Source organism: Homo sapiens, chromosome 17 (genome assembly GCF_000001405.40).
Source record: "Homo sapiens chromosome 17, GRCh38.p14 Primary Assembly".
Lineage (NCBI taxonomy): Eukaryota > Metazoa > Chordata > Mammalia > Primates > Hominidae > Homo > Homo sapiens.
In genome coordinates, this window is record NC_000017.11 from 49,951,104 (window position 1) to 50,478,121 (window position 527,018).

Below are 527,018 nucleotides of genomic sequence, written 5' to 3' on the forward strand. Positions count from 1 at the left end.
GGGGAATGGCGTGAACCTAGGAGGAGGAGGTTGCAGTGAGCCAAGATTGCGCCACTGCACTCCAGCCTGGGAGACAGAGTGAGACTCCGTCTCAAAAAGAAAAAAAAAGAAAAGAAAAGATGGCATTTGCATTCCCTCTCTGCAAAGGCAAGGATGTCAGAGAGGCTGAGAGTGATGTCACCTGGTGACCTCAGGTTTCTCAGCACCCTTCTTCCAAAAAGCAGCTTTTTTGGAACCACTTGTCCGAGTGACTTGCCTCAAGCCTTCATGTCATAGACCCTGCTGCTGTCGCCTCCAGATGCGGCCCCTGCAAGGCCTTATGTACACCCAGCTCTCAGCGGGGTGCCAGCCTCAAATTCTCCTGTTTCCAGCACTTGGCACAGAGACCCTCACAGTTCCCCTTGACCCCCCCTGACCAAGCCCTCCACGCAGGCAGCCAGGCCCAGCTGGAATAACACGGCTCCGCTCCCTCCTCCCTCCCACGAGTACTGGACTATTTACAACTCACCAGGGCCTTCACACCCATGAGCTCACTGGAGCCTTCCCCACCCACCCTGGAAACCCAACAGGGCAAACACCATTAGCTCCATTTTGCAGATGGGGAAACTGAGGCTAGGTGCCCCGCCCAGTGAGTTCCCCAAGGCCCAGCCTCCTAACTTCTTAGTTTGAAGCTCTTCTCAATTCCTCCAGGAGGGTGGCCCAAACACCCCAAATTCAAGTCGGGGAGTTTCAGGCAGACGGAAGGGTAGGATCTGATGAGTAGGATCTGTCACAGGAGCTGGAAGGAGCCTCTCGGGCAGTGAGCCAGGACGGCGGGGGTGGAGGGAAGTTTTTATGGCTCCAGCCACTGGCTGGGTGACAGCCTGGCAGGGGCTTCTTCAGGGTGGACATGGGAGCGGGGGGCAGGAGTGCTGGCCAGCCAGGCAAGCTGGCTGGGAGCACAGTTGGGGTGTCTGGCTCCCCAGAGTAGAGTAGGGGGAAGGGGGCAAAGCCCCAGCCTCAGAGCTGCCTCCTGGGCAACCAGACATGGGAAACTATAGGCTGGCTGCAGCTGCAGAGACACTAGGTAGATACCAAAGGGGACTTCCATCCACAGACTCTTTGCTCAGGCAGAGTTCCTGTGCACTGTGAACCAGGTCCAGCCCAAGCCCTCGCTTGCCATCTCACACAAGGATTATGCCACTGTGGACTTCCCACCTCTCCTCACCTCCTATATATCTCCCAAGAATTTGTTCCATCCTGGGTCCTCCTAGTCACCCACCCACCAGGAAGTACTCTCCCTCCTAGTCTGCACCAAAGTCCCCGAAGCCCTGCCAGAAGCCCTCTCTAATTCTTCCTCAGGTTCTGGACATGACTCTTTTCCAAGCCTAGGAAAATATAGTTTGAATCCTCTTGATTCTTTGTGTCAGAGTCTGTGTATGGGGTAGGGGGTTAAAGCTAAGAGTCTCTCATAAGGCTAAGAGTGCCTGGGGAAGAGGACTGCGTCTCCCCTGTCAAACTGTGCAAGCCTCCTTCCTCTAGCTGTACCTCCTTCTGCTGGGGCAGGCTCTGCCCATAGGGGGCGCGCAAACAGTGTTGTTAAGCCCAGGCATCCTTGCTACTTACTGAACCACCTGCAGGGATATGGATCTGGGTGACCTGTCAAATGCACCTCCAGAGCTCCAGCCTATGTTTCAATTGGCCTTGGCTCAGCCTTACTTTTCAACTGGACTGATGGGAGGGGAGAGGTTTTAGATAAGGACAGAGGCCCGTCTTTTGGCGTAGGAAGCTGGAGGCTAGACAGTGACCTCTAAAGAAGTCTCCTTGACCTTCCAAGCTCAGGGTGGGTGAGTGACTTGAGGTGCTCACACAACCCACAGTGGACCCAGATATCTTCCTTGGCTCTGTTCTGAATGTTCTGGGCTCCTGGGCAGAGGTCCCAACCAAGCAACCCCTATTTCCTTCCCCAAGTCTTTCGGAAAGACTGGTGAGTCAGCTGCGGCCATGAACTCATCCTAGGCAGTAAAAATAGGAAAACAAACAGGCTTCTCCTCCAGGCAGGGGGAGTGGGAAGAGGGAGGGGGAGATGGGTTTTTTCCCCTGCTGGGGGAAAAGAGTTGCCATCTTTTGAAGTCCTCCAGAGTGAGGCCGGCGTCCTTATGGCCCCTAGAAACTCAACCACATCAAAGTCACCCAAGGAAGGTGGTTTAAGAGGGATGCTGGGTCACACACACAGTCACAGTCACACACAGTGACACAGCCGAGTCCCTCAGAGGAGCATACAGTGACACACACAGGAGGGTGCGACACCCAGCTACGTACACAACATGCAAAGCCAGTAACCCACCAGGCAGTTGCGTGGATACAGTCACACAGAAGAGAGCCTAGCCAGAGTCTCCCAGGCCCACCTGGAGACAATATCAGAGTCCCATACAGTCACATCCATCCACGACAGCTGTCTCCACGCAGAGCTGCACCTACATCATGCAGACAACACACAGCTACACAGACTGCCGCATCCACACCCCCAACTCCCAGCCACTCTCAGAACCAGTTTCTGAGAGTCGCACTCATGGCAGAGGCAACGCCGATTTCTGTGCACATAATCACACACACAACCACACACACAACCACACAGTCACATGCAGCCACAAGCACATAGCTCCTATACAATGCACAGGGCCACACCCAAGCCACAAGGAGTCACACACATGCAGTCTCGGTTACAACCCACCACATACACATTTACACATGTGTCACATGGTCATGGTCACAAACACGACATCCACACGATTACTCAATCACCCAAACCAGTTCTGTTCATGGAACTTCTGGGGCTGAGACTCAATGGCAATTGACCCTGGGGTGGGGACGGGGGCATAATGTGATTCCCAGCTGCCTGCCCAACTCCCTCTCTCCTCTTGGCTGCACCTCCCTGGCCATCCTGCATTCTAGGCATCCACTATTTGGTGTTCTCCAGGCTCTGCTGAGATCCTACACCCTTTGCCTTGAAGACGGCTGCGTCCAACCCCCATTTTGCATCATCCATTTACTCAGTACACCATCTTGCTCTGTGTGCCAGGTACTGTGCTAGGTGCTAGTGAACAAGAGATTATTCTAAATCAGACAAAAAATTTCCCACCAGTGTAATGGCTATTTCCAAACACACGCCTGGGTGACCCTCCACAGATCTAGCCCCAGATGCCTACTTGTTCCCACTCCCCAGCCTTGGGGTGGCCCCACACAGGACCAATACTTCAATCTCATTTTGTTCAGAGGCCAGTTCCAAGAGGCTGAATTGTTCTCATGCAATCGATACAACCTCTAATGGGGGGCATGGGGCATAGACTCAGGAAAAACATCCCTGTGAACTTGGCCTCCCCTTCTCTGGGTGGGTGAATCTCAAGAGGCTGCTGGTTTGAAAAAACTCTATGCTAGGGTCCAGAGAGTGGGGCTTTTGTCCTGTTCCGGCGTGTCCTTATGGGCCAGTCTTATCCCCTTTTCTTCCCTAGTGTTAACACTAGGGGTGCTGGGCCAAATCAGTTTCTCACCATTAGTACTTATTATTATGCAGGTTTCCAGGCCCACCCAGGGCTTCTTTCTTTCTTTTTTTTTGGAGGGGGGGGGTGGTGGAGTCTCACTGTGTCACCCAGGCTGCAGTGCAATGGCATGATCTCGGCTCCCTGCAACCTCCACCTCCCAGGTTCAAGCGATTCTCCTTCCTCGGCCCCCTAAGTAGCTGGGACTACAGGCATGCGCCACCACGCGCGGCTAAGTTTTGTATTTTTAGTAGAGACAGGGTTTCACCATGTTGGTTAGGCTGGTCTCGAACTCCTGACCTAGTGATCTGTCCACTTCAGCCTCCCAAAGTGCTGGGATTATAGGCATGAGCCACTGCTCCCTGCTGAGCTTCTTTATTTTAAAAGTAAATTTAATAAATATTTTATATATTTGTAAAATAATTTTATTTATTTTTTTTTTGGTAGAGATGAGGTCTCACAATGTTGCCCACACTGGTCTGGAACTCCTGGCTTTGAGCGATCCTCCTGTCTCAGCCTCCCAAAGTGCTGGGATTACAAGCATAAACTACCACACCTGGCCCACCCAGACCTTCTTGATCCCAGAATTTGAGAACCTCTGGTTCTGGGCCTCTGAGGTGCTTTCCATCTCTAAGAAGGGCCATGAAACTTTGAGGAGCAGCCCTGCTGGAGGCCCCTCCCAGCCCCAGGCACTTGGCACTCAGGAGCCACTGCCACCCTCCAGGAGGTGCCACGTCATCTTTCTGGTTTAGAGGCTTGGGCTGGTTAAGGGCTTGTAGTCAGAGCAGGTGATGACCAAATCTGAACTTTTGGGTCCTGTTCTTGGCTGAGGCTAGGCTTCCAGGGCAGGGTGGGGTACTTGGGACTCCTGGTACCTTTGCCAGGGCAAATGATGCCCAGGAACCAGGAGAGTCCCTGAACCCAAGCCCAGGCCTAGAGGGCTTATCTAAGCGGGGGCAGGGCCAAAAAAAGGAAAAGTCCATGTGAGAGTCTCAAGTACCGAGGGACTTGAATGAGGCCTGTTTATTTCTCACTCAGTTTCCTATGTTGAGTCAATTGGCTTCCTGGGTTCTGCTTAGCTCCTTTCCTGGTGCTTATGGAATAGGCTCATATGTCAGAACTGGAGGGACATTAGTGGGTCCCTAGCCCATTTCTTTTCTTTTTTTTTAGACGGAGTTTCACTCTTGTTGCCCAGGCTGGAGTGCAATGGTGCGATCTCAGCTCACCGCAACCTCCGCCTCCCAGGTTCAAGCGATTCTCCTGCCTCAGCCTCTCGAGTAGCTGGGATTACAGGCATGTGCCACCACGCCCGTCTAATTTTGTATTTTTAGTAGAGACAGGGTTTCTCCATGTTGGTCAGGCTGGTCTCGAACTCCCAACCTCAGGTGATCTGCCCACCTCGGCCTCTCAAAGTGCTGGGATTACAGGCGTGAGCCACAGCGCCCAGCCCCCTAGCCCATTTCTTTAGTCTATGTCACAGCCCCTCAACTACGTATATCATCCAAAAAGCTGCCTTCTTGGCTGTCCTTGTGCTGGGCACCCTGCTAGTCACATAGAGTGCCTCACAGTCCTCACAGCAATTTTATGGAGTAGGTGGTATTAACTCCACCTTACAGATGAGAAAAATGAGACCCAGAAATTCTGAGCCACCTATGCCAGGTCCTCTAGCTAGTAAGCAGCAGAACTAGATTCAAACCTACTGCTCCAGGGTCCAGGCCCTCAGCCCCATCTCACAGCATTCCCTGAGATCCCACAGCAAGCCTCTGCTTGAACACCTTCAGCGAGAGGGGCTCACAAACACTTACTGAGGACAGATGATAAACACACACATATTGGAGGAAGCAAAGCTCAATGGGAGATGAACTTGCCCCCAGAATGTCTTATTCTAACAGAGGAAACAAGATGTGAAATCACCACTCCGTTTAAGATAGAAGGAATTGGTACCTAAGATAGAGGTGGAGAATATGCTACTTTTGAAAGCTCTAGTTATTAAAAATGTCTTCCTTATATTGAGCATAAATCAACATTGCAGACAAGTCACACGTCCCCACTGCTGGCTTTCCATAGGGCCAATTGCCTTACTGCTCTTTCAGTCTTGACTCTTGTCATTGTACTACTCTGCTGCAGAGATTGGGGCTTCGCTCTGACCACTGCCAGACCCCACAACCCACATAGCAGAGAGACTCCCTCACGTCCATGCAACATCCAGTTTCTGAAAGCTCTGTCCTCCTCTCCTCCTTCACCCACCCATTCAGAGAGAGTTGAGCTGCTCTGGAAAAACCCAGAGAATTCCAGAGTCGGGAGGCTGGGGTTCCAATCCCAGCTCTGTCACTTACTGGTTGTGCAATGTTGGGCAAGGCCCTGAGCTGCTCTGAGCATTGGTTTCTTCATCTGTGAAATGGGGCCAGCAATACTTGCCCCACCTGACTGGGTGGTAAGGATTAGCTGAGATCCTGAGTGTGAAAGTATTCCATATGCCACCGGGAGGACTGACCTTCACAAGCGTCCCTGTGCTTAGAAGCTGAGGGTGGCTTCAGGATTAGCTGGAGAATAAAGGCTGCCCTGAGTGCCTCAGCATGCAAGGCACAGTGCCAGGTGCTGTGAGGATGAGGAGCTAAGGAACTCCGCCCTGCAGGAGTTCTGTATCCTGGGGGTGACATCTCCCACCATCACCAAATCCTTGGGGACAAAGCTTTTTAATCAAATTGGGTGTGGCACCTCACCCCACCCCCGCAAGTGGATTGTGTGATGGAGATTCACACATCCCTTGTGGGTGAGCCAAAGGAACCAACAAGAGGAAAGGGAGTTAATGTGTGTGAAATGTCTGCTACGCATGGTCACTTAGAGTTATTTACTGAATCTTCACAACCCTGTGAGGTTGGGCTTATTATGATGTCCATTTCACAGATGGGGAAACTGAGACACAGGGAAGTTTTATTTGCCCAAGTCAGTAGGTGATGTAGGTGGGATTAGAATTCAGATCTGGGCCAGATGTGTTGGCTCATGCCTGTAGTCCCAGCACTTTGGGAAGCCAAGGCAGGAGGATCACTTGAGCTTAGGAGTTTGAGACGACTGGGCAACATTCTGAGACCCCCATCTTTACAAAAAATTTTTTAAAAATTGCTGGGCCAGGTGCGGTGGCTCACGTCTGTAATCCCAGCACTTTGGGAGGCCGAGGCGGGTGGATTACGAGATCAGGAGTTCAAGACCAGCCTGGCCAAGATGGTGAAACCCCGTCTCTACTAAAAACATAAAAATTAGCCGGGCATGGTGGCGGGAGCCTGTAATCCCAGCTACTTGGGAGGCTGAGGCAGAGAATTGCTTGAACCCGGGAGGCAGAGGCTGCAGGGAGCCAAGATCGCACCACTGCACTCCAGCCTGGGTGACAAGAGCGAGACTCCATCTCAAAAAAAAAAAAAAAAAATTGCTGGGCATGGTGGCATGCGCCTGTAGTCCCAGCTACTTGGGAGGCTGAGGTGGGAGGATTGCTTTAGCTTGGGAGGTTGAGGCAGCAGTGAGCTATGACCACACCACTGCACTCCAGCCTGGGCGCAGAGCAATACACTCATATCTATTCTTTTTTTTTTTTTTTTTTTGAGACGGAGTCTCACTCTGTCACCCAGGCTGGAGTGCAGTGGTGCGATCTCAGCTCACTGCAACCTCTGCCTCCCGGGTTCAAGCCATTCTCCTGCCTCAGCCTCCTAAGTAGCTGAGATTACAGGCGTGCACCAGCATGCCCAGCTAATTTTTGTATTTTTAGTAGAGACGAGGTTTCACCATGTTGGCCAGGCTGGTCTCGAACTCCTGACCTTAGGTGATCCACCTGCCTTGGCCTCCCAAAGTGCTGGGATTACAGGTATGAGCCACCGTGCCTGGCCTGTTTATTTTATTTTTTTTCATAATTTTAATATACACAAATTGCTAAATTTGCTATTGGGTGGGACCAGTCTCCCATGGCACCCTACACAGACTCTGTATCTAGTTAATGTTTTAAAAAGAGAGCATTGAAGAAGCCAGAAGTGGGGTGCATGGTCTATCACCCCACTTGAGAGGTATGGCCTTAGGTCTAGAGACAAGAGTTCACTTATTTGCTGAAGTCCTTAAGGACTGAGAAGACTAGAGATTTCTTTCTTGTAACTGGATACCTGAGGGTCAACAGTTTCTCCAAACTGAGCCCCAGATTCCAGAGTTAGCTGCCCATTCCCTCAGCCCAGCACCAAACCATAAAGTAGCGCAAAATGCACTGAGTCAGAGGCCTGGATTGAAAATCCTGCTCTGTACACATGAGTGAGGTTTTCCCTAGCAAGGCACTTTAAGACATGGGCCTCGGTGTCTTCATCTGTAAAATGGGGCAAATAACCACCTACTTCACAAGTTATTATGAGGGCCCACTGTAGTTATAGATGTCCACGTGCTTTGGGGAAGGCCATATATATTGTAGGGAAAATGTCATATTCCCTAGGCATTTGCGCAGACTCCTCCTGTCCCCTGCCCCTTGCTGACTTGCCAGGAGGACTCAAAATACATCATTATTTTGATTTAGAAAGTCCTCAGCCCCAGCCCCAAGTCTTTCCTGCTTGTGATCTTCTGGGCTTGAGCTTCATGGTGATTCCAGGAGCGAGTTCCCCAAGTTGGAGGAAGGCAGCTGGGGAGGTGGCATTCCAGGCGGCATGTCAGCGAGTGAGTCAGGGCTGGGGCGGTCCTCCTCCTCCTCCCTGGAGGTGGGAGAGGGCCTGCCTAACTAGCTTCTGGCTCAGGGCCCAGATGAGGTTACTCTCATTTGCATACATCTGCATATATGTAAATTTCACCTGTGCACACTGGCAGGACTGGGAAAGACACTTGTGCAGGGGCAAACTAGTCAGTGTGGCTGGCTGCTTGCTGGAACATCTAACCCAGGATCTTGGTCCATGGTTCATTCCCACCATAAAATGCCTGAATGTGTGAACCAGGCACCTGTCTCCTCTGGTTGCCCAGGCCGGCAACTTCACAGTCATTTTTGCTTCTACCCTCTCTGGTACAGTTACCTAGCCCAGTAGGGTTTGTCTTTGAGCCACTCTTCTCATGCTTCTCTTCCTTTCCGTTGCCTTTGCCACCACCCCCTTGAACCTTCCCTTCTCACTTCATGCTTGACCTATTGCAACAGCCTCCTAACTGGGCTCTCTCTGCCACCTGACTCATCCCTCCCAACCCACCCTCGTACCCAAGATGCCCCTGGGAAGCTTCTCCACTCCCATCCTGGTCTTCTCCACTGCCCATGGGCCCCATTTGAAGCTCTTGGTTGGCGTTTGAGACCCTCCACAGGGTGGAGCCTCCTGACTCTCAGTCTCAGCTCTTTCCTCACTTTCTTGCCTTTCAGCCAAGTGGATGTGGGCCCTGCACACACCTTTTATGTGCCCCAGTCTCCTCATTTGTTTTTTTTTTTTTTTTTTTTTTTTTTTTGAGACAGAGTCTCGCTCTGTCGCCCAGGCTGGAGTGCAGTGGCGCGACCTCGGCTCACTGCAAGCTCTGCCTCCCGGGTTCACGCCATTCTCCTGCCTCAGCCTCCCGAGTAGCCGGGACCACAGGCGCCCGCCACCACGCCCGGCTAATTTTTTGTATTTTTAGTAGAGGCGGGGTTTCACCGCGTTAGCCAGGATGGTCTCGATCTCCTGACCTCATGATCCGCCCGCCTCTGCCTCCCAAAGTGCTGGGATTACAGGCGTGAGCCACCGCGCCCGGCCCAGTCTCCTCATTTGTAAAGTGGGGATAAGAATAGGATTCTCGGCCAGGCGCAGTGGCTTATGCCTGTAATCCCAGCACTTTGGGAGGCCAAGGCGGGCAGATCACAAGGTCAGGAGATCGAGACCATCCTGGTTAACACGGTGAAACCCCGTCTCTACTAAGAATACAAAAAAAAAATTAGCCGGGCATGGTGGCGGGTGCCTGTAGTCCCAGCTACTCGGGAGGCTGAGGCAGGAGAATGACGTGAACCCAGGAGGCGGAGCTTGCAGTGAGCTGAGATCACACCACTGCACTCCAGCCTGGGTGACAGAGTAAGACTCCATCTCAAAAAAAAAAAAAAAAAGAAAAAGAACAGGATTCTCGTGGCCAAGGTATGGTGGCTCACGCCTGTAATCCTAGCACTTTGGGAGGCCGAGGCAGGTGGATCACTTGAGATCAGGAGTTCGAGACCAGCCTGGTCAACATGGTGAAGCCCCATCTGTACTAAAAATACAAAATTAGCCAGAAATCACTTGAACCTGGGGCAGAGGTTTCAGTGAGCTGAGATCGTGCCACTGCACTCCAGCCTGGGCAACAGAGTGAGACTCCGTCTCAAAAAACAAACAAACAAACAAACAAAAAACCCAACAACAACAACAACAACAAAAACAAGAGTAGGATTCTTGATTGAGCATAGGAGTTAGAGACCAGTCTGGGCAACATAGTGAGACTTTGTCTGTACAAAAATTTAAAAATTAGCCAGGCATGGTGGCACATGCCTGTAGTCCCAGCTACTTGGGAGGATGAGGCAGGATGATCACTTGAGCCCACGAGGTTGAAGCTACAGTGAGTCGTGTTCTTGCCACTGCACTCCAGCCTTGGCAACAGAGTGAGACCCTATCTACAAAAAAAAAAAAAAAAAAAAAAAAAAAAAAAAAAAAAAAAAAAAAAAAAGGACTCTCTTTGCAGGATTGTATGAAGATTTCTAAGAAAATGCATGTGGCTGGGCACAATGGCTCACACCTGTAATCCCAGCACTTTGGGAGGCCAAGGCGGGTGAATCACGAGGTCAAGAGATTGAGACCATCCTGGGCGACATGGTGAAACCCAATCTCTACTAAAAATACAAAAATTAGCTGGGCGTGGTGGCAGGTGCCTGTAGTCCCAGCTACTTGTGAGGCTGAGGCAGGAGAATTGCTTGAACCCGGGAGGCAGAGGTTGCAGTGAGCCGAGACTGCGCCACGGCACTCCAGCCTGGCAACAGAGCAAGACCTCATCTAAAAAGAAAAAAAAAGAAAGAGAGAAAGAAAGAAGGAAGGAAAGAAAGAAAGAGAAAGAAAGAAAGAAAGAGCGAGTATGTAAAGTATGTCTACTACACAAGCCCACAATATTAGCCAGTATTAATGTTATCACTTCTCTTACTGACATTCTATAGAAGACATTCCTCTCCTGGGGTCCCCTCCTCTTCTCAGCCATCTTCAGCCCTTCCTCTGCACTTGCTGAATGGTGCTTCTCCAGGTAAGACAACCCCATGGTAGTTAAGAGGGCTAAGCTGGCCTGGGTTCCAGTTCCAGCTTTTAGGCAAGTTATTTGACATTTCTGTGCCTCGGTTTCCAGTTTCCTCATCTATAAAATGAGGATACTATTGATAGAGTATGTCTTATATTCTTTTTTTTTTTTTTGAGACGGAGTCTCGCTCTGTTTCCCAGGCTGGAGTGCAGTGGCGTGATCTCGGCTCACTGCAAGCTCTGCCTCCTGGGTTTACGCCATTCTCCTGCCTCAGTCTCCTGAGTAGCTGGGACTACAGGCACATGCCACCATGCCTGGCTAATTTTTGTATTTTTTTTTTTTTAGTAGAGATGGGGTTTCACTATGTTGGCCAGGCTGGTCTGGAACTCCTGACCTCTTGATCCACCCGCCTCGGCCTCCCAAAGTGCTGGGATTACAGGCGTGAGCTACTGCTCCCAGCCAGAGTGTCTTATATTCTTATATAGAGAGAATGTACCACATACAATTCTTGTGATGATTCAATAAAATAATCCATGTAAGGGCTTAGCAAAGTGCCTGGAGCACAGACAACACTTAAGTGTTTGCTGATATTATCAATATTATTGTGTTACCCAAGGCACAAGGCCTCAGGTCACCACTGCTCCCCTTCTCCCCTAAAGGCCCTGGGACAGGCTCTGCAAGGTTTCTCAGAGGGGTCTCCAAGAATAGAGCCTTCATCTGGATCCTCTTGTCTACACACCCAGAGATCTACTACCCTGCCCTCCCTCTCTTTCCTGTGGAAAGCACCAGAGGCAGCAGTGCCCCATTGGTTGGGAGTGTGGGGCTGAGCTCCCCTTCCTCACTAGTTTTGGGGCTCATGCCAGAATTTGGGCTACAAAGAGCTGTTTTCCCCCAAGGTCCAGCCTGGACAGGTGAGAGTCAGCTCAGAGTCTGGGAGGGGTGTGCAGGGGAGGGGAGAGGCAAACTGACTTGAGAAGGTGGAAAGTCTTCAGGGCTCAGTTCCCCAACCAGCTTGCACCGCCCTCACCCCATGAAACTAGTGCAAACCCTCCCCACTTCTCTGCCCATTTTCCTTCCCCCTCACCACGTCCTCCAGCCTTTTCCAGGCAGCAGCTAGTGAACTTCCAGTGTGGGATCATTTTCTAAGGAGAATTAATGAGGGTGATTGACAGCCGAGGGTGGAAGCCAGGCTGGAGGAGGTGCGCCATGCACCACCCCCTCCGTAAACCGCTGAGAGTGGGTCCACGACCCTCCTCTCGGCCAACCACTCCCGCCCCGCCCCCATAGCTGAGCAAGGTGAGGGGGAGGTTTGGGGGAGAGACAGCGGAGGGAGGGTGGGACTGAGTTACCTTTCACCTTTACCTCTGCCTACCCTCCCCCCACACCAGGCCTGGGGACCCAAGAGCCCAACACAGGGGTACACAGGGAAAGCCTGAGTTTGAGATTTTTTGTAGTTGTGATTATTTTTCTCACATTGAAGGGAAGGGGTATGGGTATGTCTGTGCGCCCATGCGGCCACTCCACTCTCCTCCTCAAGGCAATATTTCCCTCGTTCTCCCAAGCCCAAACCAGCAGAGGTAAGGCTGTCTCCTCCCAGGCTGAGCTGCCCTGATCAGGATTCAGAGACCAGACCTTTTGTTATGAAAGAAAAGCAGTCTGGACTTCCAAAGGGTCTGGTTCGGGTGGGGTCACTGGTCAAAAAGTTAAACCAATAACCCCACCCTTGTAGACCCTCCATCAACTCCAGGGGGTCCAGAGGGCAGGTGTGAGTGAGTGTGTGTGTGTGTGTGTGTGTTGTGGGGGGGGTGGTTGTGTGTGTACGTGTGGTGGCCGTGTGCTGTGTTTGTTGTGTATGTGTGATGTGGCTGTGTGGTTGCCTATGGAGTGTATGCTGAGGCTATTGGGTGGCAGAAGTATACGTCTGTGCATCTATGTGTTTGTGGTGTTTTTGGTGTGTGTGTCTGTGTGTGCGCGCGCGCGCTCTGTGTTGTATTGTGTGCGCTAGTGCACGCATTGTCTTCGATGTTGCCGCTAGAGGAACCTTCCAACTCCCACTACTCCCACCTCCGGCTTTCACCCTGCACCCGGCGATGAAGACGTCGGCGAAACGCCTACTTTCCATGCCTAGGTCTGGGAAGGTCTGAAGATCCCGGCGGAGCTGCCTTCGTTCGGGGCCGGGCAAATTCGTTGCAGCCGGGTTGGCCTCAGGGCCTCTCGCCGGCTCGCTATGTTTCCCCGGGGCGCCCTGGCAGGCCAGCCGGCGGTCTGTCAGTCCAGCTCCTGGTGCGGGCGCCTCGTTTTGGTCCACCGGGTCCGGGGCTGGGACACCGAGGGAAAACTTCAGAGCTCCGGGCCACCGAGCCTGGAAGTTACGCGTCCCCCAGCCCACGCGTCCCCAATCCCGGGGTATTTCCTGCTCCCTCATCCAGCGAAGTTCAGCGTCGCGTGTCTCCCCAGCGGCGCAGCCTGCCTCCAAGACACCCTCAAAACCGCCTCATTTTTTGTTAACCGTTTTCTCTCTCTCTCTCTCTCTGTCTCTCTCTCTCTTCCTCCGTCCCCCCACCCCGTGTCCCAAGAATTTTTCCTAGTTTTGTTTTTAACATGTTTAGTGTGTGCATAAAACATCCCAGCTAATCTCAAATAGACTTTTCCTGAGCAGAGGCTGAAATTTGCAAGTAATGCAAAGAAGACTCCGGGAGAGCGTCGCCGATGGTGGAGCGGGAGACGGGCGTGGGGAGCCCCACTGCAGTGCTGGGATCGAAGTGGTGCTGACCCCAAGACCTCTCCCCTCCTCCTCCCCCGGGAGCTTCTCCAGGGTTATTTGGGAAATGAGGGGGAACTCCAATCCCTGAGAAAGCGCTCAGGGGCTTGCTGAGGTGAGCGCAAATGGAAGCACAAGGCCGGGCTGGCCGTGGGCTCAGTAACCAGTCGGCTGCCCGGCTTGCGCCAGCACTAAATGCTCGATCAGAAAGAGAAAAAGAGGCGCAATAATTCCAAATTTCAGGAAAAGTCAAATCGGAGAGGGGGGACGCAGGTCTCTTCAGACTGCCCATTCTCCGGGCCTCGCTGAATGCGGGGGCTCTATCCACAGCGCGCGGGGCCGAGCTCAGGCAGGCTGGGGCGAAGATCTGATTCTTTCCTTCCCGCCGCCAAACCGAATTAATCAGTTTCTTCAACCTGAGTTACTAAGAAAGAAAGGTCCTTCCAAATAAAACTGAAAATCACTGCGAATGACAATACTATACTACAAGTTCGTTTTGGGGCCGGTGGGTGGGATGGAGGAGAAAGGGCACGGATAATCCCGGAGGGCCGCGGAGTGAGGAGGACTATGGTCGCGGTGGAATCTCTGTTCCGCTGGCACATCCGCGCAGGTGCGGCTCTGAGTGCTGGCTCGGGGTTACAGACCTCGGCATCCGGCTGCAGGGGCAGACAGAGACCTCCTCTGCTAGGGCGTGCGGTAGGCATCGTATGGAGCCCAGAGACTGCCGAGAGCACTGCGCACTCACCAAGTGTTAGGGGTGCCCGTGATAGACCGCCAGGGAAGGGGCTGGTTCGGAGGGAATTCCCGCTACCGGGAAGGTCGGAACTCGGGGTGATCAAACAAGGAATGCATCTCACCTCCGTGGGTGCTTGTGCTGCGCAAGGAATTATTACCGGAGCGGTTGCGATGGCCTTTGCCCGGCGACCCAAGAAGAGTAAGCAAACTACCGTCCACCCAGCGGATCAGGTCCAATCCCTGCGCCTCGGCCCAATCCCTAGAGCCCCGCGGCGCCGTATCCCCTCCCCCCCAACTCTGGACCCCGCCGTCTGTCCCCGCGGCATCACCAGGGTGCTGGAGTTTTCCGAGCAGGCCCCTTGCGCTAAGCGAGAGGATCTGTGAGGGAAAGTTGGGAGAGCCACTTCTGGCTTTTGTGAAGATCCCGGGCCTGAGGTATTGGTAGTGACAGGAGAGAGTTCTCTTTTTTTCTTCCTTCTTTCCATCCCTCCTCCTCCCCCCACTTCTTCTTTTTGGTTTTCTCATGGTTTTGGATTTTAGTTTTTGCAATTTGTCATAAAGCAAATGACAAAGGCTTGGAGTTCTTAGTCCAGCTCAGTTCTTTTATCCCTTCTGGGTAAACCAGTCTCAGAGAAGGCAAATGACTGATGCAAAATATCCCAACCAGCAACTTCGTGGCTGAACTGGACCAGAACCCAAGCCTCAAGAGTCTCAAGCCAGCTCTCCCTCTTTAAAAATTTTTTTGTAAAATATGGAATGCTTCATAAATTTGCATGTCATCCTGGTGCAAGGGCCATGCTAATCGTCTCTGTATTGGTTCAACTTTTTTTCCTAAGCAAGCATCCTCTCTCCCCTCTGATCCAATACGAGATTACTGTGCTTCCCAGCCCACATCCTCACCACGTCCACCTTTCCTGAGGTTGGTGAGATGAGACTCCTATTGGAGAGGATCCCTCCCTGGGGAGCCTGCTTCTGAGGAGACCCCAGGTTATCCCAAGCTGGTGCCCCAGCCCCACACCCTCTGGAATATGGGAGAAGGGAGCCTTGAAGAAACAGGTGATGATGGAAGGAGATGTTTCCTCATTTGTAAAATGGGGATAATAGTGCCTGGAGTTTGAGCGTGTGTGTGTGTGTGTGTGTGTGTGTGTGTGTGTGTGTGTATGCACGCACAGGACTTGGATGTTGTGAGTGCTTGATAAATTCCAAAGGGCTGCAGAGTATGTCCTGCTGCTGCATAGGGGTGAAGATCCTCTGAGTCCAGAGAAGCCCTGAGAGCTTAGAACTTAAGACAAGTATGCACTGGGGATCTCTTGGCTTTGGAGGATGCCCAAAGCCAACTGTGGCAGAACCCTGCCAGAAAACCCATGCCTGCCCTTCTTTCCTGGGTCTGACAAGAAAGGATTCTGTGCACATGGTTCTAAGAGGGAATGTCTTTCCACTTATCCTGTCAACTCCAGCTCAAAAGCACTTCCTTTGGGAAACCCTCCCTCACAGCCAACCCCACCCAAAAAACATTCTCTTCCTTTGATGCACAACTTTGATGCCATCCCTGGAAACTCTCCTCAGCACTGCTGTAAGGCTGCCTCCATCCCTGTAGAGGAAAATGGTGATGGTAGAATGAAAGGTTTAGAAGGATATATATCCTCACAGGTTCACAGCTCCAGCTCTAAGGAGATGGTGGCATGGCGAGAATTAAGGAAGAAAGGGAGAAAGGTAGTCCCACATAGAATAAGCATTTCTCTACTGAGCAAACCCTCCACAGCCTGTTGGACGAGAGGGGAGTGGGTTCTCCAGCTGCCCTGCAAAAGCCCCTTCTTCCCGGCTCCAAGGCTTCAAGATGAAGAGCTCCAAGCCAGGTGCTAGAGTCTCTCCTTGGAAAAACTCACCTCTATCTATTCCACTGGGGAGTCTAGTTTGAAATAGACTTGCTCTTCCTCCTTGCAGGACACCTGACTGAACTTCAACCACCCCTGCACACCCATTTGATTGATTTTGTCTAAGGAGGCTTGGGCTCCATTCCCCAGCCAGTGTTTTCTCCTATTCTTCCAGGCTGCTGCCTCCTCCTCCTCCTCCTCCTCATCCTCCTCCTTCTTTTTTCGACATAGAGTCTCACTCGGTCAGTCAGGCTGGAGTGAAGTGGCATGATCTCAACTCACTGCTGCCTTAACATCCAGGGCTCAAGTGATCCTCCTGCCTCAGTCTCCTGAGTAGCTGGGACTACGGGCATACACCACCATGACCAGCTAATTTTTGTACTTTTTGTAGAGATGAGTCTCCCTATGTTGCCCAGGCTGATCTCAAACTCCTGAGCTCAACCGATCTGCCTGCCTGGGCCAAATGCTGGGATTACCGGCCTGAGCCACCTTGCCTGATCTCTCTTTCTTATCACCATCCTCTTCCATCTCCCAGTTCTACGAGGGCTACCTTCACTCTGAACGCTAACAATGAGAGCATGTGTGTGTGTACAAACATGAATATGCCTGCCCAGTTGCATAAAGTGGGAACAGGTGTTTGGGTATGCTGGGGAATTTGTGAAGACTGGCAGTTTAGGGACACATCTAACATAAGGCATCTTAGATGTGTGTGGACAGGTATTTCTCATAGAGCAGGAACACAAGTATACATTTTATATGCTTGGATCTTCTGTATTTTCTAGTAGGTACACCAGTGATTTGACTTGTATACTCATGAATCCATGTAAGAGACAAGTACTAGATAGTGTTTTTATTTAGGGATAGTGCTAATTCATCTTTAGGTATGTAGATGTATACACATCACAGCCTAAAGTGTTTGCAGATTTACAAATGAACCTCTCTTTTTATAGAGGAATGCTAGTGTGAACATCAGTGTAGGTACCTCCATGTTGGTATATGTGAGTATACATGTTGTATTTGAATGGAGTCCCTGTGTAGTTGTGTACACGTGTCAATAAATGCTTGTATACGTGGACACGTGTCCATCGAGGCCATGGATACTAATGTTTAGAAGCAAGTCCTGAACACAGCCTGGAAAATGCGCCAGGGAGACTGGCCTGCAGTATTTCCTGTGCCCGCCCAGGAGCCATCCAACTGGACTCATCTCCCACTCCCAGATTTCGTCCGGGTTCAAGCAACACTTCAGCCCCCTGCGGCGCCAGGTAAGGCGGGGCACCGCACAGGCTAAAGCCCAGAGGGCGGATCCCTTCTTCAGCCTCGGGGGCCTGCAAGGAGCTGCGGTGTCGCAACCAAACCAGGGCCCCTGCCGGAAGCGGAAGCCAGCACGCAGGGCGGTGGGGTGCAGCGGCGGCGGTCTCGGCGTGCCAGGCCCAGGGCGCCCCGCGGGGGCGTGCGCGCCACACGCGTGCGGGGCAGGCTGGGCGCCGGGCGGCACCCTCCCAGCCCCGGCGTCTATTTACCAACAAACTGCCGGCGCTCAGCAGCGGCGCATTCCGACGCGCTGACTAAGCGGTTGGCGCTGGCGGTCTGCACTTGACTCCCCTTCAGGTCCACCGCGGCTGGACCAGAATCGACGTGCAGATCCCCGAAATCGGGAGACTGCAAATGCAGATTCCCTGCGTCTCCGCAGCCCCCGGGCCTCTGCCCACCACCCAGCTCCCTGTCTCTTGGGCATCCAGTCTCGCCACCTCTCTAGCATTTCTGCCATTATAACCGAGGTTCCTGGACTGCACCAATCGCTCTGCAACCCCAGCACCTCTCGGAGGAGACCCCGAGGTAGACCGGCCTGGAGCATGCGCACCGCCCCTCTCCCATTTACCACTTCTCTACAGCGGGCTGTCCCGGGGGGCGGGGCCCGGCTGCAAGTCTCCGTGAGGTCACCGCGGGCGGTAGCCAATCCGGGACGTCTAAGAGGGCGGGGCCCCCGTCGGGTCCCGGGAACCGAACCCGATGGAGAGGAGGGGGCCCCCATGGATTTAGGGGGGGAGGGGAAAGTCATGGGGGGCACCCCCCCGGAACCCCTTTCCCAGGCGCGCGTTCTCCGCTGAAAGAGGCTCAGAGAGACACTTTCTCCGGGATCTTAAGTGTGGGGGCTGCTGGCTGGGGGGCCCGTCCGGCCCAACGCCGGAGGCTTGGAAAAGAGAGTTGGCAGCGGGAGCGGACTACGTGCCGGGCCATGGCCCTTCTGCCCGGGCCCTGGCCACAATGACCTCTTTGCCCTGCCCCCTCCCCGGCCGGGACGCCTCCAAAGCTGTCTTCCCAGACCTCGCCCCTGTCCCGTCGGTAGCGGCTGCCTACCCGCTTGGCTTGTCCCCTACAACCGCAGCCTCCCCCAATTTGTCCTACTCCAGGCCGTATGGCCACCTCCTGTCTTACCCCTACACCGAGCCAGCGAACCCCGGAGACTCCTACCTGTCCTGCCAGCAACCCGCGGCGCTCTCTCAGCCCCTCTGCGGACCTGCAGAGCACCCTCAGGAACTCGAGGCAGGTAAGTTCGGCCGTGGAGGCTCTTCCCACCTCTGGGGTTCGGCTCCTGTGCGCCCCTAAACTTCTCCCTCGCCTGGTTGGACGCAGCTAGCGGGATTCAAACCTTCCTTGGATTCCCTGGGATGTGGGGGTGGGGGGAGGGCGAAGGGATGGGGCGGGAGACACGGGGGGAGGGGCGGGGGAGAGTTGATCTAGGTCTCCTTTCAAAACCGACCTGGTTTCGATTTGCAGTTGTGTAAAGACAGGCGAGAGGGCCCCCCCAACCCCCCACCTGGAGCAGCGGGGCTGTCTGTACCTACTAGTAACGGAAAACTGAAGCAATCCAGATGTGGGGATGGGGGCCTAGCCCCTTTGTCAGAATCCCCCAGCCCCCGTCCTGTACTCCCTTCCTGCCCCATTGTCGCCCCTCTCTGCGTTAGTCTTGTCTCAGAAAGCAGTGATCAAGCCAAACACTGAAAAACAGATCAAGTCCTGGTAGGAGGGCTGTAGACATCGAGGCTTATTCTGGGCTCTGTCCTCTCCCTTCCCTGGCCTTACCCGCTCTCCTCAGACCAGGCCTGACCTTGACTGGAAGCTGGCCTGGCAGAATCTGGGAGTAGGACCCTTCTATCCATTGTTCTGAGAAGGTAGCCAAAGGCTGGTAGGAAAGTCGCTCATCTCTCCCTGACTACCTCAGCCTTCCAGCCAAAGGAGCCGGCCATCGCTGTCATCTCCACTCTTTGGCTTTGGGGTAGGTTAGGCCACAGTTCCCGTTGCCTGGAGCAACTCTGAGCTCCTGAGAAAGTGCTCACTGGAAGGCCTCAATGAAGCGGAGAACCTGGCCCGTCTTTGGGATCCTGGGCCTTGCAGCTGAGCTGACATACAATGTGGGTATGGCATTGCCCACAATCCCATCTGCACTGGCTCCAGCTTAGCCTCCAGGTCTCTGGACTCTCTGCCTCCATCTAATTGCTCACCCCCTCCTCCTGCAATTGTCTTTGGCAGTCTCTTCCAAGGAGGCACACCCATTAGGTGACTTCACTGGAGTCAGCTCAGGACCAAGACATCTTCCTCCCTTCTCCTGTGGCTCTGACATGCTCACAAACCATCAGAGCCAGAAGTGACCCTAGGATTTAGAAGCTCAACTTCTTTGATGTATAGATGGGTAAAGCATGTGGCCAGGAGCATCGATTTTAGGGAGCTTCCTCCAACCCCCCCAAAATTAACTGCCTTCTGTGACAGAACTGTGGCTGTCTCCTGGGCTGCGGAGTGTGGCTGGAGTGGGCGCAGTTGCAGGGAGGAGTAGTTCTAGTTTTTCAAATGAATCCCTTTGACTGTCCTTTAGTGTATGCTAATAGGATATGTTTGTGTGTGTTATGTGTTTGGGGACTGGGGTGGGAATATCATGACCTTGTCCTCAGGGGAATTGCTGGCAGTAGGGTTGGTGTTGTCAGTCTTGTCTGAGATCTAAGGACAACAGAGTGGAGAGTTCATTTTCTTTAAGGACTTTCCCCCATCCAGCGAAAAACCACACACACCCAGATTTCCTTAGAATACATTTCTAGCATTTCTCTGCTGGAACTGGTGGGTTTGGGCGCTCTAGAGTGGAGGGCATGTGATCGAGAGCTTGGGGTCCTCCTTTTACTTCCACTCTATGTCCACTCCTGCCTTGGGAAAAGGTTTGGCTCCAAGTGAGCGGTGCCACCACCCCGTTGAGCCGTAGGGAGCAGCGGGCCTGGAGGGAGGCCTTGGGGCTCCATGATCGCGACCCGGGCAGATCTCGTAACTTGCTGGAACTGGGGTAGGGAAAGGCAGCTGTCCGGGAAGGAACTTGGAGGGGGTCTGCTGGGAGAGTTGGGGCGCGGAGGGCTATGCGAATTCAGCAACCGGGTCGGCCTCAGAGACTCTGCGTCCCCGCTCGAATTGCGCAGTCCACGCAGCCAGAGAGGCGCGGGTGGGCTCTGGGCTGCCAGCCCAGAGCTGCCAGCAGTGGGGTCGAGGCAGGGGAGGCAGGACAGGCGCGGGCGGGAGCGGAAACCCAACGGTTTTTCTGGGAATTGGTTGAGGCAGGGTCGAGGAGGGAGGATCTCAGAAGCCCGCAGCGCCCGAGGCCACGGGTGAGGGATGCGGGGGAGGTGACGGCAGCTGGTGACCGCGGCTGGCCGAGGGCGGGTACACTGACGTGTGGAGGGTGAGCCCGACTAGGGGAAGAAGGTGGGGGGACGCGGGCGGACAGAAGCCGCTCTCTCTCGGCTCAGGTCGGCTGGACAGACCCGCAGGGAATGCGGCGAACGCTGCCCTAAGCGCCCGGGCATTGCGGCTGCTCCATCCGCCCTACTCCTCCCATTGCCTGGGACCTCTGCAGCGTCCCCGTAGAGCCGCGCAGGTTAGGGTGGCTGGCTTGGAAGAACAGAAACCCCTCGGCCCAACCCTCCCCTGTCCCTCAGCATTCTAGGGCTGGGCTGTCCCGCGGCCGAGATTCCTGGAGAGCTAGGCGGGCCAGAGCTGACCAGATCCCCCGCGGCGGCACCGCAGCGCGATCCAGGAGTGGCCCCGCCGGGCTACGCTGCGCGCTCTTGGAACCCGGGTCACCTTCCCTGCCGCCGGAACCGCTCTGTGCGCGCTGCCCAACGAAGGAAGGGGCTGCCCCACGCAGACCCGGCTTCTGGGGGTCCCTGGAAACCCAGGCGGCCACGGTGTGGCGGGGGAGACATGGTCACTTTTCCTGCAGGGTGCGCCTGAGCAGAGGGGCAGCCCGTTACAGTAGGCGAGGCCAGGGCAAACCCGGGGTCACTATCAGCGCTGCGAGACTGGTATTCAAGGTCCTCTCAGCCGGGCCTCTCACCCACCCCGCTGGCCGCAGCCGGAGGCTGCCACGCGGACACCGTCTCAAGCCTCTGAGCATTGCTCTGAGCCTCTGCCTGCAATGTCCTTCCTCTGTCATCTCTAGGCCTCGGCTCAGCCCTGGACCTAGCCTTTCTGCCCCGCCCTACCCCAAGCTGGCGCCACCGCCCGTGGCTGAACTCCGACCTCCCACCGCAGGCGCCGCGGTACCCTGGCTGTGGCCCTCGGCGCTTTCTTCCTAGGGTCACAGGACCCATACGAGTGGGAGCTCCCTGGGAGCAGAACTGCGTCTTGTATCACCTGGCGCGGTGAACGTGGGGGTTGAAACGCTCCACGCGGAAGGTAGAGGGCAGGGGCCAAGGGGGCGATCCTGGTGGCTGCGCTTTTTGCTATTTGCTGCCGACGGCATGCAGACGAGATGCAAATAAGCTTATGAAACTGTCCGTCCTACCCCCTCGCTCCCTCCTCGCCCCCTACACCGTGTTGTGCTGCCCACCAGACTCGGAGAAGCCGCGGCTGTCCCCGGAACCCTCCGAGCGGCGCCCTCAGGCCCCCGCCAAAAAGCTCCGCAAGCCGAGGACCATCTACTCCAGCCTGCAGCTGCAGCACCTAAACCAGCGTTTCCAGCACACGCAGTACCTGGCGCTGCCCGAGAGGGCCCAGCTGGCAGCGCAGCTCGGCCTCACCCAGACCCAGGTGGGGCCAGTGTCGTCCTTCCCCATCTCTCACCTTCCCTGGTTCTCTGGGAACTCATCCCCCAGCCCCAGCTGTGAATGACTGATGGATTGGTGCTGTGGCCCTGTTGTCACAGTTCTCCAGGGAATGTTCATAGCTGGCTCTTAGTAAGCCTTGGGGGGAATGTGTTGAAAGGTGTGCATGTATGTGCGGGTGGGGTGGAGTGGGTCAGGAAGAGGAGGGTAGGTCAGACAGGGAGACATGGATACTAGCTCAGAGGCAGGAACTCAGAAGGCTCCTGGGGCTGTGGGGGACTGAAGCAAATGTTCCCAGCCTAGGGAACTGCTGGTCTCCCAGGACTGTGCCTGCACCTGGATCCCTTTCCCTTCCTCGAAACTTTTCACACATATCTTCCTCCTGATCTTTCATTCTTTCCCCTTTTCTTCCCGAAGGTAAAGATCTGGTTTCAGAACAAACGCTCCAAGTATAAGAAGCTCCTGAAGCAGAATTCTGGGGGGCAGGAAGGGGACTTCCCTGGGAGGACCTTCTCTGTGTCTCCCTGCTCCCCACCCCTCCCCTCCCTCTGGGATCTACCCAAGGCAGGGACCCTGCCCACCAGTGGCTATGGCAACAGCTTTGGAGCCTGGTATCAGCATCACTCCTCAGATGTCCTGGCTTCGCCTCAGATGATGTGAATCTGGGGAAGGGCGGGTCAGGCCCACAGCCTTCCTGCAAAGCCCAGGACCCAGGCAGTCCACCTGCACCCCTTCTGGGCTGGGAGGAAACCAGCTCCAGATGGGTTTTCTCTGGAGGACAAGCAGTTAGAGGAGAAAAAGGAATGGAGCAGAGCCTGTACCCCTAACCCTAACAGCTAAATCAAGGACCTCAGCCTTATATAATCATTGTCCCCACCACTACCATGGACTGGACACCTTCACTCCAGCTGGACAAAGACTCTGGAGAGAGAGCCATTGGCTGGAGTTGAGACTGTCCCCAGAACCCTTGGTCTTGCCACTCCCCCACTCCTTCTTCCCTCTCTCCCTTTCTCCTCTCCCTGCTTTCTTGAAAAGGACTGAATCGCCACTACAGCCTGGGTGCAAAATCAGCAAGAAACATTGAGTATTTTTTTTTCTTTGTATGCCTTTGGCCTTGCACAACCCATTTGTGAGCAAAAGCAGAAGTGGACCACCATCAGCTCCCACCCACCCAGCGATTTTTCCTTGGAGGTCAGCCCGTTACCCCCATAACTGATTTACCTACTTACCATACTGGGAGGTAGAAGAGATGCAGAGAAATGTGGAATTTGTGGACCTATGGGTAATTTATGCTTTCCTCCTAAAAAAAAAAAAAAAGCCCTCTTTCCCACCCCCTCCCCATCTCCCCTTTTTGAATAGATAATGGATCCAATTATCCATATAATTCAATAGGTATTTATTGAGAGGCTCCCTTCTATTCCCCATCCCTAATCCCTAACGAACCCACGGGCACACACTTTTGGAAACCTGGTAAAGTAACACTTAGGGGGAAATGGGGACAAACTGGCTCTCTGGATTAGTGCGGGTATAGACACCCCCAAATAGGTGGGTAGGCCCATTGATTCAGCTCCTTGCAGCTGTCTCTGTTCAAAGGAACTGTGCAGATTTAGAACGAATTGGAGCTTGAGCTTCACACCACCAGCTTCCAGAGATTAAAGTTTGTACAAAACATTGCATTCTGGCTGTGAGATGTGTTTGTTTCCTGACTTCTTATGGGTAGCGGCTGGTCATGCATCTCTTCTGGCCCATCTGACTTTTCTACCATGGAATTACAGGTATCAGAGGCACTGGATTCTAGATTTGTCTTGGCCACTAACTAGCTCTGTGATTCTGGCTCTGGAATGTTCTAACAACGTCCACAGTTTCATATGCTCCCATGTGAACCCAGGAGATGCTCATGCAGGGTCTGAGTGCTCCTTCCCAGGAGATGCTCTCCTGGCCCAGTTCAGGAGGGAGCCAGGCACCTTACCAGCCCCCAGGCCCCACCTTTAGCCCAGGGAGAGGCCCTGTTCACCTTGAGAGAGGGCACACCCACGGATCCGGTCCAGTCCTACCTGGAGAAGTGTGCTGCTTGGGGGCAGGATGGCCTCAGCTCACCTTGGGGAAGGAGGAGGGGCAGGTCTGAGAAGGAAAACACCAAAAAGAACTGGAATTCTCTTCCATCCAACAAACATTTGGAGACCCTGTGCTCTGCTAGATCCTAGGGATACCATGGTGACTGAAGCAAACAAATGACCAGACGCTGGTGTGGTGAGTTCCAGGCAAAGGAAAACACAGATGGTGGCGTGGGTATTGTCAAGGGCCTCCAATCCAGCCTGGGCCAGAGGGGTCAGTGCTGGGCGAGAAGGGCGGGCGGCCTGGGGAGCAGCAGGACCTGACAGACTCCTGGCCACCACACCTCACTGGACTACATAGCACCACCCCTGCTCCCACCAGGATCAGCAGGATAAGGAACGCCTTGGGAGAGGAGCTGAGGACAAGGGTGGCAGAATAATTCAGCGAATCCAGCCCAGCATGGCCTGAGGGGCTGGGGGAGGGGCCTCCAAATCCAGGCAAAAAGCTTCCAAGTTGAGCTTCCCTCTGACTGCCTAGACCTGTTCCCAGACACTGCAAACTCGGTGCCTGTCCCAGTCTGAAAAGCCCACTCAGACACTTCCAGCCAACCGCTGCAGGCCAGAGAGAAGCCCAAATTGGAGTCATGTGTAGGGCAGAGGGGTATGAAATCCCCCAGCTCCTGACGCCTACAGTCAGTTCCTCCTCAGCCCCTGTTCCTCACCCTGTGTTGGGTCAGTGACCACCCCTATTCCACAAAACACTCCCAGAGAATTCTCTTGGGGATGGCACATGGCATGGGTAGACCAAAGCCAAGATCCAGGAGTGGTGAGGAATGGGAGTGCCAGGAGGATAAATATCTTCCTCTTCCTACAATGCCTTCCCCTGCTCCAAGCCCCAGGCTCCACTGGCTCTCTGTCACCCCAGGCCCAGTTCTCTCCTCTTGGTCTCCTCTGAGGCCACAGGCCCTCCAGGCAGCTGTTCCCGCCCACTGCAGGTTGCACACTCCTCTTTCTACAGACCCAAGATAAGATCTACCGCCCCATCTAGGAAAGCCTCCAAAGGCGAGATTAATTGGACAGCCCAACACAAGTCACATTGTTAAAACAACAGCCCAGGTTGTAAAGTTAAGTAGCACAAGGAGTGTAATTACTCTCTCAGCTAGAGGCCCTGAGCTGACAGCATCCACCCCCCTCTGGCCCCCTCTCCTTCTATCCATCCTTTTCAGGGGAAATGGGAACCTCTTTTCCATTTGGGAGCTGGCCCAGTTTCCCTGAGCTCCTGGGCAGTGATGGGCCTGGAGCTCCCGGGCAGTGATGGGCCTGGAGCTCCCAGTGGAGGAGGTGCCCGGTTCCCTTCCCTCAGGCCATCAGGGCTGTAGAAGGAGAACCCCATGGTTCCTTTCCCTGAGGAAGCCCCACTGGGAAAATTGGGTCAGTAAGGGAGGGGGACCAAGACTGGGTGGTGAAGAACAGGGGCTTTAAGCTATAAAGAGTCCCGGCTCTGTCATCTTCTAGCAGTGTGACTTTTGGTGAGTTACTTAACCTCTCTCTGAGCCTTGCTTTTTCCCATCCCCCACCCCCACCCAAGATGAGAATACTAATAGGACTTGCTTTGCAGAGTGATTGTGATGACAAAATGAGATAGTGCTTGTAACACGCTTGACATGGTGCCTGGAACATAGTAAGCACTTAATAAATGGCATTTACGACTGCTGTTATTATCAGGGGAAGAAGAGGAGGGGTTACAGTGAGGGGGAATTCTTACTGCCATCCATTCACCTTCTGCCCCTGGGAGAACTGCCTCCTAAGGAGGCAGACGAGGAATGAGGCTGGAGAACTCAAAACATCCCTGGTCACCACCATCCGAGAGCTGGATACAGGCAAGGTCCCAAATGCAGAAGACGCAGCACAGTGCATCTGAAGTCAGCTGAAACTGGAAGACGGGAAAGTGTGTTCAGAGAACGTCCAGGGCACTACAAGGGTCTCAGCTACAGGGAAGCTGACTTGGGCTTCCCCACCTTTCTGGGTCACTCAACCTTCCCTCTCCCCGTATACTATTTTAGGTCATGCCTCCATGTTTTCCCCCAACAAAATGAGATTTAATTAATTCAATTAAAGCAATTTTGGGAGCAGCTCCTGAAGGCTTTCAATGTGAGATAATTACAAGTAATTTGCTGCCGTGAAGAGGAAAAGGGCACATGGGGTCTGAGGGGAAGGGAGGTAGCCCCCTCCTCACCAAATACACACAGATCTTGAGGGATTCCACACTGCAATCTTAACTGCCCTCCCACTGGCCAAATTACTTGCAGGTGGGAAGAGGGAGAATGTGGTGGTGATGGTTGAGGGGGAAGACACCCAGTGACAGGCTGCCCCTCCTCCACCCCCAAATCTGAGGTGGGGGTGGGGAGCTGGTTGTTCCCCGACAAAATGTCTGCAATGCCATAGCAGCTGATTACTCAGCTCCAAACCTCATTTGAGTTTGGATGCCTGGACTTGCCTCTGGGATTGTATCCAGAGAGTCAATGGAATGTTATCCCAGTAGCTGAGGCCTGTGTAGACGGGGGCTTTGGAGATCAAGGACCTCCCCAGAATTTATAAGGGATATGGGTAGAGAAAGGAAAAGTCTTTAGAAGGTGGACAGTGATTTCCTGCTTCCACCAAGGAGCTGACGGGACACTCATTTCTCTCCTCCCTGCTCGAAGTCTGTCTAGTTTCTGCCTGGTGTCTAATCTCAATTCCTCCCATTATAGTGATGGCAAAGCTCCTCTCAGTTGAATGCACAGAGGCTTCTTCCTTCCAAAAGGCATCCTACAGGTGTTTCCCCTCCCCTCTGCCCCTGGGATAACCCTTTCCTTCCCAGGCCTCATTTGGCCAGGAGGAGGCAGGAGGGGGACATGATGGAGCTGAGAGGTAGATGCTGGGAGGCAGGGGTTTAAAACAAGGTGTGGGGATGGACTTCAGGGCTCTGCAAAGACCCTCTCAAGCCCGCCCATGAAGGAGCTGGCTTTCAAGAGCCTAGGGTTCCCCTTGACCTGGGAGCCCCGTTCCAGGAGGTGAGTAATGTTTTAACAATGATGGTTGAAAAGAAAAAGTCACCGACCCCATAGTGTTTCTCTTTCATATCTCCCCCTCTCATTTCAAGGTGGGGTAAAGAGGAAGAGTTCCGTCAGCTCTTGTTTCTCCTCACCTCACCCCACCCCACCTCGTGCCCCTGCCCCTACTCTGAGCAGCATGGCTGTTGGACCTGGGGAGCCAGGAGAAATTCTATCAGTGAGTCCTTGGGTGACTGCTCTCTCTCCTTCCAAGATGAAAACACTTCGAGAGAGACAAGCGGCCTCCTCACCACGCCTCCACTTCCCCATTTCCTGGCCTGTGCAGATTGCTTAAAAAGGGGGAATAGGGCTGGGCGCGGTGGCTCATGCCTGTAATCCCAGCGCTCTGGGAGGCCGAGGTGGGCGGATCATGAGGTCAAGAGCTGGAGACCGTCCTGGCCAACATGGTGAAACCCTGTCTCTGCAAAAATACAAAAATTAGCCAGGCATGGTCGCGGGCACCTGTAGTCCCAGCTACTAGGGAGACTAAGGCAGGAGAATCACTTGAACCCAGGAGGCAGAGGTTACAGTGAGCCGAGATTGCGCCACTGCACTCCAGCCTGGTGACAGAGCCAGACTCCGTCTCAAAAAAAAAAAAAAAAAATTGGTGGTGGGGGTGGAAATAAAAGGCCCTTCTACTCCTAACCTCACAATACAAAGGCCCCAAAGAAATGCTTGGAGACAAGCAGGCCCAGGGAGCTAGGCACACAGACACCGCATGTGCACACATGAACCCACAGAAGACACGCACACAGGCAGGCGGACACACACAATGGGGTGCAGGGAGTGGGCAGAGCCACATGTAGACACATGTGTACATGAAGCATTCCCATGGTTGTACATGGACATAACACAGAGAGATGCCCTCGCAGCTTATATACTCACAGAGAGAAGCACAACACAGCGAAGCACCAAAAGGGAGATGCCCGGCGACTTGACCGTAGGCAGAAACAGACATGCATGTCCAGAAATATACAGACTAGCTTCCTTGTGTGCAAGCAGCACATGTGTGTAGGCGGGGGGGGGCAGTCTCTTTTTCTCTACCTCTTTCTTCTCCTGCCACCTTCCCTTTCTCTCTCCCTTTCCCAGCTCTCCATCTATTTTCTGGGAACATTTCTCTGGTGAGTGGTTGAGGAGAGAGGCTGAACAGCCACAGAAACTCGATAATTTTATTCTGACTTGATTGTTTGTGTTCCCTGAAGCTTTGCCTACTTCTTTTCCTAAGCTCTAGCAAGAAAAGCTTCTGTCCCCAGCCCTTCCTGGTACAACTCATGGCTCCCAGACATGTCCTTGGAGTCCAGCTCTGCCACGGGAACCCAGAGGCTATTTAAGGGGGCTTAAGTGGCCTTTCCTTCAGAAGTCTCCACTGATCCCTCTTCCCCACTTCCCGACATTGACTCCAATCCAGGGAAGCAGGAGGGGGCTTGGGATCACAAAGTGGTGAGGAAGGCACAGCTCTGCGAACCAAAGATCTGTATCTGATACTACTTGCTGTGTGACCTTGGGCAAGTTACATACCCTCTCTGAAACTCAGATAATTTCTCTTGCTAAGTTCTGGGTGCAGGGACCAGAGTGGGCTAATGTGTGTCTACCACCACTCTCCACTCTAGTCTGGGGCTTTGTAAAGGCAGACCCTGCCTCTACCATCAGACTGAGCTCCCCTGTGCCTCAGATGGGATGCATCCTACAGCTGGCTCTTCCCAGCCCCCCAGTTTGATGATGCTGAGGTACTCAGCCCCACTGGCACCCTAGGGGGCATGTCTGGCCAGCTCAGGAAGGGGAAAGGAGTCGGCCCCAAGCTTCCTCCAAACATCAAGCTTTCTGATTCAGTGTCTCACAGTGCCAGGCCTTCAGCCTCTCTGACCCAAAACTGGAGAGATGACTTCATTTCCAGGGGAGGGTGCCACTCTCTGTGGAGGGCATGTGGAAGAGATTCCTCTCAGCTCTGTATGAACCATTCCTTTCAGAGTTTAGTTGCTTGGGGTTAAGCCTGAAGAAGATCATTTTGCCGCTGCATGAGACTTCACTCAGGTCTGTGGCCCCCATTCTCTCACCCTCCCCATCTCCAGCTGATGTAACGTAGAGCCCACATCATGAGGTTGGAGCACCCACCTGGATCATCCCACTTTGATCACGAGGTTCCCTGGGCATCTCCTCCACCTACAAGCCCACCCCATGATTATCTTCTCTGTCCTGGTTTGCACCTTAACCTGATCCATTAAGACTTGCACTCTTTCTTCAGACTGGGGGTTGCCAGAGAGCGCTTCATGGGCCTCCCCTCTTGGACTGGGGACTCCTGGGCACCCTGGCTTCTTCCTCTGCCTGCTCACCCCTCCCTCAACCCTGATGCTCCCACTCTCTTTGGGGTGGAGAGGCTCAGCACATGGGGTTGGGTAGAGGCCTAAGAGGGGATGGGGCCACGTGGTACTTGCCAGGCCACGCCCTTTCCACTGCCTGCCTTGCCTGCCAGAGAGCCACAAGACCACTCCTCTCGGGCTGGACCCAGGAGCTGCTTTCTCTGTCTCTGCAAGCTCGGGCCTGCTGCAAACTCCTCCTCCCAGCCCTGGAGCCGCCGGGAATTCTTTGCTCCAACAGATCCTGGGGGAAGCCAGACTGCAGGAGGCTCCTGACATGCCTCTACCCAGCTCCTGTCACATTCCCCAAGCCCAGGGGGATCAGCTGGATCCACCAATGCAGGCTTCTTCCACCCCTTGTGACCCAGGTCTTTGCCTTACCGCCTCAAATCCTCCTACCCACCTTTCTAAACCGTGAATTCTGTCTTGGGACTCACCTCTGACTTTGGATCCCTCCCACTCCCAGCCCCTTGGCAGCCCTACCCGAGCAATAATTGTTATCCCCCCAGCTCCCTTGGAATAACATTTACCTCCTTCTCCATACAGCCTTTATAAAGTCTTCATGGATTTGCACTCTGAGATGCAGGCACTCAGTCGAGAGGCCTTGGGCAAGTCACTTCACATCTCTGGGTCTTTATTTCTTCACCTATGCAGTAGGGCCAATGATCAAATGATGCCTCCAAAGGTCATGGAGACAAGGAGAGTGCACCCCTAGTAAGTTGTGAAAAATACCAGGTATGCTAGGAGATATGGTGGCTTATTCCTTCACCCTGGCTAGACCAACTTGGTGCTGGAAGTGTCTCTCTTTCCATCCCCTAACTTCTTCTCTGACCCACCAGTTCACCATATAATGGAGAATAGTATAGTTCTACCCCCAGGAACACAAAATAACAAAGAGCCAGATTCCTGATTCAAGTCCAACTCGATGACCTTGGGCAAGTTTCTTAACCTCTGTGTACCGCACCTTTCTTACCTGGAAAATGAAGATGAGAGCATGTGCTTCACAGAGTTTTTTGTGGGAACTATATGAGTTGAAACCCAAAAGTCAGCCAGGCGCGGTGGCTCACGTCTGTAATCCCAGCACTTTGGGAGGCCGAGGCAGGCAGATCACTTGAGGTCAGGAATTCAAGACCAGCCTGGCCAACATGGTGAAACCCCATCTCTACTAAAAATACAAAAAAAATTAGCCGGGTGTGGTGGTGCATGCCTGTAATCCCAGCTACTCGGGTTGCTCAGGCAGGAGAATCGCTTGAACCCAGGAGGCAGAGGTTGCAGTGAGCCGAGATCACGCCACTGCACTCCAGCCTGGGTGACAGAGCAAGACTACATCTCAAAAAAAAAAAAAAAAGAAAAAGTCACAATAATACAGTAAGCATTCAGCAAGGATTCATAATTATTAGTATCTCTGACTGACAAGCAAGGAAAACACTCTCTGTCCACGAGGAATCTTGCCCAAGTACCAGTTCCTCTATTGCTCTTCTCTGCTTGGAAGTCTCTATTCCCAGGTGTCAGGATGGCCAAGTGGTCTAAGGAAGTCTCTATTCCCACCAAGCATCTTTTTGGGTTGGAGCCACCTGTCAGTAAAGCCCTGGTGTGGGCTATCTTCTTCAGCCACCCTGTAGTGTGGGTAATGGGCTGGACAGAAGCTGCTTTGTGACTAGTGGAGGAGGTTGTGCAGGAGACTGGCTAAAGTGTGAGGATGTCTGACTGCGCTCCCTGGGCAGCCCTCTGAACACCTCAGGTGGGAAGACAACTGAAGAGGGAAGGCCATACAGTGCCTGCCTCAGTCAGAGCTAATGCAGAGGCAGACAATGCCCCTGACTTCTTCATTCGTGAAAGATTGCCCCCTCCTGTAACCCCAGATTCCCTCCAACTACGCAAAAAAGCAGAGATAAAACTGTCTCCGGCTGGGCACGGTGGCTCACGCCTGTAATCCCAGCACTTTGGGAGGCCAAGGCGGGTGGGTCACTTGAGGTCAGGAGTTCAAGACCAGCCTGGCCAACATGGTGAAACCCCATCTCTACTAAAAATACAAAAATTAGCCGGGTGTGGTGGCAGGTGCCTGTAATCCCAGCTACTTGGGAGGCTGAGGCAGGAGAATCGCTTGAACCTGGGAGGCAGAGGTTGTGGTGAGCCGAGATTGCGCCACTGCACTCCAGCCTGGGCGACAGAATGAGACTCCGTCTCAAAAAAAGAAAAAACAACAATAACAACAAAAATATCTCTTTTTACTGATATTTGATTGCATGCTTAGAAAACTCAAGAAACTCCAGAGGAAAAAATCTTCCAGAATTAAGAGAATTTTGGCATGGTGGCTAGATATGAGATAAATATAAGACATCAGTAACTGTTCTTTAGTATAGCAATAAATAAGGAAAAATATTCCTTTTAAAATGGAAATGCAAAACAAAATCTGTAAGCATATAGACGTGGAGACCAGATATTTAGCTGATCAGTAACTGAGATATATAAACCCCTGTCATCATCCCTTCTGCTGGTTCTAGGCACATGATGGTTTCCTGGGTGATCATCCTTCTATTATCTGAGTCATGAGATCAAGAAAGCACTTTTCCAGTAGAGGGAGGAATTTTGTAGGTGATCTCCCCTGACAGAGAAGAAAGGGTCAACTTTGGACTCATGGAGGGTACATAGAACTCCCTGGGCCAACTGAGGAGGACGCTGAGGAGTGTCCTACCTGCCTATGGCTGATTTAATCTAAAACGGACAGTACAGGCCGGCGCGGTGGCTCACACCTGTAATCCCAGCACTTTGGGAGGCTGAGGTGGGCAGATCACATGAGGTCAGGAGTTCAAGACCAGTCTAGCCAACATGGTGAAACCCCACCTCTACTAAAAATACAAAAATTAGCCAGGCATGGTGGTGGGTGCCTGTAATCCCAGCTACTCGGGAAGCTGAGGCATGAGAATCCCTTGAACCCCGGAGGCGGAGGTTGCAGTGAACCAAGATTGCACGACTGCACTCTAGCCCAGGTGACAAGAGTGAAACTCCATCTCCAAAAAACAAAACAAAACAAACAGAAACCTGACAGTACAGTTTGTTGAGCTCCCATCATTGTGTTAAGCCCTTTATATGTGTTATCTCATTTAATTTCCTCAGCTGCCCTGCAAAAGAGATTTGGTTAGCTCCATTATATTGATGAGGGAAAGTCCGGCTCAGAGACCACAAGCGACTGACCTGAGGTTACACAGTCTCATTGATCTCACCAACAAAATGGGATAATAATGACACTGATCTTGGCAGGTAGCTGTGAGGATGAAATGAGACAGTGCCTGTGGAAGCTCCTGGCATAGGGCTTAGCACACAGTAGGTCTTCCGTTAGCACCATCCCTGCCCAGATCTTGGGAGGAACTCTCTGCTCTTCTGCTTGCCTTCCTTTCCAGCCCCAATTCTGCTCCCTCTGGCCTTCTGACTTCTTTAGTTGCCCACCCTCCCCTGGCTGAAGGCACATCATCCTCCCCCACTCACCATCAGTGGTTCCTGAGCTCAGGGCAGGCCTAACTGACCTAGGGAGTGGGTGTGGGACAGTGCCACACACATTGCATGACGTGGCCAGGCACCCTCAGTGTGCAGGGAAGCACACGCTGCTGCCAGGTGCGAGGTGAACTGCCTGGGGTGGGGGATACCCCTCCCCTGCTCCAGCTAATCCTCCAGGGTGTGGAGTCTCTGTTCCCTGCTGACTCAGCAGACACTTCCAATCCTGCTCTGATTTGCCCCAGGAGACAACCCAGGAATTTGGGCCTTGAGGCCCCACCCACTGTTCCCATCCCCAGGTTTGTCTCCTTCCAAGGTGCCTATCCTGGCTGCCTGACCCCTAAGCCCCTCCTCTGACTCCTCATCTTGGGCAGAGGCAGCCAGGAGACTCCTGGCCCTTCCTCAATGCTTCCTGGGCCTCTGAGCTTCCCAGGACGCTCCTGGAGCTTAACAGGCCTGGTCCATACTCTCTCCCACCCCCAAAAAGTCTGCTAGATTCCCCAACAAAACAGGCCAATTGAAGAAAAGCATTCAGGGGTGTCAGATCACTGGGACCACCTGCTTGTGATCCAGAGGCCTCTCTTGGTTCTGCAAGGGTTTGAGAGCCCACTCAGCAGTGCCTGTCCAGGTGTAGCCTCGTGTAGGGAGAGGAGCCCCAGCACTAAGAACAATCACCTGCTGTGTGACCTTGGGCAAGTCACACAACCTCTCTGGGCCTGCTTCCTGATGATTAGATTAGAATGCCTAGAGAGAGTGCGATCACTGTCAACTCCTGCAGTTGCTCAGGAGAAGCAATTGGATGCTGGGCTTTCCTGTTGTCATCTCATTTAACCCCCATCAGCCTGGGGAGGGACAGTTATCATGTCCCCCTCAGCTTCACAGCCCCTCCCCTGATGCTGAGAGAGGGACTAGGAGAGGGGTCCCAAGATCAATCATTTCATGTCATTATTCATTCATTATGTGTTCACTGAGCATCCTGCTATTCCAGCCTGTGCTAGGCATGAGGTGGGGGTGGGGGGTGTCCAGGAGAACATGTCCCAGTCCCTGACTTCATTCCTGATGCCCCCAGTTCAGATTCTTCCCTAGTTTTGCCCCTAGGGACCTTGGTATAAAAAGGCATTTCCAGGTCCCTTGCCTTCCAGCCCAGCAACCCTCCCCAGGGGGAACAAAAATACTCCACGTGGTTCATGCCCATGCTATGAGCTGGGGACAAAGCAATAAGGAAGGCGCCATGCAGGCTCTGCCTCCACAGAGCTAGGATGGAGCCTGCAGAGAGTCACTGAGTTAGTGGTGACAAGCATAGCCCAGTGACAAAAGAGAAAGGCAAGGGCTGGAGACCCATGTTGGAGATGGGGGAAGGCTTCCCTGAGGAAGTGGCCTTAAGGGCTTCTGGTGGGGAGGTTGCTGGGCCCCTTTGAAGAGACTGAGGCTGCCCTTCCCTGACTTCCTGGCCCCAGCCTTCTCCTGCAATCCCCCAACCTGCTCCCTCTGCCCCCAGCCCCACTAGTGCCCCATCAACATCATCCTCCTGCCCACCTGGGGCCTCGGAAACTCATCTCCAAGCACTTTTTGGCTTGGAAGTCTCCAAGTCTCAGGCTGTTGGGTAGTTGGTAAACAGCTTATTAAGGTGATTAACACTGCAATTAAAGCTGGAAAAACAGAGGCCAGGGTGCTGGCTGCTTCCCCTTCTCCTTCCCCCTCCATTCTCCCCTTCCCTTCCAATCCCCTCCAGGCTTAGTTGATGGAATTCAGCCAACGTAGCCACCTAGAGCCCTCATCTAGGGTCTTGGAAGTCAGGGGCTGGGAGGCTGAGGGTCAAGGGTCTTTGCCAGCTGTCTAGAATCTTTACCACTTTGCTCACATTACCCCAGTGGCTCTGCTGGACTAGATAATAAGCGGTAGGGGTAGTGTGGTCCTGAAGGGTGTGGCATATGGAGGCTGAAGTGGGTGGGGTCTCTGAGATCCCCTAGTATCTGGGACCCCCTCCAGGGAGGGGTCCTTAGGGAAAGAGAGATCATCCTTCTCATCCACTTCCCCAAGTGAGAAAAGCAGAAGCTATCTCCTCCCAAAAGAGGCGCAGGAGCTTCCGTACCCCAAGCTCAAGGTGCTGGAGCATCTTCCAGCAAACCTGAGGGTCTGGGAATGGCAAGACCCTTACCCTTCTCTTAGCCTGACACCCAGGGAAGGATGTGGGGACCCTCTGAGTCTGCGGTTTCCCTCCCTGCACTGGCCCCAGCATGATTCATAAGACAGCTGCGATCAGGCTCCACAAGCCTCACTCCTCTTGACCCCATGAAGTCCCAGAGGGGGGATATGTTCCCAGAGCCGCCCCCCACCCATCTTTGCCTATCATGCTTCCATCTTCTTACAAGGCTTCCTTCAAATGCCTCCTCCTCTATGCAATCTTTCCAGGCTTCCCTCCCACTCACCACCAACTGCCTTGCCCTTTCCTCTGACAGTCCATCCTGTCCTCCCTGGACTATGTCAGGTGTGCCCAGCTTCAGGCCCCTCCCGAGTGGGTCTGCTTCTGGCCCTGGAGCTCTTAGCACAGGGTCTGTGCCTTCCTTTTCCAGGCTTTGGTCATCAGTCAGACCACCTCCTGGAACAGTGCCTGAGATATAGCAGGTGCTCAATAAATAATTGGTTGATTTATTCCTTTTATGAGTGCACCTAGAGATGCATGGGTCAGCCAATGTAGCAAGTGCAGCCAGTGGGCTGGGTCTGAACTGGGGGTGTGGAGTGATGGATGGGGCAGGAGGCAGGCTGGGGAGCAAGCCCCATCCCCCTGGTCACCATTAGCAGCCGCCGCTTCCATTAACTGAGTAGTACTCACCATCTGCTGGGGACCTTGTTAAATATTTTACTCACATTATCTCATTTAATCCTCTCAACAACCCTGCTAGGTAGGTAGCATTATCCCTACACTACAGATGAGGAAACTGAGGCTTAGAAAGGTTAAGTGACTTGCCCAAGGTCACACAACCAATAAAGTACTGGAGGCAGGATTCAAATCCAGGTCAGCTGACTCCAGCATGCACATTCCTGACTGCAACATTAAGCTTTCCCAGGACCAGCCCTCCCCTCTCCATTTCGCCTCCCAGGGAAGAACCCAGGGAGGAGGGCTGGCCAGCTGGGGTGGGTGGGGCTGTGGTGGCTCCAGCTTTCAGACACTCTGCACTGGGATGCCCAGAGATTCTGAAAAGCCCACTAAGAGCACCCATTCTCCAGACCTAGGGTTCAAATTCTAGCATTGGCAAGTATGAGTTATGTGACCTCAGCAGAGACTAAATTTCTTTTGCCTCCGTTTTCCCACCTGATAAATGGGCACTATACCACCTACCTCCCAAGCTGTTGTGAAGGTCACATGCAAAGTGCTTGGCACGGAGTAGGAGTTTAGCGAATGCCAGCTGTGTCTAAGTTTTGGAGAACAGTGACCCTCAGGGCAGGCTGGGGTTCCCTAGCCCGCCCTGCTTCTTCCCCGCCTCACAAAGGTTGTCACGAGGCCATGGGTGTAGTCAAGAAGCACCTGGTAGAAGATGGGCTCAGCAGGCTTACCCTGGTACCCTGCCAGGGCCTCCACCCCCAGCCCCTGTGCTTGTGGGGGGCCCCCATCAGGGCTGATGAAGAGGGTGACCTGCCTGGCCTAGAGGAGAGGAGAGGAGGAAGGGGAGGTCAGGGGTGGGGCTGACCCCCACAGGAGGTCACCTGGGCAGTTAATCCAGCCTGACAGAGCCGGGATGAGCAGGGAGGAATTAGGGAGCTTACAACATCCTTTCATCCCAGAGCCGCGGACTGCCCGCCCTGCCTCCCTCCTTCCTTCCTCTCTCTCTGCCCTTTCCTTCTCTCTCCCTCCCTTTGCTGGCAGCCCAGCCCTAATAAAATGCAGTGTCTCCAGCAAGTCTGCCCGGCTGCCGCCTCGCTGCTCCCGCCTGCACGCAGCCCTCAAACCAAACTACTCAGCTCAGCCCTGCCTGGCAGCTGCCACCTTAACCCTTGCCAGCCCGGCTGGCATCCGTGGGCTGGAGGCCCTCCTCCCTTCCGCCTCCCGTGGGCATGGGGGAGGGAAGAGCCTACCTTCTGAGAGGGAGGGGACTGGATGAGGGCTGGGTCTCCCCAGCTCTGGAGCCCTGCTGGAGGACCCCCCATCTGTGTGGCTGTGAGCGTCCAACAAATCCCTTCTGTGAGCTTGAGACCCGCTCCTTCTGCCTCATCCTTAGTCGGCTGTGTGCCTCAAAACAGCCCCAGAGGTCAACAGGGTGGGGATCGTTATCCCTATTTGACAGATGGGGAAACTGAGGGCCTTGACACAGAGGTTCCTATCTAAGCTGGGTCACCTCAGCTGTTGGGTAGTGTTTTCTTCTTTCTCTTTCTCTCGTTCTTTCCTTTTTTTTTTTTTTCAGGGTCTTGCTCTGTCGCCCAGGCTGGAGTGCAGTGGTGTGATCACTTCTCACTGTAGCCTCAACCTCTCATGCTTAAGCAATCCTCCCACCTCCGCCTCCTGAGTAGCTGGAACTACAGGTGCATGCCACCATACCCGGCTAATTTTTGTGTTTTTTGTAGAGACGGGGTTTCACCTTGTTGCCCAGGCTAGTCTCGAGCTCCTAGGCCGAAATGACCTGCCCACCTTGGCCTATCAAAGGGCTAGGATTATAGGCGTGAGCCACCATGCGTGGCCATGCTACTGATTTTCTATCTGACTTTTTCCATTACAGGGAGCTGCTCTGCTTCTGTGTGTGTGTGTGTGTGTGTGTGTGTGTGTGTGTGTGTGTGTGTGTGTGTCTGATGCTAGGGTGACTTGAGTGATGTGTGGCTGTGCACCTGTGTTGGCAGCCCGCATCTCTTGGAGTATTATGGCTTTGGCTTTGTACCTCGTGTGATGCCAACATGTCTCAGGTGTGTGTTTGCGTCTGTGGATGTGTCTGCAGATGACAGGTTTGCCTCAAGTGGGAGTCCATGTGTGTGTGACGATGGGGAGATGTCATTGTGTGTCTTGATGCATGCATGTGAGAGAGAGGTAGCTTCACAAGCGTGTGCATGCATTCACGCTGTCTCCCATCTGTGCCAAGATGTGTCACTCTCACACACCTCCGTTCATTCTGCCACCTCCAGCTCTCCGTCTCCAAAGCCTTGGAGTTGGGCACCTAGAAGAGGAGGGTGGCGGCAGGGAAAAGGCTCTGAGTCAGGGCCTGAGCCCTCCTTGAGAATTAAACACAGACCCCTCCCCCATCACCAGGCCTGGATCACAGTGCTAGGTCCCTCCCCACTGAGGGAGCAGTCGTGTCCCCCTGACTGAGGCCCCACCCTCACCCCAAGCTGAAAGGGACAGACAGGAGGGTGAGGGGCCAGGAGTGCCTGGGCATGGAGGCAGGGGGTTACACACATGTGCAAGCATGTCTGCATGTGAGCTCCAGATCAAAGACCAGCCCTGAGGTGACCCGGCGGCGGTGCAGAGGGAGCTGTCTGATTCTGAGCACCAAGCTGCCAAGCAGTGGAGTCAGGGAAGCTGCTGCTGGGAGCCTCCCCCAAAGACCTGCCCAGATTGGGGACAGCCATGGTTTCAGGAGCACCTGCCACCAGGGGCCAGGCCCAGCCCAGCACCTTAGTAGTGGTTTCCTAGGGGCCCCGTCTCCCTCAGAGCGCAGAAGTGCCTCCTCACTGGACACCTTCCCCAACTCTCAGACCCTCCCCACAAGAGCTGCCACCAGCCTCCAGTTCAAAGAGCTCAGTGGTTATTTTCGTCTTTTTTATTAACATTATATATAAAGATGAGTCCAGTAAGAAAGCAGAAATGAGAAGGCTGGGAGGGGGTGGGAGATGGCTTTGCTTCTTCCCCCCCGGGTGGGACTCTTGGAGACCTACCACGTCTCTCTTGGCCCCTGCACCTCCCACAAAACCCAAATCCAGCCGGAGCCCACATCTCTCAGCTTGAAACACACAGGGAGATCCGTCCAGGAGGAACATGGCCACATAAATAGGAAACCGCAGCAGGGAGGAGGCTGCTTCTCTCTGTTGCTCTTAAAAAAAAAAAACTTACTATATATTTATATATATAGCTACAGTCTTCTACCTCTCCTTTTTTTTTTTTTTCAATGTTTTACTGCATCAGGGGTGGGGGAAAGTTAGCTTTGGTGGGATGTCTGGGTCAGGGAGGGGCAGTGCCACCAGCCCTCCAGGCAGTTACCCCTTACTCCCAAAGGCACAAGTTCTAACTCTCCCCTCCTCTCCCATACACCTCACCCGACATTCTCCAGCTCGGAGCAATCTGTTTCCAAGGCCACCGGAAAGGAGGTGTTTGGGGGTTTGTCTTGCCTGGTATGTCTCTTTGGAGATTTGGGGTTTGGCACCAAAACTGCCAACTTACTGGAGGAGTAGAGAAGGTGAGGTGGGGGCAGGGACAGAACAGAGGCACCCTTGCAAGGGGAGACTTGGCCCTATCTGTGAACAATGCCCTTTGTTTTCCTATTTTTCAACAGCTTTTAAAACCAAAGTTGTGCAAAGTCCTGGACATGGAAGAAATAAGTCCATAGGAAAAACGTCTGAGACCCACCCCTCCTCTCGGAACGGAGGAGAGGGGAGAGAGATGGCTCCTTTAGTTCTTTCCTCTAAAGCCACAAATATTAAAAGATTCCCTCACTTAGGGGGTTTTCTTTGGTTTCACCCTCAAATCTTAAATGAGGGCTAGAAGTGCAGGGCGGTGACCAGTTCAGGTCCCCACCCGGAGTCCTCGTCATGATGTCCACTGTCTTATTGGCCGAGGGGCCGCTCGAGCAGGGGGAGACCACCAGAGGCTCAGGAGGAACTAGGCCTGGCAAGTTTTAAGATCCACGGTGCCAGGTGCCCCAGCACAGGCAGGACCCGCAAACCCTCCACACTCTCCCCCATCCCAAGGTCTCCAGTCTGGGAACAGGCACTAAGTTTAAGAAGCTGGAAGATGATGAGCCATTTAAAGCCAATCCAGGCTCCTGGAGCAGGTAGGGGAATGGCTGTCCCCACTGGGGTGGAATGTCCCCACATCTGGAGGGGTACCCCAGTGTCTAGGCAGAGGGAGGGAGGTTCAGGGGGCATCCTTGGTCCATGCAATTGTCATCTGGAAGCGCTTGGGTCCCTGGAGGAAGGGGCAAGGGAGGGGGAAAGGGAGTTCCTTTTCCCTGTGCTCCTCGATGATTCCTGAGTGGCTAGGACGGAGGCGCCTTCTGCCTGGTCCTGGGGTCCTTTGTCAAGGGTGCAGGCCAGATGGGTGCTCAGTACACAGCCCCAGGGTTGGGCGGGGGCCCGGGAGAGGCATGGTGCAGGGTGGCTGGCTGAGGCGGCTGCTGCTGTAAGTGGGGTCCACTCAGGTTCTGTGCGTGATACCAGGAGTTGGTGGGGTCGTCCAGGTAGCTGGGGGAGGCACTGTATGGGAGCGGCGGGGGCAGCTGACTGCGGGCAGGGGCCGGAGTGGAGTGGGAAGAGGTGTCCCAGAGGGCGGGTGATGGTGGTGAGTTGCAGGCCATGGAATCACTGTTATTGGGACTGTGCTCCAGCGGCACCTCCCCGTTCTTGTAGAGTTTCTTGAACTTGGAACGGCGGTTCTGGAACCAGATTTTCACCTGGGCCAGAGAAGAAAGGGGTAGCTAGTTAGCCTCTCAGAATGCTAAAACAACCCTGGGAAGAACCTAGCCAAGAAAAAGAAAGGCCAGAACCCAATTTCACATAAGAATCAGGCAAAAAACAGGCCTCCTGACTCCCAGTTTCTTGGATCTGGGATAGAATTGTGGCTAGGAACGTTCAGCTGCCTGGGTCCAAATTCTGCTCTGTCACTTACTAAGCGTGACCTTGGGCAAGTTGTTTAACCTCTCTTGTTCTTGACTTCCTCTTGTCTGCAAAATGGGGATGAGAACAGCACTATTACCTGCCTCATAGGGTCATTCTGAGGCTCAAATAAGGTACGACATATAAAAAACTTAAAGCAGCCTGGTATGTAGTAAGCACTCAATAAAAGGCCGTTGAGGTGGGAGATGGACGGTTTGTAGCATTTCATTCACATTAGACACCCATAAGCAGAGGTGCACAGATACACAGAGACAAACACACCCACATACACATCTCCATACCCAGCCACGTTCCCACTCACAGCCTCACACACAGACACCAGACAATAAAAATACACGCAGACACAGATACACCCAGATAAGCACCCCACAACATGAGCACCCACATTCACACACTCAGGTGTGGAGAAGTTCTCCTGGGCTCGGGCTGGATAATGGGGGTGACCTGGGGACTCAGGAGCAGGTGAGCCATGATTCCCCAAATTTCCCCTGGGGTATCTCCCCCTCCCCCTGCCACTCCCCACCCCATGACTGGTACAAACAATGAATCAGCTCCTCACCAGGTGACCCAGATTCCCGGCGGATGGGGCCCCACGCAGCCACAGCCACAACCTAGGCCCGCCTGTCAACACCTGGAGGGAGCCAGGCATCCACTGCTCCTCCCCTGAGCAGTGACAGGCTGCTGGGGGCTTTAGGGACTGGATGAGGGTGGGGGTGCGGCACTCACTTTTGAGTCCCCATCTCCTTCAGGTAGGGAATTTGGCCTCTCTTGAGCGTTCAAGTGCTGAGCAGGAATGTGGTATTTTGATGCAAGCACACATTTCTGAACATGCATTCAGAACGCATATACATTCAGGGCGCACAGTCACACACACATGCCCCCATCGTTATGCACAATGACCCCGGCAGGATCACACTCCTTACATGAGCATCCTCCGGTGCATGCAGACCCACACAGCATGTGTGCAAACACACTCGCCTATACATGCACACAGACAGTCTGCACACATGCCTAGCCTGGAGGGAAAACACGATGTGGACTCCTACTAAGTGACTAGCACTGCTGGGGGACTTGGGAGCTGGGAATTCTGGAGTAGGGGAACATACACAGTTGCACGGGTTCACAACTATGCTCACTTGTACACGTGCTAACGCAGAACCTTCCCACCGAAGTTGAACCTCGCAGGCCCCCATCCCAAAGGCAAGAGTTCCAGGAGCCCGCAGGGCCCTTCAGTGGCCAGCCAGGCTCGGCAGCGCGCGGGGAACTACGGGGTCCCGCGCGCCCCCGCGGCCCTGGACAGCCAAACACCAACCTGTGTCTGCGTGAGGCCCAGCTGCGCGGCCAGCTCGGCGCGCTCGGGCAGCGCCAGGTACTGGGCCTTCTGGAAGCGGCGCTGCAGGGCGGCCAGCTGGTAGCTGGAGTAGATCGTACGCGGCTTTCGGACCTTCTTGGGCTTCCCATTCACCATGCGCACCTCTGCTTCCGGCTCCTCCTTCACCGACACTGCGGGGAACGCACCGGGCGGAAGAGGGGGCGGTTCAGCCTCGGCCTGCGACTCCTGCGACCCTCCAGGGCCCCGCCGGACGCCCCTCGCTTCCGCCCACCGACTCGCCGCGGGATTCCCGGCCGCGCGCTCCGCTGCCCGCGGCCCAGGGGGGAGCCGCGGCCCCAGAGCCAGAACTGGCCGCGGCCCACAACGCGGCGCTCCCAGCTCCGCGCCCGGCCGCCGCAGCACTGTCCCCGGCGCCAGCCGCCGCCTGCGCCAGGACCGCCTCGGCTTCGCTCACGACGCCTTCCCGGCTCGCCTCCCAGCCTCGGGGCTCCTCGCCGCCCGGCTGCTAGCCGCCCCCTTCCCAGTCCCATCTCGCCGTCGGTTGTTTCTCTCGCTCCTTCCCGTCCGCCCCCCGCCCTTTAAAAAAGTTTCATTTTAGAATCTCTTTAGATTTTCAGAAAAGTTGCAAGGATAGTGCAGACTTTCTTTCTTTCCCTGTCCCCCTTCTTCCCCCCTTCCTTCTCTCCTTCCTTTCTTGTTTCTTCTGCCCTTTCTCTCACTGTCTTTCCATACTTCCCTCTTGCTGCCTTCACTTTTCCCTTTTTCAGCTTCTCTGCCTCTCGGTGGCTGCTTCCCTCCGCTTTCCCGCAACTTCCGTGGGTCCTTCTCATTGCCCCCTCACGACTCCTAGTCTCCCCATCCCTTATCCAAAGGAGGGCCCCTAGAGTTTCCAGCCCCTGCCGCCTACCCCCAAGCCCTCTGCGACTTGATCGAGGATCGCCTGCTGAAATGCCCACGAAATCACCTCGATTCGGAGGTTTCCTAACAACCCACAGCCTTCCCCTTCCTCTCTCAGCTCATCCCGATCCTCATCCGGGACCGCGGCGCACTGCGCACATCGCGCCCCAAATGCTTGCACACCCGGGGCTGGAAGGTCGCCTGGTCCCTCTGAGGGTCATCTAGGCCAACTTCTCTAACTCCAGACAGTACTTTTCTTAGAAGTTTTCCTAGATTTTGGCTTCCAGTCCATGCCTTTTCCTCCCTCGGGAACCTTCCAGTGTCTCCCACTGTCCTCGCGACCCCGTGGCCCTCACCTGGGTCCTGGGCTGGCAGCGGCTGCTCCCGATACGCCCCGTATTGCCGGTAGGAGGCTCCGTAGGTATATTCCGACTTGGGCGAGTAAGCGCCCGTGCCTGCAAGCCCATTGAGATTGAATTGGTGGTGGTAGGTGTAGGGGTTCACCGTCTGGCCATAGGGCTGGCCCGAGTAGTAATCGTGCTGGGGAGCGCTGTAGTAGCCCAGGTCAGTGACAGAAGACTCGGGCAGGGTAGGCGAGTCCTTGGAGCCCGCATGGCAGCTAAGGGAGCTGGAGATGTCGGTGAGGATGCTGCTGAGCTTGCGATCGAAGGAGCCACTCATCCTGGCGGGCGCTGCACCTCCCCAGGGCTGGCCTCCGCAGAGGACAGGAACGGACCGGAGTGCGAGAGAGGCGGAAGAGACGAGGCAGGGGTGTGTGTCCAGAAGGCGAAGGGAGGACCCGGCCGCGTCTGGGGGGAGGGGGAGGCCGAGAGGCGCTTACACCATTGCCTGCCGTCAGGCGGTCGCTGCGCGCCTCTCCTCGCGTCCCAAGCCACAATCAAATGCTGCCAGCTCCGCCCGGCCAGCCGGTTATAGACTCAATAGTGGAGTCGCCGAGGGAGGCTCCTACGCGCTGATTGGCTGCAAGTCTTGCCTTCCAGGCAAAACACGCTTTTGCTCTCTCGCTCCTATGCTCTCCTCTCTCTCTCTCTCTCCCTTTTCCTTCTCTCCTCCCTCCTCTCTCTTCTTTTTCCCCAGTCTTTGTTGTTACTCAAAACACACACACACACACACACACACACACACACCCTCGCTACTCTTGTAGCTCCAGCCCAGATAAGTTCTCTGAAGGAGGGGCGTGGAGGTGGAGGGGAAGGGTTGCTCTGTGGAGCCCCCAGGATCTGTCAGTCTGTTTCTCTGGCTGGGGGATGAGAGATGGGCTTAGGTGAGGTGGGCAAGGAGGGGAGTTTGCCCATTGTGTGTTTGTGGAAAGAGATGGTCTAAGGTGGGGTATGGTTGTGTGTGTGTGCACACGTGTGCACGCACTGTGCAAATGACAGGCACACAAATGTACCCAAAGTGGTGAGGACTCACAGCCCCTGAAAATGGTTTCTCTTAAAATCAGAAGAAAAGGAAAACACCTTTTAGGTGAAAGAGAATGTTTGAATATATGATATTAATATATTATCTTAATAGCAATGCAGTCATTGCTATTATATCCTTGTATTACATAATTACAAAAACGTAATTTAAAAAATTTTCTTTTTATTTAGGAAGGTGCCCACCGGGCAAGAATGTCTTGAGCCTATGAAAGACATAATTTAGCACTAGGAGGATCCTATTGGAGAAGGGGAAGCAGACCTGTGTGGATTTAGAGGTTGTTGGGGATGTACAGCCTGTCCGGTGATACCAGAACTATCTCCAAAGCTATGTATGTGCAGTTTCACAGATGGCCCAGTCTTGCTGAAGGTAGCAAGGGACCTGGGGTCCCCACGAGGTTGGGTGGACACAGGCTGGCTCTGTGACTGTGTGCTTCAGTAAGTCTGAGGGCAGATTTTGTGTATCATGGGACAGCACTGGGGAATTGGGACACTTTTGGGGACTGGGTGCATGGGACGAGTGTATTTGGGGTGTGTGATGTGAGGATTTCATGTGTTCCACAGTATCCACAGAGGTACATGCATGCAGGAGTGTGTCGGGGGCGGGGTGCAGGCAGCATGAGTGGAGGGCCATCCGCGTGTGAACATGTGGTTGTAGGCAGATGTGTCTAGACCGCTTAGTACCTTCCTCATCTCCAGTAGCTGGGAGCTGTACTGCTCCACTGAATTCCTCCTGCACCAGAAAAGCCCTGAAGAATGGCTCCCCTCTGTGGGGACCCCCAGCTTTTAGTCCTGTCTAGCCCACCAAGCTGGGCCCCCTAGGTCATGCTAGCTGTTCCCAACGTCTAGCTCATCCCTGCCTCCCACACCCCATTTTGCCCTTCGCCTTTCTCTGGGGGAGAGAATCCAAATCTCAGTTCCCAGCCTGCCCGGCTCGCTCCGTCGACCCCACGTCCACTCGCCCTGCCTCGCCGGGCGAACGCAGTGCTAGCGCGCCACCTCGTGGTTCCTTCGAGCTCTGCAGCTCCCCGAGCCCGGCGCCCGGCCAAGCCTCGGGGAGGGGTTTCCTCCGAAGACCCTGCCTGGCAGAGCAGTGTACAGGGGGCTGTATGCCCCTTTCCAAAGTCAGACTCGCGCAGCAGGCTTCCGGCAGTCCAAAGGGCTTTGAGAGCTGCAGTTGGCAGAAACAGAGGGCACGGTCCGCGGACTGAGGGGCAGGGGTGAGTGCCCGCTTGGTCTGGGCCACTCCCGGAGGCCGCCGCGTGGGAAAGGTGGGGGCGGGGGCGGGCGAGGGGAGCGCTATCTGTCTGTCTATCTCCGCGTCCCCCCAGCGCCCAGCGCCCGCCGCTCCGAGCCCGTGGCGGGGCGAGTTGCCACCCGCTCCGGGTGCCCTCTGTTCTGCTGCCAAGAGGGCGCCAAGAGAGCCTGCGGCGTTGGGGGCAGGAAGGGCACTGGGCGGGCCGGCTCCCTCCCAGGATGGGAGCGGGGGAGGCGTTCAGGGCCTGCTTTGGAGCTCCCCCTGCCCCGCCCCGCAGACTGTGCCCTCTGTTTTCGCTAACTGCAGCTGCCTCAGAGAACAGACAGCGTGGGGCGAGCCCTTCTCAGGGGTTCATCCATTCATTCATTCATTCATCAACCGAGATCAAGAAGTGGCAGGCGACTCAGAGCTGGGAGTCTACCTCCCTCCCTCCTCAGGCCCTCACAGAAGCCTCACTCTTCTTTCCTCACTCCTACCCCAAGCCTTGGCTCCTGAGTAAAGAGAATGAGCCCTAGGCTGAATTCTGGAATCCTGGAATCTTGAAAGGGCAGTGGTGGTGGATTATACTAGGATAATTTCTAAGCTCCACTATGCTCTGGAATTCTAAGAGCTCTCGAAATGGTTCATAGTTCATAGAAACTGCAACAGTAGGAACTTAAATAAGCAATTAAACCATTGTTTGCTATTGTGAGGTTGACACATGTTCCCCTACCCCCATTGCATGACATGCTCCAAGATGCCAGAGTGGGTCCATCCACTTCACCACTGCCTTCCAGATACCCAGGACCCATTGTTGAATGAATAAATGAAGCTTCCTAATGCTGAAGAAGGGCTGAATCATCTTGGCACTGCTCCCGTGGACCCCTGGCTGAGGCTCAGACATGCTGGGCAGAGTCAGGACAGCGGGAAGCATGGGGCAGGCACTGGGCTGCAGGGTAGGGGAAGGCCCCAAGGGTCTCGTCAGGCCGGCAGGACCGGAGCCACCAACTGCTGGGCGGGCACCTGTTAGCTTAGGATGGCGAGGTAGCCGGAGGATGCAGTGGGACCACAGCCACCCACCCCACCTTGCCCGGGCCAACAAGACGAGCAGGTGTCAGCCTGGCCGAGTCCTGCCTCTGGTGGAGGGGTGACGTGGGGCGGCCTGTGTCAGGGGCCTCTGGGAGTCTGGTAGGAGGGAGAAAGGGCAGTGCCAGCCAATGCCAAGGTCACAGTCCATTGCCCACCCTGTCTCTAGCACTGAGAAAAGGTACCCTGTTGAAGCAAGCTATTCCCTGGAACCCAGGCATCATGCCACCTGGGCACTGGCACAGCAGTGGGGCTCAGAGAGAGGCCTCAGGGAGGACCGAGCACTGGTGGGCTGACCCTGCTTTCTCCATTGCCTTGGGGAGTGGCGCCATCTAGTGGTGATTGTAAGAAAGAGCCTGCTTAGCTCCACTGGGAAGACCCGGAAGTGGGTCACCTGCAGGGGCAGGGCCATCGTGCCCAGAAGGAATTTACTTACTTGAGGAGCCCTATTGGCACTAAATATTCACTTTTCATCATCACCTTGTGTTACTCTTTGGCTGCCACCTCTCCCTCCTCTCACCCCCTTTGAACAGCCAGTGGCTCTTTCCCTTGGTTTTCTCATTTGTAAATAAAAAACTGGATTCTTAGATGACCTCTGAGGTCCGTCCAAGCTCGGATGCTCCGTGATTGTAAATTCTAGGACTCTCGTCTCTCACGGGCGAACTCCTCGACCTTCTCACTAACTCCCTTGGAGATACACCCCAAGCTTCCAGCATTTTGCAGCCTGGACTTACTTCCAGAGTCCTTCGTTCATTCAACAGATCTTTGCTGAGTCTCTGCTATGTATCTGATCCCATGCTAGGTGCTGGGGATGTAGTGATGAACAAGACAGACCAGGCCCCTCTCGATGGAGCCCACGTTCCAGCAGGGGGTGCGGACACTTAACGACAGCTTCGCCATCATGTGATGTGTGCTGTGATGGGGCAGCACTTGCCGCCGTGCCAGCCTAAGGGGGCCTGAACCCTTCAGGGGGCAGGAGGATATCTGAAATAAGAAGTGAAGGATGTGTGGGACTTGGCTTGGAAAAACAGGGATGAGGGAAAGGAGAGGCTTCCCGGCCCTTGGAAAGTGCCACCTCCCCCTCCTCCACCCACCTTTGTCCAGCCAGGGGCGCTTTCCCTTGGGTTTTCTCATATGTAAATCAAAAAGTGGGTTCTTAGATGGCCTCTGTGGGCCATCCAAACTCTGATGCTCCGTGATTGTAGACTCTAGGACTCTTGTCTCTCAAGGGTGAAGCACAGTATTTGTGGGGGTGGTTGGGGGGTACTAAAGGTGAAGCAGGGACCCAGGACTCAGAGCAGTTGGAAGCCTGAAGCAGGAGAATGGGCTTTACTTAGAAGCTACAGGGAACCACTGAAAGATTTTAACCAGGGGAGGATCATGATTGGGTTTTCATTCTAGAAGGATCCCTCTGGCAGCTGTGTGGAGACGAATCAGAAGTGATAAGACTGAGGGCGAGGGGCCCAGATATGAGACTACTGCAGAAGCTCAAGCAAAGGGAATCAAGTCTGGGTTAAGGCAGAGGCAGTGTGGCCAATGCCAGAGAGAAGAGAAGTGGGTAGAAGTGGAGAGCAGTGGGTGGATTTGAGAGCCATTGAGGAGGTCAGAGGGACAGGGCTGGGGAATGGACTGGGTATGAATGGCAGGGAGAAGGGAAGGGGGGGAATGACCCCTGAGCTTCTGATTTGGGCAACTGGGTGGAAAGTTGGGGCCGTTCTCGAAATAAAGAGAACACCAGCAAGAGGAGACGCTTGATGAGGAAAAGAATGTGTCCGTTTTTTCCCCCCACTGGAATCTAACATACCTGCAGAAAAGTGCACAAGTCCTAATTAAAGGCTTTGCATCAATCAAACATAGCTGTGCAACCAGCACCCAGGCTGAGCAGCAGGTATTGAGGAAGCAATATCCAACCCTCAGAAGCCCCCTCACTCTCCCTTCCAGTTCCTACTCCCTGAGAGTAAACACTGTCTCTGCTCCTAGCACCGCAGATCAGGTTTGCATGTTTTTTACTTTTATATAAACGGAAGTGTATAGTATATACAGTCAGCCCTCTTCCATATCCATGGGCTGTGCATCCATGGATTCATCCAACCTTGGATCGAAATTATTCAGCAAAATAATTGCATCTGTGCTTGGACACATATAGACTTTTTTTCTTGTCATTATTCCCTAAATAATATAGCATAATAATTACTTAAATAACAATTACATTTTATTTGGTATTACAAGTAATCTAGAGATAATTTAAAATATATGGGAAGATGTGCATAGGTTATCTGCAAATACTACTCCATTTTATATCAGGGACTTGAGCATCCACAGATTTTGGTATCCGAGGAAGGTCTTAGAACCAATCTCCCACGAACAAGGGAGGGCTGTATTCTTTTATGTTTGGCTTCTTTTGCTCAACATTATGTTGTGAGATTTATCCATATTGTTGGCTATATTTATAGATTGTTCATTTTCATTGCTGTAATGTGGATATTTTCTCATATGAATATATCGTTATCTATTTTTCTCTTCTACTGTTGATGGGCATTTGGGTAGTTTCCAGTTTGGGACTATCATGAGCAGTGCTGCTATGAGCATTCTTGTACATGTCTTTTGGTGCCTGCATCTATGCTGTTGTTGGGTACCTATGGGTGGAATTGTGTGCCACCAGGTGGGCACATGTTTGGCTTTAGAAGAGGCTGCCAAGCAGTTCTCCAAAGTGGTTGTGCCATCAGCTTAAGTGTGATCATGCTGAGTTTGAGTGTCTTTGAGACATCTAGGAAGAGCAGTCCTAGCCATAGTTAGCAACATGGATCTGAAAAATCAGTAAAGAAGCTGGGATTGGAGATGTAAATTGTGAGTATCTGGCTTCTTGCGGTAAGTGGAGCCATTGGCATGGGTGAGATGGTCCAGGAAAGGAGGGAGAGAACACGGGGCAAAGGTCCAGGCAGCACCTGTGAGAGAGGGGTCAGAGGGAGGTGGGAAGCAGTGCAGAGAGAGTGTACCCTGAATTGGGTGTGGGGAGAGCTGGGGGGAGGGTTCAAGGAGGAGAGAGTAGTCGGCAAGGTCAAATCTTGCTGTGGATTTGTAGTCAGGGTGGGGTGAGGACTGAGATGCGCCTACTGGGCAATGTCTCAAGGAGGAGGTTGATGATATCAGGAAGAGCGGGTAAGGGGAGTGGGGAGCTGGAAGCGGTTCACAGCTGGCTGAGGGGCCAGTGGGATGCGAGGCAGTGAAGAGAACACGTGCCAGCCACTCTGTCCTGATGGCTGTGAAAGGAGGAGGGAGGCAGAGGGCGGTAGCTGGAGGGTATTTGGCATATTGGGAGGGTGTGTGTTTGAAATGGGAGCAGCATGTTTAGATGCCAATTATCACCTCCAGTAGAGAAGGGTTAATCACGAGTGCCATCCCTGAGTAGGTGGGAGGGGAAGGATCTGGAACTTCTCCAAAGGGGTTGGCCTTATAGCAGATTATTATCTATTCCGTTGAGTCAAGAGAGAAGATGAACTGATAAAAGCTGGCTTTCATTGAGTGCTCACTGTGTGCCAGGCACTGCTCGAAGCCATCTACATATATGAGTTCATTCACTGCTCCCAACCCTATGAGATGGGCACTCTCATGTCTGTCTTTTGACAGAGGAGGGAACTGAGGCACAGGAAGCTAAGTAAGTGGATTTAGGATTTGAGCCCAGGCAGTCTGTTAACCTCTATGGGGCAGGCATTCAGCTTGCAGGTTTAGCAGTCAGAAGGTAATTTGACGGAGCTAGGCACTGGCCATGTGGGTGTTTTTTATACTACCCTCTGTACTTTTCTATATGTTTGAAACATCTCAGAGTAAAAAGAATTGTACTTGGGAGGCCAAGAACATGGCAGAACTGCATCTCTACAAAACAAAACAAAACAAAACAAAAAACAAAAATTAGCTGGCTGTGGTGGCTCACACCTGTGATCCCAGCACTTTGGGAGGCTGAGGTAGGAGGACTGCTTGAGCCCAGGAGTTAGAGACCAGCCTGAGCAACACAGTAAGATCCCATCTCTACAAAAAAGGAAATGAAAAAAATTAGACAGGGGCAGTCCCCAGCTACTCAGGAGGCTGAGGTGGAAGGATGGCTAGAGCCCAGGAGTTTGAGGCTACAGTGAGCCATGATCACACCACTGCATGCCTGCCTTGGTGACAGAGTGAGATCCTGTCTCAAAAGAAAAAAAAATGTGTGTATGCGCACGCACGCACACACACAGAGGGAGAGAGAGAGAGAGAGATTGAGAGGGAAGAAATGTATTGCCTTTGTTCACAGATAACATGATATCTATGTAGAAAATTCTGGCAAGGTGCAGTGGCTCATGCCTGTAATCTCAGCACTTTGGGAGGCAGAGGCAAGAGAATTGCTTGAGCCCAGAAGTTCGAGACCAGCCTGGTCAACATAGTGAAACCCTATCTCTACGAAAAGTAAAAAAAATTAGCTAGGTGTGATGGCATACACCTGTAGTTTTAGCTACTCAGGAGGGTAAGGTAGGAGGATTAACAAAATATGTACAAGATCTATATGAGTACATAAAACTCTGATGAGACAAATAAAAATCTAAATAAATGGAGAGAGACTCATGGATTCATGGAGAGGAAGATTGTTAAAATGTCAGTTCCTTCCAAGTTGATCTATCCATTCAATGCAGTCCCAATCAAAATCTCAGAAAGTTCTTTTGTGGATATTTACAAATGGATTCTAAAATGTATAGGTAAAGGCAAAAGACTCGAAGTAGCCAACACAATACTGAAGAAGAAGAAAAACAGTCTGAGGACTGACACTGACCGACATAATGTTGGGCCAGGCGCGATGGCTCATGCTTGTAATCCTAGCACTTTGGGAGGCCAAAATGGGAGGATCACTCGAGCTCAGGAGTTCAAGACCAGTCTGGGCAACATGGTGAAACCCCATCTCTAACAAAATAAAATAAAATAAAATAAAATAAAATAAAATAAAATAAAATAAAATAAAATAAAATAAAATAAAAAGACAATGTGGTATTGGTGAAAGAATAGTGAAATAGATCGATGGAATAGAATCAAGAGCCCAGAAGTAGACCTACACAAATACAGTGAATTGATCTTTGACAAAGGAAAAAAGCCTTTTTTTTTTTTTTTTTTTTCCTGAGATGGAGTCTCACTCTGTTGCCCAGGCTGGAGTGCAGTAGTGGGATCTTGGCTCACTGCAACCTCCATCTCCCGAGCTCAAGCGATTCTCCTGCCTCAGCCTCCCAAGTAGCTGGGATTGCAGTTGTGCACCACCATGCCTGGCTAATTTTTGTATTTTTAGTAGAGATGGGGTTTCACTATATTGGCCAGGCTGGTCTCAAACTCCTATCCTCAAGCGATGCACCTGCCTTAGCCTCCCAAAGTGCTGGAATTACCAGCCTGAGCCACCATGTCCAGCCTTAATTAATAATAATTATGTATCAATATTGAGTCATCAGTTGTAACAAATGTATCACACTAATGTAGGATGTTAATAATAAGAGATACTGTGTCCGGTGAGGCAAGAGGGTAGATGGAAACTCTGTACTATCTGTTCAATTTTTCTGTGAACCTTAAAGTGTTCTAAAAAATAGTCTCTTGGCTGGGCGCAGTGGCTCACACCTGTAATCCCAGCACTTTGGGAGGCCGAGGCAGGCGGATCACGAGGTCAGGAGATCAAGACCATCCTGGCTAACACGGTGAAACCCTGTCTCTACTAAAAAAATACAAAAAATTAGCCAGGTGTGGTGGCAGGCGTCTGTAGTCCCAGCTACTCAGGAGGCTGAGGCAGGAGAATGGCGTGAACCCGGGAGGCGGAGCTTGCAGGGAGCTGAGATCGCACCACTACACTCCAGCCTGGGCGACAGAGCCAGACTCTGTCTCAAAATAAATAAATTAATAAATAATAAAAAATAGTCTCTTAACTTGAAAAAAAAATGAGGCAAAGAGATTTTAGAAAGATGGAAGCTACCCATTCAGTGGTGGTGTCTTGATGGGACTTTCCATGAGCCATGACATCATGCACCCCAGGCTGTCCTGCCTCCTGCTTATTCCCAAGCCTGTTTCACCAGCCACACACTGAATGCATGCACCATGGAAATCCTTTCAGGAAATTTCTTTTAGCTGTTTGTTTATGGAACAGGGTGTCACTGTGTCACCGAGGCTGGAGTACAGTAGTGTAGTCATAGCTCACTGCAGCCTCGAACCTTCCAGGCTCAAGCAATCCTCCCACCTCAGCCTCCTGGGTAGCTGGGACTACAGGCACGCACCACCATACCTGGCTAATTTGTGTGTGTGTGTGTGTGTGTGTGTGTGTGTGTGTGTGTAGAGACAGGGTCCTGCTCTGTTGCCCAGGCTGGTCTTGTACTCCTGTCCTCAAACAATCTTTCTGCCTCAGCCTCCCAAAGTGCCAGTATTATAGAGGTGTACCACTGTGTCCAGCCCCTTTTGGCTTTTTAAAAGGCACTTGGTAAAGTTAAATATCTATACATTGAGACTTAATTAACTAAATTTTGAGACTAGCAAAGTAGGAATGGAGGGAATTTGATGAAATGGTAGAAGCACTTACCAAACACCCACAAAAACCCTACGCTTAATGGGGAAATTGAATGTCTATGAGGCCAGGCCCTGGGGTTGTATAAAGAACACAAGAAGAGGCCGGGTGTGGTGGCTAACGCCTGTAATCCCAGCACTTTGGGAGGCCGAGGCGGGCAGATCACAAGGTCAGGAGTTCGAAACCAGCCTGACCAACATAATGAAACACCGTCTCTACTAAAAAAATACAAAAAAATTAGCAGTGCACGCCTGTAATCCCAGCTACTCAGGAGGCTGAGGCAGGAGAATTGCTTGAACCTGGGAGGCAGAGGTTGCAATGAGCCGAGATCGTGCCATTGCACTCCAGCCTGGGCAGTAAGAGTGAAACTCCATCTCAAAAAAAAAAAAAAAAAAAAGAACACAAGAAATAGAAAACCTGGATAACTCTATGTCTATCACATTAAATTTGTAATTTAAAACTTTCCCATAAAGGAAAATCTAGGTGTAAATGGCTCCATTGGTGACTTCTGTCAAACATTCAAAGAAGAAATGGTTCCAAATTTATCTTCTGTTTTGGAAAATAGAAGAGGCTGGCAACTTTTCAGCTAATTTAATGCAAGCATGACCTTGATACCAAAACCAGACAAATACATTACAAGAAATGAAAGCTCCAAACCAATGTCTTCATGAACACAGATGCAGAGTCCTTAGCAACAGCCAGGTATGGTGGCGTGCCTATTGTCCCAGCTACTCAGGAGGCTGAGGTGGGAAGGTCCCTTGAGCCTAAGAGTTCATATCCAGCTTAGGCAACATAGCAAGACCCTGTCTCTAAAAATTAAAAAAAAAATAAAAATAATGAAAATAAAATAAATAAATAAATTCTTAACAAAACATTAGCAAATTGAATCCAGAAATATACAAAAAGTAATGCAGCAATATAGAAAAGAGATGGCACACCATTACCATTACATTCCCAGGAATGTAAGATTGATTTTGGCTGGGCATGGTGGCTCATGCCTATAATCCCAGCACTTTGGGAGGCCAAGGCAGGCGGATCCCCTGAGGCCAGAAGTTCAAGACCAGCCTGACCAACATGGCAAAACCCCATCTCTACTAAAATACAAAAAAATTAGCCAGGCGTGGTGGTGGGCACCTATAATCCCAGCTACTCGGGAGGCTGAGGCAGGAGGATTTCTTGAACCCAGGAGGTGGAGGCTGCAGTGAGCCAAGATGGTGCCATTGCACTGGGCAACAAGAGCAGAAGTCCGTCTCAAAAAAAAAAAAAAGATTGATTTAACATTTGAACATCAATCAATATAATTCATCATATTAACAGAATAAAGGAGAAAGTTATATGATAATCTCAATAGATGCAGAAAAAGGGTGTGATGAAACTCAACACCCATTCATGATAAAAACTCTAACAACTGGGAATAAAAGGAAACTTTCTCAATCTGATAAGGGATATGTTTTTAAAAAGTATAGCTAACAGTGTTACATAATCTGCTATAATATATAAAATATTATATAATATATAATAATGTTATATAATAATATAAAACTATAGCTAGCATAATAATGGTAATTGAAAACTTTACCCTTAACATCAGGTCTGAAGCAAGAATGTTCACTCTGACCATTTCTATTATGCTGTGGTTCTAGTCAGTACAATAAGGCAAGAAAAAGAAGTAAAAGGCTTACAGATTGCAAAGGAAGAAGGAAAATTGTCTTTATTTACAAACAACATGATTGGATGTGTAATCTATAAAAAATCTACTGAACTAATAAGTGAGTTTATCAAGGTCACAGGACACTTGGTCAGATATTATATATTTCAATAGACTAGCAAAAAAAAAAAAAAAGGAAATTGAAGATAAAAGAAAATACTACTTAGAATAAAAACAGGGCCGGGTGCGGTGGCTCATGTCTGTAATCCCAGCATTTTGGGAGGCCGAGGCGAGTGGATCACGAGGTCAAGAGATCAAGACCATCCTGGCCAACAAGGTGAAACCCCGTCTCTACTGAATATACAAAAAATTAGCCGGGTGTGGTAGCGGGCGCCTGTAGTCCCAGGTACTCTGGAGGCTGAGGCAGGAGAATGGCATGAACCCGGGAGGCGGAGGTTGCAGTGAACCGAGATCATGCCACTGCACTCCAGCCTGGGCGACAGAGCGAGACTCCATCTCAAACAAACAAACAAAAAACAGAATACACAAGGGGATAAGCTTAAAACATGTATAAACCTTGTCCTCTGAACACTACAAAAAAAATTCTGAGAGATTAACACCTGAATAAGTGTAGAAAGTAGGACAAATGACTCAATATTGTTCAGATGTCAATTGCCCCAAAACTGATCTATAGAGGGACTTTGTAAAAATTATTTTGGTTTTGCAGTCAACTTTAAAAAATGATTCTAAAATCTATTTGAAAAAGTAAATATTAATAAATATCGAAGACAATCTTAACAAGGAGTAAAGAGGGAGGACTTAGCAGATATTAAGACATACCATAAGGCATGGTAATAATGATTGGTTTAAGAACGAATAGAGTAATAGCATATAATCAAGGGTTCAGCCACAGACCCAGGGTGTACTGCAAATCAATGGGAGAGAGGATAGATTGTTTAATAGATACTCAGAGAAAACAAAATTCAGGCTGGGAGTGGTGGCTCATGCCTATAATCCCAGCCTTTTGGGAGGCTGAGGTGGGCAGATCACTTGAGGCCAGGAGTCCAAGATCAGCCTGGCCAACATGGTGAAACCCCATCTCTACTAAAAATACAAAAATTAGCCATGCGTGGTGGCTCACATCTGCCACCCAGTTACTTGGGTGGCTGAGGGAAGAGAATTGCTTGAAGCTGGAAGGCAGAGGTTGCAGTGAGCCGAGATCACACCACTGCACGCCAGCCTGGGCAACAGAGCGAGACTCTGTCTCAAAAACGAAAACAAAAAAGAAGAAGAAAGAAAGAAAACAAAGTTTAGATCCTTACCTAATACGATATACAAAGGTGGACTCCAGATGAATGAAAGTTCTAAATCTGAAAGGTAAAAAGGCCAGGCATGGTGATTCATGCCTGTAATCCCAGCCCTTTGGGAGGCTGAGGTGGGCAGATCACTTGAGGTCAGGAGTTTAAGACTAGCCTGGCCAACATGGTGAAACCCCATTTCTACTAAAAATACAAAAATAAGCTGGGTGTGGTGGTACGTGCCTATAATCCCAGCTACTTGGGAAGCTGAGGTGGGAGAATCACTTGAACCCAGGAGGCAGAGTTTGCAGTGAGCTGAGATCGCACCATTGCACTCCAGCCTGGGCAACAAGAGCTAAAATCCATCTCAGAAAAAAAAAAAAAGGGTGAAAGTATAAAATAGAAGAAAATGCAGTGTCCTGTCTTTGTAATCTAGGGTAGGGAGTGTCTTCAATCTCTAAAGATAAAAAATTGAAAAATTTTATGTTAACATTAAGAGTTTCAATTCAAATAAGGACACCATAGACAAAATGAATAGATGTATACAGAATGAGAAAAGAGGTTCACAATATCTAAAATAAACAGAAGAATATGTAGAAAAATTCAGACTATGTATAAACTCTTGCAATTTAATAAGGAAAAAGATAGCAACCTAATTAAAGGACAAAAGATTCAAACATGCAATTTTCAGGATGTTACCTATATACCCCTGTGTATATAGGAAAAGATGCTCAGATTCACTAGTAATCAGAGAAATGTACATTAAAACACCCATGAGGTAGCCCTTTACAACTGTAAGATTGGTAAAAATTCAAAAACTTATTAGTGTCATGTTGGCTGAAATGTGCATCTGTTTCTGAACTCTCTGATACATACATACCTCATGATCCAGCAGTCTTGCTCCTGGTAGAACCCTCACACAGATCACCAAGGAACATGTATGAAAATGTTCATTGTATGTTACTCATGGTAGCAGGGAGAACGTCCATTCTTGGAGTATGGAGAGGTAAAATGTGGTAGACATACTCCATGGAGTACTTCACCACAGTAACAAAATACAAAACATAGAAACATGGATAGATTTTAGAAATATAGTTCTGAAGGAGAAATGTAAGAATGATATTGCATTCGAATGAATAAATGAAAAATGTATTATGTTTACATAAAATACATGTACATATTTTGCAAGAACACATAAAAACCAAGAAAATACACACTAATTAAATTATTCAGCAAGTATTCATTGAGTGTTTGTCATATGCCAGCCAATGTTCTAAGCTCTTGGCATTCAGCAATGAACAAAAAAAGATCCCTGACCTCATGGAGCTTGTAGGTAGTACAGACAAAAAACAATATTCGTGATAAAGAAGTCAATTATATATTGCATTAGAAAGTAATAAGAACTCTGGAACAAAAGAAAAAAGTAGGACAGAATGAGGAGGATTGGGTATTGGAAGGGCAGTTATGAGAGTCTTCATTGAGAAGATGGACTGTGAGCAAAGACCTGAAAGAAGTGAAAGAGTGAGCCATGAAGATGTGTGAGGGACAGTGTTCCAGACAGAGGGGAGAACTGGTGCAAAGGGTCTGAGGTGGGAGCATACCTGGTGAGTTTGAAGAACAGCAAGGAGGCCAGCATAGAAAGAGAGAGAGCAGAAAGAATGAGGGAGTGTGCCAGGAGAGGGGGGTCAGAAAGGCAATGTGGCAGGGGTTGGGGGATCATAAAGGGCCTCAAAGCATATTGTAAGACTTTGAGTTTTTCTTAAAGTGAGATGAGTAATTATTGCAGAATTTTGAGCAGAGAAGTGGACATGGTCTGACTTGTATTTTATTTGAATGTGTCACATTGTGGATCTCTGAGTTTATCCTATGTACAGTTCATTGAACTTCTTGGATGTGTAGATTCATATCTTTCATCAAATTTGGAAAGGTTTTGGCCATTATTTCTTCAAATATTCATTCTTCCCATGCCTCTTCTCTATCTGGGACTACCAAAACGTATATGTTGACATGCGTGATTGTGTTCCACAGGTCTCTTAGGCTCCCTCTGTTTTTTTTTTTTTTTTCCCCAAGATGGAGTCTCACTCTGTCACCAGGCTGGAGTGCAGTGGCACAATCTTGGCTCACTGCAACCTCCGCCTCCTGGGTTCAAGCGATTCTCCTGCCTCAGCCTCCCAAATAGCTGGGACTACAGGCACATGCCACCACGCCCAGCTAATTTTTGTATTTTCAGTAGAGACAGGGTTTCACTATGTTGGCCAGGATGGTCTTAATCTCTTGACCTTGTGATCCACCTGCCTCAGCCTCCCAAAGTGCTGGGATTATAGGTGTGAGCCACTGTGCCTGTCTGGCTCCCTCTTTTTTGAGTTCTGGTTTCTTTCTGTCCTTCAGGCTGAATAATTCCAATGGACTATTTTCAGGTTTGCTAATTCTTTTCCTTTGTTTCTTTGTTTCTTTCTTTTTTTTTTTTTTTTGAGATGGTGTCTCGCTCTGTTGCCCAGGCTGGAGTGCAGTGGCATGATCTCAGCTCACTGCAACCTCCGCCTCCTGGGTTCAAGTGATTCTCCTGCCTCAGCCTCCTGAGTAGCTGGGATTGCAGGTGCATGCCACCACGCCTGGCTAATTTTTGTATTTTCTGTAGAGATGGGGGTCTCACCATATTGGTCAGGCTGGTCTCAAACTGCTGACCTCATGATCCACCTGCCTCGGCTGGGATTACAGGCATGAGCCACCGCACCTGGCAGTTTTGCTAATTCTTTATTCTGCCTGTTTAAATCTGCTGAGGAACACCTCTTGTAAGTTTTTCATTTCAGCGATTGTACTTTTCAGCTCTAGAACTTCTATTTGGTTTCTTTTTTTAAATATAAATTCTGTCTCTTTATTGATATTCTCTGTTTGTTTAGACATTATTCTCTTGGTTTCCTTTAGCTCTTTGAGTATATTTAAAACAGTTAACTTAAAGTTTTTGTCTAATAAGTCCAATGTCTGCACTTCTATGGGATGGTTTCTATTGATTTCTTTTTCTCTTTTCTATAAATTGCCTTTCTTGTTTTTTCGTATGCCTTGTAATTATTTTCTTGAAAACTAGACATACTGAATATTATAAGATTGTAACTCTGAAATCAGATTCTGCACCCCATTTGCTGTTGTTGCTTACTGCAGGCTGCAGTCATCAATTTGTTTATTGGCTTTTCCAAACTAGCTTTGTAAATACTGCATTTCTTGTCATGTGTGGTCACTGAAGTGTTTTCTATTATCTCAGTCATCAGTTAATGGCCTGACCTTAAATGCCACTTTATTTAGCAGTCTCTTTCTTCATTCCACACTCCTTTGGTTACTATAGTTTTTTTTTTTTATTAGATTCTAGAGATCCAAAAACTTGATTCTGTCAGTTGCTTCAGTAAATAGACCAATTCTTGGAGCTTCCTACTCTGCTATTTTCCATAATGTCATCCCTGATATGTTTTTAAAGTTCACTCTGTTCAAGATATATTGTTTTAGTTTGTTTGTTTGTTTTGCTTTGCTTTGTTTTGTTGAGACAGGGTCTCGCTCTGTCACCCAGGCTGGAGTGCAGTGGCACAATCACAGCTCACTATAGCCTTGACTCCCCAGGCTCAAGAGATCCTCCCACCTCAGCCTCTCAAGTAAGTGGACTACAAGCATGAGCCACCATGCCCAGCTATTAAAAAAATATTTTTTTGGCCGGGTGCATGCCTGTAATCCCAGCAATTTGGGAGGCCAACGTGGCCAGATCACGAGGTCAGGAAATCAAGACCATCCTGGCCAACATGGAGAAACCCCATCTCTACTAAAAATACAAAAATTAGCTGGGCATGGTGGTGTGTGTCTGTAGTCTCAGCTACTTACTTGGGAGGCTGAGGCAGGAGAATAGCTTGAACCCAGGAGGTGGAGGTTGCAGTGAGCCGAGATTGTGCCACTGCACTCCAGCCTGGCGACAGAGCGAGACTCCATCTCATAAATAAATAATAATAATAATAATTATTATTATTATTGTTATTTTTGTAGGGACAGAGTTTCCCTATGTTTCCCAGGCTGGTCTCAAACTCCTGGGCTCAAGCAATTTTCCGTGCCTTGTCCTCCCAAAGTGCTGGGATTACAGATGTGAGCCACCACACCTGGCTCATGATATATTGTTAAGTGAAAAAAATCAAGGTGTAGAAACGTGTGTATGGCATGCTACTATTTATCTAAAGGTGAGGGGGGTGGATATTGGCTTATGAATAGTGAATGTAAAACCACAAAACTTAAAAAGAGCGATTATACACCTATCCCTGATGAGTATAGATGTGAAAAAAATCTTAACAAATTATTAGCAAATAGAATTCAGTATTATACCATGACCAGGTGGGATTTATTCCAGGAATGTAAAGATGGTTCAATATTTGGAAATTAATCAGTGTAGTCCACTGTATTAGCAGGTTAACGAAGAAAAAAAATCACATGGTCATATAAATTGAAGCAGAAAAAGTATTTGACAAACACTTAACACCCATTCATTTTGAAAATTCCCACAAAACCAGGAGTAGAGGGGAATTTCCTCAACTTGATAAGTGTATCTACAGAATACTTATAGGTAACATCATACTTAATGGTAAAAGACTGAATACCTCATCCCTAAGATCAGAAACAAGGCAAAGATGTGCACTTCACCACTGCTATTTCTATTTGCAGATGACACGGTTTTCTACAAAGAAAATCCCACGGAATATACAAAAAAATACCTTCTATGACTAATACGTGAATTTAGCAAGGTCAAAGGATATAAGATCAACATATAAAAATTAATCGTACTTCTATATATGGGCAATGAACATAGAAAAACTCAAGTTAGAAACACAATACTATTTACATTGCTTTAAAAAAGAGAGAAATATTTAGGTGTTAAGCTAACAAAAGATACAGGACTGCAGATGTCAACTGGGATATTTCATTTACAATAATGGATTGTCATTATTGCAATTTTCTGAGGGATGCGACTTAAGTGTACAACTTAAGTGGGTTGTAATCGGGGGCTTTAGCAGTCTGCCTTTGGATTGAGATTTTGCCTATGGATTGAGATAATGCTAATTTAACTTTTAACACTGTGAATGTTGTGACCATGTTTTCTAGAGTTCAGATAATGAAAACAAGAATTATTATAATACCAATGCCAATGATTACCGCACAATATAATACCAATAACATCACTGGGGAAAAATGCTAAATGACTGTATTATCTTCACGAAAGATGGAAGGACACATACATTGAATTGGGGACGTAAAGAACCAAAACAGAATTCCACAATATGCAGAGAAGAATCTGGGCTTGGGCACAGTGAAGTTGGGCATATGAAAGCACACATGAAAACTAAATCTCACAAGTCCAGGATAAGACGGGCAAGTACTTCTACATCAATAAAAAGATTTTTTATTTTCCAAAAAGACACCAATCCTTGGTCAGAAATGGCATCTGCTGAATTGGCTTATTCAGGACAGTTCTCCAGGTGGCCTTGGACAGAATTGATTTTCCCTTCTTTCTTACTTGTAGTACTCAAGAATAACTGTGTAGAATGTACTGGGAGAGTAATATCCTGAGATAAGGAAGAATTGGCTGGGACAGTTCAGGTTCTGTTCCAGTTCCCCCTCAAAACAAGGTGACCTTCAATGCTTTGGCTCAGCAAGTACCATATCTCCAGAGTATAAAACCCAGGGTGGGCTGGTTTCCAGGTCCCTCTACTATGGTGCAAGTGAGGCATGCAGAGATGAGATTCTAGCCACCATATGGAGATTTCCTGAGTTTTGGAAGACTGTGTTAGGCAGCTTTCTGTTTTTTTGAGATGGAGTCTCGCTCAGTCACCCAGGCTAGAGTGCAGTGGCACAATCTCGGCTCACTGCAAGCTCCACCTCCTGGGTTCATGCTATTCTCCTGCCTCAGCCTCCCAAGTAACTGGGACTACAGGTGCCCGCCACCATGCCTGGCTAATTTTTTTTTTTTTTTGTATTTTTAGTAGAGATGGGGTTTCACCATGTTAGCCAGGATGGTCTCAATCTCCTGACCTCGTGATCTGCCCATCTTGGCCTCCCAAAGTGCTGAGATTATAGGGGTGAGCCACTGCACCCAGCCATTAGGCAGCTTTTGTGCTACTATAAAGTAATACCTGAGATTGGGTAATTTATAAAGAAAAGAGGTTTAATTGGTTCATTGTTCTGCAGGCTGTGCAGGAAGCATGGTGCCAGCATTTGCTTCTGGTGAGGGACTCAGGAAGCTTGCAATCATGGTGGAAGGCAAAGGGGGAGCAGATGAATTACATGGTGAGAGTGGGAGCAAGTCTGTGGGTGGGTGGGGGGTGCCAGGCCCTTTAAACAACTAGATCTTGCATAAACTAACTTGAGTGAGAACTCACTCATTACCGTGGGGATGACACAATTCATGAGGGATCCACCCCCATGAGTGTATGAAAATACAATCATCTCTTCCCAACAGTCCCCCAAAGTCTTAACTTGTTCCAACATCAAGTCCAAAATCCAAAGTCCAAAGTCTCATCTGAGACTCATGCCCAAGTTCCTTTCACCTATGAGCCTGTAAAATCAAAAGCAAGTTATTTACTTCCAAGACACAATGGCAGGCATTGGGTAAACAGTCCCATACCAAAAGGGAGAAATTGGCCAAAAGAAAGGGGTAATAGGCCCCATGCAAGTCTGAAACCCAGAGGGCAGACATTAAATTTTAAAGCTCCAACATAATCCTTGACTTCATGTCCTACATCCTGGTGTGAGGGGTGGACTCCTAAAGCCTTGGACAGACCTGCCCATGTGGCTTTGCAGGGTGCAGCCCACATGACTGCTGTCATGGGTTGGAGTTGAGTGCTTGCAGCTTTTCCAGGCAGAGGGTGCAAGCTGCTGGTGAATCTACCATTCTGGGGTCTGGAAGGTGATGGTCCCCTTCCCACAGCTCCACTAGGCAATGCCCTGGTGGGGACTCTGTGGGGCTGCAACCCCAGATTTCTCCTCAGCATTGCCCTAGTGGAGTTTCTCTGAGGGGGCTCTGCCCCTGCAGCAAGCTTCTGTCTGGGCACCCAAGCTTTTCCATACATCCTTGAAATGTAGGTGGAAACCACCAAGCCTCCCTCATGCTTACATTCTGAGTATCTACAGGCTTACCATCATATGGAAACCACCAAGGTTTACAGCTTGTGCCTTACAGAGTAGTGGCCCAAGCTGCACCTGGGGCCCTCTTAGCCACAGCTGGAGCTGGAGCAGTCAGAATGTGGGGAGAAGTGGGACCCTGGGCCTGGCCCCTGAAACCATTTTTTCCTCCTAGGCCTCTGGCTCTGTAATAAATGTGCTATCTCCAAGGTCTCTGAAATGCTTTCAAGGTCTTTTCCCTGTTGTCTTGGATATTAGCACTTGACTCCTTTTAGTCATGCTAATCTCTCCAGCAAGTGGTTGCTCCACAGTCTACTTGTATTCCTCTCCTGAACTTTCCCTTTCTCTGCCACGTGGCCAAGGTGCAATTTTTCCAGACTTACACTCTGTTTCCCTTTTAAATATAAGCTCCAACTTTAAGTCATTTCATTGCTCCCATATATGATCATAGGCTATTATAAGAAGTCATGCCACTTCCTGAATGCTTTGCTGCTTAGAAGTTTCTTCCACCAGATACCCTAGGTCATTGCTCTTAGGTTCAATCTTCCACAGATCCCTAGGGCCTGGACAAAATACAGCCAAGTTCTTTGCTAAGGCATAACATGGGTGATCTTTACGCTAGTTCCCAACGACTTCCTCATTTCCAAGACTTTGTCAGCCTGGCTTTTGCTGTTCATATGTTTATCAGCATTTGGGTCACAACCACTTAACAAGTCTCTAAGAAGTTTTAAACTTGCCTTCATCTTGCTGTCATCTTCTGAGCCCTCCAAACTCTTCCAACCTCTGCCCATTACCCAGTTCCAAAGCCACTTCCACATTTTCAGGTACCTTTATAGTAACACCCTACTCCTTAGTGCCAATTTTCTGTTAGCCCATTTTTGCATTGCTGTAAAGAAATACCTGCTGGGCGCGGTGGCTCACACCTGTAATCCCAGCACTTTGGGAGGCCGAGGTGGGCGGATCACAAGGTCAGGAGATCGCGACCATCCTGGCTAACACGGTGAAACCCTGTCTCTACTAAAAAATAGAAAAAATTAGCCGGGCATGGTGATGGGCACATGTAGTCCCAGCTACTTGGGAGGCTGAGGCAGGAGAATGGCGTGAACCTGGGAGGTGGAGCTTGCAGTGAGCAAAGATTGTGCCACTGCACTCCAGCCTGGGTGACAGAGCAAGACTCTGTCTAAAAAAAAAAAAAAAAGAAATACCTGAGGCTGGATAATTTATAAAGAAAAGAGGCTTAATTGGCTCATGATTCTGCAGGCTGTACAGGAAGTGTGGTGTCAGCACCTGCTTCTGGTGAGGGCCTCAGGAAACTTACAGTCATGGTGGAAGGTGAAGAAGGAGCAGGCATGTCCCATGGTGACAGCAAGAGAGAGAGGAGGGAGGTGCTAAGCTCTTTAAATAATCAGATCTCATGTGAATGACCAGAGTGAGAACTCATTGAACTCATGAAGCCCTTCAAGAGGGATCCACCTCCATGATCCAATTACCTCCCACCAGGCCCCACCTCCAACACTGGGAATCACATTTCAACATGAGATTTAGAGGGGATAAATATCCAAACATATCAAAGACCAGCTCCAAATGAATTTTATGCTTCTGCTGTCCCTTGCTGCCTATCTGTAAATAATAAACCTGCTTCAGTAACTTGTGTATGTGAATGTTCTGTTTCACAGGACTTGGGTCATTGGTAAAAGTCTAGTCCCAGGATACAATGAGCTGAAGTGGTAACCAGTGCACAGTGGACCTGCTTTGCAGCTTGGGCATGCCACGCAAATGAACAGGACTTATCATTTGTTCCCTTGATTGCTCTGAGACTGAGTAAAGTTACTCAGTTTCCTGATGCCAAGGTTGCAACTGAAATATCCTGTAGGAGCGAAAGAGGTCCGTCATGCTTTCCACAGCACATCAGGCAATCCATCCAATCACAGCAACAACACCAAAAATGATCCCCTCTGCTCTCAGGTACTTTAATTTGAAAAATGGAGTTTTGGCTGGGTGTGGTGCCTCATGCCTGTAATCCCAGCGCTTTGGGAGGCTGACGTGGGAAGATCATTACTTGAGCCCAGAAGTTTGAGACCAGCCTGAGCAACATATCAAGACCTTGTCTCCACACACAAAAATTAGCCTGGCATGATGGCGGGCGCCTGTAATCCCAGCTACTCGGGAGGCTGACGCAGGAGAACTGCTTGAACCCAGGAGGCGGAGGTTTCAGTGAGCCGAGATTGAGTCATTGCACTCTAGCCTGGGCGACAGAGCAAGACTCCATCTCAAAAACAAACAAACAAAAATTTAACTGTTCATCTTACTGTCTATGAAGATTTTCTAAGAAATTCACAGAAAAACATAAGACAAAAGATTGTCAATATCTTATCCAAATACAAACCAAACCTGGTGCATCTCATCTTTCATAGTCAGCAGACAGGGCAAACATAAAGTCTAGCAAATATCATTCAGTCTATAAGCTTCTTACCAAAAAATAAAAAAGATCTCATCTGCTAAATCCTGCACACCTGTACACAATACCATGAAAAGAGGGATGATTTACTGACCTATGATATTGAGGCTTTCATAATGGAAGTTTTTTTTTTTTTTTTTGTCTGTTTGTTTTTTGAGACAGTCTCCCTCCATTGCCCAGGCTGGAGTGCGGTGGTACGGTCTCGGCTCACTGCAACCTCCGCCTCCCAGGTTCAAGTGATTCTCCTGCCTCAGCCTCCCGAGTAGCTGAGATTACAGGCGCATGCCACCATGCCCGGGTAATTTTTGTACTTTTAGTAGAGAAGGGGTTTCATCATGTTGGCCAGGCTGGCCTCAAACTCCTGACCTCAGGTGATCTGTCCACCTCAGCCTCCCAAAGTGCTGGGATTATAGGCGTGACCCACCATGCCCGGCCTCATGATGGAAGTTTGAGGTCACTTTTCAGTTTCTCCAAAATGTGCAGAAGCAATTTATAAAAAGTTTTTACTTTATTATTATTATTATTGAGATGGAGTCTCGCTCTGTGGCCCAGGCTGGAGTGCAGTGGTGAGATCTCGGCTCACTGCAACCTCTGCCTCCTGGGTTCAAGCAATTCTCCTGCCTTGGCCTCCGGAGTAACTGGGATTACAGGTGCCTGCCACCATGCCGGGCTAATTTTTGTATTTTTAGTAGAGATGGGGTTTCACCATGTTGACCAGGCTGGTCTTGAACTCCTGACCTCAGGTGATCCGCCTGCCTTGGCCTCCCAGAGTGCTGGGATTACAGGTGTGAGCCACCGTGCCTGGCTACATTTTTTACTTTATATAAATGGAAGGAGATAGCTTAGACATGTGCCTCCAAAATGCTTCTCATTGTTGCTATTCATAGCAAAGAAGTTAAAATCTTGACCTGATGTTAAATCACATTCTGAAAGGGCGAGATAAAAAGAGTGTTCTTTTCTAATTTGGAAATACATTAAGGATTAAGGATGAGAATGGAGAAAGGGATTACAGTAACACAGAAATAAGTTCTTTCTCCAAAACCATCTGATGATCTGTGAAGAGGCCCTAAGGATGAACTGACTGCATCAGACATGTTCCATGCCATGTGTAGGTTGTGACAGAATATTCATACAGTAAAATAAAGTGACTTATATTTTGGAAATAAGACTGCTTCAGAGTTAAAAAAAAAAAAAGAGCCACCCGAAAAACAGCCAAATTAAATAGAATTTCCTTAATTTCTTTACTAAAACTATAAGTTATTTTGAATCCAACTTTGATTTCACAAGTTTGAATTATTTCTGGGCTTTAAAAGCATTTTCCCTTAGAAAGAAGAGTTAAACTTCTGATGATATCCAAGGTACTTCCAAGCATTTAAAAATGACAGACATTTTAGACATTGATAGTCTATAAGATAGATTTATATCTTATGGATATAAGATGCAAAGGGCCTGATTGATAAACACATTGCTGCTCCACCAAAACAAGCCTGTAGACACAAAGTAGATGGACATTTTTAGTCCAGGCACGGTGCCTCACTCCTGTAATCCCAGAACTTTGGGAGGCTGAGGCAGGTGGATCACCTGAGGTCAGGAGTTCGAGACCAGACTGGCCAACATGGTGAAACCCCATCTCTACTAAAAATACAAAAATTAGCTGGGCATGGTGGTGCACGCCTATAGTCCTAGCTACTTGGGAGGCTGAGGCAGGAGAATTGCTTGAACCTGGGAGGTAGAGGTTGCAGCGGGCTGAGATCATGCCACTGCACTCCAGCCTGGGTAATAGAGCAAGACTCCATTAAAAAAAAAACAAAACTAGATGGACATTTTTGAAGAGCTATAAACTGATTTCTACAAGCCTAAACACCTGCTGTGGCTAGTTAGTATAAAATTCTAAGTATTCCAGGCTCAAATGTTTTTGTTGAGAGGATATTGAGTTTGATATCATCACATTGGAATGACAAGAGGAATCAGTGTAATACAGGCTTGACAATGGCAGAACTGCAGGTCTAAGTGGATCTTACATTTGATTGTCTACAGTTTCCCACTATCTAAAAGAAATAAAACATGTCCCAAAGGCTGCAGGCAGTTAGGAGGAGTGTTACCAGAATAGAAAACAGGAAGAGTCATATGATCTTACTATGACATGGGACACAAAGAAACATGTCACTGACCAGGCGCAGTGGCTCACTGTAATCCCAGCACTTTGGGAGGCCAAGGCAGGAGGATTGCTTGAGCCCAGCAGTTCAAGATCAGCCTAGGCAATATAATGAGACCTCATCTCTACTAAACATCCAAAAAATTAGCTGGGGGTTGTGGCCCATGCCTGTAGTCCCAGGTACTCAGATGGCTGAAGTGGAAGGATTACTTGAGTCTGGGAGGTAGGGGCTGCAGTGAGCCGTGATCATGCCACAGCACTTCTGCCTGGGCAACGGAGCAAGACCCTGTCTCAAAACAAAACAAAACATGTCATTGCTGTTTTAAAAAAGTTAAATATAGGTAATATCTGTTTAATTAGTCCTATTATATTTGTGTTCTCCTTTTACAAAATATTTCATGTATGTATCTTAAGAATACACAGTAATGGCCGGGCACAGTGGCTCATGCCTGTAATCCCAGCACTTTGGGAGGCCAAGGCAGGGGGATGACAAGGTCAAGAGATCGAGACCAACCTGGCCAACATGGTGAAACCCCGTCTATACTAAAAATACAAATATTAGCTGGGCGTGGTGGCGCGCACCTGTAGTCCCAGCTACTCGAGAGGCTCAGGCAGGAGAATTGCTTGAACTGGGGAGGCGGAGGTTGCAGTGAGCTGAGATCGCACCACTAGTGGCACTCCAGCCTGGCGACAGAGTAAGACTTGGTCTCAAAATAAAAAAGAATACACAGTAGTATAGACTATAGAATTTAAATACCTAGTAAAGAGTTTTAAAAAACAGTTAAAATAAGGCCGGTGCAGTGGCTCATGCCTGTAATCCCAGCACTTCAGGAGGCCAAGGAGGGCAGATCACCTGAGGTCAGGAGTTCAAGACCAGCCTGGCCAACATGGTGAAACCCCATCTCTACAAAAATACAAAAATTAGCCAGACATGATGGCAGGCACCTGTAGTCCTAGCTACTCGGGAGGCTGGGGCAGGAGAATCTCTTGAACCCTGGAGGCGGAGGTTGCAGTGAGTTGAGATCATGCCACTGCACTCCAGCCTGGGTGACAGAGCAAGACTCCATCTCAAAAAAAAAAAAGTTAAAATAAATGGACAGAAAGAGACTTTATAAAAGTAGTGTTTATTCACACATATCATTTGTTTAATTGCCCCACTGTTAATTAGTACTAATTGCCACTTTTAACTTGTCCTATTGTTGTTTGGCTTAAATAACAGCATTTATGGATTAGAAAAGTAAATAATAGAGAACAACATAGAATTTCAAATAAACACCTATTTTCATATTTTTACATTAAAGTTATAAAATGTGTATATATGACATATAATATTATGCTTTTTATGTTTTTTCTGGTATAGCTGTGTCCCACCTGGCTCTCCAAAAAGTTGGTCACCAGAGGGTGAGGGGACTCACCACCTCTGCCAGCCAGCACCAGGGTAGAACTCACTTTGAAGAGCTCAAACAGTGTCACCAGGTCCACATTGTCTCTCTGGGCCCTTTGTTCCCCTCCCAGCCTGTGCTTGTATTATCCTCACCCAGCAAGCCTAGCAATGAAAGCACTTCTGTCCCAGGCACAGGCTTGAGATAGAGTCTCATTGGGTGCCTTTGAGTCACACACCTGTCCCCAAACTACTTGCCGTCTCCAAAGGGAGTGGCAGAGCCTGGATCATGTGGGATCATTGCTTCCAGCGCGAGATGGTGGCTGGGGGGAGGAGCCCCCTCACACCCTTTCAGATACTGGAGAAGCGGTTCTCTACTGGGAAACTGAGGCCCCCTTCTCAGAAGAGGGAAGACAGGCTGTCCATTTCCCCTTCGGCAGGGAGCCAAAGTGCTTTCTGCTAAACCATTTTTGGCCAAATTCCTGGAGCCACACAAACACGCATCCATTGTCTCACTTACTGTATTCTATGGAAATGATCTATTGATGTGCCTCGCTTGCTGACTGCACAGTAAGCTCTCAAGGACAGGGACAGCATCTGGCTCCCGCTGTGTCCTCAGCACCCTGTCCTCAGCCAGACGCTTGACAAGTGCCCCAAGATATCCTTGGGTTCCTCTTTTTGTTTCTTGTTCTCAGCTCCCGGTTCACATGTTCCTTGCACAATCTGCAGATGTGCACAGCCTTCACATCTGTAGCTCAGCACAGACCTTTCCTTTGAGTCCAGAGCTGTGAGTCCTGCCATCTTCAGGACTCTAAATTGAATGTCCCACAGGTGGCTCGAACTCCACGCGTGGGAAATTGAACTTGCTGTCTTCACCCTATTCTCCTCCTGCACTGTTCCCTTTCTCAGTGACAGCTCTATTGTTCATTCAACCAACTACACTCTCATCCTCCACAATTGGTCAATGCCCAGGTATCATTGGTCCTGCCTTCCATATACCTTTCAAATCTTCCCTCCACCCCCATCCTCTTCATTCCACTGCCCTGCACTGTCCTGCACCGCCCTGCCCCAGGCCTCAGCCCTCTCTCCCCCAATGGCACGCAGGCATCCTGTGCCAGAATCCGCTCCCCTAGAGCAGCGATACAAGGGTCCAGCCTGAAGCCCCTTGGTGCCTCCCATTAACTACACACTCAAGCCCAAACCAGCAGCACGTCAGCTCTGCAGCCTCCAGTCCCATAGTTCTGCCCAGCTTTGGGGCTCCAGCCCTTCCACAAGCCTTGCATTTCCCTGGGAGCACATGCCTCCCTGTCTGATCCCTTTCTTCAGGTGGCTAATTCCCTTTTGTCCTGGGAGACCAGCCTTACTACCAAGAGGCCCCCCATAATACACAACCCAGCCCCTCACACTGAGAGCCCTGCCTCTGGGCTCCTGCGGCCCTCTGTGCTTTTCTCTTCTCTGCCTTTTCCCACATTTCATTCATTCATTCATTCATTCATTCATTCATTCATCTTTTCAGTGGTGCATTGGATTGTGTGCCCACTGTTATACTCAACAATAATTTGACTTATGTGGTAAAGTTCCTGTGGTTAGACAGGTGACCCCTACCTACCAGTCTCTCCCTCTGGAGTGTAAGGGCCAAGAGGGCAGGGATGACATCCCTTATCTCCATGACTGCAGCCAAGGTTACTCCGGGCCTGGCACCTAGTATGTGCTATCAATTGTTCAATGAATGGATCAACAGACCAGCTACAGCAGAGATTAACAAACTTTGTAAAAGGCCAGATAGAAATTATTTTAGACTTTGCAGGCCATGTGATCTCTGTCTCAACAAGAAAGCAGCCATAGACAGTACATAAATACAATTTTGTTTACAAAAGCTGGATTTAGCTTGTGGATTGTAGTTTGCTGACCTTTGAGCTACAGGAATGAACTTCCTGCAGCACTTGGGAATAACTTCCGGCCCCCACCTTCCTCCCCAACGAGACCTGCTCCTGTCTTCTGTCCCCTTCTCAGCCTAGCCCCCTGGCCCTTTCTCCCACCCTCCAATCTTACTTCCTGCCCACCCTCAACCCCCCATTCCCAGAGCATTGTCCTTGTCATGTCTCCCTTTTCAGACTCAGAGCTCCTTGCGGACAATAAGTTAGCCACTTTTCCCTGACCTCCTCCAGCCCAGCCGCCTGGATTCTCCATCACTCTCACACTCACATGATGACCAGCACTATGGGCAAGCCAGTGACAGGCAGATATTTACTATGAATAGCACTTCCTCAGCTGAACAGTTGGAAAGCACATTTTTCTGCATGCTTTCATTCCTTTGTCAGCCCCTGTCTCTTCTGCCTTTCCCTGGGTTCCCTGAGGCCTTTCCCCTCGAGACTCGGCCCTCCTGGTTCCTTCCCTGGCTAATGCCTGGGGCATCTATCTACAGCCTTGGTTCCCAGGAAGATGGTGGGTACTTGTCAGAATTAGTTGCTGTGAACTCTCTCTCTCTCTGTCTCTATCTCTCTCTCTATATATGTGTGTGTGTATCTATATATGTATGTGTTATATATGTATATATACACAATTGTTACATATGTATATATACATATATAACACATATGTACATTCGTATATATAGAGTTCATCACAGCAACTAACTCTGACAAGTATATGTATATATACACGTATATATACATATATGTATACATATATACACATATAGGTATGTCTACATATACACATATATGTATACATATACACGTATATATGTATACACACACATATATGTGTATGCACACATGCATGCATACATGCATAGTGCATGTATGTACACACACGCACATATGCATGCATACATGCATACATGTATATACATATATGCATACACGCATACATACCTGTATATGTATATGTGCATATATGCATACATACACACATATGTATGTATGCATACATGTATGCATATGTGCATGCACATGTATGTATACATACATGCATGCGTGCATGTGTGTACATACATGTACGCACGCATGAGTGCATGTGTGTATACACACGTGTATGTGTGCATGTATGAATACACACGTATGTATGCATGTATGCATGTGTGTATAAACACATATGTGTACATGTATACACATATACGTGTACATGTATACACATATATGTGTATATGTATATATGTGTATATATGTATACATATAAGTATATATAAGTGTATGTATACATATACTTGTCTTGCTGTGATGAACTCTATACATATGTATGTATATATGTGTATATATGTATACATATATGTGTATATACATATATAACATATACATATATACACACCTATGTGTATACACACATGCACACATACATGTATGTATACACACATGCACACATACATGTATGTATACACACATGCACACATGCATATGTACATGTATGTATACACATGCAAACACGCATGCATGCATATATGTATGTAGGGCATATGTACATGTATGTACCCACACATGCATACATGTACCCATACATGTTTGCATACACACATGTGTATGCGCATATACACACATGTATGCATACATACACATGTGTGCATATACATGTATGTATGCATGCACATATACATATGCATGTGTGCATACATACATGCATTTACATGCATGCATGCATGCATACATGTACGCATATGTGTATGCATGCATGTATGTACACATATGTATGCATATACATGTATGTATATGTGTATACATACATCTATGTATACACACATGTATGCATGTGTAAACACGCATGCATTATACATACATGTATGCATACACACATGCATGTATGCACGCATGCATGTGAATGCATGCACACATGTATACATGCGTACATGCATACATACATGTATGTGTATGTGGATACATGCGTGCATGCATGTATACACACATATGTATATATACACATATGTATGTGTGTGCACATGCATACATGTATGCATGCATGTATGCACGTATGTATATGAATGCATGTATGCATGTGTGCACGTATGCATGCATGTGTGCACACATATGTACAATGTATGGATGTGTGTATGCATGTATGTATGCATTATCCATGTACACATATATGTATGCATACATGTATGCATGCATGGATGCATGTCTGCATGTCTTCATGTATGTGTGCACGCATGTATGCATGTATGTGTATGCATTTATGCGTGTATACATACATGCATTTACATATATGCGTGCATACATACATACATACATGTGCCCATGCATCCATGCATGCATCCACACATGTATGCATGCATCCATGCATGCATCCACACATGTATACATGCATACACGCAACATGTATACATACATGTATGTGCGCATCCATGCATGTATACATACATGCATACATACATCCACACATGCATCCATACATGTATACATACATGTACACGTGCATGCATACATGCATCCATACATGTACACGTGCATCCATACATGCATCCATGCATCCATGCATGCAACATGCATGCATGCATACATGCATACATGCTGCATGCATACATGCTGCATGCATGCATGCACGCACGCATACATGCAGCATGCACGCACGCATGCATGCAGCATGCACGCACGCATGCATACATGCATGCATATATGTATGTGTGTGTACCTGTATACATGTATGTATACACACACACACACATATATAGAGAGAGAGTTCATCACAGCAGCTAACTCTAACAAGTACCCACTGTCTTCCTGGTAACCAAGGCTGTAGCTAGATGCCCCGTGTGTGTATATATGTATATATATATATATATACGTGTGTGTGTGTGTGTGTGTGTATATATATATATATATATATATATATATATATATATGGAGAGAGAGAGAATATATAGAGAGAAAGAAATATATATAGAGAGAGAAAATTTAGATATATATATATGTATCTTTTTTCGGGACAGGATCTTGCTATGTTGCCAAAGCTGGTCATGAACTCCTGGGCTCAAGCAATCCTCCTGCCTCGACCTCCCAAAGTGCTGGGATTACAGGTGCGCACCACCACTCCCAGCTAATTTTTTGTAATTTTAGTAGAAACGGGATTTCACTGTGTTGGCCAAGCTGGTCTCAAACTCGTGACCTCAAGTGATCCACCTGCCTCAGCCACCCAAAGTGCTTGGGATTACAGGTATGAGCCACCACACCCAGCTGTGATGCTTAAATTTTATGTGTCAACCAGACTGGGCCACAGGGTCCTCAAATAGAGCAGGGGAGAAAGAGTCACATGGAGATGGGTCTGTGATCAATCATGGGCTTCCCCTTTGAGGACCCCGAGGCTCCCGCTGCCCCACATGAAAGTGGGGTTCTATAACTAACAAGGAAGGGGGAATGGATGTCAGGGATAGGCAACCAGTGATCTCACCACACCTGGGATCCCCCCTTACAGGGACACAAAGTAAAGGGATGCCTGAAAGCCACCATGTGTTTTACAGCTGGCCCTGGGGCTAGAGAGCAGGACAAGGGGGAGTGAGGGCAGCTATGAAGCCCGGACCTGTGAAAAGGAGGGAAGAAACACTGTGGACATCAGCCAGGCATGGAGAGGCAGAGCCACGGAATGCCAGAACCAGAGTTACCCCCGGTTACACAGATGGGGGAACTGAGGCCTAGAGGGGGCCTGTGACCTGTCCAAAGCCACATAATGCTGTCTCCTGTCTCCAGGCCAGGGTATTTCCCTGTATTAGAGCTGTTGTGTTCACTGCTGGCCGTGGTGGATCCTCACTGCTGTCCTGCTCTAAATGGCAGAGTGTGGCTCTGGGCCCTGGGTGCCCATGGGGACTGCCTGGAGCCAGCAGGCCAAGTGTCTTCACACGAATTCAGAAGCAGGAGTGAAGGACCCACCCTGAGACAAACCAACCGACTTAACATATTTAGAAGTCGGGGAAGAGACAGGGAAGGACAGACAGAATTCCTGCCTGTCCGGTCCAGGGCCTGACTCTTGCCAGGCTGACCTTCCTGTCCGGGTGAGGGGAAGGAGGCGCTCATGCTCTTTCTGCCTGGAGGACAAAAGAGAACCAGACGAAAACAAAGGTCAGGGCATACGTAGGAGTTTCCAAAGGGCACAGGCGAGGAAGGAATCTCTTACCTAAGAGGGTTTTCAAACATAACAGAAAATTGCTTAAGTGTGCTGGAAAATAAGGCAGCATGGCTGAGAGGCAGGAGGAGGAACAGGGTGACCCCGGGATCTGCCTTGGTGGTGGCAGCCCAGGCTTCTGCTGTGTGGTGACCGGTGATGCTGGCCCTGACCATGGCTGCAGTTAGCGCAGTCGCCACCAGGTGGCAAGCATGCCCATTTCTGAAGGATTGGCTGCTGGAACTCCGATAACTGGTTGGTTGATGGATTTGTTTATCCATCCATCATTTATTTATTCAATCGTCATTCATTCATAGCTTTGATTCCCCCCAAGCATTTTTGACTCATTTGTGCCAGCAGGCATTGTGCTAAGTGTGAGGAGGAACCAAAACTGGCCCAGAAGAGGTGGCTGTTGTGGGCACCTCACACGGCCCTCCCTGCTCAGCAGCCCCGCGGGGGTGCCGGGACCAGAGTGGGCCATGGCGGCCAGGTACCTGTGGGTCAGTCCTGCAGCTGGCGGGGCCTGCCTGGATCGGATCCCACGGCAGCCACTCGGGCTAGCGCCCCCTGCCCTCCGTTCTGCCGCGGAGCCAGCGGGCAGTGGGCCCTGAGAGAGGTTTGGCTGGCCTCCCATGCTGGGCTCAGGCCGCCCGCAGTGGGGCTCAGGTGTAGCCGCACAGTGGTCCCTGGGGCTGAGGTTTTCTCCGTCTCTGTTCTTCCTCCAACCAGGCTCAACCTCAAACCGCGAGTCCACCCCTCTGCCCCCCTTCTCCCTTCCCTCTGCTGTGTTCTGCAGCGTTTCTCAGACGTGTACCTCTCCAGGGCAGAAAGTGGATCCCTGGAACAGGACTGGGTCCCGGGGCCTCAGGGTCACCGGATCCCTTCTGCTTTCCTCAAGCCTTGCTCCTGCCCCTCCCCTGCTTCCGGCTGTGAGGCCAGCGTTCAGCCAGAAGCATCCATGTCTTGGCTGTTGGCTCAGGCCCCACATGACGCATAGCCCCAGGAGGGCAGGGACCTCAGCTGATTCACTGTTGAAGCCCCAGGACCTTGCACAGTGCCTGCCACAGAGCAAGCCTCAACAAAGGTGGGCTGCATCACTCAAGGAAGGGGAGTGAATGCAGCTGTGCAAAGAGGAGGGCCACGAGCATCTATGGGAGGGCGGGGCAGGCGTGGATGCTGCAGGACACAGAGCGTGCCCACGCGCCTCGAGACTGCCCTGCGTTGAATTGGTGGAGCCCCTGGACCCGCTGCAGTGAGGACCATAGGAGCCCCAGTTTGCTCCATGGGACTCTAAATCCAGCAGGGGTGGAGTCATTTTTTGGGGCCCCCAGAGGACTTCCTTGGCCAGCAGCTGCAGTGCCCAGTCCTCCAGGAGAGTGTCAGCTGCCACTCTGTATTGCTTCCCTCCTCCCCTCTCCTGCTGCCCCAGCTTCCCTGGCAACTGGGGACACTGCCCCCCACCCCAACTACCAACCCAGGCCCCGTGCCTTCTGACTCACAGCAGCTCAACAGGAAAGCATCTGATCATGCCCACAGCCCTGGCATCTGGCCCACAGGAGTGGCACCCCTCCCCAAGACCTTCCACACAGTTTCTATATTAGGGTAATGTCCATTGAAATCTCTCCACCCCACCCCCAAGAAACCCCCCTGTGATACGTGGGGATGGCATAGCGCCCCGCCGCGCACTGTGCCAGGTGGAGTGGGAGTCCTGATCCTACCGGCTCATCACATTCCGCACATTCCCAGTGGGCAGGGTGGAGGAGGGGCTAGCCAGGGAGGAAGAATGCCGCTTGCCTCTGACATCCTGTGTCTGGGTTTGCTTCATCCCTACCCTCCCCGCCTGGGCTCAGCTCCCCTCCATGTGCCTCCTGGCCCCTCACACCTTGGACCCCCTGTCTAGCTCCCGCCTCTCAGGGCTGTCTTCCCTTTTCTGACCCGTCCTTCCTCTCCATTTTCTCCTCTCTCGCTCAGCCCTCTCCTCTCTGTCATCCTGGAGTCTGTGGTGAGAATTGGGGAGACCAGGCTGGGTTCTACACAGGGCCACTGTTCCTGTCCTAGACAGCCAAGCACGCTGGGTTTGGTATGGCCACAGCTCTGCGCCATCTCCTTGTGCATCCAGGACTTGCCCTCTCTGGCCATGGGCTCCTCCTGGGAGCGCTGGGCTCCCAGGGTCCCAGTCCTGATATCTAAGCTCCTCCCAAGGGCCTTAGTGGGGATGGAGCAAACCCCAATGGTCCAGGTCTCCATGCTGCCCTGGGGAGATTTCTCCCCAAATCCTCCTTCCAAATGGCGCAGGACTAGATTTGAGGGTCAGCTGCTCACCTGCCTCCCACCCCACCTGGACCCCGCTCCTCTCTTGTTGGAGGAGGGGCTGCCCACCTATCTTCTTTACGCACATCTGTGGGCATAGAGTCCAGTACCTGCACAAAGTTGTCCCGTTCCTGAAATACCTACATGCCCCTCCCTCTGCCCTCTGGTCACCTCCCAGCTCCTGACCACAGTGTGGTGGCCGAAGTGGAGCTGGGCTCCAGGAACCTCGAGTTCCAGTCCTGGCTCTGCCACTCACTTGCTGTGGGACCTAAGCTAGTCACCACCCTGCTCTGAGCCTCAGCGCCCGGGGGAATGACAGGAATGGACCGGTAGCCTCATGCTCCAGAGCCAAAGGGGATACCCAGCAGCCCCAGACCAGACAGATGTTCTGACCAGGTTCTGATGGAGGACATAGAGGGAGTCACCAGAGAGGTGTTCCCCTTTGGAGACAACTCTGTTTTGTTTATTTCTTTTCTTTTATTTTTATTTATTTATTTATTTATTTATTTTTGAGACAGAGTCTTACTTACTCTGTCGCCCAGGCTGGAGTGTAGTGGCACAATCTTGGCTCACTGCAACCTCTGCCCCCCAGGTTCAAACGATTCTCCTGCCTCAGCCTCCCGAGTAGCTGGGATTACAGGCACCTGCCACCACGCCCAGCTAATTTTTTGCATTTTTAGTAGAGACGGGGTTTCACTATGTTGGCCAGGCTGGTCTAGAACTCCTGACCTTGTGATCCGCCCGCCTTGGCCTCCCAAAGTGCTGGGATTACAGGCATGAGCCACCGCCCCTGGCCTGTTTATTTCTATTTTTATTTTTAAGAGATGGAGTCTTGCTCTGTTACCCAGGCTGGAATGCAGTGGTGCCATCATAGCTGACTGCAGCCCTGAGCTACTGGGCTCAAGTGATCCTCCCACCTTGGCCTCCCAAAGTGCTTGGATTATAGGCAGGGTCCAGCTTCTGCTTTGCTTTTTTTTTTTTTTTTTTTTGAGATGGAGTCTCGCTCTGTTGCCCAGTTGGAGTGCAGTGATGCGATCTCAGCTCACTGCAACCTCCGCCTCCTGGGCTCAAGCGATTCTAGTGCCTCTCAGCCTCTGGAGTAGCTGGGACTACAAGTACACGATGCCCAGCTAATTTTTGTATTTTTAGTAGAGACGGGGATTCGCCATGTTGGCCAGGCTGGTCTCTAACTCTTGGCCTCAAGTGATTTGCCGTTCTCAGCCTCACAAAGTGCTGGGATTACAGGCGTGAGCCACCACGCCCGGCACTGTTTTGCTTTTTAATTGAGCAAGGGGCAGGCCACTCCCAGGGGTTCCCCAACCTCAAACCACTGCTCCCTATCCCAGCCCCTCAGACCCTTCCCTTATCAGCAAGGTATGTCTGAAAAAGTAGTACTATGAAGATTATCTGAAATACACACACACACACTCCATTAGGTTGAGTGGTGAAATATTCAAAGCTTTCTACTACGATCAGGAGGCAGCTGAGGAGCCCACTGTTACCACTCCATCCAGCACTACCCTACAAGGGAGGCCTCAGGCAAGGGAATAAGGCACAAGAAACATTGTGAGAATTGTAAAGGGAGAAAGAAAACTGCCAGTATTTAGATGACATAGTGGCCCATAGACAAAATCCCCCAAAATATACAGACAAGCTGTTAGAATAAATAAGTAAATTGAGTAAGCTCACTGGATACAAAATCAGTATAAAAAATCAAATGTTGCTGGGGTAGGCAAAGATTTCTTTTTTTTTTTTTCCTTTAAATAGAGATGCGGTCTCACTATGTTGCCTAGTCTGGCCTTGGACTCCTGGGCTCAAGCAATCCTCCTGCCTCAGCCTCCTGAATAACAAGATTTCCTAAATAGGACACAGAAAGTACTAACCATAAAGGAAAAAACTTGATAAATTTTTCTCCATTGAAATTAGAATTACTAAGCCGGATGTGGTAACCCATGTCTGTGGTCCCAGCTAGTAGAGAGGCTGAGGCAGGAGGATTCCTTGAGCCTAAGAGTTTGAGTCCAGCCTGGGCAACATAGTGAGACCCTGTCTCTAAAAGTGAAAAAAAAAAAAAAAAAGGAACGAATCAAATGTTTTTCTACCAATGTACAATTAGGGAAAGGAATTAAAAGGACAACATCATTTATACATCATAAAAATATCAAATACCTAAAAATAAATCTAACCCAAACAGTGAAAGCTCCCTCACTACACAGAAAACTTCAAAACATCTTTGATAAATACTTAAAAATATCTAGGCCAGGCATGGTGGCTCATGCCTATAATCCTAACCCTTTGGGAGGTGGAGGCGGGCAGATCACTTGAGCCCAGGAGTTTGTGACCAGCCTGTGCAACATAGTGAAACCCCATCTCCACAAAAAATAGAAAAATTAGTCTGGTGTGGTGGCGTGTGCCTGTAAGAGGCTGAGGTGGGAGAATCACTTCAGCGCAGGAGGTCGACACTGCAGTGAGCCATGACTGTGCCACTACAGTCCAGCCTGGGTGACAGAGTAAGATCTTGCCTCAAAAAATAAAAAAATTTAAAGATAATCTAAATTAGTGTTCATGGATTGGAAAGCTCCACCTTGTAAATCCTCCCCAAATCAATCTATAGATTCAATGCAATTCCAATCAAAATCCTGGCAGGAATGTGTGTGTGTGTGTGTGTGTGTGCAGAAATCGATAAGTTGATTCTAAAATTTGTATGGAAATGGAAAGGATCAAGAATAGCCAAGACTTTCTTCAAGTAGAGCACAGCTGTAAGACTTCCAGTACTAGATATTAAGACAACATGGTATTAGTGCAAGGACAGAATAGAGAGCCTGTGGGACAGAATAGAGAGCCTTGAAGTGAATCCACCCAGATGTGATTATTTGATTTCTAACAAAGATGATACTGCTCAGCTATACTGGGGAAAGGATAGTCTTTCCAATAAATGGTGCTGGGCAATTGGATATTCATGTGGAAAAAAGGTATCTTGATCCCTATGTCACATCATACACAAACATAAAATTCTACATGGAATATATATCTAAATATAAAAGGTAAAACCACTAGAAAAAAACAGAATATATTCATGACCTTGGGTAGGCAAAATTTTGTTGTTGTTTGTTTGTTTGTTTGTTTGTTGAGATAGGGTCTTGCTCTGTCACCCAGGCTGGAGTGCATTAGTGCAATCCTAGCTCGCTGCAGCATCAACCTCCCAGGCTCAAGCAATCTTTCCACCTCTACCTCAGCCTCCTGAGTAGCTGGGACTATAGGCAGATGCCACCATGCCAGGCTAATTTTTGTATTTTTTTTTTGTAGAGACTGGATTTCACCACATTGCTCAGGCTGGTCTCGAACTCCTGGGCTCAAGCGATCCTCCTGCCTCAGCCTTCTGGGTAGCTAAATTTCCTAAACAGGACACAAAAAGTTCTAGCCATAAAGAAAAAAAACTTGATAAATTATTCTCCATGAAATTTAGAACTTCTAAGCCGGGCACTGTGGTGTGTGCCTATAGTCCCAGCTACTTGGGAGATTGAGTCAGAAGGATTACCCGAGGCCACGAGTTCAAGGCTGCAGTGAGCTATGATTGTGCCGCAGCACTCCAGCCTGGGTGAGAGAGCAAGACCCTATCTTTATAATCAAAATAAAATAAAATTAGAACTTCTGTTGATCAAAAGTCACCATTAAGAAAGTGAAAAGGGGCCGGGCATGGTGGCTCACGCCTGTAATCCCAGCACTTTGGGAGCAAGGCAGGTGGATCACCTGAGGTCAGGAGTTCGAGACCAGCCTGACCAACATGGTGAAACCCCATCTCTACTAAAAATACAAAATTAGCTGGGCGTGGTGGTGCATGCCTGTAATCCCAGCTAGTTGGGAGACTGAGGCAGGACCTCCTTGAACCTGGGAGGCAGAGGTTGCAGTTAGCCGAGATCGCGCCATTGCACTTCAGCCTGCGCAACAAAAGCGAAACTGTCTCAATAAATAAATAAATAAATAAATAAATAAAAAGAAAGTGAAAAGGAAAGCTGCAGAGTTGCAGGAGAAATTTGCACCACAAAAGGCTTGTATCCAGAGCATATAAAGAACACTAATAGATCAACAGGAAAGAGACAGATAACTCAGTAGAAATGGGCAGGCAACGTGAACAACCCCGCCACAATAAGGCTTTCCAAATGCCCTGTAGTCATATGGAAAGACGCTCGATATCATAAGTCACTAGGGAAATGCAAAAGCTACAATGAGCTAAAATGAAAAAGACTGACTTCTGAAGATTGGCAGGGGTGTGCAGCAAATGGGGCTCTTGTACCAGCTGGCAGGAGCGTGGGTTGGCACAACCGCTTTGGAAAACTTTATGACAGCACCAACTAAAGCTAAGCATACGCAGCCCCTATGACTAGCAAGTCCATATCTGGGCCTGTATCCAACAGAAAAGTATTCATTGTGCCCCAAAAAACATGCAAAAGAATGTTCACCACAGCACTATTGTCAACAGTCCTAAACTGAAAAAATCCAGATGTCCATCAGCAGTAGAATGAATAAATAAATGGTGGCGTATTCATACGAGGGTGTCCAGCAATGCAAAGAAACAAACTGTAAGTACAAGAAACAAGATGGGCGAATGTCATAGGCTTAATGTTGAGCAAAAACTGCCAGACACAAAAGAACACATATTCTACGATTCTGCTGATGAAAAGTTAAAAAACCAGCAAAACGAACCTATGGTGGTAGAAGTCAAGATGATTGCTACCTTCTAAGAAGGAAGAAATTGGGAGGAGATATAAAAGGGCTTGGGGGATGCTGGAAATATATTTCCCAACCTGGGTTCTGGTTACACAGGTGTGTCCATTTGGTGAAAATCCATCCACTTTTCTGTCTATGCGTTACACTTCAATTAAATATTTCCATTAAAATAAAATAAAATGGTGGCCCAGAGAGACTCATTAACTTGCCCAGAGTCACGCAGTTCTTACGCAGGAAGTTAAAAGTCTTAGGTTCTTATTCCTTCTTCGTTCCTCACTCTGTAAGGTTCTGGGCAAGCGATCTCTTTCTGGGGTTTACTTTCCCCAACTGTGTGGAATAGAAAACACACACACATGCGCACACACACGCACACACACACGTTATTGCAAAAGCTGGCAGCAGAACTAGGAAATACCTTGCTGGGCTCTCTTGGGATGTGAAACAGAGAGAGAGAGAGAGAGAGAGAGAGAGAGAGAGAGAGAGAGAGAGAGAGAAAGGATCTATCTAACTAATAGCTTGGGAGAACTCTCGGTTTCAGGAGACCACTCAGGAGAGAATTCCTGAGGACAGATGTGGAGAGAGAGAGACAGACAGATAGAGATAGAGACGAAGAGAGATTGAAAACCAAGACAATAAGTGGTAGGCAACCAGAGGGAGGTGGAAACATGGGCTTGGGAGCTGGGTGGAAAAGTAGCCCCTTCTTCTCCATCACCCCCATCCCTCAGGAATGATCCCCCACCCTCACTGCCTTGGGTGAAGAGTATTTAGGGAGGAATTAAAGGGAAGGGGGGCTGCATTCCACACCTGGGCTGACACAGTTCGGAGCAAACAGCCCACAGGTGAGAGGCAGAGGGCAGTGGGAATGCAGCAAGGACAGGTCAGGGAGGCCGGGGTGAGGGCAACACTCAACGCCACTCGAGTATGTGTTGTTTTCTTTGAGCCAGACTCTCACTCCGTCACCAAGGTTGGAGTGCAGTGGCGCAATCTCAGCTCACTGCAACCTCCACCTCCCTTGTTCAAGTGATTCTTCTGCCTCAGCCTCCCGAGTAGCTGGGACTACAGCCACCCGCCACCATGCCTGGCTAATTTTTGTATTGTTAGTAGAGACGAGGTTTTGCCATGTTGGCCAGGCTGATCTCAAACTCCTGACTTCAAACTCCAGACCTCAAGTGATCCGCCCGCCTTGGCCTCCCAAAATGCTGGGATTCCCACTGCGCCTGGCCTGGGTGTGTCTTCTAAATGTGAGGGTGGAAGGAGAGCCTGCAGGTTTGGAGGACTCAGGTACCCAGGTGACGGAGCCTTGGTTTTCCCACAAAAGCAGCAGGGGAAATTAGATGTGGTTTAGGGCCAACCCAGCCCAGCGAACTTTCTCCAAGCCCCTGCCCACACTAGCTCAGGGCTGCAGAAGGTCAGCCCCGCTGGCCAGACATGAACACAAACTCATGGAGAATGTTGGAGGCCAAAGGCCGAAGTGGCTAGAAAAAGCCATGGTGATTTTCCTTACTGACATCTGGAGGCTTGAAGGAGAGCTCTCCCCACCCCACCCATTCCCCACCCAGACTTGTCCTTGGATGGAAGGATTCTGACCCCCAAAAGAGGCAAGGGATTCCACGCAGGTCCCAGTCCCCAAGGATAGAATCATCTGGCCCTGAGCAGCCAGGAACTAGTGGCCTGCTGATTGCAACACATCAAGGAGCAGCTGATACTGAAGGCCAGGGAGGTGAGGGGGGGGAAGGAGGTTTACCCATAATATCATCTGCCTCTCACCATTTGGAGGCGGCAAAGATTCTGAAGGCTTTGATCGGGCTGGGCCTCACCTCTGACTGAGCTGTCGCCAGCATGACCGCAGTCCACCAGCAGGAAAACTGCAGGAGGTGGCACTTTAGTGACTGTAGTGCACAGCTGAGGCCTGGAGAGGCTCCACCACATACCCAAAGCTGCACAGCTGGGAGGTCATGGGCTGGGGGGAGAAGAGGCCAGCACTCTGGGGGAGCTGGCAGGAGTGCTAGGAGCTGCTTTGCTCCTGGTGGTGAAGGAGGCTCCAGGCTGGGGGAGGAGCAGTGGTGAACATAGCCCCTAAGAGAAATGGGAGACTGCTTTGATGGAACCCTCCTCATCAAGGCTTATCTCCAGATGCCACCTCCTCCAGCCAGCCTTCCCAGATGTCCTTATCAAAGAGGCTGTCTCCTTCCTCATCTCCATCCCCAACCCCCCAGCACACAGACCATACTGAGTCCTGTCTCCCAGCCTGAGTGGGGCCCTGCCCTGCCTGTCTCCCCCGAGCACTGACTGGTATCTGAGTAGCAGGGTGGATGGGCTCTGCAGGCTGTCCTCCTCAGGGAGCCTCACATGGACTTTGAGCAGGGTAGCTGCTCACCAGCACTTAGGCCAACCAGAGAAGAGCTCCATGCACCTCTGCCCAGCCCCAAGCTCTCCTTGGGAAAGCTCCATGACAGGTGAGGTCAGCCCAATCCAAGGCTTCAGAATCTCTGCAGTCTCCAAATGGTGAGAGGCAAATGAGATCGTGTGGGTAAACTTTTCTCCCTGCTCATCTCCCTGGCCCGCAGTATCAGCTCCCCGCAGCCTGCTGCCTCCTAGAAGACTTCCTGAGGGAGGGAAAGACGGTGGCAGAGAGTAGGAGCCAGGGACAGACAGAGGATCTTCCAGAAGCTGGGAGAGGAAAAGGAGAGCTTGGGGCTGGGCAGGGGTGTTTAGCTCTCCCATGATGGCCGCACTGCCCTCCAAAGCCCTGATGCCAGGGTGGACCTGCCCTCCCTGCCCTGGCTCAGGACTTGCAAAAGGTGTGGAAGGACCAGCCGGTTGCCCCATCCTGGATGGGCAAGAATTTGGGACCCCTCTCTGCCTCTCAGCTCCCACTCTCCCCTGTGATCCAGTCCCAGCCTGGAAAGCCCTGTTCAGGGGAGGAGAGGTGGTGAGTGAGTAGGGGTCCCGTCCTTTACAAGAGCCCTTTGTCCCAAGGGGCCTAGAGTCTCTCAGGCTGACGGCCCCTCCCGGGCTGGCCTGGAGGCAGAATGAGGACTCCCCAGGGGGCAGATGAGACAGTGTCCCTCATTGTCCTCAGGTGCCTTATGGGGCAAGGGAGCAGGTGTTTACCGACTCAGGAGAGGCTTGGTTGAAGTCCAGGTTTATCTGCTTAAACCACGTCGAGGGGGAGAGGGAGGCTGTTTGTTCCTACGTTTCCACCCCAAACCTCCCAGGGCAGGGGTGGGGGCCTGCAAAGGGCAGGGAAGGCTGAGGGCCTGGGCTCTTGACACTCCAAGGACGTCAGCCACTGCTTCACCTGGCCTGGTTCTCTTCCTCCCACCAAACCTCTTTTCAGTGAGTGGCACCTGGATTCCTGTCCCACCCTGTCTGTGCAGACATGAGAGATGAAGAAAGAGGGGGACAGAGAGACAGAGGGAGACAGGAATAGGAGAAGGAGGTGGGTCATGGAGGCAGAGTCGGTGGAGCAGGGGAGAAGACTCCAAGAGGGACTTGGGCAGGGTCCTGGGAGTGGGGCCCGGCTGCCCAGCTTGGGAGGGGCAGCACAGGGCTGATTGTCCAGGGGCCGCTGCAGCCTCCCCAAACCCTCCAGTAGTTTGGGTATGGGATGTGGCTGTGTGCCCTGGGAGGTGGCTGGCGGGCCCAGGGCAGTGTCCCCACTCCTGTCAAGCTCCTTGAGTATTTTTTCCTGTCGGCTCTGCCTCTAGGGACCGCTTCCCGCCCAGGATGTAAGGCAGGCAGCAGCTTGTCTGACCCAGCCTGGCCCTGGGGGAGACCCCATTCTTGGTGGCTGGATAATCTGAGCCAGGGAGACAAGAGAGACTGCTCCCACCCCCATCTCAGCAGCCTGGAAGAGCAAGGCAAGAGAGACTGCTCCCCGCCCTTTGCTTCTCTACCTCTCGTTGGAGAGCAGGCCATAAGCATCTGGGGTGCAGCCAGATTCCTGCCAGGCGGGTGGGCTGGGGGAGGGATCGGGGCAGGCAGCGGGCTACTGTTCTCCTGCACCGCCTCCCAGGCTCCTGCCTCCTCTGGCCACCCCTCCCTGTGTCCAAGGCCTGCTCGCCTGAGTGAGACATGAGTAATGGACACAGCACAGGGCCTGACCCAAGGGCCTTGGCTGCAGGCCCAGCACTAGGAACACTGTAAATATTTGGGGGAATTAATGATGCTCCTTCTCCCCAGCCAACTCTCTCCTGCAACCCAGAAGGCTTATGGGAGGAGGCCACAGTGTCCATCCCTCTGCCTCCGAGCTGAGACAACATTAAGGATATAGGGGTCCAGACTGCTGGGTCCTTGACTGGGTTTGGCCACAGACAGGAGAACCATACTTGTAATGTGGCTGCACCATCTCAGCCATCCCCCCGGCCTCCAGGCCAGCCAGCATCTCCTCCAGCCTGGAGATCCCAAGCCTTCTCTCTCAGGCACAGAATCCTTTGTTAATGGATGTTCTTTCTGAAATCTAGCTTCTGCCCTTCCAGGAACCCCTTCCATGGTTCTGGGATGGCAATGAATGGGTCTGCCCTTTAGGTAGTTAATGGTGCTCCTCACCCTGCTCTGCTGCATCCCCTCCTGGAGAGCTTCTGCCTGCTGTCACCCTGTCCAAGGGCCCAACCCTGGTGGATATCCCTAAACTTCTTGGGGTCCCCTTCCCTGCCTTAGCAGAAGCCTGGAGCAGGCATGGCCTCTCTACCTTTCCTGACATTTCCCCCTCTCCTGTGGCCTTAGATTGAGACAAGGATGTCGTTTGAAAGAAGTCTCTGAACACTTACCATACCAGGCAGCTGGGAATTTTGAGGTCATCTCAAGGTGCTCCCTGTCCCCACTCCTAGGGCCCTGAGAGAGGCTGTGGATGCAGGGCTGCGCTGGGTTGGGCTCTGGAGCAGGAAAGCTGGAAGAAGGCAGTTGTATGTGCTTCTCCAATCTTACTCCCTTGTCCAGAACTTGATTTCAAATCTAGTTTCATGAGACTCCTTTGACCCACTTCCTTGGATAATATTGAGCAAGGTATTGAAATCCTCTAAGGCTCAGTTTCCTCATCTGTCAAATGGGGAAATGAGGATTTTTTTGAGCATCAGATGAGATATGCATGCAAAGCACTTAGCATAAGGTAGAATATGTAGTAAGTACTCAACAAATGGTAACCAGTATGACTAAGACTTTTAAGACTTAAAGGCCAGTTTTCCTTCTCCAAGTTCCCTCAGCTCCAAGCTCCAGGTGTGTTTCTCATGGCCTGGGAGAAACAGAGCTGTTCTGGAAGAAGGCACCTTGGGACGGGACAAGACACTCTGCTCCAGCCTGACTGGCCCTGATCAGGCCAACCTGCTTCACCCACTCTTGCCCCCACTGCCAGGATTATCATAGGCCCCCAGATCCGGTGCCTTCCTCCCACACCCACCAGCCTGGCCAGGCTGGTGCCTATCCCACTTCCAGGAAGAGGGACATAAACACAGCTGGGGTGGACGAGGGCCCCCAGCATCCTCTCTGGAAGCAGTGAAGCAGTCAGGGGCTCCAGGATGGATCAGGGAGAATCTGGGAATTCCTAGGACTCAGGTCAGGGAGTCCAGGGAGAGGAGAAGCTCCCGTTCCTAGAGCTGAGGAAAGAAGTGGCAGGGTAGTCCCCTCTGAACACTGTGTTTGGATCCCTACCACCTCTGCCTCCATATCCGGTGGGTGTGAAGTGGTATCTCATTATGGTTTGAATTGCATTTCCTTGACGACTAACGATATTGAACATCTTTTTGTATGTCTATTGGCCATTTGTATATCTTCTTTAGAGAAATGTCTATTCAGAATCCTTTTTAACCATTTCACTGGCACGAAGCCACTAGGCTGTCCTCCCGCTTTCATGTCCCCACCACAGCCTGGCTTCCCTCTAGGTGCAGCTCTACCAGGCCCTTTCCCTGCTTGAACCTTCAATGGCTCCCCACTGCTTGCAGCCAAACTTGCTAAAAAGTGTGAAAAGTGTTTTGTGAGAGGTTGGAAGAGGTTCTTCTGAAGATGATTCCATGGTTGAACCATGGTCAAAGGTTTGGAAAATGATACATACACTAACCCACTCCAGGACTTTGCCAATGCATATTAGCATATAAAAGGCTCAGAGAAGTCCCAAAGCAAACAATCCCCTCTTTTTTTCTTGTTTAGAGACAGGATCTTGCTATGTTGCTAAGATGACGCTGGATTCAAACTCCTAGGCTCAAGGGATCCTCCTGCCTCAGCCTCCTGAGCAGCTGGGACTACAGGCCCGGGCCACCATGCCTAGCAACAATCCTCTGCTTAACCCAGCATTTCCCAAGCTGTTTTGATGATAGATTCACACCCCCTACTTGTATTTATTTTTTACAGCTTTATGGAAATATAATTCACATGTCATAGAACTCATTCATTTAAAGTGTACAGTTTCGCCAGGCATGGTGGCTCACACCTGTAAGCCTAGAATTTTGAGAAGCCAAGGCAGGAGGATCACTTGAGACCAGGAGTTGGAGACCAGCCTGGGCAAAATAATGAGATGCTGTCTCTACCAAAAAAAAGTATTTAATTTTATTTTAAGTTCTGAGGTACATGTGCAGGTTTGTTACACACATAGACATGAGACATGGTGGTTTACTGCACCTATCACCTAAGTATTAAGCCCTGCATTAGCTATTTTTCCTGATGCTGTCCCTCCCCTCGCCCTCTCCCCTGCCAAGCCCCAGTATGTGTTGTCTCCCTCCCTGTGTCCATGTGTTCTCATTGTTCGTCTCCCACTTATGAGTGAGAACACATTAGGTTTCCTGTTCCTGTGTTAGTTTGCTGAGGATAATGACTTCCAGCTCCATTCATGTCCCCGCAAAGGACGTGATCTCATTCCTTTTCATGGCTGAATAGTATTCCATGGTGTATATGTACCACATTTTCTTTATCCAGTCTATCACCGATGGGTATTTGGGTTGATTCCATGTTTTTGCTATTGTGAATAGTGCTGCAGTGAGCATATGTTTGCATGTATCTTTATAATATAATGGTTTATATTCCTTTGGGTATGTACCCAGTAATGGGATTACTGGGTCAAATGGTATTTGTGGTTCTAGGTCTTTGAGGAATCGCCACACTGTCTTCCACAATGGTTGAACTAATTTACATTCCCACTAACAGTGTAAAAGCATTCCTATCTCTCTGGGACCTCACCAGCATCTGTTGTTTCTTAACTTTTTAATAATTGCCATTCTGACTGACATGAGATAGTACCTTGTTGTGGTTTTGTTTTGCATTTCTCTAATGTCAGTGGTGTTAAGTTGTTTTTTGTTTTTTGAGATGTAATCTCACTCTATCACCCAGGCTGGAGTGCAGTGGTGCAATCCCAGCTCACAGTAACTTTCGCCTCCTGGGTTCCGGGTTCAAGTAATTCTCCTGCCTCAGCCTCCTGAATAGCTGGAATTACAGGTGTGTGCCACCACACCCAGCTAATTTTTGTATTTTTAGTAGAGATGGGATGGGGCCAGGATGGTCTTGAACTCCTGATCTCAGGTGATCTGCCTGCCTTGGCCTCCCAAAGTGCTGGGATTATAGGCATGAGCCACCACACCTGGCCCTCATGCACAGGTTTTTGTGTGAATACATGTTTTCATTTTTCATGTGTACATACGTATGAATGAAATTGCTGGGTCACATGGCAACTCTATGTTTAACCATTTCAGGAAATGCCAGACTATGTTTTGAATCGATTGCACCATTCTACCTTTCCCCCAGCACCGTTGAGGGCTCCAATTTCCCCACATCTTTGCTAACACTTTTTTTTCTTTTTCTGTTTCTTTTTTTTATTCTGAGATGGAGTCTTGCTCTGTCACCCAGGCTGGAGTGCAGTGGCACGATATTGGCTCACTGCAACCTCCGCCTCCTGGTTCAAGCAATTCTCCTGCCTCAGCCTTCCGAGTAGCTGGGAGTACATGCATGAGCCACCACATCTGGCTAATTTTTGTATTTTTAGTGGAGACGAGGTTTTGCCATGTTGGCCAGGCTGGTCTCGAACTCCTGGCCCTAGGTGATCCGCCCACCTCAGCCTCCCTAATTGCTGGGATTACAGGCATGAGCCACTGCACCTGGCCATTGCTAACAACTTTTATCTAACTTTTTGGTTCTAGCCATCCTTGTGAGTATGAGGTTGTATTTTATCATAGTTTTGTCTTGCATTTCCCTGATGGCTAATGGTATTGAGCATTTTTTAATGTGCTTATTGGCCATTTCTATATCTTCTCTAAAGAAAGGTCGGTCTATTCAGATCCTTTGCCCATTTTTAAATTGGGTCATCTTTTTACTACTGAGTTATAGGAGTTCTTTATATATGCTAGATACAAATCCCTGATCAGATATTTATCTTACAAATATTTTACTCCATTCTGTGGGTTGTCTATTTTGATAGAGTTCAGTTTATCTATTTTTTCCTTTGTTGCTTGTACTTTTGGTTTTATATCTAAGAAGCCATTGCCAAATCCAAGATCACAAAGATTTACTCCAATGTTTTCTTCTAAGAATTTTATAGGTTTAGGGCCCAGCGCGGTGGCTCACGCCTGTAATCTCAGCACTTTGGGAGGTTTAGGTGGGCAGATCACCTGAGGTCAGTAGTTCAAGACCAGCCTGGCCAACTTGGGGAAACCCTGTCTCCACTACAAATACAAAAATTAGCTGAGTATGTTGGTGCATGCCTGTAATCCCAGCTACTCAGGAGGCTGAGGAAGGAGAATCACATGAACCTGGGAGACGGAGGTTGTGGTGAGCCGAGATGGTGCCACTGCACTCCGGACTGGGCAACAGAGTGAGACTGCATCTCAAAAAGAAAAAAATAATTTAATAGATTTAGCACTTATATTTAGGGCTTTGATCCATTTTGAGTTAACTTTTGTATATGGCCTGAGGTAAGGGTCCACTTCATTCTTTTGCTTGTTGATATCCTTCTTGTATCTTTACAAAATATCCAATAGCATCTTATGGGACTCTGGTGCTCCAGGAAACACTAACTGGAAAATGTTGATGAGGTCCAAGTTTCTTAGTCAACACAAGGCATCTCACCATCTGCCCCCAACTTGTCTTTTCCCAATTTCTCTGGACTGGCCTCTTGCTATTCTCTAGACTTGCACCGGGGTTTTCCTGTCTCTGTGCCTTAGTGTGTACTGTTCTGTAGGTCACTCCCACGCACACATCTTTGCCTGCTGAAATTCATTCATCCTCCAAGGAAAAATAATAGCTAATATTTATTGAGTGTTCAAGACGTACCTGACATTTTTTTCTAAGAACATTATTTGTGTTATCTCATTTAATTCTTGCAGTGACTCTATGAGGCATATACTCCTATTATACCCATTTTACAGATGAGGAAATCAGTGTTCAAGGTGATCAGGTAACTTGCCCATGGTTATGCAGTTAGCAAGTGATGGGGGAAGAATTTGAACCCAGGCAATCTGACTTGAGAGTCCCTGCTTTTAACAAATCACTACTCTCCTACCAGTCTTTGCTTATCTCTGCAACTCTGTCCACCACTTTATTTGTACTAAAGTATATTTACTGAGCTTCACCCAGTATTTTACTGAAAGAACAAGTTAGTGAGTGAGTAAAAGAATGAATAGAACTGGATTGTCAGAGTTGGAAGGGATCCAAGTAGTGGTATGCATTCCAGCATAATGACCTGACTTGATGGATGGGGAGGTCTCTGCAACTCCTCCAGGGTCATAAGGTAGGGACAGAGGTGACATCAGGGCCCAGGTCTCTGCCCCTTCTGCCGGGCAGTGTTGACGCCATGCTGGCTGCACCTCCATGCAGCATATTACTTGAGTATCTCCTTTGTTTCAGACTCCAATCTGAACTCAGTCCGAGGCAAACAGGACAAGACCCCTGGGACCCTGCCCTGTCTCCCTCCTCCAGGGAAGGAGGCTTAGGCCCGGCAGAGCTGCTCTTGGGCTTCAAGACCCTCCTGGTTCCTCCCCCATGCAGGGCCATCCCTGGGGTCTCAACCTAGCTTTCTCTGTTTCCTTGGAGGGAGCATCGGGAATGAAAGGCGGCAGGCAGCCAGGGGCACAGGGTGGGGCGGAGGAAGGGCCCCAGGTCCGGTTCATTTCCTGGCACCGTTGTTTGCTGCATGCCCCTGGCTTCTGGTGGCTGTTTCCACCACGCCCACAGTGTCCCTCCCTGGCTGAGTGGGCAGCTGGCCTGGACTGGAATTCTCCCATATCCTCGGCCTCCGTCATCTCTCCGCTGGGGCCATTCTCGGAGCCCAGCAGATCTGGGGGAGAATTCTGCTCCTCGCACTGCGCATGACCTTGGGCATGTCACTTTGCCAGTCTGGGCCTTTGTTTCCTCTTCTGGAAAAGGGGAAAACATGACTGATCTCACAGGCTTGTCATGAAGAATCAAGGATAATATACATGAAGGCCTGGCACAGTAAAATTCCCAATAAAAACGACTATCCCTTTTTCTCTGCCTGCCTCTCCCAATTTCCCCCACTCTTCCAGGATGCCCACTTCCCCCTGCCTCCCCATCCCTGTGTTGGAGTCTCAGTCTGAGCCCTAGGTAGAGCCTTTTCTGGGGTCCTCTGTGATGGGAACACCTTCCCCAGGTGCTGATCCCTCTGCCAACTCTTGGGTACCCATAGAAACACACATGCCTCACAGTGATGGGACCTGAGAGGACCCACGGGGACATCGTAAGTGTTTTAATGGACCAGAGGAGGTTCAATTTGACCACATCATTGATCTCCATCCAAGCAGAACACTGTAGTAGCAGCCATTGGCAGGGTGGAGAAAGAGGGTCTGAGCTGGCTTTCCTAGAGGTCAGAGCTCCTGGTGGAGAGACAGCTGCTGCCACGCCCTGCCACCATGGCCGCCATCATCCCAGTAGAAAATAGGCAAACAAGACAAGACCCCCGGGACCCTGCCCTGTCTGCCTCCTCCAGGGAAGGGGGTTTATTTTCTATTTATTTTACTATGTGCTGGGCACTGTCTGAGTCTTCATTTACTCTCCACAAGGGTTCTATGATTGGGGTGCAATTATCAACTCCATTTTACAGATAGAGAAATTGAGGCATGGAGAGCTGAAGCAACTTCACCCAAGCTAATAGGTGACCTAATGTGGCTCATGCTCCATCAGAGGGAGAAACAGACCTATGCTGAACTGGAAAGCATCGGCCAAGACTTGGGAAGCCTGGAAGTTGGTGGATTTCAGTTGGCCTTGAAGGAAGGGGAGCTTTCAACAAGCAAGAGGAAGCTAGAGTGTTGCAGGGAGAGGGCCCGCCAAGCAAAGTCCTGGAGAAAGTGGCAGGCAGGTGTTTGGGGCATGAAGACCTGCCTCACAGGCTGGGGTTGTGCAGAGAGTGGAGGACAGGGGCTGAAGGTGAGCCCTGAGAAGGCCTCATGGCACTGCACACCCACCGTCCCTGCCAGTGTGCAATCATGGCCTGCATCCTGGCCCCACTCCCAGGCCATGGGGTCCCTCCCACCCCAATGCACATTAGCCTCTAACTGGCCTCTGGTCATCTCTGAGCCATAGTTTCTTTATTTGCAAAGAGGTAATAATAGCCATGCCCAACTCTCAGGGCCGTGGGGAGGGTTAACTGAGCCATCCATGGGAAGCACCTGGCGTTGGGCCCAGCACACGGTGCCCTTCCCTTCCCTTCAAGTCAATCATCTCCTGGCTCCAGGAGGCCATCTTATTCCCTGATCTGACCCCACTCAAAACCCAACCCTGGATATCTTACAGAACCAAGCCCAAAGCTCAGCTCCCCAGCCCAGAGTTTGAGGTCCTTTGCAAACCACCTTGCTCACCTTCAGGTGCAGAAAGGAGGGAGGGACTCTCAGAGAATGAATGAAGTAGGGACCACTGGAGCTGCAGACAGGGTCACCAAGAAGCTAGAATGAGAAGAGGGCTGGAAGGAAGAGCAGAGCTGAGGAACTAGAGCCCAGGGTGCAAGTGGTGAAAGGCCTATAGAAATTGGGGATTAGGGCCAAACAGGCTCACGTCTGTTATCCCAGCACTTTGGGAGGCTAGGGTGGGTGGATCAATTGAGGTGAGCAGTTTGAGACCAGCCTGGCCAACATGGTGAAACCTCATCTCTACTAAAAAAAATACAAAAATTAGCTGGGTGTGGTGGTGGGCCCCTGTAATCCCAGCTACTCTGGAGGCTGAGGCAGGAGAATCACTTCAACCCAGGAAGTGGAGGTTGCAGTGAGCCAAGATCACGCCACTGCACCCCAGCCCGGGTGACAGTGTCTATCTCAAAAAACGAAGAAAACGAAAGGGAAGGGAAGGGGAGGGGAAGGGGAAGAGAAAGGGGAAGGGGAACGGGAAGGGAAGAAATTGGGGATTAGGAGGGTTATCTTGGGTGAGCTTCCTGTGGGCCCAGCCTGACCGCACAAAGCCAGGCTGGCACAGCCTGGTCAACATCAAAGCCAAGGCCCCAGGGAAAGACCTCTAAGAATTTTCCTCTGTTCATGGGTTTAGCATGGACCACCTTGTGGTCCCTTTGGGCTTCAGTCCCCTTGTGTAGCTCCAACCCTATCCCAGGGTCTTTGGCAAATTGCCAGCTCCAGCTTCTAGGGCTTCTCCAGGCCCTAGAAGTGGTAGAGACTTCCTGGCTGTCCTTGCTGCTGCCCTCTTCCCATGTCCCCTGTATCCCACCTGCCACCAGCTCCTGCTTAGCCCCTCCCCTAAATGTCCCTCGAGCCTATCTACATTTCCACAGACCCTTACCCTTTCCCATTTTCACCCCCATATTAACTCCCAGGTGGATCTCCTTAACTCCCGATCAGAGGGAGCTTTGGACCCACAAAGGCTGTCGGCTCATTCTCATGCATGAATCCATCAGCTCCCCTCAGTTCCAAGGCCAGCAAGCCAAGGCCTAAACTCGGGCAGGCACCAGTGTTTCCTGAGCATGTCCCTATGTCCCTCATGTTGCTGTGCCGTGGTTTCTGCCCCACTGCCCTGCTCCTGTTGCATCTGGCTCCCCTCCCTTCTCTCTGCTGTGTGGTGGGCTGGGCTCTCACTCTGCCTCTGGGTCACACCTGTCAGAAATGCTGCCCAGGGTGGTTCTGCCATTGAGGGCGTGGCCCTGACACCCCCCAAGCCCTATCTGACTCCTCCACTCAGAGGGGTCCCTGACGTCCATGACAAGGTGGGTAAGGGGTCCTCCACAGGGAGAAGGCCAAGGTCTTGGGGGATTGTTTTCCGAGGACACGAAAGCCCCTTCATCATTGCCCTCATCCTGTTAACAGCCTGAGAAGCAGGTGCCACGGGCCTGGCTGGAACCCCTGCCCACCCCACCTGCCCCCACTAAATCATTCTTTATCCCAGGTCTTCCCCATGTTCTGGCCCTCCTGACCCCTGACCACCTTAATAGTTGCTTGACTCATTTGTACCTCGGGGCCAGAGTCTCTGTAGGCAATGCCGTCACTCTTGCCCCTTCCTGCCTGGGAGCACCCAGCGGTACTCTGCCAGGTAGGGCTCCTGCATTTAAACAGGAGCCTTCAGGGGGCAAGGGCCAAACCCATAGGAGGGCTGCCTAATAGTGAGCATGTCTGTGATCCTGGCAGGAAAGGAGAGAGCCATTGTGGGGATGGGGAACTTTTGTTGCCTCCCAGATCAAGCTCCCTAAGGGCGCCTTGCCCCGGGCATCAGACCTGGGGTCCCAAGAACAGGGCGTGTGCCTTCCCTCAGTCTACTCTAGGAGAGCTAACTCCTTAGTTTGGCTGGCGCTTGCAAGCAGGTTTCAAACCAGCAGTAATTAGTCCCACAGGGGTGAGGTCAGCAGTGAGGGGGCTTGTGGGAGCTGTGATGAGGGGTGAGGGCTGGGAGGAGGCTTCAGCCTGAGTTACTGAGGGCCTCAGTCCATTCAGAGCAGGCGAGGAGGAGGAAGTGAGTCAGTGGGCACAGCGATTCATGCCTTAGAATTCTGACTTTCTTTTTCAACCCACTGAGCCAAGACGTTTGTCCCAACAGGATCCTAGGGTGGGGGAGGGGACAGGAGGCAAGGGATATTAAAGAGACAGGGCTGGCCTCTTATTCACTTGCATTGGGCTCCTGTTTTAGTGCCATAGAGTACGTGGTGATGGAACTCAGCTGGACACACCGTGGTTGAAGACCTGCCATGTGACGGAGAAGCTGCCATGGGGGCTGGGAAACGCAGGGGTCAACACTGAGCATAACCACCACCACTTGGTGGGAGAGCAGCTGACTTCTGGGCCCCAGTTCCATTTCAACAAACCCATGAATTTGGCATCTTTATGTGGAATTTATAGATGAGGAAGCAGGTGAAGGGACTTGTCCAAGGTCACAGTCCCACTGGTCTAATCATACTGCCAGCCTGAGCGAGAAGTCAGTGCGAGTCCTGGACAACTCAAGAGTGACTAGGGATGGGGGTTGGCGTTGGGGTGGGAAAAGGCTTTACTGAGGAAGTAGAAGCTCACGAAAGATTTTGAAGAACAAGTGGAGATTTTCCAACTGAACAAGTGGGGAAAGGGCATCCCAACCAGAGGCACCGGCGCATGCAGAGGTTGGGTGGCATGGGCTGGCCTGGTGCTGTCGTGCCGGGCCTCTACTGATGGCACCAGGTTCAAGAGGCCGAGGAAGAGACCCAGAGTCCGTGAACGAGATATAGGGTTTGTGGGGAGCTTACATGCAGGGACAGTCCAGTGGCAGTGGGCCAGACAGAACCACAACCGCTTGAAAAATGCATGGCATTTATATAGCATTTTCACTTAGTACACTGCCCCAGCAACCTCTACCTGGCAACCCGCATTTAACCCAAAATAAAAGACCTCAATCCCCGGTCCCCTCCATGGCTCGAATTCCACGAGAGATGGGCCAGGGGCTTAGATGTTCCTCATAGATAAGGAATGAGTCTCTGGGTTGCCCACTCTCGGATTCCTTAGCTCCAAATTCCGAATGCAGATTCTTCTCAAGTTATTGCTGTCAGGTGTATCTGCCATGCAGGTGTGCTCGTGGAATCCTGCTGGGAGTGGGGACCAGGCACCGAGACAGAGGCTATTACAGGAGGAGCCCCTTGTTGAGGAAGAAGGGAAGATGCTAAGTACTTCTGGATACATGGAGTCCAAGGAGCCTGCGGCCAGCCAGAGGTGGCTGGCAAGAGTTAAACATCAAGGCTGGAGCCTGGCGGGTTTCATCAGCATGGAGGAGAATGTTAACGAACAAGGGGTCAACTGAGGAGACATAAGAGATGAGAATCACAAACAGAGGCCCAAAGTGGACTGAGGAATCTTGCAAGAGGGAGAGAGTTCTAGGAAGGAGAGGGTAGAGAGGAGTTTAAATAAAATACAGATGGAGAGGTCAACAGGTCGCTGCTGCCACCCTAGAAAGGTCAGAGGGCAAGGGGCCAAAGTTGACCATAGTGTTTGCCCATCAGAAGAGCCTTGTGCCCAAGGAGAGAAGGAGGATCCAGTGAGACGGAGGGGGCTGAAGGCAGACTGGGGAGGTGGAAAGGGTCACGATAAACCTAAGGTCAGGATCCCTACTCCAGGGAAGGGTGGACAGGTGACTCCACTCAGAGGATGTGACTTCTAGGCTGTGACCTCCTGGAAGAATAGAGGGTAGCCCAGATGACTGGTGGTGGAGAAACAGCAAAAGGCTGGAGGCAAGAGGAAGACTGGCTCCATCGAGGAACTGCAAGGTGCTCTGTGGCCTGGGTGAAGAATTAGAAGGGGTGAGGGGCAGCGGAGGGCGGAGGGGGGGGGCGTGGAAAGATGAGCAGGGCCATCTCAGGGATGGCGTTGTATGCTGAGGGCAGCAGGAAACCATCAGACATACCAAGTAGGAAACAGACTTGGGGAGATTTGCAGGAACCCCACTCTGGCTGCCATGCAGGTGGTAGGGAGAGTTGGAGGCAGGGAGGGCAACAGGAAGCACTGGCAGTCATCCAGGGAGAAGGGACAGAAAGGAGCAGACACACTGGCAAGACAGCAAGAAGGCAGAATCAGGGACACAGTGATTGGCTGAGCTGGGTGAAGAGAAGGAGGAGCAGACATTCAAGCTTCCAGCGGGGATGAGCCCCTGGAGCAGAGCACTCGGGTGCCCCAAGTGCTGGTGCCTGAGGAACTTCCAATCAGGAACTTGGATTCAGCAACTGAATTCACGGGGCCAGAACTTGGGAGGGTGCTGATTTGGGAGTTATCACCATATGGTCTGAGTTATTAAGAGCCAATAAGATGGGCTGGGCATGGTGACTCACACCTGTAATCCCAGCATTTTGGGAGGCTGAGGAGGGAGTTCGAGACCAGCCTGGCCAACATGGTGAAACCCTGTCTCTACTAAAAATACAAAAATTAGCCTGGCGTGGTTGTGTGTGCCTGTAACCCCAGCTACTCGGGAGGCTGCGGAGAATTGCTTGAAACCGGGCGGCAGAGTTCGCAGTAAGCCAAGACTGTGCCATTGCACTTCAGCCTGGGCAGAGTGAGACTCCCTCTCAAAAAAAAAAAAAAAAGAGCCAATAAGATAATTTTTACCTAAATATCAGTAAGGCACAATGGAGAGGATTTCCCACTTTGGTATTTTAGTCTTTATTTCTACCTGAGCAAATAACCACATTTCATCTAGTGTACGGCAGATACATGCCTGTATCCATTAGTATTGCATTACGAAGAAGGCAATGAAACTCAGCACTGATGAGCCATGAGGGCGATGGCCCCTAATAGGGCAGGTCCGGGTTGGCCAGCCACGTGGATACCCGACCAGAAGTATGTGCCATGTCCAAGGTGGACGCCACCATCGTCCATTCACCCAGCTACTCCCAAGGGCCTTACTTGACCCTGTTTCCAACCACAGGACCAATCACAGCCACTGGTGGAAGGATAAATACAGACACACACACTTCTCACTCCTGCCCCTGAGGAACCGGCTCTGGAGGAAAGCCCATCACTGTGGAGTTGGAGAAACCTGGGGTGTTACCAGCCACAGTGGGGAGGTATTCATACCTCCTGCACCTTGGGCATGTCAGTATTTTCAACCATAGCCTGGGAGGCATCTACGCCTCCTAGGGTTATTAGAAAGTAACACACGTAAAAGGCTGCACACATAATATGTGCTCCATAAATATTTGTTCCCTATCTATATTCAAATATACATAAAACATTCAGACATGCAGTCGCATAGGCAAACACCTGTGAATGCATAAGGGCCCATGTGCACAGACACATGTTTTGATCATCATACGTGTAGGAACCCTCTACCCCCAGTGGAGTGTCTAGGGAGTTAGTGGGTAAAAGTAGATGAAGCCCTGCCCCCGACCTCTCCAGATTTCCCACCTGAGCACAGAACCCTGCCAGTAAAGAGGCTTCTCCACAGGAAATGGCAAGGCCCTTGGGGGGTGGTGACTCAGCCCTGACTCAGCCATGTGGCCTCCTGGGCTCCAAAGGGCCACCTTGACTTGAGGTTGAGAATGCTGTAGGCACAGCAGAGTCTTAATCTCCCAGCCAGGAAAGAAGGGGACTCTGGGGGCCAGGGCAGGGCATGTGCAGCAGGGCCAGGCCCTGGGCAGTAGGAAAGGAAGAGAGAGACAGAGGGATGGCAGGCAGGGAAGTCCCCGGATGTTTGGGGCCTACTCACCACGCCCTCATAGAGATCATTGCCTATTAATCCCCAGAAAGCCTCTGCACTTTCCCTCCTTCACTTCCAGCATCCCTCTCGCCCCACACCTGTCCCTGAAGTCCCAGTCAAATCAGTACCCTGGGCCTTTCTTACTCATTCCCTCTCTCCCTCCCTCAGCCCTGCTCCTGCTCAGCCCACTTCTTGGCCAAATTATTACAGTAGCTGCCTTCCCCCACAACCCAGTCTGTCCTGGCAAAGTCAACTTCATGTGGCAGCCAGAATGTTCTGACAGCCCCCTTTGTCCCACAAGCACCACCCCTAACATACAATGCAAAGTGGGTTTAGCCTGTTTAAATGTGAGAGCAACCAGAACATGAGGCCACATCCTGGCCTCCTCTAAGTCATCCCCGGGTTGGGACTCAGCCCAGGATTGGTACATAGTAGGCTGTCAATGAATGCTTGAGCCTGGCAGATTCTGAGCCAGGGGAATCGCCTGGACTAGGCCTGCATCTGGGCCATAGGAGAAGGAAATCTGATAAATCCATTCAATCTTCAGCACTCCTCCCTCCCTCCCTCTTCAGTAATTTGCATTTTCAATTCAAGTCAGATAGACCCCTGAGTCTCAGTCCAATAGCTGAGATTTGGTACACTTCGTTGAACAGATATTAGAAGGTTTGGGATACAATGAATGTAGATTGGGGAATAGTGAGAGATTTCTCTCCAGCCCTTTCATTTCACACATGGAGAAACCGAGGCCTGGAACGGAAGGTAACTTGCCCAAGGTGAGAAGGCAGAAGAGAGCTTGCATTCAACGGAGGGGCACACCATTGCAATTCCTTGTTATTTTTCCAGCAGCTGCCTGTGTGCTTCACGTCTCTGTGCTGATCTGCCCGAGAGGTGATGGTGTCCATTGGTGTGCTCTGGGGCTCTGGGAGAGTGAGATGAGGGCTGGGGAGAGGGCAGGTAGAGGAAGACTTGTGGGAACACAGCAAGCGCTAAATAAACAGAAGCCGCCTTTGTGGGATATTGACATTGTCATTGTTCCAGCTGGGAAAACTTCACCTGAACCAGGACCCAATTTTTCTGCCTCTCTTCTCCAGCTCCTTTCTTTCCCTGTTGTCCAGATACACCTCCTCCAGGGAGCTTCCATGACCCCCCAGCAGAACTCACCATTTGCATGTTGTTACGGTCACCTGCAGAGGCAGATGGATCCCATCCAAGGTTTGGTTTGAATGAAGACTGACGACACCACCCAAACACCAAGAGAGTATGAAAAGGTTTATTATTTACATAATTGAGGTCTCCAGGGGGAGCAGGGGCAGTCTTTCAAGCAGGTCCCAGATGTGTTGGGAGAGCCAGGAAGGAGACTGGCCTGGGTTTTTATTGTGGTTGAGGGGTGAGGGTTCCCTCAGGAAGGGGCTTGTGAATATTCCCCCTCAAACACCAAAGGAGGGTGCACCCAGACTTTCTTATCAGCTTGTCCAGGTGTAGGGCACAGAGAAGAGGGAAGGGTGAGGCTTAAAATCTGTCAGCAAACATCAACAAATGGACTTAGACTCCTCATTACACATATTATTCCTGTGTCCTTGTTTCTCTGTCTGTCTGTGTGTTTCTAGGTGGGTCTCTTCCCCATGGGGGAGGGTTGACAGATAAAGAGTTGACATGATAAAGTCAACTGAGGGATGAGATGATCCTACAGACGACGGTGCCACTGAAACCAAAGAACCCTGAGATTTCTCTTTCTCCATCTCTCCAGCTGAGATCCTTCTAGTCTCCATGTCTCCCTCCACTCCCACTCCATCTCCCCAGACTGGTCTGACACTCCCCCACATTCTTTAGCTCAGGCCCTCCCCCTACCAGTCGCCCCTGCTCTGCTCCACATTCCCTCTGGACACTCCCCTGGAGTGGAAAAACCATCCCTCATCCCTTTCCGGCTCCCAGTCCCAGGATCGGACATGCTGGTCATTCCTGTTTGGGATGTCCAAAGAGATAAGGCCTGGCATGGGGCCAATCTGTCATCGCAGGACTCTCAAAGCTGTTTCAGGCAGGATCCTCACCCACATGGCGTTTCCACCCTAAGCCCCTGCCCTTCTTACCCTGGCTGGCTCCTCTTCTCCAGGAACATGGCAGAGGACTCAGGAGCCAGGCAGAGAGCAAAGATCACTGTTCAACTTCCATCCAGGTCAGCTTCCTGTTCCTTGACCCCACATGTCTTCTAATCCCTGCAGGCCCTGGGCCACAAAGCAGACCATGAGAGAGGCTGGGTGGCTCTGGAAGTCAGAGGTCAGGAACAAATCCTGTTCTAAGGGCCGTTAGAGACAAGTGTCTTCTCCCCAAACACCACAGAGAAAGCTGTTATCACAGCTGCTTTTGTTTAGGCATGTCTAGCTGTCTGACAACCATCTGCCTGGAGTTTGTCTTCTTAAAGACACGGTTGTGGTCAGCGGCTTCAGTCCTAGCTCTGCCTCCCATAAAATTCAGATCTTGGACAGGCAGGTAACCTCCTGAGGCTCTGTTTTCTCCTAAGTCAAATGAATATCATAATCCCCACCTCACAGGGAGGCCAGGAGGATAAAATGAGCCTGCTTGTGAAATGATTTGTAAACTGTAAAGCTAGGCCAGGACCCTTTCCCAGGCTCTGAATCTAATTTTGTACTCATAATTCTTATGAGTACAAAATAATTTTATTCTTAAAGAGCACCCCAGATTGCACAAGCTTCAGGACCCACCAAACTTGGACACGCCCAAAGTAGTGTATAAATGTTCATTATTAGCATAAGTAGTTAAGGGCTCCAGGGTCAGATAACACAGGATGAAAATCCTAGTTGTGTGACCTCTGCCAAATTGCCTAACCTCCCTGAGCCTCATTTTTCTCGTTTTAAAACAGAGATAACACTTCAAAGATTGTTGTGAGGATTTAACATTTGTGAAGCATTTAGCATAGTTCCTGCTGCGTATGTGCTTAATACATGGTGTTTTGTTCTTATTATTTTAAGAATAGATGGAGAAAAGAATGCTCGGGGAGGCCAGGCAGGGTGGCTCACGCCTGTAATCCCAGCACTTTGGGAGGCGGCGGGGTGGATCACGAGGTCAGGAGTTCGAGACCAGCCTGACCAACACGGCGAAACCCCGTCTCTACTAAAAATACAAAAATTAGCCGGGCATGGTGGTGGGCGCCTGTAATCCCAGCTACTCAGGAGGCTGAGGCAGGAGAATCGCTTGAACCCCGGAGGCAGAGGTTGCAGTGAGCGGAGATCGCGCCACTGCACTCCAGCCTGGGAGACAGAGCGAGACTCCGTCGTCTCAAAAACAAAACAAAACAAAACAAAAAAACAATGTTCCGGGGAAAATGGGTCTCTGAGCTGCAATAAGAGAAATGTGAGTTAGATCCAAGAAAGTACATAGTAACCTCTTTTTTTTTTTTGAGACGACGTCTCACTCTGTCACCCAGGCTGGAGTGCAGTGGCGCGATCTCGGCTCACTGCAACCTGCGCCTCCCGGGTTCAAGCGATTCTCCTGCCCCAGCCTCCCAAATAGCTGGAACTACAGGCGCCCGCCACCACGACCGGCTAATTTTTGTATTTTTTTAGTAGAGACAGGGTTTCCCCACATTGGCCAGGCTGGTCTCGAACTCCTGACTTCGTGATCCGCCCTCCCCGGGTTCCCAAAGTGCTGGGATTACAGGCGTGAACCACTGCGCCTGGCCAGAGTAACCTCTTGAAGTTCCCTTTCGATTTGATTCCTTGGTGGAGGAGACCTTTAGTCTCCGCCCACTTACTGCCACCTGGCCCTACCCACCAAACACCTGATGGGTGCTGACGTCCGAGCCCAGTCTCCAAACACTCTGTTCGAGCTTGGGTGGGAAGAGGGAGCCTCTGGGATTCTGCTGGGCTGGGCCCTGAAGGCAGGAGTGGACGAGAAATGGATACGGTCTAGGCTCAGCTTCCCGGCTACGCAGTGCGTTCTGTGAAGGACGGACTCATTTCTACATTGACAGTCTTAGCCTTTGATACCAGAAGTCGCAGCACTTAGGGGGAAAAATGCTTTTTGGTAATTATAATTAGCGACATTTGGTTGTTACCACTGCTAAATATGTCTGTCTTTGCTGAGGAGCCAATCTCAGCTCGGATCAGGGTGAGTGGATAGGAGAAATAAATCTCGGCAAAGACAGCGAGGGGCCTGAGTGCGAGGAAGAACTCCCAGAGACCGCCAGCCACCTCTTGGGGACTCACAGCGCTGCGGAGGCGAGTCCAGCATTCTAGCCAGCCGCGCACGGACGTCGGTTCCCAGATGCGCCAATGCCAGGTCTCTCCAGCCCGGCTGGCCTTTTCAGCAGCAGCAGCAGCAGCCGCAGGAAAGCGGCCAGACAAATCCCACCCCCGGCCCCGCCCGTCACATCCATCTTGCTCCCCAGGCGACGCTTTCTCGGAGAAGCGAGGGGCGGGGAGGGGAAATCTAAGCCTTTGGGGGTTGCCGACAGGTGTTTGGGGGAGAAGGCGGAGCTGGGGTAGGGAGGATGAGGAGGGAGGGGCGGTGCTGCCCCTTTAAGAGGAGGCGGCCGAGCCGGGATCTTTTTCTCTTTCCCCGGAAGGAAAGCGCAGCCCGGGCTGGGCTCGCAAGGTGGGGAGGTGCGGGACTGGGCGTGGGGAGGCGGGGCGCGCGCCGGGGGACCCCTCCCTCCTGTCCTCCTTGCGGTCGACCGGTGCGCTTGCCAGATCCGCCGCGAAGCCGGGATCGAAGGCGACAGCGCGGCCAAGGGGGCGCGGCCGGGACAAGCTGGGGGCCGGTTGCCCGGGGCAGGGACGGCGGCGACCCGGCCGCTGGGGAGGCAGGAAGATAGACCCACGGATCTTAGGAAGGGATCCGAGAGCGCAGCTGTGAAACTGGCTGGGGCTGGGGGCACGAAACCGATCAGCGCTACGGAGCGCAGCGGCCGGCGGGTTCCAGTGTCCTCCGGCGGCGCGGGGAGCAGGTGAACAGGTCCTCACGCCCAGCTCCGCGCCCTCACGCGCTCTCGCCGGGACCCCGCTTCCGCTGGCAGCCATGGGCCCCGGCCCCAGCCGCGCGCCCCGCGCCCCACGCCTGATGCTCTGTGCGCTCGCCTTGATGGTGGCGGCCGGCGGCTGCGTCGTCTCCGCCTTCAACCTGGATACCCGATTCCTGGTAGTGAAGGAGGCCGGGAACCCGGGCAGCCTCTTCGGCTACTCGGTCGCCCTCCATCGGCAGACAGAGCGGCAGCAGCGCTACCTGTAAGTGAAGCTGGAGGGTGTGGGGTGGGAGCGAGAGAGTGTGCGAGCGCGGGATGCGGGTCCGGAGCTGAGTCGGAGCCCAGGGCAGCTGGCCCTTGGGAGCCAGGATTAAGGGGCGGCCCTCTGGCTGCTGGGGGTTGGCGGGAAGTGGAGGATTGGGTGTGGGGTCGGGCAGTAATCATTGGCAAGTGCTGACGGGGCCAGAACCTGTCTGGACGCCACCCCTCCGCCCTTTAGATCTCTCATGAGAGCGGAAGTGGGGTCCCGGTGGCTGAGTCCTCTCCCATTCTGTGAACCGAGTACCCAGCACTAGCCTGTTCTCTCCAGGGCTGGGAGCTGGGGTAAACTGCAAGATAAACACCCAGCGGACTCCCCCCTTCCCGTACGCTTGGGGGAAAAATGAGCATATACATTTAAGCACCTCGCTGGTAGTCTGCGGCCACGCCAGCCACACCCTCTGCAGAGCCAGACTGGATGGCCTTCTCAACCGCTGGCTTGGCGGATGGAGGGTGAGGCGATGGGTGAGTCTGGGCGTTTGGAGCTGTCCATACGCTCCCTCTGACGCCTTGAGGATAGGGGCGGTGAAAGAGAGAGGAGGACTTGTCCCAACTCTGGCTGGGTCTCCTCCTGCCCACCCGCAAGCAGTGGCACTCTCCCCGCAGACATCTTCCCTGCATTCCACAGATTCGTGTTGGATCTTCAACCCTGAGTGTGTTTGTTTTGGTTTGAAGAGGGAAACAGTGTTTTTCTCTTTCTTCTGTTCTCCTTCCCCAACAGCTGCAAGGAGGAGGGGAAGAGCTATGCACAGTGGAGGAAGGAGGAGGAGGTTGCACCCAGCCTCCTGGGTCCCCCTCACTCCACCAGACGCCCTCATGCCCAGGAGCATGTCCAGGCTTCAGAGGTCTCTCTGCCGTGGCCTCAGAGCGCGCGGAGGTTGGCGGTTGGGGGAGGTGAAGCTGTCCAAAGAGGGACGGTGTTTAGGACAGGTTAAGCAGGTACCATCCACCACTTTGGGCTGGGCGATCTGCCAGGCATCTGCCCCCACCTAGCCTCTGCCCCCACCTGGCCTCTGACCCCACTGAACAAGAAGACGTGGTCACATCCAGGGTACACTGGAAAATCTCCCTGCTCTGGCTGGGGCCTGCAGAGCTTGAGGAAGTTTAGAATGTCCAAAGTCCAAACTCTGCCCCCGCCTTGGTTCTGCCCTCCTGACCCAGCCTACCTACCTGGACTTAACCTCAACTCCATCTTGCTCTTGCAGAGGCTAGGGCTACCACACCCTTCCCAGCCTGGCCCCAGCAGCTGCCACCTGGCCTTAGCCAACCCTCTATCTTTTGGAGATCCTGAGCCACCATGAGCACAAGTTTCTACATCAGCTCTTTCTGCCCTAACTGAGAAAAAGATTTTCAGACTTTCAATGCCAAATCTGCATGATATAAGATAACATAGGTAAAGAGATCAGACTGGAAAGAAAGAGTCAATAATGATTCCGCAACCCTTTTGCCTGGTGACCTTGAGCAAGATATTTCCCCTCCCTGGGCCAGGTTTCCCCCAAAACGGGTTGGACCTGGATCTAGTGCTCTTTCCCACTGCTGCTGGCCTGTGAGAAGCAACTTGATATGGTAGAGGGAGAAGAGGCTTGGAGGTCCCATGGCCAGTGTCCTGTCTCAGATCTGTTACCAATACCTGAACCTGAATTTCCGCACATGTTGGAGGGAGGGGAACAGCATGCCTTCTGCTGGGATGTTAGTGGGGCTGTAACGAGATAAAGTGCGTAAAATCCTCTGCACATGTGCCTTTCTCCAAGGAGCACCTGAAGGCTCTTGCGCTGAGGCCAGAACCTGGATGCATCCTCATTACCCATGGGCCCCGCCCAGGGTGGCTGAGCAAAGGGGTTCTACTTTTCTGTCTGGGAAGCTGGAGCTGGCATTCAGCCTGCCAAGAGCCCAGAAGGTTCTAAAGCTAATGAACCTCTGAGGGGCAGTTCTCTCCCTTGAGTATCCTCAGTCTTTCCTAAGGGTGGTTCTGTGTCTTGGCCCTTCTCTTCATCTCACTAAATTCGACCCCTCGGCCATTTGGGAGAGCCAGCTGGGCTTAGCTGCAGCCAGCTGTGTAGCCAGATGCAAACAGCTGCCTGAGTGCACAACTCAGAGGAACTAACTAGTAAGACGAGCTGCAGCCTCATATTCTGTTAGCCTGAAAGTCTCTTTGGAAAAGTGGGATGGTTCGTGGTCTTGGACAGGCTCTTAAACTGGGGTTCGTAGAAGGTTTTCAAGAGATGCAGGGACTCCCTGAAAGTGTACCCAAAATCGTAGTATTTGTCCACTGCCCTGGGGGTGGGAGGAGGGGAGAGCACAGCTTTCTTGTTCTCCATTCATAAGGCCTCAGAAATGGTTAGAAACCCAGGGGTGGGACCCTCTTTGCTGCCCCATCACCTTCATCTCTGGACTGGGGTTCCTGGTCCACAACATAGGGGGCTAGCCCCAACCCAGGGCCCAGTCTCCTAGTCTGTGGAAATGAGGGGTAAGGAGCAGGCAGAGGACCAAAGTGCTCTGGGCTTCTTGGCAAGATGCATGAGGGGTTCCTTGGAGGGACAGGGACTGTTCTCTGGGAGGTGGTTACTGACACCCTCTCTGCTCCAGCACCTGCACTGACATTCCCTCCTGGGAATCCAGGCATTCTGGTCTGGCCTGACCCTGTGGGCCTATGGGGATACTGCCGGTCCTTCTCTCTCTTTCACTTTTGCTTGGAAATGAGGGTATCTGGGAAGCCCAGGGCAGGGTGGCTCCTAGAAATGAGGTCATGCCTGAGGTACGCAGGAGCCAGGCTCACCTGCCATGCTCTCCTAACATCATGTTTCCCTGGGCAAAGCAGGTGCCTGGCAGCCTTCAAGGTTCGTGCCAGCAGAAATGGGCACAGCAGCTGTGGCTGGAGGCAGAAGGCCTGCTCGTGTAGTATCTTTTTCCTCTGGCTCTACCCAGTGACCAGTCTAGGCCAAGAGGCTTTCAACTGGGCAGGAGTAGGGGAAGCCTGATCTTGTAGAAAAAGCAGCAGCGAAGGGGGCTTGGTCAGAAGTAAACAAAGAAGGAAGAAGATCCCCTTTGCAGTAAGAGGAATTGAGGTTAGATGACACTTAGAATGCCCTCGGGGGTCAAATACAGGAAAAATACTGAAGAGCCAAGGAAAGGGAGCAGAACTGAGAAAAATGGCCTTGTTCTTTTTTTATCTGAGGCTTAGCCAGGGCTCTTTTTCCTGTCCTTTCTCATTCTCTCTCTCCCTCCAGCTTGTTGCTCTGGTTCTAGGGCTGAGTCACCAGTGGGGAGAGGGGGCTGGGTGGGCAGCAAGGGAAGGGTCAGGAAGGATGGGGAGGGCTGCAGTTTCAGCTGCCACAGGGCCGGCCTCTGGGGAGATGGCTAATTCGGGCAGCAAGGCTGGCATAGAGCTGGGATCCAGGCATCCCAGAGCTGCCCCCACCCCTTCTCTGGGGCTCAGAGGTGGAGCAGGCACCCTCCCCACCTGCCTCCCGGCCGGGGATAGGAGGGGAACACAGGAGGCTAGGTACCCAAGGAGTGAGGCCCTGCCATGTTGGCCTGAGTGCTAGATCCTTTGGCCCCCTCTGGAATCCTCCCATGGAGCCACCAAGTGCCTCCCTGAGGTGACAGAATCTGGGAAGGTGAATCTTACAGGCTGCTTCTCTGAGCATTACCCCACCCCAGTGCCCCCAGGGGCCTTCTCCTCTTTGAGGTGAGCCAACCTGGTACCCTGAATTCTCCTGGGTACTGTGCCGCGCCCTTCTTTGATTCTTCTGCTTTCTCCTTGGCTGTTCCATTAGCTCTGAACTGCCCCAAGGGGAGTGATAGGGCAGGGGTAAGGAAGGGCTTTTTCGGAACTTGGAGCTCAAGGGGCTCCGCAGAGGCCAAGAGGGGCTGTTTGGCTGGAGCCAATGGGAGGGTGAGGAGGCAGCTGTTGGAAAGCCCTTGAGTAGTCACTTCACCCATCCCACTCCATCTGGGGGGCTGGGGGTCTCTGCTCCCCCCAGTCCAGCCTGACTCCAGGAGAGGGGCAGTCCCATCTCCTATCTTCCTTGCTCTAAGAGCTCCATCTAGGCATCCCTCCACCTACTCTCCCTCCTTCTGGCTGCAGCTGAGGGGATGGGTTCAGTACTGCTCTGGAAGGGGTCAGCTTTTGGATTTTGTGATCTGGACCAGACCTAAAAGCAGGTGGCTGGCAGAATTGCTCATTTGTGTACTAATTTGCATTTCATTTGCATACAGTAAGGTCCCTCTCACCTTCAGGATTCTCCAACCCCCTCCGCACACACCTGGGTGTGTGTGGCTGGAGGAAGCTGGAACCACCCTCTGCACACCCGCCTTCCCCCATCCATGTGCAGGCCTCTGGCTGTAGACCCATTGGATCCTGGGCTGGGAGCCAGAGGGCCTTAAAGGGCCTCTGAGTGGGCCAAGTGGAAGCTAAAAATACTCTGGGGGGGTGAAGCGGGGGCTCACTCTGGAATCTCTGAGGAGGGAGGGGCCTGGGATGTAGGGCTGGGATTAGGGCACTGGCCCTGCCCTGCCCTCTATCAGTAGGCATAAGGCTGGTTCCAGGCAACAGGCAGGAGGGTATTGGTGGTAAGGGGAAGTATTTCAATCTGATTGACATGCGTGCCCAGCTCTGCCTGCTCAGTACCTTGGGAAGTTCAGAGGAGGGAGTCCCTTAGCCCCTTCCTGGCTGAGTTGAGGGGGCTGGGAGGGCATGGAGACCCTTTTGCTCAGCTGCCTCCTGTATGACAACATGGGCAGGGCAGCAGCAGCAACAAGGGGGCAACACTTCCATTACAGGCGTGCCCAAGGCCCGGCCTCCCACTGAGGCCCGGACCCCTTAGTGTCACTGTAGAAAATTCCCAACCTCCACCTCCAGCCAGATCTGAGCCCCCGCTGTAGAGTGACTCTAGCTGCCAGCGCTCCCACCCTGACCCCAGTGATCACCTGGTATCCTCAAGCCATGGAAGTCTTCCTATGTCTCCCTGCTGATCTCTCTAAACCACCAAAGGAGTCTCTTCTTTTCCCTCTGCTCCAGGTTCCCTAACATGCCAGGGCAGAAATTCCTGGGTCCAGCCAGGCACGGTGGCTCACGCTTGTAATCCCAGTAACTTGGGAGGCCGAGGCGGGTGGATCACCTGAGGTCAGGAGTTCGACATCAGCCTGGCCAATATGGCGAAACCCCATCTCTAGTACAAATACAAAAATTAGCTGGGCGTGGTGGTGCATGCCTGTAATCCCAGCTACTTGGGAGGCTGAGTCAGGAGAATCACTTGCACCCGGGAGGCGGAGGTGGCAGTGAGCCGAGGTTGTGCCACTGCACTCCAGCCTGGGTGACAGAGCAAGACCCTGTCTCAAAAAAAAAAAAAAAAAGAAAGAAAAAAAGAAATTCCTGGGTCCCTGGAGGGAGGGCTGGAGGCATGCTAGACCAGTCCTGATGCCACAACAAATCGGAACAACAATGCTCACATTAGCTATGGCTTCATATCAGAACACCTTTTTGTAGAATAGACCTATTTGTTCCTCTAGCAACCCTGGAGGTCAGCAGGAGAGGGGCTGCCCCCATTTTACAGATGGGGCACTCAGGGCTCAGAGAAGGAAAGGAAATTGCCCCTTCAGGCAGAACAAACCCTAGACCCAGGTCCGTGGGTTCTCAGGCTGAGATGCTCCTTTCCCGCAGGCTGTGGGTCCCTTCTCTCATCTGTCAGGCACGCCAGAGAGCGGATGTCCATGGGTGGTCAGGCAGTGGACTCATCGAGGCCTTCCCAGCCCAGAGAGAAGTGACTCTCCAGGCCTGGCTGCCACCCTGGCCCCCTGCCAGCCTCCCTGGCCAGGAAGCTTCACCCCTTCTCCCAGGAACACTTCCCCAGGGTGAGGTCTGAGCTGTTGTCTTGAAGTATAGGCAAGGTCCCACCCCCTTCCCAGCACCCGCAGGCAGTACATTCCTGACTCCCAGTGGGTGGAGATACCCCAGGCCCTGGCATGCCCAGGCCCTGCACTGCCCTGCCCTGCCCAGCCCACTCCCTGTAGCCCACACTCACAGGTCCCAGGCAGAAGCTACAGGCGTGGCTGTTGCTTGGCACTTCCAGACTGGCAGGAGGCCCAGAGCCCAAGTTCTGAGCTGGGAGCTGTAGAGTGATAGAGTTGCTGGGGCCAAATGGTGGGGCACCTGGGAGGTGCCTGCCACCCGAGAAGGCCAGGGCCATCAGGATTGAGCAGGGGCTCCTGGCAGAACATTTAGAGGCTGCAGGGAGGTGATGTGGGGAGAAAATCTGCTAAAACTGAGTTCTCAAACTGGGGTGCACCAGATTCCACCAGATGGTGTGTTGTGGGCAGAGGAATCTACCTTTTTAACAAAGATCCCCGGGGTTTCTGATGGCCCAAGGCTTGTCCTCTAAGATGGCATTTCAGGGCCAACCCCTGCCTCTTTCTGCTCCAGCCACCCCTCTGGTATGGGACGGGTTGCCAGGGTCCTAAGCATCCTTGCAGGAACTTGCTGTCTGCATCCCCAAAGATGGATTCTGGGCAGGCTGGGAGCAAGGCAAGAGCCCTTTCCCTCCCCACCTGCTGCCCACCCACTGGGAACTCTGCTCTGGGGCCACATTGTCCAAAGTGTCAGGTACTTATCCCAACCCCTACCTGTGTGCCTGTCTTAAGGTAACTGGGGAAGGATGTTGGACATCACCCAGGTCGCTTAGGGGCCCAGGTCTCCAAGATCTGAGTCTCCACATGGCTTCAGGAGGAAAAACCCAGCGTTCTGACAACCCAGTCCCCTAAGTTCTCCCCTCTGAACCCCCAGAATTTGAACTCTCTGCCAGGATTCCTCATCTTGCTCTCTTCTGGTCTACCTTCATCTCAAAGGCCAAAGCATTCCTTCCAAAACTGAGATCTGGCCATGTCATGCCCCTGCCTAAAATCCCTCTGTGGTTCCCCTAAGGACCTTCCCAGCCTGCCTTTGTGTGCCTCCCCAGAGGCTCCTGGACTCCAGCTATGCTGAGGGCCTTGCAGGTCTCTGATTCACCCTGCTGGCTCTTGCTTCCTGGCCCTGCACATGTGTGCCTTTGCCCAAGTGCTCTTCCTCCCCTTCTTCACCTGGAGAACCCTGGTGATTGTCCTCAGACTCAGATTAGGTCACCTCTTCTGCTGGCCTCCATCACTGCCCCCTCAGCCCTGAGCCTGGGCTACTGTGCTCCCTGCTTCCCACTCCCGGGGCACTTCCTTCTAGTGTCTTTTTTCCTTGCCTGCCTTACCCTACACTGGGCACTTCTGGAGGGCAGGAGCTGGGGGTCTCCTGGCACCAAGAATCTGTAAATGTATGTTGAATAAATAACAAGTTGTTCCAAGTGGGGCTTGGGGAGTCTGAACCCGGACCCACCTCCGTCCCTATCCCCAGGCTCCTGGCTGGTGCCCCCCGGGAGCTCGCTGTGCCCGATGGCTACACCAACCGGACTGGTGCTGTGTACCTGTGCCCACTCACTGCCCACAAGGATGACTGTGAGCGGATGAACATCACAGTGAAAAGTGAGGGGAAGGGGCTGGGGAGGGGTGCTGGGTCAGAGGTCTGGCAGGGGGGTACCGCAGAGAGAATGGCCTGGAGGAGATAGAAGGCTTGTTCACACGGCTTCTAGTCGCTTCTTGTCCAGCTGGGAAGAGGGTGCCCTAGAGGAGAGTGGGGCTGGATGGGATTGGTAGAGCTCAGAATAATGACGAGCTGGAGAAGGGGAGTTGGGAGGGCTGCCCTGTGGGTGGAGGGCCCAAGCGGGACCCACTCCTGCCCTCTGGAGACTTTGGGCACTGAAGTATGGGTGAGGTGCTCTGATTCATGATCCTTCCGGTGCCCACAGATGACCCTGGCCATCACATTATTGAGGACATGTGGCTTGGAGTGACTGTGGCCAGCCAGGGCCCTGCAGGCAGAGTTCTGGTAAGTGGGTGCTCAGTGTTGGCTCCTCCACCTCTACCCGGCTCTCCCCTCATCTCCAGAGCTGGGAGGAAAGAAGAGGGCAGCAGGGGGGTCCACGGCGCGTGTGTGCTGGGGCCTGCACACATGTCCCTTCCTGTGGCTGTGTGTCCCTCGCTCTCTGCACTCCTGGGGAGGGGGTGAGTATCCTGTGCTCTCCCAAACCCCCGCACGGCCTGAGTTCTCTGACTCATCCACTTCCTCCGCATGCCTACACTGGGTGCTCAGCCTTCGTGGGAACAAGCCGAGGGAGCCGAGGGAACTGCAAGGAGGAGAAAGGGCAGAGAGGGCCCCAGGCAGCTCAGCGCTGGCTGGCGCTCCTTCCTGGGAGGCTGACTGCCGGAAGAGGCCCAGCCCTGCTGACCCCGGCTCACCCAGCTCTGGTCTGGGGGCTAATCAAATGTGTCACCTCCTGCCCACATTCTATAGTGGCAGCCCCTGAGTTCTCCATTTCTGGGTCCCAGATAGACATTTCCCCCCGCATTTTTTTCTCTCTCTGTCTCTTGTTGTTGTTGTTATATTCCAAAAAGGATTTTGATTTTATTGCTTCACACACAGAAGAGTTCTGGTTAAGGCTTGCCTTGCTCCTGGTGCTCATATGATGCCACCAGGATGTGATTTATCTCAAGCACTTAACTCTGTGTTCTTCGTGTTGCCTCCATTCTTTGATAGGCATTCTTTTCGTAGTGCCAAGATGAATGCAACAGCTTCAGCTTTATCTTCTTTGACCTTCAAGTTCTATAGTCCCAGTAGATATCTGACTACAACTCATTAGCTCTGACTATTTCAGGTACTCCTCTCTGAAACAATTACTGTGACCAAGAGAATGCAATACTTATACTTTCTTCAGACATGAATTATCAGTATCCAGATAGGCACATAAACTCAGTCTTAGAATGTGTTGCTTTGATGTCAGGTTTTTCTCTTGCCTTGATAGTTCCACATGGCTGGGGAAGCCTCACAATCACGGTGGAAGGCAAGGAGGAGCAAGTCCCATCTTACGCTGATGGCAGCAGGCAAAGAGAGAATGAGGCTGTCTCTCTCTCTCTCTCTCTCTCTTTTCTTTTCTTTCTCTTCTTTCTTCTTTCTTTCAAGATAGAAGACTCCCAGCTGGGTGTGGTGGTTCACGCCTGTAATCCCAGCACTTTGGGAGGCCGAGGCCGGTGGATCATGAGGTCAGAAGTTCGAGACCAGCCTGGCCAATATGGTGAAACCCTGTCTCTACTAAAAATATAAAAAATAAGCCGGGTGCAGTGGTGCCCGTCTGTTGTCCCAGTTACTTGGGAGGCTGAGGCAGGAGAATCGCTTGAACCTGGGAGGTGGAGGTTGCAGTGAGCCAAGATCACACCACTGCATTCCAGCCTGGGTGACAGAGCGAGACTCCATCTCAAAAAAAAAAAAAAAAAAAAAAGACTCCATCTCTCAACCAGGCTGGAGTATAGTGGTGCCATCTCAGCTCACTGCAGCCTTGACTTCCCAGACTCAAGCGACCCTCCAGCCTTAGCCTCCCAAGCTAATTTTTAAAGTTTTTATAGAGACAGGGTCTGACTGTGTTGCCCAGGCTGGTCTCAAACTCCTGGGCTCAAGTGATCCTCCTGCCTTGGCCTCCCAAACTGCTAGTGCTAGGATTTCAGGCGTGAGCCACCGTATGTGGCCCCATTTTTCTTTTTCTTTCTTTTTTTTTTTTTTCTCTTAGAGATGAGGTCTGGCTCTGTCACCCAGGCTGGAGTGGGTGACATGATCATAGCTCACTGTAGCCTTGAACTCCTGGGCTCAAGTGATCCTCCTGCCTCGGCCTCCCAAGTAGTTGGGATTATAGGCAAGAGCAACAATGCCTGGCTTTTTTCTCATTTTAAAATTTGATGTGGCCAGGCTCGGTGGCTCATTCCTTTGGGATGAGGCAGGAGGATCGTTTGAGCCTAGGAGTTTGTGATCAACCTGGGCAACACGGCAAAATTCCATCTCTACCAAAAATATATAAATTAGCCCGGCATGGTGGTATGCGCCTGTAATCCCAGCTGCCTGGGAGGCTGAGGTGGGAGGATCACTTGAACCCCGGAGAGAAAGGTTGGAGTGAGCTGAGATCATGCCACTGCACTCCAGCCTGGGTGACAGAGTCAGATCCTGTCTCAAAAAGGAAAAAATTGATGTAATGTTTACATACAGTGAAATGTACAGATTTCAAACTTCAATGAATTTTTACAAATGTATGTACCTGTATAACCAAAGATATATCTTAAAATCACTCCAGAAGGTGCCCTTGTAACCCCTTCTAATCATTTGCCACCCCATAAGCCACCACTGCTGGGATTTCTGTCACCTTTGAACACTGTTTTAAGCTCCAGGTTGGCATCAGTTCACTGAAATGCCTTTTTGATAACCCTGTTATGGATGGCTGTGGTCTAGGAGCCCATTTAAAGTGATTCTGCACCCTGGATCCTTTAGCAGTTATTTACTCACTGTTCATTCAACAGATATTTGGTGAGCCCCTACTGTGTACCAAACACTGTGCTATTCCTAGAAGCTTAGCAGTGACTAAGACAGGCTCAGGTAACATGCTGGTGGAGCTCACAGCTAGAAGGGACCACAGAAAGCAAGTAAACAAGAACCAGGGCCTACTTCTGGACTTTGCCTGTCTCCAGGCTGTTTTAAGTCACCCTATTCTGGCCCATCAGTTTGCCCAATAAATATATACTGAGCAGCTAAAGTGCACCCAGAGAGGCTGCGCATAGATTCTCCCCTCCGTGAAGCAGCACAGCATGTGCTTAAGAGCTCAGATTTTGGAAGGAGACAGCCTTGGTTTGAATATTCTCTGCCTCTCTCTAGATATGAGATCTTATGCAGGTTACTGAGCTCTCCATGCCTCAGTTTATCTAAAATGGGGGAAATAATCATTCCTACACCATAGGGTCACTAGCAGGCTTAACACTTAATATGTGAGGAGTTCAGAATTGTGCCTGGCATATAGGAAGCACTCATGAAGTGTTAGCTGCTGCTATTATTATTACCGTCATTGTAATTATTATTTTAATAATGGTCCTTTCATTAAGAGGACAGGGTCATCTGGAGATGGCAGAGCAGCAAGTCCCTTAATCTCTCTGTTACTAACCCCTTCTAGACCAAGAGCCTGAACCCCACAGTCTCTCATCCTTCCCTGCTTTCCCTTTGCTGAGATCTCTAAGCCACTCTCAGATCCACACTTTACAGCTTTCCAAAAAGTGTTCCTGACCCTCAGAGCAGATTTCTGAATTCTGGAAAGGAGATGCAGGTTTAAGTATCACTGGGAGAAGGAGAAGCCAGGAGATCTCCTTTGACTCCTGTTTGGCAAAGCCAGAGGCTTACAGGGTAAAAGAGACAGCTGACCCGGGTCCCTGTGCCTGACTAAGGCTGCCTGTGTTTGGGGGGTCCCCAGGTCTGTGCCCACCGCTACACCCAGGTGCTGTGGTCAGGGTCAGAAGACCAGCGGCGCATGGTGGGCAAGTGCTACGTGCGAGGCAATGACCTAGAGCTGGACTCCAGTGATGACTGGCAGACCTACCACAACGAGATGTGCAATAGCAACACAGACTACCTGGAGACGGGCATGTGCCAGCTGGGCACCAGCGGTGGCTTCACCCAGAACACTGTGTACTTCGGCGCCCCCGGTGCCTACAACTGGAAAGGTGGGGACCATGGGGCCATGGGGGAAGAAAGGAAGAGCAGAGACCACCCACCCCTAGTTAGCCACGGGGACAGCTGGCCTAGACCATCCACACTAGAAACAGGACCTCATGCCAGTATCAGCAACCACCATGACTTCTACTGTTTTAAAGCACTTACTATGTGCCAGGGGCCTTACGCATATTATGTCAATCAATCTTTTTTGTTGTTTTTTTGACATAGGGTCTCACTATGTCACCCAGGCTGGAGTGCAGTGGCACATTCATGGCTCACTGCAGCCTCGACCTCCCCAGGCTCAGGTGATCCTCCAACCTCAGCTTCTTGAGTAGCTATGACCGCAGGCATGTGCCACTACACCTGGCTAATTTCTGTATTTTTTGTAGAGATGGAGTTTCACCATGTTGCTCAGGCTAGTCTTGAACTCCTGGGCTTAAGCAATCCACCCTCCTCGGCCTCCCAAAGTGCTGGGATTATGGGCATGAGCCACCATGCCCAGCCTCAATCAGTCTTTTTTATTTATTTATTTATTTATTTATTTATTTATTTATTTATTTATTTTTTTGAGACAGAGTCTCACTCTGTCACCCAGGCTGGAGTGCAGTGGTGCAATCTCGGCTCACTGCAAGCTCCACCTCCAGGGTTCACGCCATTCTCCTGCCTCAGCCTCTTGAGTAGCTGGGACTACAGGTGCCCGCCACCATGCCCGGCTAATTTTTTTGTATTTTTAGTAGAGACGGGCTTTCACCGTGTTAGCCAGGATGGTCTCAATCTCCTGACCTCGTGATCCGCTCACCTCGGTCTCCCAAAGTACTGGGATTACAGGCGTGAGCCACCGCGCCCAGCCTAATCATTCTTAAAATACTCTTATGAGGCAAGTATTATTATATCCATTTTACAAAAACAAAAACTAAGACTTAGAGAAGTAAATTGCCCAAGGCCAACAAAGTTATGAAACCTGGATTGGAATACAGGTCCATCTGACTTCAGTTTAACCATTTACAAACTAATTCTAAAAATAAAACATGCTCCTGGTACAACCACTACATAGTACAGTAGGCAATGTCCTATAATAATAGTTATCGCCAGGTGCAGTGGCTCATGCCTGTAATCCCAACACTTTGGAAAACTGAGGTGGGAGGATCACTTGAGCCCAGGAGTTCAAGACTAACGTGGGCAACGTAGGGAGACCTTGTCTCTACAAAAAATTTAAAAATTAGCCAGGTGTGGTGGCACACACCTATGGTCCCAGCTACTCAGGAGGCTGAGGTGGGAGGATCGCTTGGGCCCAGGAGGTTGAGGCTGCAGTGAGCTGCGATTGTGCCACTGTCCTCCAGCCTGAGCAGCAGAGCAAGACCTTATCTCAAAAAACTAAATAAATATCGCTACTTTCTCTCTTTCTCTTATCAAAAGTCATGGGCACTTTTTCATGTTGATATATATAGGACCATCATTTTAGAGGATGAAGGGTATTTTCTTGTAAAAGACCATGCTTGTAAAAGACCACACTACACATGGTCTCACAGGGGGTGTCTGACAGCTTATACTCCCTCCATCTCTTTGCCTCCCTCCATCACACAGGTTGTAGCAATAGGGACCCCTTTTCCCTTACTGAACCTTTATTGTTGTAGAATCAGCAGGCAGAGGAGCCTTGAATCTCCTCTTGACCAACATGTAGCCCCAGGCATAGTCACAGCTCTGGGCTCACCGAAGGCTGAGGCCTCTGCCCCCTCTTCTGGTCCTGCCTCCCACCCCCTGGTCATGTAGCACCTTGGCAAAGTCACAGATACTCTCCAGCAGCAGCCCTGGGTGCAGGGTCCAGCTAGGCAGCCCGAGTTTGGGGTCAGGACCAGAAAGAGATAATGGTGTGGAGTCTGACCTCAGTGTCTAGAGAGTGGGGAAAGCCATCTAGCATCTAATATCCAGGAGCCTGAGTGATTAAGTTCTAGCCATGGCTCTACAACCAGCTCCCCATGGGACTATGAGCAAGTCAACTTCCCTCCTGAGCCTCACTTATCTGCAAAATGGGGGTCATAATTTAACCTCAAATAATTGTTATAATAGGCCAGGCACAGTGGCTGACACCTGTAATCCCAGCACTTTGGGAGGCCAAGGCAGATGGATCACTTGAGGCCAGGAGTTTGAGACCAGCCTGGCCAACATGGTGAAACCTTGTCTCTACTGAAAATACAAAAATTAGCCGGGCATGGTGGCGCATGCCTGTAATCCCAGCTACTCGGGAGGCTGAGGCAGGAGAATCGCTTGAACCCAGGAAGCGGAGGTTGCAGTGAGGCAAGATCACACCATTGCACTCCAGCCTGGGCAACAAGAGCAAGACTGTCTCAAAAAAAAAAAAAAAAAAAAAAAAGGAAAAAAGAATTGTTAAAGAGGATGTGTTTTATAAATGGCAAAATGCTCACCAATAAAAGGGGTTATTACTATCCTTGTTGGGTGGGGGTGGGGGTGGGCTGGACATGGTAGAGGAAACCAGAAACCGGTGGTGACTTATACTCCCTACTCTCCCTCCCTCAATCCCTGTGAAGGAAACAGCTACATGATTCAGCGCAAGGAGTGGGACTTATCTGAGTATAGTTACAAGGACCCAGAGGACCAAGGAAACCTCTATATTGGTGAGTACAGTAGTGGTAGCCCATCAAGTGGTAGAGGGGAAGGGGGCTTAGTCCCTGGTGGAAAGGTGAGGCCAGAGTGCAGTTGTGACTAATGGCATTTAGTTAAACTAGCACACACGGATTGGCCGGCACCTGTATGCCAGGCCCTGTTCCAAGCTCCCAAGATGCAAAGTTCTTGACTTCAGGATGCTCACAGTCCAGTGTCCAGGCAGAACTGGGCCATGGCTGCTGGCCATCTGGAGTCTACTTTCTTGCCCTACTTGGAATAGTGGGATAGAACATCATGGTGGGGGGCAAGAGAGGGAATAGGGAGATGGGTCCAGAGTAGAAAGAGACGAAGTTGACTGGGACCTTGGTTGAACATCTTCCCTCTATCCCAGGGTACACGATGCAGGTAGGCAGCTTCATCCTGCACCCCAAAAACATCACCATTGTGACAGGTGCCCCACGGCACCGACATATGGGCGCGGTGTTCTTGCTGAGCCAGGAGGCAGGCGGAGACCTGCGGAGGAGGCAGGTGCTGGAGGGCTCGCAGGTGGGCGCCTATTTTGGCAGCGCCATTGCCCTGGCAGACCTGAACAATGATGGGTGAGAATCTAGGGACATCCTCTGGGGCCAGGGAGAGCGATGGGCGGGGGAAGGCTTACCTAAGCCAGGTGAGGGGAGTGGAGGATTTGCAGTTGTGCGGCTGTCTGCATGTTGTTTGCAGAGGTTTGCAGTCAGGCTTTATGGGAGTCTGAGCACCTGCACATGGCATTTGTGGGACCCCTGCGTTTGCTTGTTTCTGCTTGGGATTTGTATGCTCCAGTGGATGTGGATTGTTTGGGTTTGATTTGTGCCTGCATGGCGTCTCCATGACATATGTCTTCTATTTGGTGGGTCATATTGGCATCTCCATGTCCTTCCCATGCACATGTCCTTCCCACCCATGACCTGTGGCCGGAAGAGCCATTTGCAGAGCCCTGTGCCCTGGCACAGTCACACCTGTCAAACAAGAACTATGCTGCATATTGGAGGCTGACCTCACACTCCCATTTCCCTCCTCTCCTGTGTAGGTGGCAGGACCTCCTGGTGGGCGCCCCCTACTACTTCGAGAGGAAAGAGGAAGTAGGGGGTGCCATCTATGTCTTCATGAACCAGGCGGGAACCTCCTTCCCTGCTCACCCCTCACTCCTTCTTCATGGCCCCAGTGGCTCTGCCTTTGGTTTATCTGTGGCCAGCATTGGTGACATCAACCAGGATGGATTTCAGGGTATGAGCCAGCACTCCTCCCCCAGCACCCCTCCTCCAGCACCCCTCCTCCCAGCACCCCTACTGACTGAGCACCAGCTGCACATCAGGCTTGACAGGGCCCACAGATGAGACAGGATGGGGCCGGACCTGGGGAGCTCGCAGCAGTACTAGAGAGAGGATGTGCAGATGTGCAGAGGAAGCACAGAGGCAAGCTCAGTGGGCCTCCTGGAGGAGCTTGCATGCCACTGTGCAGCCAAGGCTGGGCTGAGAGTGCACAGTAGAGAACTGATGGGGCACAACATGGGTGTGGAAACTGGCCTGGTGTGCCCAAATCTAGCGGGTGTAGAGTGTTCACATCAGAGAGGAGGCTGGAGGGGGAGTGGGGTGGGGTGGGGTGAGGATGGATGCTTTGAAAGCCAGGCAGAGTATCTTAGGGATTTATATTTGGGTAATGGTGATGGTGGGGTCATGGGGCATCCAGAGAAAGTTTTAGGGCAGGGATGTGATATAATAACTTTGTACCCTGAAGGATGATTCTGGAAGGGGTATGGAATGAGTGATTGCAGGGATGGAGCAAGGCCAGGGGAGTTAAGATCAAGAATGTAATATCTCAGGTGGGAGATGATAAGGAATGGGACAAGGTGGGAGCCCTGGATATAGGGGTCCTCATAAGTGTTCTGCAGGACTTGGGGACCAATCGGACCTGGGGTATCAGGGACAGGGGCAGACCCAGGGCTGGAGTCAGTGCCATGGGGGCACCTGGCTTATCTGAAAGTCACTTCTCTGATAATCTCAGTTTCCCAGGACATAGCTGAGAACCAAGAGGAAGGCAAAGGAGCCTCTGAAGACCCAAAATAGGTGCCAGAAAGTTCAGTCACCAGAGGCCAAGTGTGCACTGTGGAAATCATTTGGTTTCGGCCTGGGACCTGCTTCTGCTCCCTTTACAGGCCTTACTAACAAGCTTGGCTTGCTGATTCCCTAGGCCTTATCTGATCCAAAGCTGCAAACTGGAAAGAGTTCAGTTTAAGAAGATAACCAAATACTTGGGGGTTATTTGTGGAGATAATGATTAGAATGTAAAAAGCCTTGACACTTTCAGTGAAGTTCACTGTAGTGTTGTGGTTAAAATCCCAGCCCCTGCTGTGAGACAGCCCTGGGCTCAAATTTTCTCTTTTCTACACTCATTAGTTGTACAACTCTGGGTTTTTGGAGTGTCTCCTCATCTATAAAGTGGGGGGATAATAGTACCCACCCCACAGCACTCTCGTGAAAATTAAATGAATAGCTGGGTGTGTTGGTGTGTGCCTGTCCCAGCTACTTGGGAGGCTGAGGTGGGAGGATCCCTTCAGTCCAGGAGGTTGAGGCTGCAGTGAGCTATGACTGTGCCACTGCACTCCAGCCTGGGTCACAGAGCGAGACACTGTCTATAAACACACACACACACACACACACACACACACACACACACACGCACACACGCACACACACTGAATGCTTGACAACTGTCTGGTAGAGTCACTTGTCATCTCCTGAACCTACTTTCCCACCCGTGATAGGAGGAAGCTGGGCTCCAGATGGTCCCAGTGTTCATCCTGAGCTGCAGAGCTCTGCTCTGTCCCTGATGCTCTGAGCCCTGCCCATCAATCAGGCCAAGATCAGTTCTGTGCTGGGCTGTATGGCCTGGAGCAAAGAGTTAGGGAGACGTGGGGCCCAGAGTACCTGGGTGACCCTGTCTTGCCTTTTCTTCTGCAGATATTGCTGTGGGAGCTCCGTTTGAAGGCTTGGGCAAAGTGTACATCTATCACAGTAGCTCTAAGGGGCTCCTTAGACAGCCCCAGCAGGTACAGAGAGACGGGGATGGGTCTGCTGCCCCCACCAGCCGAGATGGGCCTTCCTTGCTTTCCTTCACCCAACCCTTCCCTGTAGCCCCCTGGGCCCTGCTCCCCAGAGCCTGCCCCCACCACTTTCCCCTGCCCCCAGGTAATCCATGGAGAGAAGCTGGGACTGCCTGGGTTGGCCACCTTCGGCTATTCCCTCAGTGGGCAGATGGATGTGGATGAGAACTTCTACCCAGACCTTCTAGTGGGAAGCCTGTCAGACCACATTGTGCTGCTGCGGTGAGCCAGGAGGCCAGTGAATAAGGGTCTTTCTCTTCTTCATCTTTGTCTGCACAGATTCCCATCTGTGTCCATGTTTGCGCTAGCTCCTTGGAAGCCTGGGCCCCAACTCTGGCCTGGGGCAGGCAGGAGGCACTGATATCTGTCTGGCTCTGTTGTCTCTGCAGGGCCCGGCCCGTCATCAACATCGTCCACAAGACCTTGGTGCCCAGGCCAGCTGTGCTGGACCCTGCACTTTGCACGGCCACCTCTTGGTGAGATTGTTCTGCCCACCTACTCCTCATTTATTTATAGGGAGGCTAGGAGGGGCTGCAGCTCCCAAACCCCTCCCCTGGCCTCCTGACATCCCACCTTTAGAAATTTGATTCTTGGGGCCAGCATTTGCCCTCTCTACCCAACCTCATTAAAAAGCAAAATTCCTTGTAAGAGGTAATGGATGAAGTCGGGGGCAGTAGAGTATAGTGGTTCAAGGTGGGAGCTCTGGACGGCCTGGTTCAAATCCCAGCTATGCCAGTGCAGGGGTGGGGATGGGCTCTGGAAAGGGGGACGCATTTAAGTGGATGGATATGGAGGAGAGTCTCCTCAGGTGAATTATTAATCCCTCTTAGGCTCAGATTTCTTGCTTGTAGAACAGAATTGATAATAACTGATTCACAGGGTTGTTGTGATAATTAAATGAGAAAATATACAGAAAGTCCTTAGCACAGCACTGTGTATACCCTAAGTGCTCAAAAAATGTTAGTTGCTAAGAAAGTGACAGTAATGATGGCGATGACCCCAAGGTCTTTAAGTGAATGAGGATTTTGGATCAGAAGACAAAGGCAGACAGAGCAGGGAAATGGGGTGGTTGGTGCAAGGAGACCTGGACTGGGGATTGGCCGACCTAGGTTCAAGACTGGGCTGGGCCACCAACTGACTGAGGACTTCAGACAAGTCCTTCTGGGCCCTAGGCCTCAGTTTCCCCATTAGTGACCTCTAACCCTGTTCTCTTTGGCTTTAAGGGGAGTGGAAGGGAAGGGGTCAGGGACACCACAGACCTGCTTTGTGGACTCCCCAGTTTTGTCCCTGCCTCTCTCCAGAAGGGCCTCGGTTTCCTTTTGCCCAGTACAGAGGCGAGAGCTAGGGCCTGGACGTGTGTGTCCCACTGTGACCCGCCCTCCTGTACATCCCTCCAACAGTGTGCAAGTGGAGCTGTGCTTTGCTTACAACCAGAGTGCCGGGAACCCCAACTACAGGCGAAACATCAGTGAGTGCTGGGGTGCAGCGTAAAAGGGGTACGCTCCCCTGTCCCCTTGCTGACCACCCTGTCTACCTGTAGCCCTGGCCTACACTCTGGAGGCTGACAGGGACCGCCGGCCGCCCCGGCTCCGCTTTGCCGGCAGTGAGTCCGCTGTCTTCCACGGCTTCTTCTCCATGCCCGAGATGCGCTGCCAGAAGCTGGAGCTGCTCCTGATGGTGAGGGAGGAGCAAGGGTCAGGATGAGGGCTCCCAGGTCCCTGGAGGAGGTGGCCAGTGTCCCCCTAGATCAAGGGTGAGGGACGGGGGTCTCCCCAGAGACAGAGGTTGGGGACATCGGTTTGGAAGGCTATTGGTGTGTAGGAGTACAGTGTACAGCACCCACACATGAGGAGTGATGGAGACCCTTGGGGTGGGGATGGGGCCAAAGGGCTTATTACCTCCAAGGAAAGTGAGGAGTGTGGGAGCTCTTGGCTCAGCCCACCTCTGGGAAAAGGGGTCCCTGAGTAGGGAGCAAGGTCAGTCCCTCTCTGGGACATCAGGGTGGAAGGGGAGAGCTCAACCTGGAGACCCTGTGGATGGGGAGGTGAAGGGACTTTTGAGGAGGAGAAGCCCTGTCTCTCCTCTTGGAGGGTCAGGATAGTAGGAAGTCGCAATTTGGCGACCGGACTGGAGGGAGTTCAGCCTAACTGTCAGGTTTTCAGGGTGGGGGGCGGGTCCAGCTCTTCTCTGGGGTTCAGGGTGGTGTGAGGATTCAGCTGGGGCAGGGAGCAGTGCAGGGCCGGGCTCAGCTCACCCTCTCTCCCCAGGACAACCTCCGTGACAAACTCCGCCCCATCATCATCTCCATGAACTACTCTTTACCTTTGCGGATGCCCGATCGCCCCCGGCTGGGGCTGCGGTCCCTGGACGCCTACCCGATCCTCAACCAGGCACAGGCTCTGGAGAACCACACTGAGGTGAGTGGGGCTGGCGCCTGGACTGGAAGACCAGGGGCCAGAAGGGCGGTGGGGCGAGAGGGCACTGGGGGGGGTGGTGCGGCCTTCACACCTCCGGCCACCCCCCAGGTCCAGTTCCAGAAGGAGTGCGGGCCTGACAACAAGTGTGAGAGCAACTTGCAGATGCGGGCAGCCTTCGTGTCAGAGCAGCAGCAGAAGCTGAGCAGGTGGCTGTGGGCCGCCGGCCGCGTTAATCGGCCAAGGGTGGGACGGGGCCTCATTAACTGGCAGGGTGGGGGCGGGGCCTCATGGCAAGGCGAGCCCAGGGACAGGGCTTTAGCGGGAACAGGTGGGATGGTCAGAAACGGGGCTTTCTCCTCCAGGTGCGACTAGAGGACGGGGCCTGGCTGTCCCAAGATGGGCTTTTCTCACCTAGGAGACCCCAGGGGCGGGGCCTAGTTGATCCGGGAGTGCCCTGGGGGCGGGGCTCTTGGCTGAGTCCTGGGCTCCTGCTCTCAGGCTCCAGTACAGCAGAGACGTCCGGAAATTGCTCCTGAGCATCAACGTGACGAACACCCGGACCTCGGAGCGCTCCGGGGAGGACGCCCACGAGGCGCTGCTCACCCTGGTGGTGCCTCCCGCCCTGCTGCTGTCCTCAGTGCGCCCCGTGAGTGCCCGCCGGCCGGCTCAGAGCCCAAGCAGGGCTCCCCGCGTCTTTGCATCCCCATATCCATGTCCTGTGCAGGTGTTGTCGTCTGCCACGTGCCCACCTCCTCTGGTCTGGGCCTTCTTGGGGGCCTTAGCGTCTCTGCTGCTTGGAGAATCCGGCTCTCAAGCTCTAGGGCTTCTGACCTTGCACCACAGAGGAGGGAGGACAAGCCCTACTTTGACCCGACCCTGACCTTATTCGCCTTCTTTCCTCAGCCCGGGGCCTGCCAAGCTAATGAGACCATCTTTTGCGAGCTGGGGAACCCCTTCAAACGGAACCAGAGGGTGAGCACCGGCCACATCCTCCCAGTCCTCCTGGGTCCCTGGCTGCACCTCTGATGAGCTCCTTGTCCTTCCAGCCTCTGCCTGCCTGCTTTCTGGGCTCCCTCGAAGTGGAGAGCCACAGTGCGGGAGGAGAGACTCAGTAGAGGGTGAGAAGAGGCCCAGAAACTAAGACAAATGGGGCTGCTAGGGAGCTGTGCACAAAGCTAGAGCAGGTGGAGGGGAGGAAACCAGTTTGACCAAGCACCAACTGTGTGCCAGCCCCTGAGCCCAACACTGTGCTTCTTTGATATGATATAATTCTCACAGCCTTCTGAGGAGGTAGATGCTCTTTTACAGAAGAGGAAACACACACTTAGAAAGTTTCAGTTACCTGCTCAAGGTTATGTAGCTCAAAAGTAGCAGAGATGTGACCTGATGGAGAGAAAGGGGGAAAGGGAGGCAGAGGTGGGGTGGGGAGGTAGAGACCCCTCACCCAGAATAGGAGGAGGAGGAGAAGGCCAGAAAGCCAACTAGAATAGTGTGCATCCCCTCCTTCCCCATGACATCACCCCCGCCAGGCCCCATATGCCACTCTCTGCCTCCCTGACCCTTGTGGCAGATGGAGCTGCTCATCGCCTTTGAGGTCATCGGGGTGACCCTGCACACAAGGGACCTTCAGGTGCAGCTGCAGCTCTCCACGTGAGTGACCTCGAAAAGCCAGTCTGGGTCAGGGCTGAGGTATCTTGGATCACCTTCCTAACCCCTGCATTTCCTCCCAAGGTCGAGTCACCAGGACAACCTGTGGCCCATGATCCTCACTCTGCTGGTGGACTATACACTCCAGACCTCGCTTAGCATGTGGGTACCGCTCTCCACCACCCCCACCCCAGCCTGCTGTGCCTAAGCTAGGGTTCCCTATCCCCAAGCTATCTCCCAAACTCCTCTGACCCCTCTCTTGGCCCAGTGTCCTCAGGCCTCCACTTTCCCTGGATCATCCTTTTCTTAACAACAACAATCACTATCGTTACCGTTACTATTCCCCCTGTAAAGCAGGCAGAAATGGAGGAATCAGCAACCCCGGGGCTAAGGTGTTGTCCCTACCATTTTATAAGAGCTCATTGTGCTAAGGATTTTATATACATCATCTCAATGACTTCTCACAGCAGCCCTGTGATACAACAGCTATGATTAAGTCCATTTTACAGATGAGGAGACTGAGGCTCAGAGAGGATAAATAGCTTGCTTGAGTCCATAAAGCTTGTAAATGCAGAGCTGAGGTTTCTATTGAGGTGACTGATGTCAGAGGGGCTATAGTTAGCCAGCTTTGGTGCCCACCCCCCTCTGCCAGGGCCCTGGTCTCTTGTCCCCCGTGACTCCAGCATCCTTCTTACCCCTAGGGTAAATCACCGGCTACAAAGCTTCTTTGGGGGGACAGTGATGGGTGAGTCTGGCATGAAAACTGTGGAGGATGTAGGAAGCCCCCTCAAGTATGAATTCCAGGTAAGGGGCTCGCCAGAGTCCTGGGCTGGGGACTTCTAGGAAGGATTATTTTTATTTTCTCTGGGGTCTGAAGGTGGGAGGGTTGGGGGTTGGTAAGATGGAGGTGGTTTTCCAGGAGATAATGACTATGACACATCTTGTGCCCACAGGTGGGCCCAATGGGGGAGGGGCTGGTGGGCCTGGGGACCCTGGTCCTAGGTCTGGAGTGGCCCTACGAAGTCAGCAATGGCAAGTGGCTGCTGTATCCCACGGAGATCACCGTCCATGGCAATGGGTCCTGGCCCTGCCGACCACCTGGAGACCTTATCAACCCTCTCAACCTCACTCTTTCTGTAAGGACACTATCAGGGATATTTCATTTGCATGCTACAGGGCAGAAAGGCCAGTGTCTTCCCCTCCCTCCCCTCATACCCCTTTGGCAAGCTGTCTCTCCTACCCTTTCCTTTCCTGCAACCCTGCTCCCAATTCTTCCTCTGCCCTGCCAGCAAATCTCCTATTTCCTCTCCAGGACCCTGGGGACAGGCCATCATCCCCACAGCGCAGGCGGCGACAGCTGGATCCAGGGGGAGGCCAGGGCCCCCCACCTGTCACTCTGGCTGCTGCCAAAAAAGCCAAGTCTGAGACTGTGCTGGTGAGTGGCCAGGGCGAGGTTGGAGGGGATTGCATCCACCCCATCACAGGGTGCCTGGGCACCAGGGGCACACAAAGCAAGGGAGACCTCAGTGTGATGAGGTGATGAGGCCCCTGCTCTTGGGAGCCTCCAGACAGAGCAGGGAGCCTCATCTCCTGCCCTCAGAGGGTTCTCCACTCTGATGGGGGAGGATTGAAGACAAGGGACCAAAGGAGGAGGCACTGGCTCTGCTCCAAGGAACCCCAGCCTGTTGGGGGCGATAGAGCTGCTCAGAGCTTTGGCCGGCAGGAGGCGGTGTCGGGCAGGGCAATGGTGGGTGGTGCGTGTGCCCTCTGCAGGAAAGGAGAGGAGAGCGGGCCTGGCAAGCCGGTTGAAGCCTAGCTGGGTGGAGAGTGGGAGGTGGTGTCCCAGGGGCAGGGAGCTGGCTGGGAAGCAGGTGTAGGCGGTTGGGCCCTGTTTACACAAGCAGGGGCCAGATTCCATGTTATCCATGTGCCTGGCATTATATGAGCTTGGCCCAAAGAGTGTGTCTGAAATGCATAGCTGTGAGGTTGGGGGACGTGTGCATGAGTGAAAGGAAGTCAGACCCCTTTGGGTCACCCAGGGGTGAGACAAAGCCTGGAAGGGGCGGGAGGTAAGGAGCAAGGCATGAAGAATCTGGAGACTCAGACTATGTCACGTCTTGCGTTCCCTGCCCGCCTCAGACCTGTGCCACAGGGCGTGCCCACTGTGTGTGGCTAGAGTGCCCCATCCCTGATGCCCCCGTTGTCACCAACGTGACTGTGAAGGCACGAGTGTGGAACAGCACCTTCATCGAGGTCAGTGCCTGGGTCTGAAGGTCTCTCCTACCATCCACCCTGAGGGGGAGAACAACAGGGAGAGGGCGAGTCCAGGGTCATAGCATGGGTGTGTGTGTGTGTGTGTGTGTGTGTGTGTGTGTGTGTGTGTGATTTGCGTGTCTTTGCATGGATGTGTATGTGTTTGTCCCCAGCCAAAATGACCTTTCTCGTGTCCATTATTCTGTTATGTGTCCATTACTGTCCCACCTCCATGCCTTTCCCCAGGGTGTTCCTTAACCCTGGAATGCTCATTTCCCCTCTTTTATCTCTGCGTGTAAACCCCTATTTTGTTTTCAAGGTCCCTGTCAGATGCTTCACCATCAGTGAGCTCTTTTCTGGCTTTTCCAGCTGAAAATGACCTCTCTTCCAATGGCCACCCACCTAACTTTCTCAGAAGCCACACATGCCATTTATCACGCTCGACTCTGGGTTGCAATGCCTCACGTGCCCACTTTCTCATGCCATCTAGACCAAACTTTTTCTGTACATGACTAGATTAGAAATCTTTTCAACTTGGCGGGCCATAGAGTTTCTGTTGCAACTACTCAGTACTGCCATTGCACCACACAAACAGCCATAGACAAATGAATGGGTGTGGCCGTGCGCCAAAAATACTTCATTTACAACAGCAGGTGCCAGTCCAGATTTAGCCCACAGGCCTGACCTAGACTGTGACCTTCATTGTTTCGGTTGTCCCCAGCATCCAGCACAGGACCTGACGCAGAAATGAATGAACAAATAAATGAATGATGCGCATTTGTGTGTGGAGGGGAGGCCTGGCTGACAGATCCTTTGGGGTGCTGTTTAAGGATGCTACTTGGTGGGAGGGTGATGGGGTGGGAAAGCTTAGGGTCGGAGGTAGGCTCAGAGAAGTGTCAAGTGTTCCCCTTGACCCACCCCACTCCCAATCCAGGATTACAGAGACTTTGACCGAGTCCGGGTAAATGGCTGGGCTACCCTATTCCTCCGAACCAGCATCCCCACCATCAACATGGAGAACAAGACCACGTGGGTGAGTGCGCATGTTCACTAGGACAGCAGTCTCCAGCCAGAGCTTGAGAGTACAGGGCATCTTTTAAGAGGACACTGACGCACTTCAGCCATATGGTTCTCAATCTTGGCCACACGGTAAGAGTATCTGGAGGAGTTCTGGTGTCTGGACTGCACCCAGAGCAATTAACCCCGGGTCCCTGGGAGTGGATTCCGGGATTGCTGTGTTTAAAGGTCCCCCAAGTGATGCTAATGTGCAGCCAGGGCTGAGAACCACTGCATTAGCTTCCTTGATCTGCACAACGCCTCCATGAAGAGTAGGGCTGGGACTGCCTCTCTATTTTATGGCTGAGAGGCTGAGGCCTAGAGAGACTTGAGTGGCCTCCCCAAAGTGGCACAGCTTGTCAGGGGCTGGAACGTGGGTCTCCTGATTATCTCACCCATTGTCACATCCACTATGGACCTGTGAGCTTCCCGCCACGGGCAATATGTATGTATAGAGAGAAAGGCAGGATATCAAGGCAGAATGGAGGGAGGTTCAGCCATGAGAACCTGGTGAGTATTGACAGATGATGTCATCATCTACGTGGCAGAAAAGAGAAGCAATGGAAAAGCTATTATTTTATTTTATTTTGCTTCAGAGATGGTGTCACTCTGTTGCCCCAGCTGGAATGCAGTGTAGTCCTGAACTCCTGGGCTCAAGAAATCCTCCCACCTCAGCCTCCTGAGTAGCTGAGACTACAGCCATGTACCACGATGCCCAGCTAATTTATTTCTTTATTCATGTATTTATGTATTTATTTATTTATTTATTTTTTGAGATGGAGCCTCACTCTGTGGCCAGGCTGGAATGCAGTGGCGTGATCACTGCAAGCTCTGCCTCCCTGGTTCATGCCATTCTCCTGCCTTGGCCTCCCAAGTAGCTGGGACTACAGGCGCCCACCACCACGCCCGGCTAATTTTTGTATTTTTAGTACAGACAGGGTTTCACCTTGTTAGCCAGGATGGTCTCAATTTCCTGACCTTGTGATCCACCTGCCTCGGCCTCCCAAAGTGCTGGGATTACAGGCATGAGCCACTGTGCCTGGCCTAATTTTTTATTTTTAGTAGACATGAGGTCTCACTGTGCTGCCCAGCCTGGTCTTGAACTCCTGGTCTCAAGTAGTCCTCCCACCTCAGCCTCCCAAAACACTGGGATTACAGGTATTAGCTACCACACCTGGCCCAAAAAGTTATTAGACCCAATAAGATAATTCAGGAAGTCCAAGAGGTCAAAACAAGATCAAAATACCCAAACCCCCTAGGTTTCCTACATGCTAGCAATAACCAATCAAAAGGATAGTTGAAAAGATCCCATTCAAATTCATCAGAAAAGTGATAGAGCATCTGGGAATAAATATAACAAATATGCAGCAAAAACTTGAGAAATGATTAGAAAAAAGTCAATATTGTATTATCAAGTTGTCAGATCTTCCACCCAAATTATTCCAGTCTCAGTAGGATTCAGGAAACTTGAAAAAGAAGTTCCCAATCTTGAATCTGAGTTGCATCTAGAAGAATAAATATAAAATTGCTAATAATTTGTTGTGAAAAGGATATAAGTGAAGATACGTGGGAGATACTTATAGGGAGATGAATGCAGGGTTGGTTATGTACATTATTGTACATTTCCTAAGATCAATTAATGTAGTATAGAAGAGGTAGAAGAAGGGCCAGAAAGATCAGTGGAACAAAATAGAACTTTATGGTACAGATGGCATTTTTAATCTGTGGAGAAAGGTAGATTATTAAGTAGTGTTGGGAGAACACATTTGGAAAATAAAGACAAACCTCTACTTCACAACATAAACAAAAATACAGTTAGATTAACTATCTACATGTAGCAATTAAAACCTAACATGCCAGGATACAATATACAGAACACTTTAATAGTAACCTTTAATTATGGGAAGAGTGAGTTATAAACCCAGAAGTCACAGGAAAATTTTGATAAATTAGACTCTATGAAAATTTAAATCTGTATACAGCAAAAGAGATAGTAAAGAAACTAAAAGAGGCTGGGCACGGTGGCTCACACTTGTAATCCCAGCACTTTGGAGACTGAGGCAGGCAGGTTGCTTGAGCCCAGGAGTTCCACATTAGCCTGGGCAACATGGTGAGACCTTATCTCTACAAATAAAAACAAAAATTAGCTGGGTGTGGTGGTGCACACCTGTAGTCCCAGCTACTTGGGAGGCTGAGGCAGGAGAATCGCTTGAGCTCAGGAGGTTGAGGCTGCAGTGAGTCGTGATCATGCCACTGTATTCCAGCCTGGGTGACAGAGTGACATCTTGCCTCAAAAAAAAAAAAAAAAGAAACTAAATGGGCAAATGATATACTGCTTTTTAAAAATGTTTACAGCATATATGACAAAATATTGATATGTATTTTTTAATATATAAAGGATATCAATTGGCAGCGTACATAGGGTGAAATACAAATGTTCATCTTGCTCATAAAGAAATATAAATCATAGCAACAAGATTTTTCTTGCCTATCAGATTGGGAAATATTAAAAAAAATAATGCTGGCCAGGCGCTGTGGCTCACACCTGTAATCCCAGCACTTTAGGAGGCCAAGGCGGGTGGATCATTTGAGTTCAGTTCGAGACTAGCCTGGGCAACATGGTGAAACCCCATCTGTATTAAAAATACAAAAATTAACTGGGCGTGGTGGTGCATGCCTGTAATTCTAGCTACTCAGGAGGCTGAGGCAGAAGAATCGCTTGAACCTAAGAGAGAAATGTAGTGAGCCAAGATCACTCCACTGCACTCCAGCCTGGACGACAGAGTGAGACTCTGTCTCAAAAAAAAAAAAAAAAAAAAAAAAAAGAATAATGCTGTCTAATGCTGATGAGGTGGAGAGAAATGCTATTGATTTGGATGATAAATTGGTAGATTCTTTTAGGAGACGAAGTTTTCAGTATCTATTAAAATTTAAAGTGCCCATTTCCTTAGATCCAGTACATGAGAATATATTGTAAGGAGCTAATAGGACAAGTATACAAAGATAAATATATGGGGATATTTTAGATAATTATTTATAATGGCAGAAAGTTGGAAACAATCTAAATGTCTTTCAGTAGGAGATTGGTTCAATAAATTATGGTACATTTCCTTCAATGACTGTGCAGTCCTCAGAAGAGATTAGGCTGATCTTTACCAATTGACGTGAAAAGATGATGATATTAAGTGAAAAAAAAACAGGTTGCTGGCTGGGCATGGTGGCTTATGCCTATAATCCTAACACTTTGGGAGGCCAAGGTAGGAGGATCGCTTGAGCCTAGGAGTTTGAGGCTATCCTGGGTAACAAAGTGAGACCCATCTCTACAAAAAAAATCAAGAAATTATCTGGATGTGGTGGCACATGGTCCCAGCTACACTGGAGGCTGAGGCAGGAGAATCACTTGAGCCCAGGAGGTGGAGTCTCCAGTGATTCATGTTTGTGTTATTGCACTCCAGCCTGAGCAACACAGTGAGACCCTGTCTTAAAAAGAAAAGAAAGAGACCGGGCGTGGTGGCTCACGCCTGTAATCCCAGCACTTTGGGAGGCCGAGGCGGGCAGATCACCTGAGGTCAGGAGTTCGAGACCAGCCTGGCCAACATGGTGAAACCCCGGCTCTACTAAAAATGCTGGGGTGGTGGCGGGCGCCTGTAATCCCAGCTACTCAGGAGGCTGAGGTAGGAGAATTGCTTGGACCCAGGACACAGAGGTTGCAGTGAGCCAAGATCGCACCACTGCACTCCAGCCTGGGCGACAGAGTGAGACTGTCTTAAAAAAAAAAAAGAAAGAAAAGGGAGGAAGGAAGAGAGGGAGGAAGGGAGGTTGCTGAAGGGTGTATGTGACATGATCCCATTTATGTAGATCATATTAATATTCCATATTTAAAACTATGGAAAGAGATTCACCAGAGATTACAGAGATCGTAATTTCTAGATATTAAAATTACTGGGAACCAGCTGGGCATGGTGGCTCACGCCTGTAATCCCAGCACTTTGGGACGTCGAGGCAGGTGGACCACTTGAGGTCAGGAGTTCAAGACCAGCCTGGCCAACATGGTGAAACCCGTCTCTAGTAAAAATACAAAAATGAGCTGGTTGTGGTGGTGGGCACCTGTAATCTCAGAAACTCAGGAGGCTGAGGCAGGAGAATTGCTTGAGCCCAGGAGGCAGAGGTTGCAGTGAGCCAAGATTGTGCCCCTGCACTCCAGCCTGGGCAACAGAATGGAACTCTGTCTCAAAAAAATATATATATTATAGATTTATAATATATATTAGATTATACATTATAGATTTATAATATATATTAGATTATACATTATAGATTTATAATATATATTAGATTATACATTATAGATTTATAATGTATATTAGATTATACATTATAGATTTATAATGTATATTAGATTATACATTATAGATTTATAATGTATATTAGATTATACATTATAGATTTATAATGTATATTAGATTATACACATATAGATTTATAATATATATTAGATTATACATATTATAGATTTATAATATATATTAGATTATACATATTATAGATTTATAATATATATTAGATTATACATATTATAGATTTATAATATATATTAGATTATGTTATATTATAGATTTATAATATATATTAGATTATGTATATTATAGATTTATAATATATATAGAATATGTATAATATATATATTAGATTATATATTATACATGTATAATATATATATTAGATTATATATTATACATGTATAATATATATATTAGATTATATATTATACATGTATAATATATATATTAGATTATATATATTATACATGTATAATATATATATTAGATTATATATATTATACATGTATAATATATATATTAGATTATATATATAACTGGGAACCTTTAGTTTTCTTTATATCATCTGTATTTTTAAAAAAATCATCAAAATAATTTTAAAAGAAGTGAAAATCATGTATAGTCAGAACAAACACGGCTGGGCACAGTGGCTCACACCTGTAATCCCAGCACTTTGGGAGGCCAAGGCAGGTGGATCACCTGAGTTCAGGAGTTTGAGACCAGCCTGGCCAACATGGTGAAACCCTGTCTCTACTAAAAATACAAAAATTAATTGGGCACGGTGGTACACGCCTGAAATTCCAGCTACTTGGGAGGCTGCAGCAGGAGAATTGCTTGAACCTGGGAGGCAGTGGTTGCAGTGAGCCGAGATTGTGCCACTGCACTCCACCCTCAGCAACAGAGCAAAACTCCATCTCAAAAAAAAAAAAAAAAAAACCTCATATACACACACATCCGTATTTATCTCCATTGTAGGGGAAGAAAAAGAATGGGACTATCAGCCGGGCATGGTGGCTCACGCCTGTAATCCCAGCACTTTGGGAGGCCGAGGTGGGCGGATCACCTGAGGTCGGGAGTTCGAGACCAGCCTGACCAACATGGTGAAACCTCATCTCCACTAAAAATACAAAATTAGCCAGGCGTGATGGTGCGTGCCTGTAATCCCAGCTACTCGGGAGGCTGAGGCAGGAGAATCGCTTGAACCTGGGAGGCAGAGCTGGTGGTGAGCCAAGATTCCACCATTGCACTCCAGCCTGGGCAACAGAGCAAGACTCTGTCTCCAAAAAATAAAATAAAATAAAATAAAATAAAAAGAATGGGAATATATGCTATGAATTCTTTGTGGGGTTTTTTTGGTGAATATTTATGGAGTGTTTGCTGTGTAGCAGGTGTTGCTCTAAGCAGTTTTCTTATATCAAACACACTTAATTCTCCCCAGCAACCTATGAGAGAGGTAATATTCCCATTTTACAGATGAACAACAGAGAGGTTAAGTAACTTGCCAAGGCCAAACAGCTCGTGAATAGCAAACCTGGGCTAGAACCCAGGTAATGTGGCTCCAGAACCCCTGCTTTTGGTCGTTCTGCTATTCTATGAGGTAGTCATTATGATCCCCCTCATCAGAAAGCAGAAAGCATGAGATTCAGAGGGGTGCAATTACTTGTCCAAGGTCACACAGCTCATCAGGGAAGGAGCTGGTACCCAGGCCCAGATGTGTGGGTCACACACCCAGACTCCAGGCCACCTCCCAGATCTGAGGCCGCTCCTCTGGAGTCAAGTCTGTGCCTGGGAGAAGCAGGAAGGACCACTGGACCTGCTGTCAGTGGGGCAGGCACAGGCTTTTTCCAGTCCCAGGCTGCCCCCTACTGGCAGCAGGACAAACAGCAGGTGCCTGGGCCCAGCTAGGATAGGAAGGGTGAGGATGGGCCTAAGCAGGCTGACACAGGGCTGAGTCCTCCTCTCCCCGCTCCAGTTCTCTGTGGACATTGACTCGGAGCTGGTGGAGGAGCTGCCGGCCGAAATCGAGCTGTGGCTGGTGCTGGTGGCCGTGGGTGCAGGGCTGCTGCTGCTGGGGCTGATCATCCTCCTGCTGTGGAAGGTTAGTAGCCCAGCCCACTCCTGCTCCGGGACCTCCACCAGCACACTCACCAGCCCTTCCTCCAACCCACGTCTCCCCATCCTGGTCCTCCCTTCCATCTCACCCCCACCCTTCCTCCCTGTCCTCTCCACCTTCTACCACCAGCTTACAGTCTCACCCCTGGCCTGGGTTAGTGGGGGGAGCTGCAAGCTGGAAAGGGGGACCCAGGAGCTCTGGCTTCTGACCACACCACCAAGCTGGGACTGAGCCCCAGCCCCCAGGCTCCCCAGCCCTAAAGCCCTGGTCCACGAGTGCTGCTGGTGAGGATAGCCCAGCGCCCCCCTGATGGCCCGTCCCCACCTCCTCCCCTCCGCAGTGCGGCTTCTTCAAGCGAGCCCGCACTCGCGCCCTGTATGAAGCTAAGAGGCAGAAGGCGGAGATGAAGAGCCAGCCGTCAGAGACAGAGAGGCTGACCGACGACTACTGAGGGGGCAGCCCCCCGCCCCCGGCCCACCTGGGTAACACGGCCTCCGGGCCCCCTTCCCCGAGCCCCACAGCTGGCCGGGCCTCTGACTCTGTCCTATCTGCTCCTCTTCCCTTATGGGCCTGCTCTGACCTCATTCTGTCCCCACCACCACCCCAAAGATCAGGTCACTCTGACTGTCCCTCCAGCCCCCTGGGTGTCTGGCTTTCATCAGCCTCCCCCTAAGCCCCTTGGTGACTTGGGACCCCATGAGGGAGGCATAAATCCTCTCTGTGATGACCTTGCTTTCTGGGGATTGGAACAAGGTCAAGGGCAAGGCCAGGCCCCATCTCTGTAAACCACAGCCATGTCCAGAATAATTCTACACTCCCATTTCCACCCCTAGGGAAGGAGGGGAGCAGTAGAGACCCTCCTCCTGGGAACTAGCCTGTTTCCTCCTGAGCAACCCTTCCAGGATAACAAATGGACCCATTCCCAACATTGTGGTCAGGGTAGACTGCCCAGTCTTCCTGGCCATTCCATCCACTGTCTCTGCAGCTGCCCTCGGTCTCCATCTGCCTCTTCCTCTGCTCTCTGCCTTCCTCAACTCCTTCTTCCTCTGGGGCCTGGGGTGGAGAAACTCATCCTCCGTATCTCAGTGCAGAGAGATGGGATGCGTTTCGGTCAAGAGTTCTGGCTTTGAGGAGTTCTGGGTGGGAGAGGGAGAGGCCTGGCACTCCTTCCTGGTGGCTCAAACTCTGGATGCTAATGTTCTTTCTCTTCTCCCTCCAACTCCAGTGTGACTTCTTTAAGCGGACCCGCTATTATCAGATCATGCCCAAGTACCACGCAGTGCGGATCCGGGAGGAGGAGCGCTACCCACCTCCAGGGAGCACCCTGCCCACCAAGAAGCACTGGGTGACCAGCTGGCAGACTCGGGACCAATACTACTGACGTCCTCCCTGATCCCACCCCCTCCTCCCCCAGTGTCCCCTTTCTTCCTATTTATCATAAGTTATGCCTCTGACAGTCCACAGGGGCCACCACCTTTGGCTGGTAGCAGCAGGCTCAGGCACATACACCTCGTCAAGAGCATGCACATGCTGTCTGGCCCTGGGGATCTTCCCACAGGAGGGCCAGCGCTGTGGACCTTACAACGCCGAGTGCACTGCATTCCTGTGCCCTAGATGCACGTGGGGCCCACTGCTCGTGGACTGTGCTGGTGCATCACGGATGGTGCATGGGCTCGCCGTGTCTCAGCCTCTGCCAGCGCCAAAACAAGCCAAAGAGCCTCCCACCAGAGCCGGGAGGAAAAGGCCCCTGCAATGTGGTGACACCTCCCCCTTTCACACTGGATCCATCTTGAGCCACAGTCACTGGATTGACTTTGCTGTCAAAACTACTGACAGGGAGCAGCCCCCGGGCCGCTGGCTGGTGGGCCCCCAATGACACCCATGCCAGAGAGGTGGGGATCCTGCCTAAGGTTGTCTACGGGGGCACTTGGAGGACCTGGCGTGCTCAGACCCAACAGCAAAGGAACTAGAAAGAAGGACCCAGAACGGCTTGCTTTCCTGCATCTCTGTGAAGCCTCTCTCCTTGGCCACAGACTGAACTCGCAGGGAATGCAGCAGGAAGGAACAAAGACAGGCAAACGGCAACGTAGCCTGGGCTCACTGTGCTGGGGCACGGCGGGATCCTCCACAGAGAGGAGGGGACCAATTCTGGACAGACAGATGTTGGGAGGATACAGAGGAGATGCCACTTCTCACTCACCACTACCAGCCAGCCTCAGAAGGCCCCAGAGAGACCCTGCAAGACCACGGAGGGAGCGACACTTGAATGTAGAATAGGCAGGGGGCCCTGCCCCACCCCATCCAGCCAGACCCCACGCTGACCATGCGTCAGGGGCCTAGAGGTGGAGTTCTTAGCTATCCTTGGCTTTCAGAGCCAGCCTGGCTCTGCCCCCTCCCCCATGGGCTGTGTCCTAAGGCCCATTTGAGAAGCTGAGGCTAGTTCCAGAAAACCTCTCCTGACCCCTGCCTGTTGGCAGGCCCACTCCCCAGCCCCAGCCCCTTCCATGGTACTGTAGCAGGGGAATTCCCTCCCCCTCCTTGTGCCTTCTTTGTATATAGGCTTCTCACGGCGACCAATAAACAGCTCCCAGTTTGTATGCAGCTGCATCTGCTTCCACCCACTCCCCAGCCTTTACCAACCCCAGGTCAATGGATGATGATATCATCCAGCCAACACCTAGGTAGGATGAAGCCAGGTCTGGGGACTTGCGGGTTTGAGGGTAAAGATTGATGGAGGTGGCCAGGTGCAGTGGCTCACACCTGTAATCCCAGCACTTTGGGAGGCCAAGGCATGCAGATCACCTGAGGTCAGGAGTTCAAGACCAGCCTGGCCAACATGGTGAAACCCTGTGTCTACTAAAAATACAAAAGTTAGCTGGGCGCAGTGGCGCATGCCTATAATCCCAGCTACTTGGGAGGCTGAAGTAGGAGAATCACTTGAACCCAGGAGGCAGAGGTTGCAGTGAGCCGAGATCGTGCCATTGCACTCCAGCCTGAACGACAGAGCAAGACTCTGTCTCAAAGAAAAATAAAAAGATTGATGGAGGTGACACTGGCCCCTGCTCTCAGGAATCCTCTCATCTAAGGGTCAGTCATAGAGATCCAGAACAGAAGATGAGGGGTAAGCCTTGGGAGACCTGGATGAAACCCAGAACGCCTTCTTGGAGGACAGCGTGCTGACCCTGGGGAGGGACGAGCAGGCAGAGGTGGCAGTGTGCAGGGTCGGGAAGAGGTAAAAGCTACTCAGCTGTAGGAACAGGCAGTCCTGGCAGGCTGTGGAGGGAGGCTGGGTGCAAGGGTGGAGAGAGGAGAGCCCTTAGTCGGGCTGAATTCAGGTAAGAGCCTGCTTTCCTGCCTTGGTTTCCCCACAACCACCACCAGACGCCAATAAGAGATCAGAAGGTAAACCACTGATCCAAGGCTGCAGAGACTGAACTGTCACAAGGTCCAGCCTCCAGGAGCTGAGAGCTCTGGTCTTTCAGAAGCTCCTTGGGAGTGTTTGAGCGCCTGGCTTACATGGCAACAGCACGTGGATCAAGCCTTCGCTTTGCTTCCTGCCATGTCCTGGGTTCCCAAAGCAGCTTCCTCCTTTGCCCTCGGTTTGTCCCCTCCACACAGGCCTGGGGAATGGAGTAAGGCTGTTCCCCCTGTGACCTGGAATGTGGCCTAGGTCCTTCTGTTAATTTTCCTTAAGGCTGTGAACTTTGGCAAGACTTCACTGGAGGCTGGAAATTGCTACCCAGAGAAGCGCAGAGGTAGAAGCCAGGTCAGATATGCTCAGAGCTCACAGACCCAGGCTGTTCTGGGAGACCCACCTGATGCCTGGGTGCCTCCCAGCCTCCTTGTGGTGGCAGCTGCCTGCCCCACCTCCCTCCACCAGCGCTCAGCTCACAACAGGGTTCTGGGCCCAATGTCCGCCCCTTTCCCTCTCCTCACTTTCTGTGCCGGGATTTGCCCCTTCCCAGGGTGACTGACAATGGAATGTCCACTTTCCCAAGGAAAACCCTAGCCCCTACCCGGAGCTGCCAAGCTCTCAGAACCCAGTGAATGGAGACCACACTTTATTTTCTAGAATCTGGGATCCAGTTCTTTGGGCATAACATGTGTGGGTTGTCAAAGCTCGGCCCAGTCTTGTCCTTACAGCCACTTCCTGCTTAAGACAGGGGTGTTGACACATCCCTCTGGCCAGTTTCACAGACCCCCTAGTCTCCTGTGAGCCACTGCTTGAGGAAGACCCCCCCCACACACACACACACTCTTGAGGATAGGTCATTTTCAGAACTAGCGTGAGCTACATATTATGAAAGAAACATAACTGGCAGAGATATAGCAATGCCCACTGTAAAAGAACCCTCTGCAATGCCAAGTTTCTTGAGCTCCTTGGAGAGTCCCCCCCCACCAACCCACACTGTACATATAGTGGGAGATTTGGGAATCGGTGGGGGTGCAGTTTACCTCGGCATCACCTAACCAAACTTGACTATGATGTACCACATCACACCACTGCTGTTAGCACCCTGCAGCAGGCTCTGCAGAAAGAGTTCTTATCCAAGCACAGAGCCCACATTATGGAAGTCCAGCCTAAGGTGAGGGTCATGGGAAATCTCTTTCCCTCTCCTACACCTAGCCTTAGAGGCCACGGCCTTTTCCTTGTTACTTTAATTTTGACAATAACAGCAATAGCTACCATTTATTGCTAGGCACAGAAATAAGCCTTTTTTTTTTTTTTTTTTTTTTTTTTTGAGACCGGGTCTCAGTCAGTTACCCAGATTGGAGTGCCGTGGCACAATCATGGCTCTGGCTCACTGCAGCCTTGACCTCTGGGGCTCAAGGAATCTTCCTACTTCAGCCTCCCAAGTAGCTGGGACTATAGGTACATGCCACCACACTCAGCTAATTTTATATTTTTTGTAGGGACAAGATCTTGCTATGCTGCCCAGGCTGGTCTCGAACTCCTGGGCTCAAGCAATCCTCCTACCTCAGCCTCCCAAAGTGAGGGCCAGGTTTTTTTGTACATAATATTCTATATATTATTCTGTGCACTTGAAAACTGCACTCACCAGCATCATCAATCACGTCCTAATTGCTAGCCCAGTGGATGTTTGGTGGTTCTCTGGAATATCTCTGTGGTGTGCTCCTCTGCTTGCCCTGTCTTCTTTTTCACCCTGTCCTCCCTACTAGGTGCTGAGTACTGCCTGATGCTAGAGATAGGGCAGTGAATAAGACAGATACAACCCCTGCCCTGCCCTCACGGAGCTTAAAGTCTAGCGGGAAAACAGATCAGTTGGCAAACAATTTTCACTCAATTGATAAGAGCTACCATCAGCTCCTTTTAACCCCTCCTTCCTGGATTTGTCCAGGTAGCTTTCAGCCAATCCCTTTCCTCGACGAGGTACCTGTTTCACATGTCCTGATCTTTCCTTGTCCTCTCTTAAGGGGTCTTGTGGATTCCCAGTCTGGATGACAGTGACCCAGACTGCGAATATTTGCTAAGACCAGGAGATCTAAGGAGCCCTTGAAGGGAGCCTATAACCCAGCTTGGCAGGATCAAGGAAGGCTTCCAGGAGGAAGGGATGACTAAGCAGCTGAGACCTGAAGAATGGGCAGGTGAAGGTGGGAAGAAAGAATGATCCAGACAGAAGAGATGCATTTGCAGTGGCTTAGAGATTAGAGGCTGGTTCAAGGCAGCAGACAGGTATGGCTGGGAGCTGCATGGGGGAATGTAGAGAGAGGAGTCTGGAGAATTAAGCAAAAGTCAATCGACTTGTGACAACTGGAAAGGCTCCAGTAAGAAGAAGAGAGCCATTGATGGCCTAGCACAGTGCCTCATACCTGTAATCCCTGCACTTTGGGAGGTTGAGGCGGGCAGATCACTTGAGGTCAGGAATTCAAGACCAGCCTGGCCAACATGGTGAAACCCTGTCTCTACTAAAATTACAAAAATTAGCCAGGCATGGTAGTACATGCCTGTTATCCCAGCTACTTGGAAAGCTGAGACAGGAGAATCGCTTGAACCTGGGAGGAGAAGTTTGCAGTGAGCCAAGGTTGTGCCACTGCACTCCAGCTTGGACGACAGAGGGAGACTCAATCTCAAAAAAAAAAAAAAAAAAAAAAAAAATAGCCCATTGAAAGGCTGTGAGCAAGGAAGTAATAAGGTCAGATTTGCAGTTGAGAATGATCCCTGAGTCTCGGTTTTCTTATCTATGAAATGAGGCTAAGAATAATAAAATAGAGAATTAAATGAGATAATGCCTGTAAACAGTGCCTGGCATATAGCTTATTATTCATCCAGCTAAGAGGCCCTTCCATATGTGAAGCTTTGCTCTGTGAGGTCTGTATTACAATCACATTCAGTTATAGCTAATTATTTACTTATGTAGCTATCTCTGAAACTTAGAAATGAAATCATCGAGGAAAAAGGCCATTTCTTGATCCTGTCTGTGTTCCCTGTTCCCAGCATAAAGCCTAACACGTATTAGGCTAATGTCACCGAGCAAAGAAAGCATCAAAGTGGCGGGTCGGGCCCTAAACCCACGATGGGAGATACCACATTCGGCCACAAGAGGGCGCGTCACATTTTCTCCAAGAGAAGCTGGGCCGCTGATGAAGGACGGGCTCCGGGCCTCCCAGAGACACTTCACCTCCTGGGATCTTGCTCTAAGGAAGCCCGGTGCGAAGGAGGTGGCTTTCTCAGGTGGTCGCGCTAGATGTCCAAGGCTTTATGTTCGGTCAGATGAGCTGTATAATAAAATGAAAGTGTTAACTGGCATGGACGATAGCTGCTGCCTCCACCGCCACTAGTAGTGATGGTTTTTACTCTGGATGTTTTTCAGTTGGAAAAGCAAACTCCGCCTTTTCCTGAGCCGCTTGGATCTTTGTGGAAGCGGGTGGGCTGCATATATACAGGACGGATTCGTATAGGCTTGCACCCTGGTTCCGAATTTTGCAAATATTCGCAGTCTGGGTCACTGTCATCCGGACTGGGAATCCCCAAGACCCGTTAAGGGAGGATAGGTAACGATCATGACAGGTGAAACAGGTACCTTTGAGTTGGAGAAAAGGGATTGGTTGAAAGCTACCTAGACAACTCTGGAAAGGAAGGGTTAAAAGGAGCCTGCAGGTGAAGGAGATGCGAGGGGGTAGCAAGGGAAAGGCAGGCGTGGAAGAGGAAGCGAAAGGGCTGGCGGGGCTCTGGGAAGGAAGGGGTTAACCCGGGCTTCGCCCCGCGGAGGAAAGGGAGGAGTGAACACAGGGGAGGTGGGAACTCGGCGCGGCCTCCCCAAAACAACAGGCCGCCCCGGCAAAGCGTGGGTTAAGGGGGCGGGCCCGGGGGAAGCCACGTGCCGGGGCGGAAGGCTATTGGTTCGCCCGGAGTTGTTTGTGAGTGGCCATTGGCGACGTCGAGGCGCCATGACGAGCCGATTGGCTGGGCGTTGGAATGCCCGCCAGGGCAAGGGTAGGGAGGAGGCGGCCGAACCGCGTCGCTGGGCCGAAAGGTGCGCGAGCGCTGCCCGCGCGGGGACCACAACCAAAGTCGCGGCCGCCGCAGCCATGCGCTGGGTGTGGGCGCTGCTGAAGAATGCGTCCCTGGCAGGGGCGCCCAAGTACATAGAGCACTTCAGCAAGTTCTCCCCGTCCCCGCTGTCCATGAAGCAGTTTCTGGACTTCGGTACGGAGTGGGCGGGAGGCGGCTGGCAGCGGAGGCCGGCGGGGCGCTGGGAGGGGCAGCCGGGGGCTAGGGGGACGGAGGAGAAGAAAGGCCCCGAGTGACAGAGAAGGGTTGTTTGGAAAGGTACAGGCAGGAAAGAGTTAATGGGGAAGCAGGAACCGGCCGGGGCCTCTCGACGGGGCTGCTGATGGGAATGGGGGGCATTTACAAGGACGGTCCCGAGGTTTCTTCGTGGGCCTCATGAAGGGTCTTGAAGAGTAAGGGGCAGTGAAGCTGTGATGTTACTGCAGGAAGGGAGTAGGGTGGTATCCAGACGCGAAAGGGTTAATGGGAGTTGTCCTCATGACTGGAGGAGTAGGGGCCCCTCCTCCCACCAGAGGAAACCGGGGGTCTGCTGGTGGGAGTGAGGAGGCAGGGTTTAGAGGTGCAGCCATCTGTAGAGAGACCTGGACTGGGCATGAAGGGTCAGACACCCCTGGGCAGAGGGTGAGATTAAGCCAGGGGCAGTTGGGGAAGGGGGCTCTTTCAGAAGATGCCATTGGGAGACAGTGCCCTGACTGGTAGACATCCACCCACAGAAGGAGCTGGACCCTAGCTGCCCCAGTGGGCAAGGACACTTGAAGATCAAATCTGTTCCGGCCTGGCAGCCTCTCCCCAGCTGGGCAGGGGCCCCAGGCACCGTGATGTGGAGTCAAGCCGCCTATACCTCCCTTGGCTGCCCCAGGGCTGCTAGGTCAGGATCGCCCACTACCAGCAACCTGGGGGTGGCCCTGGGGCAGGAGGGAGGCTGTGCCAACGTGGCAGCTGAAATGGGCATTGTGTGGGCCCTGTCTGTCTATGTGGTATTTCCATGGTGCCAGCTGGGGACTGGGGGTGGGGGGCAGTCTCTCAAGAGTTGAGTTGATAGTGCCTAGCTTGGGTTGCAGCTGCGTCAATGATGGGACGGGAACAGAGAGGTGGCAGCCGAGACATAAGGCACCTGTTCCTCAGGACTTGTCTGCCTGCACCCCTGCCCTGCCTGAGTCTTGAGCCTCCCCCATGTAGGAAAGCCTCCTGGGCCCACCCCTAGCCCCCAGCAGCTGTCCCCACAAACTGCACCCTAATTACAGAAACATCACAGCTGTGAGGGGCTCACAGTAGAGTTTGGTCAACTTGTAGTACTATGGGGGAAACTGAGACCTTCAAAAGGATGATGGCATGGCCTGGGTGACAGAGTTGGAAGCAGAGCCTGATGGACTGGAACCCAGGGCCCCTGACCCTGGGCCAAGGCCATATTCGGTCCCCCACCCTTTCCATCTTGACACCAGACAAGGACCGAGGCATTTGGACTCCTGTTCTCAGGCCCGTTTGCCCCATGGATGGGCATTAAGACACAGCAGCCCCACATGGGCATTCAGGCCAGGCTGGGTGAGGTGGGCTGGCCAGAGACAACACTGGGAGCCTGCAGTGGTGGTCTAGCCATAGCCCCCCTCAGCCAGAGCCCAGTCCTAGGTAGGGATGGGTTTCCCAGGCTCCTTTGTCCCCTGGAATCAGCCCCTCAAAGTGAGTGTGCTGGGAGGGAAGGAAAGAGAAGTGAGGTGACTGAGGCCAGAGGCAGCTCCAAATGGGCCCAGGAGTGGCCCTGTCCACTGTGGTTAAAGGCAAGCAGGGTTCAGCTGGGGATGAGGAGAGGATGACACCTCCTGAAGTGTTAGGCATGGGGTGTAGGTGTTTGAGCCCTGCAGGGGATGGGGAGCCTTGCTGTGTGCCCCGGGCAGGTCACTTGCTCTCTGAGCCCCCTGTTAATGAAGGGTTTAGCTGACCTGGCCGAGACATCCTTTGGCTTTCATAGTCTGTGGCTCTGTGGCTCACCCCTCTTTCTCCTGCCAGGATCCAGCAATGCCTGTGAGAAAACCTCCTTCACCTTCCTCAGGCAGGAGCTGCCTGTGCGCCTGGCCAACATCATGAAAGAGATCAACCTGCTTCCCGACCGAGTGCTGAGCACACCCTCCGTGCAGCTGGTGCAGAGCTGGTGAGACCCCTGGCTCAGTCCCTGCACCTCCCACTCCATCGCCAGTGTCCCTGGGCTCAGGGATGGCATCTCCAAGCTTTTAGCAGCTTTGAGGGTGGGGTGGGGACAGACAGGAGACACCAAAGCCCCAAGCGCTTGGAGTTGCCTAGGGTCACGTGGGAATCTGAGGCCAGAGCAGGACTGAGGTCAAGCTCCTAGTCTCTGTGTCTAGCCCTCTTCTTACCACCCACCTTTCTCTGGAAACACAGGATCCACCTAGGAAAGCATGGTTTTCACAGCCAAAACCCCAATTCAGGCTGATGTCAGCATTAGCCAGCAGCCCAGACCTGGAACTCCAGTAACTGTTAGGCAGTATTTATTTGGGGGTAACTTTTTGGGAAGCAGAAACAAGAAGTAAGTTTTCAAATACATTATATAACCCAAGCTGCAAGACAGACTGTTTTGGATGTTGGAAAATACTCAGATACACACAAGGATGGCACAGTACCTTCCCGAAGAGCTTTGGAGGGGCAAAGACCAAACGTTTATTGCGCACTGCAGCAGGAACAGAGGGAAAGGCTCAGCAGAGTTCACTCAAGAACTCAAGTTAAGTAACTGGATGAAATTAGCCAAAGGCCAGTCACGTGAAGAATAAACAAGGGTGTCCCTTGTCACTGGGCATGTAAATAGCTAATCCTCATTGACTTTGGTGGCACCCTTGCAGAAATCTTGGGCTGGTTCTTTTGGACTTGCAGTATGATATAGTTGTGATTTCCCTGTAGACTGAGGAGCACGTGCCCACATGTATTCTGAGCTCAAAGCCATGCGAAGTCACAGCAGCTGCCCTCAGAGGCCTGTGATCTTGAGGGAAAAATAATATTCACCCAGGCAGGGTGAACTGAGTCCAGCATAGTGCTAGGAGCAGGGAGCTGCCAAAGAGTTCGTTTTATTTAAATTAGGAATCCAAACATTATTTTAAAAGAACACTGATATTTTTCCCTCATTGTGGAAGTGTAACAGGTTCACTTGACACTTGCAAAATGCACAATAGTAGATAGAAGAAAATGCCAACCACTCCCCTCCACCCCCTAACCGAACACAGTTCAGTTTCGTCAGATGTAGTGGTGCCTTTCCAGCGCTGTTTTCTATGCATGGACCTGTGGATATGGGGCTTATTCTAATTAAATGAGATATGGTGAGGGGCAGTGTTGTACACACAAGGCTAGGGGTGTAGTGGGTGCACCATGAATGTTTGTTGAATGACACGTTGTGGGGCAGTTGCTATGGACATGCAGAGGAGGTGACTTGTCACTGGACCTTACAGGGTACCTAGGCAAGCTGAGAGCTAAAAGGAAGGGAAGGGCATTCCAGGCTAAAGGAATAGCCTGGGCAAAGGTGTGGAGACAGGAAGGGGCCTGGCTAAGGGAGCTGAGAACTGACTTTCTGGAGATTGTGCTGTTAGTGTGGGCTGTGAGGAAGGGGTGGAGGCATGAGGCACAGAGCCTGATCTTCATGGAGCCCAACCAGGTCACCCCTTGCTGTGCCTTGCCTCTCGGAGGTCCAGGACCTCTGAGCCAACCAACACTTCCCATCGTGGGTGGTGTGGAGTGGTGGGAAGGAGACAGAAGGTACCATCTGTTCTCCCTGGCCCTCCTCCGGCTCTATCCGGCTGCCTGACCTGGCTGCCTCTCCACCTGGTCCCTGACTCCAGGGCAGGACTTCTCAGGCCCCTCCCTGGACACCGTGTTCCTGGGAGAGCTGAGGGATGCAGGAGGAGGGCAGGGGCCTGCTGAGCTTCCCATGACTCCCCCAGGGGCCCCTGCAGAGTCCCTTCCTGAAACTCAGTGACACAGATAAGAGGTTGGCCTGACTTATTCTTCCGCAAAGCTTGCAAGTAATGTCAAGTAACAGCAGGAGGGAATGAAGTTAGACAAGAGAGAACACTTCCTCAATGAAGGATTCAGCTTAGGCCGGGCGCGGTGGCTCACGCCTGTAATCCCAGCACTTTGGGAGGCCGAGGCGGGCGGATCACAAGGTCAGGAGATCGAGACCATCCTGGCTAACACGGTGAAACTCCATCTCTACTAAAAATATAAAAAATTAGCCGGGCGCGGTGGCGGGCACCTGTAGTCCCAGCTACTCGGGAGGCTGAGGCAGGAGAATGGCGTGAACCCGGGAGGCGGAGCTTGCAGTGAGCTGAGATTGTGCCACTGCACTCCAGCCTGGGCGACAGAGCGAGACTCCGTCTCAAAAATGAAAGAAAGAAAGATTCAGCTTAGAGGAGAGCAGGCCGAGGGATTGCTAAAGCATCCCAACGCGCTGAAGAGACAGCCTGCCAAGAATGTTTCCAGAGAGAATGAGCATTGGCTACAGCAAGAGAGACTGAGGTGTGAAGACAAGAAGGACTTCCCGACAGGGTTGAGGTGGCTGCCTGTAAGAGAGTGGAGACCTCTTTCTCCAGGAGCAACAGCCTGCCAGCTGGAATGATGGAGATGGGCAGGTTCTAGGTGCCTGAGAGGAGGGGGGAGACTTTACCAGGGAGCTTGGCAAGAGGGCCTCTAGCCTGAGTTTGATGAGTAAGAAGCAAACCCTCCTTTCTGGAAAACACAAGAGCCCTCGGCAGATGCAGTTATTAGTGGTCATGGTTCATCTGTGGTCATAGAAATGGAGTTTCTACTCAGCTGGGGAGAGGTTCTAGGCAGAGTCACTGGGCAAGGTGAGAATTCCTGGTTCTAAATAAACCTGATACATTTCAACTGGACAGACTTGTGATAGTGGGCCCTGTTTTGGTGGAGACTGGACGGGGAGGGAAAGTCCCAGGTTTGGCCTCAGCATGTGTGACTTTGAAGCTTCATCCTGGGCAAGCCACATGGCATCTCTGAGCCTCAGCTTCCTCATGTGTAAAAGGGGGACCCATTGTGTTTGTAAGGGCCAAAGGCCAGTGCTAGATGTGAAAAGTGTGCAGAACTCTACCAATACAAGGCATATCCCCAGGCTGCCGGGCAGCAACACCTCCAGCCCACAGAGGATGTAATTGTGGTGTGGCTTCTTGGGCAAGGTAGTAATAAATCATGATAATAACAAAAGCAAACACCTCCAAAGGCTGGCTGTGTCCCAGGAGCTGTCCTAAGTGTCTACGCGTATTAACTCATTTCATCTTCGCAACCTTATGAGGTAGTCTTTGCTATCATCCCATTTTCTAGATGAGAAACTGAGGTTCAGAGAGGTGAAGAACCTTATCTGAGATCACCCAGGGACTAGGTGGTGGAATTGGGATTCGAACCCAGCTGTTGGATTTGGAGACTGGATTCTTGAAGGGAAAGGAGGGAGCCTGCACTCTGGGCAGTGATGTGGAGTCAGAGATTTCCAAGTTCATGGTGCAAGTCTGTGGGAGAGCAGAACTCACTTTACAAAATTGTTGACAGCCGGTGTTGTTAGAGACGGAAAGGGACAACCCCGGCTCCTCTCCAGGCGTGGAGTCTGTGGGGATGTGCTTCCAGAAAATGCAGGGTTAAGCAGGAGCTGCAGAGTAGAATCAAATGACAATGACTCACTGCTGTCACTAACAGGCTCTTTGTGGGGGCTGTAGGTGGGAGGCGATATGGCCGGCACCTTCGCACAAACCTCCCTTGCCCGTCAGCAAGGTGTGTGGACCCCATACAGGGGGTGTGGCTTGGGTGCCCAGGACCTGCTAAAGCCACACGAGCTCTCCAAACCCGTCAGCCGCTCCTTGCATGACCGAGCAGGACCGACCACTTACTGCGCATGTACTCGAGGCATCATCTTTTCTGTACACCCAGGCCCATGAGGTGCTTACTCCCATGAACCCCATTTTGCAAATGGGGACCCGAGGGACTCGGTGGCCTCTTTAGGGCACAATCAGCAGCGGAACCCAAACCTGCCTGGCTCAGAGGCTCCGGAGGCGGGACACCGCCACCTCTCCCCCAAGTGCAGCGAGCACCCTCCTCCCCAGCCTTTGCCTTGTTTACACCCTGCTCCCCAGCAGCTGTGGATACGAGTGCACAGGGCACACCCTCGCACACACCCACAGGCATGCACATGCCACATGCACACAATTACACACACTCCCCCGCTGGCTCAGCACCCCCTCTGCTCCCACACAGGGCTGCAGGGCCCTCCTCCCACTCACTCACCCTCTCCTCCCGCCCCCACCGCCCATTATCAGCCCCACACTCTCAGCAAGCCTCCTGGCTTCTGCCTGCATCCACCCCTCCTCCTTCTCATTCCTGGGGCTCTGGACTGGCTCTGGAGCCCTGGAAAGCAGGGTTTGGGTGGATCTCCACATTACCTTGGGCTGGGCTTGGGAGCTCCGGATCTCACCAAGGGACTCCTGGGGGCCTTGATTACTGCAGAGGTCAGCAGGCCCAGAGACCCCAGCCTCCCTGCAGGTCCTGGGGAGGGGTGGGGGCAATGCCTCTCCCGCCTGTTGGTGCCTGTCTGTCACTGCACCACTGCTTCAGGCCTCCCTTATATAAGCCCAGTTCTCTCTCTGGCCTGCAAGGGGTGGGCAGCCCAGAGGCCAGCGCCACTCGTCCCCAATCTCCCTTCTTAGGATCAAGAACCGGCCCAAGGTTGACATTTGGTGCACCAGGCCCCTGAGGGGCTTCAGGGCAAGGCCAGGGACCTCGGGGAAAATCCTCATCCTCTCCCCTCCATTCCAAGAGTAGCCTGGGCCCCTTGCCCTGGAGGAGCCCTGGCCCTGTGAGGGAGGCTGGCAGGCGCTGCCCGCTGTCACTCCATGCCGGTGCCCTTTGCTCCACTTCAGTGGCCACGTGACCAGGCCCCATTCCTGCCCTCTAGGGTTGTTGAGCAGCCACAAAAGGGGTGGTGCCAGCAGCTGGGGCACTCTCCCTAAGTGAGACTGGGACTTTGACCATGCCCACCCCCACCCACTGCCCAGCACAGTCAGGAAGTGGCTTAGCCTCCCAGCTCCCACCCGCTTCATCCCCACCTGCCTCCTGGGAAGGGGCCTCAGGCCCCACTCTGCAGTGGGTCTCCTCCCCCTCCTCTCCCCACCTGCCCCTAGCACTGCCTGTGTGCGGGCCCTCTCTCCCCTAAGAATCATATGAGCATGAAGGTCTATTTTGGGTGCGTTTAGGGAGCAAGGGATTCGGAGCCACATAGGCCTGGATGAGAGAATCTCAGCTCTGTGTGTTAACTTCCTCATCTGTAAAATGGGTCCAGCAGTAGCGCCCACCTCTGGGGTTCTTGTGGAGGTGAAAGTGGGGCAGGAGGGAAGCACAGGGTGGACCTGGCTATTGGTACCCAGTAAATGCCACCATCACCATCAGCAGCGGCATCACCGTCAGGGCCCGTGTTGGCCGTTGGCCACGTGGTGTAGACTTGGAGTCTGCAAGAGCTAGGTTTGAATCCCAACCTGCTGCTTACTATGTGGCCTGGGGCATATCACTAACCTCTCAGTGCTGGTCTCGTTGTCTGCAAAAACAGGGAAATACCTTGTGCTCATCAAGGCTGTTGGCAGATGAGAGACCCTGTGTGGGACTCGGCACAAGTGGGTGTTAGTGGTCGCTATGTTCTTCTCCAGGGAGACAGGTGAGGTCTTAGGAGTGCCAGCCTGATTGTCTGCTGGGGTGGCAGGGATGGTGATGGGGGCTGAGAGAAAGGCTGATCTTTTCTGCTGTTGGGGCCCCCAGCCCCATCAGCAGCCACAGCTCCTCCTATCGGGCTCTGTGCAGAGCTCTGGGTAGGGAGGGGTGGGCGGTGAGCTCTGGGCCTGAGACAGCCCCCTTCGTGTGGCAGTGGGGCAGGTCTCCAGGGCACAGGGGCTCCAACATGCTGTGATTCAGAGCCTACAAGCAGTGGGAGAGTATCAGATGCTGCCTGGGGGCTCAGAGGATGCATGCAGCTGTTGACAGTGTTTGAGCCACCAGCCATAATAAGAGCAAGCATTAGAGAGTGCTCACTATGTGCTAGGCACTGTGCTAATCATCACATGGAATTCTCACCACAAAGCAGTCATAAATAGATATAACAATCCCCATTTTCCTAATGAGCAAACTCAGGCCCAGAGAGGTTCCATGACTTACCCAGAGCCACACAGCTCCAAGTGCTTAAAGAGCCAGGTCTGGGTCCAGAGCTGGTTCTTTCACTCTCTTCTCTGTCAGGCAAGAGCGAGAAGAGCAGCAATACTAGGTTTAAGGGGAAGGGCATTCCTAGCAGAGGGCACTGTGTGAACAGAAGCGTGGAGGTGAGAGTCGAGCAGAATCAGCACTCTGGAGTGGCAAGAGCGCTGGAGACTCGGGGGCTTCATCATCCCACTTACTAGCTATGGGGCTGCTTACGCCTCCCTGGGGGAGGCTGTGCGTGGGGCTGATTCCTGCCTGTCTGCCTGTTACAGGTTACAGTGAAGGCCAGAGCACTGTGGACATGGGAATGAGTCCTCGTGTGGAGGGGCCTTTTCTAGAAATACTGTTGGGCCCCTGGGGCCCTTGGCACTGCAGGGCTCTAGGTAGCGCCCCCCCTTCCTCCTGGTTATAAGTGTTTCTGCCAGAGAGAGGCTCTTCCTGCCTTCCCCAAAGGAACAAGCCACAGACTGGACATGTTAGCAGGGAAACAGGTCATGGCTCCCCAGGGCACGGGGCACAGTGGCTCCAGCTTGGTACCATCTGCCACCACAGGTGGACCTGACTCCCTTGCAGAAGGAGGCCTGCTGCTGTCCCTGAGTTCAGGGCTTATTTTTTGGGGGGACAGAGTCTTGCTCTGTCACCCAGGCTGGAGTGCAATAGAGCGATCTCGGCTCACTGCAACCATTGCCTCCCAGGTTCAAGCGATTCTCCTACCTCAGCCTCCCGAGTAGCTGGGATTACAGGCGTGCACCACCATGCCCAGCTAATTTTTGCATGTTTAGTAGAGACAGGTTTTTGCCATGTTGGCCAGGCTGGTCTTGAACTCCTGACCTCAGGTGATTCGCCCACCTCAGCCTCCCAGAGTGCTGGGATTACAGGTGTGAGCCACCACACCTGGCTAAGTTCAGGGATTCTTGATGCTCCTTTTAGAGCATCAAGCTCTTCTCTTAGCCCAGGGAAAACTGGCCTCCCCATCAGGCCTGTAGATGGGAGGAGGTGGCAGGGCATCACCCACTGCTACCTGGCCTTTTGCAGTAGAGTGAGCTTCTCTGGACTCTCCATGGGCCCCAGCCCCACCTGGGGACAGAGCCAGGCACGCCCACCCCACCTTTGGGTCCTTCCCACCTGCCATTTTAGAATCCACTTGCCGAGGCAGGTGCCTGGCCCAGATCACCCCAGCTCAGGGGTCACTCTGGGAGGCCCCGTGCTGTCTCCTCTGCCGGGGGTCACTCCAGGAGGCCCTGTGCTGGCCCTTCTGCCATTGTGCCCACTGGATGCAACAACACCCCGGCGGGGAGAAACATTAGGAGCTGTTTCCACACTGGGGCTCAGAGAAGTTGATGCACCTCCCTGCCTTCCCCCACTGCAGGCGCTAGGTCCAGTCTCCCTGCCCCATCTCAGCCTCAGTCTCCTGATCTGTGAGTCCTCTTAGATGGGATCATCTCCAAGCCCCTTCTGAGAGGACTATTCTAGGATTCCAAAGCAAAGGTGCTAAACGGGGGACCAGCAAATTTGAAGTTTTCTTGCATAACTGACTGGGTTGTCAGGGAGACTCACATACAAATGAAATGGATGGAGAAAAATAGTGAGGCGGCTTGTCGGCAGCTCTGTGTGGGGCCCGCGTAGGAGCAGGACAAGAGCAAGGCCCAGTTGAATGAAGTGGGTGAGGAGGGGCTAGCCACCTGAAGCTGAGGCTGTGTCCCCTCCCGCCCCCACACAGGTATGTCCAGAGCCTCCTGGACATCATGGAGTTCCTGGACAAGGATCCCGAGGACCATCGCACCCTGAGCCAGTGAGTGGGGGCCCTGGGTGGGGCAGGAAGGCAGGTGTTGGCCAGGGGCATCTGGGGTTGCAGCCCCTGGGGCAGAAGTACAGCAGGATGGAAGAAAAGACCCCTGCCTTCAGAAACATCCAGTCTGAGTGGGGAGACAGACTCTGCTTCAGGGAGCCCCAAGTTTGATGGGAGAGACATGGACTCCATTCTCACTGTTCCCTGAGCCCGGTGGGCAAGACCCAGGCCCTGCCATGGGGAGGATGAGAACTCTGGGCTTTCGAGTGGGAAGCCTGCCGGCAGGCAGCTAAAAGATCAGAGTGGGCTTTGGGAGGAGCAGGGAGGGCACTGGGAGTCCATCGGATTGGGAAGGGTAGAGCGGGTGAAGACACCGTGGAGAGGGGAGTCAGAAGCGGAGAAGAGTCTGGGGGTGTCCCATGTGAACATCTGCCCTGCCCCACAGGTTCACTGACGCCCTGGTCACCATCCGGAACCGGCACAACGACGTGGTGCCCACCATGGCACAAGGCGTGCTTGAGTACAAGGACACCTACGGCGATGACCCCGTCTCCAACCAGAACATCCAGTACTTCCTGGACCGCTTCTACCTCAGCCGCATCTCCATCCGCATGCTCATCAACCAGCACAGTGGGTGCCGGCCACAGCGGCGGGGAGCGGGCGGTGGGGGGGGCGGTGCTGGGGCCCAGGGCCGGGCTGCTGAGGGGACCTAGACCACTCTTCAGAACCCCACAAAGGGAGTCTTTGAATAGTTACTCCAGTAACTATGGAGTTAATGGCTCCAACATGGAAAAATAAAATTTTTCTTTCTCATTGATTTTCCATTTCAAAACGTTTTGTTTTCAGTGTTTGCAAAATGTAAAATTATGTCACATCTTTAAAAGAATGTTTAATTTAGTATTTATAAAAACTCTCATTATGTTCAAAAACAATTTGTTGTTTAGAGTTTCTTATTCCAGGAGGATTCACTATGATTTTTGAGAAGTTGTAGCCAGTCATAAATTAAACAAGTTCCTCATGCTCAAATAATTTCCAAAGCAAGGTGGTAAGAGTTCTCTTAGAATGTTATAGTCAAAGAAAAGAATAAATGCAATGTGGAGATGTGATGTGGGGAGAGACCTCTGAAAAGACGTCTGTTTCAGGTTTGCAAAGGTTTAAAAACGGCCTAAGCCAGGGCTGGAGGGGTCAGGGGTCAGGGAAGGGAGGACAGAAGCGGGGGAGTGGGGCAGCTTTAGGACTGGAGCCTACAGAGGCATTGGAGGTGAAAGTAGAAAGAGGAGGAAAGCCCGGGGGAAGAGGGAGCGCTGGGACAGACTGCAGCCCAGCCAACAGCATCCTCCCTTCCTGCCTGCAGCCCTCATCTTTGATGGCAGCACCAACCCAGCCCATCCCAAACACATCGGCAGCATCGACCCCAACTGCAACGTCTCTGAGGTGGTCAAAGGTGAGCCATTCCCACGGTGCCTGGCCCGCAGAGAAGCCCCGGGGACCCCTCCAAGCTTACCTGGCCAGAGGGTGACTCGTTCCTCAGTAAGGGGTGCCATGGATTTAATGCTGGTGGTCCCCAGTATCAATGTCAGGAGGACTGCCTGCTGGGTGGGCCACCCATGCCCTGAATGACCCCATCTTCTCTCAGATGCCTACGACATGGCTAAGCTCCTGTGTGACAAGTATTACATGGCCTCACCTGACCTGGAGATCCAGGAGATCAATGGTGAGTGAGCGGGGCTGTGTATGTGTCTGTCTTGGGGCTGGGGACGTGGCAGGGCAAGGTGAGACGGGGAGTCAGGAGATGGACTGTTTTCTAGACAGGGGAGAAGCAGAGTTATTATATTATTAATTCATTTGATAAATATTTGGGCTGGGCACAGTGGCTCACACCTGTAATCTCAGCACTTTGGGAAGCTAAGGCAGGCCAATCACTTGAGGTCAGGAGTTTGAGACCGGCCTCGGCAACATGGTGAAACCCTGTCTCTACTAAAAATACAAAAATTAGCCGGGCATGATGGCACATGCTTATAATCCCAGCTACTTGGAAGGCTGAGACAGGAGAATCACTTGAACCCGGGAGGCTGAGACTGCCGTGAGCTGAGATGCTACCACTGCACTCCAGCCTGGGTGACAGAGCGAGACTTCATCTCAAACAAATAAGAAATTGAGTGAATGAATGAATGAAAGAGTAAGCAAGACAGAAATGGTCCCCATTCTCGTGGACCTTACATTTTTGGTGCTAGGGAGATTGCGGAATGGAGCCTTCAGCCAATTAACAAGTAAATAAACAAGACCATCTCAGATCATGACAAGTGATGGGAAGGAAATAAAATGGGGTAACTCAACAGGGGTAGGGAGGAGGGGCATGTTAGATGGTGTATCAGCTTGGCTGCTTTCCTAGAACCCCAATACCAGTGGCTTACTTAAGAGGGAGGTTTCCCTCTCGCCAGCCCCTTGCTGGACAGGTCAGGGCTGGCTCCCCACCCCTGATTCAGTTCTAGCCTGGAGGAAGGGAACAAGGGTGTGGAAAGCAGGGCCCAAGAATTGAATGCATCACTTCCATGAGTCACCAGCTACCCCAGCTCAAGGGAGGCTGGGGATTTAGTCTCTCGCTGGGCAGCCATGTACTCAGAACTTTGTGGGAGGGGGTGCCTCCTTTGGGTAAGGTGGTTGAGCAGTGACCTCCTGACGGTTTCCTGACCCTTGGTCTTGACTTGCCCTGTAGCAGCCAACTCCAAACAGCCGATTCACATGGTCTACGTCCCCTCCCACCTCTACCACATGCTCTTTGAGCTCTTCAAGGTGAGGAGGCTGGGAGCCGGTGCTTTGCGGGGAGCGTGAGTAGGGCTGGCTTCTCCCATGCATCTCTTACCTCTGCCCCTCCGCAGAATGCCATGAGGGCGACTGTGGAAAGCCATGAGTCCAGCCTCATTCTCCCACCCATCAAGGTCATGGTGGCCTTGGGTGAGGAAGATCTGTCCATCAAGGTATGTGACCCTTTGACCTTGGGGACCAGGGAGCAGTAGTGGGGGCTTCCCTCCTGCCAGGAGACGGGCTTTCCTTTTCTCCTACATGGTGGGCAGATCCTGGGGGTGGGGAAGACCATGAGAAGGTCAGGGGTATTGGGCGGGGTGGGGAAAATGAGCTGTAAAGAATCCCTGACACATCCCATCTCTCCCAGATGAGTGACCGAGGTGGGGGTGTTCCCTTGAGGAAGATTGAGCGACTCTTCAGCTACATGTACTCCACAGCACCCACCCCCCAGCCTGGCACCGGGGGAACGCCGCTGGTGAGATGGCTTCACCCCAGCCCCTCCCACCTCCTGAGGGAGGCTTCTCTCCTCACTCACTTCCTTATCTCCCTGCTCACTCAGCTTCTGTGTGGCCGTCTGTGACAGTCACCTGTCTTGAATCTGGGCCCCCGCACCTCCCACATCTCCCCAGTCTGCACAGATCTCACCTGTCGGATGTCTCTCTGTCACCTTTCCTCCATCTTCCCTCTCTTCTGTAGCTCCCAAACCCCCAATTTCTACCTTTCTCCTGGTGTTGTCCAACTTGTCAGCACCTCCCTGTTAGAAAACTTGAGACTCAAAGGAGCCGTGGGGCCTGCTCTGACTTCCTGGCCCCTGAGCGGAACTCCTCTCTCTGCCCAAGCCTCCCTCCCGCATTCATGATTGCCCCATTCACCCCACACACACTTCTTACCTCAGTGTCCCCTCCCACATGTCCCCTCCCAGCTCTGGGACCCCTGCCATGTGACCCCAGCTCCACACCCTTCCCTCCCTGCATCAGTCCCTGCAGCTCCAGGAGGCCCCTGCCAGCCTCCTCATCCTCACTGCCTTCCTGCCCCGCTGCAGGCTGGCTTTGGTTATGGGCTCCCCATTTCCCGCCTCTACGCCAAGTACTTCCAGGGAGACCTGCAGCTCTTCTCCATGGAAGGCTTTGGGACCGATGCTGTCATCTATCTCAAGGTGAGGGCCCTTCCCGCAGAGCCCAGCTGGAGAAGAGCTTTGCTGATAGGACCTGGGCAGCCTTGGCCAGCTGCGAGCTTTCCTTTCCATCCCCCCAGTCCTTCCCTGGCCCCAGACTCTGAGAATCCAAGCAAAGCTACAGTTCCTCAACCTGAAGAACCCTCAACCCCCAGACACGCACTGCTTGTCAGGGAATTTAGGGGAGTCTGTGGTCTATGATTAAGACCCCTGTGCTGGGAACCCTTGACTTGTTAGACCCAGAAGGAAGGGGACACCCTAGGTCTTGCCATTCAGTTCAGAGGAGAAGACTGAGGCCCGGAGTCCGTGACTTGCTCAGGGTCACACAGCCCAGCCTCCTCCCCCTCCCTCTCCCTCCCTTAGAGGGAGCTGCTTGCTTGAATGGGCAGGAGCGGGACACAGGAGGGACCACCCTTTTGTGGTCTTTCCAGGCCCCCGTGTCTGGCAGCTGGGCTGCCGCTGAGCTGGGGTGGGGTGGTCTGCTGAGGAGTGGACAAGGCACAGGGAGGTGGGAGGGGCTGACCCTGACACTCCCCAGGCCCTGTCCACGGACTCGGTGGAGCGCCTGCCTGTCTACAACAAGTCAGCCTGGCGCCACTACCAGACCATCCAGGAGGCCGGCGACTGGTGTGTGCCCAGCACGGAGCCCAAGAACACGTCCACGTACCGCGTCAGCTAAGGGCCGCCGTGCATCTGCACCTGAGAGGACGGACTGCCGCCTCTGGGTCCCCCCACCGTGGTGCCCCTCACCATCCTCCTGGGGGAGCAGGGGGTGGGTTCTCCCTGATGACCAGGTTCTGTCTCTATGGAAGTCACTGCGGTGATAGGTCTGTGATGGTCCCTAAGTGCCAGTCCATCTCTGTGGAGACCCCTCGGTGGCCTCCCTATCTCTGTGGGCGATGCCTGAGGGTTAGGGATGTCTCCACCCTGATGGGGTGTCCCAGAGACATTTTCCCATGGCAGTCCTCCTCTCTGAGACCAGGGCTGTCACTTTTCTGCCAGGGGTACTGGGTCCCCCTCAGCACCCTCCACAGCACAGGCCTTCCAAGTGGATGTCCCGTTGCCTTATTCCCCCAGCCCACAAAGGCACCCTGGCCTTGGCCTGCTGAAGTGTTAGGAAGAGGGTGGGTGCCCTCCAGACCTGGGGACTGAGTGGGGAAAGGAGTTACACCCGTGAGTGGGGAATGAGGCTGGTCCTGCAGCCTCTCCCTCCGCTCAGGGCTTGAAGGTCGGTGGCGGAGGGGGTGGCTCTCACAGGGCCCAACTCTAAAGTGGAAGAACCTTGTTAGACCGAGAGCTTGCCATCCAGCCAAGCTGCTCGAGGCCCTGCAGTGGCCTTGGCAATGTCTGTGCCACCTCCTGAGCCCTCCCAGCATGTCCTCACATGCTCATGCCCACCCGCTCCTCCACAAGCCTAGTCCATCCTGCCTGAGCTCCAGCCCCCAGCCCCCACTGTGCCCAGACATGTGTGCTCAGGGTGGCTTTCTCCCTAGGACCTTCTGTGTATATAGTTAGTTTTATAACCCTGAATGCCCCCACCCTTCCCCTAAGCACACAGGGGTTAAAGCTGTGTGTCCCTCCCAGTGGCTGTGGCAGTGACAGTGACACCCACACCCACAGTAAAGAGGAGACTGAATGAGACTGGCCTGGCTGCATCCCTGGGGGAGGGGACCCACACGTGCGCACGTACACACGCACACTGCGGTGCCCTGTGACCACCACATGACGCACCGGGGACGTCCGGCCCAGCTCAGGACTGTGAGTAAAACACTGGGCAAAGCCATCTGTTCAGAACGCCGGATGGCCCAGCACCTGGTGACAGACCTGTTGTCCCACCATACTCAGGGCCCAGCAGAGTCCGGCCAACCCAACAACTGGAGCAGACAGAAATTCTGGTCACTGGCACATCATAAGGATTTATTGAAATAAATTGAGAACTGCCTCCCCTTCACATGCAGGTGGGCACCCACTATAGCTACTGATGGCTTTAAGGATGTGGGTGCCTTCCAACCTCCCATGGCCCTGCCACCAGGCCCAGATGGTGCCAGTGTCCTCATATCTGTTTCCCTCCGAAGCCCCTCTCCCAGCACAGATAGCAGAGGGGGGATAAGGGCTGAGTCCCAGGTACAGGGTGCTGGCCGTAAGCCACAGCCCCTGGGCAGGAATGAGGGAGCCAGCATGCATTGGTGCCATCTGCCGCTCTGTCTGGGCAGATGGGAGGAGCTGGAGGGGTTTCCAAGCGGGAGCCCCCAGGCCTCATCGGTAACTCTGACCAGTGTCCTGGAAGCGGGACTAGCTGCTGACCAGCGCCACACATGAACACTTCCTCCAAGGACATTTCCTAAAAAGGACACATGCTGTCCCCAGGCTGCTGGTAAACTCCACCCCCATCCAGGGAGCTGGCCCCAGCCCTCAGTGTGGCCCAGGGAAGCAGAGCTTGCACCGCCTGCCAGTTCTGAGCCCACTGATTCCCTGACAATGCCTGGGGCAGATGGGGGAGGGCTGATGAACCTTTCCAATCTCGTAGCTGCCGGGGACCCCCAGGTTTTGCCTCTCTGCCTGGCTGGGGTGAGGGCTGACCAGGTCAGCAGCTCCTAGGCCTTGGCTGGTGGAAGTGGTGTCCTCTGTCCCTATCAGTTCCTGTTTGCTCAGCTCCCAAAGAGGACTTAGGTGCCCTCTGAGGAAGCAGCAGGAAGTGAAGGGAGTCCTGGCTTGGAGAATGGGTCAAAGACCAGGTCTTGAATGGGCCCTGAGAGGCAGACCTGTGTGGTGTCATCTCGCCCCCTGGGACCCACAGGACAGAGGAGGGGAGAGGGAGAAGGGGATGTTCATCCTCCCCTCTTGAGTCCTGGCAAAGACTGCACTCGCCCCAGGCTGCTTTCTCTGCGCTCCTGTTGAGGAGTTTGGCTGGGAGTCTACCCTGAGTGCGACTTGCTGCAGCGCCCACTGGCCTCTTGGGGGAGCAGGACAGAGCTCTCCCACCACACAGCCCCCTGGAAGAGTGGAGAGGAGCCGCTCCCACATGGGCTCCTGCTGAAATGCCCAGCCCAGCTCTGAGCCCTGGGGCCCGGCCTCAGGGCCTCTGGCAGGCAAGCAGGCAGGCAGGCCTCCTAGCTCCCCTCCACCCCAGCCCCACGATGGCCTGAGGGCAATGGGACAGCCTGACCCAGCCTCCCAGACTTGCCTCAGCCCTGGCCTCTCTGCCCTCTCCCCTTCATCTGCTCCTCCCCCAGGAACTCTGTGCCAAACAAGTCCTCAAAATAGGATTTATTACTAGGCCCTCTCCCTGGGGTCTCCCTTTCTGGGGTCTCTGGGTCTAGACCAAGTGACAGGGTAAGAGAGAGCATGTCCCCCCTGAGAGCGTGGGACCAGGCTAGCCCAAGTGCAGCGCCCAGGTCCAGCCTCCCTGGTGAGGCCTGTGCCCGCGGAGCCAGTGGCTGCCCCTGCCGGGTGCCAGCGCCTGTGCACCCTCCCCTAGCTCTTCTTGGCCTCCTGCTCTCGGCGCCGGAGCTTCTCCCGCTGCCGCGCAGCCTTCTCCTGGGCCTTGCGCTCCTTCTCGGCAGCTGCTGCCATCTCCTTCAACTTGCGCTTCACCAGTGCCCGGTCATGAGAGTTGCTGAGCCCCAGGCTCTGGGGAGGAGTCCGGGGTGAGGGAGAGAGTCCCAGAACCTTCCCAGTCCTGGCCTCCCACGCCCAGGCTCCTTTTGCCCCAGGTGTACTCTGTGGAGCTCCAAATCCTCCCTGGAGTGGAGCCTCCGCCTCCCACACCGTGACCTGCCCATGGATCAGAACCCCCAGAGCAAGAATTTGGAATGAGTGTGGTTGGGAAAGATGAGGGTTGGGGGTATTAGGCGCTTCCTCCTCCTCCCCCACCATTCCTCCACTCAGTATTTCAGCCTTGGCCCGGACCTGCCCAACCTCCTGAGGCCCAGAGATGGGGAGTCACTTGCCCAAGGTCACACAGTTAGTGCCCAAGGACCCTCCTCACTTCCAGAGACTTCCTGGGGGCTCTTTTCACCATCCCTGCCCCAAGCAACTCAGCAGAGAGCAGGAGACAGGCCAGGAACCTCCCAGCTTATAGGTCAGAGGCCACCACCCCCTTCCTACAGCCTCCCCCTGCCCACTATTACCACTAGCCTCTGAGACAGAATCAGACCAAGCTGACCAGGGGGAGATGTGGCTTCCCATGATACCAGGACACTCATATGCATCAAGGGTCATCCTAGAGGGCAAGGTCAGCCTGGAGACCAGGGCTGGAGCTTGAAGGTCACACTGAAGTCATGGACTAGAGTTTCAAGTCAAACTAGGGATTCATGCTACAACTCAAAAGATTAGACCAAGGACCTTGCCTAGAGGTCAGAGGTCAGGGTGGTGGCCACAGATGGAGTGAAAAGGTCAGCCCAGGAGGCTGGGCTGAGGGTCAAAGGTCAGGATGAGGGACTTCAAATCCTTGAAAGTCACCTCAAGTAACTGGGCTGGGTCATGGCCCTTCCACTCTGACCCACCTTTAGTTTGCTTCCGTCCAGCTGCAGCAGCTGCGGCCCGTCTACCTGCCGTGCAGCAAACTCAGCAGCATACTGTTCCAGGTTGAGGCTCTGCAGCCACTGGCCCACCTGCTGGCTGGTCCAGTGGTGGACAGGGGGGAGGGGTTCATCCAGGAACTGGGCAGAGACCAAGGAGAGTGAGGGGGAGGCTTGGCCTGTGACCTGAGCACCTTGCAGAGTCAGAGGTCAGGACTCCGTGGGCACCCTGGGCCAGCCTTGCTCACCTCATCTGAAGACTGAGACAGCGTGTGGTAGGGGTAAGAACATTTGGCCTCCTGCCAGGGCCCACTGGGGATCTTGGGGCTGCTGCTGGGGGGCGTGGAGTCATCACTCAGAGTGGATTCCTAGACAGAAAAAGGTGCATGCCACTGAGGAGAGTTCACCCCCAACCCACCATCCCTATCTGGGTGGAGCCGAAGTCCTGGACTAGGCACCAGGAGTTGCTCAGTGCCTCCTGTGCATGAGCCAGGAGCTGGGCCTGCACACAGGACATGATAACTCATGTCAGGCATCAGGACCTGAAGCCTTTGGGAGAGCAGGCAGCCATCTGGAGGACATGGGGCTAGAACCAAGCCAGGTTAGTAGGAATGGAGGCGGTCTCAGGCAAGGTGTCACTTCCTACAGGCAGACCACCGAGATTCCCCCAGGCTGGGTCAGGTGTCTCTGCTATGCGCCTCCCGCCTGGCCTTAGTACCCCAGCTAATAAGTGCCTGATTAGAGGTCTTTATCCTCACTGGACTGTGAGCTCTAGGAGGGCCTGGGTTGTATCTTGTTCATCATGGTGTCCCAGTGACCAGCATAAGGGAAGGAAGAAAGAGAAGGAGGAAAGAAGGAAGTTCCAGGTCCGAAGGGATTCTTTCTTCCCAGAATTCCCAGCTTCTGATTTTCTCCTCTGCCCAGCTGCACGTAAGAAACAGAACCGTAGAACAAGTACTGGGCTGGGGGTTGTAGAGCTTGGCACCTATATCTGTGCCAGTCTGTGGGCAAGCCCCTTCTCTCTGGGCCTTCCTTTGCTCATCTGTACAATGGAGATGAGCATGCCTTCCCTCCCTACTTCACCGAGCCTTTGTGAGAGTAAAGCAGAAACGCATTTGGGGCTTTGTAAACTGTAGAGGGCGCTCTGAACATAAGCAGTTGCTCATCATTGCTTCTCTTACTCGTCTCACATCACATAGGGTTGTAAGCTTTCAGACCACTAGGTTGGGGTCCTGTTTGTCTCTATATCCCCCAGGCCTCACCCTACCAAGCAGGTGGCCCAGCTCCTCACACAGGAGTGGGGTTAGAACTTAACCAGGCAGAAGAGTTAGCAGGAATGAAGGAAGTCTCCAGCTGGGTGAACAGTAGGGAATCAGTGTTTAGTGATTTGTTGAATGCATGAAGCATTGACTGAATCAAGGAATGAACTACTCAGAATATGAAGGAGTGGAAGAGTGAACGAATGAATTCAGAGAATGCATGAAGTAACGGATCACTGCATGGCTCCATGGATGGACAAATTGATTCCAGGAATGTCTGAATCCCAGCCTGAGCCAAGGTGAAGTACGCCCTCATGTCACCTGAGACTGGGGGCCAGTTTGGGGACAAGAAAGGCATGGACTTACCTGGGAAGCTGACTTCTTAGGGCTGAAGCCCTCGTGTTTAGGGGAGCAGGTGGGGGAGGTGGTGCTACCCGAGGATGCTGAGCCCTTGCCGCTGTCCGTGAACCAGGAAAAAGGCAGGAACGGGGAGCCCCCTGACCTGCCGGACCCCTCCACTGACTCCCTGCAGAGAGAGTGTCCAGCATGGGTGTGGGTACAGAGGGGAGGACCAGAGCACATGGGGAGCCAGGGGCGGGAGCTGTGGGTGGGCCGCCATGGGCACCTCTCACCTGCTGCCCATGGACAGTCGGTTGCTGCCTTTCTCCTTCCGGCTCTTGCCCGTGGATGCTCGGCGCAGGGTGACCCTGTGGGGAGGCAGCAGGAAGTGGGGCAGGGCTGCCCACTGTGCTACCCCTTACCCCAGCAGCTCCAAGCCCTGCGATCTAGCCCCGCCTCCACTCACCCCAGGTCCAGGAACTTTCGGCGAGTCTTCTTATCGAGGCCGATGGTGGGGCTGGCGGGCTCAGGAGGACTGGCGTCACGGCTGTCATCTTTCCAGGGAGAGAAGGAAGGAAACTGCCTGTTTGCTGCCCTGCCTGCCTCCTTCGGCTGCCAGTGTGGGGTGGTAGAAATTCTCTTGACTTAGAATCAGGCATCCTGGCTCTGGTGGCCTTCACTAGCTGGGTGTCCTAGGATAAGCCACTTTACCTCTCTGGCCTTCCTCCATTTTAAATATGGGGATAATAACATCTACCTGCTTCATGGGACCTAATGGGATGCTTATGACAGCCTTTTACAAACTATAAAACGTTCCAAAAAGGTAGGAATCACTACCATTTACTCAATTTTATCCTGGCCAACTTTTTTTTTTTTTTTTTTTTTTGAGACAGAGTTTTGCTCTTGTTGCCCAGGCTGGAGTGCAATGGCGTGATCTTGGCTCACTGCAACTTCCACCTCCCGGGTTCAAGCAATTCTCCTGCCTCAGCCTCCTGAGTAGCTGGGATTACAGGCGCCCGCCACCACACCCGGCTAATTTTTTGTGTTTTTAGTTCAGACAGGGTTTCATCATGTTGTCCAGGCTGGTCTCGAACTCCTGACCTCAGGTGATCCACCCGCCTCGGCCTCCCAAAGTGCTGGGATTACAAGCGTGAGCCACTGCACTCGGCCTATCCTGGCCAACATCTAACCAACCTTCCAAACTTGGCTCAAATGTCATTTCCAGGATGTTCCTAGCCAGGCCAAGCATCCTGGTGTATGCTCTCCCGCCATGCTGCCGCACACATTTCCCAAATAGCACTTGTTATAGTTTATAACTAGACATTTAGTTAAGGGATGATTTGATTGGGTTTTTGTTTTGTTTTGTTTTTGAGGCAAGGAGTGATCATAGCTCACTGCAGCTCAAAACTCCCGGGTTCAAGCTATCCTCCCGCCTCAGCCTTCCAAGTAGCTGGTTCTACAGGTGCATACCACGCGGGGCTAATTTTTTAATTTTTTCTGGAGACGGTCTCGCTATGTTGCCCAGGCTGGTCTCGAACTCCTGGGCTCAAGCGATCCTCCATCTCGGCCTCCCAAGGTGTTGGGATTACAGGCGTGAGCCGCCAGCCAGGCCTGATTTGATTGTTTCTCCACTAAACCACTATGATGATAAAGACTGCATGTGTTTGCTCACCTGGGTGTCCCAGAGCCCACAGGATCTGGCACTTAGTAGGCGCTCGGTAAAGAATGAGTGAGCGGCGGCGTTTACTCTTCACCTCCCCCAGCCACCCTGCTCAGCTGCCCCTTCCGCGGCTGCGGTGCGCGCCGGGACCGGGAGGGCTGCTGCGCCCGGGAGCGACCAGCAGGAGGTGCGGCGCTGGCCGCCTCTCACCTTCGCTGTGCGGCTCTGCGCGCGGGTGGCGGCGCACGAAGCTGGGGGAGCTGTCGGAGGAGGGCGCGGAGCGCGGCGGAGAGCAGGAGGCGGCGGCCAGGCCCTCGTGCGACGCAGCGTTGTGCAGGGGCCGGTAGCGTGTGAGCGGCGAGGGCGGCGGCTCGTCCTCGTCCAGGCTGCGCCGCAACCCCGGAGGATCCAGGCAGAAAGAGCCCCCGGCCGGGGACCCCGGGCCTGAGTGCAAAGGCGAGCGCAGCCGGTGCAGGGGGCTCCCGCAGCCATCGGTCACCTGGACGAGGGGGCAGCCGCTCACCGAGAACCCTCCTCCTCCCTTCCCGGAGGAGCTGGGAGACTTTCACCCTGTAAACTGCGGGCCCTGAGGGTCCTTCCGGGGCCTAGAGGGAGGGTTTCCTCATGCCTTAGGCAGCGGGGTGGCTGGAGAGTGAGAGGTGGGAAACAGGAACTTTGAGTCACACAGGCTGGGGCTGAATTCCCCCTCCTTCACTTACTGTGACTTTGCTCCTGGACCTCTCAGGGCCTCAGTTTCCTCAGCTGTAAAATGGGGCTAATAATATCTTCTTTACACAGGATTAAATGAGCCAGAAGTGAACTGCAGCTAACACTTGGCAGCATTACTAGGTCAGGAGTCTGGGGATGTGGTTTCCCTGGAAGAGCACTCTGGAGAGATTATCCAGGGGTGGGAGGAGAGGGAGGGGTGGGAGGGTGTATATGTGTTTTCCTAACTTGCCCCAACCTTGCCTCCGGGCCCATCCGAGCCTTCACCATCCTCCGCGGAGCTGGCACTGTCCCGAAGCCTGGAGCGGGATGGCCGGTGTCTCCGGCCCTTGGCCAACAGTTGGGCCCGGGCCTTGTGTAAACTGCTGTCCAGTCTGGCCGTCTCTGGCACAGCCAAGTCCAGGTCTGCGAACCGGGGGAGGGGAGCAGAGACCAGACACATGAGAGGTGACGGCAAGCCCAGAGGCCCACCTCAGGGGCCACCTGCACCCACACCCCAGGCATTCAACCCGTGTTCTTGAGTGCTGGGAGCACAGACAGATGAAAAACAGGGTGTCTCCCCGTCTCAGGTGGGAGTGGGCGGGTGTGCAGGGGAAGCAGAAATGCCGGCGCTAAAATACAGCGCCGTGTGATGAACCCTCCTGTAGACACGGAGGAACGGCAGCCCTGTTTGGATGCATCAGAGGAGGAAACACCAAAGCTGGGTTTTAACGTCTGGGTAGGAGTCTGTAAGAGATGAGGTGGGCAAAACAGGTATATGCAATGCTAGGAAGTAGGGAAACAAGGGTGGTACCTCCAGGGACAGTTGGAGGGTAGCTTTGTGGAGAGAAGGGTTGAGGGATGAGGCTGGAGAGATGATGGAAATAATGGCCACCATTTAAGAAACACTTACTACACACCAGACAGTGTACATACATCATCTCTCACTCAAAACAACCCGGTGGGGTTAGGACAGTTACTATGCATACTTTACAGCTGAGCAAACTAAAACTCAGAGAGGTTAAGTCACTTGACTAAAGCCACCAGCTAGCAATGGTCCAGGATTTGAGCCTGGCTAGGCTGGCTCTAGAGACTGGCCCTACTGGGGACACTGGCTTGCTGTGCCACGCGCAGGGTCTCACTCAGAGATAGCACTGCTGAGCATCTAGAGGGCTTGCAGTTGGAGTGGAGCAAAGGGACACCCCCAGAATCCACTGGCAGTGGCAGGAAGGAAAGCCCCATAGTCCCCGAAACCTCTCTTCTGTCCTGGGTCTGTGGCCCTGTGCTAGATCTTGCATGAGGACATGGAGGAAGAGTGGGCAGACCCAGTGGGTCCAGCGTTAAAGTCCTTATTGCTCATAGCTCCACTTGTCACGTGCTGCACCTCGGAATGAAGCCCTCATGCTGTACCAGTGCTGAGCTTGGCACTGGGGTCTCCAAACAGAAAGAGTCTTCCCAGGCTTCAAGATGGGTCAAGACTTTTCCTCCCCACTCCACCCAGCATGATCTCAGGGGCCCTATTCTGTCACTCATGCCCACCCTGCCTTGTCTGCTCCTGTTTCGTTCTGTAGACAACCCCTAAGCCACCCCAGTTGCTCTCCTGGCTTAACTACCACCTATTTCTATTTCCAGCCTTGACACCCTCCCCTGAATTCTGAGTGTGGGCACTCAGGCACCTGCCAAGGAAGTTACCACGTCAAAGACCCCAAGGTGTCTCAAGCTCAACTCATCAAAATGAACCGATCATGTAACCTCAAACCAGCTTCTACTCTCTTCCTTGACTCAGTGAAAAGCCCCCTTGTCCACCCAAGTCGCCCGAGTCAGACAGCCCTAAGCTACCCTTCTTCTCTCTCAGCCCCAGACCCAGTTGGTAATTCATGTCCAACTGTCTAGTTGACACCTCCACTTTGATGTCCACCAGGGGTCTTCAGCCTACAGGTGCTGCAATCTCCTGATCTCTCCCACCCCAGAGCTGCTCCTCCCAGTCTTGGTGAACAGTAGCTCCATTCTTCTAGTTGCTCAGCTGAACCCCTGGAGTCATTCTTCACTGCTTTCCCTACCATCCTACAAACGGATTCATCCACAATTCCTGTTAGCTCTACTTTCAAAAAATAGCTAGACATACTGAAATATTTACGGTGAAGGGATATGATGTTTTGGACTAGGTTCCACATAATCCAGGGCAATAGGGGGAGGGCGTGGATGGGATAGATATGAAACTAGACTGGCTATGACTAGGTCATTGTTGAGGCTGGGTAATGAGTTCTTGAGTGCATGATAGACTACACTTTGCTGTAATCTCTAATTTTGAATCTGTTTGAGATTTTCCTTAATAAATTATTGTTTGTGTATGCGAATGTATACACATACTCCTATACATGCGTACATATGGAGAGAAAGGGAGGAGAGCAGAGGAAGGGAGAGGAGAGGAGAGGAAAGAAAAAGAGGGGAGAGGATGGGAGGAAAGGGAGGGAAGTGAGAGGGAGAATTCACAGTCTCTTAGACCAGAAGGTCTAAACTGCCATCATCTTTTAGCCTGGATTATTACAAACAGCCTCCTAGCTGGTCTTCCTTCCGTCTCCCTTTCCCATCTAGTCTATTTTCAACACAGCAGCCAGAGTGATCCTGATCAAACGTGTCAGTTTATATCACTCCCCTGTTCAGAACCCTCCAGTGACTTCCATCTTATGCAGATTAAGAGTCAAAGTTCTCCCAGTGGCCTTCCAGAGTCAGCCTATGCTCCCTTGCCTGTCTGAGCACTACTCCTGTCCCTCCACTCCAACCATCCTGGCCGCCTGGCTCATCCTCACACAAGCCAGCCTGCATTGCAGGGCCTTTGCACCTCCTCTGCCCTTTTTCTGCAAGGCTCTTTCCACAGATTTCTGCGTGGTTCTCTCCCTCACTTCCTTCAAGTCTTCGCTTAAATGCTTTCTCTCACTGAGGCCTTCCCTGACCACCCAATTTATAATAGCCCCCCCACTCCAAAACTCCACTCCTGTTTTTTTCCTATATCATTTCTCATTCTCTGGCATGCTATATATTTTGCTTATATCATTTATGGTCTTTCTCCACCCATTAGAATGTCAGCTCCATGAGGACAGGTTTCTGCTTTGTTCACTGCTCTACCACAGGCAGAGAACAGTGCCTGGCACACAGTAGGTGCTTAGCACACCCTTTTAATGAAAGAAAAATGTTCTGTTGATTGGCCTCCTCACACCCATGGAACCTGGGCTCTCCTCTCCTCTGGACCGAACTGCCTTAGCTCAGGCCTTCACCTGAGTGGAGGGGAGCTGCCCCCACCTCCCACCCCCTGCCACCCCAAAACATGCAACTATCCCTCCTTCGCTCCCTGCCTCCTGTCTGGCTCCTCCTCGTACCTTCCATGTGACTAGAAGAAACTTTCTGAAGCACCTTTCTTTTTTTTTTTTCTTGTGGAGACAGAATCTTGCTCTGCCACCCAGGCTAGAGTGCAGTGGCATGATCTTAGCTCACTGCAACCTCCACCTCCCAGGCTCAATCGATTCTCCTGGCTCAGCCTCCCAAGTAGCTGGGACTACAGGTGTGTGCCACCACACCTGGCTAACTTTTGTATTTTTAGTAGAGATGGGGTTTCGCCATGTTGGTCAGGCTGGTCTTGAACTCCTGGCCTCAAGTGATCTGCCCGCCTTGGCCTCCCAGAGTGCTGGGATTACTGGTGTGGGCCATCGCGCCCGGCCTGAAGCACATTTCTGACCATGTCCCATACTCTCCTGCTTTTGAAACTCTCGCAGAAGGGGTCCCAAAGCTAACAATATAAAGTCCATGCTATTCAGCTCTCTATTCAAGGCCTGAGGGGCCCAGCCCACCCTTTCTGTGTTCCCAACAGATTCCTCCTCTTACATGACTATGGCTAAGAGCACTGGCCCTGGCCCAGATGGCCAGGCTGAAGCCAGTTCTATCATTTGCCGGCTGGGTGACTCTGGGCAAGTTACTTCCTTTTAGGTGTCAGCTTTCTCATGTGTAAAATGGGATTATACTAGCACTATCTTCCTTATAGGGTGGTTGTGAGCATCAAATAAAATAATCCATATACAGTACTTTGCCATAATGCTATGACTTAGTACGAGCTCAACAGGCGCTCGCTGGTGATGGCGTCTGTGGGATCAACTGAATTGCTTATACTGATACCTATATGTGTACCTGCCTCTACCTCACTTCCCACCTCCATCCCTATGCTCCATCTCTCTCCAGCCCTTCTTTGTCCGGCTGATCAATTCTGACACAGCACCGTCTGACAGCCGCACCACACTACCATATGGTCACGATACGGTCGGGATATGGTCGCCAATGACTGTCTCCTCATGCTGGCCTGCAACCTGCAGAGGGTGAAACCCTTCCCTGTCCACTGTGTATCATGAGAGCCTGGTGTGGCACCTGACAAGGAGCAGGTGTTCAGGAAGTGTTGAAGCAAAGTCACACTTCCATGGACTAGTGCATGCTTTGGCGGAGATGGACTCCAGACACACACGGGTGCTGATGAAGGTCACCTCCATGCCCATGCCCACATCCCATCACGTCCACATTTCAATCCTCTGCCCAGCACTCCCCACCGTCTAGTATGTTCCTTGTTTATTTGTGTGTGCTTTGATCATCTGTCCCCCTACTTGCCCCTGCACGAAAATTTGAGCTCCATGAGGACAGTGATTTTGTCTGGCTTGTTCTTTGCTGTCTCCCCAGAGCCAAGGACAGAGCCTGATGCATATTAGGAGCTCTATAAATATTTGTCGAATGGATGAAAAGACGGGGAGACTGGGAGGCTACTTCTTTAAATATGGCAGCCAGGCTGAGGTCTGGGTAACCATAAAGAGCCGAGGTTGCAGAAGGAACAAAAAGAGCATTCTAAGGAGAGAGAATGGTGCAGCCTTGGGCTTGGAGCATCTGGGGAGCAGCGAGGGGGCCAGCACAGCCTGCGAGGGGAAGGAAGGGTCTGGTTGAAATGGGAGGGTGGACACCGAGAGGAGATTGCAGTTGTCCAGGGGGCAACCTGCTGGTGTTTCCAGCCCCTGGGGCTGAGCTGGGGGAGGGAGCCCTCTGTTCCCAGCCCCCTGACACAGAATCTCCAGGCACTGCCTGGAAGCAGCAGCAAGGATTGAAGGCTGAACCACAGAAAAATAAGAGCTAATCCTTATTGAGCTCTTACTGTGCTAGGCACTGTTCTAAGTGCTTTACAATTACTATCTCATTTGAGCCTCCCCACAGCCCTACAAAGAAGGGACTCCAGGAATCCCCAGGGCAGCCTTAATTTGCCCGAGGGCATAAAGCTGGTGAGGAGCCGGTCAGGGTTACAGACAGACGGTCTAGCTCTGTTGGTAAGCATTAAGCATGCTACACCCTCTCTGAAGCAGAGATGGGAAGGAATTTTGAGTCCAACCTCTCATTGTATGGATGGGAAAACTGAGGCTCAAGGAGGACAGGAGGACACCTTTGGCCAAGGGGACAGAGGGAGTTAAGGAGAGTGGCTCCCAGGCCAGGGATCTGGCATCCTCTACCCTTCTGGCACCTAGCTGGTGCCCAGCCAACTCAAAACAGGGAGAGGGGTCCCTTGCTCCTGACTCTGGGCCATATCAGCACCATGGCCATCTTACCTTGGAGGGGCTGGGGAGCAAGGGGACTCCTAAGGGGCTTGGTGGTTTTGAGGCAAGGTGGGCCAGCCTGTCCTGGGTCCTCTGCTCTATGAGGCTCTCCCTCCAGCTTCTATCTCTTCCCTCTTCTCTGTTCCTGCCCTCCTTCCCTATCCTCCTCCCCCTCTTCCTGCTCCTCCCAGCCCTGGGCAGTGGGAATTCATAAATATTTAATGGCCTTTCACATCAGGAAGCAGTGAGGACGCAGCTACCTCAGCAGTGAGGAAAACAGGCAGGGGTTGGTGTGGGGAGTAGAGGGTAGGGAGGTTGGGGAGTAGGGGCAGAAAAGCCCAGGGAAGGGAGAGCTCGTTTCCGTCAGGCCTGGGCTTAAGTCAGGCCTGAGTAGGGACAGACACTGAGATTGAGGCCCTGAGGCAGTTCAAGGCTAGGGGAGCTGGAGGAGACTGGGATGGGAAGCAGCAGTTCCTGGCATGACCAGGGGAGAGAGGGAAGAAGGGAGAGATGAGGAGAAGCTGGGGACCCTCTGGCATAGGAGCCCCTCGAGGAGCAGGCCGCTCTCACCCTCTCCCTCATTCCTCCAAGTTCCTTTGCTCAGGACTCCTCCTGACTCCTCCACCGGAATCCCGCTGGGAAACCGGCTTTCCGCCCCAGTGCATGCTGGGAACTCTGCCCAGCTGGGGTGGTTTCTTTCTCCAGTCCACACAAGAGAAGATTGCAGGGGGTAAATGATGGTACCGTGGTGTGTGCATGCACCCCAGTGTGTACTGAGGACGTGGGCGTGCAGGCCAGCATGAGGGGGCCAGCCTGGGGGTATTGAGGCTGTGTATGTTATGCATTTGATTTCAGCACACATCCAAGCAGGGTGAGGTCCCTTGCACTTATTTATGTGACTTGGAGGTAACGTGTGTCATCTGGGCTGGAGTTTACAGATGTATAGGATAGTCACTAAGAGCAGGAAGTCTGGCAGTTTGGGGTTCTAGTCCCAGCCCTGCCACTAACTTGCAATGTGATCTTGAAAGCAAGTCACTTCAGCCCTCTGTACCCTACACTCCTGGTCTGTAAACTGGGCTTACATTATTGTAAGGGTTAACTAATACAGTGCATGTGAGATGGGGGTGCTTAACCTAGTATCTGGCATAAGAGAAGCACTTAATAAATGGAGACCCTTATTGTTATAACTGGTGTGTCCACTAAGATAGTGGTGACAAAGGGTCAGGCCACAATACCTGCACGCGTGCACGCGCGCGCGCACACACACACACACACACACACACACACACACACACTCTGAAGCTGCCAAGAAGCACCCTATCCCCTTCAATGCCTGGTGGCCCAGGAAGGAAGTACTCTATGGCTGTGTCTATTGGCTAGAGATAGAGCCACACAGAACTTACCAAAAACTTCATCCACGGGTTCTCGGAGCTTTGAAGAAGCCATGACTCAAGAGAGCTGGGAAGGACAAGAGGGGAGAGAAAGAAAAAGAGAGCCTGGGTTAGAGATTCAGGCTGACCGAGGCAGAAGAGATGTGGAAGGCTACCTGCTCCAGGCCTGTTGGCCCCTCCCCTTACCTTAGAACCCTTCTTCTGTCCCCTGGAAGAGAAGCCACTGGAATCATAACCCAGATGGTGGGCGCCGGGGCAGGCAGTATAGTAGGAGGGTGGGGGCAGACGCAAAACCAAGGCACAGACACAGGCTGAGCCCTGTGGTCCTGGTATCCTGGTCCACTGATTTGCTGTGTGCCTTCACGTGGGTCACTGAACTTCTCCCCTTCACTGTCTTGGGCCTTCGCATCATTAGCATCCCCTAAAAGCTTTCAATCATCAACTGTCCAATCAAATCTGGGAGAAGTCATGGAGATTATTAAATCCAATCCTCTCATGTTACAAATGAAGAAACAGAAGGGGGAGTGATTGGCCCAAGATCACATAGCAAGTTAATGGCAAAATCAGGACCAGGACCCAGGTTCTACCATCCGTCTACCCACCTATGCACTCATCCACCTATCTACTTGCCTACTCATCATCCATTCACTCACCCATCTATCCACCCATCCGTCCATCCCACATCTGCTCCCATGCACCCAACACCTGCCGCCATCTGTCCATCCACCTATCTTTGCATCCATCAATTCTCCATCTCTTTTCCAATCCTGCCTCCCCCTTCCCTACACCCCCATCACTGGTGCCCTCACCACCTGCCTTTCTGAACAAGAGCTGTTCAGGAAGCTGGCACCATCAGCAGGGCCACTGTTCCAGACACAGTTCTCACAGTTCTTGACAGACTCATAGATGTAGGAGGGTACGAGGAATACACACAGCACACAATGGACAGCCAAACCTCTATGATGCAACTATGTTCTGGGAAGAAGTGTGAATGGGTAGGGTTTTTTTTGTTTTGGTTCAAGGTTTTTTGGTGGGAAGCAAGAAGGGAGGGCAGATAGGGAAGGATATATATAGCTGAAACCATTTGAATAGGCTTTCAAGCAGATGTAGGATTCCAGTAGCCCTAGGGAGCCCACTGGCCAGGGGATACTGGCTGGGGGGAGAGTGAGGAAGCCCAGGGGCCATTGATGGTTTAAGGCAAGGGGACGCTGCATGGCTGAGACATGACCTCCAATTACTTCTAACACTCAGGTCCCCAGGAGAATGGCAAGGCACTGAGCTAGATCATACATGTGTCAGATGTAGGAAGGCTAGGCCACATGCCTGCTGGGGTCTTTTCCAACTCTTCTTTTCTGTTATTACATAGACATCATCTACCTTTACTGTGGCCAGCCTTGGGAATTTTTTTTTTTTTTTTTGAGACGGAGTCTCACTCTGTCACCCAGGCTGGAGTGCAGTGGCGCTATCTTGGCTCACTGCAAGCTCTGCCTCCCGGGTCCACGCCATTCTCCTGCCTCAGCCTCCCGAGTAGCTGGGACTACAGTCGCCCACCACCACGCCTGGCTAATTTTTTTGTATTTTTAGTAGAGACAGGGTTTCACCATGTTAGCCAGGATGGTCTTGATCTCCTGACCTCGTGATCCACCCGCCTCGGCCTCCCAAAGTGTTGGGATTACAGGCGTGAGCCACCGCGCCTGGCCTGGGAATTTTCATATCCCCACTTTACAGATACATATCGCCACTTTACAGATGTGAAAACTGAGAAACAGGAGATGAGAGGAAGCCAGGCAAAGTTGGTGCATGCTTATAATCCTAGCTACTCAGGAGACTGAGGTGGGAGGATCACTTGAGCCCAGGAATTCTAGACCAGCCTGGGCAACATAGTGAGACCCTCATCTCAAAAATAAGTAAGTAGCTGGGCGTGATAGCTCACGCCTGTAATCCCAGCACTTTGGGAGGCCGAGGCGGGCAGATCACCTGAGGTCAGGAGTTTGAGACCAACCTGGCCAACATGGTGAAACCCCGTCTCTACTAAAAACACAAAAATTAGTTGGGTGTGGTGGTGCACACCTGTAATCCCAGCTACTCAGGAGGCTGAGGCAGGAGAATCACTTGAACCTGAGAGGTGGAGGTTGCAGTGAGCCGACATCATGCCATTGCACTCCAGCCTGGGTGACAAGAGGGAGACTCCATCTCAAAAAAAAAAAAATTAAGTAAATAAGTAAATAAATAAATAAAAGCAATAATAATAATAATAATAAAAGAGGCAGAACTCAGCCTTGAGCCAGGGCTCCTGCCCCTCTGCGCTATCCTAGGTGATGATCTTCAGTTTAGGGGTGGAGGAAGAGATAAGCATAGAGGGAGGGAAGCTGCTCCACACTGACCAGGACTGGGAGAAGCATCAAAACCACCTCTAGGCTGGGCGCAGTGCCTCACGCCTGTAATCCCAGCACTTTGGGAGGCCGAGGCGGGCAGATCACCTGAGGTCGGGAGTTTGAGACCAGCCTGACCAACATGGAAAAAACTGTCTCTACTAAAAATACAAAATTAGCCGGGTGTGGTGGCACATTCCTGTAATCCCAGCTACTCGGGAGACAGAGGCAGGAGAATCGCTTGAAGCTGGGAGCCGGAGGTTGCAGTGAGCCGAGATCGTGCCATTGCACTCCAGCCTGGGCAACAAGCGCAAAACTCTGTCTCAAAAAAAAAAACAAAAAACAAAACCACCTCCAGATTCCATAAATGCCTGGGGCTGAAAGCAGAAAATGAGGTGTGGGAAGGGGTCATCAGGGAAGCAGACTCTCCGAGAACCCTCCTGCCATTCTTGAACTCCAGGGGCTACTAGCAAAGATCTAGAACATTTCTTCCTGTCCTGACAGGCCAGATGGGAAGGAAGGCTGACCCTAAGAATTAACCACATTTCCTGATTCAACCACAAAGCCTTATCTGGCTAGGACCCAGCTGCCACCTCCTTCAGGAAGCTGTCCTAGGTAGCCCTCCCTCCTCTCATTTGTCTTCGTAATTTCTAAATCCACCCTTCTCCAACTACTGGGAAATGGGGAATTCTTCATACTTCACTGATTCCTTAAATAGGTCTCATCTCCCCCCCACCAATCAGATGGGAGCCCAGAGAAGAAAGGGTCCACGTATTCTTCCGTCAGACTAGGGACTGTGAAGACAGGAACTGCCTCTCCCATCAGAATGGAGGCTCTCTGAGGGCAGTAGTGTTGTCTCCTTTCTGCCTCTGAGAATGAAGATCCTGTGTTCTTTATTCAAGAGCCCATTCCAGGGTCGAGATCCTCTGCTGGCTGGAGTCCTCCTCTTCCAGGCACCCTCTGGGCTGGATTGGGGTTTCCTGCTCAAAGCCATTCTCGGTCCATCCTGATTCAGCACAAACTGCTCTCTTTTCTTCCCTTCAACAACTAACTTTCTGGGGTGTGTAGGGGGACCCTCCCTACATTGTGTCCAGGGGGTCACCAGACCCCTCCCACCCAACCCTCTCCTTCCAAAACTGAGCCTAGAAAAATTAGACACCAAACCCGCCCCCACTCTCACTCCCACACACACCCCGCACACTCTCTCACACACACACACACACACACACACACACACCCCCATTCAGCCAGGTAACTGCACAAGGGTGGGATTGAACCGGTTCCTCTGGATACCCTTCCCCCCAAGGCTTCCAATCCTGGAGAAGGAGCACCAATGACCTTTGACCCTTCTCTGGGAGAAAGGGAGGCAGGTGAGCTCACAGCCTCTTGGGACCCAGGAGAAGGAGAAAGGAAGAAAGGGCGCACAATTCCTGGGGAGGGAGCGGGAGCGGGAGCGGAAGGAAGTGAGGAGTAGGAAGAAGCAGAGACAGACACACAAACTGGCGGAGAGTCCACAGGGCTGCTGAGAAGAAAGAGATCACACCGAGAGTGGGGCCACGGGAACTGGCACTGGGAACAAGGGCTTCCGCCGCTCTAAGTGACGCCCGAGGGTGGGAGAGAAGGGAGAAGCCCTTCGGGCAGGCGATAGGAAAGGGCCCCTGAAGAGGAGAAAGCGACAGAGAGAAGTGCAACTGGGAGAGGCCGGGAAGAGGTGGATGGGAAAGGAGACTAGCGGTCGGGGAGGCAGTTGTGGAGCCAGAGAGGTGGTCCCCCCTTCCCATATCGCCGGCCGTCCACTGGCCCCAGGCTTGGGGTAGTCCTCAGGAGTCGGGCACCCCCTCAAAGCACTGTTGGAGATGGGGTGAGGTTGGGGACAGGGCACCTACTCCACTCTCAGAGCCCTTCTCCCCAGTCAGAGCCCGGTGGCTAGTTTCTCTCCAAACCATCAGCACAACTCCCCGCCGGGCAAGAAAGAGTTAAGCCCTCTCCCCCTCCCCCCACACCAGCTTTTTATTAATTTCTCCGGGCGTCGGGCGGGAGGGAGGGGATTAGGGCCATAAATCCTATCTCCGCCCCCTCCCCTGACAGCCCGGCACCCCAGCCCCGTGCGGTCCCCCTAGGGATAGGGGAAGAAAGGCCCTTGTCGCTTAGCCCTGCCCAACCCCACTCAGGGTCCCACCGCGGGCCCGAGTGGCCCTAGCCCCAGTTCCCGGTCCACCCCAGGGCGCCCGGCCCCTCACCTCCGGCATCGGTCATCTTCAGCGTCTGGCGCCCCGGGAACCCCTCAGGCCCATGGTGCTCGAGGCGGGGGCCGGGCAGGAGAGGGGTGGGGGGACCGTCACCCCGGCCGCGGGGGGCTCCGGGCGGGCTCGAGCCGCTCCATCCCGGGGGTGGGGGTGAGGTCGGCGGGAAGGGTCCCAGAGCCGGGGGAGATGGAGGGCGGGGGATGTGGGGAGAGGGAACAGGTTCGCTGGAAGCAGGAGGCGCGGGCGGGGCTGGACCAGGAGACCTGACGGGAGGATGCTCCGTGTGTGTGTGCGTGTGCGTGTGCGTGTGTGTGTGTGTGACAGAGAGAGAGAGAGAGAGAAGAGCGAAGAGCGAGCGCCACCTCCCTCCCCGCCCCTGCCGCCCGCCAGGCCTGGCCGGACGCGGGGCCCCCGCCTGGCAGGGCCGATTCGCGCGGCGTCGCGTCGGCAGGGGTCCGCGGGGGTCTCCGGGGAAGGGGCGTCGGGGTGGGGGGCGCGTGGCGGAGAAGCCGGGCGCCCAGGAGACAAAGAGCGGGAGGGAGCGAGGGGGCGGGGGCGGGGGAGGGCGGCGGGGAGGAGGCGGCTGGGGCCGGGGAGCGGAGTTGCAGCTACTTCTCTGCCCGCGGGAGACGCGGCGCACCGGAGTCTGCGCGGGTGGGAGCGGCTCCGGGGCGGTCCCGCCACGGGACCCACGGGGCTTCCGCCTCCTCTGCCGGGTCCATCAGGGCTCCCGATTAGTTCATTCATTCAACAAACGTCCGCCGAGCAGCCGGGGCGCCGAGGCTGGAGGGGACAGCGGTGAACAGAACCCCCGCCCCCTAACTGCGCTCAAGGCCAGTGGGCCAGTCGGGGGCTCAGACGAGTGGGGAGGCCCTCACGAGCCTGGGCGCCATGGGCCCAGCTAACAGAGGGCACTTCTTGCCGGAAGGGAGAGCGCACCCCTGGCCCGGCCTGGGTCCAGGCGGCCGCGGCGGGAGCTGGGCTGGGGGATTCCCAGAGGATGTGATGTGTTGGCTACAACTGCGGGCCAGGGTAGGGAAGTGCCAGGGGGTGTTGGGGGTGGGAGGGCAAGAGGGGAAGATAAATTGAAGCTGGGGAGGTGCAGGGGGCTTGCACTTTATTCTACCAGCCGCCCACCCCGCCGCCCACACACACACACACACACACACACACACGCGCGCGCGCGCACACACACAAAATTAAGAGGAGGGAGGGGCTCAGGTGTGCATTTAGGAAGCACCCTTGGCTCCCCTGGAGACAGGGTTACAGAGGGCACTCTGAAGGCAGGGAGACCCGCTGGAGGCTATTGAGGGCCGGTGGCAGTGGGCATAAAGATTACAGATTAAGCTGAGAGCCCTTCAGGATGCAGGCCTGAAGAAGCTGACACCGAAGAAGCTGACAGGATTTGGGGACCTGCTGGACTAGGAGGTGAGGGAGGAGGGGTCTAGGATGGCTGTGGACCTTGGCTTGAGGCAGGAAGCCCTGGAGCAGGTGGGGGTGGGGACGGATGAGATCAGACTTGGACCCAGTGCGCTGATGGTAGTGGCAGGCCAGCCAGGGAGGCAATGTAGGGATCCACAACCAGCTACCGCACGTCACAGCTTGGCAGGTGCCAGGCGCTCTCAGATCATCTATTGTCACCCTCACAATAAACCCACAAGGTGGGTGTTTCCATTACCCACTGCCTCAGAGAAAACAGAGACTTAGAAGAAGGAAAGTGCTTTGCTCAAGAGCAAGTGGTGAAAGGCCAGGCGCAGTGGCTCACGACTGTAATCCCAGCACTTTGGGAGGCCAAGGTGGGTGGATTACATGAGGTCAGGAGTTCGAGACCAGCCTGGCCAACATGGTGAAACCCTTGTCTCTACTAAAAATACAAAAATTAGTCAGGCATGGTGGCGCTACTCTGGAGGCTGAGGCATGAGAATTGCTTGAACCTGGGAGGTGGAGGTTGGAGTGAGCTGAGATTGTGCCACTGCCTTTCAGCCTGGCCAACAGAGTGAAACTCAAATCTCAAAAAAAAAAAAAAAAAAAAAAAAAAAAAAAAAAAAAAAAGGCAAGTGGTGAAGCTGGATCAGGGGTCTAGAGTCAGAGGAGAGGTGTGGAGTCTATAGGACAGAGTTCCCTGATGGCCCACAGGACTCTGCAGTCCGAGGCCTCCGGGAAGTGGCCTGTTGAACCAGGACAATCTTGTGACTATGAGTGAGGACAGAATTAACAGCCTTTAGGGTCTGAGGGTATCCTAGGGGATTTATAGGAGTTTGGGGGTCTCTGGGTGTCTTCAGAATCTTCTGGCAGCCATGAGGCTAGATTGTGGAAATCTGGGGAAGGGGTGGGGTTTCTGTTGACAGCTGTGGGGGCTGCATCTGGCTGTCTTAAAGGGGTTGTGCTTTGTAGGCATCTGGTGAGATCTGAGTGGTGGGCTGTAGTGGGGGGCTTGATTATATAGACCCTGTACATCCCAAGGGGGTGGGGAGATGATGGGTATGTTTGCCAGGCCATAGGACCCAGGAGGAGCCCCTGTTCCCCTATTCCTAGTGAGGCCTAAGCTTCTGAGGGTTGGCAATAAGTTGCCTTATTGGCAAGTGTTGGCAAACCTACTCAAGCTTCCAAAATTGGGCAAGTGAGTGGGGGGATAAGGAGGGTTTAAGGTGACAGGCCCACTTACAGCTACTTGACAAAGTCCCAAACATGGACATACTGTGTATCATGGGCAAGTCACAGCTCAGGCTTGAGAAACTCACAGCAAAGCCACACACACCTCCAGGCACACAACACACTTGGGCTTAAATGTGAGGGGTTACTTGGCCCACTGTTTGAAACATACTATGTATAGGCCCCTCACCTAACACACAGGACAGACGGGGAGTGGGGGAGGGACAGAGGGACCCCGCCCTGGATGCTTAGCCCCCATCGGCCCAGCAGAAACCCTCGAAACCTTCATGCCTGCCTCCCCACCCAGATTAAGACTACAGATTACAGGAAGGTCATGCCACTTCACTTCTTGGCTAGGTTTCCTGAGCAGGGCCTTGGTGGCCCTGGGGTTCAGTGACTTCTAACTCTGGAGCCATGACCTCTGACCCTGTGGTTTGGTGGTCTCTGATCTTGGGGATCAGACACCTTGATCCGTCTTCAGCATCCTTAGGGCTCCCAGAGTGTTCCAACAATCGTCCACATAGCAAAGATGCCTTGGGAAGAGTATTCACTATCCCCAGGTTTCCAGGCAACCCTCAGGTGGGAGGCAGGATTGGACTGGCCTGAGGTGTAGACCTAGGGTTTTTGAGGGATAGCTATGGGAAGCCAGAATTTGGCTTAGCATGAATGTGACCTGTGTGACACAGCCATCTACAAGGGAAGCTTCTGGAGCAGACTGTCCCTGGGGGTGCTGCCACTCATCTGGATGTTGTTAAGGACCCACCAAGGTGACCTTGAAGGGCTCTGAAGTTGGGACTTCATTCCTTATGGCAAAGGTGAGAATTCCCTAGTGCCACACCACTGAGTGCAAGTGCCTCCATGCTTCAGGTCTCTGACATCTGCACACCAGCACCCCGGCAAGGAAAGGCTGGCCCTGGGGCCTGCCATAAGCTCCTGCCCCATTCCCTGCTGGCTCTCACCCCTCTGGGACTTCACCAAAGCTTGTCCCTGGAACTCTGGCACCTAGACTCCCAGACCCATTAGCATTTGAGCTGGTGAGTCAGCACACAGGCCTGCTGGCCCAGCACAGGGGCTGGGGCTATTTCAGGCCACTTGGCCCGCCCCAAAGGGCAAACAGATCCTCTAGGACCCTGGGTACTAAACTGCCAGGCAGTCACCTCCCACCCCCAGCAATCCTTTGATCCTTTACCTGCCTCACACCGGGTGCCTCTTGAGAGTGTCCCCACAGTTTAAAGGCCTTCTGGGGGAGGGACTTGGGGTTCACCTTGCTGTATTTAGCCCATCCTTTGAACTTCTTAGAGGCCCTGAAAAACGAATGCAGACTAAACAAACTCTCTAGAAACCCTCAGCCCTGCCCAGGAGGACTGGACAAAAAGCATGGGTGCTGATGGCTGGAATGGGGGCAGAAAAGCAGTTTGCTGGAACCGGAAACGGGGGGACACTGTAGGAAGTTCCTCAGGGTTAGAGGCAGCACTGGTGGGAGGGGACCACTGGGGCAGCCTGGCATCCTTGATCCCTGCCCACTCCCCACCTCAGTGAATCAAGAAACCAGGCAGCAAGGCTCTGGGGGCTGCTTTTATGGGGACGACCTGACAGAGGGCATGGTCCGTACAAAACCGGGAACAATACATACATATATATATTATATACAGAGATGCGGCCCTCCCGACGGCTGGGCAGGGGTGGCCGCTGGCCCAAGCAGCCCGAAGCGGCCCCGCCCACCCGGTTCCGCCCCCTCCATCTGCCGGGGTGAAGTGCGCGAGCCCAGGACTGAGACAGCCAGCTCCTTCAGGGGATGGGGGCACATCTGGGGATAGGAAGGGGTGGGGACAAGAAATACTGATCGAAGTCATGGTCTATTTACAGGGGACAAGAAGCCAAAACGGATGGGATGGGTGGTCTGTTTTTAAAAAATGAACAAAAACCCAGTTAGGGCAGGGGCATGAAGTGGCAAAATGAGATGGATTTTGAAAGGGGAGGGGACCTGGGGGAGGTGGTCTCACCTCCCTTGGTCCAAGCCCCAATTTGGGGTTAAAGTGGGGAAACAGAGTCGATTTCACTTAGAAGGCAGGCTGCCAGCAGGGCAGCCCTGGTCTCCAAAAAGATGAGTAGTAGTAAAATTTTGCCCTCCAGTCAAAACATTGGAAAACCAGTAGGGGGTGGGGGCGAGGCTGACTCCCTGCAATGTCAGTAGGCTTCCAGGCATCGCCCTGGGCTGGGCAGACAGGGCAGCACAGGATAGGACCTGACTCTCCAGGGAGAAATGTTCCCCTTGCCTAAGACCAGGGTCGCTGTAGCCAGACCCCCTTTCCTCCCTGGCATTCCCAGGCTTGACCAGGAAACCTGGACCCCAGAGAGGCCACATAACAGTTCCAAGACGAGGTTATGGCTATTTGGCACCTGGAAGAGGGGAGGCACAAGGAGAAATTGAGGGCTGCTGCCCCAGGCAATGGGGAGCTGGGGACCAGGTGTCCTGAACTCTCCCTTTTTCCCACTCTCACTCCCCCTTTTCCCGAAGGACACATGAGAAATCAGTGCAGGGCCAGGGCCAGGCCCAGCCTCCGGGCTCTGGGGTGGACTCTATCCCTCCCAGGACAGGGAACAGGGATGGGGGAGGTGTTGAGGCAACGCCCCCACCCCCCAGGCGGGAGGGTCAGAATGCAACAGAGACGGCACAATGATGGGGGGAGAGGGAAGGGCCGAGAAGGTAGAATCTCAAGTCAAGAGGCCCAGGGGCCACCCAGGTGCCCCATGGGCAGGGAGCAGCCCCCAGTTGGCAGATGCTGGGAGAGCCCCAGCCCCGTTCCAGTCCAGAGACAAAAGCTGGAGTGTGTAAAGTCTGGCAGTTTGATCTGCAGGTGCTTGTGTCCGTCGACCACCAGGCCAGCCCTCGGCAGCCCTCGGCCTCTGTGCCTCAGCCCCATGGGGCAAGAAAGAGGCTGCCCTTCTAGCCACCTCTGTCTGCCCAGGCCATCTTAAGGGGGCCTGTGATATGAGCCCTCTGGTCCCTGAAGCTGGGGGAGGTGGGGTGGAGGGGTGGGGGGAGTCGGGGCACCTGTCCCCAGGCTGGAAGGGGGAGGGGTGGGGTGTTGAGGACAGGGGAGGGAGGACAATGGGAGGGGGGTTAATTATTGTCCAGTCATGGAATGATTCCTGTTAAGTAGAATTGGAATTCCTCAGTGTTTGCAAGTTTCCTTCCAGTTCTGAGATCTGGAAAACAAAGGAGGGTAGGGGGTCAGGTCTGGACACCAGGCATGATCCCAGCCCCTTCCGCCCCCCGGTGAGGACATGGCATCCCCTCCCTCCAGGACCCACAGGGTAGGGGCTTCAATGCTGCTCCCTCCACTGGGCCCTGCCCACAGGGCGCCCCAGGCCCACCTTGTCCAGGAGCTTGTCCATCTCCTCCTTTCTGGCCAGCTCCGACTCCTCCAGAACCCGACGCTGTGCAGTCTCCTTTTTCAGGAACTCGATCTCCCTGGGCACAGGCAAGGGACAGATGGCAGGTAAGGGTGTGTGGTCTGGCTTTCATCCAGGGTGACCCAGGTCCTCAGCTTTACCTGGGCAACTCTGTCCTTCCCTGTTCTCAGGTCAGGAGGCCCCAGGTTTTCCCAAAGCCTCTGGGGGTCTGGCTCTGTGCTGGCTCTGATGCCTGGTCATTCCGGACCGGGTGTCCCCACCATGGGGCCCTCCAACTTCTGTGCCTCCCTACTCAGCTGGAGGGATGGGGAGGGACTGTCCCCAAAAGCCTCTCAATGCTCCCTGGGCCCAGCCCGCCCAGCCCCCAGCCACGTACTTCTGCTGGTAGTCCTTGATGAGGCGCTTGGCCTTGCTGTACTTGCGCTCCAGGGCCTGGTACTGCGCCTGAGTCTCCCGCAGGTGCTCGTCCACAGCCTGGCACAGGCTCTGGGCCTCACCCCAGTAGCCTTCCAGTTTCTCCATGCGCTCCTTGTTCTCCTCCACACTCTGCTCCAACTGCGCCTTCTCCACCCGCCAGCGCCCCTTCTCCTGCTCCAGGCTCTGCAGCTGAGAGAGAAAGGCACGGCCCTGGGTTGGTGGGGGCCAGCAGGAGCCAAAGGGTACCCCCATCCTAGCACTGGGGCCAGAGTCGCCAGGGGATTCCTACCGTTGTGGAGTCCATTGCACCCCAACTACTAACCCTCTTTGGCTGAGCCTGAGAACTGAAACCCAGAGAGGAAAGAAGTAGAGCTCAGCCTCAGAGCTCCCACCAGACTCCCTGTCACTGCACCCCACTCGCAGGGAGGCTGGAGGCTTCGGTTAGTCACTGATACTCTGACTTGGCGCAATGCAACTAATGTCCCAAGCCTCAGTTATCCCATCTGTAAAATGGCAGTGATATGTGCCTCCCAATCTCACAAAAGCTCCAGTGAGACAGTACATGTGAAGTAAAAGGGCAGATGAGGGTCACCATTACTCTCTGTCCCCTCTCTGCAGCCCCAGCCCTGCTCGCCAGTCTCTGCACTTGTGGCTTCCTGAACAATCCTGGTTCTCTCCCAGCTTCCAGGTGACCCCAGCGCAGACCTCCAGTCCCCCACAGCTCAGTTCCGGATCCTCTGTTCTCTCTATACTCACTGCCCTGGGGCACCGGCCCATCTCCCACACTACCTCTGTGCACTCTGAGCTGCAAATCTCAAGTCCCAGCCCACCCTTGCTCCCAACTCCCAGCTTTAGCTCCCAGCTCCTCCCAGGTACCATGCCCCAGACCAGGCCCCCGCAGCTGCACAAACCTATGCCTCCTTTCCTGACTTGCTCTGTTAAAAGGCGCCACAACCTCATAGCCATGTTGGCACTCAGTCTCAGGCCAGTATTTGCTGCAAACATCCCTTGCTCTCTGTCCCCCAGCCACACAGGCCTTCCTGCAGATCCTCAGACTTGCCACAGGGCCTTTACGTGTGCTGTCCCCTCTGCCTGGAATGTCCCCCATCTACCCTCCTGCTTGCCTAGTTATTTCCCTCTAGCTCACCCTTCAGCTCTCTGCTGTGTGTCACTTCTCCAAAAAAGCCCCCACAGCTCCCTCCAACAGCACAGCCCTACTCCCACCTCCACCCGAATCAGGTTCCTCCTGCTTTAGCAGCTCAGTAAGCCTGTTCTCTCCTACAGAGCCCCATGCCAGCGTGTGATGATGACACAGTCACTGGTTTGCAGATGCACAAGAACAACGATCAACTATGGCTTTGCCCATCATGGTGATGAGAACAATACTGGACATCTAGAAGGTACCCAGAGGATGTCTGTAAGTAGAATGCACTAACAGACCTTTGGCGTGCCCCTCCCTTTCATACTCTGCATACACCTCAGGAACATGGCCTGTCACTCTGACCCCGGAAATGCAGCGCTCACCTACCCTTCCTTTCCAGACCCTCTGCCTATACTCTGAGCAGTCCTGGCCTACCCCTGCCAGGACACTGTCTGGGCCCCTAACCAGTTTGCCTGCCTCCCAGCACTGCCCACTTTCATGCCCTCCCACTTTGTAGGCAGTGGCTTTCCGAAAAATCCCAATGGCCACATACCCCATGCTATCTGTAGGACCAAGGCCAGAGTCTTTAGAGGGGAGGCAGGATACTGCAAGCCAGAGCCCATCCTGGCAGTCCAGCCCTGCCTCCACCTCTCCCCGACAGGCATGCTGCCACCTCCTGACTGGCCTCCCCTCAAAGCCAGACTCCAAGCTCCATGGAGCTCCTCTCCCTGCCAGGAATGCCCCTGCTTCTGCCCCAGCCATCCAAACCCTGGCCTCCTCTCCTGCATACCCCCATGTGGGAGGGTACACACACTCCCATGTCTGCAAGACCCCTATAGATCTGTCTCTCCCCACCACGGCAGAAGCCCCATAGGTACTGGGACTCCTATAGTCTAGGTCCCAGCAGAGGCCCCATACAGACTTTTAATATGAAGTCTGTATATCTGCATGCCTGTGAGGGTGCTGGCACCTGACATGCTTGTGTAAGCATCTGTGTATACTACGTGTGTGTGTGTGTGTGTGTGTGTGTGTGTGTGTGTGTGTGTGCCACGTGTCTCCATCTGGGGTCGGCATCAGCACCTCTGTGTTACTTGCCCAGATGAGAATATGCATGCCCTGTGACACTCTTCCTAGACCAGGTGGTCTGATCGATGGCCATGCCTGTGTGTTTCAGAGCAGATGGGTGCAGAGTGGGTCTGCATATCCAGGCTGATAGCCTCGAGTGTAATGTGAAGCACAGGTCCATTGTCTCTGTGACTGTGTCTGTGTAGAGTGGGTGTCTCTATGTGTCTGGGTGAGGGGGTCTGTGGGTACTATGTGCCTGGGGCCAGGCTGCTGTGTCAGTGTGTGTACTTCTGGGTGGTCTGTACTTATCAATGGGCCTATATATAGCAGACATATGTGGGACAGCACAAACATAGAGACACCTAGAGCAGAACTTAGCATGCTTCGGTATCACAGCTAATATACTGACTTTTTTTTCTTTTGACACATGGTCTCATTCTGTTACTCAGGCTGGAGTGGAGTGCAGTGGCACAATCACGGCTCACTGCAGCCTCGACCTACCCTGGCCCAAATGATCGTCCCACCTCAGCCACCCAAGTAGCTGGGATCACTGGTGTGCGCTACCACACCTGGCTAATTTTTGTATTGTTTGTAGAGATAGGTTTTCGCCATGTTGCCCAGGCTGGTCTCTAACTCCTGGCTGAAGCAGTCTGCCTTGGCCTCCCAAAGTGCTGAGATTACAGGCATGAGCCACTGCGCTCAGCCTACTTTGACTTTTTATTGAGCTCCTATTATGTCACACATTGTGCTAAAGACTTGACGTGTGTTATCTCATTTAATCCCACAACGATCCTGTGGTGTTGGTGCTATTACGACCTCATTTTATAGATGAGGAGGCTGAGGCACAGAGAAGCAAGTGATGCTGGAGCAGATGGATCCAGAGCTTAAGCTCTTAATATCGTATCTATCATATCATCTTGCTTTAGAGCAGCTTGTTCTGTGGGTACCTGTGCCTAAGTGTCAGCATGTGCAGGTGTGAGGGTAGGGGGACCCTGCTCCTCAACACACACATGCACGCACGCAAAAGCACACACATACGCACCCTTACCTTTCTTTTCAGCTGCTGGATCTCTGCCTCAGTGACCGCATGCTTGATCTGGAGCTGTTGGGCAGAGGGGCAGGCACTCAGCTCCAGCAGGGTGGGGCAGGCAGTGCCAAGGGCAGGAGACCTGCCTGCCTTTCCCTCCACCACTCCAGGGAGCCCCTCCTCCCACCTCCTTGAACTTGTGCACCAGCTTCTCGGGCTCCATGTCCACAGGGGACAGTGCATCCTCGTTCTCCGCTAGCTCAAACACCTCGATGGCCATCTCACCACCCGGGAACGTGGGGCTCAGCTCCTCATCCTCGTCAGTGGCATACTCTCCCGTCTGCGAAGGGAGACCGGAGACTGTGGGCCCACCCCACCCAGCTGCCCTCAGCCCTGATGACCAGGGCTGGGACCAGTTGCCCATGCCAGACAGAGAGCTACCCAGGAATGTGGTTCATGCCTCCCACTTCAGCCTGAGGCTGGACCAGAGACACGGTTTATGTCTTCCCCCAACAGCCTGGTAGTCCCCTGATGACAGAGGGGGTCAGTTCCTCATCAGCCTGGGTCTCTGAAGAAACAGCCTGTACTATCTTTCCCCTTCTGGATCTATCTCCCTTTCAGATTAGGTCCCCCAAGATTAGGGGCTATGCTCTCCCCGCAGACTGGGGGCTCTTTGAGAGGACTGTGTATTCCTTGTCCGGCCTCTGAAGACAAAGAGTGTGACTGGAGGACAGGGAATGGCACTGTGGGCTTTTTACTAGGGCAGGGGAAGCAGTAGAGGCAGATGACTGTAATGCTTCATCTAGCCACCAGGGGGCGACCACGCGGCCAGCCAGGCAGGGACTCCCTACCTCCTCGTCATCCTCCCCATACTGGGCGTATCTCTGCTCCATCATCTCCCGCTGCCATCGCTCCTGTTCCAAAGTCTGCTGAATTAGCTGGGCCACTTCGCTCTGCTCTCCCGGCCGCTCCCGGCCAATCATAAACCTGCAGGGGCACCGGCATCATCCGCTGCCTCTGTCCTCAGCCAGGTAATGCATCATCCTCCCTGCTGATGCTCCCCTCTCCAAACTCAGGCCCTCCCAGGGGAGGAGAGATGAGAGGGCTGAGTCCGAAGGCTGCAGTGTTAATAATGAATGGGGGAATGAGGGCCCTTATCAGGTTTCCTTCCCAAGGGAGGCAGGAAGGCCCATTCACCCCTCTGGCCAGTATTGCGGGAGGGAGAATGTCAGCCCACCTCTAGGCTGTGCTGCAGGGGACATGCACTGAGGAGGCTCTTCCCCTGCCACAGGGGAGAAAATGAGGCAGGGAAAGGTGAAGATGACCCTCCCAGCAGGGATGGGCTGCGGAGGTGTTTCTTGGGTATGCTCCAAGCCCCTGAGCTTCAGGAAGGGGCGGGATGATGGCAACTGGAGATTAGGATGGAGAGGAAATAGTGGAACTTCCAGGCACCAGCCCCTCCTCCCGGTGGCCACCCACATCCTGTTTCTCTCCACCACCCTTTCCTGGGGGTAGTACCCCTCTTGCAGGGGGGCAGGGAGTGATCCCTGAATGTTAAGCCAAAGGTAGAGTGGACACAGGGAGCTTCTGATCCAGTCCCCTTGGTTACAGGCCTGGGGCGGAGTCTTCCCAGGATGACATAGGGCTGGTCGGGGTGGGGGGCATGAGGTCCCAATGAGGGGACCCCAATATGGTTAGCATTCACCCTGGACGTCCTGGTTCTTCAGTCAGTGAGTCAGGGACAGGTAGGGGGAAGGAGAAGAAGCCCTAGAGGACAGTTTGGAGGGCTGGTGGACAGTGGGCCAGGAAGGCTGAGTACTGGTGGCCAGCTGTTGCCAGGGAGCTGGGATGAGAAGGCAGGTGTGAGGCGAGGGACTCCAGGCACAGCAACTCCTGCAGCCAAGGAGTCAGCAGAACCTCTGTGAGCTGGGCCACCAGAACCTTAACTGGCTGTTAAGGCAGGTGAACGGAGTGCCTGGACGAGGACCTCCTGCCCGCTCCCACGCCCCACCCCTCTGGGCTCTCACCGCACTCGGCCCTTGGTGTTCCGGAGCACAGACGCCGCGAAGCTCTGGGTCACTCCCACCAGACTTGTTCCATCCACCTCCACCAGGAGATCATTCACCTGGATCCTAGCGGAGTGACATTGGTTAAGGGGTCACAGGGGAACCGAGGAGCGAGGGTAGAGGTAGCCTCCTCCCATCAGAAACTCCAGGCTCCCCAGCCTGAGTACATAGTGAGAACTCATCTCTACAAACAATAAAAAGAAAAATTAGCTGGGCATGGTGGCACGTGCCTGTAGTCCCAGTTACTTGGGAGGATGAAGTGGGAGGATCACTTGAGCCAGGGAGGTCAAGGCTGCAGTGAGCTGTGTTTGCGCCACTGCACTCCAGCCTGGGCAACAGAGTAAGACCCTGCCTCAAAAAAAAAAAAAAACAAAAAAAAACAAGAAAAGAAAACAACAACAAAAAACCTCACAGATACTTTGTCCTCACAGGGACCTGGTACTTTGTCTACCTGCGTAACATTCACAAGGCCAGAGGATTAAGTGTCAGCCAGGCCCACCTGTGTGGGCAGTGAGAGCCAGGCAAGCAAAGCAGACACAGGCGTCCAGGACCAGGAGACGCGGCAGGCACACTTCCTGTGACAATCACACTCTTGTCCCCTCCTTCATCATACTTGACTGAGCGGTGTGACATTCTCAGAGTTCATCTCTGCCATGCACACTGGCCAGGAGCCCCACAGCACACAAGTGACATGCCACCCTCTTACGTGTACATTTCTGCACAGAACTGAGTGCACAGATGTCCTCCCAAGTCCCCAAGACCGAATGGCACTCTCTCGAGTTCACACACTGTCCCACACACACCTGATACAGGTGCACCTGCCGACACACTCCAGTTGTGTCCCCTGAAGCCCGTGTTCTCCATACAAGGGGAGGTTCAGTCTGGCCTGCTGAGGGAGATGGAGGGTGGGGGGCCTCTCAGACACCTCCCTCCTCCACTCCACCTCCCTGGGAGCTCCAGGCCTTCTCTCAGGACTCCCACACGGAAATGGAGGAAATGGCCTATTGTCAACAGCTCACCCCAACACATGCCACTCCCAGGTGGGCATGAGTGAGTGGCCACGGCCACCATGCACACTCACTCCTTAGACAACCCACAGGCAACAATGGGAAAGGCTCTGGAAGTTCACATTGGGAGGGGAAGGGGTAAATGAAAGGGTATCCTGTTCCCGGCCCCTCTCCATGCCACCTGGGCCACAACAGGTAGAAGCCCCTTGACAGGGCAGCCCCATCTCTAGAAACAAGATCCCAAAGTCACCCAGATCCCAAAGGACACCTGCTCACCTCTGTCACATGGAGGGGGTCTGGGTTTGGAGGTACCACCACAAGAGATCCCCAATGTCACCTCTAACTTACAGCCACCCTGGGGGATGCCCTACAGCCCTTCCTACTGCCACTCCCCACACCCCTGGAATACACAGCTAACACAGGGGTCCCTGGCTGGCACACAGCTCCAGGATGCCCTCCCTGAACCTTCTGTCCCACAGAACTCACCCCTTGCAACCACAGATGCTCAATACAGGCACACACACTCACATGCGCAAAGACAGCCTGTCTCCAGAGCCACTGCCATCAATGGGTCTAGTCACAGCCTCCTGGCCCCTGCTCTCTATGCCCCAGCCACACCTGCCTGCTCATGGCGCCACTGCCTGGAACCTCTGCACTCACTCCCTCAGCACAGCTAACTCCTGCTCCAGCCTTAGCTCTCAGCTCCAGCACTGCTTCCTCCAGGAAGCCTTCCCTAATGCCCAGAGAGATTAAACCCTCCTGTTGTATGCCTTCACAGCAGTCTGCATTTCCCTCCATTTCACTACCTTTTGTGTGTCCATTTATTCAATGTCTACCTCACACCACACTGCACACTTCTCAAGTGCGCCAGGCCCTCACCATTGACTTCCCAGGGCCCAGCACCGGCCCAACACTGTCAGAGACTCAATGTCCAGCGAAAAAAAAGCTCAAATATACTCCATGCCTGTCTTCTCCCTACCAGGGCCCAAACTGTACTCCAGACCGGGATGCACAACACACGCCTATAGCCCCCATGGTCACCAGCCCCTCCTGGAGAACACACGCTCCTTCAGGGCATAGGGGCTGACAGTGCTCACTGTTGTATTTCTGGGGCCTGGAACAGCACCTGGCATGGCAGTGCTCCCCGAACATCTCAGCTGCACACACAGCACGGAAATCTCCCAGGGAAGGCCCGCCCCACCCCCTGCTCAGTGGCCCACCCCACCAAGGATGGCCGGTCGGAGAGGGAAAAAGGGTCAGGCGAGACTGGGGAGGATTGGTACCTGCCATCCCGATGGGCCGCACCACCCTCCGTCACGGTCTTGACGAAGATACCCAGCTTCTCCAGGCCCATGTCTGCCCCGGCGCCCATGCCGATGATGCTGATGCCCAGGCCCTCGGAGTCTGTGGAACAGAGAGTGGTGAGATGGCAGGGCTTGTAGGGGACAGACGAGAGACTCTCCACCCCGAATTCCAGGGCACAGCCCCCCCATCAGGAAGCAGTCCCCATTAGGGGATGTCCCACAACTGAAGAAGGGATATAGTTCTGTCCACCGTCTTTGCCAAGTCTACTAGGATGGCTCCTGAGCCGCTCCCTGCCCTTTGTCCCTTCCAAAGAACCAATGGGCAGAAGAGCGTGCCAAGGGTGGCACAGGCAGGTAAGACTGTTGCATATGCAGACCAGGGCGTGTGGCCAGGATGGGGGTAGCCAGGATGGGGGTAGCCAGGATGGGACTCAGCCCTAAGCCTTTGGTCTTCTCCCTCTCAGCCAGTCTCATCTGTACTCATAGCTTCAAGGACCAAAGACCTCCAGATTTTCTCTCCCCTGAGGTCCATTCCCCTATCCACACCTGCCCCTGCCTGACTCATGGCCCTCTGATGTCCCAACTAATGACCTTCCCCCACAAACACTCCCTCATGGGGGATGGTACCACCACCTGCCACCTGCCAGACCTGGGAGGCACCTGGATTCCTCCCTCCCACTCACAGCCTCCACCTGAGCCAAATGACCCCCAGATGCTATGGATTCTACCCCTGGAGATCTTTCCAGTCCACCCACACCCGCTCTGCCATCTTCCTGTCCACGCCACAGTGGCCTTTCTCCATCCACTTGTGACCCCCTCCCTACATCACAGCCTGGTGTGGTCTTTCTAGACCTTTCCTGTGCTTCGAAATGGCTCCCAATCCATCTTAGCAACAAGACCACGTGGTCTGCAAGGCCTCATTTGCATGCTCTTCTTGCCCTCCCTATGCAAATGCAGCCAAGCCCCTTTCCTGACTACTCCCCTAATTCCTCCTCACCAGAGTGCAACTCAAGCTTCACTTCCCTGGAGAATGCCCCCAAGCACAGTCTGGTTAGGTCACCTGTTAAACGCTTTTACAGTGGCCCCTCCTTACCTTCCCCAGCCCCTATTCCAGCGCCTAAGGGTGAGATTAGATGTGACTGTGCCTTCCATGTCTGCCTCCCCCATCCATCTCCCCAGGAGCCCACCACTGTGTCCCCAACACAGAGCCCAGGACCTAGCACACAGTACCCTACAGAGACCTGTTAACTGAATGTGCAAATGTGGTTCCATGACCGGGGTGGTGGGGGTGTGGCTTGGCCTGGGTTGGAGGCCCTGTTTGCTCTGGGTGCTGACAAGGGAGGAGCGGGGAAGGTCACCAAGGGCCTGAGTCAGAGGGAGAGGCCCAGCAAGTCTGTGGGAGCCCCTGAGGGCACAGGGCAGGAGCTGGTGCCAGAGATGAGACCCGGGTCAACCCCAGCTGTGCGCAAGTGACGTGGCCTCCTGGCCTCTCACCCTTCTCCAGCTCCACAGGGAACAGCTCCAACCTCTCCACACGCTTCTCCAGCTCGTACTCAGCAGAGGCTGCCATGGGATCCACATCCTCGTTGCGACGATCGTAATCCTCGTTGGAGTAAGTGCTGAACACCTGGGGAGGGAGGCAGCTGGTCAGAGAGGCCGGCAGGAGGACAAGTGCAGAACTGGCATGAGGAGGCCGAGGAGGCAGGCTGAGTTACCCACCCCATGCCTCCCCATGATAGCCCTGAGATGAGGCCTCACCCAGTCCCCTGAGACCCCAGCTCTGAGCAAAACAAAGGCCCTTATAGTTCTGGAGCCCAGGGTCAAGACAGAAAGGGACCCAGCCTTGGCAGACCCGCACTGCTATTCTCTCTGTAGCTCCAACCAGCGTGAGCATGGTCTGCCATAGGCACAGAAGGGGAATCCTGGAGAAACGTCCAACTCAGGAACCCAGACACCCAGATAGAGGGAAAGTGAGAGATAGGACCCAGAGAGCCAGACAGGCGAGAGGGGACACAAAGACAGACACAGAGAGGAAGGAACAGGCTGAGCAGAAGAGGGGAAGAGGAGGAGGGGAGAGAGGATGGAGAAGATGCTGGAGAATGCCAGATGGGGAGAGAGGGGGGAGCGGGTGTGAGACAGAAGAGGAGGAGGGGAGCAGGAGGGGTGGAAGGGGAGAGGTACCCAGGACTGGCTCTGACTTGCCGCTCAAGTGGATGTTGGAGCAGGGGAGGGAAGCAGGAAAGACCATCTCTATCCCCGTGGAGAAGAGGCAGGCCCTCCATCCCCAGGAGCCCCTCGGGTGGCAGAAGCAGGGGAAAAAGCTGGGCCTGGCCTTCCCTGCACACCCAGGCCGCTCTCCCTCCACAACTGCAGCTCTCTAAGTTACGCCCCCTGTCCATGTGCTAGGGGGCCCAGGAGACTGAGGAGGGGACAGCCTCTGACACTGCCCACAGCGAACCCAGGCGCCATGGGGCTCCGAGGCCACCCCTGCCTTGGCATCTCCTGTACCCCTCTGTTGTCTCTCTCCAATGTCTCTCAGCAAAAAGAGGAATTCCTCAGCTCTGACTCCCTCAGAAGGACAGAGAAGGTGGGGCTGGGCTCTGTGGGAATGTCTAATTCTGGGCCCAGGCAGGGGTGCCCCCAGTGGGAGGTTAATGAGCACCATTTGGGGTACCATGACATGCTCAAGCTTCATCGCCTGCAGTGACAGGTTGGCACCACTTGGAGCCAGGCGGGGGCGGGGAGGGATGGGGAACAGCTCTATCAGTTGGCTGAGTCTGAGCCCCGAGGAGTCAGACTAGGACCCCATCTCCCCCAAGGGCCCTTGTCAGGGCCCGTCTCCTCCAGGAGCAGACCTTGTGGGCACCCTGGTGGGCAGCAGCACTCTCGTGTCCCAGCCTTTGTCTGGGTTTGCTCCGTGTCGTCCCCACCCCCTACCAGAGAGGCTCACTGCCACAGTGGGAGAGGGAGGGGGTGCTCATAGGACTAGAAGGCTTAGGTGGGAGGGACCCCTCTGGTCACTTAGCTCAATGCCCTCAATTTCACAGCATCAGAGAAACTCTGGCTCCAGCCCTTAAAGCTCATCTGTCCATTGCACCCCTCGAACAAACAGGCTGCCTACCTTGCACATAGTCCAGGGCACCAGGCCCACTGCCCAAGGTCACATGGGTTAAACTGTGGCCAGGCAGAATGAGACTGCACCCAGCTGGGACAGGTGGGTGGGTCACCGGTGACTTGGTTTCCACTGCACACATGCCCCAGGCTCTGGGACAGGGCTGATGTGAGCCTGGACTCAGCAGTGGGATTTGGCCCACTTTGCACTGGAGTCCCCTGACTCTCACCCTCTGCTCTAGGAGACACGGTCCCTTCATCATTGAGTCTCTACAGTCTCCTGAGTCAACGAAACCCCTCCCTGACACACATGGACACACACGCCCGCTGTGACCTCCAAAACACACCTCACAGCCTGTCCTGGGCTGCACCCTGCCCTCTTCTCTCAGCCTATCAAATCCTGTTCCCTTTCTGGTCCTGCCGCCTGCAGGAATCCCAGGCCTGGGCTCAGAGGCCCCAGACCACCTCCTACCCCTCCTCGGGCTGCCCACCATGATATGCCGGTCTAGCAGAGGGCCCTAGGGGAGGTCCCACCTCCCTGAGGCCAAGCTGGAATTGGGTTCTCTGCCCTCAGCAGAGGCCTCCACCTCCAGAAGGGCAACAATTGGGTCATCCATGGGGACCGGGACCCTGGACTTGGCATCAAGGCAGGGGCAGGAAGAAGAAAAAGTGGGGCCCCTGTGCCAGGGTGGGGAGGAGGAAATCCCCAGTGAGGCTGAAAGCCAGCCACACTGGGCCCGCCACACACGCTGGCTCTCACACAGGGCGGGCCAGCTCCAAAGTCACCAGGGAGCCGGGAAGCACTGCTCCAAATCATGTGCTATTTTTTACTGAAAAATCAGGGTAAGGCGTCAAATATAGACAGTCAGAGGCCCAGACCAAACTCCAACTCTGAGGGAATCGGACTTCTCGCAAAATTAGTGGGGGTGGGGTGGGGGGATCCAAACTCTGCTTCAGAGTCCCAAGAAACACTACAGTCCCCCATTCCCTTCAGAACCCCACTGCCTTCAGGAGGGGAAAGGGGTTGGGAGAGGACCCCGCAGGTCCCAGCCCAGGGGAGAGGCTGGCCTGAGAGCCACTCACTTTTAACCTTTCAGGCCTCTTGCTGGGGTGGGAGGTGGGAGAGGGGCAGAGGCTGACATTCTGGGCGAGTGAGAGGAAAGTTGGGAAGCTTCAGAGTCCAGGAGTAGTTATGGAAACGACAAGCAAACAGATGGTGCTTTGGCTAGGGAAGGGTAAAGGCAGGGCAGGGTCCAGGCCAAGGAGAGTCCAGGGACCTGGACACTTCCATGGGGCGGACCTGGGGCCGGGTGCAGCTGAGCCTGGGGCGGTGAGGAAGAACCCTGCAGGCTGAATGTGCTAGCCAAGAGTGGAGGGTGGTGGGAAGTGGGGGGAGGGGTGGCCTGGGGTTTTTGATTCCCCCCAGGGGATGTTCCCTCCCCATCAGGGCTGTTCTGAGGATCTCAAAGCTCTGGCACAACCCACAAACCAACCACCAATAGTGGCCGTGGGGATGAGACCCCCAAAAGGGGCAGCTCCCATCCCTCTTTCAGGGCTCCCAGAGAATGTGGCAAGAACACTTGGGGCCTGCCAAGGCCATGGGAGTCTGTCCTATTGAGCAGCCAAGAGTAAAGGCATGCCCACTACTGCCAGGCACCCAGGGGGATCCCAGCCCCACCTCCTCCTCCTCCATGCCTGCAGAAGGCCTCTCCCCATCAAGGACCACACAAAGTGCCCCTCCCTGTGCAAGGAGGACCGGGCAGCTGGCCTGCAGGGACCCCCAGGGAACACGGCGCCAGCCAGTCACATGGCCACAGACCAGCTCACCCTCACGATCTGCTTCCCTCTTTCACTTCTGCAAAGTTGGGGTGGGGGTACAAACAGAATAGAGGAAGGGCTGCCTGCGGTCCCCTGCAGCTTCGTTTTGAGAAGTTCCTGGCTTTCCCCTTTCTCACCTCATCCAGCTCCCATACAGGGGGAAAGCACCCCGGCCCCCTCTCTACCCAGTGAAGGGCAAATGTCTCTCCTGAAGACACACACACCCCTTCACACTACCCAACCCCAGCCTCTGGCAGCCTCTGGAGGAAGGAATGTCCGGGTGAGGAAGGGAAAGCAGGTGTCCCAGGACCCGCGTGGGGCAGGGCGGGTTCCGCGGAGCGGCGGGGCGGGGCAGCAGGCGGAGGAACCTGAGGGCAGGTCGGGGCAGGCCACCCCCCTCGCACACCTGAAAATCCCTCTCTGACAAACAGCTGGAACTCCCCCACGCCCCCCTGAGGGTGGGAACTTCTGGGAAGGGGGCTGGGTGGCAGGGGCTGACTCAGCCTGCCAAACCCGGCTGGCTGGCTGGCGAGCGGGGGCGGCCGCGTGCACGTGGCAGGGGCGGCGCGGGGGCAGGGCGGGGGGGCTCACTTACTTGGATGGGCGCCGTGCTGAAATGGATCTTCCGGCTCGGGGCTGGGTCCTCCTCCTCCGACAGCCCCGGGATCTCCACGCACCCCGACTCGGGCTCGTAGGGGGGCTCCCCATCCTCCTCGTCGTCTTCGTCGTCCTCCTCCAGGGCACTGCCCGCAGAGTCCTCCCCGAGCCCACTGTAGGCGCTCACGTCCACCAAGTCCGCCTCCGAGAAGTCCTCCTTCTTGGATTCATCTACCTCCTCAGGGGCCACGTCCGGGGCCCGGCCATTGCCCACCCCCCTCTCTGGCGGCGCTACCGCCGCCGCCTCCTTCTCCGGGGCCGCTTGGGCCTTTGGCTCCTCGGGCGCGGGGCTGGCTGCAGTTGCCACGGTGCTGCCATTCTCCAGGGCCGCGTGGACCGTAACCTCGGCCTGGATCACCTCCCCGGGCGCCGACTCGGCCTCCGACTCCCCGCTCTCCTCCACCTCCACCGGCTTAATCTTGCGCACCTCCCGGGGCTTGGGGGGCGGCCGGGCAGGGGCCACTCGGTGCTGCGGGGGCTGCTGCCCTGCGGGGCATCGCTCTTTCTCGGCCGGGGCATCCCCCGACGGGGCGGGCGGCGGCGGCGGCGGGGGCTGGAACACCCGGGACCGCTTGCTGACCAGCTTCGAGTTGACCTGGGGAACCCCTGCGGCCCTGGGGAGCCCGGGCCCGCGGTGGAGGCCGGTCCTCGAGTCGGCCTTCTCGAAGACGGCGCTGAGCTGGCTGACCGTGGGGGACACGGCGTCAGCGTCCAGCTTGTCCAGCGCCTCGGTGCTGCCGTTGAAGCGCACCACGACGTCCAGCTTCCGGTCCTGCAGGCCGGCGCGCTCCTGCCTCAGCAGCCGCCGCGCCGCGGCCTCCTTGTCGCCGCCTGCGGCCGCTGGGGCGCTCCGTTCGAACAGCTTCCGCGTCTCCTGCAGCCGGGACGGCGGGTGCGGCGGCGGCGCAGGCTGCGCGGAGGGCGCGGGCTTGGAGTCGAAGCGGCTCACGCGCTCCGACACGCTGGTGCCCAGCTTCAGCAGGGCGCTGTGGTCCACGTTCTCGTTCAGGCTGCTGGCCCGCGGCAGCGACAGGCGCACGCCGCGCTCGGACGCCCGTGGGGCCTCGGCCAGGCCCGCGCCGCCGCCCGCCTCGCCCGAGGGCCCCGCCGTCGTGCCCATCTGCAGGAACATACTTTTGATGCGGTGGACGTTGGAGCCATATTTCTTGTGGTGGGCCCCCTTGGGTGCCTCGTCGGGCCCGGGCGCGTCGGGCGGCTTCAGCGCCTGGATGCCCGCCTCGTAGGCGCTGCGGTGCGGGGAGGCGCTCCGGAGGGGACCCCCGGGCCCCCGTGGCTCCGTCTTCATCATGGTGGGGGGAGCCGGGTTCGCATGCCCCTGCTCCCCGCTCCCCCGCTTCAACAGGCGGCTGGCCAAGTCGGGACCACCGCCCCCTCCCCCCGATAAAAGAAACCCCGAAGGCCTTTTTTAGGGTCCCCCCAAAACCAAGCTGCCAAAAACAGTTAATCCCGCTTTAAAAAAAAAAATGAAAAAAAAAAAATCTCCAAGCGCCCTGTGTGTGGGTCGCCTCCCCCAATCAAGCTGCCGAAGACAGCCAGCCCCGCTTCAAAAGCCCGAGCGGCCTGGTACGGTCGCCCCCACCCAAATTAGCAAAGCGGCGTCTGGGGCCGGTGGGAGCGCGCGCCCTGCCCGCGAAGCAGCCGCGGTGTCGCCGGCTCACATCGTCCGAGACGGTGTCAGCGGGGCTGGCAGCCCGGGCGTCCCCCAGTCCGGCCGGAGGCCTCGGCTCTCGGGGGGCCCGGCACCCCAACGCCCATGGCTGCTCCGCCGGCCCGGGCCGCTCCGCCGCCGCGCCTCCCTCCCTCCCTCCCTCCCCCCCGTGCCCCGAGCCTCGGTCTTTCTCTGGCTTTGCCCGAGCGGCGGCTGCCGGAGACCGAGCGGCTGCCCTTCTCGCAGCCGCCGCTGGGGGACTGGCACCTCTGGGTCCTAAAGGGATCGGATTTCCGGGGCCGGAGCCTGTGAGCCCTCCCCTTCCCCTCCACCCGAACGGATCCCCTCCCCTCCCCAGCCCTCGCGGAGAGCCTTCCGCTGCCCCCGGACGTTGGCCAGCACTCTTCAACCTGCTTCCATCACAACTTCTGACTGCGGTCACAACCCACAGAACCGCACCTCCATGAAATATTGGGGGGAGGCAGTACATCCACGATGGTCTCAGTGTGAGGGGAGGGGGTTTGTAGGGAGGGGCAGAGGTTCATTCTTCAGTGTCCTCGGAGCTAGCTCTTCGGTGTGCTTCAAGCCTTTAGCATCAGAATCGCTGGGCACTTGGTAAAAATGCAGATTTCTGGGATCTCTCTCGAACCTTGTGAAGGAGAATCTCCGAGGCTGAACCCAGGAATCTGCATTTTAACACTTCACTACAGGCAATCTTTGGCCCCCTTGGAGGTGTGAAACCTTGGTCCAGCGCTGGTGACCTTTCGATGGTGGGGGAGGGGTGGTGAAGAAAGGAGGTGAACCCCGTCATCCAAGTAGCAGGGGATCACCAAAACTGCCGAAGTCTGGAAAGGATGTCCTGTCGCCTGTCTGCTGTGCACCCGTCTTCAGGCCCCTACCCTGGCACTCCTGCCTCTCAAACCGGAAGGAAGGGTTTGGGAGCAGGAATTCGAGAGGCCTGGGGCCAAAGTTTCGCCAGTGAGAGCTCTAACTTGGGTCTCTGATTTAAAGGATCCTGGCCACTGTGTTCCGGTTGGGGTGGGGGGGTGGGGAGGGTGACAGTGACTTACACATCCCCTGTCCTGGCAACCCAGAAAGCTGTTTGATGCCCTCTGCACCCCCCGCATACACAGCTAGGGTGCTGGCGCTGCCTGGGCCCTGGGTGTGAGAGTCCGCCCTCTGGACAGGTCCAGGTGAGCTGGTTCATTCCACACATCCCAGAAACTGGTGAACACAATGGGCCCTAGGACCCAGAGAACAACTCAGGCACAAAGCCTCCCCCCACTCCCAGCTGCTTCCTGCATCTCAGGCCTTTCTGCGGCCTCTGCCTCCTCCCCCGCCCTCTTCCCCTCCATCCTCTTCCTCCTTTTCCTAATCTCCCACTCTCTCCCCCCTGGCCTGGAAGGGCTGGCAAAGGGAGCCCTCCTACCACTCCACTGCAGGGGTGTGTGTGGGTTTTGTGGGATATTAACGCGTTACCATGTGCAAAAGAGCTTAGAGTACAGCGTGGGGGATGGGGTGTGGGGAAGCCGCCTGGGAACCCTGGATATTGGGATCGGGAGGGGCCAGGAACCGCAGGACTGATCCTGAGGCTGGTGCTAAGGAAGAGGGAAGATCTAGGTTGTGAGCTAGAGCCGGAAGTGAACCCAGACCTCACACTTTCCAAATGCCACCTGCATCTTTGCCCAGTTGCCCAGGAAACTTACCCCTCCCCAGTTTTGCACTTTGGGATGGTGCAGGGTGAAGAAGTCTGTCTCCTAACCCTTCTTAGAAGGCCTCTGTCAGGAGCAAGCTTTGGGACTTAGATTTCCAAACTCAAGATTGGGTCTTGAAAACCCCTCCCCACAGGCCCCCCAACCCCAATATAGAAGTCCGGAGAAGACAGAAACCTCACCCAGTTGGGGTTTGGAAGTTTGTACAATGTACTCAGAAGCTCTTGTGTGGATTGGAGGAGGGCGCAGGCCCCTGTGTTCTGCCCAGAATCTCCCACACCCTTGGTGGTAGATCATCTTAACTGGTCCCAGCCCAAGGGGTCTGTGCCCACGCGTCTGGCCAGGTGGGGAAGCCCCCAGTTTCTGAGGGTGGGAGAAGGAGCTGAGAACCAGCTACCAGGCCCAGAGACCCTCGGACTCCCAGCATTTCCGGTAGCAGCTTAGAGCAAACTGGAATTACAGGGGTGCTCTTGGGTCTCCCTTGTCCAAAGGATTATGAATCTCCGGACAAACCCCTTTAACAGACCCTTCTAGGGGGTTTGGGCTTCAAGAGGGTGGAGCTAGCCAGAGCTTGGGGGACTGAGGCTAATCAGTGGGATTATTATTTCATGGGCTCCTGGTTAGCAGAGCAACACCCTGGCCAGAATTCCCAAAGACGCTTTTATGGAGCGGTAAGTGCTTCACCATCACTTGTTCTCTGGTGTCAGGCACCAAGCCGGCTGGCCTGTGAGATGGGTGAAGAATGGGGTCTCATTCCCTCCATCCCTTCTCTGCCTGTCTGGAGCAGTAATCGCACCTGATAGGAACAAGGAGGGTTTGGGAGGGTTACCATCCAAACTGAAGGCTTTAAATAGAATTTTCATTCATTGGGCTGTCATCTTCACCTACATCCTCCAGTGAGGAAGCACTCCAGGATAATTTAACCACCCTTTCTCTTTCCTTTGTCTTCATGGAAGAGACTTTGATGGCCAAGTTGCCCAGTGGTCTTTGGATGGAAGTTCCTTCCTTACCTTTGCCTTGGCATAGAGTGGTTGACCTAGGAGCCAGGCTGCTAGGGTTCAAATCTTGGCTTCACTGCTTACTGGCTGTGTGACCTTGGACAAGTCACTTATCCTCCTCTGTGCCCTGGGAGGATGAAAGAAGGCCCAGAAAGGACGAGAGTGGCTCGGACACAGAAGATAGGGTGTGGGGGAGGAGACGCCTTTCCCAGCCTGTGCTAAAAAGGCCAGAGGCTGCGATAGGCAGAGATAATTCACCCCCAACTCTCCTCCTGGTAACCGCCCCCCTGCCACAGCTTTCCCACACCCCCCCAAATCTGCTTAGGGCCCTTGGGAAGATGCTCTGTTAGGACTCTTCCCCAAGGCTTGCTAGTTTTAAACACCAGGTGTAACTGCAAAGATAGTGATGAAGGCAGGGAGAGGCCTGACGAGCGATAAGTCCCGAGCCCTCAGCGCCCTGGGCGCAGGCCCGGGCTGGGTGCCAAGGCTGGCTTCTCTTTCCAGCCCTGGGGCCTTGAGACTCAGCTTCTAAAAGCGGTTTTTCCTTGGCCACGGTCATCTAAGCAGAGGCTGGCCCAGACCCTGCACTTGGATCCTTTTGTGGTGAGCCAGTGGTCCCCACCCAGTTGCTCTCCTTCAAGAGTTGACCTCTGCCAGGGATTTGGGCTGGTTATAGGATGCTGGAAAGGTATGCTGGAAAGGTGTGTGTACACCTCAAATCCAGGATGTCAGTGTTGGAGGGGCCTTTAGTGGCCCTTGGCTGACCTCTTCACAGGGAGAATGACGAAAGCTGAGAAGTGACATACCTAGTTTTAAAGGAAACAGACCAGGCTAGGGTTCATGAGGCCTGAATTGAGTCCTAGCTGCACTCATTTGCTGGATGACCGTGGGCTAGTCGTGTCCCCTCCCAAAGCCTGTTTCCTCAAAAAGCTTAGCTTGAGTGTCTGAGTGTTTCCTGAGCATAGATAACCCTAGGTGTCCCTCACTTTTGTGCATGCAGCACAGGCCTTGAAGCCAGGCCATCTCTGTTAGAATCTCCAACCTCCCACTCCCCAGCTAAGGGGCTTCAACAAATTCCTTCATCTATAAGATGAAGATAATATACCAACTTCATAGAGTTTTTGTGAGGAATAAATGGGTCCTCAATGCATAAGGCACTAAAAGGGGGCTCAGAGTGTTGGCTGTTACTGATTGCAGGGTATCCAAGCACATGTGGGGGTGTGTGCCTGCATGCACATGTGGGCAGGTGTGGCTGAGAATGAAACTCGGTGTTTGCATCTCTCTGTGTGTCTTCACAGGACTTTGGGGCTCTCATTTTCTTTAAGGTTCAATATGTGAAATTCTGAAATATAAACACCCCTTGCTTACAGCTTCTCCAAATCTTTGGGGGTCATTCTTGGGATGACCTCTCTTCTCTACTTCCCAAAGGGTTTTTCACTCCTGCCTGTGGGTGCCTCAAGCCCCTCATTGTCCCTGCAGGGAGAGGGGTCCCTTAGGGTCCTCTCACAGCTAGGAGACTGCCTTGCTGCTGGTTCCCTCTGCTGTACCCAGTTTCTTTCTATCACTCTCCACACTTGCTCCAGTGGCTCTTGGAAAGTTCAGATACATCTTGGAGACTAGGGAGGGAGACTTGGTAGGAGGAGTCAGGGTGTGTGTGTGTGTTGGGGGGCGGGGGAAGGGGTTGGACAGAGGAAAGATTTCTCCAAATCATCAGTTGCTTTAAAAGAAAGCCTATATTTAGCTGGGCTTAGAGGGCCTGTAAATATGTATTTTGCAAGGCAGACAGCCCGTAGCTGTGGGAGCTCCAGAGATATGCAGGGAGGTCAAAGAAAAAAAAAATAATCAGAAAGATTAGGCAATATATTTTGTCATCAGCAGATTCAAAAAACTCTACTGCCTGCTCTCACTGCTAATAATACACATTTCTGTGTTTCGATGGTTCCTATGTTTCATCTGCCCTCCAGATCTTGTGCAGTGGGTGCCTGAGAAGGAGACTGGCTCTCGGAGACACCTTTTCCTGCCAGCCTTTGCCTCATCTGCCCTGGGTCAGAGGAAACAGCATCCCACCATCTCCATCCCCACTAGCCCGCCAGGCTCTGCCTGGCGCAGGTACAGCCTCCAGAACACCAGCTCTCAGGTCTCCCACGCTCAGTGCCCAGCACGCAGGTGGCTTTGGGGTGAGGTGTGGGGTGAGAAATCCTGCACTTCAGGGCAGTTCTACTTCAGAGACCTCTTTTTTCCTACAAAAATGTTCATTAATTGTTTTTTTACTTTTACTTTGAAAAGTTTCTTTAACAGTAAGAGGCCTTCAAAGAATCATGTGACAGAATTTACAAATGCTAGCAATGTGTCATTTTTGCTTTGGGTTTTTACATATAAAAGAGAATATTTGGCCGGCCCGGTGACTCACACCACCCAGTGCCATAATCCCAGCACTTTGGAAGGCCGAGGAGGGCGGATCACGAGGTCAGGAGATCGAGACCATCCTGGCTAACAGTGAAACCCTGTCTCTACTAAAAATACACAAAAAAATTAGCTGGGCATGGTGGCAGGTGCCTGTAGTCCCAGCTACTCGGGAGGCTGAGGCAGGAGAATGGCGAGAACCCGGCAGGCGGAGCTTGCAGTGAGCCGAGATCGTGCCATTGCACTACAGCCTGGGCAACAAGAGCAAAACTCCGTCTCAAAAAAAAGTATATATATATATTTGAGCCCCCTTTTCTTTCTCCCCAGTTCCATTGTCCACCTCCCCCAACACTCACACATTTGGAATACAGCTTTTCTAGACCATAATTTTTGCATTACTATATTTTAATTGTAGCAGACTAGAGATATAAAATTCACCATTTTGGCCAGGCGCAGTGGCTCACGTCTGTAATCCCAGCACTTTGGGAGGCCGAGGCGGGCAGATCACGAGGTCAGGAGATCAAGACCATCCTGGCTGACACGGTGAAACCCCATCTCTACTAAAAATACAAGAAAAATTAGCCGGGCATGGTGGCGGGCGCCTGTAGTCCCAGCTACTCGGGAGGCTGAGGCAGGAGAATGGCTTGAACCTGGGAGGTGGAGCTTGCAGTGAGCTGAGATCGCGCCACTGCACTCCAGTCTGGGCGACAGAGCGAGACTCTGTCTCAAAAATAAACAAATAAATAAATAAAATAAAATTCACCATTCAGTGTGTACAGGTCACTGGCATTAAGTACAATCACCTTGTTGTGGAGCCATCACCACCATCTATCTCTAGAACTTACTTTCATCTTCCAGAGCTAAAACTCCATACCCATATAAGTCCCCATTCCCCTCTTCTGCCTCCCAGGTTCAAGCAATTCTTCTGCCTCAGCCTCCTGAGTAGCTAGTATTACAGGCCCGCACCACCATGCCAGGCTAATTTTTGTATTTTTAGTAGAGGCGGGGGTTTTACCATGTTGGCCAGGCTGGTCTCGAACTCCTGACCTCAGGTAATCTGCCCGCCTCAGCCTCCCAGAGTGCTGGGATTACAGGCATGAGCCACTGTGCCTGGTCTAGAATTATGTATTTTAAAAATGTATGTAACAAAGGCAGGTACAGTGGCTCATGCCTATAATCCCAGCACTTTGGGAGGCTGAGGCAGGAGGATCACTTGAGGCCAGGATTTCAAGCCCAGCCTGGGCAACACGGCAAGACCCTGTCTCTACAAAAAAATAAAAAATTAGCCAGATGTGGTGGTGCACCTATAGTCCTGACTACTCAGGAGACTGAAGTGGGAGAATCACTTGAGCCCAGGAGTTCCAGGCTGCAGTGAGCTATGACTGTGCTTCTGCACTCCAGCCTGGGTGACAGAGCAAGACCCTGAAAAAAAAAAAAAATTATGCAATGGCCATCATACTATGTGGATCATTTTTCCAGTCAACATGTTTTTTTCACAATGTAGCCACATTTGTTCATTTGATTTGTTCATTTTAACTTCTGTTTATTATTTTATCAGAAGAATAAGCCACAATATATTTATCAATTGGGTGTTTAGGTTGTCTCTATGTTTTGTTATTATTGCTATTTATTTATTTTTGAGATGGAGTCTCGCTCTGTCGCTCAGGCTGGAGTACAATGGCACAATCTTGGCTCACTGCAACCTCCGCCTCCCAGGTTCAAGCGATTCTCCTACCTCAGCCTCCCGAGTAGCAGGGATTACAGGCACATGCCACTGCGCCTGGCTAATTTTTGTATTTTTAGCAGAGACAGGGTTTCACCATGTTGGCCAGACTGGTCTCAAACTCCTGAGCTCAAGTGATCTGCCTGCCTCAGCTTCCCAAAGTGCTGGGATTACAGGCATGAGCCATTGCACCGGGCCTGTTTTGCTGTTATATAAACAGGGCTTCAATGAACATGCTTGGACTTTTCTCTGAACCCATTATTAGGGCATATACTTAGAAAGCTAGGATTGTCGGGCAGGCACACTTTGAAGTTGACTAGTACTGCCAAACTGCTCTCTACAGCGTCTGAACCAATTGATCCTCTCACCACCAGCGTTTGTACAAGACATCCTGTTTTACCACATCCTTGCCAACTTTTGCTCTTGTTAGACTTATGTTTGCCAATCTGATAGGCATGAAGTGGCATCTCATTTGAAGCTGCATTCCCTGCCTATGAGGCTGAGCATCTTATTCTCATTGACCATGTGGGTTTCCTCTAGGCAAATCACTTATGTTCATATCCTTTGCTATCCTATTGTAGTTTTCGGTGCAAGTTACAACAGAAAGCCCAACTAGAAGGGGTTTAAGCAAAAAGGAACGTTTATTAGCTCACGTAACAAGAAGTCCTGGGGGTGGTTAATTCAGAGGCCTGGCTGTGACATCAAGGACCAGGTTCTTTTTGTCTTTTTCCAACACCCTCTCATTGTGTTGATTTGCCTCTTAGACTGGCTCCCTCATGGTCCCAAGATGGCTGCCTTAACTCTCTTGTGCAGACAACAACGTCAGAGACCGAAGAAACTGGATGCTTTCTTATTAGTCTCTTTCCCAGGGGTCCCCACCAGGAGACCTTCCAGAATTGCATAAACGTCCACACCTAAACCAATCATTGACCAGAGGAACTAAATTAGCATGCTATATTTAGACCAATCATCATTCACCTGATGGGGTTGAGGAAGGCCGAGCCTCCCACAAAGCCCAAACACCTGAATCAGAATGGGGTTCTGATTATCAAGGAAGAAGGAAGGGATGCTATTTGGAGTGGCACAAAAAATGTCTGTCCTTACTACTTGATGAGTACCTTGAAAGAAAAAAATAGGCCAGGTTTGGTGGCTCACACCTGTAATCTTGGCATTTTGGGAGGCCAAGGTGGGAAGACTGCTTGAGCCCAGGAGTTTCAGACAAGGCTGAGCAACATGGTGAGACCCCATCTCTACCAAATATATATATATGTTATATATATGTGATATATATAGATATATATGTTATATATATGTTATGTATATATGTCATATATATATGTTTTATATATATATTAGCCGGGCATAGTGGCATGTGCCTGTAGTCACAGCTACTTGGGAGGCTGATGTGGAAAGATCACTTGAGCCTGGAGGGGCAGAGGTTGCAGTGAGCCGAGGTTGTGTCACTGCATTCCAGCCTGAGCGACAGAGCGAGACCCTGTTTCAAAAAAAAAAAAAAAAGAAGAAATAAAAATAAAATAAAAGTTCTGTCTTTTCCATATTGATTCCTAATTCCTAGGAGGTTTTTTTTTTTTTTTTTCAGATGGAGTTTCGCTCTTGTTGCCCAGGCTAGAGTGGGATGGCGCAATCTTGGCTCACCGCAACATCTGCCTCCCAGGTTCAAGCAATTCTCCTGCCTCAGCCTCCCAAGTAGCTGGGATTACAGGTGCGCACCACCACACCCAGCTAATTTTGTAGATTCCTAGGAGGTCTGTATATTCTGAATGCTAACCCTTTATCTGTTGTGTATGCTGTCACCATTGCCACCTAGGCTGCTCCTTGTCTCTTAACTTTCTTTGTAATATCATTTTCATAGCAGAGGGCTTTTGGGGGGTAATGTAATAAAAATCGGCTGATCTTTTTTGAGTGTGTCTCTTGTCTAAGAAATGCTTTCCTACCCTTAGGTCTCCTACATTTTCTCCTAATTATTTTAAAGTTTTGTTTTTCACTTTTAGGTCTTTAATCCATCTGGAATTCATATTTATGGATGGTGTGAAGATTTTTCATAGGAAAAGCCAATTGTCACAACACATTTTACTGAAGTCTATTCTTTCTCACTGAGTTGCAGTGCCGCCACTATCATAAATCACATTCCCACATATACTTGGATCTGTTTCTGGGCACTCTATTCTATTGATTCCTTTGTCTAGCCCGGCACCGATACCACATTGTTTTAATTACTATCGCTTTCAAAAAAGTCTTGGTATTTGTTAGGGCCAGGTCTCTTTCCTTATTCTTTTTCAGAACTGTCTACTTTTTTCTTGGGTCTTTGCTCTTCTCTATGAATTTTAGAATCAGTTTGCCTAGCCCTGTGAAAAATCCTGTTGGAATATTTATTGGACCTGCAATGAATCAACAGATTAACGTGGAGAGAATCGTCTTCATAACATGGAGGCATCTCATACTTAACCTAATACTTCTCTATGGCTCTCCATTTATTACTATTGTAGCCTATGTTTTACTTCCTAAATATCTTGCAATGTGTTTTGTAATTTTTTTCTGGGTTTTGTACAATTTTAATTTTATTGTGAATGATTTCTTTTTGAAAGATACTACAATTTCTAATAAACTATTGCTAGTGCGTAGAAACACTGCTGAATTTTATATGGTTTTTTGTATTTGGATGTTGACATTTGTCCAGCATGACTTCACTTAATCACTCTAATAATATGCCCGTAGAATCTCTTGATTTTCCATATAAATAATCATGCTGTCTACAGATGTCAGAGACTTTTGCCTCTTATTTTCCTAACCCTTCTTTTTTAAATTTTTTTTTTTGAGACGGAGTCTCGCTCTGTCACCCAGGCTGGAGTGCAATGGCGTGATCTCAACTCACTGCAACCTCTGCCTCCCGGGTTCAAGAGATTCTCCTGCCTCAGCCTCCTGATTAGCTGGGATTACAGGTGCCCACCACGACGCCCAGCTAATTATTTTTAGTAGAGATGGGGTTTCACCATGTTGGCCAGGCTGGTCTGGAACTCCTGATCTCGTGATCTACCCACCTCGGCCTCCCAAAGTGCTGGGATTACAGGTGTGAGCCCCCGTGCCTGGTCTTATTTTCCTAATCCTTCTATCAGTGAATGGTGGCTTCTAAATCTGACCTTTTCCAGCTCTTGGGCTGTGCCTGTGGGCTGGCCCTGGGCAGCTATTACCTTGCACTGTCAGTTATAAATAAATAAAACACCCTTACTTTCTCCAGAGCTTTACAGTTTGCAAAGCGCTTTCGCTTCCATTATCTCATTGATCCTTCTTACCCCCACTTGATGGAATGGGAGTGTCTGGGTGGAAACGGTCCAGGGCTCCGTGTCCAGAGATCCAGCTGTGCAGCCATAGTGCCGAGGCACCTCGGACAGTCCCTCCTCTTCTCTCTTACTCCTGTAATCTAACGTTTGGCCGGGAATGGTCCCTGGCATTCCAACTCATGTGTGATGGATTTGGGCGGTCAGAGGCTCACGGAACGCTTTGAGGGCTGAAATCCACCGATAAAAAGGCGGGGGATTCTGGGTACATTTAGGTCTCCAGGCTGGTATCCCAAAATGTCTGGGGGGATATGGAAATGTCCTTGGAAGTCGGAGGCTTGATACAGATGGTGGGATGGGTGGAGGTGGGATGGGGAAGAGATCATTATGTCCAGCCCCCTGCCTCCGTGCGGCTTCTCCTCCCCCTGTAGATTAGAGCGTTTTCTGGGTCGGGAAGGGGAGGACGAGATGGAGCTCGTGGCCTTGGGTTCCCTCCTGCGTCGCCCCCTGTAACTGCGTCCCCCAGCACGCACTGCTGACGCGCATCCCCAGCCCGGGGCGGCGCGCTCCGCAGGCATCCCGCCCCCGACTCCCGCTCCGTCCCAACATCGCGCAGGCGCAAGACCGGGCTGGCGCCAGCGAACGCGCCCTCTCGTGGCGGACTGGCCAGGTCGCAGTCTTTGTTGTTGCGCTGGAGGCGGCGTACGGGACAGGGGAGAAAGATGTGGGTGGAGTCTGGGAGGCAGATGCGAGAATCAGATCACAATGACGAGAAGCCCTTTCCTTTGTCCCTCACGGCAACGTATAGATGCAGATAAAGAAAACACGGCCTCAGACCTCAAGAGACTTAGAGACAGGTGCACAGAAACTGAAGCTGAATGAGACACACTGGACAGCAGTCATTCGTTCATTCAGCAAACATTCACTGGGATGGGGAGATACAGGGACAAAGGACCAGAGGGCTTACATTTAGGCACTGGTGGGCAGAGACGGGGCAGAAAGCTGGAGAGACGGATGCGGATGTCAAAAAGGCCAGGACAGAGAAGCGACTAGCTCAGGACAGGGCTGGGCCGCAGGAGTGAGGCGGAGGCCGGGGAAGTACCGGCGGAGCCTAGGGCACGGCAAGGGCACCAGCTGTGCGAGGTGGGGTACGAGCCCCGACCCCTCCAGCTCTCCTGACCGACGCCCCAACTGGGGATGACAAAACGGAGAGCTAAAGATAGGCAATGTGAGCACCAGAAGGGACCCTAGTTGCAATGGACTGAAGCAGTCAGATAGGTGTAAACCATGTATCATCATTCTACTACTACCAAAGAAGCTCGGACTGGCCAGAGTTTGGAGGATGCTAGGGAAACAGCTCTTTATTCAGAAACTGTTTAATACAGGAAGAGTCCAGCGTTTCTCCCGTCTTCCTTTTACGAACTTTCCCACTCAGTAACCAAATCGCAAGGGGCAGTTTCTGTCTATAATTATTCCAGCTAATAAAGGAAGGGGTGATCAGAGTGATCAAATCTGAATATCACTATTCTGCACACACACAAAAAATAAAACGCTAATGGCGGAGGCAAGACACTACTAAGACCACAGAAACGCATGATGTGCCTTCAAATGGAAGAACACTGTCACCACCTATGAAGTGGTCTCAACGAAGGAAATTGAACATAAACCTTATAAGGCCTCTAGATCCAACTACAAATTACAGTAACAATGTACAGGAAATACAACGTACAGGAAGTATGGAGGTGGGAGGAACATGTTAAAGATCACCATAGAGATGCAATCAGCAAAATCCAGAGGGCAAAAAACTACAGAAGAAATTTTCTGGCTCCTTCAAGGAACGAGAAAGAGAAGGGAGGGAGGGAAGGAAGGAAGGAAGGAAGGAAGGAGAGGGAGGGAGGGAAGGAAGGAAGAAAGGAGGGAGGGAGGGAGGGAAGGAAGGAAGAAAGGAGGGAGGGAGGGAGAGAAGGAAGAAGAAGGAGGGAGGGAGGGAGAGAAGGAAGAAGAAGGAGGGAGGGAGGGAAGGAAGGAAGGAGGGAGGAAAGGAAGGAAAGTATGAAGGAAGGAAGGAAGGAAGGGAGGAAGGAAAAAAGAGAGAGAAAGGATGTATGGGAACCTATAGATTTGAAGAAATTTAAAAGAGCCTTGGCCAGGCACAGTGGCTCACGCCCGTAATCTCAGCACTTTGTGAGGCCAAGGTGGGTGGATCACTTGAGGTCAGGAGTTTGAGACCAGCCTGGCCAACATGGTGAAACCCCTGGGCATGGTGGCACGTGCCTGTAGGCTGAGGCAGGAGAATTGCTTGAATCTGGGAGGTGGAGGTGGCAGTGAGCCGAGATCATGGCACTGCACTCCAACCCGGGTGACAGAGCGAGACTCTGTCTCAAAAAAAAAAAAAAAAAAAGCCCTATAAATCATCAATCAGTTGCAATGTGTGTATCTTCTTTGTATCTTGAGTCAAACAAATACACTGTAAAAATATGTATGTTTATGAGAAATTGGTAATTTGAACACTAGAAGTTTGATATTAAGGAATTTTATTGATGATGTTAATAGCTGAACGTGTTATGTGATTATGTTAAAAAGAGTCATTATCATTTAAAGATACACACTGAAATATTGATGGATGAAATTAATCAGGAGGGGTACAGATGAAACTAGACTGGCCATGAGTTGATAATTGTTGAAGCCAGGTGACAGATACACGGGGGCTTATTATAGTATGCTGCAAATTTTTCAAACTAAGAAGTTTAAAGACCCTGTGACCTCCCTTCCCACCCCTAGGCCCAATAGACAGAAGGTGCTGTGTGTTACAAGCAGCAGGTTGCAATCCAGACAGCTCTGAGTGGGAAGGTCCTCTGATGGCTGAGGGGCCTGAGAAGGGTTTCTGGGGACTTTCTGGCTTGTGGGACAGTCCCTGGCTCCCTTGAATTGGGCAGGGAGGATCTGATGGGGAAGTAGCTGCAGCTTTTCATTAAGGAAGGCTGGCCTCTGTGGGCCTGGTGACACTGGGGCCAGGCACTGCTACCTTAAGACAGCTGAGTGGGTGGCTCCAAAAATAGCCAGGGGGACGGCAGGGGGCGGGGAGTCACATGGAGAAGCTCAGGGGTGAGGCTGGGCAGGTGCCCAGGGGGTTGGCACTTCTGCCTGCTCCCCCAGAACCCTTGGGCTCTTCCTCTGCCTCCAGAACCTTTCTTCCTCCCTCCCTCTGTCTCTGAGAAGACAGAGAGATGGCCAGGTGATGCTGGGACAAATACTGCCTTGCCTGAGGGGACGCTGACTCTGGAATTTGGTGGCTCTCCAGGGATGAGCGGGTCAGTCAGGTGGAGAGAGAGAGAGGAAGGGACAAGGACTGCGTAACCTGCCTACCAGTCACCCCATCTGCAGGCCAACACCTGTGCCCTTAGGCTGGACCCAAGTGATCCTTGCCTGGGGTATTTTGTTGTCCTTTTGAGGCCCTGGAGGAGAGGTCACACAGGCACCAAGGATTTGGGAACCCTGGCAGCCATAGGTCCCCGCCCCCTTCTCAGGGCACCTGGGGAGAGTGCCCCTGTGCCTGCCCTAAGTGAGAGACCTGGGGAGAGGACACCGCGCCCCATCGCCCCTGGACTGAGATCCTTTGGCAGAGGCAAGAAGGAAGGGGAAGCAGGGCCGGGCAAGTACATCAGCAGCACAGTCATCGACTGAGCCAGGCACTGGGCTAAGCCGTCCACATGCATTCTACTCATCAGCAATGTGGCCTTGGGGAAGGTATACACCCCTGTGCCTCAGTTTTATCATCTGTTAAATGGGCACAGTAATAATACCTGCCTCATGGAACTGCTGAGGAGATGGAATGAGGTAATATAGGTAGATATATGTAAGATTCTCAGCACAGTAGCTGGCAGCGCTAGCTGGTATTACCCACTGGCAGGTGACCTCCATGTGGGCAGAGGTTTGCTTATCTTTGCAATTTCAATGTCTGATACATAGCAGGTGTTTCATAAATATGCGCTGCATTCATTACTTTGTGGAGTCCTCACAATGATGCCAAGAGGCAAGCACTATTCTTGCCAGTTTATAGTTGTGGAAATGGGCTAGAGGGCAAATGGTGCACTCAAGGCCTCATCCCCAGCAAGTGGCCAAGGTGGCCCACCTCCAGGCCTCCAAGTCTATGCGCCGAATGAACCCTGACTCCATGGGCCAGAGAGGGTGCCTCCTCCGCTCACCTGTCTCTAGCTGGCTGGTCCTGTCCAGGGCTTGCTAGACCTCCACGCTGAAGTGCTTGGACTGGGGATAAAGGCTGGGTGGATGGCACCTACGTTTGCTGTTAAGGAAGCTGCCGCCAGCCAGCTACACCTACTAGTTACCAGGCCCTGTGCCAGGCCCAAGGATACAAACGTGACAAGATCCTAGTCTTCGAGGAGCTTGGAGCAGTCTGTGTGATTGTGTTGTGCCCAGGAAAGCACGCAGGGGCTAAGGGGACACCCAGCTTGGCCTAGCAGAAGAAGGGAGGTCAGAAAGGCTTCAGAGAGGAGAGGACATCTGTGCAGAGTCTGGAAAGGTGACTGGAAGGTTGCTGCTTGAATGAAGGTGGGAAGGGAACTGCAGGCAGAGGCAATAGCCTGGACGACGGCTTGGAGACTTGAGAGAGTCTGCCAAGCTAGGCAGGAGCGGAGTGAGGCTGAGCAGGGGCCTGGGGTTGGAAGGGTAGGGGCAGAGGATGGGATTCTAGACCAGCTGACCAGGTTCAGGACAGGCCAGAAAGCCACCAACTGGGGATGAGCTGGGAACTCAGGGGCCATGAGAACCATTAGAGTTTTAAGGGAGGATGGAGGTGGCCTGGTTGGTGGTTTAAAAAACACTGTGGCCACTGGAGGGGACGGTTGGAGGGACAATGAGTGCGAGGAGGGTGTCTATCCCAGATTTGGTGCATGCTCCAGGCGGGGAGGGGAGGCTGACGCTGGGACCCAGCTGCCCCGAGCCACCTCCCTCCTTCCCTCCTCTCCTCCCTGCCCCCTGTCTCTGTCACTCACCGGGCGGGCCAGGCCGGGCAGCCATGGCTGAGACACTCTTCTGGACTCCTCTCCTCGTGGGCAAGTTGGGGCCTTGTTCAGCGGGGAGGCCCAGGATGAGGGGGCAGGATTTAGGGGTGGTAAGACGGAGGTGTGGAGGGCCCACAGAAGAGGGATCTGGGTTGGGTGAGGCAGGCGCCAGAAGGGCTTTGGGGTGTTAATGCCATGGCCAGCTGGGGATCCAGGGAATGGGGCTGGGAGCTGGGCTCTGGGATGAAGGGGCTGGGAGCTCTGAGGGCTGGAGGTGTCCTAGGGCCCGGGTGGGTCTGACAGCACAGGCCCAAAGGGTCGTGGGCCCTTTAATGAGCTGGCTGGGCCGCAGCTTCTAAGCCCAGGCTAAATTTGGCCCTGGGAGGGAGGGTGGAGCTGGCGGCCAGGTCCTCTGCTCCTCTCTTGGACTTAGGATTCCTTTTGCTCAGCTCCTACTGGCCTCTAGGGCAGGCCTTCTTCTTCCCTGTATTTTAGGGGAGGAAGGTGGGGGTCTCCAGGCCCAGAATGGCTACCCTTCCTCCTCTGTAGGCTCCTGGCCCCGTCTTCCTCTCCTCTGGGCTCTTGGGCATTTAGCATGGGATTCTTTTCCCAGTGCCTTTCACACATACACACCCTCACACACACACACACCCACACACACCCTCACACACACCCTCACGGCACCCTCACACACACACCCTCACACACACCCTCACACACCCTCACACACCCTCACACACACACCCTCACACACCCTCACACACCCTCACACACACACCCTCACACACACCGTCACACACACACCCCACACACCGTCACACACACCCCCCACACACACCCCCACATACCCCCACATACCCCCACACACCCCCCGCAAACACACACCCCCCACACACACCTTCACACACACACACCCTCACACACACCCTCTCACACACACTCACTTGCACACACACCCTCACACACATCCTCACAGACCCTCACACATACCTTCACACACACACCCCCCCACATCCCCTCACACACACACACACCCTCACACACACACTTCCCAGTCAAACATCAGTCCCTGCCCACTGCACCATTAATAGGGGCCTAAAACAAGGAATGGAAAGGTTGTGGGAGAGGTTCTCCCTCGAATCCCGAAACCCAGACGATTAAAATGTCTAGCCCAGCAGGGCTTGCTCCCCCATCCCCACCCCAATCCCTTCCTGGGAGGCAGCAAAGGAAGCGCTTCTCTCGGTCCCTTAGGGGCTCCAAGGACTTGGTGGGGAAGGGAGCTTATCCCCTGCCCAGGACTGAGGCTGGCCTGTGTGTTTGGGACTTGTGGGGTCCCCACAGTTCTCCTGGCAGGGCTGGGGGACACCGAGGCCCAGCAGACCACGCTACACCCACTTGTGGGCCGTGTCTTTGTGCACACCTTGGACCATGAGACGTTTCTGAGCCTTCCTGAGCATGTCGGTGAGCGGCCTGACAGGCACCCAGGCGGGCGGGCTGGGGTGTACCCCGCAGGGCTCCTGCTGTGACTCGAATCCCCTCTCCTCGCTTCCACCAGCTGTCCCACCCGCTGTCCACATCACCTACCACGCCCACCTCCAGGGACACCCAGACCTGCCCCGGTGGCTCCGCTACACCCAGCGCAGCCCCCACCACCCTGGCTTCCTCTACGGCTCTGCCACCCCAGAAGATCGTGGGCTCCAGGTCATTGAGGTGCCGTCAGGGACCCTGAGAAAATCACAGGGGTGGGCCAGAGTGGCCTCCTAGGAGCAGCCCTATGAATTGGGATTGGGTGCTCATTCACAGTCATTTACATATAATTTACATACCTCTAATTTGGTATCTGAGTCCTCTCCTGCCAGGCCCCCGCTGTGCCACGTTTCTCCCCTAACCCACTTCTCAGATGTCTTTCCCATCCCCCAGGTCACAGCCTACAATCGGGACAGCTTTGATACCACTCGGCAGAGGCTGGTGCTGGAGATTGGGGACCCAGAAGGTACCTCTAGCTGTGCCCCATCCCTTCCCCACCAATGCCAGTCTTGGGGAATCTCTCCCGGAGGGGGAGGGGGCTGTGGACAGGAGAGGCTTGGAGAGGAGTGGAGCAGGGCATCCTGGAAAGTGGGGACAAGGCTCTCAGGGAATGGGTGCTGGGCTGGGATTCCAGGCTCTGGAGTTCTGTTACTCGCTGCGTTGCAGAGACTATTGGGACTTGGCTTGTTGGGGTCTGTGATGGATGGGGCATTGAGGGGCCTGAAGGGGTGTGCAGGGATGTGGGGAGGAGCTTCAAGGAGGCTTTGCGGGGCAGAGCTGGGGCTGGGTGCAGCCTGAGGTGTCCACCTGGCCTTCCCAGGCCCCCTGCTGCCATACCAAGCCGAGTTCCTGGTGCGCAGCCACGATGCGGAGGAGGTGCTGCCCTCAACACCTGCCAGCCGCTTCCTCTCAGCCTTGGGGGGACTCTGGGAGCCCGGAGAGCTTCAGCTGCTCAACGTCACCTCTGCCTTGGACCGTGGGGGCCGTGTCCCCCTTCCCATTGAGGGCCGAAAAGAAGGGTAGGTGTGCAACCCTAGAGGACTTCCTGAAAGAGGAGGATGCAGCTTGTGGCGGGCATAGAACAAGGGTCTCCCTAATTTCCAGGTGGGGCTTTACCACGCACATCTCCACCTCCCAGCTTCACACCCCTCACCACTCTCCTCTGGCTATACCCGCATCTCCTTGTCCTTCCAGAGCCTAGACCCTAGTTACCCTGAACTCTGTACTTCCTGGTGCCTCATGAGGACGTACCAGATACATCCATTAAAAGACATTCCTTAGTAGGGAGGGTAAGACCCCCTAGAAGAATGGGGTGCCCTGTGTACTCTCACCATGATCTCAGATCTCTGGGAGGACTGTGACTCCTGCCAGACCCCAGCTGTGCCATGTTCCTCCCTTAATCCTCCCTCTTAGGCGTCTCCCTCATCCCATCCCCAGGTCATAGCCTACAATTAGGAAAGTTTCAACAACCCCTGGCAGAGTGGTGCCTCGTGCCCCCTGCCCCCACTCTGCTGACAGTGACTTCTATCTGGTCCCAGGGTATACATTAAGGTGGGTTCTGCCTCACCTTTTTCTACTTGCCTGAAGATGGTGGCATCCCCCGATAGCCACGCCCGCTGTGCCCAGGGCCAGCCTCCACTTCTGTCTTGCTACGACACCTTGGCACCCCACTTCCGCGTTGACTGGTGCAATGTGACCCTGGTGAGGAGGGACCCTGGGTCCGGGGGTGGGGTGGGGCATGGCCCCCATCCCAGTCCCCCTTCCCTCCCATGCTGCTTCCTATCTCCGTCTCTCTGATTGCTCCAGTCACCATTTCTTTCCCTGATGCTCTCAGTATTGCCCACAGGCTTAGTCTGAGGATACACACACACACACACACACACACACACACACCCCTGAAGTTCTACCTTTCCCCCACAAGAGGGCAACAGAGTCCGCAATCCGCATGTGGGGTCTCCAACTCCCGCGCCCCAGATCTGCCCAGGTCAACAGCTATATCACAGTCCAGTTCCCAAACCCTTTCCCTACCAAGGGCCTCTGCGTGACAGCTCTGTCTGCTTTTCTGTAAGGTGCCACCTAGCAAACCCACTTACAACAAGGATCTGATAGCTCTTCACACTATAAACCAAAGATGCTCACAACAGCTCTTTGGATACTGAGCTGAGGTTCACAGGATCCCACGGCTGGTGTACACTGTTCCTGTGAATTGACCAACAGAGCAGGGACTCATTCAGGGTCCACAGCCAGCGACTGGTAATTGACAACATTCTTGAGCACTTGCTATGTGCTTGGCACTGTCCCATCAACATATTTTATGCTCACCACCACTCCAGGAGACAGGTGCTACTATTATCCTTCTGACATTACAGGTGATGAAACAGAGGCACATAATCATCCTAGCTAAGCACTTGTCTGAGTCTGGATTCAAACCAGGAGGTCAGACCCTAGAGCTGTGCGCTAACCAGTGCACTGTCCCGCCTCTGCTGGACTTTGTGTCTCCTGCCTCCTAGTCCTGGCCCCTGCCATGTTCCTGGGGACCTCTGTGTCCAGCCAGCCACTTCCTGCGTCAGCCCTGAGCTCTCTGTGCAGGTGGATAAGTCAGTGCCGGAGCCTGCAGATGAGGTGCCCACCCCAGGTGATGGGATCCTGGAGCATGACCCGTTCTTCTGCCCACCCACTGAGGCCCCAGACCGTGACTTCTTGGTGGATGCTCTGGTCACCCTCCTGGTGCCCCTGCTGGTGGCCCTGCTTCTCACCTTGCTGCTGGCCTATGTCATGTGCTGCCGGCGGGAGGGAAGGTGAATGTGGGCATGAAGGGCGGGGGAGCACCTGCTGGAGCTCACACCCATGGGACTCACAGTGGCACTTGTGCTGTATGGGACCCAGACACCATGGGAATGGGGTTCTCAGGCACAAAAGGAGTGTGGGGCCCCTTTCTAGGCAACTTGGGGCTTGAGACCTGCCTGGCCTGGCACCAGGAGGGCATTGTGGATAATTGCACACAGACCTCCACTCACATTGGAGCCCTGGGGCACCTTGGGGCGAAACCCAGAGCTGGGCTAACCCTCTCCTTCACTTTTCCACAGGCTGAAGAGAGACCTGGCTACCTCCGAGTGAGTAAAGGAAAGCTGGGGGTGGGGTGGGAGCCCACCTAGACAGTTGTTGGACCCCGCCACCAAACTATGCCATGAACAGCAGAGACAAAATAAATAACTCCAGGGTGATGCTCACCCCTTCCCTTGACCTCTGTAATCCCAGCACTTTGGGAGGCTGAGGTGGGAGGATTGGTTGAGCCTGGAAGTTTGAGGCCAGCCTGGGCAACACAGTGAGACCCCATCTCAACAAAAAAAAAATTTTTTAACTAGCCAGGCGTGGTGGAGCATGCCTGTGGTCCCAGCTACTTGGGAGGCTGAGATAGGAGAATCGCTTGAGCCTGGGAGATTGAGGCTGCAGTGAGCCGTAATCGTGCCACGGCACTCCAGCCTGGGCGACAGAGTGAAACTCTTTCCCCCAAAAAAGAAAAGCCTGTTGTGACACAGGGGAATGGGACCTGCTGCCACTCTGGGGGAAAGGGCTTGAGAAGCAACTTAAGAGACTCCCAGTATCAGTATGAGTCAGACACCTGCGGTCCAGGCCAGGCTCTGCCACACAATTACTCTGTCACCCTTCTTTCTGGCTTCAGATGCTCCACCTGCAAGATCACGAGGTTGGACTAGCTGGTGTCTATGAGTGCTTCCAATTCTGCCAGCCCTTTCCAAATCCTTCCTCTCTTATTTTGGCCTGGTTTCCCCTACTCATGGCCTTACCCCTCCTATGTGCCCCCAGCCCTCTTCCTCTCCCAATACCCTGAACCCTAGATTCCAGGAGGCAGATGTGAAATAAGTTATGTTCCTTTTATTCCCACTGCACTGAGCCAATGGCGGTCTTGGCACCCCTGACTGCTTGCCTGGCCTGCCTCATTAATTGCAGTGGCACTTGGCCACCCTTCGAACCCCCTTGATAAGCCGCTTGTGCCCCTGTTTGGAGCCCAGTAGTGACCTGTGCTGTCCAAAGGGGCGCTGCCCAGAGCGCCACCTCTGCTGTCGTTGCCTCTTGACCTTGAGCTTGGACTTGGAGGCCTGCTTCTTGCCCAGGGTGAAGGAGCCTGAGGCCCCCCTGCCGGTCACCTGCTGAGCCCTTGTCCACCAGCCCCTTGAGCACACGCTTGAAGTGATAGGCATTTCGGGCCATGTCGTAGCCCGTGGTGGAAACAGCCTTCTTCAGGGTGGCCAGGGACACATACTTGCAGGTCCCCTTGTCCGCCACAGCCCTCAGGATCACCTTGGACGTGCTGGGCTTCTGGCAGGGTTTGGCACAGGTGCGTTGCCCAGTCGCTGTCTTGCTAGGGACACGCTGCCCTGCTGGCCTCCACCCATGGCAGTATTTGAGTTCAACAGCACTGATGGAGACAGTGGCGAAGTGCCTTTCTGCTTCTCTCCCTGGGGTAGGTGAAGTGTCTTGGGTGCAAGGACCTCCAGGGCGGCTGGAAGTCTCCACTGGGCTGCCCCTCACAGGATGGCTGAGGTGTGTCCCGGTTCCTGGTCCTCGCTGAGGCTTCCTCTTGAGCTCCGGCCCTCACCTTTACCTGTGTGGCCAGAAAGAGGATCAAGGACGGTCACCCACGGCTGGCCTCCACAGACTTGTGCTCTTGGTGCAGGGGTTGGTGAGGTTATCTCTGTGGTGACCTCAGAGGCTACCAGAATTCTGTGTGGGTCACAGTGGCCCCATTGTTTCCTCCGGGGAGGGGTGGACCGGAGATGCCAGATGGTGGAGGCATGTAACATGCCAGGTGTCCTGGGGAGGAGGGCTGCGCTTGTGGGCCAGACAGCGGGCCTGCACGGTGCGTGCACATATGCATGTGTGTGTGCACATGCCTGGGCGGATTTTATTTTTTAAAAAATTTTTAGAGAGAGGGTCTCACTTTGTCACCCAAGCTGGAGCACAGTGGCATAATCATAGCTCACTGCAACCTCAGACTCCCTGGGCTCAAGCGATCCTCCCATCTCAGCTTCCTGAGTAGCTGGGACTAAAGCTACTGCACCTGGCCTGGCCCCCAGTTTTAAACTCACCATTTTGATCCCACCATCTTGACCCACTGGGTTTTTGAGCCACTGGGTTGAAGAATACAAGCTTTGCAGGCATCAGGGTTATACCAACATTTATGAATTTTTATGGGGAATATAGTTTCCAAAGTGAACAGAGATGTACGCTAAGTTGACTTACGCTAAGTTGACTTAATTCCTCAAGCAACTTTCTATACAAAGCAGTTAAAAGGCTTTGCTTTTATTTTCTGTTTTCAATTTTATAGAATTTTTCCCCATGGGGATCAGTGATTTTTCATGTACATTTCACTAGGAAGATTTTATTCCTCAATTTTTTTGGACTGAACCAAATTTAAACACTAACATCTACTGGCACTGGGGATATTCTCTTGTGACCAGTATTTCCTCCACATCCAGCCTTCCCCGGGTCAACTCTGTAGCTCTGATGTTGTCAGAAAAATCTGCTGCCTCAGTCAATGTGAAATCAATAACCGTTTTACCATGTGCAACGTTAGCCTTGGCTGGTTTGGATTTCACGTTGATGTATTTCTACAAAATCCAATTTTTCACTTGTTCAATGTCTGCCACTTTTCAGATTATCCACAAGTTATGATTCTGCTGCCTGCTTTTCACCTAGATCAGATTTCAGCGGTCACAGAGTCCTCCAGGCCCCACGACCCTCTCCTGGGGATTTCTGTGCCAGAGGCAGTGCTTTCGGGACTGTGTGTTGGTGGTGGAGTGGGTGTGGGTGAGACCTAGGCCACGTGTGTGTGTGTCTGTGCGTGTGCCTGAGTGTGTAGGAATGCCTGCCGTTTGTCTGTCTGCCCAAGTGCTGATGTGGAAGGACCGTGGGGAAGCCACTGCGGGGTCTGGCCTCTGCTCTTGCTCTAGAAAAACATCCCCAGCACATTTTTCCACCTGTGTGTTGCCAGAGTAATGAGGTCCAGATGTGGGGCTGGGAATAAGGAGGGGGCCCACTGACTGAGGCCTTCCTCTGCCAGGGCCTCACCTGCCCAGCTGTCTCTATCTCAGCATCCACACACTGGTTGCTTTCTTTCCCCTCAGTCTCCCCTTGCCTGGGAATAGAAAATTGGGTTTCGGACAACTCAGCTCACTGAATTCCAGACTCAAGAGCTCATCTTGACCCTCCCCTGGCCTTAGATGGTGACTCCACCTCTTCCTGCTGGCCTCCCCGCAGGAGGAGCATGGCCCATTCAGCGTGAAGCTAGGTCTTTTCTGCAGTCTAAACTGTCAGGCTCTAACCGGAGTCTGTGTCCACTAATTGGGACCTGAACATGGGTGGGGATCACTTCTCCTCCCTCATCTCATCAGTAACCAAGTGGCAAGTGGGGTCGCTTCAGCCCTGCCTGGGGCCCCAGCTCCTCTAAGAAAACCAATTCTTGGCTGGGTGCAGTGGCTCATGCCTGTAATCCCAGCACTTTGGGAGGCAGAGGCAGGAGGGTCCCTTGAGGCCAGGAGTTCAAGACCAGCCTGAACAACATAGTAAGACACCTGTCTCTACAAAAAAAATTTTAAATTAGCCGAGCATGGTGGCTTGCACTTATAGTCCCAGTTACTCAGGAGGCTGAGGCAGGAGTATCGCTTGAGCCCAGGAGGTAGAGGCTGCAGTGAGCTACGATTGTGCCACTGCACTGAAGTTGGCGACAAAGTGAGACCCCATCTCTTAAAAATAAATAAATAATATAAAAACATAATATAAAGCTCAGCAAACACTGGCTTCTGGAAGAATATGGCCCCTGTGGATGTCTATTCATGTCTCCATATCTTGTGAGCGCTTATCACGTGGTGGGCACTGTTGTAAACACTCAGCCACATTTTCTCTTTCAATCTTCACAGCAGTCCTAGGAGGTAGGTTTTGGTTTTTTTTTTTAAATAGAGATGGGGTTTCACCATGTTGGTCAGGCTGGCCTTGAACTCTTGGCCTCAAGTGATCCACCCGCTTCGGCCTCCCGAAGTGCTGGGATTACAGGTGTGAGCCACTGCGCCCGGCCTGGTGGTAGGTGTTATTATCTCCATTTGGCCGTTGAGCAAACTAAGGCATGGAGTGGTTAAGCAACTTGCCCAAGACACACAGCCTTGAACCCAGGCTGTCTACACCCACAGCCTATGTCTTGACCACTGGGCACTGAGCAGGCACCATAGAGCTTTCTTTTTTTTGTTTTTTTTCTTCTTTTTTTTACTTTGAGATGGAGTCTCTTGCGATCTCAGCTCACTGCAACCTCCGCCTCCCAGGTTCAAGTGAATCTCCTGCCTCAGCCTCCTGAGTAGCTGGGATTACAGGTGCCCACCACCACACCTGGCTAATTTTTATTTTTATTTTTTGTAGAAACAGGGTTTCACCGTGTTGGCCAGGCTGGTCTCGAACTCCTGACCTCAAGTGATCTGCCTGCCTTGGCCTCCCAAAGTGCTGGGATTATAGGCATGAGCCACCACGCCCGGCCCCATAGAGCTTTCTGTTTGTTTTCTGCCCCTGCATCATGTGTCTGAGTCTCTCCCCACATAAGTGGTGGGGAGGACCGCAGGGTGGCTCAGAGGCAGTTCCAGGCTGTACTCCAGGGCAGCTGACTCCCAGAGCTGATGACTCCCCACCTGTGCCTCCAGCATCCAGATGGTCCACCACTGCACCATCCACGGGAACACAGAGGAGCTGCGGCAGATGGCGGCCAGCCGCGAGGTGCCCCGGCCACTCTCCACCCTGCCCATGTTCAATGTGCACACAGGTGAGCGGCTGCCTCCCCGCGTGGACAGCGCCCAGGTGCCCCTCATTCTGGACCAGCACTGACAGCCTAGCCAGGTAGGTCTGGTGGGTGATGCCAGCCTTATTTCTGGGAACAAGATGGCCTTTATCACAAGGCTGGGGCAAATGGTGGGGTCTGGGAGAGGTCAGGGGAAGAGGCACATAGACTTGTCTGCCCCTCTGAGGCCGCTGCTGGGGGTCCTCACCAGTGCCAGGGCTATGACCCCAATGCCAAGCACTCGCAGTTGGAGTGTCAGGGTGGGGAAGTCAGGAGAACCAGCATCTGGCCCTCTCAGCCCTCCACTCTCTCTTCCCACAGTGGTTCCAGGTCCAGCCCTGACTTCATCCTCCCTTCTCTGTCCACACCACGAGTGGCACATCCCACCTGCTGATTCCAGCTCCTGGCCCTCCTGGAACCCAGGCTCTAAACAAGCAGGGAGAGGGGGTGGGGTGGGGTGAGAGTGTGTGGAGTAAGGACATTCAGAATAAATATCTGCTGCTCTGCTCACCAATTGCTGCTGGCAGCCTCTCCCGTCCTCACTGGCTCTGTTTCCCTTTGTGCTTTCTGGGAGGCCCCATAGGCAGCCAGTGCCTGCCGGCCTGCCCTTTGGACTCTTGGCATTTTGCTGTTTTCTCAAATTCTCTGGAAGAAAGAGGGAAGGACCTGCTATCTGTAGCCCTCCCACGAACCTGGTAGTGAGGTATGCCTGGATCACTATCCCCATTTCACAGACAAGGAAACAGAGACCAAGGGAGAGTCAGTGACTTACCCAAGGCTACAGAACAAGCAAGTGGCAAAGCTTGAATTTGACCCTGGCACTTCTGCCTCCACCCTGCCTTCTACAGGGTTGAGGGGTTCTGGAAGCAGGAAATCCAGACCCTTACCTGTAGATTTCTTTGGCACCTCAAGATTCCCTGGAAGGAGAGTCCCTCTGTCTGTTGTGTTTGGAGAGAAGCCAATCTAGATATGGAGAGCGAGGCCGGGCGTGGTGGCTTACACCTGTAATCCCAGCACTTTGGGAGGCCAAAACAGGCAGATCACTTGAGGTCAGTAGTTCGAGACCAGCCTGGCCAACATAGTGAAACCCCATCTCTACTAAAAATACAAAAATTAGCCAGGCATGGTGGCACGTACCTGTAATCCCTGCTACTCGGGAGGCTGAGGCAGGAGAATCACTTGAACCCAGGAGGTGGAGTTGCAGTGAGCCGAGATCACACCACTGCATTCCAGCCTGGGTGACAGAGCAAAACTCTGTCTCAAAAAAAAAAAAAAAAAAAAAAAGATATGGAAAGAGGGAGGTTGGAATGCGGGTCCCGGAATGCCCTAGGCTCAAGGACTACCCCCCGCCTTGCTGAGCTCCTCCAGAGATGGGCAGGGGTGCAGAGGACACAGCACAGCCTGGGACCCTTGTTGGACTGAGTGGTGCTAGCACAGCTTGACCCCACACGAGCTCAGAAGAGCTCAGCTGGCCATGAGAAGGCCTGAGCTTGTTTTTCCCAGGTGGACACAACCAAATGGGGCCGATTCTGCCCCGATCACTGCCATCTGGCCATGTCCAGGCTCATATACTCCCACTCCCACGTGAGGACAGGCCAGGGACTCAGCCCGAGAGGGGCCCGGCTAAAAGAGGGATAGCTGGCAAGGCCCTCCCCTAGTGGCAACTCCGAGAGAACACAGACAAGGGCTGGCATCACCACTCCAGCCTCCTTCTCCTTTTCCTCTGCTGGGAGGCCCTGGCTCCCACATCCACACAACTAGCCCCTCACTGCAGGTTCTGTCTTTGCCCAAAGGGCACCTCCTCAGAGAGGCCTTCCCTGTCCCCGCTGTGGTCCCACTGCGGTCCCACTGCCTGCCCTGCGAGGCCTTCCTGCTCTCTGAGAGGATTCGCGCTGTCTCGGCTCACATATTCCGAGTCCTCTTCCGCACTAGAACATACGATTCTTTCAGCCTGCAGCAGGTGCAGTGCCTGCACACAGTGAGTGCTCAGGAAGGATGTTCTGAAGGAAGGCATGAAGGGATACCATGTGTCTGGGTTTGCTCAGCGTTCTTTCTTTTAGAGCCAGGGTCTCACTACATTGCCCACGCTGGTCCCGAACTCCTGGCCTCAAGTGGTCCTCTTGCCTCAGCCTCCTGAGTAGCTGGGATGACCGCTGTGAGCTACCGTTCCTGTGCTCAGTGTTCTTAAGGAGGTTGCTCCCCTTCTCAGGGCACAGGGGTTGAGCAAGGCCATGGCTAAAGCTTCTTCCATTATCTCCTGAGCCTCCCTGTACCCATTAGTTAGTCAATCAACTCATCAAACACTGGTTTCGTGAGCATCTGCTGAGGCAGGCTGAGGTGTAGTGTACGTGCTTAATAATTGCCTGTTGAATGACTAGCTCTTTAGGTGCCCACGCCATAACCAAACGGGTTCTTTGACTAGCGGGTGCCTCTGGCTTCTCCTTGGCTATTTCTTTCTTTCTCCTGAAGGAAACCAGGAGTTGCGCAGACCGGAGGCTCCAGCAGCCAGCCTGCTGCCTGGGGTGGCTCCTTGATCCCTGCTCCCTTGAGGAGGAGGCTGCCCACCCCTCATCTCTGGGCTCGCCCCCTGCAGCCAGGCAGCTCTTGGGCCTCCTGTGCTCTTCCTGTGCTGGCCAGGGCTGGGAGAGTGCAAGGCCAGCTCCTCACTTCCCGGCTTTGCCTTGGGGTCTTGGCAGCGCCTTTCTCTCTGCTCAGCTCCAAAGAGCACACGGGAGCCTGGCTGCCGGCCTGAGAGGAAGCGGCCCAGACAAGTAGCTGGGAGGATGGCGTGCCTGCAGAAGACGCTGAGCCCTGCCTGGGCACACACGTCCAGAGGCCCCCGGCAGCATGCCGGGAGGGCACAGACATACTTAGCGCCTCCCCACTGGGCAACAGCCCCTCCCTGGCGTGCAAGATTCCAGCCAGCAGTCAAGCTCCACCCCCCACAGCCCAGGACAAAGAAGGGCAGCCGCCCCCACCGCCACCTCCACCGGGAGACTTGGCCCAGCTGCACACTCTGCTCCACCCCTGTCTCCTCCAGTCCCATGATGGCATTGCCCCTGTTACCCAGTGGGTGGCCTCCACCTTCCTTCTAAACACAGCACCCACACGTGGCCTGACGCTCAGACATTCCCTCACCACCTCTCTATCAGCCAGACCTGGTGACTCAAGTCGCCACCTAGGGCCGGCCTCAGCCCCCTGCTGCACGCTGCCCCGGAGCAGGACTGGAATCATGATCCTGCCACACAACAGCTGGCTCAGCCAGCTGAGGGTTAGTTTACTCATAAGATGATCATCATAACCGCCTTGGGGCTGTTGTGAGAATTTGTGGGAACTGGACACTCTGGCAGCTCCCAAGGATGGACACATTATTGCATGCAAGCACACACAATCCCACAAGGCCAGAGGTCCCTGGGGTCTCCCTGGCCCCTAAGATTCAGGCTAAATGAACTCCATTTCCACCTGCACCTTGTAAAAAGTTCAATCTCTCCCTGTGAATTGGGAGTGGAAGCCTAAATTTGTATGATCTTTGGTACGGAACTGCTGCCTAGAGCTGCACCATCCAGTACAGCAGCCTCAGGCCATGTGGCTACTGAGCACTTAAGATGTGGCTAGTCCAAACTGAGATGTACCTCAGTGTAATGGTGAAACGATCGGATTTGGGGATACATTAGGTTAAATAAAAGACATTGCTAAAATTAGTTTTACCTGTAGATACTTATTTATTCTTTTGAGATGAGGTCTCATTATGTTGCCCAGGCTGGAGTGCAGTGGCATGACCATAGCTTACTGTTACCTCAAACTCAAGTGATCTTCCTGCCTCAGCCACCAAGTAGCTAGGATTACAGGCACTCACCACCACATCTGGCTAATTTTTGCAATTTTTTTTGTAGAGATAGGGTCTCACTGTGTTGCCCAGGCTGGTCTCAAACTCCTGGCCTCAAGGGATCCTCCTGCATCAGCCTCCCGAGTAGCTAGGACATGCACTACAGCACCAGCCTTTTTATCTTTTTTTTTTTTTTTTTTCAGATGGAGTCTTGCTCCATTGCCCAGGCTGGAGTGCAGTGGCGCTATCCTGGCTCACTGCAACCTCCACCTCCCTGGTTCAAGCAATTTCCCTGCCTCAGCCTCCCGAGTAGCTGGGACTACAGGCGCACACCACCAGGCCCAGCTAATTTTTTTTTTGTATTTTTAGTAGAGACAGGATTTCACCATGTTGGCCAGACTGGTCACAAACTCCTGACCTCAGGCAATACGCCCGCCTCGGCCTCCCAAAGTGCTGGGATTAGAGGCGTGAGCCACCGCCCCCAGCCCTTTTTATCTTTTTTTAAATGGCTGCTAGATCATAAAAAATTACATCCGCACCTTGGGTTGTATCTTTATTGGGCTGTGCTGGTTTCATGGCTCTTCCTGTATCTCCATCCCAGATTAACTCACACCCAGAACTCAGCCCCTTTCCCTGCTTTCTACAGAACACCTGCTCTCCTAGGCCTCCGTGAACTCAGCAGCGAAGCCCTGGCCTGCGGGCAGAGTTTGCCCCACAGCAGTGAATTCATCCAGAACTTGCACGTGTATGTGGCCTCCCTCTCTAAAATGTTTTAGTCCCCATCATGGTTCTCTGTCCCTTCTCATTCAGTACCCCCTTCCCAGTTCCTCCCACTGTCTTTTGCAGAGAAAATCCCACTTTCTCCAGCATTAGCATGTGCCAAACTCACCTCCCTCCTGGCCTTGCCTTGCACATCCTCTGCAAAGGGTTGAAATCTCTGCATGGGGAGGGCCTGCCACCCTCCTGGACAAGACCCCTCCTGCTTCCAGGATCTTGCCTCCCTGACTGTGGACATGCCCTCGGCCTGACTTGATACCCTCTGGAGCGCACACAGGGGAAGGGGACAGGGAGACTCAGCCTTCCCAGCACCAGGGCTCCCACTGGCTGGGGGACTTCAGGAGAGTGGTCTCCTCCCACACCGAGCCCCCACTAATTTTTCCCACACTCCTCTCTGCTCCCCCGCCCCATTCATCCATATCACACAGACAGACCCTCCTATGCCCTCTGTCATGCCCATGTACACATATGTCCCAAATGCCACAGTCCATGTGTTCTCACAGTTCACACAGGGTTGCTTTCACTGCCATACGTGTGGGGAAGCTGCCCTCATCATGCACAGATGCCCGCCCACCCCAACCCACACACATACATGTGTATAGGCCCCTGTGAACACAGATACATTTATTTGTGCACAGGTAGGTGGGCACAGACAGTGAGACACATTCTCATCACCAGGCACCCCCAGGAGACAGAGACCCCTTGGTGGCACTCACCTTGCTCCCTCAGACGCCATCGCAGGCCTCCTCGTGTGGACGCTGGGCTTGACGGCAGCCTCGCATTCTTTCCCACGCGGCCCACGCTCACGCCTGCTCCACACACAGTCTCCTCACCCCAGCCGGCAAGCTTTCTTGCAACCCCTCTCCTCCTCCACCCACCCAGCTCTGTCATTGGAGAAAGTCTGGGAAGCTGAGAGTTAAGGTGCTGGGGAAAAAAAAAAAAAAGGAGGGAAAATCTACTGTATTCCGGTGATAGAAAATCCTGCCAGGAGATGGGGCTTAGGTCCCAAAAGGGACCCAGGATTCTGAGATTGCAGCAGAAATTAAAAATCCAAATGAAGCCTCCTCCCTTTCTAGAATTTTCCATCTGGGCTTGACTGAAAAATCAGCCAAAAATCAGGAGCCTGGTCCTTCTCACAGAGAAGACAAAGGTGAGTCTGACAGAGCGGCAGGCTCTGTGACACCCTGCAGGAGATAGTGAGGGTCTCGGGGAGCGGGTCTGGGTGGCTGTATTTAGGGCGGCTGTGATGTCAGCGGAAAGGAGGGTTTGAGTTGGGAATGTGGCACAATGGCCCCTTTGTCCCCCTCCCCTCCTGTCCTGTACACACTGAAACCACACACCGGCCCCACACCACGTGATGCAGGCTCAGAGCTGCCCATGGGGCACTGCCACACAAGGCTGCCCCCGCTGCAGCCCTGACCCACAGTGCGTGTGTCCACATACATGCCCACGCGTGTGCACACACACCCACGTACCCACATGTAGATTTGTACAGAGGTGACAAGAGGCATATTCACTCCTTTGCCTACAGCTCTGCTGCCCCGTATGGTAACCCTTATCCCACATATAGTTAGTAAAACTAATTGCAATTCAGTAAAAGTGGAAACTGCATTCCTCAGTCACACTAACTGCATCTCACATGCTCAACAGCTGCATGTGGTTAGCGGCTACCGCACTGGGCGGTGCAGCTCTAGGACATGTCTGTTGCTGCAGAAAGCCCTGCCCTGCGCCCTCCGTTGCTGTCTGCTCCCCCATGGGCCTTCCACTTGCTCTTCCTCTCACACTCGCTCACTCCTGTGCACCAAGCACACACAGCGCCATGCTCTCACCTAATGGGTGGCCTCTCTAGCTCAGTCTCTCTCTCTTTAGTCTCCCCAGTACCTAAGCACAGACTCTGCCTAGCCCTGCATTGCAACACCTGGCCTCTAGTCTGGAGAGAATAACAGGATGGAAACATGACCACATCCACAATCCTAGGATGAAGGACCGAGGGGAGCTATGTGGATCTGGAGAGCTTTGGAAACTCAGAGGGGCTGAGCTCAGGCTGGGTTGGGCAAGGGAATGGGAAGAGAATGAGACATTTGAGCATGGCCCGGACAGTAGGGTGTTGAGCATGCAGAGAGAAAGGACATCTAGAAGGCCTGGAAGTGGGGAAATGCAGTGCATTTGTGAGAACTGTTGGCCACCCTTTTTGGTTGGTGTGACAGATGTGGGCAGGGGAGGGGACAGTGAGCCTGGGCAGGTGGGTAGTGGCCAGGTAGAGCCTTGGATGCCAGGCTCAGGATGTCCCTGGGTCCCCCACGAGGGCAGATGGGGATGTGGCCTGGACAGCCAGGGTCCTAAAGTCCCAGAGGTCCAAGTGGACAGGGTTTCCTGGGCAGCATGGCAGGCATCACCAAGCAATCAACACATTGATCAAGAGATGGAGCCTGGTGCTGTGGCTCATGTCCGCAATCCCAGCACTTTGAGAGGCTGAGGCAGGTGGATCACTTGAGGCCAGGAGTTCGAGACCAGGCTGGCTAACATGGTAAAACCCTGACTCTACTAAAAATATAAAAATTAGCTGGGCGTGGTAGTGCATGGCTGTCATCCCAGTTACTTGGGAGGCTGAGGCATGAGAATTGCTTGAACCTGGGAGGCGGAGGTTGCAGTGAGCTGAGACTGCGCCACCGCACTCCAGCCTGGGTGACAGAGTGAGACTCTGTCTCAAAAAAAAGAGAGAAAGAGAGATGGATAGGCATCACACAACTTTGGGTAATTTGCATATGAATAAGCCTTCATTTATATGCCATCATTCTTATCCTCTCTACACTGATTCCCTTTCTACACTGTCCTAAGTGTGGTAGAAGTGCTAATGATGAATTATTGAAGGCCATAATGAACGGCCATGAATACTTAATGACATCACGATATTAGTATTGCTGATGGATGGTATCTACAGACTTGTCCATCTCTCTGGAGACCTTAGGGAGGAGTGCGGGCTTTTTGTTCTTTTTGGGTTTAGACCTGAGATGAGGTGAGAGAGGTGACCAGCTGTCGTCTCGCTGTCTCCCTGGCTCCGGGTGCCTGGTTCTCTCTGGACTTCTGACGCCCTGGATTCTCTGTCCCCCGCTGACCACACTCGCTGTCCCCCTTACCTGAGATGGGGGAGCCGAACAGTCACCTTCCCTCCGGGCCTCGCCTTCTCAGGGCCTCTGGGAAGGAGCAGGCAGAAGGTGAAGGGAAAGAGAAGGGACGGAGAAGAGGGGGGAAGAGGAAGCAAGAATTTAAGAAAAAAAAGAAAGAAAGAAAGAAAAAGCTTAAAAAGGAGTAGGCGGGAGGCGGGGGCACGATGGTTCCCCAGACCACCCCAGCCCAGGGGGGTTGTGTTCTGGGGATTCAGGAGGTCGAGGCACCCAGTCCGTGGTGAGCAGGGCCAGGTCTCCTTCCTTCCCAAGAGCACGGTGCGAGTGCCTTCCCCACAGCTCTCCCAGGTGTCTGTCTCCCTCACTCCCCCAGGGCCAGGACAGCGAGCAGGGAGCACGCCTTCCTCCTGGTCCCTCCCAGACCCTCGCCAGGCTCAGCAGACCCCTCTCCTGTTGCGTTGCTCCTTCGGCAGGAGGTCAGCGTGGGTGAGAAGGGAGCAGAGGCCAGATGACCCTTCATGTCAGTTCAAGGAGAGGCCCCCAGGTCCTCCTCACGGGTTCCACTCCCCTCACCCTCCCAGTATCCATGAGCATCCCACCGCCACCAAGTGCAGGGCATCCAGGGGGTGGAGAGTGGATGGGCTTGAAGGGGAGTGGGTATGAGGTTTGGACAACCCCAGATGTGAAGAGTGTGTGTGTGTGTTGTGCACGTGGATTGCCTGTATGGTATTGCAGGGGAGAAGAGGATTTGGAAAAGGTGCAAGGAAATTGCAAGAATAGAAAATGAAAGAGGAAGTAGAAAGGTTTGCGGTATAAGAAGGGTGAGAGAAAGGGGAGTGGGGTTATGGAGGGATCTAGAAGAGAATAGTGGGGAGGGAAAGGGCAGGAATGGAAGGCAAGCCCATCACCCCAAAGCCCCTTCCCCATGTCTACCCCTCCCCCAACTCCAAAGAAGGAAATTAGGAGGCCACTGCGGATTATGTTTGGGTCATTTCCACATGCTTTATTCCAGCAATCAAAATAATTAAAAACATCTCAAATTATTATACACATACAAAATAGGTACAGAGTCTTTTGCTTCCTCCCACCCCTAGGGGGAAAAACTGCTTTGTGCTTTGGGAAGTTGTCTCTGAAACCCGGGGACAGAGGACGCAGGACAGACTAGGAGGGAGCCGGGAGGATGGGCTGCAGCTGTGGAGGAGGGTTTCAGAGGAGAGAGGTCGGAGAGCAGAGGCCTGAGAAGCCAGAGGCAGGTGGAGAGAGGGTGGAAAGTGAGCAGCGGGCTGGGCTGGAGCCGCACACGCTCTCCTCCCATGTTAAATAGCACCTTTAGAAAAATTCACAAGTCCCCATCCACAAAAAAAAAAAAAAAAAAAGAAAAATATCAAGGAATAAAAATAGACTTTGAACAAAAAGGAACATTTGCTGGCCTGGGGGGGCATCTCAATTTCTATAGCACCAGTGATTCCCTCCCCACCCCACCCATCACATAGATGTAGCACCTTTGGTATAAAATGGGGAGCCGCTTCCACCCTGCCCCCATCCCCGCCCCCAGGCAGTTGCCCCGGTGACACATCAAGACAAGAACGAGGTAGTCTTTCAGCAACACAGTTACACAAGGAACAGAACAGTCTCTCCCGCCCAGCCCTGCGGCACAAGGGATTGACACGCGTTCCCCAAATCCGATGTTTCTGCTTTGTCGTGGCCCTTCCTGACTCTCCTCCGAACCCAGTGAGGGGCTGGTGGCTCCCCCGGCATGACCCCCTCAAAAACGAAGGGGAGATGTTGCAAGAGCCATGGGAGCGCCAGATGGCAAGGCTTCTTTGGCAGTCTGAGAACCCCAGGTCCCCCAGGGCCTGGGGGTGCTGGGCGGGCAGGAGCGGGCTGAGGGTGGGGGCCACTTGGGTGTTTGAGCATTGCCTTTGATTGCTGGGCAGACAATACATTGTTTCCTGTGTCTTCTGGGGAGACAGATTTGGGAAGGAGTGGAGGGGAGGCCCCAAGGGGGGTGTGGAGAAAGGAGCAGAAAGGGCAGCATTGGGGTTTCATAAGCCCAACGGGCAGAAAGGGACTTACCCCCGCATGGGTCTTCAAGCAAGTGGACCAAGCTTCCTTTTTTAAAAAGTTATTTATTTATTCTTTTTTTTTTTTTTTTTTTGGTAAGGTTGAATGCACTTTTGGTTTTTGGTCATGTTCGGTTGGTCAAAGATAAAAACTAAGTTTGAGAGATGAATGCAAAGGAAAAAAATATTTTCCAAAGTCCATGTGAAATTGTCTCCCATTTTTTGGCTTTTGAGGGGGTTCAGTTTGGGTTGCTTGTCTGTTTCCGGGTTGGGGGGAAAGTTGGTTGGGTGGGAGGGAGCCAGGTTGGGATGGAGGGAGTTTACAGGAAGCAGACAGGGCCAACGTCGAAGCCGAATTCCTGGTCTGGGGCACCAACGTCCAAGGGGGCCACATCGATGATGGGCAGGCGGGAGGTCTTGGTGGTTTTGTATTCAATCACTGTCTTGCCCCAGGCTCCGGTGTGACTCTGGGGTGGGGCGGAGACAACGGGAGGGGGCATTACCACGTGGGAGTGATGGAGAGAGGGCACTATGGCCTGGCCAAAAAGCCCAAGGCCGGAGAGGTGGGGCCCTGCCTGGGGATTCTGGGCACTCACCGTGCAGCCATCGACAGTGACGCTGTAGGTGAAGCGGCTGTTGCCCTCGGCGCGGATCTCGATCTCGTTGGAGCCCTGGAGGAGCAGGGCCTTCTTGAGGTTGCCAGTCTGCTGGTCCATGTAGGCCACGCTGTTCTTGCAGTGGTAGGTGATGTTCTGGGAGGCCTCGGTGGACATCAGGCGCAGGAAGGTCAGCTGGATGGCCACATCGGCAGGGTCGGAGCCCTGGCCGCCATACTCGAACTGCAGGGGAGGGGAGAGAGGGAAGAGTGAGCCGCTATGCGGGAACCTCTAGTCCTGCCTGGCCTCCCTGTCCAGGGTCCTCAGAGAGCTGCCCAATGCACCGTTATATCGAGAGGAGGCACCACCTGCCCATCGGCAGCCTGTGTCTGAACCACTATCAGGGACCTGAGACCCCTGCCTCCCAGCCCAGCTCTGTCCATCACCCTTAGCAGAGACCTACTCCAGGACTTCATGTCCCTTCTGAGCACTGGGCTAGCCCATCTCCTAACACTGGCTCTGAGGTCCAGCTCACGCACCTGGAATCCATCGGTCATGCTCTCGCCGAACCAGACATGCCTCTTGTCCTTGGGGTTCTTGCTGATGTACCAGTTCTTCTGGGCCACACTGGGCTGAGTGGGGTACACGCAGGTCTCACCAGTCTCCATGTTGCAGAAGACTTTGATGGCATCCAGGTTGCAGCCTTGGTTGGGGTCAATCCAGTACTCTCCTGTGGTAGGGCAGGGCAAGATGGAGTCAGGGAAAGGGAGCAGCCAGCACCATATGGTAGGGGCACATATGGGCATGGGGACCCTGGCATGGCAGGAGTAGGAGGGAGGGAGAGGCTAGGGCAGGCCCTCACCACTCTTCCAGTCAGAGTGGCACATCTTGAGGTCACGGCAGGTGCGGGCGGGGTTCTTGCGGCTGCCCTCTGGGCTCCGGATGTTCTCGATCTGCTGGCTCAGGCTCTTGAGGGTGGTGTCCACCTCGAGGTCACGGTCACGAACCACATTGGCATCATCAGCCCGGTAGTAGCGGCCACCATCGTGAGCCTTCTCTTGAGGTGGCTGGGGCAGGAAGCTGAAGTCGAAACCAGCGCTGGGAGGACCAGGGGGACCAGGAGGTCCAGGAGGGCCGGGGGGACCCTGCACAGAGAGGGAAGAGAGTGGGGATTACCGGCATCCAAGTGCTTTGGGGGCTGGAGGGCCATGAGCAGAGGGGATGAGGGGCTACATACAACAGGACCAGCATCACCAGTGCGACCGCGAGGACCAGGGGGCCCAATGGGGCCAGGGAGACCGTTGAGTCCATCTTTGCCAGGAGCACCAGCAGAGCCAGGGGGACCCTGGAGTGGGGGAAATGGTTTGAGAAAGGCTGCCAGAAGCCCGAACAACCCCAGCTCTGGAGGAGAGGCCCACCACCCTCCCTGCTGGCTCTGGCCCCACGGCTCATAGAGCCAGCCTCAGCCTCTTTCCATAGGACATGCCATAGCTCCTCCCAGCCGCTGAGCCAGGGGAGGACGGATTGGGGAGCAGAGAGGCCAAAGCTAGATCAGATTGTTTGTTCAGGATTCTTCCTCTCTTTGCCCACTCCCTGTCCCTGAACCCTTCTCCAGAGAGGCAAAGGGTGCCTGGGTCCCTGGCAAGGGTCCCCGAGGTGAGCCTGGGCTTGGGGCTCAGGAAGAGGAGAGAGAAGGCATGACTTACTCGGGGACCAGCAGGACCAGAGGCTCCAGAGGGACCTTGTTCACCAGGAGAGCCCTGAAGGACAGATAAAAAAGGCAGTTCAGGCCCAGTGAGCGTCAAATGTAGCCTGAGGGCCTGGCTGGAGAGACAAGGGCAGTGTGGGCAACCCATGCCCCTTCATTATTCTGGAAATCTAGCCCGAGGGTGTCCATAGGCAGAGACCTCTCCCATAATCCCTCTCTGTGTACCCCTCACCCTCTCAGAAGCTACTTGGACATGCCCACAAATCTTCAGACCCCAGTCCCCACTAGGGAGGGGAAAGAATGACTATCCAGAGGGGGAAACTGAGGCGAAGCTCCCCCTCCTATCCCACAGCACAGCATGGGGACTGGGGAGGGGCTGAGCATACTTACAGGAGGGCCAGGGGGACCCTGGAGGCCAGAGAAGCCACGGTGACCCTTTATGCCTCTGTCGCCCTGTTCGCCTGTCTCACCCTTGTCACCACGGGGGCCTTGGGGTCCCTAGAAGAGAGAAAGGGACAAACTGTCAGGCGGAAGTTCCATTGGCATCGAGTGGGGCACTGTCTGCATCTGTAGAGTTCTAAAGGCATGGGGGACACAGCAGGGTACTTACGGCGGGGCCACGGGCGCCAACAGGGCCGACAGGACCGGCGGGACCAGCAGGACCCTGGGGAGAGCAAGGAAAGCATGAGCTCTTGGCCAGGGAAGGCTGAGGCTGGGGCTGCAGGATGAGGCCTCCCCTCTGCTGGATCTCTCTCTCCTCAGCTGCTTCCCACTGTGGCCATCTCTCCCAACTCCCAGGGAAACCTCCCCACTGCAATCTTCACGGGAGCTGGGGCCAACTCATGGGAGAGGCGGTCCTGTCTGGGAGAGGGGACTTGGGGCTGAGCTTTAACTCAGTTTTTTGGATTAAGGCCCTGACATCTTGCAGGATCTCCTTTCCTCCCCCTGCCTGGGTGAAGTCCGACACCCATCCCCAGGCCTCTAAGGAGGCCTGAAGAGTCCCTGGCCTGACCAGGTACAGGGAACTGGAGCCCAGCTACTTACAGTCTCACCACGATCACCACTCTTGCCAGCAGGGCCAACGGGGCCAGGGGCACCAGGAGCACCAGGAGCACCAGGGGGTCCAGCGGGGCCGGTCTCACCACGGTCACCCTGGCGGGGAGAGCAGGGGAATATGGGTCAGCCCCGGGTGAAGGGCCAGGATGGGGCAGGGAAGCAGCAGACAAGGCTGTGGTCATGGAGTGTTGCCATCTTACCTTGGCGCCAGGAGAACCGTCTCGTCCAGGGGAACCTTCGGCACCAGGAGCCCCCTGCAGAGAGAGAGAGAGAGAAGTGAGAGTCAGCCGGGGAAGAGGGCTTAGGCAAGGCCACAATGGCCATGCTGAGGGTACTGGCATGGGGGCTGGGGACTGCTCACCTCACGTCCAGATTCACCAGGGGGTCCAGCCAATCCAGGGGGGCCCATGGGACCAGGGGGACCACGTTCACCACTTGCTCCAGAGGGACCTTGTTTGCCAGGTTCACCCTAAGGGAGAAGAAAGAGTCAGGCCAGAGATAGGGTCTGGGAGGACCCTTGAGTCCGCTGGAGTCATCTCTACCAAATCTGTTCTCCTTGGCTCCGCCCCACTCCAAGTCCTGTGATGGTTTTTCTCAGGGCCCCCCAAGGTGAGGGGGGCACTTACAGAGGGGCCAGGAAGACCAGGGAAGCCTCTCTCTCCTCTCTGACCAGGCAGGCCGACCACACCACGCTGTCCAGCAATACCTTGAGGCCCGGGAGTACCAGGAGCACCCTTTGGGAGGCAAACAGGGGTGAGGTGCCAGAGAGCAGCACAGGGACCCCTCCCCAGCTCTGCACACCTCCGGAGCTGCAGAGATCTGAGCTGGCACTTACAGCAGGACCATCAGCACCAGGGGATCCTTTCTCGCCAGCAGGGCCAGGGGGACCAGGGGGACCAACTTCACCAGGACGTCCAGCAGGGCCAGTCTCACCACGGGGACCTTTGCCGCCTTCTTTGCCAGCAGGACCAGGAGGGCCAGGGGGTCCAGCATTTCCCTGGATGAGGATAGGAGGGGCTGTCAGACTCCAGGGGGCTCTGGTGCATCATTGGGTCCTCAGTCAGCCCCACCATCCTTCTGGCAGCCCCCACCCAGCACCCCCAACCTAGAGCAGTGGACTCTGCTGCAGAGACTTACAGAGGGGCCAGGAGGACCGACTCGGCCAGCAGCACCAGGGAAACCAGTAGCACCCTGGAAGGAGAGAACATAGGAACAGTCAGAGGGAGAACAGCCAACTCATCCGACCCAGCTGCCCTCACCTGCCACCGCTGCCTGGGGAGAGGGGAGAGGCTCAACAGAGAGGCGGGTGATACTCACAGGGGGACCAGCGCTGCCGCGAGCACCTTTGGCTCCAGGAGCACCAACATTACCCTGTAGGAGAGCACAGAGGCATCAAGCCTGGACCCGTCCTGGGTCCCAGCCCACCAGCCTCGTGGGCACAGAGGGCCAAGCCACTCACAATGGGGCCAGGGGGTCCAGCGGGTCCGGCAGGGCCAGGGGGACCAGCATCGCCTTTAGCACCAGCATCACCAGGTTCGCCTTTAGCACCAGGTTGGCCGTCAGCACCCTGGGGGAGGAAGCAGGGCGGTGAATGGAGGGAAGGAGGCAGGAGTTTCCACTACCTGGGGGAGGAGCAGTAATGGAGGCAGGAAGATGCTTGGGTGGGAAACAATCCCGTCTCCACCCTTCTCCCCTGAGGATGGCTGACGCCTTTGTCCTCATTCCGTCCCTCGAGGTCCCAGGTCCCAGTCGGTGATGAAAAATGATGGGGGTCTTGGTACTCACAGGGGGGCCAGCAAAGCCAGCAGGGCCGGGGGGACCAGGCTCACCACGGTCTCCCTAGAAGAAAAGGAGTCAGATTGGAGAGATGCGCTGACAGGAGGGAAGGCGGGGATGCGGTGAGGGGAGAGGCAAGGGGTGAAGGCACAGACAGGGCCAGGGGTGCTGTGTGAAGGGAGGGAAGGGCCAAGTATGGGGTCTTAACAGGTCTTCTGTACTTACGGGGGCACCACGAGCTCCAGTGGGACCAGCAGGGCCGCTGGGACCACTTTCACCCTGAGAGCAAGGGACAAGAGGCTCAGGGTCAGGGCCTCCCCTGAATACTCCTAGTAGATGACCCCAGGAGAGCCTCCCCTCCTTCTGGTCCCTCCAGGTTCCCAGGTTGACAGCTCAGTTTGGCAGGACCTGCTCTCCCAACGCAACCCCACGGAACCGTGCCCAGGCCTGCTGAGGAGGCTATGTGTTAGGGCAGAAGGTGGGGAGGCGGCCACCTCACCTTGTCACCAGGGGCACCAGCAGGGCCAGGAGGACCAATGGGGCCAGTCAGACCACGGACGCCATCTTTGCCAGGAGAGCCATCAGCACCTTTGGGACCAGCATCACCCTAAAGACATGGATAAGCTTGAGATTTCCAGTGTGGGGCAAGGAGGTGACCTATAGTGTTCTGCTTGTGTCTGGGTTTCCTGAGAGGCCCTCTGCAGCTCTGCCCTGCCTCCACCTGGGCCAAGGACTCAAAGATTCTTTCAGGAAAAAGGGTGCCTGCCTGGAGACTCAGGTGGAACTGAGGTTAAGAGGCCCCTGACTTGTGTAGCGGGATGAATAAGGGAGCCTCCACCAAGGAGATGCCCCCACCTCTCATCACCATGGTAACCCATGGGGATAGATGGGCCTGGACCACAGGGAGAGGATTCATCAGCAAAAAGGCCAGAGGGGAAAGGGGAAGAAGGGAGGATTAGCGAGAAGAGGGACAGATCCCAGAGAGAAGGAGAGATGCTGAGAGATTCAAAGCAGGCAGAGATGGGAGCCATGTAGGGCTCAGGGGAGGGGGAAGGTTGAACTTACTCTGTCACCCTTAGGCCCTGGAAGACCAGCTGCACCACGTTCACCAGGCATTCCCTGAAGGCCAGGGGCGCCCTGGCTACCGGGAGCTCCAGGGGCACCAGCATCACCCTATGTGACAACCAAGAAGACTGGAGTGAGGCCTGGGGCCCCAAGAGTGGGTCACAGCCCTAAGCCCCGCTTGGTATCTCCCAGGCTTGTTTCCAAGGCCAACGACAAGCCTTGAGAAAAGATGAAAAGACTCACAGCCCAGACTCCAGGCTGTGTGTGGGCCCCTGCCCTGGTCTTTTCCCCCCACCCCACACCCTATCTCCATGGCTTTGGTCATGGCCCGCCATCCCCTGCTGCAGGAGGGGTGAGACCTGGTCCCTGGGCCACTTGCCAGAGCCCCTTCCACGCTGCCCTCACCTTAGCACCATCGTTGCCGGGAGCACCGTTGGCCCCTCGGGGACCAGCAGGACCAGGGGGACCTTGCACACCACGCTCGCCAGGGAAACCTCTCTCGCCCTAGAAGGGAAGGACAGGGCATGTGAAGGCTGCTCTGGAGATAGGGCCAAGTACGACGCACCTTGACGGATGCAGCGAGAGAGGCCTACTTACTCTTGCTCCAGAGGGGCCAGGGGCGCCAAGGTCTCCAGGAACACCCTGAGGGGGAGGGAGAGAGGAACAGACAGTGAGCAAAACCCACCTGGGGCCACTCTGCTGGAAAGCACGGTCCTTCCTCCTGGGGTCTGGCCGTGATTAGAGAGGAACCCCTTCTCAGCACTGAATTGAGATTATCCCAAACAGCCCCTCTCTTCCTCCTAGGGATGTGTCAAAGGCTTCCCCCCTCCCCAAACTATGGACCAAGATTTATCAATAGAAGGGTTGAGGGAAAGTCACAGCATATTCCAGCAGCTCTTAAAAGAAGTCACCCAGACTAGCAATCATGCAGCCCCCACTTCCCTCTGTGCTGCTCCCTTCATGGGAGGAAGTTCTTTCCGGCGTCTAACCTCAATCCCTCTAGTTGATGGCTGTCTGATTAGCTAGGAGCGGGGGCCTGTCCCTCTGGATTCCCTGCATCTCCCACCCCTCTGGCCGGCTGCTCCCTCTTACCTGTTCACCAGGTTTGCCTGCTTCACCTGGAGGACCAGCAGGACCAGGGAGACCCTGTAGGTGGGAAATGGGGGAAGAAGGGAGGGAAGGTTTAGAATCTGGAAGAGACCAAAGAGGTGTTTCCTACCCCTACCTCCCAGCATCCTGACAGCCATGAGGCCTCACCTGGAATCCGGGGGAGCCAGCAGGGCCTTGTTCACCTCTCTCGCCAGCGGGACCCTGCACAGAGAGAACACTACAGTCACGGGGAGGCCGAGGAGACGAGGGGCTGAGGGTGTCTCCCCTTTTCTGCTCCCCAGATCTCCCCATCAGGGACACTCACAGCAGGGCCAGGGGGTCCCTGAGCTCCAGCCTCTCCATCTTTGCCAGCAGGACCCTGCAGGGAGAGAGCAAAGGGGAACTCAGGGTTAGGAGGCCCCGAGCAGCTGAGGACCGTGGCCTCTAGCACCCCTCCTGCAGGGAGGAGAAAGTGCCGGGGCAGCAATGGGAAGGAGGTAGGGATGGAAAGGAGATACTTACGACAGCGCCAGGGGGTCCGGGAACACCTCGCTCTCCAGCCTTGCCGGGCTCTCCCTGTGGAGAAAGGGAGTTAGGGTTGAGGGGGCTGAAGTGAGAAGCCAGGGCCTCCTGGGGCCTCTCATTTACTCTGAGTGGGACTTTTTAAGGGACTTTCTTTTCAAAAGACTGTTTGGCCCCCGGGGAATGCCCCTGCAGGTGCTTCTTGCTGGGCCCTTTCTGAGCCCACTCCTCCCAAGATGCCCTTCCAGGCTCCTCTGCCTTTTCCCTGTTAGATGCCCGCTGTGGCCTGCACTGCAAAGGGCTTTCATCTTCTCTGCTATCTCCTTTTGGACCTCAAAGAATCCACCAAGACTGGGGGTGCCTATCATATCAAAGGCCTGTCCTATCCCCACGTGTCGGGGTGGAGGGCCACCAACAACACTTATTTCCAGGACAGAGCAGTGGTCATGGAGCCTGGAGAAGTGTTTCATTTTTTCTTTCTTTCTTTCTTCTTTTTTTTTTTTTTTGAGATGGAATCTCGCACTGTTGCCCAGGCTGGAGTGCAATGGCGTGATCTCAGCTCACTGCAACCTCCACCTCCCGGGTTCATGCAATTCTCCTGCCTCAGCCTCCTGACTAGCTGGGGTTACAGGTGCACACCACCACACCCAGCTAATCTTTTGTATTTTTAGTAGAGACGTGGTTTCACTATGTTGGCCCGACTGGTCTCAAACTCCTGACCTCATGGTCTGCCCGCCTTGGCCTCCCAAAGTGCTGGGATTACAGGCATGAGCCACCGTGCCCCGCCGAGAAGTCTTTCATTTTACAGATAGGGAGGCTGAGGTCCAGAAAGTGAGAGTGAGTGGCCACACGGCAGGTCAGCGGCACAGCTGAGCCCAGAGCCCAGGACTCCTTCAAGTCTCAGGTGTGTTTGTCCCTGGCTCTTCATGGATCCTCACTTAATACTCACAGCAGCACCTTTAGGTCCAGGGAATCCCATCACACCAGCCTGACCACGGGCACCAGGTGGGCCTGGGGGTCCGGGGCGACCATCTTGACCGGCGGGACCCTAAGGATGGGAGGCACGAAAGCAGCAGTGAGGACAGCAGGGAGGCAGACAGGACAATGGCAGGGGGTTCAGGGGGAGTGATACTTACAGGGGGGCCAGTTTTGCCATCAGGACCAGGGCTGCCAGGGCTTCCAGTCAGACCCTAGGGAGGCAGAGAGGTATGAGTGGGACTTGGGGAGAAGCATGATGGAGGTGGGGGAGGACTCCAGAGGGCAGACCCTTGGGCCTGATCCAGAACGCCTCATCCCAGACCCTACACGGGATGGTCAGGGCCTGGCCAAGCCAGGCTGAAAGCCTGGGGCCTCACCTTGGCACCAGGCAGACCAGCTTCACCGGGACGACCAGCTTCACCAGGAGATCCTTTGGGGCCAGCAGGGCCAGGAGAACCACGTTCACCAGCGGGACCCTGGTTGGGGGAAGTCACAGGAACAGTTAGGGTCTCAAGTTTGTGGCTCTTTGCCACGGGCCAAAAGAGGAAGAAGATGCCCAGGGAGCGGCAGGGTCAGCCCCCCGGCCGCAAGGAGAGGTTACCTTGGGACCAGCAACACCATCTGCGCCAGGGAAACCACGGCTACCAGGTCCACCCTGCAGGAGGAGAGGAGGCCAGTGAACTCCGCGACACACAGGCACCAGCCAGGCAATGAGGGTGGAGCGGGAGGGGGCGGGCAGGGACACTTACACGCTCGCCAGGGGGTCCGGGCAGGCCAGTGGGTCCGGGTTCACCTCGAGCTCCTCGCTTTCCTTCCTCTCCAGCAGGGCCAGGGGGTCCTTGAACACCAACAGGGCCCTGGAGAGGGCCGAGAGGAGGAGGCGGCCTGTGGTGAGGGGCCATCCTGTGCCAGCCTCAGAGCCGGCTGAGGCTGGGCCTCCAGTGTCAGGGGTTCCTGGGGGTGTGGCAGGGACTCCCCCAGAAGACTAGGGGCTCCTCTTCCTTTCTGGATTTCCCTCAGGGGGCTCCTAGGGCAGGGTGGGCTGGGCTGCAAGAAGGATGGCGGGGAGACTTACAGGCTCTCCCTTAGCACCAGTGTCTCCTTTGCTGCCAGGAGCACCAGGTTCACCCTGCAAGGGGGGAGAAGAGGATGAGCTGAGAGTCGGGGGCGCTCAGTTGGCCTGCGTCTTCCTGCTCCCCAGATGAGAGCCGCACTGGAGCCAGTGCATGGGGTGGGCAGAAGGGAGAGTTTGGTACTCACGCTGTTACCCTTGGGACCAGGAGGGCCGCCGGGGCCCTGGGGTCCAGAGGGGCCTCGGGCACCAGGGAAGCCAGGAGCACCAGCAATACCAGGAGCACCCTGTGGGAGGCAGACAGCCAGGGCGTGAGCCTAGGAGCAGAGGGAAAGGGGCAGGCAGGCTGCAGGCGGCAGGAGTGGGACTGAAGCCTGGCAGGATACTTACATTGGCACCTTTAGCACCAGGCTGTCCATCAGCACCAGGGTTTCCCTGTGGCACAGAGAAAGGAGTGTCAGCAACAGGCAAGGACTCTGAGGTTAGAAAGTGGCAAAGGGGACACTGAGTCGGGGACACTTACAGCAGGGCCAGCAGCACCAGCAGGGCCAGGGGGGCCAGGCTCACCACGCACACCCTGGGGACCTTCAGAGCCTCGGGGCCCTTGGGGACCAGCTTCACCCTGAATCAGAAGAAAGGACATATCAGAAGCCACCCTGGGAAACCCAACCTTGCCTCTCGGGATGGCAGGAGGAAGGGGAGACAGGGACAGGAGAGCAATGATCAGGACTCTAAGATCAGAGACGGAGAACCCAGGACAAAGGTGTTAGTGAACGGGCTGCTCTCTTGCCACTCTGGGTCCCTTTGGTTTGGGGAACAGGGAGACATGAACCCCTTGGCCCATGAGGGTCATGCTTAGAGGAGAGTGGGGGGTCTCACCTTAGCACCAACAGCACCAGGGAAGCCAGGAGGACCAGCGGGGCCGGTGGGACCCTGTGAATGAAATGGAGATGTCAGCGAGAAGGAAGAGATGGCAGCTGCAAGTCACACCCTGGGACAGAGGAAGTCCTGGGGTTCAGACCAACATAACCTGCTCCCATTGTCAGCCCCAAGAGCAGATACTGAGACCCCTCCCCACTCCCAGGCCCTGAGGCCTACAGGCCACACTCACAGGGGGCCCGGCAGCACCAGTAGCACCATCATTTCCACGAGCACCCTGCAGGAGAGAGGGGAAGCCCCGTTAAGTCCACTGAGCACTGGCCAGTCCCTAGAGTTCCTGGGGAGCCCCTTCCAGAGCTCAGGGATCCCCCAAGGGGCCAGGAGTACTTACAGCAGGGCCAGGGGCTCCAGGGCGACCTCTCTCACCAGGCAGGCCACGGGGGCCCTGACAACCAAACCAAGAGAAGTCAGATGAGATGGGAGACAGCCTTGTTCCCCCAGGCCTCCATCTTGCCCCTGCCTCCTGCCCCATCCCTGCCCTCTGGAACTGGGCACACTCACCATCTGACCAGGAGCTCCATTTTCACCAGGGCTGCCAGGCTCACCCTGTAGATCAGAGAATAATGAGTGAGAAATTCATTCATGGTGGGACTCTGGGGATGTGGAGGACCATGATGTTCAGACAGCCTCTTACCTTAGGACCAGCAGGACCAGCATCTCCCTTGGCACCATCCAAACCACTGAAACCCTAAAGCAGGAAAGAGGTAGAAGGTAAGAACCTGTGGAGGGGGTGGAACAGCCTTGACATCCACCTAGATCTGAGAAAGAGCCTTGGGAGGTCATCACCGCCATCCCTTTGTTTCTGAGCTAGACTAAACCCCAACTGGCTCTAGATCTCACCCAATCGTTTAATCGGGACTGCTTTCCCATGGAGGGAGGTGCTTTTGGATGTCCACTCTCTGTCCCTTGGGACTTCTGTAGCTGCCACCCACCATGATGCAACTCAGTATCTTTTGGGGAAGAGGTTGGGACTGGATGGGGGTATGCTAGGGACTTGGGGAGCTTAAATGACTCAAAGGTGACTCACTCTGTGTCCCTTCATTCCAGGGAGGCCAGCTGTTCCGGGCAATCCTCGAGCACCCTGGAGAGAGATGAAGAAGACAAGGAAGGGCCATTAGAACACATCACTGTGGACCCAGCTCCTAAATGAAGCCCAAGTGCAGTGAAGCCCAGGTTCAGCCACAGCCCCCTGCTCACCTGAGGCCCAGGAGGCCCACGCTCACCAGGACGACCAGGTTTTCCAGCTTCCCCCTGAGAGGGAGAGAAAAGACCATCATGCCTCTGCCTCCCCACCACCGCCTAGGGGCTGGAAAAGTGGAGAAGGTCTCAGTCTTCTTTGGATTGTTGCAGGTCAGGTTTGGGGGCCCAGAATCTTATCTTTGAATCTAGAGCTCAGTTTAAATCTACAGTGAAACCTTCGTTTGGTGAAATCTGAGTGCCTCTAAAGGAATTTCTGTCTACTTCTGTCACCAGCATTTTAATTTCACCATCTGCGCACCAATTTCCCCAAAGGGATGGGGTTGGGGATTGCTCTAAGGTGGCTGGGGTGAGGAGAACAGTCACTTTGTTGGGGACATGGAATCATCTCACTAAGCGAAAAGATCATTGTTCCAGGGCAGTCCGTGCATCAGAGAGGACTTGCCCTCCTTCCTCTGAGTATCGTTCCCAAATGTGGTGGAGTGGAAATTGCAGGACCCAACCCATGGAGGCCATGGGGTCAGATGGTATCTTCTTGCTGGGGATACTTACATCATCTCCATTCTTTCCAGGGGGACCTGGGGGACCTCGGGGACCCATGGGACCCTAGAAAAGATAGAAGAGGTGGTTAGAATATGGATAAGAAAAAAAGAAGGGGAAGGCTGGGATTGAAGGGAAGAGGTAAGGAAGACCCCAGGCCTGGGAGTTCTTCTATAGGAGAGTCTGTGTGTTTGTAGAAGGAGTATGAATCTGTATAGAGAGTGCTTACTGAAGCTCCAGGCTCGCCAGGCTCACCAGGGGGACCTTGGAAGCCTTGGGGACCCTTGAGAAGAAGGAAAAAGATGGGTTAGAAGACAAGTCCCTGTCAACCTTCTCCAATCTTACCAAGAGATCTCTGAGCATCTCTCCTGCCCTCATCCCAGTCTTCCCTCCAAAAGACCAAAGCCCAAGGAGGCATATGAAGACGTCCTGGATACTCACAGGTGCACCAGGGGGGCCAGGGAGACCACGAGGACCAGAGGGACCCTATAGAGGGAGAAGAAAGGGGGGTCATGGTGATCCCTCTGTAGGAAAGCATGTGGATGTAGTCATTCATGCCTGTTGGGACCACCCAGTCGTCCTGCATCCTTTCTGGACTCTGAGGTCCCAAAGGTGATCTGGACCTCCCAAGCTGTCTATACCAGCCGCCTATGCCCACCTCCTCTGGATACCCATTCTCTCTTCTGTCATCCATGCTCCCCCTGCTGGCTCACCATGGGGCCAGGCACGGAAATTCCTCCGGTTGATTTCTCATCATAGCCATAAGACAGCTGGGGAGCAAAGTTCTAGAACAAACAAGAGAAGTCAGAGTGAGGACAGTGAATTGAAAGGCAGAAGACGGCACTGAGGATGGAAGAAACTGACATCATGCACTTCCTGGTGTGATGTGCTGAGAAGAATAACATTGCTTTTAAGACATTCCTGCAAAGATGCATCCCTGCATCTAATCTAATGAGACAATCCCAAATTGAGGGACAGTCTGCAAAACAACTGGACTCATCAAAACTCCCAGTGCCACTAAAGACAAAGAAAGTCTGAGGAACGTTCTACATTTGTGGAAACTAGAGACATGATGATTAAACGCAATACATAATCCTGGACTGGATCCCAGATTGGGGTGGTGGGGGGTGGAATCTATAAAGGACATTATCGGGACATCGGTGAACTTTGAATACGGACTGCACATTAGAGAGTGAATTTAATCATTGTGTAGGTCAGTTAAGAGAATGCTCTTGTTTTTAGGAAAAACACACCTAAGTATTTAGGCGCAAAAGAGCCTGATGTTAGCAACTTGCTCAAACAGTTCAGAAAAAAAAAGATACATATACATAAACAGAGACTAATAAAGCACATGTCACAAACTGTGAAGGGTATGTGAGAGTTTCCTGTAGGATTCTTGCAACTTTTCTGTAAGTTTGAAATTATTTCAAAGTATAAAATTATGTCATCTGCCAAAAAACAAAAACAAAACAGGGGAGAGTGGACACACAAGGCCTCTCCACTTACTCCTCCGAGGCCAGGGGGTCCGGGAGGTCCGGGGGGTCCGGGGGGTCCGGGAAGTCCAGGCTGTCCAGGGATGCCATCTCGGCCAGGGGGGCCTGCGGGTCCCTGCAGGGGGAGAGGGCGGGGCCGGGGTGAGCGTGGGGCCGAGAGCCATGCCCACCTGCAGCCCCCCACAGCCCAGAGTGCAACGCTTACCCTTGGGCCTCGGGGGCCAGTGTCTCCCTTGGGTCCCTGTGGGATTGGGGGAGAAGAAACAAGAGGCCAGGTTAGAGAAGGGAGGACTGTGAGGAGTCACGGGCCGCGCAGGGGCAAAATTCGAGGGCAGGAGATTACCTCGACGCCGGTGGTTTCTTGGTCGGTGGGTGACTCTAGGGGACGAAGAGACGCGCGTTAGAGCCAAGGTTTGCTAATGCTGCTCCCGTCGGCAGAGGCCTCCAGCACGGAGGGCCAGCGAGCGCCGACCACCCCCAGCCCCAGCCCCAGGCCCCAGGCCCCAGGCCCCAGGCCCCAGGCCCCGAGCGCAGCCGCACCTGAGCCGTCGGGGCAGACGGGACAGCACTCGCCCTCGGGGACTTCGGCGCCGGGGCAGTTCTTGGTCTCGTCACAGATCACGTCATCGCACAACACCTTGCCGTTGTCGCAGACGCAGATCCGGCAGGGCTCGGGTTTCCACACGTCTCGGTCATGGTACCTGAGGCCGTTCTGTACGCAGGTGATTGGTGGGACTGGGACAGGCGGAAGAGGGGCGTTGTCAGTAGTGACTGCAACCCCCAGCTTAACCACCTTTCCCCCGGGTCTAAGAGGCACACTTGGATTTTTCACTTCCCGCCCCTCCCCCCGTTCTTCTTTCCTCAAATCCTTAAAAGCTCGCCTGCTCCTCATCAGCGCGGGTGACAGCGCCGAGGCGCCTGGCCAGGGAGGCTGTAACTCTTTCCAGTTCTCAGGAATTTAAACAAAGCTTTAGTCCGCGGTGGCTTCCAACTCCAACCTCAGCCCATTGGCGCTGAAGCCAAGTGAAATAAAAACCACAGGGTGAGAGGGGGAGGGCGGGGGGAGAATAGGAGGGGCCCCATCGGGAGGGCAGGCTCGTGGGGAGTGGCTTGCGTGGTAGAGACAGGAGGAGGGCGAGGGAGGAGAGAAGGGAGGTCCAGCCCTCATCCCGCCCCCATTCCCTGGGCAGGTGGGGTGGCGGGGGCGGGGCTAGGAGAATGGGAGCGGCTGATTGGAAGGGAGGCCCCCCCAAGACTTGAAATGTACCTCAAAATTAGGAGACACCCTAACCTCCAGCACCTAGACATCTTAAAAGCCCGCTCTCGGGGCCATCCCCAGTCCCCCAAAGCCAGCCAATGCCTCCAGGTCACTTTTAGCCAAAGAACCAAAAAGTCCGCAAATAGTCCAGAAGTTAGCTAACCACTCCCACCGCGCTAGCGGCTCCCCAGACGGCCACTAGGTGTCGGGCAACGCTAAGCAATGGGGCCGGGGCGGGGCCGACCTCACCGGCCCGACTACCTCTTTAAGAGGCTTGGGCTGCCCCATCCCTGGCTTTACTTTCCAGATCTAGAGGTGGGGGTCCGCACCCAGCAATAACCCGGGTCTTCCCGCTCCGGCTCCTGCCCCAGTAAGCGTTGGACCGGGAGACGCAGTGCTCAGCATCGGTCAGCAGGGGGCGCAAGGACCCCGCCCCGCCGAGTCCGCGCCAAAGTTTCTCATCCTCCACCCGCCCACGCTCCGCACCCCCTCCGCGGCTGCCCAGCACCCCCACGGCCCCAGCAACACTCTAGCCCGCAGAGAGGGCAATCTTTCCTTATGAATCATCCCACGGCCTTCCTGATTGCTTCTACATCTTGGGCTTCAAATGCCCCGCTCGGCGCCCCCATCCCATCTTCGACGTGCTTTCCTCACTCTGCACCCAGATCCCCACTTCCCCGGTTGCGCGCTCGGGATTCTCTCTTGCACCAACTCACGCCGCGCTCCACCCTCACCTCCCGCTCCCGGGGCGCGTTCAACCCCAACCTCGCCCCAGGGTGAGCTCCCTCCTGTCTCAGGGCGCCGAGGAAGAGCCCTCATCATCTCCCTTCCATTCCCGAGTCTCCGGATCATCCACGTCTCGTTTTAAGCCGCGGCCCCCGGGACCAAGCGCAAGGCGCGATATAGAGTATCCTTGCACTCCCAAAAGTTTGGGACTTACTGTCTTCGTCTTGGCCCTCGACTTGGCCTTCCTCTTGGCCGTGCGTCAGGAGGGCGGTGGCCGCTAAGAGGAGCAGGAGCCGGAGGTCCACAAAGCTGAACATGTCTAGACCCTAGACATGTAGACTCTTTGTGGCTGGGGAGGGGGTTAGCGTCCGCTCATGCGTGGCCTCACACTCCGCGTGCCTCCTGCTCCGACCCCGAGGAGAAACTCCCGTCTGCTCCGACGACTGGCCCGGGCCCCTTTTATACTGTCCTGATGGAGAGCAGGGAGGAACCCTGCCCCTCGGAGAGGGGGAGCCGGCCGCCCGTGCCCCAGCCAATCAGAGCTGCCTGGCCCGGCCCCCAATTTGGGAGTTGGAATGGAGAGGGGGAGGAGGAGGGAAGGGAGTCCACCCCACATCTCCCCTCTTCGCAGCTCTGCCTCCCCAGCCCCCCAGCCCAGCCTGGGCCAGAGGTGCTGTGGTAGGGGTGCAGCTGGGTCCTCAGAATGGCGTGGGCTAACCAGTGGGTAGGGGTGCCCCTCTGCTCTCTTCCTGGGACCTCCAATCTAGAAGAAGTGGAACTGGGGAACTGGGGAGCTGGGTGGGGAGACTTCCAAAGGTGGAAGGGTTGGGGGTGTTGGGGAGGGGGTCCTCCTGGCTGTGCCCCAGTCACCCTCTGATATCCTGGCAAGAGCTAAGGGAGGGGCATAAAGAGGCATGCTGAGGACCTCTCCAAAACAGAGGAAGCTGGGAATTAAAAAGATGTGCCTGTTTGGGGGTGTCTTCTGGTGTGGCTAGGGGATGGAGCTTAGGAATATTTGGGGAACAATTTACAGATTCCTTTCTAGACATTAAGAATCAGATATCTGAGGGAGGGGTGCAGGCAAGGGAGTTTTAATTTTGAGGATGTCAATTCTTCTGCTGTGCTCCAGAACAGAATCAAATGCCTTCCTCCAAACCCTAGGCATGATTGAGAGATGGAGTGGGGAGGCTGAGGTGCAGGGTGAGAAACATGACTAGGTGGCCTCTGCAGAAGAAAGCTTTGGTGGTTGGGTGATGGAGCAGCCAAGGTAGGGGTGGGGGATTCTAGGGACACAGAGGTGGGGATTGGGGCTTGCAATCCCCTAAAAATTCATCCCCCAAACTCTTCCACCCCAGAGTTGGGAAGTATTTTTAGTGGGAGGCCTGTGATCATTGGTGACTTAGAGAAGAGTTTTGTTTGCCATGGCTGTGGCCAGGGGCTGCTTAGAGACCCTCCTTCCCAGCACAGTCAAACCAGAGAGAACCTGGGTGGAGGGAGGGCACTTAGCTAAAGGGGTGTCTTTCTGGGAGCTGCATAAAGCCCCTTCTCCAGTTGTACCTGGACTCAGTGTTGGGGATGTATGGGATATTTTGGGTGTCTGGGTGAAACTTTCCTTTGGGGGTGTGGGATGGGCTGCAGAGGATGATTGACTTTGTTTTAGGGGCTACTTCCCACTGCCTCATCTCTTTCTTGAAAATCCCGGTCATTGCTCTATGCCTTAGGAACCAGAGAGAATCATCTGTACACTCTGAAAGGGTCTGGGGACCCGAAGGACAGCAGGCTATATCTAAGGAAGATGGCTCTAGAACTCCACGTCCTTTCTTCCTCCATGTCCCATTCCCCCAACAAGGCTCTGCCTCAACCCCAATCTACCTCGTCCTGAGAAACTCTGTAGGGCTGAGAGAAGGCCTGGGGGTCTCCTTGCAGTGCCCTGTTCATTTCTCTCCCTCCTGTGCAGCTCCCCACCCCGGGTGCTCCAGAGCTGCAAACGTGGAAGCGGGGAGTCCCGCCTCCCCCAAACCATCCAAGATTCCATTGCCTCCCCCCGCCCCTCTCCACGCCCTCCCCCAGCTGGTTTTGTGCAACGAAGGCAAAGGGGAAAAAAAAGGAACAGAAGGGGAGGGAGCCACGTCGGCTGGCCGGCTGGCCGTGGGCAGCCAGGATGAGCGGTGCGGGTGGGGCAGCAGAGGGAGACTGCAGGGGCTATAATTAAAGGGAAAATATAGAGTTTCCAGAGAGGCAGGGCTGGAGACAGCAATGGAGGGATGGACCTTCATCAATTATCCCGACCATGTGGCAGCAACTTGTGGCCCAGGGTCTGCCCCCGCCTAGTGCCAGCGACTGCAGGGCAGGACTAGGGGGCTGAGGTGCTGAGATGGCAGTTCTTGAACCCACCAAAGTCCTGCCCCCTACTGTGGGTCAGTTCCAAGAGAACCCCTCCCTAATAGGCGACAGGGGTCCTGTTTTTGGAGGGAACAGACATTTAGAGTGGTGGTCTAGGGCAGGGTGCCGCAGGGCTTGGTAGTATGAGGGTTAGTGACCTGTCCACTTCCTTGCTTCTTGGGTTTTCGTAGTAAGAAGGGCTCCTGCCTGCAGCTCCCCGCCCCTCCCCATATGTTTCCCATCCAGGCTTTCCCACGCCCATCTTAAAGAAGAGTTGAAACCTCCAAGGTGTGAATTGGGGGTTGCTACATCATGGGCCTGGGGTTCTGAAGGATATTTGGGGATCCCTGGCTTTGGAGTTTTGTGTGCCTGGCGTGTGACAGCCACCACCCCAATGTCCAGTTCCAGGCCTTCCTCCCAGGGGCCGAGGCAGACAGTTTCCAAGCATCCTTTACACGTGGCATGGAGCTGAGGCTCAAGGCCTCCCCTGCCACTCTTCGACTTAAAACGCTTGGCGGGTGCCCAGGCTGAAGATGTGTCTTTAATTTCTGCAGTATGACAGTGAGAGGAAGAATGTGCTTGGGGTCTCCTCCCAGCCTGGCTGGGCCTTCCTGGCCAGGATTGAGGGCTGCAGACTGGGGGGATGGGGGGTGGGAGGAGGAGGGAGCTTGTGCCTGTGAGAGGAGGAGACGCCACCTCATCTTTAGGAAACTCTGAAGCTCTGGCTTCTTGTGGAATGTAAGACTTTGTCCGGCACTTAAAGTGGGGGGGAGCAAAAGCCAAAATCTCCTCCCCACACCCCCAAGAAATGGTAAAGTCATCAGCAGTTAGGGAAAAAAAATTCCTTAAGAAGAAAAACAGAAAGAGGAAAGTGCTGAGCTTGAGTTCTCTCCTTCTCCAAATTTCCCCAAGTGCCCCCCTCCAACACCAAAGAAGGAGGGAAAAGGCCCCCACCCTCAGAGCTCCTCAGGTGCCCCATCTGGACTCCATGGTATGGGACAAAGGAGGAGAACACACCTGGAAGAGGTAGCCCAGGTGTTGTGCACCTGGTGGGGGGCATGCACCCCTGCCCTGCACATCGGGGTCACCCTTTCCAGCTGCTGCAGCCCCCAGTTGAGGTTCTGTTGCTCTTCCCCCAACTCCAATTCTCCAGAACGCTTCTCTGCTCCCACCTCTAGCCCTAGACTGATGATAAAGAGGGGGTTCCTAGGAGAGGGTCTGAGGAGACAGAAGGGCGGGGTCTAAGAGTGGGGGTGCAGTGAAGACCCCAGGATGAAGCTCTCCATGAGTCTCTATCATGGAGCCCTGCACAGTTCCTGTTGAGGGAGCCTGGAGCAGAGTCTGGGGATAGACCCCGGGTGTGTGCAGGCCCTTCTTCTTCCCTCGCTTTAGCATTGCACAGTCGGAGCCCTTTGCTAGGTTCCTCAGCTTCCAGGTACAGCTCTGCTCTTCTATGCCTTAGCCCCAAACCCAAGTCCTCCAGCCTCCTAGGATTTCCCTCTCTCCCTTCCTCCCTCCTTCCTTCCTTTCCAGGGTTAGGGGGAAGATGATGAAGTAGGTTTTGTCCATGCTGAGTGTTTGAAGCCTGTGAGACATCCAATTAGAAATACGGAGGAAACCCTTGGGCACTTGGGTCAGGAGTTCAGAGGAGAGACAAATGTGGGTCCCAGGATGATGGTAACTGAAGCTGGGGTTGTGGATGGTGTTGTCTCAGAGAAAGCATGGAGGGAGGGAGTGTGGAGGGGCTGGCACTGAGCCTCGGGGACCCTCAGGGTGTAAGGGCTGGGTGGAGGAGGAGGAGATAGGGCAAGAGTGGCCAGAGAAGGAGGGCTGGGTGAGAGGGATTGGGGGGTCATGAGTGCAGAGGAAAGAGATGGTACTAGAAGGAAGGAGAGTTATATGCTGCAGAGAGAACTAGTATGGTAAGGAGTAAAATGTTCCCTGGACTTAGCAGAATGGTGGTGACTGATCCCCGCAGCGTGAGCTGCTGTGGTGGAGAGATGGACAAGGAAGCCGGACTGGAGTGGGCTAAGGAGTGTGTGGGAGGCCAGGAAGCAAGGTCAGAGGGCAGCGACTGGGAGGAGGAGTCTGGCTGTGGCAGGAGTCTAGAGAGGCATCTGTCCCCTGCTCTTTCTCTTTCTTCCCAGCCCGGATCCTGCGTTCCTTTCAGGCCCCTGCATCCCTCCTCTGTCTTCCAAGTTTCTTCGCTGCTTTCTCCATCCCCCTCTGTCTCCAGAGCTCCTTTTCTGGATCTCATTTGCCTCTTTTGCTCTCCTTCCCCCTTTCCTTTTCTTTCCAGGTGACCCGAGCCCTCAAATGTCCATAGCCAGGCCCAGCCTCCCCCTCATTCTCCCCTAGAACAAGCCCTCATTCCAGGCTCTTGAAGATGAACTTTGTTTTCTAGTCCTGGACGGATCCCACCCCATTCTCTGACCGCTGCCTCCACCACCCCCACCCCAGTCCTAGGAGGAGAACTTGGGAGCTGGAGAGAGAAGGGCTGGGGGTATGGCCCCAGGTGACACGAGGTCTGTCATGGCCCCAGCTCCCAAGCCCTCTCCAGCCACCCCACCAGGTCCCAGCCAGGCCCCAGCTGAGAATAATGCACTGGATGGGGGATGTTGTTGAGTTAGGGGACCCCAGTTCTCACTGCTGCTCTCTGGTAGTCAGAAGTGAGGGGTCAGCCCCATCTTTCCTGCTGGAGTGAGCTCCCAGCTGGGTAGCTGGCAGCTTTTCTGTCATATCCCTCCCTGCTCCTGATGTCTGGAGGCAGTGTAGTTCTTCTTAAAAGTTGGCTTGGCAGGGCGCGGTGGCTCACACCTGTAATCCCAACATTTTGGGAGGCTGAGGCAGTCGGATCACCTGAGGTCGAGAGTTTGAGACCCCAGCCTAGCCAACATGGTGAAACTCCATCTCTACTAAAAATACAAAAATTAGCCCGGCATGGCGGCATGGGCCTGTAGTACCAGCTACTTGGGAGGCTGAGGCAGGAGAATCACTTGAACCCAGGAGGCGGGGGTTGCAGTGAACCGAGATCACACCATTGCACTCCAGCCTGGGCAAAAAAGCGAAACTCTCTCTCTCAAAAAAAAAAAAAGAAAGAAAGAAAGAAAGAGAAAAGAAAAAAAAAAGAGAAAGTTGGCCCCATGAATTGATTGAATATTTACACCTTTCTGGGTTGGTTCAATTCCGTGCCTATTTTATCCCATTTGCTTTTCTCCATTCCTTTCTTCCTTTCTTTCTTCTATTCATTTACCTTTTCTCTCCCCCACCCCCAACCTCTCTCCCTTCAAATTTTTCTCTTCATGCGTTTTTCTTCCTTTTCTTAGTTTTTTTTTTCCTTTCCTTTTCTTTCCTCGGTCTCTGACCCGTTGTCCCACCTCTCCACCCACATACTTTTTTCCCCCTCCCTCTTTTCCTCTCTTATTCTCTTCCGGTATCTCCTCTTCCCCAGTCCCCGGTTCTCTGGTGCCCATCCTGGGGTATGGCGCTCTGCCGGGTCTCCTCATGCTGTAGGCGGGCGTGCAGCCTTCGTGAGCTGCTCCAGGGGAGAAAGGGCAGCAGCCATAGGGGGCGTGGCCGGGGGGCGGGTGGTGCAGGGCTCGCATCACAGCCAGATGTCTGGTTGCCGTGTTGTGTTTGGGAGATAAATGCCAGGGTTCCTTTGAATCCTGAATTTAAATAAAAGAAGGGGGGTGCTGAGGAGAAGCCTCTGTTGGGCAGAGGTACCTTCCAGATCTTGATCTCCTTCCTTGATACCCACCCCCCACAACCCCCACCCCAGGGAAGTTTTGGCCACCGATGTCTTCTGTCTTCTGCTTCTGCCCCAGCCACGAGTTCTTCCTCCTGGCAAACTTGAGATTCTGGAGTTTCAGGGCGGGGTGTTGGGCAGGGGTCCTGGCAGGGGCCCCTTTGGACAGTCTGGCTCGGACACAGAAAGGATCCTGTATGGATAACATGACCTTGCCTTCTTCCCAAAAGCCACCCCCACCCCATTTTGCTAAGGAGCTACATTCATTTGCTGATAAATTCATGCAACAATAGTCACGTGCCAGGCACTTTGCTGGGTACTGGGCATTCAATGGTGAGCAGCACAGACCCTGTGTCTGCCTGATGGAGTTTGTGTCTGGTAAAGACACAGACAGCAATGAAATCACATGAATAAACGTGGAGGTGCAACCATTAAGGTTACTAAGAAGAAGAATGCAGAGCTTTGAATGGGCAGACATGGCAGAGGGTCTGCTCTAGTCCTGGAGCCCTAGGAAGGCTTCCCTGGGTAGGCTGATGGGAAAAGGATAGGAGGCAGGGTGGATAGTGATGGGACCACATATGCAAAGGCAGGAGGGGGCATGGCGAGTGCTGGATGCCCAAGGAATTCAGGGAAGGCCAGTGTGGCTGGAGCACCACAGGCAAAGGCTGGGCGGGCCAGAGAAGCCCCATCACAGGTGTAGTTTGCCTCCTTTCAGCTATGGGCCCCAGCAGAGGGCCTGACGCAGGGGAGGGTCACAATCAGGTCTGCATTTGTAAAAGAAAGCCATGGGCACTCCATGGAGTAGGTACCTGCGGGAGGAGGGCTGTGGTCAAAGGTGGAGGAGCAGCTGAGAGGCTGCTATACTTGCCCAGGTGAGGGGCTTGGATCCGGTAGGTGGGAATGGAGACAGAGAGAAGAGGATGGGCTTGAGAGCCCTTTGGGAAGCAAAATTTACAGGTGCTGGGGTTGGATTGGATGTGGGGTGGGGTTGGTGAGGAACAGGGATGATCCCGGGCTTCTGGCTGGGCAAGGACCCTGCTTGGGGGACAATATGCTGAGTTTGGTGCCTGTTGCCGGCCCTGTAGTTGATCCTTTTCACTGAGTGGTTACTTCAGGCCTTCTGGGGCCAGCCGTGTGCTGGGGAGAGCTCTGGGGACAATAGCTCCTATTCTGGGAGAGTGGGGAGCCAGGAAGAGGAATAAAACACACACAAAAATGCCCCTCCCTTGAGGCAGCACTGGCTGTGTGATTTTGAGTAAATGCTCCATCTCGGAACTTCATTTCCCCAGTCTGTGAACTGGGGTAGTAGTGAGACCATCTTGCTGGTCTATGTCTTGCTCAGTAAATGGAAGCCTCTGGACACAAAGGATGATGGGAGTGCCAATGAGAGATAAGGAAGGCTGCACGGAGGAGGCAGCTTTCCAGCCAGGCTTGGGAGGGTGGGTGACAGGGTTCAAATGCAGTGTTTAAGTGGGAGGAAAGGCACCGCCCAGCCTGGGAAGCTTGACATAGATTGAGTGAGAGACAGACAGACAGAAAGAGAGATAAGGCCATAGGCAGAGGAAGATAAGGCTGGAAAAGTAGGCTGGGGCCAACTTCTGGAGGCCTGGGATTCTGGGGGAAGGAGTTATACTCAGTGGTGGCCATAGAGAGTTGGTGACTGCCTTTGAGAGGAGAATGGTTGTGATCCTTTTGCCGAGAACTCACCCAGAGGACTTATACCTTGGTGACAGCAGAAGGACTCAAGTTAGAAGGCCAGGGCCCTTAAAGGGAGGGGACGATTCGAGGAAAGTATAGGTGGGTTGGGAGGAATTCATGGATATGGAGATGAACAAACAAATGGGGCCGGGAGCAGGTAAAGAGGTAGACCAGATAACACCTCCAGAGTTGCGGTTTGACCTCTGCTGGATCTCGGAGCTTTAGAGTCTCTAGGTGGAAATATCACAGAATAAGAGACATTCTGCTAGAAGGAAATTTCGAGTTTATTCCTTTCTTCCCTCCTTTTACAGATTAGAAAACTGAGGCCCAGAGAAGGAAAGTAGCTGCCAGAGGTCACACAGCTAGGATTGAGGGATCAGAGGTAAGAACCCTATGACACTTCAAGAGCCCAGGCGGTTAGGGCTGGGGAGCTCGCAGGGCCAGGGAGGTCACTGAGGATGGCGGCGACAGCATGACACGGGGATCCCACATAATCCCAGTTGGTCCTGGGAGGACAGCCCAGGAGAGCTGCTCCCCAACTCTCAGCTGAGCCATGTGGCCAGAGGGGGAAGGGAGCCTGGTGGGCAGGGAGGAACTGCCACATGGAAAAGCCTTGATGGGAACCATCTGGCCTGGGCGGGCGGAATGTGGGCTGCAGGGAGGGGAGGAGCAGGAGACGGGAAGGAGGCCATGGTGGGCGGGTGGATGGCGGGTTTGGGCTGGGAGTGGCCTGACCCGGAGGCCCCTACCTTCCAGACTGCTGCAGCCCAGATGCCTTCGCAGCCATGGCCTGGCCCATCCAACCCGCTGACCTCATTCCCAGCTCCCCTCTCTTGCAAGCTCCCCCCTTGCCTGCCACGTAGACTGGAGGCTTAGCTGCATCTTCGCTGGAGGGAGGAAGAGCAGAACACAGAGGCCCTGAGCCCAGAGCTCTGCTGGGTCAGACTGGCCTGGGGAGAGCAGCTGTGTTCCTCCAGCGCCCCCCAAGACCAGGCTGGGCCTCAGTTTGCCCTCCTCAAACCTCCTCAAACCTGAGGCCCAGAAGGTGGAGGGGACAGAGGTCATGGGAGAAGCATGACAATGAAGTGGGTTGGAGTGGGCGAGAATCACGTGGGGGCTCTGAGGTCATTGTAGCCATCCCCCTGCCTCCTCAGGGCAGGAGGGTGCTAGGATCAGACCCAGAAAGGGACAGGGGCAGGACATTCCTCCTCTTTTCAAGCATTCACAAGAAGCAGAGTTCCATGGTGGTCTAGGAGGGGGTCCTTTGTAAGATCTAGTCTTCCTCCTTCTGCTGTGTGAGGACCACAGTATGTGGCTAGGACGAGGTGGGCGGTACGCTGTCTTCCGTCTCTCAGCTGCTCTCAGGGACCTTCGCTTCAATCCTGTCTCCAGGCTCTGCCTCTGACCCCTGCCTCCCCCTCGCTTTGCTTCCCTGCCCCCCAGGGTCCTGGGTCTCCAGCTGCCCCAGTTGAACAGGGGGCTGTCCCCTGCGGCTCTCAAGGCGTTCCGGGGCTGTGAGTCATCGGGAATGTCTGTTCTGACTGCGGCTTCCCTCTCCTGACGTGGACCCTCTTTCTCCTCCTCCCCCACACTCAGGGAGAGGGTGCCCCTCCCAGGCAGGGGGCTCTGAAGTGGGGGAGGAAGCCACAGGCAGGCCTGGGATGAGGTCTTGCTCCCCGATTGCCATCGGAAGGAGGCTTCGAAGACTTGCACGCCCCTCACCCAGATTCTACCTTCCCAAGGCAGATAGAATTCCCTGACTTTCTCCCATTTCCCAGGTGGGGACACTGAGGAGAGGCGGGGAGGGGAGGGCCTGAACTTGGGTGGGCCCAGGTTCACCCACTCCCTTTTAGGGCTCAGCTTTGTCAGACTGGGAATCTGCCCAAGTGTCCTTCTGAAGGGCCCTCCCCGCATTCGAGGCTGGATCTGGCAGAAAAGCTGGAGAGGCTCTGCTGCCCGCTCCAGGGATGACACGTCTCTGCTGGGTGGGGAGTCCACGTCCGCAGAAAAGGGGGAGGCCACGTGTCTGGACCCTTCCCGCAGAGCCCCTGTGCCCTGCAAGGCTGCCTGCCACCCCCCTCCTTCTCTCCCTCCTCTCCCCAGCAGCCCTGGCCTGCCCCCTCCCTCTGATCTCAAGAAATAGCTGGGGGGTCGGGGGAGGGGACACTGAAGGGAAGACCAAGCTAGGAAAAGCTCCTCTCCACCCCCTCCCAGCATGTCTGGGCATTTCACTCCCCACCAATGAGCCTCAGTTTCCTCAACTGGAAAATAAGGGGGATGAACAGAAAAAGTCTCTACCCATGGGTGAGTCTATGATCCTGTCTCTGCACAGTCAGATAGACTCAGGCACTCACACCCACTCAAACCCACCTGTGCTCTCAGGCACGTTCATTCATTCACACATTCACCGATGCACACTTACACACACATCTACACGCACATGTGGCCCTCTGCCTATTTTGGGTACAGCAGATCCCCACAATTTCTGTTTCCCTCTTTCTGACAGCCCACCATTTCTTCTCTCATTCCAATCATACCTCCCCCAGCCCCCACCCCACCCCCTTTAGCCACCCTCTTTACATTTCTCTACTCCTGGTTCTCCTCCTCTTGAGGTCACTGGCAGGGCAGTGAGATTTGAACTTCAGAGTATCAGACCTCTGACCTTGCCAAAGACCACTCTGACTCTGCCCTAAGGCTCTTTCTGAGTTTTGGGTGGGAGGGAGTCTGAGTGAGGAGAGAGAATAGAGCTGAGAAAGGCTGGTTCTTTCCTACCCAGCTGGGGACCTGCAAAAGGGTGCCCTTCACTTGTCTTTCCTGAACATTATGAACATTCGCTTTCCAACAAAGTCTGTCCCACTGACATCCGGAGGCCTCCTCTGAAGTGCGATCATTTTAGCAGCTTGTCCTGGCTGTTGCCCCAGGTTGCACCCTTCTAGGAACTTCCGCCTGAGGGAGACTGGTCAGAGCTCAGGAGGGACTGTTCCAGGGGATGAGATATCTGCTGGCCAGGAAAGGCATGGGAACTGGGCAGCGGAGCACACCCTCCGGACCTGGCCCAACTTCAGAATAACAACAAATGATTGTGCCAGGCTCTGCCGTAAGTACTTTACACCTTTGTACTCCTCCAAAAGCCCTCTGAGATGGGTGCTCCAATTGTCTCCAATTTCAAAGGAGGAAAGAGAGGCACAGAGAAGTCAAGTCAGTTGCCTGAAGTCACAAAGCTAGCAAGTGGCTGAGCTGGAATTCAAACCCAGGCAGCCTGGCTTATCTGTTACTCCCAGCTGGTCCAAGGGACCCGGGATGGTCCAAGGGATGCCCTCCCCCTTCATCTAAAGAAGTGGCTATTTGCATAAACAGGCTTCCATCTGTGTGCATGCATGGAAAGGATCACGGGATGACGTGGCTGGAAACAGACCACAGGCACCACCAGTAGTTGGAAAGATCAGAACAGAGCTGCCTCCCTCCCTTTTGCTGGAGAACTATTGTGAGCTGACCACCACACACACGACATCTCCTTTAATCCTCACAACAGCTCTGGGACGTCAGCCTTAATATCTCTATTTTATAGCTGTAGAGTCAGAAGGGCCGAGGCGTTGTGCAAGATCCCCTTTCTCAAGCTCAGAAAGAACCCAGGTGTCCTGACAGCCAGATCAGGCTTCTCTCATTGATCCACACGTCCCCTATTTCCAAATCTACATGGCTTCTAGACACACACAGCCACATACAACAGACCACGCAGAATGTTGGAAAGAATTACAGCTCTTGGCCGGGCGCGGTGGCTCACGCCTGTAATCCCTGCACTTTGGGAGGTCGAGGTGGGTGGATCACCTGAGGTCAGGAGTTCAAGACCAGCCTGACCAACATGATGAAACCCCGTCTCTACTAAAAATACAAAAAAATTAGCTGGGCGTGATGGCGGATACCTGTAATCCCAGCTACCCAGGAGGCTGCGGCAGAAGAATCGCTTGAAACCAGGAGGCAGAGGTTGCAGTGAGCTGAGATCGTACCACTGCACTCCAATCTGGGCAACAACAGCAAAACTCCATCTAAAAAAAAAAAAAAATTACAGCTCTCGGTAGTGTTTGAAGAAGCACTTTGCACCTCCTCATTGACAATGCCCCAGGAAGGGCTTATGCTCATTCTGTTGTGAGGGGAAGCCCCTTGCTGGGGCTTCCCCCCTGGCTGGGAAGTGGTAAAGCTGTGAATAGATCCCATGTCTGCCTGGCCTGGCCACAAAGCTAGTGCTCCTCCCACTCTCCAATACCACCTGCCACCCTCACTGTCACCAGCCCAGAAGCACCCCCTGCACACACCATATCCCCAGTGAGCACACATGCATGTCACAGACAGGAAAATCACACTCATGTAGTACCTGCACGACACAGGCTAAGGGCTTTTTGGTGTTTCCTGTGTGCCAGGCCCTGTTGTAAGTTCCGTGTAGGCATGAGCTAGATGCAAGGCCGCAACAATCCTAGGATGTAGGTTCCTTTCAATATTCTTATCCTCATTTTACAAATGAGGAAACTGAGGCTCAGAGAGGTTAAGTAATTTGCCCAAGGTCACACAGCTAGGAAGTTGCAGAGCTGAGATTTGAACGCAGGCTTTAACCACTGTGCTATGGCCCATTCTCTAATATTGATTGCATGCTACTCATTCAGTCAGTCATCAACTATTACTGACTGCTGTGTTGTGCCCAACTCTGCACAGGCCCCCGGGACGGCTCTTCCCTGCCCCCTCCTCCTGACCCAGCCTGGTGTGTACCACATGGTAGATGGGGGCTGTACCTGCTCTCACTCTCCTTCTTTTCCAGAGTTCCTCCTCCCCCACAAGCTGGCACATGTGGATATTGGCTCTGTTTTGCCTTTGACCCCTAGTGAAAGAAAATACTGAGGTAACGCCTGACTGGGGAGCATGGACACAGGGAGATGCAAATGGGGTGCCAGCTGGGGCCAGGGCAGGGGTGGGGGATAGGGTAGGGGGTGAGGGGAGGTCTGGGAGCAGGAATCTCTCTTCGCTTCTGCCTGCATTTTTATCATATACTAATATCTATTCTTTTTCCTTTTTTTTTTTTTTTAGACGGAGTCTCGCTCTGTCGCCCAGGTTGGAGTGAAGCGGCTAGATCTCAGCTCACTGCAACCTCTGCCTCCCAGGTTTAAGCAATTCTCCTGTCTCAGCCTCCAGAGTAGCTGGGACTACAGGCGCATGCCACCATGCCCTACTAATTTTTTGTATTTTTAGGAGAGACAGGCCTTCACCATGTTGGTCAAGCTGGTCTCGAACTCCTGACCTCAGGTGACCCACCGGCTTCAGCCTCCCAAAGTGCTGGGATTACAGGCATGAGCCACCGCGCCCAGCCTCATATCTATCTTTATCACTCCATTTCAGATCTTCTTCCATATATGGCTCTGTGTGTCTCCTGTCCTTCCCTGTCTCCTCACTGCTTTTCAGCTGGTAGACCCCTGTGGGGACAACAGATCAGAGCTTGGTCACCAATATGGACATCTAGGTCTGAGCAGGGCCCACTCCCCGGGGGCGCATCAGCTCCATCCCGGCACCCTTTACACTGGCCTTCTCTTCACAAAGGACCACAGGTCATCCTCAAGCCTTCCTCCCAGGCTATCCTTGTCCCTGAATACTAATGTCTAAAGGTCAGCCCAGCTACCAGCAGTGTGCATGTGATGTGTCCCATCTCCCCTTCGGATTGGAGGAAGAAGCTGTGTCCCTCCCATCAGACAGACGGTCTCCTTAAAGGTAGGCATTGCGTCCACTCGTTCAGACAGAGAGCTCTCTGAAGTCAGGGAGTGTGTCTCCCATACCAGATTGGGGTTCTTTGAGGGTATAACGTAGGTTTTCCCATCAGACTAGGAGCAGGCCTGTGTCACCTCCTTCCTCTAGATTCTCCTGGTCTCCAGCTTGGGCTCTGCTGGAAAGAAGAGGAAGTATTTAGCAAGGGTGAAGGTATGATGCCCTCCCCACCATCCGTCTCTCCCTCCAAACCTGTTCAAACTGGAACTTTAACATTCACCCCCAATCCAGTAAGCTCAACTTCCTTGAGTCCCTCTTCAGTCCTGTCCTCTCTTTCCCAGATGGGTTCTTACTTCCCTGAGGCAACCAGAGATAAGAAAAGACCAGAATATGAATATCCAGCATTCCACAAAGAATCCTACAGGCAGGGATATTGCCCAATCACCAGTGCCTCGCATCCCAGTTCTATCCAAGATCCAAGCTTGATATCCTCCTGAAAGACTTCCTGAATCAGGTCACCAACATGGACATCTGAACTTCCAGAATCAGGTCACCGTCTTTCTTCTCATCTCTGGATGTATTTGGAGCTCATTTGTCTGACGGTTTTTGAATGCTATCTTTTAAAAATAAACTTTTACAATTTGGGTTTAATAATTCTAGATTTATAGAAAAGTTGAAAAGAAAGTACAGAAAGTTCCCATATATCCCTTATCCAGTTCTCTTAATGTTAACCTCCTACATCATCATGGAACATTTGCCAAAATGAAGATGTCAACACTGGTGCTTTGCTGTGAACTAAACTCCAGACTTTATTCGGATTTCATGAATTTTTCTCCTAAGGTCCCTTTTCCGTTCCGGCATTCCACCCAGGATATCACATTGCATTTGGTGTTTGTGTCTCCTTGGTCTCCTCTGGTTCTTGAGAGTTTCTCAGTCTCTCCTTGTTTTTCGTGACTGAAGTTTCAAGGAGTACTGGTCAGGTATTCCATAGAATGTCCTACTGTTAGCTTTCAGCAGTAAAAGCCTTTCCACAAACAAAACCTTCTGCAGAGTCCTAATCTGTGAACAGACAAGAATGGAGTTGCCATGGTCACAGCAGTGATGAGAAATGATCCCCTGAATATGAATCTCCATGAAACCCCCCGAGAATTATAAGAAACCCCCAGGATACCATGGAACCAAGTTTGAAAACCATTAATTTAGGCCAAGCTCTGTTCAGTACTTGGTTTTGAGCTATAAAACCCTAGACAGGGAATTATAAACTAGATCTTAGATCTTACATACTTCTGGTGACAGGGCCACCACAGTTTTTTTGTTTTTTGTTTTGTTTTGTTTTTTGAGGCAGAGTCTAACTCTGTTGCCCAGGCTGGAGTGCAGTGGCACAATCTCAGCTCACTGCAAACTCCGCCTCCCAGGCTCAAGCGATTCTCCTGTCTCAGCCTCCTGAGTAGCTGGGATTAGAGGTGTGTGCCACCATACCCAGCTAATTTTTGTATTTTTAGTAGAGATGGGGTTTCACCATGTTGGCCAGGCTGATCTCGAACTCCTGACCTCAGGTGATCCACCCAAGTCGGCCTCCCAAAGTGCTGGGATTACAGGCGTGAGCCATGGCGCCTGGCTGCATTGGTCTACTCTTCAGATGACATCATGTTAATTGGACCAGAAAAGTGCCAAGGAGCCTTGGTAAGTGCATGCATTCCAGGGGATGGGAAGAAAAAAACTCCTACAAAGATTTAGTGTCTTACTAACATCAGTGAGATCTTTAGTGGTTTGGTAGTCAGAAGCATGACTAGACATCCCCTCCAAAGAAAAGGAGAAATTCTTGCCCAGCAGATAAGAAAGCTCATCTGGTAGGCCTCCTCAGACTCTGGAGAAAACATATTCTACCTTTGGGAATATGTTTTACAGGTGACATTAAAGGCTGTCAAATTTGAATGAGACACAGAGCAAGAAAGAGCTGTTCAACAGTTCCAGGTGTGGTGCAAATGGTCCTGCCACTTGGCCCTTAAGACCCACAGACCCTATGGCATTGGGGGTATTTGTGACATCAAGAAAAGCTGACACCACAATAGGAGAATTACAATGCAGACCTCTAGAGTTCTGGGGGGTTATTTACTAGTCAAAACCAGCTTATTGCATGCTACAGGACCCTGGTAGAAACAGAACACCTAACCAAGGGACATCAGGGGACCAGAGCCGCCCATCATGAGCTGAGTCCTGACAGATCCTACATCATCCCATGAATATCCTCCAGACTGAGCTGTCCAGGTTTCTGCTCATTACATGTCCTGGGTCTCTCTTGATGCCCCTTATGTGTCTATCAAGGTCCCTCCCACTTAACATGTCACTCAGCCAAGGATGCACTCTTCCAGCTCTAGGTGGCCAGAGACCAGGGTAACAGGACAATTCCCCCCACCCAACTACATTTCATGGTTCAGACGACAGACTTAATGGCTATAGAATTTTCCTAAAGTGTGGTTCATGGACCACTGGGGGGGTCCCTAAAGGTATACAAGTGGTCCATAGGAAACCTCTAAGGAAAAAAAGGATGGAATTGCTCTACTCATAAATCTGAAATGCAAAATTGATTAATTGATTAAGATTCTTGCAACAATCCCATCTTGTACATTTATCTATCTATCTATCTATCTATCTATTTATTTCAGAGACAAGTTCTCACTCTGTCCCTCAGGCTGGAGTGCAGTGGTGTGATCATAGCTCACTGCAGTCTTGAACTGGGCTCAAATTACCCTCCTGCCTCAACCTCCTGAGTAGCTGGGACTACAGGCGCACGCCACCATGTACAGCTAATCCTTAAATTTTTTTTAGAGATAAGCTCTCACATTGTTGCCCAGGCTGGTCTTGAACTCTTGGGCTCAAGTAATCCTCCTGCCTCAGCTTCCCAGAGCACTGAGATTCCAGGCGTGAGCCACTGCACCCAGCCCCATTTTGTTCTTAATAACTGTCACATTCTCCAACGTTGTGCATCCTCTAATTTGAATTTGGCTGATCCAGCTTGGGCAGATCATCTCCAGAGACATATTTTCATGTCACTTATGGGTTTTTGGTTATTATTTTTGTGATGTGTAATATCCTCAACCCAAATAATAAGCCAGTGATTCAAAAGTGGTTAATTAAAGCCTAAGAAGAGTGAGAAAAATAGTAACCCAAATACTACAACTGAGAATAGTGTTATAAAAGTAAATACGTAGTGTCCAAGCATATGGCTGGGCTAAAAAAAAAAAAAAGGAAGAAAGAAGAAAAGTAAATACATAGTGAACAAGCATCTAGTTCAAAAATATGTAAATCTCTGAGAACTGGGACACATCTGACAATTTCACACAAGTAGCTGAAAAAGTGTAAATAGTGAGTATGATGTTGAAGATCTGAACTTAACTTTACTGGACTGGTGATCTATTCCATTTTAATCCCCAGTGAGTTGTGTGTTATGAAACTTTGTCAAATAGTGGCATAAAGCCATCAAGATTTTCACATCATTTTCAAACACAGCACAGTGACCTTTCTGGTAAACCATCAGAGACTTTTCTTTTTTTTCCAGAACAAGAGCAAAATAAGCTTTCCAGGACAAAATTAATGGATTTTCCCCCAGTAAAGGCAGGAAGAAAAACAAAATGACAGAGGCAGCATTTAAAAGTGCACTCCTCTTAGTAAAACACAGCTACAAAGTAATACTATCTGAGAAGATTGTAACACAGCCGTGTTATTAATGATACACATTTCTCTCACAGAGAATGAAAAACCAACTTTTGGCAAATTTCCTTTATCAAATGACAGTGTTGGATATCACGTGGTGTCAATTGCAAATATTATGAGAAAATAGTTTGATTTTAATAAATCCGGCTATCTTATACTCCTCATTGAAAAATGTAAGTTTTTGCCCAGTGATAGTTTGTGTAATACCAAAATTTTAAAAAAGATAATGACATTTTATTCCTCTAAGGTGAGGTTTGAACTGTCAGTTATTACATATATTGTCATCTGAGCAAGCTGTTTAAGATCTTAGAACTGATCTTCAGTGGCCTAGTCAATGACTTAAGGAAATGGTTTCATTTCATCTTTTTCAAACATTCTTGTGGCCCCATGTGAAGCTGGCTAAAAATCAATGATGTGCTGCTGGGTCTGGTGACTCATGCCTGAAATTCCAGCATTTGGGAGGCCAAAGCGGGTAAATTGTTTGAGTCCAGGAGTTCAAGACCAGTCAGGGCAACATGGCAAAACCTTGTCTCACAAAAAGTACAAACAAAATCATCCAGACATGGTGGTGCATGCCTGTGGTTCCAGCTACTGGGGTGGGGTGGTGAGGAGCTGAGGTGGGAGGATCACTTGAGCCTGGGAGGCAGAGGCTGCAGTGAGCTGAGATCATGCCACTGCTCTCCAGTCTGGGCAACAGAGTGAGACTCTTTCTCAAACAAAACAAAACAAAACCAAAACCCCCCCCATTTCTCCACTCAAGGCCACTTCTGAGATCCTGAGTGACTTGCTCAAATGGCAATATATTCAATATCTGTATTGTCCAGACATCACCAATTACAATATTTACTGTTGAGGAGCAAGTTAGCAGAATTTCTTAAAACCAAACAGCAGTATGACTGCTCCATTTTTATTTTGATTCTTTTTCAGCACTTGGTGATTTTGTTTCTGAGCAGGAGAAAGGAATCGGTGACATATTATTAAGACTATTTAAAAACCACATCCAAACATTACTCAGAACTTAAAGAATTCTTTCCGGAGTCAAATTCAACCAAAGAAAGGATTATGACTCTGCTTGCTCCCCCCCACCGCCGCCCCCCTCTCCCTGGGTGAAATACTTAGTCTTCTGGCTTTTGAAAGCTTTGTACCTGTTGACCTAATGTCCGAGAGAGGGGAGAGCAGTCTTTAGGAAGAAAGAGGTCTGTGATTTCTGAATTCTTGTTTGGTCTGAATCCAGAACCATCTGTCAGAGCCACCAAACATTTGCTGCCATTTCTAATGACCTATAATTGTGGTTTAGGATTTTTCTAATTTGGTACGAATAAGGAATAAGAAAAGAAACTGACAGGATATGAAAACTCCTTATGGCTCCTACTGTCACACAGGGCGCAGACGTACTGGCGGAAATTTTCAGAAGGTATCATCACCCTCCCTGATATGTAACAATTATCCTTCATGTTACTTTTACACAGTTGCATTTCAAAAATGATTTTAGAAATACACTGTTGTTTTAAAACTTGTTTAAAGTGGGTGGTTGATGTATGAGCTCAATGCCCAGTAAGGGCTGCTGATGTTGAGTGTGAGAACACTCCCGTTGCTGCCGAGGCTGCATTCCATGGCAGATAAAGAAATCCCATAGGGAATCCAGGGAGGCCCCTAGGATCCTGTGAGCCCTGCTTGTCCAGCGCAGCCCTGCTGTGTTAGCTGAGCTGACCCTTGTCACAGCCTTCTGGTGGGTCACTAGCTCTTGCTCAAACAAAAGCAATGCTCTGCTCCATGTCCAACAGCTCTGTCCCAGCTGTTCTGCTCAAAGTCCAGTGAGGAAAATGCTAGTATCCCCATTTTATAGACGAGAACCCAGAAGCTCAGAGAGCTTCTCCCCAAAGCCACCCAGCTTGGAGGGGAGAGGCTAGGAGAGGACCCAGAAACTTTTTATGCTCCTTGCCCCAAAGACTCTTTCCCCCAGACTTGGATGTCTGCAAAAAGACCTAAAGGACAGTGTCCAGAATGCTCGGGTTTACTTAGGACTCAGGTCCAGACGCCTGCTTACATTGTCTCAATCTTTACAACGGTCTTCACAATGAGATACATGGGTCATTAGCTCTGCTTTACAGATGAGGAAACCGAGGTTCAGAGAGGTTAAGTCACTTGCCCTTGGTCGCATTGCAAATGAATGGCGACTTCTGCTTCAAACTGAGGTCTGGCAGCTAAGTGTGGGCTTTTAACTCTCCGCTGCAAAATGGCCATCAAATGGGGTTCTCCCTTAATATCTCTCCACCTGTGGATTCTCCCCGAGCGCCGTCTCCTTCCTCCTGCCTTGCAGTCTCTGCAAACTCCTGCCACAGCCTCCCAGCTCCTCTCCCTGCCCCTCCCTCCTAGGGCCCAAGTCTTTCTCCGAAAGGCAGCAGCCAGAGTGGTCTTGCCACCAGGTGCCTCATCCTTCCTCCCCGCTCTGCCTCCTGCGCCGTGGTCCCCTCCCACTGGGGAGGACCCGAGCTCCCCAGTCACCCCCAGGCCCTGCCGCTCAGGACTAGCTAACGTGCTCTCACTGCCTTCCGGCCTTCCAGCCACCTCCGTCCCCCAGCGCTCCCCTCCTGAGCCCCGAGGCCCCGGGCATCCTGCCCAGCGCAGACCCTGCCCTGCTCTGCTTGGAACAGGCCCCTCTCCACCTACCATCCCACCCCCCGCTCTCCCCTAGGCGTTTCTGGCTACACTTCTCTTCAAAAACTCCCTTGGGTCCCTGGCCGTCCCGCTCTGCTGCAGGGTCTCTCCCAGCGCCCCGCTCTGCCTGGCTGCCCACTCCCATCCCACCCTCCTGAGGATCCTCTCTGGGAGGACTGGGGTACAACTGTCAGGTTCATCCTGGCTCCTAGCACAGTGCCTGGCGCACAGAAGGAGCAGTGCAGTCGCGCTATGAGAGCTTGGCCTGCGGGCTCAGACTTCCAGTTCAAATCCCAGCCGCTCCTTCTCCCAGCGGTGTGACTGTGGACAAGTTACTTCCCTTTTCCGTGCCTGAGTTTCCTCATCTCTAAAATGGGGATCATAGATCTTGTTCATAAGATTGTGAGAACCTAAAGTAGGTAGAACAGTGCCTGGTGGAAGTAAGCATGTAGCATGTATTAGATCAATTATCATTCCTCAAGTAAAGTTGTTAGTTTACTTTCCTTTTCAGCCCACTTCCCTCTCCTGAGGGCCTCATGAGCCTCTGAAAGTCTGGCTCCACCCCTCCCCGCTCACTCGAGGGAGGTTTCAAAACCCAAGGGGTGGATTCTGTCTTCCACCACATCCCCCATACCAGAGAAGCTGTGCCATCTCCTAGCTCTAGCTCAGAAATTCTAAAACTCAAGAGAGTTCTGGAAAGAGCTGTGGACTTGGAGAGAAAAGCCCTATCTCCTGGTCCTGGTTCTGCCCGCCACATAGCTGTGTGACTTTGGACAGGTTGCTTTACGTCTCTGAGCCTTAATTTTTACTCTTGTGAAATGGGAATAATCCCAGCCTCACCTCCCCCATAGGGTTGTCCCAGTGCTTGATTGCATAATCTGGAGACAGGGTATTTTGTCAACCAAGGCAGGGTGAAGAAATGCAGGGCCTAGTAACCACAGGGTTGGAAGGGAAGACCAGGGCCAAGCCTGCAGGTGTCTCTGGTCAGGGATGTGCCAAGGGTGTGGCCACTGGGCTCCGGGCTGGGTAGCAAACTGTTAGGTGGCGCCGATTGGGAATAAGCCTGGGCCCAAGCTTTGTCCAAAGTCACTCAAAGACTTCTGCTTGGTCACTGTCTCCCTGCCACCCGCTCTTGCCACTTCTTCAAAAGCACCTTCAAGTGCTTCTCAGGCCCGCAGAACGCCCACTGGATCCTGATGCCCAGAGGCCCTGCCAAGTCTGACTGCCAGCCACAGCTCTCCCCACCCCTTTCCCACTCTCAACTCCAGCCCAGCTGAATTAGGAATTTCCTAATATTAGTCATGATTTTTTCAGTTGCAAGTGCCAACAGCCTAATTCAAAGTGGCTTAAACAGAAAATTAAAGCTATTTGGCTTATTTAACCAAAAAGGTAGGTACAATTGGATCTATCGGCTAAAATAAGATCAAGAAGACTCAGTTTCTCTACCTCTTCTTTTGCTTTTCTCTGAAATAGCTTTTCTTCTTGGACAGCTTGGCTCTGTGCGGTGGTCTCACCCAGCTGCCTCAGGCTTATTTTCTAAAAGCTAAGCAACCCCAGGAGAAAAACAGAAACTCTTTCACAATAGTTTCAAGAGGGAAAAAAAAAAATCCCAAGATTTGCCAGGCACGGTGGCTCATGCCTGTAATCCCAGCACTTTGGGAGGCTAAGGTGGGCAGATCACCTTACGTCAGGAGTTCGAAATCAGCCTGGCCAACATGGCGAAACCCTGTCTCTACTAAATATATAAAAATTAGCCGGGGGTGGTGGCAGGTGCCTGTAATCCCAGCTACTCGGGAGGCTAAGGCAGGAGAATTGCTTGAACCCAGGACATGGATGTTGCAGTGAGCCGAGACTGCACCACTGCATTCCAGCCTGGGTGACAGAGAGTCTGTCAAAAAAAAAAAAAAAAAAAATCTCAAGATTTGCCCGTATTGGATGGACTTAAGTCATGTGCCCGTCTCTAAACCAGTGACCATGGCTGGCGGATGAAATATGCTGGTTGACTTGGGCATGTGCCTACACCAGCAAGGCATTGACCAAGAGTGGGGGAAGGGCAGTTCCCCAAAATAAAATCTGGATGCTGTTTCTGGAAGAAGGAGAAACAAATGCTAAGGCAGGTAGAAACACTCAATGTCCAAAACATTCCCCCTTGGCTGCTAGCATATATACACACACGTACTTTTCCCATACACATAATTTTTATAAGCTTTTTGTTACCATTTTTTTCTTTTTATTTGGAAATAATTTCAAGTTTATAGAAAGGTTCCAAGAATAGTGCGAAGCAGTTTTGTTTCCTGAAGCATTTGATGGTAAATTGCCGACACGATATTCCATCACCCATGAATATTCTTATGTGTAAATCCTACAATAATGTTCACCTAAACAACCACAATGCAACCATAAAAATATAAACACTTTACTACAATTTATTTATGTTGTGCCATTTGTCCCAAATATCCTTTGTCACAAAAAGACCCAATCCAGTATCATACAGTGCATTTATCTTCAGTCTTTCCTTGCTGTTCATGACCTTGTAAATTTTGAGGATCACAGGTCATGATTTTGTAGAGTGTCTCTTGGTTTGGGTTTGTCTGATGTTTCCTAATGATTAGATTCAAGTTATGAACTTGAGGTAGGAATATCACAGAAGTGATGCCATGTTCTTCTCACTGCATCTTATCGGGTGGTGCATGATTTCAATTTGCCCCATTACTGATGATGTTAACTTCGATTGCTTGATTAAGGTGGCATCTACAAGGTCTATCCACTGTAAAGTTACTCTTTTCCCATTGTTTTCTGTGGGGAGGATCTCAAACTATATCAAGTCCCATTCCTTATCCAATCTGTACCCATTAGTTTAATTTAATTTTTTTTTTAAGACAGAGTCTCACTCTGTTGCCCAGGCTGAAGTGCAGTGGCATGATCTTGGCTCACTACAATCTCCACCTCCGGGGTCCAAGCGGTTCTCCTGCCTCAGCCTCCCAAGTAAAGTAGCTGAGATTACAGGCACATGCCACCACGCCCAGCTAATTTTTGTATTTTTAGTAGAGATGAGGTTTCACCATGTTGGCCAGGCTGGTCTCAAACTCCTGACTTCAAGTGATCTGCCCACCTTGGCCTCCTAAAGTGCTGGGATTACAGGCATGAGCCACCACACCCAGCCTGCACCCATTAATCTTAGAATCCATTGAGGGCTTTTGCCTGAAATATTTTTTTAAATTATATTTGTTGCTGTCTTAGTTTGAACTGCTGCAACAAAGTACCACAGACTGGGTGGGCTTATAAATAATAGACATTTACTTCTCATTGTTCTGGAGGTCATGGCGCCAGCACAGTCAGGTTCTGGTGAAGGCCTTTTTCCAGGTTGCAGATGGCTAACTTCTTGTTGCATCTTCACATAGCAGAAAGAGAGCTTGAGAGCTATCTGGGGTCTCTTTCATAAGGCACTAATCCCATTAATGAGAGCTCCACCCTCATGACCTAATGTATTAGTCCATTTTCTCACTGTTAATAAAGACATATGCAAGACTGGGTAATTTATAAAGAAGAAGAGTTTTAATGGACTCACAGTTTCACATGGCTGGGGAGGCCTCACAGTCACAGAGGAAGGTGAAGGAGGTGCAAGGCACGTCTTACATGGCAGCAGGCAAGTCAGCATATGCAGGGGAACTTTACCTTTATAAAACCACCAGATCTCATGAGATATGTTCACTATCATGAGAATAGCATGGGGAAAAACCTGCCCCCATGATTCAGTTACTTCCTACTGGGTCCCTCCCACAACACGTGGGGATTATGAGAACTACACTTCAAGATGAGATTTGGGTGGGGATACAGCCAAACCATATCATTCTGCCCCCGCCCCCTCCCAAATATCATGTCCTCACATTTCAAAACACAATCATGCCTTTCCAACAGTCCCCCAAAGTCTTAACTCATTTCAGCATTAACCCAAAAGTCCAAGTCCAAAGTCTCATCTGAGACAAGGCAAGTCCCTTCCGCCTATGAGCCTGTAAAATCAGAAGCAAGTTAGTTGCTTCCTAGATACAATGGAGATGCAGGCATTGGGTAAATACACCCATTCCAAAGGGGAGAAATTGGCCAAAACAAAGGGGATACAGGCCCCATCCAAGTCTGAAATATAATAGGGCAATCATTAAACCTTAAAGTTACAAAATTATCTCCTTTGACTCCATGTCTAACATCCAGCGCTTGCTGATGCAAGGGGTGGGCTCCCATGGCCTTGGGCCACTCCACCCCTGTAGCTTTGCAGGGTACAGCTACCCTTCCATCTGCCTTCATGGGCTGGCATTGAGTGCCTGCAGCTTTTCCAGGTGCATGGCGCAAGCTGTCAGTGGATCTACCATTCTGGGGTCTGGAGGTTGGTGGCCCTCTTCTCACAGCTCCACTAGGCAGTGTCCCAGTGGTGACTCTGGGTGTGGTCTCCAACCCCACATTTTCCTTCTGCACTGCCCTAGCAGAGGTTCTCCATGAGGACTTTGCCTCTGCAGCAAACTTTTGCCTGGACATCCAGGCATTTCCATACATCCTCTGAAATCTAGGCAGAGATTCCAAAACATCAATTCTCGACTTCTGTGCACCTGCAGGAAAAACACCATGTGGAAGCTGCCAAAGCTTGGGGCTTGCACCCTCTGAAGCCACAGCTATACCTTGGTCCCTTTTAGGCACAGCTGGAGCAGCTGAGACACAGGGCACCAAGTCCCTAGGCCGCACACAGCAGGACATCCTGGGCCCAACAAAACCATTTTTTCCTCCTCAGCCTCCAGGCCTGTGATGGGAGAGGCTGCCACAAAAGTCTCTGACATGCCCTGGAAACATTTTCCCCATTGTCTTGGTGATTAACATTCAGCTCCTTCTTACTTATGCAAATTTCTGGAGGAGGCTCGAATTTCCCCCAGAAAATGGGTTTTTATTTTCCATTGCTTCATCAGGCTGCAAACTTTCCAAACTTGTAAGCTCTGCTTCCTCTTCAATGGTTTGCCATTTAGTAATTTCTTCCACCAGATTCCCTAAATCATCTCTCTCAAGTTCAAAGTTCCACAGATCTCTAGGGTAGGGGCAAAATGCTGCCAGTCTCTTTGCTAAAACATAACAAGAGTTGGCCAGGTGTGGTGGCTCATGCCTGTAATCCCAGCACTTTGGGAGGCCAAGGCAGGCAGATCATGAGGTCAGGAGATTGACACCATCCTGGCTAACATGGTGAAACCCTGTCTCTACTAAAAATACAAAAAAATTAGCCAGGCATGGTGGTGGGCGCCTGTAGTCCCAGCTACTCGGGAGGCTGAGGCAGGAGAATGGCATGAACCCGGAAGGCAGAGCTTGCAGTGAGCCGAGATCATGCCACTGCACTCCAGCCTGGGTGACAGAACGAAACTCCGTCTCAAAAATAAATAAATAAATAAAATAACAAGAGTCACCTTTGCTCCAGTTCCCAACAAGTTCCTTATCTCCATCTGAGACCACCTCAGCCTGGACTTTATTGTCCATATCACTATCAGCATTTTGGTCAAAGCTATTTCACAATTCCCTAGTGCTGCCCACAAAGAAGGCTTCAAAGTAGTGACATTCCAATGGTAATGAGCACCTAACACCTACATTTTGGTTTCTAGGTATCATTTTCCACTAAAAGGAACCAGAACTCTTTGGAGAAATGGTTGGTTTCAAGGCTGGGGCAGGGAATGTACAAAATGACATCTTATATATTGCCTCGGACATCTTGTGACAGAAAGTAAGGAACTGCTCAGAGAATGATGGTGACTATTTAAATCATCTTGAGCTGCCATAATAAAACACCACAGATGGGAGGCTAACATAAGTCATTTATTTTCTCACAGTTCTGGAGGCTAGAAGTCCAAGGTCAAGGCATTGAGAGGGTTGGGTTCTCTGAGGCCTCTCTCCTTGGCTTGCAGATGGTGGCCTTCTTACTGTGTCTGCACATGGCCTGTCTCTGTGCTTACATCCTCCTGGTGTTTCTTTCTCTTCTTATAAGGACACTAGTCCTATTGGATTGAGGTCATACACTTATGGCCTCTTTTAACCTTAATTACCTCTTTAAAGGCTATATCTCCAAATATAGTCATATTGGCGATTAATCCTTCAACATAGGAATGCTAGGGGGAGGGGACATAATTCACTCTATAGCAGGGATGAATCAAAAAGACACAGAAGCCAGCTTGAAGAGGTCTCACTGGCTGCATCTGAACAACTTGAGCATTAAAATAATAACCTTAATACTGACAGAAAGAAAGAGAGAAAGAAAGAAAAGAAAAGAAAGAAGGAAGGAAGGAGAAGAAAAGGAAAGAAAGAAAGAAAAAGAAAGAAAGGAAGTAAGGAAAGAAGGAAGGAAGGAAGGAAAGAGAAAGCTTTTTCAGTAAGTAGAATGACAGAAGGAATGATGGAATTAGATAATTATCATTTGGGACCAGGCGCAGTGGCTCATGCCTGTAATCCCAGCACTTTGGGAGGCTGAGGTGGGTGTATCACCTGAGGTCAAAAGCTACCAGCCTGGCCAACATGGTGAAAACCCGTGTCTACTAAAAACACAAAAATTGGCCAGGCGTGGTGGTGGGCACCTATAGTCTCAGCCACTTGGGAGGCTGAAGCAGGAGAATCGCTTGAACCTGGGAGGCAGAGGTTGCAGTAAGCCACGATTGCACCATTGCACTCCAGCCTGGGCAACAGAGTGAGATTCTGTCAAAAAAAAAAAAAAAAAGATAATAATCATTTTGCATCTGTCATGGACTGAATATTAGTGGCCCCCTAATATCTATCTGTTGAAATACCAACTCCCAAAGTGATAGTATTAGGAGGTGGGATATTTAGGAAGTTATTAGCTGATATGGTTTGGCTGTGTCCCCACCCAAATCTCATCTTGAATTGTAGCTCCCATAATCCCCACATGTCATGGAAGGGACCCAGTGGGAGGTAATTGAATCTTGGGGCAGGTTTTTCCTGTGCTGTTCTCATGATAGTGAATAAATCTCACAAGATCTGATTTTTTTTATAAAGGGCAGTTCCCCTGCATACACCCTCTTGCCTGCCACCATGTAAGATGTGCCTTCGTTCCTCCTTCTTCTTCCACCATGATTATGATGCCTCCCCAGCCATGTGGACTCTTGGACTTACACCAGTGGTTGGCAGGGACTCTTATGCCTTCAGCCACAGACTGAAGGCTGCATTGTCGGCTTCTCTACTTTCAAGATTTTGGGACTTGGACTGGCTTCCTTGCTCCTCGGCTTGCAGACAACCTATTGTGGGACTTCACTTTATGACCGTGTGAGTCAATTTGCCTTAATAAACTCCCTTTCATATATACATCTATCCTATTAGTCCTGTCCCTCTAGAGAACCCTGACTAATACAGGAATACACAATCCTACACATATTCGCAGCTACATTTCTTTATTTACCTGTATATATTGAAAACTATGGATTCCTACAGATGCCTCCAATTCCAGTCCAACACCACAGGGTTCATTCTAGTTTTCTCTCTTTCCCTATTTGTAATGTCCTTCTCCAACAATGAGAAACCTGGCTTCTATTATCCTTAACATATACAGTTATTTGATAAATCCCCCTCTTTGTAACCACTCTTTACCACTCTCCATCTCTGCTGCCACTTCCTTTTCAGGTGGATGCCCTCCTTACTCTTCTTAGGCTCTGGTACCCCCAATGTGCCCACCCCAACCCCTACATGTAGAATCGTTTTTTTTTTTTTTTAATGAGACTGAGTCTCACTCTGTCACCCAGGCTGGAGTGCAGTGGCATGATTTCGGCTCACTGCAACCTCTGCCTCCCAGGTTCAAGTGATTCTTGTGCCTCAGCCTCCTGAGTAGCTGGGATTACAGGCGCGTGCCACCACCCCCAGCTAATTTTTGTATTTTTCGTAGAGACAAGCTTTTGCCACAATAGCCAGGCTGGTTTTGAACTCCTGGCCTCAAGAGATTCACCTGCCTTGGCCTCCCACAGTGCTGGGATTGCTGGCGTGAGCCACCGTGCCTGGCCTAGAATCCTTCTTACCTCTACTTTGGTTCTGATTTCCCATGCCAGGCCATCCCCATGTAGGGATGCTCTCCTCAACTACTAGGATCTGATAAACTGTACGGGACCATTCCAACGCATGGATGCCCTCACCCCAGTCAAGCTAACTGATCATACCAGCCATCCCCTCCCCCTCCCTCATTGCCCTACTCTGGCTCTGATATCTTGTTCTGGGACACTGTGGCTCCCACTCTCATCACCATGGGTGCCAACCTCGCTCTGGCCTACCTGATGACTTCAGGGCTGAACTGTTCCAGTAAGGAAAATAGGAAAGAGTATGCAAAGGAAGGAAAGAGAAGGGAAGGAAAGAGGGAAGGGGAAAAAGAGGGGAAGAACAATTTTTTACATGCATATATATATTTACTTACTGTGAAGTGTACGAATCTTAAGTGCATATTAAGTGCATACCTCAACAAACCTTTACAAAGTGAACAATCCATGTGACAGCCAACCAGATGAAGATATGGAACATTACCCACACCTCAGACGTCTCCCTCATACCCCATCCGGTTATTGCCCTCTTCTAGATAACCAGCTTCTATCCCTATGGAACAGTTTGGCTTATTTTTAATTTTATATACATGGAAACATATAGTATATTCTTCTGTTTGGGACTAGCTTCATGGTATTTGTGAGATCTGTCCATGCTGTTGCACGTGGCAGTAGCTTGCCCTTTGCCTTTGCCTCCTATTCCATGGAATGAATATACCACAACTTCTGTATGCCCATTCTATTGCTGATGGCCCATTTGACTCTTCAAGTTTTTGTTTTGTTTGTTTGTTTTTTGAGAGACAGGGTCTTGCTCTGTGGCCAAGACTGGAGTGCAGTGGTGCAATCATATCTCAATGCAGCCTCAACCTTCCAGCCTCAAATGATCCTCGCACCTCAGCCTCCTGAGTAGAAGAGACCACAGGTGCATGCCACCACACCTGGCTAATTTTTTTTTTTTTTTGGTAGAAACAGGAGTCTCACTGTGTGGCCCAGGCTGGTCTCAAACTCCTGGCTCAAGTGACCCTCCCACCTTAACCTCTCAAAGTGTTGGGATTACAGGCATAAGCCACCGTGCCTGGCCCTCTTCAAGTTTTTTTTGCTTGTTTGTTTTGTTTTTTTTACCATTAGAAGTAACGTGGTTACAAACTTGCACATGCCCCTTTAATGCATATATAGGTGCACTTCTATTTGGCATATACTTGAAAGTGAAATTGCTGGGTTGTAGAGAATGTATATGTTCAGCTTTAGTAGTTATTGCCAGAGTTTTTTCTAAAGTGGTTGCAGAAATTTACACTCCTCCCATCCGTATGAGAGTCCCAGTGGCCACATCCTTATTAGTAGCATTGTCTGTCTTTTAATTTGTAGCCATTCTAGTGAATATGTAGTAGTATCTCATTGTGGTATTAATTTGCATTTTCTGATAAATATGTTGAATACGTTTTCATATGTTTATTAGCCAATTAGATATCTTATTTTATGAAAAGTATATTGAATCATTTGCCCATTTTCTGAAAAAAATTGGATTGTCAAACTTTTTTTATTTTATAAGATATTTTAAATAAGTTCTGGACACAAGTCCTTTGCTAAATACATATATTGAAAATATCTGCAGGACATGGTGGCTCATGCCTGTAATCCCAGTGCTTTGGGAGGCCGAAGTGGGCAAATTGCTTGAGTCCAGGAGTTCAAGACCAGCCTGGGCAACATGGCAAAACCCTGTCTCTACTAAAAATAAAAAAAAATTATCTGGGTATGGTGGTGCGTGCCTGTGGTTCCAGCTACTCAGGAGGAGGCTGAGGTGGGAGGATCACCTGAGCCCAGAAAGTTGAGGCTGCAGTGAGCCATATACTCCAGCCTGGGCAACAGAGCGAGACCTTGTTTCAAAAAGAAGGAAGGGAGGGAGGAAGGGAGGGAGGGAGGGAGGAAGGGAGGGAGGGAGGAAGGAAGGAGGGAGGGAGGGAGGGAGGGAAGGAAGGAAGGAAGGAAGGAAGGGAGGAAGGAAGGAAATATCTTTCTGTGGCTTGCCTTTTCACTCAGTGATGTCTTTTGATGAACAGACGTCCTTAATTTTACTGAAATCCAATTTATTAATGTTTTCCTTGTGGTTAGTTGTGTGTGTATGTGGGTCTTGTTTAAGAATTTTGTGTCTAATACCAAGATCATGAACATATTCTCCTTTGTTAGTCTCTGTATTCTAAAATGTTCTTTTTTCTTTTGCAATTCACAATTACTCTTTAAAAATGTACTTCTAATTTTTACCAAAAGTATATGTGTGCATAATTTAATTTAGATGCCAGGAATCTATGGGGCAGGTTAAAAAAGGGCAGTAGTCCCGTCCTCCTTCATACTATCTCCTTCTCCCCAGCGCCAGTGATCTTCAATGCGATCAGCTATTTTTTATATAGATATTCTCTGTATCTCGAAATAACTTGCTTTCATTATGACTTCTTGATATTTCAATTTGGGAAATCATCTTTTGACTTCCCAGTATGGAAGATGAGGATTTAGTTCTCTCTCAATCTCTCTCTCTCTCTTTTTTTTAAGACAGAGTCTTGCTCTGTCGCCCAGGCTGGAGTGCAGTGGCACAATCCAGACTCACTGCAACCTCTGCCTCCTGAGTTCAAACGATTCTCATGTCTCAGCCTCCCAAGTAGCTGGGATTACAGGCAAATGCCACCATCCCCAGCTAATTTTTGTATTTTTAGTAGAGACAGAGTTTCACCATATTGGCCGGGCTGGGCTCGAACTCCCGGCCTCAAGTGATCTGCCTGCCTCAGCCTCCCGAAGTGCTGGGATTACAGGTGTGAGCCACTGTGCCTGGCTGATTTACTTCTCTTTGACTCCTAACCTTTACCACATTCAGTCACACTTCCAGTCGTACCAGCCTCCGAATGTGGTTGCATGATAATTTTGGTTAGCCAATATTCAGTGTGTACCTTACTATAACTACATAATCGTCATTCTTATCTGAGCTGTGTCGTGTGCTATGATCACTTCTGCTCTTTGTTCTCCTGGAGTTCATACTTTTCTTGTGTTGTTGGTGATGTTCATTTAGTTTTCCGTGTAATTACCACCATTTCAATCCCAGTGGTCCAAATCGCCCGTTAGGATGTTCAGACACATCAAGAATTCTGTTCGGTTCCTTTTCTTGAAGCAATCTCTTCTGAAGGCTTTCTATCCATCCTAATCCAACTGGTTGCTCTCCAGCCCAGGTGAACAGCCCTCAAGCTGTAATCTCCTGAACCATCCTTCCAAGACTGGATTCCCCCTTTTCATAAAGCCCATGTCTTCCTCTTCCGTGTTTTATTCTCTTGTTTTTTCAGGAGCTCATCCTCCAATAGATTTGTGAGAAGGTGTACATCTGAAAATGTCTTTAATCTACCCTTACATTTGAATGATAATTTTACTGGGTATACAATTTTAGGTGACAAATAACTTTTTTTTTTTTTTTCCAGAATTTGGGAAGTCTGTTTCTATTGTTCTTCACATTTTGATTAATGACCTACCTAGAACTAACTTTTCTTTGTGGTCTAAAGTAGTGGTCAAAGTTCATTTTTTCCCACATGAATATTAAATGTATGCAGTATCATTTGTTGAAAAGGTCATTCTTTCCTTATGTCATTTCACTGGATCATATAGCTGTGGGCCTGTTTCTGAACTCTTTGTTGTGTCCCATTGGTCTATTTGTCTGTAAGTTTTGCCAATACCAACTGTTTGCACTACTAGAGTTTTGTAATAAGTCTCACTAACAGGTAGTTTAAGCCCTTCATTTTTGTACTTATTTATGATGATTAGTTTTGGCCTTTTGCATTTCCCTATACATTTTAGAATCAGCTTGTCGATTTCCACCAAAATGTAATCCCAGCACTTTGGGAGGACGAGGCAGGTGGATCACTTAAGGTCAGGAGTTGGATACCAGCCTGGCCAATATGATGAAACCCCATCTCTACTAAAAATACAATAACTAGCTGGGCGTGGTGGTGGGTGCCTGTAATCCCAGCTACATGGGAGGCTGAGGTGGGAGAATCGCTTGAACCTGGCAGGCGGAGGTTGCAGTGAGCCAAGATTTTGCCACTGCACTCCAACCTGGGTGACAGAGGGAGACTCCATCTCAAAAAAAATAATAAATAAAAATAAAAATAAAAAAGAAAAGAAAAGAAAAAGAAAATAACCTTCAAGGATTAAAAATGTTTTTATAAAATAGATTTATTGAGATGTAATTCACATACCACATGATTCACCCATGTAAATAAGTGTATAATTCAATAGATTTTTAACATATTTACAGAGTTGTACAGCTGTCACCACAATCAATTTTACAATATTTTCATCACCCTCTAAGAAAACCTCCATGCCCATCAACAGTCATTCCCTTTTCTCTCCCACTCTACCCCCAACCATAGACAATCACTAATTCTATTTTTCTGTCTTTATAGATAAGCCTGTTCTGGATATTTCATATAAATGGAATCATAAACATGTGGTCTTTTGTGAGTAGCTTCTTTCATGTGGCATAATGTTTGCAAAGTTGATCTATGTTGTAGCCCCTGTCAGTACTTCAATCTTGTTCACAGTTGAGTAATATTTCATTCCACGGATATACCACATTTCTTTACCTATTCATCTGTTTTTTCCACATTTGGGCTATTACGCATAATGCCACTTTGAACATTCATGCACAAATTTTTGTATGGACATATGTTTTCATTGAATATATACCTAGGATTAGAATTGTTGGGCCACAGGTAACCTTATGTTTATCCTTTGGAGAAAATATAAAACTGTTTTCCAAAGAAGTTACACCATTTTACATTCCTACCAGCAGTAAATGAGGTTATATTAGGTTGTATTGAATCTGTAGGTCAATTGAGGTGAGAATTGACCACGTTATAACATGACACTAGCAATCTATGAATACAGCGTATCTCTATGTATTTTTTAAAAGGTCTTTGTCCCTTCATTAATATTCTATAGTTTTCTGTATCAAATCATGAGCATAGGCCAGGTGTGGTGGGTCATGCTTGTAATCCCAGCACTTTGGAAGGCCAAGGCTGAGAGGATTGCTTGAGCTCAGGAATCTGAGATCAGCTTGGGCAACATGGTGAGATCTCATCTCCAGTAAAAACAAACAAACAAAAATTATGAGAATATTTTGTCAGATTTATTCCTAGGTGTTTGGGATTTGATTTTTTTCATTGACTTTTTTTTCATTCTCTAATTGCTATTGCCCACTTTTGGAAAGTTTTCAACGTCAACCTTGTTTCCAGGAACCTTGCTAAATTTAATAACTTACAGCATATCTGTAGTTCTAGGGTTTTGTTTGTTTGTTTGTTTGTTTGTTTTTTGAGACAAAGTCTTGCTTTGTTGTCCAGGCTGGAGTGCAGTGGTGCAATCATGGCTCACTGCAGCCTCAACCTCCTGGGTCCAAGTGATCCTCCCATCTCAGCCTCCCAAGTAGCTAGGATCACAGGCATGCACCACCACACTTGGCTAATTTTTTAATTTTTTGTAGTCTCCCTATGTTGCCCAGGCTGGTCTAAAATTCCTGGCTGCAAGTGATTCTCCTGCCTTGGCCTCTCAAAGCACTGAGATTTCAGGCATGAGTCACTGGGCTTGGCACATATCTGTAGTTTTAAAAAATGTTCTACCTACATAATCATGTCATCAATGAAGAGCCACAGTTTTATTTTTTTCTTTTCAAACCTTACACTTTTTATTTCTTTTTCTTGCCTTATTGCACTGGCTAGGACTCCAATACAATATTGAACAGAAATGGTGGTGGTGGGCATCCTCAATTTGTTCCACTCTCAAAGGGATGATTTTCAATACTTCATGCCATAAAATGTAAAGTTTGCTGTGTTTTTAAAATTCACTATCAGATTAAGAAAATTTCCTTTTATGCTTAACTTGCTAAGAATTCTTATCATGAATAAATGTTGAATTGTTATCAATTGCTTTTTAAACATCTACTGAAATATGATTTTGTTCCTTTATACTTTTAATGCTGTGATTTATATAACTGGTTTTCAAATGTGAAGCCAACCTTACATTTCTGGAATGAATTAAAATTTGTCATGATGCATTATCATTTTTTATTTAGTACTAAATTTGATTTGCTATTATTTTTGTTTAGGATTTTATGTCTGTGTTTTGAAATAAATTGTTCTGTAATTATCATTTGGTGTAATGTCCTAGTTCGGTTTTAATATCAAGGTTATGCTGCCCTCATCCAAAAAGTTAGGAAGTGTTCTTTCTATTCTCTGAAGGAGTTTGTGTTAAACTGGTATTATTTCTTTATTTAATGTTCGGAAGAATTAAGCAGCTAAGCCATCTGGAAGTGTTTTTTGTAGGAAAATGTTTAATTTCTGATACAATTTTTCTAATAGATGTAGGACTATACATGGTGTTCCATAAGATTTGTTGTGTTTTTCAAAAATTTTGAGCATTTTATCCAAAATTTCTAATTTATTAGTGCAGAGTCATTATAGTATCATAATATCTCAATTGCCTGTAGGATGTGCAGTGGATGGATTCACAGCAAAACTGAGCAGAAGGGTTCTTCTGCCCCTCCTGGTGCTGCTTGTGTGCTTGTTCAGTGAGGACCTGGTACCTCTTTTGTGAAGCAGCATCTGAGGACACTCTGGCGCTCGCCATGGCCCATGAAAAGCCCGAGGAAGGAGTAAAGACTGAGAGCAATGATTATATTGATTTGAAGGTGGTGGGGCAGGATGGTTCTGTGGTGCAGTTTAAGATTAAGAGGCATACACCACTCAGTAAACTAATAAAAGCCTATTGTGAATGACAGGGATTGTCAATGAGGCAAATCAGATTCCAATTTGACGGGCAACCACTCAATGAAACAGAGACAGCTGCACAGTTGGAAATGGAGGCTGAAGATACAGTTGATGTGTTCCAACAGCAGATGGGAGGTGTCTACTGAGAAGGGAAACTGCTTTTTTTTTTTTTTTTTTTTTTTTTTCCCTGAGACAGAGTTTTGCTCTTATTGCCCAGGCTAGAGTGTGCAGTGGCACAATCTTGGCTCACTGCAACCTCTGCCTTCCGGTTTCAAGCAATTCTCCTGCCTCAGCCTCCCAAGTCACTGGGATTACGGGCGCTCGCCACCACGCCCAGCTAATTCTTTTGTATTTTTAGTAGAGATGGGGTTTCACCATGTTGGTCAGGCTGGTCTCGACCTGCTGACATCGTGATCTACTGGCCTCGGCCTCCCAAAGTGCTGGGATTGCAGGCGTGAGCCACCGTGCCCGGCCCGAACCTGCTTCTTTACCACAGAACTCAATTCTTTAAAGACCAAGATTACGAGATTACATTCTCAATTAGAAAACTGCAATTTGGTTCCACCCAATCCTGACTATTACAATATAGTTTTCTCTATTATTTGATTTCCCCCTTCCCAATTTCTTTATTGTACATAAAGTAACTGATATATGTGCACAAGCATAGTGCATTTTTTTAAACTAAACAGCCAATGGTATGTTTTGATTGGCATCAAGTGGAGACGGGATGGGGAAAAATACTGATTCTGTGAAAATACCCCCTTTCTCCATTAGCGTCATGTTCATTCAGCTCCTATCTTTATATTCCAGTAAGTTATTTTGCTCTCACTGTTTTAACAACAACAACAAAACATAAAAATCCTTGCATACCTGTTCAGTTGGAGAATTTTAATGTTTTTCATTTATCATTGTAAAACCAAGGACAATTTTATAACTTTTTTGTACATAGCTGTTACAGGTAGGGTAATCTGTCTTTAAGTAGGGAGAAATTGCTCTAAAAAAAAAAAAAAGAATCCTAGATAGTTTTCCCTTCAAGTCAAGCATCTTGTTGTTTAAATAAACTTCTTGTTTTTTAAAAAAAAACTGAGCAGAAGGCACAGAGATTTTCCATAAACCCCTTGTCCCCATATAGTCTCTGCTACTATCAAAATAGTACATTTGGGCGGGGAGCAGTGGCTCACACTTGTAATCCCAGAACTTTGGGAGGCCGAGGTGCGTGGATCACCTGAGGTCAGGAGTTCAAGACCAGCCTGGCCAATGTGGTGAAACCCTGTCTCTAATAATAATACAAAAATTAGCTGTGCGTGGTGGTGTGTGCCTATAATCCCAGCTACTTGGGAGGCTGAGGCAGGAGAATCACTTGAACCCAGGAGACAGAGGTTGCAGTGAGCCGAGATCATGCCATTGCACTCCAGCCTGGGCAACAAGAGCAAAACTCTGTCTTAAGAAAAAAAAAAAAAGTACATTTGTTGCAATAGATGAACTCATATTGATACATTATTATCACCCAAAGACCATAGTTTATATTAGGGTTCACTCTTGGTGTTAAGTATTCTGAGTTTGGACAAATGTATATGATATATATCCACCACTGTAGCATCATACAGAATAGTGTCACTGCCCTAAAAATCCTCTGTGCTCTGCCTGTTCATCCTTATCTCTCCCCACCCCTGGCAACCACTGATCTTTTACTAGGTTTTGCCTTTTCCAGAATGCCATGTAGTTGGAATCACACAGTAGGTAGCTTTTCCAGATTGGCTTCTTTCAGCTAGTAATATGCATTTAAGTTTCCTTCATGTCTTTTCACCGCCTGATAGCTCATCTCTCTTTAGCACTGAATAACATTCCATTGTATGAATGCACTGCAGCTTATTTATCCATTCACCTACAGAAAAACATCTTGATTGCTTCCACGTTTCAGCAATCACAAATAAAGCTGCTATAAACATTCATCTGCAGGTTTTTTGTGTAGCATAAGTGATCAACTCATTTGGATGAATATCAAGGGACAAAATTGCTAGATCGTATGATAAGAATGTGTTCAGTTTTGTAAGAAACTGCCAAACTGTCTTTCAAAGTAGCTGTGCCATTTTGCGTTCCCATCAGCAACAAATGAAAGTTCCTGTTCCATATCCTTGCCAACATTTGGTGTTGTGAGTGTTCTGGATTTTGGCCATCCTAATATGTATGCAGTGGTATCTCATTGTTGTTTTAATTTGTAATTCCCTAATTACATATGATGTTAAGCATCTTTTCTTATATATAATTGCCATCTGTATGTCTTCTTTGGTGAAGTGTCTGTTTAGATCTTTTGCCCATTTTTTAATTGGATTGTTTGTTTTCTTATGGTTGTGTTTTAAGAGTTCTTTGTACATTTTGGAAGAGTTGTTTATCAAATATGTCTTTTGCAAAAAAAGACAATCCCCATCTGTGGATTGTCTTCTCATTCTCTTAACAGTGTCTTTTGCAGAGCAGAAGTTTTTCATTTTATTTAAGTTCAGCTTATCAATCTTTTCTTCCATGAATCAAGCCTTTGGTGTTTTATCTAAAAAGTAATCTCAAGATCATCTAGGCTTTCTCCTGTGTTATCTTCTGTAAATTGAAGATACATAATTTTGCATTTTATTTTTTCTTCACTTTTGAAGAATAATTTCACAGGTCCCAGAATTCTAGGTAGATGGTTTTTCTCTCACAACACTTTTTAAATACAATCATGCATCACTTAGCAACAGGGATACATTTGAAGAAATGCATCATCGGGTGATTTCATTGTTGTGCAAACATCATAGAGGGAACTTACACAGAGCTAGATAACAGAGCCTACTATACACCTAGGCTGTGTGAGATAGCCTGTTGCTCCTAGGCTATGAACCCGTACAGCACGTTACTGTACTGAATGCTGTAAGTGACTGTAACACAATGGCAAGTGTCTGTGTATCTAAACATATCTCAATGTAGAATAGCTGCAGTGAAGGTATGGTGTAATAATCTTATGGGACCACCGTACGATTGTATGTGGTCCATCATTGATCGAAATGTCTTTATGCGGTGCATGATTCTATTTTACTCCACTCTGTTCTTGCTTACGTGGTTTTTGAGGAGATGCCAGATGTAATTGTTATCTTTGCTCCTCTATGAGGAAGTTGGTTTTTTCCTCTGGTTTCTTTCAAGATTTTGTATTTATCTTTGATTTTCTGCAGCTTGCATAGGATATGCTTAGACTTTTTTTTTTTTTTTTTTTTTTTTTGCTTTTATCCTGCCTCGTGTTCTCAAATTCTTCCTGGATCTGTAGTTTGGTGCCTGACTTTAATTTGGGAAATTCTCAGTCATTATGGCTTCAAATATTTATTCTATTCCTTTATTGCTTCTCCTTCTGGTATTCCCATTATGTGTATGTTACACCCTTTGCAATTGTCCCACAGTTCTTGGATATTCTATTCTGGGCTTTGTGTGTGCATGTGTGGTGCATGTATGTGTGTGTTTTCAGTCTTCAGAAAGAAGACTGTTTTCTCTTCTGTTTTGGGAGGTTTCTATTGACATATTCTCAAGCTCAGAGATTCTCTCCTCAGCTGTGTTCAGCCTACTGATGAGCCCATCAAAGGCATTCACCTTTTCTGTTATGGTGTTTTTGATCCCTAATATTTCCTTCTGGTTCTTTCTTAGAATTCCCATCTCTCTGTCTACATTGTCCATCTGGCCTTGCATGCTGTACGCTTTATCCATTAGCACCCTTAGCATATATATATTTTTGAGACCAGAGTCTAGCTCTGTCACCCAGGCTGGAGTGCAGTGGCACAATCTCGGCTCATTGCAACCTCCGCCTCCCAGGTTCAAGTGATTCTCCTGGCTCAGCCTCCCAAGTAGCTGGGATTACAGGTACCCGCCACCACGCCCAGCTAATTTTTGTATTTTTAGTAGAGACAGGGGTTTCACTGTGTTGGGCAGGCTGGTCTCAAACTCCTGACCTCAGGTGATCTGCCTGCCTCTGCCTCCCAAAGTGCTGGGATTACAAGCGTGAGCTACTGTGCCCGCCCCCCCCTTAGCATATTAATCATAGTTATTTTTAAATTCCTGGCCTGATGATTCTAACATCCCTGCCATATTTGAGTCTGGCTCTCATGCTTGCTCTGTCCCTTCAAACTATGTTCTATTATCCTTCAGTATGCATGTCTCGTAATTTTTTTTTTTTTGGATAGCAAGACATGATTGATGTGCTGAGCAAAATAAACTGCAGTTTCTTTAGTAATGTAGTGGTAAAGTGTGGGAGAGGGGAAGTGCTCTCTAACCGATGATTATCTCAATCTTTTAAAGAGCCTGTGAAATTGTAGGCTCTGAAAAAAAAACAAACCCCAATAGTTTAGGCTCTGGTAAAATAGTTCCTCTTGAGGGCAGGCCTTGTGAAGCTGAACAGAATGCTCTGGCATATTTCACATGAGAACCTGGTTAACCTCCTGGAGGTAAGTAAAACTTACAAAAGTGTGTGTGTGTTGGGGGGTCCCTCCTGTAACTAGGTTCTCTCTGGAATTTTTTTTTCCTTTGAGATGGAGTCTCGCTCTGTCGCCCAGGCTGGAGTGCAGTGGTGCAATCTTGGTTCACTGCAACCTCTGCCTCCTGGGTTCAAGTGATTCTCCTGCCTCAGCCTCCTGAGTAGCTAGGATTACAGACATGTCCCACTATGCCCGGCTAATTTTTGTATTTTTTTTTAGTAGAAATGGGGTTTCACCATGTTGGCCAGGCTGGTCTCGAACTCCTGGCCTCAGGTGATCCGCCCAGCTCAGCCTCCCAATCTGCTGGGATTACAGGCTTGAGCCACCGCACCTGGCCTCCCCCTGGAATTTTTAACTCTCAGACTTGTTCACATTGAGCCTCCAACAATTCATCAATTACAGTTCAGGTCTGGTTCCCGGGGGGATTTTTGCTGATGTGTTTCTTCTCCTCTGGTAAATTGTGATTCTCCATCTCCACCTGTCTATTTCTCCAGTTTTGAGTACAGCAGCTTTCCCTGTGATGAATCCAAGAGGAAGTTGTTGATTTTTCAGTTGGTTCAGCTTTTTACTTGTTGGCAGAGTGACAACTTACTTCCAAGCTTCTTACATGTCAGAATGGAATCTTCTTCTCCTCCTTCTCCTTCTTGGCAGAGTCTCACTATGTTGTCCAAGCTGGCCTCAAACTCTTGGGCTCAAGCAGTTCTACTGCCTCAGCCTCCTAAGTAGCTAGAACTACAGGTGCATGGCACCATGCCCAGCCTCTTCATCTTTTAGAGAATATTTTCACTTGTCTAGTTTGCCAGTTATTTTATAGCATTTCAAATATATAATTTTTTTTTTGATTCCGAATCTCACTCTATCACCCAGGCTGGAGTGCGGTGGTGTGATCTTGGCTCACTGCAACCTCCACCTCCTGGGTTCAAGCAATTCTCGTGCCTCAGCCTCTCAAGTAGGTGAGATTACAGGCGCCTGCCACTATGCCTGGCTAATTTTTGTATTTTTAGCAGAGACGAAATTTCACCATGTTGGCCAGGCTGGTCTCAAACTCCTGGCCTTATGTGATCATCCCACCTTGGCCTCCCAAAGTCTGGGATTACAGGCATAAGCCATCGTGCCTGGCCTTCAAATACATCATATAATTGTCTCCTGGTTTCCATCATTTCTCTGAAATTATTAGGTGCCAATCTTACGTATTAAAGATAGCATAAAGTTGAGTCTTGTTCTTTGTTTTATTTTATCCAGTTTGATAATTCGGTCTTAGAATATTTAGATAATTTACTTTTGATGTAATTGTCAACATCATTGGGCTTAAATCTACCATCTTGCTATTTTCTATTAGCCCCATATATACTTTACTTCTTTTTCCTATTTTTCTGCCTTCTTTTGAATTAATTGAATATTTTAAAATATTTATTTTATCTCTACTAATGTCTAATTACCTATACTGCTTTAAAATTTGTTAGTATTTGTTCTAAGGCAGTGGTAAGCATATGCCCCATGGCCTGTTTTTTATGGTCCATGAGCTATGAATGTTGGGTTTTTTTTAGTTATAAACTTTATTTTTAGAACAGTTTTAGACATGCAGAAAATCATGAACATAGTACAGCATTTTTATACATCTTGTATCCAGTTTTCTTTATTATTAGCATAGTATATTAGTTACAATTAATGGATCAATAATGATACATTATTATTAACTAAAGTTCATACTCTAATCATATTTTCTTAGTATTTTGTTTGTTTGTTTTTTGAGATGGGATCTCACTCTGTCACCCAGGCTGAAGTGCAGTGGCATGATCTCAGCTTATTTGCAAACTCTGCCTTCCGGGTTCAAATGATTCTCCTGCCTCAGTCTCCCAAGTAGCTGAGATTACAGGTGCCTGCCACAGTGCCTGGCTAATTTTTGTATTTTTAGTAGAGATGGTGTTTCACCATGTTGGTCAGGATGGTCTCAAACTCCTGACCTCAAGTGATCTACCCGCCTCAGCCTCCCGAAGTGCTGGGATTACAGGTGTGAGCCACAGCACCTGGCCTGATTTCCTTAGTATTTTTTAAACTGTGGTATAATACATTTAACATAAAATTTACCATCTTCACTATTTTTAAGTATAGAGCTCAATAGTGTTAAGCATATACACACCATTGTGCGACCAATCTCAACTTTTTCATCTTAAAAAATTAAAACTCTATGCTATTAAACAATTTTCCATTTCCTCCTGCCTTCAGCCCCTGGCAACCATGATTCTACTTTCTGTTTCTCTAGATATCCTAGGTGTCTCATGTAAGTGGAATCATAACAGTCTTTGTCTTTTTGTAACTGGCTTATTATTTCACTTTGCATAATGTCTATGTTGTAGCATGTGTCAGAATTTCTTTCCTTTTAATTTTTATTATTTATTTTTTATTTATTCATTTTTTGAGACAGAGTCTCACTCTGTCCCCCAGGCTGGAGTGCAGTGGCGCGATCTCGACTCACTGCAACCTCCGCCTCCTGGGTTCAGGTTATTCTCCTGCCTCAGCCTCCCGAGTAGCTGGGATTACAGGCATGCACCACTACCCCCAGCTAACTTTTTCTATTTTTAGTAGAGACAGGGTTTCAGTGTGTTGGCCAGGCTAGTCTCAAGCTCCTGGCCTCAAGTGATCCACCCGCTTCAGCCTCCCAAAGTGCTGGGATTACAGGCCTGAACCCCCGTGCCCAGCTGCCTTTTTAACACTGAATAATGTTCCATTGTATGGATATCGCACACTTTGTTTACCCCTTCATCTGTCAATGAATGGACACTTGGGAGATTGCCTTAGTTTTAACCTAATGTCTATTTTCTGACCCAGGATCCCATCCAAGATATCACATTTATTTAGTCATCATATCTCCTCAGGCTCCTCAAGTCTGTGACAGTTTCTCAGACTATCCTTTTTTTAATGACCTTGATGGTTTTGAGGAGTATTGGTCAGGCATTTTATAGAACATCCCTCCTTTGGGATTTACCTAATGTTTTTCTCATGGTTAAACTAGGGTTATCGGTTTTACGAAGGAAGACTACAAAGGTAAAAGTGCCATTTTCATCACATCAGGTCAAGAATACATACCATCAGGCCGGGCGCAGTGGCTCACACCTGTACTCCCAGCACTTTGGGAGGCCAAGGCGCGTAGATCACTTGAGGTCAGGAGTTCAGGACCAGCCTGGCCAACATGATGAAACTCTGTCTTTACTAAAAATATAAAAAATTAGCTGGGCATGATGGAGTAGGACTGTAGTCCCAGCTACTTGGGAGGCTGAGGCAGAAGAATCGTTTGAACCTGGGAGGCGGAGGTTACAGTGAGCCGAGATCGCACCACTGCAGTCCAGCCTAGATAACAGAGGGAGACCCTGTCTCAAAAAATAAAATAAAAAAAAGTACATACTGACAACCTGACTTATCATCATCATTATTATTATTATTATTATTATTGTTGTTGTTGTTGTTGTTGTTGTTGTTTTGAGACAGAGTCTCGCTCTGTGGCCGGGCTGGAGTGCAGTGGTGCGATCTTGGCTCACTGCAACTTCCACGCCCGGCCTGACTTCTCATATTGATATTGACTTTGATCACCCAGCTGAGGTTAGCATTTGCCAGGTTTCTCTAAATTTACTCATTTCTCTCCCTTTCCACACTGTAATCTTTGGAAGGAAGTCTTTATGCCAGCTCACATTTAAGGAGTGGGGAGTTATGCTCCACTGGTTGAGGGCAGACTATCTACGTAAGTTATTTGAAATTCTTCTGGCTGAGAGATTTGTTAAGAATAAGTTTTACGGCTGGGCGAGGTGGCTCACGCCTGTAATCCCAGCACTTTGGGAGGCCAAGGCAGGCGGATCATGAGGTCAAAAGATCGAGACCAGCCTGGCCAACATGGTGAAACCCTGTCTCTACTAAAAATACAAAAATTAGCCGGGCATGGTGGCTCGTGCCTGTAGTCCCAGCTACTTGGGAGGCTGAGGCAGGAGAATCAGTTGAACCCAGGAGGTGGAGGTGGCAGTAAGCCAAGATTGTGCCATTGCACTCCAGCCTGGAGTCAGAGCAAGACTCCATCTCAAAAAAAAAAGAATAATTTTTATTTTTATTTTTTTTGAGACGGAGTTTCGCTCTTGTTGCCCAGGCTGGAGTGAAGTGGCGCGATCTTGGCTCACTGCAACCTCCACCCGCCAGGGTTTAAGCAATTCTCCTGCCTCAGCCCCCCGAGTAGCTAGGATGACAGGCACCCGCCACCATGCCTAGCTAATTTTTTTGTATTTTTAGTAGAGACGGGGTTTCTCCATGTTGGCCAGGCTGGTCTGGAACTCCTGACCTCAGGTGATCCACAAGCCTCAGCCTCCCAAAGGGCTGGGATTACAGGCTTGAGCCACCGCTCCCAGCCTACTTTTTACTTTTTTTCCCCTCATGTCAGATCATCAAATGGGTATGTGCTGACGTCCACATCGTAACAAGGTTGGAGGGAGGCACGTCTTACACATGACCATGAATACCTGATCCTTATGCTTACGAACAGCAAAAGAATCTCTCTCTCTGTTTTTGAGAGAAAGTCTTAACTCTCTCACCCTGAGTGAAGTGCTGTAGAGCCATCATAACTCACCGCAGCCTCAAACTCCTGTCCTCAAGCAATCCTTTCACCTTGGCTTCCCAAAATGCTTTACATTTTTTAAAAGTTGAAATGGGTGGGGGCACAGTGGCTCACGCCTGTAATCCCAGCACTCTGCGAGGCCAAAGACAGGCGGATCCCTTGCGGCCAGGAGTTTGAGACCATCTTGGACAACATGGTGAAACCTTGTCTCTACTAAAAGTACAAAAATTAGCCAGGTGTGGGGGTGCACACCTTTGTCCCAGCTACTCGGGAGGCTAAAGCATGAGAATCACTTGAACCTGGGAGGCGGAGGTTGCAGTGAGCTGAGATTGTGGCACTGCACTCCAGCCTGGGCAACAGAGCAAGGCTCTGTCTCAAAAAAAATTTTTTTAAGTTGAAATGATTCAAAAGAATAATATTTTGGGGATATATGAAAATGGCATAAATTCAAATTTCAGAGTCCACAAATAAAGTTTTATTGGAACACAGCCATGCTCACTCATTTAAATATTTTCTACAGCTACTTTCTTGATAAAACAGTAGAGTTAATCGTTGCAAAAGAGACTGTATGGCCTTCAACACCTGACATATTTACTATCTGGCCCTTTACAGGAAAAGTTTGCCAACCCGTGCTCTAAGGTTTACAATACGCATCTTTAGTTTATCACAGTTTTCCTCCAAACAACATTATATCACATCATGTAAAAGTTAGAAACATAAACTAGCATATTTTCTTCTTCTTTTTTTTTTTTTTTTTTTGAGACAGAGTCTCGCTCTGTCACCCAGGCTGCTGGAGTGCAGTGGCATGATCTCAGCTCACTGCAAGCACTGCCACCTGGGTTCACGCCATTCTCCTGCCTCAGCCTCCCGAGTAGCTGGGGCTACTGGCGCCCGCCACCACGCCCGGCTAATTTTTTGTATTTTTAGTAGAGACGGGGTTTCACCGTGTCAGCCAGGATGGTCTTGATCTCCTGACCTTCTGATCCGCCTGCCTCGGCTTCCCAAAGTGCTGGGATTACAGGCGTGAGCCACCGCGCCCGGTTAAACTGGCATATTTTCTTTTCGCCCCTTTATGCTTCATGGTATTGTTATCATACATTTTATTTCTACATATGTTATAAACCCCATAGTACATTGTTATGCTTTTTTCTTTAGGTAGCTGATGATCTTTTAAACTAAATTTTAAATGAGAAAAATATATTTTACATTTACTCACATATTTTCCATTTCTTGTTTTATTTATTCCTTTGTGTAGCTCCAAGTTTCCATCTGGTATCACGTTCCTTCTGCCTGAAAAACTTTCTTTAACATTTTTTTTTCTTTTTTTTTTTTTTTTTGAGACAGAGTCTTACTCTGTCCCCCAGGATGGAATGCAGTGACATGATCTTGGCTCACTGCAACATCTGCCTCCTGGGTTCAAGCAATTCTCCTGCCTCAGCCTCCCTAGTAGTTAGGATTACAGGTGCCTGCCACCACGCTCAGCTAATTTTTGTATTTTAGTAGAGACAGGGTTTCACCATGTTGGGCAGGCTGGTCTTGAACTCCTTACCTCAAGTGATCCACCCGCCTTGGCCTCCCAAAGTGCTGGGATTACAGGAGTGAGCCACCATGCCTAGTCTCTTTAACATTCTTATAGTGTAGGTCGACTGATGCCAAAGTCTCTTACTCTTTGTGTGTGTGAAAAAGTCTTTATTTTGCCATCATTTTAAAGATATTTTCACTTGGGTTAGAGATCTACGTTGAGAGTACTTTTTTTCTCCACAACTTAAAAAATTGTGTTCTATTATCTTCTGGCTTACGTTGTCTCTGACAATAAGTCCATGATAATTGTTATCTTTGTCCTTCCATATACAATGTCTTTTTCCCTCTGGCTTCTTTTAAGATTTTCTCATCATCTCAGATTTTCAGCAGTTTGATTATAATGAATCTTGCTGCCGTTTACTATCTTTATAGTTGGTATTGAGATTCTTGGATCTTTGAGTTTCTAGTTTTCATCAAAGTTGGAAAACTTTTGGTCATTATTTCTTCAAATATTTTTCTGTTTTCCTGTTTCTCCTCTCTTTCTGGACTTCAACTACAAGTATGTGAGAGCACTTGATATATCCTGGGAATAACCATGGCTCTGTTATGTTTTTGGTTATTTCTTTCCACGTTCTTCCTTTCAGAAACTTTTTGCTGATAATGTCTTCATATATCTTCACGTTTACTGACCTTTTCTTCTGTGATATTTCATCTGCTGTTAATCCCATCCATTCAAAATACATTCAAATTATATTTAGGGCCGGGCACAGTGGCTCATGCATGTAATCCCAGCATTTTGGGAGGCCAAGGCAGGTAGATCACCTGAGGTCAGGAGTTTGAGACCAGCTGGGCCAACATGGTGAAACCCTGTCTCTACTAAAAATACAAAAATTACAAATACAAAAATTAGCCAGGCTTGATGGCAGCACCCGGATAGTTTCACCAGATAATTGGAATTAATAAAAAATGAAGAATCAAGTGGAGTCTTAGAGTGGTGAAAAAATATAATAACTGAAATTGAGAATTTATTTCACAGGACAAAAGGCAGATTAGATAGAGCAGAAGAGGGAATTAGTGAATTGGAAGCAGGTCAGTAGAAAATACTTTGCTTGTAGCATAGAGAGAAAAAGGAAAATTGGTGAAATAGGAATCCATTCCCTCTTCTGCTCTATCTAATCTGCCTTTAGTCCTGTTAAATAAATTCTCAATTTCAGTTACTATATTTTTTTCCACTCTAGGACTCCACTTGATTCTTCATTTTTTATTAATTCTAATTGTCTGGTGAAACTATCCAGCTGCCCACCACCAAGCCTGGCTAATTTTTGTATTTGTAATTTTTGTATTTTTAATAGAGACAGGGTTTCACCATGTTGGCTGGTCTCAAACTCCTGACCTCAGGAATTTCACTAGCTACTCAGGAGGCTGAGGCACGAGACTCACTTGAACCCGGGAGGCAGAGGTTGCAGTGAGCCAAGATCACACCACTGCACTTCAACCTGGGCTAGGTTTAAAAAAAAATCTATATTTAGATTTTGTGATTTTCATCTCAAATATAATTTCAATTTGTCAGTCTATGGTTGTTTCTTTGGAGAAATATGCTTTTGTTTTCTTGGTGCTTTCCAGATTTTTCCCTTTGAATTTAATATTTTGCAGTTTAAGTACAATGTGCCTAAGTATGATTTCTTTGTATTAAACCTGTTTAGCTTGATGTCTTGTGTTAGTTATAGAAAAATTTTGGCCAGTAATATTGTCTCTACCCCATTCTCTCTCTCTTCTCCTTTTTGGACTCCAGAAATACCTATGACAGAAGTTTTTATTGTGCTGCATATAATATTAATGACATTTTTGTGTTCTCTACCCTTTTTCTGTCTATGCTACAATCGAAGTATTTTCTACTGACCTGTCTTCCGATTCACTAATTCCCTCTTCTGCTCTATCTAATCTGCCTGTAGTCCTGTGAAATGAATTCTCAATTTCAGTTATTATATTTTTTTCCACTCTAGGACTCCACTTGATTTTTCATTTTCTATTAATTCCAATCATCTGGTGAAACTATCCAGCTTTTCATCTATTTTCTTATACAAAGTAATGATAGTTAGTTCAAAACTCCAACTGATAACTCCAGTATCTGGATCTCCTGTGAGATTGTATTTTCTATGGTTTGCTTTTCTCTTGGTTTTCAGGTATTAGTCCAGTTTCTTCTTCACATGCATGGATGTTTTTCAATCCCTTCTAAGTCATAGTAGAATTTTTTTTAACTTTGAAGCAGTCTCAAATGTACAGAAAGATCACAACTATAGTACAAAGAACATTTTTCCTGAAATCATTTGAGATTAAGTTGCCATCACCACTCAAACACTTCCATTTGTAATTCCTATGAACAAGGACATCCTCCTAGGTAACCATAAAACTACCATCAAAATCAGGAAATTAACACTGGTAGATTACTGCCAGCTAATCCACAGCACAGACTCTATTCAAATTTCACCAGTGTGCCCAATAATGTTTTTATGGCAAAAGGATCCAGTACAGTATCACATATTCCATGTAGTTCTCAGTTATCTCTGGTCTTTTTAAATCTGGAACAGTTTTTTAATCTGTTCTTAACTTCGATGACACTTTCATAGATTATGAGCCAGTTATTTTCTAGAATGCCCCTTAATTTGGGCTCATTCAGTGTTTCTCCATGATTAGATTCAGGTTATGTATTGTGTGCAGGAATATCACAGAAGTGATGCTGTCTTTCTCACTGCATCCTATAGATGGTACATGATTCTAATTTATCCCATTGCTGTTCATGTCCACTTTGGTCATTTGATTAAGGTGGTGTCTGATAGGTTTCTCCCCTGCAAAGTTACTGATTTTCTCTTTGTAATTAATAAGTATTTTGTGGAAAGGTGCTTTGAGAATAAGTAAATAGCCCATTCCTCAACAAACATCCCACGTATTCATGTATTTACAACAGTATAGAGTCATGGATTCCTATTTTATTCTGTAAGTTATAATCCATTGATATTATTATTTATTGTGACGCTCAAACTTTCCAGCTGCAGCCAGTGGAAGCCCCTTCTAGCTGGCTTCCGTATTGTTTTGACACGTCTCCATTGCTCATTCTTTGAGCACTTTTCTTTTCTTTTTTTTTTTTTTTGAACAGCTTTATTGAGGTATAATTCATGTATGTTACAATTCACCCATTTAAAGTGTACAATTCAATGGTTTTAAGTGTATTCACAGATACGTGCCACCATCACCACAGCCAATTTTAGAACACTTTCATTACCTCTAAAACAAGTCTTGTAACATTTAGCTATCATCCCCCTATCCTCCCACCCACTCCAGCCCCTGGCAGCTACTAATCTACTTTCTGTCTCTGTATATTTCCTTATTCTACATAGTTAATACAAATGGAATCATACAATATGTAGTCTTTGGTAACTGGCTTCTTTCACTTAGCATAACGTTTTTGAGGTTTATCCAGGTTATAGCATGTACAATTACTTCATCCTTTTTTATGGCTGAATAATATTCCATTGTAAGACTGTACTATATTTTGTTTATCCATCCATTGCTGGGCATGGGGGTTGTTTCTAACTTGTGGCTATTATGAAAAATGTTATAAAAATTCACATACAGGCATACCTCAGAGATATTGCCAATTCAGTTCCAGACTGCCACAATAAAGCGAACATTGCAATAATGTGAGTCACGTGAGTACTTTGGTTTCCCAGTGCATATAAAAGTTATGTTTGGCCAGGCACAGTGGTTCACTCCTATAATCCCAGGACTTTGGGAAGCCAAGGCTGGCAGATCACTTGAGGCCAGGAGTTCGAGACCAGCCTGGCCAACATGGTGAAACCCCGTCTCTACTAAAAATAGAAAAATTAGCCAGGTATGTTGATGTACACCTATAATCCCAGCTACTCAGGAGGCTGAGGCAGGAGAATCGCTTGAACCCAGGAGGCAAATGTTGCAGTGAGCCAAGATCGCACCACTGCACTCCAGCCTGGGCGACAGAGTGAGACTCTGTCTCAAAAAAAAAAAAAAGTAATGTGGGAGGATCACTTGAACTCAGGAAATCAAGACCACCCTGGGCAACATAGTGAGAACTCATCTCTATTTAAAAAAAATAAAGAAAGGAAGGAAGGAAAGAATGAAGGAAGGAAAGAGAGAAAGAAAGAAAGAAAGAGAAAGAAAGAAAGAAAGAAAGAAAGAAAGAAAGAAAGAAAGAAAGTAAGAAAGAAAGAGAAAGAAAGAAAATACATTATTGCTTAAAAAAAAGAAAAGTTAACAATGTTAACAATCACCTGAGCCTTCAGCAAGTCATAATCTTTTTGCTGATGAATGGTCTTACCTCCATGGTGATAGCTGCTGACTGGTCAGGGTGGTGGCTGCTGAAGGTTGGGGTGGCTGTGGCAATTGGCAATTTCTTAAAATAAAGCAACAGTGAAGTTTGCTACATCGATTGACTCTTTCGAGAAAGATTTTTCTGTAACATGTGACACTATTTGAAAGCATTTTACACCAGTAGAACTTCTTTCAAAATTGTAGTCAATTCTCTCAAACCCTACTGCTGCTTTATCAGCTAAGTTTATGAAATATTCTAAATCCTTTGTTGTTGTTTCCACAATGTTCACAGCATCTTCCCCAGGAATAGATTCCATCTCAAAAACCCACTTTCTTGGCTCATCCATAAGAAGCATTTCCTCATCTGTGCAAGTTTTACCATGAGATCGCAGCAATTCAGTCACATCATCAGGCTCCACTACCAATTCTAGTTCCTTGCTATTTCAACCACATCTGCAGTTACTTCCTCCACTGAACTGTTGAATCCCTCAAAGTCATTCATTAGGATTGGAATCAACTTCTTCCAAACTCCTATTAATGTTAGTGTTTTGACCTCCTCCCATGAATCATAAATGTTCTCCATGGTATCTAGAATGGTGAATCCCTTCCAGAAGCTTTACCTTGCCCAGATCCAGCAGAGGAATCACTATCTCTGGCATTTCCTATAGCTTTAGGAAATAAATTCCTTCAATGATAAGACTTAAAAGTAAAAATTACTCCTTGTTTTGTGGGCTGCAAGATGGATGCTGTGTTCGCAGGCAGGAAAACAACATTAATCTCCATGTACATCTCCATCAGAGCTCTTGGGTGATCAGGTACATTGTCAATGAGCAGTAGTATCTTGAAAGAAATCTTATTCTAAACAGTAGGCCTCAACAATGGGCTTAAAATATTCAGTAAACGTTTCTGTAAACAGATGTGCTGTCATCCAGGTTTTGTTGTTCAATTCCTAGACCGCAGGCAGAGTAGATATAGCATCATTCTTAACAAGACTAGGGCTTGGGTTTTTTTGTTTTTTGTTTCAAGACAGGGTCTTACTCTATTGCCCAGGCTGGTGTACAATGGTGTGATGTCGGCTCACTGCAACTCTGCCTCCCAGTTTCAAAAGATCCTACCACCTCAACCTCCCCAGTAGCTGGGACTACAGGTGCAGGCCACCACCCCCAGCTAATTTTTGTATTTTTTGGTAGAGATGGGGTTTCACCATGTTGGCCAGGCTGGTCTCGAACTCCTGACCTCAGGCAATCCACCTGCCTTGGCCTTTCAAAGTGCTGGGTTTACAGGCATGAGCCACTGCACCCAGACAACAACCCTAGGGTTTTTGCGATGGTAATTGAGCATTGGCTTCAACTTAAAGTCATCAGCTGCATTGGTCCCTAACAAGAGAGTCAGCCTGTCTTTTGAAGCTTTGAAACCAAGCATTGCCTTCTCCTCTCTAGCTGTGAAAGTCCTAGGTAGCATCTTCTTCCAATAGAAGGCTGTTTTATCTACATCGAAAGTCTGGGAACCAGGCACAGTGGCTCATGCCTGTAATCCCAGCACTTTGGGAGGCCTAGGTGGGCAGATCACGAGGTCAAAAGATCAAGACCATCCTGGCCAACATGGTGAAACCCCACCTCTACTAAAAATACAAAAATTAGCTGGGTGTAGTGGCGTGCACCTGTAGTCCCAGCTACTCGGGAGGCTGAGGCAGGAGAATCGCTTGAACCCAGGAGGCGGAGGTTGCAGTGAGCCGAGATCATGCCACTGCACCACTGCACTTCCGCCTGGCGACAGAGCGAGACTTCATCTCAAAAAAAAAAAAAGAAAGAAAAAGAAAGTCTGTTGTTTAGTGTAGCCACCTTCATCAGTGATCTTAGCTAGATCTGAATAACTTGCTGCAGCTTCTCCATTAGCAGTTGCTGCTTCACCTTGTACTTTTATGTTTTGGAGACAGCTTATTTCCTTAAACTTCATGAACCAACCGCTGGTAACTTGTAACTTTTCTTCTGCAGCTTCCTCGTTTCTCTCAGCCTTCATAGAATTGAAGAGGCCTTGCCCTGGATTAGGCTTTGGCTTAAGGGAATGTTGTGGCTGTTTGATCTTCTATCACTAAACCTTTCTCTATATCAGCAGCATAAGGCTATTTCAGTTTTTTATCATTCGTGTGTTCACTGGAGTAGTACTTTTAATTTTCTTCAAGAACTCTTATTTGCATTCACAACTTAGCTAACCATTTGGCAGAAGAGGCCTAGCTTTTGGCCTATCTCAGCTTTCAACATGCCTTTCTTAATGAGTTTAATAATTTTTAGCTTTGATTTAAAGTGAGAGATGTGTGATTGTTCCTTTCACTTGAACATTTAGAGGTTATTGTAAGGTTATTAACTGGCCTGATTTCAATAGTGTTTTGTCTCAGGACACAGGGAGGTCAAAGAGAGGGAGAGAGATGGAGAAATGGCTGGTTGACGGAGCAATCAGAACACACACAACATTGATTGATTAAGCTTGTCATCTTCTATGGGCATGGTTCATGGAATTCCAAAACAATTGCAATAGTAACATCAAAGACCACTGATCACAGATCATCATAACAGATAGATACAGTACTAATGAAAAAGTTTGAAATATTCTGAGAATTACCGGAAGTGACAGAGACACAAAGTGAGCACATGCTGTTGGAAAAATGAAGCCAATAGGCTTGCTCAGTGCAGTGTTGGCGCTAACCTTTGATTTGTGAAAACTGCATTATCTGTGAAGCACACTAAAATGAAGTGCAATAAAACAAGGTAAGCCTGCACAAGTTTTGTACAAACATAGGTTTTCATTTCTCTTGGGTATCCTTAGGAATGGAATTGCTGGTTCCTATGATCACTCTGTTTAATCATTTCTGAGCACTTTATTTTCTGGCACAAGAGGATTCAGGCTTATCTTGTACTTTCCCTGCCTTATCCCTGTAATTAGCCATTTTGCTAAGGAGCCCTGGTTTCTTCCAGTGGACAATGGCACTTAGACATTAAGACTTGGGTGCTGTCGGAGGGTGCGGTGGCTCACGCCTATAATCCCAGCACTTTGGGAGGCTGAGGCAGGCAGATCACCTGAGGTTGGGAGTTCGAGACCAGCCCGACCAACATGCTGAAACCCCGTCTCTACTAAACATACAAAATTAGCCGGGCGTTGTGGCACATGCCTGTAATCCCAGCTACTCAGGATGCTGAGGCAGGAGAATCGCTTGAACCCGGGAGGCAGAGGTTGAAGTGAGCCAAGGTCATGCCATTGCACTCCAACCTGGGCAGCAAGAATGAAACTCCTTCTCAAAAAAAAAAAAAAAAAAAAAAGACTTGGGTGCTATCAAAGCATGATGTAAGCTGATTTAAAAAAAAAAAGGCGCTGGGCGTGGTGGTTCATGCCTGTAATCCCAGCACTTTGGGAGGCTGAAGCGTGTGGATCACGGGTGGATCAAGAGATAGAGACCATCCTGGCCAACAGGGTGAAACCCCGTATCTACTAAAAATATAAAAATTAGCCGGGCTTGGTGGCAGATTCCTGTAATCCCAGCTACTCGGGAGGCTGAGGCAGGAGAATCACTTAAACCAGGGAGGTGGAGGTTGCAGTGAGCCGAGATTGTGCCACCACACTCCAGCTGGTGACAAAGTGAGACTCCATCTCAAAAAAAAAAAAAAAAGGCTTGGGTGCTAACTACACTCATTATTATTAATATGTCATGGCTCCCAGGCCCTCTCAATGGATAAAGCCAGAAAATATCTGTATGTATACACATAAGTATACACACATTGACACATGCACACACAACATAAACACATACATACATGCATTTGCATCAATATTTATTTCTACACCTGGCTATTTTGTTTATTCTTGTTTCGTAGAGATGGGATCTCACTATGTTACCCAAGATGGTCTCAAATGCCTGGTCTCAAGTGATCCTCCCACCTCGGTCTCCCAAAGTGTTGGGATTATAGGCATGAGCCACTGCACCCAGCCTCTACATCTCTCCATGTATTTTGGAAATAATGAGTTCTTCCCATTACCTCCAATTCCAATCCAGGTGTATAGGATTACAGGTGAGAACATCAGAGAGTTCATTCTTGTTTCCTCCTCCTCTTCTCTTCTCTTCTCTTCTCTTCTCTTTTCTTTCGAGATAGGGTCTCACTCTGTCACTCAGGCTGGAATGCAGTGGCCTGATCATGCCTCACCTCAGCTTTGACCTCTTGGGCTCAAGCGATCCTCCCACCTCAGCCTTCTGAGTAGCTGAGACTACAGGAACGTACCCCTGCGTCCAGCAAATTTTTTGTATTGTTTGTAGAGACAAGGTCTCACCACATTGCCCAGGCTGGTCTTGAACTCTTAGGCTCAAATGATCTGCCCATCTTGGCCTCCCAGAGTGTTGGGATTACAGGCATAGGCCCCTGCACCCAGGCTTCTTTTCCATATTATAATTCTCTTTGCCAACAGTGAGAAACCTAGCTCACTTTTTCTCACTGGGTCAGTTCTACTGAATATAACTGTTCTGCAGTGGGCAGGTCCAGGCAAACCTATCCCCAAAGGTAATGAAGCTATTCCCAAAAGTGAGGAAGCTGAGAGGCTAAAGAAAGAGGCTGACAAACCCAGTTTCTCAGAAAGAAACATTTAACAAGGAATTAAAACGAGAAGTCACGTCTGACATCAGCAAGCAAAATGGCGGATCCCCACACTGTTGCCCCCCAACCCCAGGGCTTGTATACCACAGGGCGGCAATGTTAGGACAGTTGAAATCGGCCCCCTGGGGAAAGGCAAGAATGCTATGTGCAGATGCCTAAGGGCAAGATTTAGCTAACAGTAGTTAAAGTAGATATCTTAGACGCATCCCTGGAACTGGGGTTACTCAGAAGTCAACATGGCAGATTAGTATCCAAGATGGATTTGCTTTAGCCTCCACGGCAACCGATATCCCATGCCCTCCACCCCACCCAGACCCTCCTCAGCGATCCTGGGCTCTGACACCCTGCCCTGGGCCAGCCTACAACATGGATGCCTCTTTGTCCCTCAGACTCCAGCATGCCACGTCTTTACCCACACGGAAGCAACCCTCAGCCTTCGTGGGCTCTGACACTCTGCCTGGGGCCACCCTACCCTCACCTCCCCACATGGACGTGCTCCTCCACTCAGGCTCTGAGGTTGCACATCGAGCTCCCCCTGGATGCCCTGCCCACTCCTGCAGGAATGCCCTTCTCATCCCCCTTGAACTCCCCTTCTTGGGGCTTGGCCACTACCCTGGCCAGATGCCCTCTTCACCTTTCTCATGACTCACTCTCCCTTGCTGAGCTGGGACCCAAGTGGACATCCTCCCTACCTTGCTTGGGTTTTAACATCCCACACTGGGCTGCCCTCCCACTTGGATGTCCTCCTCTGTCCCTCTTTCTCCTGCTCTGGCCACCCCCAACATCGGCAACACCCTCCTCACTTAACTTGAGCTCCAGAACCATTTGCTGAGCCACTGCATCTCCCATCCACCCTACCCCTGGGGACCCCTGCTTACTCCACCCTCCCCAATATCTTCTGGACTGAATTGTTTTTGTTTTGTTGTGTTTAATGTCAACCAGAAGACTGAATTGTTTTTGAAGGGAAGGAAAGGAAAAGAAACGGAAGAAGAAAAAGGAGGAGGAGGGGAAGAAGAGGAGGAGAAAGAAGAAGGAAAAGGAAGAAGAAATAGAGAAGAAAACGGAGGAGAGGAGGAAGAAGGTGGGGAAGAAAGAGGAGGAGGAAGAGGAAGAGAGCTGCCTGGCCAAATTTTGTGGAATGTTGGATGTTGCGGGTGACAGACTGTAGAGGCTGTGGCTGATGTCATCTTCTTTCAGGGAGAATTTGATTGCCTCCTGGTAGCCAGATAGCATACAGGGAAGTCATCTTGATGCAGTGAAGCTGGTCTAGGTCCAGTTTGCCCTTATTCCTGGGTGTGGCTCTTTCCAGGGTCTCACCTGTAAGCCACATTGATGGAAGTAGAGACCGTGCTTGCAAAAAAAATTGAGGCTGGGGTGGGGAGGAGAGAGCCCAGAGGTGATCTGGGGGCTCAGGAGCGCAGGATGGTGGGGGGACACTAGTGTGTATTTGTCGGTGGATGGGAAGGAAGTTCATCAAGTGGGAGGTGGAGGCAGCCCAGGGAGAACAGGGACTGTGGGTGGCAGAGCAGGAGGGTAGGGCCCTCTGAGCCTGGGGGACAGCAGGGGTTGCAGGTGGGGGTGGGGGGAAGCCAGCAAGCTTGCTTGTTGGGGGTATAGGATTGTGGTAGGGTCCTGCCTACCTCCCTGTGGAGAAGCTGGAGAGGGGCAGGGCAGCCCCGGTGGTGTGGGCAGATGGAGAAGGGATGGGATGCAGTGAGGGACTGGGGCTCAGGTGGAGGAGGGGGCCAAATGTGGGGAAGAGGCTCAGTGAAGGGAGGGACCCTCCGCGGGGAAAGAGTTCAGTGAGAAGAGCGGGAGGCGTCATGGAGGCCCCATCTCTTTATCTAGCTGGGGCCATCTGAGAGCAGTGACTGTACCCCCATCCAACTCTGTCCCTCCCCCGCAACATGGAGGCCCCAGCCCAAGACTTGCAGTGGGGAGTGGGGGGGCAGCCTCCAGTGTTTGTTCTTGTCCAAGGCTGGGGTGGGGAGCAATAAGCCAAGGCCCCAGACTTTCCGCCTCATGGTGGGTGTGGGCCAGGGAGGTCCTGCACCCACTGCCCGCCCTCTAACCAGGGGGCTGAGACTTTCGCCCCTGGGTGCTGGTGCCTAGGAATGGAGGCAGGGAAAGGGCTGGGGGCTCACTCTCCCCTCCCTCCATGCACTGCAGGGGCAGGCAGTGGGACAGGCAGTCGAGCTGGATTTGTTTCTCATTCGCTCTTGGCTCCTCTGGTGGAAAAATCGAAGCGCTCCCCCTGGTACTGCTGAGGCGGAGAGGGTGAGCGTGGCTGGGAGGCTGTCCTGGCAGGGAAGTCCAGGGGCAGGCGGGGCCTGGCCGGGGAGAGGCTGCCCCCTGCTCACAACCCCCTTCCCAGCCCTCTTACTTCGACGTGGCTCTCTAGGCCCAGTGGGAAGTCCTGCCTCAGCTGAAGTGGAGGGGCCGGGCCAGGGAGGAGGTCGGACTGGGCTTGGGTTCAGCCTCAGGCTCGTAGCACCCTCCTTCCCTGGGCCTGTCTCTAGAGCAGTCTCCCAAGGGTGATTTAAAATCCCCCGAGGGTCTTCCAAGGAAGTGCTGTCAAGCTGCAGCAGGAGGGGGCCGAGTCAGACCTGGGACAGGCTTTCTCAGCATTCAGACTTTGCCTAAGTGGGAGGTGAGCTGTGTACTAGGAGGGGAGGGTTCCACAGGCAACTGCTGGATATTTCCTGAACATCCAGGGACATGAGAAGCCTTTTCTGTACATCATCCCATGTGGCCCTCACAGACACCCCAAGGTCAGTATTAGCCATCCCATTTACAAAAATTTTTTTAACACACACGGTTTTGCTCTGTTGCCCAGGCTCCAGTGCAGCGGCGCAGTCATAACTGAAGGCACCCTCTAACTCCTAGGCTCAAGCAATCCTCCTGCCTCAGCCTCCCAAGTACCTAAGACTACAGGCACAAGCCACCACACCTAACTCATTTATTTTTTTTGAGGAAGGGCCTCATTATGTTGTCCAGGCTAGTTTCAAATTCCTGGCCTCAAGTGATCCACCCACCTCGGCCTCCCAAAGTGCTGGGATTACAGGGGTGAGCCACCATGCCTGGCCCCATCCCATTTTACAGGTGAGGGACTTGAGGCTCCATGAAGTCAGGTGCCCCACTCAAGGGGCTACACAGCCTCTACGTGGCAGGGCTGGGATTTGAACCCAGTTGTGTCTGGCTCTTTCCCAAACACTGGAAAAGGCAGGCCTTTTTCCCCTCCACCCCAGGGCCCGGGAGCCCCTGAGCAGCTCCTGGGTGGGGCTGCCCCACAGGGAGACAGCCTTGGGGGAACCCAGGAGGTCTTTGGGCTGTGGCCTGTCTCTGTGGCACAGTGGGGTGCCTCGGGAGATCTCCCCTCCACCTACCCTCCTCTTGTGGAGTTGGACCCACCCCCACCCCATTTTTTCAGAGGGCCCTCACCCCAGCCCTCTCCATCCCGGTGGAAAGAGGAGCCCAACCTCTTTCCCTCTGGAATCCGCTGCCTCGGCTCTCCGATGGAGAGACCATCTGGAGTGCATTATGGGCAGAGGAGAAAGCCGAGAGCAGGAAAATGTGAGTTGGCCCCAGCAGCTCCCGTCTGCAGGGGGGCGGCGGGGGCTCAGGGGATGGGCCAACCGCTGCCTCCACCTCCCCAGTCCCTAGAAGGGGCAGATAAGAGATGTGCTCAGGAAAGGGTGGCCAGGAGAGGGCAGGGCCCAGGCCTCCAACACCCTTGCAGAGCCCAGTTTGAACCTGCTAATCTTGCCAACCTGCCCATTTCACAGAGAGAAGACTGAGGTCCAGAGAGGGGTAGTAACTTCCCCAGGGCCACACAGCAACCCTTTCACAAATATGCACATGCCAGTGGGCACTGAAAGTCTCCAGTGTTGGGGGCAGGCGGAGTTAGCGCTGGGAGTGGGAAAGAGGCCGGGGTCAGCCTCCAGAGTAAAGTGAAGGCGCAAAGCCTCATGCAAACATCGAGGAATGCCTTCATTGTTTCGAGGTCTCTCTTCCTGGCCTCCCAAGCCCACTCCCTGCCCCAAGTGCCACCCTTCCCTGGCACCTGATCCCTGAGGACGTTGGGTCCTGGGGTGGGGGCCTCTGGGCTCTTCCTCTGGGTCCCAGGAGCCCCCTCCCCACTCTGTGGCCCCAGCTCCAGACTTGGCAAGGCAAGCCGGAGTGAGGTTTCTCCACTCCCTCCCAAGTGCTGTGCTGGCGGCTCCCGAAATAAAAATCAAATGTGGGCTTGGCAAAGGGAGCGGGGTGGGAGAAGCAGCGGCAGCAGGGCTGGGGCTTCATTCTTTCCATTGTAACTTCACCTCCTAACCTCTGGCATTTTAATTATGTCTCCTACCCCCCTCACTCTGCCTGGGCCAGGGGGTGAGCTCACCCTTTCCTCTAGCCTGGGAGGGGGCAGCTGCTGCCTGGACCCCCAGTCCCCGGCCTGCTCGGGGGAATCTGGGTGGCGGCCATGCTGGGGGTGTCGGCCTCAGGCTCCCTCCAGCTTCTCCAGTCTCAGAGGGGCCTGGAGAGGGGCCCAGCCCCCAGACAGCCAGCCGACACCTCAAGTTCCATGTGTGAATCATTAGTCTTCACACCCACTGCTCCATTTAGTGGTGGCCACTGTCCTAAGGCAAGGCACGGCAGGCTCACCAGCCCATTCTATGGATGACTTAGCCATCATCGTCTGCAGGGCCAAGCCTGGGCCCAGGCCTATCGCTCCTGGTTCTGCACTCTTTCCAAACCCAGGAAGAGGGGCAAGAACAGCTCAGGCCTGATAATTTGCCTTATCTCTTCGAGTGTCCGTTTTTTTCCAATGGTAAGTGATGGAAAGCATTATTTTGATACTAAAACATACAAGGACATAGCATGGGGTAGGAAGTAAAATGCCTGTGAAAGTTCAAGGTAGAAAACAAATCCTCAAGGAAGATCTCGTGGGGCTCTCTGCAGGCGGGCCCCAGGGAGTAGCATCCTCCTCCTTGGCATGGCTGTGGACTGGAGTGAGATGCAGTCATATGTGTTTGTAGCCAGTTTGTGCAGACCCAAGGCTGCTGTGGAAGATGCCAGTGGGTGCTGGGTGCTGGGTGCTGGCAGGCAGCCTTGGCCCACCCCAGGATGCAGAGGCCTTCTTCCCTCCAAGGCCCACAGTGGGAGTCCTGCCGACTCTCTCCGTCTCCTGGGGAGGGAAACCTCCACAGGACAAGCAGCCTGTGTGGGGGTGGGGGCTGCCTCCACGGACAGTGCAGGCACAGGGCAACCTTGACTGTGAGCCCAGGGCCAGCACCCAACCACCCCAACTGAGGCTTCCTCTCCATCCTCTGGGAGGTCCCCCGCCACACTGCCTTAGAGGCCCAGCCCCTCGAGGAAGCCCTCAGTTTTCTTCTCTCTTGCCCTCCCAGTCTCCCCAAATGCATGTTCCATCAGCAAACTCTGCCCCAGGCCTTGCTACGGCCTCTGCTCTGGTGGAACTTCCGGATGAAGAGGGTGAGGCGCTATTTACCATACTGGGTGCTGTGATGGGGGAGATTAAGGTGACAGCAGCTCCGGGAAGGGGACTCCTGACCCAACCTCTGGTGTGAAGAGCATAGAGAAGGCTTCCCAGAGTGAGGGGTGACCAGGAGGAGCCCGGGAGGAAGAGCATGGAGGGCAGAGGGAGCAGCATTTGCAAGGCCCAGAGGTAAGACAGTGCCTAGGGCAGGGCCCACGGGAGCATCCGGCCTGGAGGGAGCGGCCAGGGTCCTGGGAGCTGCGCGAGCTGTTAGGGTGCATCTTAGGAAGATTTCTGGGCAGGCTGTGGAGGATGGGTTGGAAGGTAATCAGAACGGAGGTGGAGTGACCTCTTAGAAGGCTGCCACAGAGGCCCAGGTGAGAGGTGATGGTAGCCAGGCCCAGGCCAGTGGCAGCCAGGTGGAAAGAGGTGGCCAGACTGATAAGAGATTTAAAAGGCAGAAGCCAGAGGACTTGGTGACTGATGGGCAGAAGGATGGGGGCCAGTGATCTGCTCAGGCTGGCTCCTGGGCTTCTGAAGAATGAATGAACGAATGAATGAATGAATGAACAAACGAACTGGGAAACAGCACCAGATCTGAAAGCCCCAGGTTTCAGCTTGATCGTCGGGCTGGGGAGTTTGCTGCTGCACTTGCATTTGGTACACCTGCAGGGCATCCAAGTGGAGGTGCCCATGAGATGGCTGGACGCATGGAGGTGCCCTGGAGAAGGTGGAGAGAGAGGAAGCCGGCACAGCCTGCAAAGAGGCCAGAGAATGAGTAGCCAGAGCCCCTGAAGCCTCACAGGAGGAGGTCTTAGACAAGGCACAGCCAACAGTGCCAATGGCAAGAGATGAAGCAGGTGAGGCCCAAGAAGGGACATGTGTTCTAGGGACCCAGAGGCTTCTCCCTGTCCCCCAGCCTTTCCTTCTGTCTGTCCCCCAGCCCTTGCCCACCCCTCTACGCTCCCTCCCCCGGTCTTTCCCCTATAGTACTCTTTCTCTCGATCTCCTCCTCGTCTCTCAGACCAGAAGGCTCAACATCTTTCTAAGGGAAACTTCGTGCTACTCCCACCCCACTGGGGTCCTGGTTGCCCTCCCTAGCTTCTGAAATCACCCCCCACACCCCCAACAACCACCACATACACCTTTCACCAGAGACTCACCCAGCGCTTCCAGAAGCTGGGGCAAAGAGGAGCACACACGACCACCTGCCTACTGAGCAGCTCACACTTCCTCCAATGGAGCCACCACAAGGTACCGGCCTCCAGGGCAACTGCAGGCAATCCTGGCCCTCAGGGCCTTATGGCATAAAAGGGAGAGAAGCCATGACCCCAGCAGGCCTATGCAGACACAGTGAGAGAAGAGGCCCAGAGAAAAAGCTATGGACGTTTAGATCCAGTGGAGGGATCTGAGTGGGCTTCCTGGAGGTGACTCTGCGTAGGGCCTTGAAGGACTGGCAGGATTTAGTCATGTGGCAATGGGAGCAAAGGCAGTTGCAGGAAGAGGGAGTGCGGTGAGGAAAGGGGTGGAGGTGGGAACTGGGGCTGACACCAGGGCAGCCAGTGCTCATAGTGGCTGGTGGCTGAAGAGTGTGGCCAGAGGGGTGGGAGGCGGCAAGGTGGAGGGCCACATCACACAGGCTGGAATGCGGAAGGACTTTAGAGTTTATCCACTGCTGCCTCTTGACGTGGGGCTTTCAGATCTGGTGCTGTTTCCCAGTTCATTCATTCATTCATTCATTCAGGAAATATTGCTTGCTTGGTGCTAGACAAGTGCCGAAGATGCTGTGAGAGGCAGATAGAAGTCCCTGCTGTCACGGATCTTAAGTTCCAGGAAGAGACACAGATATAGAGTCGTGAACAAGTAAAGACTAAAAATTAAAATCATGATGGGGGATGCCATCATGACTGGCCACTCTGAAGGCCGGGCTTGTGTCCTGTCTCCCCTCAGACTGAGGGCTCCCTGAGGGCAGAGCCTGTGCCTGCTCCATCAGACAAAGGTAGAACCAGCTTCTCCATCAGGCTAGAAGCACCCTGAGACTCAGGGAGAGGCATGGAGCATCTGGGAACAAGAGCTGAGGTGTCCTAGAAACCTCCCAGGAACAGACCCAGGGATAGAAGTTGGCAGGCAACTGGCAAAGGACCCTCTTCCCAGCCAGGCCAAATGTGGGAGGGCTTCCCTCTCCTCCTCCCCATCCAGCCCCCGACCCCATTAAACCTTTAAATTAACTTCAGCTCCACCCCGAGCTATAGAGAGTGCCCCAAAATAAATCCTAAATTACATGCTGCTTGGGGGCAACCACAGTTCTCCTTCCTCCCTCTCCAGCAAGCAGACCCGCCCGACACCGTGCTGAGGGGGCTCCCCCAAAATGGGCTATTTATACAGCTCCTGCTCCCCTGTTTGCTCTCTGGCCCTGTTGTCCTTGAGTGAGGCCCAAGCAGGCTATACAGCTGTCTTGGGAGGGTGAAGGGAGTGGGAGAGGCTGTGAGCCTTGCCAGGGTCTGACTGGCCATGGGGGATGTAATTTTTAGTCCAAACTAGGATACTTTGGAGTGCTCGTAGCAGTTACACCCAGGCAATGACATAGGTCTGAACTGTCCTGGGCACACGGGGTATCTGGTCACCCAGCGATGGGGCTCAGACTCCAGCCTCTCAGCCACCCAGAGCATTGCCTTCTTGGGGATGAGAGAGACAGAGAGAGAGAGAGAGAAGAGAGAGAGAGATTGCCTTCATCCCCGTTGCTGAGACAAGCAGTTCTGAATATGGGGGCACTGGGGCTCCCATACCACCTGGCAAAGCAGAATGGGCTCTGGCTTCAAGGACTCCCAGGCACAGAGAGGTCCTGCAGGAGGGTCTGGGCAAAGAAGTGGGGAGCCGGATGTGGCTGTTTTGAGACCACAGGCTTGGGTCAGGGGCCTCCCTCTCCCTGGACAAAGCCACCTTCCATTCTGGGAAGCTGGCCCCAGATACTGGAGCTGCTCCCCTTAGGGAAAAGAGAGAGGGGGAGGGAGAGGAGAAAAGGGAGAAGAGAGTGGAAGATAGAGAAAGACAGGCACACACAAAGAAGCGGCAGAGTGAAGGACAGAGACAGAAACAGAGGTGGGCAATGACAGAGGGAGGGAGAGTGGGGAAGGGGTGCTTCCAGAGCCCCAGGATGGCAGCACCCCCTTCCTACCCACAGGGCCCGCTGTGGTAGCCCTGTGGGCTCCGCACCGCACCGCTCTCTCTGTTCTCCACCCCACCGCAGTGAAGTGGGGGCAGGGCCTCTGCTGGCTGCCCAGGAGGACACCCGCCGCTCCTCCACTGCCTCCCTCCTCAAGACTAGCAGTGGGTGGCTGGGCCCAGATGCCTGCTCCCCGGCTGCTGGCGGGCTCAGGTGTCTGCAGAGCGTCCTCCTGCTCCCTGCCATCCTTGCACGCCCCTCTATTTCAGGCAGCCTGGCCCCTGCTCAGTGCCCTCTCTGGAAGCCTGCTCCTTGGCCAGCAGACCTGGCTCCCCCAGGTCCAGCCTCTACCTGCCCGCTCCTCCCGTCCCCTTGAGGGGGCTTTGCTTCAAAGGGGTGGAGCTAGGGCTCCTCCTCCCTGTGAGGTTGCGCTGGGGGTAGGAGCCTGGAGGGGAGTCAGAGGCAGGGCTGAGGAACCAGAGGCTCCTCTCACTCTGAGTCAGTCACAGGGAGGGGAGGGTGGAGGGGGCGGCAAGGAGGTGGACCGAGAAAGAGCCGGCCACAGAGATGTCCAGGGAATGGGGCAGGGCTGGGTGGCAGCATCACAGTGTCTGGAGGGCCAGGTACACATCCAAGTGCACACCGTCATGCAGCGATTTAGAGACGGGCCCCAACCTCTGCAGGCTTCAGCCTTGGATTGTGAACAGAGGGGACACACAGCACAGGACCAGCTGACCAGATCCCAGCCACCGCTTGTTTGCACTCACAAGTAAATTGATGCCGACAACCTGGAGCGGAGGGCTGGTGGTGTGTGAGTGTGAGTATGTGTGTGTGTGTTGGGAGAATAACAGAGGATTCAACCAGTGTCACCCAAAAGGGGCAAGGACCCCGCAGCACTGGGAAAGGGTCACAAAAGCCTTCCTCGCCTTAGAGGAGTCAACATGCTGTCTTCCCAATCCAACTTGATTATCTGTCTGCTCAGCAGCCCCCATGATCCCCACCTCCCAAGAAAACACTGTTTATGGGGCCTGGGGCATCAGGCCTGTCATTTAGCTGGAGGAGGCAACCCAAGCCACAACTGGGAGCTGAGCCCTGTGTGGAGAGGCAATGCCCAGCCTGAGGCAGGCACCAGCCCAGACACTTAGTGCCCTGTTTACCCTGGCAAGGGTGGCTGGCACAGGTGGGCCTCTCCAGGGAGCAGCTGGTGGCCCTGCCAGCAGACTCCCCTGCAGGCCAGAGAGGAGGCCAGGACAGCAGCTCTCCAGGATGGGGAGGGAGGCACCTTGCCCGCCGCACACCCTGCACTGCAGTTTGCAGGGTGCCAGCCTCTGAAGCTCAGGGGTCTCCCAGCTGCCCTGCAAGGGAGACCATATGGCCCAGGGCCCAGCAGGAGAAACCACAGCTCCAGGATGCTGGACACTGGTCCCCAAGGCCCCCCAGGGGAGGCTGAAGGAAGCCCCAGGTCTTTGGGGTCCTGGTCTGATAGGCCCAGATGCCACTCAACTCCCCAGGTTTGTGGGACCCACCTTCTGCATCCAAAGGCACATGTAACTTGGCATAAACAAACACCCTTTCCCCATCACAGCCCATCACTACACAGTCGCTGTACCCACAGTCCTTCTCTATCACACAGATGGTATAGAACATGCTCCTGCACTCTGCCACACCCAACATACACATCATCCAGCACCCAGCTCACAAACGCAGCATACACACACCAGACACACAATGCTCACCCAACACAGCTCCTTCTCCACCCGCATAACCTCCACTCCAGCAGCAAGGTCACATTTGCTTGCATGCGTGCACACACGCACACGTGCGCACACACACACACAGTCCTCTGAACCAATACACTCTCCTCCCAGTGCCACACTTGAAAGTGGGCCCAAGTAGGGGCCACCATTTTAGTCCTGGGCTTCTCCCTGCCCCTCCCACTCTCCGTCCTCCCTGCCACTCTCGGTCCTCCTCCCACTTCCTCTGCCCGCCTTCCACTTTCTCCCTTTCTCTCTCTCCTAGCTGAGCCCCTGGCCCTGAGGTCTCTTTCCCAGCACATGGTGGGACACTTGAGGGCCACACATATGGGCAGCTCCCAGCAGCTATTAAATACCACTTCGCCCACCTCTGGGGTTTTGAGGGGCTGCAAATTCCGGAGGACAGGAGGCAGCAGCTGGCAGCTGCTCAGGGCCTCAGATCCCCCTGCTCACCATTCCCCCATGCACCGCCCACCCCTCCTCATTCCGGGCTGAGTCATCCCCACATCTGGAACCTCTGCACATCTGGAAGAGCTGAAGCCTGTGCAAGCAGCTCCACGTAGACACCCCCTCCCCCCTGCTCCATCTCATCCCCATCCCTGCTGGCAGTTGGGGTCCAGCATCCCCCACCTGGAGCAGGACCTCGGTTACCTAGCAGCAGGCACTGCTGGGCCAGCCTTGGGGACCAGGATTGCCCACAGGTCTCTCCCCAGTAGCAGTAACAGTGGCGTCTTGGTGCCCACCGCAGTAAGCAGGCAGGGCAGTGCTAGCCTTGGAGGAGGCCAGGCCCAAGGCTGGGGGAGGCAGGAGAGCCAGGCAGGGAGGAGGTAGTGGTTTGGCCCAGCAGGCAGAGGGAGTTTATCCTGGCACTGGGCCCTGAAGCCAAACATCCTCCACGAACCTCGCAGACACATCAAAGCCCGCAGGGAAGGGGCCCTTCCGTAGAGGAAACCTACAGTCCTGGAGGCCTGACAACCTGACTCCGGGCACAGGACCACCCTGTCCCACTCAGCAACCCAGGCTCAGGTCGGGCACAGCTGCCTGGAGTGGACAGGCAGAAAAGGACATTTCTACCCAGGGGCCCTGCCGCCTCACCCCACTCGTTCAGTGCTGCCACAGAATGAGGTTTTGCCCCCATGAGGGGGCAGAGTTGGCACCAGATTTAGCTTTAGCCCCTAGTACAGGGGTCCCTCCCAAACTGCCCCCCTCCCACCCTCCAGGCAGGGAAGGCTGATGGGGAGGGGCTCACTTTGTCTGTGCGCCACCCTTTCAGCCCCAGCCTGGAAGAGAAGTCGTGCTCAGTTGTGGGGGGATCCAGCTTCCTCCCCCAGGCTCTGATGTTCTGCAGAAGACCCCTCCACATGGACAAGAGGGAAATGGAGAGGGCAGGGGGGTTAGGGGTTGGGAGAAAAACCAAGCTTCAAAAAGTAGAAGCTGAAGTGGAATCAGAAGGCGAGAACTGGGCTGCAAGCCACAGGGCCTCTCTCTGGGGGGACAGCTGGGGCCGGAGGAGGAAGAGGGGTTGTGAGGCGCTAACAAGGGAGAGAGGAGGTGCTAACAGGGCCACTGGGGTGCGGGGATCCTGAAGCCAGCCCCCTAAAGGTTGGCCCGGAGATAAGGAAGCCAGGCACTGGCGGTGGGGTAAGGGGTGTGAGTGGGAGCTGCCAATCAACACAGGAGGCTGGGATGCTCTGCATACACACATGTGCACGTAATGTACATACATGTGCACATGCAGCTCCCACACAACCAAAGCCAAGTCTGTCCTCAGCTGGGAACCAGATGATGTGGCTGCTTAGAGGCACTATGATTTGAGGAAGAATGTGATCTCTGCCAGCCTGAATCCCTCACCCACTGCTCACACTCATTCTCTGCCTTTACAGCTTCAGGCTGGGCCTGCGCCCCACTCTAGTCTAAGCCCCAGACCATGGAAGGGCTCCCCTTCCCATGGTTGTCCTGAATCCGCAGTTCCTTTGGATCTGAAAAGTTCTTTTAGGTCTAACTACAACCCCAGTAACATTTGGGTCAGAAACAAAGGAATCCACAAGCAGGGTGCAGCAGAACCCTCTTTTCAGGAGCCAACAAGAACAGAGCTAGAAATCGAGGATACCAAATTCCTTTCTTCCGTCTGGCTACAGGATCCGGTCTCAGACAGTAGACTGAAGGAGGGGGCCCCAGAGGAAGGAGGCCAGGCATGGGGGCTCTCAAGACCCTCACGCTAGTCTTAGCTCAGTCTCTCCTGCCCAAGCCTTCATGGCTCTGCTCCATCTGCCACTCCAGAAACCAAAGCTCATCAGCTCAACCTTCCCCTAACCCTCCCCACCTGACACCCATCCAGGCTCTTTGAGGTGTTTTCCTTTCCACCCTGGCCTGTGCCCCAGAAACCTACACTTTAGAAGGATAATGGCTCCCAAATGGCGTTTTTGTCTCTGCTAAGCCTCCAGGAAAGTGAGCATCAGTGAGTCCCTCCAACCTGCTCATTGGGATAATAAGTGCCCTGCACTGTTAATTCTCAGGTGGTTTGCCCTCCCTCCACCCTCCCGGCCCACAGATTCATGGTTCAAACTTGGAGCTGACTCTAGAAGTGATCTCCTCCACCCCCATGCCCATCACCCCAAGAATGAGAAAGGGGCTGGTGGGCTTCAATTTCCAAAAAAAGTTGGAAAGGGGACTGAGGTCCCCATCCCATGGCCAAGAAGTCCTATTCTTGGACTCTGCCTCCTCCAGGAAGGCGGACCGTAAGCCAAGCATTCCTTGCTACACCCCCTTAGGAGTCGCTCAATCCCTACGGAGCCATCTTCCTCACTTGCTGAGGGGGAGTCACAAATTTGAGCATACCCTTTGGAGGGGGTGCAGGAAGCAGAAGACGTGGATTCCCCAAACCACACAGCCAGTGTGGTGGGGAGCCCAGTCAGTCTGAACTCCTCCCACCCCAACCACGAGTCCTTCACCAAGGACTTTGGAAATGAATTCCCTACCCCCTTAGAGAAATCTGGCCCCTGACCCAGGAAGGCCCCTAACCAGCTTGGATTCAACGACAACAGAGCCAGTGTTTACTTGGAACAAAGCACCAGGGGGAAATGCATGCTGAATCAGAGCTGGCCAGCCCCTGCAGCAGGGTGGGAGCATTAGGACATGTCCACACGTCTTCAAGGGAAAATGGCTAAGGGCTGTCAGAGAGGCCCAGGGAAGAGGCCTGGGTAGGGGCGAGCAGGGAGCAGACAATCACTTGTTGAAGGAAGATCCAAGTCCAGGTAGGCTTTCTGGAGGAGGTGGCATTTGGGCTGAGCTTTAAAGGATGGGGAAGAATGTGTTCGGTTTCTGGGAGGGATTTGGGGAAGAAACTAGGTGGAAAAAACTGCCTGGACAGAGGCAAGGAGAGAAGCAGAAAGAGTAAGAGGAGGGGCTGGAGAACATGGTGGGGGGTGGGGGTCAGGTGGGGACTGGTTATGGGGGACCCTGAAGGTCTCTCTGAGATGGGACTTTATTCAGGTGGCAGCAGGGAGCCTCCGATTAGGGAACAAGAGAGCGACATGCCCAACATGGCCTGTCCCTCCTTGGCAATGAGGTGACCAAGCTAGAGGCCTTGTTGAATATGGCTACGAGAGTCCTGAGGAGCCAGGCTGCACGGGGTGCCGATGGCAGTGGGGATAAAGGGAGAGGACACCTGTGACAGGCACAGCCTCCAGTCTCCATGAGCTCTCAGCCCATGTGGAGAGGCGGGCCTCCTCTGTGAAGTAGACCCAGGCAGCGCTCAGTGGGCTGTGCGGGAGTAGAAAGGGGGAACAAACTGGGAGTGGAGGGAATCACATCTCCAGTCCCAGACCACGTTCAGGAGTGGTCGGCACCTGGACGGACATCCTCTGGGATCTGTCACCAGCCCCACCTTCTCAGGCCTGACTGGCCTTAAGTGGGGCCCAGTGGACAGCAGAGGGGTTTAGTGAGCAAAGCTTCCTGGGGAAACTGGGGTTGGATGCTGCAGCCCATCCAGGGAGGTGAGCAGTCCAAAAGCAGCGAGACCCTGCACTCCTTGGCACCCCACTCTGCCTCCATGTGAAATGCAGAGAAGGAAGTATGGGCCCCTTGTCTCTGCCAGGAATGACAGCTAGCATTTATTTGCCATTACTGTATGCCAGACTCTGAGCGGCCTGTTTCATCCTCATCATGGCCTATATGATGAGGGAGGTACTGTTATCCAACTCCTCCCTCTCCTTCCTGTTGAGAGAGGCCCAGAGAAGTTCCATTTCTCGTCTAAGGTCACACAGCACAACATATTCAGTGGCACACTGACTAACACGACACAATACTGCCCCTACAGGCAGAGCCGGGCTAGAGCAGAGCATTCTGCTGGCTTTGAAAAGAGATCCCAGCCTAGTGCCATCAGCCATTACAGATATTAGTGTCCACCAAAGTATGGGGGTGGGGGGGACTGCCAAGTAAAACAGAATTCACCCTGGCTCTTCCCCTTCACCCAAGCCTGGCCCCCTGGGCTGGGCTGAGCCAGGCTAGGCGAGGCCACCCACCCTGAGTGATCCTCCATCCAGAGCAGTGGAGCAGGGCTCCCCAGGCCCGAGGTGAGTGCCACCTGTGCTGGGTGTGGCGTCTTGAGCGCTGCATGGTTCTGATCCTGACTCAGCCCCTCATGTCCTGTGCGACCTGGCCTTCCCGCTCTCCAGGCCCTGGTTGCCTCCTCTGAGAAGGGCGTAAGTGGGCCGGCTGGCCTCGGAGGCCCCTCCTTCCAGCTGGGCCCCGGCAGGATGCACAATCAGCTCATTCTTTAGTGAATGCACTGGGGGCCCAGCGAGCGTTTATGAAGACATTTCGAAGTGGCTGCTCTTGGGAAACCCCAGATGGAATTTGGTGTTGAATCTAGGGGGCCGCTGACTACATGAGGCCTCTGGGTTTCTGTGCTCGTGTATGCCTGAGCACCTGCACACGCTGCCCTCCTGGTGCTAGGTGACGTGCCAAACAGAAGATGCTGGCCTTGTCCAGGACCCTCCTTCCTCTAGAACAGCCCTTCTCTGCTCAGTCTAGGGGGGTCCATGGTGCTCCCACCCCCTTCTGACCTCACCCACCAAAAATCCGAGGGCCCTGGGGCCATGATGAATGCTAACAGGCCCTGGTGTTCTTGGCCTGGCCTGGGACCACCCACTTCCAGGCTCCTCATCTTGTCCCCATCTGCAGGAAGGAACGTAGGGCAGTTTGGTGTCATGGAACTGGGGGCCCAGCCGAGGGGCTCAAGAGCCCTTCAGACTCTGCCTGGTGAGTCAAGTGCTAAGGACCTCACTTCTTCATTGGAAGATGTGGGGTGGGGGTGGAGTTTGTTCCTAGGACATTGTAGCGATGTGGATAGCATTGCCAGATTTTGTTTTGTTTTGTTTTTCTTTTTAGAGCGAGGGTGGTGCTCTGTCACCCAGGCTGGAGTGTAGTGGTGTGATCTCAGCTCACTGCAGCCTTGAACTCCTAGGCTCAAGTGATCCTCCTACCTCAACCTCCAGAGTAACTGGGACTACAGGTACATGCCACCACACCGGCTTAATTGCTTTTGTTTTCTTTGTTTGCAGAGACAGGGTCTTGCTATGTTGCCCAGGCTGGTCTCAAACTCCTGGGCTCAAGTGATCTTCCTACCTCGGCCTCTCCAAGTGCTGGGGTTATAAGCGTGAGCCACTGTGCCTGGCCTGGTTGCCAGTTTTAACAAAGAAAAACACAGAACATCCCATTAAATGTGAATTTCAGATAGAAAAGTAAATTTTAGCATAAGTATGTCTCAAATATTGCATGGGCCCAGGTGTAGTAGCTCACGCCTGTAATCCCAACACTTTGGGAGGCCAAGGTGGGCATATCACTTGAGGCCAGGAGTTGGAGACCAGCCTGGCCAACAAGGTAAAACCCTGTCTCTACTAAAAATACAAAAAATTAGCTGGACATAGTGGCACATGCCTGTAATCCCAGCTACTTGGGAGGCTGAAGCATGAGAATTGCTTGAATCTGGGAGGTGGAGGTTGCAGTGAGCTCACACCACTCCATTCCAGTCTTGGTTCTCAAAAAATATATATATATTGCATGGGACATAATTATACTAAAATGAAATTATTCATCGTTTATCTGAAATTTGGATTTACCTGGGCCTCCTGTCTTTTGTCCGGCAACCCTAGATCTGGGTCAGGTTGATGCCAGAGACCCAGAGAGCAGCTATGCCAGCCTCCTCCCCCTCCTCCTGCCCCTCTTCAGGGCACTGGTGCCCGCCTAGTTCCCTCACCCCCACTCCTGCTGACCCCCCACATCTGTCCCTTGAGTTCCCACATGCCCTTCTCAGCACCCTCATTTCACCCCGCAGGGTATCTTCCTCCTCTAAGCTCAACCATTTTCCCATTTTCCTCTCCCGTAAGGGCCACACCTCTGTAGGGCTCCCAGCCTGGGCAGGATAGCAGGGAGTGTGGGGTAGAGACCCCAGGCCTTGCTGTTGCAGTGGGGCCTGGGTGGGGACAAGAAGAACCCTGGCAGCCCAAGTTGGCAACGACTCAAGAGGTGGAGGCTCCAGCACTCTCAGGACGAGGTCCCCCTGCCAAGGTCCACCTGCAGGGGAGGAGGGGAGACGGCGGCCCCTTCCCTTCTCCAAGCTCACAGTCACTTCAAATACAGAGGGGCCAGATCCCAATACCCCTCGGATCAGGAGACTAGAAGATTATCTTCTTAAGGGGCAAAAAGGGCTAGGAGGTAATGGGAAATAGAGACAGGGAAAGGGAGAGAGAGAGCAGGGAGACAGCATAAGAAACAGACCGAGAGACTGGGGGTGCAGGACCAAACCAGGGACAAGGAGAAGGGACCAGAGAAACCGAGAAAAACAGACGCCTCCGCCGAGGCAGACAGAGGTGAACAGAGAGAGGAGAAACAGACGGGAGAACAGAGGGAAAGGCTGGGAACTCGAGAGAAACTGGGTGCGGACAGATGGGAAGAAACCGAAACAGAAAAACAGAGGCTGGGAGAAACGGGGAGAGACACAGAGGGGTTAAATATAAGACAGAGAACATGACTGGGAGAGATGAGGGAGAAGGGTGAGAGGCAGAGAGCAAGGAAAGAGAAGAAACGCCCACGACGTCGGGGGTGTTTTTCAGGGGTCAAGACAGATTGGCGACACAGCAGGAGGCGCCCAAGGACATGACGTTGAGCCTCTCAGGGTCCCCCTTGGCCGGGCCAGGGAGCAGCGCCCCACGCTCCATCACCCCCTCTCCCCCTCCCGCGGTCCTGGCTGCACTGCTCCTGCCTCGCCCTCGCCCAGCGCCCCCAGCCCACAAGCCCCGGCCGCGCCCCTCCCGGCTCCCGGGGGCACCCGCGCTGGGCGACGCTGCCACCTGCCGGCCGCTCCCGGAAGCTCCGCGCCTGGAGTGCTGGAGGCGGCGGCCGCAGGGGGCTCAGAATCAGGCCCCTCCGCACTGGGGCGGCCTCCGCGGGGTCTTTCCAGGAATCTGGATGGGCCTGCTCGCCCGCGCCCCGGCGGGCCTGGCAGAGGACCAGCCCCAGCTGCGGACCCCGGGGCAGTCTAAACCCTGGGGCCTTGAGTTCCCGTTTTGTCAATGGGAGAAAATGCACCAACACCTCCTGTAGGATTTCAAGAGGGGAGGGGACACGAAGGTACCCACGTTGTGCTCCTGGTCTTCCTTCCTCGACCTGGAAATCTCAGGGCACTCTGAAATCAGCCAGGCTGCTCTGTCCCTCCCTTTTTGGTCAAAACACAATGGGGTGATATCCCCCAACCATAACCCCTCAAAATCTACCCTAGAACCTTCGCCTTCCCCTCCCTCAACCTCTGCCCCCATTTGACTTCTCACCAGACCCAGAGGTCCAGATAAGAAGGGGCTTCCACGTCCCCTTCCCACTCCCGCCGGTCCCGGCACCCCTCCCTGGAGTCTGGGGCACTTAGGAGTGGAGGAGTTGGGAGTTAGGAAGGCCCAGCTCAGCGGTGTGGAGTTGATCCCACCTCTTTTTAAATTTAGGTTATTTATTTATTTATTTATTTATTTAGAGATGGAGTCTCACTCCGTCGCCCAGGCTGGAGTGCACTGGCACGATCTCGGCTCACTGCAACCTCTGCTTCCCGGGTTCAAGCGATTCTCCTGCCTCAGGCTCCTGAGTAGTTGGGATTACAGGCACCCGCCACCACGCCCGGCTAAATTTTGTATTTCTAGTGGAGACGGGGGGTCTCACCATGTAGGCCAAGCTGGTCTCGAACTCCTGACCTGAAGTGATCCTCCCAAAGTGCTGGTATTACAGGCGTGAGCCACCGCGCCCGGGACCGCTTTTTTAAAAATCCGTTAATCTCTTCTACCTCCCAAATCCCAAAACCCAACCCAGACCTCTGCGCCTCCCTTCCTCCCTTCCTCCTCCCAGCCCCTCCCTGCCCCGAGTCCGCCTCTCCCGGTGCAGCTCCGCCCCCATCCCGAGGCGGGGCCCCATAGGTGGAGAGAAGTGGGAGAGGTCGCAGCCCCGCCTTCTCTACACAGGAAAGCTCAGTGGCCCCCAAGCCAGGATGTCCCAAGCTTGGGTCCCCGGCCTCGCGCCCACCTTGCTGTTCAGCCTGCTGGCTGGCCCCCAAAAGGTGAGACTGGGAGGTAAGGTTGTTGAACTTTTGGGCCCTACCCTTGTAGGTCAGGAGCCTGCTTCTGGAGCCTGGTCGCCACCTTCCAGAATCAGGATTTCCTCCTGACCACACACAGTTAGCTACTTCCTTTCTCTCTTTGCTGTGGAGGTGGAGGTGGGGGCAGCGGAGGAGGCTCTGGGAGAGGCTGGGTTCTCCCACCTCTGAGGGGGATCCTGTGGTGGGAAGTGGCCACCACCCACCACCTTATCTGACACCTAGCACGTCTCTGTGAATAGGGACTTTGGACCCCTTATTAGCCTCAGCTTATCCTTCCAGCTCCTTCCCGCCTGAGCTTTGGACACCTGGGCCAGCACTTAGCCCCAGCTCAGTTCCTCCAGTGCTGGGGGACCCTGGGATGTCCCCACCCTCTTTGGGACTGTGTCTCTGCTTGTTCCCTAGGGGAGAGAAGGCTCTTTTGTCCCCTTCTAGGGGTAAGTAATCCCAGCCTGTGGTGGGATTTGACCTGGCTGCCTGACCAAGGCTGGGGTGACCTCTGAAATCTGTGATTTTGAGAGGGAGGTGTAGGGTTCGAGTGTTCCCTCCGCCCTTCTGTTCCTCCCAAGTAAACTCTACAGGTGATGGGGGAAAGCTGTCCGGTCCTGGGATGGGTGTTTATCCTGGGAACAGAGACGGGTCTAGAACATGCATTTGTGTCTTATTTCCATTTAAGAACCGGAGGGAAGTCAGGGTCTTCCATAGTTAGGATTTTAGAACAGGGCACCTTCACACATCTGGGCTGAGCTTTCAGAGAGGCTCTGCCAAAACCCTTCCGTGGACCCGGGTTAGTGAGCAAGGTGTTCCTTCTAAATCACTGGGCGGTCAGTTTGTGTCAATGCTGGGCTGGGCATCCTCTGGTTTACCCCTCCCACCAACCCCAGGGGCGAGGTGCTGTTAATACCTTCAATTCTGGAGTTAAGTAAGCTGAGATTTACTTACTCCCAGCCCAAGACCACCCTGACGCTCCATAAAACTCAGCCTCTGAACCACCCCAGACAAGACTACCCCCTGGTTAAAATGTGGGGAGACAATCTGGGAGAAGAGCTCCTCCCCCTCCCAAACCGGAACTTGAGATTAATTTACTAAACCTGTTAATTATCCATTACTTATTAGCTGGGGTCCAGGAAAAGGACAAGGGCCAGAGTGGGGTCTGAGGGGGAAGGGGTGCTGTTGAGTGCCTGGATGGACCCCTCGATTTGTCTCCAAGTTCCCTCTCTGTATATATATATTTTTAATTTAAAGAATAGAGGCCAGGCGCAGTGGCTCACGCCTGTAATCCCAGCACTTTGAGAGGCCGAGGCAGGCAGATCGTGAGGTCAGGAGTTTCAGACCAGCCTGACCAACAACCCCATCTCTACTAACAATACAAAAATTAGCCAGGCATGGTGGCACGTGCCTGTAATCCCAGCTACTTGGGAGGCTGAGGCAGGAGTATCACTTGAACCTGGGAGGCGGAGGTTGCAGTGAGCCGAGATCGCACCACTGCACTCCAGCCTGGGCAACAGAGCTAGACTCCATCTCCAAAAAGAAAAAAAAAGAAAAAAGAAAAAAGAATAGAGACAGGGTCTCGCTATGTTGGCCAGGTTGGTCTTAAACTCCCGGCCTCAAGCAATCCACCCACCTCAGCCTCCCAAGGTATTTAGGATTACAGGGATGAGGCACCGCACCCAGCCTGTCTCCAATTCTATAGTCATTCCTGTGTGCTGTGTGATTTGGATTCACAGACTCACCCTTTCTGGGCCAACCTGCAGGGGTTCCTTCCTGTTCCTGTCCCCACAAGGGGACAAAGCCTGTGAGATGGTACTCAGCCTGGGACTGAGCGTGGAAAAGGGGAATTACCCCAACTCTTATTGGCTATCACTGGTATTCTTATCTTTACTGTTGTGATTTGCAATTGAAATATTTTATAAAGGTATAAAGATAAAGATAACGGTGGTTTTGCCAAAGCTGGCTTCCTATTTTTTAGCCTTGGTTGTTTGTCCCAGGAGGCTAGGGTGGGGTGAGAGATGCCCTTCCCCACCACCCATTTCCTATGTTCTGGCACCTACATCCCTCCCCCACAGTCTGGGAGCAGCCAGGATGAAATGAAACTAGGTAATTGATGAATGCACGTTCATTCATTCTGCAAATATTTTGACTACTGGGTTTTCAACAATGATGCAGCAAAAATCCCTGCCCTCGCGGAGTTTGCCTTTTACACAACTGAAGGACAATTAACAAGATAAAGTAAATATATAGTATGTTAGATGTTGACAAGAGGTGTGGAGAAAAGTTAAGCACACTAAGGGAAAAGGGTGGTTGTAATTTTGAATAAGGTAACTGGAGAGGGAGGAGCTGGAGCCAGCCTTGCAGCCACCTAGAAGAGTGTTCCAAGTCAGTGTGGCTTTGACACACAATTGCTATCAATGGAGGGAAATTCTGTAAGATGCCCTGGGTGCCCTGCAGACCTGGTACAGAAGAGGGGGAAGCTGATTTGGGAGGCGGGGTCCTGGCAGCTTTGCAGAGCATGGAATCCCTTAGGCAGGGATCTGAAGGATGAATGGAGGCTTGGACAGGTGTAAAACAGCCAGGTATGTTCAGGGAACTCCCAGCGGGTGTGTGTGAGAGGAAGAGAAAGAACTAGGGGAAGCGAAAGGGGAGGGAGTGCAGCTGCTCACTCGGGAGGTCTCTACCCCAGGGAGCCACCGAAGGGGGCTTCCAGCAAGATTCTTTGGTGATGAGATTTGCATTATAGGAAGAGTCCTCCTGCCCACAGTGTCTGCAGTGACTGAAGGTGGGATAAGGAAAGTCGCTAGTGCCCTGAGCCATGGGTGTCACGGTGGAAGCCAGGTTGGAAGGGTGGTCAGAAGGGATGAGCTTACAAACCCGGGGGTGATGGAATGTGCTGAGAGAGGAAGGGGAGCTGGGGCCAGCCAGGGGTCAGTTGGGCTCCAAGCACTGACCTGGGAACACGGTGGAGTGAGGTGGGGGGTGGCTTGCAGGAAGAGGCTGAGTCTACTGGGGACCTGCTGCCTGTGAGGTACCTGGGCAGCATCTGAGTGGAGACCCTACCCCCACTATCCCCAGTTTATGACCCTGACCCCCGACCTCTCTTTTCTTCCACAGATTGCAGCCAAATGTGGTCTCATCCTGTAAGTCTAGAGGCCATAACTTCCAATCTGGGGAGCGGGGAGGAGCAACCTAAATCATGCCCTGCATGCCTTGGGGGGTGTGGGAGGCCAGAAACTCCATCCGTCCTCAGTCCCAATCCAGCCAGAAACTGTCCCCCCACTTTCCCAGCCAAAGAGGGAGACCCCACCCTCTACCTCCACCAACAAACTCGGGGACTTCCACACTTGCAGGCAGGTCTGTAGCTGGATCCCGGTCCTTCCTACTGCAGTGCCAGGCTGTCTCCCCTCTGAGGGTCCCCTGGGTCGGAGGCAGGGGGCTAACCCTAAGAGAGAAATCCCAGAAGCCTGAGCACAAGGTGGAATTTGGGTAAGGGTCACTGGGCAGAAAAGTGTTTCCATTAGGTCAGCCCTGGGTGTTCTGAAAGCACCGTTCTCTGACCCCTCATACTCCATGGGCGCCAGCGAGAACTGGCTCTTCCTGGACATGCCACGTGGCCTCTTTCCCCGCACCTCCTTAGAGTTGGATGAGGAGTGTCATGGCCGCTGCAATGCCCCTTCCCCACACCTGCCTGCTGAGGTCAACAGGATACTTCTTCTACCCGTGTTACAGATGAGGGGCGTGGGGCCCAACAGGGAGCCGTACTGGGCACAAGTGCACACGCCCTTCCCCAGAGTCCTCCTACTGAGCTCAGAGCGGGGGCCATACCCCCCACCCCACTAAGGGGTGGCTTGTGCCATGAGCATCTTGGGTGTATTTTGGGGAGGCTGGGATCCTTCTGCCTCTCCATTCTGGTGCCAGCAACTTCTCCTTGCCCTTTTCTGTGCCCTCTGACCAGTGCCTGCCCCAAAGGATTCAAATGCTGTGGTGACAGCTGCTGCCAGGAGAACGAGCTCTTCCCTGGCCCCGTGAGGTGAGCCCAGGGCCAGCTCCTTTGGGTGCAGTCCTTGGAGGGGCCTGGTCCTGTGTGGACAAGGCCAGGCACCTGCCGAGGGGGCAGTGTGGGCGGCGGGAGCGGGGAGATGTAGGGAGTCCCCAGGGTGGCCTGGGGACTCAGGGTACTCTTGGTGGTCCCCACCCCAGGATCTTCGTCATCATCTTCCTGGTCATCCTGTCCGTCTTTTGCATCTGTGGCCTGGCTAAGTGCTTCTGTCGCAACTGCAGAGAGCCGGAGCCAGACAGCCCAGTGGATTGCCGGGGGCCCCTGGAACTGCCCTCCATCATCCCCCCAGAGAGGGTCAGAGTATCCCTTTCTGCGCCCCCACCCCCCTACAGTGAGGTGGGTGTCTCATCCCCATCCCCACCTTGCCTCTGGCCGGCTGTGCAGCAGAGACAGTGGAGGGCCCTTCGATCCTGGAGGGCACTCTGCACCCAGCATTGGGTCACCCCTCTCCCTGGTAACCATGCCTCAGCTGGGATGGGGGAGTGGTGGCCAGGGCCAGGGCCCAGAAGACTGAATTCTCTCTTTTCCCTGCAGGTGATTCTGAAGCCCAGCCTGGGCCCAACTCCCACAGAGCCACCCCCTCCCTACAGCTTCAGGCCTGAAGAATATACCGGGGATCAGAGGGGCATTGACAACCCGGCCTTCTGAGTCACCTCCTGCCTGGAATCTTGCCATCAGCAACCTCCTCCCCAGTGCCTCCTGGATCAAGCTAGAGACTGCTGGCACCCCAGGAATGTCCCTGCCCATCCTGCCGTGTCTCTGTTCATTCTTGGATTTAACTTATTACTTTTTCTGCTTCTGTTTCCACCCCAGCTGCCTCTCTTGTCCTGAGGGTTAGGCTGGAGTGACAGTTTCCGCCCACCCCCCAGCCCAAGAAAGAGGCTGCCGGAAAGAAAATGCTGACCATTGGAGGTGCCCAACAGTAGAATGGGCTACTGTGAGGGGTAGTAAGAGCCCCATTTCTGGAGGTATGCAAATCTTGACTGGACAGCCAGCTCTGAGATTTTATCAGGGCACTTCTATACCTGTGGGACATTGGACTGGATGAGCCCTGAGCCAGCTTCCACTCCTACCTGAATAGAGAACTCACTGCACCCACCCACAACACATGATAAACACATGTCCTCACTGAATGTTACTGATTGCGGCTGAGGGCCTGCCTCTGGCTGTGTGGGGAGGTGGGTGGAGAGGTGAGCCCAGGCACTGCTGAGGGGTGCGGTGATGGGGTCGCTGCGCCGCAATCCCACCACTGATGAGCCACCTGGGAGGTCTGGGAGGACAGTCCATCCATGGGCCGCCCTCGGAGAGAGGCTTGTTCTAGATGTATTGGCTGTCTGTTTTTTGATGTCTCTGTGTGCCAAACAGCCTGGAAATGGGGTACGCGTGTCCCTTGTGTGGGTTTCCCAATCCCTTCCGCCCAAGGCTTTCCTGGGACACATGGAGCCCAGCTCTCTGGCTGTCTTACCATGAGAAGTTGGTAAGTTGGCTGTGAGGGGGTTGGATCCAGGAAGCAGCCCTGGGACAGCCCATTCTGCTGTTGATAGCAGGAAACCACCTGCTGGGAGACAATGGGGGTGGGGAAAAGCCCAGGAGAGCAGTGGGTGGGGCTGGGCATCCGTGGAGTGGGGCTTTAGGAGACCTTGAACGGCCCCACCCTGGAATCTCCTACAGGAAGGTGAGGAGGTGGCAGGTTCCACCCTTCTCTACCAGCCCCGCTCGCTCGTGGGAGTTAACCCCCTAGGGGAGAAGAGTCTTCACTGGGGTTCGACCCATGGGGGCCTGGCATAGTCATGCAGAATGGGGCGGGACAATGCCAATGCCTTGGGACTCAGACAGGGCTGAGTGCCTCCACCCTGATTTTTGCCTCTGCACTGCGCCCCCACAGCCCACTCAATGCCAGCCTCCTTCTCCAGGCAGAGAGCCCCATGTCAATGCTGGCCAAAGCTCTCAGGAGGATTGGAGGTAGAACTGGCCCTGGTATGCCAACAGGGGTGCCTCTTTTAGTGCTCTCCCAATAATGCTCATCCTGGGGGCATCAGGACGCAGGCAGGTGGCAGAGCTGGGGGCAGCTTGATGGCACAGGCAGCCCCAAAGATGCCAGGAACAGGGACTGTCCGGGTGTGGGTTCCCAGTGAGATAGGGCCCTGGAAGGAGTGCAGCAGTTACTGACAATATAGTGCCAGGGTTGGCCATAGGAGAATGAGCCCAAGCGTAAGTGGAAGTTTCCCTTTACTTTCAGGGATTGGTCAGGGGTGGCAGAAAACATGTGGGTTCTTTGTGTAGATGTGGCTAGTTCCAATTAGAGAAGTCCTGCAGCTGATGTTGCCCTCACCGTGATAGCAGGAGGATGTTGAGAAATGGGCTTGGGAGACCTGGAGGAGAAGTTACCCTCGGCCCAGACGTTGCCTTCCTTTCATCACAGGGCCTTTAACTCCTCCTAGGGAGTAGCAGAGTGGCCCTAGGGAAAGTGGCCATCCTGAAACCTAGTGTTGCTGTGACCTGGTGACAGAAATGGAAACCTCTGTGGCTCTTCTGGTCATCCTTGGTGGGAGTGGGAATGGTGTCACCTTTCTAGAGGGCCATCTGGCACCATGTAATCACGCCACAGATCTTTACGAAGCTCCTGCTATGTAGGAAACACTATGCCTGGCACTGGGTATCCATTAAAATGTAAAATGCACGTGACCTGGCAATTCCACTTCTAGAAATGAGCCTTCAGAAGTGCTCATACAAAAGAGCTCAATAAGTATCATGCACTAATTCATTGTGCCACCAGAGCTCCCTATGCAGCCTTTTAAAAGAATAAATAGGATCTGTAGCACCAACCCTGCAAAGCATCCATCACTTATTGTTACAGAGAAAAGGCAAGTTGCGGAACTGCCTATGATCTCAGTTTGTAAGGATATAACCCACACATATTTTATTTTATATATGTATATTTTTTCTTTGCAAATATGTAGATAAGATCTAGAAGGATGTAAGTCAATCACTCACCACACTTCCAATAGTTGTTGGCCCCAAGAGTGGGATGTAGGTAGCAAATTGCAAGCGGGTCTTCTTCCTTTGTATGCTTTGGCACTGTGTGTTTTTTACAATCAGCAAGCATTGCTTTTGTAAATTTAGAGATTTGTTTACGGGAAACTGTAGGCAGCTTTAGAAGTTTATGAAGATTTGCCTTGTGAACTTTGATCAATGGCAACTGATAAATTATCAGCCCTGGTATGTGGAAGAGAATACAAGGACTTTAGACTGTGGTACCCACCTGACATGGATGTGACCCAGGGGACAGACACATGATGGGAAAGCCTGGATGCCTGCCAGACATACATGAAGCCCACATCTCAGACCTATGCAGGACTTATGAGGTGTATAATGAATGACAGAAACAGTGAGCTGGCTAGTTGGGTGAATGAGCAGTTTCACAGTGACGGAGAATTTCATCCCTCGTGGCTGGTTTAGTTGCTCAAACCCAATGAGTGAATAATGAAAGATGGAATGAATGAATGAAGATTAAATGGGTGCATGAATGAATGAATGAATGAATGAATGAAGAGATCTGCCACCAGATATTTGTAAAGAAACACAGTCTAGTTAACATCAAGGAGATGTTCCTCGTGGCTGTGCAGTTGAATTTCTATCTGCAGGGACTCCCCAGAGGACAGGGAAATGCAGGAAAGGCTGTAGGGTGGGGGGCATGTTGAAGCAGGAAGGCCTTAAGGCACTTGCTCCAGGGATGCAGGAGGGGAGGAGAAAGGGGCTGCTGCTGAGGGAAGTGAGGAGAGGGATAAACACCAGCAGGAATCTTACCTCACCTTCCAGCTGAGATGCAGGACTCCAGCTTCTGACATTTCGCCTTCTGCATCCAACATCTCCAGGCGTTGGTGTGCCCATCTGTACAGTGAAGAGCGTGGCCCCTTCTGGCTCTGGTAGGACGTAGCTCTGAATCCAAAGTTGGGAAGGGGCCCAACACGGTAGCTCATGCCTGTAATCCCAGCACTTTGAGAGGCTGAGGTGGGTAAATCACTTGAGGTCAGGAATTCGAGACCAGCCTGGCCAACATGGTGAAATCCTGTCTACTAAAAGCACAAAAATTAGCTGGGCGTGGTGGTGGGCACCTGTAATCCCAGCTACTTGGGAGGGTAAGGCACGAGAATCGCTTGAACCTGGGTGGCGGAGGTTGCAGTGAGCTGAGATCACGCCACTGTACTCCAGCCTGGGTGACAGAGCGAGACTCCGTCTCAAAACAAATAAACAAACAAACAAAAAACAAAGTTGGGAAGGGCCAAGTAAGAATATTCAGAGAAGCTCCTTAACACCAACAGGCTTTCCTCCACTCTACCTTGGCCACAGTCTCAAGTGGACATACCTTATCTTGTCAGCTCTGATCACCTCAAGCCTCCCACTCTGAACATCACCTCCTGTACTTCCAGCTCAGGTAGGTCCTATGTCACCACCACACCATGCCAGCAATTCTCTGAGCCCACCCAGCCCTCTGAACCAGCAGTCTTTGCCTGTTGGCAGCGCCATCACCATGTCCTTAAACCATCCTTACAGTCACTACCCTGCATCCTTTACCCCTTTTCCCCATTCACTGTGCTCACCCAGAGAAACTCCAAACTCCAAACTCCAGTTGGATCCAACTATGGCTCAAGAACCAGCACCCCTGTGTGACTAGACTCATTTCCAAATCAAAACCACACGTTTCGCGCAGGCCCTCGGTTCCTCCAATGTGCTTTCACAGCTTCACTTCCCCGCTCTTGAAATGACTCATTTCAAATCTCCCACACCCCCAACCTCAATTTCAGCTGGCAATGCCACCACACGCTTCAGAGAAAGAAAGGATGCACCCACACCAGCACACCTCACCTCCATGCCCCACACTTGCCACCCAGTATCCACGCGTGCCCCCTTCCCCCGCCAGAGCACAGTGGAAGCTGCATCGTGCTCCTCCAGCCTGCACTGGGCCCCAGCCCTCCTGCTCCTTAGGGCCTGGCCCTGCAGTTGTCTCTGCAGAGCCTTTCTCCCCTTCCCGGATCATTATCATCCGCTTATAACATGCCCACCCTTCCTCCTTTAGAAACTCTCCCTGGAGGCCCCCAGCCCTTCTGGCATCTGCTGTTCCACCTCCCCCCTCCCCACTTTCATTCTGTGCTGCTCCAAGCAGCCGTTTGTCCCCACCGTTACAGGAGATGACTCTAGTCCAGATCATCAGTGACCTACATGTCACCAAGGCCAAAGGTCCCTTCCCCTGCCTATCTCTCAGTGGCATTTGACACGCTTGGCCATGGCCTCCTTACCTGTTCTTCCAATGTCTCCGACTCCACCTTCCCCTGGTTTCCCTCCTCCACATGGCCTTCTCCTCAGGAGCCTTCACTTCCCCCTCCTCCTCCGCCCTCTCTCAGTGATGGCTGCCCCGGAGGTCTGTCTTGGGGTCTCCGGTCTTCATCTTTGTTCATTCCCATAGTGGCTGTCATCCTGATCTGCGGCTTCACAGACCATCTCTGGTCTGATGAATCTCAAGACTTAATCTCCCGCCGAGACTTCTCCCTGGGACTCAGATTCACATATTTAACTACCTCACGCCTCCTCTTGGATGCCTAATGAGCATCTCCCAGCCAAAAGCAGGCTCGAATTTCCCTCCACCACCCCCTCAAATCCAGTCCTTCCCAAGGTCTCCTATCATAAATAGATGTCGCTCCCCATTCGCCCAGCTGTGTAGGCTAAAACACTAAGAAATTATTGTGATTTCTTTTTCCCTCACTCCATCATCCTGACAGCGCTGCCTGCAAAATAGACCTAGGCCCACTTATTCCCATTTCACGGTTACAGCCCTCGACCAAGCCACCTTCATCCCTAGCCCAGCCTATCCTAATGAACTACCTGATTTCTGCCTCCAGGCTTGTCTCCATCTCACCCCCTGCAGTTTATCCCACACACTGCACTTAGGGAGATCTTTCTAAAGCGCAAACAAGACTTGTTATTCCCGTGCTTAAAATCCTCCAATGAGGCAGAGGTTGCAGTGAGCTGAGATCGTGCCACTGCACTCCAGCCTGGGTGACACAGCGAGACTCCGTCTCAAAAAAAAAATCCTCCAATGGGCTGGGCGCCATGTCTCACTCCTGTAATACCAGCACTTTGGGAGGCCAAGGTGGGAGGGAAGATCGATTGAGCCCAGGAGTTCGAGACCAGCCTGGGCAACATAGAGAGACCTCTGTCTCTACAAAAAAATACAAAAAGTATGTTTGTATTTTTTGGCTTCACTCATGGTGGTGTGAGTCTGTGGTCCCAGCTATCCGATGGCAGGGCGGGGTAGTGCGGAGGTGGGGCAGGGGGAGACTGAGGTGGGACGATTGCTTAAGAGATCAAGAGGTTGAAGCTGCAGTGAGCTGTGATCGCACCACTGTACTCCAGCCTGGGTGACAGAGCGAGACCCTATTCAAAAAAAAATTTTTTTTAAAGTTGCCCATTGGAATAAACTTCAAACCCCTGACCGTAGCTGGCAGGACTTAGGCAGTGTGTGGCCCCTCCCTTGCCCTCAAGCGTCTTCTCCTACTTCTCCTCCCTTCTCACTGCGTGGCAGCCACAGTTGCCTTCTCTCTGGGACTTGACTATCCCAAATCTTGGCCTGGCCCAGGGCCTTTGGTGGCTTTTCTGCTTGGAACTTCCCTCCCTCCCAATGCCCTCCTCCCAGTCTTCACAGGGCTGCTGTATTTTCACCATTCAGGTTCCCAGAGGGGTCAGCATATGCAAAGGCCTGAGGAGGGAAGGAGCTTGGGGGCTGGAGAAACTTAAACGAGACCCTTCCTTCCTTCAAAACCCCCTAAGATTCTGCAGGGTTCGGTGGCATGTACCTGTAGTCCCAGCTGCTCCGCAGGATGAAGCGGGAGGATCAAGTGAGCCCAGGAGTTCAAGGTTGCAGTACACCATGACTGCACTTGTGAACAGCCACTGCTCTTTTAAAAAATAAAAACCCCTTGTCGGGGCACGGTGGCTCAGGCCTGTAATCCCAGCACTTTGGGAGGTCTAGGCGGGAGGGTAGCTTGAGCCCAGAAGTTCGAGACTAGCCTGGGCAACAAAGTGAAACCCCATCTCTACAAAAAATAAATAAAAATGAAATACCCCAAGAGTCTGAAAAGAGGGTTATGTGTTTCCTCAGGCTGCTGTAGCAAAGAACCACAGAGTGGGTGGCTTAAAAGAGCAGAAATTTATTATCTCTCAGTTCTGGAGGCCAGAAGTCTGAAATCCAAGCATGGCTAAGGTTGCCCTTGCCTATCTTCTGGCGGCTGTGGCCCTTAGCTTATGGCTGCCCTCCAGACTCTGCCTCTACAGCACAGAGCATTCCCTCCCTCCCTCCCTTCCTTCCTTCATTCCTTACTTCCTTCCTTCCTTCCCCTCCCTCCCTTCCCTTTCTTCCTCTCTCCCTTTCTCTCTCTCTTTTCTTTTTTCTTCCTTTCTTTCTTTTTTTCTTTCTTTGTCTTTCTTTCTCTTTGTTTCTTTTTCTTTCCTTCCTTCCTTCTTTCTTTTTTCAGAGACAGGGTCTCGCTCTGTCACCCAGGCTGGAGTACAGTGGGGTGATTATAGCTCACTGCAGCCTGGAACTCCTGGGCTTGAGCAATCCTCCTGCCTCAGCCTCCCGAAGCACTGGGATTACAGGTGCAAGCCATCATGCCTAGCCTATCATTTTCTTCTGTGTCTATGCGTGTCCCCCTTTTCTGTCTCTGATAAGAACACTCTTCGTTGGATTTGGACTTCACCCTAAACTAGAATGATCTCATCTCAAGATCCTTATCTTAATTACACTTGAAAAGACCCTTATTTCAAATAAGGTCACACTCGTAGGTTTTGGCTGAAGATACATAATTTAACCCACGAGGGAGGATATATTTCTAGGCATTTAATCTGGGTGGGATCCCTGAGGCAGGAGGACCTCAGAGGTCACCTGAAAAAGCATATCTCTAAGCATATTCCCTGAAAAACTAGTTCCAAGTGATTTTTTTTCTAGAGGATTTTTTTAAGGGTGGGGGGAGCATTCTGTGTTCAGATAAATTTGGAAAATGCTGCGTATACCTCCCACACTAGAAGATTCACAGTTCACCTTAGTGTATTAAAGGGCTGAGAATTCACGGTAAAGAAGCATTATGTATTTATGGAAAGCATCATTTCCCTAGTTTATTTCACCATAAAACCCCATTTTCTTTCTCATAATCTCCGTAGCATTTTCAGATCATATCAGCCTGTGGAAATTCAAGAGGAATGTTGATGTGAGCCAACCTTGTCTTACTTTAGCTGAGAAGATCAACATCCAGAAAAGGACAAATGACTTATCCAAGGTCACACTGCTGAGAGGGTCGGAAGTTGATTTAAAACTCAGCCTCCTCAAAATGATAGCGATGGAGACACATTAGTTGTTGATGGGGAGAGAGTGGGTATGGCTACACAGAGGTCTCACCAGAGAGATCTGTTTGGTGGGGGAGCAGTTCTGCATTTTACTTGAAGAGGTAGTAGTTACACAAATTTGCATGTGATAAAACAACACAGAATTAGGCACACACATTATACCCACGTCAGTTTCCTGGCTTTGATACTTTACATAAGATGTAACCCTTGGAGGGCCTGGCACGGTGGCTTACCCCTGTAATCCCAGCACTTTCGGAGGCTGAGGTGGGCAGATCACCTGAGGTCAGGAGTTTGAGACCAGCCTGGCCAACATAGTGAGACCCCGTCTCTACTAAACATACAAAAATTAGCCAGGAGTGGTGGCACGCACCTGTGCCAGCTACTCCAGAGGGTGAAGCAAGAGAATTGCTGAAACCCAGGAGGCGGAGTTTGCAGTGAGCTGAGATCACACCACTGCATTCTAGCCTCGGGGACAAGAATGAAACTCCATCTCAAAAAAAAAAAAAAAAAAAAGAGATGTAACCCTGTAACCCTTGGAGGTCAGGTGCCTCCTGCCTGTAATCCCAGTGCTTTCGGAGGCTGAAGCAGGAGGGTTGCTTGAGCCCAGGAGTTCAAGACAAGTCTGCGCAATATAGTGAAACCCCGTCTCTATAAAAAATTAGCCAGGCATGGTGGCACATACCTGTAGTCCCAGCTCAGGGGCTGGGACTATGGGACTACTTGGGAGGCTGAGGTGGGAGGATCGCTGAAGCTCAGGAGTTTGAGGTTGCAGTGAACTATGGTCATGCCACTGCACAGCAGCCTGGGCAACAGAGCAAGGACCTGTCTGGAAAAAAAAATTGAGAGAAATTTGGCAAAGAAAATTGGGACCACTTTGTACTATCTTTGCAACTTCCTGTGAATCTATAATAATTTCAAAATAAAAAGTATGAAAAACTGGTTTCCTGTCTCCAGGTTCCAGAGCTTTTAACACTGTCAAAGGTCATTAGATCAAATTTAGGTTTATGCTCTGCTATTCATATGCTTCTAGTACCCAATAAAAAGCACTGTTTATGGGCTGGGTGCAGTGGCTCATGCCTGTAATCCCAGCGCTTTGGGAGGTTGAGGCAGGCAGATTACCTAAGGCCAGGATTTTGAGACCGGCCTGGCCAACATGGTGAAACCCCATCTGTACTAAAAATAGAAAAATTAGCTAGGCATGGTGGCACACACCTGTAGCCCCAGCTACTTGGGAGGCTGAGGCAGAAGGATCACTTGAGCCTGGGAGGTCGAGACTGCAGTGAGCTGCGATCACTTTGGAGGCTCAAGAAGACAATTTTGTGTTTTGACACAGCAATAGCAGAACTTTCATCAACAATTAGATTCAGAACAGGTTATACTGCACACATTTTTGCCACATGCCCAGCCATCTGGCTTCTCTTGGAATTGTCTCCATCTGCCCCCACCCCCACCCTCATTCACATAATGACTGTGGAACTGGGGGCAGCCATTTGATCCTACTTCTCTGGCTACGGTTGACTGGTTCAGGGGTGGGCACTGATCCAATCTGGGCCAATCAGAGCCCTTCCCTGAGAATTTTCTATTTGGAGCTCAGGGAATCTGTCCGATCCTAGATTGCTCAGGTAGTAAAAGTGTGAGATGGAGATGGGGCCACTGGTGGCCATGTTAGCCCCTTATGTGAAAAAACCTGGTTGAGTGAGAAGGAATGAAGCCAACATTCAAAGGAAAGTAAAGACAGGAGACAGAGAGAAAGTCCTGTTAACCTTGCGATGCCTGTTTCTGTTTGTTTCTGAAATCCAGCTGCCTTACTATGGCCTAGCTACTCCTCCCTTCCTTGGCAACCAAAAAGCTAACACATCTCTCATTTGGGCTGGGGGGTGTTGTTTTGTTTTGTTTTGTCTTAGTTTTCATTGTTTCAGACAAGGTCTTTCTCTGTCACCCAGGCTGGAGTGCAGTGGTGTGAACACAGCTCACTGCAGCCTCGACCTCCCAGGCTCAAGTGAACCTCCTGCCTCAGCCTCAGCCTCCCCAGTAGCTGGGATGACAGACACATGCCATCAAGCCTGGCTAATTTTTAAAATTTTTTGTAGAGATGAGGTCTCACTACGTTGCTGACTGGCCTAGAACTCCTGGGCTCAAGCAATCCTCCTTCCTCACCTTCCCAAAGTGCTGGGATTACAGGTGTGAGCCACAGCACCCAGTGACATCTCTTATTTTGCTCAAGCTAGTTTGAGTTGGTTTATCATCACTTGCAATCCAAAGAGCCTAAAGTAGCCTATAGACCAACTCCCTCATTTTACAGATGAAGAAATGGATCCTGAGAAAGTCCATGACATCCCTAAGGCTGAGGTCAGTGAGTAGCTAGGCTAGAATTAAATTGCAAACATCTTGATGGGAACACTCATTTGTTTTTGCACAGCCGCTCCTCCTGCCACGCCATGTGACATTTCCAAAGCCTGCCAAGATTTCCAAAGTCCTCAGTTGGAGGGAAATGCACCTAAACCTCCTCTTATCCACAAAACAAAGGGGAAAGGATAAAAATAGAAGACCCCTGAAATATAACTGGAGATCTGGGACCTGGGGGATTGGCGCAGGAAGCTGAGAATGGAGAGAACAAAGTCAGAGTTGTTAGAGGTGAAAACTGAAAGGACCCTACACTCTATTTGTGGCTGAGCTCTCACACAAGGAAGACAGGATCAAAGGAGGTCTTCATCTCTTTGCAAAACTCTCATGCAGGATTCAGATTAAACTGAGCCAACAAATATCCTCCTAACCGAGGCTAAAAAGAGATCAGAGACCCACTCCAGTGTTGGCCACCTGTGAATCCCCAAAACTCCCAGCCTTCCGAGGTCACCCTTACCTTTAATATAAAGTTGGGTAGCTCAAGGGAGGATCCAGATGCTTTTCCTGCGTGGTTGCACAGCTCCTTGCCAGTCCCCTTGGCTCCTACAGCTGACATTCTCCTCCTATCCCCCCACCCCAGCCTAGACACAGCATTCTTCCTGCTCCACCCACCCCTGACAAGCACTGCTAATCAAGCTGCTGTGTGGATCTGACTTTTCCTGAAGTTTCAGGCTAACAGAGAGGGGCGTGATGGGCCCTGGCAGGTTTTCAGGAGTTTTAGTTCCTCCTGGGCCACGTAATATATGAGGCTAACAGAGTGAGCCTGAATCAGACTGGTCCTTGCTAAACAGATGACTCAACATCCTGGAAATGTGTAGCAAGATGGTGTCTGGAGCCAGCCAAGAACTTGTCCCCAGAACCACAGTGTTTGTTAGTTCCCAGTGGCTTGCTAGAGGCAGGTTTTACAACCCCATGAGGCACTTACGCTGGGGTTTCAGGAAGAAGTGGGTGAGGGGCAAGTGGCTTGGTGAGCCTCGCTTTGAACTACCTAAGACTTGCCAGATCTTCATCCAGGACAGGCAGAAGCTTTTGGCCCCCACTCCCAGGAACCCTCCTGGGGGAGCCCAGAGAGCCACAATCGCTGACATCATCCAGCCCGTTGCCCTCTAGTGTCCCCTGAACCTCCACAGCCAAATGGTATTTCATTAAGGATCCTGGGGCAGAGGGCAGCTTCTAGGCAGCTTCAAACCCCATCCTCTGCAGAACCTGCCGAGAAGGTAACATCTCAAAACACATACGTGGTGTGTGCTGCTTATCCCTGACCCCGCTCGGGTATCCTCACCTGATGCTTCCCTGGCCCTGCCTGTGGCTAGGGTTCCCATCCTCTCCTTATGTCCCCAAAACAACGCCAAACAGCCTGCAGCCCACTCTGAAGAGCAGTTTAATGCTTTTTATCTAAGACTTTCCATTTTTAGGAGGTCTGGCCTTCCATGAACAAACACGTTTATCAAGATGCTTTTTCTAACCCAAAGAGTAATTGGCTCTCTAAAAGCAATTCTGTTTGATTCTGGACCAACAATTGCAAATTCACAAACCCTAGCAAAAGATATTAAATAGTGAGAAATATTCTCCAAAACATGAACCTGATTCATACATATAATTACTGTAGTTCTCATATCCTAGAAAATCCAGGATGTACTGTTGCCAAATCTATTTTCCTTATATGTACCACTTACATTGAAATGGATCCCTTCCTTGACTTTTTTACCTGGAAAGCATCAGAGTTCTTCAGAGTAGCTTCTCAGAGTCTCAGTTATAGGACAAGCCCTGGGGAGTCTTTAAAATCCTAGGAATAAGCCATGATAACTAGAGGAGTTTAATTTCACGAATTTTTTTTTCTCTCTCTTTTTTTTTTTTTTGGCAGGGTCTTGCTTTGTCGCTCAGTCTGGAGTGCAGTGGTGCAATCATGGCTTACTGCAGCCTTGACCTCCTGGGCTCAAGAAATCCTCCCGCCTCAGCCTCCCAGTTAGCTAGAACTACAGGCACACGCCACCATTCCTGGCTAGTTTTCTGTTTGTTTGGTTTTGTTTTTTGTTTTTTGTAGAGACAGTGTCTTGCTCTGTTGCCCAGGGTGCTCCTGAACTCCTGGGCTCCAGTGATCCTTCCACCTCAGCCTCCCAAAGTGCTGGAATTACAGGCATGAGCCACCGCACCCAGGTAATCCTAAGAATTCCTAGCAGCCCCTCTGACAATTAGCTGCTCCAAACAGCTTCCTCAGAGACAGCCTGAGCCAGTGCCTCCTCCCAGGAGGTTGAACCCTCTGGACACAAACCCAGTGACCCACCACCATTCCTTTACACAGTGTCCCTCCTTTTTAGCTCCCATTTGGTTCCTGTTCCACCAGGCCCTCTATAAAGGATGCACAGGGCTCGTGGAGGACTCCAGCTCAACTTCCCTGGGAGCTTTACTAAGATTTCAACATTTTACACCTTTGGCCGGCAGTGGTGGTTCACATCTGTAATCCCAGCACTTTGGGAGGCTGAGTTGGGAGGATCACTTGGGCCCACGAGTTCGAGGCTAGCCTGGGCAACATGGTGAAATCCCGTCTCTACCAAAAATTAAAAAAAAAAAAAGAATTAGACAAGTGTGGTGGCGCACACCTGTAGTCCCAGCTACTAGGGAGGCTGAGGTGGGAGGATCGCTTGAACCTGGGAGGTGGAGGTTGCAGTGAGCCAAGATTGCAGCAGTGCACTCCAGCCTGGGGGACAGAGCAAGACCATGTCTCAAAACAAACAAAAAAAATTTACACCTTTGATGGAAAAGAGTCTTAAAGCTTAATTGCTGGGCTGGGCATGGTGGTTCACATCTATAATCCCAACACTTTGGGAGGCTGAGGTGAGAGAATCACTTGAGGCCAGGGGTTTGAGACCAGCCTGGGGAACATAGTGAGACCCTCTACTCCTAGCTATTTGGGAGACTGAGTCAGGAGGAGCATTTGAGCATTGCACTGCATTCCAGCCTGGGTGAGAGAAGGAGACCTCATCTCTTGAGAAAAAAAAAAAACAAAAAAAGCTGAATTCCTGTAGCCAGCATACACTATTTTCATAACCCTCCCTGCAGTTCTAGAGTGTGGCTCGAGGGCACAGTCTAAATGTGAGGTCCATGGGCCCCAATAGCTTCCTGGATAGAATTCAGGGAGCTATGAACTGAAATGGAAAAAACATTACATCTTGATTTTCACAAACCTCTAACTGAAATTTATCATTTCCTTCAGTATGAGGGTAAGCAACAAGCCACAGCAATGTTAACAGTGCCTGTGGATTTATCACACAGAAACCACAGATACTTTAAACAATTGTTTATGTTATTATTTATTAGAGATGAGGTTTTGCTCTGTCACTCAGGCTGGAGTATGGCGGTGTGATCATAGCTCACTGCCGCCTCAAACTCCTGGGCTCAAGTGATCCTCCCACTTCAGCCTCTTGAGTAGCTGGGATTATATATAGGTGCAAATCACTATACCCAGCAAAACCACAGATTTTTTTTGTCACCTTATAGTTGTTGCAAGTGTCTTAAAATATTATTCACACTCCAAACTCGACTGGGTGCGGTGGCTCACACCTGTAATCCCAGCACTTTGGGAGGCCAAGGCGGGCAGATTGGTTGAGGTCAGGAGTTAGAGACCAGCCTGGCCAACATGGCGAAACCCAGTCTCTATTAAAAATACAAAAATTAGCTCGGTGTGGTGGCGGGCACCTGTAACCCCAGCTACTCTGGAGGCTGAGGCATGAGAATCGCTCGAACCCGGGAGGTGGAGTTTGCAGTGAGCCAAGATTGTGCCACTGCACTCCAACCTGGGGATAAAGCGAGACTCTGTCTCCAAAATAAATAAATAAAAATGTGTTTAGGCATTATTTTGAGAAGGGGTCCATAGGTTTCACCAGCTTGCCAAAGGAGTCCAGGGCAAAATAAATAAATAAAAATTTAAAAAATTAAGTATTCTTGTAATCTGGGGAGAGGCTCCAGGCATAAGAATATTATGAGGAGGAAATCCACTTTTTTTTTTTTTCAAGGAAAGCAAGGCTGAAGGAGTAAAAAAGATGCAATTACATGCTGCCTACAAGAGACTTGCTCCACCTTTAAAGAGACACATAGACTGAAAGTTAAGGGATAGAAAAGATATTCCATGCAAATAAAAGCCAAAAGAGGGCAGGAATAGCTAGACTTATAACAGATGAAATCGATTTTAAGTCAAAAATGGTAAAAGGTGACAAGAAGGTCATTATATGATGATAAGAGTCAATTCATCAAGAGGCTATAACAATTGTAAATTATATGCACCCAACATCACATTACCTAGATATATAAGGCAAATATTAATAGATCTTAAGGGAGGGATAGACTAATACAATAATAGCAAAGGACTTTAACACCTCACTTTCAGCAACAGACAGATGGATGGTCCAGGCAGATAATCAATAAGAAAACATTAGACTGAAACTACACTTTAGACCAAACAGACCTAACAGACAAATACAGAACATTCCATCCGACAGCAGCAGAATGCACATTCTTCTCAAGAGCACATAGAACATTCTCCAGGATAGATTACACGTTAGGCACATGACATGTCTTATCAAACTTAAGATTAATATCATATCAAGTATCTTCTCAACCACAATGGTATGAAGCTAGAAATCAATAACGAGAGAAATTTCAGGAAATTCACAAATATATGGAAATTATACAACATGATCCTGAACCACCAATGGGTTAAAGAAGAAATGCAAAAATATCTTGAGACAAATGAAATGGACCCACCAGATACTAAAACTTATGGGATGCGGCAAAAGCAGTTCTAAGAGAGAAGTTTATAGCTATAAATGCCTATATCGCAAAAGAAGAAGGATCACAAATAAACATCGTAACATCACGCTTCAAGAAACTAGAAAACTAGAAAATGAAAAACAGGCCAGGCACAGTGGCTCGTGCCTGCAATCATGCCACTACACTCCAGCCCTGGCTACAGAGCACGAGATTCCCTCTCAAACAAAAGAAAAGAAAAAAACAGAAACAAACGGAAGCAGAAGGAAGTAAATAATAAAGATCAGAGCAGAAATAAAGACTAGAAAAGATCAATGAAACTGAGTTGGTTTTGTTTTCTGTGACAGAGTCTCAAAAAAAAGAGTGCAGTGGTACAATTTCAGCTCACTGCAACCTCCGCCTTCTGGGTTCAAGGGATTTTCCTGCCTCAGCCTCCTAAGTAGCTGGGATTACAGGCACCTGTCACTATGTCCAGCTAATTTTTGTATTTTTAGTAGAGACAAGGTGTCGCCATGCTGGCCAGGCTGGTCTCAAACTCCTGACCTCAAGTGATCTGCCCACCTTGGCCTCTCAAAGTGCTGGGATTACAGGCGTGAGCCACCGGGGCCTGGCCAAGTTGCGTGTTTGAAACAGTAAACAAAATGGACACATTCTAAGCTAGACTAACTAAGGAAAGCAAAAGTGATTTGTCTGGGAGAGGCATTGGTTTGTGCGACCAGACCTCTGCATTATAATGCAGAGGGCCCTGGAAGTCTAAGCATTCCTAAGGAGTTGTGACGAGCCTGTCTTTCCATGTGCCTGCCACCTGTCCTGCCTGGGTCCATCATGTATCTGTCAGCGGACTCACCTTGTGCCTTCACATTCCCATGGCATGTCTGGGACATCCTGTCACTTAGTCTATGTGTGTCTACATGTGCCATTACATGTTCCCCTCAAAGCTCTGCTGTGTTTCTGTCCAGTGCCTGCCACATGTCCCCCACATGTCAGCTGTATGTTCACGTATGAATTCCACGTGTATTTTATTTATCCATGGGGTAATATTGCTGTCATAGGTCCTGCATATTTTGACATGTAACCGTCAAGTTAACTCATGTATCCATTCATTCATTCATTTATTATTGAGTTCCTAGTATGTGGCACTGTTTTAGGCTCTGTGGATACAACAGTGAATAAAACAGAAAAAAAAATACTGTCTTCACAGAGCCTGCATTCAAGACAATAAATATAATAACAATAACAATATAGTAGAGGCCAGTAATCCCACACTTTGGGAGGCTAAGGTAGGCAGATTGCTTGAGTTCAGGAGTTTGAGGCCAGCCTGGGCAACCTGGCAAAACCCTGTCTCTACCAAAAATACAAAAAAGTAACCGGGCATGGTGGGGTGCGTCTGTGGTCCCAGCTACTTGGGAGGCTGAGGTGGTACGATCACTTGAACCTGGGAGGTAGAGGTTTCAGTGAGCCGAGATCATGCCACTGCATTCCAGCTTGGATGACAGAGTGAGACTTCTGTCTCAAAACAAAACGAAACAATATAGTAAACATAGAAATAAATTAACAAGCATAATAAACAAATTATATAGTATGTCAGAAGGTGATGAGTGCCACAGAAAAAAATGGGGGAAAACAAGGGAGATCAGAGGTGCGGGAAATATATTACAGTGCCCTTGTGAAAATTTAAAAGAAACAAAAAGAGTAGCAGGCAGAGTGGATACAGTTGTAAACAGGAGGTCAGGGTAGTCCCCTTGAAAAGTTAGTTGTCTGAGAGAAGACTTGAAGGCAGTAGATGAAGTGACCCTTGAAGATATGGAGGAAACACATCTAGGCAGAGCAACAGCAGCTATGGAAGCCAGAGGCAGCAGCTTGTCTGGTATGTTGGAAGAATGTGGAAGCCAGTGTGGCTGGAGTGGAGTAAATTGTAAGAAGTCAAACAGGGCCTGGTGCGGTGGCTCACACCTGTAATCCCAGCACTTTGGGAGGCTGAGGTGAATGGATTGCTTGAGCCCAGGAGTTCAAGACCAGCTTGGACAACATAGTGAAACGTCAACTCTACAAAAAATAGAAAAATTAGCCAGTATGGTGGCGTGCACCTGTAGTCCCAGCTACTCAAGAGGCTGAGGTGGGAGGATTGCTTGAACCTAGAAGGCAGAGGTTGCAGTGAGCCAAGAACACACCACCGCACTCCAGCCTGGGCAACAGAGTGAAACCCTGTCCAAAAACAAGTAAATTAAAGAAGACAAACAGGACTTGAATCAGTTTATCTTGGCCTCAATGAATTTCAAGTTTCCAGTTTTCCTCCACCTTTAATATGGTTTAGCATAAACCCGTCTGTGGACAACTGTCCTGGAAACTATTGACCACTGTGGTCTCAGGCCATTTTCAACTACTCTGAGTTTAATCTCAAGAAAAACAAAAACAAACCCATCTCAATGTAAATAGGAGTAGGGCAGCTGGGTCAGAAAATGAAAATTTTCTCCCAGGGGAGGGAGAAGGGTAGGGGAAAGAATTCAGGCTTAGAGTCCCAGCTCTGCCACTCAACAAGCTGAGTGACAGTGGTCACTGTGCCAGCCTCACTGAATCTCTTTCCATGTATGGAAAATGAGGTGAGACCCCCACAGGGATGTGAGCATAGAATGCAAAATAAACATTCAGCCCCCAGCCCAAGTCTGACTCTCAGGACAGCTCAGTCTGCAGCCACTGCCTCCCTTCTTGGGCCTGAATGCCCAGTGTACTTCCCCTTTGACCTTCATTGTCTTGAAACTATACATTTAGCACCTGAGAGTCAGCTCAGGTGGCAGGTAAAATCTTTGCATAGTTTCTGATGTAATTTTTTTTTTTGAGACAGAGTCCCGCTATGTCACCAGGCTGGAGTGCAATGGCATGATCTCAGCTCACTGCAACCTCCACCTCCTGGGTTCAAGTGATTCTCCTGCCTCAGCCTCCCGAGTAGTTGGGACTACAGGCGTGCGCCACCAAGCCCAGCTAATTTTTGTATTTTTAGTAGAGACAGGGTTTCACCATGTTGGCCAGGGTGGTCTCGATCTCTTGACCTCATGTTCCACCCCCCTCAGCCTCTCAAAGTGTTGAGATTACAGGCGTGAGCCACCATGCTTGGCCTCTGATGTATTTTTTATCCTGAATTCTCCCATATAGCATAGGGCTTCAATTCTTGGGGAGAAAAAAGCTGGAGTTGAAATCCTAAAGAAATAAGAATGTGAATCTGAATTGGTATGGTTCATCTTGTAACTGATTTAATGGACACTGGAAACGTTTACAAGTGCCTACCTGTCACCCGGAGTCGGTGGGTGGCCGCCCTCTGGGACTCCTTGTCTTCTGCTGCCATCGCCTGGAGGCAAGAGGGACTGCAGGGACACAGAGGGACAGAGGCCCACACAGGTGGGAGCAGCAGGGGCTCAGCCCCCTGGGGCAACTAAGGCCACCCTGGGGAGGCCAGTGGCTCACCTCTCATGAAAAGGCAGGTGGAGTGACTTGAAAGGCTGGTTTCCTGGCTGAGCATGGTGGATCACGCCTGTAATCCCAAGCACTTTGGGGGAATGAGGTGGGAGGATCGCTTGAGCCCAGTAGTTGACCAGCCTGGGCAACAAAGCAAGCCCCCCATCTCTACTAAAAATTAGCCAGGCATAGTGGTGTGTGCCTTTGATCCTAGCTATGTGAAAGGCTGAGGCAGGAGGATCGCTTGTGTCCAGGAGGTTGAGGTTGCAGAGCTGTGTTTGAGCCACTGCATTCTAGCCTGGGTGACATCGAGACCCTGTCTCAAAAAAAAAAAAAAAAAGAAAAAAAGAAAAGCTGGTTTCCTGGCACATTAGTGGCCAAGAAGGCTCAATGACAAAGCGGGGAGTTTTAACGACTACAGCTCTAGTCTCACCTTCTACAAAAGAGGAAACTAAGAGCCCTGCACTGTGGTGGAGTGTTTTTCCCAAGGCAGAGCTACACTGCTTCCCAAGGCAGGATGTGGCTTAGGGACAAAGTCACATTCGAAGGCAGGCCCCGAGGCCTGATTCCAGGGTTGCTTTATAGCACCGCTCAAAAGTGTTGTCCTTGGACCAGCAGCCTCAGGTCAGCTGGGAGCTTGTTAGAAATACAGGATTGCAGACCCCGCTGGCAACCTACGGACCCAGACTCCGCACTTTACCAGATCCCCCAGGAAATCCGGACGCCAGTCAGAGCCAGTGCGAGGGACTGGTTTAGAACACACTGCCTCTCAATGTTTTTAGGAGGGCACATGAAGATAGTTTTATTTCCCCAAGTGGAAATCACAGTATTGTTTATTCCTTTTTTTTTTTTTTTTTTTGAGATGGAGCTCTGTTGCCCAGGGTGGATTGCAGTGGTGCAATCTCTGCTTACTGCAACCTCCATCTCCCAGGTTCAAGGGATTATCTTGCCTCAGCCTCCCAAGCAGCTGGGAATACAGGCACCCGCCACCACACCTGGCTAATTTTTTTTTTTTTAAGTAGAGACGAGGTTTCACCATGTTGGCCAGGCTGGTCTTGAACTCCTGACCTCAGGTGATTTGCCCACCTCAGCCTCCCAAAGTGCTGGGATTACAGGTGTGAGCCACTGCCCCTGGCCAGCATTGTTTATTCTTGGTTATAGTAGTTCTGCATGCTCACTATAAAAAAATCAGACAATATAGGATAATTTAAAGAAGAAAGCAATAAATATTGTGTTGTGTAAATATCCTTCTGGACATTTTCTATACACACACACTTCTTTTTTTTTTTTTTAGATGGAGTCTCGCTCTGTTGCCCAGGCTGGAATGCAGTGGGGTGATCTCAGCTCACTGCAACTTCTGCTTCCTGAGTTCAAGCAAGTCTCCTGCCTCACCCTTCCAAGTAGCTGGGATTACAGGCATGCACCACCACACCCGGCTAATTTTTGTATTTTTAGTAGAGACGGGGTTTCTCCATGTTGGCCAGGCTGGTCTTGAACTCCTGACTTCAGATGATCTGCCCACCTTGGCCTCCCAAAGTACTAGGATTACAAGTGTGAGCCACCGTGCCTGGCCCACAACATTTTTACAAAAATCAGATTATGTGTGTATCCTCCATATTGTCTTGTCGCCTTTTCTTTCTCTTCTTTTTTTTTTCTGAGACAGGATCTTGCTCTGTTGCCCAGGCTGGAGCGCAGTGGCATGATCACAGCTCACTGCAGATTCAACCTCCTGGGCTCAAGCAATCCTATCTCAGGGTCCCGAGTAGCGGGGACTACCAGGGTGTGTGTGTGTGTACATATATATATTATATGTATACATGTGTGTACATATACACACACATATAAATATATATACATATATAGATTGTATATATATATTTTTTTATTTTGTAGAGATGAGGGTCTCACTATGTTGTCTAGGTTAGTCTTGAACCCCTGGGCTCAAGTGATCCTCCCACCTTCACCTCCCAAAGTGATGGGATTTCTGGCATGAGCCACCACACCTGGCCAGCCTTGGATATGATTTCTCTTTTTTTTTTTTTTTTTTTTGAGACGGAGTCTTTGCTCTGTCGCTCAGGCTGGAGTGCAGTGCTGCAATCTTGTCTCACTGCAACCTCCGCTCCCTGGGTCAAGTGATTCTCCTGCCTCAGCCTCCTGAGTAGCTGGGATCATAGGTGCACCACAACACGCCTGGCTAATTTGTTTTGTTTGTTTGTTTTGTTTTTGTTTTTGTATTTTTAGTAGAGACTCATGCAACTGCAGCTGCTTGGGTCACTCAGGAGCCCTCATGACCATCACCCACCCCTTTTCCCTGCCTGGAATTCTCCTCTGCTCACCCACTCCACCCCTCCCTCCACCCTCACCCAGTAATTCCTATCTGCGTTTAGGCTTGGCCTGAAATGTCAGCTCCTGGGGAGGCCTGGGAACACTGAGGCTGGATCCCCTTGGCATTCACTCCTCTAGTGCCCTTTCTTTTCTCCTTTGGAGACATTTATCACAAATTCATGAAGTTTCCACTTGAATAAGAATTTGTTTATGTCTTTCTTGTCCTTGAAAGCAGGGCGTGTGTGTCTCTGGGCTTAGGGACCCCTCTGTGCCTCACACTTTGTACAGGGCCTGGCACATAGCAGATGCTCAGAACATGCTTGTGACAGGATGAAATGAAGGGGTGGATGTTGCGGGTCCTCAGTGCACACTCGGCTTGGGTTTCTACTTGATCGTGTCAATCAAGCTCAGATTCAGAGCTGCTAGGGAACTGAAGGTCTCTTTGGGGGCACTGCCTCTCAGCAACACTATTGCACAGAGGGATTTTCTGATTACAGCACCAGAAAGAGCTCACCCCAGGTCTGGTACACAGAAAGCACTCTGCAGGCCAGGTGTGTTGACTCATGCTTGTAATCCCAGCACTTTGGGGAGTTGAGGTGGGCAGATCACCTGAGGTCAGGAGTTTGAGACCAGCCTGGCCAACATGGTGAAATCTCCTCTCTACTTAAATACAAAAAATTAACCAGGTGTGGTGGCATGTGCCTGTAGTCCCACCTGCTCGGGAGGCTGAGGCAGGAGAATTGCTTCAACCTGGGAGGCAGAAGTTGCAGTGAACCGAGATCACTCCACTCCACTCCAGCCTGGGCAACAGAGCAAGACTCTGTCTCAAAAAAAAAAAAGAAGAAAGAAAGAGAGAGAGGGAAAGAAAGAAAGGAAGGAAGGAAGGAAGGAAGGAAGGAAGGAAGGAAGGAAGGAAGGAAGGAAGGAAGGAAAGAAGGAAGGAAGGAAAGGAAGGAAAGAAGGAAGGAAGGAAGGAAGGAAGGAAGGAAGGAAGGGAAGGAAGGAAGGAAAGAGGAAAAGAAAAAAGAAAGCACTGTCTGGAATAGCAGCTCCTTGGTGGTGGTGTGGAGGCTGGCACGGGTGTGCCCCCACTTGCTCCAGCTTGTAACACCCTCAAGTTTCCATGTGTCTTTGCCTCTTTCCAGACAGGCCACACTGAACAGCATATAACAGCACATATTCCAAACACAAGCAGGGAGGTGGTGCTGTAGGGTGACTTCATGGTTTATTAAACATGGACAGAGAACTACTAATGTGCCAGGTACTGTTCTGACCCTAGGTCCACAGAGATGGTGAAGACAGAAACTCTATCACAGTCGCTCACAGCCTAGAAGCAAGGAGACCAGTCAGTACAATGCAGTGGAATGCATGTCATGGTAGCGGTGAGTTCAATGCCAGGAGTAGGGGGACCACAGAGGCAGTGAGTGCCTCTGTAGTGAGCAGAGGCCACACCCTTCCAATGTTTTTTGTTGTCGTTGTTTTGTTGTTTTTGAGACAGAGTCTCATTCTCTTACCCAGGCTGCTGGAATGCAGTGGTGACATCTCCGCTCACTGCAACCTCCACCTCCTAAGTTCAAGCAATTCTCATGCCTCAGCCTCTTGAGTAGCTGGGATTACAGGTGTGTGCCACCACAGTCAGCTAATTTTTATATTTTTAGCAGAAACAGTGTTTCACCATGTTGGCCAGGCTGGTCTCGAACTCCTGACCTTGGGTGATTTGCCCACCTTGGCCTCCCAAAGTGTTGGGATTACAGGCGTGAGCCACTGCGCCCGGCCAGCCCTCTTAAAATCCATCCAAACGTTCCCATATCTCTTGAAATAAAATAATTTTTAAAAAGGTATCCAAGGTCTGGGATGGTCTGGCCTCTCCCAACACCCACACCCTCACCTCCCAGCCTTGTCCTCTCGCTCTCTGTATCCAGCCACATCATCATTTTCTCAGCCCCTTCCATGTGCCAAGCTCTGTCCCACCTGGAGGTCCTCACAGATACTGGTTCCTCTGGCTGGAACCCTTCCCATGAGCACATTTTTGTGACTGGGCACGGGCATACACGAGGCTACTGAACAAACTGCTTTACTTCAGCCTTCAGTTCTGTTCCCAGTGCCCCGTGAAGGGTAGGCCCTCAATAAATATTTGCTGAGCAGACTACCTTTTATTCCTCACATTCATGGCAAACAGTTTCCCTAGATTATGGCTTGCCCTTAAATTTATTGTTTCTTTAACCTTCAGAAGTTTTACATTTTGATGTCGTCAGATCATCCAATCTCTCTTTTGGGGTTTCTCTGTTGCTTTACACACAGAAAGTTTCAGAGGTTTCATAACGGCTAGTGCCTTGAGCAAGGGCCCAAGTTTGAGGGATTTGAATCAGAAGGAACAGGAAGCTGATAACCTTGGTAGAAGCTGATGGAGGGAGTTGTGTGGCAATACCAGGTGCAATGGCGATATGGGGTTAGCATGTCTTGGGTGTGGCGTTCTTGGTCTAGCATTTTCCTCACGGTGCTCACCAACTCCTTAATGGGTCTGGAAAGTATTAACACCCTGGTATGTGTTAAGGAAAAGCAAATCAGAGCCCACTGTTTGCTAGGCATTGTGTTAAGCACTGGGGAACTGACTTTTTTTTTTTTTTTTTTTGAGACAGGGTCCTTCCTCTGTCACCCAGGCTGGAGTGCAGTGGCCCAATCATAGCTCAGTGTAGCCTCCAACTCCTGGGCTCAAGCAATCCTCCCACTTTAGCCTTCCAGGTAGCCAGGACTACAGGTGTGTGCCACCTGGCTAATTTTTTAATTTTTTACAGAGGTGGAATCTTGCTATGTTGCCCAGGCTGGGGAACTGACTTTAAAGGTAAGAATCAAAGAATAGAGCAGTAGTTTATTATGTGCAGGCTGTGTGTGTGTGTGTGTGTGTGTGTGTGTGTGTGTGTGTATAAATGTGTCTGTTAGGGATTCCAGACAGAGGGAAAAATATCTGTGAGGAGTCCAAGGTGGAATATAATCAGACGGTCCTCATTAAATCCCAAAGGAGGCTGCAATCGCCAGCTCTCTCATTCAAAACTCAAAGAGAGGTTTTGAGGGAAGGCAAGGAGAGGACGTTATTGACCATGATGTGTGGCCACATTCTTGAGGGTCTCAGCCCAGCCCCAGTTGCCTTAGAGGACAGGACCAGGCTGCTTTTAGACTACAGCCGCCATGACTCTCCACACGCTGCGGCAAGAGTTAAGGCAAAGCCGATAGTACAACACAGCAGTTGTCCCAGGTGAAGCCCTTGTCAACAGGCGTCCTGCGGCTTTGTGACTGATTGTTCTATCCTTGGCTCGGAGAAGGGGCAGCCATTTGATGTTCAAAAATACCTGTAAGCGGCTGAGCTTAGTGGCTCCTGCCTGTAATCCCAGCACTTTGGGAGGCTGAAGCTGGCGGATCACCTGAGGCCAGGAGTTTGAGACCGGCCTGGCCAACATGGCGAAATCCTGTCTCTATCAAAAATGTAAAAATTAGCCGGGTGTGGTGGTGCACTACTATAATCCCAGCTACACAGGAGGCCTAGGCAGGAAAATCACTTGAACTTGGGCGGCAAAGTTTCCAGTGAGCCGAGATCAAGCCACTGCACTCCAGCCTGGATGACAGAGTGACACCCTGTCTCAAAACAACAACAAGGAAAAAACCCTGTAACCTACAGCCATTTAGGTGTAGGGTAGAGCATTTAACCTCATGGGGTGGATAAATCAATCAAAGTGCTGTTCAGGCCTCCCCAGTCCTTAGTCCAGCAAGGTGACGTTGGCAGAGGGTCTCTCACTGCCCGGGGGAGACAAGTGAGAATAAACGACAACACAATGACTCCCAACTGTGGGCATTTAAGCGGGAGCCAGGCCTTGTGCTGAACAAGCAGTTCCCTTGTGTATAACCTTAGATGGTGGGTGTGGCTCTTTATTTTCTTTTTTTACAACTTTTTTTAAAATCTTTTTTTTAATCTTTTTTTTTTTTTTTTTTTTTTTTTCTGAAATAGTCTCGCTCTGTAGCCCTGGCTGGACTGCAGTGGCGCTATCTCGGCTCACTGCAACCTCCGCCTCCTGGGTTCAGCAATTCTCCTGCCTCAGCCTCCTGAGTAGTTTGAACTACAGGTGCCCGCCACCATGTCCAGCTAATTTTTGTATTTTTATTAGAGATGGGGTTTCATCATATTGGTCAGGCTGGTCTCAAACTCCTGACCTTGTGATCTGCCCACCTCAGCCTCCCAAAGTGCTGGGATTACAGGCATGAGCCACCGCACCCAGCCTCCAAAAAATTATGTTTTTTGAATCATAAGGCGTGACTCTTATTCCCACTTTACAGATAAGAATGGGATGCTTAGAGAGGTTTGCCCCGAGTTGCTTAGCTATAACTGCAAAAGTCCAGGATTCAGACCCAGATTGCCTGCCTCTGTGGCCATGCGAGGAACTGTAATGCCCTGTGGTCTCCCAGATCGTGGTGAAGGAAGGAACATGTCTGAGGACCAGAAGTGGACACACACGAGGCAAGATTGGGAACTCAATGTCAGATATCTCTCGGGGAAGAACATGACTTCTGAGACTTTGACTCAGAAAAGGATGGGCTTCATGGGGATGCTGGGATGCCACTCTGCAGGCATTTCTTATAAATATCTCCTCTGTCCTGTTGCAGGGCTGGAAGAGAACGATTTCAGTAGCATTAGGGCTGTGTAGGCTGCAAATGAATAGCAGGAGCTGGCTAGCCACATACGGACAAAAGTGGGGAAACACTGGCATAGTGGCTGTTAAGAAATATGGGAAGAAGGCTGATGTTACATGCTGTCACACACAATGTCACATGCTGTTATATGTGATGTTACATGCAGTTACATGCAACATTACGTACAATGTTCCATGCTGATGTTACATAATGTTACATCATCTTACATGCACTGTTACATGCTGATGTTACATAGTATTATGTGCATGGTTACATGGTGATGTTACATATTACATGCTGTTACATGAGAGGAAGTCTGTTGGGCTGTCTGCTGTGTGACAGCTGGCAGAGGGAGGCTGTCCCCAAGGAGTATACAGGGCAAGGTGCCCAACTAGGCTGAGAGAGGCATGGGCATCCAGTCCTCACAAAGAACAGAGAGGGGCCACCTCCCCTTGCGGCAGGCCCCGGGCTGCCTGCCTGGAGGAGGGGAACCCCAAAACGTGGGCTGGAGACAAGTGAGTGGGAAAGGAATGTGGTGAAGCACTCAGCTAGCGATCTGGGAACAGTGGCGAGCGCCACAGACTCATTCACTGAACTGTGAGACTCCAGGAAGCCTTTGTGTGTCTCTGTGCCTGTGTGTTTATAAACTTCTTCCCTTCCAAGTTGGAATCAAGACTTATTTGGCAAAGAATGTTGTCCTTGGGGAGGGAGACTGCCCAGAGGTGGAAAACATGTAGATGAATTCGTTTCTTAGAGTTCTAGATATGGCTTATCTGTCCAAGGCTCTGGCATTTTTCTAAGATAAATAATTGGATTGTTCAAACTGTGAAAATGAACATAGTGAAAACTTTGGAAAACTCTTAGTGTATGAATCTGGGGGGTCTGTACTGATTTGAAGTGTGACAAAATTGGGGCTTCCATCATTTTTTCTGTGTGTTGAGCGGTTTTTTTGTTTGTTTGTTTGTTTTGTTTTTGAGATGGAGTCTTGCTCCTGTCTCCCAAGCTGGAGTGCAGTGGCCTGATCTTGGCTCACTGTAACCTCTGCCTCTTGGGTTCAAGCAATTCTCCTGCCTCAGCCTCCTGAGTAGCTGGGATTATAGGTGCCTGCCACCACAGCTGGCTAATTTTAGTACTTTTAGTAGAGAAAGGGTTTCACCATGTTGGCCTGTCTGGTAGAGACAGGGTTTCACCATGTTGGCCAAGCTGGTCTCAAACTCCTGACCTCAAGTGATCCACCCTCCTTGGCCTCCCAAAGTGCTGGGATTACAGGCGTGAGCCACTGCGCCTGGACTGAATGGTTTTTTTTGAAGAAAATACAGTTGTACCCCGCACTATAATTTTTTATTGGATGAGACTAGAAATATGACCTTATATTGTTAGCTTTGTTTTAATTAATTGGTAGACTCTTTTGAGAGTAGTTTTAGGCTTATGGAAACATTGAGTGGGAAGTACAGACAGTCCCTCATATTTCTCTATCCCCTATGCCCACAGTTTCTCCTATATTAATATCTTGCATTAGGGTGGTGTATTTGTTACAACTGAGCCAATGTTGATGCATTATTATTAATCAAAGTCTATCATTTACTTGAGGGTTCACTCTTCACATTGTACATTCTATAGCTTTCGACAAACATAATGATATGTATCCACCATTATGGTATCATATAGAATAGTTTCACTGCCCTAAACATTCCCTGTGCCACACCTGTTATTAATAGCTTTTTCAAAGGAAGATTTAGATTTCAGTGTTTTTCCCTTCCACTTTCTTTTAGAAAGTAGAAATTCTGTTGCATCCTTCCCAGTCACATTTCTACCTTGCTCGGCACTGCTCTCCCACACACACATTCTAAGAAGCTGGTCAAAATAATTCCTCACTGTCAACCTCCAAAGGGATGGCCAGGAGATGCTCAGCACCTCAATTTGACATGACAGGCCCTTTAGGAGTTGAGATGTTTACATGACTGTCCCCTGACATTGTAATGGGAGGTCGCTTCCCATGGTCCCAGCTCAGGAGTCCCGGGTGGTTTTCATTCCACTCATCCACATACGGGTATTGCTCTCAGTCAGAAGCAACAGAAACCCAACTCAGGCCGGGTGCGGTGGCTCACACCTGTAATCCCAGCACTTCGGGAGGCTGAGGCAGGCAGATCACGAGGTCAGGAGTTTGAGACCAGCCTGGCCAACATGGTGAAACCCTGTCTCTACTAAAGACACAAAAAATTAGCTGGGTGTGGTGGTGCATGCCTGTAATCCCAGCTACTTGGGAGGCTGAGGCAGGAGAACTGCTTGAACCCGGGAGGCAGAGGTTGCAGTGAGCCAAGACTGAGTCACTGCACTCCAACCTGGGCAACAGAGTGAGACTCCATCAAAAAAAAAAAAAAGAAACCCAACTCAGACTAACTTAGTCAGCAGGAGAAATTTAAATACCATAACAAAGACACCACTCAGAACTGGCCCTGCACAAGGTAAAGTCTCCATGGTGTCTAGTGGGGCTGGGTTAGCATCAATCTCCAAAGGACCCCTTGATCTTTTTTTTTTTTTTTTTAATAAAGCCTGGGTCTCACTCTCGCTTTGTTGCCTGGGCTGGTCTCGAACTCCTGGGCTCAAGCCATCATGCTGCTTCAGCTCCCCAAAGTGCTGGGATTGGGTCTTTGTATCTTGATGAGATGATAGAGATGACAATGACTTTTATCTTTTTTGTTTGTTTTGAGACAGGTTCTTGCTCTGTCACCCAGGATGGAGTGCAGTGGTGCCATCACGGCTCACTGCAGCTTTGACTTCCTGGGCTCAGGCCATCCTCCCACCTCAGCCTCTGGAGTAGCTGGGACCACAGGCACATGCCACCATGCCCAGCTAATTTTTGTATTTTTGGTAGAGATGGGGGGGGGGGGGTCTCACAATGTTGCCCAGGCTGGTCTTGAACTCGTGAGCTCAAGCAGTCCACCTGCCTCAGCCTCCCTGAGTGCTAGGATTTCAGGTGTGAGCCACCGCATCTGGCCCTTTTATTTGTTTCATTGTGCCAGGGCCTTTAATCTCTTTCATTGTTTGAGGGGATTGGTCTTAATCTAGGAGGGCTGCATATCTCCCCAGGTGCACAAATACAAAGTCAGGTTATTTCCTTCTCCTCTGGCCTTTTGTGCCTTTCCTTGTTAAAGGTCCAGTTCACTTACCTCATCTTTGTGAAGTTGCCCAACTCGGGCAGTTGAGTTGACTTGTAAAGAGGGTGAGTTTGACCCCCACACTTGCCGCAGGGAGACGGTTAGCTGCCTCTCAATCCTGCCAGGCTAGTTCTTCCCCTCTGTGGCTGGAAACCCAGGCAGGCCCCTGACAACTCTGGCCATCTTTTCTCCAGTCCCTTCAGGTCACAGAACAGTGTCAATTTAGTCATTAAAAGGTCTGATTCTGCAAAAGAGTGAAAACATCAATTCCCCTTGCAGAGAGATGTAGGAGACCAGAATATGCCACCCCAAACTGTGCCCCTTTGGCACAAGGATTATTTTGAGTTTAAGACAATTGAGATGAAGCAGATATAAGGAGGCCTCTGCTCTCCCGCTATTTGCCTAAAAGTAGGACATAAACTTACAAAGGTGCCCTCCCCCCATCTACCAGGAAGGACAAAGTTTGGCCACCAGAGACAGCTTTAGACCCTTATCAGCAACAGAACAATCTCCATAACAAACCTTACAAGCTAGCCTCTATATACAATTTATTTGTGTTCTCACAATCTGCCACCCCTAGAGATTCCAAGTCCTTTCCCCTGGTCTTGTTATTTGTCTAAAAATTTATTGTGGCTGGGTGTGGTGGCTCATGCCTGTAATCCCAGCACTTTGGGAGGCCGAGGTGGGTGGATCACTTGAGGTCAGGAGTTAAAGACCAGCCTGGCCAACATGGGAAACCTCGTCTCTACTAAAAATACAAAAATTAGCCGGGTGTGATGATGGGCACCTGTAGTCCCAGCTACTCTGGAGGCTGAGGCACAAGAATCGCTTGAACCTGGGAGGCAGAGGCTACAGCGAGCTGAGATCATGTCATGGCACTCCAGCCTGAGCAACAGAGCGAGACACCATCTCAAAATAATAATAATAAATAAAAATAAAAAATAAAATAAAATAAAAAATGTACTGTTCTTTGTTGAAGATGCTGAAAGTCCCTTCTGTGGGATTTACTCATTCCCTGGGCATTTCCCATGTTTATCTGAAATATGCATGTTAATAACCTCCTATTTTTTTTCTCTTGTTAATCTGTCTTTTGGCATAGGAGCCCCAGCTAGTAAACCTAAGGTGAGTAGAAGGAAAAATTATTTTTTTCCTCCCCTACAAACACTTCTGTCCAAGTTAGGACCCGTGTCAGGGAGAAGCCGGTGTCTGGAGAGAAGCAGGGCCATCAGTTTTGCTTGCTTTCTGCTCAGTGGTTGGACAGAAAAGTGCCACCCCCTACTCCTCCAAGCAAGGACTTATCCCAGCTCCAGGAGGCCAGGAGGGCTGACATCTTCTTCAGGGTTCGCCTCAGCTGCAAAGTGCTGCCTCACCCAAGAGCATGCCTTTTGTTTTCTGGGGGGGTCCATGTACAATGACTGATAGAGGTAGGGGTTGAAGAGCTGGCCATTTAAGTTATTAAAATAATTATCTGAGAGGCTATTAGGCTGGAACAGTTCCAGTGCCTTGGTTTTCTACATAAGCAAACTGAAACCCAACTCAACATAAACTCAAGCTTAAACAATCAGTAACTGCCAACTAACCTCAAACTAGAGTTTTTACCAATTAAAAAGCACTGACTAAATTCTAACTAGGGACTTCCTACTTTAACCAATGGAAAATGTTATTTGTCTTTGCCTTCATTAACATTTCTCTACTCTTCTGGGACTGTCCTGCCCAAGCAAATGGTTTGACTGTTCACTGCAGAATTTCCAGAAAGACCTTATCAGCTCTTCAATGGAAAGCATCAAATGTTACTTGCTATTTGTCTTATTTGTTCATTGTTATTAACAAATAACAATGTTATTTGTTATTTGTCTTATTTATCTTTCTGCAGCCACATTATAAAAGTCTCCTTTCCTGCCTGCTCTGGGGAGCACTGAACCACTGGTGGTCTGGTGCTGCCTAATTCATGAATTGTTGAATGGTCAAATAAACTCATTTAAAAAAAATATTTTTTTGAGACGGAGTCTCGCTCTGTCACCCAGGCTGGAGTGCAGTGACGTGATCTCAGCTCACTGAAACCTCTGCCTCCCAGGTTCAAGGGATTCTCCTGTCTAAGCTTCTTGAGTAGCTGGGATTACAGGCATGCTCCACCATGCCCAGCTAATTTTTTTTTTTTTTTTTTCTTGAGACAGAGTCTCACTCTTTTGCCCGGGCCGGACTGCAGTGGTGCAATCTCGGCTCACTTCAAGCTCCGCCTTCCGGGTTCACACTATTCTCCTGCCTCAGCCTCCTGAGTAGCTGTGACTACAGGTGCCCACCACCACGCCTGGCTAATTTTTTGTATTTTTAGTACTGACAGGGTTTCACCATGTTAGCCAGGATGGTCTTGATCTCCTGACCTCTTGATCTGCCCGCCTCGGCCTCCCAAAGTGCTGGGATTATAGGTGTGAGCCACCGCACCTGGCATTTTTTTGTATTTTTAATAGAAATGGGGTTTCACCATGTTGGCCAGGCTGGTCTCGAACTCCTGACCTCAGGTGACCTCAGGTGATCCACCCACCTCGGCCTCCCAAAGTGCTGGGATTTCAGGTGTGAGCCACTGCACCTGGCCTCATTAACATTTTAATATGCCAGAGTTTATCCTTTAACTAGGCTCCCCACAAGCCATCACACCTCACCTTGCCCCTGCCCACACCTGCTCAGTCCTCTTCCCTTACTCAGGTATTGTTTCCTAAGAAATAAGCCTCCTGAAGGCCAAACTCCACCTCTGCATCTGCTTCCAGAGAAGCCCACCTGTGAAGCCCTCCCAGCCTTTCACTCCTCTCCGTTTCTGTTAACAGAGGATTCTGACTCATCCAGGGCTGAAGTTCAAGGACAGAGATGATAGAAAGAGAGGCAGGAAAGCTCTTATTTCACTGATGCTGCCATGCAGCCCCAGCCTCTGTGCTCTCTGGACTTGGGACATATTTGAAGCTGACCCTCTCACTGGCACTTACAAGAGTTATTCATGGGCTCAGTCCCCTTCCCATTGGGGGATTCTACCATCTTAGTGTCAGAAGTGGGCTCCCCAGACATTACCATCACGACCAACTGATAAGACAAAGCTGAGCTTATTGCTTCCAGCAGAGGTGAAAGATAAGGTCAGGATGTACGGAGAACTGGAAGTTTGGTTTAAAGTGAGTCTTTGGGGGAGGGAGAGTTGGCTTGCTTCAGACAGGGCAGAGATCACAATACAACAGTCCTGGATTGGTGGGAAAAGCAGGCTAGGATTTTGAACCACAATATTCAAAGAATCTTAGGGTTCAAACTGTTGATGCTTTCCACTGAAGAGCTGATAGGTCTTCCTGGAAGTTGCTGCAATGAACGGTTGAACCATTTGCTTAAGCAGGACAGTCCCAGAAGAGTAGAGAAATGCAAATGAAGACAGTGGCATAACCAGGTCATGTTACTCTAGACTGTAAGGTGTGATTTCCATTCTCACTGTCCAGGACAAGTGTGGGGAAGATGGTTTTGGTTCTGATTAATCATTGGTTCAGGAGACAGACACACCCCAGGCCATAGAATCACAGCACTGCTGGGATGCTCAGAAAAAAAGACTTCCTGCTGTTCTCAGTAGGATTTGAACTTGTAATATAAAGTCTGGTTGCTGCTGGCAGCCACTCTAAGAGGAGAGCCTTCCTGAGGGTATGGTCAACACAGAAGAAAGAAACCAAGCAATGGGAAGAGAGGAACTGGTCCTGAGTGAATCATCTGAGCCCCTGTGTTCAGCACCACCTATGCTGGTCGGACACCTGAGCCAGCACTCCGCTGCTTCCACTTAACCTGGCTAGGCCATTTTCTCCTATCAGGTGTAAATGGGGAATCCCCATGCACTAACAATGGGCCAGTGCTCCTAATCCCGGTGCCCTACTGCGTGTTTGCCTGGACTGGCCTGAGGCAGAGAGGGAGGTTCCAGTGATATTAAAGTGACTGTTGGCATTGAAGAGTCCCAGTGAATTACACTTTATGATGTTCTCTCCTGCAGCTCTGAACCAGATGAGAGATTGGCAAAGAAGCTAGGTAGATGACAATCACAATGTCAGCTTTGGCTGGATGTGGTAGCTAACGCCTATATTCCTAGTGCTTTGGGAGGCTGAGGGCAGAAGGATCACTCGAGGCCAGGAGTTTGAGACCATCCTGGGCAACACAGCAAGATCCCATCTCTATGAAAAATTTTTAAAAGTAGCTAGGCATGGTGATGCACACCTGTAGTCCCAGCTACTTGGGAGGCTGAAGTGGGAGATCTGCTTAAGCCCAGGAGTTTGAGGTTACAGTGAGCTACAATCACGCCACTGCACTCCAGCCTGGGTGACAGAGAAAGAGTCTATCTATAAAAAAAAAAAAAAAATTTAAATAAAGTCAGCTTTATTACTGTCACAGCTGGAAAAGAGCATGGCTTAGCTGAGCAACAACAACAGATTTCCCAACATTGTACCCCGGAACCAGGCTGACCTGTCCCCTGGTCACAGGCAGTGCTGGGCAAATGGTCCTCTGTAGCTTACTATGCTAAATGTGGGCTTCCCATGGGCACCCAGCTCCCACGCAGAGGGAAGGAGCTGGGAGGGCCTGCCTGGCTCCTCCGTGGAAACTCAGAAACTTGAGAATCAGATGTCACACCTCCTGCCCTGGGGAGGAATGAGGGAGAGGGTGGAGCGAGGCCAGGAGCTTAGCCTAACAAAGCTGCTTTCACAGGCAGCATGAAGCAAGATCTCAGGAGGTCTCCCGCCACCTCCCCAAGAACTAATCAAAAGCCCAGGAAAGGATTAAATCTAAAGTCCAAGTGGTTTTGTGTTAACTCAGAGCTGCTCCACTTCAGTGCCACTGACATTCAGTACCAGGTACGTCTTTGCCATGGAGGGGCTGTCCTATGCTTTGGAGGAATGGACTGAGCAGCATCCCTGGCCTCCACCCACTGGATGTCCACAGCATCTCATCACCCCCACCTCCCAGTCATGACCAGCAAAATGTCCCCAGACATTGCCAAATGTCCCATGGGGCTGACATGACGCCTGGTTGAGAACCGCTGGGTCAGGTGATTAGAAAGACAAGGATGGGCCCCTCTCCTAGATGCCACAGCTGCAGGAGTCAGGGGAATGCACCCCACCTGGAAAGGAAAGGACCAGAGGTGAAAAGAAGAGTGAAGCTGTTTCTCCTGGAGATAGGTGTGGTGGCAGGGAGTTAGTGGCAAGGCAGGAGTCTACCACTGGGTGGGCAAAGAGGAACACATGTGGCAAATCCATGCTGAATAAGTCTGATTCCGCAGGACGACTGAGAAGAGTTCCATGATGGAATAACGTATATGATGTGGGTGGCGTTTAGGGATACCAACAAGGGGCAGGGAAGCACCCTCAGACAAGCATCCATGGGGCACTCTTGCCTCCACCATGCCTGAGGGTAAGGGCAGGAGGCGGTCCCCAGGCTGTAGGAGAGAGCCTCTGGGCAGGAGCTGTGGCCGTTGGGAGAATAATGCCACCACTGCTATGCCCAGCCTGTCTAGTCAAATCAATATCCCACCTTACTTGTGCCTACCCTCTGATCTCTTATGGTGCCTTTCAAAGACCAAACCCAACTGGAAGGTGGGAAATGGGCCCTGGGGGCAGATGAAGATTACTCAGCACACACACCATGGAGTACTTTACAAAGTTAGAAGCAATGGATTAGATGCACCCAGGGCCACATGGACCGATCTCAGAAATATAAGAATGGGTGAAACAAACAAGCAACAGAATGAGATATATAACCCGATAGCATTTGTGAACATTTAAAATGTATGCCTAGAAAAAATACAAAACATCAATACTCCCTGTACAAGAATACATGCAAATGAAAGACTCACAGATTATGAGCCTATGGCCAGGCGCGGTGGCTCATGCCTGTAATCCCAGCACTTTGGGAGGCCGAGGCAGGCGGATCACTTTGAGCCCAGGAATTTGAGACCATCCTCGCCAACATGGCAAAACCCTGTCTCTACAAAAAATACAAAAATTAGCTGGCATTGGTGGCATGTGCCTGTAGTCCCCAGCTACTTGGGAGGCTGAGGCCAGAGGATCACTTGAGCCTGGGACCAGGCAGAGAATGCAGGAGCCGTGATCATGCCACTGAACTCCAGCCTGGGCAACAGAGCAAGACCCTGCCTCAAAAACAAAAAAAGAACATGTGCCTATGATGGGGAGGGGCTGGAGACTGGGATAGGATATGTGGATAAAAGAGAATAATTACAAACAAGAGAGGGGACTTACATGGACTAGTGATGAGAAAGTGCCATGAACTAAGGCATATGATTAACTAACTCAAATGTCTGCAAATGAAGTTTAAAAACAGCGGGGAAAGAAAAGGAAGGGAAGAAGGAAGAGGGAAGATAGCCCATCAGCCCTGTCCAGCATGTCTTGGGGGAGAGGAGTCGGGGTGGGAGCCCCTCAGGGGCGCTCAGTCTCTGGTCTGGAGGGGCGCAATCCCAGATGGGGAAGGAGTTGCCTCAGGGAGCCTCTCAGAACTTCCTTTTCACTTTTATAAAAATGGGAGACACATCAAGAGATTGTACAAGGGCAAATGCCGTCCTCATTTCCCAAAATGATTCTAGAATTTTAAGCCACCAATCTTGACACCTTTGATTTTGGAATGAATTCAAGTCCAAAGACCCGAATGGAGCCCCGACTTTGTATCCAGCCGGGTATGAATCATCCAACAGATGGTGGGTGCACATTTAGAAACCAGCCCGGTGAGCCCTCAGAGACAGGCTCTTAAGACAGCCCTGCCAAGCTAAGCTGATGTTCTCTTCTGACATCAGAGAATTTGTGGGTTCTACTCTTTCTGGCTTCAGGGATTAGCTGTGGCTCCACAAATTCAAGTCATGGGGAGTGGGGAGGTGGCAACTGTCAGAACAGGAAAGCAGATGTTAGGTGCTAGCTCAGCCTGAGTCACATGTCCATGCTGGAGCAGAAGCCAGTGGGCACTGTGATTGACAGCACCCTCACCAGGACTCCAGGGAGGTGGGCGCACTTGCTGCAAAACAGGGGTGCTAATACCGGAAGAAGGCTGATGAGCACACAAAACCAATAACTATGACAGCCCTCTAGGATCCCCTTGGAAGTGGGGATGAGATGTAGGGGAGTGGAGGAAGAATTTCATCTTTTTTTTTTTTTGAGACAGGGTCTTGCTCTGTCTCCCAGGCTGGAGTGCAGTGGTGCAACCTCCCAGGCTCAATTGATCCACCCACCTCAGCCTCCTAAGTTGCTGGGACTACAGGTACTCACCACCGCAACCAGCTAATTTTTTTATTTTCGTAGAGACGGGGTTGCTCAGGCTGTCTTGAACTCCTGGACTCAAGTGATCTGCCCGCCTCGGCCTCCCAAAGTGCTGGGATTACAGGCGTGAGCCATAACGCCTGGCCCCTATTCTTACTTGTAACAAAACAGGCATTTTTGGTTATTTTAATCTACTATTGCCTTTTATACTGGATTTCTGTCACTCGCAATCAAAAGAATCCTGACTGTTCTACAAGCAATATGGGGGGGGGAAATCATTTTTGTGTTTAATTTCAGTATCCATGTGCTTTGCCATAAATGTTTTTTAAGAATTTTAAACTATTTTGGCCAGGTGCAGTGGTTCACGCCTGTAATCCCAGCACTTTGGGAGGCCGAGGCAGGTGGATCATGAGGTCAGGAGATTGAGACCATCCTGGCTAACATGGTGAAACCCCGTCTCTACTAAAAATACAAAAAAACAGCTGGGTGTGGTGGCAGGCGCCTGTAGTCCCAGCTGCTAGGGAGGCTGAGGCAGGAGAACGGCGTGAACCTGGGAGGTGGAGCTTGCAGTGAGCTGAGATCACGCCACTGCACTCCAGCCTGGGTGACATAGCAAGACTCCGTCTCAAAAAAAAAAAGAATTTTAAACTATTTTAAGGGTTTTTTTTTTAAATTTTGGTGGTTAATTCTTAATTATGACATGCATTTTAAAGATACGCTTTCAGTGGTTTATCATATTTTCTCTTTTCCACATAAAACTTTTGAATTATTTATTGGCAAATGTGACTTGTTTAAAGTGTTAATTTCATGCTTTTGCAGGTGTACATTTAGAAATGAGCACAGTGAGCCTGCAGAGACAGGCTCCTAAGACAGCCCTGCCAAGCTAAGCTGATGTTCTCTTCTGAGACCAGGGAATTTGTGGGTTCCACTCTTTCTGGCTTTGGGGAGACTGTCTGACTACAGAAATATTGGCCACCTAAAGAATTTAGGTCCTTGCCACTCGGACAAGCATGACCAGCCCCAGTTCCCACAAAGAAACATCTGTCTTGCTTCATGTCATGGAGTTGCTTGTATAGTTTAAGTTTCGAGTACTTGTCTGAGCAAGTCTGTCTTTTCATGGATGGCTGAAAATGCTTTATGAAGACGTACACTTCACAAGAGTTAATAGCAGAAAGCACTGTGTCAAAACCCAAGACATAAATGTAATTAAAATCACATTGTATTTCCTGTTGGTTGCTGAAGTAGACATTAAGAAAGTCTTATCTTTAATAGTACATTTAAAATTCCCTGTCATAGAAAATTATCTTTAAATGATAGCTCAGAAAAGAAATACAAAAAGCTCTCATGCCATTTATTATTAATGTGATTTATGTTAAGTCTGTCAGTGGAATGCTGAAAATGTGCCAATGAGTTAGCTCAAGAAATGATGCAAAATTAAATATTAATGAAGCACTCAAACAAGCACCAATTACACTGCAGTATAAGCTTGTAAATATTTCCATAAGTAATTTTCAGTCCGTATTCAGGTAGCACTATGGAGCAAGAAAAGAACCATCATTAATTTATGCAGAAACCTTTTTTACTAATAAATTTTCCAAATCACAAATTTAATTTTAGCTTTTGATTTTTAAAAAGGCAATAAACTGTTAAAGTTTGTACTTGAATTCATGGATACTCTTTTTTTTTTTTTTTTAAAGATGGGGTCTCACTATGTTGCCCAGGCTGGTCTTGAACTCCTGGGCTCAAGTAATCCTCCCACATTGGCCTCCCAAAGTGCTGAGATTACAAGCATGAGCCACTGTGTCTGGCCTTTTCTTTTCTTTTCTTTTTTCTGACACAGGGTCTCACTCTGTCACCCAGGCTGGAGTGCAGTAGTACAATCATGGCTCACTGAAGCTTTGATCTCCTGGGCTCAAGTGATCCTTCCACCTCAGTCTCCCGAGTAGCGGGGACTACAGGCGTGCACCATTATGTCCAGCTGATTTTTTTAAATTTGTAGTAGAGATGAGGTCTCACTATGTTGCCCAGGTTGGTCTTGAACTCAGCTCAAGCAATCCTCCCTTGTCAGCCTCCCAAAGTGTTGGGATAACAGGCCTGAGTCACCATGCCCAGCCCATGGAGAGTCTTTATGTTGCAAGTGATAGAAAGCCCAATTCACATGGTTTAAACAAGGAGAATTTGCCTGCATGCTTTAGAGAAAAGTGCAAATAAAATGCCGCTTCAGGCAAGATTTTATCCAGCAGCAGAAATCCCAACTCACGTGGCTTAAACAAAGAGAACTTGCCTACATGCTTACCTGAAATGTATACTTGAAATGTGGCTTCAGGCAGGATTTCATCCTGCAGCTCAAAGGATGTCACCAAGAACCTGGTGTCTTTATGCCCTTCCTCTCTGTCTTCTGCTGGGTCAACCCCTTCCTCAGGTCAGTGGCTCCTAGAGTGCACTACCTCTCTCTCTCCCCTTCAAAACCAGACCACTCATTCTCCAGCTGTAGGGAAGATTGGCTGCTGATGGCTCACAGCTCTCGCAGCTGAGCCTTCAGGCATTGTTTCATGTTCATAAATGCCCAGGCTTTATTTATTCCCATCCAAAGACTATCCTCCGCCTAGCCCAAGCTTTATGTGATCTGCCAATGATTGGTCAGTGCAGAAGTACAAAAGCGTAGTCCTCCTGCCTAGATCTGAGACAACTCTGAAGGGCCACCTCAGGTCCAAAGCTCCCTTTAGCATCAGTTGAGGCTGTGCTGCAACTGCAACCCAGTTCCACTTTTCCACTTCTCCCTCTGCTCAACCTGCTTCGTTTACTACCTTACAAGTATTGTTTCTGAGACCATGGCCCAGTCACTTCCAGCGTGTAAATATCCATCACAAATCTATTGGCAGGGAGGGACCCAGACATGAGGCAGCTGAGGCCAGGAGTAATTTTTAGGAAGCAGATTCTAAAATAGGTGTTTGGAGCTGGAAGGTGGAGCAATAATTGCCCCTGGCATTCTAGCGTGGTGTACTTGTTTAAACTTTCACTGGGGATGTGCAGGAATGATGGGAAACTGATGGAAGGGAGGCACTGGTGGAAGCAAATTCCCAGGCATTTGAGAGGTTTGAGTGAACTAGTAATATAAGGACTGTGAAATCAGATGGCTCTGGGGCTAGCAATGCTTAAAGGAAGACAATGAAAGTTTGAGAGTACTTAATCATCAGTTTGAGACAAAGTGTGAAAGTCTCTTGGCAGCATATAGAGACTCTGTAGCTGGAGGGCAGAAAAAGCTAAGGATCAGCCCGAAGCTTCATTATAAGGGTAATGCAGCTTCAGAGAGGTTGGATTCTCAATCAGAGCACGTCCGCTCTGTCAGGTCATACCCCAGTAGAGAAGGATCAGAACTCAGAGACTTGGGATGGCACATCTGGGTCAATGCACTAAAAAAATCTTGAATCTCCAGATTCCACTGAACCCACTGGGCCTGCAGAAGCGGCCCCCTGCCCACTGTTAAGGGCTAAAACTCCCCTCATGCTTGAAGATAGTGCAGGGCCTCTGCTTTGCAAGATGAAATGCACCTCCCTCCTGGCCACCAGACAAATAGCTATCAAGTCACAACAAAACCGGCCAGGGATGCGCCAGACCTGCTGCTGAGGAAGGAATGAGACTGTACCCTGGAGGAGCTGCAGGAACTTGCCAACATGTGCTGGCAGGATTCAGGAGAGTAGAGATGGGACTGGATTCTGAGGATGAGGATCAAAACATAGAGCTTGATAGGAAAGAATATTGAATAGGAGTGTGCTCCTGTGATGCAGGATTTTACCCCCTGGCAAGGACCCCAGGAGAAGGTGCTAGAATGGCTCTTGGAAGCCTAGAAACAGCACTGGCTCAAACTAAGTTAAGGAGAAAAGTTCAAACAGCATGGCAGATGGCAGAAGGGATCAAATGGATCAAAGGAGAGGGTTTGCTCAACCGGATCAGCCTGTGTCGGGCCTGCAAATTCCCCAGCTGACTATGTTCCCTGGGAGAGCCCATAAATCACTCTTTTACCAAAGCAGTAAAGAAGGTGCTGGTGGAGGAGGAGCAGCAGCATCGAGAAGTCTATCGTTGGCCATTCTCGGGGAGGCCGTGAGGGTGGGAGATGCTGTTACAGAGCGGGGTGGTGGGGGTGGGGGGAGCTGATAGTAATAGGGATAAGAGGAGCCCAAAATAATCAAGGCCAAGTGGCAGTGTTACAGGAGAGGGGTCCCGATCCAGACCGCAAGAGAGGGTTCTTGGATCTCACGCAAGAAAGAATTCAGGGTGAGTCTGTAGAGTAAAGTGAAAGCAAGTTTATTAAGAAAGTAGAGGAATAAAAGAATGGCTACTCCATAGACAGAGCAGCCCCGAGGGTGGCTGGTTGCCCATTCTTATGGTTATTTCTTGATGATATGCTAAACAGGTGGTGGATTATTCATGCCTCCCCTTTTTAGACCGTATAGGGTAACTTCCTGACATTGCCACGGCATTTGTAAACTGTCATGGCGCTGATGGTAGTGTAGCTGTGAGGACGACCAGAGGTCACTTTCATCACCATCTTGGTTTTGGTGGGATTTAGCCGGCTTCTTTACTGAAAACTGTTTTATCAGCAAGGTCTTTATGATCTATATCTTGTGCCAACCTCCTATCTCATCCTGTACTTAGAATGCCTAACTGTCTGGGAATGCAGCCCAGTGGGTCTCATTTTACCCGGCCCCTATTCAAGATGGAGTTGCTCTGGTTTCAACGCCTCTGATAGCAGCACTTATCTGTCAGAAGGTGGGCACGATTCTCACACTGAGCAGCAAGGTCAGGGAGGCAGCCAGAGGTCCTGCTGCAGAGAACTAAGTAAATGGTGTTTTTTTCCTTTCTTTTTTAAGATATATTTTTAATAGTAAAGATGGGGTTTCACCGTGTTGCCCAGACTGGTCTTGAACTCCTGCACTCAAGTGATCTGCCCGCCTTGGCCTCCCAAAGTGTTGGGATTACAAGTATGAGCTACCATGCCAAGCCGGAAATGGTTAATAGAACATAATATTCCTAGTGGTAAGATAGATGAGCAGCCAAAAACAGCTTATTTTATTTTATTTTTTTAATTTATTTTGAGACAGAGTTTTGCTCTTGTTGCCCAGGCTGGAGTGCAGTGGTGTGATCTCAGCTCACCACAACCTCCACCTCCAGGGTTCAAGCGATTCTCCTGCCTCAGCCTCCCAAGTAGCTGGGATTACAGGCATGCACCACCAAGCCCAGCTAATTTTGTATTTTTAGTAGAGATGGGGGCTTTTCCTTGTTGGTCGGGCTGGTCTCAAACTCCTGACCTAAGATGATCCGCCTGCCTCAGCCTCCCAAAGTGTTGGGATTACAGGCATGAACCACCGCGCCCGGCCCAAGAGCTTATTTTAAAACATCAACCACCCAACAAAAAGTCATGATTCCTTGTCCTGTTTCCAGCCTAAGTTAAGATCTAGAACGTCCTGAATGAAGAAAGACACTGCATCAGCTGGCATATGGACAGGATAAGGTTCCACCAGCCCTTCCACAGGGAGAACTTGAGTAATCATACACTGGGGAAAGAATGCAGATCTTTTGAGAACTGTTGAACATAGAGTCCAAATTGACATTGATACCAAGGAAACTGAAGCATCATCACGGCACCTTATTAGGGTGGTGGAATATGGGGTCAAGTAATAAGTATAGTCCCAGCCATGACCAGCTTCACAGTATGTCCATTAGGTCCACAGACCCACCTGGTAGTCATTTTCCTGGTCTCTCTCTCTTTATTTATTTATTTATTTATTTATTTTTTTGAGACAGAATCTTGCTCCGTCACCCAGGCTGGAGTGCAGAGGTGCGATCTCAGCTTACTGCAACCTCTGCCTTCCGGGATCAAGCGATTCTCCTGCCTTAGCCACCAGAGTAACTGAGATTACAGGCAGGCGCCACCATGCCCAGCTAATTTTTGTATTTTTAGTAGAGATGGGGTTTCTCCATGTTGCCCAGGCTGGTCTCAAACTCCTGGCCTTAAGTGATCCGCCCGCCTCGGCCTCCCAAACTGCTGGGATATAGGTGTGAGCCACCGCGCCCGGCCCTGGTCTCTTAATATATAACTAGAATCAACATAACCAGTATTGCCAGAACTCTTCCAGTGGTTCCTTGGCCTGTGGGGTAAGAGCCATCATAGTGAGGCAGGTGAAATGGAAGCCTTTCAAATGGCCTCCCACCCCAGCCAATCGAAAACCACATCACATCCTGGGGGATGGCAGAGATTAATGCCACCCTTACAGATGTAAAATGTGGTCTCCATAATTTCCTCCATTTAATTCCTCAGTCTGGCCCCTACAAAAACCAGAGAGATCCTGCAGGATGACAGTAGACTACCACAAGCTCAGTCAGGTGGTGGCCTCAGTGGCTGCCACTCTGCTGGGTGTGATTTTGCCACAGCAGATTCACATTGACTCAGGTGCATGGCATGTAGCTACTGACCTGGCAAGTGCATTCTTTCCCATCTCTGTAAAGGAGGATCAAGAATTGTTTCATACTGCCTGGGATGGTCAATAGCACAGTTGTCCCTTGATATTCACAGGGGATTGGTTCAGGACCCCCACCCCTCCACATACCAAAATCTGAGGATGCTCAAGTCCCTTATATATAATGGCATAGTATTTGTATGCAACCTACAAATATATTCCCATATACTTTAGATCATCTCTAGATTACTTATAATACCTAATACAATGTAAATGCTACTTAAGTATTTTTTTTTTCTTTTTCTTTTTCTTTTTTTGAGACAGAGTCTCGCTCTGTTGCGCAGGCTGGAGTGCAATGGCGTGATCTCAGCTCACTGCAACATCCACCTCCTGGGTTCGAGCAATTCTCCTGCCTCAGCCTCCCGAGCAGCCAGGACTACAGGCCTGTGCCACCACGCCCACCATGCCCAGCTAATTTTTGTATTTTTAGTAGAGATGGGATTTTGCCAATTTGGCCAGGCTGGTCTCAAACTCCTGACCTCAGGTGACCCACTTGCCTCGGCCTTCCAAAGTGCTGGGGTTATAGGTGTGAGCCACCGCACCCGACCTGTAAGTAGTTTTTAGTTTTTATATTGTATTTTTTATTTATATTATTTTTTATTGTTGTATTGTGTTTTTTTTACTGTTTTTTTTCTAATATTTTTAATCCATGGCTGCGGAACCCATCGATATGGAGGCCAACTGTACACATTTACAGTCTTGACCTTAGGCATGCGAACTCTCCCACTGTCTGTTATAATATAGTCCAAAGAGACCAGCATCTTCTGGGCTTTCTGCCCAACATTACAAGTGCACAACTGCACTGATTACATCACGTTAATCCAATCAAATGGGTAAAAAATGACAAACACGTTAAAGCCCTGGTTAAAACGTGCTCTGGCAGGTGGGAGATAAACCCTACAAAGATTCAGGAAACCATCACATCAGTGAAGTTCTCTTAGGAGTCCAGTGGAGATATTCCCTAGGAAGTAAAGAGGAAATTATTTTATCTTTCTTTTTTTTTTTTTTTTTGAGATGGAGTCTCGCCCAGGCTGGAGTGCAGTGGTGTGATCTCAGCTCACTGCAAGCTCCGCCTCCCAGGTTCAGGCCATTCTCCTGCCTCAGCCTCCCGAGTAGCTGGGATAACAGGTGCCTGCCACCAGGCCCAGCTAATTTTTTGTATTTTTAGTAGAGACAGGGTTTCAGCATGTTAGCCAGGATGGTCTCAATCTCCTGACCTCGTGATCCGCCCGCCTCGGCCTCCCAAATAAATTATTTCATCTTATAGCTCCCATTATTAAGAAGGAAGCTCAAGGCCTGTTAGGCCTCTTCAGGTGCTGGTGGCACTTGGAATCCTGTTCCGATCTAATTACTGAGTGAAATGGAAGACTACCATCTTTGAGCAGGGCTTGAGGAGGAAAATGTTTCGTAGCAAGTCCAGTCTGTAATATGAAGGAGCACAGGGAACTTCACCCCAAAATATGGCTCCCTGGTATGATGAGTATTTAAATTAAAGGCCGTTAGAGATCAATAGATGCTAGAAGACACTTTTGCCTTGTGTACATAAAGACCAGACAGACCCACCTAGGAGAACAATTATTTTCCTTCCCCTCCCCCCTATTTCTTAATCCTTTGAGAACTTCACTGACGTCATGGTTTCCTGAATCTTTGTAGGGTTTATCTCCCACCCTCTAGAGCACGTTTTAACCAGAGCTTTAACGTGTTTGCCATTTTTTACTCGTTTGATTGGATTATCATGATGTAATCAATATAGTAGTGGACTTGTAATGTTGTGCAGAATGCCCAGAAGATGCTGGTCTCTTTTCTTAATCCTCTATTTCAAGCTTGTCCAACCCATGGCCCCCAGGCAGCATGCAGCCTAGGACAGCTTTGAATGTGGCCCAACACAAATTCTTAAACTTTCTTAAAACATTATGAGATCTTGGCCGGACGCGCTGGCTCACACCTGTAATCCCAGCACTTTGGGAGGCCTAGGGGGGCAGATCACCTGAGGTCAGGAGTTCAAGACCAGCCTGGCCAACATGGGAAACCCTGTCTCTACTAAAAATACAAAAATTAGACTGGCGTGGTGGCAAGAGCCTGTAATCCCAGCTACTCGGGAGGCTAAGGCAGCAGAATTGCTTGAACTCGGGAGACGGAGTTTGCGGTGAGCCAAGATCATGCCGCAGCACTCTAGCCTGGGCGACAGAGCAAGACTCTGTCTCAGAAAAAAAGAAAAAATTACGAGATCTTTTTGCAATTTTTTTTTAGCTCATCAGCTACCGTTAGTGTTAGTGTATTTTATATGTGACCCAAGATAATTCTTCTTCCAATGTGGCCCAAGGAAGCCAAAAGATTGGACACCCTGCCCTATTTATTTCAAAACACAGGCTGAAGTTCCCTTATCTGCCTAAAGTCTGGATCTACCAAAGAAGAAAACAATTACCTCCAGTCCCTTCTCTGAGTTTGTATTAACTGAACCCATATCACAGGAAGTAAGACTAAAGCCTGTTAACAAACCGGGACAGACTTTTGTCACAAATCATTGTCCCCTCTGCGGGCCCAACGGACTTCGCCCCAGACCATTGTATATTCTTCAACCCCATTGAATTCCCCTAAAAATCATTTACCATCCCCCTAAAATCACCCACACTTCCCCATCCCCCCTTTCCCTAAGAAGTAGGGTATACAAGCATCTGTACCCCATTAGGATATGGGGCACGGTAGTAATGCATTTGTAAAGGCTTTTCTCTTATTAATCTGCCTTACTGTGGGTTGATTTTTCAGTGAATCTTAGAGGGTGAGGGTGTAGGGAGCTGCTGCTCCCTACAAGTGCAAGCAGCTCTGCCATTTGGACCCTATGACTCAAAGTACTCTATGGTACTACAGATATCTGTGGGAGGAAAAGATTCTGTGTGAAGTTTACAGAAAGCACCAGTGGGAGAATCACAACTTATATCCCTAGGGTTCTGGAGCAAGGCTGAACTATCCACAGTGGAGAACTCCACGTCAGTTGAAAACGAGCTCCCAGGTTGCTTCTGGGTCTTGGAAACACAGCATCTGTATTAGTCAGGGTTCTCCAGAGAAACAGAACTGATAGGCTATATAGAGACATAGAAGAGGAGACTTCTATGGCAATTGGCTCATGCAATTAGGGAGGCTGAGAAGTCTGCAATACTGTCTGCAAGCTGGAGAATTAGGAGAGCCAGTGGTATAACTGGCTTGAAAGTTACACCATTGGCTACCCTGCTTCTCAGGCCTTCAAACACAGTCAGAGTTACAATAGTGCAACTTCCAGTCCAAGGCCAAAGAACTGAAAACCAGGGAGGCTGCTGGTATCAGTCCTGGAGTGCAAAGGCCCAAGAACCAGGATCTTCAGTGTCCAAGGGCAAGGGAAGATGGATGTTCTAGCTCAAGAAAAGGGAGTTTGGGTATGGTGGCTTGTGCCGGTAATCCCAGCATGTCCAGGTGGGAGGACTGCTTGAGGCCAGAAGCTGGAGACCAGTGTGAGCAACATAGTAAGACCTGTCTTAAAAACAAAAACAAAAACAAAAAACATGTCCGGGTGTGGTGGTGCAAACCTGTAATCCCAGCACTTTGGGAGGCCGAGACCAGTGGATTGCCTGAGCTCAGGAGTTTAAGACCAGTCTGGGCAACATGGTGAAGCCTCCTCTCTACCAAAAAATACAAAAAATCAGCAGGGCATGGTGGTGCAAGCCTGTGGTCTCAGCTACTTGGGAGTCTCAGGTGGGAGAATTGCTTGAGCCTGGGAGGTGGAGGTTGCAGTGAGTTGAGATCACGCCACTGCACTCCAACTTGGGTGACAGAGTGAGACCCTGTCTCAAAAAAATATATATTATGATATATAATTTAATATATAAATGTGTAATATGTATTATTACACGGTTTCAGTACTACCTCCAGGACTGGTCACAAACAGGACCAGCAGGCTCAAGTGAACTGCATAAGCAGATGACCACGCCCCTCTGCCATCCACCACTGTTGAATCCCTGCCTCCTCCTTCTATCACATCTATAGCCACCTTGGGGTAGAGGGTCAGGGGCCTAGAACCAGCTGATGCAGGACAAAAACCAACCAGGTTTGCTTCTTGGATGAGTTGGCTGGGAAGAGGGGGTGAAAGCCACAAATGGACACTGAAAGCGGGGGTGAAAGCCCTTGGACACTGAAGATCCTGGTTCTTGGGCCTTTGCACTCCAGGACTGATACCAGCAGCCTCCCTGGTTTTCAGTTCTTTGGCCTTGGGCTGGAAGTTACATGTTGTAACTCTGACTGTGTTTGAAGGCCTGAGAAGCAGGGTAGCCAATGGTGTAACTTTCAAGACAGTTATACCACTGGCTGTGCTGCTCTGTGGCTCTACTCAGGGCTGGCCCTCGAAGCACAGGGGCAGAGCTTCATGTGGTATGTGTGATTGTCCACTTTGTGTGCACAGAGAATGGCCAGCAGAGGGAATGGCCGTGGACTCAGGGGTAGTGGCAAGTGGCTTGGCTTGTTGCTCAGGGACCTAGAAGGAGACACATCAGATTAGGGAAAAGCAAGTCTGGGGAAAGACACGTGGATGGGCCCACGGGGGTGGGCACAGAGTGTGAAGATTTGTATCACATGTTAATGTGATCAATGAAGACCACCCAGGGGCTGGAGTGAAGCCAATCCCAGCCAGGCCAGAGAGAAATAAAGAGACAGTTTTGACAGAAGGGATAAAGTGTTCTTGGAGGCAGAAACAGCAGATGTCCATTACAATGACAAATTCTTTTTTGGAACAAGTAACCAAGAAAAATTTCCCTAGATCCTTACTTCTAGATAGAGTCGATTGGTCCAGTCTCTCACCAAAAAGGTAATTAACCGGCTTCTGTGTGAATACTTTCAAATCAGGATCCTTACTACCTGTAGAGGCAACATGTGTCCCTCGAGGACATTCGCCATTGAGGCAGGCTGGGGTTTTCTCTCCTACCCTCCAGGGAGGTGCCGTTACCCTCCCCCATCTTAGGCTCACACCAAGCTAGGATATGGAAGAAGGTATTCTTTTTTTTTTTTTTTTTTTTTTTTTGAGACAGAGTCTCCCTCTGTCACCCAGGCTGGACTGCAGTGGAGCAATCTCGGCTCACTGCAACCTCCGCCTCTCAGGTTCAAGCGATTCTCCTACCTCAGCCTACCAAGTAGCTGGGACTACAGGCACACCACCACACCCGGCTAATTTTTGTATTTTTAGTAGAAACGAGGTTTCACTATGTTGACCATGCTCTTGAACTCCTGGGCTCAGGAGATCCGCCCACCTTGGTCTCCCAAAGTGCTGAGATTACAGGCAGGAGCCACTGCACCTGGCTGAAAGAGGGTATTCTGATAAGATGAAGAAAAATGACAGATGCTTTGTTCGCAGAGCAATCTAGTGAAGTTATGCTGCGGGAAATGATACATTTTACTAAGAGAATGAATGGTTTGGTAAATGTTTCACTCATGGGTGGGTGGGGGGAACTAAAACCATCTCCCTAACACACAAACCACCTCCACTTCCACTGAAAGAAAAACCAGAAAGAATCGTTTGGTGAGAGCCTGGAACAGGGATGCAAATGGAAAAAAGGCCACGGGGACTGGGGTAGGAGTTGGGCACGGGGTGTATGGGGGAGAGGAGAGAACAACGAGAAACCAGAGAGGGAGATTTGCTGAGCTGGTCTCTATACCATGCTTGAGGCTCTGACTGCAGTTGATTGTCTAATGACGAGGCTTCCTCTTCCTGCCCTTATATTATTTATTTATTTATTTATTTATTTGAGATAGCGTCTCGCTCTGTCACCCAGGCTGGAGTACAGTGGTGCGATCTGGGCTCACTGCAACCTCTATCTCCTGGATTCAAGTGATTCTCCTGCCTCAGTCTTTGGAGTAGCTGGGACTACAGGCGTTCGCCACCACAGCTGGATAATTTTTGTACTTTAAGTAGACAAGGGTTTCACCATGTTGTCCAGGCTGGTCTGGAACTCCTGACCTCAAGTGATCCACCCACCTCAGCCTCCCAAAGTTCTGGGATTACAGATGTAAGCCACCGCGCCAGGCCTGCCCTTTTAAATAGTAAGGGTTATACTTACCTGTGGCTTAAATTGGTACTAATTACTTCTTTTTTATTTTTTTATTTTTTCTTGTTAGATTAAGAGATGATTTATTTGAATGGGAAAGGAATAGAATAAGAAGACACTTTTATTATCACCATGACCATATAGAAGGAGGACATATTTTTAAATAATATGAGTGGAGCCAGTTAAGAAGCAACGTTTCTTCTAGCAGATTTACTATTACCCCCTCCCCCAGATTGTCTTCCCACGTTAGGCCCAAAATTCTACTTAGAATGACTGGCTTTACATTCCATTTAGTCCTGAGGTAATGTCTCCAAAAGTATACTGAATTTTGAATTTAGAGAAAATGATAACAGACATGGATGTCTTCATTTTTATTCATTTTTTAGAGATGGAGTTTCATTCTGTTGCCCCAGCTAGAGTGCAGTGGCACGAATGCAGCCCACTCTGCCTCAAACTCCTGGGCTCTAATTACTTCTGAGTATGATCCAGATGTCTCTTGGTGGAGCCACATTAAGAGGCAGGCCACGGATGTTGCAGTGAGCCGAGATCGCGCCACTGCACTCCGGCTTGGGCGACAGAGCAAGACTCCGTCTCTAAAAAAAGAAAGGCAGGGCAGTGTGGCAGCTGCCTGGGGCGAGCCTTTGGGATTAATCAGAAAGGTGCTGCCAGTGACCTCAGGTTTCCACCTGGGCTTCCTCACATAAGGGGTGAGATGTAAACGATCCCTATCCCACCAGAGTGGGCGATGCCCTCGAGTGGAAATTTTAAAATACCGTTCACTGGCCCCAAAGGGTTTCTGTGGAGTGTTTTCACAGAAAACGCATACATCGCAAAGTGCGGCCATGGGCTTGGCAGCAACTTCAACGCAGCCGGCGACTCTGATGTGCTTCCCTGAAGTCAGCAGCTGCAGTCAGCTGAAATTACAAAAGCAAATCACACCAGGGGATGCTGCTCACACCAGAAGGAGAGATTTATTTTGTTGCCTAATATTTAAACAGTTTAAAATCCTCACAATAAACTGTCTAGTTCAGAAAAGAGGATGTAACAAATGCATGCAATAAATCCCTCATTTTTAATGAAAGGGAATATATTTAGTTTTTATTAACAGAACATCTGTTTCTCTCCATCTCCACTTAATAAGTGTTCAAAGAATGTTGGTTTGAAGGGGCACCCGCATCTCCCAGTCCTCCAGCCCTGGCCTTAATAGCCTGTGAGTGCAAACGAGGCCATGTTATCACTGATGCCCAACCACAAAGTGCTTTGCAGCACCCCAGGCGCACAGCCGCGCCCTCCCCAGCATCTCTGCACTGGCCTCCCTGTGCCCAGCAAGCCTCCCTGTCCGAGCCTCCTCCACAGCCAGCCACTTCCCACGTGCTCCCTCATAAGGGGCCCAGCACTGCCGTGGATTCTGGAACCATGCAGCACTCGAGGCCTCTGCTGATGCCGTGGGCCAGCTGGTCCATGCTGGGGGCACCCAGAGCCCCTGGGCCGTGAAACAACTTTCTGTAGAGATCTGGAGGTAGAGGAACAGAGGGACAAGGGCCCTGGGCAGCTCCATACCACCCACTGTCACTTGGACTTTGAGGGGCAGAGAGGTGTCCAGAGTGTCCCCACATCCTTCAGCTTCTGGCCTGACACCTGTCTTCATGAGGATCCTCAACCTGTTTCCCAGGCTGGGCCAGGAGATAGCCCCTCCATTCCCTCCCTTCTCCTCTCCCACTTCCTCTCTCTCCTTCCTGGATTTTCCTCTTTGCTGGTGTGTGCATGCACACACACACACTGCAGGCATGCCACCACACCCAGCTAATTTTTGTATTTTTAGTAGAGACGGGGTTTCACCATGTTGACCAGCTGGTCTCGAACTCCTGGGCTCAAGTGATCCACCCGCCTTGGCCTCCCAAGCCCATGAGCTCAGAGGTTTTTTGCCCACTTAATTCACTATTATATCCTTAATGCCCATAACAGTGCCTAGCACATAATAGATGCTCAGTAAGTTTTGTAGACCAATTGAACAAAAAGTGAATAAAAGAAATGCTCATGATTCCTCCTTCCACATAAGAGCCCAAGCCCCTCTATGTATCATTTCAGATAAACAGAACCCATGGGGTCCCCAGTCCATCAGCTCTACAGGTTGGGCTCAGCTGGGAAACCTGCTATAGGGGATACTGCTGTTATCAGCACGCCCTGGCCTCACCAGCTGGGGTCTGCCCAATGGGCACAAGTCTGAGGGCTCCAATTCCCATTCCACTCAACTCCAGGAAGCCCAGCCTTCCGCAGTACTCCTGGGACCCACTGGGCCCTACTGACCTGTTCCCTTGGGTCATCCTTGTGCCCTGTGCCTCTGCCTCTACTGCCCACTTGGCTCTCTCCTCCTACTGCCCCCTCTGTCGCAACCTATCCCAGCCTCCTACAGCCCCACCCTCTTCCTCCCTGGCACTGGCTCAGACCCTTCCACAATAGGAGGAGACAAGGTTCTAACTACTAAGGACTGCTGTAAGTTTGAGGCTAGAGGAAGAAAACAGAAGATAGAAAAACGCATGCGACAGCTTCTCAATGAACCTGAGCTCATCCTCCAGGACTGCTGACATCTCCTTGAACACCCCAGCCAGCTGTTACGGGCAGGGCAGCCGCCCTCAAGTATAGGATTTCTCCTTTGCCATCACTCTTCCCTCAGGTCCTACTGCTCCCCCTCAGCCCCTCCGTCTGCAGCCCCTTGAGCCTTCCTTCTCTTCCAAGAATGCACCGGACTCACTGCGCCACAGGACCTGTGCTTGTCCTGGGATGCACACCCCCAGAACCTGTCCTGGTCATGGCTTTCTGTCCTCCTGTTGCCACAGGGGGGCTTCTCTGAGCACACCATCTACAATAGCCACTGAGCCCTTCTCTATCGCTTCAGCCTCTTTATGATCCTCACAGCGTCTGCCGCTATCTGCGTCTCTCTGACTCATTCATTTCTGCTTATGTCCTTCTCTCTTTGGTAGACTGTTCTGTCCTATATCCCAGTGCTTAGAATAGTGCTTGGCCCAGGCACAGTGGCTCAGGCATATAATCCCAGCATTTTGGGAGACTAGGATGGAAGGATCTCTTAAGGCCGGGAGTTCAAGGCCAGCGTGGTCAAAATAGTGAAACTCCGTCTCCACAAAGAAATGTTTTAATTAGCTGGGCCAGCGGCATGTACCTGTAGTCCTGGCTACACAAGAGTTGAGGTAGTATCGCTTGAGCCCAGGAGTTCGAGACTGCAGTGAGCTATAATTCTTGCACTGTATTCCAGCCTGGGTGACAGAGAGAGACCTTGTCTCAAAAAAATTAATTGTTTTAAAAGAATAGTAACTGGCACATAGTAGGTGCTCAGTTCAAATCCACTGGGTGATGAAAGCTGAATATCCTCTCTACTTGGAGTCCTGGGCAAACAACAACCCAGTCCTGAGAGAGGAGAGGCTTTCCTTCCTCCTAGCTTTAGGTTCACCTCCCAGTTTCTGATATTTCATGATGGGACCTAGCTCTTCCCAGAATGCCTGGTGGTGGAACTGCTGCCCCTCCTCAAGGATCAACAGGGATGTGGCCCTGAGCCCCAGTCAACCTGGACAGAACTCCCCAACATCAAGACGCTTCATGGCGATGGTCATCCAGGGTTGAAGACCACTCTGTGGAGGGCATCAGCTGTCCAGTCAAAGTTAATCCCTGGCCAATCCAGGCCAGTTTCTTTTCAGTGAGTCAAAGTGAAAACTGAGTCAGGCCTATGTGGGCTTCCTCAGAGCCCCAGCAATTCTGAGAAGCAAATAATTAGTATGGAGGTCTGGTTCTGCACAGCATGACCCCTTACCATGGGGGAACAGACCACTTACTTCGTCACAGGATGACACTGGATGGTCAATGACTCAAGGGTACTCTCCAGGAAGGATGGGGGGAACTTGCTTCTCGTCCATGTAACTCATTCCCCTCCTGGTGCTTTGCCCAGAATATGAATCAGCCTTGGCACAAGGTGAATTCAAGAGTCCACTGCAGTTGCTTACACTTATTTTTTATTTTTATTTTTTTCAGAGACAGGCTGTCACTCTGTCACCCAGGCTGGAGTGCAGTGGTATGGTCATAGCTCACTGCAGCCTCAAACTCCTGGGTTGAAGCGATCCTTCTGCCCCAGCCTCCTGAGTAGCTGGAACTGTAGGTACGCACACCACGCCCAGCTAATTTTGTTTTCTTTTTTGGTAGAGACAAGGTCTTGCTATGTTACCCAGACTGGTCTCGAATTCTTGGCTTCAAGCAATCTTCCCACCTTTGCCTCCCAAAGTGTTGGGATTATAGGCATGAGCAACTGCGCTGGGCCTGCTTCCACTTTTCAAAAGGCAATGTTTCCAGATCTAGCCCTCCAGGTTTCCAAAGCCCCCCGGGGCCCTGGGCATTCTGTTCTCAGAGTGCTTTCTCCTGCATTATCTCCTCTGATGCACAAACACCGGGGAGGCTTGATTAACTGGGAATGGCTTTAGTTGTTTTAGCCTCTCTATGATAATTTTTAAAATGTTAGAAGCACAGCAGATGACTCTTGAAGTGTTTCACAATCAGAAATCAAAGCAGGGGGGAACCTTTTAAAATCAGGACAGACCAAGAGTGGAACAAGTGCCTCACGTATGGGTAAGTGCGCTGATGGGGAAGTAGGGGGCACATGCACTGGGAATCGGGCACGTGTGGTCAGCCCTGCCTGGAGGAGCGAAGGGACCTTGAGCTGCACTCAAATGAGATTGTGCATGCCTGGTAACAGCTGATGAGTGGTTCAGAGGTTGTCCAGGCCTGTGCTCTGCCACCTGATACTATTTTCATGCAGAAGCTTCTGTCTTCAGAGCCTTTGACCTCAGAATATTGTATCACAGTAACCAGGAAAAAAGCCAAAAAGTGTGGAATGTAGAACGTTAAGAATAGGAAGCTCCAACGTGGCCAACGTGGCAAAGCCCCATCTCTACAAAAAATACAAAAATTAGCCAGGCGGGGTGGCACACGCCTGTAACTCCAGCTACTTGGGAGGCTGAGGTGGGAGGATCGTTTGAGCCCAGGAGGTGGAGGTTGCAGTGAACTGAGATCATGCCACTGCACTCCAGCCTGAGCGATGGAGCGAGACCTTGCCTCAAAAAAAAAAAAAAGTAATTACGTTTTCTCCTTTTCAAAGTTTCAAGTAGACATGATAATTGTGAATATGTAACACTTGGCTGGGAGCACCTGGCAGACAGGTGGCACAGACATGGCTCTCTGGATATTGTCCTTGGTCTCCCCTGATTCCTATCCCAACAAAATACCCCTGAAATGGCCATCCGAAAACGGGGAAGACTTGCAACAGAACTGAAAACTAGCCATCCACACCAAGGAAACTGGAGGAACTTCAACCGGACTGTGACTATGGGGCCAAATGGAAGGCATCACTGAGAGAAAACAAGCCGTCACCCTGTGTGTTCAGGTCAAAGCAGGAAGGCTGGGCACTGTGGCTCACGCCTGTAATCCCAGCACTTTGCGAGGCCATGGCAGGTGGATCACCTGAGGTCAGGATTTCGAGACCAGCCTGGCCAATATGGTGAAACTCCGTCTCTACAAAAATACAAAAATTAGCCAGGTATGATGGCGGGTGCCTGTAATCCCAGCTATTCAAGAGGCTGAGGCGGGAGAATTGCTTGAACCTGGGAGGTGGAGGTTGCAATGAGCTGAGATTGCGCCACTGTACTCCAGCCTGGGCAATAGAGCAAGACTCTGTCTCAAAACAGACAAACAAAAAAACAGGAGATGCCAGCTACCCCAGGGAGTCCCCTGCACTCAAGGGCAAGGACTAGAGGCCAGGGTGGCTGGAGGGATGATGAGGCAAGGGCGCCCCCAAGCTTCCTTCCACTCCGTATCCCCGCAGTTTTCAGACCGCCCCAAGTGCACTGTGGGTGCACTTTTCCAGGCAAAGTAAAGCTCACAGGATCTGGGGAAAGATTCTGCAGCTTGAAAGATAAACATCCCTGAAGGTTTGGAGGAAGCTGCCTCTCTGTGGGGGAGCGAATTTACTACAGCACAAGTTTAAAAAAAAATCTGAATATTTAATTCAAATTCTCAATAAGATTCCATGGGGTGCTGGAAAAGATCTAGAAACTAGAAAAGATCCTAATAAAGAGGGAGACATCTGAGAGCAGGAAGTGTAGCAAGGAGACAGAAACCACAATAGCTCTGGTGGGAAACCATGATGGAGGCTGTAAATAGCAGACAAGACACGGAGAAAATAAAATTAACATGACGAAGGGCAAAATGATAAAAAGACGAAAAGAAAGAGGCAGGCGGTCAGACACGGGGGATATAACCTGGGAATAATCGGAATTCTGGAGAGAACAAAACAGACATAGGGAAAGCAGTATTCAAAGAAATGGGAGGGGAAAAGTTTCCTGCTGTAAAGAAAGAACTCAACTGGAAACTGAGAGCATGTTCTGACTTCCCAGCAAAGTTAATGAAAAGAGGGCCCCGCTTAGACACACTATGATGGAATTCTCAAAGTTAAAAAAGTTAAGAAAATTGCCGGAACATACACACAGACACACAGACACACCCTTGAAATAGGAAACTGAAAGGGAAGAGAGATTTTACTTTACTTCTTTTTCTTTTTCTTTTTCTTTTTTTTTTTTTTGAGACAGGGTCTTGCTCTGTTGCCCAGGCTGGTGTGCAAAGTTGCGATCTCGGCTCACTGCAACCTCTGCCTCCCAGGTTAAAGTGATTCTCATGCCTCCCCAGTAGCTGGGATTACAGTCATGTGCCACAACACACAGCTAACTTTTGTATTTTTTTGTAGAGAAAGGAGTTTGCCATGTTGCCCAGGCTGGCCTTGGACTCTTGGCTCAAGTGACCTGCCCGTAAAGTGCTGGGATTACAGGCATGAGCCACCATGGTTGGCCAGAGATTTTACTTTTCTATCTTTAGTTCTCTTGGATTTTTTTTTTTTTTTTTTTTTTGAGACGGAGTCTCGCTCTCTTGCCCAGGCTGGAGTGCACTGGCATGATCTCGGCTCACTGCAACCTCCGCCTCCCAGGTTCAAGCGATTCTCCTGCCTCAGCCTCCTGAGTAGCTGGGATTACAGGCATGCGCCACCATGCCCCGCTAATTTTTGTATTTTTAGTAGAGACAGGATTTCACCATGTTGGCCAGGATGGTCTTGATCTCTTGACCTTGTGATCCACCCGCCTCAGCCTCCCAAAGTGCTGGGATTACAGGTATGAGCCACCGCGCCTGGTCATATTTTTTTTAAAAAGTTTTTAAAACAAATTTAAATGCAGGAAGGGGCAGTGATAAATAAGGATCTTACAAACAAATGGGAAAAAATAACAGAGAGCTTAAATTAAAATGATCTCAGACTTCCCTTGAGCCCAAGAGTTCGAGGCTGCTGTGAGCTATCCCTCCTGAATAGTCTTCTTGAATAAATCACTGTCTTCTCAAGACTACAGCATGCAAAAGAAGAAAATGTCAATTTCTTTTTATCTCAAGTCATCATTAGAAATACATTGTACTTTTAGACCAGGCGTGCTGGGATTACAGGCGTGAGCCACTGTGTGGAGCTTTGTTTTTCTTGTTTTTCTGAGACAGGGTCTTGCTCTGTCACCCAGGCTGGAGTGCAGTGGCATGATCATAGCTCACAGCAGCCTCAAACCCTTGGGCTCAAGTGATTCTCCCACCTTAGCCTCCCAAGTAGCTGGGACTACAGGTGCACATCACCATGCTCGACTAACTTATTTTTTTTTATTTTTCATTGAGACAGGGTCTTACTCTGTCGTTCAGGCTGGAATGCAGTGACACAACCATGGCTCACTGCAGCCTCCACCTCCCAGACTCAAGCAATCCTCCCTGCTCAGCCTCCTGAGTAGCTGGGACTACAGGCATGCACCACCACACCTGGCCAATTTTTTTTTTTTTTTTTTTTTTTTTTAGTAGAGACAACCAGGCTGGTCTCAAAATCCTAAGCTCAAGCAATCCGTCTGCCTTGGCCTCCCAAAGTGCTAGGATTATAGGTGTAAGTCACCATGTCCCACCCCCATTCTATGTTTTTTAAAATGTAGCCATAATCCTTTAAATTGAGTGGGTTGTGACCTGTAGTTTGAACTACACTGATCTAGAAAAACCTAAAGGATAGGCCATGTTGTCATTCATGTATGAAGGCAACAAAAAGACCTCAGGTGTGGAAGTTATTTTTAAAAGAATCCCTCCTGAATACTCTTCTTTAATAAATCACTTGAAGATGTATGCCAGGACAGTAGAGAAAAAATCAGATGTAAATACTCAAGAATGAGAAAAATATCTAGCTTGAAGCACCTGCTTAGAGGTTTAGGGGAAGGAGAGTTTTCATGTCTTCTCAAGACTACAGATTGCTAGCACCTTTTTGCAATGTTCTGGCAATATCTTTTAAAAGAGAAATGTACATACCCATCTCACTCTTGGAAATCTATCATACAAAAATAAAGACACCAGTATATCAGGTGATATGAACTAAGATGCTTCTTGAAGCCATATGTGTAGGGGCAAAATAACTAGCAATGACCTCAATGCCCAATAACAGGTGAATGGCTTAATAAATTATGGTGTATCTATACTAAAGTAATAAACATTATGTAGCTATTATGTATTAACCTGGAGGGGTATCCATGATAAAATGATGATTTATTTAAAAACACAGTGTTGGGTAATTTCTGTATCATCTTACTTCTGTAAAACATGGAGTGGAAACCTACCAAAGGGTTGACATCTGCATATATTTATATGAGCAGAGAGAAGAATGTGGAAGCAACAAAGCAAACGGGCCAGGCTGGTTAATTCTAAGTAGAGAGCAGAGGGGAAAGAAAGGGAGATCATTGGCTGTTCTGAAACAGTTTTTAATTAATTCGTTGCCTTATTTTTGAAATTTTTGAACTATTTCTTTTGAGACAGGGCCTTGCTCTGTCACCCAGGCTGGAGTGCAGTGGTGTGATCATGGTTCACTGCAGCCTCACTCCCCTGAGCTCAAGCAATCCTCCCACCTCAGCCTCCTGAGTAGCTGGGACTACCGACGGTAGTCCCACATCTGGCTAATTTTGGTATTTTTAATACAGATGGGGTTTTGCCATGTTGCTCAGGCTGGTCTCAAACTCCTGGGCTCAAGCTATCTGCCTGCCTCAGGAAGTAATTTTTTAAATTATCTACTTGGCAAAGGGCATTGAACAAGTTAATATATATGCATTACTCTAAATATTTTTAAATAGTCTCAAAACTGAAGATTAAAAAAAAGAGAGATTATTCCCTTAAAAGAAATTAGCTACATTATAAACCAAAATGACAAAGTTCATAACCCCAGATGAACTTTTAACAAGTGAGAATGATCCTTGTTCACATAGTAGAGAGAGAAAAGAAGTGGGGATGAATAGGGAGAAACTAATTTTCTACAATGGGAAATAAAAATTATAGTTCTATGAGGACTGTGATCATTGAATATCTGTGAAGGCTAAAGCAACTCCATATTGGAGGCTAAGCCGCCATGATGACTTCTGATTAGCCCCAATTCTGGGAATTCCTCTAAGCTTTCCAGTCTATCTATTGTTACCTGTGTAAGAACAGGTACTTACCTCCCTTAGGTCAAAACAACTTTGATGTTATCATACTTCAATTGTCCTTCACCTGCCTTCTGGATCACATATACCCCTTCCCTGTGGTAGATAAGCCCTGGGTCTTAGGGGGTAACATCTTGTCTCCCTGCCAGCCACTGCACAAGACACAGACCTGGCTTCTGTTTCTAATTTCCTATTGTTTATTTCTAAGAAACTGAATTTGTCAGCCTTTTTCTTCAGTCTCTCAGTTTCCTTGGACTTTGGCGACAGGTTTGCACAGGCCTACCCACTGAGGAACAATGTCACATTAAAATTATCTGAAAAGTTGTAAGTAAACACAAGTAGAATTTTAAAAAGAATTCTAGAGCTAGCACAGTGGTGCACACCTGTAGTCCCAGCTACTTGGGTGGCTGAAGAGGGAGGATCACCTGAGTCCAGGAATTCAAGGCCAGCCTGGGCAATATAGTAAGATGCTCCTTGTCTAAAAAAAGAAAAAAAAATTTTTTTAAAGAATTCTAATTCTTGCTTTCTAAATTATTAAGGAAGATTATAGCAGACGAACAGTCTATATAGCCCTGAAAGGAAAATTAACAGCAAAATGCGTTTAAGGCCTAAAACTCAGGCGCAGTATTAAATGCTGATACTGACTTTATATGCGGTGAAATTGGGAGGCTTTGACTGGCCTAGCCACAAGTTCACCTCCTCACTCTGCTCCCTTGGATAAGGTCCCCCAGCCAAATAACCCCCCTTATCAAGGGGACCAGGAGCACTTCCTGCTTATTCCTGAGTAGTGGGTTTCAGTTTCCTGCCAGCCTGCAGCCTGCATAATTATCCACATAAGCCAGTCACATCTTCCTGCTGAAACTAGGGGACATCTCATCCTCTTGATACTACAAAGCCTGCCTCCCACAGCCCTTAGTTGCTCACTGTCTCTGAGCGCAACCCCTGTGTGGCCCTGCATGGTGTGTGATATCCTGCCCTGGGCTATGAGTATATGTGACTAATACACTACTGTCAATCTCATCTGCCCAGAATCAAATGTCGTGTGTTTGGCCATCTCTGTAAACCTAGGATGGGAATCCCTCCCTCACCAATGGAGTGAATAGCACAGAAAATATTAAGGAAAGCCATTAAGTAAGTTGATAAAAGCTGTACCAACCCTGGTACTGCTGGAAGAGAAAAAGGAGAATAGAAGATTTTACCAATCCAACAGAATATAGTAAAGGGAAAAAAAGTGGAGAAAGAAGGCAGTGAGCAGAAAATGTGGAATAATCATAATCAAAGAAAATCCAAATAATCCATTAATGGCACTAAATGTAAACTGATTAAAGAAACAGTAAAACTTAGAGTATCAGATTGAGTTTTAAAAATCAAAATCCTCTTGTATGTTACTAATATTTTCCTTGAATTCTGAAATAATCTCAGCTATCATAGCTTCAATATTATTTCCTTGCCATTTTCCTTATTTTCTTACTCTGGAAATCCTGTTATACATAGTTTGAGTCTCTCAATCTATTCTCCTACTCTTCAAACTGTTCTTATTTTTAATCAAAGTACCTCTTTTTGCTGCATTCACTGTCAATTCTTTAGAGCTATCTTCCAATTCACTAATTTTATCTTCAACTATATCCAGTCTAAAGTTCACCCTATCTTTTGAGATATTTTTATTGCTTTTCTACATTTTTATTTCTGAGATGTATAATTATTTATATTTCATATGTATATCTTCATTTCATTTTCATCTACATTTGTTTCATAATTTCTTGTTTGTCAGATGATTTCTTCATTTACTTCTTTGAGCCATCCTTATTTTCAAGTCTTTGTCATATGAGTCCAAGAGATGAATTTCATGTGGAGAAAGTTCATATTCCAGTTGTTGAATTGCTTGGCTATCTTTTTTATCATTCCATTTCTTCATGTCCTTTGGAATTTGGGTTTACAGGCTCATTGTAGCTGAGAATTTTTGTTTTTGCATTGTGCTTTTTACTCTCTCCTTTTTTGTCTGGTGGGTTTAGTTTCGTCATGGCATTCACTGTGCCCTAGTCCAGAAATAGTTTTGTGATAGTGGTTGGGAACTCATGCTCTTCACTGATATTGGGAGATGTGCAGACCCAGAGTTAGAGGATGGCTTGACCTAAGTCTGGGTTGTGAGGCTGTTTTTGTTCTGCAGCCTTCCTAGGTCCACCATTTGGGCCATAGCTCCTGAGATCTGGTCAGCTGCACTTTTTGTTTTCAGTCTCCTTTCACAAGCAGGGTAGCCTCACTCTAGTCTGTGGCTGCTGCCAGAGTCTGGTTCCATCCCCCATTCCCTGTGCAACATTTTAGTTCCCATTACCCCATAGGCCCTTGGCTTTGGTCCTACTCACCACTTTGCTTTCCAGTTTGTTCTCTTTCTTATCCACCTAAATGTTTATCCTGTTTTTAAGCTTGTATATATCTTATCAATGCCTTTAAAAACTTTATCTCTCATTGTTAAGTATTTGGAGAATAGAGAGTGGGTCAAAGTATGAACTTTCCAACCTTCCCCTCATTATTTTATTTATTAATTTATTTCTTTTTTGAGACCGAACCTAGCTCTGTCACCCAGGCTGGAGTGCAGCGGCCTGATCTTGGCTCACTGCAACCTCCACCGCCCGGGTTCAATTCTTCTACCTCAGCCTCCTGAGTAGCTGGGATTACAGGCACGTGCCACCATGCCCAGCTAATTTTTGAATTTTTAGTAGAGACAGGGTTTCACCATGTTGGCCAGGCTGGTCTCAAATTCCTGACCTCAAATGATCCACCCCCACTTGGCCTCCCAAGTGCTGGGATTACAGGTGTGAGCCACCACACCTGGCCTCATTAATGTTTCAGTCACTTGGAATGGAGTGGAGACAGAGTTTCTACTTCTCACAGTGGAAATATACTAGCCAATAGAATCTGGGGGTGAAAGAGCTGAGCACTGAGACTGCAACCCTGGGAGTCCAAGTAATGGGCACTTTGTCTAGGCTTAGTAAGCAGGTCAAGGAAGTGGATCAGAGGAGCAGTGAAAGCCCGTATGGGCAACTTCTAATTATGGACCAGCTTCCTATAGCAACCCCATGTAGAAGTAAGATGATTTGCAGGAGCAGAATATTCCATCACCAGTGCTCTTCAGCTTGGGTGTGGAAGCCCAGTTCATATCCCCGGGTGAATTACACGTGCCCACCCCACAGGCTTTTTAGACAACTAGAGGACCAAAGAGGAAGCGAATATTGCATATGGGCTCTCGGCTGGCTAAATAGAAAAATGAAAGATATGTGGACCTTTCATTTTTGGAACACTTCATACTGTTGACATACAATATAAATAAAATAACTGCAAAAGAAAAATAAGAGAGATGCAGTGGAGTGTTTACATTTTTCTCTAGAATAACATTCATAATGACGATGTTGATTCTGTTAAGTAAGAATTATAGGAGGCCATTGTTTTGTACTGAGCTCCTGCACTAGGCTCCAACAGACCAGACTAAAAATCAAAATGGATTCACTCATGCTGGGGTTTCAAAATTGATATTTTGTCCTTTAATACCTCTATTTTCCCCCTATTGGTTATTTTGTGCTATCAGAATTTTGTGCTATTTTTTGGCAGGAGATGGGAGGATGGTCAAAAGTCAAAATTACAACAAAAATAGTTTAAAGATCTTAATTGGCTTTATTTGTGATTCTAGAATCAGGCAACACTTCACCCATAAAATAGAAAAGTATTCCAGGGAGCCCAGCAGAGGAGGTTGGGCTTACAGACAGAGAAGGGCTGAAAACAGCAGATGCAATGAGCAAAGAGCATCTTCATTAATTTTCAAAGTTACTTTTTTGTGGTAAGGCAGGAATATAGAGACAGAACAATAGAAAATAACTGATGAGTGAACATCAGGTTACTTCAGGCTAACTTTGTAATGTAAGGATTAAAGCAGAGGGAACTTATGCCAATTAAAATTTTAAACTGGCCTGTTTGGGAAATTGGCCATTATTTCTCTCTCTTGATTTCTCACAAGGTCAGATAGTGACTCCATTTTGATTTTTAGTCTGGTATGTTGGGGTCTAGCACAGGAAATTAGCCATATATATATACTTTTTTTTTTTTTTATACAGGATCTCCTTCTGTTGCCCAAGCTGGAGTGCAGTGGCACAATCATAGCTCACTACACTCTCAACCTTCTGGGCTCAAATGATTCTCCTGCCTCAGCCTCCCTAGTAGCTAGGACTATAGGCGTGCACCACCATGCCTGGCTAATTTTTTTTTATTTTTATAGAGACAGGGTCTCACTATGTTGCCCAGGCTAGTCTCAAACTCCTAGGCTCAAGCAATCCTCCTGCCTCAGTTTCCCAAAGTGCTGGGATTGCAGGTGTGAGTCACCATGCCTGGCCCTCCTATAATTTTTATTTAACAGAAGTTACCAAAGAATTAGCTCTCAAAGGGCTCCTGTTAGATGCTTTTGCTAGCAAGACTTTTCAAATGCTTAAGGAATAGCAGTGTCTACTGTTACATAAATTATTTCAAAAACAGAATTTAAAAAATGCTCTTCAACTTATGTTGTAGACTGGAATAACTGATTCCCAAATCTACCAAAGCTTTAACAACGAGAAAAGAAAACCACAAACTGGGGGTGTCTACAAGAGCCAGAAAATAACATAAATGGGTGCAGCTGATTGGGTATGAAATGAAAGGAAAAGGTGGGAGCTGCAGGCACTGGTGAGTGTGCACCCCTTCTTCAGGAATTCAAACTCAAATGCTTCAAAACCCTGTGCTGGTCAAATAAACAAGGCCTACAAGTTACCTCTGATTTTGCAGCTTCTGGTATATCTCCATTACAAACATAGATGTAAACATTCTTAGGCCGGGCATGGTGGCTCATGCCTGTAATCCCAGCACTTTGGGAGGTTGAGGTGGATCCCTTGAGCCCAGGAGTTCGAGACCAGCCTGTGCAACATAGTGAGACCCTGTGTCTACAGAAAATTTTTTAAAAATTAGCTGAGCATGGTGGTGCACCTGTGGTCTCAGCTTCTCAGGAAGCTGAAGCGGGGGATCACTTGAGTCCAGGAGTTCAATGTTACAGTGAGCTATAATCATGCCACTGTACTCCAGTCCAAGAGACAGAGTGAGACCCTGTCTCAAAATAATAAATAAATAAATAAGACCAGGTGCGGTGGCTCACACCTGTAATCCCAGCACTTTGAGAGGCCCAGGCCAGCGGATCATGAGGTCAAGAGATTGAGACCATCCTGGCCAACATGGTGAAATCCCATCTCTACTAAAAACAGAAAAATTAGCTGGGTGTGGTGATGTGTGCCTGTAGTCCCAGTTACTCGGGAGGCTGAGGCAGGAGAATCGCTTGAACCCGGGAGGCAGAGGTTGCAGTGAGCCAAGATTGTGCCACTGAACTCCAGCCTGGCAACAGAGCGAGATTCCATCTCAAATAAATAAATAAATAAATAAATAAATAAATAAATAAATAAAATATTAGTAAATCCAATTGAACTTATACTACAACTTAAAGAAAAAAAACAGCTGCTAATACCAAGTAACATTCATTCTAGGGATGCAAAAATGTTTTAATATGTGGAAATTATTTTTAAAATATTTCATAATCTCATTAGGTCATGCTAGAAAAACCCATATGATCCTTTCACTAGGTGTTAGAACTTCCTGACAAGCAGGGACCCAGGGATCCAGAGCTGGCGTGGGTGTGGACTGGCAGAGGGTACACGCAAAGGTAGCATCCAGAGGGAAAGCCAGGATCAGGGCCAGCAGACAGCCTAGTAAAGTGTCAATCAGAAGGAACTGGATGGATAAGCAGAAAGCAGATAAAGGCCACGGGACAGAGCCCGAGGAGATGCTTGGAGGCACAGCCTGGAGGTTTTCCTGCAGGGACCTCCATGCCTGCTGGTGTTGGACCAAATTCGGACTCTAGCTGCTGCAAATGCATTTGAAAACATTCAGCATACATGCCTCATAAAGTAGCCCTAAAAATGAAGACTATAAGGATCATTTCTTCACATAAGAAAGAATATATCATGCAGGCAGCCCAATTATGACTAAAGACTGCTTTCCTATTCTGCTTTTCTGAAAACCATTTTGTATTTTCAAGACTTTTTACAATAAAAGAAAAAAGCACAATGGAACCTATTAGAGAACCCGAAGAGGAGACAGAGGGAAACAATGATTCTTGCAATTTATATGGTGAAATCTAAGCCAGTCTATGCATGCTATACCTCAATAATCTGGGATTTTATTTTTAATTATTTTTTAGAGACAACTTGCCATGTTGCCCAGGCTGGTCTCAAATTCCTGGGCTCAAGCGATCCTCCTATCTCAGCCTCCTGAGTAGCTGGGAATTACAGGCACCACAATAACCAGATAACGAATTTGTTTAAAAAAAAAAAAAAAAAACAACAGTGGGCTGGGCTCGGCGGCTCATGCTTGTAATCCCAGCACTTTGGGAGGCCGAGACAGGTGGATCACAAGGTCAGGAGTTTGAGAATAGCCTGGCCAACATGGTGAAACCCCGTCTCTACTAAAAATACAAAAATAAGCCGGGCATGGTGGCGCGCACCTATAACCCCAGCTACTCGGGAGACCAAGGCAGGAGAATTTCTTGAATCCGGGAGGCAGAGGTTGCAGTGAGCCGGGATTGTACCACTGCACTCCACCCTGGGTGGCAGAACGAGACTCAAAAAAAAAAAAAAAAAAAAAAAAAAAAAAAAAAAGCCAGGCGCGGTGGCCACGCCTGTAATCCCAACACTTTGGGAGGCTGAGGTGGGCAGATCATGAGGTCAGGAGATTGAGACCATCCTGGCTAACACGGTGAAACCCCGTCTCTCCTAAGAATACAAAAAAAAAAAAAATTAGCCAGTCGTGGTGGTGGGCGCCTGTAGTCCCAGCTACTACTTGGGAGGCTGAGGCAGGAGAATGGCGTGAACCTGGGAGGCAGAGCATGCAGTGAGCCGAGATCGCGCCACTGCACTCCAGCCTGGGCAACAGAGCAGACTCCGTCTCAAAAAAAAAAAAAAAAAAAAGAGAGAAATGGGGGAAAGGAAAGGAAAGGATAGCCACTAAAATGTTAATGATGATCATCTTAAGGGGTGGGATTGTAGGTGACTTTTACTTTTTTTCTTATTCGTTTAGTGTTTAAATGTTATATAATGGATATTTATTACTTATATAATCAGTGAAAAATAAAGCTATTTTCATTGTTGTGGGGGGAATTCTTGGCAGGTAGAAGTCCCTAGAGGATCTGATTTAATGAGCACACAAGATCAATATTTAATTAACATATCAATTGCCGGGATGTCAACTGATGTTTTCCAAAATCATTGAAGTGTAGGCTCTCTTAAGTAGCCAAACTGTCGTCGGAAACATAGTTTACAATTCTCCCATTTAACAAACGCGGAGGAACAGAATGATTACAAATGCTAAAGCGCAGAAGACGATTAAAGGAGGTTATTTATGTACCATCAAATGCTTGTGTATCCTGTACACATCAGTTTAGAATTCTCTCATCAACCCAACCTTGTGGCAACTTCCAAACCCCTCCATCATGGCCTTCTAACTTTTCAAACTTTTTTTTTTGTAAGCCACTTCTCTTTCCAGACCTCTCTGTAGTGGTTCCTAACGTCTTCCCTTTAAACCTTCTAACTTGTGTTTGCTATTTTTATGACTTCCTCCTCCCAGTGCCTGGCTTCCCCAGCTGGGGATTCACCTTGCTTTGGTGGCCACTGTTTTGCTCTTCTCGCCTTCCCTCTCTCCATGGGCCTGCCAGGCTTAGGGAAGGCCGCAGGTGCTTAGACCTTGTCCAATGCGGTGCTCATTGAACACGCCGGGTTCTCAAACAAATGTTAGGGACAGCTGGTTAGACGGGAATCTGGGCCTCCCCTGCTTGCTTTCCGCAACATTTCTTGAGCATTGCTGGGTGTCCAAGGCAGGGCGAGATCCCAGAGCAGTCACGACCGGATGTATGATTGGTGCTCACTGCACAGTGCTGGGGACGCACAGGGAGGATGCCACTGATGGTGTAGGGGGTGGGGACTTGGCAGAGGGAGCAGCATGTGTCGAGGTCTACTGGTTCTCCAAGTTTGGTCCCAGAGCAAAGGCATCAGCATCACCTGGGAACCTGCTGAAAATTCTAATGCTTAGGCCTCACTACCGACCTACCAAAGCAGACACTCTGGGGGAGGGAGGAGGGGCACTAAAAATCTGTTTTATCAAGACCTCCAAGAGACTCCAACACACGCTAGAGTAGTTTGAGAACCACGACTCTGGGAGCGGCCTGAGGATGCTTAGGATGAGCGCAGAGCGGAAAGGAGGATTCGTGAAGGCTCTCTGATGCCAGTCAAGGGGTTAGACTTTGCCCCGCAGGTGCGGCCTCCAGGTTTTTAAGCAGACGCCTGTGGCTCTCACACGCCCTCTCCCAAGGCGGCGTCTCTGGGAGCCCTGGCGTTCCCTGGGCCCCCGGGACCGAGAGCTTACCCGCGTGGGACTGAACTCGCCCACGACCCCCGACACCAGGCAAGAGAGGTTGTGCCGCAGACCCTCCACTCCCCAGCACCAGGCGCTCGCCGTCCAGGTGGAGGGGAGCACACGTGGGAGCCAGGGGCACCGGCGGAGACACGAGCGCAGAAGGCACGCGCTCAAGCCCACGCCCGCGACTGCCGGGACTGAAGGTGTTGCGAGCCCCGGCTCCACCCCTAGCCTGCGGTGCGCCGTGCTTTGGCCCCGCAGGCCCCGCCCCCGGCCCCGCCCCGGCGCGCGCCCGGCCCGCCTCCCTAGGCGTGGAGGAGGGGGGGCGGCTCAGCCCCGCGCCCGTGCGCGCGCTCGCGGCCGGGTTGCAGGGCTGGGCGCGCGCCCCGCGTCCCGGGCAGGAAGATGGTGGCGAGCGCGCGAGTGCAGAAGCTGGTGCGGCGCTACAAGCTGGCGATTGCCACGGCGCTGGCCATCCTGCTGCTGCAGGGCCTGGTAGTGTGGAGCTTCAGCGGCCTGGAGGAGGACGAGGCGGGCGAGGTGCTCCGACGGCCGGGCGGGCGGGCAGGCCGGGCGCGGGGGCGCGCGGGGTCCTGGCGGGGCTGCGGGCGGCCCCAGCCGGGGAAGTGGGGCACGGGCCGCGTGCGTGCGTGCGGGGCGCCGGCGGTCGCCCAGAGCGGAGCATCCGGCCCCCGGCACTCCCTTCCCCAGCAGGCCTAGGGAGCTGCGCGCGGGGGCAGTGCGTGACCTGGAGACCCGGGCCCTGGTGGATTGGGAGTCGGGCGGGGGGAGCAGGTCATGCTAGGGTGGTCTCCGGCCAAGGGAGCGATGAAGGTCAGGCGCGGCGAGCGGGGCTGGGAGGCGGGGCTGGGCCCGAACCTGCTCGGAGGTGGGGAGCCCCAGGCCAAACTTTCTGAAGTTGGGAGGGGGCGGGGATATGCGCGCCGTGGGCGGAGGAGTAGGGCCAAGGGACTCAGGGCGTCCTTCCCCAGCTGAGCCCGAGGGGCAGCGGCCGGTGAGGAAGGGGAGCTCGGGGGTGGAATTCAGGCCTGGGACAAAGTGTGTACCCGGGAACTGAAGGAACAGGGAGTGACGCCGAAGGAGAGAACTGGAGTATTCCCGAGGTGTGGCTTCCTCAGCCGGGGGTTTGAAGAACCTGGATGGGTCTCCGGAGGGCAGGGAGAGGAGGAACTGAGCTGGTGAGTTGGCCTCAGGACCTTAGGGAATTAGGGAGGGGCCCTCTGGCTTTAAGGGAATGGGGACTGTAACAGAGCCCCAGCCGCAGAGCAGGGGCAACCAACAGCCGTCTCAGCCCCCAAGTCCCTGCCTCGAGGGTCTTTCTCCCTCTTCCCCGATGTGGTTTCAGCGGGAGGCTCAGACACCTCAGCGGTGTGGTGAGGAAGGGTCCATTGGGTCTGGGTTCGTGCTGCGGAGATGGAGAGGACAGGCCACACCACAGCCCTAAGCTGTGGCCCAGAGGTCAGGACCTCCCTGCCCCCAGCGCCCCTGTTCTGCTGCCTCCAGGGCTCCGGGTCAGAGACTCTATCTGCTGCTGTCCTCCGGCAAGCCCCGATACCCGCGACCCCTTACCGCATCTCGCCAGTCTGGAAGGCCTGGTGTGGAGACAGAAGAGCTGCCCTTGCCTTTTTTTGGGAGAACCCAGAGGGTGGGATGGTGATGGGGGCTGGAACAGAGTCACATGAGACCATAACTCCAAAAGGAGGTGGGGGCGGGGGTGGGGCTGGCTCCGTGACATCCGTGGGGTGTAGACCTACAAGTAGGACAAGCAAGTAGGAGAGTGTTTCAGGCCCAGTGTAAGAAGACTGTTTGGGCAGATGGGACATTCCAAGATGGAATGGGCTGCCAAAGCAGTTAGGGAGCCCTCTGACCCTGGAATATGTGACCACTCTGGGCTACCGCCCCCATCCCCCACCACCTCCTCCTCCAGCTTCCTGGCTGAATGAATAGGGGAATCCTGGGCTGGAATGTTTGAAAAAGCTTGTGCGGTCCAGGCACCCATTGCTGCTTGGACCCCCTCAGCTGCTCCCTCACCTGACTCTGGGGTTGCCAGGCAGCATAACGGGGTGCATGGGAAGGTGAGTGCTGAAGCTGGACCACCCACTTCACCACTCTCTTCCAGCTCTGACCCTGAGAAGACCACCAGCAAATCACTTTGCCTCCTCCCTTATCCTTATCAGTATCCCTCCTCAAGATGGGGATAATAATGGCACCTCCCGTGTTAGGTGATTATAAAGATTAAGTGAAAATGATGCCTGTGAAGCACTTGCAGGAGTTCCTGGCACATGCTCAGCTGTCAGTAAATAAATAACTCTTATTATCCCAGCACTGTGCATTGGGAATACGATTCATTCATTCATTCATTCATTCCACAAATAGGTGTGAAGTCCTACTTTGTACTAGACACTGTGCTAATACTGGGGATACAAAAATAAAATAGATGAGGTCTCTGCCCTCATGGACAGGTAATCTACAGAGAGAAACAGACAGCGAAAAGGAATTTAATAGAATTACAAAGGGGTTGGCTTAGATCAGGGGGTCAGGAAAGGCTTCTCACAGGAAGAGGTGGGCAGGAGAGTTCAGGCAGAAGGCCTGAGGAGAATGGGCTTAGCTGGGCACCCTTGAGGAATGGACAGGAGGGTGTGGTGCTTTCCCTGAAAGAAGGTTCCATTCTGTGCGGCTGAAAGGACCAGAGCAAGGGGCAAGGGTTTTATTCTAAGTGCAGTGGGAGAGCACTGAAGGGGTTTAAGCAGCACAGGATTCAGTGTGCATTTAAGACGTGCACTCTGCCCATCTATGGAGAGGCTGAGAGTGGATCCCAGGGATGGTCACGAACCTCCAGAGAGCCACTTTATAGTTTCCAAAGCTTCCACAAACACCATCTCACCACTTGTTTTAAATGCAGCCCGAGAAGTCAAAGGAGGTGGGGTATGGGGGGAGCATTTCTGTGTTCACCCTTTCTGTGACTCAGAGAAGGATTCTAAGGTGGAGCTACAGAGCCAGGAAGTGGCAGAGGATTTTAATCGCCTCCTTGGAGGAGAGGAAGGAGCCTCTGAGGCCAGAATGTATCCCAGCCAGAAGTCAGAGGACCATTCCCTACCCTCAGTCATCAGAAGGGCTCCTGACCTCAGGGGCTGCTGGGGGCAGCCTGTGAGGGGCACAAGGCTGGGGCTGTGATGACGATGCTCCTTGGACATGCCTGGAAGGGATGGAGGTGGGGGCTGACTGCCCACCAGGGCCTCTGCTCCCTCACTGCTGCCTCCTCATCCCCCAGCCTCCTCTGGGATTGTCCTTCTCAGGGTCAGCCAGCTCCCACTGCAGTGCAGGGACCAACATGCCCATCTCCTCCCACATCCTGGCCCCCACCACAGCCAACCTGGCCCCGTGCCTCATGCCCTGCCCTCCTGACCAGCTTCCTAACTCACTGATACTGGCTTCCACTCGGAGAGCCTACAGCTCTCTGCCATCTACCCACCTAAGCTTGGGAATGTCTTTCTCTGCTTGTGCTCTGTAGCCAGCTCACATGTCACCAGGCTGATGCACACTCAGCTCAGTGGGGCTGCATTTACCTTTCCTAGGGATTCCCCAGCCTGTGGTGCCCTCCCCAGTGTGGGTAGAGAATAGGGTCTGCTGCCTCCTCTTGCAGGTATCTCTTCTCGGATGGGAATGGGCGCCCCCAGCTCCCACTGGCCACCTTTAAGAGATCAGAGGGCAACCGGGCACTGTGGCTCATGCCTGTAATCTCAGCACTTTGGGAGGCCAAGGTGGGAGAAGCGCTTGAGTCCAGGAGTTCGAGACCAGCTTGGATAACATAGCAAGACTATCTCTATTAAAATAAATAAAATAAAAAGATCAGAAGGCTGGCTGGGTGCTAGGCACAGAGGGCATGGATGTAGGCATGGGGCTCTGGCCTGAAGGTAGCTGTCAGCCTGACAGCATGAGGTTCCTGATGTGCCCATACTGGTAGTGGGTAGGGTGTGGGTAGGGTAGTGGGTAGGTTGGGGGAAGTCCTGGGGAGGTGAGGAGCACAGAGAACCCAACCCAGCCGAGTCCAAGATGTCCAGGATCTTGGGTCTCTCTTGACTTCACGTTTGACTAATTTCCTCCTCCCATCTGAGTAATCATAATGATAAAGATAGCAGCATTGGGCCAGGTATGGTGGCTCACGCCTGTAATCCCAGCACTTTGGGAGGCTGAGGCGGGCAGATCACTTGAGGTCAGGAATTTGAGACCAGCCTGGCCAATATGGTAAAGCCCAGTCTTTACTAAAAATACAAAAAGTTGCCAGGCATGGTGGCACATACCTGTAATCCCAGCTACTTGGGAGGCTGAGGCACGAGAATCGCTTGAACCTGGGAGGCAAAGGTTGCAGTGAGCTGAGATCACGCTACTGCACTCCAGCCTGGGCGACAGAGTGAGACTGCGTCTCAAAAAAAAAAAAAAAAAAAAAAAAAGTACCAGTACTTACTGAATGCTGTGCCTATGCCAAAAGCTTTGCATTCATTCATTCATTCATTCAAAAAATACTAAGGCCAGGCACAGTGGCTTAGGCCTGTAATCCCAGCACTTTGGGAGGCCAAGGTTTGTGGATCACTTGAGGTCAGGAGTTCGAGACCAGCCTGGCCAACATGGTGAAACTCTGTCTCTACTAAAAATACAAAAAATTAGCCAGGCATGGTGGTGCGAACCTGTAATCCCGGCTACGTGGGAGGCTGAGGCACAAGAATCGCTTGAACCCAAGAGGCAGAGGTTGGAGTGAGCCGAGATTGCACCACTGCACTCCAGCCTGGGCAATAGAGTGAGACTGCCTCAGAAAAACAAACACTTACTGAGTGTGTACTACAGCCAGACACTCTCCTAGGTGCTACGACTATGTCAGTGAACAAAACAGGAAAAAAGCCCTGCCCTTGGGGAACTTACAATCTTCTGAGGAGAAAGACAAATTAAAAAAACAGTATAAATAAATAGTAGGATGAGAGGAAATATTGTGCGATGGTGAAAAGCAGAGGAGGAGGGAGGGCTGGCACTGTAAATCCAGTGGTCTGGGTGGCCCTACTGAGAAGATGCCATCTGAACAAAGAATTGAAGGAGGCAAGGAGTGTGAGCAGTGGGGCTATCTGGGGGAGGGTTTGCCAGGCACAGGGGATAGTGGGTGCAAGGGTTGGAGCCAGGAGTGCCAGGGGGGATGAGGGGACGCAGAGAAAACCACTGTGGCTGCAGGAGAGTGAGCATGACAAATTCCCAGATGAGGTCAGAGAGGCCTGGGTGGAGAAGGGGGCATCCAGACAGCTCATGGAGCCTCTGTAGGCTCCTGTAAGGGCCTTGGTTTTTATCCTAAGAGGGGAAGCCACTGGAGGTTTGGAGCAGGGGAGTGGTGAAATGGGATTTTAAGAGTTGTAACAGAAACACCAGCTGCTGTGATGAGAACGGAATTTAGGGGAACAAGAGTAGGAGCTGGAAGACCAGGGAATCCAGGCAGGGATAGTGAGGGAGGTGTTGAGAAGGGATGGCATTCCACATGTATTCTGAAGGTGGCCCCGATGGGATTTACTGATGGAGTGGATGTGGGGTGTGAGGGAAAGAGAGTCAAAGATGACTCCTGGCTGGGCGCAGTGGCTCACATCTGTAATCCCAGCACTTTGGGAGGCCAGGGCAGGTGGATCACGAGGTCAGGAGTTCAAGACCAGCCTGGCCAACTTGGTGAAACCCCATCTCTATTAAAAATAAAAAATTAGCCAGGCATGGTGGCATGTGCCTGTAGTCCCAGCCTCTCGGGAGGCTGAGGCAGGAGAATCACTTGAACCCAGGAGGCAGAGGTTGCAGTGAGCCAAGATTGCGCCACTGCACCCCAGCCTGGGCAACAGAGCAAGACTCTATCTAAAAGAAAAAAAAATGATTCCTAAAAGTTTTTGGCCTGAGCATCCTGAAGGATGGAGATGTCATTAACTGAGATGGGGAAGATGAAGTAGGAGCAGGTTGGGGTCGAAGAGCAGGAGGTACTTTTGGGCTTGTGGCTTTGAGAGGTCTATCGAGCTCCCATGTGAGATGTCAAGGAGGCTGGTAGTTAAATGCCTGAACGTTCAAGGGAGCTATCCAGGCCAGAGAGGTCAATCTGAGATTTGGGATGGAGTTCAGAAACCCAGAGACTGAAAGTCACTTAGGAAGTGAAGGTGCTAGGACAGGAAGGGCCCCCAGATGTGCCCTGGGAAACAAGGAAGCACCAAGAAGACCATAAGGAGTGGCAGTGGAGAGAGGAGAAAAGCCAGGTGGGTATCCTGGAAAGCAAATGCGGAGGGTGCTTCAAGCAAGACAGAGTGGTCCATTAAGTCACGCTGCTGAAAGGCCAAGAAAGAAGAGGACTTAGTCCTGGAGAACTTGTGAGCATGGAGGGGAAGGCCCGTGGGAGAGGGTTTACAAGGCTGGAGACGGCTCTCCCTAGCTGCAGTGTCTCATGCTCAGTTGTTACTCCTTACAGCTGGGGGAGCATGCTCAGAGAAGTTAGGGAACTGCTGGTGAGTTGGCAGAGCTAGGCCCAGAGCCCTGGAGGCTCTAGAGTGTTCACATGGTGGCCCCTGTTCCTCCGTCCATTCTACATCTCATCCATCAGACACCAGCTAGGTGTCCGTGTGTGCCAGCTGCTCTGCTGGGCCCTGGAGAGATGGAGCTGACATGTCTCTCATCAAGGAGTTCACTACTAGAGGAACATCCAGGGCCTTGGAGCCCAGCCCATTCCACTGCAGGGCAAATGGAATGGCTGCATGCCAGGGGCCTTGGAGCTGGATCTGAAAGCATGGATGGGATTTGGTCAGGCAGGGCAAGTAGGATGGGGGAACGGAGGAGGAGGTGGCTGGACATGCTGTTCAGTCACCACCAGGCCATCTAGGGAAGTGCCTGGATTTGAGGAGAGGCAGCAGGTACCAGAGCACTTAGAGCCAGGAAGCAGGGGCGCAGCAGCGGTAGAGGCGCCCCGCTGCAGGGATCCCTTCAAGGAAGAACCTGCTGCACATGCAGCGAGGTGACAGCCTCCAGCTGTGGGCACCTTCAGGCCCTGCTTCAGCTTTCAAGCCAGGGACTGAGTGTGGAGGTGGCTCAGGGCTCACCAGCTCCAGGCAGTACATGTGCCGGAGTTTTCCCAGGAGCCGGCCAGGACTTCCTCGAGGCTGTGCTGGAGGTGGACGCTCTTCTTGCCCCTCTCCTTGCATGGCCGTCTCCTTTGCGGTCCAAAGCCTTTCCCTGCCAGCTCCTGCCCCATCGTTCACAGGGGTACCCGCAGTGAATCTCATGCCCTCTCACTCTGTCTTGATCTGCTTCCTAGAGGACCTAAGCAGTATTGGGGTCTCAGGCTTCACCTCCATCATCCCCCATGGGCACTCCTCCTTCGCTGTGAGGTGGCCTCAGTCTTCCCACATGGAAATGCTTTGGATTCATCTGGAAGTTAGAGTCTTCTGAAGACCACTGTCTCCTTCCAGCCCTCGGTGGGAGTGCTGGGTCTTAGGTGGACACTTGTACCCTCGGTGGGGTCTTTGCACCCTTCCCTTGGGACACACGTAGATATTTATTTTAACATCTGCTGAAAAAGGAAGTGGTATCTGAGTCCAGAACAGAAAACCAAGCACACTGCCATGTAATCTGAGAGCCAGTGGGGGACGGGGGTGTTGGTATGATGGAGGGAGGCCCAGTGCGCCCTCAGTGGCTGGCCAGGGAGGTGCTCCCATGGTGGTACTGATTGTGCGGAGTCCTTAGGTGAAAAGCGCTTCTCTGGGTAAAAGGTGGGCAGGAACATCTAGGTCTGAGGGTGCCCCCAACCAAGATGGAACTCAAGGAACAGGAGGAGGTGAGGGTCTGCCCCAGTGATGTGTCTGCATCTCTCTTACAGAAAGGAAGGCAGAGGAAGCCACGGCCACTGGACCCTGGCGAGGGTTCCAAGGACACAGACAGTTCAGCAGGGCGACGGGGCAGCACAGGCAGAAGGCATGGGCGCTGGCGGGGCCGTGCTGAGAGCCCAGGAGTGCCCGTGGCCAAGGTGGTACGGGCAGTAACCAGCCGGCAGAGAGCCAGCCGGCGGGTCCCACCTGCCCCACCCCCGGAAGCCCCAGGCCGCCAGAACCTGAGTGGGGCAGCAGCTGGGGAGGCGCTGGTAGGGGCAGCTGGCTTCCCACCACACGGAGATACAGGGAGCGTGGAGGGCGCCCCCCAGCCCACGGACAATGGCTTCACCCCCAAGTGCGAGATCGTGGGCAAGGACGCACTGTCTGCACTGGCCCGGGCCAGCACCAAGCAGTGCCAGCAGGAGATCGCCAATGTGGTGTGCCTGCACCAGGCTGGGAGCCTCATGCCCAAGGCTGTGCCCCGGCACTGTCAGCTGACTGGTGAGGGACAGGGGTGCTCCAGCCCTTCCCAGGCGGGGGCAGGGGGGTGGCATGGCCCGGATCCTCACCCCTATCTCTCTGAGGAAGAAAGAGCCAAGGGGATCCTACCTCCCTGCCTAAGTCTTCATCCAGTGTACTTACTAAGTGGCAGAGGCAGAGTGGGGACCCACGAGCATGGAGCTCCAAGTCTAGGTTTCTTCGGAAGGCAGGCAGCTCCCTCTTCCCATCTCACCCCCACCCTGTGACCTAGGGTGGGCCTCGCCAACGCCTGTCCTCTGCTCTCAGGGAAGATGAGCCCCGGCATCCAGTGGGATGAGAGCCAAGCCCAGCAGCCCATGGATGGCCCCCCGGTGCGAATCGCCTACATGCTGGTGGTTCACGGCCGCGCCATCCGCCAGCTGAAGCGTCTCCTCAAGGCCGTTTATCACGAGCAGCACTTCTTTTACATCCATGTGGACAAGGTACTGTGGTGGGGAGAGGCCAAGGGGTCTGGGATGAGCAGAGCAGAAACAGAAGGTTGCAGACAGACAGAGTCTCTGACCTGGCCCAGGTAGCCTAGGAGGGAAACTGAGGCCCTGAACAGGGGAGTGGCAGCACGAGCCAGCTCAGCCGCTTAGGGGCTGGAGCCCTGCCCTGTGCTTTCCTCGTCTTGTGTCCCTTCACTCTGTCCTGGGGTGGGATTGGGGATGGCGATAACACTGGAGGCTAGCTGAGTGTCTCCTCCCCACCAGCGTTCCGACTACCTGCACCGGGAGGTGGTGGAGCTGGCCCAGGGCTATGATAACGTGCGGGTGACGCCCTGGCGCATGGTTACCATCTGGGGCGGGGCCAGCCTCCTGAGGATGTACCTGCGGAGCATGCGGGACCTGCTAGAGGTGCCTGGCTGGGCCTGGGACTTCTTCATCAACCTCAGTGCCACTGACTATCCAACCAGGTGTGGGGATGGGGCTCTGAGTCCTCTGCATGGGAGGGGACCCCTGTCTGGGCACCTGGGGTTGGAGGGCTTTGGTGGACCTTCTCTGCCCCATAAGCGTAACTCTGGGATCCGCCCTGCTCAGACATGGGCCCCTGGGCCCCAGCTATGTTTTAGGGGAGGGGTTGGTGTAAGATGATCTAAGAATTGAGCATGATAGGAGATGGGGAGGAGGAGGAGCCAGAGGTCTGTACCTGGTGTTCTGGGTCAGACAGCAAGGGGCAGAGGAAGGATGGGGTGGTCTTCCTCAGGGGCCTCTGGTGCTCACCACCCCAGACATCAGCCAGGGGTAGGGCACATGGCCAGCCAGCAATCAGGCAGAGAAGAAAAGCCAGAAGGTCCGCTCTGGGCCAGTGACTGAGCAACTATCTCATGTGGCTGCCTGTCACCCCATTCCTTCACCAGGACCAATGAGGAGCTGGTGGCATTCCTATCCAAGAACCGGGACAAGAATTTCCTCAAGTCACATGGCCGGGACAACTCCAGGTGAGGGGGTGGGGAAGGAGGCCCTGGCCCCAGAGTCTTGTCCCAACCCCTCCCACACAGTTGGGCTCGGTGGCTCCAGCCCTGGGTTTCAAAGCCTCCACACCAGTCACAGGTTGAGGAGTGTTGGTTGCCAGGCGGGTGAAAGAGCTTAGACCCCACCCTGCAGGATCCCCAGCCATGGCCTCTCTGCTGCCCACAGGTTCATCAAGAAACAGGGCCTGGACCGGCTCTTCCATGAGTGCGACTCACACATGTGGCGCCTGGGCGAGCGGCAGATCCCAGCAGGCATTGTGGTGGATGGCGGTTCTGACTGGTTCGTGCTGACACGCAGCTTTGTGGAGTATGTGGTGTACACAGATGACCCGCTTGTGGCCCAGCTGCGCCAGTTCTACACATACACACTGCTCCCAGCCGAGGTGGGTAGCCCAGCAGGCATGAAGGCCAGGGAGGGCGTGGGTTGGGCTGCCTGCAGCTCACCTTCCACTCTCCCTTGCTGCTTGCAGTCCTTCTTCCACACGGTGCTGGAGAACAGCCTGGCCTGTGAGACCCTCGTGGACAACAACCTGCGGGTCACCAACTGGAACCGCAAGCTGGGCTGCAAGTGCCAGTACAAGCACATTGTGGACTGGTGTGGCTGCTCCCCCAACGACTTCAAGCCACAGGACTTCCTCCGGCTGCAGGTGCTTGCCCGAGGCCCCAAGGCCCCTGGCTAGGTCTTCTCCCCTGGCTTTTCACCAGGAAAATGGCAGGGTGGGCCAGTAAGAGAATCTGGGGGGCCACGGCCTGCAGCAACCCTCAGGGGTCTGGGGCTACAACAGCAGCAGGAAAAGCCGCAGGAGGCTGAGCTCTAGGCAGTGCTGAGGGGCCAGCCCCACCATGCCCTCTGGGGCTTCCAGAGCCCTTCACCCTCCTTGCCTCTCCCACTCCAGCAAGTCTCCAGACCCACCTTCTTCGCCCGGAAGTTCGAGTCGACTGTGAACCAGGAGGTGCTGGAAATCCTGGACTTCCACCTGTATGGCAGCTACCCCCCCGGCACGCCAGCCCTCAAGGCCTACTGGGAGAACACCTACGACGCGGCTGATGGCCCCAGTGGGCTCAGTGATGTCATGCTCACTGCTTACACAGCCTTCGCCCGCCTCAGCCTGCACCATGCCGCCACTGCTGCACCCCCAATGGGCACCCCACTCTGCAGGTGAGACCCCCTTCTGACATACAGCAGGCCCTTGGGGTGTGGTGCCCTAGGGGGAGGCCAACCAGAGAGTGACGTCCCCTGCCCACAACAAGGCCCCAGTCTGAAGCAGGGAAAAATGCAAATACCGAAAAGACGGCTAGAGCCAGGCATGCAGGTGCTGTGGGGGTGAGATCTGGGGAAAGGAAGTGCCTGGGGATGGGACTCCCCAGAGCCCCCTCCCTGGGACTCCAGGCCAAGTCAGGTGTGCTGATGGCATCTCCCTTTCTCCCTGCTGGCACCTTAGGTTTGAGCCCAGGGGCTTGCCGTCCAGCGTGCACCTGTATTTCTATGACGACCATTTCCAGGGCTACCTGGTGACGCAGGCGGTGCAGCCCTCAGCCCAGGGGCCGGCAGAGACGCTTGAGATGTGGCTGATGCCCCAAGGGTCGCTGAAGCTGTTGGGGCGCAGTGACCAGGCCAGCCGGCTCCAGAGTCTGGAGGTGGGACAGGTCCCCCACTTGCTTTCTCCCAACCCCCACCCAGACTTGGGGTAGTGGGAAGAGAGGGACAGACACCAAGGGAGGGGTAAGGTTATTTTTCCCAGTCATGGCAGCCATGGTGATGCCCCCATGCAGACATCCTGTGTCACCCCCCAGCCTGTGCACACTGAGGAGCACCTCCTGGTTGGGGTATGCAGAGGACATGCAGGGAGCAGGGAGGGAATTATCAGTTCCACTACAACACAAGCCCAATCTTCCAGACTACAGAGATTTCGCCTAGAGGGGCAGGGACATTCGAGTTGGGCCATGAAACTACACTTCTGAGTGGCTCCTCATAGTCTTTTTTTTTTTTTTTTTGAGACAGTCTCACTCTGTCGCAGTGGCACAATCTCGGCTCACTGCAACCTCTGCCTCCCAGGTTCAAGCGATTCTCCTACCTCAGCCTCCCGCGTAGCTGGGACTACAGGCGCGCGCCACCACGCCCAGCTAATTTTTTTTTTTGTATTTTTAATAGAGACGGGGTTTCACCATGTTGACCAGGATGATCTCGATCTCCTGACCTTGTGATCCACCCGCCTCGGCCTCCCAGAGTGCTGGGAATACAAGCGCAAGCCACCGCGCCTGGCCCCTCCTCATAGTCTCTTTCTCAGAGGCTTTGGCTTCATGTGGGAATGGTCTCTGGGCAGGACTTTGAACCTCATCCCTGCCGTATTGTCCCCAATAAGGGGGACTGACCTCCACTGCCTAGCAGTCAGAATGGAAGCCTAGAACGAATCTCAGAGCTGGGAGAGATATTAAAGGTCTCCTAGTCTGACCCCTTCATTTTGCAGATGGGGAAACTGAGGCCCAGAAAGAGACAGTGACTGGCCTGAGATTACACAGTGAGAGGCAGCTTCAGAGGAGGGAGAAGGACCTTTCCCCCACACTCCTGCCCAGCTGCCTCTCTCTCTACAGGTTGGCACTGATTGGGACCCCAAAGAGCGTCTTTTCCGGAACTTTGGGGGGTTACTGGGGCCGCTGGACGAGCCTGTGGCCGTGCAGCGCTGGGCCCGGGGCCCCAACCTCACAGCCACAGTGGTCTGGATCGACCCAACCTATGTGGTGGCCACATCTTATGACATCACAGTAGATACGGAGACTGAGGTCACGCAATACAAGCCCCCACTGAGCCGGCCCCTGCGGCCAGGGCCCTGGACTGTTCGACTCCTTCAGTTCTGGGAACCGCTGGGTGAGACCCGCTTCCTTGTGCTGCCCTTGACCTTCAACCGCAAACTACCTCTCAGGAAAGGTAAGCGTGCAGTTCTCAAATGAGGCCCAGAAGCCAGACAGAATAGGACTCGCCAGAGAGGTGACCTCAAGAAGCCAACCATCAGAGCTGACTCCCATCCCTAGAGTCAGGGAAGCATGGAAGGGCTGGGGCCTTCATCTTCTTTCCTGTAGCATGCAGGGTCCTGCACTGCAGTGTGGTGGAAAAGGGAGCTTTACAGTCATGCACACTTGGTTTGGAACATAACTCTCACAAGTTCATTGGCTTTTTGTCCTTGGAAGTTACCTGGCCTTCCTGGGCCTCAGTCTTAGCACGTGAAGCTGGAATAGTACACCTATCAGGGACCTCCTGGTTCATGCAACACAAATCCACTCAACCTAGCTTGAGTTAAAAAGGGGAGAAGACTGGAAGAATGCAGAGGTCTCCTTCACAAAGCTAGGAAATGTCTCAGGCCTCACTGTGAACCAGAGGTGCTTTCTCCATCTCTCTGGGGCTATCTTGTTCCTCATCCTGTCCTGTCTCTATGCATTGGCCTCAGGCTCTGGCTCCCCATCCATGGCCTCTCAGTGCAACAGACACTGACCAGAGACTTTTAGTCCCCAGGTTTCACATTCTTGGGACAGCAAATCTGATTGGCTATCCCAGTCCACTGTCTGGCCAGGTGGGCAGGGTCATGTGGCTCTCTGCCCATTTGGCTGAGGCTAAGGGAGCAGGCTCTGAACAGAGACACAGGCTGGGCAAATTTCCTGCAAGGGAGGGCCTAGTATAAGTAACTCCCCCTGGGAGCTATGAGGGATGAGCCTCTGGAGGGAAAGTGGCCGGTATGCAGGAGGTGATCAATTGGTAGGTGTTTCCTTCCCCCACCACGTCCTATCACAAGAAGGTGGTTAAGAGGTGGGGTACCCTAGAGGAGGAGGGGGTGCTGGTGGGGCTGCAGCAGATCCAGGGCAGGCAAGCTGTGTCCCCCGCACACCTGGACCTCCCAGTCAAGGGAAGAATGGCAACAATGCACAGCAGGTAGGGACAGGGGCTGCGCCTCAAGGACAAAGTCAGAGGAGGTGCTCTAAGCCAAGGGGACAAAGCTGGCCATTGTCTGTGCATGAAGAGCTGAAGTGCCCGAGTACAGGCTTCTGAGGGCTCTAGGAGCCACCAATGATGGTCAAGAAAGGGTATGGGACACAAACCAGACTGTTCCCTTTTCTAAAGTGCCTTGAACCCACTGCTTTACTGCATCCTAAAGTTGGGAATCTAAGGCTTACTGCCTTGATTTTATAAAACTCAGTTTTATAGGCACAGAAAGTCCCTTGGATTAGCCCAAGGTCATTCAGCAAGCTGTGACTCAGAAGTAGGGCTGTGACAGGAACTGGGGTACCCAGACCCAACTCCTGGGTCTGGCCTCCACGGAGTCTGTTGCAGGGGGTGTGCTTACTGCCTGCTCTGCACCCACAGATGATGCCAGCTGGCTGCACGCAGGGCCACCCCACAACGAGTACATGGAGCAGAGTTTCCAGGGCCTGAGTAGCATCCTGAACCTGCCTCAGCCGGAGCTCGCGGAGGAGGCTGCCCAGCGGCACACACAGCTCACAGGCCCTGCGCTCGAGGCCTGGACAGACAGGGAACTGAGCAGCTTCTGGTCCGTGGCTGGACTGTGTGCCATAGGCCCCTCTCCCTGCCCCTCCCTGGAGCCCTGCAGACTGACCAGCTGGAGCTCTCTGTCCCCCGACCCCAAATCAGAGCTGGGGCCTGTCAAAGCAGACGGGCGACTCAGGTAGCAGGGCCCCAGCCAGTACCCGTGGAGGACCCGGGAAATTGCACCTTACAGACAGTGGAGGGGTGTCCCCTCCCACAGGCAAGAACCAGAGGCCCAGGCTGCACACCCATTTCAGCCATCAAGAACCCACACAGACGGCAGGGAAGGTGGACACAGTATGAACTACTGCTGATGTCTCTGTTGGGGATCAGAGGGCTGGCGGGAACGCGAGAAGGGCACCAGCAGCATTCCACACCCAGCTCTTCCTCACCTTCCTGTCTAGTTTGAATTTCTTTTTTTTCTTTTTTTTTTTTTTTTTTTAATTTAAAAAGGAAAATGGGTGGTTGGGAGAGAAACTAGAACAGAAGATGTGCAATAGGGCTCAGAGCAGCCCCAGGAAGTGGGCCATGTCTGTGGGGAGCAGGGGCTTGCTGAGCCCACCTGCTATTGTTCTGCACGAGGCTGGGCCTGCCTCACTCTCCAGGGCCTCATGCCCCATTCTGGGCCTGTGGTGCTCGTGGCTGAGGCTCCACAGGGCTGCAAGTGCCCTGCCAGGCTCTAAGGCCCGAAGAACAGGTGATATCGGGGGCGCTGCAGAGCTGGGCTCTAGCAGGACAGTTCTTTTGTAGCCAGGGGACCCTAGAAGTGGGGTGGGGCGGCTCCAGGGCTTTCCAGCATACCCTGCCCCTGGATGGGAAAGGCAGGGTCAGGGCCCACTGAGACCCATGCAGAGTTTCCAGGTGTGCACTGGAAGTGAGGTCACATGAGCAGCGTGGGAAGAAGACTCTGTCAAGACTCTCAGAAGAACCTGGAGTAATTGTGCCTGAAGCTCAGCGTGAAGTCTGAAATATGCAACAGAAGAAATATATCTCTATCTCTCTACTCTGGGCTCTGTGTTTTTCCTCCTGGGTGTCAGGAAGCCATCACCATTCATTGGGCCTTCTCCAGAAGTCTTAGCTGGTACTTTGGTAGCCTTGAGAAGGTAAAGATCTCATTCCTCCAGATTAAGAACAGTTTAGAATCCACCCAGAGGGACTCAAGAACCCATCTAGCCTGGGTGCAGGGGTTCACGCCTGTCATCTCAACACTGGGAGGCTGAGGCAGGAAGATTACCTCAGCCCAGGAGTTTGGGACCAGCCTGGGAAACAGTGAGACCTCGTCTCTACAAGAATTTTTTTTTAATTAGCCAGGCGTGGTGGCGCACATCTGTAGTCCCAGCTACTCAGGAGGCTGAAGCAGGAGTTTGAAGCTGCAGTGAGCCAAAATTGCACCACTGCACTCCAGCCTGGGTGACAGAGTGAGACCCTGTCTCAAAAAACATCTAATCCAGCTCCTTTTTCTGAGGGGTAAACAGGCCCAGAGAGGCTCAAAGACTTCTTCTTTGCCACCCAGCAAGCCAGGGGACCAGCAGGACCTGAGCTTAGTTTGAGAGCCCTGACCCAGCACTCCCACCCCCACCACCAGGCCAGGCTGCAGCAGGTGCTGGCTTCTCTATCCTTGGCCTTAGCAGGGTCCATCCTAGAAGACTGGCCCTGCCACATGGGGCACCTTCAACAGAGGCAATCCCAGCCATGGCCTGGTCGTTATGATTGGAGCTTTTTCTTTTCGGGGCAGGAGCAGCAGCAGCCTAGGTCCCTCGTCACTGTCCTAGGACTCATGTTGAAAAGGGTTGTCCATCCTCCCTCCCTTTCCCAAGCCTCCTCTCCCCCTCCCACTCTCCTACCATTGACAGCCGGAGCTCGGTATCAGTCCTTCACAGCTTGCTTAATGTGGGAGCAAGGGTGAAGGTTTCTAGACCTCTAAAGTCACCCTATCAGCCAGCCACACTGAGCTCAGCTTGGGGAACAAATTCCTGCCCAGGCTGCCACATGTCAAGTTCTCCTAGTTGCCAGGAGGGGGCACTCCTGACAACCAACCGATAACAGCACTGGGGTTTTTGTCAGCTGCCGTGGTGCTAACCATGCCTGTAGTATCTCAATCCTTACAACTCTTGGAGGGAGGCATTTTTATTATCATCATTTAGCAGATCAGAAAACTGAGGCTTAGAGCTGTGAAATGACGAGCCCAAAGTCACAGCTAACTATTTGATGGTGGCAGCAGCCTTCAGAAAGAGGCAGGAAGCCTCCAGAGCCACTCAGTCACTACACTCTCCGGCTCGCATAAGAGCCTGGCTGGGCAGGTAAGCAGGAAGGAGCTAATGGCAAGAATTCGAAGGAAAAGGTACTTAGGTTCAGAGGCTAAGATAATTCGTTTTTTCTGGCTCCTGTTTTAGTGAACATCTGAAGCTGTACCCTGGTTCTCCAGAATGTTGTGGTTTTTGTTTCCCAATATCAACTCTCAGGTCAATAAGGAGGAAAAATTAACAACTAGGTTCAGCATATTAGGCACAGGCAGTAAATATTAGAACACTTAGACTCTGCTGGCCAAGAGCTCACAAACTAGCCTGTGGGTTTAACCTGGGCTATGGCTGTGCTGTGTTAGGCTAGCACAACGGTTTTCAAAGTAGTAGTAGTATTTTTAGAGACAGGGTCTGGCTCTGTTGTCCAGGCACGATCACGATCATAGCTCACTGCAGCCTTGACCTCCTGAGCGCAAGTGATCCTCCTAAGTAGCTAGGGTCACAGATGTGCACGACCATGCCTGGCATGCATGCATTCTTTATTTATTTATTTATTTATTTATTTATTTTATTTATTTATTTATTGGCAGAACAGGGGTCTCTCCATGTTGCCCAGGCTGGTCTCAAACTCCTGGCCTCAAGCAGTCCTCCCGCTCCAACCTCCCAAAGCGTTGGGATGACAGGCATCAGCCACTACTCCTGGCCTCAAAGTACCATTAAAAAAAAAAAAAAATCTTAGGTAACACATGCACTCGCCGCATCCCTGTCCTTCTCCACCATATTAGATCAGGTCGTAGTTCCCCATTATTGTCACCTGCTGTAAACATTTGGAGTTTACATTCTTCAACTCAAGTGAGTCGTGATCCTGACAGAGGATTCTGATTTAACGGTCTGAGGTGGCAACCCACAGTGGTATGCTTTTAAAGCTCCTCAGGCCTTTCTAACAAGCAGGCAGGCAGAACTAGGGAAGCGTAACCCCACCCCTGCTGCTCTGGCAGGCCTGTCTTGGCCCCACTGAGTTGGAAGCACTGCAGGACCCAGGACCAGCCTCCAGGACTCCTCCTGACAGGTTCAGAGGGCAGATTTGGGGGTGGAGGTGCTCCTCTCCCATTCTCTCCCCTGTCCAGGTCACTGAGGTGAGAGCTCAGCTTTGCTGCCTGAGTTCCTGGCAGACAGTGTTCTCTATCCCCCACCTTTCTGTAGGGTTAGCTCAGCCTGGAGGCTTGGGTTTTTTGAGGTTTCTTTGAAATCCACTCCTGGCTGGGCCACTGGGGTCAAAATCAGGATTTGGGCCAGGCAGGACACAGAGTGGGGGCGGGGAGCGGCCAAAGGCAGGCTGGGCCCCCAGAGCTGCACAATAACTGCTTTGGAGGGAGGAGGAGAGCCTGGGCAGAGAGGCTTTTGTATTTCATGGCCTGGCGTACCCAGTTTCCAGGGCAACCATGGACACCACGGTTCTGTTAGAGGTGGAAGCCAAGACCAGAAGACAGCCAATTAACATCCAGAGCCCAGTTATCTGAGCCAATGGGAAGTGGAGGTGGGCAATGGGGCTGGGAGGGATCTGGGACTGAGAAGTGCAGAGATCTGGGCGAGTTGGAGTCCCACTGGCTGTCAGGTTCAGCAGAAGCAGGGCCTGTTCCCCCCAACCCCTGCTCTGAAGGTTGTAGTGGGACACTCATAGCTGCCAGGCCTGCAGAGGCAGGAGAGGCTGAGCTCCTGGAAAGCTGCTTACAGATGCCCCTGCTCTGAATGAAGCTGTTCCTCTGGGCCAGGGTTCCCAGGGAGGGGTGTGGCACCTCGGGGAGGGTCAGCCCTGTGGCCCTGCTGGCTGCCCTCAAGACTGATGCCCTTTCTTGGCATCCCCTGCCACTGCTTCTCCGTGTGCAGACATCACCATGGACAACAGCCTCCTGGCCATAGTCGTGGCCACCAGTGAGTACCTACTGCCATTCCGTGTCCCAGGGGTGGGGCAGAGGCACCTTTGGCCCCTCACTGTAGGCAAAGCCCAGATTCTTCATCTATAGGGTCACCTCAAGCAACAGCCCTCCCCAGCCAAGACTTGAGAAGTATGCTGCACATGGCTGGTCTTTGATCCCTCTGGTCCCTTCCCTGTGCCAGGTCCTATGATGCCACAATCTTTGGTAACAAGAGGGGCTGGGCACCAGGAGCTGTTGAGCTGGGCTCTTGGGTCCTTTCCTGCCTCCTCAGATCCAGTTTCTCAGGGTATCTGCTCCATCCCCTCCCTTTGTGTCTCTGTAAAATCTCCCTTACACACATCACCCCCTGGGCTGCAGGCAGGGAAGGGACAGGGCTACTCTGCTCCCCCTCACAAATCTCTGCCCCAGGGACTTGATGCCGTAGCAAAAAGGGAGCTGCCTGCACCTCAGTTTGCCTTGCTTGTCAAGCTGGTATCAGTACCAGCCAGGTCATTCCTACACCAGCTTCTGGAGTGAATTCCAATCTGGTGAGGAGATGGGCCTGCACATGCTGGGTCCAGGCTGCCCCCTGACGGTGCCTCTTGGGGGAAGGCAGCCTCATCCACAGTGTTCATCATGGCCATCCTGCTGCTGCTGCTGCTGCACCAGCGCGACCCCCAGTGCTGCCAGGTCCTCTGCGCCTGCCACTTCTTCCGGAGTCCCAGCCAATACGTAAGCACCCCGATCCACCAACCCCTTGCCTTCATGCCCCCCACCCCCGACCCAAATCCTGACAAAAGGGCACCTGTGCTCTGGCCAAGGAGAAACAAGTGTTCAGTATGGAAAAGAAAGGGCCTTTGGAATCTTTCTCTGCAGCATCCAGCCTGGGTTCCCTCTGAGTCAGGGGAGCAGTGTGGAAAGGGTTAATAACATCTAGGCCCCTCCCTGACCATTGTTAAACATAACTCAGTGCAAGGAGCTGCTCAGTGAAGACAAGGTCTTTTTCCAGCTCCCAGGGGAAAGTGCAGAGCCCCGACTTCTGGGGAAGGGGGTAAGTGGCAACTACAGCACTGTCAGTCCTCTCCCCAGGGACAGCGTGCCATATGGCATCCTGTATAGAAAGGAAACAAAATCTGAGCTGCAGCCCCCCAGTCTCTGACACCATTCCCCAACACTGGGCACCAGACAGGATGGAGGGGTAGGGACAGGAGGTGGTTTTCTCTGACTTTCCCACCAAAGGTCATGAGACCTGGCTACCAGACAGTGACAGAATGAGCTACTGGCCAGAAAGGAGTGGATTCTCTTTACACCCTAGTGCATTTCAGAAATGCTGAGGGTCTGAGCTTTGTGCCTTGGCCCAGGTGGAGAGGATTAAAGGGATGGAGAAAGGGGCATGGAGGGAAATAAAGGGTTTGGAATCTGCTGTCTTGCACACTGACCCTGAGCTTCACCTTGAGCTGTGCTTCATGATCCCAGGGCTGCCCGCCTCCCTACTTCAGCACCATGGGATGCCACACCGAGGTCCAGCCAGTGGAAAGGAGCCGAGAGTCCCAAGGGATACAAGTGAGGCTCCCTGGGCCTGCCACCTGGGATGGGGGAAAAAGTGTGTGCTGGGGTTCTGAAGCCAGGCAAGGGACCTAGCGTGGTTAAGGGGACTAAAAAGAACGCAGGGGAGGGGAAGGATGGGATGAAGACTGGAGAGGCTTCTTGGAGGAGAGGGAGGAGCGCAATACCCCTGAACTTAGGCTTGCTCTGCAGAAGAGGACCCAGACCGAAGCTGGATAACACTGGTGCATGCCTCCCTGGCTCCCTTGGCTTTTTTTGGTCACAGGGCCACTCCCAGGGGGGTGAGGTATTCTGTGTGGGGCTGCCCAGGAGCCACCAGCTGCCCCTGTGGCAGCCAGCTCGCCTGCCCAGCTATGAGAGTGTTCGAAAGAAGGACCGGCAGCAGCAGATTCACCAGCTGATTGCACAGAGCTTCGGGCTCCGGGCCTGCAGAGAGGTGAATGTCCAGCCTTCTCAGCCCTGGGTGCCCTGGGTAACCGAGCTTTTCACATATCGCATTTTAACACACAATACCCAATTAGAGGCCCTGGGGTCAGGAAAAGGACCACTAGTGGAGAACTCAAGGATATGACTGGAGACCCCAGTTCACCTCTTTGTGTAGATGGTGCAGACCCCAGCCCAAGGAGGCCTAACCAGAGGGGTTTCCATGGAGCCAACATCTCCAGCGGAGATGCAGAAAGCAACAGTCCAAAGAAAGGGTGTTGCATATATGGGAAGAGGGCAAGAAAGTGGCTAATGCCTTTGCTCTCCCATCTCTCCAGCTGCCACCAAGCTATGAGGAAGCCATAAGGTCACTGCCTCCACCACCGGCCAGCTGTGGCTCTACTCAGTCATCCCAGGAAGCAGCCACCTGCCCTGCTCAGGGGAACACCACAGTGTAGGAGGGAGCAACCACCTCTGTCCTGCCCTTCCCCTTTCTCCAGGAGATTGGAAAGGAGAGCACTGAGCCTGTGGAGGTAGCCCCCATCAATCTCCCCTGCCTAAAGACTACCCCAGCTGGGCCTTGGTACCTGATGCCCCCACACAGGGTGCCAAAGTAAACCCCACAAACCCCAGGTCACCTCTGTCAAGGACCTGCAGGAGGTGAGGAATCTAGGGTCATGTCCTGGGAAAACAAGATGACATGTTCAAGGCAGAACTCCAGAACTGGGAGGCTTCTCTGACCTCAATCCCTGGAGTGTCTACCTTCAGGGCACAGTAGAGTCCCTGAAAGAAGTCACTGGACCCAACAGCCCCTCTCTGGGGCTGTAGCCAACACCACCTACCTCCAACAGCCAGGAATGACCATCCAAAATGAGATTTTCTTCCCGGCCCCTCCACTCAAAGCCAAGCCTCTAAAGGTCCTGGCTGGGATGACAATAGAGTGGCCTGACCCCAGCCCACTCTAAGCCCTCACCGAGTATTCCTGAAGCCAGATTCTTTGCTACTGTTTATCGTTTGAGATAAATCAAGAACGAGAAGAGAATGTGGGCTTGGTGCGCCTAGCTCTTCAGGTGAGCGGGAAGAAGCCATTTGTTTCCTACTCTGCCCTACCACTGCAAAGACCTCGGTAGTCCAGGGCAGTTGGGGCCTGACTGAGCCTCTCAGAAGCATCTCCTGCCATCCCACAAGCTCTCTCTCTGCCCTAGACCTGGACAGGCAGGGAAGAGGGTTTCCTGTGGCCACCTCTGGGGCTGCAGCCCCAGCTCCCTTGGCATGTGGCTACAGGAGAACATGACTGTGTTGCTTCCTTTACTGGCTGCTCCCACCCCTCCTCCCAGGGCCCAGCCCTTGGCCTTTTTTGGGATCTAAGAGGAGAAGCAGCAATGACACCCTCAAGCACAAGCTCCCCTCCTCCCCCTCTGGAGGACAGTGCCAAAGCAAGTCCCTCCTACAAAGTCCCCCCTTCTCATTTCCTCACTCAGATATGTTCTTTCCTGCTTTGAGGCTCCCCGTTGGTGTGCACTAGAGAACCTGGGTAAGGACCAACAGATCACCAGGCAGTTCCATCCAGGTGTGTCCCTAAATAGCATGCGTTCATGACGCTGGCTCACTTTATTTTTGGCCCCAGGTCAGGTCTCCCAAAGGGTTTCCCAGCAGTCACTTCAGAGTCTCCTGCAGAGTCACCATCAAGCAGACCTCTTCCTCGGGAGGCCGTGTCGCCACCCCAACCCTTGACTTCTGGTATCACCATCTCCTGTCACCTGGGCTCCAGTCTCTGTCCGATGGCCTCAACAGGACATCAAAGCATAGCTACCAGTTTGAAGGTGCCCTCAGGCTTGGCAGGAACCACGTGGACAAAAGTCTTGTAGAGCACAGCACCCTTGGGCAGCCTGGTGATCAGATCCACAGCCTCCGTGTTTCTGGGATGAGGCACGTAGACCTCCTTAGTGTAGCGGACTATCCCCTCTTCCAGGGCATACAGACATTTATTCTTCCCAACACCCACCTGCAACACACAGACCTGGTCAGCTGGTCAGCTGGTCAGCGAGGTGGTCCGTCCCAGAATTTTGGGACAGACTTCTCACACAGAGCCGGGCCCTGGGGCTGAAAGGGTGATCAGAGAGCTCCATCTCAGGTTCCCTTTCCCACTGGCTAGCACGTCCAAACCTTCTGCTTCTTTATTGACTCATAACAAATGAGGGAAAAGAAAGCTCCAACAGCCAACATGGGCCACTGCTCAGTCCCAGGGACTGTTACCTGGAGCCATGTCTATGCAGCTGGTCAGAAGCCACACTGCACAAATCCCAAAACCCAGGAAGATGCCCTAAATCTTCACTTAGACTTAAACAACACTAGAACTGTCATATTAAAACACTAGTTTGATGTAAATTTTCATTTAGATAGTGATCTATAAAGTTTAGGCTCTATGGAAAATATAAACCAAAGCTATATGGATAATGCATATGCTAATAAAACAATCATACTACTGCATTAGCTAATACCCATGTAAGCCCTTTAATACACATTAAGTCATTTAATTCTCACCTAGTGAAAGAGGTATTATTTCCAACGCCACTTTTCAGATGTGAAATATGAAGCAGAGAGATTAAACTGTGTTGTATATACAGTTTTTAACCATATTTTTTAGCTTTTTCTTTTAGAACTTCAGGCTGGGTGTGTGGCAAATTTTACCCAGGTAGTCCAGCATTATTCTCTGTCTCTCTGATTAAAAGAATGGGCTCTGGAGCCAGGATGCCTGGTTCAAATACCAGCACTGCTACTTACTCCTGTGTGGTCTTAGGCAAGTTACTTCACTGTGCCTCTATTTTTTCGTCTGTCAAATGGGGATAATATTAACTATTTTACAGGGTCATTTTGAGGATTAATGCTCAACAATCATAAAGGGCCTAGAATACTGTCTAGCTCAAAATGTGTTAGCTTTGATTATTATTGTTGACATAGCCACACATCTAATGTCTTAAGTTCTAAAAGGTAAAAAGCTACTACATACATAATCAATTCACATACAAATTAGCATCTTTGAAATAAATACAGGTTACTATCAACCTTTTTGTACCTACTAAAATTATCGAAAAAGGGGTGGGGGAGGGGAAACTGTTTACAAAGGCAACTAATATTTAAAATAATGTGGAGAGTACAGTATCGTTATGTCTCTGTAACAAAGAACTGTCCTACCCTATAAAAATGATGCCAACTTGCTGAAACTGAAATCCCCACCTGGTATGAACCTAACTCCTGGCACACTGAATTCTATTTCATTAAATTCAAGCTATCTTTCAACCATCTGCAAGTAAGTTTATACAAAGGAAGAAGTCTTAGAATAATGAAAAACTAATAAATTGAAATTAGTTTCCCAAGACTAAAATAATATTTTAAATCACCAGGTATCTTGTCCTCCAAGAACTGAGGGTTAGAAAGGAGAACCAAGAATACCAGGCCAATGCAACACCAGGGCAAATCATAGTGATCTGGGAGTTAGGCAGACCTGGTGCAAATCCCAGCAGTCACTTGCTCCTTCCACCCCGTCTAGGTCTCTGGCATTTCACCTTACTTACAGGGATGTGGTAAGGAAGAAATGAGATCGTGTAGGCATGGGAATCAGCACAATGCTTGCCATTTGGTAAGCACTCAATACATGCAACTGTTATTACCATGCTTAGGGGCAAGGAGAGGTCAACCTAGAAAAGGAAAAAGGGGGGCAGCAACGGAGCAACTCACATGGGCACCTGGGTGCCAGCGGAAATGGCGCTGTGTTGCAATGATGTTCCCAGCATGAACATAGTGACCTAGAAGAGAAGTCCACAGTGACTGGGGCAGCATAGCAAACTACCAAGAAAACATGATGGCCCAAATGCTGCACACCAACCTCCAAGCCTGCCCCTGGCCAAAAACAACTCCCAGACAGTCCAACACAAGCAGCGCAGGATCTGCCACCCAGCAGCTCTTGTCTCTAATTGCATGGTTATGGCTCACACCCACCCACTCGATGACCCTTCCTCAGGTCTTATCCGTTCCTTTAAACTGGAGCCAATTATGATGGTAAGGAAGAACAGGGCCAGGCACACGCAGGGTTCTTCTGCTCTCCTAAGGAACATGAGGACAGGGTGCAGCTAGGAAGGGGAAGCCAAGGCACATCCTCACCTTCCATTTTCTTAATGCCTTGGCGTCTGCCTGATGACTTTCCACCGAGGTTTTTGGAGCTACCACCCGACTTCTTGGATGCGTATCTGACAGCAAGAGCTGTAGCCGGAGTGGGGCTTAGCAAGGATGTAACTGCAGAGAAAACAGAAACATTGTTCAGACAGACAGGCTCAAACTATTTCTGCCTCAATGGGCCACATGCTGATACGTGAGAGGCGGTGGGGAGATGAGAAAGCTGTGTCAGGGGAGCAGAAGTGCCACTGAGTGTATTAGTTCTCAGGGAATACCTCTAAGTCCTTGGCTTTCTCCTTTTGGGGGAGGGGGCGGGGGAGCAGTGAAACACAAATGGAAAAAAATAAACATCATGTGTTCTGGGTTCTGACACATTCAGTCTAAATGTGCTGAGGAGAAATGGACACCAGAGAGCTGCCTGCTTCAGAGGCTCACTCACCCTCATGCACCACGGAGGGGCCAGAACAGACTTGGGGAGCCCAGTACATCCAGAAAGGCTTCGGTTTCAGGCTCACCCACGACTTTCTTTCTTTTTTTTTTTTAAAGACGGAGCTTCACTCTTGTTGCCCAAGCTGGAGTGCAATGGCATAGTCCTGGCTCCCTGCAACCTCCGCGTCCCGGATTCAAGCGATTCTCCTGCCTCAGCCTCCCAAGTAGCTGGGATTACAGGTGTACGCCACCACGCCCAGCTAATTTTTCGTATTTTTAGTAGAAACGGGGTTTCACCATGTTAGCCAGGCTGGTCTCGAACTCCTGACCTCAGGTGATCCCAAAGTGTTGGGATTACAGGCCTCACCCATGACTTTCTCAGCTGTCCACTCATCCACTGCTCACCAAATACTAGTAAACCAAAAGGATGGCTGGCCTAAAAGTGGCTCCCACAGGGTCCTGGCCATTTCAGAAGGCTGGGCCCTTTCTTCTCAAAGCACATCAAGCAGAGGTCCAACCATGACCCACACACTGCCCTTGTTAATCTGACCTCTCCATACTCATTCCAAAGTGCTCAATAGCATTCATTTGCAGAAGTAAAATGAACTAAAATTCATACTAAGATGGTAGTCCCTTGCTGTATGACAAGCCTAGGGGTGCAACTCCTTGCCTGCAGGTCTCCAGACACAGCCATGATTTAAGGTCCATGCCAGTGTCTTTAGAGAAGCCTTGTGGGTCTCTGGAGCCTATAAGTTCAGAGTTCCTGAAGCCTGGGTTTCTGACATTTCCATGACACCAGAGACTAGCTGGGGCAAAGGACCAGAGATAAGGACTCAGAAAGACAACATGTTAAAACATGCCCGGCGCCAGGATCTACCTACCTTTAAACATCTATTCATTCATTTACATACTTACTAAGCTCAGGAGCTGGGCTTTTACTTTACTTACATTATCTCACTCACAAATCTTTGCTCTTCACCCTACTCCCCATCCTCCTCCTCAAAGTAAATGGTACCACCATTCATCCAGTTGCTTAGGCAGAAACCAGAGTCATTGCAGATTCCTTCTCTTTGCTGTCCTCACATATTGTTCACCAGCAAGCTCTGTGGATGCTAACTCCAAAACAGATCTCAAATTCATCCGTTTTCCTCCAAGTTCACTGCCACCACAAACATCTTGGCTAAATCATCTCTCCTCAGGGCTATTACGACTTTCCATTTGATTTCCTCATTTCCACTCCTATCCCCTTTAAATTTACATAAGAGCAATAGTTTGCTTCTCAAAATGTAAAACTGGCTCAAGTCACTCTCCTGTCCCTCACTCTACACAGGTCTAGGTCTCCTGTCATTCTTTTTTTTTTGGGGGGGGGGGATAGGGCCCCATTCTGTCACCCAGGCTGGAGTGCAGTGGTATGAACATAGCTCACTGCAACCTCGACCTCCCGAGCTCAGGTGATCCTCCCACCTCAGCCTCCTGAGTATCTGAGACCACAGGCAAGCGCCACTACACCCAGCTAATTTTTGTATTTTTTGTAGAGATGGGGTTTTGCCATGTTGCCCAGTCGGTCTTGAACTCCTGGGCTCAAGCGATCCGCCCACCTAGGCCTCCCAAAGTGTTGGGACTACAGGCGTGAGCCATCACGCCCCGCCTGTCATTCTTTAGGTTTTAAATGTTATCTCCTCAGAAGCCTTCCTTCACCGTCCAATCTAAAAAAAGACACACACACAGACACACATTATCCTTCTTCACAGCACTTGCCAGTCTACATCTACTTTATATGTTCATTTATTGCCTTATGCACCAGAGAGAACCGTTCGGGGGCTAGAAGCCAAGTCTTCACGTTTTCTGCTGATTTTCCGAACACCTACCGCCGTGTCTAGCACAAAGTAAGACCTCAATCTGCTGAATCAATAGATTAATTTTTTCAACCCCAATATGCCAATGTTACTAATACTTCTACAGAGAAAGGACCCACCCAAATCCCCAACCGCCAAGGAACCCGTCCGTGCTGCTGAGGCAGGAGAAAGACAAGTGCTCTTCAAACGCCCTCACTCACGGCTCCACCCAGGATGTGTCACGTGACCAGCGACACCGTCCCTCAAACCTGGAGTACCCCACACACTTCCCCTCGCATCCAAGGTCCTCCGCGGGGATCAGTGTCACCTCCTTCCCTCCCTGCTGGAGCTCCACTCTGCCTCCCCGCCTCACCCCGCTCTGACTACTGCGTCCCATTACCGGCTGTCCGGGTCCTCAGCGCCAACACCACCGACGCCATGCTTTCGATCACTCACTTCCGGTCTCGAAAAGTTTCTACTTCCGCTATCAGGAGATCTACTTCCGGGCCCTGCGTGGCAGTTGAAAGAGTGGCGGGAGAAGTTGCAGGTGAGCGTCCCCGGTCGCAGGCCTGCGGATTGGGCAGGGCTTCCCTCCTGAACACCGCTCTGCAGAATCTTGGTGGCTAAGGTGTCCAGGAGCCTCTGCAGCGGACCGCCAGCCTGAGAGGCGCAGAGCTTGTCGGGCAGGGGCCCGCTTGTCCCACTCCCCTGATTTGCAGATGTCAACGGAGGCCCAGCGAAGGGTCAGAGATGAGGCCCCCTCCCTAGTCATTCAACTTACTCTACTTAGCCAGCTGTGTGCCAGATGCTGTACTAAGCGCGGTGGATGCATTATTTTATTTAATTCTCACTACCTTATAAAATGGGTGCTGTTACCATCCCTGTTTTACTAAGGAAGAAACTGAGGCCTAGGCAGGTTACATGTCTCCTTCTGGGTCATACCTACAGTGTTAGTAAATGTTCAAGAAATGATTAGCTTTGCATATGACCCAGCAATTCTACTCCTAGGTATATACACGAAAGGGATTTGAAAACATACCCCCACAAAAACTTGTATGTCAGTGTTCATAGCAGCATTATTCATAACAGGCAAAAAAAGGAAACAAATTAAATGTCCAAGTGATGAATGGATAAACAAAATGTAGCATATCCATACAGTGGAATATTATTCAGTCATGAAAAGCAATTAACTACTGATACAGGCTACATCATAGATAAACCTTGAAAACAAGCTGAGTGAAAAAAGTCAATCACAAAAGGCCACATAGTGTATGATTCTATTTATATGAAATATCCAGAATAGGCAAATGCATAGAGACAGATTTATGGTTGCCAGGAGCTGGGGAGGGAGGGAAAGGACAGTGACGGCTTAATGGCTGCAGGAATTCTTTTTGAGGTGATAAAATAGTGATGATGGTTGCACAACATTGTGAATATACTAAAATCTACTGAATGTACACTTTTAAAAGGATATTATGCTGTGCAAATTATATCTCTATTTTTATTTTTATTTTATTTTTCTTTTGAAGCAGGGTCTCACTCTGTCACCCGGGCTGGAGTGCAGTCGTACAATCACAGCTCACTGCAGCCTTGACCTCCCAGGCTCAAGCAATCCTCCCACCTCAGCCTCCTGAGTATCTGGGACTACAGGTGTGAGCCACCATACCCAGCTAATTTTTGTATTTTTTTGTAGAGACGAGTTCTCACTATGTTGCCCAGGCTGTTCTCGAACTCCTGGGCTCAAGTGATCCTTCTGCTTTGGCCTCCCAAAGTGCTGGGATTATACGCATGAGCTACCATGCCCAGCCTATATCTCAATTTTTAAAAAGAACAGTTTTTGGCCAGGTGCAGTGGTTCACACCTGTAATCTCAGCACTTTGGGAGGCCAAGGCGGGCGGATCACTTGAGGTCAGGAGTTCAAGACTAGCCTGGCGAACATGATGAAAACGCATCTCTACTAAAAATACAAAAATTAGCCAGGTGTGGTGGTGGGGCGCCTGTAATCCCAGCTAGGCTGAGGCAGGAGAATCACTTGAACCTGGGAGTGAGGTTGCAGTGAGCCAAGATTGTGCCACTGCACTCCAACGTGGGTGCCAGAGTGAGACTCCATCTCAAAAAAAAAAAAGAAGAACTTTTGACATCTCCATTTCAAACGTGAAGATAAACAAGGGGTTGGAGGTGTTAAATCTTGTTACCACCTCCCCCCATTAAAATTTTGTAATGGTAACTCTACTTTGTTTATACTTCAGCTTGACCTGGAAAGAATTTGAGGAGGATTCCTGTTAGATTACCAGGAGTTAGAGTTCCAGATTGAATGTGTTGGGGCCATGTCATATTTCTCTGTTTCTGTATTCTCTATATCTTATATTTATGTCATAAAGCCTGGCTATGGAACACAGCTAGTGGACTGAATTGAATGCTCCAGTCTGTGTCATATGTCTCTTTTCCTTTTAGGGAATTATTTGATAGCACATACTGATGGCTCTAAAGAAGTCATCACCCTCACTGGATTCTGGTGATAGTGACTCTGAGGAGTTGCCAACATTTGCCTTTCTGAAGAAGGAACCATCTTCAACAAAGAGGAGACAGCCTGAAAGGGAAGAGAAGATTGTAGTGGTTGACATCTCAGATTGTGAAGCCTCCTGTCCTCCAGCACCAGAGTTATTTTCACCACCTGTCCCAGAAATAGCTGAAACTGTCACACAAACACAGCCAGTCAGGTTGCTAAGCAGTGAAAGTGAAGATGAAGAAGAATTTATTCCTCTGGCTCAAAGGCTTACATGTAAGTTTCTGACCCACAAGCAACTGAGCCCTGAGGACTCTAGCTCCCCAGTTAAAAGTGTTTTGGATCATCAAAATAATGAAGGTGCATCATGTGACTGGAAAAAGCCCTTTCCAAAGATCCCTGAAGTTCCCCTCCATGATACCCCAGAGAGGAGTGCAGCAGATAACAAGGACCTGATCTTAGATCCATGCTGTCAGCTTCCAGCCTACCTGTCTACCTGCCCTGGCCAGAGCAGCAGCTTGGCAGTAACCAAAACAAATTCTGACATCCTTCCACCCCAGAAGAAAACCAAGCCGAGTCAGAAGGTCCAGGGAAGAGGCTCACACGGATGCCGGCAGCAGAGACAAGCAAGGCAGAAGGAAAGCACCCTGAGAAGACAGGAAAGAAAGAATGCAGCACTGGTTACCAGGATGAAAGCCCAGAGGCCAGAGGAATGCTTAAAACACATCATTGTAGTGCTGGATCCAGGTCCTCACATGTGTCTTTGTCCTGTGCTGAGTTATCTGCGTTCTGGACCCCCCACTGACAGTCCCTTTTCCATCTGTTGCAGTGCTCTTACAGATGGAAGGTGGGGGCCAGCTCCTAGGAGCACTGCAGACCATGGAGTGCCGCTGTGTGATTGAGGCGCAGGCTGTGCCTTGCAGTGTCACTTGGAGGAGAAGGGCTGGGCCGTCTGAGGTAGGAGTTTTCTGGCTGACATTTCCTCCCTCTCCTCCCCTTACAATTACAGGATAAATATGCTTTTATTTTAAAGGATACTTATCAGGGCCCCAGCAGGAAGACAGATGGCACATTCAACTCAGGGTAATTAAAAGAAGATTGAATAAAGGGACTGTTTGCCAAGGCATGGGCAGGGTATGAGGAAACTACCAGTGACAGCATGGTACCTCACAGTAATAACAGCACAACTTAGGTTTTTCGACCTCAGTATTGTTGACATTTTAGATTGGAGAATTCTTTGTTTTGGGTGCTGTCCTATGATGTGCACAATGTTTAGCAGCATTCCTGGCCACTATCTACTAATGTACCCCTCTCAGTCATGACAATAAAAAATGTCTGCAGACACTGCCAGATGTCATTTGTGGGGAAAAATCACCCCCGGTTGAGAACCATTGGCATAGCTGTTACCATCCCTATGCCTGAAGGGATGAGGGGAAGGAGTGGTTAACAGAATTCAGGAGAGAGAAATGGAGAGAGGACCACCTTGAGCGAAGCTATGAGCTGCCACAGAGGGGGACAGCAAACCCTAGGTGACCCCACTGGGAGGGAGCCAGGGGAAAAATACCCTGACTTCACTTTTCTCCTTCCCACTAGTCCTCTCCTCGGGTCCCTGCTGGTGACACCCAGCTGGGAGCCAGAAGACATGTGGGCCCTGTGTTTTTTGTAGAGATTGCAGAGTGTAGCTTGTATTTTTGGTAGAGACGGGGTTTTGCCATGTTGCCCAGGCTGGTCTTCAACTCCTGAGCTCAAGCAATCCACCTGCCTCAGCCTCTCAAAATGCTGCGATTACAGGTGTGAGGCACCTTGCCTAGCACTAAGATTCTTTTTTATCTCACCAGAAGCATCTTGTATAAAATAAGAAAAAAGATTTTTTTTTCCTCTCTTTGATTTCTTTTTTGGATCTGATAACTTTCTCAGTAACACAGGACAGTTCCCCACACTTTTTACTCTGGGGGTATTAGCAAGCCTTTATATTCATAGAGCAGCTTACCCTCTCAAGGCACTCCCACATTCTCTCTTGTGTTTCCATCAGTCATCCTATGGGGTAGGACTTCTCCCCACATCACAGGTGGGGAAACTGGGGCTCAGAAAAGTTAAAAGCCTTGTTGAGGATCACAACGGGAATGAGAACCCAGAGCTCCCCAAACCTACACTTTGCTGTAATATAGGTCTTGCTTTGCTTATAGGGACCCAATCAGAAAACTTTCTATCAAAGTCCTGTTCCCCAATTACTCCATAATACTGTACTGCTGGAGGATTGTTGGCCTTGAGGCATCCTTGACTTTGATTATGCCCTACCTGTGATAAACAGGAGGTACTCTCATAGACTGAAGTTTCCCTTGTGATTCTTGTCTTTGTCACAAAAAAACCTATCTGTTTGTAAGGACCACTCGGCTCACAGCATCTGCCTTCAAAGCCAGAGTCATTTACTTGTACTAACCTTTGGAAGAGTTTCCCTTCCCTCCATTCCCGTATTCAAAATGGCCCCAGCCCCTTTCAACTTGCTATGTTCCTTTTTTCTCTCTTTTTTTTTTTTTGAGACAGAGTTTCACCCTGCTGCCCAGGCTAGAATGCAATGGCATGGTCTCGGCTCACTGCAGCTTCTGCCTTCTGGGTTCAAGTGATTCTTCTGCCTCAGCCTCCCAAGTAGCTGGGATTACAGGCGTGTACCACCACGCCCAGCTAATATTTTTGTATTTTTAGTAGAGACGGGGTTTCACCATGTTGGCCAGGCTGGTCTCGAACTCCTGACCTCAGGTGATCCGCCCGCCTAGGCCTCCCAAAGTGCTGGGATTGGGATTACAGGTGTGAGCCACCGTGCCTGGCCTGCTATGTTCCTTTTTTTTTTTTTGATGGAGTCTAGCCCCGTTGCCAGGTTGGGGTGCAGTGTTATGATCTCGGCTCACTGCAACCTCCACCTCCCAGTTTCAAGCAATTCTCCTGCCTCAGTCTCCCGAGTAGCTGGGATTACAGGCACGTACCGCCACACCCAGCTAATTTTTGTATTTTTAATAGAGATGGGGTTTTACCGTGTTGGCCAGGATGGGCTTGATCTCCGACCTCGTGATCTGCCCACCTCGGCCTCCCAAAGTGCTGGGATTACAGGCGTGAGTCACCGCGCCCGGCTGCTATGTTCCTTTCTTATTCACTGTCTCTGAGATGCAGGGCACCAAGACTGAATCATTGAGGGCTGGGAGGGACAGCGACACTGTTTCTTGCCACAGTGACTTCATTCCAGAAAGGATAATGCATAAGGGGTGGGAGTTAGTTCATTCACCCAGAAGACCTGGGCCACTCTCACAGGTGCTCAATACCTGCTGACCTCCCTCCCTGTGCTGTGTTCTGGGTACTTTGGCAGGACAGAGAGGACTGGGTGGAGGAGCCAACAGTACTGGTGTTGCTCCGGGCAGAGGCATTTGTGTCCATGATCGACAATGGAAAGCAGGTGGGCAGAGCCAGAGGGTGGGAGGACACGGAACAGAGGGCTGACTCTTACTAGGAAGCAAGTATTAATGCAGTTTCTGCCCCTTCATGCAGGGAAGCCTGGACAGCACTATGAAAGGGAAGGAAACGCTTCAGGGCTTTGTAACTGACATCACAGCAAAGACAGCAGGGAAAGCTCTGTCACTGGTGATTGTGGATCAGGAGAAATGCTTCAGGTTTGGATTTGCCCTGGTGATTTCATGTTAAAAGGGGCAGCTCTTGGGCCAAGGGGGGTGAGTTTAGTTTATTCATTGCAGATGTAGGTCACTCTGCAAGGTAGTCCATCTCTAACAAGTCCAGGGGGATGCTCTGGTCCAGTCTTCTTCTGTATCTTCTGCCTGACTTCAGCCTGGAGCTGCTGTTCTTTGATTTCCTCCCCTGCACCAGTGCTCAGAATCCTCCAAGAAGAGGGAAACAGGGAGCAAATAAACAGACCAAGAAGCAGCAGCAGAGACAACCAGAGGCCAGCATAGGGTCCATGGTATCCAGGGTAGACGCTGAAGAGGTAAGAACGTCCTGTTGCCTGAATCGGGCTGGGTACTCACTGGTCACCTGAGACTTGCTATTGATAGAGAATAAAATGCCTGCTGCGTACTGTTTTCTGCCTTGGCACTGACTAAGAGAAGGTACCAAACAGGAAGCCAAGGGGCTGGGGTGTGGCTTTAGTGGACAGTGACTTGGCAGCTAGTCTCTTCCTACCCTTCCAGTCCATCGTTGCTTTTGGGTTTCTAGGCATTGGTGGATCTGCAGCTACACACAGAAGCCCAGGCTCAAATTGTGCAGAGCTGGAAAGAGCTGGCCGACTTCACATGCGCATTCACAAAGGCTGTGGCTGAGGCGCCCTTCAAGTGAGTAACCCCAGCAAGTCCAGCCTCCATGCTGGGCCTGTCCTTTACCATGGCTCTTGCAGTCAAAGCAAATGTCCCTTTCCCCTCATCTCTGCAGTCAGCCCATTGTCTCTCAAGCTTGAGGCAGAAGGAGCTGACCTCACACTGGGGATTCTTGGGAAGAGTCCTCAAGCCTAGCGCCTTTTCAAATATTCTCCTTTCGCCTATATGTAAGTATGTGTTCTGCAGGCTGATATCATAGGCCAGGTTACCATAGGCCAAGTTACCAGGATTAATTACAGGTCAGATCACAATGTAATAAGCACTAGGAAAGCAAATTTTTGGCCTACTCAGTTCAAGAAGTGTTCACTGTCAGAATTTAAAATAAGTAAATGACCTCAGAGACAATCCAGTCCAAGTCCCTTATTTTATACTTGAGGGGACTGAGGCCTGAAGAGATTGACTTGTCTAAGCTCCTAGCAGTTAGAAGAACCAGAAATAGATTGCAGATTGCCAGATATCCAAAGAATCTGGTATCTTTTCTTCTACTATAATGGACTAGATGTAGTTTTTAAATGAATCAGCAACTGGCCCTATACCTGGCAACAAAGTGAGCACTCAAATTGTCAAAGGCACAAAAAGGCCAGATGTAACATGGCGCCCACCTCTTCCAAGGTCAGTGGGGGGGTTTTCAGTTGCCACTTGAGGGGAACAGGTGTAGAAGAGTAATGAGCAACTTACAGCTCTCCAACCACGCTGTTGCAGGAAGCTCCGAGATGAAACTACCTTCTCCTTCTGTCTGGAGAGTGACTGGGCTGGAGGGGTGAAGGTGGACCTTGCTGGCAGGGGACTCGCACTAGTCTGGAGGAGACAGATTCAGCAGCTGAACCGAGTCAGCCTGGAAATGGCCAGTGCAGTTGTGAATGCCTATCCCTCCCCACAGCTCCTGGTACAGGTATGCTGCTCCAGGGCTCAGGGGTCACTGCCCATTGCCTGCGGGCTCAGTGGGCCCCCAGATTTCCATGGACAACTGTTGAGGGCCCACAAAGGCCTCACAGGTCAGCAGTGCAGGTCTACTAAGATCAGTGTTGCTAATGCTGACCCAGGGAGGGAGGACAGGTTCTCATGCCCCAAGCCAAGCGTAGCACCCTCCATGCTCATGGAGAAGGGATCACCATGGATGGTACCATATTAAGAGGTCATCTACCACTTCCAGGCTTATCAGCAGTGTTTTTCGGATAAAGAACGCCAGAATTTGCTCGCAGACATACAGGTGCGCCGTGGGGAAGGTGTGACATCCACTTCTCGCCGCATTGGACCAGAACTATCCAGGCGTATCTACCTTCAGATGACCACTTTACAGCCACATCTCTCTTTAGATAGTGCTGACTGATTCTAGCCCTCAGGGATGAGGATGAAAAGCTGGAAACTTCCACTTCCCCAACCTCAGAGCCTGACTGTAATGAAGAGACTGGCAGCACCTCCTGGAACACAAGCCTAGGTGAGGCCCAGTCTTTCTTGGGTCTTATTATTTGTGAAGGTCTCTCTGCCTGTCGGCTGGGGCAGAGACTGAAATACTGCCACCTACCTTTGGCATTTAATGTTCCTCTCCTGGCAAAAATTCACTGCCACAGACAAACCACCCCCACTCCTACCCAGCCAGCCCTCAAAACACAAAGGAACAAAGACAGTCCACTCAGACACTTATTTAATAACTGTAGAAATCCAAAAGAATTAGCATCAAATCTTGAAGTCGTGAGTGAAGCTGCGGGTTGGCTTGACTGGGCTCAGCCACTGAGCTGCCTCAACCGGCCAAGGAACGGGATTATGATGACTATGCGGACTTCTATATTGTCTTCATCTCATTGTGTGTATTATGTATTTAGTTTCAATAAAGCATTTGTACCAATGGCTCTGGAGCTTGGAGGAAGACTAAAGGAATGTGTAGTGATTCTGAGTAAGATGTAGACCTACGCAGCAGAGCTATGGGGGAGAAGATTAACAAAGTCCTTTCTTCCAATATCAGGATAGTCATGAGTTGCAGTCCCATCCAAAAGGTCATTAGGGCTAAAAGGCCCTCTGTGTCTCTGAACTATGAGATTCTTGCTCCCTCCGGGGGAGCCAAGGAGCTTGCAACTGGGAGTTTGCAGTGAATGAGCACCATGACACAGTCATTTCTGATCCCTCTATCCAGCTGTTGTGAAAAGATGAAGCAAAGGAGGCAAGAAAATGCTTAATTTAGCAGACAAGAGAATGGACAGTGTGATCCTTGTTTGTGCTAGCCATTGGGTGATGCACCACTTTTCAGCTCCATGATGCTACTTGTTTCCCTTCATATCCTGTTTCCATTTATGCCCTTCAGTTATGGTCTAGAATCAAACAATTCTAAACCTCAGTGTCTTATGAAGCTGACACTTCAAAACCTGCAGAAGCAGGTTGCCTTTGAGGTATTTAGTCACACCAAGTACAACTAGAGCTGTCATAGACAGTGTAGGTTTGCAGAGATCCACCTCCTTGCTTACTGGCAATTAGGGAGTTAATGCTCTAAAATTAGGCAAGGAGCCTGGACTGTTGCCATTTTATGGAAGCCACATAAGTTGGGCAGGACTCCACAGGAGCTGCCCGTGACCTGATGATAGCAAGAGATTTCTATCTCTGAGTCGTGAAATCTGTCTACCATGAAAGAGTCTATGCTTCACCTGAGGAATAATCGATTCTGGTGTGAGTTCTGGTCTCTCAGGACATTATAAAGGAGGGAAAATGATGTAAAGGGAAGAAAGAATACCAGAGTGGGAATCCAGTTTTGCCTCAAACTAGCTGGGAGACTAGGCAAGTCATGGAAGACCTCAGTTTCTCTGTCTGCAAGTGTTATATTGGACTGGATGGTCATGAAGTCCCTTTCATAGCCAGAGATTTTGTGTGGCTGCTAAAATGCTTACATCTCTGAGGTCCTAAAGAAAACAGGAATACCCCTACCTCCCAGTTTAGACTGGATTTACTGAGCGTGGTGTTCTAGTCCCCCCCAGTTCCTCCTGATCTACCCTGATTCCCAGGGAGGAATGAAAGGGTTTGTGGCATACAAAAGTATAAATGTAGTGACAGCTGACCATTTAGTAGAAACGAGCCTTGCCTTTACACAGCTTTATATAACAACTAGAAAAGGCTATGTTTTCTCTCTCCCCACCCCCAAGCCTACTCCTTTAGGCATGCAGGTAACTGCCCCCCACGCCCCCCCGCCACCTCCCATTTCTCCTCATTCCTTCAGGGAACCCTGACTAAGGAATGAAGAAGTCCTACAAAGAGGAGGTCTCATGTACCAATCTGCAGCCATTTGATGATGGCAGGTAGGTCTGATGCTAAAAAGAGGTTGTGTCCAGCAGAACCCAATTCCATAGGAATCCAAACTCCAAGGCTGGGAGGCAGCAGGTGCTGGGGACAAGCTCACTGCTGAGAGTCGGTCTGGAGGACCCACTGGAGGATCTCATGGCGGCGTAGACCCTGGACCGCATTGTCATAGATGGTGTTCACGCTGGTGCAGAGGGGCTGCTGCTGCAGCTCTGTCACCCGACAAGCAACCAGCCCTCCCGCCACACCAAATAGCAGCAGCAGCAGCAGCAGCTTCAGCACAGCCCAGGAACGAGTGTGCTTCCGGGGTGGTGGCTTGCGGGGACGGGAGCCAGACTTAGATTCTGGAGGAAAAGTAACAGTAGACAAAGCAAGTTCAGTCAGAGGAGACCTGCTCTATACTAATCTCTGCTAGTCTCCTCCGTGCAGATCTACCTACATTCCTTCCTCAAGCAAAAACTCCCCAGGCCCTGAAGAGAAAAAATGTCTCCACAGACCGAAACAGAAACAACTTTTCCCTTGGATCTGAAGGGGGTAGATTTGCAACTGGCACTCATTCTGCGTGTCTCATGTAGCTCACAGCCCTCAGGGTCCTAAGTTCTCCTTGGTAACATGGTGATCCACGCCTCTTGGGATCGCAGAGGGAGAGGCTTATCAGGAAGCATCCAGCGCTGACAGAGTACTGTCCACTTGGGGAAACACGGTCAGGATTTATCATTATTGTCATTATTATGATATAATGTGTATATAAAAAGAAAGCCCAAAAGGTAATACACCATATTGTAAGCAGTGATGATTGCTAGGAATGGGGGAGTACAGGTGGTTGCCATTTTCTGATATATGTATCTAGATAGATAGGTATCTTTTCTCAATTCTTTGCAATGAACATATGTTACATTTTTAATTAGAAAAAAATTGGTTTTGAGATTTTTAGACAAAATTTTTAAAAACTTGACTGATCATCCACAATGCCAGGAACTGCATGATCCTGCTTCCTCATTTAATCCTTATCACTACCCTGTATGATCTTCATTTTCAACAAGGAAATTAAAAACCAGTGAGATCAGGAAGGTGGAGGCCTGTGGCCCTGTCCTGGTCAAGACAAGGGTGAGTAGGGGCAGGGCCACAGGCCTCCACTCTCTGTACAGAGCTCCTTCCCTCACCTGCCTCTCCCTCAGGAGTCCCTTTTCACCCAGAGGGTATCTGATCCTCTGCAGCATGTGGAGCCACGTCACTAACGAAATTCAACCATAGTCAGGTAAAACACAAAAATGTGTTTTCTATACAATGTGGCTCCCTGAATGCAGGCCAAATGACTCCTCTAGTGTTCAAGCAGTGAGGGGTCTCACTGTTGCCCAGGCTGGTCGTAAATGATCCTCCTGCTTCAGCCTCCCAAGTAGCTGGGACCACAGGTGTGTGCCACTACACTTGGCTAATTTTTTAATTTATGTAGAGACAGAGTCTCTATGTTGCTCAGGCTGGTCTCAAACTCCTGGGCTCAAGTGATCTCTTCTCACCTTAGCCTCCCAAAGCACTGGGATTAAAGGCCTGAGCCACAGAACTTTACTGTAAGGCACTTTTAAGAGTAAACTTGCCGGGCACAGTGGCTCACACCTGTAATCCCAGCACTTGGGGAGGCCGAGGCAGGCGGATTACCTGAGGTCGGGAGTTTGAGACCAGCCCGACCAACATGCAGAAACCACATCACTACTAAAAATACAAAATTAGCTGGGCGTGGTGGCACATGCCTGTAATCCCAGCTACTTTGGAGGTTGAGGCAAGAGAATCTCTTGAACCCAGGAGACGGAGGTTGCAGTGAGCCGAGATCACGCCATTGCACTCCAGCCTGGGCAACAAGAGTGAAACTCTGTCTCAAAAAAAAAAAAAAAGGAAACTTGACCATGTGTGTGATTTTTGCATATCTCAATGATTTTAGACCCTCACCTCTAAAAAAAAGTGAGACTCTGTTCTGGGAATGCTTCAAGATACATCTGACCCAAACACCTGCACAGAAGTATGTGGGCACTGGAGAAACAAACAAGCTGGGCACTGCCTCCCTAGGAGAGTCCCCCATTCCCCGTAACCAAACCTTCTCATCCACTCCCAAGCTTTAGAGTGTACTTTATCTAAGGTTTGCAGGCCTGCTCACCCCAGTTGTCTATGCCTGGAAACATGAGTGTCTCCACTGTACCCCTGCTGGAATCTTACAACAGGCAGAAAACTTACTCGGGGCCTGATTTGCTTCCTTCTTAGGTTTCTTCTCCTGCTCCCGCTTGGCTGCTTTGAGGGCATCATACTCCTTTCTCCGGCGCTCCTTCTCTTCCGCCTTCTCCCGCTTCCGCAGTTCCCGCTCCTGAGCTTCCTTAGCTCGCTGCTTAGCCTCACGCTTCTTCTCTGCCTCTACAACAAAACATACCAAAATTTGACTTCTCTCTCACAAACACTCCAGCAGTTTGCTTTCCCAAGTGATTAAAAGTACAGATTCTGCCACCTTTACCCTGGTGCCATGGTTCACATAAGAAATATTCAAAGGAAACAGCCATCCTTCTGCTCCTGGAAGTAGCCCTCCCCAAAAGCAGCTGCTCTCAGGGTTTGCTGAATGGTTTCTGATTACGAGGTTCCTATCCTCAAGCAGCAGAGAAATTAGGGTAAAATAACAAGGAGGACCTAAGAAAGGCATGAGGGATAAGTGGTGCTCCTCTAGAATTAGGTACTAACTCAGAAGGCATAGCAACTGATTGCCTTCTAGAACTCAGCTATGAAGAGAAAAAACCATGGCAGTTTTCTATGGGACTCCTATCTTCCCAAGCTTCAGAAATGAATGTGGTATGGGGGGACAAGTGAGAAGAGAAAATGAGCACTCAAGTTTAGGGTTAGAAACAATGACGCCAGGAGCAGTAGTTCATGCCTATAACCCTAGGACTTTGGGAGGTGAAGCTGGGAGTATCACTTGAGGCCAGGAGTTCAAGACCAGCCTGGGCAACATAGCAAGACTGTCTATAAAAAAACGAAAAAATTAGCTGGGTGTGCTGGCGCATGCCTGTAGTCCCAGCTACCTGGGAGGCTGAAGTGGGAGGATCTATTGAGCTCAGGAAGTGGAGGTTGCAGTGAACCATGATCGTGCCACTGCACTCCAGCCTGGGTGACAGTGAGACCATGCCTCAAAGAAAATAAAAGAAAAAAAGTAACAATGGCAATGTGTTCTAAAAAAGTGAACCTACCTTCTTACTACTGCACTGACTATTTTTTTTTTTTAAGGCTAGTCAAGTGAAGCAGTGGGAGTGGAGAAGGAAGAAAGAAATCTCTAACTGGTTGTGATGAATTAGTTGTAAACACCACTGCACTAGGACCAGCCTGCACTTGACTAGTCTTAAAAAACAAATACTTGAACTCATGAATCTGAGAACTGAACACAGGAACACATTCAGATTTACTCAATGGTTCAAGCATGTTTGCAAACTTCCAAATTACAACCTCCAAATTATTGGGTTCTAAAAATGCATTTCCAAATTAGTTATTTGGAAGTCTGAAATACATTTTGCCAAAGCCAGAATGCCACAAATGATGGTTAAATGTCCTTTTAGGGCTTAAAAGGCTATGTTAGCCATAATGTAGCTGAATAGTACTACTGTAAATACTGTAGCTTTCCACTGCTTCTCCATGTAGAAACAAGCTCCAAGTTCCAGCTGGGCACCAGAATGCCAAGAACACACTCCACCCAGCCTCTAGGGAACATGGGCCACTGAGAGGTGAAGGCAACAGGGGTCAGAGTAAACACGGGTATGTCTTGCCACAGTGGCCATGCGTAATAAGGGATGGCTGTAACTTGGCACGGTGCTCTCAGGGACTGCCTGTAATCAGTACTGTACACATCCCTTCTTGAACCACAAGAGTCCTCCAGTGAGGGGCTCAGAAATCAGCCAGCCAGTCAACAGAGCACCTACTATGTGCCAGGGGTTATTTTAAGGGCTTGAGATGCAGCAATGGAGAAAACAGGCCACATTCCAGTGCCTATATCATTTACTTTCTAGAGAAGACAATAAACAGGTGAACGTAACAATGACAGTGATCTGTGCCCTAAAGAAACTAGCAGAGGGGCACCTGTAGTCCCAGCTACTCAGGAGGCTGAGGCAGGAGAATGGCTTGAAGCCAGGAGGCGGAGGTTGCAGTGAGCCGAGATCGTGCCACCGCACTCCAGCCTGGGCAACAGAGCGAGACTCTGTCTCAAAAAATAATTAAAAAAAAAACTAGCAGAGGGTATGACAGAGTGACAGGTAGAATGGCTACTCTAATCCAGTGGTTCTAAAAGGGTTACAGTTAACCTAAGGCAACATTTGAGCAGAGATGTGGGATTATGAAGCCAGCACTTAAAGAGACTAAGGGAAAAGGAAACCCAGCAAAGCCCCTGAGTGAGACTGCAGTTGGTGTACTCAAGCTGAAGTTAATGGCCCAGTTTCACTTGTGTGTGCAACAAGGCCGGTGGAGAGCAGGCAAGTAAGCTTGGGCCAAGGTGGGTTTTGCTGGCCTTGTCAATGAGTTTGGATTTCATTCTAAGTTCAGTGGGATGCCATTAGAGGGTTTTAAGCAAGTAGCAGCATAATTATTTATGTTGTAAAAAGATCTCCCAGACTGTTGTGAAGAGAATGAGTTTAAGGAGATGGCAGCATCATGGAGACATGCTGGAAGGCATTGTGATGGTCCCAGAATGGTGGCTGGTTAGAGATGGCACCGGAGCTGGAGAAACAGTCCCACATAGGACTTGCTGACAGATTGGATGTGGGAATTACAGAAAAAAAGGAGTCATTAACATCTTTCCTATTTTAGGCTTGAATAACTATAGGGAAAGTGATTTCCTATTACAGGGAACACTGGGAGGGACTGAAGGGCCATCAGGAATCTGTTTTAGCCACATTTCATATGAATGCCTATTAACCCTCCAAGCAGAGATGAAATATAAGCAGTTGACTGCCTCTAGAGCACAGCAGAGAAGCCAGGACTGAAGAGAGATTCATCAGATAAAGACGATACCATCCACCACAATACTGTCCCCCCACCGCCCACTAACTGTTCTTCATGACTACTCTACTGGATCCCAGCTCCTGAAGCATGAGAATCCACTGGCTGGGATGAGGACCTGAAAGATAACTACAAGAGGGACAGCCACCTACCACGTTCTACTTCCAGCCGCCGCTGCCTCTCCCGCTCCTGATCTGCCTGCACGGCCTTCATGTGCTGTAACACCTGCAAAGGAAAAGGAGGAAAGTAGTGCTCTTCATAGTCATGTTTGCTCAGGGAAGTCTCAAAAAACAGACTATTTTCAGGCTTCCAGATTATCATGGTAGCAATGTAGAACTAATAAGAGTTAGGCTGAATGTGGTGGCTCACGCCTGTAACCCCAACACTCTGGGAAGCCGAGATAGAAGGACTGCTTGAGCCCAGGAGTTCAAGACAAGCCTCGGCAACATAATGAGACCCTGTCTCTACAGAAAAATGTAAAAAATTGGCCAGGCACAGCGGCAGATGCCTGTAGTCTCAGCTACTTAGGAGGCCAAGGAGAGAGGATTACTTGAACCCAGAAGGTCAAGGCTGCAGTGAGCTGTGGTCACGCCATGGCACTCCAGTCTGGGTGAAGACTGAGACCCTATCTCAAAACAACAACCACCACCACCACCACCACCAAACTAATAGAGTTAATTGTATCTTTGTATCCTAAAATTACTGTGCCAACCTTAGTTGGAGAAGAGTGCTATGAGCCAAGGTCATTAAAACTGTCAGAAAAAAGTGAAACACAATGCCAACTCGAATCTGTAAAAAGTTCTGCCATTTACACTCACTGTCACATGCATGATTCCATATGACCCTCAGCAACAACTTGGGAACAGCATTTCCTCCAACACGCTTTCCTGACTGCCCCTCCTGTGGCTACCTTAAGTCCCCCTCCATCTACTCCTGTGGAATTCAACACAGGACATTGTAGCTACTTGCTACCTATCTGGCTTGGTCATAAGATGGCAGATTCCTTAATGGCAGGAACCGCTGTCTGGTCTGTAGGTATCACACAGGGGCGTGGCTAGCACAGAGTTTAGCTAATTGCAGGCATTCAATACATACATGAGGAATGGCTAATTCCCATTTCAAAAGGAAGAAAACCAAGACTCATAGGGTGATTTGTCCACTGCTAATGGCCAGAAAGCAGCACAGCTAAGACCTGAGCACAGTCCCCTGCATTCCTAGGGCAGAGCTTGTCGCACACACTTTCACCACATGCAGAGGAGAGCTCCGAGAGAAGCCTACACACAGCACACTTGTACTCGGCAATCTGAGCTCCCCAGATCCACATAAACTCGCTCATGGATGACCTCTAACCACACAATCACAAAGATTCTCGCTATGGTGGGTGGAGGAGGTAAAGACCTTTTCTGTTTGTATTTTTTTAAAGGTGGTATTCTTTGGCTGTAGGGGATAGAGTGTAAGCTTGGAGCCCAACGCAATCCTGACTACCCCTTATTGTATAACCTTGGCAAGTGACTTAACCTTTCTGAGCCGATTTTCTGATCGAGAAAACAGAGATAAGATATACTTCTATGGAGTGTTGTGAAGAATAAATAATATAACTTGTATTGGCTGCCTTGTATAATCTCTGGCATTATATGTGCTCAGTAAGTACTGCTGCTTATTTTCTTTACCATGTGAGTAAGAAAAAAGAAGAAAACCCAAACTATTAGCAAAAGGGTCTTGTTTTACTACTGCACTTAACAATTACATTTGAATATGCATGCGCACGAGACAGACATGTATATTCATATGTAATTCTTATTTCTAGAAAACTCCAGACACGCATACCTCCAGACAAGCACACACCCATCATAAGAAGTATTCAGGAGCAGACCAGCAAAAGGATCTCCTTTCAAAAGCCTGGTTTGGGCCAGGCGCGGTGGCTCACACCTGTAATCCCACACTTTGGGAGGCCAAGGTGGGCAGATCACTGGAGCTCAGGAGTTCAAGACCAGCCTGACCGATATGGTGAAACTCCCATCTCTACTAAAAAATACAAAAATTAGCTGGGTGTGGTGGTGTGCGCCTGTAATCCCAGCTACTCAGGAGGCTGAGGCAGGAGAATCTCTTGAACCCGGGAGGTGGAGGTTGCAGTGAGCTGAGATTGCGCCACTGCACTCCAGCCTGGACGATAGAGCGTGACTCTGTCTCAAAAAAAAAAAAAAAAAAAGAAAAAGGAAAGAAATCAGGTCTGGACCCAGAGTTAGGGCTCAGGGCACTCAGGCAGTAGAGAAGTTATGGGTCCCGTTGCCATGATTGCAGGGAGAGTGTGGAAAGTAAGAGTCCAGGGTGTTGGCTGAGGAAAAGGAGTGAGGGGAGTGGATCACCTGAGGTCAGGAGTTCAAGACAAGCCTGGCCAACATGGTGAAACCCCATCTCTACTAAAAATGCAAAAATTAGCCAGTCATGGTGGCATGCCCCTGTAATCCCAGCTACTTGGGAAGCTGAGGTGGGAGAACTGCTTGAACCCGGGAGGCGCAGGTTGCAGTGAACTGAGAGTGCGCCACTGCCCTCCAGCTTGGGTGACAGAGCAAGACCCCATGTCAAAAAAAAAAAAATTAATTATCTGAAAACACAGGCAATGCAGAAATGGGACAGATTGTCATAGTCTGGAGTCTGTGAGCTCCTGGAGGGTAAATTTTTGTCTAGCTACTCTAGTTCATAGCATACAGTAAGCACTTGATGAATACATTGAACAAATCATTTTTAAAAATTGCTTTAATATGTACCAAGCAGATTAAGACTAACCCATATACCCACCAGGGTTTAGGTCTTACCTGGTCAGAGCTAGTAAGACCTAAACTAATTCCTGCAGACAGACGACCTGATTCTGACTGGCCCAGGCCATTTCCCTACAAAGCCTAAAGGTGTGCTGCAGCTCTAGGACAGCTGTGCTAGGGACCATGGCTTTAGTTACCACATCCACTATGCTGCCTGGAGCTTTGTCTGAAAGACATATGCAAATACAAAAGGCCTTTGTACTCAATCAAAATTATTTTTGTATGTCAAAAACTGGAATATCATCAATTTCCTATGGTTCCACATATTACCTACTGAATGAATGGATGGATGGATGAATGAAAGGTGTGTATATGCTGAGGGTTTCTTGTGTCAGAGAAATGAAAGTAATGCCGACTCCTCAGGGCTCTGAGGATTGTGAGATGGTGCATGGAAAGCATCCAGGACAAGGAAAGAGTAATCAATGGTAGCTACTGTCAGCTTGCAGAACAGACATCACTCCTACAGCACCTAGTTTTCAAAAGAGGATTTCACTGATCACTTATACTGTTCTCATCTAAGGGAAAACTCTTGTCTTAGCTACTTGGTTAACTTTGTGCTTGATTTGTTGTAATAAGAGATGATACAGATGACAAGATTATATAAGAAGCCCTGAGCTAATGATAAGAAGTATCTTACTCTCTTACTCTCTACTTGAGACAGCAGAGACTCATCATTCACCCATGAATTCTAGTATTTAAAGTTAAGTCTTTTTTGTTCAACATGCACCTTAAACATAGCCAAGTTAGTCATCTGGTGCTCAGCTGAAGCAGCAGCAATCTGTTCCAAAGCTGGAGGGAAAAAGTGACTATAGTTGGAGTTATTAAGAGATAGGTGTAATGCTGTTCTTAATAGGTAGGGTACGGCACCTTCCAGGCTACTGACCACAGACAATAGTTGTCTTGCATGCTGCTTTCAGTTCCTCACTCCTATGTCAGATGACTCAACTGTAATCAAATACCAGGTCTGCCCAGGACGTGCCTGCTTACAGCTGTAACACCTTTATCATCGCTTTTATTATCAACATTCCTACGACTGTGCCTCAGAAAGGCCACAGCCCCTAACCCCCGGTACTATTAAAACAACTGTCCACACAGTGTCATGTTGCATCACGCAAGGTCCCGGCTCCTTAAGAGAGGAAGTACTGCAGTAGAGAAGGCAGTCTTGTTCTGCGACTTGCGAACTAAGTGCAGGCCAGGCATGGTGGCTCACGCCTATAATCCCAGCACTTTGGAAGGCCAAGGTGGGCGAATCATTTGAGGTCGGGAGTTGGAGACCAGCCTGGCCAACGTGGCGAAACACCATCTCCACTAAAAAATACAAAAATTAGCTGAGCATGGTAGCAGGCGTCTGTAATCTCAGCTACTCGGGAGGCTGAGGCAGGAGAATCGCTTGAACCTGGGAGGCGGAGGTTGGAGTGGGCCGAGATTGTGCCACTTGCACTCCAACCTGGGCAACAGAGCAACTCTGTCTCAAAACAAATAAAAAACAAAAAGATAAAGTAAATGCAGAAACAAAGGTCTCTGTTTGACAGGCTCATAGTGGACATATTTCACTCGGACCTGAATGCTTAACTCCACACAAAGCTCCAGGTGCCCTAGGAGGGAAAAACAGGAGGAGGAGAAATCCCAGGGAGTGTATAAGGAGCCACTGGGAGGGAGCTTGGTGCTTACCTTGTTTGCACACTGCTTACACTGCTTCTCATCCAAGCAGTCACCTGCCACCTTGGCCAGGACAGGATCCAGGGGGTTATCCTTCAGGTCCAACCACTTCAGGTTCTAAAGAGATGGGCGATGGGCAAAGAGGCTCATTAAGCCCGAGTTCACATACATAGTCCCTCAGGGTGAAACAAAATGAGCAGGAAGAATGCCCCTCTGTGTTCCACATATAGGGAGCGCCATCTGAGGCAGGACCAACAAGGGGGTATTTCTGTCAGCCTTTCTCAGGGCCGTGCTCCAGAGTCCCTGAGTTCTCTGCCACCCTGGCCATGAAACACTGGTTCATGAATTGTTACCTTGAGCTGAGCAAAGCTGACAGGCAAGGTGACCAGCTTGTTGTTGAGGAGATCCAGGTGCTGGAGGTTGACCAGACGGCCAAAGTCTGCTGGCAGCTGCTGCAGCTTGTTCTTACTCAGGTCTAGCTTCACCAGGTGTGTGAGGCCACAGAAATCCGACTAGGATCCAAAGAGAGAACCTAAGCTAGGCTTGTCCAACACACGAGCCACGACAGCTTTAAATGTGGCCCAATACAAATTTGTAACCTTTCTTAAAACATTACGAGATTTTTTTTCCTTTTTCAGCTCATCAGTGTATTTCATGTGTAGCCCAAGACAACTCTTCTTCTTCCAATGTGGCCCAGGGAAGCCACAAGATTGGAAACTCCTCATCTAAGCCTTGGGCTCACACACTTCGGTGTAACAGTCTGGAAGCCCTCAAGTCAGAGGTACCCCATGTAAAAATCCTGGCTCTACTGTTAGCAGCCGTTCTTCCTCAAATGAAAATGCAGAGAACACCTACCACACCTGGTGATAATTACCAAGATATGTATGGAAAAGGGCTTAGCACAAAGTAGGCACAAAACACTATTCCTTCACCCTCAGTTCTTGCTCCAGCCTACCCTCCACACTGCTCCTGGAGAGGTGTGGTTACCCATTCTGTCCTTCCACAGCACCCTATGCTCACCATTCATAGGATCTGTCAAAACAGCGTGCTCGTTCATTTTCTTAAAAAGATCAGGCACTCCTGGAGTACTCAGTCTGATTCTTGTTATTTGCAGCACCTAGCACAGTACTTAACACAGGTGCTCAACAGACATTCTGTGAATAACTAACTGAACGGGCTGGGGTCCATCCTACCCAAGTCCTGGCTCTTTCTCAACACAGGTCAAAACATCCCCCTGACATTAAACCTTTGCTAAGCACCCATCTGAAAGCGATGGTACAACCTCAGCTAATGAGGCACTATTCATGCTCTCTAGGGACTTGGAAATGCCAGTGGATCTGAAATGCAGAGTGAAATGGAAGTTGTCAGTACAGACAACAGAACAAGCTCAGATCGAAAAGTGCACTTGGCTGAATGACCATCTGGCAAAGTGTACAGAAGGAGTGCGGCTGCAAGGAATTGCTAACCTGCTTTTATTTTTAATTTTTTAGAGGCGGGATCTTGCTATGTTGTCCAGGCTGCTCTCAAACTCCTGGGCTAAGTGATTCTCCCACCTCAGCCTCCTGAGTTACTGGGATTATAGGCATGAACCACAGCTCCCAACATATTCTTCTTTTATTCAACACAAAATACTTTCTGGAAGAAGTGAGATCTCGATGCTTTTTGAATGTTAGAAACAGTTTTTGATGAGCTGTGACAAGGTACTGTGGACGATGAGCAAGGCCTAGGAGAATACTGAGAGGTGAGTGGACTAATAATCCAATGAGGACATTGCCAACTTCTGAATTCGACCTCTGAGCCACAGCCAGGGCCAAATAGGAAGTCACCCTGGAGTACAGCAAGGAGTGGCACGGCTAGAGTGATGGGTGGAAGTGGCAATAGCACACTTAGGCCTGACGGTGCAGGAGCACTACTATGTCAGAGAGGCTGAGGGGCTGAATGAATCCACTGTCTACACAGGTGGAGTGGAAGGAAAACTAGCAGACGTTGTGCAAGAAAAATAAAAAGGATTTGATCATGGATTGAATGTGCTGACCACATTGAGCAAATCTCAACTAATTCAAGTCCTTTGGGAGAATAATGATAAGGTAGCCCATAAAATCACCTTCTTTCTTGCTCCCCATCAAAAGATGCACAAGGAAGCTGTTCACAGCTTTCTCCCTGGAACGCAGAGCAACTTACAAAATGGTCTCTAGCATCCTCTATGCAGTAGGGAGGTAAACTATTTTTCAGAGGAATAAAATAATGTAGAAAAAAGATGAGCCCAGTAAGTTACTCAGCACCCTGTTGAGTTTAGTTTTCTGTGGACTGACTTTACCACTGTTCTGAAGAATGAGGCCTCCATCTCAATTCCTTTCCCACTGAGACCAACCACTCCATTCCACTGTGCCTCCCCTACACACTCAGATTTAGCTATAGCCTGCCTGTAGGCCTATCCTGAAATTACACCTTATGACACCCTCCCACCCCCCTCTCAACCCCCGAAACAGGAAGGAGATGCATCCAAGGCACCAGAAGGAGTCACGGCTGCATGCCAATCTTACCGGTAGAGTAGTCAGTTTATTACAAGACAGATCCAGGATGGTGGCCTTTGGAAGGGCAGCCTAGGTAAAAGAGGATGAGAAAAACATGTCAGACCAACATCTGGAACAATTCACTGACATATGTTAATGAAGCATTTTCCAGAGAATGTTCCCATGATTAGGAAAGGCCTTTTAAAATGGCAGTAAAGAGTAATGTTCCTGGGAATAAGAGGAAAAATAAGCCAGTCAACCATGATCTAAGGAAGAATGCAAAGAGAAGGGATGTGGCTGTACAACCTCCAAGAAGGTAAACCTTAGGCGAGGCACAGGGACTCACACCTGTAGTCTCATAGTCTCAGCTACTCAGAAAGCTGAGACAGGAGGATCGCTTGAGCCCAGGAGTTCAGGAGTTTGAGGCCGGCCTGCACAACACAGTGAGACCCCATCTCAAAAAAAAAAAAAAAGAAAGGAAGGCAGGCAGGCAGGCAGGCAAGCAAAATTTAGATTCTTAGACATTATTCCTAGCACTTTAAAAATAAATATTACCCAGCGTCCCTCTTATTAGGTTTCAGGGCAGGGACAGTGTCTAATAAAGCTTTGCAATTTCCATATTCCCCAGTTCAGGCCCTTCCTCAGAACAGGTACTCAATATCCATACATGTTGCCTGAATCATGACTGATCGAGTAAGTAGCGGAGTGAATGACAGAGTGAAAAAACAAGGCCCTGCCGGGTGCGGTGGCTCACGCCTGTAATCCCACCACTTTGGGAGGCTGAGGCAGGCAATCACCTGAAGTCAGGAGTTCGAGACCAGCCTGACCAACACGGAGAAACCCTGTCTCTACTAAAAATAGAAAATTAGCCAGGCATGGTGGCACACGCTTGTAATCCCAGCTACTCGGGAGGCTGAGGCAGGAGAATCGCTTGAACCCGGGAGGCAGAGGTTTCAGTGAGCCGAGATCACTCCTGGGCAACAACAGCAAAACTCCATCATCCAAAAAAAAAAAAGGCCCTCACAGCCCATCTCTATTTTCCCATGGTGTCCAGGCTGGACAAGCTCAGCAAAACTTTCTCCCTAAGGTTAATGCTGGACTGTTCAGATGCCTGGAGTATATGGTTTCAGAGAGCAGTCCTAGGGCAGGGTGAAATAAGGCTGGCCATCTATCTTCCTGGGGTAGAAAAGGAGGCATATATTCAGTTAAGGATCCTCTGGCAACCTGCACTTTCTGTCACAAAGTCGTAAAAGTGAAGTTTGACCACCTAAAAAAGTTTTAAATACTACAGCGGGAAAAACACAACAACAGCTACAAGTATCAGTATTTGCTCCTTCCAAGCATTTTCCATTACAATGGTATTTAACCTCCCAATAAGCGTATGAGATGGAAACTATTATCACCATTGTATAGATGAGGAGATCTAGGCATAAAGGCTAACTAGCTTGCCAAGGGCACTCGGCTATTAAGCAATGGAGCTGGGAGGAGCTAGGAACCCGGTTCTAACCACTGTAATACCCGTCCACGGTGGAAGAAAGACTGGGCCCAGCGCCCAAGGCAAATGTAATTTATCAACGGCAGAAAGCAAAGTGTGGGTCACCCAAAGTGAGTCTAGTAGGGCGTTGGCGCGGGTGGGAGGGGGAACGGAGTGGGAAAAGGAGGGATGTGGGAACTAGCTCCACGCTGACAAAACTAGATGCCTGCTATCTCTCTGGAGCTGTAAGCTTCAGTTTACAGGGGAAAGGTTGGGGGAGAGAGGGGCGAAAGGGACTCCCGCCAGTTTCAGCGGAATTCAGATGACAGTTTACCAGCCAAGCTGGGGGGAGACTTTACTTTCTTCGAGTTAGGCTGCCTCAGGGCTCGGGCAGCCAGCTGGAATTGCCAGCTTCCTAGAAGAGCCAGGTTCTGGGCCACACCCAGGTCTACCAGGAGGCCTACTCCCCTGGAACAAGTCACTCATTCATTCTCGAATACATCCAGTAACTGCTCCGTGTGCTCCTACTCAGAGTCGGGCACGGAGGTGGGCGCTGTGAAAGCCCCGCAAAGGTGACAGATTCGCTTCTTAGCCTGTAAAAAGCCTAGGGCCAGAGAAGCAGATCTTCCCTATGTTCTGGAACTGCGCCAAAGTGACACGTGTACATCCCGGGAAGAACCTTGGGCTGGACGCGGCCTCCTAGGGGACTTAGTCCCACCACCCCGCTTCTTTTTAAAGAAAAGGAAACTGATGCTTTTAGAGAAGAGGAAAGTAAGTGGCCCACGTAGGGGCCAGCGCCCGGCGAAGGTGGGCGCCTGGGCCTCGCGGGACGATACTGACCAGCTCCTTCACCGGGACCTCATTCAGGTCGCTGAGGCTCAGGTCCAGTTCGTTGCCGTCCAGCTTGTCGCGGAGGTTCCCGCCCTTGCTACCGGCCTTGGTCATGGTAACGCCGGCTGAGCGGGCCCCGGCTCCGGGGTTCCGGCGGGTGAAAGGAGCTGAAATGTCGCTTGTCAGTTCAGCGGCCCCCCACCCAAACGACGACGCCTGAGCCCTCCGTCGCCGCCGATGCGAGACCGCCTCCGCCCGCTGGCCGCACTCCGAGCCTCGCGCCTAGCTCCCACCGGTGCCGCGACGACGACCACTTCCGTGTCCACGTCACCTTCCGCGACCACTGAGATGGGCTGGGCCAGAGCGGCCCGAGCGTGTGCGGGCACGCCCCCTGGTGCCCAGGGTGATGCACTGCACGTCGCCGCCGCCGGAGGGGTGGGGTTGGAGGCTGCGAGCTCGGTTCACGTTCACCCGTGGCCCGCGGGCATTATTGCTGGCAGTGCCACGAGGCGAAAGGGCACGGACTGGGCGCCAGAAGACTGGGTTGACATCCAATACTGACCTCATCAGATCACCCCAATCCCCCTGATTAGGAGCAGAAGCTGGGTGTCCTCTAAAACTGCTCCCTGTCCTCTACTTAACCCCCGAATAACCATCATGGGGAAAACTCTTCTTCCTGAATTTCTCCTCTCTCCTCCCCACTCACTGCCTCAGTGCTTGTCTCTGTCCTTCCATCCACTTTCACCCAGCTCCCCGGTGATCTTTCTAAAAATCTGGCCAAGTCTCTCCCCTACGTAAAACCCTTCAAACTTGCAGCTACCTCTAGGATACGGACCACTTTCCTTTGGAAGCTGGGTCCTGCCTGCTTTCGCAGCTTCCTCACACGCTCCAGTCCCTGCCTGGCCTAGATGCTGTGTAGATTTCCAGGAGGTGGCTCCCACGTCTGGCCCTCCCCAGCGATGGCCCTCCCTCCCCCCCACTCACCTCTGTCTAGCTAATTCCTTAGTCCTTCAGGAAATCTCCCCTGAACACCGTGAATGCCAGACTGAGTTAGCGCCCCCCCCAACCAACTTAGGTCCCTGTTTGCTACTTTATCATCAGAGACAGTAGAGCTTGATGGCCAAGTGGGACCTCTGGCACTAATACCTATCCACTGGGTATTCATCCTGGCTCTGCCACTTGCTACTTATAAAACCGTAGACAATCACCAGGCTTCAGTCTTATCTATGAATCAATCTATGAGACATGTAGCTAACAGAGGTTGGGGAGAACTGAAGGAGTAAAACACACCAAGAGCTTACAGCAGTCACTGGCACTTAGTAAGTACCCAATAAATATTAGCTACAATTCATGATCCACCTTGTATTATACTCATCTTTATGTGTCTGTCCTTCATTCTGGACTGTGAGGACAGGGATTTTTGTCTTAATCATCTTCGTATGCCCAGAGTTGGCATACCCTGATGCAGGGTAGCTACTCATTCAGATGTCTGTTGAATAAATGAATAGATGGATGGATGAATGAATGAATGAATGAAGGAAGGAAGCACTTTACCCACTCCAAACCTCAGTTTACTCATTTTGAAATAGGGATATTAAAGCTTATCTCAGAGGGGCCGAGCAGGATAGCTCACACCTGTAATCCCAATACTTGGGAGGCCAAGATGAGAGGATTATTTGAGGCTAGGAGTTCAAAACCAGTCTGGGCAACATAGCAAGACCCCATCTCTAAAAAAATAAAAAATAAAAAATCTTGTCTCAGAGGGAAACTATGAACACCAAATAAAGTAAGTGCAATTGTTACGGGGGGTGGGTGGCAGGGGTCCTTGTTCTTAGAACTCCCAAGATGGTGGCGGGCCACTTCCAAGATGGCGGCAAGCCTCTTGTTCTCTGACCTGGGTTTCTTGGCCTCACGCATTCCAAGGAATGGAATCTTGGGCCATGCAATGAGTGTTATAGCTCTATTCAGCTCAATTAGGACAAATCCAGGCACTTAGCCACGCAGGAACAATGGCAAGCCTTTAGCCTGATCCAGAGCAGCAATGGGCGCCTCACTGGATCGGGAGCCCAGCAGACACCCTGCCAGATCCAGAGGGGTGGAAGTCAGCAGCGGGTCTGCGACAGCAGCAAACAGCAGTAGTGGACGGTAAGGAAAAGCTCAGCTCAAGCCGTAACAAACACGGACCAGAAAAGTGTGCAGTTGCAAGATTTAATAGAGTGAAAACAGAGCTCCCATAAAATGGCAGGGGACCCAAAGGGGGTTGCTGTTGCCGGCTCGAATGCCTGGGTTTATATCCCGATCATTGTCCCTCCTCCTGTGCTCTCAGGCGATAGATGATTGGCTATTTCTTTACCTCCTGTTTTTGCTTAATTAGCATTTCAGTGAGCTCTCTTTACTACCTGATTGATCAGGTGCGAGCTAAGTTGCAAGCCCCATGTTTAAAGGTGGATGCGGTCACCTTCCCAGCTAGGCTTAGGGATTCTTAGTTGGCTTAGGAAATCCAGCTAGTCCTGTCTCTCAGTGCCCCCCTCAACAGGAAAACCCAAGTGCTGTTGGGGAGGTTGGCCGATGACCGCTCTAACTGCTTCCTGCTAAATTGGGGCATAGTAGGGGTTGTGCAGTTGAGATTTCCTCGGGAGGGTTGCTTTTGATGTCACCAACATCACAGCATGGGCTAGCAGACTGGTCCAGGGGTCCACGGTAGATCTTAGTCATGGACCGCATCTGGGGCTCCATTTAAAGAACCATTTGTAGTTTTACAGCTTCGATTCTGGAACAGACAAACTTAACAAGGAGGTTAAAGATACAGGGATTGAAATGTATGGCCTGTAGTGTAGGGGATTATTTCTTTGGCACACTTCACAGGCCCTGACTATCTACTTGATAGTTTTGAAAAGGCCTGTCTAGTAAATAATAATTTGGCCATCTGATGGGTGCTATCAATGCCTAAGTGAAAGGTTTGGTGAAGGGTTTTAAGCAATTTCCATTGGTTAGCTGCAGGCAAAAGTATTTTTCCTTCTCCAGTGGCTAGTCATCCTGAGGGGAGGAAACTATGTCCTCGTCAGGTTCCCCATTCTATTTCTCCTGCTGAGTACTGGGGCTTGGTTTCCTGGAGGGGATTACCCCATACTAGGGGTTCTTCTATAAGCATTTCTAATGGAGGGTCCCGCCTTGCGGCTCTTTTGGCTTCAATATCCACTTGGCGGTTCCCTTCTATTTCTTCTTTCCTTTCCTTTCCTTTCTGATGACCCCGGTAGTGTAAGACTGCCACCTCTTTAGGTGTCTATACAGCCAATAATAATCTCCTGATGGCTTCCTGATGTTTGATAGGTGTTCCCTTGGAAGTTAGGAATTCACTTTCTCTCCATATTGCTGCATGGGCACGGAGGACTAGGTAAGCATACTTTGAGTCTGTATATATATTTACCCTTTTCCCTTCTCCTAATTCTAGTGTATAATGGCCCCTGCTTTTGCTAGAATGTCTCTCCCTAACAAGGGAGTGGGGCTTTCAGGCATAATTAGAAAAGCATGTGAAAAGAGTAAGTTCCCCAGTCACACCTTAGTGGCTGGGAGAAGTATCTAGTGACTGGCTGTCCTAGGACCCCTCGGATAGTGACAGATCTGGAGGACAGTTGTCCGGGACAGGAGAGTAAGACTGAGAAGGCCACGCCAGTTTCCAGGAGACAGTTAACCTCCTGGCCCTCAATGGTCAAGCATACCCAGGGCTCTGTGAGGGTGATGGCATGGGCTGGCGCTTGCCTCAGGCACCCTCAGTCCTGCTGCTGGATCATCTGGTCAGTGGCTTCTGACTCAGAGGACCTTCGTCCCATGGGGCAGTGGGCCTTCCAGTGATTCCCTTGACATAAGGGGCATCGACAAGGGGTGGCTTATTTCTATTTGGACAATCTTTTTTTTTTTTTTTTTTTTTTTTGAGACAGAGTCTCACTCTTTTGCCTAGGCTGGAGTGCAGTGGCGTGATCTCGGCCCACTGCAAGCTCCGCCTCCTGGGTTCACGCCATTCTCTTGCCTCAGCCTCCTGAGTAGCTGGGACTACAGGCACCCACCACCGCGCCCAGCTAATTTTTTGTATTTTTAGTAGAGATGGAGTTTCACCGTGTTAGCCAGGATGGTCTCGATCTCCTGACCTCGTGATCTGCCCGCCTCGGCCTCCCAAAGTGCTGGGATTACAGGCGTGAGCCACCGCGCCCGGCCTTGGACAATCTTTTTTAAAGTGTCCTTGCAGGCCGCACTGGAAGCAAGCCCTATTAGGCATTCGATTTGCTCAGCCTTTCCATGTTCCAGAGCCTCCAAGGTCCGCTTGCCTGAGGACCATGACTAAAGCGGTGGCCTTTTTCTTATCTCATTTGTCCTGTTCTGCCTGTTCCTCCTTATCTCTATTATAAAAAAACCGAAGTTGCCAAGTTCAATAGGGTTTCTAAATTTTGCTCCGGGCCTAAGGTGGACTTCCGAAGTTTTTTTTTTAATGTCTGCAGCTGACTGAGTGATAAACTTATCAAGATTAGTTGGCCTTCAATAGAATCAGGTGACAGAGAGGTATGCTTCCTCAATGCCTCCCTTAGTCTCTCCAGAAAGGCAGTAGGATTTTCTTCCTTTCCCTGTGTTATGGTGGACATCACTGAATAATTCATAGGCTTCTTCCTAGTTTCCTTAGTCCTTCTATCTAGCACGCCAGTTAGTAAATGTCTGTGGCACCAATCTCTATGTTGTGATTCTGCATCCCAATGAGGGTCTACACTGGGAACTGCCTGCTGGCCTGTGGGAAATCGTTCTCTTTCCTCTGTTGTCATCCTATCATTGACCTGACTGAGATACCAGATATCGCCAAACTCTCGGGCTGCAGTTATGGCGGCACTTCTCTCATTTGTGGTTAGTGTCCGATCTAGCGGTAACATTATATCTCTCCATGTCAGAACAAAGGATTGTCTTAACCCTTGTAAAACATCAATATAGCCATCAGGGTTATCTGAGAATTTACCTAGGTCTATTTTTTTTTTTTAAGACGGAGTCGCACTCTGTTGCCCAGGCTGGAGTGCAGTGGCATGATCTCGGCTCACTGCAACCTCTGCCTCCTGGGTTCACGCCATTCTCCTGACTCAGCCTCCCGAGTAGCTGGGACTACAGGTGCCCGCCACCACGCCTGGCTATTTTTTTTTTTTTTGTATTTTTAGTAGAGATGGGGTTTCATCGTGTTAGCCAGGATGGTCTCAGTCTCCTGACCTCGTGATCTGCCTGCCTCAGCCTCCCAAAGTGCTGGGATTACAGGCGTGAGCCACCGCGCCCAGCCTTACCTAGGTCTATTTTAATTTGCTTCAAGTCTGACAGGGAAAAAGGTACATACACTCTGACTGGGCCGAATTCTCCAGAATACATCTTAGGGGCATTTTTGCCTTGGGGGGAATGTTTCCCATCTGAAAAAAAAAATAGAGATGCCAGCACCCCTAGTGATTTTCCCATAAGCATTAGTCCTAGAGGGTGCTCTATGGTCCTAATGCTTATTCCTTTCCAGGGTGCATAACCACCCATGGACTTCTGCTTATCGGATTAGTTATGCTCACCGATGTAGCAGTCCTGCACCCCTTTTCCCGAGCACAAAGAAAGGGGTCCGAGCTGCTGGATTCTAGTGGTCCTTTACCAGCGTGCCCAACATTGCCTTCATGCTCAGAGGTGAGTTCTAGAGCTGGGCTGAGTTCTTGAGTATTTCCTAACAACCCAGCTGCCCCATCAAGATGCATCCCCATAAACAACAGTTCTTATGCAAATTCGCTTCAGAGAGGGTGTAGGTAACCTTTTGAGTCAGGATTGAGATAGAGTCTTTTTGATTCTGTAAGTACTTTAAGGCTTGGCTGAGTGCAAACAGCTCCCACGTTTGAGCAGACCAATTATTAGGCAATTCTTCTAACTCTGCTTCCACAAGAGTCTCCCTATCAATTACTGAATACCCATTGTGTTTTTTCCTCAATCACCTGGGAGGAGCCATCTATCATTCTTTTCTGAAGGGAGTTCCTTCTAGGTCTGGTCGGACCTTTGTATGGTAATTAAGATTTAAATTCCCTGTTAGGAAATCTGCTGGGTTAAGGGAATTTTCAGTGGTTAGTGTTAAATTACCTTTTTCTAACAGAATAGCCCCATACTTTAAGATTTTTGAGTTAGTAAGCTACCTTTTTGCTTTTTTGACTTAGAATAATTCTGAACTGGTGAGGTGTGCTCACAATGAGGATTCCTCAAAAGGCTACTTTTCTAGGCTGGGCACAGTGGCTCACGCCCGTAATCTCAACACTTTGGAAGGCCGAGGTGGGTGGATCATGAGGTCAGGAGATCAAGACCATCCTGCCTAACACGGTGAAACCCCATCTCTACTAAAAATACAAAAAAAAAAAAAAAATTAGCTGGGCATGGTGGCGGGCGCCTGTAGTCCCAGCTACTCAGGAGGCTGAGGCAGGAGAATGGCGTGAACCCGGGAGGTGGAGCTGGCAGTGAGCCGAGATCACGCCACTGCACTCCAGCCTGGGCGACAGTGAGAATCCGTCTCAAAAAAAAAAAAAGTTACTTTTCACTTTCTTCTCTTAGCAAAGCAGTTGCTGCTACAGACTGAATGCATTTGGGCCATCCATTGGTTCCTGGATCTCAGTGCTTTCAGGCTACGCCCTTGTTTACACTGACAACAAGGCAGTATTGGAGTGTTATAGGGTCACAGAGAAGACCTTCAATTATCAATTATAGGTTTTAAATTTACCCTGGCTTTTAAAGGAATAGGGCACACTGTTTTTTCTTTACTACATCTATCTCTCTTTTTCTCTCTCTCCCTCTCTTTTTTCTATCTGTCTCTCTCTGTCTCTTCTCTCCTTGACTTACTCAATTCGCTTTCATCCTGATCTATTATGTTGTCGTAGACCCAGTTCCAGTTGTTAACGTACTGGGTCATCAGTTCTAAGGCCCTGGCCAAGGAGCCAAGGCTTGGAGATTGCATTGCAGAGGGATAAGCTGGGTAGAAATTGGGGGAGGAGAGCATCTTACACAATGGGAGAGCAATCCTCCTAGCCATTTACAAACTTGGGGCCCTGGCAAGGGTGTTGGGGAATGGGTCCCACCTAACTGCCCATGTCGAGAGCTGTATGCCTAAATTGGGAGGTACATCAGGGACAAGACTCCCTGGGTTCATATTCTAGATGCCTAAGGACACAGCATAGAGCTTCCTTAGATCCCTTTGGAGATACAACCTGCTCTAATACTTGGGAGAGGAAGTGAAAGTCTGAAGCATTAGACCTAGGAGGCAGGGATCAGAGGAAGTAGATTCAGAGGTAAGGAGAATTTTGGGGCTACACTTTCAAGAAAGTCATGGTCGGGACCCAGGAGGTATGGGTCAGAAGGAAAGGTAGGGGCGCACGCATGGGTGACTGTTGAGCAGAGACTTCTGGCTGCACCATGATCTCAACTGGCTAACCCCGGGAGTTCGGGAAGACAGCTTTCTGTCTCTAGTCAGCCCTCAGCTTCCCCAGGAAAATTGAAAGCGGAAGCTGGTTCCAGGCAGACCAACACTTCTAACCCAGAAGGGTTGGGGTTGTTAGAAAGCCCTTTCCAAGACAGCCTTATACCTGAGTCTTAAGTGAGGCGGCCACGCTAATCGTTTTTAACTGGCCGACAGATGCCCAGTATTTTCCTCCAATTCTAAGGAAGGATAGGACAGAATAGCAAGTGAAAGTGGTCCAATATTACTGCTTTGGAGGTCCCTTCATGGTTGCCAATATCTTACCAGGGGGTCCTTGTTCTTAGAGCTCCCAAGATGGTGGCAGGCTGCTTCCGAGATGGTGGCAGGCTGCTTCCAAGATGGCGGCAAGCCTCTTGTTCTCTGACCTGGGATTCTTGGCCTCATGCATTCCAAGGAATGGAATCTTGGGCCATGCAGTGAGTGTTATAGCTCTCTTCAGCTCGATTAGGATGAACCTGGGCACTTAGCCGTGGAGGAACAATAGCAAGCCTTTAGCCCAATCGGGAGCGGCAGTGGGCACCTTGCTGGATCAGGAGCACAGCGGACACTCTGCCGGATCTGGAGGGGTGGAAGTCAGCAGCAGGTCTGTGACAGTGGCAAACAGCAGTGGTGGACAGCAAGTGAAAGCTCAGCTCAAGCTGTAACAAACATGGACCAGAACATTGTGCAGTTGCAAGATTTAATAGAGTGAAAACAGAGCTCCCATAAAATGGAAGGGGACCCAAAGGGGGTTACTGTTGCCAGCTTGAATGCCTGGGTTTATATCCCGATCATTGTCCCTCCTCCTGTGCTCTCAGGTGATAGATTATTGGCTATTACTTTACCTCCTGTTTTTGCCTACTTAGCATTTTACTGAGCTCTCTTTACTACCTGATTGGTTGGGTGTGAGCTAAGTTGCAAGCCCCATGTTTAAAGGTGGATGCGGTCACCTTCCCAGTTAGGCTTAGGGATTCTTAGTCGGCCTAGGAAATCCAGCTAGTCCTGCCTCTCTCTCACAATGGCCTACTCCTTATTTATCAAATCCCCGCTGTGCACACCCCAACCCGTCGCCAGCAAGGCACTGTGCTGGGCTTCTGGGAAACAGACAAGGGCAATTGGATAATACATACATTAGCATTTGGCAATCTCTAAATCCTTGAGCATCCATTATCTTATTTTGATAATGTACATGAGGAGACAGTGAGGCACATTTCATCGTACTCCCTCTCTTAAGGAGGAAGAAACCAAAGCTCAGAGAGGAAAAGTCACTTGTTCTCAGCCACACCTTTGGTTGAGGGGCAGACTTTTTTATTCCAAATCCTGTTTCTTTTCACTACACCCTATTTTTCCTACCATGAAGGAGCCTACAGTCCATGCAAATAATTATTATAAAAGGTAAAAGGATAAGTGCCTGAACACATAGAGATGAGATCTGTGCATGAATATGTAGTGCTGTGTGTGTGTGATAACATCAGGTTGACAGGTGCAAAAACATTATTTGTGCCTCAGACTGTGCTTTACATATATTATGTCTTTTAACTCGGCCTTCACAACAGACTTATAAGGCAGACATTATTTCAGTTTTACAGGTGAAGTGATTGAGGTTCAAAAAGGTCAACTATTTAATGACAATCACAGCAGGAAAGTGAATGCATTCCAAGAAAGGTGGGTGCAAACCCAGCATGGTGGGGAGGAGCCTGTACGGAAGAGAGAAATCAGAAAAGGCACCATGGAGAAGGTGGCATTTAGGTTGGGCTTTGAAGGATGGATGAGGTCCAGACAGGTAGAGATGCAGCCCAGGGAAGCAGAGAGGCAGAGCAAGGAACTGACCACAGGTACTGACTTTGGGGAAGATTTCTTTAAATCTCTTAGGCTAGAGCCCTGCAGCTTTGTGAGAAAGTGAAGCCTGTCGTCTGTTGGCAGCCTTTTTCTTGGAAACAACAGGCTGGCCCTATGCTGAACCCCCCAAAACCAAATGCCACTTTGTGCTTGGATGTCTGAGGTTGTTAGGGGAGCTGCCAAACAGAACACAAGTACCAGCAGCAATTGAGAAGCCCAAGATCAAGACTAGGACAGGAGTCATCAGCTGCCTGAAAACCCTTGGGCGTCAGGCCAGTGCAGCCACTGCTAACTCTGGGGCAATCTTGGCAACTTGTTACACTCCCAGCTTCTGTTCCTCCTTCTGTAAAACGGGTATAATAGCCAGGTGCAGCAGCCATTGCCTGTAATCCCAGCTACTTGGGAGGCGGAGGCAGGAGGATCGCCTGAGCCTAGGAGTTTGAGGCCAATCTAGGCAACATAGTGAGAGCACCCCCCTATTCTAAATAAATAAATTTTTAAACATTGAAAAAGTGAGCATAATAATATGAAGTAGCACATCAAGGATCCACAGAGAGACAGGAGAGAAAGAGCCAATAGCACCACGCAGCAGGAATCAACCTTTTTAAGGGCAGCTGAGTCCCTTTGGCAGGTGGGTTGAAAAAAAAAAAAGGCAGGCCAGGCATGGTGGCTCGTGTCTGTAATCCCAGCACTTTGAGAGGACAAGGCGAGTGATCACCTGAGGCCAGGAGTTCAAGATCAGCCTGGCCAACGTGGTGAAACTCCATCTCTACTTTAAAAAATACAAAAATTAGCTAGGTGTGGTGGCATGTGCCTGTAGTCTCAGCTACTCTACTCGGGAGGCTGAGGCAGAAGAATTGCTTGAACCCAGGAGGTGGATGCTGCAGCGAGCCAAGATCACACCACCACACTCCATCCAGCCTGGGCAACAGAGCTAGACTCCATCTCAAGTTAAAAAAAAAAAAAAAAGCAGTCTCAGGCCTTGAGGATGTGAGCCCCCAAAGTATATTTTAATATTGATCTCCATTTATATAGTTTACTTACTTACATAAATTTGCTTTTTTCGAGACAGAGTCTCTGTCTCCCAGGCTGGAATGCAGTGGCATGATCTCAGCTCACTGCAGCCTCCACCTCCTGGGTTCAAGCGATTCTCCTGCTTCAGCCTCCAAGTAGCTGGGATTACAGGTGCGCGCCACCATGCCCAGCTAATTTTTGTATTTTTAGTAGATACGGGGTTTTGCCATGTTGACCAGGCTTCTCTTGAACTCCTGGCCTCAGGTGATTCGCCCACCTCAGCCTTCCAAAGTGCTGGGATTACAGACATAAGCCACCACGCTTGGCTATAAATTCGCCTTAAATACTTCCACATGTAGAGACATACATGTGGAATGTAAGTCACCATGTTCCTGTAAGTCAGCCTTTCCCAAGGTAACCCTCAAATTGAAGGCAACTGCAATTAGAAATCCCAAGATTTTTGTTTCATTTTTGTTTTTAGAACTAAGTAAATATTCTCTTTTTTTGTTTGTTTGAGACAGGGTCTTGCTCTGTTGCCTAGCTGGAATGCAGTGGTACGATCACAGCTCACTGGAGTCTCCACCTCCCAGTGCTCAAGTGATCCTCTCCACCTTAGCCTCCCTAGTAGCTGGGACCACAGGCATGGACCACTGTACTCGGCTATTTTTTAATTTTTTTTGGAGACGGGGTCTCCCTATGTTGCCCAGGCTGGTCTTGAACTCCTGGGCTCAAGAGATCCTTTCACGACCACCTAGCAAAAGTGCTGGGATTATAGGCAGGCCACTGCGCCTGGCCTAATATTATCTTAAAATGCATATAGAGGGGCTGGATGCAGTGGCTCATGCCTGTAATCCCAGCACTTTGGGAGGCTGAGGTGGGAAGATCACGAGATCAAGAGATGGAGATCATCCTGGCCAACATGGTGAAACCCTGTCTCTACTAAAAATACAAAAATTAGCTGGGCATGGTGGCACGCGCCTGTAGTCCCAGCTACTCGGGAGGCTGAGGCAGGAGAATCATTTGAACCCAGGAGGCAGAGGTTGCAGTGAGCCGAGATTGCGCCACTGCACTCCAGCCTGGGCAACAGAGTGAGACTCCATCTCAAAAAAAAAAAAAAAAAAAAAGCATACAGAGGGGGCCAGGTGCGGTGGCTCATGCCCGTAATCCCAGCACTTTGGAAGTCCGAGGCGGGTGGCACCAGGTCAGGAGTCCAAGACCAGCCTGGCCAAGATGGTGAAACCCCATCTCTATTAAAAACACAAAAATTACCTGGGCGTGGTGGCAGGCACCTGTAATCCCAGCTACTCGGGAGGCTGAGGCAGAGAATTGCTTGAGCCAGTGAGGCGGAGGTTGCAGTGAGCCAAGATCGTGCCACTGCACTCCAGCCTGGGCAACAGAGACTCTGTCTCACAAAAAAAAAAAAAAAAAAAAAAAGCATATCGAGGGATATGACAATTGTACTTTTTAAATAAATATTTTTAACAAAAAAAAAATGCACATAGAGGGAAAAGTCAAGTTCATATAGCAAGATAAATGTGCAAGAATTGCTATGAAGCTGGGCATAGTGACTCATGCCTGTAATTCCAGCACTATGGAAGTCCAAGGCTGGAGGATTGCTTGAGCCCAGGAGTTCAAGACCAGACTGGGCAACATAGGAATGGATACTCTGTCTCTACAAAAAATAATAAAATTTGTCAGGCATAGTGGCCCACACTTATGGTCCCAGCTACTCAGGAAGCTGAGGGAGAAGGATCACTTGAGCCCAGGAGGGTGAGGCTGCTGTGAGTCGTGATTGCACCACTGTACTCCAGCATGAGACCCTCCCCCTATCAAAATAAAAATAAAAAATAAAAATTAAAAAAAGGCCAGGCGCAGTGGCTCATGCCTGTAATCCCAGCACTTTGGGAGGCTAAGGTAGGTGGATCACTTGAGGTCTGAGGTCAGGAGTTGGAGACCAGTCTGGCCAACATGGCAAAACCCCGTCTCTACTTAAAAAAAAAAAAAAAAATAGCCAAGTGTGGTGGCACCCACCTGTAGTCCCAGTTATTCGGGAGGGTGAGGCAGGAGAATCGCTTGAACCCAGGAGGTGGAGATTGCAGTGAGCCAAGATCGTGCCACTGCCCTCCAGCCTGAGTGACAGAGCAAGATTCTGTCTCAAGAAAAAAAAGTCAAATCCATCAACAAATGAGTGGTTGAAAAACTGAGAATGTATTTATACAATGGAACATTACTGTGGAAAATTATGCAGCCATTAAAGAGAATGACTAGGAACTGTATGTATTGATCTGGAAAAAAATGTTTATTGCATATGGTCAAGTAAAAACATGCAAGTCATTGAGTATGGTACATGGCCTGATCTCATTTTTTAGAAACAGAATTTCATTTTGACATTATTTCAGATTTACAGAAAAGTTGTAAGAATAGAAAGAATTCCTGGAGCTGGGTGCGGTAGCTTACACCTGTAATCCCAGCACTTTGGGAAGCCAAAGCAGGAGAATCACTTGAGGCTAGGAGTTTGAGATCAACCTGGGCAACATGGCAAGACCCCATCTCTATTATAAAAATAAAATAAAATAAAAATAATTTCTGTGTACTTTTTTTTTCTTTTTTTGGAGACGGTGTCTTGCTCTGTCGCCAAGGCTGGAGTGCAATGGCGCAATCTCGGCTCACCGTAACCTCCGCCTTCCAGGTTCAAGCAATTCTCCTGCCTCAGCCTCCTGAGTAGCTGGAATTACAGGCGGGCGCTCCATGCCCGGCTAATTTTGTATTTTTAGTAGAGACGAGGTTTCTCCATGTTGGTCAGGCTGGTCTCAAACTCTCGACCTCAGGTGATCCACCGGTCTCGGCTTCCCAAGGTACCAGGATTACAGATGTGAGCCACTGCGGCTGGCCCTCCTGTGTACTCTTTACCCAGATCTCCCATTTGCCATTTCACTACAGTTGCTTTATCCTTCTGTCTCTCTGTCTACACACACACACAGACACACACACATACACACACACACACACAATTTCTAAACTGTTTGAGTATGTTGCAGATATGATGCCCTTTTATCACTAAATATATCAATTTTTTTTCTAAGTACAAGGAAATATATAACCACAGGGCAATTGTAAAAATCAACAAATTCACACTGATCAATACTACTCTCTAATCTATAGACTTTATTCTGATTCTATTAATTGTCCAGCATGATTTTTTTTTTGTAATAATAGCCAGATTTAATGGCTTATGCCTGTAGTCCCAGCTACTCGAGAGGCTGAGGCAGAGAATGGCTTGAGTCCAGGAGTTTAAGTTCAGCCTGGGCAGCATAGCAACTCTTCTTCTCTTAAAAGAGAAAATAAAAATTATATATATAATATTAACAGAGATATGATATATTAATATATAACATATAATAATATATATAATATTCCTAGGCTCAATATATATGAGCCTAGGAAAATGTATAGATGAATATCCATACTTTTTAACCTAGTTAACCTTAAAAATTTGCTAAAATCAGCCTTATAACTTTTGTAATAAATTATAATATAGAAAAGTTTATTACAAATAAATAAGCAATGAATGAATGAATAAATAAAATCATCATATGTTGAGATGGAACTGAGATCAAATCTGGTTCTACCAACTTTGGACACATTACCTAATCTCTCCAAGCCTGGATTCCTCAATCATAAATCTCCACCTATAGAAGAAACTATTTTGTTTGTTTATTTATTTTTTTACAGACGGAGTCTTGCTCTGTTATCCAGGCTGGAGTGCAGTGGTGTGATCTCGGCTCACTGCAACCTCCACCACCCAGATTCATGCGATTCTCCTGCCTCCACCTCCAAGTAGCTGGGATTACAGATGCATGCCACCATGCCTGGCTAATTTTTGCATTTATGGTAGAGATGGGATTTCACCATGTGGCCAGGTTGGTCTCAAACTCCTGACCTCAAGTGATCTGCTCACCTCAGCCTTCCAAAGTGCTCAGATTACAGATGTGAGCCACTGAGCCCAGCCTCTTCTTGTTTGTTGGTTGGTTTTGAGACAGGGACTTGGTCTGTTGCCCAGGCTAAAGTGCAGTGGTGGCGTGATCAGGTGACTGTAACTTTTTTTCTTTTTTTTTTTTTAAATAGAGACGGAGTTTCATCATGGTGCCCCTGCTGGTCTTGAACTCTTGGGCTCAAGTGATCTGCCCGTCTCAGTCTCCCAAAGTGCTGGGATTATAGGCCTGAGCCATGGCACCCAGCCAGCTCACTGTAACTTCAAACGCCTTTGTTCAAGGTTTCTCCCACTTCAGCCTCCTGAGTAGCTGGGACTACAGGCGTGCACCACCACGCCCAGCTAGAAGCTATTTTTTCATAAGGATTAAATGAGTTCTTAGTCCATAGAAGGCACTCAAAAAAATCATTCCTGTAAAACCGTTCATCTCTTCCTTATTCCTGCCTTCTCCCCTCTGTTCATTCCATTTGGAATGTCCTCTCCTTCCTCCCTTTCCATGGTCACCATCCTTTTCATCCTTCAAAGTCCAGTCCAAATACCACCTCCTCTAAGAAGTCTTACCTGATCACCCTGACCAAAAGTGAGCCATTCTTCTGATGCCCATAGCACTATGTCCCGCTTTGCATTAGTTGTTGGCATGGGTAGCAGTGATAGCAGAGGAGCTCAAGAGGAGTCTGCTGGGGGTTTCCAGAGAAAGGCTTTCCTTGCTCATCAAAGGCATGCCAAGACCATGAGGGAAGGCACTACCTACTTCAAAAAAATAAAACAAGGAAGACAGAGGGAGATCCGACAGAGAAGAGGAGGAAATGTGAGCACAGATGCAGAGATTGGAGTGATGTGGCAACAAGCCAAAGAACAACTGGAGTCACTAGGTGCTGTAAGAGACAAAGAATGGATTCTTCTCTGGTTCCCCTCTAAGGAACTAGCCCTGCCAACACCTTGATTTTATTTATTTATTTAATTTTGTTTAAGACAGAGTCTCACTTTATTGCCCAGGCTGGAGTGCAGTGGTGTGACTGATCTCTGCCCACTGCAACCTCTGCCTCCCGGCTTCAAGCGATTCTTGTACCTTAGCTTCCCGAGGAGCTGAGATTACAGGTGTGTGCCACCATGCCCAGCTAATTTTTATATTTTTAATAGAGATGGAGCATTGCTGTAGCAGGACAAGCCACAAACAAAACCCCTCAGACACTGAGTTAAAGAAGGAAGGGCTTTATTCGGCCAGGAGCTTCAGCAAGAGTCATGTCTCCAATGACCGAGCTCTCCAAGTGAGCAATTCCTGTCCCTTTTAAGGGCTCACAACTCTAAGTGGGTCCACATGAGAGGGTCGTGATTGATTGAGCAAGCAGGGGGTATGTGACTGGGTGCTGCATGCACTGGTAATTAGAACAGAACAGAACAGGACAGGGATTTTCACAGTGCTTTTCTATATAATGTCTGTAATCTATAGATAACATAACCAATTAAGTCAGGGGTCAATCTTTAACTACCAGGCCCAGGGTGTGGTGCCGGGCTGTCTGCCTGTGGATTTCATTTCTGCCTTTTAGTTTTTACTTCTTCTTTCTTTGGAGGCAGAAATTGGGCATAAGACAATATGAGGGGTGGTCTCCTCCCTTATTCCCCCCCTTTGATAATCTCACTCAATAGTGGGAGTTCTCACTTTCATTTTTATTACCTATGTCTTCTTGCAAGACAGATCGATAGTAATTCATATAGTACACTTGTGCTGAAGCATTTTGGTGAACTAAGGTAGTGATGAAGCTTTTTATCATTTGAAGAAGTACAGGTAGCAAACAAGGGAGCAGCAAGTAGGTTTCTATTACTATTATAACTCTTATTACAAGAGTTTTAAATCTTCTTAATGCTGGGAACCATTTTCCAAACATGGCGTCAGGATCAAATCCATGCCACACTTGCACAGGCACATGTGCCAGTTTTGTCATATTTCTAACTATGTCTTCAACTACTTGCCCTTGATCATCTATGTGTAGGCAGCAATTAGTAGGGTTAAATTTCCTACAGACCCCTCCTTCAGCTGCTAGCAAGTAGTCGAGAGCTAATCTATTTTGATAGATAGCATTTCTCATCTGAGTTTCTTGCCAGGCCAGAATAGTCAAGGCCCTGCCAGTCTTATTAGTGATTATTTCTAAGACAACTTGTAACTGTGTGATTCGGTTGAGCACGTAAATGGGAGTCGGGTATCCCCACGAGCTGTCTTGTGCCTAAGTACCAGGCCTATAATATTGTATGATTCTCTCAGGGGGCCATTTATCATCTTTTTAATTTTCTAGTTATGCTTCTATTTTTGCGGGAAGCACAGACAGGGAAGCCCAGGAGTTCGCCTGTCTTTATGGGCAGTAGGAAGAAAGATGGTTTAATAGTGCCAGGAACACAACTACCTGCCCACTGGTCGGGTAATTTGGTATAAGCTCTATGCCCACATATCCAGTATAGTCCAGTGGGGGCTGTCCAGTCCCAGTGGGACTCCGGGTGGGTTCACACAGTTTGCAACTTCGGGAATTTACTAAATGGATTTTTCTTAGTGTGGTTTGAACTCCACTAGGTGGCTGTTTTTGTAGTATTATTATACAGTTTTTGCCCAAGGCAGCAGAGTCTTCCCACAGGAAGGGTGAAGTCCTTCCTTACTCTTGCTATACAGTATTGTCTAATGATTGAGGCTTTTAGGACCTAGAAGTTATCAGGGTGATTATTTTGAGCCAGGAATTCATCAGGAACTGGGTCTGTAGGTACTAATTCTCAGGCTTCCTATGGCCATTGATCTCCCATTACAGTTCCTCTACATATCTACATACATAACATGAAGTGACATTGAGAGACTGGGCTAAATGCTCAGCTAATTGCAAAAACAAATTTCTTGTTTTTCCTGGAATTTCTGGTACTGGCACAGTCAGTTTATCACAGAAGGTTTGAAATACTGGCTAAGGAGAGGGTTTATAAATTCCTCAAACCACGATATTTACTTGAGGATCCAGTCCAGCCCCATCGATTCCTAGGGTTACACACTTCCCTTTTTCCAGTGAGGATCAAGGGGGTTGGTTATTACCAATTCTAAGGTGTTACACTGACCACTGGCACAGGAAGGGCCAGTTTTCCCTTTCTGAAGGTGGACAGGATCCTTTTTATTTTTTATCCAAGTAGCCTAAATGACACAAGAACAGTATCCACATTATTTCCACATGGTCCTAATTCATGACAAATGTACTTATTTTCTTCTATACAGTCTCTTCCTTAATTAAGAGAATCACATCCTATTTCTAACTTATTACTATTAATGACAGCGCAGGCATCAAACTTTAAGGTGACTTGTTTGGGCACCCCTTTTTCTTTTGTTTTGGCTGACACCTTACTCGTATCATTTATGAGCCTTCACCAGTCCTCAGTCCTTAATCTTATTTCAAAAACTGTGGTCATGGGAGGCTCAGATGGGTCATAACACACACGAGGTTGCTCATTTCCTGGGCTACATACCTTGCATAGAATAGCATTATACAAACATAGCATTATACAAACAAGTTTTTTTTTTAGAGTCCCAGTACACTTATAATAATCATAAAATAATAAGACTATAGCAACTTTTTGTCCTACCTCAGTGACTTGATGTATGCACTGGGAGCAGTCCCCAGTCTGAGGAAGGTCAGTTAAAGTCCTTACTGTACAAGTCCAAATTTTAAGGCAAATGAGTCCCATGATGAGTTTTCTCATGCTTCAGCTGTATGTGGACCAGTCAGCTTCCGGGTGTGAGTGGAGCAGGGCTTGTCGTCTTCTTCAGAGTCACTTTGCAGAGGTTGGCGAAGCTGCTCCCGTCTACGTACCGCTCACAGTCTACTGATGTTCAAGGATGGTTTTGGAGGTTGGGCCTGGTAGAATAAACTGAGTCCAACACCTCTACACAGTTATGTTCAACTGGGCTCTCTGATACCAGCAGCAAGGTGGCGGGGTTTAGGTTGTTGCAAACTTCAATGGTTATGCGAGGATTTTCACATAGCAAGCTTTGGTACTTGGTTAATCTAGCATTTGTTAACCAATGATGTCCTTTGGTAGTCATTAAAGTTACCACAGCATGGGTGGCCTGTATATTCAGGTTTTGCCCAAGGGTTAGTTTATCTGCTTCTTGTGCTAACACGGCTGTTGCTGCCAGGGCGCTTAAACATGGGGGCCAGCCTTTGGAAACCCCTTCTAGTTGTTTTGAGAAATAGGCCATTGGTCTTGGCCAGGGCCCCACAGCCTAGGTTAAAACTCCAACTGCCATTTTTTCTCTTTTTGACACATAGGGTGTAAAGGGTTTGTCAGGTCAGGTAGACCCCAGGCTGGGGCCGACATGAGTTTTTCTTTTAACTCATGAAAAGCTCGTTGCTGTTGGTTGTAATAGATGTAATTTATCCAATTTATATTTTTATTAACTGTCACCTACCAAAATATTGACTCAAATCCTGCAGCTATTTGATTTCAAGATTTAAATTGATCTGGTATTCTCCATAGGACTCCAGTTGTGTCTAAATCGACATGAGAGTCAAAAGACCCATAAGGGGCTTCTCTCGCTTTATGATGCCTTATTTTTTCTCCTTCTAGTTGATGAAATGCCAGGGTGAAAGGGATAGCCAATTGGACTAAAGTACAAGTGCCACTCCAGTTATTCGGCAGAGTGCCCAGTAAAGGTCCACCACAATACCACCACACATCTGCTCGGGGATGAACAAGGGCTGACTGATTGATAAGCTCTTGAAAATTTTTAAGCTCACTACATCCCTTCAGGTCTCTAAGGAATGCTAAGTTTCCTCCCTGTCATGAGAGACACGAAGTGAACTTAGTGTTGGGAGATGGAGGCTGGATGGCCCTTGGGGGCTGACCCGCTGACCGCAGGGTGCCAGATATAGCAGAGAGAGCTTGGCACGACTTATTACTCCAGACTGTAGAATCCTGGAAAAGAGCTACCAGGCAGCCCATGCCTGGTCGACTGGAGGACCACCTTAGCAGAAAGGGAACAATCTGGGCCTCTGGCCTGCCATGTGCACAAGCATAACAATTGCTTTTGTTTAACATGTGGATGGAAAATTTGATCCATTCCAATGAGGCATTTGCATCCTGGTATGCTGTCTTAATTGCCAAAGTTTGTTTTAAGTCTTTAACTTCTATGATCCTCTAGTAAAATGAGTGTATGATTTTGGGAAATTACACAAACCGGTTGGGGCAGTCCATCCTTGCTCTTTAGTGGTCCACAGAATGTTGGACCAACTACGGCATAAAAGCTCTACATTGGGGAGCAAGACTCCTGGTTGACACTGGAGTCTTTATCGAAATTTCCCCAGATTAAATGGTCCTAATTTACTAATGCCCAGTCTGAGGGGAGTCAGGAGGGACAGAGGTACTTTTCTGAAGTAGAGAGCTGTCTTTGACTTGGCAAGTCCCCACAGGGTATAACAAGGCAAACATTAAATGCAATAGTTTGAGGCTAAATCGACTTGGTTATGTTAATAACCAGATGGTCAGCAATAGAGCAAGAAAAGAAGAAAGAGTAATAGAATAGATGAATGAGTTAAATTTTTCTTAGCTTTAGTTTGGTAGGGTTTTCCCCTGGGACAGTGGCCCACGACTCTGGAGGGGGTGGCGCTTTGACTCGGGTGTGATGAGTCCATCCCTTTTTCGCTGTATGAACAGCAGTCTCAGAGGTTAACAGCACAAGGTAGGGTCCTTCCTAGGCTAGCCTGAGTTTTTCTTCTTTCCACCCTTTGATAAGAAAGTGATCTTCAGGCTGGTGCTGGTTTACTGGAAATTCTAGGGGTGGTACCTGTGCTAAAAGACTTTTAGTTTTGAGGGAAAGGAAAGTGGAAGATAAACCAAGTATATAATTTCTAAGAAATTGACTTTTTGTTGTAAATGTGGGGACATCAACAGTGGACTTTATAGTCTTTGGTGACTTCTTACTGAGAAATTTCCTTTAGCACCTATTTGTATTAGTTTTTAGACCAAAGAAAGCCAAACACCATTTTATATTTAATAATGCTTCTTGTATGATTTTTATACTAGATAAACTAAATTTCACCTTTATATTAGTGTGCTATTAATGTTAAATTTAGTTTTAATAAAACTTTGTATACATATTTATTCAATTTTTAATGTCGGACCATAAGGTAAGATTTTTATAGACTCTTTTTAACCTTTTATAATTTTTGTTAAAGAGCAGGTTAGTGCTTTAAGAAAAACCAGTTGTGTTTTTACTTTAATGTCCAGTTCACAGAAAAACTGAATGATACCCCTTTAACTTTAGCTAATATGCTTACACACAGGATTTTCTTTACAATTAACGTTTTAAAACTTGCTTAAACCTTCAAAACAAAATTTTTTTAACCTTTTAATGTAGGTAAAAATTTACATTCTTATGCCTCCTTATAATCCTTTTACCAAAGGTATATTTTACTTTCCTTATACACCTTGCACATAAACTTTTTTTTTCAATAGTTTTACATTCAGAAGGCCTAGTTACCTTTAAATTATACAACATTTCTTGCATAATTTTTTTAACATTTTTTTCTTTCACGACTTTTGCAGACAATTCTTTGACATGTCTTAACTTTCTGACTTATTACAAACATTTTTTTAAAAACAATCAGTTAATTTATTTCAGGACAAGAGTTTACCATATAACACTCTTTTTACATAAATTCTGCCCCCTCTTTTTTTCCCTTTTTTTTTCGAAGATGATAATCATTCTTTTCCAAAGCGAACTTCTTTTATGTCTGTGGACTAGACTAAGGCCACAAGATTAGAAGTTACTATAATACATATTACACTGTTAACTTTTAGCAAACTTTACTTTTGTTGAAAACCTTGTAAGTTTGGGATTTTAATTATCCTTTGCTATTAATAAGACCTTGTTTTGTCCAAATTAACTTAGAATTGGTATAGATGGCTTTTTTTTTTTCCTTCAATTACCTGGGAGGAAACATCCATCATCCTGTCCTGAAGGGAGTTCCTCCTAGGTCTGGTTGGACCTTTGTATGGTAATTAAGATTTAGATCCCCTGTTAGGAAACCTGCTGGGTTAAGGGAATTTTCAGTGGTTAATGTTAAATCATCCTTTTTTTTTTTTTTTTTTCCTTAGGATACTTCTGAACTGGTGAGGTGTGCTCACAAGGAGGTTTCCTCTAAAAGTTATTTTTTTTACTTTTTTCTGTTAGCAAAGCAGTTACCGCTACAGATTGAATGCATTTGGGCCATCCGCGGGTTACTGGGTTAAGGATTTTTGATAGGAAGGCCTCAGTGCTTTCAGGATACACCCTTGTTTACACTGACAGCGAAGTGGTATTGGAGTGTTACAGGGTTACAGAGAATACCTTCAATTATCAATTATAGGTTTTAAATTTACCTTGGCTTTTAAAGGACTAGGGTACACTGTTTTTTTTCTTAACTGCTTGTATATCTCTTTCTTTCTCTCTTTGATTTTCTATCTCTTTTTCTCTTTGACTTTTCTTTTGCGTCTCTTTCTCTCTGCCTCTCTCTTTCTATCTCTCTCTCTCCTTCCTTGACTCCCTCTTTGTCTCTCTCTCTTCCTCTTTCTCTCTCTGCTGGTCTTTCCTTGCCTCTGCCAGCTGCTTATGCTGCTGTTCTTTCAACCACTGTGGGGAGGTGGGGGTTCTAAAACCAGCTGTAACCAAGTGTCTATGTATGGGAACTGGTCTGGGTGCCCTGGCTGACAGGTTACCTTGTGCCATACCTTTGAAACAAGGGACCTGTCCAGGCTTCCTTCTGATGGCCAACCCACCTCTAATGCTGGCCAGACTATCTTCCACAAAGTTTTAAGTTTTCATGGTGTCATAGTACTCCATAGTCTCCCTTAAATCCTTTCTTGAAAATTTTCAACATAGTTCCTAGTGGGGTGGGCTTACTTTGTGCCTGACCCATGCTTCTTCAAGACAAAACACCATACTCACACCAAACGCACACCACAAAACAAAGAACAGGTAAAAAGGACACCCACACACTTTTACAGTTTACACCAAACCAGAATCAAAAACAAAATCAGAGTATCAAGAAATCCAAGCCAGGTCAAAACCAAAACCAAACCAACGTACCAAGCAATCCAAGTCAAGTCAAAAACAAAAACCAAAGTGCCGGTACAGGCACACTGTGGGTGATCAGGCCACGCTTCCACTCAAATGGAGTGGGCAAGTTCCAAAGACTAGTCTTACCAAGTTTCAGATGTCTGGACTCCAAGTGCCAGTTCCTTCCTGGTGTTCAGCCACTGCGTTGATCCTCCATGGGGGCCTGCCACATGCTGCTCTGGCAAGGCGTTCCACCGGGGCAATTGCTTACCTGGGATCGCTCTCAGGATCCGCATCGCTCAAGCTGGCTGGAGTCCCCCGCAGGGATGCTCCACAGGGCAGGCCTAAGCCACCTAAGGGGCTGCCTCAACCATCCATTCATCACCATGCTTCCCGGTCAGGGAACCAAGAAATGAAGCGTGACAAGCTGCAGACAAAACCCCTCAGACACTGAGTTAAAGAAGGAAGGGCTTTATTCGGCTGGGAGCTTCGGCAAGACTCACGTCTCCAACAACCGAGCTCTCCAAGTGAGCAATTCCTGTCCCTTTTAAGGGCTCACAACTCTAAGGAGGTCCACGTGAGAGGGTCATGATCGATTGAGCAAGCAGGGGGTACGTGACTGGGGGCTGCATGTACCAGTAATTAGAACGGAACAGAACAGGACAGGGATTTTCACAGTGCTTTTCTATACAATGTCTGTAATCTATAGATAATATGACCAATTAGGTCAGGGGTCGATCTTTAACTACCAGGCCCAGGTGTGGCGCTGGGCTGTCTGCTTGTGGATTTCATTTTTGCCTTTTAGTTTTTATTTCTTCTTTCTTTGGAGGCAGAAATTGGGCATAAGACAATATGAGGGGTGGTCTCCTCCCTTATCGCCATGTTGACCAAGCTGGTCTCAAACTCCTGACCTTGGCCTCCCAAATTGCTGGGATTACAGGCATGAGCCACCGCGCCCAGCCCAACACTTTAATTTTAATTGCGTAAGACTCTCTTCAGACTTCTGGCCTCCAGAACTGTAAGACAATAAATTTCTGGGGTTTTAAGCCACTACATGTGTGCAATTTGTTCCAGCAGCAATAGGAAACTGACGCACTGCTTCTTTCTCAGGACTAGATGCAAACCTCCAGGAGGCCTTCTGCAACACACCTTGGGTAGGTGCCTCTCCCCTAGCCTTGCTCACACAGCACTGGCCGCACTGCAGGCCATTGTCAGTCTCAGGGTTGGTGTTTTCTCCTAGACAGTGAGCTCATTGAGAGCAGACACCATGTCTCATTCATATCATGCTTGTCAGCAAGTAGTTACTCAATGAATGAATGCTGAACCAATGAATAAAAAAAGAAAGTTAAATTAGATTTGGTTTAACACTGGGTCTTTATCCAAGACTTCACAGTTGACTTTAGTTCTTGACTTTGACCCAAGAAAAGTAAAATATTACACCATCCAAATAAAGATTTTTGTCCTATCCTCTTACAAAAGCAAGGCTTTCACAGTTTTTTTGGCAGTTGCTGGGATTATGGCTTAGTTTTCAATTTGGGGATGTAAGCAAGAAAATACTGATCATTTAAAAACATGTCTGCCTGTGCCTGCAGCAATTGTTAGTCGTGATCGAGATAATTTTACTCAGCTGGGTGTGGTGGCTCTTGCTTGTGAATCCCAGCTCTTTGGGAGGCTGAAGCAGGAGGATCACTTGAGCCCAGGAGATCAAAATCAGCCTGGGCAACACATTGAGATCCTCATCTCTACAAAAAAAGAAAAATTAGCCCAGTGTGGTGGCATGCGCCTGTAATCCCAGCTACTCAGGAGGCTGAGGTGGGAGGATCACTTGACCCCAGGAGTTCAAGGCTGCAGTGAGCTATGATTGCCCTACTGCACCACTCCAGCTCCAGCCCAAGTGAGAGTGAGACAGTCTCTTAAAAAAAAAAAAAAAAAAAAAGATAACTAAAAGATAATTTGACTCTACACAGCAGTTCAAATCAAGTTCCTTATTTTCACTTTCAGTTTGAGAGTTTGAGAATGAGAAACATCCGTGTTTAGAACAATTTTTATTAGCCTTTTTTTTTATATTGGCTACTGGATCTAATTGGCTTGATTAGCAGAATATACACATTCTGTTCCAAGTCATTTCAATATCTTTGAAAATTGAAACTTCCTTCCTCAACTTCCTCTCCCCTTTTCTTTCTGTGGCTGCCAGCGGTCTCTCTTTTTTTTCCACCTCTCCTTCATGATCACTGCATTTCTTATTAGACAGCTCAGTTCTCAAACACACAGTGAAGGAAATTCTTTAAAAGGGCCATTTTTTATTTACTACTTGGAGACAGTCAATTACAACAGAGAGCTATGAAAAATTACACCAGAGAAAAGGGATTTGCTCAAGGTCATTGACAGAAAAAGCACTAGGGCTGGATTCTTTCCAGATCTGACACTGAAGTTGATTCCAAGCCTAAGTAACCTCTTTGCACTCATTTTTTTTACAGTGAAAACCTCATCAAACACATTAGTTCCTGTAACTGATTGAAGCCTCCCTCAGGCATGTTAATAAAAAATTTTATTAAGAGAAATAATATACACCATCTTAGAAAATAATATAAGAAAACAGCTTTTTTTTTTTTTTTTTTTTTTTCCGAGACTGAGTCTTGCTCTGTCGCCCAGGCTGGAGTGCAATGGTGCCACCTTGGCTCACTGCAAGCTCTGCCTCCCGGGTTCACGCCATTCCCCTGCCTCAGCCTCCTGGGTAGCTGGGACTACAGGCGCCCGCCACCACGCCTGGCTAATTTTTTATATTTTTAGTAGAGACAGGGTTTCACTGTGTTAGCCAGGATGGTCTAGATCTCCTGACCTCATGATCCGCCTGACTCGGCCTCCCAAAGTGCTGGGATTACAGGTGTGAGCCACCGCACCAGGCCAAAAAGAGCTTTTTTAACAAAAGCCTGTTCTCTGCCCTCACTCTTCCTCCCACTGCTATGCCCCAAAGAAAAGCTTTTTTAAAAGTTGTGGAAAAATAGACATAAATAAAATATATCATTTTAGCCATTTTTAAGGTTATGGTTCAGTGGCATTAAGTATATTCACATTGGTATACAACCATTACCACCATTCATCTCCAAAAACCTTTCACCTTCCTAAACTGAAACTCTATACCCATTAAACAAATAATAACTCCCCATTCCCCCACCACACCCCCAACCCCTGGCAACCACCATTCCACTTTGTCTCTAAGAATTTGACTACTCTAGGTGTCGCATATGAATGGAATCATACAGTATTTATTCTTTTGTGTTTGGCTTATTTCACTTAGCACAATGTGTTCAAAGTTCATGTGGACTGTAGCATGTGTGGGAATTTCCTTCCTTTTTTGAAAGCTGAATAGTATTCCATTGTATGGATCTACTGCATTTGTTTATCCATTCAATCATTGATGAATATTTGGGTTGTGTCTGTCTTTTGGCTATTGGGAACAATTCTGTTGTGAACATTGGTACACAAATGTTTGTTGGAGTCCCGACTTTCAATTATTTTGGGTATATACCCAGAAGTAGAATTGCTGGATCATATAACTCATTTTTAATTTTTTGAGGAAGCACCATACCATCCACTGTGGTGGCCCCATTTTACATTCCCACCACCCAATGCACACGTGTCCAGTCTCTCCACAACCCCACCAATACTTGTTATTTTCTGTTTTTTTGCGGGTGTTCTTTTTTTTTTTTTGAGACAGGGTCTTGCTCTGTCACCCAGGCAGGAGTGCAGTGGTGTGATCTCAGCTCACCGCAGCCTCAAACTCTTGGGGTCAATATATACATACATACATACATATATATATTTATTTGGTGAAATATCTATTTAAGTCCAAAGAGAATCATTTGAACTATTGTAACGATTTCTGATTTATCTTCTTCTGCTACTTGCCTCTAAATGACATACTTATTTTGCCAGTTTTAGATTTTCTGTTTGATAAATGGGTACTTGCACCCCATCTCTCCTCCCTAAGTGCTGGTACTATAGTTTTATTATTATTTTTGTACATAATGACATACCCTTTTTTTTTATTTTATACTCTCCCCCACCCCTTCCCTCTCAACTACTATCAGATGTAACTTCCAAAGTTAGTGATACTTACATTTACATTCTATTCTGTAACTGTGACTAGGTCTTCTGTAGGTTGATGTTATGAAAGAAAAAAAATCAATAAATGGTGTTTACATTTTGAGCCTGCTTTTGAAGCACAGAAGCAAGACATGGGCAAAGGGGCGGGAATAAGGGCTTTCTCATGGTAGCCAATGGCATGAGCCAAATTACAGGGACCATAAATCATGCAAGTCACATGCAGCATAAAGGAGATGTGATGGCTCAGGCAGAAGGCCCCTTGGGGAGCAACGGGGAATTTAATTGGTTAAAGGGAAGGGAAGGGAAGCTGGAGAGCCTGGATGGCCCACTGCCCTGCTCCCCACTTCCTTATACTAGCCAAAGAATGCGGGTCAACGTGATTCCCCCACCATGACTCACGGACTTCCACCAGCCGTCTTGACTTTCTCCCAGCCCTCCTCCCCATCCACAGAACCAGTGCCTACCAGGGCTTTGCACAAATAAAACAATTCTCCCTCCTAAAAAAGGTTTGCAATTCCTACACAGAGGAAGGTCTTAGAGTGAAGACACAAGAGGAAGGAGAGGATGGAAAAAGAAACAATCACTGAAAACTGGCCGACTACCAGTTCTGTGCCACCTACTCAATTCTTACCCAGCCCTCTGCGTGAAGTTGGTATTATTATCCCCATTTGACAGATAACGAGGCTGGAGAGGCCCCGTGACTTGCCCAAAGCCACAAAGAGACTACTGGCAGAGCTTTGGCCTATGTTTAAGAAGCTGAACCTCTTTGGGATTCAGTTTCTTCATCCATAAAAACAAAGACACATTCCAAGCCATGCCTGTTCCTTGCAGGGTGTTTGTGAGGGTCAGAGAAAATGTCCTTGAAGAGCCTGGCATGTACAAGATACCCTGAAACTGATGGCTATGATGCCACGGCCTGTGCACCTAGGAAGAGTCAGGAAAGCCCAGTGTCTTGAAAAGCCGAGGCTGGAGCAAAGTTCAAGGAGGAACTCACTTCTCTCCCACTCTAGGACTGACCCTCAAACTAGCCAGAAGAGTGGAAGGACCTACAAGATCAGTACCCACCCCACACTTCATAGGCCAAGAGAGGGACAGTGGTTTACCCAGGGTCACCCAGCATGCTAGAGGCTAAGCCTGCCAGCCACGGCTGGGAACCCAGACTTGTGAATGCCCCAGCCCTCCACATTCCCTGGTCCGCTATCAAAGACAGTTAGTCTAATTAGGAAAGCACACCCTTGCAGGCCCAGCCTCCGGTGATCTCTTTGTTCCTCTGTCTCTTCCTGCCCCAACCCCACAGAAACTGAAGTGTGGGGACCCTCCCTAGGAACCGGGGTTCCAGGGAGGATTTGAGGTCACGCTCAAGATCATAAAGAGGCCCAGCATGGACTCCTTCTCATGACCCAAGTGGAGCCAGAGTTCCCAGATAAGGGCAAAGGTCACCTCAGGCCAGGCTCCACTCTCAGCCACCCCTTCTGCCTGGCAGGGTTTACTTCATCTCCTCCAGTCAGGAGAGGGGAGGTCACACTGCCAGGGCCTTTGCCCCATTCTTCTCCAGCTCCTTCTCTAGAGGAAGAGTCATGGCTAGGCCGAGGCAGTGTGGACCTGGAACAGGTATAAACTGTGCTACTCTTTGGTGCCCAGTGCCACTTTTCCTAGCCAGGACCAGAGCTATCACCTTCTCTGTCCCGCAGCTCTGCCCAGGTCTTAGTACCCCACTCACCCCTGGGCCTCAGGAACCCTAAGGAGGGGCATAGGGTTGCTTTCCATTCACACCTGGGGCAGCACAGGGAACTGTGCCACAGGCCCCAAGACAGGCAGATGGAGGATGAAATACACAGGTCCCAGTCCCTGAGGCCACCTTACGTGTCCGGCCCCCAACCCTGTGCAGAAGGTCAAGGCAGAGGCGCCGAGGAGGGATGGGAGGATGCCTCCTGTGAGATGGGGTACAACTGGTGTTCCTTCTGAAGCTGACATCTGGCCTCAGCTGGGACTCTGGCGCCAGCGGGCCCGCAGGGGGCTCACCCGCGACACCCTTTGTTCTGGCTGCCTCCCCAACCCCGCGGGGCCCTCTGCTCCAGCTGGCATGCCTCAAGGACGCTTCGCGCCTGCTCCTTTGGCCCCCGGCTCGCAAGTAGCGGGGCCAGCACGTGACCCGAGGGGGCAGGGGATGGATGGATCTTGACCTTGCCATCTGGCCCCTCACGGATGTGCTGCTGGCTCTCCCTCTAGGAAATCAACAAATTTTTGCGCTTCTAACATCCAGGCCCCTGAGGATGGTCGCGAGGAAGATCTGTTTCGGACTGCAGCTGGGGCCTTCGGATCCAGAGGAAACCAGGGCTATTCTTCGAGGGTGGGAGGGGGAGGGCCGCGGGGTCGGAGGGGAAGGTGGCCCCGCGCGAAGTCGCCGCCGCCGCGCCCCGCCCCGCCCCGCCGGCGGAGACCGAATCCGCCGCACCCCATAGGCAGAGGCCACCCTCCCCGCCTCCCCGCCCGCTGCGCGCCCGCCCCGCCCCGGCTCACTTTAAAAGTTTACTCGGGCCGGGACGCAGGGCAAAGCGAGCCATGGCTGTCTACGTCGGGATGCTGCGCCTGGGGAGGCTGTGCGCCGGGAGCTCGGGGGTGCTGGGGGCCCGGGCCGCCCTCTCTCGGAGTTGGCAGGAAGCCAGGTTGCAGGGTGTCCGCTTCCTCAGGTACTGGCCCCCCGCGGGAAGAGAGGGGGCGGGGCAGTTCCCCGGGAGAGGAACTTGGAGGTCCCGGCGAGCTTCGGAAGCCCCACCTCTGGACGAGTGCACTGGGGGGAAGGTACCCGCCCCTCCCCCGCCCCCCGCCAGCACCTAGGCAATAGGAAAAGCTGGCTTGGCCTGGTGGACTTGGGTGGGGAGGGGGCTTTGGTTGGTGGCTGCAGTGACTTCGAGTTCTGGTCCAAGACTCTCGATTCCTTCTCCTTTATGGGCACAGAGGGCAAGGAGTGTGGGCTTTAAGGAGAATATTCCGATGGGGAGGGGCAAGGGCCAAGGCCTGGGCTGTACCCCCAGGACACTGCCTCTGAGTTGGAACCCCTTCATGGGCAAACTTGGGGATCAGCCCCAGTCTCCCCGACCCAGGCCACTAAACTTAGCAGTCTCCTGTCTCCTCATCAGCTGCTCACTAACATGGCTTTAATTCTTTGCTGCCTACTCCTGGGCCTATTTCCTTCTGTCCTCAGTGCAAGGGGTGGGATGGAAGCTGGCAGGCAGAGGATTTCAGTTCCCAGTAGCTTCACTGCCTCTGCAGCAGCACAGTAAGTAAAGCTGCCTTCCCGGTGTGACCAGTCCTTGGGAGGACCCCGTGAGATGGCAAATGTGAAAGTGCTTGAGACACAGAGAGCAGGCTGCCACTCATGTTATCAGGGCTGTTAGCTTCAGCAGCACCACTGGGGAGCCCTGTGCACTACTGAGCCTGTCCTACCACTCAACTCGGCCAGATACTAAGTCTATGGTCAGGACAGCACTTTCAGCAACATCAGATGGGGTGTGGGCCTGGACATGGAAAAGGGAGAAGTCAGAACAAAGCTGTGTCTCAGAGAACTAGATTTGTTTTTGTTTTTAAAAAGGCTAAGTAGGAAGAGTTGGAGGGACATGCAGACTCCTTTTTGGCTAGAACTCCAAGATCACACTTTCTGAACTTGCTGATTTCTGAATGCTAGAAAGCATGCAATGCCTTAACATCACTCTGCCTAATTTGCTGAGAAAACTAAGTGGATCAAGGCTGGTCAGTAGATGGGATTGAGATGAGGACAGTGGGGTCCTCTTCCCAGTGACCCTGGGAAGTCACTCACTACTTCCCAGGGTCTCCCTAGACAAGTTCGGCCCTCCCCTGACCCCCTAGTCTCTTAAGCCTCTCCTCTGGACTCATGGCTGCCCCCTCAGGCTGGGAGGACTCTGAGGAAAGTTACTTCCCAAAGTGTACATATTTTATCACACTAAATCAGGCCACAGGGGAAGTCTCTCAGCCTACTCTGGCTCAGGAGGCTGCCCAATAGAAAACAAACAAACAAACCAATAAATAAGTAATAAATCAGGCCACATGGCAACATTTCTGACCTTTGACTTTTTTTTATCTATAAACAAAACAGGTCACTTACCTGCTACAGCCCTGGGACCTCTGAGAGCACCAAGCTTCAGAGAAATTCTTATTGCTGTGTCAGGAGGAGACTCATTTATCCAGACAGATGATTTTCTGAGTGTTTGGCCTACTTTCTTTCTGCCCCTTCCACTCCCTTGTGCCTGCACCCTTATTGTCTGACTGTGATGGTTTTACCTGATTTCTCTCCTACTTTCCCCTTCAGAAGCCTCAGGGCTCAGGCCAGGCAAGGTGGTTTATGCCTGTAATCTCAGCACTTTGGAAAGCAGAGGTGGTAGGATCACTTGAGCCCAGGAGTTCAAGGCTGCATTGAGCCGTCATCATGCCACTGCACTCTAGCCTGAGCAGCAGAGCAAAACCTAGACTCAAAAAATAAAAATAAAGGCTGGGTGGGTGGCTCATGCCTGTAATCCCAGCACTTTGGGAAGCCCAGGCAGGCAGATCACTTGAAGTCAGGAGACCGGTTTGGCCAACATGGTGAAACCCCGTTTCTACTAAAAATACAAAAATCAGCCGGGCGTGGTGGCATGTGCCTGTAATACCAGCTACTAGGGTGTCTGAGGCAGGAGAATTGCTCCAACCTGGGAGGCGGTGGTTGTAGTGAGCCAAGACTGCACCTCTGCACTCCAGCCTGGGTGACAGAGGGAGACTCCATGTCAAAAATAAATAAATAAAAATAAAGGCCAAGCATGGTGGCTTATGCCTGTAATCCCAGCACTTTGGGAGGCTGAGGTGGGCGGATCACTTGAGGTCAGGAGTTAGATCAGACTGGCCAACATGGAGAAACCCCATCTCTACTAAAAATATAAAATTAGCCTGGCGTGGTGGCACATGCCTGTAATCCCAGCTACTTGGGAGGCTGAGGCAGGAGAATTACTTGAACCTGGGAAGCGGAGGTTGCACTGAGCTGAGATTGCACCACTGCACTCCAGTCTGGGTGACAGAGAAAGACTTCATCTCAAAAAAATAAAAATAAAAATGAAAAAAGAAGCCTCAGGGCTGAAACCATCAGCAAACATTCCTGAGAACAGATTCTGCGTCATGCTAGCACATGCTGTGCATATAGAGGCCACAGAACTCAGTCCTCACCCTGCCAGGAACTTGCAGCCTCGTAGGAGGAGAAATAAATCAAGGTGAGCACTATTCGGTGTTGCAAGTGCCATGGTGAGGAATGCGCTTGGACTTTCGTCCTCTGTTTTCTCCGATCTGCTCACACACAGCCTGCTTTCCTGTTGCCCAACACCCAGGCCTATTACTTACCAGACCCTGGTTTTGCCTGAGAGAAAAGAGCAAGGGCTTTGAAGTTAGACTATCCTGGATGACAGCCCTGGGTCCTCTCCCTGTTGGTTGTATGACCTCGGGCATGTTATCTAACCTCTGAGCTAGTTAGTTCATTACTTACTACCTTCTTGCTGTGTTGTTGGGCTGATGAATAAAACAAGCTTGCTCTTGTTCTCAGCCTTTCCTTTGAGGCAGGGCTGATCCCTGGAAACCCTTGACTGGTGTCTGGGTGGGAATTCTGACTGATTTGAAAGTAGGAGAGGATCCCCTGATTGGTGGCCTCTTTCTGGAACCCAATTATTTCTCCTAGCTGATTGCCAAGATGGTGACTTCCACCCAGCTACATGTCCAGTCCTTGGGTCTGCTGGACGTCCTCCTCTCCGTTTGACGCAGGGCTGTTCAGAGTCTTTCTCTTTTTCTTTTTTTTTTATTTGAGGTGGAATTTCGCTCTTGTTGCCCCAGGCTGGAGTGCAATGGCATGATCTCAGGTCACTGTAACCTCCGCCTCCTGGGTTCAAGCAGTTCTCCTGCCTCAGCCTCCCAAGTAGCTGGGATTACCGGTGTGCGCCACCCGCCCAGCTAATTTTGTATTTTTAGTGGAGATGGGGTTTCACCATGTTGGTCAGACTAGTCTCAAACTCCTGAACTCAAGTAATCCACCTGCCTCAGCCTCCTAAAGTGCTGGGATTACAGGCGTGAGCCACCACGCCCGGCCCAGAGTCTTTCTCCCCAGAAGGAAAGAAAAAGCTGTCCTTTGCTCTCCAGAACTCCTCACGACCAACTCCTTCCCCCTATCTATGTGCCTCCTTCCCCAAAGAAGGTGGATGGCTTAGTCTGGGGCTTCAGTGAACCTCCAAGGAAGGAATTCAAGGAGAAACCTGGGCTGAGCAGGCTTCCCCCAGACCTGCCCTAAAGCTGGCCTGGGGCTGCCTATGAGGCAGCTGCATCCAGGGTGTTGAGAACACTCAGAGCTGGGAAGGCAGAGAGATCAGTGGCTAAAGCCTCTCAGAATTAGGTGTGGTGCTCAGAGCTGGGGATCCAGTGACTTGGTGCTGATGGTGGGGACAGAGGGGTAAGGGGGCTTTGTGGACCACCCTCCATGGGGATGGCTATGATCATATAAGACTGTGGACCTAAGGGAAAAATCTGAGGCCAAAGTAATATAAGTAGAGAGATTTATTTGGGCCATGTTTGCAGACTGCAACCGGGAGCATAGACTCAAGTTGCCCTGATTATATGATCTGATGAGCAGCAGTTACAAGTGGGTTTTTAAAAGAAAAGAAGGCTGGGTGCAGTGGCTCACACCTGTAATCCCGGCACTTTGGGAGGCCGAGGCAGGCAGATCACAAGGTCAGGAGTTCGAGACCAGCCTGGCCAATATGGTGAAACCCTGTCTCTACTAAAAATACAAAATTAGCTGGGCATGGTGGCGGGCGCCTGTAGTTTCAGCTACTTGGGAGGCTGAGGCAGGAGAATCGCTTAAACCCGGGAGGAGAAGGTTGCAGTGAGCCGAGATTGTGCCACTGCACTCCAACCTGGGCGACAGAGCGAGACTCTGTCTCTAAATAAATAAATAAATGAAAAGAAGAGACAGTTCCTAAGTGATTTACCAAGAATGTACATTAAAATGATATAAGCTATTGATTCATTATACTTTGTTCTTTGTATCACAAATTTTGTTAACATGAAAGTAATGGGTAAAGCAGCTAGTTAGGAGCAAAATGCCTTTAAACAATTGTCCCTGGGAAGGAAGGAGCATGACTGAAGTCTCATGTCTCTCTGGGCTTGACACATTTTGCATACATCACATAGCTCAGACAGCTGCTGAGCTATTTTTCTGTTCTTGTGACCAACAGTTTACACACACATGGAAAACTACAAAATGCTGTTTCTATACAAGCGCCTTGTATTAAGCCTGGAAGTGTTATGGGTGGTAACCATAAATAGTTACAAGAAATAGACTCTTCCCATAATTTCCAAAACATGATTTATGAATGATTTGGTAACGATATCCCTATGCATTCCACTGGGGATCCTCCAGTCTAAATGTAACAGTAGAAAATAACTATGAACTTGGCTGCTGGAATCAGTGAATGGTACACATCTGTTTTAGTTACCCTCCTCTGCTTTGAATGCTGTACATTGCTGCAGTGTACTGTGAAGCATGTAAAGGTAATAAAAAGATGAATGAGTTTGTTTTCATTGACAGAGCTGTTTTTCTAGAAGGAGTCTACAGGGGAAGTCCATAGACACACTGATTCAAGGCAGAAAGTTTGCAGTGCCATTAAAGATGTCAATCAAAGCAGGAGGAATCTGGTTTGTGGAAATGGGAGGGGGAGACTTCCCAAAGAGCCTGGGGTTAGAACCTGATCCCTGAAAGGTTAGGTCTGCAGTTTGAAGCCTTTGTACTTCCGTGAAATCTCACTTGTGCTTCAATCGTTGTGAACCCTGGTGCCATCATAGCTTGCTATAATCTCAAACTTCTGGGCTCAAGCATTCCTCCCATCTCAGCCTCCCAAGTAGCTAGGACTACAGGCAAGTGCCACCATACCCAGATCATTTTAAAATTTTTTGTAGAGATGGGGTTATGAAGTATTGCCCAGGTTGGTCTCAAACCCCTGCCTCAAGCCATCCTCCTGCCTTGGCCTCAAGTGCTGGGATTATAGGGGTGAGCTGCTGATCCCGGCCTCTATTTTACTTCAATCTACAGATGAAACTTTGGAGCCAGGCAGATCTGGATTCAAATGAACCACTTTCTAGCTGAGTAGTTTTTTTACTTAAGTTAAACTTGACTTTTTTTTTCTTTCTTTCTTTTTTTGGTGGAGACAAGGTCTCGCTCTGTCACCTAGGCTGAGTGCAGTGGCACGATCACAGCTCACTACAGCCTCGAACTCTTGAGTGATCCTCCTATCTCAGCCTCCCCAGTAGCTGGGACTACAGGCCTGCGTCACTACACCCAACTAATTTTTGTATTTTTTTGTAGAGATGGTGTTTTGCCATGTTGCCCAGGCTGGTCTTGAACTCCTGAGCTTAAGTTACCTGCCTGCCTCAGCCACCTCCCAAAGTGCTGGGATTACAGGTGTGAGCCACACGCCTGGCCTTGACTTTTCTTATGTATAAATAGTGCATTGTGAGGGTTAAATGAGGTCCCATAAGAAAATGCTTAACACACAGTTTGATGCCAAGGACATGTTCATCCCATTGCATGGGTCAGTGAGCAACCTGTCCTAGTGGTGAGCTATTTTACAGGAATGCTTGTGTAATGATGGCTTGGCCCATTCTTACAGTGACCCCAAGGCCCACAGTATAGTAACTGTGTCTGGGGAGTAGGAGGGAGAAGGTTCCAGCAGGGTAAACTACCTAAGCAAAGGTGGGGCTGCTGGAGATGGGTGGACAGGCCTGAGCTTATGCTGAAGATGGGAATAAAGCTGGTCATGCATTCAACAGGCCAACATGCAGGCTGTAATTTCATCTTCTGGGTTGGCCTTGCCATGGGACTGTTCTAATAACGAAGGGTAGGAACAATTCTGCCAGTGCCTCTCCCTTTAGAACTAAACATGTTGTATTTCTAGCTTACAAATCGTGCTTTATAAACCTCAGTGGCATGCATGTATTCCTCCATTTGGGAGTTAGTTGACGGGAAAGCAAATCCCAGTCCTACCAGTCCTAACTTAGTGTGGCTTTAGGCAAGTTACTGAACCTCCGCAGACCTTAGTTTGTTTGTAAAATAGGCTGTTTGGACAAGATGTGCTCTACCTTTGGGAGAAGATTCTGTGATTCCTAAAGAGGCTGGAGTTTGAGCCTGATCCCTAAACCCAATAAGGCTGTGATTTGAAGTATGCAGCCTTCATACGTGTGTGAAATTTCACTTGGTCTCTTATGAACCCTGAGTATGCAGCTTCCTAACCTGACATTCTGTAATTCTGTAGTCCCCTGAGCAAAAAGAAGCATCAAGTTTTGTTTTATACACACACACGCACACACACACTTAAATATGTTTTTCTTTTTCTTTTTTTTTTTTTTGAGACGGAGTCTCGCACTATCACCAGGCTGGAGTACAGTGGCGCGATCTGGGCTCACTGTAACCTCCGCCTCCTGGGTTCAGCAATTCTCCTGCCTCAGCCTCCCAAGTAGCTGGGATTACAGACACCTGCCACCACGCCCAGCTAATTTTTTGTATTTTTAGTGGAGATGGGGTTTCACTATGTTGGCCAGGCTGGTCTCAAACTCCTGACCTCGTGATCCGCCTGCCTTGGCCTTCCAAAATGCTGGGATTACTGGACTCAAACAATCCTACTTCCTCAGCCTCCTGAGTAGCTGGGATTACAAGCACAAACCACCATGTGCACCTGGCTACCTCAAAGGTTTTCTTCCTAGAAAACTAATATCTAGCCTTGTATGTATTTTAGTAATCCTATCAAGGGACAAGTGTCTTGACTCAGCCCCCATCCCTGATTCCTAGGCACTCTTCTCCTGGGGTCTCTGTCCAGCTATTCCAAAAGAAAACCTGCAGCATGGATGCCTCCTGACTCCAAGTATTTCAGGCTACTCTGTCACCTGGGATGGAGTGCAGTGGCGTGATCACGGCTCACTGTAGCCTTGACCTCCCAGTCTCAGGTGATGTGCCCACCTCTGCCTCCCAAATAGCTGGGATTACAGGTGTGTACCACCATGCCTTGCTAAATTTTTTGTATTTTGTTTTGGTAGAGACAGATTTCCACTTTGTTGCCCCAGGTGGTCTCAAACTGCTGGGCTCAAGCGATCCTCCCAACTCAGCCTCCCAAAGTGCTGGGATTACAGGTGTGACCCACCGCACTGGCCCTTCTATGTCTTCTTGAGAGAGTTTTCTAAACCCAAATTATCACTTCTTATGTATTTTCTGTACATACTTACAAACACACCAGTGGTTCCATTCAAGATGCTGAAAATGGGCCAGGCACAGTGGCTCACACCTATAACTCAGCACTTTGGGAGGCTGAGGTGGGAGGATCGCTTGAGCCCAGAAGTTTGAGACCAGCCTGGGCAACATAGGGAGACCCCATCTCTACAGATAATACTTTTTACAAATTAGTTGGGTGTGGTGGCATGTGCTTGTGGTTCCAGCTTCCTGGGGGACTGAGGCAGGAGGATTGCTTGAGCCCAGGAAGTCGAGGCTGCAGTGAGCCGTGATCATGCCACCACACTCTAGCCTCAGTGACAGGGTGAGAGCATGTCTCAAATAATAATAATAATAATAACAAAACAAGATGCTGAGAATGGAAGCTTCCACCAATATAGAGTATCTTGTTCAAAATCTTTACTGGGCTGGGTGCGGTGGCTCATGCCTGCAATCCCAGCACTTTGGGAGGCTGAGGCAGGTGGATCACCTGAGGTCAGGAGTTCAAGACCAGCCTGGCCAACATGACGAAAACCCATCTCTACTAAAAATACAAAATTAGCTGGGCATGGTGGCATGCACCTGTAATCCCAGCTACTCGGGAGGCTGAGGCAGGAGAATCTCTTGAACCCAGTGGGTGGAGGTTGCAGTGATCCGAGATAGCACCACCTCATTCCAGCCTGGGCAAAAGAGCAAAACTCCGTCTCAAAAAAATAATTTTTTTTTTTTTTACTGTAGTCCTTACTAGTCTTTGTAGTCGTTTGTAGTTTGTTCTTTGTAGTTGGTATTTTTCAGAGGTCACATACTCCTCAGGGTGGTTATGTCGAGTGGTAGAAAGATCATGGGGCTTTATGATATAATTACATACAGTAAACTGCACAGATCTTTTTTTTTTCTTTTTTTTATTTTGAGACAGAGTTTCACTGTTGTTGCCCAGGCTGGAGTGCAATGGCGCAATCTTGGCTCATCACAACCTCCGCCTCCCAGGTTCATGCGATTCTCCTGCCTCAGCCTCCCAAGTAGCTGGGATTACCCGCATGTGCCACCACGCCTGACTTATTTTGTATTTTTAGTAGAGATGGGATTTCTCCATGTTGGTCAAGCTGGTCTCAAACTCCCGACCTCAGGTGATTTGCCCGTCTCGGCCTCCCAAAGTGCTGGGATTACAGGCGTGAGCCACCGTGCCTGGCCTGTGTCTGGCTTTTTTTGCTCAGAAGCCAAGGAGTGCTTTTGGGAGGAGCAGCTCATTAACCTTGACAAAAACTCACAAAAGTGAGTTTTACGTATTAAACAGCTCAATGTTTCAGAGTTCTGTATGTATTCTAGTATTATTCCTTTGTCAGACATGTGGCTTACAAATGTTTTTCCCCACTTTGTAGCTTTTTTTCATCCTCTTAAAAGGGTCTTTTGCAGAGCAAAATTTTTTAATCCTTTTTTTTTTTTAATTTTTTGAGAAAGGCCTCACTCTGTCACCCTGGCTGGAGCACAGTGGTGCAACCACGGCTCAGTGCAGCCTCAACCTCCTGGGCTCAAGTGATCCTCCTGCCTCAGCCTTCCAAGTACGTAGGACTATGGGTACACGCCACAAAGCCCAGCTAATTTAAAAAATTTTTTCATAGAGATGGATGGCACTGTGTTGCCTAGGCTGGTCTCCAACTCCTGTGCTCAAGTGATTTTCCCACCTCAGCCTCCCAAAGTGCTAAGATTACTTTACAGACGTGAGCCACTATGCCCAGCCCATATAGCAATTTAAAAAAATTTTTTTATAAAGTCTAATTTATTAAGTCTAGTTTATAAAGTCTAGTTTAGTGAGTTTTTTTTTTTAGATGGGATCTCATTATGTTGCCCAGGCTGGTCTCCAACTCCTCGGTTCAAGCAATTCTCCTGCCTCAGCCTCCCAAGTAGCTAGGATTACAGGTGCATGCCACTGCACCCAGCGCTCAGTGAGTGTTTTTTTTTGTTGTTTGTTTGTTTTTAATGGATCTTGCTTTTGGTGTCAAGCCTAATAACTTTTTGCCTAGCTCTAGATCCAGAAGATTTTATAATTTTTTTTTACACTTAAGTCTGATTCATTTTATTTTTGCTTATATAGAATGTGAGACTTAGTCAGAGTTCATTTTTGTTGTTGTTGTTGTTGTTATTTTTTATTTTTTTTATTTTTTATTTTTCGAGACGGAGTCTCGCTCTGTTGCCCAGGCTGGAGTGCAGTGGCGCGATCTCGGCTCACTGCAACCTCCGCCTACCGGGTTCACGCCATTCTCCTGCCTCAGCCTCCCGAGTAGCTGGGACTACAGGCGCCTGCCACCACGCCTGGCTAATTTTTTGTATTTTTAGTAGAGACGGGGTTTCACCGTGTTAGCTAAGTTGGTCTCGATCTCCTGACCTTGTGATCCACCTGCCTTGGCCTCCCAAAGTGCTGGGATTACAGGCGTGAGCCACCACGCCCGGCCTGTTGTTGTTATTATTTTCCTGCGACAGAGTTTCACTCTTGTTGCCCAGGCTGGAGTGCAATGGTGCAATCTCGGATCACTGCAACCTCTGCCTTCCGATTTCAAGTAAGTTTTCCTGCCTCAGCCTCCCGAGTAGCTGGGATTACAGGCATGTGCCACCACACTCAGCTATTTTTTGTATTTTTAGTAGAGACAGGGTTTCGCCATGTTGGTCAGGCTGATCTTGAACTCCTGACCTCAGGTGATCCACCTACCTCGGCCTCCCAAAGTGCTGGGATTACAGGTGTGAGCCACCATGCCCAGGCAGTTCTTTTTTTTTTTTTTTTCCTGAGGCTCTTTTTATGCTTTTAATGGCCCTCATGCATTAAAATGGCCATCAATTAAGAAAATGACCATTTAGTAGTGATCTTTTTGGGATTTTATTTGTCACAACAGCACCTTTGTCTTGAACAATAGTTGCACATTGTAACTAGTATAAATATATCACCTATTTATTCAGGTACATAAAAATTATAATTTTATTTCAAGATAAAACAGCTATTACAGGTTCAGACTCAGCAGTTCAGCATTGTCCTTCCTGCACAAGCATTGGCCATCTCTACTCCCATATCAACGACCACTGGAAGGTCAACCACTAGCCTAGTGTCTGTGCAAATTAGGCAAAGGAGCCCCCCAAGAGGATGCAGCCCCATGGCATGTGGCTTGGCGAGTGGCACATGGACTAGAAGAATGAGATCACAAAACTTTCAGTGGTGTGCAAGGGAGACGGGAAGGGAGAGCCTGCCTTTCGACTGCCATGAGCTAGGAGATATATTGGACCAATGAGCTATAACACAAGAGTGAATATGTTGAATGAGGACTGAGGACTTAGCTATGAGTACAGCATGTGAATTTCATGGACAAGTGAGGGCTCTTGCTTATTGCATAAATGTTGGTCTTGGCTAGGCACAATGGCTTACGCCTGTAATCCCTACACTTTAGGAGGCTGGAGTGGGAGGGTTGCTTGAGGCCAGGAGTTTGAGACCAGCCTGGGCAACACAGCAAGACCCTGTCTCTACTAAATAAATAAATAAATAAATCCCAGCTGAGCGTGTGGCTCCTGCCTGTGGTCCCAGCTACTAGGAGGTTGAGACAGGAGGATCACTTGAGCCTAGAAGTTTCAGGCTGCAGTGGGCCGTGATCACGCCATTGCACTCCAGCCTGGGCAACAGAGTGAGACCCTGTCTCAAAAAAAAAAAAAGTTGGTCTTGACCTTGACCCTTTACATAACAGGCGCTGTGGGTCTCCTGCCCATGCTAGGAAGTTGCTTCATCTTTTGGATATTGTAGACACCCTTAGTAGGAGATCATCAAGCTCCTTGTATTTTCCCTCTTAAAACTTTCATGTGAAAAAAAATTTGAAACACAATTACATGGAAAAATAACAAACACCTGTGTGTCTGACAGGGAATAAAAATTTAACCTTTCTTGTTTTCAGAAAAATTATAAATGAAAGAAAACACTACAGATCAAATTGAAGTCCCTTTTCTGTCCCTCCTGCAGCTGACCCCCACCAGAGAGCCACCATCATAAATTTAATATATGTTGTGCTGAAGCACATTTTATACTTTTAGCATGTCTCTGAATCCATAAATAGTACAGTTGTCCCCCAGTATCTATGGGGGGTTGGTTCCAGGACCTCCCTTGTATACCAAAATCCTTGGATGCTCAAGCCTATGATATAAAATGGTGCCATATAACCTATGTGCATCCTCCTATGTACTTTAGATAATCTCTAGACTACTTATAATACCTAATACAGTATCTACACATCACTTCATTTGTGTGGATTCAACATAGTACTTAGTAAGCAGCAAGCTCAAGATCTAAGATATTAGTTTTACCTGCTGTATAGCAGTCCATCCTATGACTGTATCTCTAGCAGTGAAATTGCTGTGCTGAAGAGTTGACATTTTCAGCTTTTTTACGTATTGCTCTGGTGAGACTGTGCTACCGTGACCACCAGCAGCAACCAAGTTTTGCTGTTTCCCCACATCCTTGCAAATATTTAGCATTGCTGGACTTTAAAGTGTCTGCTGCTGGGCTCAGTGGCAGTTTGCTTTTCAGAACTTTGTGGAATTTTTTTTTCCAAATATTTTTCTTTTTCTTTTTTTTTGGGAGATGGAGTCTCACTCTGTCACCCAGGCTGGAGTACGACAGCGCTGTCTAGGCTCACTGCAACCTCCACCTCCCAGGTTCAAGAGATGCTCCTGCCTCAGCCTCCCGAGTAGCTGGGATTATAGGCGTCTGCCACCACACCTGGCTAATTTTTGGATTTTTAGTAGACATGGGGTTTCACCATATTGGCCGGGCTGGTCTCAAACTCCTGATCTCAGGTGATCCACCTGTCTCCGACTCCCAAAGTGCTAAGATTACAGGCCTGAGCTACCATACCTGGCCCCAGTATTTTTCAATCTAAGGTTGATTGAATCCACAGATGCAGAAACCATGGATACAGAGGGCTGACTATATCTTGTATCATTTGATCTGTTTTTAAAGTTTATATTTGTTTAAACATGGAAAGTACTTAGAATCATGTTATGTGAGTAATAAGTGCTCTTAGTCTTGGATTTTTTTGTGTATCAATAAACAATACATATTTTATGCCTTTTTTTTTTCAAGAGACAGGGTCTTGCTGTCTCCCAGGCTGCTGGAGTGCAATGACGCCATCATGGCTCACTGCAGCCTCAACCTCCTGGGCTCAAGTGATCCTCCCAGTTCAACCTCCCGAGCAGCTGGAACGACAGGTGCATGCTACCACACAGCTTTTTTTTTTTTTTTTTTTTTTTTTTTAGAGATGGTCTTGCTATGTTGCCCAGGCTGGTCTCAAACTCCTGGGCACAAGCAGTCTTCCCACTTTGACCTCCCAAAGTGCTGGGATCACAGGCATGAGCCACCGTGTCCAGCATTATTATGCTTTTATAATTTCAGCAAAAATAGTATCATAGTTCTTTTCTTCTTTCATACAGTAGTATGTGTGTTACAGATCTATTCATCTCAGATGGACATAAGTTGAGACCTGTAGATCTAAGTTATTGGTTTTACCTGCTGTATAGCAGTCCATGCTATTACTATATCTCTAGCAGTGAAATTGCTGTGCTGAAGAGTTCTTTTTTAGGTATTGCCCTGGCGAGACTGTGCTACTGTGACCACCAGCAGCAACCAAGTTTTGCTATTTTCCCACATCCTTGCAAATATTTAGCATTGCTGGACTTTAAAGTGTTTGCTGCTGGGCTCAGTGGCACGACCCTGTAGTCCTAACTACTTTGGAAGCTGAGGTGGAAGGATCACTTGAGGCCAGGAGTTTGAGGCCAGCCTGGGCAACATAGACACTATTGCTAAAAAAAAGAGTTTGCCGCTCTGGTGGGGGTGAAAGAGTATCTCGTTGTGGTTTTAATTTATACTTCCCTGATTACCAGTGAGATTGGGCATCTTTTAAAATGTTTATTGGTAATGTCTCCTGTGTCTGTTCTGTTCCTATTCATTGCCCATTTATTGTGTGAGATTATTTGTCCTTATTGATTTGTGTTTTTTAAAACACAGGCTAAATATTAATCCTTTGTCTCATATATAAAATGAAATTTATAAATCCAGGCTGTTGCTTGTCTTTTAGCCTTGTTGATGATGTATGTTTCTCTGTGGACCTAGGGACCAGCCTCCCATGGGGGGTAAGGAGCAGAGGCCAGTCCATGGCTTGGAACAAAACAGGATATTGCTTTCAATTTAATTTTGAAAGCCTCACTGGTGGCTAGCTAGTATGGCACCCTCCCCAGGAAGCAGGGGGTGGCCTCAGCATGGGGACTGTTCCTGCAGTCTCTGGGCCCCTCACAAATCAAGGTTCTGAGTCCTTCATCCTCCCTCCCCAGTGGCTTCTGAAGAGGCCTTGCCCAGGGCCTGAGGCATTTCCACCCCCCGACAGGGGCAGGGTCCACCTGTAAACCTCTGGCCCAGGTTCCAAGAACCTCTACCCAGCAGGTAATATGTAACAGGAGGCAAAACAAACAGCTTCTCCTCTTATGTTCTCCATGGCAGACCTGTTTGCCCAGGCATTTGCAATCCTCCCTGCCAACTGTGGCTCCCTCAGAGCCCAGCTCTGCCTGTGGTCTCTACATGACCATGTCAGAACTGTGCAATCCTTTGTGCCCAGTGACCTCTAGCCCCCGACTTTAGTTGCCAGCCCTGAGTGTCACAGAATGCCACAGCTATTTCACCTGCATTGCCCTGAACCAGCTGGCTCGTGTTTTCTGTCCAGTTCCTGCTGGTAGGCAAGGCTGGGCTGGGCAGGGCTAATGCTGGGGCAGAAGGCTTTCCAGGTGGGTCCGACCAGGTGGCTGCACAGGTAGGGTGCAGAGCCACTATGGGTTGGTGCCAGGAGAGGTGAGCTGGCTCACAAGAGCAGAACAATGAGAGAAGAGGCAGCAAAGAAAAAGAATCAGATACCACAAGGAGATGGAAAAGTCAGTGTGTGCTCAAGGACTGCCAAGTGGGAGGCCTAGTGGGGGCAGCTGCTGAAGGGGCCATCCCGGGAGGGGCTCCCCATGGACTGGAGGCACTCAGACGGCTCCCCGTCAGCCTGCAGGGCCCCCAGGGCAGGATGTGGATGGGCTGCAGAGTAAAGAGTAGTACTCTTGGAAAAGGGTCCAGATTTGCCACCCATCAGGGTCAGAACCTTAAGAAAATGAACTACTTGCTTCTTCATCCTTAAAAAGAAATGATCTGAGAGTAATGTGAGAATCATATGAGACACCCAGGCTGTGCAGTGGCACGATGTCGGCTCACTGCAGCCTTGATCTCCCCAGGCTCAGGTGATCCTCCCACCTCAGCCTCCCCAGTAGCTGGGACCACAGGTATGCACGACCACACCCAGCTAAATTTTTTTGGTGTTTTTTGTAGGGATGGGGTTTCACCATGTTGCCCAGGCTGGTCTCGAACTCCTGGGCTCAAGGGATCCGCCCACCTTGGCTTCCCAAAGTGGTGAGATTACAGGCGTGAGCCACCATGCCTGGCCTGGCGGTCCTTTTTAAGTCACAGGGCTCTGAAAAGATTCATGTTGTATTGTATTGGGGTCTTGGAAGCCAGGCAGTCCTGGGTTTGAATCCCAGGTTGGCTGTTTACATGCTCTGTGGCTTTGGGTGAGGTGCTGCATTTCTTGGAGCCTCATTCCTTCATCTGTAAAATGGGTATGTATCTTGGTCAGGGAGTGGTTATGAAGATCACAGATCAGGCATGCAGAGTCTTTGAAGAGAGCTGGCATGAGGACACAGCAATAAACATCAGCTCACATTTTTCTGAAATCTGCTTTATCACCTACAGTGTATTAGACATTTTCCATGTCATTAAATGTTGTGTCTTTATTTATTTATTTATTTATTTATTTTTATTTATTTATTTTGAGACAGGACCTTACTCTGTCTCCCAGGCTGGAGTGCATGGCACAATCATGGCTTACAGCAGCCTCGCCCTTGTGGGCTCAAGCAATTGTCCCACCTTAGCCTCCCAAGTAGCTGGGACACAGACACACACCAGCATGCCTGGCTAATTAAAAACATTTTTTTTGGCTGGGCACGGTGGCTCACACCTGTAATCCCAGCACTTTGGGAGGCCCAGATGGGTGGATCACCTGAGGTCAGAAGTTCAAGACCAGCCTGGCCAACATGGTGAAACCCCATTTCTACTAAAATTACAAAAATTAGCCAGGCGTGGTGGTGCATGCCTGTAGTCCCAGCTATTTGGGAGGCTAAGGCAGGAGAATCGCTTGAACCCTGGAGGCAGAGGTTGCAGTGAGCTGAGATTGTACCACTGCACTCCAGCCTGGGTGACAAGAGTGAAACTCCATCCCAAAAAAACAAAACAAAACAATTTTTTTTTTTTTTTTTTTGTAGAGACTGGGTCTGCTATATTGCCCAGGCTGATCTCAAACTCCTGGAATCAAGTGATCCTCCCGCCTTGGCCTCCAAAAGTGCTGGGATTACAGCCATGAGCCACTACGCCTGGCCTTTTAGTTTAGTTTTGTTTTAGAGACAGGGTCTTTCTCGGTCACCCAGGCTGGCATGCAGTGACACATTCATGGCTCACTGCAGCCTTGACCTACTAGGCTCAATCAAACATCCTGCCTTAGCCTCCCAAGTAGCTGGGACCACAGGTGCACACCACCACACCTGGCTAATTTTTAATTTTTTTGTAGAGACGGGGTCTCAATATGTTGCTCAGGCTGGCCTGAGCTCCTGAATTCAAGCGATTTTCCTGCCTTGGCATCCCAAAGCGTTGGGATTATAGGTCGTGAGCCATTTTGCCTGACCATGTCTTCATTTTTTAATGGCAGTATTGCATTGTATATGCTCTCTAATTTAGTTATCTAATCTCTTACTCATAGGAATAATTTTTTTTTCCCAGTTCTTTGCTAAGTGGCAATTAATCATACCTTTAGGCATTTTTTAGGTTTTATTTCTTTTTTTTTTTTCTGAGACGGAGTCTCACTCTGTTCCCAGACTGGAGTGCAGTGGCGCAATCTCGGCTCACTACAACCTCCGCCTCCTGGGTTCAACTGATTCTCGTGCCTCAGCCTCCCGAATAGCTGGGACTATGGGTGCACGCCACCATGCCCGGCTAATTTTTGTATTTTTAGTACAGACAGGGTTTTACCATGTTGGCCAGGATGGTCTCGATCTCCTGACCTTGTGATCCGTCCACCTCAGCCTCCCAAAGTGCTGGGATTACAGGCGTGAGCCACCGCGCCCGGCCAGGTTTTTGTTTGTTTGTTTGTTTGTTGTTGTTGTTTTTTAGAATAGATCCCTAAAAGTAGAATTGCCAGGAGGCCAAACAGCTTCTCCCCTTAGATTCTCCATGGCAGACCTGTTTCAAAAGGTATGCATATTCAGAATGTTAGTAGATATTACCAAATCAGAAGGAATCCAGATTTACAGGTTTTGAAGCTAACACAGTTTGGGATGCCCTCTTTCTAAACAAGAATAAAAAGCTCTTAAGTATCAGATTTTGTGCAAACTGAAGATCGATTTAGAATAAGAAAAGAATTTGCTACCAATTGCTGCGAGCTTGAAGATTCTCTTTTGAGCTCTCTTTAAGCAATTTGTCAGAAATGCTGACAGATAAATGCTTCTTGATTTGCAGCCAGCTTTCCCTCTCCAATTTCCAGGCACGCCCAGCACTAGGATGGTAGGGAGGGGCCAGGCTGGGGGGCATGCTAAAGTGTAAGTTTCTTAGGCTTCCTGCCTCTATACTTACCATCTTCTAAAAATCTTATACCAGTTTACACTCTGGTATATTTCTCCACATCCTTGCCAACATTCCATATAATCAATAACTCCTGTTTTTATGTTGAAATTCATAGCCATTTTATTAATCTTCTCTACTTGGGGAGTTTTTTTTAGGCCCTATTGAATGCAGCGTGATCATCTAGTGCTCTAGCTTATCTTAAAATAACCTCTCCCACTGATTGCATAAAGCCAGCAAGAACATGAACCTACTTGGGTTACAAGGATTAACTCTTATTTAGCTGCAACTGCTTTCTAGTACTGCTTATGAATATTCTTTGACAAAAGTGCCTATCATGGAAATTTGAAATTAAATATAGACTCCTCTAGAAAGACAGCAATCTTTGGTTTGGGTAGAGGATTACTGATTTGTTCTATTTTCTCTTCTTGTAATGTTTCATTTATTACAGTATCAGACAGGTTGAATTATTTTATATCTATATATAATTTTTGGAATAGCAGCTTTTTGGCCCCGGTGGTGTAATAATCTAGATAAGTGATCAAAAGGAATTGAGTTTGAAATATCAGCCACTGGCTGGGCGCAGTGGCTCACACCTGTAATCCCAGCACTTTGGGAGGCTGAGATGGACGGATCACTTGAGGTCAGGAGTTTGAGACTAACCTGGCCAACATGGCAAAACCCTATCTCTACTAAAAATACAAAAAAATTAGTTGGGCACGGTGGTGCATGCCTGTAGTCCCAGCTACTCCGGAGGGTGAGGCAGGAGAATCATTTGAACCAGGGAGGTAGAAGTTGCAATGAGCTGAGATCGCACCACTGCACTCCAGCCTGGCGATAGTGTGAGACTCCGGCCCAAAAAAAAAGAAAAAGAAATATCAGCTGCTAAAGGATCAGAGACTAGATATCTTCCCCAGCCCCCGAGTTTCTCTCTCTGCAAACACACACACACACACACACACACACACACACTTTTGCCACCATCTGAAAATAAGTTGCAGGCATCATAATATCCATATTTTTCATCTTTGCTTATCTCGTGGGGAACAAATGCCTCATGTTTGTTTTTCTTTGATCTGTGACATGGGCACCTCTTCCTATGCTTACTGGCCATTTGTCTTCCATCTTCTGTGACTTTGTGGCAGATTTGGTCATTATTGTCTTCTGTGTGTAAGTGTCACTTGGTCTGTTTTGGTGGAAAAATGTTTGCAATTAGATAATGTGGCTTTTTTTTGAGAGATTGGGGCTCACTCTGTTGCCCAGGCTGGAGTGCTGTGGCATAATCATAGCTCACTGCAACCTTGAAGTCCTGGGCTCAAGTTATCCTCCTGCCTCAGCCTCCTGAATAGTTGAGACCACAGGTGCATGCCACTACCCCTGGCTAATTTTTAAATTTTTTATAGAGACAGGATCTCACTGCATTGCCCAGGCTGGTCGTGAACTCCTGGACTCAGGGAATCCTCCTGCCTCACCCTCCCAAAGTGTTGGGATTATAGGCATGAGCTACCGTGCCTGACTTACATGAGGCTGTCAATCAACCTTTTTAGCAGCATCTTGGACCAGTTGCTTAACTTTTTCATCTCAGTGTTCTCCATCTTTAAAACAGGAATAAAAGTCCTCATCTCCCACAAATTGCTGGGACAATTTGCCTCGAAAACCTGTATGATTGCATTACAGAGGAGATACTCAGTGTTCCTTTTCTCTTCTGTTCAGATACCCTGCAGATTTACCCATCTCTGCCTTCCTCTCTGAGAGTGCTTATCTTTTCATAAAGCAGAATCATTACATTCCCGACGTGTCATCAAAAGTGTCTACAGGCTGGGCATGGTGGCTCACGTCTGTAATCCCAACACTTTGGGAGGCCAAGGCAGGAAGAATGCTTGAGCTCAGGAGGTCAAGACTAGCCTGGGCAACATAGGGAGACACTCTGACTCTACAAAAAAAATTTTTTTTAATTATCTAGGTCTGCTGGTACATTCCTGTGTTCCCAGCTACTCAGGAGGCTGGGATAGGAGGATCACTTGAAATTGGGAGGTCAAGTCTGCAGTGAGCTGTGATCATGCCACTGCACTCCAGCCTAGGCTTCAGAGCAAGACCCCATCCTATCTTTAAAAAAAAAAAAAAAATTGTAAAGCTGCCCTCTGGATCTTGCTGGAGCCTTGCATTCAGTAAGCCATATTCTAAATGAACAACTATGCATCATCAGCTGCTCTGTGCTCCTGAACCTGTAGAACATGCATCCACATCTGAAACAGGTTGGCAGGGCTAACAGTCACATTGTACCATGACTGTCCAGAAAACACAGCCTCAGGAAGGAAAAGCCTATGACATTCAACATTGGGACTGTTTATTTTCTTGAGTAATTTCTAAGACAGAGATCATGAACAGATGTGTTTTCTTGGCTTGCCCAGCTTTATTTATTAATGTATATATTTTGCACAGATGTGCTATGTGCTGCTTTTATTTTTCTGACAGAATGTTAAATAGGTACTGCAATGTTGCTAAATTTAGTTTATTAATTATGACTACATTGGCAGTAGCTTAAGCCCTAGAAGGTTTTTTTTTTTAAAACTTCGTGTTGAAATATATGACAGATTCAGAAAAGTACACTTTTTTTTGGAGGCAATCTTGGCTCACTGCAATCTCCGCCTCCCAGATTCAAGCGATTCTCCTGCCTCAGCCTCCTGAGTAGCGGGGATTACAGGCACATGCCACCATGCCTGGTTAATTTTTGTATTTTTAGTAGAGACGGGGTTTCACCATGTTGGTCAGGCTGATTTCGAACTCCTGACCTCAACTGACCCACCCACCTCGGCATCCCAAAGCCACCACACCCAGCCAGAAAAGTACACATATTTTAAGGCCCACTTGATGTACTTTTGATAAAGTGAACACACCCATGTAACCAGCACTCAAATCAAGACACAGAACATGACCAGAAACCAGGAGTTCCCTCGTGACCTCTTTAAGTCACTGACCCTCACCAACTGACCATTCTCCTGACTTCTAACAGCATAGATTAGTTTTGCCTATTTTGTACGTATAAATGGAATTAGACAGTATACCTTTTAAAATCTGGCTTCTTTCATTGAACATTGTTTTATGAGATTCAGATTGCTGGGCATAATCATAGTTCCTTTGCTCTCATTATTGTATAATTACAAATAAGTCACCACTTATTTATCTGTTCCATCGTTGATGGACATTTGGGTATTTTAAATATTGGAAATGATACAAATATCCTAGTACCTGTCTTTTGGTGAGCACATGTTTGATTTCTATTGGATATATACCTAGGAGTAGATTATGCACATTATTTTTTAAGTGTACATTCAATGGCTTATAGTATATTCATAGATATGTGTAACCATCACTATAGTCAATTTTAGAACATTTTCATCACCTCACAGAGTTACCCTATGTCCTTGTAGCTATTATCTCTCTGTCTTCCCATCCCTCCCAGCACTAAGCAACCACTTAATCTGTTTTCTGTCTCTATAGAATTACCTATTCTGGACATATATATGGAATCATAGTGTCTTGTATGATTAAAATAAGGATGGCCAGGTGTGGTGGCTCACTCTTGTAATCCCAGCACTTTGGGAGGTTGAGACAGGTAGATCACTTGAGCTCAGGAGTTCAAGAACAGCCTGGGCAACATGGCGAAACCCAGTCTCTACCAAAAATACAAAAATTAACCGGATGTGGTGGTGCGCGCTTAGAGTCCCAGCTACTCGGGGGGTGCTGGGACAGGAGGATCTCTTGAGCCCCAGAGGCAGAGGTTGTAGTGAGCCGAGATCGCGCCACTGCACTCCAGCCTGGGCCACAGAGTGAGACTCTGTCTCAAAATAATAATAATAATAATAATAATGAGATGATCAAAGTATGATTTCACGAGTCACACAGTTTATTGCCATACAAAGAGTTTTTTTCTTTTTTTGTTCACAGTGCTTAAAGCGGGGAGAATAAGAAAACAAATCTCATAGGGAATACACTCAATAGAGGAGGTCCCTTAGCCACATAGTGAGTGAGTTCCAGTCTGTTAGAATCCAATTATTAAAGTCTAATTGCTCACTTAGGATGAAAGCAAGCCTCTGTGGAAAGTAGTCTGACTGACGCTTGAGGCGTACCTTTATAGAGAGATTCTCAGCTAGATGGCTTGACCATCCTAGAGGGTATACCGGAGTTGGTGAAGCTTTGGAAATTAGCTCAAAGGCTGATAGGGTGTGGCCTTAGCTCAGCCTGAGCTTTCACTCTTCAGAGAAGCGCTCAGAGTGTAGCCCTGCCACAGCCCAAGGTCTCAAAGTGTCTGTCAAACTCTTGGGTTTATATGTACAGTCTGGCGTTGCTTAACAACGGGAACACATTCTGAGAAATACATCAGACAATTTTGTCATTGTGCAAACATCATCAAGTGCACTTACACAAATCTAGATGGTAGAGCCTATTACACACCTAGAGCCTGTGCTCCCAGGCTGCAAAGCTGTACAGCATGTTACTGTCCTAAAGACTGTAGGCAATTGTAACACAAGGGTAAGTAGTCGTGTATGTGAACATATCTAAACGTAGAAAAGGTATAGTCAAAATACAATATTACAATATAATCTTATGGGACCACTGTCATATATGCCATCCATCATAAGCCAAAATGTCATTTTGCAGTGCATGACTGTATTTTAGAGTCCAGTAGCTGAGGTCAGTAGTTCACAAATGGGGTCTGATAAGGTGTGATTGTGTCACATTCACAAGGGGAGGGGAGTACACTCCATGTTCTTGTCACAGCAAAACATGTCACTCCCATAGCAAATGTCAACATAAATAACAAACAGAAAAAAAGTCTTCAAGTATAACGAGTTTAATTGGGAATGAGCATTGCAATGAGGAATATGTATGCCACAGTAAACTATGGGCATATTCACAGAGGTAAAGAAGACAAGGATTTTTAAAGGTAAAATGAGGGTTACATATGTTGTCTTGAAACAATTATCCTCGGCTACAAGGATCAAAAACAAGGGTGGCATCAGTCCAGGGCTGGACAGGCAGTTGCTGGGCAAATGTCCTCACAGAAGCATTTTGTGTGTGTGTGTAAGATTGAGGTGGCCTTTGTGCAAGGTTGTGGTTTTGGCAAAGTCTCTTGTGATATCTTTTGTTATCAGGCAGTCGTGCACCAGAACCCTCCCTGCATGTTCTTACCTGGCTCCATTTTGTCAGGGTTTGACACAAGTGACTCCATTTTGATTCTAACAACTTTTTCACAAACTATGTATGTATTTGGAATTATTTCAAAGTTGTATGACATATACAATATGTAGTCTTTTTTTTTTTTTTTTTTTTTTTGGAGATGGAGTCTCGCTCTGTCACCCAGGCTGGAGTGCAGTGGTGCAATTTGGGCCTGCTGCAACTTCTGCCTCCTGGGTTCAAGCAATTCTCCTGCTTCAGCCTCCCGAGTAGCCGGGACTACAGGCGCCCACCACAATGCCCAGCTAATTTTTGTGTTTTTGGTAGAGACAGGGTTTCATCATGTTGCCCAGGGTGCTCTCGAACTCCTGAGCTCAGGCAATCTGCCTCCCTCGGCCTCCCAAAGTGCTAGGATTACAGGCATGAGCCACCACGCCCGGCCCAATATATAGTCTTTTGTTACTGGCTTCTTTCACTTATAAATGTTTTCAAGGTTCCACCATGTTGTAATATGTATCAGTACTTCATTTCCTTTTTTTTTTTTCTTTGAGACTGAGTCTCGCTTTGTCACCCAGGCTGGAGTGCAGTGGCGCGATCTCGGCTCACTGCAAGCTCTGCCTCCAGGGTTCTTGCCATTCTCCTGCCTCAGCCTCCCAAGTAACTGGGACTACAGGCGCCCGCCACCACGCCCGGCTAATTTTTTTTGTATTTTTTTTTTTTTAGTAGAAACGGGATTTCACTGTGTTAGCCAGGATGGTCTCCATCTCCTGACCTCATGATCCACCCGCCTCGGCCTCCCAAAGTGCTCGGATTACAGGCGTGAGCCACCACTCCTGGCTACTTCATTTCCTTTTTAAAAATTGCTTTATTGTAGTAAAATACACATAACATACAATTTACCATCTTAACTATTGAAGTTTGCAGTTTAGTGGTATTAAGTACAGTACACTCACACTTTTGTGCAAGCATCAGCACCACCCACCTCCAGAACTTTTTCATCTTTCCCAACTGAAATTCTGTACCCATTAAACGATAAGTTCCCATTGCCCCCTCCTCAGCCCCCTCTACTGCTAGACAGCTTTTACCTTCAGTTTCTTCTTTCACTTAATAAACGAGAGGGTCCGTTGCTGACTAATGGGATTGCTTCTCTAAGTGGAGGCCTTTTCTAAGTGGAGGCCTTCTTGCATATATACGATTGAGTTTATCCTAAAAACGGGTAACAGAAAATGTGGTTGTAGAAAGACAAGAGGTGGAGACACAAACTGGCCAAGGGTTTTCATACTGGGTGTCCTATCCACAGGCCACAGCAGCCCCACCGCAGATCTGCCCGATTCTTTGGCATCAAGAAGTTGATCCAGCTCACGCCTGTAATCCCAGCACATTGGGAGGCCGAGGCAGGTGGATCACTTGAGGTCAAGAGTTTGAGACCAGCCTGGCCAACATGGTGAAACCCCATCTCTACCAAAAAATACAAAAATTAGCCAGGTGTGGTGGCACACACTTGTAATCCCAGCTACTCAGGAGGCTGAGGTGGGAGAGTCGCTTGAACCCAGGAGGCAGAGGCTGCAGTGAGCCAAGATCATGCCACTGCACTCCAGCCTGGGAGATAGAGTGATACTTTGTCTCAAAAAAAAAAAAAAAAGTGATCCTGCGAGCCATTTCCATTTTGTGGATTTGCTGGCAGGTTTCAGAACTCTCCTGCTGTCACTGTCAGCATAGCTTCTCATAGTACTACCAATGCTTAATGTCCTTAATGAGTTCATCCACGGTGAGGACTCTCTTTAGGGTCCTGTATGTGCCTTCCACATTCCCTTCCTGTGCCATCATACTCCTGGCAATGAACTTCAGGTTTTAAATCCATGAGCTTGGATCTAAGTCTCCACTCTGCCAAACCTGATGTTCCATACCCATTTGACCTCTGTAATCCAAATAATAGATTCCATTGTAGGGATGGATATGCCACATTTTGTTTATCCGTTCATCTGTTGCTGGACATTTGGTTTGTTTCCGCCTTTTGGGTATTGTGAATAGTGCTGCTGTAAACATTCATGTACGGGTTTTTGTTTGTTTTGTTTGAGACAGAGTTTCACTCTGTCACCCAGGCCTGTTGTGTAGTGGTGTAATGGTAGCTCGCTGTAGCCTCGACCTCTCAGGCTCAAGTGATCCTTCAGAGTAGCTAGGCCTCCGGAGTAGCTGGGACTACAGGTGTGCACCACCATGCCCAGCTAACTTTTAAATTTTTTTTGTAGAGATGGAATCTCACTATGTTGCCCAGACTAGTCTCAAACTCCTGGGCTCAAGCGATCCTCCCACCTTGGCTCAGAGAGTACTGGGCTTACAGGCATGAGCCACTGTGCCTGGCCCAAGTTTTTGTTTGAACACATGTTTTCAGTTCTTTTGGGCATATATTATAACTAGGAGTGGAATTGCTGGGTTATATGCTAATTCTATATTTAACTTTTTGAAGAGCCACCACACTGTTTTCCAAGCAGCTGAATCATTTTACATTCCCACTAGCAATATATAAGGATTACAGTGTCCTCACATGCTTGCCAACACTTGTTATTTTGTTTTTTTATTTTTTATTTTTTTGAGACAGAGTTTTGCTCTTGTCACCCAGGCTGGAGTGCAATGGCACAATGTTGGCTCATTGCAAACTCCACCTTTCAGGTTCAAGCGATTCTCCTGCCTCAGCCTCCCAAGTAGCTGGGATTACAGGCACCCATAACCACACCCGGCTAATTTTTGTATTTTTAGTAGAGACAAGGTTTCATCATATTGGCCAGGCTGACCTCGAACTCCTGACCTCTGGTGATCTGTTCGCCTTGGCCTCCCAAAGTGCTGGGATTATAGGCGTGAGCCACCGCGCCCAGCCCTTGATTTTATTTTATTTTTTTGCCTTCCAAGTGAGCATGATGTGGTACCTCATTGTGGTTTTAATTTGCGTTTCATCTGCTTGTTAGCCATTCATAGATTACCTTCAGCAAGATGTCTACTATTTTTTAATTGAGTCATTATGTGCATTATTTTTAATTCATTCATTTGGTCATTCATCTGAGCACCTCTTATGTTCCTGGCACTCAGACACTTGGGATAAAGCAGTGAACACATTAGTTGCCAACACTGGAAAGTCAAGAGAATTCTTAAAAAATAAAATTTCTTGCTCCTGACTTCTCTACTCAGATCTGGGCCTGAGTTCTCAGGAGCCAGCCCTCTGCTGGCACCTTTAAGGTGGGGCTGTGCTTTGTTTCTTCAAGGCTCCTATCTGGTCTCAGTCCCACCTGGGCCCTGAGAGCCTTGGGTTTTACAACACCCATGCTAAGTAGCTGATGCCTTTCCAAGTAGTTACTTTAGTTCTGAGTTGAGAACAACTGGCACTGCTGTTTTTCCTCTAACTCCTTAAGCTTCCCATGTCGCATTGAAAAAAAAAATTCCTAAAACCAAATCCCTTTAAGAATAGAAGTTGGGGCACCGTGGCTCATACCTGTAGTCCCAGCTACTTGGGAGGCTAAGATGGGAAGATCTCTTAAGCCTGAGAGCTTGAGGCTTCAGTGAGCAGTAATTGTGCCACTGCACTACAGCCTGGGTGACATAGTGAGTCTCAAAACAAAACGAAAAAATAGAAAAAGAAGTGTCGGGTCGAGGGGTGGGGCCGGGGGAGGGAGAGCATCAGGGTAAATAGCTAATGCATGCAGGGCTTAATACCTAGGTGACAGGTTGATAGGTGCAGCAAACCACCATGGCAAACGTTTACCTGTGTAACAAACCTGCACGTTCTACACGTGTATCCCAGAACTTAAAATAAAGTTAAAAAAAAGAAAGAAAGAAAGAAAAAGAAGTGGCCACCCTTTATGCCCCAGGCATTTGTGGTGTGGGCAAGGAAGGAGAATTGGTTTGTTTATGCTTCCTCTTTCGAAATGATGGGTGGGTCCTATGTTTATGAGCACATTGCATTGATATGAGTTTGTAGAACTCTTTTAATTCCTTGGAAGAGCCACCTGTTTCCAACTCAACCCTGCCCTACCCTGGTCCCAGTTTCTTGGGATCAGTTAGTAGAAATTGTGGAATAATAAAATTGAGGTTATATTATCTCTGATGATCAGATAGGAGATAAATTCCAAACCAGAAGGAACAGGAATCACCTATGCCCTCTCCTTTCTCCCAGATCTGAGGGTGGGGCATGGGCAGGCATGGCTGTAACGTTGAGGCAGTTGCACCGGGTCCTCTGCTCCTGGCTCGGGTGTTCATCCGCCACGTGATCCACTTGATCTCTTTGTACTTCAGCTTCTTTACCTGTGGAATGGGAGTTCATGATACTCACCTGCATTTTTTTAAACATTTTTTTAAAATTTGGGACGGAGTTTCACTCTGTGGGCCAGGCTGGAGTGCAGTGACACAATCTCGGCTCACTGCAACCTCTACCTCTTGGATTCAAGCTTCTCCTGCCTTGGCTTCCTGAGTAGCTGGGATTACAGGCACACACCACCACACCCAGCTAATTTTTTGTATTTTTAGTAGAGACGGGGTTGCACCATGTTGGCCAGGCTGGTCTCAAACTCCTGACCTCAGATGATCCACCCACCTCAGCCTCCCAAAATGTTGGGGTTACAGGCGTGAGCCACCGCGCTCGGCCTCACCTGCATTTTTCTAGGATTATATTAGTGTGTCTCAAAGAAACCCAAACTGAGAGTGACTGAAAGAAGATGGGGGCAAGGGAATGGTTGTGTGTCTTGACTATTATCAATATCAATATCCTGGCTATAATATTGTACTATAGTTTTGCAAGATGTTAACATTGGGAAAATTTGAATATTGATGCTGAAGAATGCATGAGCTATTTCTGTATTGTTTCTTTTTTGTAGTTTTTTGTGGTTGTTGTTTTGGGTTTGTGTGTGTGTGTGTGTGCTGTTGTTGTTGTTGTTGTTGTTGTTTCTGAGACAGGCTCTTGCTCTGTTGCCCAGGCTGGAGTGCAGTGGGTGTAATCAACCTTGAACTACTAGGCTCAAGAGATCTTCCTGCCTCAGCGTCCCAAGTAGCTAGGAGTACAGGTGCATGCTACTATGCCTAGCTAATTTAAAAAAAAAAAAATTGCCAGCCTGGGCAACATGGCAAAACCCCATCTCTACAAAACATACAAAAAAATAGCCAACCATGGGGTCATACACTTGTAGTCCCAGCTACACAGGAGGCTGAGGTGGGAGAATCACATGAGCCCGGGAGGTCCAGGCTGCAGTCAGTGAGCCATGACTACACCACTGCACTCAAGCCTGAGCGACAGAGTAAGACCGTCCCAAATTTTTTTTTTTTTTTTTTTTTTTTTAGAGACAGGGTCTTGCTCTGTCACCCAGGCTGGTCTCAAACTCCTGGGCTTGAGCAATTCCCCTGCCTTGGCCTTCCAAAGTGCTGGGATTACAGGCATGAGCCACCGTACCTGGCCTGAATATCATTTCTTACATCTGCATATCAATCTACAAATATCCCAAAATAAATAATTTAATTTTCAAAAGCAAAAAAAAGAAAAAAGAAAGGAGATGGGAGTTTCTTTATCTGGGAGACAGCCAGTCTGTGACTGGTGTGGTAGCTCCTGCTGTCCAGGCGTCAGGCTCCTCTCTTGTTGCTCTGTGGTGCCCCAAATCACTATGTGGTCCAAAATGCTACCATTCTTTTCCCGTCACAAGCAGCATTCCAGCCTGAGGAAGAAAAAAAAGAGAAGATGTCCCTTCCTCTGAAAGTTTCTTCTCTGAAGTTGCACACACTATCTCTCTTTAAACCCCACTGGCCAGGACCTCACCATCTGGCCAGATCGGCTGCCGGGGAAGCTTGGAAACCTGGTCTTTATTCCACACAACGTGGCCAGCTAGATGTCTGAGGGTGTGTCATGAGAGAAGAAGGACCTATTGGGGTTTCTGTCACACCACCTGTCAGAGCCGCTGTGAAGACACAGGAGAAAACACATATGCCAATTGAACTGGATTTTTTTTTTTCCCCCATAAATCAGCCTGCCGATTTCCCAATTAGAATTTCCAGGAGACCACTGTTTGGTCTGAAAACCATGGTGAATAATGGAAAACCAAGTTCCAAACTAAATGGGACTCCTGGTCATTGTGAGAATAGGAGGATGCTTGTTGTGAGGCTGAACACCTGCCGTCCGGCTGGAGTGTGCAGTGGCACCATCTTGGCTCACTGCAACCTCCGCCTCCCGGATTCAAGAGATTTTCCTGCCTCAGCCTCCCGGGTAGCTGGGACTACAGGCGTGCACCACCACGCCTGTTTTATTTTTGTATTTTTAGTAGAGATGGGGTTTCACCATGTTGGCCTGGCTGGTCTCAAACTCCTGACCTCAGGTGATCCACCCACCTCGGCCTCCCAAAGTGCTGGGATTACAGGTGTGATTCATCATTCCTGGCCAGTTCCCAGACTTTATAGGTGGGGAAGGTGAGCTTTAGAAAGGAGAAATCCTGTGTCTTAATTTGAATTCTCCTGAGAACAAGGACTTGGGTGCAGGTAGTTTATTTTGGAGAGTGATCCTAGGAAGTGGGGATAGGAAGTAGAGAGAGTAAACAGGGAGTGGGGAAGCTGATGAGGGGATGTTATTAACATCATCACCCTAGGCAACAAGAGCTTCATTCACCTGGACCTCTGAGAAGGTACAGATACCTCCCAGAAAAGGGGAGACTTGGAGCTCCAGCCCCATGGGGTTGACTGCTGTCCCTGGAGGCATGAGCTCCTCTTCCAGGCTGGGCTGGCCTGCAGAACCAGGGACTCCCACATTGAGGAAGTTCCTGAGCAGGCAGCAGACTCCCAAGGAGCCACCCCAGCAGCTGTAGCTAAAACCAAGGGTGGGCGGAGGAGCTGTGACATAAGACACCCATCACCCACCCAGCCAGCAGCACACCTGCATTGAGACCTCGGGTCCTCGAGTCCCTGGCCTGGTGCATTCTCCCCGTGTCCCCCGAGCTTCAGAGCATCAGCAGTGTTCCTCCTTCACTGTGACGCTTGTCCTCACTTCCCAGGTGAGGAGTCTAAGAAAACAGCCTTTCCATCAGCCCCTGTCGTGACAGACCCTCCAGTGGGATGGTAGTGGCTGCCTCACCCATTTACAGGGCAACCCAGTTTTGCTCCTTCTGCCTTGAAATTTGTTCCTCCCAGAAACTGTCCCTCACAAGGCATGAACAATCAATAGAAGATATACGTGGTCTTCCCAGCACTACAGCTGCAGAATGAGCTGTGGAGTGCCCCGTCCGGAGTCCTGAACAGCTTCAAACTTTTCCCCTTTAGAAATGCCTGACACGCCCCAACCCCAGTAATCATCGTGCATTTAACTTAGGGGTTGCCTCACCCTTGGGAGATCCAAACCCCCAGGCTGACTTCCTGTCCTTCATGGAGGAGAAGGCTCTTGTCTGCAGTGTACTCCTCAGTTTCTACTCAGGGCCAGTGACCTGGAGCCTTGGCACAGAAACCCTGAAGAGAGAAGCTGAGGTAAATCCACTGCTTTGGCCAAGCAGACAGGTGACCTGCAAGAGATGGGAACAGCCTCATCCTTAACACTGCACCCTCTGATAAAAAGGTACCTGGTGGCCGGGCGCGGTGGCTCACACCTGTAATCCTAGCACTTTGGGAGGCCGAGGCGGGCGGATCACCTGAGGTCGGGAGTTTGAGACCAGCCTGACCAACATGGAGAAACTCTGTCTCTACTAAACATGCAAAATTAGCCGGGCGTGGTGGCGCATGCCTGTAATCCCAGGTACTCGGGAGGCTGAGGCAGGAGAATCGTTTGAACCCAGGAGGCGGAGGTTGTGGTGAGCCGAGATCACGCCATTGCACTCCAGCCTGACAACGAGAGCGAAACTCTGTCTTAAAAAAATAATGATAAAAATAAAATAAAATAAAAAAGGTGCCTGGTGGCCAGGTGCGGTGGCTCACACCTGTAATCCCAGGACTTTGGGATGCCAAGGTGGGAGAATCACTTGAGCCCAGGAGTTCGAGACCAGTTCTGGCAACATAGTAAGACTCCATCTCTACCAAAAAATAAAAATAAAAATTAGCTGGGTGTGGTGGCACACACCTGTAGTCCCAGCTACTTGGGAGGCTGAGATGGGAGGATTGCTTGAGTTTGGGAGGTCGAGGCTTCAGTGAGCCATGGTGGCACCACTGCACTCTAGCCCAGTTGACAGAGTGAGATCCTTTCTCAAAGACAAACAGACAAACAATAAAAAAAAAAATGAAAAAAAGACCTCTGGGAAGTCCAGGTGTCACACCCTATTCCTAGGACTGCGTGTCCTCACTGGCCTGCTCTAGGTGACAGTTTCTGAGCTCTTACTCAGACCTAGGTGGGAATGTGAACAGAGCAAATTCTGTTCCCATAGGAGAAGATGTGCTCTGGCTTCCAGACCTTCCAGGCCATCATTGGATATGGGCTAGGCAGTCCCTGGTGGAATCCAGGTAGAAGCTCCCAGGGCCCCCTAGGCTGAGGACCACACCATTGGTGGCCATCTCTGGCCAGGAGGGTGTGGAGGTTTGGAGGGACATGCAGCATCTTCCTTCATCACTAGTGGGATGGGAAGAGGACCAGTTTTCCACTCTAGACCTTGGCAGATCTCAGTAGACCCTGAGGGCCCACAGATTTCATAGACATATGGAATTGAATGAAATTACAAGGGGGAGAAGCAGGAGGAGCTGAGGTTGGTAGTTGAGATGTGAGGAGTGTGGGGAAAGAAACCCCACTTCTGTCCCATGTACCCCTAGGAGAGAGTAGGTTATCTTCTTTTGGTTCTCTTCTTTACCGAATAGCCTTAATCCGAGAGTTGAAATGATTTGTTTACATACATTTCTCTTCCTACCACACTATGGCTACTTAGAGGGCTGGGAGCAGTGTCTTATCCATCCCTGTATCCCTAGTACCTGGCACAGGGCTGGCACATAGTAGGTGCTCACTAAAGCTTGCTTGAATAGATGAGTCAAAGGCGGTTGGGGTGGCTTAGATGGCCAAGAGAGTGGTTGTCAAAGTGTGATTCATAGAATCCTCACCCAGTCCCACATCAGAATCACATGGGATTCTGTTAAAAATTCAGATTCTCCCGGTCCACTCCCCAGAAGCTCTGCAATGAGTAGGCATTGCAGGGGCCCAGGAATTTGCATTCTTTGTGAGATCCTGAGATGATTCCGAAGCAGCTCTCCATGGACCACATCTTGAAAAACTGTCACTTGGAGGAGGGAGTGACACTGGTTGAGAAGGTTCCTTCTGATGTCCCTGGAGGGACAAGGGAGGGATCAGCCCATAAACACAGATCCTGGTTCCAACATCCATCCATCCCTCTTCACTTCATAAATGATGTGGGTCCACTTGGGCCCATGGGTGGAGAAAACCCCAACCCCAGAACCTGGAGTTTGGGGGCTCTCCTCATTCTTCCAGGCCCAATGTCCTCTGCTCTGGACCCTTTGGTTTCAGCTGGGTTCAAGTTCCAGTCACCCTCCCGTTCTCACAGCACTCCCTTTCATTTTCCATGCCCCAGCCACAGAGACAAGCTCTCCTCTGCTGGAAAAGCCCTCCTCTCCCTTCTCTGATGATTAATACTTCCTCACCCTTCAGCTGTCAGCTTAGGCATAAATTTCTTAAGGGAGTTTTCCTTGGAGCCCCAGGTGATCCCAGATTCCGTCTTACAGGTGCTCCTAGGACCACGGCCCCTTCCTTATCTCAGCTTTCTAAACATACATTCATCATTACCAAGGTTGACTGCACTCCTGTCTTTCCCACCAGACCCTTATCTCTGCAAGGACAGGGACTGTATTTGGCTTTGTTCATTTTTTACCATTGGGCCCTCTCTGTGGTGGGTGTTTCCTAAATATTTGTTGGAGGAATAAATGTTGGCTAAGTACTCCGTAGGGCTGAGGAGGCCATAGTATGGGTGGCCCCAGGGCCCAGGTCTAAGAGAGGCTGCCTTAACCCAGCTTTGAGGGGACAGACAATGGGCCTCAGATGGGCTGGGATTCCCCCCACAGTCTGCCTCATGGCTCCCATTTCCTGATTTTCTAGGCTGTTCCCACCCACGAAGAGCTAATATGTCTAATTTCCCCAGAGACAGGGAGCTTCTTAGAAGAAGGACTGTGGCTTGTTCTATCTCTAGTCCTAGCATAGTACTTGGCACATACGGGTGCTCACTGAATGTGTGTCGAAAGCATGGTCGATAAATGCCATGAATGGATGGTAAAATGCCTGTCGACTACAGAGCACTTCACCATTCGCAAAGCACCTTTGCAGGCCTGTTCACGCTTGAACGTCATGGCCCTGCTATGGAATAGGCAAGGCAGTCTCTTCATCCCCTTCGAGCCAAAGAGTAAACAGATAACTTGCCAGGTCCCACTGGGTTTTATTGGTTTGTTGTTTGAGACAGGGCCTCTCTCTGTCACCCAGGCTCAAGTGCAGTGGTGCAACCATGACTCACTGCAACCTCTGCCTCCCAGGCTCGAGTGATCCTCCCCCTTCAACCTCCGGAGTAGCTGGGACTACAGGCATGCGCCACCATACCTGGTTAATTGTTTAAAATGTTTCATAGAGACAGGGTTTCCCTATATTGCCCAGGCTGATCTCGAACTCCTGGGCTCAAGCGATCCTCCTGCTGCAGCCTCCCAAAGTGCTGGCAAGACTTTACAGGTGTGAGCCACCATGCCTGGCTCAGGTGCCACAGTTAATAAAAGGTGGGGAAAGTTAAGTGGAGCAGTAATGGAAGTGCAGGTTCTCCTCCAGCTTGACGTGCCCTTACTTAGGGGTTGTCTCTTACCTGGCAGGGCTGGGAGGAGATGGGTAGTTCCTGAAAGGCCGATGGAGAAAACTGGGGAGTAGGTTACTACTCCCGTGACTGCCCAGGCCTCTACCCAGACCTGTTTCCACCTGTGCACTGAAATGGATAGGTAGCCACATGTGAGAGGTGAAGAGTCCCGGCCCCAGACTAGAACCCGAGCCAGGTCCCGAGCTGGCTGCTTCCTCCACTCAACATCCCCAGCTCAGTACTCTCAGGCTCTTGGTGCCCCTTGCTTATCTGACATCTGGCCCCTTTGCCTTAACTGGCTGCTTTCAGCCAGCTTCTTAATTCCCTGGAGACAGAAACTGCCTGCCTGCCTTGTGACATCATCTGAGAGTGGGAGCTGGAGCCCAGGTGCCATTTGGCATATAGGGGCTTTCTTCTTCATCTGCAGGTGCCCAGGATCTTTAGCACCTGGCACTGAACACCTACAGGCCTGTGGAATAACAGGGGCCGCCCAGCTGCCTCTCTTAGGGCCTCCATCTGCCCTCTCCTTTATCCCTTTCCTATTCTGTCTTTGGCTTTCAGGCCCTCAGGAGAAAAACTGGCCCACCAAGGAGTCTAAAATCCTAAGACCTTGGATTCAAGCCCAGGGTCCAGGCACGCTTCCCTGGTTCCTCAGGAAGGACCCCAGTGACCTGTTTATTCTCCAGGAGGCAGGGGCTAGGGGTGAAGGCATGGTCCTGCTTTGTAAGATCTGTCTGTCTGCACAGGCAGGCTCTCCCAGGCTTCACTATGGCATCTCACCTTTCCCGGGAAGGCGAAGGAGGGCCCTTTGCTCCAGCTTGGTGTAACCTTGTCCCTGTCCTGCTGCCTTGGGATTAGGCTTGAGGTTGGGAAAAGGGTCTGGGGGATTTTAGGCTTACAAGAAGATCTGGAGGAAACCTAGTGGTCTCTAACACATTGTCAGCAGCCTACCCCCTGGCTTGGCTGGGTGTGCCATGCCCTTGGTTCCAGGGAGACTGATCTGGGACAGTCAAACCCATAGCTCCTCTCCCTACAGTTCCAGAGAGGTGGATCGCATGGTCTCCACGCCCATCGGAGGCCTCAGCTACGTTCAGGGGTGCACCAAAAAGCATCTTAACAGCAAGACTGTGGGCCAGTGCCTGGAGACCACAGCACAGAGGGTCCCAGAACGAGAGGCCTTGGTCGTCCTCCATGAAGACGTCAGGTTGACCTTTGCCCAACTCAAGGAGGAGGTGGGTCCTGACCTGGAAACCTCAAAGTGGGCAAGTACTAGCTCCCAAGCTGCCCTAGCTGGGCAGAACCAGGAGCGTGGGCACCTGGCTATGGGGCAATGTGCTAGGGCTGCCAGAGAACCCCGAGGGATGGCAGGAGAAGGAGACAGGACTGACGCACAAGGGGTCCAATGCCTCCTGTATCAGCAGCTCCTGGGGCACCTGTTAACTATGCAGGCCCCAGGGCAGACCCACTGAGGCTGGGAATCTGCCTGTCCCTTTGTCCCCAGTGACTGTGATGAGAACTCCGGGCTAAGGGCTGAGGGTGGGAGTCTTGGGCCCCTTCCTGCTTGCCCCCTTTCACCCCTTGCGCCCCATCTTTTACACTAGGTGGACAAAGCTGCTTCTGGCCTCCTGAGCATTGGCCTCTGCAAAGGTGACCGGCTGGGCATGTGGGGACCTAACTCCTATGCATGGGTGCTCATGCAGTTGGCCACCGCCCAGGCGGGCATCATTCTGGTGAGGAGGGGCTTGCTTGGCACAGCTTGGTGTGCATGGGGGAACATCACTGAAGGGGAGCCCCTCAGGCCCTCAGCCCCAGGATCAAACCAGTGCCTTGTTGGTTTCAAACCAGGTAGTGCTTTCTCCTGAGGCCCACCAAGGAGGTCTCTGGGAGTTAGGGGGCTGTAGAGTGCTGCCTCTATGCCTCCTGGGGGCGGAGGGGCAGCAGGAGGGACAGGGTCTGCCCAGAATACTGATATGCCCTCGCCGCTTCCACCAGGTGTCTGTGAACCCAGCCTACCAGGCTATGGAACTGGAGTATGTCCTCAAGAAGGTACAGCTCATTTGTCGGGGAGGGGCCCGGCTGGGGCCTGGCACAGGGGGCTGCACAGACTCTGCTTGTCAGAGTCTGACGGTGTGAGCTAGGGCATGCATAGGCGGGTGATACGCAGAGTGTCCTTCCTTAGGCCATGTGTGATTGGAAGGTGGCCCCAACTCCAAGGAGAGCGTGGTTGGTCAGACACAAACCTGGCGTGAGTGTGCAGGGACGGGGGCATGTGTGTGTCAGGGCAGAGGTGTGTGTGTGTGTGTGTGTGTGTGCGTGTGTCCATCCTCATATGTGATGCATATGTGTCTCAGGGTGTGGTGTGTGTGTCTCGGGGCTGGTACATGTGTGCATTTGTCTTGGAGTGTGGTGCCTGTGAGTGTGCTGGAGGTGTGTGTGTCAGAAGCGGGTGCATCTGTATGAGAGCAGCTGATTAGTGAGGACTCCCCCAGAGCTCTAGTCTGGGGCTCCCCGCTGACTGGAGGTGGGGGACTCCCCTTCCACAGGTGGGCTGCAAGGCCCTTGTGTTCCCCAAGCAATTCAAGACCCAGCAATACTACAACGTCCTGAAGCAGATCTGTCCAGAAGTGGAGAATGCCCAGCCAGGGGCCTTGAAGAGTCAGAGGTGGGTGTGTCCCAGGTTAGTGGGTGGTGCATCATTCAGCATCCCTGATTCCTTCACTTCCTACCCACCCTGCCCCCTCCCTCAGCCCCTGTCTCTCACCATCGTCCCCAACCCCAGGCTCCCAGATCTGACCACAGTCATCTCGGTGGATGCCCCTTTGCCGGGGACCCTGCTCCTGGATGAAGTGGTGGCGGCTGGCAGCACACGGCAGCATCTGGACCAGCTCCAATACAACCAGCAGTTCCTGTCCTGCCATGACCCCATCAACATCCAGTTCACCTCGGTAGGGCAGAGGTCTCCAGGCCCCAAGCCCAGATGGACACATGCCCCCTGTCCCTGTGACACTTCCGCGGGGATGGGGAGACAGCAGAGGAGAGCATGCCTTCTTTACTGAGACTGGCCTTCAGCTGTCCTCTCTGCCCTGGAAAATATCAGCACCTGGTGTCCTTGTCACATTTCCTCCCCTAGCCCCCCGCCCTCTCCACTCCAGCCCTCTTGTTCCCGGTGCAGTGGCAGATTCACTGAACCAACACAGGTTGGAACTGCTACAGGCTGCCCCTCATTTAGCTGATGAGGAATCAGAGACGCAGAAGAGAGAATTTGCCCAAGCCAGCTTGTGGGTGGCAGAGTTCTCTGGGCCATGTAAGTGGCATGAGAACGGAGACCTTATCTTCTGCATTGCTGGACCCTGACACCTGGTATCGTGGTAGACCTTTTGCAAATATACTGAACAGATGGATCTGGGGCAACAATCCCTGTCTCCTGATTCCCGGTCCCGTGCTCTTCAAGGCAGTGGCCCAGGGTGGGAAGGAGATGAGAAGGAGGCCAAGCCATGCCCTGTTTGCCTTGTCAGGGGACAACAGGCAGCCCCAAGGGGGCCACCCTCTCCCACTACAACATTGTCAACAACTCCAACATTTTAGGAGAGCGCCTGAAACTGCATGAGAAGGTGAGGCGGCACTAGGCCCAGGGCAAGGCTGCAGGAGGGGTGGCTCAGGCAGGGGTGGGGGGCTGGCTGGGCTCCCCTTGCCAGCTAGAGAGGAACTGGCGTCTGGCTCCAAGACAGACCCAGCCTCCTGTCTCCATCACCAGACACCAGAGCAGTTGCGGATGATCCTGCCCAACCCCCTGTACCATTGCCTGGGTTCCGTGGCAGGCACAATGATGTGTCTGATGTACGGTGCCACCCTCATCCTGGCCTCTCCCATCTTCAATGGCAAGAAGGCACTGGAGGCCATCAGCAGAGAGAGGTGGGCACTGGTGGACAGGCTACTTGTGGGCTGATAAAACCCTCTTCTTCCTCACTCCTGGGCCCTGACACCTTTCCAAGCTGCCTCCTCCCTCCAGCCAGGAGACTGAGGATGGGGACAGTGGAGGACCCCCAGGAGAGGACCAGTTCCTGCCTCAGGAGCTTCTCCTGCCTATTCCCTTTGCTGCAGTTTCATGGCGGGGTGGGTGAGAACAGGGAGTTCCCTTCCACTTCCAAGCCTAATTTCGAGACCTCCTCCTATACAGAGGCACCTTCCTGTATGGTACCCCCACGATGTTCGTGGACATTCTGAACCAGCCAGACTTCTCCAGTTATGACATCTCGACCATGTGTGGAGGTGGGGTGGGGCCAAGGGCAGCCAGGCTTGGGGAGGGGGCTGCTTCCCCCACAGGAATGGCCCGGGTGAGTTAGCTATGCTCCCAGTCTTTTATATAGGGGGCAAGAAGGACGCTGTAAAAATGTGGGTGGGAGGGAGGGAGATCCCCAGTGTCCCTGGACACCAGCCCAGGGCCAGCTGCCAGGTGTAGGAAAGGCTCGGGGTCAGAGGAGAAAAGGGAATGTTCCTCCCCTGAATGAGCTGTAGGTGAAAGGACTCCACTGGGCCTGGAGAATTGGGGAGCTGTGTCAGCCCTCTCTCTGATTCAGGTGTCATTGCTGGGTCCCCTGCACCTCCAGAGTTGATCCGAGCCATCATCAACAAGATAAATATGAAGGACCTGGTGGTGAGTGGTGACTGCGGCCCGGGCTGTGGGCAGGCCAGGCCTGGGATGACAGCAGATGGACAGACATGGGGATGAGTCCAGGCCAGATGTTCAAAGGAGACCCTCTCAGCCAGCCCTCCTTCCAGAAAGCAGATGTGAGAAAAGATAGTCTGACCTCATCAGCACCTGGTGGGTGAAGGAGATAGGTGGCAGGGGAGTAAATATAATACATACATACATTTATATTTATAGAAATCTCAGGAAGAAATTGCAGCATGGGAAGATGGACAGCAAAGCACCGATGTCCTGCTAGAACGTCCTGGCAGGTGGGGGCTGGCAGAGTTGGGGCATGGGCTTTAAAACCCTTTCTGGAAGCAAGGGGTGGGGCAAGGATCTGATGATTGTTTCCACGTGGCAGGGAAAGAGGAACAGAGGAAGGATGATCCTGGGAGGGTGGCCATCCTGATGACCAACCTGTTGTGGTTCTGATTGACTTGGGGGGGGGGTCTCAGCAACAGCTTCTCCAAGAGGAGCTGGAGGGTGGGGAAGGCATGAAGGCTGGGGAGAGGCTCAGCCTTCCTTCTCCCCAGGACACTGCTGGGTGGAGCTGGGTTGGTAGTGGAGTGCCCGAGGCCCCCTGCCAGGACGTGTCTAGGTGTAGGCAGCTCTGTGCATCAGCAGAGGCTGTGGGGAGAAGGTATGGGTGGAGGTGAGAAGGTCAGTAGTCTCTCCGGTGGAAGGCAGAGGCCAGTCACCAGGACTGGCTGGGTCAGAACCTGCAAAGAGGCAAAGATCGATGTCAGTACTCCAACAACACAGATGATGCTTGAAGAAAATGGTGGAAGTCCTGGGCAGGACCTTTTCCTCCCTTCAACAGGGGACCCAGTCGTCCCCTCCTCTCTCTGTAAAAATGGAGGGTCTGCCTGACCCTCCAGGGCCAGGGGGTATCCTGGAAGATACCAGCTCACTTGCTGGAATCACCAAAGAGGGACATAGGGGACCTGTTTACCTGGCCCCCACCTGTTTAATGGCGGCCAGCTTTCTTGGACCTCTTGGTGGGGAACTTGCAGCTGCGGAAGGCGTCCGTGTCACGGATGTGCTGGCCCTTGAACTTGGCAGGTGAGGCACAGGTGGCATCTGGGCGGGAGGCCTTGGCTTCCAGCCACCTGGAGAGACAGAAACTTGCTGGGGCTGGGGAAGAAGGTGGGAGTGCTGGGGGGAAGGGCAGTGAACTATGGGGCCAGGATTGACTTGGCCACAGGATAGTCTGAAGCTGTCATCTTCATTTTACAAATGGGGAAACTGAGGCTCCCAGGGTCCCATGCTTATTAGGTAGCAGATCTAGGATGCATGTCCAACATGTCTTAGTGCAGGGCTAATGTGCCTCTATCACATGAGGGTGGGCTCTGGGAGTGACATGGAAGTGTTCTTACCGCCGAAGGCCCCGGAGCTGGCAGGTACACTTCCAGGGGTTATTGGTAAGGGCGAGGGTCTCCAGGCTGTCGAAGGGGAAGTTGGAGGGTAGCTGGTTCAAGCGGTTGTTCTCCAAATGGACGTGTTTCAGCGTGGTTACACCCAGGAAGGCACCATCTGAGAACTGGGGAGCAAGGTGGGAGCAAGGTGGGAGCAAGGTGGTCATGAGTGAATGAGTAAGCACCCGAGTGCCAGAGGGGCAGGATCCTTCCCTGAACCTGAGCCATAGCACTTTGAGGAGTTTCCCAGTTTTCAAAGCAGTATGACCAAGTGATCTCAGATAATCCAATCTACACAACCCCCTTTGAGACAGATGGTGTTATTTTCTTTTTTTTTTTTTTTTCCTTTTTTTTTTTTTGAGATGGAGTCTCACTGTGTTGCCCAGGCTGGAGCACAGTGGCACGATCTCAGCTCACTGCAAGCTCCGCCTCCCGGGTTCACGCCATTCTCCGGCCTCAGCCTCCTGAGTAGCTGGGACTACAAGTGCCCGCCACCATGCCCGGCTAATTTTTTTGTATTTTTTTAGTAGAGACGCAGTTTCACCATGTTAGCCAGGATGGTCTCGATCTCCTGACCTCGTGATCTACCCGCCTCAGCCTCCCAAAGTGCTGGGATTACAGGCGTGAGCCACCACGCCCAGCCAGGTGGTGTTATTTTCAATATGCAAATGGGGAAACGGAAAAAGCGCAGTCCTTTGCCCTGGGTCACAGCAGTGGGTAAACAGTAGCCACAGGACCACACCCAGCTCCTCTTCCCCTGGCACCACAATCCCTGCACAAACACTGGGACTGTGGGGCTGCCAGAGTTTGGCCCCAGCAATCCAAACTGGTACACGGTGAACTTGGTCTGTGCTTGGTGGAGTGGGCAGTGGGCCCAGGCTCCCCACAGTCCCAGGGTCCCAGGACTTCCCTCAGCTCTGTCCTCACTGCTCCCCCACTGCCAGCCAGACGCTATTTGTGAAGCCACCTTGGTGGAGCCTTTGGCCAGGTTGGACGGCTCCAGAGGAAATGTTCTATTGGTGCCCACACCTTTGCCCAGGCGCCACAATTCCTGTCTGGCCTCCCCTGCCCCAAACCAGCCCCTAATTCGCTGCTCTGCTGCCCACTGAAAGACCACTCTGGCACTGGTGGGCCACAGGGGACTCCAACTTCAGCTGGGGAGAGGCAGGGCTGAAGAAGGGCAGGCTTGAGCAGGCTCCTTCCACCCAGACAAAGGTTGGCTGCTGCCCAAGTGAGATTCTGCCCACATCTCCACACCCGCACCCTTTCCTGTGGCCCACATTGAGGTATGAAGGTCTCCAGTAACCAGACTCTCCTCTACCTTGTTGGTTCCCCACCCAAACCTCCTGGCTGAAGCCCCTGTACCAGGGTGATTTTTCCAGTCCCAGAGAAGGGATTCTGCTCTGATCCAAGGTAGCCCCACCTGGCCAGACACTGGGCACCCCAGGGGAGAAAGGAATGAGTGAGGATGCAGACAGGAGATGGGTCTAGTGACGGAGGAGGGCAAAGGGCAGTTAGCAGTCTGGAGACAGTGAGTCACGCCAGTCTTCTCTGTGGAGAGACACCTGGGGTCTTGGGCCAAGGATTGACAATAGTGGTCTTGCCTTTGCCCCTTCACGGAGCCCATGGGCACGATGCTTGCATCCTGGGGGAGCCCTTGGTCCCACGCCTACTGAGCTGCAATGGACTTGAGAATGCAGTGAATTGTGTCTGTGTGGATTGGGCAGGGCCATCCACCAGGGCCTCTATGGGGCATGGAGAATGTCTTCCTCAGGCATTTGCTTCCCCTCACTCCCCAGTCCCCCACTCCCCCTTAGCACACATGCACAGCCCCCACCAGGAACAGGGTCTCTTTGTGGGCCTGATCTGCCCAGCTCCTCTGGAAGGCTCCTCAATAAACAAACCTTCCTTTATGGGGTGGTAGGTTTACTGGAGACGGGAAAAACAGCAGAGGAGGGGTGGAAGGCCCAACAGGAAGAGGTGGCTGCTGCTCACAGTTGGGGGTTTGGAAGCACTGGAGATGGCCCTAGGGGGCCTTTTGTGGGGCCAGGGCAGTCCCACTCCTTTTATATGTAAGAATCCTAGGAGGGCAGTGGTCGAGACTGGCAGCAGACAGGGATTAGGGTAGGGATGTGACAAGGCGAGGAAGGGAGGTGGCAGAGCTGCTCACCTTGGAGATAGCCAGAGGGACAGGGAACCTGGGGACGGGGGATGGTGCCAGCTGTGGCCCTGGCTCCTGGGGCCTCCAGGAAGGGAAGAAGGAACCAGGGCAGAGCCCACAGCCAGGAGCTCACCTTCTCCAGGTTGGTGTTGTCCAGCCAGAGGGTCTCCAGGTATCTGCCAAAGGACTGGAAGGCATTGTCCGGGATGCTTTTCAGGGGGTTGTGGGACAGCTTCAGCTCCTCCACCACCCGTAGCTTGCTCAGGGCAGCTGAGGGGTAGCTGGACAGCTGGTTCCTGTCCACGTGGAATTTGGCGAGGTTCTCCACGTCGTCCAGGGCCCCGGGCTGCAGGGAGCTCAACGCGTTTTCCGACAGGTAGAGCCAGCGCAGGTCCTTGGCTCCCTGGAAGGCGCCTGCGCGCAGCTCACGGATCTTGTTGTTGTTGAGCTGCAAGATGAAGAGGTTGACCAGCGGGGAGAGCAACCCCCGGGGCAGCTCAGTGACCTTGTTGTGGTCCAGGTAGAGGTAGGTCAGCTCGGTCAGGTCGTCGAAGGCACCTGCGCGCAGCACGCGGATGTCGTTATGGGACAGGTACAAGTAGATAAGTTGCTTGAGGCCGCGGAAGGCACCGGCGGCCACCTCGCGGATCTGGCAGTGCTGCAGGTGCAATGACACGAGGTTCGGCATGGCCCGGAACGAATTGGCAGCCAGCACCGGGAAGTTGTTGCGCTGTAGGTTGAGCAGCTTGGTCTTCTCTGACACCTTGGGGATCTTCTGCAGCCCCACCTTGTCGCAGATGACGTGCTGCAGGTCGCTGTGGCAGTGGCAGTTCTGGGGGCAGGCGGCCAGCGCCGGCAGCAGACCAGCCAGGAGGCCGAGGCTGAGCAAGAGCATTGGGCGGACCATGGCTGGGACGCCTGGGGCCGGGGCTGGGGGCAGCAGCGGCGGCGGGGCGCGGGCAGCGGCGAGTCCTAGGCGCTCGGGTCTGCCGCCCTCTTTATACGGTGGCCCTGACCGCAGCCGGCAGCCGAGCCAGCTCCTACGTGGAGCATCGAGGCCACTGGGCTTAACTCGCTCGCGCCCAGAGATGCGCCCCCGCCCTCCACGGGGAAGGGGGCGGGGCCGTTCCCCCAGCCGGCTACCGTGCATGAGGGGGTGGGACCGTGGCCCCCGAGCCCCGAGCCCTGAGCCCCGGCTGTAGCCCCCCGCTCTCCTATGGTGCTCCTCTGCCTACCGCCTTTCCCGGGGCTTTTCTGGGAAGGGGGAATAGTTATGTCTGGAGCCCCGAGTTTACATCGGAGAGAGGGAGGCGTTCCCTCAACTTATTTGTTTGCTCAGGTTTGAGCCTCCACGCCGCGCCATCCACACACGCTCGGCCGGGTGCCCTGGATGCGAGGCGGGAGGAAGCGGGGCCGGACAGCTGGATGCGTCTCCCTGCGGTGGGCCAGCTGCCTGCGCTTTAAAGGGGCGCTTGTGCGGCGCCTGCCGAGCGTGAGAGCCGCCCCGGCGTCGGTCTCCCACTTCAGACTCGACGCGCCGAAGCTGGCCCTGGGTAGACCCGAGCTCCTTCCCCACCCTCGGGCGCGCCCCCACCCCTCTCTTCCAACCCCGCTTGCGTTTCTGTCGCCGGCGCCCTCATCCCCTTTTTCCACCGCTGAAGGCTAAGCAGAGAAGTGGGAAGTGGGGGAGAGTGGCCCACAGGAATGGCAAACACACCTGGAAACCACAGGCCACAAGCACAGTCGCACCATCCCCCCTCCTTCATCGCCCCGAAATATCTCCATCCCTCATCCCCAACCCTAGTGGTCAGGACCCGCCCCTGAGGGGTCTCAGGGTGGCGGCTGAGTGGCGCCGAGGTGTACTTGGCAGATGCCACATTCGGGCGGTGGCCCCAGGACTGTGAGGAGGGGTGCGGGAGGGGGTGGGGCAGGTCGAGGGACCAGCCCTGGACGGCTCTGGCTGCCAGACCCTAAGTTCTGTGGGCAGTCCCGCCCCAGCCCGCCAGATTTCTGTGTGCCCACTTGCCAGCCACGATGTCCGGATTCCTGTGGAAAGGGGAGGGTGAGCAGGCAGGGTCACAGCTCTGGCCTCAGGGTGAGCTCCAAGCTGCCTGGCACAGGATATTGTCTGTGATGAGGGGTGGAAGGAGAAACCAGAACCCACATTGAACCAAACCCCAGCCGTGCCAGAGCCAGAGCAGCTGATATGGGGGAAGCTTGGTGCAGGGAGGAGGATGGATGAGATCTGGTATCCGTTGATTAAAGGGGACCTAGGATACGGGGTAACTAGCCTCTCTTCCCTTACCCAGTACCCTCGTGTTGGGGCCTGGTTTCCAGGGCCTGCCCTTTTCCCAAACCTCTCTGCCCCTTGCCTCTAGGATAGGAGGGTCATACTTGGCCTAGACCATTCCTTGATGGTATTTAGGCTTCTCCAAGGCTGGCTTCTGGTTTTTCTGTTGCTCAGGCTTTCCAACCACTGGAAATGGGGGAGGTGGGGTGGGGGTACCACTGGTTTTTAAAATCACTGCTTAGGTTGTTTTTTTATTTTGATGGAAATAAATTCACGGGAAACTCTCCAGAGCTTGGGGGACGCCTGCCCCAAGGCCAGGCACTTGTTCAGGGTTTGCAGAATGCGGGGGTGGGGTTGTGTCTGTGCCACTCCTAGCTGGGCCAAGGCAGGCTGGCTTTCTCATCAAGTTTATGGGGCCTTCAGCTTGGAAGGGAGGAGCCGGGGATGTGGCCTGAAATCAGGAAGGTGGGGTTAAGGCAGCCAGGGGATGGGGGGAGAAGTGTGGGGTGTTGGTAATACCGGAGCCACAGGCACAGACAGGTGGCTGCTCCAGGGAAACGGGGCACTGAGAGAGCTCCAGCTGGAAGAGAATGGTGTCCCTGCTCTCAATTTTCTTTCAGATCTGGGGCCCTGCAGAGATCTAGTCTGCTCACTCCCAGCACCTCTGCCTCCTGACCCCAGGCCCCTACCAATGATGTCTCTGTTTCCACCATTCGGCTGCCCTCCACTTTCCCTTTTCTTTTATGAATTCCTTCCCATTTCCTCAGATAGCTCACCTGATCCCTCTGCACGTGCTGAGCCCTCTTCAAACACCCTTTCTGGACCCTCTAGGTTGCTTATGGAACCACAGAGAACAGTCCCGTGACATTCGCGCACTTCCCTGAGGACACTGTGGAGCAGAAGGCAGAAAGCGTGGGCAGAATTATGCCTCACACGGAGGTGAGCCCCTGACCAAGACTCCAAAGTCCCACCTCCCGTCACCCAGCTGGGGTGCACCCAGCTGGGACATCGGTTGCTTTCAGTGAGAGAGTCAAATGGCTCACTCAGGATGCCTAGAGCCCCCCAGCAGCAGGGGTGTGCTAGGCCTGGCCCGGAGTGTTCTCTGTGGGCTAAGCATGAAAGGGGAAGAGCTGGAACAGTGGCTGTGAGCGGCTGCCAGCTGAACTTCTCCGCGGCCTCCCTTCCTGTCTGAGGTGTGTTTTTGCCAAGCCCACTGTCTGTTTCAGGGCAGCCAGGGTAGCCTCAAAGAGGAGCCAGAGCACAGAGAGTTTTCCTACACAGCTTCTTTTCCTCCAGTGGTGCTCGCCTCTCGCTTTAGCAGAGTTCTTCTTCTTGCTTGGCGTAAACACTTCATTTCCCAAGCAGCCTATCCCTTTGGGGCGGTCCCTTTGCCCCTCAAAGGTTGCCCCAGAGTGCACCTGAATCTCAAATGCCCAGCCATGCCTCCTTTCCTGCTCCAACACTGGGGCTGTGCCAGCTGGCTCCTGATTTCCCCTGCACCCTTCTGCTCCCGCCCCTGGGGGATCGCTGCCCCCGTGCACAAGCAGCTGCTTCCCCTGGGGCTGACCGCTGTCCTGGCGTGAATCTGCCCTGCCCTCCCGCCAGAGCAACCATGTACCCAGGGATTGAGTAGGGATGTGAGCCTCCTCCCGTGTGTGCTACAGCTGCACTGCCACTGTCACTAAGATGCCCACCTGGAAGGGAAACAGGGGCAGGCATCACTCACCCCATTTCACGGACACAGACACTGAGGCACACAGAGGCTCAGCTTTCCTTGGCACGGTGGCCGTGGCTCTTTTCTCTACCAGGCTTTCAGACTCTGTCTCTCCTGTTCACATGGTGTTGCCATGCCACCCTGTTTGGCTTATTTGCTGCTTAATGGGAAGTAAGAGGAGACTCCCTTCTCCTCTGCACGGTTTATAATTCTTCAGCTGGCTCTGCAGTCCACAAACCTCTTTCTTTGCAGCAGCTGCCTGCCCACTCTGTTTCCTCAGCCCTCCCAGCCTGGGACTCAGCTCTTCTTTCATGCCCAGCTCAGGTCTCTCACTGGCTTTGGGTCGACTCTAGCCTTTGTCTCCCTTCTCTGGATGGGGATAAGCAGAGCCAGGGGGCCTCATTCCAGGCAGTTGGGTTGGGGGGTTGGGGGCAGGCAAAGCTCTCTCCATTTCCAAGGACCACCTATCCTGAAGCAAGAGGATAGGAAGCCCCAACCTGAGGCCATCCTGTCCCAGGCCCGGATCATGAACATGGAGGCAGGGACGCTGGCAAAGCTGAACACGCCCGGGGAGCTGTGCATCCGAGGGTACTGCGTCATGCTGGGCTACTGGGGTGAGCCTCAGAAGACAGAGGAAGCAGTGGATCAGGACAAGTGGTATTGGACAGGGTGAGAAGGCAGGGCGGGGTGGAGGCTCTGGCCGCTGAGGGGAGGCTGGAGGTCTTGAGGCTGAGCCGGGAACATTAACCTGGCACCGTGAGGATGTGGGTATCAAGATGACCCCTCACATGCTGGAGTCTTAATTTCCAAAATGTATACGGTGGGGATGATCATACATAGCACAGAAGAAAGCAACTGGGTCATCACCCTACACCAGCAGCTGCAAAATCTGAGTCCAGATTCAGTCACTCATTTGTTAGCTCAGCAAATTCTTACTAGAATTCCTTATGTGCTAGCACCGTTCTCGCCGCTAGAGGTCCAGAGGAAAGTAAGATGAGAAGGATCCTGCTTTTTGGAGGAAGACAGATGATGCCCAACATCGATAAATAACACCAAGAAAATAGGCCAGGCGCGGTGACTCACACCTGTAATCTCAGCAGTTTGGGAGGCCGAGGCGGGTGGATCACCTGAAGTCAGAAGTTTGAGACCAGCCTGGCCAACACAGTGAAACCCCACCTCTACTAAAAATACAAAAATTAGCCGGACGTGGTGGCGGCACGTGCCTGTAGTCCCAGCTACTCGGAGGCTGAGGCAGGAGAATCGCTGTAACCCAGGAGATGGAGGTTGCAGTGAACCGAGATCGCGCCACTGCACTCAAGACTGGGCGACAGAGCAGGACTCCATCTCAAAAACAAACAAGCAAATGAACAAACAAAAAACACTAAGAAAATGAAATAGGGTTATAGGAGAGAAAGTGGCTGTGGTGGGGAGGGGAGCTTCCCTTAGATTGAGTGGACAGAGAAGATGTCTGGAGACATTTGAGCTGAGACCTGGAAAGAAGCCAGTCGTGAAAAGCTATGTATAGATGTGTTGAGAGAGACAGAATATGTTATAGGTATTGTTTTGTTTTTGTCTACCTCCCCTCCCCTTACTGGACTATTAATTCCAGAGACTGTGTCTTGTTCCTGCTATGTCTCCCAGAGTCTAGAGCAGTGGAAGACACATAGTAGCTGGTCAATAAATGTTTCACGACTGAGCAAGCAAGTGAGTGAACAAGGCAGAGATGACAGGTTGCCCCTGGGCTTTCCTTACAGAGATGTCGCCACAATGAATGAGCAGGGCTTCTGCAAGATCGTGGGCCGCTCTAAGGATATGATCATCCGGGGTGGTGAGAACATCTACCCCGCAGAGCTCGAGGACTTCTTTCACACACACCCGAAGGTGCAGGAAGTGCAGGTGAGGCACTTGGCTCAGGTGAGCCCCCAGAAACAAGAAACACACATGAACACGGTGATGTCTGATATTTTTCTTTGGCCCTGGAAGGTGGTGGGAGTGAAGGACGATCGGATGGGGGAAGAGATTTGTGCCTGCATTCGGCTGAAGGACGGGGAGGAGACCACGGTGGAGGAGATAAAAGCTTTCTGCAAAGGGAAGGTGGGAGCCTCCGCTCAACCTAGCTGATGCTGCTCTGTTCTTTGCTCACCCACTCCTCTGCCAACCAGCCCAGGGTGGGGATTGCTCTGCCCTTGACGAAGCTGACTCCTGGCCAGGCCAGCCCCTGGTCCCCTACCCATACCCCTGTGAGCTTGCGCAGCCTCACGCCTTACCTCCCTCCCTCTGGTCTGCAGATCTCTCACTTCAAGATTCCGAAGTACATCGTGTTTGTCACAAACTACCCCCTCACCATTTCAGGAAAGGTGTGTAAGGTGGAGGAGGCTGGGGAGGGCAGCCTGGGCTCTGGGGCCCCATAGGGCCCCACCTCTGTTTCCTTCAGCAATGGGTGTGGAGAGACTGGCAGTAGGGTGACCGGGTCACCTAATCCTGGTTTGCCTGGGGACTTTCCCTGTTTTGGCACTAAGAGCCTGAGAAACCCCTTATTCTTGGGTGAACCAAGACAGCTGGTAACCCTAACTCCATTTTCTTTCCTCTAGATCCAGAAATTCAAACTTCGAGAGCAGATGGAACGACATCTAAATCTGTGAATAAAGCAGCAGGCCTGTCCTGGCCGGTTGGCTTGACTCTCTCCTGTCAGAATGCAACCTGGCTTTATGCACCTAGATGTCCCCAGCACCCAGTTCTGAGCCAGGCACATCAAATGTCAAGGAATTGACTGAACGAACTAAGAGCTCCTGGATGGGTCCGGGAACTCGCCTGGGCACAAGGTGCCAAAAGGCAGGCAGCCTGCCCAGGCCCTCCCTCCTGTCCATCCCCCACATTCCCCTGTCTGTCCTTGTGATTTGGCATAAAGAGCTTCTGTTTTCTTTGGCTTCTTGCTGGTGGGCTCTCTTGGCAGCTACTACAGGATGGAGAAGGGAAGACACTGAGGGGAACTAGCACTTTCAGACGTCCTATTCCTTGTCATTGAGAGTGCAGAGCACCTTGATGTGGATTATCTACTTAATTTAACCCTCACCCTTGGTATCCCTTTGAGATACCAACCCATTTTTGTTGTTGTTCTTGTTTTTTGAGACAGAGTCTTGCCCTGTCACCCAGGCTGGAGTGTAGTCATGCGATCTCAGCTCACTGCAACCTCTGCCTCCCTAATTCAAGTGATTCTCCTTCCTCACCCTCCCAAGTAACTGGGATTGCAGATACCCACCACCACACCCAACTAACTTTTGTATTTTTAGTAGAGGCGAGGTTTTACCATGTTGGCCAGGCTGGTCCTCAAACTCCTGACCTCAAGCAATCCGCCTGCCTCAGCCTACCAAAGTGCTGGGATTACAGGCATGAACCACTGCGCCTGGCCCCAATTTTTTATTTTTAAGCTACTCTAATTTAATTCTTTTTCACATTGTTGCCAGATTAGTCTAGCAAGAAGTATTCTTTTTATATATGTATAACAGCTTGATTGAGATGTAATTCACATACTCTCCAGTTCACTCCCACCTCCCCCATTTTCTAGAGACAGGATCTCATTCCGTCACCCGTGCTGGAGTGCAGTGACTCACTGTAGCGACATGATCATAGCTCACTGCAGCCTCGAACTCCTGGGCTCAAGCAGTCCTCCCACCTCAGCCTCCTGAGTAGCTGGGACTGTAGGAATGTGCCACCATGTCTTAACTAATTTTTAAACATAGACACAGGATCTTGCTATGTTGCCTAGGCTGGTCTAGAACTCATGGGCTCAAGCAATCCTCCTGCCTCAGTCTCTCAAAGTGCTGGGACAATCTACCATTTAAAGTATAGAATTCAGTGGTCTTTAGTATATTCACAAATATGTGTAACTATCACCACAGTCAATTTTAAATATTGTCATCACCTAAGAAAGAAACCCCATACTCTTTAACTATTATCTCCCATCTCCCAGCCCCCTTCCTCCCCAACCAACCTCATTTTTAGTTTTTATTTGTTTTGATTGGTGAACCTGGGGCATCCCTCGTAGGCAGGGCCAGATAAAGCAGGTTGTACCTTGACCCAAGAAATAAAAACAGCTGGGTTCCAAAAGGCACATAGATTCCCAGTTCACAGGAATGGAAACTTGCCTCCTGCCTGCCCCCTTACCTCCCAGCGCGCCTGCCCCCTTACCTCCCAGCGCGCCTGCCCCCTTACCTCCCAGCGCGCCTGCCCCCTTACCTCGCAGCGCGCCTGCCCCCTTACCTCGCAGCGCTCCTGCCCCCTTACCTCCCAGCGCGCCTGCCCCCTTACCTCGCAGCGCGCCTGCCCCCTTACCTCGCAGCGCGCCTGCCCCCTTACCTCCCAGCGCGCCTGCCCCCTTACCTCGCAGCGCGCCTGCCCCCTTACCTCCCAGCGCGCCTGCCCCCTTACCTCGCAGCGCGCCTGCCCCCTTACCTCGCAGCGTGCCTGCCCCCTTACCTCCCAGCGTGCCTGCCCAAGGCAGCAGCAGCCTCCTCTTGACTTTTTAAGAAATGAACATAGGTTTAAGGTATTTTCAGTACCAGGCTCTGTGCTAGGTACTTTCACATTATTTTCTCTCCAAATCTTCCCAACAATCCTTTCAAGTAGCCATTGGTCCCACTTCACCAATGACCCAACAGAAACTCAGGGAGGTTCCGTATCTTGCTCAAGGTCACACAGCTGGATCAGAACCCAGCTGTCTGTTAGGCAGGTTCACTGCACACTAGTTACCAACTTGTCAGAGTCCAGTGAGGCAAACACCCACAAGTTACATAACGCTGAGTCCAGCGAGGCAAACACAAGTGACATGCAACGTGTTTATTACCTATAGGTAGGCACTAAGGGACAACAGAAGGCTGGGATTCATTTGGAGCTGGACCCCTACGGCTCAGGAAAGCTGCTGAGGCAGCTGGGGGATGGACCGTTGTCTGTGCATGCCTGACTTTTTTTTTTGTTGTTGGTTTGTTGTGAGATGGAGTCTCGCTCTTTCACCCGGGCTGGAGTGCAGTGGTGTGAACCCTGGGATTCAAGCAATTTTCCTGCCTCAGCCTCCCTGGTAGCTGGGATTACAGGCGTGCACTACCACGTCCAGCTATTTTTTTTTTTTTTAGTAGAAACAGTTTCGCCATGTTGGCCAGGCTGGTCTTGAACTTCTGACCTCAGGTGATCCACCCGCCTCGGCCTCCCAAAGTGTTGTGATAACAGGCATGGGCCACCACGCCCAGCCAGCCAGACTTGTACTGAAGCTGAGGGACCCCAGAAACCAGCCCGCCCTGTTTTTCGTTTGTTTGTTTGTTTGTTTGATACAGAGTCTCACTCTGTCTCCCAGGCTGGAGTGCAGTGTCGCCATCTGGGCTCACTGCAACTTCCGCCTCCCAGGTTCAAGCAATTCTCCTGCCTCAGCCTCCCGGGTAGCTGGGACTACTGGCACGCACCACCACACCTGGCTAGTTTTTTGTATTTTTAGTAAAAACGGGGTTTCACCGTGTTAGCCAGGATGGTCTCAATCTCCTGACCTTATGATCCGCCCGCATCGGCCTCCCAAAGTGCTGGGATTACAGGAGTAAGCCACCGCGCCCGGCTTCTGCCCTGGGCTTTATACCCTGGGGCCATGTGACATGTTGGGCTGAAGTGTTGAAGGACATGCTTTTTCTAGGGGGACTGGAACAGAGCATGGCTGTGCTGGCCAGTCCTTCCTTCCCTCAGGATGTTGCATTCTCTGCACACTCTACAGTTTTATTTATTTATTTATTGAGACAGTCTTGCTCCATCACCCAGGCTGGAGTGCAGTGGCACTGTCTCAGCTCACTGCAACCTCCGCCTCCCAGGTTCGAGGGATTCTCCCTGCTCAGCCTCCCGTGTAGCTGGGATTACAGGTGCCCACCACCACGCTTGGATAATTTTTGTATTTTTGGTAAAGACGGGGTTTCAGCATGTTGGCTAGGCTGGTCTTGAACTTCTGATCTCAAGTGATCTGCCCGCCTCGGCCTCCCAAAGTGCTGGGATTACAGGCGTCTACAGTTATTCTTGAGAACTACAAGCAAGAAAGGAGGGGAGAACCAGGTCAGTTCAAGGCCACTGGGAGAACTGTCCTGCACCGCCTGCCTCTGAAGCCCATGATGTTTCTGCTTTGTGGGACAGTTGTTCAGGTGCCTGCTTCCCCAGGCCTTCCCCTGCGCCTTCCCCCTCTCTC

The 527,018-nt window shown here is 50.9% G+C and overlaps 15 protein-coding genes, 10 long non-coding RNA genes, 1 other non-coding gene and 4 pseudogenes across 74 annotated transcripts, besides 94 other annotated features; 15 read left to right on the forward strand and 15 right to left on the reverse strand.

Annotated features, from left to right (window-relative positions):
• RNU6-1313P (RNA, U6 small nuclear 1313, pseudogene) lies at positions 14,972 to 15,073 on the reverse strand (annotated as a pseudogene).
• Positions 17,298 to 17,357: an enhancer, noted in NCBI's record as "active region_12374". NCBI's record gives its function as "activates an Ori minimal core promoter by ATAC-STARR-seq in GM12878 lymphoblastoid cells {active_cell/tissue: GM12878}" and the evidence as "EXISTENCE:reporter gene assay evidence [ECO:0000049][PMID:35858748]".
• On the forward strand, positions 17,469 to 23,856 carry DLX4 (distal-less homeobox 4). 3 transcript variants are annotated; one of them, XM_047435517.1, is made up of 3 exons: positions 17,469 to 17,936; positions 18,512 to 22,166; positions 22,598 to 23,856. In XM_047435517.1, the coding sequence occupies exons 2-3, from the start codon at positions 21,903 to 21,905 to the stop codon at positions 22,838 to 22,840; spliced, it is 507 nt and encodes a 168-aa protein (XP_047291473.1). In that variant the 5' UTR covers positions 17,469 to 17,936; positions 18,512 to 21,902; the 3' UTR covers positions 22,841 to 23,856. The 3 variants fall into 3 exon arrangements, with proteins under 3 accessions (XP_047291473.1, NP_612138.1, NP_001925.2); NM_138281.3 differs by lacking the exon at positions 17,469 to 17,936 and having other exon boundaries at positions 18,087 to 18,648; positions 21,970 to 22,166; NM_001934.4 differs by lacking the exon at positions 17,469 to 17,936 and having other exon boundaries at positions 21,663 to 22,166.
• Positions 17,538 to 17,627: a silencer, noted in NCBI's record as "silent region_8676". NCBI's record gives its function as "represses an Ori minimal core promoter by ATAC-STARR-seq in GM12878 lymphoblastoid cells {active_cell/tissue: GM12878}" and the evidence as "EXISTENCE:reporter gene assay evidence [ECO:0000049][PMID:35858748]".
• Positions 17,818 to 17,867: an enhancer, noted in NCBI's record as "active region_12375". NCBI's record gives its function as "activates an Ori minimal core promoter by ATAC-STARR-seq in GM12878 lymphoblastoid cells {active_cell/tissue: GM12878}" and the evidence as "EXISTENCE:reporter gene assay evidence [ECO:0000049][PMID:35858748]".
• Positions 20,009 to 20,631: an enhancer, noted in NCBI's record as "H3K27ac-H3K4me1 hESC enhancer chr17:48048476-48049098 (GRCh37/hg19 assembly coordinates)". NCBI's record gives its function as "activates a minimal SCP1, AML or CMV promoter by ChIP-STARR-seq in naive H9 embryonic stem cells {active_cell/tissue: H9 hESC(naive)}" and the evidence as "EXISTENCE:reporter gene assay evidence [ECO:0000049][PMID:30033119]".
• Positions 20,632 to 21,254: an enhancer, noted in NCBI's record as "H3K27ac-H3K4me1 hESC enhancer chr17:48049099-48049721 (GRCh37/hg19 assembly coordinates)". NCBI's record gives its function as "activates a minimal SCP1, AML or CMV promoter by ChIP-STARR-seq in naive H9 embryonic stem cells {active_cell/tissue: H9 hESC(naive)}" and the evidence as "EXISTENCE:reporter gene assay evidence [ECO:0000049][PMID:30033119]".
• Positions 24,930 to 25,493: an enhancer, noted in NCBI's record as "H3K4me1 hESC enhancer chr17:48053397-48053960 (GRCh37/hg19 assembly coordinates)". NCBI's record gives its function as "activates a minimal SCP1, AML or CMV promoter by ChIP-STARR-seq in primed H9 embryonic stem cells {active_cell/tissue: H9 hESC(primed)}" and the evidence as "EXISTENCE:reporter gene assay evidence [ECO:0000049][PMID:30033119]".
• Positions 25,494 to 26,057: an enhancer, noted in NCBI's record as "H3K4me1 hESC enhancer chr17:48053961-48054524 (GRCh37/hg19 assembly coordinates)". NCBI's record gives its function as "activates a minimal SCP1, AML or CMV promoter by ChIP-STARR-seq in primed H9 embryonic stem cells {active_cell/tissue: H9 hESC(primed)}" and the evidence as "EXISTENCE:reporter gene assay evidence [ECO:0000049][PMID:30033119]".
• Positions 32,856 to 33,357: an enhancer, noted in NCBI's record as "H3K4me1 hESC enhancer chr17:48061323-48061824 (GRCh37/hg19 assembly coordinates)". NCBI's record gives its function as "activates a minimal SCP1, AML or CMV promoter by ChIP-STARR-seq in naive H9 embryonic stem cells {active_cell/tissue: H9 hESC(naive)}" and the evidence as "EXISTENCE:reporter gene assay evidence [ECO:0000049][PMID:30033119]".
• Positions 32,856 to 33,857: a biological region, named in NCBI's record as "H3K4me1 hESC enhancers GRCh37_chr17:48061323-48061824 and GRCh37_chr17:48061825-48062324".
• Positions 33,242 to 33,536: a silencer, noted in NCBI's record as "tiled region #8931; K562 Repressive non-DNase unmatched - State 22:ReprW". NCBI's record gives its function as "represses a minimal TATA promoter and a strong SV40 promoter by Sharpr-MPRA in K562 cells {active_cell/tissue: K562}" and the evidence as "EXISTENCE:reporter gene assay evidence [ECO:0000049][PMID:27701403]".
• Positions 33,358 to 33,857: an enhancer, noted in NCBI's record as "H3K4me1 hESC enhancer chr17:48061825-48062324 (GRCh37/hg19 assembly coordinates)". NCBI's record gives its function as "activates a minimal SCP1, AML or CMV promoter by ChIP-STARR-seq in naive H9 embryonic stem cells {active_cell/tissue: H9 hESC(naive)}" and the evidence as "EXISTENCE:reporter gene assay evidence [ECO:0000049][PMID:30033119]".
• Positions 38,030 to 38,531: an enhancer, noted in NCBI's record as "H3K4me1 hESC enhancer chr17:48066497-48066998 (GRCh37/hg19 assembly coordinates)". NCBI's record gives its function as "activates a minimal SCP1, AML or CMV promoter by ChIP-STARR-seq in naive H9 embryonic stem cells {active_cell/tissue: H9 hESC(naive)}" and the evidence as "EXISTENCE:reporter gene assay evidence [ECO:0000049][PMID:30033119]".
• Positions 38,532 to 39,031: an enhancer, noted in NCBI's record as "H3K4me1 hESC enhancer chr17:48066999-48067498 (GRCh37/hg19 assembly coordinates)". NCBI's record gives its function as "activates a minimal SCP1, AML or CMV promoter by ChIP-STARR-seq in naive H9 embryonic stem cells {active_cell/tissue: H9 hESC(naive)}" and the evidence as "EXISTENCE:reporter gene assay evidence [ECO:0000049][PMID:30033119]".
• On the reverse strand, positions 38,902 to 44,121 carry DLX3 (distal-less homeobox 3). Its single transcript, NM_005220.3, has 3 exons — positions 43,571 to 44,121; positions 42,297 to 42,487; positions 38,902 to 40,761 (listed from the first exon to the last, which is right to left on the reverse strand). Exons 1-3 carry the CDS (start codon positions 43,893 to 43,895, stop codon positions 40,414 to 40,416), a joined length of 864 nt encoding a protein of 287 aa, NP_005211.1. The 5' UTR covers positions 43,896 to 44,121; the 3' UTR covers positions 38,902 to 40,413.
• Positions 42,703 to 42,752: a silencer, noted in NCBI's record as "silent region_8677". NCBI's record gives its function as "represses an Ori minimal core promoter by ATAC-STARR-seq in GM12878 lymphoblastoid cells {active_cell/tissue: GM12878}" and the evidence as "EXISTENCE:reporter gene assay evidence [ECO:0000049][PMID:35858748]".
• Positions 43,826 to 44,408: an enhancer, noted in NCBI's record as "H3K4me1 hESC enhancer chr17:48072293-48072875 (GRCh37/hg19 assembly coordinates)". NCBI's record gives its function as "activates a minimal SCP1, AML or CMV promoter by ChIP-STARR-seq in naive H9 embryonic stem cells {active_cell/tissue: H9 hESC(naive)}" and the evidence as "EXISTENCE:reporter gene assay evidence [ECO:0000049][PMID:30033119]".
• Positions 56,680 to 56,759: an enhancer, noted in NCBI's record as "active region_12376". NCBI's record gives its function as "activates an Ori minimal core promoter by ATAC-STARR-seq in GM12878 lymphoblastoid cells {active_cell/tissue: GM12878}" and the evidence as "EXISTENCE:reporter gene assay evidence [ECO:0000049][PMID:35858748]".
• Positions 83,458 to 84,254: an enhancer, noted in NCBI's record as "H3K4me1 hESC enhancer chr17:48111925-48112721 (GRCh37/hg19 assembly coordinates)". NCBI's record gives its function as "activates a minimal SCP1, AML or CMV promoter by ChIP-STARR-seq in naive H9 embryonic stem cells {active_cell/tissue: H9 hESC(naive)}" and the evidence as "EXISTENCE:reporter gene assay evidence [ECO:0000049][PMID:30033119]".
• Positions 97,151 to 97,780: an enhancer, noted in NCBI's record as "H3K4me1 hESC enhancer chr17:48125618-48126247 (GRCh37/hg19 assembly coordinates)". NCBI's record gives its function as "activates a minimal SCP1, AML or CMV promoter by ChIP-STARR-seq in primed H9 embryonic stem cells {active_cell/tissue: H9 hESC(primed)}" and the evidence as "EXISTENCE:reporter gene assay evidence [ECO:0000049][PMID:30033119]".
• PICART1 (p53 inducible cancer associated RNA transcript 1) lies at positions 99,246 to 104,636 on the reverse strand. Its single transcript, NR_038230.1, has 3 exons — positions 104,526 to 104,636; positions 102,390 to 102,524; positions 99,246 to 101,532 (listed from the first exon to the last, which is right to left on the reverse strand). It is a non-coding gene; the product is annotated as a p53 inducible cancer associated RNA transcript 1 (long non-coding RNA).
• Positions 103,435 to 103,961: an enhancer, noted in NCBI's record as "H3K4me1 hESC enhancer chr17:48131902-48132428 (GRCh37/hg19 assembly coordinates)". NCBI's record gives its function as "activates a minimal SCP1, AML or CMV promoter by ChIP-STARR-seq in naive H9 embryonic stem cells {active_cell/tissue: H9 hESC(naive)}" and the evidence as "EXISTENCE:reporter gene assay evidence [ECO:0000049][PMID:30033119]".
• Positions 104,941 to 105,080: a silencer, noted in NCBI's record as "silent region_8678". NCBI's record gives its function as "represses an Ori minimal core promoter by ATAC-STARR-seq in GM12878 lymphoblastoid cells {active_cell/tissue: GM12878}" and the evidence as "EXISTENCE:reporter gene assay evidence [ECO:0000049][PMID:35858748]".
• ITGA3 (integrin subunit alpha 3) lies at positions 105,007 to 139,378 on the forward strand. Of its 3 annotated transcripts, NM_002204.4 has the most exons (26): positions 105,007 to 105,542; positions 112,974 to 113,101; positions 113,425 to 113,504; positions 116,953 to 117,202; positions 119,741 to 119,827; positions 120,208 to 120,415; positions 120,883 to 121,079; positions 122,813 to 122,901; positions 123,041 to 123,177; positions 123,345 to 123,431; positions 124,356 to 124,423; positions 124,496 to 124,632; positions 125,223 to 125,372; positions 125,481 to 125,578; positions 125,871 to 126,018; positions 126,276 to 126,344; positions 126,943 to 127,022; positions 127,104 to 127,181; positions 127,721 to 127,823; positions 127,973 to 128,155; positions 128,332 to 128,454; positions 129,159 to 129,272; positions 130,207 to 130,305; positions 136,641 to 136,766; positions 137,122 to 137,263; positions 138,007 to 139,378. In NM_002204.4, exons 1-25 carry the CDS (start codon positions 105,337 to 105,339, stop codon positions 137,230 to 137,232), a joined length of 3,156 nt encoding a protein of 1,051 aa, NP_002195.1. In that variant the 5' UTR covers positions 105,007 to 105,336; the 3' UTR covers positions 137,233 to 137,263; positions 138,007 to 139,378. The 3 variants fall into 3 exon arrangements, with proteins under 3 accessions (NP_002195.1, XP_005257365.1, XP_047291878.1); XM_005257308.3 differs by lacking the exons at positions 120,208 to 120,415; positions 120,883 to 121,079; XM_047435922.1 differs by lacking the exons at positions 127,721 to 127,823; positions 127,973 to 128,155; positions 128,332 to 128,454; ... (3 more) ...; positions 137,122 to 137,263; positions 138,007 to 139,378 and having other exon boundaries at positions 126,902 to 127,022.
• Positions 111,049 to 111,549: an enhancer, noted in NCBI's record as "H3K4me1 hESC enhancer chr17:48139516-48140016 (GRCh37/hg19 assembly coordinates)". NCBI's record gives its function as "activates a minimal SCP1, AML or CMV promoter by ChIP-STARR-seq in naive H9 embryonic stem cells {active_cell/tissue: H9 hESC(naive)}" and the evidence as "EXISTENCE:reporter gene assay evidence [ECO:0000049][PMID:30033119]".
• Positions 111,550 to 112,050: an enhancer, noted in NCBI's record as "H3K4me1 hESC enhancer chr17:48140017-48140517 (GRCh37/hg19 assembly coordinates)". NCBI's record gives its function as "activates a minimal SCP1, AML or CMV promoter by ChIP-STARR-seq in naive H9 embryonic stem cells {active_cell/tissue: H9 hESC(naive)}" and the evidence as "EXISTENCE:reporter gene assay evidence [ECO:0000049][PMID:30033119]".
• Positions 113,005 to 114,204: an enhancer, noted in NCBI's record as "P300/CBP strongly-dependent group 1 enhancer chr17:48141472-48142671 (GRCh37/hg19 assembly coordinates)". NCBI's record gives its function as "activates an origin of replication core promoter dependent on BRD2, BRD4, P300/CBP, MED14 and CDK7 cofactors, with strong dependence on P300/CBP, by STARR-seq in HCT116 cells {active_cell/tissue: HCT116}" and the evidence as "EXISTENCE:reporter gene assay evidence [ECO:0000049][PMID:35650434]".
• LOC124904024 (uncharacterized) lies at positions 141,759 to 143,550 on the forward strand. The gene is made up of 2 exons (XR_007065837.1): positions 141,759 to 142,476; positions 143,239 to 143,550. It is a non-coding gene; the product is annotated as an uncharacterized LOC124904024 (long non-coding RNA).
• Positions 143,407 to 143,616: an enhancer, noted in NCBI's record as "active region_12377". NCBI's record gives its function as "activates an Ori minimal core promoter by ATAC-STARR-seq in GM12878 lymphoblastoid cells {active_cell/tissue: GM12878}" and the evidence as "EXISTENCE:reporter gene assay evidence [ECO:0000049][PMID:35858748]".
• PDK2 (pyruvate dehydrogenase kinase 2) lies at positions 143,634 to 161,049 on the forward strand. 4 transcript variants are annotated; one of them, NM_001199898.2, is made up of 12 exons: positions 143,634 to 143,795; positions 145,029 to 145,183; positions 146,320 to 146,461; positions 154,268 to 154,339; positions 154,782 to 154,966; positions 155,691 to 155,780; positions 155,973 to 156,050; positions 157,053 to 157,129; positions 157,216 to 157,314; positions 157,509 to 157,616; positions 158,184 to 158,297; positions 158,854 to 161,049. In NM_001199898.2, the coding sequence occupies exons 3-12, from the start codon at positions 146,394 to 146,396 to the stop codon at positions 158,992 to 158,994; spliced, it is 1,032 nt and encodes a 343-aa protein (NP_001186827.1). In that variant the 5' UTR covers positions 143,634 to 143,795; positions 145,029 to 145,183; positions 146,320 to 146,393; the 3' UTR covers positions 158,995 to 161,049. The 4 variants fall into 4 exon arrangements, with proteins under 4 accessions (NP_001186827.1, NP_002602.2, NP_001186829.1 ...); NM_002611.5 differs by lacking the exons at positions 143,634 to 143,795; positions 145,029 to 145,183 and adding an exon at positions 144,248 to 144,450; NM_001199899.2 differs by lacking the exons at positions 143,634 to 143,795; positions 145,029 to 145,183 and adding an exon at positions 144,592 to 144,707.
• Positions 143,997 to 144,116: a silencer, noted in NCBI's record as "silent region_8679". NCBI's record gives its function as "represses an Ori minimal core promoter by ATAC-STARR-seq in GM12878 lymphoblastoid cells {active_cell/tissue: GM12878}" and the evidence as "EXISTENCE:reporter gene assay evidence [ECO:0000049][PMID:35858748]".
• Positions 144,648 to 145,163: an enhancer, noted in NCBI's record as "H3K4me1 hESC enhancer chr17:48173115-48173630 (GRCh37/hg19 assembly coordinates)". NCBI's record gives its function as "activates a minimal SCP1, AML or CMV promoter by ChIP-STARR-seq in primed H9 embryonic stem cells {active_cell/tissue: H9 hESC(primed)}" and the evidence as "EXISTENCE:reporter gene assay evidence [ECO:0000049][PMID:30033119]".
• Positions 145,164 to 145,679: an enhancer, noted in NCBI's record as "H3K4me1 hESC enhancer chr17:48173631-48174146 (GRCh37/hg19 assembly coordinates)". NCBI's record gives its function as "activates a minimal SCP1, AML or CMV promoter by ChIP-STARR-seq in primed H9 embryonic stem cells {active_cell/tissue: H9 hESC(primed)}" and the evidence as "EXISTENCE:reporter gene assay evidence [ECO:0000049][PMID:30033119]".
• PDK2-AS1 (PDK2 antisense RNA 1) lies at positions 146,795 to 151,293 on the reverse strand. Its single transcript, XR_007065842.1, has 2 exons — positions 150,750 to 151,293; positions 146,795 to 149,962 (listed from the first exon to the last, which is right to left on the reverse strand). It is a non-coding gene; the product is annotated as a PDK2 antisense RNA 1 (long non-coding RNA).
• Positions 149,901 to 150,510: an enhancer, noted in NCBI's record as "H3K4me1 hESC enhancer chr17:48178368-48178977 (GRCh37/hg19 assembly coordinates)". NCBI's record gives its function as "activates a minimal SCP1, AML or CMV promoter by ChIP-STARR-seq in primed H9 embryonic stem cells {active_cell/tissue: H9 hESC(primed)}" and the evidence as "EXISTENCE:reporter gene assay evidence [ECO:0000049][PMID:30033119]".
• Positions 156,164 to 157,363: an enhancer, noted in NCBI's record as "MED14-independent group 3 enhancer chr17:48184631-48185830 (GRCh37/hg19 assembly coordinates)". NCBI's record gives its function as "activates an origin of replication core promoter dependent on BRD2, BRD4, P300/CBP and CDK7 cofactors, and independent of MED14, by STARR-seq in HCT116 cells {active_cell/tissue: HCT116}" and the evidence as "EXISTENCE:reporter gene assay evidence [ECO:0000049][PMID:35650434]".
• On the reverse strand, positions 158,937 to 179,057 carry SAMD14 (sterile alpha motif domain containing 14). 3 transcript variants are annotated; one of them, NM_174920.4, is made up of 11 exons: positions 178,414 to 179,057; positions 173,814 to 173,868; positions 167,058 to 167,224; positions 166,304 to 166,592; positions 164,900 to 164,987; positions 164,727 to 164,801; positions 164,461 to 164,620; positions 163,254 to 163,337; positions 163,084 to 163,203; positions 162,821 to 162,976; positions 158,937 to 161,945 (listed from the first exon to the last, which is right to left on the reverse strand). In NM_174920.4, exons 2-11 carry the CDS (start codon positions 173,854 to 173,856, stop codon positions 161,790 to 161,792), a joined length of 1,338 nt encoding a protein of 445 aa, NP_777580.1. In that variant the 5' UTR covers positions 173,857 to 173,868; positions 178,414 to 179,057; the 3' UTR covers positions 158,937 to 161,789. The 3 variants fall into 3 exon arrangements, with proteins under 3 accessions (NP_777580.1, NP_001244288.1, XP_016879811.1); NM_001257359.2 differs by lacking the exon at positions 163,254 to 163,337; XM_017024322.3 differs by lacking the exons at positions 163,254 to 163,337; positions 173,814 to 173,868; positions 178,414 to 179,057 and adding an exon at positions 172,981 to 173,287.
• Positions 160,694 to 161,379: an enhancer, noted in NCBI's record as "H3K27ac-H3K4me1 hESC enhancer chr17:48189161-48189846 (GRCh37/hg19 assembly coordinates)". NCBI's record gives its function as "activates a minimal SCP1, AML or CMV promoter by ChIP-STARR-seq in primed H9 embryonic stem cells {active_cell/tissue: H9 hESC(primed)}" and the evidence as "EXISTENCE:reporter gene assay evidence [ECO:0000049][PMID:30033119]".
• Positions 161,380 to 162,065: an enhancer, noted in NCBI's record as "H3K4me1 hESC enhancer chr17:48189847-48190532 (GRCh37/hg19 assembly coordinates)". NCBI's record gives its function as "activates a minimal SCP1, AML or CMV promoter by ChIP-STARR-seq in naive H9 embryonic stem cells {active_cell/tissue: H9 hESC(naive)}" and the evidence as "EXISTENCE:reporter gene assay evidence [ECO:0000049][PMID:30033119]".
• Positions 162,991 to 163,586: an enhancer, noted in NCBI's record as "H3K4me1 hESC enhancer chr17:48191458-48192053 (GRCh37/hg19 assembly coordinates)". NCBI's record gives its function as "activates a minimal SCP1, AML or CMV promoter by ChIP-STARR-seq in naive H9 embryonic stem cells {active_cell/tissue: H9 hESC(naive)}" and the evidence as "EXISTENCE:reporter gene assay evidence [ECO:0000049][PMID:30033119]".
• Positions 164,756 to 165,299: an enhancer, noted in NCBI's record as "H3K27ac-H3K4me1 hESC enhancer chr17:48193223-48193766 (GRCh37/hg19 assembly coordinates)". NCBI's record gives its function as "activates a minimal SCP1, AML or CMV promoter by ChIP-STARR-seq in primed H9 embryonic stem cells {active_cell/tissue: H9 hESC(primed)}" and the evidence as "EXISTENCE:reporter gene assay evidence [ECO:0000049][PMID:30033119]".
• Positions 166,142 to 166,431: a silencer, noted in NCBI's record as "silent region_8680". NCBI's record gives its function as "represses an Ori minimal core promoter by ATAC-STARR-seq in GM12878 lymphoblastoid cells {active_cell/tissue: GM12878}" and the evidence as "EXISTENCE:reporter gene assay evidence [ECO:0000049][PMID:35858748]".
• Positions 178,773 to 178,832: a silencer, noted in NCBI's record as "silent region_8681". NCBI's record gives its function as "represses an Ori minimal core promoter by ATAC-STARR-seq in GM12878 lymphoblastoid cells {active_cell/tissue: GM12878}" and the evidence as "EXISTENCE:reporter gene assay evidence [ECO:0000049][PMID:35858748]".
• Positions 179,073 to 179,152: a silencer, noted in NCBI's record as "silent region_8682". NCBI's record gives its function as "represses an Ori minimal core promoter by ATAC-STARR-seq in GM12878 lymphoblastoid cells {active_cell/tissue: GM12878}" and the evidence as "EXISTENCE:reporter gene assay evidence [ECO:0000049][PMID:35858748]".
• Positions 181,307 to 182,049: an enhancer, noted in NCBI's record as "H3K27ac-H3K4me1 hESC enhancer chr17:48209774-48210516 (GRCh37/hg19 assembly coordinates)". NCBI's record gives its function as "activates a minimal SCP1, AML or CMV promoter by ChIP-STARR-seq in primed H9 embryonic stem cells {active_cell/tissue: H9 hESC(primed)}" and the evidence as "EXISTENCE:reporter gene assay evidence [ECO:0000049][PMID:30033119]".
• Positions 181,930 to 181,999: an enhancer, noted in NCBI's record as "active region_12378". NCBI's record gives its function as "activates an Ori minimal core promoter by ATAC-STARR-seq in GM12878 lymphoblastoid cells {active_cell/tissue: GM12878}" and the evidence as "EXISTENCE:reporter gene assay evidence [ECO:0000049][PMID:35858748]".
• Positions 182,050 to 182,791: an enhancer, noted in NCBI's record as "H3K27ac-H3K4me1 hESC enhancer chr17:48210517-48211258 (GRCh37/hg19 assembly coordinates)". NCBI's record gives its function as "activates a minimal SCP1, AML or CMV promoter by ChIP-STARR-seq in primed H9 embryonic stem cells {active_cell/tissue: H9 hESC(primed)}" and the evidence as "EXISTENCE:reporter gene assay evidence [ECO:0000049][PMID:30033119]".
• On the reverse strand, positions 182,634 to 199,574 carry PPP1R9B (protein phosphatase 1 regulatory subunit 9B). Its single transcript, NM_032595.5, has 10 exons — positions 198,040 to 199,574; positions 194,010 to 194,142; positions 192,495 to 192,615; positions 190,166 to 190,270; positions 188,990 to 189,125; positions 188,326 to 188,478; positions 188,160 to 188,213; positions 184,865 to 185,094; positions 184,450 to 184,546; positions 182,634 to 184,281 (listed from the first exon to the last, which is right to left on the reverse strand). The coding sequence occupies exons 1-10, from the start codon at positions 199,408 to 199,410 to the stop codon at positions 184,228 to 184,230; spliced, it is 2,454 nt and encodes an 817-aa protein (NP_115984.3). The 5' UTR covers positions 199,411 to 199,574; the 3' UTR covers positions 182,634 to 184,227.
• Positions 195,184 to 195,854: an enhancer, noted in NCBI's record as "H3K4me1 hESC enhancer chr17:48223652-48224322 (GRCh37/hg19 assembly coordinates)". NCBI's record gives its function as "activates a minimal SCP1, AML or CMV promoter by ChIP-STARR-seq in primed H9 embryonic stem cells {active_cell/tissue: H9 hESC(primed)}" and the evidence as "EXISTENCE:reporter gene assay evidence [ECO:0000049][PMID:30033119]".
• Positions 195,855 to 196,523: an enhancer, noted in NCBI's record as "H3K4me1 hESC enhancer chr17:48224323-48224991 (GRCh37/hg19 assembly coordinates)". NCBI's record gives its function as "activates a minimal SCP1, AML or CMV promoter by ChIP-STARR-seq in primed H9 embryonic stem cells {active_cell/tissue: H9 hESC(primed)}" and the evidence as "EXISTENCE:reporter gene assay evidence [ECO:0000049][PMID:30033119]".
• Positions 197,156 to 197,225: an enhancer, noted in NCBI's record as "active region_12379". NCBI's record gives its function as "activates an Ori minimal core promoter by ATAC-STARR-seq in GM12878 lymphoblastoid cells {active_cell/tissue: GM12878}" and the evidence as "EXISTENCE:reporter gene assay evidence [ECO:0000049][PMID:35858748]".
• Positions 197,632 to 209,254, forward strand: LOC124904025 (uncharacterized). Its single transcript, XR_007065841.1, has 3 exons — positions 197,632 to 197,724; positions 208,207 to 208,329; positions 208,619 to 209,254. It is a non-coding gene; the product is annotated as an uncharacterized LOC124904025 (long non-coding RNA).
• Positions 197,956 to 198,075: a silencer, noted in NCBI's record as "silent region_8683". NCBI's record gives its function as "represses an Ori minimal core promoter by ATAC-STARR-seq in GM12878 lymphoblastoid cells {active_cell/tissue: GM12878}" and the evidence as "EXISTENCE:reporter gene assay evidence [ECO:0000049][PMID:35858748]".
• Positions 198,926 to 199,035: a silencer, noted in NCBI's record as "silent region_8684". NCBI's record gives its function as "represses an Ori minimal core promoter by ATAC-STARR-seq in GM12878 lymphoblastoid cells {active_cell/tissue: GM12878}" and the evidence as "EXISTENCE:reporter gene assay evidence [ECO:0000049][PMID:35858748]".
• Positions 199,685 to 199,774: a silencer, noted in NCBI's record as "silent region_8685". NCBI's record gives its function as "represses an Ori minimal core promoter by ATAC-STARR-seq in GM12878 lymphoblastoid cells {active_cell/tissue: GM12878}" and the evidence as "EXISTENCE:reporter gene assay evidence [ECO:0000049][PMID:35858748]".
• Positions 199,845 to 199,934: a silencer, noted in NCBI's record as "silent region_8686". NCBI's record gives its function as "represses an Ori minimal core promoter by ATAC-STARR-seq in GM12878 lymphoblastoid cells {active_cell/tissue: GM12878}" and the evidence as "EXISTENCE:reporter gene assay evidence [ECO:0000049][PMID:35858748]".
• Positions 199,945 to 200,239: an enhancer, noted in NCBI's record as "tiled region #5931; HepG2 Activating DNase unmatched - State 1:Tss, and K562 Activating DNase unmatched - State 1:Tss". NCBI's record gives its function as "activates a minimal TATA promoter and a strong SV40 promoter by Sharpr-MPRA in HepG2 and K562 cells {active_cell/tissue: HepG2 | K562}" and the evidence as "EXISTENCE:reporter gene assay evidence [ECO:0000049][PMID:27701403]".
• Positions 202,457 to 203,493: a transcriptional cis regulatory region, noted in NCBI's record as "candidate enhancer chr17.3603 targeted for multiplex CRISPR interference". NCBI's record gives its function as "positively regulates PPP1R9B gene expression with high confidence in K562 cells {active_cell/tissue: K562}" and the evidence as "EXISTENCE:mutant phenotype evidence [ECO:0000015][PMID:30612741]".
• LOC105371818 (uncharacterized) lies at positions 207,229 to 215,254 on the reverse strand. Of its 5 annotated transcripts, none has more exons than XR_934833.3 (4): positions 214,915 to 215,254; positions 214,108 to 214,376; positions 209,918 to 210,045; positions 207,229 to 207,520 (listed from the first exon to the last, which is right to left on the reverse strand). It is a non-coding gene; the product is annotated as an uncharacterized LOC105371818 (long non-coding RNA). The 5 variants fall into 5 exon arrangements; XR_934832.3 differs by having other exon boundaries at positions 209,918 to 210,203; XR_007065839.1 differs by lacking the exons at positions 207,229 to 207,520; positions 209,918 to 210,045 and having other exon boundaries at positions 211,237 to 214,196; positions 214,276 to 214,376.
• Positions 210,280 to 210,359: a silencer, noted in NCBI's record as "silent region_8687". NCBI's record gives its function as "represses an Ori minimal core promoter by ATAC-STARR-seq in GM12878 lymphoblastoid cells {active_cell/tissue: GM12878}" and the evidence as "EXISTENCE:reporter gene assay evidence [ECO:0000049][PMID:35858748]".
• Positions 210,385 to 210,679: an enhancer, noted in NCBI's record as "tiled region #13843; HepG2 Activating DNase unmatched - State 4:PromP, and K562 Activating DNase unmatched - State 1:Tss". NCBI's record gives its function as "activates a minimal TATA promoter and a strong SV40 promoter by Sharpr-MPRA in HepG2 and K562 cells {active_cell/tissue: HepG2 | K562}" and the evidence as "EXISTENCE:reporter gene assay evidence [ECO:0000049][PMID:27701403]".
• Positions 210,390 to 210,629: a silencer, noted in NCBI's record as "silent region_8688". NCBI's record gives its function as "represses an Ori minimal core promoter by ATAC-STARR-seq in GM12878 lymphoblastoid cells {active_cell/tissue: GM12878}" and the evidence as "EXISTENCE:reporter gene assay evidence [ECO:0000049][PMID:35858748]".
• Positions 212,496 to 212,996: an enhancer, noted in NCBI's record as "H3K4me1 hESC enhancer chr17:48240960-48241460 (GRCh37/hg19 assembly coordinates)". NCBI's record gives its function as "activates a minimal SCP1, AML or CMV promoter by ChIP-STARR-seq in naive H9 embryonic stem cells {active_cell/tissue: H9 hESC(naive)}" and the evidence as "EXISTENCE:reporter gene assay evidence [ECO:0000049][PMID:30033119]".
• Positions 214,902 to 224,825, forward strand: SGCA (sarcoglycan alpha). Of its 3 annotated transcripts, NM_000023.4 has the most exons (10): positions 214,902 to 214,974; positions 216,265 to 216,384; positions 216,479 to 216,633; positions 216,844 to 216,916; positions 217,271 to 217,469; positions 217,989 to 218,151; positions 219,040 to 219,248; positions 219,537 to 219,563; positions 224,154 to 224,346; positions 224,609 to 224,825. In NM_000023.4, the coding sequence occupies exons 1-9, from the start codon at positions 214,938 to 214,940 to the stop codon at positions 224,332 to 224,334; spliced, it is 1,164 nt and encodes a 387-aa protein (NP_000014.1). In that variant the 5' UTR covers positions 214,902 to 214,937; the 3' UTR covers positions 224,335 to 224,346; positions 224,609 to 224,825. The 3 variants fall into 3 exon arrangements, 2 of the variants coding, with proteins under 2 accessions (NP_000014.1, NP_001129169.1); NR_135553.2 differs by lacking the exon at positions 219,040 to 219,248; NM_001135697.3 differs by lacking the exons at positions 217,989 to 218,151; positions 219,040 to 219,248.
• H1-9P (H1.9 linker histone, pseudogene) lies at positions 220,325 to 221,373 on the reverse strand (annotated as a pseudogene). 2 transcript variants are annotated; one of them, NR_024192.1, is made up of 2 exons: positions 221,075 to 221,373; positions 220,325 to 220,928 (listed from the first exon to the last, which is right to left on the reverse strand). The product of NR_024192.1 is annotated as a H1.9 linker histone, pseudogene, transcript variant 2 (transcript). The 2 variants fall into 2 exon arrangements; NR_024193.1 differs by having other exon boundaries at positions 220,325 to 221,373.
• Positions 223,750 to 224,351: an enhancer, noted in NCBI's record as "H3K4me1 hESC enhancer chr17:48252214-48252815 (GRCh37/hg19 assembly coordinates)". NCBI's record gives its function as "activates a minimal SCP1, AML or CMV promoter by ChIP-STARR-seq in primed H9 embryonic stem cells {active_cell/tissue: H9 hESC(primed)}" and the evidence as "EXISTENCE:reporter gene assay evidence [ECO:0000049][PMID:30033119]".
• Positions 224,645 to 224,939: an enhancer, noted in NCBI's record as "tiled region #9980; HepG2 Activating DNase matched - State 4:PromP". NCBI's record gives its function as "activates a minimal TATA promoter and a strong SV40 promoter by Sharpr-MPRA in HepG2 cells {active_cell/tissue: HepG2}" and the evidence as "EXISTENCE:reporter gene assay evidence [ECO:0000049][PMID:27701403]".
• Positions 230,065 to 230,359: an enhancer, noted in NCBI's record as "tiled region #10059; HepG2 Activating DNase matched - State 4:PromP". NCBI's record gives its function as "activates a minimal TATA promoter and a strong SV40 promoter by Sharpr-MPRA in HepG2 cells {active_cell/tissue: HepG2}" and the evidence as "EXISTENCE:reporter gene assay evidence [ECO:0000049][PMID:27701403]".
• Positions 230,819 to 231,714: an enhancer, noted in NCBI's record as "H3K4me1 hESC enhancer chr17:48259283-48260178 (GRCh37/hg19 assembly coordinates)". NCBI's record gives its function as "activates a minimal SCP1, AML or CMV promoter by ChIP-STARR-seq in naive H9 embryonic stem cells {active_cell/tissue: H9 hESC(naive)}" and the evidence as "EXISTENCE:reporter gene assay evidence [ECO:0000049][PMID:30033119]".
• Positions 232,998 to 250,528, reverse strand: COL1A1 (collagen type I alpha 1 chain). 4 transcript variants are annotated; one of them, NM_000088.4, is made up of 51 exons: positions 250,308 to 250,528; positions 248,650 to 248,844; positions 248,453 to 248,487; positions 248,315 to 248,350; positions 248,123 to 248,224; positions 247,330 to 247,401; positions 247,058 to 247,102; positions 246,846 to 246,899; positions 246,629 to 246,682; positions 246,077 to 246,130; positions 245,907 to 245,960; positions 245,514 to 245,567; positions 245,381 to 245,425; positions 245,211 to 245,264; positions 245,052 to 245,096; positions 244,820 to 244,873; positions 244,464 to 244,562; positions 244,331 to 244,375; positions 244,129 to 244,227; positions 243,944 to 243,997; positions 243,618 to 243,725; positions 243,470 to 243,523; positions 243,246 to 243,344; positions 243,027 to 243,080; positions 242,840 to 242,938; positions 241,891 to 241,944; positions 241,694 to 241,747; positions 241,537 to 241,590; positions 241,372 to 241,425; positions 240,877 to 240,921; positions 240,685 to 240,783; positions 240,280 to 240,387; positions 239,714 to 239,821; positions 239,440 to 239,493; positions 239,224 to 239,277; positions 238,898 to 239,005; positions 238,756 to 238,809; positions 238,576 to 238,629; positions 238,274 to 238,435; positions 238,065 to 238,172; positions 237,800 to 237,907; positions 237,639 to 237,692; positions 237,427 to 237,534; positions 236,993 to 237,046; positions 236,773 to 236,880; positions 236,381 to 236,434; positions 235,912 to 236,019; positions 235,537 to 235,819; positions 235,214 to 235,404; positions 234,675 to 234,917; positions 232,998 to 234,545 (listed from the first exon to the last, which is right to left on the reverse strand). In NM_000088.4, exons 1-51 carry the CDS (start codon positions 250,408 to 250,410, stop codon positions 234,399 to 234,401), a joined length of 4,395 nt encoding a protein of 1,464 aa, NP_000079.2. In that variant the 5' UTR covers positions 250,411 to 250,528; the 3' UTR covers positions 232,998 to 234,398. The 4 variants fall into 4 exon arrangements, with proteins under 4 accessions (NP_000079.2, XP_005257115.2, XP_011522643.1 ...); XM_005257058.5 differs by lacking the exons at positions 238,065 to 238,172; positions 238,274 to 238,435; XM_011524341.2 differs by lacking the exons at positions 244,464 to 244,562; positions 244,820 to 244,873; positions 245,052 to 245,096.
• Positions 233,290 to 234,280: an enhancer, noted in NCBI's record as "H3K4me1 hESC enhancer chr17:48261754-48262744 (GRCh37/hg19 assembly coordinates)". NCBI's record gives its function as "activates a minimal SCP1, AML or CMV promoter by ChIP-STARR-seq in naive H9 embryonic stem cells {active_cell/tissue: H9 hESC(naive)}" and the evidence as "EXISTENCE:reporter gene assay evidence [ECO:0000049][PMID:30033119]".
• Positions 237,603 to 238,158: an enhancer, noted in NCBI's record as "H3K4me1 hESC enhancer chr17:48266067-48266622 (GRCh37/hg19 assembly coordinates)". NCBI's record gives its function as "activates a minimal SCP1, AML or CMV promoter by ChIP-STARR-seq in primed H9 embryonic stem cells {active_cell/tissue: H9 hESC(primed)}" and the evidence as "EXISTENCE:reporter gene assay evidence [ECO:0000049][PMID:30033119]".
• Positions 238,159 to 238,712: an enhancer, noted in NCBI's record as "H3K4me1 hESC enhancer chr17:48266623-48267176 (GRCh37/hg19 assembly coordinates)". NCBI's record gives its function as "activates a minimal SCP1, AML or CMV promoter by ChIP-STARR-seq in primed H9 embryonic stem cells {active_cell/tissue: H9 hESC(primed)}" and the evidence as "EXISTENCE:reporter gene assay evidence [ECO:0000049][PMID:30033119]".
• Positions 245,238 to 246,437: an enhancer, noted in NCBI's record as "CDK7 strongly-dependent group 2 enhancer chr17:48273702-48274901 (GRCh37/hg19 assembly coordinates)". NCBI's record gives its function as "activates an origin of replication core promoter dependent on BRD2, BRD4, P300/CBP, MED14 and CDK7 cofactors, with strong dependence on CDK7, by STARR-seq in HCT116 cells {active_cell/tissue: HCT116}" and the evidence as "EXISTENCE:reporter gene assay evidence [ECO:0000049][PMID:35650434]".
• Positions 249,123 to 249,172: a silencer, noted in NCBI's record as "silent region_8689". NCBI's record gives its function as "represses an Ori minimal core promoter by ATAC-STARR-seq in GM12878 lymphoblastoid cells {active_cell/tissue: GM12878}" and the evidence as "EXISTENCE:reporter gene assay evidence [ECO:0000049][PMID:35858748]".
• Positions 249,193 to 249,242: a silencer, noted in NCBI's record as "silent region_8690". NCBI's record gives its function as "represses an Ori minimal core promoter by ATAC-STARR-seq in GM12878 lymphoblastoid cells {active_cell/tissue: GM12878}" and the evidence as "EXISTENCE:reporter gene assay evidence [ECO:0000049][PMID:35858748]".
• Positions 249,743 to 249,792: a silencer, noted in NCBI's record as "silent region_8691". NCBI's record gives its function as "represses an Ori minimal core promoter by ATAC-STARR-seq in GM12878 lymphoblastoid cells {active_cell/tissue: GM12878}" and the evidence as "EXISTENCE:reporter gene assay evidence [ECO:0000049][PMID:35858748]".
• Positions 254,621 to 255,122: an enhancer, noted in NCBI's record as "H3K4me1 hESC enhancer chr17:48283085-48283586 (GRCh37/hg19 assembly coordinates)". NCBI's record gives its function as "activates a minimal SCP1, AML or CMV promoter by ChIP-STARR-seq in naive H9 embryonic stem cells {active_cell/tissue: H9 hESC(naive)}" and the evidence as "EXISTENCE:reporter gene assay evidence [ECO:0000049][PMID:30033119]".
• Positions 258,731 to 259,296: an enhancer, noted in NCBI's record as "H3K27ac-H3K4me1 hESC enhancer chr17:48287195-48287760 (GRCh37/hg19 assembly coordinates)". NCBI's record gives its function as "activates a minimal SCP1, AML or CMV promoter by ChIP-STARR-seq in primed H9 embryonic stem cells {active_cell/tissue: H9 hESC(primed)}" and the evidence as "EXISTENCE:reporter gene assay evidence [ECO:0000049][PMID:30033119]".
• TILAM (TGF-beta induced lncRNA activating myofibroblasts) lies at positions 263,591 to 264,317 on the forward strand. The gene is made up of 3 exons (NR_110806.1): positions 263,591 to 263,672; positions 263,817 to 263,879; positions 264,008 to 264,317. It is a non-coding gene; the product is annotated as a TGF-beta induced lncRNA activating myofibroblasts (long non-coding RNA).
• Positions 267,625 to 267,919: an enhancer, noted in NCBI's record as "tiled region #1443; HepG2 Activating DNase unmatched - State 8:EnhW". NCBI's record gives its function as "activates a minimal TATA promoter and a strong SV40 promoter by Sharpr-MPRA in HepG2 cells {active_cell/tissue: HepG2}" and the evidence as "EXISTENCE:reporter gene assay evidence [ECO:0000049][PMID:27701403]".
• Positions 267,625 to 267,919: a silencer, noted in NCBI's record as "tiled region #1443; K562 Repressive DNase unmatched - State 8:EnhW". NCBI's record gives its function as "represses a minimal TATA promoter and a strong SV40 promoter by Sharpr-MPRA in K562 cells {active_cell/tissue: K562}" and the evidence as "EXISTENCE:reporter gene assay evidence [ECO:0000049][PMID:27701403]".
• Positions 267,921 to 267,970: an enhancer, noted in NCBI's record as "active region_12380". NCBI's record gives its function as "activates an Ori minimal core promoter by ATAC-STARR-seq in GM12878 lymphoblastoid cells {active_cell/tissue: GM12878}" and the evidence as "EXISTENCE:reporter gene assay evidence [ECO:0000049][PMID:35858748]".
• On the forward strand, positions 284,646 to 285,247 carry SUMO2P7 (SUMO2 pseudogene 7; annotated as a pseudogene).
• An 8,545-nt stretch (positions 285,248 to 293,792) lies between these two features.
• Positions 293,793 to 293,901, reverse strand: LOC124904130 (small nucleolar RNA U13). Its single transcript, XR_007066007.1, has one exon. It is a non-coding gene; the product is annotated as a small nucleolar RNA U13 (small nucleolar RNA).
• An 11,608-nt stretch (positions 293,902 to 305,509) lies between these two features.
• On the forward strand, positions 305,510 to 311,786 carry LOC105371822 (uncharacterized). 3 transcript variants are annotated; one of them, XR_007065844.1, is made up of 6 exons: positions 305,510 to 305,547; positions 306,636 to 306,743; positions 307,181 to 307,237; positions 310,627 to 310,814; positions 311,110 to 311,208; positions 311,699 to 311,786. It is a non-coding gene; the product is annotated as an uncharacterized LOC105371822 (long non-coding RNA). The 3 variants fall into 3 exon arrangements; XR_007065843.1 differs by lacking the exons at positions 305,510 to 305,547; positions 306,636 to 306,743; positions 307,181 to 307,237 and adding an exon at positions 310,053 to 310,143; XR_007065845.1 differs by lacking the exons at positions 305,510 to 305,547; positions 306,636 to 306,743; positions 307,181 to 307,237; positions 311,110 to 311,208 and adding an exon at positions 310,053 to 310,143 and having other exon boundaries at positions 311,699 to 311,785.
• Positions 306,627 to 307,197: an enhancer, noted in NCBI's record as "H3K4me1 hESC enhancer chr17:48335091-48335661 (GRCh37/hg19 assembly coordinates)". NCBI's record gives its function as "activates a minimal SCP1, AML or CMV promoter by ChIP-STARR-seq in primed H9 embryonic stem cells {active_cell/tissue: H9 hESC(primed)}" and the evidence as "EXISTENCE:reporter gene assay evidence [ECO:0000049][PMID:30033119]".
• LOC124904028 (uncharacterized) lies at positions 317,966 to 320,300 on the forward strand. The gene is made up of 3 exons (XR_007065846.1): positions 317,966 to 318,125; positions 320,056 to 320,133; positions 320,263 to 320,300. It is a non-coding gene; the product is annotated as an uncharacterized LOC124904028 (long non-coding RNA).
• TMEM92 (transmembrane protein 92) lies at positions 320,303 to 330,382 on the forward strand. 2 transcript variants are annotated; one of them, NM_001168215.2, is made up of 6 exons: positions 320,303 to 320,386; positions 323,373 to 323,467; positions 326,612 to 326,637; positions 327,453 to 327,527; positions 327,698 to 327,893; positions 328,092 to 330,382. In NM_001168215.2, exons 2-6 carry the CDS (start codon positions 323,399 to 323,401, stop codon positions 328,203 to 328,205), a joined length of 480 nt encoding a protein of 159 aa, NP_001161687.1. In that variant the 5' UTR covers positions 320,303 to 320,386; positions 323,373 to 323,398; the 3' UTR covers positions 328,206 to 330,382. The 2 variants fall into 2 exon arrangements, with proteins under 2 accessions (NP_001161687.1, NP_694961.2); NM_153229.3 differs by lacking the exon at positions 320,303 to 320,386 and having other exon boundaries at positions 323,363 to 323,467.
• Positions 321,968 to 322,307: a silencer, noted in NCBI's record as "silent region_8692". NCBI's record gives its function as "represses an Ori minimal core promoter by ATAC-STARR-seq in GM12878 lymphoblastoid cells {active_cell/tissue: GM12878}" and the evidence as "EXISTENCE:reporter gene assay evidence [ECO:0000049][PMID:35858748]".
• Positions 323,445 to 323,739: a silencer, noted in NCBI's record as "tiled region #4171; K562 Repressive DNase matched - State 4:PromP". NCBI's record gives its function as "represses a minimal TATA promoter and a strong SV40 promoter by Sharpr-MPRA in K562 cells {active_cell/tissue: K562}" and the evidence as "EXISTENCE:reporter gene assay evidence [ECO:0000049][PMID:27701403]".
• Positions 325,867 to 326,414: an enhancer, noted in NCBI's record as "H3K4me1 hESC enhancer chr17:48354331-48354878 (GRCh37/hg19 assembly coordinates)". NCBI's record gives its function as "activates a minimal SCP1, AML or CMV promoter by ChIP-STARR-seq in naive H9 embryonic stem cells {active_cell/tissue: H9 hESC(naive)}" and the evidence as "EXISTENCE:reporter gene assay evidence [ECO:0000049][PMID:30033119]".
• Positions 326,415 to 326,962: an enhancer, noted in NCBI's record as "H3K27ac-H3K4me1 hESC enhancer chr17:48354879-48355426 (GRCh37/hg19 assembly coordinates)". NCBI's record gives its function as "activates a minimal SCP1, AML or CMV promoter by ChIP-STARR-seq in primed H9 embryonic stem cells {active_cell/tissue: H9 hESC(primed)}" and the evidence as "EXISTENCE:reporter gene assay evidence [ECO:0000049][PMID:30033119]".
• On the reverse strand, positions 330,476 to 336,752 carry TMEM92-AS1 (TMEM92 antisense RNA 1). The gene is made up of 4 exons (NR_125805.1): positions 336,637 to 336,752; positions 332,855 to 333,104; positions 331,365 to 331,448; positions 330,476 to 330,773 (listed from the first exon to the last, which is right to left on the reverse strand). It is a non-coding gene; the product is annotated as a TMEM92 antisense RNA 1 (long non-coding RNA).
• Positions 332,539 to 332,588: a silencer, noted in NCBI's record as "silent region_8693". NCBI's record gives its function as "represses an Ori minimal core promoter by ATAC-STARR-seq in GM12878 lymphoblastoid cells {active_cell/tissue: GM12878}" and the evidence as "EXISTENCE:reporter gene assay evidence [ECO:0000049][PMID:35858748]".
• Positions 351,933 to 352,915: an enhancer, noted in NCBI's record as "NANOG hESC enhancer chr17:48380397-48381379 (GRCh37/hg19 assembly coordinates)". NCBI's record gives its function as "activates a minimal SCP1, AML or CMV promoter by ChIP-STARR-seq in naive H9 embryonic stem cells {active_cell/tissue: H9 hESC(naive)}" and the evidence as "EXISTENCE:reporter gene assay evidence [ECO:0000049][PMID:30033119]".
• Positions 360,305 to 360,823: an enhancer, noted in NCBI's record as "NANOG hESC enhancer chr17:48388769-48389287 (GRCh37/hg19 assembly coordinates)". NCBI's record gives its function as "activates a minimal SCP1, AML or CMV promoter by ChIP-STARR-seq in naive H9 embryonic stem cells {active_cell/tissue: H9 hESC(naive)}" and the evidence as "EXISTENCE:reporter gene assay evidence [ECO:0000049][PMID:30033119]".
• Positions 365,070 to 365,199: an enhancer, noted in NCBI's record as "active region_12381". NCBI's record gives its function as "activates an Ori minimal core promoter by ATAC-STARR-seq in GM12878 lymphoblastoid cells {active_cell/tissue: GM12878}" and the evidence as "EXISTENCE:reporter gene assay evidence [ECO:0000049][PMID:35858748]".
• Positions 366,920 to 367,499: an enhancer, noted in NCBI's record as "NANOG-H3K4me1 hESC enhancer chr17:48395384-48395963 (GRCh37/hg19 assembly coordinates)". NCBI's record gives its function as "activates a minimal SCP1, AML or CMV promoter by ChIP-STARR-seq in naive and primed H9 embryonic stem cells {active_cell/tissue: H9 hESC(naive and primed)}" and the evidence as "EXISTENCE:reporter gene assay evidence [ECO:0000049][PMID:30033119]".
• Positions 367,500 to 368,078: an enhancer, noted in NCBI's record as "H3K4me1 hESC enhancer chr17:48395964-48396542 (GRCh37/hg19 assembly coordinates)". NCBI's record gives its function as "activates a minimal SCP1, AML or CMV promoter by ChIP-STARR-seq in primed H9 embryonic stem cells {active_cell/tissue: H9 hESC(primed)}" and the evidence as "EXISTENCE:reporter gene assay evidence [ECO:0000049][PMID:30033119]".
• Positions 394,810 to 395,009: a silencer, noted in NCBI's record as "silent region_8694". NCBI's record gives its function as "represses an Ori minimal core promoter by ATAC-STARR-seq in GM12878 lymphoblastoid cells {active_cell/tissue: GM12878}" and the evidence as "EXISTENCE:reporter gene assay evidence [ECO:0000049][PMID:35858748]".
• Positions 395,023 to 410,082, forward strand: XYLT2 (xylosyltransferase 2). 4 transcript variants are annotated; one of them, NM_022167.4, is made up of 11 exons: positions 395,023 to 395,172; positions 402,527 to 403,019; positions 403,305 to 403,480; positions 403,751 to 403,953; positions 404,398 to 404,478; positions 404,678 to 404,894; positions 404,982 to 405,158; positions 405,408 to 405,670; positions 405,954 to 406,149; positions 407,104 to 407,437; positions 408,866 to 410,082. In NM_022167.4, exons 1-11 carry the CDS (start codon positions 395,038 to 395,040, stop codon positions 409,186 to 409,188), a joined length of 2,598 nt encoding a protein of 865 aa, NP_071450.2. In that variant the 5' UTR covers positions 395,023 to 395,037; the 3' UTR covers positions 409,189 to 410,082. The 4 variants fall into 4 exon arrangements, 3 of the variants coding, with proteins under 3 accessions (NP_071450.2, XP_005257629.1, XP_047292478.1); XM_005257572.5 differs by lacking the exon at positions 395,023 to 395,172 and adding an exon at positions 395,274 to 395,831; XM_047436522.1 differs by lacking the exon at positions 395,023 to 395,172 and adding an exon at positions 395,847 to 400,916.
• Positions 395,070 to 395,169: a silencer, noted in NCBI's record as "silent region_8695". NCBI's record gives its function as "represses an Ori minimal core promoter by ATAC-STARR-seq in GM12878 lymphoblastoid cells {active_cell/tissue: GM12878}" and the evidence as "EXISTENCE:reporter gene assay evidence [ECO:0000049][PMID:35858748]".
• Positions 395,240 to 395,329: a silencer, noted in NCBI's record as "silent region_8696". NCBI's record gives its function as "represses an Ori minimal core promoter by ATAC-STARR-seq in GM12878 lymphoblastoid cells {active_cell/tissue: GM12878}" and the evidence as "EXISTENCE:reporter gene assay evidence [ECO:0000049][PMID:35858748]".
• Positions 396,145 to 396,439: a silencer, noted in NCBI's record as "tiled region #10047; K562 Repressive non-DNase unmatched - State 2:TssF". NCBI's record gives its function as "represses a minimal TATA promoter and a strong SV40 promoter by Sharpr-MPRA in K562 cells {active_cell/tissue: K562}" and the evidence as "EXISTENCE:reporter gene assay evidence [ECO:0000049][PMID:27701403]".
• Positions 416,764 to 422,081, reverse strand: MRPL27 (mitochondrial ribosomal protein L27). Its single transcript, NM_016504.3, has 4 exons — positions 422,028 to 422,081; positions 419,352 to 419,483; positions 418,929 to 418,996; positions 416,764 to 417,195 (listed from the first exon to the last, which is right to left on the reverse strand). The coding sequence occupies exons 1-4, from the start codon at positions 422,065 to 422,067 to the stop codon at positions 416,989 to 416,991; spliced, it is 447 nt and encodes a 148-aa protein (NP_057588.1). The 5' UTR covers positions 422,068 to 422,081; the 3' UTR covers positions 416,764 to 416,988.
• Positions 419,670 to 419,831: a silencer, noted in NCBI's record as "fragment chr17:48448134-48448295 (GRCh37/hg19 assembly coordinates)". NCBI's record gives its function as "represses an EF-1alpha promoter that drives an FKBP-Casp9 reporter gene in an ReSE screen in K562 erythroleukemia cells {active_cell/tissue: K562}" and the evidence as "EXISTENCE:reporter gene assay evidence [ECO:0000049][PMID:32094911]".
• Positions 421,615 to 422,084: an enhancer, noted in NCBI's record as "active region_12382". NCBI's record gives its function as "activates an Ori minimal core promoter by ATAC-STARR-seq in GM12878 lymphoblastoid cells {active_cell/tissue: GM12878}" and the evidence as "EXISTENCE:reporter gene assay evidence [ECO:0000049][PMID:35858748]".
• On the forward strand, positions 422,126 to 430,380 carry EME1 (essential meiotic structure-specific endonuclease 1). 8 transcript variants are annotated; one of them, XR_007065270.1, is made up of 9 exons: positions 422,126 to 422,174; positions 424,082 to 424,880; positions 424,963 to 425,090; positions 427,492 to 427,578; positions 427,671 to 427,792; positions 428,004 to 428,121; positions 428,349 to 428,464; positions 428,562 to 428,673; positions 429,209 to 429,298. XR_007065270.1 is itself a non-coding variant. In NM_001166131.2 (9 exons), the coding sequence occupies exons 2-9, from the start codon at positions 424,106 to 424,108 to the stop codon at positions 429,834 to 429,836; spliced, it is 1,752 nt and encodes a 583-aa protein (NP_001159603.1). In that variant the 5' UTR covers positions 422,126 to 422,174; positions 424,082 to 424,105; the 3' UTR covers positions 429,837 to 430,380. The 8 variants fall into 8 exon arrangements, 7 of the variants coding, with proteins under 7 accessions (NP_001159603.1, NP_689676.2, XP_005257138.1 ...); NM_001166131.2 differs by lacking the exon at positions 428,562 to 428,673 and adding an exon at positions 429,660 to 430,380 and having other exon boundaries at positions 427,965 to 428,121; positions 429,209 to 429,398; NM_152463.4 differs by lacking the exon at positions 428,562 to 428,673 and adding an exon at positions 429,660 to 430,380 and having other exon boundaries at positions 429,209 to 429,398.
• Positions 422,225 to 422,444: an enhancer, noted in NCBI's record as "active region_12383". NCBI's record gives its function as "activates an Ori minimal core promoter by ATAC-STARR-seq in GM12878 lymphoblastoid cells {active_cell/tissue: GM12878}" and the evidence as "EXISTENCE:reporter gene assay evidence [ECO:0000049][PMID:35858748]".
• On the reverse strand, positions 430,135 to 446,420 carry LRRC59 (leucine rich repeat containing 59). Its single transcript, NM_018509.4, has 7 exons — positions 446,110 to 446,420; positions 443,826 to 443,885; positions 441,636 to 441,794; positions 441,295 to 441,399; positions 436,957 to 437,029; positions 434,015 to 434,188; positions 430,135 to 432,132 (listed from the first exon to the last, which is right to left on the reverse strand). The coding sequence occupies exons 1-7, from the start codon at positions 446,212 to 446,214 to the stop codon at positions 431,885 to 431,887; spliced, it is 924 nt and encodes a 307-aa protein (NP_060979.2). The 5' UTR covers positions 446,215 to 446,420; the 3' UTR covers positions 430,135 to 431,884.
• LRRC59-AS1 (LRRC59 antisense RNA 1) lies at positions 443,821 to 447,454 on the forward strand. 2 transcript variants are annotated; one of them, NR_199069.1, is made up of 2 exons: positions 443,821 to 443,889; positions 446,113 to 447,454. It is a non-coding gene; the product is annotated as an LRRC59 antisense RNA 1 (long non-coding RNA). The 2 variants fall into 2 exon arrangements; NR_199068.1 differs by lacking the exon at positions 443,821 to 443,889 and adding an exon at positions 445,304 to 445,400 and having other exon boundaries at positions 446,137 to 447,454.
• Positions 446,397 to 446,466: a silencer, noted in NCBI's record as "silent region_8697". NCBI's record gives its function as "represses an Ori minimal core promoter by ATAC-STARR-seq in GM12878 lymphoblastoid cells {active_cell/tissue: GM12878}" and the evidence as "EXISTENCE:reporter gene assay evidence [ECO:0000049][PMID:35858748]".
• Positions 461,165 to 461,459: a silencer, noted in NCBI's record as "tiled region #13074; HepG2 Repressive non-DNase unmatched - State 23:Low". NCBI's record gives its function as "represses a minimal TATA promoter and a strong SV40 promoter by Sharpr-MPRA in HepG2 cells {active_cell/tissue: HepG2}" and the evidence as "EXISTENCE:reporter gene assay evidence [ECO:0000049][PMID:27701403]".
• Positions 474,647 to 475,191: an enhancer, noted in NCBI's record as "H3K27ac-H3K4me1 hESC enhancer chr17:48503111-48503655 (GRCh37/hg19 assembly coordinates)". NCBI's record gives its function as "activates a minimal SCP1, AML or CMV promoter by ChIP-STARR-seq in primed H9 embryonic stem cells {active_cell/tissue: H9 hESC(primed)}" and the evidence as "EXISTENCE:reporter gene assay evidence [ECO:0000049][PMID:30033119]".
• Positions 474,647 to 475,247: a biological region, named in NCBI's record as "H3K27ac-H3K4me1 hESC enhancer GRCh37_chr17:48503111-48503655".
• Positions 474,928 to 475,247: a silencer, noted in NCBI's record as "silent region_8698". NCBI's record gives its function as "represses an Ori minimal core promoter by ATAC-STARR-seq in GM12878 lymphoblastoid cells {active_cell/tissue: GM12878}" and the evidence as "EXISTENCE:reporter gene assay evidence [ECO:0000049][PMID:35858748]".
• Positions 475,115 to 523,742, forward strand: ACSF2 (acyl-CoA synthetase family member 2). Of its 13 annotated transcripts, NM_001288968.2 has the most exons (17): positions 475,115 to 475,286; positions 475,802 to 475,876; positions 509,574 to 509,769; positions 510,139 to 510,267; positions 510,530 to 510,583; positions 511,081 to 511,199; positions 511,317 to 511,482; positions 512,053 to 512,148; positions 512,292 to 512,449; positions 512,715 to 512,806; positions 513,115 to 513,191; positions 519,925 to 520,032; positions 521,325 to 521,476; positions 522,562 to 522,703; positions 522,791 to 522,901; positions 523,096 to 523,164; positions 523,399 to 523,734. In NM_001288968.2, the coding sequence occupies exons 1-17, from the start codon at positions 475,159 to 475,161 to the stop codon at positions 523,447 to 523,449; spliced, it is 1,923 nt and encodes a 640-aa protein (NP_001275897.1). In that variant the 5' UTR covers positions 475,115 to 475,158; the 3' UTR covers positions 523,450 to 523,734. The 13 variants fall into 13 exon arrangements, 8 of the variants coding, with proteins under 8 accessions (NP_001275897.1, NP_079425.3, XP_011523596.1 ...); NM_025149.6 differs by lacking the exon at positions 475,802 to 475,876; XM_011525294.3 differs by lacking the exons at positions 475,802 to 475,876; positions 512,715 to 512,806 and adding an exon at positions 513,423 to 513,496.
• Positions 480,147 to 480,842: an enhancer, noted in NCBI's record as "NANOG-H3K4me1 hESC enhancer chr17:48508611-48509306 (GRCh37/hg19 assembly coordinates)". NCBI's record gives its function as "activates a minimal SCP1, AML or CMV promoter by ChIP-STARR-seq in primed H9 embryonic stem cells {active_cell/tissue: H9 hESC(primed)}" and the evidence as "EXISTENCE:reporter gene assay evidence [ECO:0000049][PMID:30033119]".
• On the reverse strand, positions 499,366 to 499,632 carry MRPS21P9 (mitochondrial ribosomal protein S21 pseudogene 9; annotated as a pseudogene).
• On the reverse strand, positions 513,393 to 517,777 carry CHAD (chondroadherin). Of its 3 annotated transcripts, none has more exons than NM_001267.3 (4): positions 516,937 to 517,777; positions 514,604 to 514,767; positions 514,191 to 514,336; positions 513,393 to 513,946 (listed from the first exon to the last, which is right to left on the reverse strand). In NM_001267.3, the coding sequence occupies exons 1-3, from the start codon at positions 517,708 to 517,710 to the stop codon at positions 514,195 to 514,197; spliced, it is 1,080 nt and encodes a 359-aa protein (NP_001258.2). In that variant the 5' UTR covers positions 517,711 to 517,777; the 3' UTR covers positions 513,393 to 513,946; positions 514,191 to 514,194. The 3 variants fall into 3 exon arrangements, with proteins under 3 accessions (NP_001258.2, XP_011522516.2, XP_047291129.1); XM_011524214.3 differs by having other exon boundaries at positions 514,180 to 514,336; XM_047435173.1 differs by having other exon boundaries at positions 513,393 to 514,336.
• Positions 516,734 to 517,692: an enhancer, noted in NCBI's record as "H3K27ac-H3K4me1 hESC enhancer chr17:48545198-48546156 (GRCh37/hg19 assembly coordinates)". NCBI's record gives its function as "activates a minimal SCP1, AML or CMV promoter by ChIP-STARR-seq in naive H9 embryonic stem cells {active_cell/tissue: H9 hESC(naive)}" and the evidence as "EXISTENCE:reporter gene assay evidence [ECO:0000049][PMID:30033119]".
• Positions 517,693 to 518,650: an enhancer, noted in NCBI's record as "H3K27ac-H3K4me1 hESC enhancer chr17:48546157-48547114 (GRCh37/hg19 assembly coordinates)". NCBI's record gives its function as "activates a minimal SCP1, AML or CMV promoter by ChIP-STARR-seq in naive and primed H9 embryonic stem cells {active_cell/tissue: H9 hESC(naive and primed)}" and the evidence as "EXISTENCE:reporter gene assay evidence [ECO:0000049][PMID:30033119]".
• Positions 523,743 to 527,018: the final 3,276 nt, after the last annotated feature.

Excerpts from the sequence above, each read along its gene's own strand:
- TMEM92 (NM_001168215.2), top strand. The coding sequence starts at position 323,399 with ATGTCCCAAGCTTGGGTCCCCGGCCTCGCGCCCACCTTGCTGTTCAGC. Across the intron at positions 326,638-327,452 it reads GCCAAATGTGGTCTCATCCT|TGCCTGCCCCAAAGGATTCA; the intron begins GTAAGTCTAGAG and ends CCCTCTGACCAG. Across the intron at positions 327,528-327,697 it reads CTCTTCCCTGGCCCCGTGAG|GATCTTCGTCATCATCTTCC; the intron begins GTGAGCCCAGGG and ends TCCCCACCCCAG.
- PPP1R9B (NM_032595.5), bottom strand. The coding sequence starts at position 199,410 with ATGATGAAGACGGAGCCACGGGGGCCCGGGGGTCCCCTCCGGAGCGCC. Across the intron at positions 185,095-188,159 it reads TCCAGCAGCTGAAAAGAAAG|CTGCAGAGCCTGGAGCAGGA; the intron begins GTAAGGGTGCGT and ends TTTCTCTCTCAG. Across the intron at positions 184,547-184,864 it reads ATCAAGGACTACCAGCAGAA|GGAGATCGAGTTCCTGAAAA; the intron begins GTACGTGGCTGG and ends GCCTGTGCCCAG.
- SGCA (NM_000023.4), top strand. The coding sequence starts at position 214,938 with ATGGCTGAGACACTCTTCTGGACTCCTCTCCTCGTGG. Across the intron at positions 214,975-216,264 it reads CTGGACTCCTCTCCTCGTGG|TTCTCCTGGCAGGGCTGGGG; the intron begins GCAAGTTGGGGC and ends GGGTCCCCACAG. Across the intron at positions 219,564-224,153 it reads AGAGACCTGGCTACCTCCGA|CATCCAGATGGTCCACCACT; the intron begins GTGAGTAAAGGA and ends CTGTGCCTCCAG.
- DLX4 (NM_138281.3), top strand. The coding sequence starts at position 18,366 with ATGACCTCTTTGCCCTGCCCCCTCCCCGGCCGGGACGCCTCCAAAGCT. Across the intron at positions 18,649-21,969 it reads CCCTCAGGAACTCGAGGCAG|ACTCGGAGAAGCCGCGGCTG; the intron begins GTAAGTTCGGCC and ends GCTGCCCACCAG. Across the intron at positions 22,167-22,597 it reads TCGGCCTCACCCAGACCCAG|GTAAAGATCTGGTTTCAGAA; the intron begins GTGGGGCCAGTG and ends TTCTTCCCGAAG.
- DLX3 (NM_005220.3), bottom strand. The coding sequence starts at position 43,895 with ATGAGTGGCTCCTTCGATCGCAAGCTCAGCAGCATCCTCACCGACATC. Across the intron at positions 42,488-43,570 it reads GCTGCCAGCCCAGGACCCAG|TGTCGGTGAAGGAGGAGCCG; the intron begins GTGAGGGCCACG and ends CGTTCCCCGCAG. Across the intron at positions 40,762-42,296 it reads TGGGCCTCACGCAGACACAG|GTGAAAATCTGGTTCCAGAA; the intron begins GTTGGTGTTTGG and ends TCTCTGGCCCAG.
- SAMD14 (XM_017024322.3), bottom strand. The coding sequence starts at position 173,272 with ATGTGTGCTGAAATCAAATGCATAACATACACAGCCTCAATACCCCCA. Across the intron at positions 162,977-163,083 it reads TGTCTCAGTCTTCAGATGAG|TTCCTGGATGAACCCCTCCC; the intron begins GTGAGCAAGGCT and ends GTCTCTGCCCAG. Across the intron at positions 161,946-162,820 it reads TGGACGGAAGCAAACTAAAG|AGCCTGGGGCTCAGCAACTC; the intron begins GTGGGTCAGAGT and ends ACTCCTCCCCAG.
- COL1A1 (NM_000088.4), bottom strand. The coding sequence starts at position 250,410 with ATGTTCAGCTTTGTGGACCTCCGGCTCCTGCTCCTCTTAGCGGCCACC. Across the intron at positions 247,103-247,329 it reads TTTCCGTGCCTGGCCCCATG|GGTCCCTCTGGTCCTCGTGG; the intron begins GTGAGCCAGCAG and ends CTCCCTCTATAG. Across the intron at positions 244,228-244,330 it reads CTGGTGCTAAAGGTGCCAAT|GGTGCTCCTGGTATTGCTGG; the intron begins GTAAGTATCCTG and ends TGCCTCCCACAG.
- EME1 (NM_001166131.2), top strand. The coding sequence starts at position 424,106 with ATGGCTCTAAAGAAGTCATCACCCTCACTGGATTCTGGTGATAGTGAC. Across the intron at positions 424,881-424,962 it reads CATTGTAGTGCTGGATCCAG|TGCTCTTACAGATGGAAGGT; the intron begins GTCCTCACATGT and ends CATCTGTTGCAG. Across the intron at positions 425,091-427,491 it reads GAAGGGCTGGGCCGTCTGAG|GACAGAGAGGACTGGGTGGA; the intron begins GTAGGAGTTTTC and ends GTACTTTGGCAG.
- CHAD (NM_001267.3), bottom strand. The coding sequence starts at position 517,710 with ATGGTCCGCCCAATGCTCTTGCTCAGCCTCGGCCTCCTGGCTGGTCTG. Across the intron at positions 514,768-516,936 it reads ACAACACCAACCTGGAGAAG|TTCTCAGATGGTGCCTTCCT; the intron begins GTGAGCTCCTGG and ends CTTGCTCCCCAG. Across the intron at positions 514,337-514,603 it reads CAGCTCCGGGGCCTTCGGCG|GTGGCTGGAAGCCAAGGCCT; the intron begins GTAAGAACACTT and ends CTGTCTCTCCAG.
- XYLT2 (NM_022167.4), top strand. The coding sequence starts at position 395,038 with ATGGTGGCGAGCGCGCGAGTGCAGAAGCTGGTGCGGCGCTACAAGCTG. Across the intron at positions 404,895-404,981 it reads ACACACTGCTCCCAGCCGAG|TCCTTCTTCCACACGGTGCT; the intron begins GTGGGTAGCCCA and ends TGCTGCTTGCAG. Across the intron at positions 405,671-405,953 it reads ATGGGCACCCCACTCTGCAG|GTTTGAGCCCAGGGGCTTGC; the intron begins GTGAGACCCCCT and ends CTGGCACCTTAG.
- ITGA3 (NM_002204.4), top strand. The coding sequence starts at position 105,337 with ATGGGCCCCGGCCCCAGCCGCGCGCCCCGCGCCCCACGCCTGATGCTC. Across the intron at positions 113,505-116,952 it reads GCCCTGCAGGCAGAGTTCTG|GTCTGTGCCCACCGCTACAC; the intron begins GTAAGTGGGTGC and ends GGGGGTCCCCAG. Across the intron at positions 124,633-125,222 it reads AGCTGGAGCTGCTCCTGATG|GACAACCTCCGTGACAAACT; the intron begins GTGAGGGAGGAG and ends CTCTCTCCCCAG.
- ACSF2 (NM_001288968.2), top strand. The coding sequence starts at position 475,159 with ATGGCTGTCTACGTCGGGATGCTGCGCCTGGGGAGGCTGTGCGCCGGG. Across the intron at positions 510,268-510,529 it reads CCCAGGCGGGCATCATTCTG|GTGTCTGTGAACCCAGCCTA; the intron begins GTGAGGAGGGGC and ends CGCTTCCACCAG. Across the intron at positions 520,033-521,324 it reads GAATTATGCCTCACACGGAG|GCCCGGATCATGAACATGGA; the intron begins GTGAGCCCCTGA and ends ATCCTGTCCCAG.
- PDK2 (NM_002611.5), top strand. The coding sequence starts at position 144,333 with ATGCGCTGGGTGTGGGCGCTGCTGAAGAATGCGTCCCTGGCAGGGGCG. Across the intron at positions 154,340-154,781 it reads GACCATCGCACCCTGAGCCA|GTTCACTGACGCCCTGGTCA; the intron begins GTGAGTGGGGGC and ends CCTGCCCCACAG. Across the intron at positions 157,315-157,508 it reads AGGAAGATCTGTCCATCAAG|ATGAGTGACCGAGGTGGGGG; the intron begins GTATGTGACCCT and ends CATCTCTCCCAG.
- MRPL27 (NM_016504.3), bottom strand. The coding sequence starts at position 422,067 with ATGGCGTCGGTGGTGTTGGCGCTGAGGACCCGGACAGCCG. Across the intron at positions 419,484-422,027 it reads GCTGAGGACCCGGACAGCCG|TTACATCCTTGCTAAGCCCC; the intron begins GTAATGGGACGC and ends TTTTCTCTGCAG. Across the intron at positions 418,997-419,351 it reads AGGCATTAAGAAAATGGAAG|GTCACTATGTTCATGCTGGG; the intron begins GTGAGGATGTGC and ends CTTCTCTTCTAG.
- LRRC59 (NM_018509.4), bottom strand. The coding sequence starts at position 446,214 with ATGACCAAGGCCGGTAGCAAGGGCGGGAACCTCCGCGACAAGCTGGAC. Across the intron at positions 441,795-443,825 it reads ATAAACTGACTACTCTACCG|TCGGATTTCTGTGGCCTCAC; the intron begins GTAAGATTGGCA and ends TTTGGATCCTAG. Across the intron at positions 434,189-436,956 it reads GCGGCTGGAAGTAGAACGTG|AGGCAGAGAAGAAGCGTGAG; the intron begins GTAGGTGGCTGT and ends GTTTTGTTGTAG.